Source organism: Lemur catta, chromosome 22 (genome assembly GCF_020740605.2).
Source record: "Lemur catta isolate mLemCat1 chromosome 22, mLemCat1.pri, whole genome shotgun sequence".
Lineage (NCBI taxonomy): Eukaryota > Metazoa > Chordata > Mammalia > Primates > Lemuridae > Lemur > Lemur catta.
Genome location: NC_059149.1, coordinates 26,674,026 through 27,208,168, shown reverse-complemented (window position 1 = coordinate 27,208,168; position 534,143 = coordinate 26,674,026). Strand labels below are relative to the sequence as shown.

Sequence of the window (534,143 nt, the reverse complement as noted above, 5' to 3'; positions counted from 1 at the left end):
TCGGGCCTGCCTGGCAGGAAGGAGGAGGAGCCCCCCATGGAGAAGGCAGGACGACAGAGCACACCCAGGCCGTGGTGAAGACCGGGCGGGAGGAGGGACGGGCCTGTGGGCCCCGCGGGTTTCGGGGAGCCGGGCCGGTCAGAGGCACTTCGCTTAGGTGCGTCTGTCCGATGTGCCGCCCGCGGGGGCGCAGCCCCAGCTCCCTGCGTCTCTGCTGAGGCTGGGAAGGTGAGGCCGTTCGCTGGTGGGGGCGTCCCCTTTGGCTGGCTGGGGTCCCACCTCTTGTCTGCCTTGGGTCCGGGGCTTTGTGCGCCTAGAGCTGCGCCCGCGTCCCACACTAGCACCCCGCTCCCCCGTCCCTCGGACCCTCCGCCCCTCCCGCTTGTTCGCCTGTTCCCGGCTTCGCGTCCTTCGGCTTCAGCACCGCTGCAGGTGCGGCGCGTCCCCTAGTTCGCCACTCCTGGTCGTGCGCGTGCGTGTGCGCGCAGGGGTGCGCACCTGTTCTCGTTTACCTGAAACTCAGAAAGAGCAGTTGACGCCGAATTGACCCGGAGCCCCGAAAGTTGGGACCACTTCCAGCTCAGGGAGGGCCCTCGGGACTGTAGCCAGTGGGAACAAATGAGACCAGGGGACATTTCAGACATCCCTTATTTCGGCCCCTGTTGGGCCGCGGGCACACTTCTCGCTTGCAAGCGCGTCCCCACCACGTCGCCGTCACGCCGGTACCTTTCCTAAGAACGGAAGCAAAAATAGACGTTTGTGAGCAGCCACAGGGAAAGCCAGTGTTGCTGAGAGACAGGAAAGGGAAGTTAGGAAAGAAATAGAGACCAAGGCCAGGGACAAGCAAGACAAGGACGCGCCTGGCCTTGTCCCCTGTCTCTGCAGCATCACCGGCCTCCGGCAGCCCCCACGTTTCCAGCCACAAGGAAACCCTCCCCCAGTCGCCCCAACACAGTCTCCCTGTGGCCTTCTCCTCCCCCAGGGGCCTGCCCCTTCTGCCGGGCCTCTGTGCACACTCTCAGCGTCTGTCCCCACCCCGCCCACACGACCTTGGTCCTGAAAACCCAGATCCTTAAGGCTGCCCTGTGGCAGGTCACGCTTTGTGCCCAGTGCGATGTGGTGGCCTCGTCCCACACTGGGCATCTGCATTTAGTCTGCCTTTTGCCTGAGCCCCTGGGGACAGGCCCATGCCGCCCCAGCTACTTCCCAGGAATGCCCACGATGCTTTTTTTTTTTTTTAAAGAAATCTCTGGGCCCATTTCTCTCCTAGGATCCCTGATGAAAAACAACCAACTTCCAGTATTTAGGTCTGGCAGGAGATACTCATGTTGGTACCAGGAGCTAGAGAACAAAATATACTATCCCCCTTTCTTTCCCGAATGCCCCCTGACCCTGTATTCATTCCGCTAATGACGTGGGAAATTTGTCTCTTCTTTTCCTTCTGAGAAATTGGGTAGCATCGCCAAAACACGGCCCCTCTTGTCAGCACCATTTCTCAAGCTCTGCTTCTCTCTTGCTCGGGCAGGTCTGCCTCTTCTCTGGGCCTTCACAGGAAAGGAAGCCTTGATCCCCTCAGATAATGTCACAGTGATGTTCCCTGAGCACATTGCCACAAGCCTGTGACATCTCAGACATCCTCTCTTAAGGCCACAGTGAGGGGCGCTACGGAGGCTTCAATCTGTCAGCTGAGCCCCCCTGGCCTCTCCTGCCCTGAAATTTTTCATCTCTCAAACACACTTCTCCACTCTGTCTCTGGAAGGGTCGTCTTATTCTACAGGGTCAGGCTTGTCCCAACAAGTTGGGAAGCAGGGAAGCAATGGGGGCTCATGCTCACCCCAAGCAGGTCAAGGCCAGAATGGAAGAGGCCCCATCTCTCTTGCTTGTACATGCCGCCACCATGACACGGCCTCTGCTGGGGAAGACGACGTTTCCCTGTGGCCTGGGGGATCCCCCCACCCCCACTCCCAGACACACAATCACCCAACACTCTCTGGTCCCTGTGGCTCTAACCCAGCCCCACAACAGCTGTCGCCCCTCTGAGTCCCACGGTCGCTCAGAGAGGGCAGATCTTGTCCAGCCCAAGGTCGTGCGGGTGATTCTATTGGCTTCTCATGCTATGGGCGTCAAACCCTGGCCCAATATAAGCCTGATTCTCAGAAAAATTTATAGATTTTTAAAAAGCACCATTTTTTTCATTCTTCCTCCGGTTTTACCCCTTCCCACTGCACGGTCATAGACGCAGAAGAGAAGGTCTTGGATGCAGGGCTTGTCTAGAGCAGCAAGGGACGGGCCATGGCCTCACCTCTCCCTGCACATCTGAACTCCCTGCGTGGGTCCCCCGTGCCCGAGAGAGGAAGCTCGTCTTCTCCTTCCCTGCAGTGTGCAGGCTCAGAGCCTTTGCCGTGCAGCAGAGGGTATCAGATCCTAGAAGAGCACGCGGCTGGGGTGTGTTCTCATGGTCCTGGCTCTCTTGGAGCGGCTGGGTGGGGGGCAGTCACCTAGCATTCATTTGGCATAGACGGTAGTGTCTTCTTTGCCAAGGAAAGTGGCTCCTTGCTCAAAGTGAGCCCTTTCAGGCCTCGAATGTGTGAGGACAGCAGCTCGGATGGTGGCTGAATGGTGGGAGAGGGGAAACGCCTTGTGTACACTTATCTGATTTTCTTACCGAGAAGCTAAAATCTATTATTTCTTTGCCAAACTGAAAAATATTAAAATAGCAGATTTGGGTGGTGCTGGTGGGGGTGGGATTTAAATTCGGAGAGTGCAAAGGGGAGAGAGCTCATTGCAACTGGTTTGGCCGAGAGCCATGTGACACTCCCAGGGTGGACTAGGAAACTGCCACCACCAGGGCAATCTGGAGGAATGAGACCTAGAAAGCCCTGCAGGTGTGAGATGGAAGGACCCGGCGGTAGACCAGCCTCAGAGGGAGCAGTTCCGTTCATTTTACTCTCAAACATTTATCCATCACTAGGTCCTGCTGGCAAGAGCAGCCAGTCACCCTATGGGAAACTGTCGCTGCGCTCATTAAGGTCTGGGTGGGAATGAGAGGAACACAGTGGGAGCTTCTTCAAGTCTGACCCCTTTCTCCTCATCCCACACTGGAGCAGCTTCCATTCCCACCACAGCTCCAGCTCCGGAACACGGCAGCGGCAGGGGCCAGCCAGTCGCAGCTTGCAAACCCCTAAGCTTGTGCGAGGGCCACCTCTGAGCATCCTAAATCAATGTGTGCCCGTCCCGATTTCAAAATATGTAAAAACATAAAAAGGCAACTCTCCGCTCTCAGAGACTTTATTTTTCTGCACCTCTCCCTGGGGAAAAAGATGATGCTTAATTCGAATGCCTGCAACTCTCACGCATTCTTAGCTATTATTTTAAAGATTTCATTTCTCACTTAAAATGCTGCATCTTGTGCTATTGGCCAAATATCAAAAGACAAGAGCGAGGCCTCGATCCAGCTGAGGCTTCCTCCTCTGCCCGCCTGGTCCTGTCTGCCTCTCTGCCCTCTCCCTGGCACCATCTGCTTCTTGCCCCCTGTGCCTTTCCTTGGCTGGCTGGCAGGACATGGCTGGTATGTTCTGGAGCCAAAGGTCATGAGTGCTATTAATGACAGCCCCTGAGGGCAGCAGACGGATCACCACAGGAGTCCCCCCTGCTCGGGGCCGACACCTTGTGTCAAGGGCTAAGAATAGACCACCTCGGAAATGAGCAGACAGGACCTAGGGACACCTGCCCCGGGCTGCCCCATGGCGTGCAGAACAACGTGTGGGTCCCAGGAGGAGGCGCGGCCCTTGCCAATCCCTAACACAAATCCCAAGACCCCACAGCAGAAGAAAGGGAAATCAGTCAGCTCTTCTCTGCTCCTGCCTCCGCGGAGAACTGCCCCATGAACCATTCTCAAACCTAGGAGGACGCAGACATCATTTTCCTTTGGTGTGGTGCCAATTGGTAACCCAGTGAACATCCCTTTTGAAGCAGCCTTTGGCCACCTTTCACGGTGGAAACAGGCAGCTGGTCATCTATTGGATGAGCTCGTCTGGTCCATTTGTCCGTCCTCAACATAGCTCTGGGATCCTCAGGCTAGAGTGGGCTCAGGAGGCTTGTTGCAGCTGAAGACCTCCTAGGGGCTCTTCTTTAGATGCAGCAAGATCAGGAAATGTCACAGGCTGATTCAGGGTCCCCACTGTGATCATGGATAACTCACTTCACCTCTTGGTGCCTTGGTTTCTCCATCTGTAACGTAGAGAGAAAGAAGGCCGACCTCTTCTCTCTCCTGCTCAGGGATGCTGCGAGGAGTCAGTCGGTGTTGCCTGTAGCAAAGCCGGTGGCATCCGGAAGCCCACGGGGCGAGCAGGGAGGACATCAGAACAGAAAGTCTCACGCACCTGTAGTTCATAGACACTTGACAGCACTGTGAACCCAGCACAATGGTCCCCCCGGTCACCTAGCTTGAGCCGGTCGCTTGTAATTCTAAAACCAAATCTCCTGACGTTCATTTTTCCTAAAGTACCCAAGAATGTATGGAGAGATGAATTTGGAAGCTGACGTTCGTTGAGCTTTGAGCAGACAAGAGATGGGGTGAATGGGGAGTATTTGGAGATTGTTTTCAAGGCGGTTCAAAGCTCTTCAGGAAATATCTCTTGCCTTTGTTCTTCCATATAGTCTTCAACCCTGCGGCTCACCTCATCAAACGGACTCACCTTCTCTTTCCCTCTCTGCAGAGTACAGAAAAAAATACCTTTGGTTTGTAAACAATCATCCCATCAGTCAAACCGTGGGTCCTGGTGGTGGGTCTTCATCACTCCCTGGTGTGCTTTGAGTGCAGCCTGCAGGCAGAGATTCAGAGACAGACAGAGCTGGGGATATCACTAATTTTTTTCTTTTTCTAAATCAGGGTATTTTTCTTTCTCATAATTTCAATTGGAAAAGTTAAGTTGAATTTATTTTTCTTTCCTTTTTTTTTTTTTTTTCCTTTGACTATGGTTTGACTGTTAACAATTCTACTACTAAGATACACTTTGGGCAAAAAAACACAGACCCATCCTAAGAACTTCCGTGTTTTTCTTAGGACCTAAGAGTAGGGCAGGTGGGAGCACAGGAGATGCACTCGCATGCCAGGCGTGCTGCGGTGAGTCTGATTTCCTATTGGCTCTGAGAACCTTCTTGGGAAGGAAACTTCTAGAAGCTTCCACTGTTCTGAATCAATCAACCTGGCCCTGGTCCTTTTCTTGGAGTTCAGGTGTACTCTAATATAGAAATTCTCACCAAAAAAAAAAAAAGAAAAGAAAAGAAAAGGCACTTCCTGAGCCTTGCAAAGGAATATAGAGCTCACACAGACAGGTGTCACCTGCTGTGACCAAATTCTCCTGCTCCTTGACCATGACGCCCCGACCAGAGCTCCTGTCCCACCTGCTCTGACTCTGCTCTCCAAGGTCACTATTATTGTTTTGACAGCACGAGGGACAGACCGTAGTTTGGAATTCAGTGATGACTTCTGTTCGATTTTGTATCTGATTGTTCTGTGGCCAGGCCAAGTCCTGCTGGGATTGTTTATTTCCACAAGGTATTTCTGATGGTAACCAAAAGGAAGGAAGAAATGAGACCTCATGCTCAATTCTTCGTTCTCATCAGCACCCCTTTTTGACTGGGATGGATGGTGAATGGACTGTGCGGCGTTTGTGAATGAGAACTTGGAAGACGGACACGTGGAGCCACAGGGAACGTATGACTCAGTAGCTGGGTAGCAAGAATGACCCAGAAGACAGAGGAAGGCCTCCAGAAGTACGTGGAAGGAAGACGTTAGCGACCATCTAATCATTCCTTCCTGAGCTCTCTGGGGCAAGAATAGCGAAGCATATTCTTTTCTAACAGAGGAAATTGATTTTACGGAGTGACCTATTTAAGCATTATTATTATTATTATTTGACAAAAGTGGCAGAGAAAAAGCATCTAAGGAAAGGGGAGGCACTTTCTCGAGAACAGATCCTGTTATTGGAAGTGAAAAATCCAGGATTCTATCCTGCTACACACCTGAGTCAAGTCACTCTTGGGGCCAATTTCTCTTTCTGTAAAATGGGAAGAATACTGCTTACCTACCTCACAGGGGTGTTGTGAGGATAAAGTGACTAATGTCTGGTAACGCACTTTCAAGGTCAAAGTATTATGGTGATCAAGTTTGCTTCCTATTTAAAATCCCATCTAAGCATTAATTGAACACCTACTGTGTGCAAGGCATTATGCTAGGTGTGGTGGAGGAAGGGAACATGACCGAATTCCTCCACCCTCTTTGGATCAGTGGATATTTTTAAAAGATTCCCAGAGGACAGAATAAGAGTTGTCTCAATGTGGGTCAGGAAAGGAGTTCTCTGCCTTTTCTGCCCCAGAAAGACAACTCTCCTTCCTTCTGAAATATTTGGGCAAGAAGGAAGGACTTTAAAATCCTTTGGCTTCCATCAGAGAATGCTCTTCTGAGAAGCAAAGAAATACTGGTTGCTCTACTCCCTTTGCAGGAAAGTGAAGGCAAGTGTCAGTGAGTGTGCCCTGTGACCAGCACATGAGGTTCTGTCATTTCAGTTGTTCCTCCTGGTTTCAGCTTCAGTTTGCCATTGCCTTTATCTTCTCTCTTCCAACCCAGAGAACGATCTGCTTATGCTGTCCTGGAATAGCTGGGTATTTTTGATTCGTTTGTTTCCTTGGAGAGTCTGGTACACTGTTGTTTGCTGGAAAGTCTTGGCTTCCAAAAGACAAGGGTCTTTACTAGAAAACAAATCAAGACGTGTGACTGCCTTTTTTTTTTTTTTTGGTGGGGGTAGTTTTTAATTTTTTTAGCTGCCTCCCCTAAAACAAAGCCTCTTTAAATTTCTCATTTATTTTTCCACGTGCAAAAAGTTCTTCCCTTCCCAAATACACTCAATGAACCAAGTCTGGATGCTAAAATATTCTGAAATATATATAGCACATCTCAAATTATTCATAGAGTGTGGTGCTGGAGATTCACTCAGTTGCTACGAAGCGCCAAACCGCCCACTGAGCTAAGCAGGTTGGAATTCCAGCCCCAAAAGGAAGCTCCTGGAAATGCCCTGGGAGCCTTCCAGCTTTAGGAATGCCCTTTCGGTATTACTAGGGCCGTCTCCCCAATCCTCAGAGATCTTCCTGCCACAGAAAGAACATCTTCAGAACCCAGCGGGGGCTTCCTCTTCGTGTTAGAACCAGAGAGACACCACTGGTTATTTTAAAAATCATCATATGAAGCCAGGCTTTAAGGAAAGGAGAATTACTTTTCCTTTCAGAGGGAAGAAGAGACAAAGAGAAAGGAAAGGTTATTATTTGATGCGAAAATGGGTCTTTTGTTGCGAGAAGAGACGCGGGACGCAGTGGTCCTCGATGTCCCCTGCATGGTGGGTGCAGGACAGGGGGCCACGGTGCCTTTCCTCAGGCATTCACAGTAGTGCTGAGACTTCATGTCCTTTGCGTTTTAACCCCAGGCCCGAGGAAGCAGTGGCTTCTGCTTCGGTGCTGCCCACTTGCCCCCGATCATTCCGCGCTTTCTGCCTTCTGCTCTGCCCCTCTCCAGCCCGTGTCACGGCAGCTCCCAGACCTGGTGTTGGTGCCCGCGGGCCTTCCTGCCTCGAGGCCAGTGCTTCGGGCCAGGGCTGACCGTCCAAATGCAAGCCCTCTAGCCTTTCACTTGCCTTGACACCACGATTGCCGCATGCTTCCACCAAATACAGCCCCTCCGACGACAGCAGTCATTTCACCCCTCGCTGAGACAGGCCTCCATCCTCACCAGGGGTGCAGCCTGCCCCAAGGCAAGGACAGGCTCCCTTGCTCCCTTCCTTTAAATCCATGTGCCTTTAAAAGGCGTGGCCCTGGGGCCTGGCTGAGACTTTATGGAGGGGCAGATGGTGTCACTTAAGCAGTTGGGACACTCACTGATATCCTGTGACGCCACCATGGGCCACCAGGTGCACATGCTAAGTCTTCACAGCCTCTGGGCTACCTAGGGCATTATCTCCTCAAAATAACCACGACAGTCTGTGTGGTGTGGTCGCTGTCGTCTCCCCAGCCTCGCTGTTGACCCCTAAGCTTGTGGCAGCTGCTCCTTACCGATGGCTTCATTTGTATTTGTTTGGAATTATATTGACTACGAAATGCCCGTGAGAGAAAGCTCGAGCACACGGAAAGCCACATAAGCTATGAGGTGACCCGAGATGACAACCTTGTCATGAATCGCGCAGGACTGAGAAGTGCATGGCTCTGTAACTGCATTCTAAGGGACTGATCACACGGAGATACATAAACATGCCAATCCTGGGCATCTATGTGTAGCTATGTATGCACACATCTCTCTCTGTGTGTGTATATATATATTTATATGTAGGTATCTTTTTCTTAAAGGGCTTAAACAGCTTGATGAGACAGAGTATTCCAATGTTTAGGGCTCTTGCCGAACTTGAAATAGACCTGTCCTAGATGGATTTTTCCTTTCTCCCAGGCACAGGGAAATGAGGCTCCTGGGCTGGTCTCTGCCGTCCTTCCCTCAGTCCGTGACAGAAAGCCAATGGCTCGGTGTTGCTGGGATCCGAGAGGCTCCCTAGTTGCTACCAGTGTTCTCAGCAGGTCCACAGAACAACATGGGGACCCCAGGAAGCAGCTTTCTAAGCAACTCCTTGTCTTCTGGAATTGAAATCACACCGGGTAGATCTGACCCGTTAGCACAGCAGTCCCCAGAGTGGGTAAAGGGAGGGAGGAATGGAGTTGGAAGTTACTGCTCTGAGCCTGGCCCGTGCTCCATGGTCTTTGGCCGCCCGCGTCTTTGTTCGATGACAAGCACAGCTGATCTGTCCCGCTCCCTGCACTGGCAGTGTCTGCGGGTGTGGCTGAGGCTGGCCCGGTGAAGCCACATGAGGACTCAGGGAAAGTGACTCCCCTGCCTAAATATAAAGTCCTCCTGGCCACTCCGCTAGAGGAAGTATCGCAGGATGCTTGGTTATGCCGGAGGAATCCTTCCCCAGAAGGCAAACGAGCATTCTGGGTGAGCCGCAGGGGCCAGGTGCCCAGGCCCAGGCCGTGGAGCGTGTTGAGCCCCGTGTCTTTTTTCTTGGGTGGGATCCCGTTCTCAGCCTCCTCCTCCGGCTGGGGGAGAGAGGAGCCTGCCCACAGCGGTGCGACCACACCCGCAGGATGTTTCAGATCTAGGCAGGTGCTTGCTACAGTTGCCACCCGGAAGGCCTGGTGCCAGGTGTAAGGAGATCACAGGCTCTGTCCCCAGGAGCAGCTTTTAGGTCCCCTCCTCTGATCTGTCACCTGTGCACAGTCCGTGTCTCTAGGGTGTGGCACGTGGCCAGCGGCACATGGTCCCCTCCCGCCATCTCTTCTCCCTTCCCGGTTCCGGCTGTGCCGTGGTGGTCCCAGAGCCACACGGGCAGCAAATTGACTCCCCACTTCCCCTATCACGGCCAAGTGTATGCAAACTTCAGGCCCCCTCAGCCCCAGGCCCCGTCCCCGGCATATAAGATTCCCACCCTCTTTTCCCCTACATGGAATCTTTTGTGCAAGACATGTTTTCAAGAAACCTACTTTCTTTTTTTATTGGTGTTACAGAAAACTGGCTCCTTGGGGTAGGAGGAAAGAAACACAGAGAGGACAAGGAGAGATGCAAGTGCCATCCCAGATGGTGCCACCCTGCCTCCCTAAATGTGGCGCCTTTCTTTTACTTTAAAAAAAATCTATAGATTTGTTACAGAAAAAGACAGAAAAATGAAGGGAAAGGGAGCAGAAGGGGAGGACGAGGAGGAGGAAGAGAGAGAGAAATGAATCTCCTGAAGTCCCATTGCCATCTCTTGGTGTCTGTGGGTTGTCACTGTAATTCGCTGTTCAGAGCAAATGCATTTTTCTCCCTACACCTGGGCTGAGATTTCCAGCATTTTCTAAAGGCTCCACGTCTGCCTAAGAACGGGCCACGAAGCCCATGGGGATGTCCAGGGCGTCTCTGCCCCATCACTGCTCCTCCTGTCCCTCCACCAGCTTCAGGGGCCGAGAGGCTGGAATCTGATCTCTCGCCTCATAACCATGGTTAGTCTAGGGGACATTTTCTGACATTAGTTTCGTTTTTCTTGGATACTTTTCTACCAGTCGCCCTTCCTGTTTGAACTCAGTGAGGCTGATGACCCTGCTGACTGACTCTGCCTAGAGCAAAACTGTTAGTAGTTGGACTTCTCAGGTAATTCAAAGCTTTGAGTGCATAAAATCTGTAATTTTCCCTAAAGGGCTAACAAAACACTCTCACCGCTCCTCTCCTCTCTGAGACACTGGTTTGTATGTGTATCTGCAGGTTTCAAGGGAGCAGAGTCATAAACAATGTTGATTTTGAGATTCCAAATATTTTCCCCTCTGAACAAGTTATAGAGCAAGTATGCCTCCGGGGAAGGAAAATTCTAGAACTCGGCAACCCCACGCTGACTGTGGGCACTCTAGTTTCACTAAGACAGGGGATTTGCTGCGGAAGTTTAGGTCCCCGTGGGAAACAGCATTGTATCTAGCTAGGATCCTTTTCCTCTTCCCTTTTCCTTCACGTGTCTGGTCTTCATCGGCTCGTACATCCTGGGAAGAGGCGAGTGAGTAGACTATGGCTTCCAAAGCTCACATCAAGTCTTCCTTTACTTCTGAGTTTGCTGGTGTTAAAAGTGGTTTACAGGGAACTACAGGCTAAAAATAAAGCCCACCGGTTGAGTGTCCCCACACGTAAGTTCCTGGCTGCCTGCTGTTAACCAGAATCTCAGCCTACAGGAATGGACAATGCTGTGTAATGAATGCACCCCTGTGGATGGAGAAGGCCCTTATTCTTAAAACATAATTTAATTTAACTGAGCACTTATTATATCCAAAACATCGTCACTGCCCATGGATAAAGCCAGAGGAAGGTACTGAATGAAAGATCAGAAGGGCTGAAGGCAGAGGCTCCACCTCCTGTTCCTGGCAGCTGGGACCGCACTTGGCCTTGGACTCTGGCAGCTGCAGCTGCAGGACTGGGGCAGCAAGAAGCTTAGGTCAGTGGGGAGGCAGGGGCTTGGAAGCCAGCGTTGTATTTCCTGTCCAGAAGGAAGTTCTAGGAACCCCTGGCCGGAATCAATGGGCAGAGACCATTCTCTTAAAACCACACGCAGAGACTGCTACGTACCTGTGTCTGTTGGTGTAGGAAGCAAATGGTGGCAAATAGCGTCAGAGGAGACTGGAGGGATGGGTTGGGGAGGGGAAGGTGGCTTTTCTCTACGCCCTGAAGGGGCTAGAGGACGGAGGCCCCTTGCAAATGGAGGGCACAAGCCCTTGGTTTGCCCTGTTGTCTGTGTAGCCAAATAGGCTTGAATAAATAGTTCAGATTGTTGAAAGGTGGTAGGAATCACTTGTTTTCTTCCTACTGAAATAGGAGTATCACTTTTGGTACGGACAAGCATCAGAATTCGAAAGCCAGTCTGGGCTCAAGGAAATAAGTATGCCCCCAAGGCTGCGGTGTCAGCCCCTCCTCCCCCGTGACGGCCTCCCGTCTTTGGGAGGAGGATTTGCCCGGGTTTGGGAAGCTGGGTCTCTGCGCAGGGAACCGTTTTGATCCCAGTCCCAGGTTGCCCTATCTTGTCACCACCAGCTTGGCCAGTGGAAAGCAAGCCCTGGGAGCCTGCAGGTCACTCCAGCATGGCCAGTTGCCTTCTCTTCTCCAGCCAGACCCGGAGCCAGGGGAGGACGGTGGCTGGAGAGGAGAACCCTGTCCCCTGCCCATTCCCCCCCACATTCAGAACTTCCTGCACCAAATTCCAATTCCCCATTCCCACGTGGAGTGTGGCCCCCTGCCTGGAAGGAGAAACAGGGGAAGGGACATTTCAAGGCCGGCAAGCATGCTAACAAAAGTTAGAAGGCCATTTGATACCCAACTCTGCAGTCCTCGCCCGCCTCCTTTCCTTCTCTGGTCTGTTAGTGGCACATTTAATTCCTGGTGCTCCTGATGGCCGACGGCTCCCGTGTCCGTGGCCAGACTATGAGGATGGAGTTGTGTCGATTCTAAGTCAACCCTCATGGTTCTCAGCTACGTGGACAGATGTGGACATCTGTCCGTCCTCACTAATTTAGACCCGGTGCTATCTGTGGTAAACTGTGCCTACGGATGTTATTTCCTTCGCTTTCTTTCTTTCTTTTTTTTCTGATGCACTGCAACCACGTAGTCATGCTAGAAAGACAGATTTCTGTGTAGGACTTTCCTTAGCACAAGATTTTTGTCCTTTTTCACCTTTTTTTTTTTTTTTTTTTTTTAGGAGGCCTGGGTTTCCGGTGTCTGAGACCCCCGTCTCTCTTTTTTTTTTTTTTTAACTGAACTGTTTTTCCTTTTCTATTAGCCAAAAAGAAAATTGCATTAAAAGGAACAACATCAGGCTCTTTCTTCCCTCTCTCCCGGTTAAGTTGGAATGGACAGACGTCCGTGGGCCAGGATCTTTTGAATCAATTGCTCGAAAGACTTTTCTTTTCCCCCACCATGGCGAGGTCAGGGCAGTGGCAACAATTTAACTTCTCAAAACCTTGTGGTGCCTTTTCCTGTGGTGCTTCTCTGTCGTGTAACTCCACTCAAGGCGGCCACTTGCAGCAAACAGCAATGCCAGGACTTTTCCTTGGTGTTATGTGCCAGTGCAGTAAAAGACTTTAATGTATACAGATATAAATAGATATAGATATAGATATATCACTATAGTTATGTAATTATATAATTGAGGTTCTGATGCAGCTTTGGTGGAAGTTGATCATTCCTCTGCAAAAATATATGCTACTCAACGAGAACTAATGTCTCTCTTGAGAGTACTGACGTTTGGGAAGGGCACCAACAGATGAGATGGGTTACTCTCCGGTGATAAGTTTCCTTCTTCCTTCTTGTGAAAGTTGCTGTCTCCATAACACAGAATGTTTGATAAGGGAGCAAAGCGCAGCTTCTTTTGAACTTCCTTTGGTGCTGATATCTATATATTTTTTTAATTCTTGGTTTGTTTTGCTTCCCCATTCGTGGCCAATAAGCTGCTTTTCCAAAAATCTCAACTCACCAATCAAAGGTGGCAAGGGACAGTTTGGGGATAAGGAGCTGAAAGTTGGGCATCCCTGACTTCATGTCCTACCTCAGACAGTTTCCTCTGTCACCTGCACAAGTCCCCCAGCCTCAGTTTCCCCATCTAAAATGAATACCATAATATTTCCTGACCTCATGGGGAAAGGTAATTGAAAAAAGATTAATTGGTAACACTGAATCACTAAATCATTATTAATTTGGAGACAGCAACTTGACATGTTTTTAAGATTTTGTTTATATGTTGCTAAGATTTTAATCTTGCGGTTTTGTTTTGCCCGCCTCTCGTTCCTCCATGTCCACCATGTTTTCTGTCCTGCCTTGGGCAATACCTTGAGTATCGTGTAACCGACAGAGATCCATCTAGGGCGCTGGGTAGTGCTAATTTCTCCCAAGGGAACAACATCACTAATACTGTATAAGGTGCTAGAATCAAACCTCATTTTATATCCTTTGGTTCTTAGAGAAAAAACAAAACATGCAGAATTCTTTCTGTGAAGCCTTACTCTAGATCGTTATAGCCAATTGTTTATCCAAGAAGTGAGAGAGAGAACAGAAAATAAAAATAAGATGCAGAGATTCTATATCAAATGTAACTAAAAGACCTTTGCTATTTCCTATATTAATGTAAACTATGATATATATATATATACACACACGTATATATATATATATATATATGCTTGAAGCAGATAGAAAGAATGGAAAATATACAGGATGCTCATCTTTATTTTATTTTTAGGTTAACTTTTGGTATGTGCGCAAGGGAGGTCTCTGGTGGGAATGGGGTAAGTGCTGATGCCCAGTGTGACAGTAGAGATGACTCACCTTCCTGTTCTGTTCCATATGTTATTAGAAGGACTAGGCTGAATGAGAGGAAGGGGAACTAAATCAAAATGTGGATGTGCTTTTTAAATGTTCTGAGCATCAATGCTATCCCTCCGTGCTGTTTCTTCCTTATTCTAAGATTTCTCAACGGCTCTGTAAAAATGTCGCTGCCTAGGTGTTAACAAATAACATTTACCTCAAGAAAGCTTAAAAAAAAAAAAAGAGGCATTTATTTCCCCCACCCCCCATCTCTTAAAAAATAGTGACCCCCCTTAACCAAAATGTGAGACATTTCCATAGAAGTTCAATAAGAGAACAGAAGCATTTTTGGTGCTGTCCTTCATACCCCATGTTACCCCCCATACCCCCTCCTCTAGTTCTAATGAAAGAGAGAATCCAAGAGATGAGTTTGGACAAGCAGTATGGTTAGGATGCAGTGAAAGTATATTCACTGGTGAACACAGACGTTGCCAGAACAAGCGTCGAGGGGTCCTTTCCAAGGCTGGCTGTGTAATTCAGGTGTTAGTGCTAGCATGCGTGTGTGTATGTGTGTGTACTGTACATATGTTTTATTGTATGAAATGTCTGATGGACAGAGAACAAAATACCGCAAACAGATATGAACAGAAAAAAATATATATCAAATGCTATTTTATCAGATGATGCACTTGTTCACCTTGATGAGAAGCCACTGTTTCACAACTATGCAATCTTGTAGTTTTTCTTCCTTCCCTCCTTCACCTCAGCTTTCTAAACTGTTTTCCATACCCCTCACGGATTTTTTTCCTTTGTACAAGAACCACAATATCCAATCCCTGGTTCAAGGTGAGCATGCTACAGTGATTCTTTTCCTAAATTTAAGAGCTCATGGGGAAAAAAAAAAAGTTTCCTTTTCTTTCATTTGAAATGATTCAATGTAACCCCATTTGGCTCTGTGAGTGAACTGATGAATATTTTATGTTTCGGTTACATGTTTACAAATTGTTTTCATACTCTTCTTGGTTCAAAATATTTACTTTCTTTATAGATTCTACTTTTGATAGTGTATGCTTTGGGGATGTATTGACTTAAGGCAAGAAAAAAAAATTTGGCTTAAGTGGAACAATGAGCATGTGACCTCTGGGGTTGAGGGTGGAGAAATGACGCGTCGCTGCGTCTATAGTAGCACCTGTGTCCGTTGTCCTGAACACAGACCACGGCAGGGAGCTGGCGTACTCTGGGAAGGATTTGCCCTGGACGATTTATGTTCCTTATTTGTGGTCATGTACATGGAGTAACCTATCCCCAGAGGCTGAACTAGTATTTTCTGCCTTAGCTTGAGACAATGGCATCCTTTCCAGCTACCCAGTCTGTCCACTGCACCCAGTGCTAAACCCCGCTTCCCTCCTGTTGCACCGCCGGCCCCTAATGCCCCCCTCCCCTGTCAGCCACTTGCCTGAGTGGGGTTAATGCATCTGCTTTCACTTTGAGAGTTAGGTAGGAAAGGAATCTGAGAGCCCGATGTCCAAAGTGCTCAGGAAGTCCGCCCTGGCTGCACACCATTTGGAGGCATTTGAAACATCCCCGTAGCTGCAGAGAGCAGCAGATTCTAGTGCATTTTCTAAGCCACCCAAAAGCCAATTCAGCTGAGCATACCTTTGAGGGCTTTTTAGAAAGTAGTTGAGGGGAAGAAGAGAGGTCATGGGATTACACAAAGCACAAACTTGGCAGGGGAAGCCCGGGCGCAGAAAGGCAGCCTCACAACTTCTCCGGCTGTCTGCACAAGTCTGAGTTTTGCACACAGTTTACAAATCTCGCACAAGATGGCCGAGCCATCCGTGACAGTCTTTCAGAGAGAAATCCAGACACTGCCTCACTGCTCCAGCACAACATGCTTCCACCGCGGCTGGTGGGAGCTTCGATGAAATTCCTTTGGAATGAAGAAGGAAGTCGGTCCTTGGACGAGGTGCATTTCTTCCTTCCTTGCCTGCCCCGTTCCTACACATTTTTTTAGCTACTCAGGGGATCTAAACGAAGTGCTGTTCATTTGCTTTTGTCCTGTTCTGTAGATCATACCTGCTGAGACCCATCCCACAGGAATTTCTCACTCACTCTTTGGTTTTCCTCCTAAAGGGGTGGGGGGATATTCTTACACATTGAGATCCTATTCTGGAGACCTTTAGGCCTGTCCTGGGCTCTGGCCCTGCACAACCAGCCCCCAGGGTTCTTCCCAGAAACTGACTTGTCTTTAAGGCTCAGAACATCCTGAGGGAGTCAGTTTCCGGGCACCACACCATTTCCCAATTCCTGGCCTCCTTGGGCTATGACCATCTGCCTCTCTGGGAAGGGACATGTCCACCTCTGCCCTCTGTGGGATCGTTGTGTTTGGGCCACAAATCTAGCCCCAGGGCCAATCTACCTGTCCATAAGCCCGACAATGCATCACCAGCTCAAAGGAAACCATGCAGAGGAATGTCCTCCCCGTCAGAGTGGATGGGTCCCATGGTGGGGTTTGGGCCGACCCTTTGTTATGTGGGTTCTTGCCAGCAGTGGGCACCAGACACCCTGCAGGGCCGGTAGATGTACAGTTCCGAATGCCAGGGCCAGAGAAGCCATGACTCAGAGCCCCCCCAAGGCTGGCTGCTCCTAAAGAAGGAATCTGGTCAGAGATGTGTTTCCCCGATTGGCACAGGAGGCAGTTCCTTGAGAGGAAAGAAATGTTTAGGATTACTGGAGTCTCAGGAATGTCAGGTGTCAGAGTAAGTCGAGTGTGACCTGGGAAGGTGACAGCAGCAATAGGACAAGAGAACTCAGGTCCAGGTAATCCATCAACTGAGTGCCATGATGTGTCAGGCTCTGTGCCAGATGGCTTCGTACAGATTGTCTCATGTAAATCCTTGAGAGATCTCAGGCGGTGCGAAACCCCACCCCATTTTACAGATGAGGAAACTGAGGCTCAGGGCATCTCTGAGACTTGCACAAGGTCCTGTGGTCAGTCAGGGGTTCCGCTGGGGATCGGATCTAGATCTTTTGGTTCTGGGCCATCTCCAGTGGTCCCAGTCCTCTTCAAGGTGGGCTCCGCCTTGTTCTCCTCCCAACGGCTCACAAAGACCAGATGGCTCGTAGTGCCTGGCACGGATTGTTTGGGACTAAAGCCAGGAAGCCCGGGCATTTTTGTTTCCATTCAGATGGCTGGAGAGGAATGGGGAATGTTTAGTGACAATTAATTGAATGAAGTATCACCATGGAAAAGGATGCTGGTTTTCCACTGGTCACCCCGAGCATGACCTCTTCAGCTAAGTTCTTGGAGAGATGACTTCCAGATAAATGGGTTATTTCCCTAAGGATCCATTAGAGGAGCTGAGTAGTCGGTGTTAGAACAAATTAAGAAATTTAAGCATCACAGGGTCAGTTTTGAGTGGGATTTTACAGACAGTGGCCATTGCATGGCAGCAAGAAGGAGCCATTGTAGCCAGACCCCGTGCTGGGCCTTGCCTTGTCCAGGAACTCCTGAAGGCCAGGGTGGGAATCCCAAGCTCACCTCACCTGTGTCTCCTGAAAGTACGTGCTCAGGACAGACAGCGACCCGCCTCCTGACCTCACAGCTGGGCCGTGCTGGCGGCAGCTGCCCGGCTTTGCTGTGACCTGTTTTTAGGTCCTTTCCATTGGGCCCCTTGTTTTATGTTCAAAATTCAAATGTGAGTCTTCACTTGAGAAGGATCTAGAAAGACAGAAGGAGGCCCCTGGCCATCCCCTGGAAGAGGAATGTACATCACAGGATCTTCAAAGCCCTTAGGACTCTGTGACACCTTCCCCTCTTCCCCAGACCAACCCTCTTGTTGAATTTTCCGAAAACGCAATTCAACCTGGATGACGCCCTCCATGCACCAGGTGTTGTGCTCGACATTGGAAAGACAAAGACGAAAAACTGTCTCTTAGGGCACTCTCAGTCCGGCAGGGGAGACAAAGCACACATGCACGGGGCACCGTGGTCTGGCTTCCGGGAGAACAGGGTGGTCCTGCCCAGCATTGCCAACCTCCCATCCCAGCAACCCCAGGCGAACCAGGCATTCCACTGGGACCCCCACGTCTTCCCTCTGACCTGAGGCTGACCTGGCCTGCAGCTGTCCCCAGCTACTTCTCAGTAGAGCAAATCCCACCAAAGGCAGGATCATGTTTAGAGGGAAAAATAACTATGACACAGTCCAAGGGAGCCTGGTTCAGTTCAGCTTTCACAGATGTGTCTGGACCTAGTTTCTTCCACATTTCCTCCGGCGCCTTCTCGTCACTTAGGACAAACCTGAAAGTTACTCTTTGGCTTTCTAGTTGGAGCCCTCGGGTCCCCATTTGCCATCCACACATGTCTAAGCTGACCCCTCCTTGGCTGGTGGTCTCACGGCTCTGTTCTCCTAGTTACCGCCTCACCCAGTTTCTTCTCCTCCTCACCCGTCCTCCCTCCACTCAGGACACAGACGTGAGGACCAGGCGGAAATTCTTTCGATCTCTGCAGTAGCTACCACTGCCTGACAGTGCATTTTACAGCAAAAATGCATTTATAGCTCAAATCAGGGCTGATGATGGTCTTCTCCATGGCCCGTTGAGCTCTGCATTGGAAGGGTTGTTAGTGGAGATGACAAGGAGAAAGAGACTATTCTAGTGTCCCCAACTGGTAGATGTTCCTTGCTTCAGGCACTGAAAGAGCAGAAGACCCCAGAAAGGAAGAATCCATTTGGCCAGACACTTCACAGCCAGTAGGTTTCCAGCTGGCACGTTCCAAGGGTCCCCAAAGGCCAGCAGTCCCTGTCGCAGTAGAGATGAGGGCTGCTCTAGGGACAATGAAGACACCCTGCCTCCCTTACTGTCAACGTCGAGCTGCTGAGTTGACAAGGTGCTCCAACCCCACCTGGCAAGAATACGTAGAACCACCCTGTGGGATGGGTTACTCCTAATTAGATAAGTTAAAATTACTTTTTTTCCTTGGGCACAAAAGCAAAAACGAAAAATTTCCTAATTTCACCAGGGTTTGCAATTGAACACATCTGATTCCCTGACTTTTAAAGAAAAAAAAGATTTTTTTTTTTCATTTTGAAGCAGGTATTTTTTTATGGGGCTTACTTTTGGATTTGAGATCACCGGGCTTCTTGCTCCGTGAATCAATGCTTGCTGCTGTGTCAAAAATGCATACATTGGTGACCACAGTATTAAGCCAAATTTAAACTTTTAATCTCCTCCATCTGTAAGTGTTATGTATCTACCTCATTATGATTTTTTTGGTTTCCTGTGCTTTCGTGTTGTGTACAATGTCAGAGGTGAAATGTAGATAAAAATATATATATATAAAAATATATATTTTTTGCTTTGCAATAAAGTTCAAAGCTATAACACAGAATATTCATGAAATATCATAGCCTTTTATTGTGCTCTATCTTCTTAGTTGTGAATTGTCCTCGGGAGCCCTTTTGCTAATCCACTAGAGTCAATATTGTTGTGTTCGTCATTTGATGAATTATTCTAATTATTTTAACTGTACTTTTTCGACACATTGAATAAGACACTAGGATTCTTGAACAACTCTTGGTTTCAAAGGTGCTTTATTTCTGTGGACTCAAGTGATCAAATGGAAAGAAAGCGTCTCTGCAGACTTGAATCTTCCAGATAAAACTGTTGATCTCAATGCCATTGGGCTTTGGGTGTAGACCGAAAGGTTTGTGCGTAGGGGGAAAAAGGAAACATCGGTTTGGCTTTGACTTTTTTTTTTTTTTTTTTAAGGTTTCGATATTGATTTACGTCCAATTTTCTAACTTCAGTGTCTTGGCATGGGTTATATGGTATTCGCAGACTCCTAGTGTTCCTGTCTGGCAGGCTGCTTTCGACGTCTTGACTCTGCCATTTTCTCTAGGTTGATTTTATGTGTTGCGCTATTTGGCAGCGAACTATCCTGTGCCCAGCCCCCACCTCTTCTCTAAACCTTCTGGAACTCTCTTCCCTACCATGTGTTAAGAGGGACGGTGATTTGGAAAACCATTGATAGTCCACAAGCCAGCAATGCCATAAAGACTCACGTTTTTCGGAAGAATCCTGACCAATGATGGTACAGTTCAAGGGATCTTGAATAGAAGGTGGATTGTCTGCAACTGGTTCCTTTTATCTGCGTGTTAGCTAAGCACATCTAGGTCGTGAGCCCTAAGTAATATGTGTGGTTCAACAACCCTTGTTTCTCTGTGTCTTTGGCCAAAATATGTAAGACTTTTCTCAGATTCATTCAATATGTTTTAAACAAGATAAAGAAAGGTCTATACGTTAGAATAAAAGATCCTTAAATTATGATACTTCAGCAAAACCCTATAAGTATTTTATTGTTCCCTGGCTCCAGGGAGCTAAGAGAAAGATGTCATGGAAGGGGGAAATCATTTCCACAAATGGCGACATTTCCCGTAAAATATATACAATACTATGGAAAAACGAAAAGACTTAAGATTCGATTTTATAATATGTTGGGTTTTTTAGCTTGCTTTTTTTCTTCTGATGATCATCAATAATTGCTGGTGTGTATTAATAATGGACATTTTAACTTGTATTTGGGGAGGTTTGCTTTGTTCTTTCGCAAAAGCTGAATCGGCCTTTAAAACAGCCTGGCTCGGTTATACTCCGCCTGTTCTTGGCTATTTCTCTCTTTTTATGGTATAAAGGTCCGTCTGTGAATTGAAATGCAGATAAAATGTGTGCTGAAGGTAGAACACACTGGTGTTCATTTGAAGGGAAAAAATGTAATGATAAATATGTATTTATATATATACATGTAAGTAGGTGCGTGGGAATATGTGATATATTCACACACACACACACACACACACACACACACACACACGGGCACAATGACAGTGTGCTTCCAAAGTTGGTTTTTTATTCTGAGGAATTTGCCACCTCACTGAGCTTCCCAAGATTCCAAGATTTTCTTTGAAATAATTAAATGTTTAAGAAAAATGTTTGCTTTTTTTTTTTTAGGTACTGGAAAGCACAATTCTTATTATTCCCCTTTTTTTTTGTTTTTGGTGACATATCACGGATTCAGAGGAGCCTATTTTTAGGTGGATTTTGGGGGGATCCTTTCTTGCACCACCACTTTCCACCCTCCCAATGCCAAGAGCAAGTTAACTGCGGAACCACCTGACCTGCCTGTCTCCCCATCATCTCAGCTCCCCAATTTTCCCACAGGGGAGGGTTCGTTTACCGGAGACCTTTTTGCAGTTTGAATTTCGGGCCGACTTCTCTCTCCACGCAGGTTCTGGGCCGTCTCCGCACTTGGCGCCACCCTTCCTAGATGCCCACACCCATCGCACCCCAGGGCACAGGTAATGGGAACCTCAGAGTTAGCAGAAGGAATTTCTTGCCGCATCTGTGATGGAGACATTTCAGGTGTGTGTGTTGGCAGCCTTAAGCACGGAGAGTTCAATCTATTTCTTAGAGAGAAAGAGTCCAAAATGGACCAAACTCTAAAGGTCACCAAAGGAGGGGACATCACAGGTCTTTATCTGACCTAGACCAGCCAGTTTTATTCATTAGTGACCTCCTGGCTCACGGGCAATGCTCCCTTGGTTGAGAGGCGGTGCCTGGCATGTCGTAGCCAGTGTGGGAAAGGGGGAAAGGAAGCTGAGCTTCAGCTCATTGTAAAGAAAGTATCTTCTCCTCTCCCCTTCCTTTCTGTGCAGATCGTGTCCCTGCAGAGGGGGCTGGGCCTCGGGCTTGGGCATCGTTGCTGAGTTGTTGTAGGAGGTCTCCCGCATTGCCGTGAGGGTGCTGTGAGCTTTTCTCATCATTGCTAGTCCAGACGCCTCTTTGCTCCCTAGGAAAGGAGAAGGCACTCTCCCCAGGATGTGATCATTCCGGACAGAGGTGCTTTCAGTCCTATTAATGGTTGCGAGCTGCTCTGGGACTCCCAGGGAAATCTCCAGTTTGGAATACACTTCCGAATCTCTAGCAGGTTGCTGGGTGCCCTGTACAAGAACAACTTCTCTGCTTTAGGAACTCTGAAATCACTGGATCAGAGGCAGCAGGTGTATTTCAGTGGAATGTGGCAAATGATGCAAGAATTGCTTTCACCCTAAATTCAAGATGTTGTACAGCTGTGTTAGAGGCTTTTTGACCTTGGACTTCTCAGGGCACTTGGTCTTCCCCGTGACCTTCCTTGAAAGGACAAGGTAGCAGATAACAAATCTATTTTACTCCACTGGAGTTTTCCTGCCAGAACAGTATTGCCACTTCAAATTCAGTCAATCAATTGACTATTAAGTATTTGTTGAACACTTACTATACCAAGCACAGGGCTAGAACCATAGGGGTTATAAAGATAAAACAAACCTCAAGACATTTAATGTGAGAGATAAGAAGTGTACATAAAGAACTAACAGAGCCCAGAGGGGTGTCGGGTGCTATGGACATCCAAAACAGGCAGTGATACTTCTAAGTGGAGGTACAAGGGAAGCCTTGGAAAAGAATGGCATTTCAGTTGGGTTTTGAAGGATTCATAGGGTACATGAAGATGAGTGACTAGGACTGGCCATGCCCACATTCACGGTGCATCAATCACTTACGATGTTGATTGCTTTCTGGCGAGAAAGCAAGACAATTTCTAGCAATGCATATTCAAGCCATACTGTGTCTTTCACTGTCTGTTTAACATTTACCCACCTTGTTAAAAGAATAGTCCTTTAGCTGTAGCTAGGTTAACTCTTGGTCTGGAAATGTGAGCCAGGTAGGGGCTCCTCCTTGCGGATAACCCTCTTTAGAGGCTTCATGGACACCCCCAAGAACTGGGCTTGCGGGTGCTCCTGTGGATTCACATGCACACTCTGGCTCGAAGTTTAATTCCCTGCAGCTCTGGTACGTCTAAAACCCATTGCTCTGCTCCTCTGGGGCATGGTGGAAGCTGGCTTGAAGTGCTGATTTGCATTGATTGGAAGGTGTCAATTGACCAAATTACATTTGATTTCTGAAACAGCTGAGTTTTTGAGGCTAAAGGAAAGGAACGTGGATAATGAATAGAATTCCTAAATCCCAGAGCTGCCCAAGAGACGCAGAAGAGCCCATCTGTTTCTTAATAAGGTTTCAGTTCAGCTCGACCCTGTCTGGTCAAGCTTCTGGAATATTTGAGGCCACAGCAGCCTCCCAGAACAAGCGGAGCCAGGCAGACCTTAGCCAGCCCTGGGCCCTGCCTGGTACAGCGGCCCAGAGCTGTTTCTGTGGGCACAGCACGGACTAATGGGGGACTGAGCCTTTGGGATTTGGGACAAGACCTAGTTTCTCCTATAATTCGTGTAGCGATTCCTGGCCTTTCCAGACATCACGAACAGAGTATAGAAAAGGAAGATAAGAAATATATATTTTTTCCTGACGCTTTCCTCAGCGGTCCCCATTCCTTGCATGAGAGATGCAAAGGCACAAAGAATCAGGACAAGGGTGAGAATGTCCCCGCAGATGGATCTGTTCCTGGGATTGGTCCTTACCATTCAAATCGTGGCCTGGCCTTCGGTTAGACCTCAGGTTTTCAGCACGTCTCAGTGGAAAGGCAGTGGATGTCTGTTCCGAAACTTTGAACTTCCTGACAGAGCAAACAGGCATGGAGTCCCTCAGCCTGGTTCCCAGAGTGACTCTGCTCCGGAATGTGTTACCCAAACCCTCACTCATTTTGGATTTAACTCATTTTTTACTGAGCACTCGCTCCGTGCCAATTTGCTAAGTGCTTTTCTACGTATTTTCTTGTTTAGTTGACCTAACTGATTCTTCATAGTGACCTTCTCTCTAGAGAGATACAACTTTACTGCTTTATTTAACAGATGAGGAAAATGAGACCTAAGCAGTAGAGTGATTTGCCCAACTCCCTTCGATTAATCGGAGATAAAACCACAACTGTGGGCTCAAGCATCTTGGTTGAAAATCCTCCGCCTTTTCTGTCACACCCCTCCCTTGCTTGATCAATGGGGACATTTTACTTTACTATTCTTCCCGCTGCCTAATTGAACCTTTGAGAGGTCACCCCTACATTTTATCTTGGCCTGCAACAGCCAAGTGTGGCTCAACCTGTGTATAAACAACCCACCTTGAGATAGCCTGAGAGTAGGAGCCCAGACTCGAGTCTAACATATGGAAAATAAATCCTTTCCCTTATTTCCAAAGATTTTCCCTGAAAAAACAGTGCCTAAAGTAGATCCTATGAGAACCTACTTTTTAAGCCCACTGGTCTTCTTCTGGTCTTTCTCAGGGGGCCCTTTTGGCAGGGTCTCTCCATGTTGTAGAGAAGGGATCAGGGCATTGGATGGCATCATTATTTCTGGAGCCCAAACTGCTAAAAAGAAACCAAGCAGCAAAGCTCAGCATCTAGCAAGAGTCACTGCCTCCAATTCGGCAGGTCCAAAGTCCTGGGCTCTAACTTTGCTGCGGGAAGCTTACAAAGACTTTGACTTTGCCCCAGGCCCACAGTCAAAACTGGCAGCCTTCTCCTTGAGGTTACAGGAAGAGATTTCTTCTCTTGAGAAGTGAGAGCTCAGTCCGATTCCTGAACTCATGCACAGTTGATTCTTTCTGTTCCTTCTTTAGTCTTCTGACTCGCTCATCATTCATCTAGCAGATCCCAGGCATGCAACTAGACCCTGTCTCTAAGTGATTCACAATCTGGTGGGAGAGGTAAACTCTGTCCATCCAGGGCTGAAAGCTTAGACTGAAACTAATGAGTATAGATAAACCTTCTGGGGTTCAAAGGAGAGGAATCCAGCTTGGCCCCACTGAGCTCAGAGAGAGAGGAGGTAACGTGGACACCATGAACTCTCTGCCTTTACCTGTCCCTCTGAAAGACTGCAGAGCATTCCTCCTGGTGGCACCTCCTGGGTTTAGGACACTAGGGACAGTCTATAAGGAATCAATTAATGCAATGTATCCCCTACTCTTCTGCTCCTTCCCCTAAAAGGAACCCGCAGTGGGCACCAATACATTAGCTCCCTTGACAGTCATTTGTAGAGGATGCCTTTGCAAGATCACCAAGAGTCCCTGTCAAAAGCAGTGCTTCCTTAGGAAAAATGGCCTAAGCAGAAAGATAAGACGAAGAGAGGGGAGAGTAATGAAAAGATTCCTCTATCCTTGAGATAGATTGTTCTAGAAAGAAAGTTGGTTGCTTCACCCATAGTCATGTAAACCTTGGTCGGGGGATTGGAGAATGGGACCCTTTATTGCCCCACCCCCAGGAGAAATGAAAGACCTGAAACTCAGCATCCCGATATCATTCCTAGCCGTCTTTTCCTCATGTCCACGTGCCACCCACATGCCTCTGTCCTGAGCCTTATGGACTTACAGAGCTTGGCTTAAGCAACATGCTGTGCATAGGCACTAGGGTCACAGAGAACAAGGGAGAAGGATATTCTCTTAGGAGCAGCCAAGAGAGAAATGAGACACAGCAGCATGACACAGGGGCCAACACAGGCCTTGGCTCAGTCAACGACTCCCAGAGGTTCCCCGTGAGATAAGAAGCCCTAGGCCAATCCCACAAGGCCCCTTTAGGCCAATAATGAATTCTCATCAATACCACTTAAAAGGGTCCCATTCTCCACTCCCCCGACCAAGAAGTTTACATGACTATGGGTGAAGCAACCAACTTTCTTTCTAGAACAATTCTTTGTCACTGTTCTACTCTCATGGCAAGTGCTGAGATACGTTTTGAGGCACTTTATCAAAAGAGTTTCTGAAATCAAGACATGTCACGTTCATTGTATTCATTGCTTACCAGGTACCCATTTCCAAAATATTATATATTAATATTTACCCTCAAAGAAGTCCATTTTAAAGCTACAGTTTATGTCAATGGCAGGCACTTTTTTTTTTTTTTTAAGTCCTTACCGTTTAACAGTGGTCAGAAATAGTGTTGTTTGTTTTTTAACCTTCAAGAAATAGTTCTTGTTTCTTCCTTAACCTCCTTGTTTAATTCAGCAGACTGGACCTCTAAAACTCCATCAGGAGTTTATCCAGCGATTTTTCTCTGAGCATGGCTGGGTAAGAGCAGGTCGAGAATGACTTCCGTAAGCAGAAATGCAGAGTTTAGGAAGCAATGCTCTTGCATCCCGGGACCACAGAGAGCTGTCATCCAGCCCTGTGTCCCCCCACCCCCAAGCAGGGTCACCCCATTCTATAAGCCAGGCACAGCAGCTGGAGGACTGGACTTGCCACCAACACACTCCACTCACTCAAGCACAGCTTTCTCTTTTGCAAAATGAAGACAATCCTCCCTAAGGCCCCTTGCTGTCCTAAAATTCTATTATCAATACCCACTTATCCAACAAATGGGAAAAAAATTTAGCTCCTCCCTTCCTAACCCACGCTAATGTTTATGAGCATAAGAACCCAGGGAGATCCTCCTTAAATGGAAGGTAAACATCTCTTAAATCAATTCACCATTTTTTCTCTTCCTTTAAAAATGAAGCCAACTGCTCATCCTAATAGACATACTCAAATCGTATATCTTGATGGTACAGAAAGACTTCACTTCCTCCAATCCCTTTTTACTGTTGATATCAAGCAGTTGAAATGTACTGGGAGAAGACCAGAGGATTAACTTGTCATGAGGTGAGAACCAGCTGTATTAGATGTTATTGGATGCGCAGAGATTACTGACCAAACAAAATGAAACCAAGCAAAAAGGATACAGAAAATTATCCAACTTTGTTTCAAGGGAGGGTGTGATGCTCTTAATAGAGGTGGATCATGTTGTGCACTGCATTTCCTGAACGTGGAGTGCCTCCACGTGCAATGCCTCATGGATCTTAACAGCCCTGGGAATAATAAAGTAATGCATACCCAACGTGCAAATGAGGACACTGAAGTTCAGAGAGGTTACCCTGCCTGAGGTCACACGACCACAAGGGACTAAGAGTCAGTGATGTCCAAACCCCTTCTCTTGAGACTCAGAAGAGCAGCAGGCCACCTACCTCCCACCAAGGCCCTGGACTGACAGTGCCTGTTCTTCAAAACACCATTGCTGTGAGTGGGTCTCAGCCAGAACGGCTCCGTCACTAATGGGGAGTACGACAGATAGTCCCAGGTACCAAGAGTGGGATCACAGCCTTGTCCTGGGGCATTTTCAGAACTCTTGGAGCATGTCTTTAGTTTTTAGCCGTACTACATATCATCTCACTCCCTCATTTCATTCTAGCCCTTTCCTCATGTAAATACATCTATGATCACAAACCATCCACAGTCCACACGACTTCAGTTCCCGTTTTATCCACAAACTGTCAGATCAGAACCACACCATTTGGAGAAAGGTAGGCAGAGCTCTGGGGATTTATCTCGTGAATGACATGGGTGTTTGCCAAGGCCATTCAGGCAAGGCAACTTGCACCTTTAAAACTCTTCCTTTCAAGGGAAGACCCATGGTCAGCAGTCCCTGCAGACCTCAGCTGGCTTAGAGACACCAGCCGCTTAGTGCGCTGAGAGCAGTGAGCAGAGGGTACCACCTCTGTACCCTGGGGAGCAGGCCGCGGGCTATATTTCGAGTCAGAGCTGGGCGAGGAGGACAGAGGACGTTTCTAGGACAACCACTTTGCCGTAATAGGTCATGGATGGGAACTGACCTCTGGGAAAGCTTAGTACGAGATGAGATTCAGAAGCCTCGTAGGGTAGGATCTCTTCTGGCCAAAGGGATGAGCAAGTGTGAGCACCTTATGCCAAAAGCGAGGGACAGGCACACAGGCCTGATCTTGCCACTCCCAGAACAGAGCGTGGTGGGTGCACCTGCTGGGGGCAGCCACATGCTGGGGCTGAGCACAGCTGTGCCCCTCCACCCCTGACAGCGGGAACCTAGCCCAGACTGGCTGGCTCCACACACCTCAGAACAGGGGTCTTCCCTGGCCCCTTGCATCTCCTCGTGTCCCTCAACATGAACGTGAGGACGGTCACCTGGTCACACTGCTCTGTGCCCAAAGGCGAGGCTCTTGGCGGAATGGCAGCTCTTGTTCCCAGATGGCCTTTTGGGTTCTTGACCCTACCCCTCTCCTCCCTTGCAGAACGCGAGACTCCGAGGGGCGCAATGGCCTCGCCGAGGGCGTCCATCTGCGAGATGGAGGCTCCTCCCCACCCGGCCCCCCAGCACACATTTTGTTCCATCTTCCTTTCCCGGGGGTGACCCCGTTATGTTTTCCTTTCATTCTGTGAGGTGGTGCTGCTCCCTCTCCCAACAGCCTGGGACAGAGGGGCCAAAGCACAAAACAGCATTGCCCCAAGAGGCTCATGCTAAAAAATCCTTTTTCACACAAGTACAATGGGAAGAGCTCAGTGACGTGGGAAAGTCCACTCAGATCCTCCAGCCTCAGCCCCCGGTTGCCCGTCCTTTTCGTGTTGGAATTTTAATACCATCTGTTTATTATTTTTTTACCGGAGGAAGAACCTCATGCTAATGAGTTGTGCTAACGACACCGTTCACCTGTTCCTACTCGAAGGGGTGAAGACCGCGGCGAACTGTGTTTTACGTTCCGACATCCATTTCTTGTGCTGGGTTGATTTCAGACTGGTGCATTCTCACTTATCAGGGACCTCTGATTCTAGCAGAACAAAATCAGCTATTTACTCTAGTTACTGTAAGCAGACACATAACTTCTACTGTAATCTGAAAAACCTTGCGCTGTAATGGTTTAAAAAAAAAAAAAAGAAGCAAATCTTATTGAAACCGATTTTGTATTTTTTGATTACATCCGAATTTTCACAATTTTGTAATCTAACCGTGACACGGTAGCGCTTCCATAGCTTGTGTTCAAGGTCTTGTTTTCTTTCCAGGTTGAATTCTTGAGATTGTGTTGACGCCAAATGGTTAAGGGGCAGGACTGGGGCCTGGCTAGCGGAACCTGTCATGGGGGTTGTGTCTCCGGCCAGATCACTAGCTGGCAACGGGAGTCTTGCCTAGATGGAGCGAGCTGATGTCGCATTTCATTGCGTGAATTCCCACAGACAGTTCACATCTCCAACTAATTTACGGCCAACGGTTTTGGCCAAACCTTTGCCAAGGACTCTCTCAACTGAGCTGCCCCCCCCACCCCTGCATTACCCAGCTTCCTGGGTAAGGGAGGACATTTTTGAGAACAAAACTTGTGAAATTAATTTGTGATTCTGATTTTTTTTTCTTCTTGCTGGAAACGTGCTGGGATACAGACAGCATGATGTTACCGCTTTTTCTGCTTTTCCAAACCGATACACCTGTCGTGCTCTTTTGTTCCTTAGTGAAGAAAATTCTAGACACAGACCTAAATATGAACTCTTTTTCCTCCTGTATTTCTGATTAGCAGTTTTCCCTATGTATTCCTAACTTGTTGAAGTGTTTTCCTTCTTAGCATTGCTTCTCATATTTTACTTTATTTTTTTACTGAACAACAACAACAACAAACCCACAAAGGAACAAATAATCTCTTTCTCTTTTTCTCTCTTTCTCTCTCTGATGTGTAATGTTGTGTTGTCCAGATTCTGTATAAAAATATGTATATGATGTATCTGATATTTGGCAGCCACGGGGCTGTTACTTTAACCAATATAATTAACAAAATGCATAATGTTGGTGTTTGATTTTTTTTTACAAAAACAAAACAAAAACAAAAACAACCTAGTTAAGATGTTTGTGTATTTTTGCATGGTTAAAATGTACTTAGTGCATTGAGAAACGTCGTGCAGGTGCGCACCGAAAAGGCCGGTTTACTTTTTGATCCTAATGGTGATTGGTTGTTGACCAGACTATTGCCTACGATGTCTGTCTTTTTTAATTTAGCATATTTCTATTTATAACTCGTTTCAGTACTCAAGATTGAGCATAGTGTATCTCTCTATCTCTATTGTATTTACTGTTCCTTAAAACCAGGTTGTGGAAGTTCACACGTCGTCTGGCGCAGATGTCTCCATTGCCGATTTCTGTTGAACTGTGTTCCATTCAATTCACCGGATGGTCCAGATCTGAAGCTCCTCCAGGGCCCACGGACAAGGGCTGTCATCTCTCCTCCCAGAGGTCCATTCCTTTGAGCAGTACTGTGGTTTTCCCTTGTCATGGAACATCCTTTTTTTTTTTATTATTATTATTCCAAACCTAGTTGTATAAAGGAAGAGAAAAGGACAGGAGGTTAAGCAGGAATCTAAGAATTATTTATATTTTATACGTAATAGTACATAGAATATATCATAGGTAGATAGGCAGACAGACTAAATGTGAATTAAGCAGAAAGGCAATGGAAGATATTAAAGAGCTCAGAAAGAGAGATCTTGGGTTTTCTAAAGAGCTCAGAAAGAGAGATCTTGGACTTTCCTCCCAGGAGTGTTGCCAGATCAGTGCGAGAGCTGCAGGAAAATTGTTTGTTCTTCCTCGTGCCTCAGCGTCTCTGTGTGAGCTCAGGAAGGGCAGTGTGGGGTGGGGGGCAAGGCATCAACGTTTTCTTGGGTCTTGAGCGCACTTTAAGTGAAAGTGGACCTTTAACTACCTAAGAGACTGAATTGCTGTATGTTTGGAGACAATGCTCGGAGCATCCTTTCTCCTCCTCTGAACACCTGGACCTGCTCATGTCTTGAAAGGCACAGGCTATTCTGGTTCAAGGTTACCTTGGGGTCCAAAGTCATCTCTTCAGCTAGGTGGCTCCTGCACAGCTTGGAAGGTGGAGGAACTGGCAGGCAATGTCTCTGGGGTATGGAGTTGAATCTCTGGCCCAACATCCTATCTTTTCTCTAATTGAGTCAGAATCGTGGACTTGTTTTTTCCCCTGGGCACAAAAGGAGTTTGCCATTCTATATTTTCCCAGCTCAGACTCTGATAGACACCTGCCCACCGCCCCCCCCCCCCCACCATTGCTAGGAACCCACATACACCGATGATATTGGAAATATCTAGATAGATGTTTCCAGTACCTGCGTCTTTGCAGACACTGGCCTTTCGGCAGGATAGTGCATCTCTTTCCAAATGGACTGTTCCCTCCTCCTCAAATCTGGAGACACAGCCAGTCCTCTGACGTCTTGGGCTTGTTGGTTCTGCAGGGAAGTATCAATCCCAAAGGCCAACCCAGCAGAAACCCGTGCTGTGATATCTGCCTTTCTCACTCTTCAAAGTTAAGAGCTCAGAGCTCGAGCACTTCACTCCTCTGTGACGTGCCTGACTATGAGCATTGATCACATCACGGCCCACTGCCAGTGGGTATCTTTCAAAATATTTTGAAATTTTCTTTAGGTTTGAACGCACTTCCTACTTCCCCTCAGAATCAAGTTTGACTGCAGAGGGGCGGCGAGTTCTAGTCTTTTCCTGCTTGGGTCTGCCGAGGCCAGAATTTAGAAGGAGCCTGTGAACATGCAGACAGGTCAGGAGTCCTGAGGAACCTGTTAGGAAATGCACTCACCATTCCCCAGGAACAAGATTTGCTCTCTTTGGATGCAAGGCTGATGGAGACCTTCATGATCCTAGAATTCAGCCCCTACCTCACATCCATTCCAGACTCATGTCAGTTCTCCAGGACACAGACTGAACGTCAGAGAGGAGCCCAGAGCACGTGTGGTCCAGTCTCCTCCCTTTGCAGATGAGGAAACCGAAGCCCAAAGAAATACAGCTAGACAGGAGCAGAGCCACCCTCAGCCCCTCCTTCCCAGTGTTCCTTTGTCCCTCTCCTGACTTATCACCCTTAGCGCAGAGAGTCCACCTTTTCATTTGTGCAATTCAGATCATGGTTCCCAGACTGTCATGTTTGATATAAGACCCTGGGAAAGGAACGAGAAGAGTTTATTCTCTCAGTGATCAGAGTCGATGTGGATACACATATCTACCTTCCCCTGCCCCAGCCCAGCCCGGTGGAAACCCAGTTAAGAGGGTTAGGATTTTGGATATGCAATGAGCTGGCATCTGGTTTGTCTGTATTTCTGCGGGACGAGGAGGAACAATGAGAATTAGAAACAGCAGAATCTAAGTCTATAAACTGTTCTTACTGAGTCCCCTGCTAGAAGAGATTTTCCTAAAACATCTCAGAGCTGTCTGTCCATCTGTCCACACAACACCCCCGGCTGTTGTCCAGACATTCCAGCCTTCCCAGATGCCTTCCGCTCCGGAGGCATCTCCTCTCTTCGGGAAAAGCATCCCACAGTTCCTTTTAGCGATCTGTTTTCAGGAAACCCTCAACGTTTTAATCCAATCAAGTCTTCATAATACTTACTATAAATTCCTTCTGGTTTTTCTCTCTTTTCATTTTCTCTCTTTCTTTTTTTCCCCCAGAAGCCAAAGTGTGTTTTCCCCATGCAAACAGGTGGACCCAGAACGTCTTTGGGTGTCATTCTTCTAAAAATGCCTGCAGGCCTCTTGGCCTCACCTTCCACCTTAAAGGAGCTGGGAAGCCCCTGGCTTATCTGGTCTGTTGTCCTTTGGGAGGACTCTTTGGGGCTGGTGCCCCGAAGCTTACACAGATCTAATCTAGAACGTGTTTTTATTTGCATTTTTAAAATCGAGTCTGCCCTTTGCTCAGGAGGCACTAGATTCTGTGTCATCTCTCTGAGAAGGGCCTGGGGGTCCTACCCCCTTCCCCAGCCTCCAGGTCTTAAGAGTCTGTTTCTAAATAAATGGAGAAATATTTTTTTATTCCAATTAGATTGCAGTGCTGTTTCTCGAAAGACACCAAGTCCCTGAGTTGAAGATTTTTAAGGAGCTTTATTCCTTTAAAGGGCTGCTACTCCAGCCTTTTACAATCTCACACCACCTCCCCGCCTTTCATAAGCGACTGCCCCATCCCCCCACCAGGCTCCAATCAATCAGGCTCCAGAAAAGAGAAAATGTGGCCCTGGGCCCAGGAAGTAGCTTCAGTGCCCTTTCCTGGTGGTGGCTCCCCCAAAGAAGAGGTGAGCGGCCATAGGAACTGCTTGGTCTCATCAGACAGTGGGTGGGTGGGCGTCCTCCCCGGGTGGGTGGGGGTCCTCCCCTGGAAGTGCCGGCTGGAGGAGCACCCCTGCTGGCAGTAGGGGAGGAGAGAGTGCCCAGAACTGGCCAGTGCCGGGGCATTTATCCACCCAGCCCTGGCAAGAAAAGGCCCTGCAGCCGCCACCCCCAAGTTAGGGCCTTAGGTCCCGAAGCTAATTTGCTTGGCATCAATAAAAATAGTTATAATCTATTCTCTTTAAACTAGAAGATGGGACAGAGTTTGAAAACGTGCTGTTTCATAATCCCGCTATCCTAACACAACTCTTTTCCCAGTGTGTCTCCCGAGTCCCCTGCTGCTGTGGGTATGTCCTGATAGTTCACGTGTGTGCACATTCTCTGCGTCACTGCAGTTGGCTCCAACCTGCAGGTTCCTATGTTACCGTTTGGCTTCTGAACTGCTGATCAGTAGAGCCCCTCTGCTCCCCAGCATTCTTGAACAGACCCATCACAGGCACGGCCGGCCCCGCTGCCAGCGCACCTGCTCGCTGCTCAAAGTCACACGCAAACCCGAGGCTGCTGCTGTCTCCACTGAGCCCTGCTGGCACCCAGAAGGGTGACCGCGAGCTCAGCAAAGCAATAAAGCGCACTTGCTATTATTGTCATGCTCCTAAGGCTAATCGGCGGGATTTTTAAAATCGCTGCCCGCTTTGGGTAGAGCAGAGCTGAAGAACATGACGTTGATTTAAGATTGTGAAGCCCACCGACCTTCCAGTCGACTTGAGCAATGATCGTGAACTCGTGGCCAGTCTTTTGTTGTCCATCGCCTCCCAGGCTGGTGACCACATGTTCTTTATCAATTTATTATTGTAATTCGTAGGCTCCTGGATAAAATGCCGTTCATCTTTCTTTGGACCAAAACAAGTAGCTCCCCCCAGAGAAAGGCCAAGCAGGGAACTGGTCCCAGACGCTGGCCATGATGACCCGTGTTTCTCCTTGCACACACCTCATCCCCATCCCGGGTGACCAGAGCACAGCCTTTCCGTGCCGCTGCCTGCTCAGGCCCCAGGCATGTCACGGAGTGCCCTTTCTAGACCACCTTCCAGCGCTAGAGGGTGGAGGCGATTTCTGTCCAGTTTACCAGGGTCACGTGCGGGTCATTGGCTGGCGTGGTAGTTGTTCCCTGTAGCAGCAGCCGCCCGAGAGCCGGTTCTTCGGTGCTAGGCAGTCAGTTCACCCAGCATCTTGCCAGTTGGGCCAGAGTAACAGGCAGCTCTCAAAGCTCCCGCTTCCTATAGCACTTCAGGGCAACTGCCCGTCTTCTTCACTCCAGAGCACGGGGACGGGCAAAGGCTCTGTCTGTTCTGTTCCATCTTCTGGGCGTTTCCCTGTGAGTGGATCCAAGTCAAAGCAGCTTCTTTCAGATACACCCCCAGGACCTCCCGCTCCCATGGACATTGTAGCTGCCATTCCATCTGCTCTAGGGGAACATTCCTGAACCTGAACGGCCGTCCTCCTCTCCAGCCGAGCGTGGGGCTCGCTGGGGCGTGCGAGCGGTAGGCCTGGCTTGCCAGGACACGCGGTGTTCAAGGCCACTGGGATGCGCCAGACACCAACAGCACAGGTCCTGATCCAACTTCTTCACGAACCTTGGTGCTTCCTCCTCACCCCCGCCAGCCGGGTGGCCGCAGGAAAGATCCGAGACGGTAGGAACTTCGGTCCGTTTGCCCCAAGTCAGGGATGAGCCTCCTTTCCACGGAGCCGTCCAAAGGGCAAGCCCTGTGCTACTGCGTACTGTAAATCCAGAGCTTCAGGAGCCGAGGCTTCCTGTGCTTGGGGGAGAGGTAGCTGAGGACAAAGGGACTCCTTCCCACCTTTCGTTTACCTTCGATCTGGCTGAATTTAGCTGCCCTTAACTTCTAGTTTGCTAAAGTCCTTATTGCCTTAACAACCACCTAATAAGCAGTCAGAACAGAAGAGAAGCCCCTCCCGTGGGATCCATTGTAAGCCTGTCCCAGTCCCCCAAATGCTGCTGTGCCTCAAAAGAGTCCAAGCCCCCCTGTCTCCAAAGCCCAGGGTTCACCTCTTGCTGAAAGAGCGATGTTCCCGGGCTGAGGACAAACCCAGGACTGCTCAGGCGGAGAGATGTCCGTACCCCACTGTCCCCACCGACACCCCGACTCCACCCTCGGTCCCCGCGGCTTCAGATCTGGACTCCTCACTCTCCTCCACCCTCCTCTCGTCCCAGAGACCCTGTCCCCGTCATGCTCAGTGCTGTTCCTGAAGACCATCTAGACTTTTTTGTTCTCCGGAACATTCTGCTCACCTTCAGCTGCAGCATATTTCTTCAGCCTCTCCACCAAGCTCTTTAAAATGAAAGGCAGTTGCTGTCTTCCCTTGGACAATAATGAATGTATCTATTGTAAGTGCAGACCATGCAGAGAAGTGGCTGGGTTAAGAAAAAAAAAAAAAAAAAAAAAAAAAGAAGGTTTTTGTAAAGCCTGTTTATTTTTTTAAGTCAAGTTTCGAGCATTTCTATTTTACCACCCTTCACATGGTTTTGGGGAACCCAAATTGTATCAAGATCTCATGCCAAAACAAGCCAAAAGTCGTATTCTTTACCTTTTTCCTCCATGCACCATGATTTCAATGATTGTTTCGGTGTCATTTTAAATGTTTTCTTGTGACATGTACTGACGATAAAAGTCATCTTGACAAAAAAAAAAAGATTTATACATGAATCAGAAAGTATTTATTTCAATTTTGTACCTTTCCATTTTAATACATTATAATGTATTGACTCAACTGAGATAATATAAACAGTTCATTTTAATAACACGTGTGTGTGCGTGCCTTTTCCTTTAAGTGTGGTGGGGGAGGGGCGGATAATGGTGGCGTGGAAAATTCTGGCTGCATCCATGTGAGCAGAGGGTGGTCTCTGACTGGACCAAAGGCTTCCTGCACCGCCTTGGAAGCAGCTGGCACCTGGAGAAGAGTGTTAAAGGGTAAGTGGGCGGTGATGCCCCCAGGTGTGCTGCCGCACAGCTCCCCCCAGGTAGGAGGAGCCCCGCACGGAGCCTGACTGCAGGCGGGCGACAGCCGAGGGTTGAGAGAGGGGCTGGGTAGCGGAAACCCCAAAGAAGCTAAGGTGACGAGAAGCCGCGTTGAAAGTGAGAGTCTGGGGGTGGAGGAGGCAGAAAAGTCTGGGGTTGTACTTTCTGGATATAACACTCACCCCCACCCCCAATGCCTTATGCAAGAAATTCTGCAAATGAACCTTTGGGGCAAACTGCCTTGAGACCAAGCCCAGTGACATGGAGCAAAAAGATTTCTTATGGTTCCATTAGGATTATTTCTTATTGCTGCACTAGGAGAAACACGGCATGGAATACAACCATACTCATTCCAGACTCTTCACTGGATGTGGGCGGAAGGTGGGGCGGGAGGCGGCAGGTTGAAGAGAGAGAGGGAGGGGGGAGGCGTCAGATGCTGCTGGGTCCGAGGGCTTGATTTAAACATCTTTGGAAGCATATATGGCAAGCAAGGTGGTGGTTACAGGAGTCTCACGACGTTATTCTCTTCTCTACGTGCTTGGACGTGTTCCATTTTCAAGAATTTCATTTGGAAGGAAAGGAGGGGCCCTACCTGAAAGGCATCCCTGTTGTATCAGCCCTTTCCGCCTGGCAGGAGGCTGCCCCAGGGTGGGACTCCCCTGAGGAGCGGGGGACAAAGAGAAAGAGGGGCCTTCATCGGGGGTTATCCCGGACTCTGGGAGAAGAGAGGGCACTTTCTCAACAACCGGCCCTTGCATTGACCTCCCTCAACTCCTCGTTCTCTCTGTCTCCTTCCCTCCCTGCCAACTTTTTAACTTACAGTTTTCTATACCTGCCTTCCCGGTACTTCCTCTCTAGGGCAGGCACCTGGAGGGCAGGCTTGTCTTAGAGAAGAGAGCACCCTAGAGGAAGGAAACACTCAGTGGTGAGTAAAGGGCCTCCCTGGGCCTCCTCAATCACCCCAGCCCCTCAGTCCCTCCTAGAAACGTGGGCGAGCCCTGGACAGGGGACTGACTACTAGATTGTGCCAAGCCCTACGCCAAGACTTCAGAAAGGAACCAGTTGCCAATTACACCGAATAAATGGCTCTTCAGTCCCATGAAGGGGCAAATTGGGGGACACGTCTACTAGGAAGGAAACAGAAAGCCCCCTCCTGTCCACTCATTTCTCAACCTTGTATTAAATGAACAGGTGATCGTTAGCTTGCAGAGGGTTCAGCTGTATAAAGAATTTGAGTTCTGAGGAAAAAACGTTGGGGGCTCCTACTGGTTAGTTTGGCTAAAATTCTTCCTAAATTGAGTTTCTCCATTTTAGTAAATGTGTTTATCAAACCCAGTTATAGAGAACCCCATTCTGAATTTTCGCTCTTGGGGAACATGCGTCTAGAATTTAAGGTTCTCCCCCTGCGCCAATGTGTAATTTTGCTGTGATTCCGGACCCTGTCTTAGTCCATGTGGGCTGCTATAACAAAATACCATGGACTGGGTGGCTTATCAACAACAGAAATTTATTTCTCACTGTTCTGGAGGCTGAAAGTCCAAGATCAAAGTGCTGCCGGATTCCAGGTCTGGCAAGGCCCACTTTCTGGTTCATCCACGGTGCCTCCTTGCTGTGAATGAACTCCCTGGGCCTCTTCTGTAAGGGCACCAATGCTACTCGTAAGAGCTCCACCCTCAGCACCTGCTCACCTCCCAAAGGCCCACCTTCTTATACCGTCACCTTGGGGGTTAGAGTTTCAATGCATGAACTCTGGGGGGACAAACATTCAAACCCCAATAGACTCTCTTTTCTCTGTAATGCACAGAGACATTGGTGATTCCTTGTTCCCTTGTACATGGGGTTGGGGACAGACTATTGTGGGCACACCCTATAGCTAACTGGGTGAGCTGCTGTCCAGTTTGCACTTGCTGCCCCCCCACCCACACACAGGGCCCTCCACTCCCCGGAGGTCCCAGTGCACCACCCATCAGCCCTGGCCCCTGCCGTATAACCAAGCACCACGGAAGCCCATTTGGACAAACTTTTCTAAAGCCAGGAGCAGCAGAAGTGGAGCCATACGTCTCTCTGTGCCCTCTTTGTCCTTATCTTGTTTCCTTCCAGCCCCTTCCTCTGCCTCCTGTCTCCCAGGACTGTCCTGACCTCCTCTGTCCCCAGATTCCAGCCCACTGATATGAATGATGGGCCCTTTGCAGAACTTCAATGCCACAGGCAGGGAGAGATTGCCCCTGGGGCCCAGGGTTGGTTGGCCTCACCGTCTGTGCCCCAAACTCAGGGAGCCTGTGAAAGAAATGCATGTTGGCCGGGTCCCACCTGACACTACTTTGGCTGCTAGAACTCTAAGATCAGGGCTCCAGCTGCTTTGCTGCCTTGTGGCAGTCTTTCTCTCAGAGTGGTGTTGGGGACACATTCACCCCTGTAAGCTCCTACCTGACTTCTCTCGTGCAGACAGACCCACAGAGCAGCTTCTCACTTTACATCTATCAAGTGCTTTGCTTACGTCGCTGCAGCGCCTTCGGGAAAAGACTCCCCTTCTCTCCCCTCCCACACATCTGCACAGTGATCGCTAAACTGCGAGGGAAAAGTGGGTGCGGGAGAAATGTAAGGAGGGGAAGGGGAAGCCAACATCACCTGGCTACAGGAGACACCTTGGCTTTCAGAGCTGCTTCTCAGATACCCACAACACCCCTCCCCCAGTGGGTGTGGGAAGGGAGCACTGACCTAGCTCAATGCCAAGTTTTCAGGCAAGACAGAAAATGGGAGCTGGTCTAGTGCATAAAGAAGGGAAAAGGGTTCGGAGCTCCTTCGATGTGACATGTTATGCTTAGGAAAAACGTAGAACACAAAGGAATATTTAAGAATTTTTAAATGTAAATTGAAAAAAATCCCAGCTCTATCTGAATTATACTCTGATCTTATTACGCGAACTCTCCCCATCCACCGCCTTCAAAAGGGGGAAAGTGGGCTCGGGCATCTGGGGAGGAATTTTCAAAGCTCTAGGAGGAATATGGAAAATCTGTTGGATCTTGTCCTCTCCCTGGACATGGCACATAAACATAAACCAAGAGCAGGAAAGAAAACACTTGGAAAACTTTCTGTTCATTTTTACTGGGAGTAGCTGGCCCCTTATAGACCCTGACTGAAAGCCTAGACTCATAAAATGATGTTGGATGACTTTAACGAAAAAAATATATTCCTTTGGGAAATCAGCTCTGAGTAGAGCATAGACTCCCAGTTGATTTGCCCCTCTCTCTCTCTCTCTCTCTCTCTCTCTCTCTCTCTCTCTCTCTCTCATTCTCCTGCTTGGTGAACAATATTCCTGGATTTGCTGTTAATGTTTGTGGTCCAGTCGTGGCTGTCCTTCCCCCCACCCAAAAAAGAATCACCTCAGAGTCTGCTAGGTTTAGCCTGGAAAGTGAATGCCCATGTGGGGCTAAATAGTGCCCCACACGGGTCATTGTCCCTGGCCCTCCCATGACCCCTGTGCTGGCCCACTCCTTCACTGTGCTGCTCTAGTTTAACCCCGACAGGCACAGCTGGGGTGACTTGGAGCTTCCCAAATGCCCTTTCTGAGGATCAGGGAAGAGTAACAGGGCAACAAGTAACTATCAGATAATAAAATAGAAACAGCTGAGCTTCCAGACACCCCGCCCCATGCCTTCCCCATGTGTTCTGAGCTATTTCCAACCTGGACCCAATGGGTTGCCAGACACTGAGCCTGAATCTCTCATTTCTTAGTTCCTGGCCTGGCTCCATATGGAGGGCATCTTCTTACGAGCCACCCTTCTCAATAGTTTGCTCAGTTTTTCAACAAGGCCAAGAGAGATGAATCCCACTGGGCAATTCCCTTGCCCCTTTCTGTTTCCTCTGCTCTCAGAAACATAATTCTTCTCTCTGGTGACTCCTGTAAATAACCTCACCTTCTAGGTGAGATCCCAAATCCTCAGGGCAGCCTTATCCATGTAGTGCCAAGAGTCAATTATGAAGATAGTAGTTTCATCTCTGGGATCAAATACCTGGGCATTTTTTGGTTCTTACCATCTGTATAAACATGTTAATATCTTGTGCCTTAGTTTTCTCATCTGTAATATGGGGACAATAATACCACACACCTCCCAGGGATTTTGTGAAGAGTAAATGAAATAATAACACATAAAATATTTGGAACAAGGACTCCTACATAGTATCATAACAGGCAATCTTAGCCATTATTATTAGTTAGCATTATACACTATTTTCCTCTTTGCACTGGATGCTACACACTCAAGGCCAAGTTTGTAGCTCACCTTGAAATTTCAGCTCACCTTTACGGTGTGCATCATTTTTATATGCTAACTTTATCCTTGACTAACCTTATTTTTCCTACCCATATTTTCTCTCTTTGACCTGATTTCTTCCTATTTTTTAAAAAATCTATAGTTTATGTATTTTAGTAAGTCATAAGGCACTTCAAGTGTTTTAGTTCTTTTTTTTTTTTTTTTGAGACAGTCTCGCTCTGTTGCCCAGGCTAGAGTGCTGTGGCATCAGCCTAGCTCACAGCAACCTCAAACTCCTGGGTTCAAGCAATCCTCTTGCCTCAGCCTTCCAAATAGCTGGGACTATAGGTGCATGCCATCACACCCAGCTGTTTTTTTCTATTGTTAGTAGAGATCTCACGCTTGCTCAGGCTGGTCTTGAACTCCTGAGCTCAAGCAATCCTCCCGCCTTGGCCTCAGTGGAGTGCTAGGATTACAGGCATGGGCCACCATGCCTGGCCTGCCTTGCTTTCTGTATTAATATTGAGAAGTCTGATGTGGACTTAATTCCTTTGCCTTTGTTATTTATTCAACTTTAATTACAATCACTATTTTTCCTATGGACTTTCTCTTTAATAAAGTCTAATTATTGTACTAGGATATGTCTTAAAGTTGATTGTTGTAGGACAATTTTCCCAGGGACTTGAAGAACCCTTCCAATATAGATTCAGATGTTCCTTTATTTCTAATGAGTTTTCTAGGATTAGAGTTTTAAATGTTAGTTTTATTCCATTGTTTTGTTTTTCTTCAAAGACTCCAATTTTATATATATGTTAGATCCTCTTTGCCTCTCTTCCACTTCTACCACTTCCTAGCTGACACTTTTTTAAAACTTCTGTCTTTATCTCATTTCTTTCCTTTAGGTGTTTTCTTGCCTTTGTTCAATATATTTTATTAATTTTTAATTTAAATCTATTACTTTGGGCACTTTGTAATTCAGTCTTCATTTTTGACATAGCTTTGCCTTTTTACTTCCATTTCTTTCCTGTGTTCAATCAACTCTCATTTCATTTCTTCCTGTTTTTTGTCCATTTCTATTAGCTTATGAATTTCTGATTCAAGGTTGTTAGCTCCCCCTACACCCATAGCACCAAATGATCATTTGAGAATATTTAATTCAATACGGAATGTTAGGTACAGTTTCCTTCTGTATTGTGGGAATGGATTTTCATGAGCTGAAATGTTTTGATTCTTATTTTCTGTTTTCTTCTTATAGTAGCTTCACACAGATGAAGACTGCTTGTGTTTATTCATTTCATGGACAGGCTCTTGGCTATGGGGTAGTTTTTAAGATTCTTGCTCTCAGTGTATCCAAGTGCCCTTTCAAATGGGTACCCCCTTTTGCAGTAGGGGTGGGGGAGTTACGGGAGGAAATTGTGTTGTTTGACTTCTGGTTCTCTTTTATTTTGCAGGATCCTAAATTTCTCCCTCTTACCCCGCCCCCACTTTTTTTTTTTTCCTCAAAAAGTCACTTGGTTGATTGCCACAGTGTAGAGAGATGAAGTAATTCAATATATCCACGGAATGAATACACGTCAATATCCATACTACTTGATCTCTTAGCTGTTTTCAACACTGTTGACCCCCTCTTCATTCTTTAAACTTTTTCTTCTCCAGCTTTTCCTCTTACCTCTAGGGCAGCTCCTTCTATAACTCCCTAAGAGTCTCATTCTTCTTTTCTGGTTATTACTTAATAAATCCTAGACTTTCTCAAGCCTTACTCTTTTTCTATTCTACTGTTTTTCTGAGTTGCACACATCATTGCCCATGACTTCAATTAACATCTACATTCACATGATTCCTAATTTTTATCTCTAGCCGATGTGATAGTCAAAGTTCCAGTGTGTGGGCTGCAGTGGAGGAAATAAATAAAAACTTTTGCCTTGTTGAAGGCGTCGCGTTATTTAAAGAGAGAACATTTTCTCCACAATTAGTTATCCGCCTAACGTGGGATCCCGCAGACAGACGGATAGATGGAGGGACAGCAGATCGATCTATCATCGATCTGTCTATATCAGAGCGCAGAGGGAGGCCGTGAAGGGATGCGACGTCACGGTGCAAAGTCCTCCTGTCCAGCCGCGTTTCTCGGAATCCTTGTCCGCACGGTTCATGTAACACTGACGGCCCTAAGGACGGCTGTTGACACACTTCTTCTCCGCAAGAGACTGAGGTGCTGGAAGGCAGAGCCCCGACCTCTCCTCGTACGCACCGCGCGGGCATTGAGAAGTCAATGAGGAAGACGCCACAGGTAGTCCCCGCCCAGAGCAGTCGCGGAGCCCACGCTCTAGGGGGCATCTGCGCATGTCCAATCAATCCGTACGCATCCCGCGGTAGCCAATGAGCGACGAGTACGTCCTCCGCCGCCGCCCCGCCTCCCGGCCGCCGCGTGGTGGAGGAGTCCGGCGCGCGTCACTGACGTCACCAGCATGCGCGCCGGCCGCTGCAGTCCACCTGGCGGACGAGTCTGGCGCTTGTAGCTTCTCCTGAGACAGCTGCTGCCTGGTGGTCGCAGTCGCCCGGTCCGGAGGTCCCGGTGTCACAGGCTCTGCGACATGTCGATGCTGGCTGAGCGTGAGTGTCGGACGCGGCGGCCCGACCCGGGCGGGACGGTGATCTTATGATGCCGGGGGCCGCGCGCGGCGGCGTCTCCGGAGCGCCCTGGGCGGGGGCGTCAGAGGCTGGGGGTCTGGGCCTGGCCCTGCAGCCGCCGGTCCTGTGGACCCGGACTGGGTTCTTCGCTCCCCGGGTCTCAGCTTCCTCAGGTCAAAAACGGGAGGTTGGGCCGGAAGGATCGCTTCAGGCAGTGTAATCTCGTTATCGAAGATGTGTTGGACTCAGAAAAACAAAGGGTTTCGAAGTATCGAACACAAGAAGTCAGCCTTTTTTTGGAGGGGCGGGTTGCAGGGCTAATAAGTAATTCTACACAAGACTGACGGTTTTGACTTCGTTAGTGGCATTACTCCGTCAATGAAGGGTTGGTCGCAGCCCCCCATCCTGCCTCCTTTTGCCTTTGACGTTTACCCTCCCTTTGGAGTGAAGTCCGTGAATTCCCTGTTTCTGGAGAGGCTGTTTCACTTCTGAATGGTGCCTGTAGCTAAGGCTGCTGGCCACCAGATGGCAGTCGTGCTTTGGCCACGAAGAGCCCGTCCTTAACTTTTCTTTGAAAGCTGTGTAGTGGGCAAGGAACCGAAACAGCTTATTTAACAGACCACCTGCACCTGCACGAGGGTTTGTGAAATGAATGCTGTCAGGCGTCCTAATTTCTAGGAGGATGGAGCACTAGGAGCACGGTACGAAATGGGTCGCGCACCACCTCGATTTTCTAGGGGCAGAGATTGAAGTTCAGAGGAAGTAATTTGCCCCAAGTCATTGAGCTAGAAAGTGGCGAACTTGGTTTAGTTATCTGTACATCTTTGTGTTCTTACCACTAAAACCAGAAGTCTTCTGCTGTTCTTAAATGAGGACTCAAAGAAAGGAATATGTTTTAGGCCGTGAATCTGTGGGCTCTATTTCTTGATCTGTAAAAATGAGCAGTCCAGATTAGAGCCTAGATAGTTAAGCTCTCTTCTGGTTCTCTATTCTTTAAGGTATAATTAATTCAGCATGCACTTGCGAACACTGGCCCTGGCTTTGCCATTCTTTTATGTCTGTTTCCTTGATCAGTTTTTGTGAGGCCATTAAAAAACTTCTCTTGTTACCTTCATCACTAGATTGCCTTACAAAAATCAGTGAGATGTTGAACATGAAAATAGTTGGAAAAGTTGCAGGTGCTATAGAGGTATAAAGTGCTGTTAACATTTGTAGACACCAGTAGTTCAAATTGCTTTTCAAGAGAATATTTTCAGTTTTCCTCTCCCCATGATTATTCCAAATTTTCAAATCTTTCTCATGATATATAGTATTTTGTGGTGTTCTTTTTTATGATTTGCTAAATTAATGTTTACAGCATTCTCTGTGATTAGATATTTAGGATTAGTGTTAGAAGGAAAAACCTTAGACCAGATAAATTTAACAGAGTTTGACTGAGCAAAGAATGATTTGAGACTTGGGCAACCCACAGAACCAGAACAGGTTATAAGAACTCTGGCTTGCTACGTGGCCAGGCAGCATTTATGGACAGTAAAGGGAAGTGAGGTACAGAGGTAATTTAATTGGTTACGGCTCAGCCTTTGCATTTGCTGTATTTGAGTCAGCTGGCTGCCTGCAGTTGACTGAGGCTCAGCTGTCTGCAATTGACTCAGACTCAGTTGCTTGTTAAAAGAACATACTCCCAAGTTAGGCTTTCACTTAGTGTACATACTAAGTTAGCTTGCAGTTAGTGAACATTTTCACTTCGTTAAGTATGTTGTTTCCTTTGTTTTCCCTTGTCATATGGATTGTATTTTGTTTCCTTTCATCACCACAGGCACTTTTTCTATTTTTTAAAGTCCAGTGATTTTTTTGGTGTTTTTCAAAAACATTCTTTATCCTATATTTGTCTAATTATTAAACGTTATTTTGTTAGGTCTCTCCAGTGTAAGACAAGAAATCTAGCTTACACAAACTTCTCCCTGTATAAGACAGTAATTCCATTTATCATCCTCACTTTCCAGTCTTTATATAATTTGGTGTTTTAGACTCAGATTATTTATTGAGACATTACTTTTTTCAGACTCTTTCCTTTTCTAGACCAATCTTTGACACTTGCAGTCATTACATTTTGTAATCAAATCACAATACTATAGTTAATGGATTTTTAATTCTCATTGCATTAAAATTTTATATTATATTGCTGTTTCCTCCATCTTGAATATGTCTTGAATAAGTTTTTAATAAAAATACATGGGTGGCATATTTTGAACTCTTGAATATCTGAAAGTGTCTTTGGAAAAATAAAAAGATAAACTTCTGTCCCTGGCTCTTGGGACTGAGCTCTTCCTTTAGAGTAAGCTGAGTCCTGGCATAGGTCATGTGGTGCAAGCACAGAGTGACTGAAATCCCTTGTAGCTGTTGTATGGGCGGTTTTTATTGACGGATAGTTAACCACATTGTTCCAAATAGTGATTCTGCAGATTCAGGGCATCCTACCCTGAGATTCAGTGCTATGCTGTATACACTGCCATTCCAGCTTGTGTCAGGGGTTCCCAAGGTCTTCCCAAGACTCCCTTAATTCAATTATCTTTCTTTTTACCTTTTCTTTCCTTCCTCCTTCCTTCCTTCTTTTTCATTCATTTATACATTCATTCACATATTTATTGAGTGCCTGCTATGGGCAAAGTGTTTTTATACTTCTTGCAATGAAGCATAAGAAAAAAGAAGACGTGAATATGAGCCTTAAGGAGATTATGGTCTAATAGTAAACATAAAAGATGGCTATAAATAACTGTATCACAGTAGACTGTTAAGTGCCAAAAAAGAAACTGATGATTTATTCTGGAAGTTTACAGCAGCAGTCATTTGGCGTTAGGCATCCCCGTGTGAAGGGATGGTGTCCCGTCTGTAGGTCACTTGTGTGGAGGGGGCAGTTGCCTCTCCCTAGGAGCATAGTGGCTGCTGTATGTTGTGTGTTAGGAATAGAAGCTTTGAAGTCAGTAGGACTTTGATTTGTTTAAAGGGTCTGGTTTTTACTTGGGTATGTTAGGTAGATTTTTTTCTCTAAGCGTCCGATTTTCTCATCTGCAAGTAGAGATGATAGTATCTACCCTCATTGGGTTACTATGAACATTAAATCTAATTGTGGGTAGCGTTTGGCACATAATGAAGGCATCGCAGTGGAAGCTGTAACGACTGCTGCTGCTACGACTGCTGGTGATGTCGGTGCTGGTGTTGGGAGGGGCCTTCACTGGCTGCTGATGGCTGAAGGTGGAAGGCCCAACTGTGGTATATTGAGTTGGTTTGTTTGCACATTTGGAGAGAGCACTTCAATTTTAATCTTATGAGGTCAAATTAATATGTTGAGAATATACCGTTATTAGGGAAACCGGGATACACGATCCAGTCTATTAACATTCTGTTGGATGTTGAATCTAATATCTGTATCATAATGTGTGTCATATTTTATGCAAGCATGTGTGCATGTGTCATGTATTAATATGTGTGTATCTGTGTGGTATCTTCCAGATCTGAAATATGAATTGCTGATGAGATGCTTCTTCATTTCTAGGTCGGCGGAAGCAGAAGTGGGCTGTCGATCCAAGAAACACTGCGTGGAGTAATGACGATTCCAAGTTTGGCCAGAGGATGCTAGAGAAGATGGGGTGGTCTAAAGGAAAGGTATTTTGGGGAACAGCAAAATAATCTGAGCCACGCAAAGAGATTACAGATCAGGAGAAAACATCCTTCTTATGAGACTGGGAGAAGTTTATGTTTTGGATCAATAAGTAGTTTTGATCCCAAATCAAAAATTTTCATGACCTTATGATTATGAAATTAGAATTGGACATAAATGCCAACTCTTTTTATCATTTAAATGCCGTGATGAGCATCTTTTGTAGATGGTACCTTTTAACTAGTTGCTCATGGAACCATATTTACCCCTCAGAGTTTTATATTTTATTCTCCTTTGTAACTAGACTACATATTTTTTTTCTTTTCCTCACATTCTATTTACTTTTGACTCCAGTAGGGCTTCTGCTGTTATCTCTCCACTTAAATGGTTTTTGTTAAGGTCTTTAGTGGACGCAGTGTTTGTTCTCACATCACTTAACCCGGTAGCAGCATTGGGCATAGGTGACTGCTGTCTCCTTGAAATACTTGTCTTGGCTGCCACAGTACTGCCCTCTCTCCTGTTCTTGCTTTTACCTCACCAGCCATTCCTAAATTCATTGCTGTCTTTTCCTCCTCCTCCAGACATGGGATTGTTGCACCTCCTTGGGGTTCAGCCACAGGCCCGTTGCTGTAGTTTGCTCCGGTGATTTCATTCATTCCCATGCCACATTTTAAATTATTTGAGGTCGGGGAACTGCCATTTTTCTGTATCTAGTCTAGTTCTGTCCCCTGAGCTCCAGATTTATACATTCAACAGCCTACTTGACATTTCCACTGAAGTAAGCATCTCAAAGGGATCATTTTTAGTATAAAACTCTTGATCCCTCAAATCTTTTCCTTCTCAAATTTTCCCCATTTTTCCAAATAATACCCACCTGCTCAAGCCAGAAGCCCGGGAGTCATGCTCACTCCTGCCCTGGTCCAGCCATAGTCATCCTCGCTCTGATGCCCTCCTCAGCCTCTCAGCTGCTCCTCTGCCTCCCTTCTTTGTCTCCCCTGGCCTATTTGCCATACGATAGCCAGAGTGCTCTTGTAAAATATGGAAATTAGATCAGATCATTCCCTTGCTTGAATGACCAGTGGTTTCCCGTTGTGTTTAAAATAAAATCTGAATTCCTACCATAACTTCCAAGGTCATTTGTGGTCAATCCTCTTCCTGCCATCTTACTTCTTCATTCACTTCTGAAGCTTTCCTGGGTACTGAGGTTCTCCAGTACACCAAGCTCTTTTCCACCTTAGGGTCTTTGCATTTGATCTTCCCCTTACCTGGAACATCTTACTAGTGAGTGTTAACTGAGGCAAGGGACTTGGAGTCCCCTCTCCCTTCTTCCTCATTGTTTTGTAAAAGTATTTGAGTGAGAGAGCCATGGACTCGCAACACCTAGAACACCCACGATGGGCTTCTGTCCTTGTTGTGGCAGTGCTCTGCTGCTGAGTGTCAGCAAGAGGCATGATCCACTAGTGTTCTCAGGGGCCTTTTGTTGTTCTCAGCTTGAAGAACTGTCATTGACGTGCACCCTTGGTATCACGGACATATCTTGTAGGAATCCTTTAGACTGGATCCTCTGAGGATAGTGCCTCACTCTAGGTGTTTAGTAATTAGTTGAATGCTGGAAGGAAGAAGGGTAATCTCTCTTTCTACCTGGTAAAAATGCTAACTCTCATTGTGTTTAATCTCCACAGGGTTTAGGGGCTCAGGAGCAAGGAGCCACGGATCACATTAGAGTTCAAGTTAAAAATAACCACCTGGGACTCGGAGCGACAATCAATAACGAAGTGAGTGACGCGGTGCCTGCTGGGGGTTGTCCTTGCATGGCTGCCTTCAGTTTTGTCAGTATAAAAATTTTAACCCAGTCGAGTTGATTGATCCATTTTTAACTCCTCAAGCATGTGTTATCCATGTTTTGGATAAATAGAGAGACCCTGGCTAAGCTGGTGCTTCAGGTGAAATGTGCCATCACCTTGCCTTCTTGTCCTGATGGGTCCTTTGCTTGCTTGTGCCTAAGAGATCCAAACTACTTTATTGCTAAACTTAGCAAAAACTTTTATTTTTATAGAAATATTCATTTCAGGACAGAAAGGAATTTTTAAAATCTTTACCTGTGTTCTGATATATCATGTTTAAATCATGAAAAGTTGGTGGCATTTACTTTTAGAAATACTGCAAGAAAGTGGTGTTTGTTTCCTATCCCTTTGTCTGCCTCTGACTGTTGTACACAGCAGTTGAATTTATTCACGTTTCCTCTTGAACGCTGACACTTTGAAAATGTGGCACTGTAGTTAAAAATTAGTGGCCTGCCATGTTTTTAATTTTCAATATCATTGTTCCCTTTAACAAGTGTCTAAGCTGAAAGTTTTGTTGCTAAATTTTTGCAGCTGACAGAATCTGGTAGAAAATCTGGAGGATTGCTTTAGGTAAACTGACTGACTTTGATGAGTTCAGAGCTCCGAGTAGTGGGTTGGAGCAGCTAAAATTTTCAGCCACTAAGGAAAGCGTTTCTATCAAGTTGATTTTCAGTGTAGTTGTTGAGAGATAGATAACACAGACATACTTATTTTCTTAGGAGAAGCGTTGCCCAGTAAACCTATTCAATATGCCTTTACCTTAGGTATTCTTAACAAAGCTTAAGAATGTGTGTGAGGCAAATTCGTACATTGAAACCCTGTATGCCAGTGGTTTATATTGTTAGGAGATCCAGATTCTCTTTGTCATGATGAACTTATTAGTTAACCACTTTACAAATGGGGGCTCGTTGATTCAGGGGACTTGATGTCCTTCCCCCTCCCCTTCCCCAGAGTTTTGTAAAATTGGGGTCAGTGCAAGTAATTAGAATTGGGCAAAATATTTTAAGTGCTATTTAGCAAGGCAGAGAGCTTCTAGGTCCCTAACTGCTCTTGTCCTTTGAGCTACATAATTTTCCCTAGTGAGAAAAAATAGTAATTTATTATGCTTTGTTTTAATATTTTGCACACAGGCGTGTTGATAATTTGACTGTAAGTTGATTGTTGAAATCAGAGCCTAAGCTTCCTAAGAAGCCCCTTCTTAATACTGATCTGGATAAGGAACATTTTGAGTTTCTATTTCTTGAATTCATTTAAATATATCAAACAGTATTTTGATGAAACATTTAAAATTTCATATTAACTACCAGATTTTCTTGATGGCACAATGTATCTTACTGTAGGTAAACTATAGGCTTGCTGCTCATTCACTTTTTTGGTGTTTTCAGGACAACTGGATCGCACATCAAGATGGTTTTAACCAGCTCTTGGCTGAACTGAACACTTGCCATGGGCAGGAAACAGCAGGTAGGAGAACAGAGTTGTTTTCCCTCAGGTTTATAGAAGACATAAGCTCTCAATGTATAATGTTTTTGTCAACTTTTTTGCTTTTATTATTTTTTTTAATTGGCACGTAATTAATATACATATTTACGGGGTACGGTGTGCTAGTTCAATACGTTTATACAATTTATAATGATCAAATCGGGATAATTAGCATATCTGTCACCCCAGACATTTATTATTTCTTTGTATTGGGAACATTCGAAATGTACTCTTCTAGCTATTTGAAAATATACAATAAATGGTTGTTCATTATAGTCACCCTATGGTGCTATATAGAACTGTGGTCCCCAACCCCCGGTCTGTGGCCTGTTAGGAACTGGGCTTCCCAGCATGAGGGGAGTGGCAGTGAGGGAGGGGAGCATCTGTGTTTACAGCAGCTCCCCGTCACTTGCATCACCGCAGAGGCTTTAGAGTCTCAGAGGAGCACAAACCCTGCTGTAAACTGTGCATGGAGGGGTCTAGGCTGCGGCTCCTTATGAGAATCTAGTGCCTGATGGTCTGAGGTGGTGATGCTAGCGCTGGGGAGTGGCTGCAAATACAGATTATCATTAGCAGAGAGGTTTGACTGCAACAAATGTGATGTGCTTGAATCATCCTGAAACCATCACCCGCACCCCCTAGTCCATGGAAAAATTGTCTTCCACAAAACTGGTCCCTCGTGCCAAAAACGTTGGGGACCACTGCTATAGAACACTGGAACTTATTCCTTCTCTCTAGATACACTTTTGTATCCATTAGCCAGCCTTTGGCTATCCCCCTCCATAACCCCTTCTCCACCTCTAATAACCACTGTCCTACCCTCTGCTTTTATGAGATCAACTCTTGGCTTCCACAGATTGGTGAGGGTGTACAGTATTTATCTTTTTATGCCTGGTTTATTCCACTTAACATAATGTCCTCTGAGCTCCTCCATGTCTTGAATGACAGAATTTCACTCTTTTTTTAAGGCTAAATATAATGGTATTCCACTCTGTGTATGCACCATATTTTCTATATCCATTCATTTTTTGATGGACACTTGGGTTGATTCCATATCTTGGCTACTGTGAATATAGCGCTGCGATAAACATGGGAGTGCACACATCTCTTGATGATGTACTGATTTCCTTTCCTTTCCATATATACCCAGTAATGGGATTGTTGGATCATATGGTAGTTCTATTTTTAGTTTTTTAAGGAACATCCATACTGCTTTCCATAATAGTTGTACTAATTTACATTGCCACCAACAATGTATAAGAGTTTCTCATTCTCCGCACCTTAACAGCATCTGTTATTTTTTGTCTTTTTAAATATTTTTATGAACTCTTTATTGCAAGCATCATATATCTGAAAGTCAACTGATTAAAGCTCTTTCAAATATTCATTTCTGTTTGCAGTTTAATGATGCTTTCATTGGATGAACCTATAGCCCTAAGCAAACACTTTTTTTCCATTAAGAGTTTGAGAATGGCAAGATAAATCAATTCAGTTTATACCTTGAATAGGAGAGTGATCTTTCCACGGATGCTTGAGGATGAGTGAAAGATGTTTTGTTAAGCACCACAGCATGGGAATAAATGGCCTTTTCAGTAAATGGTTTGGGGACAGTTAACTGTCCTTATAGAAAAAAAATCAAACTTGACCCCTACCCCATACCATATACAAAAGCAATTCCAGGTGGATTTATTAGCAAGAATATGATAAGCTTAGCAATAAGGCTTTTAGAAGATAATGTAGAAGAATTAAGGAATGATTTCTTAAACAAGACATATATGGTCCTGTGTATTATGGTATTTGTCACAGTAAAATAAATCTAAGAACTACATGGGTCCCTTTTGGTAGACTTAAGTTAAAATATGGCATGTATAATTTATGTCACATTAAAGCTGTAATGAAGGTTAATTAAAGAGTAGCAGATATAGCAATTTGAATATCAGGTTATCAGTTTCTACCTTAATGAATATCTCGTTCCTCCTTATTGAGGAATATTCCAGTGTAAGGTTGTGCCAGAGTTTGCTCAGCTATACATTCACACATTGAAGGACTTGTGGGTTATTTTCCTTATTTTACCATTATGAATACAACTGTGAACATTGGTGTATAGGTTTTTGTGTGAACACAAATTTTCATTTCTCTTCTTCATTAATTACTAATGAGGATTTCATTAATTTCTGAAGGGTAACCTGGCCTGATCCATAGTACACAGTTTAAAAAAGATTTCTAATCATTTGATCTGAGTTCAGTCATAAATGATAGGGCTCTGAAATTTTTAAGACCATTTGCTGTAAGACAGTGAGAATGGTTACATAGAGTTTAATGTAATGTTTTTCATCTTTTTTTTTTTTAATCTTTTTTTTAGACTCCTTAGACAACAAGGAAAAGAAATCTTTTAGCCTTGAGGAAAAGTCCAAAATCTCCAAAAACCGTGTTCATTATATGAAATTCACAAAAGGTAAGATTAAGCACTTCTTTATTTGTTGTTAAAATCTATATGTTTGTGCTGAGTTTCTTGAAGCATTTGTAGCTCCTGGCCAGCAGTGACGTCTTGTTATGTGGACAGTGTGACTGGGCTGATGAAGCCGTGCTGAAGTCTCCGCGTTGACTGTGAGTCTTGTTAAAATGCAGATTCTGGTTCAGTAGATCTGAGATGGGGCCAGGTTAGCTTTATAGGAAGTACAAGTCCGATGGTGTAGCTGAAAATAGAAGTCAGCTTACTATTTAAAGGAAGAAAGGACTTTATGTGGCTAGGCTGGGAAATTATTTTAATTTATTGGTCAACATTTTTAGCTACATTTTTCATTTCTTTGAGAGCTGAATGTTGGTGTTGAATAGTTCCTATTGTGCCAGTTGAGAGAATGACGGTCTGTATTGGGAACTCCAGTATTATAAATTGAACTCCCTAGCAGACCCTTGTATTATTCCAGTTTCTGTGTCACGGAGTGTTAACTTAGGCATTCCAGGGTCATTGTCAGCTAGTGTTAGGGTGTTTGAGAGCCGGGTGGTCCATCCCATCTTCCTCCATCACTACCCTCCACGTGGTCATTTGTGAGTGCAGTTGTCCCCTTTAGCCACTAGGTGGCGGTCTTGTACTGGTTGGAAACAATTTAATTCCAACTTACCAACTCCCCAGGTGGTTTCCCATAGAACAGTATCATGAATTAAATGCGCTTTCCAGCCACCAAAGCTTGCTTATTACACAATATACTTAAAGTGCAATAAGTATGATGATGATTATGTGGTGATATTTAGTCACCATTTGGTGGTTCTTCTCTGGGAGGTGGGATGTGTGTTCCTACCTCCATATGCCAGGAAAAGCCCATCTCTTGCTTTAGTCTTGTTGCCATGGTGGTGGAGTCCTCACCTCCTGGAACTGCCTGGACAGCAGGGGGAGCTGGAATTCCCACTGCTCTGAACTGTTGAGGTGTTTCTCATTTGGGGCCAGGACCCCAAAAGGTAAGACTGGGTTCGGTTAAAGCGAGAGTGTGTGGGAGAGCTGTGCAGCCGGGGGGCTGGTGCCAGAGAGCCGGCCGCTCCCCTTCTCCCGGCAGGTGCACCTCCCGCGTTCCTCCCTGCCTCCCTCTTCCTCGTTAGCTGCAGGGCTTCTGACAAGGGCTCCCCTTCATTTGCCCTTAGTCTGCTGCAGAAGAGAAATAGGCTTTGTTGGCCCCTCAGTCCTCTGGGGAAAGGGTAAATGGTCATTTCATACCCAGTCCCTCAGATAGCCCTTCCTTTTTCATTATACCCCGTAGAAAAAAAACAGAGCAGATGAGTGTTGTTACAGAGCAAATTAACGAAATTAAAAGTGGCCTGCAACTTTTGGATGGTGTAGCAGCCCTTTAAGCTTTTACTTTTGCAAATAGAATCTTCTGATTGTCCTTTAGTACCTGACTACATGCATGATTTCCTCTGAAGCATTTGCTGAAGCTGGGGTAAACCGCTTTAATCCACTTTAATCTCATGGATGCCGGGAGTGTCGCTTTCTATTTCCAGCTAAGCCACTCCCTTGCTGGGCGACCCTATCAGACTGCTCAGTGCGTTGTGCCTTTGTGTTCTGTAAAGTGAGGCTTGTGTGTTCATTAGCCCTGCTTGGAGGGAACGGGGAATGGGCGTGCAGGGAAGAAAGTTCAAGATACAGTGTTGGAAAGGTAGAAGGGACGATGGAGTGGGGAGCTAGAGGACATGCAGGCTGGGACTAAGTAGAAAAGAGGAGAGAAGGGAGCAAAAACCCAGGTAGTGAAGACAACGATGATTGCCTGTCCAGCCTCAGCCCACAGTGAAGGCTTGTGTACAGTCTCCCTAAGGTGGGCCATCTCAGATCACAGGAACCTGGCTTCTGGCCATTGCTCTCTCGACAAATCTCCTGACCAGTTCCCTTCTTTCAGACTTAGTTTCCTCTTTTGTAAAACAAGGGAACATTTATAAGTCACTATTAAGGTCTAATGTAGGTTCTGTGTTATGATTTTTCAGAAATGACCCATTGTATGGAACTTGTGCTTTTTCAGCATTACAGATAATTAGGATTTTAGCCAGTGAGTATGCTCATAATGAAAGTAATTCACTTAGTTGGTGAGGATGATTCAGTAACTTATATGCAGTCCCGGAAACTAAAACACAGGAAGATGGATTTTATATAGCTTGGTGAAGAGTGAAGATAAAAATTTTACTTTAGTAAGATTACAGCAGCAAATAGTATTGTAAAATTTGTTACTATCTAAGTATTGGCTATAGCATTTTAGTTCTGATATTCTGATATATATTCCTTTCTGTAGCCCCAAATTTATAATTTTAATTTGAAATAATTTATATTTTAAAAAGTCAGTTTTATCCATATTTGTTTAAAAGCCTAACTTCAACGTGGTTTCTTTTCAAAAAATGTCTGGTGAGGCTGCATCTGCAGAGGGGGAAATATCAATTTATACAAAACCATTTTTGAGGTTTTATATCTGTACAGTGAGATGTTGTCAAAAGAACATTGCTTTTTTCCCCCTCAGTTGTAATACAGTGGGTGGATGAAAGTTGCACACGATGTAGTTGTACAGCTTAATCATAGGAATTTTGCAGACTTATTCATGTAACAGTTTATAATATTTTAGATGCTGCTTAAACAACTGCATGCTGGCTCACTGTGGGGAAATACAGAGCTGCGGGGTTTGTGGCATCGTTACCTCCTCCCCACGGTTGGACTCTGGTCCTGAGGAGCATTAAGTTTCCTCTTCTGATTCTTTGGACATTTAAATATTGAGTGGCACCATTATAGGCTTAAAAAAAATTGGACTAGATTATTTTTGGTTATTAGGGTCTCACTTATGTCACGCCACTCTTGGTTCTTTCTGATTTCCTGGTTTGCCAACATTACCTTCTAGTGGCGTTGCCTTTATCATCTGCCCTGGGCTTACTGTTGGCCCCATGTGTTTGAATTAAAAAAAAAAAGCAAACTATAATATCATTTTATTTATCCTTCTTGATTGAAGAATGCAAATGGAATTTTCTAAACAATTGAAGCTACCTACATAAACCTGAAGTGTTTTGTATTTTAACACATTTCTACAAGCAACATTTCCTTGCCCTCGTTCCTTTACTCTGAGTAGATAAGCACTACTTTTCCATAGATTTTTTTTTTTTTTTTGAGCCTGTTATAATACAGTGCTACACTGCAGTTTTATCCTTGGAGCTTGTTGGGTTATTGCTTTTGCCTTTAAAATAAGTGGCTCCAAATCACTGTGATTCTTAAGTTCTTGTGTCTGTTTTTTATACTTTCATTTGCTTCCCACGTGGACTTCTTGTATCATAAATGTGCCTGACTATAGCAGTAATGTTCCTCCCTTATGGTTAGCTACCGTGATAGACTGGAAACCTGGTAGTTATGATTATTAGACAGCAGCTAGAGTGATCTTGAGTAAAGAGCTCTTCTGTAACCGGATCTGCTCACCTTGCAGGGGCTTTGCCTCACCAGTTGGATACAAGAAGCCTTTCTTCCTGGTCTTGAAATGCTATGGCCAATTGAAGACTAACAGATGAACCAAATCCAGATAGATAACATATATTTCCTGTTCTCTTCAGTGTCTTATTATCATTTTCTCTAAGATCTACGTTTATCAACAGTATATGCTATGATTGGACCATAATTCAGAAGTGAGACTAATAAGCTTTTAAAACTTAATATATATTTTATTCAAAAGTGGCTGTAGTTTTCTAATGTTTATAAACTATTCACCAGGACCATTAATTAATAACTATCTCAAAATCACTTTCATCTTCACATTTTTGTCCACTTTTAAGTTCCTTTCCATTGGTCTCTGACTCTCATTTCTCCTGTATGTTCTTGTTTTCCAGATCAAATGCAGAGCAAATCCTGTAACAGTCCTCCTGGTTTCTACATTTACTTAAGTGAACTTTGCTAAAGGATAAAAATTTCTGATACAAGAACCCATCACCAAAACTTTAGCAACATTTGCACCCTATGGGTACAGCTTACTGTCTTTACCAGCCAGGCAGCCTTCCCTTTCATTTTTAGATTTGTTTTTAATCTCTGTGTATTCATATTTTGACATCCTGTTGTAGAATTGTGATCTCACATGCAACCTCCCTTCTTTAATCCCTCCAGCATTCTTTTTGGTTGAATTGGTGTAAGAGAGATCTTAATTTGCATTTCTTTTTAGGCTGTCTCTGCTATTCCAGAGGACAGGTTAGGGACAGATGGCCAGTGCCCATTTTGAATCAAGTACAGCTCCCTTTTCTGAACTGGAACTGCCACCTGAATGTGCTCTGCAGCGGGAGATGGGTCGTGCCGAGGGCAGTGCTGCAGGTGGATCAGTGCACCTCCTGGGACTCTGTCTGTCTCTCCCCACCACCACCAATTGCTTCCCCACTTTTCTGGTTCATTTTCTGAGCTCCTGTCTGTAATGTGCTTCACTCTCTTCTTAAGTAGCTTTATACTGAGTCTTTTTGTGTAGGTTCTATTTAAGCACAAATGAGAACCAGGCAGGTTTAGTGTCTGGCTCAGGTAGAAAGAGCAGCTTGTAAAGCCACAGAGGAGCCTCTTCCTGACGGGAGCAGGTCAGGCCGCCTGGACCACTTAGTCTGGTACTGCTGCCTGTGAAACTGGTTTTGGCACCTGGTTTTGCATTAAATCAGAGATTGTTTTGTTTTTTAATTTCACAGAGTCACTGAGCAATATCATATTTAAATGCCCCAGTGATAATCAGTGAACTAGAACCTTCTGGGTCATGGTATCACTTTGCCAAGTCAATTTGCTGCAGGAAACCAAGAAGGCAAGTGTGAGTCTGTGACAATGGAACCTGGGCTTCCAACTCCAAACTCAGAGTCCTGGGTCTGACCCAGAATCTCCCTCCCCCAGAGCCTCAAGACTTCACATGGAGTAGTTACATTTTAAAGTGCATTTACCATGAAGTTGACAAATGGGAATGGATTTGGCCGATTGCTCACACAGTATTATTGGGCAGAAATGGAAATTCCAAAGAAGTGAATTTTAGATTAGTTGGTTTGTGGGTTTGAAATTAAGTTAAAGAGTTTCTTCCTTTTTAAAAAAAAAAAATAAGACTCATAGAGCCTTTGGACATTGTTTTTACCAGAGGGATTTAATTTCCTGCTCTCATTATGTAGTCGTCTTCTAGTTAAAGATGATATAGTGTAACAGTAAAGAACATTTTAAAAGGAAAAATCTGAACACTTTCACCCTTATATAATATTTTTACTTGCATTTATTCTTTTTAAATTTTCACTTATTGAATGAGTAATTATTGAGCTCCTGTGTATTAAATATGGTATGTTCTCATTTGTGTGCGTCTGTGGGATTTGAAGCTGTGTCTACCAGTATTTTTTATTCTGTATTTTATAATCCTCCAAGTAAGTAGCTCATGTCTCTTTGAAGTGAATGGGATCTAGTTTATAAATGGAGAACCCAGAGACCCAGAAATTGCACCTTGAAGGCATACCAGTAGTAGTAAGGCTGGCATTTAGTTTTCCTTGCAGTCTATGTGCTCTAGGTCGGCAGCCTCCAACCTCCTGGCCACAACCACGCAGTGGCCTGTTAGGAAACGGGGGGCCGGCCGCACATCACCACCTGAGCTCCGCACCACACCCCTCCCACCCACGACACCCCACCCACCTACCCCTGGTCTTTGGAAAATCGTCTTCCATGAAATCGGTCCCTGGTGCCAAAAAGGTTGGGGACTGCTGCTCTAGGTTGTTTATACAATTAGGAGAATGTCAGGGGTTGTCATTCTAAAACATGTATTTTGTTTTTAAATTTAATTGATTTTATTTATTAATGAAAGAGTTAAAATCTGTGAAGGAGGGCAGAAAGTCAATAGTTCCAAAATTATTTATTTCTTTTCCAAAAACCATTTTTCTTTCAGGAGTTGCGTAATTTATATTTGTGCTTCTTATTTTAGAAAGAATGGTATTACTGAAAAGCATCATGTTGTTTTTCTAGGGAAGGATCTTTCATCTCGGAGCAAAACAGATCTTGACTGCGTTTTTGGGAAAAGACAGAGTAAGAAGACTCACGAGGTATGAAGTCACACACAGTCGATGTGTTCTGTTTTAATACCATTTGGTTTTCAGCTGTGTATAGGACTATTTATATCTATAAATAGTACTTTTCAGACAAAGTTACAAAAACCAAAAATTTTTATAGGCTTCAATATAAAGGCTAAATATGATCCTCTTAATAATAATAGCTGGTGGATAAGTTTTATAAGGAATCTAGAAAAGGGTATGTGTTATCTGCTTTTTTTCCTGGTGTAAGGACTGAACTTGGGAAAAAATACCTATTGCTGCTATACTCAGGGGAAAATATCTCTCCCGTCACCAGGAGAGCGGGAGGTCGCACGCAGGGACTGTCTGCTTTGCTCAGGCTGGGTTACTCCATTTGGAATGTGGCTTGGGAGGAGGAATGTCATATGCCTGCTCCAGTACAGCTCTGGTCCGTTTTAAAAGCATCTGGAGGCAGTGCTGGATCAGATGGGATTTAGATGGGGTATTTCCTCCATTGTACAATATTGTTTGCTTCAGGACTAGAAGATAATGGGGTGACTAAACTACACCCTAAATGGCCTGAACACAGGATTCATAATCCTAATTATTAAATTGAGCTATATAATATTGCATGGAATTTTTGTGCCATTTCCAAGTGTGAGAGTCCTGAATGTGGTTTGGATGTCAAAATATTAGGATTTTTGAAATATGGATTTCTGGAGATAATGGGATAAAGTATTTAAAATTGGTATTGTCTAAGAAAATCTGGAATATGCGGTTGCTACAACTATTACTCAACTGATCTGTCACACTTATGTTCCTTTATCTCTAGCCAAGGCCCTTAGTGACTATAGAACAAGAACCCGCTTCACAGTCCCTTCCCCCTCATACTCTGTCTCCTCTACTCTGCCCCGACAGCCCCCATGGTCGTGCCCTGAATCTGTATCTGCCCCGTGTCCCAGCTGCACCCTGGCGCCCAGCCCTCCGCCCGCCCTCGGTCCCCGAGTCCTCCCCTCCTCAGATTACTCGCTCCTCCCTTCCCCCAGCCCTCCTCTTCTCCAGCACCCTCTTTGAAACTTTAGTTGAACACATCAGGGAAGGACTTATTAACGGTGGGCTTTTGGTAGAAGTTTAAGAGGATTTATGTGGTAAGGGCAGGAAGCTTTTAGTTGTAAGAGATGAGAGGTTTCTGTCCCTCTGGGGACTTCTATTTGATGACGCGCTGGTGTTAGTTGCCACGAGGTTTTCAGCACTCTTCGTGTTTCTTGATCGTGGTGCAGTCACTCCTAATCGCATTAAAGCGAGGAGCCCACCTGTCTGAGGCGCCTCGGAAGCAGTTCCTAGGACGAGCCCAGGGAAAACCTGTTTTGGTCCAGTTGGTGTAGAGATGATCAACCTTGATACGACACGGTGTTTTCTGCAAGCTTTCTTTCTGGTCACATCGTAATCTTGCTATAACATTTTCTCCTGATGATGAATTAAATCCTAACTGTTGGTGAGGCAGTTTTCTACCAGGTGCTGCTCTTGGTCTGTAGCTGTGGTTGTCAACAGTGGTTGCCTTTCTTGCTGGAGCTTGAGCTTCGGAGCACAGATGCTGTGTTACTTGTGTGCTTTCTGGTCTCTCAGATGAACTGCATGAGCTGAATATTGTTTATATGCAAAAAACATTTACTCAGGCTCCAACAAGAAAGTAAAATTTACATTTTAAGTGTTTTTTTCTTTTTGAACAAGGAAGAGATTTTTTTTGTACAGTCCTAGATTTTAAAGCTTTTGGGTCAAGGACTCCTTTGAAAATCCAATGAACTCCGATGTGCCCACACAGATTTCGCATGTAAATGTTCTTTGTGAGCATAGTATGGGTGAGCTTTGGATTGTGTAGTGGAACACACTGTGCCAAACATCTGATCCCTTAATTATTTCGACTATAACATAGAGAAATAAAAAGAAAATTACATCAAAACACAACAACCCAAGCCCAACACAAGATATCTAGGCCATGTTTATGAAATTAAGTCACCCTGTCTATCCTGTCTCTGACCGGTACACAGCTAATGAAGAAACTGATCCTCTGTGTTTTACATGTGAACTTTCGCGTTTGTCACATGCAGTGGACAGTGAACAATTTAGGACTCATGTTCTCATTTCTGAGTCCCCAGCACAGGCTTGATTCCAGTGCTGGGCACGTGGCAGGGATTCAGTAAATTGGAGTCCTACTGTACCTCTCTTTCTAAAAAATGGACTTCAGTTGTTACTCATCATGAAAATCATGGTTTGTATAGCTTCAGGGTTGATATTTGAAATATCTTTTCCTTTTGAAATGTTTAGGTCAATAAGCATCTCTTTTCTGCCAGTGGCTGTGGTCATCGGTCTGCCTCCCATACCAAGCACATCTGCTTGTGCACATGGTAGGTTCTTCAGGAGGATTACTGAATGGATGTTTGCTTATGCCATTTTATGTTTTTAAAAATCAATCCAATTTGCCAGTAATTGGCTTTCCGACCTTGCATTTTACTCTAGAATAACTTCTTCAGAGCTTTGACTGTTTTTCATTGCTATGGAAGTTAAAGCATTCACATTGCTTCAAGGACTCAACTCTGACTTCATCCGTGCTTAGTATTTCCTCAAGCCGCAGAGGCTGTTGAGGGGATGTTTCCAAGCTGAATCTGGCTGATAAAGATCACAGCAAACTGCCAATTGCCCAGAAAACTTTTAATAAACTGTTCTGTGTGAAAATGGCTGGTTGTACGTTTCTAATTTACAAGTTCTTCCTTTCCCCACCATCTCTGTGCTGTATTAATTGGAAGACAGCCACTCTGGGTTGGAGTACGCCTAAATTGGAGATGTATGCACTTTCTGTGGAGACAAAGAAATGATCGAATGTATTGAATTTAAATTACTAGGGCCCCTCGAGACCTGCAGTGGGTACTTGTGGCCGGTGCCTGCCAGGAGTTGTGTACATGCGCGTGTGTGTGTGTGTGTCTGTGTGTGTGTGTCTTTTCTCACTTGGTTGGCGAGTTGAAGTTGGAGACACTGAAAAACAAATTCCATTAGTTCCTATCTGGTTGAACTTCCTGCTACTCCTGTTTTTTTTTCCTCTCTCATTTTTTCCCTCCCCCACCTTCCCAGTTTCCTTCCTCTACCCAGCTTGTTTCCTGACTCAGCCTTATCACTAGAGAAAATACTCCCGAACTGTATCAAGGATTGAGAATGTGTTAACAACGGTCTTGCTTCGTGTCTCTAAACAACATGCTTTTGGCATAGGCTCCTGGCAAGGTAGTTGTCAGTTTCTTCACCTCTATAACCTGGTTGAATTAGAACCTTATATTTTTTATACTTGTCCAGGGGACCCAGTTAACGATCACTTTCCTTGAATCCTTCCAATGGCTTTTGCTTTTTTGAACCGAAGCATGAATCCCTGTTCTTTCCCATTTCTTGCTGAGTATCCAGGCTGAAAACTACTTCTCAGGAGGCCCTTCTGTGTTATTTGGTTGAATTCATGGGGTATTCTGGACCATTCTTTCTTCTGGTTGCATTCAATGCCTTATGTACCTCTTAGGGAAGGTCACTGGGAAAAGAAGAGTCTTTTTTTTTTTTCCAGTTAACTTTAACTTGAAATGTCTTTGAATTGAAGGCTAATTCGAACTTTTCACGCTAATCCCTGTATGTATGGGTTAGCCCGTCCAGTTTCATGAGTGGGTGGTGGAGGGTGCAGCTGCTGGTCCTGGGCCCACTCTGCCCACCTGCCCTCCAGACCCCGCACCAGCATCCAAGGTCGCTGCTTTCCCAGCCGAGTCCTTCCTTTCTAAAGTCATCTTCAGTGAAGCTCATGTGAGAGATCAATTTAAATTAAGCCCACAAATAAGCCAAGAATACCCTTGAGTTCTAACATTTACTTTTTCCAGCAGCGATGATTTGGTAATCATCATTGGTAATTATTGTCATTATTTTGATCGTTGATAACAGAATCAAGGTTCGAAAGAATCTCTTTAAGCTGGGACAGTTGATCAGTTTAAACACTTTCACCTCTTTAAGTTGAAATTTTATGAAGATACATATAGTCTCATTTAATAGTGGAAAGATTTAATTTGGTAGCAGGTGAAAATTAAGGTGGAGGGTAGGGCATGTAACCTGCCCACCAGTTAAACCGTAGGTGGTGTGGCACCTGTCCTGAGCTGCCTTGGAGGGATGGTTCCTGAAAGCAGCAGGTTCTTTGCTTGTTTTCTGTGCTGCTGACTGAGTTTGAACTGCTCTGTTCAGACCTGGCCTCCGTATTTTAAAGGAGTACATTCAGACAATGGCATTCGGGGACAAAGGTATCTGGAAGGAACGTAACACAGTAACAGATGAAAGAATTGGGCATGTTTAGCAGACAAGCAGTCAGGAAAAAGGAAGAGCTAGTACTGATGGACGAATTTTGTAGAAAGATTTCTGCTCAAAAAAAGGAGGCAGCAGGGGCTGGCAGAGGCAGCCAGCTGCAGCCCGCACCTTGTGGTTAGTTTCCTCTAGGATTTCCTGTGCTCAGCAGGACTCTGAACTGAATGCATATGCACTCTTGCAATTCGAACCTTCCTGATTCTGGAGGAAATGGTGCACATGAAATAATCCCATTTGAAATGGTGACTTGAAGTTCGACATCTTCCTAAGCTACAAAGGAAAGCACATTACTTGGATTCTTGATTCTCATATACTTGGGCAATTTTGGCTTTATCTACTTATGTTCTTTATCCAGGAGATGAATGTGAAAGGTCTTCAGTGTGTTCAAACAAGAAATGAAATAATCTTATGGTAAAATAGCAAGTCACCTGTCTTAGCAGATTTAAGACTCAAAGGAGTTATTAGAAATGTTGAGTGTCAAGATGAGGAAGTTACCTATCTTGGATGTTCCTATTTTATCTATAAATTCAATTTTCTTATCTATAAAATGAGAGTGTTGACCAGTGTGTTCTGTGGTAGTTTCTGTTTTCCAGAGATGGCCCCAGCGATATCCCTCACCCTTGTCCCTCCTCATCGGGAGGTGGAGTCCAGTTCCCCTCCCCTCCATCTGGGCGGGCCTGGGATTTGACGTAGCTGAGGGAATCTAGAATCTAGCGGTGGGGACCTCGTCTGAGTTCTGAGGCCTTGTTAGCTAGAACACTCACTCTTGGAGCTTTTGTGTAAGTAGTCCAGCTGCCCTGAGCCCCCAGGCCATGAGAGAGCCCAGCACACAAACCAGCCCATGTGGAGAGACCATGATAGGTGAGCTGCACAGGTGTCCTGGGCCTGCACAGAGAGAGAGGTGCCTGCACAGCCCCCTCCTCTGCCAGCTTCAGCACCTTTTGACAACCACCCCACGAGAGAGACTCTGAGCCACGACTGTGCAGCCAGGTCCTTCCTCGAATTGCTGACCCACAGAAATAGGGTTTGATGGTGAAATGGTTGTTTCTGTGTTAAGCCACTAAGTTTCGGGGTGTCTGTTACATAAATGACTACAATGGCTCTGCTCTCTAAGGATTCATCATCCTGTGGTTCTCTGATAGCTGTATCAGTATATATACCTGGTGCATATACCTATATATATCTATGTACCTGTATATACCAGTTATAGATACCTGGTAGAACCATCTTAACCAGTAGAATGAGTAAATCCTGTCATCTGTTGAAATGTTCTATTCCTCTGGTTTCTTTCTAGAAAGACTCGTTCAGTGGACTGTATATTATTGTGAACAGGCAATTTAGAGATTGATATGCCTGCGTTTGAGCTCTTGAGTAGTTTGAAGACCGTGTGATTTGGGACAAGTTATTTAACTTCTCTGAGCCTCAGCTTCTTCATTTGTAAATGGGGATGATAAAAGATATAGGAAGGGTTAAATGATAAGCCACGTAAGACTCGTAGCAAAGTACCTAGCACACAGGAAGTGCCCAGCGCACCTTAGCTGCTGCCACTAAGACCACTGTCATAATTATCATTAGTGCACTCAGATTTTTAAGATGGTGAGTACTTCCGCTGGAACATAACTTAGAAATGAGAAATTTTAAATCCATGTATCTATAGTCACATGCCAAGCAATATTTGATATAAACATACTGATGAAACTCGTTCATTGCCAATAAGTCTTCCCTTTCTTAAAGTCCTCTAGCGAAGTGCCTTCTGGTCACCGTTTTGCCGTCACAGCAACTGTGGAGGACTTCATAACATGTCAGTTTGTTTTAATTAATGTTTGAGTATTGACTAAGGCAATAATGTTCCTTCTAATATGATGTCCTCTATAATTTTAGGTAGAATTATAGATATTCAAAGTTTAAGAAACTCATGCTTTTAAAAAAATAAAACTGAGATAGAAACTTTTTATCATCAGCAGCATTTACTGTTTGTGGAGATGCCACTCAGTTTAATGAAATTTTCAAAATAGATTGGATGCTGTCCTTGTTCCCAAAAGATTTACAGTGTTTTAATACCTTTACAGCTTGTTTATGTAAAGATGGTAAGACCCCAGGACAGAAGGTCCCTTAGGATCACCCAGTTGATGCCCATGTATCAGGTAGGACTGTTTCCGTGATCAATTGGAAATTAGTCTGATTCCATTAACACTAGAAAGGAAAAAGAGATTTTTAATGTTTGTTTCAGAGATTCAGTTGGCTATAAAGAATGTTCTCATTTAAAGAGGGAATGGACAGTGCAAATGATCCAGAGAGGTCATAGAATATTTACCTCCTGGAGATCGTAACAGTGGAATCCAATGCCATCTAAGAATTTAGGGGCAGTCTCCTTAGGAGGCACCAGGAAACCATTATCCTTACCTTTCCTTTCACTGAAATCCATCTGAGCACGTGACGCTCTTGGAGATGAAGCTAAAGCAAAATAGTAAATCCTTTACCAAGTATACAAAATTTGAACCAGGATGATTTTTCATACCTACTATGATGTTCACGTCTGTGGATACTCTCGAAGCCAGGTATAAAAGAAATTCTCTTACAGGTTATATACGTTTGTCCTCTTTCACAAGAAGTATAATGTGTTGGTACTTATACAATAATGAAAAAGCAGAGAAAACCTCAAAGATTTTAAAATTTTAACCATTCTATAATTATTCATTGAGTACCTGGTGTGTGCCAACTATTACTCTAATTGCTGAAGATGCAAACACAATAGGACTTGGTCCCCTCAGGGAATTCGTGGTCCTCTGCTGGGGAGGTAGACGCGTAAACACCTTGAGCATAATGTCGCGAAGTCTCCATTAGAGTCCAGTAGAATCTGTTCTGTCCTGTCTTTTCCCCACAGCAGCTTGAGTGATCTTTTGAAAATGTTGTATTGAGATCATGTCACTACCTTTGCCCAAATCCCTCCCAAGTTTCTCTGTCACACTAGGAGTAGAAGCCAAGTCCTTATAATGGCCTTAAATGTCCCATGATCCGAGCACACCCCCCTGCCCCCCGAGACACACGCACACGCATGCGGGTCCTGCTCATCCTGCCCTCCTGTGCCCACCTGATCCCCACGCTGCCTCCTTGCTGGTGACGCTCTTGCCTCCAGTGTAAGTCCTTGGTGGTTCTTCCGCGTGGAGTGGCTTGCCCTTCCCTCCTTCAAGTCCGTCGGCCTGCCTTGGTTACCCTATTTATAAGTGAAAAGGCAAACAACACAACCAGAACCCCCGGCACTCTTGTGCCCTTTCCCTTATTTTGTCTTTCCTCATAGCCATGACCACATCTGATGTTCTCAGTAGTTTACTGGTTGGCTGTCTTCCCTCCGTAGATTGGAACCCCCAGGACAGCCGGCATTTTTTGTTTGCTGGCATCTAGAACCATGCCTGGCATGGAGTAGGGTCTCAGTAAAGCTTTTGTTGAATTGAATTCAGTTGTTGAAGTATGCTTTAAACGGGGTGGGAACACAGACAGGGGACGTTAATTCATACTGGGGATGTCAGGAAAAGCTACAGAGGAGAACCGGTGATTGAGCCAGGCCGGCAGGGCAGGAGTCCTCTGAGGCACAAGCTCAGGAGAGCAGAAGCAGCGTGAACGGTGGCCCGTCCCTGGCCTTGGACTCGCGTGCCGGGCGTCCAGGCATGTAGCTGAGTGTGTGAGTAGCCTGACGTCATGTCAGTAGTGGGGGAAGGAAACAGTGATGTCCTGCTGTCTGTCTGGAGGCTTCCAAGATTCACGTAGCTATAAAGGCAATGATAACCATGATGATGGTGGTGAAACGTGTCTGTGATCTCATCCAACACAGACTGCGAATTTATAACCTTGGGCTTATTTGGAGGCAAGGAAATAGTTTTTTTGTGCTTCAGGGTGGAATTGCATAGCAAAGACCAGCTGCTTAGACTGGTTTTGTTGAGGGTACATGTTGAGGACGTGCATCTTGTCTCCTGCACGTGCTAATATTCACAGCTGTCCTCCTCTGGTATTTGAATTTCTTCTTGGTGCTTCAGTGCCCGTCACAAGCACGGGGACAGATAAGAGGCTTAGAAAACTTGTAGCACAGTGGGAAGTTGATGGCAGTGATTTGGTGTGTGAACAGTACTTGAGATTGGGGTACCCCGGCCTCTTCTAATTCAGAGCGCAGGTGAGATCATCCCGTGAGTAAGAAGCATTACAGAGCTGGATTTTCTATTGAGCACAGCTTTTGATAAAAGGAAGAAGAGCTAGATATTGACTTTCTGGTGCCTATTCTATCAGTGGTCTGTTAATCAACAGAGGATAAATTATGGCTCTTCAGAAACGGGAAAGGATACTCCTTGGCTTGAAGACATTTGTACCTTTCTTTTATTTGTTTTTTTCTCTTTATTGGTAGAGGATCTTTCCTCTAGCCATTTGCTCCTTGGGGGTTTTGTTAAGGACTGAAGGGAAACTGAAGGCAGCTCTTTTGATTTATCTTCCATTCTTTCCTTTTGGTCACTCCACGGGGCTAAAATAGCCGAGCTGGCTTTAATATGTCGCCATTAGAGACCAAACATTAGCTGAAATAAACCATCATGCCTCACAATGAAAAATGTCCTCTGATTGGCTAATTAATCAGTCAAAGGGGAATGACATGGCTCTCGGCTTGAGGGACTCTGCTAGAGAGAAACAGGCTTTTGATAAATGGTTTTCCAACAAATTCATATATCAAGGAAACTTAGTCATTTTTTAACTACAGTTTGTGTGACTGCAATTTTTTTCCAACTTTTCCTTTTCTGCTGTTCTTGCTGTTTAGGCTGTGTTTTTGTGTTGTTGATAGAGAAATATAGGATTTTAGATATGAGAAAATAAATGCTTTCTGCTTATTTGTGTCTGTTAGACTGATGGGTTTTGACTGTCTAGGTTTTCAGTAGGTGAAAATGAGATAGTTTTTCTCAAAATAATTTATGAAATTATCTTTTCCTGGCATCCTTCAACGTTAAGATCTCCAGATTCTTTTCCATGTTGCCTGGGTTTAAATCCTAGTTGCTAGCATTGAGCTACTGGACAAGTTATTTCACCTCCCTGTACTTGAATTTTCACATCTTTAAAATGGGAATAATAGAGTCTCACCTAATAGGACTGTTGTGAGGATTAAGTGAGGTCACACATAAAGCAGTGGGAACAGTGGCACATAGAGTGCTGAATAAAATTCATTATTTTTACTCAAAGTAACATATGCCCATAAATGTAAAAATTAAGCTGCATCAAACAGCTTATAATGAAAGACAGCATTCTGCAGTCACGCCTTGCCACTTCTGCTCCAAGCCTCCTCCCCATAGCACTTCCAATGCTTTTTAAATTATATGATATTACTTTTGTATTGTAAAATAATATCTTACATTGTCATTTTTTTGATGTCTTATGGACTTCTATTTTGGTGGATTAGGATTTAGGTCTTTCTTCCACTCACATTACTAATGTATTATAATTATTAATTTGTTATTAATAGGTTTATATCCTTATGACTATGTAAATGTTAACATTATTCCCTGTTAAGCCAAATAGTGTACTATGATGACATTTCCTTTTACAATTTTGGGTTGTTTTCTGATGGGAAACAAAAGGTTTCTATGACTCGGTGTGATTTTTCCCATATCTTCTAATAGCCTCTTTTTTTTTTTTTTTTGAGACAGAGTCTCACTCTGTTGCCCGGGCTAGAGTGCCGTGGCGTCAGCCTAGCTCACAACAACCTCAAACTCCTGGACTCAAGTGATCCTCCTGCCTCAGCCTCCCAAGTAGCTGGGACTTACAGGCATGCGCCACCCTGCCCGGCTAAGTTTTTATATATACATATACATATTTTTTTTTAGTTGTCCAGCTAATTTCTTTCTATTTTTTTTAGTAGAGATGGGGGTCTCGCTCTTGCTCAGGCTGGTCTCGAACTCCTGAGCTCAAACGATCTGCCCGCCTCTGCCTCCCAGAGAGCTAGGATTACAGGCATGAGCCACCACGCCCGGCCCTAATGGCCTCTTAATAGCAAACTTTCCAGAGCATCAGCCAGATTAGATAATCTGCCAGCTGGGTTTGTCTCCCAGGAGACCTCCCTTGGAGAGCTGCCTCCTTCCTGCACACTCAGGATGGTTGCTGGGTCGGCCGTACCCTGTCGTCCTGGGTTTTTCCCTCCACCTTGCTCCTTTTAGCTTCTCTGTCCTGAAGCTTACTCATGACTCCTTACTCACCTTCCAGCAGTTTCTGAGAAGGGTACAGGTCTTGGCACAGGTGTTGCTTCGTGCTGGGAGTTAAGCACAGGAACCTGCTGAGAGCTCTGGGTGTCTAAGCGATGTCGTGAAAACATGCCATTCCTCACTGACCTCACAGAAACGTGGAAGGGATTACAGAATGTGCTCCGAGCCTCCAGAAGTACATCGTTACTGTTGTTACCCTGACACGGACGCCCTTGGCTGTGACTCCCGCAGCCAGCGAGCTGTCTCTGGTGTACCCAGGTATCCTGTCCCTGGCTCCCATATCCCTTCCCACAGGAAGAATGCAAGGTGTCCTGCCAGGAGAGACGGGCCTCGCCTGCTGCAGGTTCACCGTTCTTAGCAGCCATAATCGCACCATTGGGAAAGAGGATTGGAGGCTCCAGTGAGATGGAGTGGACAGAGGAGTGAGCTGGGTGCCGGCGGGGCCTCCGCTTCAGACGCAGATCTGTCGGCAACTCGCGTGTGACCTGCAACCACAGCTTAACTTCTCTGGTCCTGAGTTTTAGATGAAAGCATCGCCAGGTCAGTGCACGTGAGAATGACGGTGACTGGATTAAACCCATACCCAGGGTTGGAGGAAAAAGTGAAAGCCCTAAGCTCGTGTGTCAGGGGTTATCTTACCTCCCCAGAGTTGGGGGGCAAAGAGCTTGAGTCTGGTCCTCCATTTCTTTTCCCTTTTGACTCTGGCCCAGGCAGACATCACCAGGGCCTGTTGTTTGTGGTGTTGGCACCCCCAGCACTCGTCCCGCTTTTCCATTCCCGTGGATGAACCGTTCCTCCTCCTTAGTACCCCTGAATTGCAATCCCAGGTGGCCCCCCTAACCCCTCTTCTTCCTACTTTCAGGGCTTCCTTTTATCATCTGTTTTCTTAGAATAAGCTCTTTGCTGGTGTTACTGTCCTGGTCAGTAGTCCCCAGTGTATGACAGTGCGAGCTCCCTTAGCTGGTGCACCAGACCCGTGGCCAGCCTGCCCTAGCCTGGCTCCTGCGTCTCCTGCCCCGATCTGTAATACAGACCCACCGGGACCCTCCTCGCCACGCTGCACGCCATGCCTCCGCTTGCCGTGCCCTGGCCGCGTCCTGGCCTATTCATTTATTTGGCAGATTTTCACTAGGTGCCTCTGGGCTAGGCTCTGGGGTAGGCCCTAGTGATGCGGCAGTGAATAAAATGGGTGGGAATCACTGCCCACCCCCCAGTCCCCCGGGGCTTACACTGTAGTGACATCTTCATGAAAGGTTTCCTCATGTCAGTCCCTCCTCCCACCAAACCCTGCTTTTGTCTGGGTTTGCCGGTCACTGTACGCCACCTTAGCTAACACCAGGAGGAGCTACTGAGCATTAATTTACACATTGCCTCCAGTTCTTAGCTGCAGTTCTCAGCTGGCAGAAGATTCTCCTGGTGAACTTACTAAAAATGCATATTGTAGGCTCTGGCTGGACACTAGAAATGAGGATTTTTAACAAGCTTCTAGGTAACTGTGATGTGTAAGTCCAGAAACACTGACGAGGCCATTAGACTCAAAAGAACTCACCTTTTCTGAATTTAGAAAGGGTGACTTGCCCTTTGGAGACAGTTGCAGAAGCATCTGATGTGGAGATGGAAGGATATTAGTTTTACCACACTTGCTGCCAAGGGACTGTTCCTAAATACCCACCAGTGCAGCTTTTGAATTCCCTGTTTGACTCCGTTTATTCAGGAATCGTAGCTGCAGGATCGACTGATAAAAATTAATTATTTTTTTCTCTTCTTTAATAATTTGCATTGCTACATTTTCTTTTATATGTATCAAGTGTAAGTATGCCTTCATATTGACTTTTTATGTTTTTACTATGTACTAGTTGAAAACCAGTAAGTAACATGTCACCATAGTGCCTCATTCTGATTGGTTTCCAGTTATGTGTGAGGGACAGTGATCTGGGAGGAGGGGAAGTCACCTTTAAACAGTAACCGGGGGTTGTGCTTCTCTCAGTATTTTAACAACACACATGCACACACGTTTGCTCTCACACACGTTTGCTCTCCATGCACGTTTGCTCTCCACAGACGTGAACTTTAATGGATATATATATATTTACCCAAGTCAGATGTACTCTAGAGAAATTCAGTTGTTTTCCAAAACCCTGGGCTGAGCAGATTATTCAGAGAAAGCCTGCCCGTGCCTCCCGTCCCAGGAGCACAGGTGTTGGCAGGGCAGTTCCAGAGTGGAGTCTGTCTGCCCGTCTGCTCTTCCTCCTACTGTAGCTCTCACCTCTCAGAAATCAGCTCAGATACCTCCTTTGAGAATACTTGCTTCTATTTCTGACTACAGCTGGAGGTGGTGTCTACGTTATACCTGGATGCATTAGCAGGGTGACCGGGACTTCTCCGGCCCTGACGTGTGGGTGCGCATGGCTTCTCTCCCTCCGACGGCCGGAAGGACGGTAGTTCCTGTTGCACCATTTCCTAATTACAAACACTTAAAGAAATTATGAATTGTTATATTTCTGTGAAATTCTTCTGAGTTAATATATTTCTGTGACTGAAAATATACCATTAGGTTTCTTTTTCTTCACATTATTCAAAAATACCGAAAGGTAGCATGGAGAGCTTTTTGTCGTGATGATGAAGCGCTAGGAGTAAAAGTGAATTTCCGGTGCCCTCGTGGTCTTCGTGTTTAGGCGTCCTCTAAATCTCTGATCAGGGGTTCTTTTTTTATTTTGAATAAAATAATAGTTTACTAATGCTAATGCTCCCCAAACTGCAGTAACCTACGTGACTAAGATCCTGTTTGTCTGTAGAAAGCTTTTTTTTTTTAAAACAACTCTATTGTCTTCTGTAACCAGGTGTTCAGAACTTTCGTCGGGATCGGTAGAGCACCACTGTCCCTGGTTCCAGCTCGGCCCGGCAGGCTGGGGCCAGTGCAGAGTCCATAGTGTCAAACCACACTCTCTTAATCAGCGAGTGCTGTCCCAGTAATAGTGATGCCTTGTGTGGTGTGGAGCTTTTGGCTTAGGGAGCACAGTCCCAGCATTGTTTCCTTCTAGGTCCGTGAGCCACTCCAGCCCTGAGAGGTAGATATTAAATATGAGGAAGCTGACTCAGAGAGGTTGAAGTAACTTGGCTGAAGACCTGGACTGAAAGTGTCAAGACCCGTGCTCAAAGCCCAAGTCCCTTTCCCTCCATGTCAGCAGCGTTCTTCCCATCATCTCGCCTTTACTCTTCTGCAGGTTAACAGAGGTTTCGGGGTAGCAGGAGACGGGCCGGATCCGCCCCAGTGGATTCTTACCGTCGGCATTGCTGCGGGGCAGGCTTTCCCAAAGTGTGCTCCCTGGAACACTGGGTGTTCCGGGGTGAGAGTTGTCATGCCCCATGCTCAAACACATTGGAGAAACTCCAGATTAAACATGTCATCATTTAACCCATTTTTTTTTTTACCATATCCATCTGAGAGCCTTTTATATGGCAATGAACATGGTATATCTCTAAAATTTGTTTGTTTTGTTTTTTTTTTTTTGACTGGAACCCCTTTTTTACAGCTCTTAGAATAAGTTGAGGAAAGCTACCGTAAGGGAAGAAATCACTGATTAAAAAAAATGTAGGCAGAGTAATGGATTTTTATAACCTGTCTGGAGTGAACAAGTCTGCTTTCTAAGACTTCCCATATCCAACCATTATAAAAAATTGTAAGGAAAATGTGTTTCCAGAATAGAACTAAACAGAACAGCAACCTGGAAGACACGCCTAGCTAGCTGGGTCATCATTATAAGAGAGAATTCTTGTCATTCTTCTTCCCAGTCTGCTCTCCCCAAGGTGGACTGATGGCCAAGTGAGTTTTGTGACAAAGGCTGGAGCACAGGTAGGACATAGAGAACTTATCAGATTGTTGCACATTGTCTCCACTCTGGTTGAAATTAACCAAATCGAAACTCCTTGGTGCGCCATTTGGCCCAGGGGGAGCCTGTGCCTTTTACATGCCTGAGGTCTTTGACTTCAGATGAAGTTCTTCTCCCAAGCTGCCCTGCTACCTGGGTTCTGCTCACAGTTCCTTAGAAGCCTCTCTTATCTGAGCAAACAAACTACTTCCATGCATCCAGCCATTATTGTACGTGCTGTTCTGAGTCATCTGCTTCTTTAGAAAGCTTCCATCTCATTTTCCTTTGAACTTACTGGTTCTCCAAATCTCTAAGCTCTTTCACCACTTTCATCCGAAGTCATGAACCAGTTCCCTTTATGAAGCACCTGCACCTCTCTTCTGACTATAATGATTTTTCTCAAACTACCTTTAGGCAGTTAAAGCAATTGCTCCACTTTATTAATCCATACAAATTCTCTGTTCAGTTGAATGGGACAGAAGTGTAGGTATCGTGAAAAAACTCAAATGGTATTTGTGAATAAGGGCCTTTTTGTTGTTTTTGGTGATTATTATAATATTTGGGATTCCCTGGTATAGAGTAGATTTTAATTTAAAAAGTAAAATCACTTTGATTTTAACTTTACCTATTTAGGTAATACAGTATGCTTTGAGAATCTTGTTTTTTTCCTTATAAGCAGTGAGTATAAAGTCATGAAGTTACAAGTTAAAGACTTATATTTTACTTAAGGTGACATTGATTGTTGAACATTTTGCTGGCATCTTTAGAAAGAATCTTTTCTGCTTCATTGATTATAGCATCTAAGATAGTCTGGGAGTGGGCCAAGTTCTGTATGCAGCCAGGTCAAAGAAATTTCTGTAAACTTATTTGGCTGAGGTAGAAGTTTGATAAGCTTTAGCCATGTATATTTGGTGAGTTTTCCTTGCCCAAGTGATTTTTTGAGTGAATTAATGTTAGAATTTTGCATTTATAAAGTCAAGAAGCTGTTGAATTTTATTTTCTGATTATGTGAATGAATACCCATATCCTCTTTAAGTATTTGGAAATATGTGGCATGTTCATTTCTAGCTTCAACTCCCTTTATTACCACCTCTCTTCCTCAGTGCTGTTCAATTTCCCAGTCTGACATGTGCGGGAAGCTTGCCCTGAATAAATAGAATAGATAAATGGCCTTCCTGTTCTTGGGAAGAATTCAGAGCACTTTTTGTATTTGATGTCACTAAAAACAAAATGCCATCTTAAAACGTTTATTTACTCAAATTTTAGTTTTAAATCCTAAATTTAATTTGAGGGCATCTTCCCACTCATTTAAAAGTAATACAGGCAAAGCATTTGTTCCTTTTTACTTTATAATACTGTTTCAATATATGATGAAGCTACTTTTTGTGAATAAAAAAACTTTTCTATAAGGTTAAAGGAAGTATTTGTGTAAATATTTATAGGATATAAATATTTAGAAATATATTTGTGATTTAAAATTTTAACTGTGATAAATTACCAATGATTAAGCATTGATACTTTGGTCTGTATGAACCCATTCCTAAAAATATTCCTTCATTGCCATTCCATAACACTCTCATTATTGAAGAGAAAAGTCAATGAAGAGAGTTATGCTAATGACAAACAACTGCTAAGCAATTAATACATCCATTTTTTTTTAACAGTTTACGTTTGTTCAAATTTAAAACTATTCAAATCTTTGAATGCAGCTATCAACTTATATAAAAGGTACGCTGGGCATCGTAGTTTTCACACACCCCAGTTGAATTATTTTGCCTCTTGTTTGAATCTGTTAATAGATACTCATTGCAATAATATTTGCTTTAAGTTTATCTTAAGTTAAATCTGTACAGGTAATAAGGAATAAGCTAAAATGCTCGTAAGTGACTCATGTTATCATGATTTGTTATAACAACATTAACTGGATTCACGTTACTGCTCTGACAGGGATCCCTGAGGCAAAATCACTTGTAAGCTCACGATACTTTTATTTTTAAAATATAGGGTTGTCTTTCTTTGGCTATTGAAATTAATGGTTTTTCATAACTAAAATTTGAACAAATGCCTACACTCCAATGGACATGTGTGTCCTTTCTTTAGCATAGCCCCTCTGAAGCTTTTTGGTAGGAAGATAATAGTCTAGGTGCGAACATTTGAGCAAACCAAGCTCAGGAACACAACTCTTGTCTCAGGAAAACTTGCCATAAATAATAATTTGGTTTGAAATTTTTTTGTAGACAAGCTAATGGGGGATTATATAGATGATATGTAGACAAGCTAATGGGGGATAAGACAGATGATATGTAGACAAGCTAGTGGGGGATTATATAGATGATATGTGGACAAGCTAGTGGGGGATTATATAGATGATATGCTCATTGAAATAGTTTAGGGAATGCAGACACTAGGAGACACAGACTTGGGAACAGCAACTCCTCAAGCTTATGCTTCTAGAAGCTCCTCAGAGCAAGGACCATGCTTTTGTCATCATCACTTGTATCTCCACCCCGAGCAAAGTGCTGACACATAGTAGGAACTCGACAGATTTTAATGGGGGTGGGAGTAGTGCTCGGAGAAGCCTATGGGGGAGTGGGATTTGGCAGATCTGGAGTGGAGCGAGGCAGTCCCCGGGGGCGTGGCCTGCAGTCAGCTTCTGCCTGGGAGGGAAGGATGCTTGGTAGGGAAGAGGCTGAGCAGCCAACTGGAACAGGCTATGAGACGGGCTTCTCAGACAACAAAATGATGTGTCTTGTGTAATCACACATATTTATTAGAATTATATGTAACACATTGAGATGTAAGTAATTCACACAGGCTCAGCTACATTGTGAGTGATACAACTCAGCCCCTCTGTCAGCTGTGGAGACGATGGGGTCGCTCGTTCCCTGTCCATGCTCCGACGACCTGCCTGGTCATCAGGGGTGAGAAGAAGGCGCGGGCTGGAAGAGGGAGGCTGGCGGGAAGCTGGCCTAGGCTCGTCCCTTCCACGCCCCCATGCCTGGCTCTGCCTTTCCATCCCCATCCCCACCCGCATCCTGCTTTTCCCCAGCTCCTCCGTTCCCTGGGATTACATAATATTCCTGTTGGATCAGTTCCTGTTTTGCCAGAGAGAGGAATTGTGACTCTTTCAGGGAAAAACCCTGTTCTAACATTAGTAGTGGCTGCTAGTGGCCAATCTATGATCTCATAAGGGAAACCCACCGCTTCACTGTCCTCTTTGTTCCTGTCTGAGTCAGCGCATAGAGGGAGTAACCTTCTGCCTCGGTTGGCTTCCCCTTGGGCTTGTTTGTTCTGTGGGTCCATGATTATTTCACTTGGTATAATGGAACTGCCAGTGGTTGGTCAGTGACCACTTTCACTTAGACACAGAGGCCTTGGGTGGTTTACTGCACTCCAGGAAACTCGCCTAATATTATACCAGCAGATGTGCATTCACCCTTTACAACTCTGTAGCATGGAGAACTTTAAATGTATGTACAAGTAGGGAGAAGGATGATGACGACCTCATTCCAACTGCACTCCCACCCACTGTCTCTCCCATTATAGAAGCAACTCTTAGAGGTATCATTTTATCGATAAGTATTTATTATAATCTCTAAAAGATAAGGACTCTTAAACACACATAATCACGGTGCCATTACCATGCTTAAATAAATCAAGCACCATTCTTCAATATCATCAAATCCAGTCAGTGTTTAAATTTCCCCAGTTGTAAGTTTTTAGTTTGTGTACGTGTTTGAATCAGGATCCCAACAAAGTCTGTATATTGCAATTAATCAATAGTGTCTTTTAGACTCTTTTTACCTGTAGGTTTCCATTTCTTCTCTCTTTTCTCTTTGCAATTTATTGTTGAAGACACTCGAGCTCCTTGTCTTACAGAATTTTCCATTTTCTGGATTTTATTGATTTCATCTTCCCAGTGTCCTTCAGTACACTCACTTTTTAAAGAAGCCCTACACTGACTCACCGTATAACGTGAATTATCATCCCTGCTGGATCCACTTTTATCCTTAATTTCCCTCACCTGGCTCTTTGCCAGGTACATGGATCCTGCTGTCATGTAACTTACAAAGTAGTCTGAAAGATAACAGTTAACTTAAGTTCCTCTAAAGTATTAATGTCAAACAGATACAAGTATAATGTGTCACATATAGATATTTCTGCTGTAACACAATTTATGTGTTCATAAAAAATAATAAGTTCCACATTAAAAGTAACAGCTTATGGGGAAAACTTGGGTAAGAGTCAAACTGTTAAAATCTATACTTTTTGTAACCAGAGCACACCTGTTGCCTTCCCCCCTGCCACACACACACACACACACACACACACACACACACACACACACCCAATAATTGTTGCCTCGGGAGAGAATTTGCTCAGACCAGGGAGATGACTAAGACAGTAAAGTGGACACGCTGGCTTGTGGGTGCTGCCATGCTAGGGATAGAAGTGGGGCACGATCGCCACCAGCTGAGCACTTGGGGAGGGGGTGCTGGGGGCAAGGGTTGTTGCAGGTTGGTTCCCTGGGACTTGGCACGCAGGAAGCTTTCAGGACTGCTGGCTGGGGTGGAGGCAGAGGAAGCAGGGTTGGGCAGGGAGAGGAGCTGGCCGGCCGGGAGTCCTGGGTCCTCCGCTGACTCCACAGGGAGCTCTGCAGAACTGCCCCAGGTCTTTGGGGGGGGGGGGCTGGGCCTTTGTGCCCCTGCATCGACCAGTCACAGGGTCCAGCCCTCGTCTGTCCCCAGCAGTGACCTCAGGATCAGTGACAATATGGATATGGGATGGGATTTATGAACCAAAGGCACCAGTGGTGCCACATACAACCTGGACACCTTCACTGATGAAAGGGACCATGTGGTTCTGTTCCTCACCCTGGCCTAGTTCTGCCATGTTTCCCATACAAAATCCCTTGATGTGGTAGTGATATACCCAGCCCCGAATCTTTTCAGGTAGCTAATCCTGCCAGCTTTAATTTTATCTTCGTGGTAACAAACCTAAACACTTGTCTAGCTAAAGAAGAAAGAATTATTCTCAGAACATCTTGTTCCTTTAGAATATGTATTACTCCTTCCTTACGTGGGGAGAGGGTATTGTACACACATTTATGTAGCTGTACATATACAAGCAACATATATTCACATATTGGGTACTTAAACATTGATCTTTCAACACTAATTAGTTCAGAGTTGGGAAAATTATTTGTATTCAAGATTTTTTTTAATCTGGGTTTGGGGTTTAAGAACCTTTGTTCTAAAGGAAAAAACAGCTTCAACCCCAGCTTATTGTTCAAACTGTCCCAATGGGATTGTTATTATAAGAACTAATTGTAATTAGTACAACAAATGTTTGTGTATAAGTGAGTGTTGCCCTATTACTTGAAGCTACCTGAAAGCATTTTTATAGTAATTTAAAGAAACATTTGCCTCTGCCTTAGAAGTTCTTTGTAATTCAGACTATTTGTAATTAAGTCATTTGCATAATTTATTACCAAAACACTATTGAATGGAGTCTTAAGAGTCTTGTCAGTAAAGTATTAAACTAAGATTCTGACTTGTTAATTTGGTAGGCCAGTCCTTCCAAGAATAATGCAAGAAGCAGCTTAAACTTAGCCCTAAATTAGTAGGAGTTCACTAATAGCTCTAAGTGTAGTTTAGACTATCTCTTGATGCTTATCTGACATTAAGTTGTAATCTTATATAATTCCACTGGAACTAATTTATAACAACCGAAAATTTCTGTTTGAAACTCAAATCTTCAACTAGCCTAAAACTTTATGGGAGTTTTCCAAATAATTTTTTTCTCTGTAAGATTTAAATTATAATTTCTTTATGTTGATTAGGAATCAGAGTGCTAGTAGGTTTTTCTGTTTGTTGAGATTTTGTTAATTCATATCTGAAGCTAACTGAGCCTCTAAGAAGTTCACTCAGGGTTTGTATTTCTTCGAACAGCAGCCAGTCTCTGCCAAAGAGCACAATCTGTTGTTCTTTGACAAGTTTATCTTTTCTGCATCAAAAAAAGTTGTTTTAAGCAAAGTAGTAGCAGTCGTGACATCCAGCCTCCTGCCACTGACTTTAGTCCAGAACGCCTTTTGTAATTCTCATTCTGACTCCTACAATCACACGGAGGTTCTAAGTTTTGCCTGACTGGTTTTGAAGCATTTTGAAAGCCTGTACTCCAAACAGCTTTTTAAGAAGTCTCTAAACTTATTTTATGTCTTGATTTCAGTAAACCAGATTTTGAGGAGTTTCTTTTTCTACAAACAGAAAAGCTGACCTGGGGAAGCTACTTTACTCCTAAGTCAATCTGAACATTTAATGTTAGTGCCCTTTCTAGGATGAAGCTGTCTTCTACAGGAAGTTGTGGAGTAGACTCTGGCACCCAGTAAAGTTAGTTTTCTCTTATTTCTGTGTAGCACTGAAACTTATTTTAGACTCCTTATTAGAGATCCTTATAAGGATCTAGAACTCTTAGGCTGATACCTTGGGGGCACTTTCTTAAAATTAATCAATGAAATCAGCTATGAGTTGAAGTTATAAGAGAGCCATAAACAGAGCCTACTTTCTAGTCATTTGTGTTTTAAAACTACAGGATCAGGCTTAGACCAACTTAGTATCTTTACACAAAGCTATGGTCTTAGTAATGCCTCCCTTCAGGTAAACTCTCACTATTTTGTAGTTGTTTTGAGTAATATGACTTTAATTGTTTTCTTTCCACCCAGTTCCCTCTCCCTTTCCAATTCCTTTTCTACTTAGATGTTTTTCCTTATCATCCAATAGCATCGTTGCATGACAAATGATTAAATGAATAAGACATAATCCATGTTCCCAATCTAGTCGGGAAGTCCAAGACATACAGTCACCTGGAGCAAAGGCCTCCAGTGCTGTGCCAAAGGATTGGGCGCATATGTCAGTATTTTATAGTTTTCAGTGTATAGGTTTCATACCTCCTTTGTTAAATTTATTCCTTTTTTTTTTTGGTATTGTAAATGGGATTGTTTTCTTGATTTCTTTTTTGGCTAGACCCTTAAATGTGTGGAATTGACCCCTGGTTTAGTGTACTCACATCAATCAGTGTGATGTATCACATTAACAGACTGAAAGATAAAGACACATAATCATCTCAGCTGACACGGAAAAAGCATTTGACAAGGTTCAACATTCTTTTCTTGATACAAACTCTCAACAGTTTAGGTACAAGAGGAAAGTTGCTCAAAATAAAGGCCATTTATGAAAACCCACAGCTAACATCACAATCAATGGGGGAGACTGGAAGTGTTTCCTCTAAGATCTGGTACAAGCAAGGGTGTCCTCTCTACTCTTCTGTTCAGCATCAGACTGGAAGTCCTAGCACGAGCAGTCAGACAGGAAAAAGAAAAGGTCACCAAATGGGAAAGGAAGACATGTTACATAAAGTTATCTCTGTTTGCAAATGGCATGTAGAAAACCACAAAGACTGTACCCCAAAATTTTAGAGCTAATAGATGAATTCAGTTGAGTTGCAAGATATAAAATCAGCATACAGAAGTCTGTGGGATACACAGATAATGACCTGAGTACTTTTGACATGACCCTGCGTGGTATTTGATATTTAACTGAGTCCATTCCGGTTTTTCATAAAGCAACACACTGCATGGGAAAAGTGCTGTGTTAGAAAGTAAGGTCACCTCTCGACTGAACCTCTCAGCGAAACGTGCTAACCTGTACCGCAGGGACGCGTCCGGCAAGGTTCAGATTATGAGAGGACTCTACGGGACAAATGGTTTGGTTTCATCAAGGACTGTTACAAAAAACAAAAGAGAGATGGGATGGGAACCAGTAGCTTAAAAGAGATGAGAGGCGAATTAACTAATCATATAAACATATGGATCTGTATCTGAAACTGACTCAAGTAAATTGTAATAAATTGTAAGTAAAGGCAATGTGAACACAGACTAGAGATTTAGTGATGTTAAGGGATTTTTTTCATCTTTTTATGTGATAATATTATAATTATGGATTTTTCTTAGAGCTGTCATCTTTTAGAGATACATACTGAAATACTTATAGGGGAAAGTATATAATGTCTGTGATTTGATTTGTATTAAGAGGGGGATAATGGTTATATGTTGATAATTGTTGAAGCTGAGTAATGGGTGCATTGGGTTCGTAGTGGTATTTTCCCTACTTGTCTATATGTTTGAAAGTTTCCATAATAAAAACACTTTTAAAAGAGGACTGCCAAATTTATATCACAGGTTGATTATTCCTAATCAGAAAGTATGAAATCCGAAACACTTCTGGTCCCAAGCTTTTCAGATAAGGGATACTCAACTGTACTTTCACCTGAGTTTGTTAGAAATAACTGCATCTGTAATGAATTTTAAGTTTCCTTGCTTAGTCTGGATTCTTTTCCACCATTTATATTTCTCCCCTCCCAATCTCTCCCCCAAAATGCCAAGATTCATAGGTGTGAGTTGTTGCAAAACAAAGCAACTCATCAATGACATGCTTCTGTGTATTTGGAGAAGTGTCCCGTAGCCTCACTTGTGTTTTTGTACTGTGGGGGTGCTATTGTCCTGGCCCCCAGAAAATGCTGCTGGTTGAGGGAGGATCAGGTGCCTGTGGAAGGCAAGAAGCCATGCCTTCTGCAGCCTGTGCTCTCATCTGCCTTGTGCTACGTGCCCAGAAGCTGGTAGCCCTAGGCAGTTAGGGGCAGGGCTCCAAGCAAGGAAAGTGGTGCTTCATTCCAACCAGAGAGGAAGTTCTTATAAAAACCTCACTCCCGGTTGCTGCAGTTTAACAAAGATGCAAAATCTGTGTGTTTCAAAAAAAAAAAAAAAGGCAATTGGTGTTGGGGGCGGGGCGGGGCTGGCAGCAAACGATTTTAAGATATATGAAGAACCACTTCTCTACACCCCTGCCCACCTCGCTCCCTCCAACCCCAAGCCACTCACACACCCAGCCCCCCTTAAGCTAGTTTAGTTCATTGCCAGCCATGTCTGCTCTGGAAAGTAGCAGGAAAAGCTGATAAGGTGCTGAGGACAGAATCTCTGGTCTTATCTCGCCCTAGCACATGGTGCCGAGAGTGCATCCTTTTCCTGTTCTAGGACAGGAGACATAAACTGGCCATCTCCTGGCAGCAGGGACTTCAAACAGGGTTTGGAGCCTGCCTCTACTTTCTAGAGGAGCCAGAAAGGAGAAAGTGGATCATGGCTTTTTTGAAAGTTGTTTTAGTACCAGTAAAAATTTATGTTGTCTTGTAGGTCAGCAAACATAACATCATTATAAGACGCTCATAAAAAAAAAAAGAAGAAGAAGAAGAAAAGAAAAAGCGGTGAGGAGAAGGCCTGCCAGACACCCAGGGCTGCAAGTCACTGGGCCATTTTGTTTAAGTAGAGTTTCACCAGGACTTAGGTTTGTCCTGAAAGGATTAAATTTGGCTTTTTATTTGTTGACAGATGAAGCAAATGGTTTTAAGAGCCTTTGTGATAATAAGACATTGACCACACAGATGGCCTAGTGTGAGAGAAGAGTGAAATGCTGGCTCATTTTTCCTTCTGTCCTTCTCTGCTGCCAGGAAGGCAGAAATGACATTCTTTCCCAGGTTTCCATCGTGACGTCATGAGGGCAGGATGAAGAGGAACCTACCTTTGGGTGGGAGCATGGGGAAGGGCTGGCAGAGACGGTGAAACTTTGCTTCTCAAGCTGTAGTCTGAGGAGAGCATGGTGGGGACCCTCTTGACTCGAGTCCCCCCATAGTCTCTTCCTGGCCCCACCAGGAAGGGCCAGAAGAGTGGGCCAGCCTTGAGTTCATCATCTGCCATCGTGAGCCTCAAAACAATTCGAGGCTTTCCAGGATTGGGGAGCCCAGGCTTGATCCTTTGTTACCATTTTTGGAAGAAACCAGTGGGCTGGACAATTCTGTGACAGCCAATTCTTAGAATTCCAAAAGTAAACCACAACTTTAAGAATTGTGCATATTATATCATATTAAAGATCCGATTGTATTCTCAAAAGTTCGTTAATCTCCTGTTGCTGAGTGCTCTAAAATTATCTAGGCTATAATGAACATTAGAACTGTAATGGACCTTAAAAAATACATCGATTATTTTCCAAACTGGGTTCCATGGAGCTCTGGGAACCCCAGGGGCCTTTACCAGAGAGCTGGGGGGAGGCTAGGACATGAGCTGTGGCTTGCCCCAACCCCCCTCAGCCAGAGCTCCCCTGATGTGTTGTACACATTGGCCATATGTCTAAGACTTTGTTTGAAGAAAAGCAATGTGGTACTAAAACTATTTGAAAAAAGTTACTGAGTAGCCCTACTTCCTTGTCTTGCAAATGACTTCACTTGAGGCCCAGAAAAGCCAGTGACTTACCCAGGATCACACATTGTCAGCTGCAAATCAGATCTTTGACACTCAGGTCAGTGCCACCTCTACTCTGAATTCAGCGTCTGTTTTCTTGCCTTTGGCAGCTAATATTTTATAGTGATGCCATTCAAAGTATGGTCCATAGACCAGCCCCGTGACAAGATAAGGACAGAAATTAAGAGTAAATTTTTAGAAACTTTTATAGTAGTTTGATAGTAATTTTTATAAATTAGGACTTGTTTCATATGACTTTTTAATATTTCATTTTTGTCTTATTTTACAAAAATCTTGCCTCCTAATGGATTAAAGATTTGAAAAGGCAAAAAACAAAACAAACCAAAAAAACTAATTCTTTACTCCTGATAGTTTGAGAAGCACTGTGATACAGGACATTGAATTTCCAGACGTTGGGTCAGTGGGGATTACAAACATGCTTTTTCACAAACGAGGCAGCTCTTGCTTTAAGGAACCTTTTTGAATTCTGAGCAGGTAGCGAGACAGTATTTCGTGTTCATTTTCATTTCACTTGAACTTTTAATATCTTTTTTTTGGCTTATAAAATAAAATTATTGTAGCTTATGTAAAACCAAGAGAAGAGGTCATTATAGGATTAAATATTTAATAGCAGTAATGATATTTATTTTTTATGAGCTCCTTGGAAATATAACTTTAGTTTAATTGGTTAGAGTTTTTCTTGGATAGAATTGTTTTGTAATAATTATGTTTAGTTTCTCTCTGTCCTAAAAATAAATTATCCCAGTGTATTATCTTTTTTTAATTATATTGTAAACACTTAACATGAGATTTATCCAGTACATTATTTTCTATCATTTACTTTTTTTACATGACTCACTGAGTTCAGAATTTAATTTGGTTTACTAACTTTATTATCATTTAAACATAGAATGATTTTGCCCTACCAAATTTGCTCCTAAAAATAATTTTAAAATGTTCTTATCTGCTATATTGATTTCCAGTATATTAAAAAGAGTCTGTGAAAATATTAGCCTTATGTAGTATGTAAGAATTAGGAGACATGTTTTTGTTAATCAACTGTATTATTAACCTAAACTAATTTACCTTTCTCTTAAAAATGCTATCAACTGGATTATTCCAGATAAGTATTCATATTTTATTCTTAGTTTCAAAATAAAGGTTTTTTTCTTTTTTGCTAAAAGGATTTTAAGTTCTCTAAAAGCTTCAAAAACTGCTATGCTTTCTATAATAAGAAGCCTAACTTTGAGTTGTCATGATTCTAAAGCAATTTTCAGATCTTCTGTGGAATAAAGATGGAAGAGACGGAACACTCTGGAAGCCTCTGCTTCTGTGAGATTCAAGTTCTAGCTCCAACTGTTTATAAAAGCTGTTTGTCCTGGAGAGCAGGGGAGGGAACCAGTTGACCTGGAATACTGAAATGCAGTCAATTTGGATTATTTTTAGACTTCACTCAAAGAAGCTGGTCCCTGTGTCACATTGATCTTCTCTGACTTTGGAGGAGCCTCGTTTATCTCCGGTGGTCACCGTGTTGTGAAATGTTGTCACATGAGTCACTGCAGCTTCCCAAGCCTGAGGACCTTGCAGGGAGGCAGGAAGCCCGCTCCTTTCTCTTGCCCCTTTGCCCAGAGGCAGGACGACTCTTGTCTGCGATTCCATGTCAGGTACTTGAGACGTTGTTGTCACAAAGAGCCATCCTTTTAAAATATGTTTATGTTGGCTTTTCCTAATTGAGTGGTAATTTGAGTAGCTGACTAAGCATATGGGGGAAAAAAAGGAAAAGAAACAAAATGAGCAGCTTTGTTAGCACTGGCCTTCATAGGAGGAATTTGGCATTACTGTTATTTCTCTGCTGAAATCCGGTGAGGAGTGAGGTATCTCATCCCTCCAGGTTCCTGTGTTTTCTCTGAGATGTCCAGTTCCTTTGAGTTTGTAAATTCCAGGCAAAGTTCTGGTGCCTCATTATTAGAAAGGTATCTCTGCGTCCTTACAGGGTTGTTAGAGCTCTCTTTGATGTCAGATCACTTCATAACCAAACCTTTTCCTTGTCTACCATCCTTTGCTGCTTGAAAACAGCAGCAGTTAGCAGCCAACTCCTGCATAACGCAGGAAGGCAGACATCTGTCACTGGCGGGAGACTGAGCTCGAGGACTCCACCAAAGCCAAGCCCCCCCCATTCCACCTGTGTACACGTATGTGTGCGTGTGTATAAAGGTGTGAGTGTGTGTATATACACTTGAAAAGTATCTGTCATTTCCAAAAGTCAGCAGTACAGTAGTCACAAAAGCAGATCACATTTTATAATAAATTTCTTCATTCAGCAAATACTTAGCACCTGTTATGTGTACTTGTATAATGAAAGAAAACAAATTTCCATAATTTTTTTACTTACAAAATTCAGAACTTACTTTATGGACAGTGGTATTTGAAATTCATATAATTTTCATATCATAAAATATTCTTTTGTTTTTATTTTTCCCCTCTCAACCATTTAGAAATGTAAAAAACATTCTTAGCTTGCAGGGTGTATGACTATAGGGCCATGGCCATAGTTTGCCAATCCTGGTTCTAGAGAGAACCCTCTGGAAGCCCTGCCGAGGGGGCTTGTAATACATGCAGTGGGTTCCTCTACCTGTTTGCAACTTTGCTCACACCGTGCAATTTCTGTATGTGTTTTCCAGTTGCATTGCTGCACAGTTCTCATTCTGTTATTTTACCTTTGCTTTTTAATGCCACTTCAAATCAAAATGTCTCTTCAGTCTGTGGGGTTTTATAGTTTTGACTCCTGTGATATTCGCTAATGCTGAAAGTGATTATGTCTCCCAGGCATATTCCCTAAGGAATTGATACCTTGTGGGTCTCTCTCTTTCCAAGGGCATCTATCCTTTGCATCCGTTCTTTATGTTTGCTTCAGTGATAATTCAGAATTGTCAGAGATGGGCTTAGGCATTAAGATCCTCCAGCTGCAGTCATGGCACAGGGCAGGTACTCAGGAACCATTGGAACCTACCTGTGCTGATGAGGAGGAGTCACAGCGCTAACGGTGGAATGCAGAGCCACGCAGAGCCGCTGCCTCTCCGCAGTGGAGGGGCACCTGTGGGAGTTGTCTAGTACCTCCCAGCAGGGATTCGCACCTGGGTGGAAGGTTGGACTTGGGTTTTATTTCCTGCTTTAAAACAGGCACACTTTGTCAAGTGAATTTACATGCTAATTTGACAGGTTATAAAACTCTTAAGGCTGGCTTCAGGCTATTTTTTATTTTATATGAATTGTGAACTAGATAATGTGGTTTTTTTCCTCTTTAAAAAGTCTTATCTATTTCTGTTGACATTTTTTTCTGTATCAGTCAACTTACTTAGTCCCTGGATTGTATGATCAGCTGATACATATTTTAGCTTTGGGATGGCTTAAAGGGAGAGCAAGGGTGACAAGGGAGTCTGTGTAGCGCCGGCGAGAGAGAGTGCTGCGAAACTGTCAATGAGACTTCTGTTGCGTGAGTGGGCCACGTCACGGCGCTGTGTGGCCGTTGGCTGTGGGTGTGCGCCCGTGCATGGAGGGGATCGTCCTTGTTCATCCAGCTGGGATGGGCTGGTACCAGGAGAGCCTTGAGAAGATTTTTCACTGTGCTGTGTAAGATGTCAGCTCTTTTCCAGTATTTGACGAACAAAACGACAAAGCGGCCTGATTTTTGTCTCCTGGGGCAACTGTTGTTTATTTTTCTGAAAATTACCTCATGGGATTCCAACAAAAATTGAACGCTAATAGATAAAATTTAAACTTCTTCCCCAAACTTAGTTTCCACATATTCTACATTGTATATTTTGAAATTCTAAAGTTCAAAATCGCATTATTTTGTTTTTTCAGACCAGAAGCTGAAAAAATAAGGCTAGTATTGATTTGATAAGTAGTGATGTTGGTAAAGGTACCCTTTGGGTTTTGAGGGCTACTGTGTTAAGCTAATACAGGGTCCATTTACATGTGTTGGTTTGTAATTAAGCTAGCTGCACAAGCAGAGCCTTGCCGGCCAAGTTCAGGATAGTTTTTAGAATCCTGATTTGGAAATTGCTTTATTCAGAAACCCTTTTCCCACTCTGCCACCATGAAAGGGTAGAACAACCAGCCTCTTCCAGTAAGAATAAATGAATTATGGAAACCTAAATTTAGCATTATTGTTTAATGACTTGATTATTTTAAAAGTCTCTTTGGGGCAAAGTTATTCTAGACATTGACCTTATTTAAGGCATATTTCTTATATTCTTCAACTTGAAGGTGCTTCCTTTTTTACACATTTTTATCGCCTCTCTGTCAGCCAGTCACACCCATGTGGTGTCACCAGCATTTCATTATTTATCCCAACCTCTTAGGGATTTTCTCTTGCTCTTCAAGCTTTACAGTGGAATGTATTTATTTAAATTAAAATGTAAACCTCACTTAATCCCAACTATTATGTATGAGTAATTCCTCAAATTTATTAATAACAACAGGACTAACACAGTCATTTAAAAAAAAAAAAAGACCAACACAGTTACGAGTATGTGGTTTGTGTCGGAGTAGAGACGGGGGCATCTCCCTCGTCCCCTTCCCCAGCTGAGGGAAGGAGGCGGAAACTCATGCAGTTTCGGCTCTGGCTCATTCTCTTTGGGAGCAGCTGCGAGGGGGGCCATGCTCTGTGTGGGGGGAGAAAGAAGGTGTCTCTGACAGGCCAGGTTCCAGGGTGGGACTCAGCTCCTGTCCTCTTGGGAAGGCTTAACCTATATATGTGGCATCTGAGTGTCTAGGTCGACATACACAGACCTGTGTAGTACATAGTGGAGCTGAAGTCAGTGTCTAACAAAATCACAAAGCTCCAGAACTTCAGTGTCCCTGCTTTTTATGGGAGACTCTGGGAACTTACTCACCATAACATTGTTTCTAGGGAGATGTTTATTTAGAATTTCATCTAGGCAACCTTTTTTTTTTTCCTTTTTCTTGAGACAGTCTCTCTCTGTTGCCCCAGCCGGAGTGTAGTGGCGTGATCATAGCTCACTGCAACCCCCAACTCCTGGGCCCGAGCAATCCTCCTGCCTCGGCTTCCCAAGTAGCTGGGACTACAGGCACTCAACACCATGCCCAGCTAGTTTTTTTCTATTTTTGATAGAGACAGGGTCTCACTTTTGCTCAGGCTAATCTCAAGTTCCTGAACTCAAGCGATCCTCCCACCTCTGCCTCCCAGAGTGCTAGGATTACAGGCATGAGCCACTGCACCCGGCCCTAACTTCTTAAGTTATCCTCTGTCTGTTCAGCCTGCCACCCCCCCCTCCACAGTACTTAGCTGGGGTGCTCAGGCTTCCCAGAAGGGGGAAGGAGAGAAAGAGAACCCAGCTCCCAGCTTTGTCTCCTGTCTGCTGTGGGTGGCCCCAAGTGGAGTCGTCCTGGGTGCTGTGAGGGCTGAGCTGTTGATGCTTAACTGCCTTTCAACTCTTTTGCCCACCTTAGGAAGATTCCAGCCCCTCCACTCCGGATGAGAACGAAACCTCCATGACGAGCACCAGTGCCTTCACCATCCAGGAGTATTTTGCCAGGCGCATGGCAGAGCTGAAGAGCAAGCCGCAGGGCACAGCTCCCCAGCCCGACATTTCAGATACCCAAGTGGAATTGAAAAGGAGAAAGAAAAGAAACCAAGAGAAAACAGGTAAAAGTGGGGAGAGTTACCCCCAACCCAGGGCCAAGCAGCCTGAGGAGGAAAAGTGTGAGGAAGAAGGGAGCCACGAGCATCCGGCCAAGAAGAAGAGAGCCCCTGCAGAGCAGCAGCCCGGACGCCCCCGTTGGGATGAGAGTTCTGACACTGCTGCCGCCGAGGATCACGCGCAGCCCCCTGGTGACCAGGATGTGATCTCAACGCCCAAAACAAGGAGAGAAAAGAAAAAGCTGCAAAAGCCTGTAGAGGTGGCCGTGGACACTGTGCCAGCTGAAACACCAGTGAAGAAGAAGAAGAAAAAGAAGAAAGGTTCCCAATGAGCTCTCTCCAGGCAGGGCGCTGCAGGCAGACGCCTTTGGCCCGAGGTCAGGGTTAACCCCGGAGAGTTGGGCATCTTTTGACATGCCGTGGATTGCCGAGTCTCGCCCTCGCGCCGCACTTCCCCGAGTTATATTCCCAGGAGAACTTTTTAATCTTCTAAATCATGGCTCTCATAAACAAATAAAATTTTTATAAACTCGGAGCCCTTCACCACGAGTGTTTATTCATGTCTTACGAATCCATCCAGTCGTGTAAGTGTGCACGCATGTGAGTCAGTGTCTCCGTCCGTGTTTGCTTTAGATTCCCTTCGGTAACGACGAATGGGGCTTCCTTCTGAAGGACTTCGTCCAATTAAAGGATTAAGAGGCAAGAGCTTGGTTTCAGATAGTTCCTTTTGTTCTATAGCCAACCATACATTTTTGCCAAGTAGGAATTATATGATTACATTTCCAAATCAGAGAGTTTTTTGGTCATGCTGTGTTGTGTTTGGGTTTTGATGGGCAGACTGTTCTAATGCCCTCTTGTCCACTGTGCCACGGCAGCCGGGGGTTCTCAGGTCTTCTCCCCACGACGGCAGAGCTTCAGACGCAGACGGACTCTGGGGACAGTGTCATCTCTCAGCTCTCGTGGGAGACCTCTCATGGTTCCTGTGCTGGATGTAGGTGGTCGATGCGTTTCCTTCGGGGGGTCCTGGAAGACAGTCCCTAGTGAGCTCTGACTTACTGCTCATGATCAGCAGGTTCAGAAAACTGAGAGGCTGAGATCACAAAACTAACATCAGTCTCAGATCGGGGCTGTCTTATGAAAGGTCTTAAAAGCATAGATACTGTATAAATAGTAAAAGACACCTTTCAGGCCTGCCCAAACCAAATGGTGTCGCCTCCTGGTGTTTGTGCCACCTTCTCCTGCCACCCCCTGGCCTGTCTCCCTGTGTGTCGGCTACACGCCCCCTCTGGGGTTCACGCAGGTACCTGCAGACGCCTCCCACTCTCCCTGGAACACAGAAGGAAAAGAAAGCACACGCTGAGGGTTAGAGGTCCAGCCCTGTGGTTTTCTCAGCCTGTGTCCTCTCTCTGGGGTCTTTCTTCTCTTCATGTCTTCCTTCTTTTCTTCTTCATCCTTGTCTGCTTTTATTTCCCCCTTCCCACTCTCCTCTTCCTTCTAGTTCCCAGTTTTCCCGTACCCCCTTGCCAGCCCCTGTGCCCCGTCCTGCCAGTCTCGAGGCTGCTTGGCCCTGCTCCTGGCAGCCCCGTCAGAGCAGCCGTGGGGTGGGGCGCGGCAGGGAGGCACAGGCGGCGTGTTGTTCTCCACTTGATTTATAGATTGCTACTGGTAACAGGAACTAAAACTCGCCCACACTCCAGTGACCTTTTGCCCTTGATTTTAACTCTTGAGGTCAGACATTAGGAAGCACAGTCCCCAGATTCTTGGAGTGGAGAAAGTACACGGAGAATGTTTGCTTTTAGTCTCTAAGGATACTGAACAGTGCTCATTGTTTAAAAAGACACACATGCACACACAGCCCACAGAGAAGATTCTTACAAATTCAGAGCCTGAGGACTCATCTGAGTTTTATCATGTGCCCCAAAGTTTAGGATCCCAGGATAATAAAGCCCCAAAGATTTTTAGAGTCACTTTTCCCCACAAAGGGCACATGCCCAAGTTATCTCTGCTTGTCCTGTCTTGTATGTGAAACACATCCAGCCTAGGGATGTATGCAAACCTAAAGGGAGCTAACTTGTAAAAAAGTATATATAAATGGGTTTTTTCCTATTATTTTATTAACTTTAACTGCCTTTACCAATAAAAAATGAGAGCCCAGAGAACATGCTGGATTGCATATAGGTGTATTTAGGAGGCAGGTGAGTTGCATTTAGGTCATACGTGGGGGTGAGCGGCCGGGTAGGAAGAGCAGAGGAGGGAGTGGCAGCAGGGAGCTGCAGTCCTTGAAGTTAGGAATCACCAGGCAGCTATGCCATGAGTTTGTTTACATGCAGCTTTTACAGAGAAGGTAGAATGTGGTGATGATGATTTTCATGGGCTGGAGAAAGGACTCCTGAATGGTTTCAAAATCGAGCTGACAGCCTGAGAACCAGGCATGTGCTCAGCAAAAGTGAGCAGGGTGACCATTTGCCAGGAAGGAGACGGAGCCTTGTATTTTCTCTAGAAATCCTCAGCTTTCATTTCTCCTAGGTGTTCCTATCAGGCCACTTAATTTTCTAGATCTCAGTGAAAGAAAAATGAAACAAATACTCTGAAAATTGCATTTTGTAGTCTTGATACTTTAAAAATTATTGGCATATGAACCCTGTTTGCCTTGAGTTATTTCGCCAGGTAAAAACACATTAATTCTGTAGTCTTCAGTGCTTTCCTTGGTACAGTTCAATTTTAAGAGGAAAAGTTGCTTCCCAGGAAAGTAAGTCCACTGAAGAGGTTTCCCCATGCTGTCCTAAGCAACCTTCTTTCCTTTTCTGGTAGTTCTAATGAATAATTATGATGTGAGGTCTTAGGTGCCTGGTTTTATTCCAAGCACTTTAAATAAATCAACTCACTGAATTCTCAGACAATTCGGTGAGGTAACCATTATCATCGTCCCCTCTTAGAAGAGTCTCCTTCCATTTTCATAACTAGATTTATGAGTCCCTGAGAGACTTGGCAATGCTCGAGTCCCCTCTCTACCCCAGGCACAAACTGGCATTCCTTGTCTTCCGTCCTAGCTTCTGCCAAGTCCCACTTCACCTGGTAGGCAAGCTTCCCTGCTGCTGACATTCTTCACATGTCATCGTTACTTTTCAGTGGGAATGCAGGTGAAAGCAGCTGGCAGAGAGTGTCACAATACCAAAACCAGGAAAGGACACAACCAAAAAAGAAAACTACAGACCAATATCCTTTATGAATATAGATGTAAAAATTCTCAACAAAATCCTAGCAAACCGAATGCAGGTGCTTATCAAAAAAATAATCCATCACAAACAAGTGGGCTTCATCCCAGAGATGCAGGGATGGTTCAACTGTACGCAAATCTATAAATGTAATTCACATAAATAGAAGCAAAAACCAAAGACCATATGATCCTCTCAATAGACACAGAAAAAGCATTCAACAAAATTCAACACCCTTTTATGATAGGAACGCTTAACAAAGTGGGCATAGGCGGGACTTACCTAAAAATGATACAAGCCATATATGACAAACCCACAGCCAGCATCATAGTGAATGGGGAAACATTGAAAACATTCCCACTTAGAACTGGAACCAGACAAGGTTGTCCTCTATCACTGCTTCTATTCAACATAGTGCTGGAAGTCCTAGCCAGAGCAATCAGACAAGAGAAGAAAATCAAGGGCATCCAAATGGGAGCAGAAGAGGTCAAACTATTGCTCTTTGCTGAGGATATAATCTTATATCTAGAAAACCCCAAAGATTCTGCCATGAGACTACTGGAATTGATAAACAAAATTCAGCTAAGTCTCAGGTTACATAATCAATGTACAGAAATCAGTAGCATTCCTATATGCCAACAACAGTCAAACTGAGAACCAAATCAAAGACTCAATACCCTTCACAATAGCAACAAAGACAGTAAAATACCTAGGAATACTTTTAACTAAGGAGGTAAAAGACCTCTACAGGGAGAAGTACGAAACACTGAGGAAGGAAATAGCAGAGGATGTAAAGAGGTGGAAAACCATACCATGCTCATGGATCGGCAGAATCAACATTGTTAAAATGTCTATACTACCCAAAGTGATCTACAGATTCAATGCAATCCCTATTAAAATATCAAGATCATTTTTCACAGATCTAGAAAAAATAATTCTATGCTTCATATGGAACCAGAGAAGACCCTGTATAACAAAAGCAATCTTAAGCAAAAAGAACAAATTGGGGGACATCAATTTACCAGACTTCAAGCTATACTACAAGGCTATAGTAACGAAAACAGCATGGTACTGGCACAAGAACAGAGACATAGACCAATGGAACAGAACTGAAAACCCAGATATAAAACCATCCTCATATGGCCAGCTAATCTTTGAATTTGAGGTAGCATTATTTGTATGAGCTGCAGAAAATATTTCCAGGTACACTGCACATTAGAAATTCTCAATGGATTTTCTTTTCCAGCTTGGTCAAGAGATTGGTGGGAAATTGAGTAAGCCAGCTCCCTAAAACCTGTTTGCAAGTCTGTGAGAAAAGACAGAATTTCTTCAATTTGCAGAAAATATTGATGCTGTGGAAAGATTAAACCCAAATGAGTATTTGTTTCCTAGCACAGGCCATCGCTCCACCTCTCTCCTCCTCCACCTGCTCACTGACTGGCAGGAGCATGCCAAAACCTGTTTTTTAAATAAGAAACAGCATCAGAGAAATGTTTCAGTACAATCTCTCCAAGTGATCTCAGCCCTTGGATCGGCAAGCGGCGGCTGTCTTTGGATTTGAGTAAGAACCTCACCGCCACCCTATTTATCTCTCGCGTTCTTGCAGCCACTGCAATTTGGAGCCTGTTGTGCTGGCAGGCGGGGTGGGGGAGGTCAGATTGGGTACTCCGGTGTGATTTTATAGTGCTCGATAATTAATGAGCAAATTAGTACCATGTCCTAATAAAGAGGATGACTAAACTCCTTGCATAAAAGTATACAATCTGTTTAGGAAATAGTAAGTTTACTCAAATGACATGCACATTCATGGAACCAGGAAGAGCGTGGAAAAGCCAGAAAAAGACGACAGGCAAGGAAGGGCAAGTGTGAACAGCATTGCACCTGGGTTCCAGAGTGGTATAGATCAGCGGTCCCCAACCTTCTTGACGCCAGGGACCGTTTTCATGGAAGACAATTTTTCCACAGATGGTGGGGGAGGGAATGGTTTCAAGATGATTCAAGCATATTACATTTATTGTGCACTGTTCTATTATTATTACATTGTAATATATAATGAAATAATTATACAACTCACCGTAGGTTGGGGACCCCTGGAGTAGATGGTTGGGTAGGTGGCTATGCAGCCTGCACGAGGAGCCGTTTCCTCCCAGCTGAGCTGAAGTTCTGTGCAAGCATTAGCAATGAGCTTTTAAGGAAAGCTGCAGTGAATTCTTTAGCTGAGGGAAGACTTTTGTAATTAGTTGTATGTGGAATGTTCTGTGTGTATAATCTATTCCATATTGGGTTTCCTTAGAGAAAAGTGTGTGGATGCTGAAAGCAGTTATTCTAAAAGCATTTACTGAACACCAATTTTGGGCTAAAGACCAATTCAGGATGGAGTAACTGACTCATTACGAGTCTCTCCACATCCTGGTTCTACCGATTTGTGTCACTGAGAATGGGTCACCATATGCTAGAATCGCCTCCTCCTGGCTGGCCCGTTTCTTCCCCTTAGCGTTCATGTGAACGTTAATGAAGTCAGGCGGTGAGGTGTGAGAAATTCTTCGTTCACTCATTATCTGACTTGAACCTGAGGAGCAACTTTCCACTAGAATCTCCTGTTAACATTTCTAACTCTGATAAATAAGCAAAATGATATTACGCACACTCCTCCACAGCAAGTGCATTAGAACGTGTTTTGCCCAAGCTGGGAGGCTCTAAATGGAAAAGATCAGTCTGAAGACGGAGCCCAGCTCCCCTCCCGCCCCTCCTGTCACTGGCGGACCTGCTGGGGGATGTGGCCTCCAGGGAGCCTGACTCCACCCACCCACAAGGGACCCCGTTGAACCTGGACAGGACCAAACAGAGGTACCAACAAACCGTTAAAGAAATGGAAAACTTAACTCTAGCCTTCAGACCTTGGAGAGATGAGGTTGTGAGCAGGCCAGGGTGACCTAAGCACCTTGACAGATGGATGCATCCTTGTCTTCCGCATTTGACAGGTATGTGGCTCCCCAGGTGTGTGACTTCATTCCAGACCATTGGTCCTCCTGCTCCAGCTGTCCTGGCTCCGTTCCACATACCACCCCTGCGTCTCCTCCTCTCCTCCATACCCCTGGTCCTCCTCCTCCTGCCGACAACTGGTGTGAGGAGGAAACAGGGAGCCCTTGAATGTTTTTGAGCCGTGGGCTCTGTCCTCACCGTCATTGTCTCTGTACGTTCTCTGCCTGAGTACTCGTGGCTGACACTACTGCTTTCTGGACCACTCCCAGGTCGGCATCTCCCTCCTCCGCTAAGCTCAAGCTTTCCTGCTGCATCTCCAGCTGGCCATCGCGAAGGTCCCCCAGATGCAGTGGGTCTGAAAGGCAGTCTTGTTCATCCTTTCCAGGCTGCCTCCTGCACCCCGTTACTGTTAGGGGTTCCCTGTGCTCTCAGTCACTCTGGCTCCGACATCGAGAGTCATCAATAATTCAGCCCGGCCAAGTGTCTGCTACAGGCGTCCCCTGAGTAGGGCCTTGCCCTCGGGAGCTCACTGCTGCCCTCTGAGCCCTGCCTGCTCAGTGCCGCCCCACGCCCCAAGGCCCGGCCCTGCTTTCCATTCCCCCTGCCTCCTGCCTGTCACCCCCGATACTGCTTCCTGGGACCCCTGTCCCCGGCTTGCCCTCTCCCCCTAGCCCATCACCGTGGCTCCTGCTGGCTTCAAGCCCTGCCCCAGATGCCAACAACAACTTCTCCAGCCTGTCCTGCCCCGGCCCCTAGAAGCAATCGCTCCCTTTTCTGAGTTTTCGTTGTGGTCTCTGCATTCATGAAAGTCCACTTGTATTAGTGTTGGGATATATCACTTTCCCCATTCAACTCTAGGGCCCCAGAAAGCGACATTAATCTTTGTGTCCCTGTAGCACCCGGGACGATGCCTTGCGCACAGTAGGTACAGGACTCAAAGGAATAAAAATGAGCAGATCAAACCTGTGCTAGAGCCATGCTCTGAAGGCCTGAGGTGTGTCCCAGGACAAGGGTGTCTTCCCAGGGATGCACTGCCATGGCCACAGCCCCTCTGAGGTTCCCCTGAATCCCAACACTGTATCCAGAATACGTGAGGCCTCTCACCCAGCTCGTGTAAGAGCTTGACTACGAATTCCTCTGCACTTCTCCTCTAGGGCCTTCCTTGTCACTGTCCCCTGGCCACTGGGATTTCGGATGACCCCTTTCCGGGGCCTTATTTCGAGTCTCCCTTGTTCAAGGGGTGGCTGTCACGTTAAGTGAACAAGGGACCTAGCAGAATACCTGACAGCCGCACTCAATGCATTTTCCTGTCTCCCGCCACCCAGGAGAGGAGACAATGAAGCGGAAGTGCTCCAGAGGGTCTCTAAGGCAGTGGAACTACTCTTTGTGATGCGACAATGGCGGACACATTTCACTCATCTAAACCCCAAGTGTGCCACTCAAGAGGGACCCAACCCTAATGCAGCTGTGGACTTGGTGATGACATGTCAATGCAGGCTCATCGATTGTGACAAAGCACCACTCTGGGGAGATGTTGGTAGTTGGGGAGGCTATGCGTCTGTGGAGGTAGGGGGTAGATGGGAGTTCTTTGTACCTTTTCATTTTACTGCGGACCTAAAACGGCTTCAAGAAAATAAAGTCTTTTCAGTCTTTGTCAACAATGTAAGCACACCTTACTGAAGTTGAGGAGCCCAGACAGTCAGGAGGGCGGCTGCTGTCCTCTCTCAGATGTGGCAGCAGGTACCAGCAGTCCCGGTCTCTGCAGAGTCTTCACCAGGGCTCCTGAGCCACCTGCTCCTGCCACTGTCACTCAGGACTGACCGGCTCCCGGGTGAGACACAGGAGGGTGCGGTCGGGTCATCCTGGAGGCAGCAGAGTCCCAGGAAGGCGCAGGGCTCACAGCTGGAGGTGGTGACCCGTGCGCAGGCCCTGGGGCAGGGGGTGGGGCGGGGTTGCGTTGACTCAGACTTCTCAGGTGACAGGCTTCAGGATCCTGCCCTTGCCCAGACTCCTAGGCAGCCCCACATGCGGCAAGTTGTTGCAATTCAGCCTGGAGGGATTACAAAATCCTGCCGTGATGGGGCAAGGCGCTGCCATTGAGATAAACAAATGGGTTAACTGAGCTGGAAGAGGGAGAAGGAGTGACTCGGATTCATAAGCCAGTGAGCCTTCCAAATCAGAGGGTCCCTAAGACAAGACATCCTGCTCACCCCAGCCCTGTGAGAGCCATGTTCTCAGGTTCCTCATTTTGCTAAGCACCTTGACCACGGCGGCCAGTTCACAAAGTGGCAGGGGGAATGTCTACCACACCAGGCCACCTCCCCAAGCTCTAACCCCTTTTTGATCCTGCTGAGGTTCAAGTTATGAAACTACATTTGCTTTTTGTTTTTAATAACTGAATTTGTTCTACATGTGATTTAGTCCATTTTGAGATGTAGGTGCCTTCATACCAACTACAATTTAATTCCCAAGTAAGGAGGAGAGTTACACAAAATGCTGTGGGAAAAGTACCATCGGATGTGTTAATTTAATCTTTCATTCCACAAACCTGAACTGGTTAAGGCTCTGCTAGGGCTGGGAATACAGATATGGCAATTGCCCCAGCCCTCAAGAGCTCACCATTTGGTTAACTGTGTCACAAGGAAGATGTAAAGTTATCTCTGTTCACAAGTGACATGATCTTATATGTAGAAAACCCTAAAGACTGGACACAATAAGAAAACTTCTCCAACTAGTAAACAAATTCAGCAAAGTTGCAGGATACAAAATCAGCATGCAAAAATCAGTTGCATTTCTATTTACGAACAATGAACAATCCAAAGAGGAAATTAAGAAAACAATTCCATTAACATCCAGACGTGTGTATGAGGCTGTATTAGACACCCCACACGCATGCCCCCAGAGCTGAACGGCCAGACAGATGACCTCTGCAGCATGAGTGACTCCAGGCACAACCAGCAGGAAAACCACCAGCTGAGCCCAGCCCAACTACTAACCCACAGCAATCCCGGGGGCGTGGAATCCATTTACAATAACATCAGAAGAGTAAGACACTTAGGAATGAATTTAACCAAGGAGATGAAAGACCTGTACAATTAAAACTATAAAATGTTGAAAAAAATTATAGACACAAATAAATGGAAAGACATCCCATATTCGTGGCTTGGAAGGCAATATTATTAAGATGTCAATACTACCCAAAGCTATCTACAGATTTGATGCATTTCCTATCAAAATCCCAATGTCAGTTTTTTGCAGAAATAGAAAAATCCATCCTAGAATTTGTATGGTATCTCGATTATCCTTGAGTAGCCAAAACAACCTTGAAAAAGAGAAACAAAATTGGAGGTCTCACACTTCCTCTTTTCAAAATATGCTACAAAGCTATGGTAATCAAAATGTGCAGTACTAGCTTAAAGAGAGACATATATAGTCCAATGAAGTAGAATAGAGTCCATAAACAAATCCTTACGTATATAGCCAAATGATTTTCAACAAGGGTGCCAAGACTGTTCCATGGGGAAAGAACAGTCTTTTCAACAAATGGTCTTGGGAAAACTGGTGCTGTTGTTTGAATGTGTCCCCCAAAAGTTTATGTGTTAGGAACCTAATGGCCAATGTAACAGTATTAAGAGGTGGGGCCTTTAAGAGGTGATTGGGTTCTGAGGGTGGAGTCCTCATGAATAGATTAATGCTATTGCAGGAGTGAATTGGTTCTCATGAGAGCAGCTTATTCCAAAAGCAAGCTCAGCTTGCCCTTGTGACCTCTGTCTCATGTACTTGCTTTTGCCTTCTGCCTTTCTGCCATGGAATGACCCTCACCAGGTCCCAGTGCCATGCTCTTGGACTTCTCAGCCTCCAGAACTGTAAGAAATAAATTTCTTCAAAATTACCCGGTTTATGGTATTCTGTTATAGCAATGGAAAATGACCTGAGACGACTGGATATCTACATGCAAAAAACTAAAATTGTACCCTTGCCTTACATGATATACAAAAATTAACTCAACATGAATGAAGTAAAACCACAAAACTCTTAGAAGAAAACATAGGGGAGAATTTATGACATTTGATTTGGCAATGATTTCTTGGACAAGAAAACAACACAGGCAACAAAAGAGAAAGTACATAAGTTGGACTTGTCAAAATTAAGGACTTTTTGTATCAAAGGGCATTATCAACAGTGAAAAGACAACTCGTGGAATGGAGACAAATATTCGTGAATCATTTATCCAATAAGGGATTGATATCTATAATGTATATATAAAGAACTTCTACAACTCAACAACAAAAAATGATTTAAAAAATAGGCAAAGCACTTGACTAGACATTTCTCTAAAGAAGATATACACATGGCCAATAAGCATATGAAAAGATGCTTAACATCACTAGTCATTAGAGAAATGCAAATCAATACCATGAGATGCTATTTCACACCTATTAGAATGGCTATTGTTAAAAAAGAAATAAAAGTGTTGCTGAGGATGTGGGGACAAATTGAGTCCTTGTCTCCAAATAAACTTTAGAATCAGCCTGTCAATATCCACAAGATAACTTTCTGGGAATTTGATTTAAATTGCAGTGAATCTAAAGAACAAGTTGGGAAAAACTGACGTCTTACAATATTATTCCAGAAAGTGGGAGTAGCTGTTCATTTGTTCAGTTCTTCTTTAATTTCTTTCATTAGAGTTTTGTAATTTTCCTCATATAGATCTTATATATGTTTTTGATTTATACTTAAGTATTTTAGTGGGGGGGGTTGGTGCAAATGTAAATGATATTGTGTTGTTTTTTTTTTTTAATTTCAAATACCAATTTTTCATTGCTGTATATAGGAAAGCAATGGACTTTTACATATTTCCCTTGTATCCTGCAACCTTGCTATAGTTGCATATAAGTTCTGGAAGATTTCCCTGTCTATTCTTTGGGATTTTTTACACAGATAATTATGTCATCTATTAACAAATACAGTTTTATCTCTTGCTGCCCTATTTGTATACTTTTTATTTGCTTTTCTTGTCTTATTGCATTAGCTAAGACTTCCAGTATAATGTTGGGAAACAGTGGTGAGGATTATCCTTGCTGAATTCCTGATACTAACAGGAAAGCATCTATGTTCTCACCATTAAGTATAATGTTAGCTGTGGAATTTTTTAAATTTTTTTAATCAAATTGTGGATGTTCTATTTTTAGTTTTTTGGATTTTGTCAAATGATTTTTCTGCCTTTATTGGTTCACTTCATCTAGGTTATCAAATTTGTGGGCATAGAGTTGTTTGTAATATTCCTTCAGTATACTTTTAATATCCATAGGATCAGTAGTGATGTCCCCTTTTTCATTTCTGGTATTAGTAATTTGTGTCTTCTGTCTCTCTTTTTCTTAGTTAGCCTGGCTAGAGGTTTATCAATTTTATTTGTCTTTTCAAAGAACCAGCTTTTGGTTTCAGTAGTTTTTTTCTATTCATGTCCTGTTTTCAATTTTATTGGTTTCTGCTCCAATTTTTATTATTTATTTCTTCAGCTTACTTTGGGTTTAGTTTGCTCCTTTTTAGTTTCCAAAGTGTAAGTTTAGATTATTGACTTTAGATCATTCTTCTTTTCTAATGTATGCATTCAATGTTGTAAATTTCCATCTATACGCTGTTTTCTCTGCATTCCACAAACCTTGATGAATTGTATTTTCATTTTCCTTTAGTACAAAATATTTGTAAATTTTTCTTGAGATATATTTTTTCAGTCATGTGTTGTTCAGAAGTGTAGTGTTTAATACCAAGTATTTTGGGATTTTCCAGCTATATTTCTGTTATTGGTTTCTAGTTTAATTCCATTATAGTGTCAGAGCATATATATCATGGCTTCTATACGTTTAAATTTTAAATTGTGTTTTATGGCCCAGAATGTTGTCTGTCTTGTTGAATATTCCACATAAGCTTGAGAAAAATATTTATTTTGCAGATTTGGGGTGAAGTAGTTGGTAGATGTCAATTATATATTTAGTTGCTTAGTGGTGGTCTTGAGTTCAGCTATATCCATACTGATTTTCTGCCTGCTGGAGCTGCCCATTACTGAGAAAGAGGTGTTGAAGTCTCCAACTATAATTAATAATGGGTTCGTCTTTTTCTCCTTGCAGTTCTATCAGTTTACTGAATGTATTTTGACGCTCTGTTGTTAGGTGCCTACACATTAAGGATCGTCTTTGTTCTGCCTGCTTCAGTCAGCTGAGCGGAGCCTACAGGTACATCTTAAATCCCTGCTTGTTTTTAATGGCAGAAAGTTACTCTAAAGCCACCTTGGTGGATTTCTCCTAAATGAGTATGGAGAGGTTTCTGTGGGTTAAAAAGGAGGAGCTGGAGTGCAGCGCCTTGTAGGGACATGCGGGCAGGGACACGAGGGCGGCTGGCTGCCCGACTGCGGACTGGACTGCGGCAAGGTGGGCGCTGGCTGGCCTGGCCCGGTCTCCTGGCTCCCCAGGGTGCAGGTCACTCGTGGCCAACAGGGTTTGCCCACTTGCTTTTCACATACCTTCTCCAGGACGGGCCTTGAACTCCAGGCGCGCTCTGGATGAGGAAAGGTCCGGGGAGCCGCAGCGGCCGGCTAGAGCCCTTCCCGCGGGCCTGGGGCCGGTGCGGGCGAGCTGCGAGCCTGGGCGCGCAGGAACCGCGCGGCGAAGGCACGAGGGCAAGAGCTACGTGCTGGGGCCTCTGCTCTGCCACTTGCAGCCGCAGCTCCGCGTGCCTCGTCTGGGAAATGGGCCGCCGCCTCCGCAGGGGATTGCGTGGAGGCGGGAGGAGCCAGTGAGGGGAACCTGCTTCGCCAAGACCGTCAATCAAGTACGGACAAATCCGTGCGAGCGGAGACGGTGATGATACTAACTTCGACCGCCAGCCTGGTGTGTGGGGGGAAAAGCAACTACAAAACACTTGCACCAAAAAGCTTTGCAGCGCTGCCGCGGGCCTCGAAGACAAAGGCCAAGGACCTGCCCTAGGGCAGCCCCGGCCCGGCCCGCGCTGCCGCTCATTCCCCGCTCAGAGCCGGGTCTCCCTCTCCCGCTCCCCTTTCCCCCCAGAGTTGCCGGAATTCCTCGCTTTGGAAAAAATGAGAAAAGCTCCTGCAGGGGAAAATTTTGGAGCCCCGACCCTTTTAACTCTATTTTTAAAATTTTCACCCATTCATTATTTTATATCTCACAGTTCATTACAATTACGAGGAACTTTTGCAGACACTGTCAGTAACCCTGTTTTGTCCCCATTTTACAGGTGAAGAAGCTGAGCCTGAGATCGGGTAAGCGAATTATCATACCGCAAGTTAGTTGGGGGTTTCTGACTTCAAGTCCTGAAAACCAGTGTTTGCAGAGCTGCGAAGCTGAAAGGAAGGGGAGAGGGTGGGCGGAGGGAGGGAGAGCGGGGAGGGGCAGGAGAGCAGGGAGGGAGGGAGGGAAAAAGAAAAACAAGAAATAAAAAGGCATTTAAGAGATGAGGAGAGAGCCCGAGTGACGTAATACACACCTACACCGGAAGAATACAACTCCGGTCTGTGCACCGACATGTCCGCTGTGAGATGCACACGCTGTGTCCACTGTGCCCCGCGTGGTCACACGGGGACCCGCCTCTCCAACTCTGCCCTGCGGCGCCTGCGGGAGCCCCGGTCCCGTCCCGCCGCAGGGCCGAGGCGTCCCCCGCTGCCGCCCTGCGTCCTGACCCTTCTCGGCTCGGTCGCCCAGCGGCCGCACTTCAAGACTCTCCGCCCCAGCCTGGGCGACGAGCCGCTGGACCAACGTGTGGCCGCGGCCCCCCGCCCCGCGCAGGCAAGAGCGGCCGTCGGGATGCCCGGGAGGGCGAGCCCTGGCCGTCCAGCTCGACCCTCCCAGACCCAGGCTCTGGGGCTGCTCGGGGCGTGCGCGCAGCTGTGGAAGGACTGAAGCTTGCAGTGACCAGAGAGGCGGCGGGTCACGGTGGCCTCGCGTCTCTTGGCACCGCCAGCACCAGGGCGCGCTCGCACACAGCTGCCCAGGTGAACAAATGCCTCGACGCAAGGGAATGAAGGAATGCAGGAAAGGAGCGAGCGAGCCAGCCGCGGGTTCAGGCGTGCGTACAATCGCCAAGCTCCGGACCGGACCGGCCCGCGCCCGCGCCCCGGCGCTTAACGCTCAGCCCCTGGACAGCCTGGGCTGGCGAGCTGTCTCCAGACGAAAAGCAAGACAGTAAACGTTTCGAGACAACCACAACACGTATTCTCTCTGCCCCGGCCCCATTGTTTTCTCACATTTGCCATCGGCCTCTGGGTTCCGACACGGACTCGACCGCTCCGCGTTCCCTGGCCCTCGCGCCTTCTTCACCTGGTGCGGGACGCGGCCCCGCGGGTGCGCGCTCCGCTCAGGGGCCAGGCACGGAGGGTTCCAGGGGCCGGAGGCGGAAGGGGAACGGCCCCGCCGGGAAGGGGGTGCCATCCCCCCAGGCCCCTGAGCCTGCTGAGCACCGTCCCCGCCCTAGAGCGACGGCAGGGTCAGAAAGGGTCGGAGCCGAGTTCCTGCCCGGGGTCCTCCACGGTAGCTCAAGTCGCGCAGTGGGACCCCCCCTTCCGCCCTCCCTAAAAGCTACCTGCCCCTGGCGGGGCGTGGCCCTCGATCCCAGCAAGGAGCAGTCTGGCCTGGGGCTTCTTCTGGAGGGATTTCTGGAAGAGGGCCCGCCGCTGAAATGGCCTAGGCTTGATGGCGGACGCGCTCTGCAGACCGTCCCCGCTTGGTCCCCTGCGCCAGGCAGCCCCGCTGCTCCAACCCGGGTTCCAGGCTCTCCCAGCGCCGGCGCCCCTGCCCTGCCCGCGCTCACCCTGCCCGCGCCCTGCTGGTCGCCGGGGCCGCGGGAGCAGCGGGTGGGGCGCAGGGCCTGGGGTGTTGCTGCTGCTGGATCCTGGCTGGAGGGGAGGGGAAAGCCCAGCAATCTATTTTATGCGGAAAGCGCGGTCTGGGATAAACATTATCCCGGCCTCTAGAGGTTAAAATTAGGACGTAAAAAATGGAAAGGCTGCTGCAGTTCTGCGTCCACTTGCCCTAACTGCGGTGGGCCTATTGCATGTCGCATGCAACGTAATGGTCACCGCGCGCTGGGACATTGAAGTCTGGACTTAAGGGCTTCGTGGTCTGGAGCTGTATTAACGTCAGCCGTCGTGGAGAGTGGGAGCTTTCACTACTCCATCTCGCCCGAGCTTCACAACAGCCGATGAGGTCAGGCTTATCCCCGCCCCGTTGCAGGGTTAGGAAAGCAGCCTCCAGAGATACTGGCATTCCCAGAGGCACAAATTAACCCACACGCTAAGACAGGTTCTGACTCCAGACCCCACGGTCCTCCCACCCCAATGCCACCTCCTTCCAGGGTCACCTCTGCGGAGCCCCGCGCAGGGGTGGCGCTAGGTAAATATTTGTGAATTGAATTCCAGGATCCAGTCAAGCCTGCTGTGTGTTATACAGTAGGGTGTGTCTAGGCCATATTTGCTCACTCACGTATTCATTCACTTATTCGGTAGTTCTTGAGCGCCTACTGTGTGCCGGCGCCGGTGGAACAGCCCGACTCACAGCGGGCAGGGTGACGCAGGAGCAGCAGCCCGCGGGACTGCCCTGAGCTCCCGGCCCGCAGACCCCTGAGTTGCGCGCAGCTGGGTCTAAGGGAGTCGGGACAAGGGAAACTGAGGGAGCTCCCAGGTGAACCCGAAGCCAGAGGGGACGCGGGAAGGCAGGAGCGGCTGTACTCGGAGCAGTGGGACTGCCAATCAGAGGAGAAAAGAGAAAATTCCCCGAGAGAAGAGCTAGAGGCGAGGGAGCTGGAGACCCGACCCTGGAGACTGGGGTGGCGGTGGGAGGGGGCGGCGTGGGGTGAAAGAGAGAAATCAGACGGCGGAACCCAGACGACAGCCACGCCTTCCTGAGAGCCAGGGGGCGTCGGGGGTCCCGAGCGGGCGCTGCACTGACCCCGAGGCGGGATGCAGGGATGCAGCCCCGGCCCCAGCGGCGGCCGACCCTGGCCGGTGTCGGAAAGCAGTAGGTGTATTCCCTTAAGAACGGCTCACTGGCTGCTCTCGGGTCCACGGTCAAGGTCTCTCGCGCCCAGGCGTTCCCAGCGAAACCTGTCTGGGCTGGGCTCTCCGCGGTTCCACGCGCGGGAGGAGTTGGTGGCGGCCCGGGGCAGGGAGCTGCGGTCGGGCTGCGCGCGGGCTCTGCTGCACCTGCGGGCCCGGAGCCGGCGGGGCGGGGCGGGGCGGGAGGCGGCCCAGGGCGGCGGGGCGCGGGTCCCGGGCGGGCTCCCGGAGGCGGAGGGGCGGGCCGGGGGCGGGCGCGGGAGGAGGCCCTCCCCGTCCCTCCCCCTCCCGGCAGGTCGGAGCTGGGACCCGCGGCCTCCCGGGACGCAGGGAGGGGGCCGCGCCGAGACCAAGGGAGGGGCCGCGCCTTGGTGCAGAGCCATTGGAGGACGCGGCCGCCCGGAGCTGATAAATAGGGGACCGGGTCGCGGCGGCCGGCCAAGTTGGACGCCCCGACCCGTGCGAGGGCCAGGTCAGCGCTGGCCCCGCGAGGCGAAGCGAGGCGACCCGCGTGCGGCCATGGCCTCGCTGCTGGGAGCCTACCCGTGGCCCGAGGGGCTCGAGTGCCCGGCCCTGGAGGCCGAGCTGTCGGACGGTCTGTCGCCGCCGGCCGTCCCCCGCCCGCCGGGGGACAAGAGCTCGGAGAGCCGTATCCGGCGGCCCATGAACGCCTTTATGGTGTGGGCGAAGGACGAGAGGAAACGGCTGGCGGTGCAGAACCCGGACCTGCACAACGCCGAGCTCAGCAAGATGCTGGGTGAGCGAGCGGGCTGCCCGGCGGGGGGCGCGGGCGGCGGCCGGAGGCGGCGCGGGGCGGCCGGGCGCTCGTGTGCCCGCGTGGCTGCGCATCCGTGCGAGCGTGGGTTCGTGCGGCGTCCGGGATTCAGAGCGGGGACACCTTGGCGAGGCCTGAAGGGAAACTGCACCGCCGGCCGGGGCTGCCAGGAAGGCCCCTGCCCTGGGACAGGAGCCCGGGTCGGGGCCCCGGGAGGCAGGCGGGACCTGGCGGCTGGACGCCTGGCGACGGGGACCCGCGCGCTTGGACACGGCCGGGACGGAAACGTCGAGGCTGGGTGGAACCGGCGCTGGCTAGGAATATCGAAGCAGGAAAACTCGTCATTCCCTAAACTTCAGAACTGGGACAACCACAGAGGAGGGGTTGTCACCGACGAAACTATACTTAACGAGTATTTGTGAAAAGAGGCCTTGCGAGAACGAATCCCTGCTTTAACTTAATTAGTAAAATAACAGCAAAACTGTTTACTCCAATAGACTCGGTTCGTTAATCCATTTGTCAATCGCAGGAGTACAGATAGTTTGATTCGGGTGCTTGGGGCGGCCACTTCCCTCGCTGACCCGGCCGGGGCTGGGGACAGGGACCCTCCAGGCCGAAGGAGCCCAGAGTGAGGATGTTAGGAAGAAAAGCCGGAGTTCTTGTCGAGTTTCTTGCCTCTCGGATGTCCAGAGCTGAGCGCTTTTCGGCCTGGACTTACCCCGACCTCTTTGTCCTTCCAGTCGGTTTTTTATTCATTTTAACCGGTGAAAACCTTTCCAAGCACTTGGTGCACGCAGCGGGCGCCGGGCCCTGTGAGAAGGGACTTGCGTGGTCTCCCGAGGCAGGCCCTGCCCTCCGCAACCCCACCCGGCCCGGAACGGAGCCCTTCCTTTTCCGTCGGAGCTCAGGGCTCCTTCCCGGGCGGAACCGAGCGCGGGCTGCCGTCCCTCTGCTGGCTGAAGCCGCAGAGACCAGACCCGGCTTAGACGCACGGCAGAGCGGGCAGTGGAGGGCTGGCTGCAAAGGGCCCCTCGCCCGGGGCCCAGCCTCGTGGCCAGCTGTCCTAAGGACGCATTAGTGGGACCGTGACTTCCTGGGCCCCTTCCCCTATTAAAAAAATAATAAAATTTATATTTTATACTGTGTTGGCATAAAGACAAATATATTAATATATACAATACTAAAACATTTTCCTCAGCCTCAAGGTTCATATTTGTCTTCAGATTTTAAAAGAAAGGAAAACATGTTTTTTGCAGATCCCTGAAAGGTTTTTTTCGCTGGGCACGGTGCCTGCTGACCAGGCCAGCCGGGGACGGGAAACTGGCGGTGACCAGGGTAGAGCAGGCTTTCTGGGGCAGGCTCAGGCCAGAGGTGGCAGAGGAGGGAAGTCAGGGAGCCTTGCCCTGCAGGACTGAGACTGCCGGCTCCCGGGAACAGGGCGGGCAAAGGGACTTAGCAGGGCAGACAATGCCTCCGTGAGCTGAGCCTGCTGCAGACTACGCCTAGGTAGGCACCAAGGTTACGTTCATTTTGCAGGAAAGTCACTGATTCCTTCTCGCTCAGCCTTATAGCTCCTGGCTTGGGCAAGGAAACCGAAACACTGGTGCTTTTTAAACTGTGGACTTTGTACACCTGTTGGCAAGGGGGCAGCAGGGTGGTCACTTCCATCCCAGAGCTTGTTTTCTCAGCCCTTCCGCTTCCGACCCGTGAGAGGAAAGGGCTGGGAGTGACAGTCCCAACCTTTCCTCTGTAAGCTTCCCAAACTTCATTAAAAATTTCACCTAGTCCCACTAGTATTTGTAGTGTATTATGAATGAGAAAGTTCATAAGGACAATTAGGCGTTTGGCAGCATTTAAAATGAACCTGTATTTGATCAATACTCCAGCATCCAGGAACATTTAGACACTGGGGTCACATTTTATATTCGGACCACAGACAAGTTGTGAGTTGCGTCTAGATCTTGGGCCTCTTCCAACAGCTTTGTGGCCTGAGCCACAGGCTGGGAACCCATGACCAGCCCTGAATCCGGAGTTCCTAACACTTCTCAAGTCACCCTTTTAAATGACAGCTAATAACGTTAATTAACAACCCCATAGAATAGTTATGAACATTCACCCAAGTGGTAGAACACCCTTAATAATCGCCCTCCCCAAGCCCTCAGCCCCTTTGAGGGCCTGACCTGAGGAGCCAGCCGGTGTGGGACAGAGGACCGCTGGGCATGGTTCTGCACCTGGCCCTGCGCTGGGTGTGCCGAGTGGAAAACAGGGGCGTCTTTTCTTGGACCTGAACCTCTGGGCTAGTGGGTCTCAGATTTTAGGATACAGTAGAGTCATGGGGGAGCATGTTAAAGTTGTAGAATCCTGAGCCCACCCTAGGAGGTAAGAATCCAAGGCGGCCAAAGTGACCCTCAGAAAACACTGTAGCCAGAGGGATGCACAGTGTACACTGAGAGGTGACAGGGAGAGCTAAGGTGACTTGTGGAACAGACAAGCCAGCAATGATGAAGTTCAAGTGCAGCCAGCATTTAGCACCAGCGGGTTACATGCATGGGATGCTTTTAGAGAGTTTGGAGCTGAGGAGTGTCGCTGCAGCTTTATTTTACGGTGAGGACAGCAGAGACCGAGGGAAGTGGAGGGGTTTACTTCTGTCTGGAGATCAGAAAGCAGGTGACCCTCACAATCAAAGGGTCCTAAGCAGACGGCTGGAAGCAGAAGCTTGTGTGTGTGTGTATGTGTGCTGGTGCGGGTATATGTGTGTCACAGGCAGATGCTAGCCTTCTGGCCACAGCCATCCAGCAGGGTCCTACTTGACCTTCAGAGGTGAGGAACAGGCACTGGTTAACCTGACACCCTCAAACCGACTTACATCTGTGAGACTATTGACTGAGCCTGGGTTCGTGCACAGAAAGGGTTGTGAGATTTAGGCCATAAGTAAATATGATAGTATCATTTCCTAAGAGGCAGCAATAAGCAATGAAGGTAGGGAATTTTAATTAAAATGTACATGTGATAGGAACAGACCCTCGAAGGGTAACAAGAGCCCCAATCAATGTCATGGTCACTAGATATTTGTTTCCTGTTGCTGACATTGGGTCAGGTGGTCCCTTCGCTGAGGACCCCACATTGCTTGCAGCGTTGGCTTATCTGGTGGCTTTCACAGGAGAGGTGATGCGTGAAGTGGCTTTGTGGGGTTCAGCCTCACTGTGTCTGCAGAACCTGGGCTGGGAAGAGGGTGCGAGACGTGCCCTTGTCCACTGTGGCCGTGAGCGGGGAACAGTGGGTAGAGTGGGGACCAGGCGGAAGGCACGTGTGCCGTGTGTGGCCGTGTTTGTGCGTGCATGTGTGTGCACGGTGCTTGGAGGCACGCGTCTGTGGCAGGTGCACACAGGCGCTGAGTGTGGCCTTCTCTGCCTTGTGTGAGCAGGAAAGTCGTGGAAGGCGCTGACGCTGTCCCAGAAGAGGCCCTACGTGGACGAGGCGGAGCGGCTGCGCCTGCAGCACATGCAGGACTACCCCAACTACAAGTACCGGCCCCGCAGGAAGAAGCAGGCCAAGCGCCTCTGCAAGCGCGTGGACCCCGGCTTCCTCCTGAGCTCCCTCTCCCGGGACCAGAATGCCCTGCCAGAGAAGAGGAGCGGCGGCCGCGGGGGGCCGGGGGAGAAGGAGGACAGGGGTGAGTACTCCCCGGGCACCGCCCTGCCCAGCCTCCGGGGCTGCTACCACGAGGGACTGGCTGGTGGCGGCGGCACCCCGGGCAGTGTGGACACGTACCCATACGGGCTGCCCACGCCCCCGGAGATGTCTCCACTGGACGTGCTGGAGCCGGAGCAGACCTTCTTCTCCCCCTGCCAGGAGGAGCAGGCCCACCCCCGCCGCATCCCCCACCTGCCAGGGCCTCCGTACTCGCCGGAGTATTCCCCCAGCCCCCTGCACTGTAGCCACCCCCGGGGCGCCCTGGCCCTGGGCCAGTCCCTCAGTGTCTCCATGATGTCCACCGTCCCCAGCTGCCCCCCGTCCCCTGCCTATTACTCCCCGGCCACCTACCACCCCCTCCACTCCAACCTCCATGCCCACCTGGGCCAGCTCTCCCCGCCTCCCGAACACCCTGGCTTCGACACCCTGGATCAGCTGAGCCAGGTGGAACTCCTGGGGGACATGGATCGAAATGAATTTGATCAGTATTTGAACACTCCTGGCCACCCAGACTCTGCCGCGGGCACCGTGGCCCTCAGTGGGCATGCCCCAGTCTCCCAGGTGACACCGACGGGCCCCACAGAGACCAGCCTCATCTCCGTCCTGGCTGATGCCACGGCCACGTACTACAACAGCTACAGTGTGTCATAGAGCCAGAGCCACCGCATCCAGCCCAGCCCTCGAGCCCTTTCCCTCCCGTGTCCGGCTTTTTCCCCCTTAGCCGGGGAGGTCCGGACTGCCGGCCCAGAGCCTTCGGACTGAAGCCGGACAGGGCTGTGCTGATCCGAGGGCCCCTCCGTCCCCTTCCCCACGGCCCACTCCCCCTGCTTGCATTTTGAGTATATTCCTTCAAATGAGCTTTCATCGGCTACGCGCTGGGAGTAAGGCCATCAAGTTGCTGAGAGATGCTGTCTCCAGTAGAGTGTTCACTGACCTCTTTTCCTTGTCCCCATCGTGGGGCCACATGGTGACAAGCCCAGCAGCATTCGAACCTCTCCTGTTTTGACATGGTTGCACCTGGTCTTTGGGTCCTGCAGGTGAGAAAGCCCCGGGCCAGGATTCAGCCCCAGTTCTGCTGTGGACGCTGGCGAGACACCAACATGCCCCCGCACCCCGTCCAGCCCACTCCCCCATCCGTAAAGCGGGGGACAGACTTGCTAGCCACGGTCCCCTCTGCTCCACGGTTTTCTGGCTTAGGATTCTCTCAAGGCTAACTAAAGGAAAATGGGGGAATCGGACTCATTAATGAGCTCCTTAACGTGCAACCTGGTGATAATTGTGTGTTCACGGCCCAAGGACACAAGGCTCGCTGCACTCCCTCCAAAATGACCAACGAATTCCAAAAGGACTCTTCCAATTGGAGAGAAAGCGCTCATCCTGATTTGGGAAACTGGGGAAAATAACCAGAATGGTTAACTACTTCACTGAAGATGAGATTGGATTCAAGCTGCTTTCTTATATTTTTTACATAAATTCTTTCTTACCGTACACACGCTTCAGGGGAACACACGCAGTCTGAATTCGTGCCGTGAGCGTGGGAGAGACGCTCCCACTCCACGCACACCCTCACACACGCATCCACGCAGCCTAAATCAGGGATACTCTTATTGACGACGGCAACTTCTGGCCAACCTCTGTTCCCAGTGGCCACACAGCCAGGGTACCGGAAAGGACTTTGCCACAAGGCAGCGTCGCTGTCTTCAAGTCTAGGTGTGCCAGTTTCTCGAGCAAAATTGCAGCACTTTCCCCCTCTGTAGATGCAGAGGGAGTCCCCCACCCCCTCCCCGTGTGTTCTCCAGTACTGGCTCTCTCCCTTTCCTGGGATTTCTTTTTCTCTTCTTCCTCACTCTTCCTCCACCCCGGAATTGCTCCCTAACTCACAGAGCCTCTGACTTAAAATCCCAGGCACAGTCCCTCTGGTGTGATGGGAATCGGTCACCCTCACCAGCCAGCTGGCTTGTCAGGCAAAGTCCTCAGCTGATGCTTAACACCAAGTTCCCCAGATCAGAAACTCACTGTGATTCTGACAGTGTCTCTGAGCCCTGGCCGCCCCCACAACCATCTCCATTCTTCCCCCAAACCTCCTTTGAAGGAACATACCTGACAGTGACCTACAAGGCAGTCGTTTGTCTTTTGATTTCAGCACATTATTGCCTGTAAGAAATATGTGTTTTATATATCCTCCTATTATTTTCACCTTGTATTTTGTAGTGTTGACAGATCCTTGTTTTTCCTTCCAAGAAGTCATATTGTACAATCACTTATAAGATATGATTAATCTTTATGCTATTACTGTGTATGCCACTTGGTAATAAATAGTAAATCGTTGACGATATGATTGACTGGTGCACAGTCCAGAATGTGTAAATCTTGTAAAACAGTATCACAGACAGTAAGCTAAACTGTTCCATTTTTTTTTTTTGTAAGAACTATACAGGCTTTGGAACGGTTGTAGATATCAATTTGTTGGAAATATTTAATTTAAATAAACATTTTTGTACCGTGACACTTCTATCCTTTGAAATAGAGTTTTGCAACAAGAAAAGTTTTCAAGGAAGGCATGAATATATCCAGTGCTACTTGTAGTATTGGTCCAAGTGCTTTCTACATCGGCTTTTTATTTTAGAAAGTTGTTACCTTGTAGGGGTGGTTCATTTACTTTTATGAATTACAGTAAAGGGGCAAATCCGCATTGTACACGCTGGAAACTGTTGTGATCGTTGACATTGAACAGAAATACCAACTCGTAGCCTCTGTGAAGAACAATTTTCTCCTCGAGCTGACTTTACACTTGCAGAGTGGAATGAAGTGGTTCAGGCTGTCTGAGGATTGAAAGTAAGTTTTGTCCAATTACTTGCTTGCTTAAGGCTACTACACTTTTTTCTTCTTTTTAAGGCAGTCTTGAAACATACCTAGCTTGCCCTTTTTTCTGTGTGTTTATGGATGTGGTGTCTCAGTGCATCACGGGCACTCGAAACTCGACGGAAGGTCGTGGAGAAGGGAGGAGTAACTAAAGGATGCAATGTCTCTTGAGGTTTAAAATTCTAGCCAAAAAGCATCTGGGAAAAACTGATTACTCAGTCCCTGTCCAGGTCACTTCTGTCTGGCTTCTGTCCACGGTGAAGCCGTCGTAACTTGTTCCCGTCAAGGGCAGCCTGTGTTTTCCCAGGCCCTCTGGGCCAAGGAGTGGGCCTCGGGAGGGCCTAAATGGGCACATGTTCATCCTTCAATTTTGATCCTAATCCGCAGTCATTACGCTAATAGCACTTTATAGGTGTACGGAGCTTTACAGAAAGTTTTATGGGCTCTTTCTCATCCACAGCCTCAGGTGGGGCCCGTCATCTACCACTGCACAGCCAGGGACCCTGGGACCCAGGTGGGAGGTGGCAGAGCACAGCTCACCTGCCTGGCTGGGGGAAGCGGGTCTCAGAGCATCGGCAGGTACGACTGTTGGCAGCGTCAGCCAGTCCGTCCCCAGCTGGAGGCCAAGTGCCTTTGCATTCAGGGCTTCACCTGGCGAGTTATGCGTGGTCCGGTTCATGCCTATCACAGCGAGGGGAAAGAAAGAACAAAAAGGAAATCGCAGGACCAGAGTTAGATGCGATTAAAGACCTCGATGTTCAGGCCCTGTCACTGCGACCGGCCAGCGGTGGCTGTCTGCAGTGTCCTCAGTTGCCCGGAGCGGCTGTCTGGCAGTGTCTGTCCAGGACGTGGTCCCTTGCCAATGTCCAGTGGGCGTGTCGCATTCCAGCTTTCACTGGGGCGGGGGCCCGGTGCCTGCCCCTGGGGGGCAGGAAGGCCCAGGGCTGCCCCTGCCCTGTGCTCAGCTGCAAGTGGATCCGTCCTGCCTGGGAGCCAGGGGTCCTCAGGTCTATCTGGGTACATCACTGCCGCTGGCACCCAGGTGGCTCCGAGGAGGGTTCCAGCTCCTGCTCTGGGCCCCTCACTTGTCCCTGCACTTGTCCCTGAGTCTCTGTTGAGGCACAAAATGACTCCATTCAATGCACAGAATAAGCTAACTCTTAACAGGAAGCATTCAAACCGCCGATGACTACTCACAACTGCCTTGAGTCTGCCCTCGTCGGCTCCCTGCCTCGCCCACTGGCAAATCAAGAGCATCCCTTTCCCCACGTGCCGCAGCGGATGGCACCCTCCTCCTTGCCTTCTGGCCTGGCGTGGCTGCTCTCAGCCTGCGATGTGGGAAAGTAGTTTCCGACTTGAGCTTTACCACCAGCTTCCCATGTGGGGCGAGGGCTGTCCTGCCGGTTGCCAGGGCGACCCGATCCGTTCTCCGGAGTCCCCGGGTGCACATGTGGGAGGGTGTCTGGAGAGAGCTGGGACCTGGCAACAGGGTCTGGCTTTAACCATCACTGGATTTTTATTAGGACTTGGGTGGTGAACCCCTGAGCCCTAAGGAGGTAAGGTGGTGAATTTGTAGGGATTTTGGAAACTGCAAAGCTTTGTAGACGTGCACCGGAGAGCTACTGCCTGTTTGGATTTCTTCAGACAATTTAGGTTGGCTTTAGGCCTGGGAGCTGGCACTAGCGTGAGAAACCCGGAGCCAGTGTTCAGCGACTGTCGTACTGGTGCTGATCGTGTGGGGAAAGGAGAGGAAGGACCCACCATGAAGCTGAGGGTCACAGAAGGACTCAGTTTCCTTCTCTGGGCACTGAGCTGGGATATAGTCCCTTCTTCCTCCACTGAGGGTGGCCTCTTCGCCATCCTTGGCACCTGGGCTTCTGTTTGATCCGAGAGTCCTCTACAGAGGGAGGGGTTTGCTCTCTGCAGGCCGGTCTAACAAGCCCCCACCCCCGGGTTCTTCCTCCTCCCTCCCCAAACCCTCCTGCCCCATCTGACCCATGTCAGTGTGACGCCGCCTGTGGACACGCAGAGCAAGTTGTCCCCCTCTGGGCCGGGTAAGCCTCACCCAGGTCCAGTCGCCTTTTTTCCTTTTATGGGACCGTGTTTGAGGCTCAGGTGGGGGTGCGGTTTCCTGCAGACACTCTCAGGTCTGCGTTCCTCTTGGTCAGAGAACAAGTGTCGTGTGGACGTGGGGCCTGGAGGGAGAGACGACACGTTATATATACCAAGAGTGGGGGAGGAAAGTGGGGTCTCCCCAGGACTCACCCCCCTGGCCAGAGGGTACCATGTAGGCGTACAGTGTCGTCGTTTCTCAGGGGCTTACTCTGCAGCACCCGATGGTGGGTCCCCCAGCCCTGCTCACCGTCCTTTCATCTGGTCACTCCTCTCCTGTCTGTCTGGGGGGCCGTGGGGGGGCTCAGGTCTGGGACAACAGGGAGGGACCGCAAAACGTGAGAAATATTCTACCTGGAAAGTCACTGTTTCCAATGAATGAAAGGTCTTTGCAGCCTCCAGGGGCCTCGGGGAGGCTGGTCGTGGTGTCTCGGGGGCTCTGGTGGGGAAACCCACTCGGCAAAGCCAGGACTTCTGGGCCACATGAAGAGGGCAGGGGTGGGCAGGACCGAGGCCTTCTCCCCCATCAGAGGCCCCGAGGAGGGTGTCGTAGCTCCTCCGTCCCATCCCAAGGAGTCACAGAACTTTCTTTTTCTTTATTTCTTTCCCTGAGAAACAGCAGCACCAGCTCCCACATCAGGGCGCTTTGAAAGTCAGGGAAACTGTGTCCCATCTCCCGACCTGCAGGAGAGCGGAACACGGGGGACCCGCTGGATTACCCGCTCGGGCCGTTCGGGGCGTCCCGATGCAGACGGAGCAGCTGCATTTTACGGGAAAGAACGTGGGGCTTGGAATTAGATTTTCGTCCCAGCTCTGTAACCTTGAGAAAAAGCCCACTGACTGTTTGAGCTGGCGGGAGTCACTGTCACTGCCGACCCCAGATTCCATGGGAAGGAAACGGAGGCCCAGAGAGGCAACGGCACCCGCCGAGCAGGCGGCTGAGGGCAGAAGCCGAGAAGGGGGCGGGGGGAGCTGGGGGGCCAGAGCCAAGGCAGGAGGGCCGGGCTGCTCCTCCCAAGGGCTCAGCTGCACCAGGTCTCAGCAGGGCCGGGGCTGGTAAGGGAAGAGGGTGCAGCGGGAGGGGCGGGAGGCCCTGGGGGTCCGTGTCTTCAAGGGACGTCCCAGGATGTTCCTTCTTGTGCTTCTCGAAGCCCAGCTGGTGGTGGGAGCTGGCCCAGGAGGGCGAGATTGGGACGGAGCCTCCTGGAGTGGGGCGTCCCCCGTGTGCCTGCAGGCCCACCCGAGGGGCAGGCCCTTCAGGACCAGGCAGTGGCTTCCTCCCGCCAGGGCTGGCACGGGGGGCAGAGGAGCCCTCCCTGGCATCCAGGCAGTCAGTGCCCCTTTGTCGTGTTTGTGCCGACCTTGCATGCCCCGCCCTGCTGGGGCAGCCCTGGGCCGGGCGGCCGCGGTCTGGCAGGCAGCAGGCCCTGGGGACACCGGGGCGCCCAGCAGGGCGGGCAGAGCTCTGGGTGCCGGCCCTCAGCACACGCACTCTCGTCCGCGAGGAGGAGGCCGCAGCAGGGGCGGGAGAGGGTTGTGTTTTCCTGCCCATGGGAGCTGCTGTGACCAGGAGCAGGAGGATGTGGCCGGAGCCCAGTGTTTCCTGCCTGATAAGCCAGCCCCTCCCTGCAGAGCGCTGGCCGGGGCTGCCTCGCCTGCCGAGAGCCCTGCCCAGGGAAGGGCCGGCCGAGGAGGAAAATCACTTCTCCAGATTAGCTCGCTCCGGCCCGGCCTTCCTGCCCGCCCTGTCCCGCAGCAGCCGCAGGAAGCTGGCCTGGGCCCAGCACCCGGCTCCAGGCCCAGGGACCTGGCTGGTCTCAGGGCCCCACCGCCCAGGTTCCCCGGGAGCGGATGCCTTCTTGCTCCAAAGTCAGCCACTTTCAGGCGTGACCCCTGCGCGTCTTTGTCAGACCCCGCGCCTGGCGATGGGCTTAGAAAATAGGTCACTTCATTCACGGTCAGTCCACGGGCAGCCTCCTCCCACCTGGGCAGGTGCTCTCTCTGAGGCCACCCCGAGACACATTCTCTGAGCTGAGGGCCGTGGGTTTGAATGCAGGCTGGCACCGGGACCCCAGCCCTACAGCCCTGCCCTGGTGAGCTGTGTGGCCGGGATGCGGGACGTGGCTCCAGGCTGGGGCGGGGTGTGCGGAGGACGGGCGGGAAGGCAGGTCAGCTGGGCTCTGCAGCTGGGACGGAGGCTTCTCAGACTGCTGTGCTGATGCTCTCACTGTGAGACAGGGACCGAGGCCCAGACGGCAGGGGGACCATGCAGTGACGCCGACATGACCCCACCAGGGTCCTCCCACGGGCCCTGGCATCCACCCCCGACCCACGCGTGGGTCCCACCTCCTTCCCGCACCCCAGACCTGCCTCTCCATGCTGATTTATAAAGTCACCTGTGCCCCTCCTGAGGGAGCTGGCCCTTGGTGATAACAGGTTCACCAAGGGGTGTTCACTGTGCGGAACAGGTGAGCTCACACCTGCCTGGGAGACGGAGTTTGCACACGTGTCCACAGGGAGCTGCATACGCACCCTGTGTGCATGCCAGGTGCGTGGTCACACTCCACGTGTCACGTGACCATTGCTGCACTCCTGGCGCAGGTGTCGCTATGTCCTTCCGCAGGTGCTCGAGCTGGTGCTGAGGCCGGGTAAAGGGCCGACGGAGGTCACATTGCTGCATGGACGGGGACACCAGCTGTGGAGCAGGGCACAAACTTGTGCTGCTCCCCAGGGTCTTCACGCTGGACGGGGGGAGACCAGACCCTCGCTCTCCTCACTCCCCTCCCGGCTCCTGCCCGGCTGTCTCAGCTGCGCCCAGGCTGAGCCTCCACCAGCTGCAGCTGAGCCTCGGCCCTGAAACAGCTGATGGGCGGGAGAAGAAGGTGGGGACTCCCCGGGCAGCCAGGCAGCCTGCAGCCACCCAGGGCCACGCGCTGCCGGAGCACGGAGAGGCGGCGGAAGTCTGGGGTCTAGTCCTTTTCATCTAATGCTCTGCAGGGCTGGCCCCCCGCGTGACCCTGGGCAAGTCTCTTCCCTCTCTGGGCCTCAGCAACTTAGAAGGAGGGACTGCAGTTTCCCAGGCCGGCGTACCCTGGTTCTCTGAGCTGGTGGAAAGAGAGCAAGGAAAAGAGGAGCAGAGACCCCCTCGTCTCTGCCCCTGGCCTCCGCTTGGCGGTGGTCTCTAGGGAGGGGCTGGGGGCTGTCCCTGGGCGGGGCCCCACTGTGCAGAGCCACAGGAGGTGAGCCGCGGTTGCTGCATCTAGCCCCCCAGCACCTCCCGGCGCATCATCCCTCCTGCCCCGGCTGCCCTAGGCTGCCGCCCAGCCTTCTGTCACCAGCCCGTGGCATGAGGCCCCAACACACCTGGCCTGGCATGACCGGCCCTGGCCCTACCTCCTGGGCATGCTGCCCGCCTTGGCCACATCACCTGATGCCTCCGCCTCCCCACGTGGGGTGTCGGGCTGACGGGATGGGGCAAGAGGCTATGTCGTCTGAGCCCAGCCTTGCAGATCCTCACGTAACCCTGGCACCCGGGCGTGCTCTCCCTGCCAGGCAGGGCCCGGTGCGAAGCCTGCAGCTGCTTCCCGTGGGAGGCAGGGCCACCACGCCCCAGGGACTGTCCACCCCAGGCCCGCCCCAGTCACTCACTGCCTGTCACCCTGAGACTCTCCCCTTCCCACCCAGCTGGAGAGGAGATGGCTCCATAAGATTGGACAAAGTCACCTTTTTGTTTGACAACTTTTGCCTTCCCTGGTACTGCCAACGCAGTGAGGCTCAGACGTCCCAGAGGGACATTCAGGGCCCTTGACGACCAGTCCCAACTTACCTGGCCATCCTCTCATCACCTGTCTGTCCTCACGGCACACCCTGTTCTGGGCACAGCAAATTTCCAAATAGGATACATTTCCTCATACCCCAGTGCCTTTGCACAGGCTGTTCCCTCTGGCTGGAACACCCCCGCATCTTCAGCAGGTGGATTCCTCCTCGTGTCTCAGGACTGGGTGCAATGTTCCTCTCAGAGAGCCTTTTCCACACACCCTGCAGCCACGCAAGCCTGCCTCTCCCCGGTCCTCTGTGCCCCATTGTCTGCCTAGTCCCACAATCCTCCGGCACAGATGATGCAAGCTCTCGTGTCTCCCCTCCCTCTAGTCTGGGAATGTACGTACCTGGGAAAGGCGTCTCATTTACCTTCGAATCCGCGGGGCCTGCCCCACACCAGGCACACAGTAGGTGTCCAATCAGTGCTTGTGGGATGGTTGAACTAGGGGCTCTGGTGGGCCCTCTGCTCTGGGTTGGATCTCAGACCCGTCGCTTCGTTTCTCTGAGCCGTGGTTTTACTGTCTGTGCGTTGGTCCCGCTCTGTGGCGAGACATTCCAGATGGCGGGAAGAGACAGAGGCGGCGGGAATGGCCCGGGAGAGGCGCTATGGTGGGATGTAAATTCCCAACACCGTCGCTCTTCCTGGTCCCTGGAAAGCGTTAATTTCACACCGGCTCTCCTGGGTCTCTGTCCTTCCCGGGCTGTGTCCCTACCCCACCCCTGGCCACCTGTCAGGAATGAAAGTATCTGTGATACTGTCCTCACCAGAGCATGATGAGGAACAAAATTTGTGCCACATGTGGACACACACAGATACACATGTCGCAAAGCTGAGTTCTTTTGTTGGCCCCCCGGGACAGATCCTGGGGGGCTGACGCTGATGGTACCGTTGGGGTCGAGCCCAGTGAAGTGCGAGGGTGCTGGTGCCGTAGTCATGAGGGTGCTAAGTCCCCCTGGAAGTAAGTGCAGCCGTCTGGCGACTTACTGTTCCAGGTCCAAGAACAAAACCTCCCACGGTTTACTTTGCTATTAATAAACATGCTGATAGTTACATGTAGGAAACTTGGAATTACAGAGACACGACGACGACGAAGAGAAAGAGGGGGGGTCCCCTATGACCTCACCGGGCAAGGATGCCTTCTGTGAATAGCTTGTTGTATTCCTTCTAGAATTGTTCTTTCTAGACCCATGGGTGTGCTCACAGGAACATCTTAAATATCTTTGAGAATGTTGGGATTGCTTTGTTTTGGAAACTGCCCTTTAAAATAGCGAATGTGCAGCCTGGCCGCCCTTCTGTGTCAACGTGTGCCCCGCGGGGGGCCCTTCTGCGGGTGGCTCTCCTGCTCCCGTGTGTCCAGAGCCCCACACGCCCTCCAGTTTGCGGAAGAAGCCTGAGTTGCAGGGAACGAGGACGCCCACCCTGTACCAGACAGCGCTTCACCTGCAGGCCCTACCTGAGGGGCTGGGGATGCACCCCTGACCCTTTTGGGGTTTCCCTCAAGCCTCAAGCGGGGTCCCCTCTCCTGCACCCACCCGGGACCCCTTCCTGTGCATCTTTCCAGCAACCAAGAGCTGTGGAGCTTTCTTGTCTGTGGCGTGGGTTATGGGAATAAGTGGGCCTTGTTCTCACTGTCTAGACTGAATTCTGTTATTCCCGTGAAGATCAGTTTTCAAAGGACGTGTTTCCTGCTCCCCCGTAATCATCCGACTCCCTCCCCGCCCTGCCCGTCCGCCCTGCTTGGAAAGGCCTCTCTGGTTGTCCAGGCCTGAATCCCGACGGCCGGGGACACAGGGACACCCACTTTCATTCCGCGCTGGGTGCCCGGGGGGGAAGTGAGTTGTCGAGGGTTACAGGGTGAGTCAGCAGCTTGGCCCCGGCTGCCCCCGGTGCTGGGAATCGGCGCTGGGCCCAGGGCTGCCAGGCCCGGCTCTGACGTGCGCGGTCTTGCTCAGGGCGGAAACCTCTCTTCCGGGGAAGGAGGGGCAAAGGCCCTGGGGCGCCCAGGCCTGGAGATGCCTCCATTTGCTAGAAACTGCACGGGGAGCTTTTTGGGGCTATTTTCCCTGTGTGTGTCCTGTGCCCGGCTGGACTGTGACTACGCAGGACGTGGTCTTCCTGTCTCCTGTGCTCCGAGGTGCAGCCCCTTCCAGCTCGCCACCGGGGAGGACAGGAAGCTCGGCAGGGAGGCAGCGGCGTGGGCCTGGCCTTCGGCTCCTCCACCTTTCCGCTGAGACCCAGCATGAGCCGCTTCGTTCCCTGAGCCTCAGTTTCCTCAGCTGGAAGGACGGGAACTCTGAGAGAGCCGAGACCCCCTCACCGGGCGGAGAGGCGAGTTGGATCCCACCCAATGACTCAAAGCACAGAGGGGGCTTCCCTCCCGCCTCGCCCCGTCTCTGCCCGTCCTGGAGACAGGGCTCAGAGGCTCAGCCTTGTGTCCAGGGCCTTCAGCCATGTCCCCCTCCTCACCCTGTCGGCCCAGACAGGCTGGGTAGAGGGCACACGGCACCTCGGCAAAGATGCCACTGGAACCCAGCTAACTGCGTGCTTCCTAAGCAAGTGCAGATGCAAGACAGGCCCCAAGATCCAATTTTTGAACTTGGAGCCCAGGAGCCCCAGAAACGTCCTTCGCAGAAGTTCTGGAGCTGCTGGAGCCCCCAGGCAGCCTTGTCTCTAACCACTGCCCCACTGCGCCACCCGCTGCCAGCCTTAGCTCAGCTCTCGGCCCCGCCCGGCCTCTCCCCAAGGCCGCCTGTTCCCAAAACCACCCTCCTGGACCCTCCCTTGGTCCTGGGGTCCCTCCTGTGCCCAAGTCCTGCCTCTTCTGTGATGGGTCCTGCCCCTGCGATTCTGGGACTGTCTCCTTACGGGTTGCGTGTGGGGTGTTCGGCCTCTCGTCCAGATCGGATCACCCAGAGGGGGAGGACGCCGCGTCCGTGTGGCGGCTGATTTAGGGATAGGGGTGCACAGTGAGGTCAGGCGGGCCTGGGTCTGAATCCCAGCAGGTTACTTGTCGGCTAGGGAACAACAGGGAAATACCCGAGCCCCTCTGAACCCCAGTTTCCTCATGCATGAACCGAGGATGCTGCAATAGAGCCTGGGCCATGACAGGCACTCGGTGTGAAGTCAGAGGTCACCGTATTGCATTATTTTGATCCCCTCTGTGCCTTGCACATCCCGGTTTCCAGTAACTGCTTATATCCGTTGGAAGTGTGGGTTTCTGGGGGTACAGCCTCACAGGGGACCCTGCAGGTGGGGTTTCCTGTGGGAAAGGCCACCAACCTCACAGCCCTCCACCAGCCTCAGCTGTGCTGCAGGGACCTGGGCTGGACATCTGGGCCATAGGTTAGGGTCTGCCCTGCTGATGACCTTGACAGTGACTTTGGAAAAATCCCTTCCTTTCCCTGTTCCTTCGCCTCAGCGGTACTATAGGGCGGCTGAAGTGGGTTACTCTACGGTCCCTTCAGCTCTAATGTTTTATGATTCTGAGGCCAAAAGACCTTCCAGTCTCACATAAATTATCAAGCTAATATTTTATTCTAAATATTCAGGCAGAGTGGTAGAGGCCGTGTGGTGGGGAAGGTTACTGCTGAGTAATGGCTGTAGCATTAACTAATCGATTTGATCACTTAGCTGTTTATTCGGCTCTGCATTTATCTAGCGTTCTGAGCTAGTGCGGCAGGTTGCAGATGGCGGCAAGTGCTTTGTCCCTCCCCGCACCAAGACGTATGTCTGTTTCCCACACCCTTGACTCCGGGCCGGGCCCGACGCTGCCTTAATCAATAGGACACCTTGGAAGTGATGCTCTGCCTGTTCCCACCCTTTTAAGAGAGCTGTCAGCTTCCGTGTTTTCCTTCTGGGAACCCTGTCCCCATGCTGTAGGAAGCCCCAGCTGCCACGCGGAGAGGCCCCCGTGGAGGAGAATCAATGTGAACGGTCTCAGGAACAAGCAGCAGCGGCTTGCCAGGTACGAGGCCAGCCGTCTGGGAGGCGGATCCTTCCGCCCCATCCGAGCTGTTCCTGCTGTTGCCATGTGGGGCAGAGATGAACTGTCCACATGGACCCTGCCCAGATTCCAGAATCAGGACAGGAAGCAGTGGACATTTGGCATGTATTCGGTATGAAGTGGCATCCGTGTGAAGTTGGACGGAAACCACGTGGAACAGCTTTCTGTAGCCTTGGCTGGAATCAGGGGTGAGGCCAAGAGACTAGGGGGTGTCCCACAAGAGGTGTCCGGGGTGACATGAACCTTTGAGGAGCTCCCAGTCTCAGGCCCCTTCTCAGCACACGGGCAGTGGCTATTCCGTGGAGCCGTCGGCTCTAACTGGCTGTGTCCGAAGACGGAGCTTCCTTCTGGGCCTGAGCAACCCCCACGGGCAACCTCCTCATTCAGAGTTTGAGAGTGAGTCTCTCCAAGACACCTAAAATGTCCAACTGGTACCGTCCTTGAGACAGTAGCCGCTGGCCTGAGTTAGTGCTTCTAGCAAAAGTCTTGGGCGGCGCTGCTTAACTTTTACCCACAGCTCTATTCTTTTCCTAGAAAAGTTCCAAAATCTCTGTCTTCCTGTCTGGGCTGAACCCCTGCACAGAAACACTGGAGGCACTTAGAGGCCAAAACGCTAAAGCTGGTTCGCCTGGGAGGCTCTGGGAAATTTCAACCCGTGCCACTTCCTCTGCTTTGAGGGTCAGTGTAGGTGGCATTTCCAGATTCTACCGGAAATCTGAAACCCACAGGAAGGCTGACCTCTTGAGAAACACGTCTGGAATGATAGGGCCTGGATGACACGGTCTCATTGTATCAGAAGCCTGGATCAGGTTTAGAAAACCTATGTCCCCGTTCCCACTCTGGCCCTGGTGCCTTGGAACTGCAGCCGGGAGCCGCGTTCTTAGAATGTTGGAGCAGGAAGGGGCCTTAGAAAGGACACACGGCTACCTTGCTCCTCAGTTCAAAAACGCAGGCCCTGGGAATGGCCTCTGTTCCTGCAGCCTTTCAAGTAGGCATAAAAGAACTTTACAGAAAGTGCCAGAAAGCCCTTTGGGTTCTTTGGGGGACATTCCACAAGTAACACTGCGAGGCGCTCTAGTGGTGAAAAGTTGCTGGTGGATGTAAGTCTGGACTCTGCGTCTCACTGCCTACTCAGTGAGAAGGAGGTGACGCTGCGGCTGGGGTAGACATTTTCTGAAGAGAGTGCTGTGACAATGGGTAGATTGTTTTGTTCTGCTCAATTCACTTCTCCGGCTTTGCGTGTGCAAGTTCTCAGGGGAGAGGTCCTGCCCCTGGGCCTGACATTGGCCACCTAAGAGTAGACGCCGTGGTCTCTCTCAGAGTCCAGAACAAGAGGGTGGCTTATCCCCAGGGGCGACCACACCTGTGGGCAGGGAGCCACCTTGGCTACAGGGGACACGTCCTTTGAGGCCAGGGCGGGACCGGAGCTCCCCTCTGGGAGGCAGGTTTGCTGCTTCTGTCAGGGCTTCACCTCCTCTCAGCCAAGTGACCTTGAGCAATCACTCATTCCACCTGGCTGAGCCTCAGTTTCCCCATCTGGCGTGGCTGAAGCGTCCCCGGCCCTGCCTGTCTCGCTGACCTCGCGCAGGCAGCCCCGGACCGCGGGCGGAGCTGCCCCAGGGCGGCTGCATCAGGAGGCAGTCAACCTCCCAGTCTCTCCGCTGGCTGTCCCCTGCCCCTCTCAGCCTGGCGTCCCAGCTGCAGGCTGCCCCGGCCTCCTGGAACCCGCAGCCCCACGAGCCAGAGGGAGCGAACGCTGCGAGCCTCGGGCAGAGAAATCCCGGAATCATCCCCGTGGCTGCAGGTGGGGTGGGTGGTGAGGATGCCGTGCTTTGATTGGTCCCGTTTGGGTCATGTGGCCGTGCCTGGTCCAGTCACCGTGGCCCGGGGCAATGGAGCACTCCGATTGGTCCACTTGGGGAGTGCGCTCACCTGGGAGGCGGCACCGCAGGGGGACGGTCCCACCGGGACCCCCAGCCTGTGCCCTCCTGTAGGGCACCGCTTGTGTCTTTTTTGTGACTTTCCCTATGAGACCTACTCCGGTGCCTGGCACAGGACGGGCACGGACACGTGCGTGTTGAATAGCTTTGGCAGTGACGTTTCCGGCACCCCCGGGTCACCGAGTCGTGCACTTGCTGTGGGCTTCAGGCCGCCTCGCCCCTGCCCCGGGCCTGTTGTTATTCCCGTTTGCCGGTGCCCAGCGTGAGCGTGCGCTGCCCGCGGGTCGGCCTGCCCACCGCTGAGTCCTCGAGGCCTAACAGGGCCTGGGACCAATAATGGGTCAGTTAATACTTGTGAGGGGAACGAATGTCGCCTGTCCCTGCAGCACAGTGTCTTCACGGATGGAGTCCGACCCTGTTATTTCAAGTTCCTCATCACCTCCTGCATCCCTCTGCCGTCCTCATTTCTACCTTCCGCTCCTCTGGGGGCAGTTGTGACTTAGTACGTCCAGCAACCAATTCCAAGTGCATTTCTGCTTCGTAGGTTTGTCTGGTTGCTTTGACCAAGGTGGTAAGATCTGCTCTCTCCCCACTTCATAAATGCAACTCAGCTCCATGTATAATAAAATATACATCTAAAGAGTATTATAACCAGCCTCCCGGCTCGGGTACGAGGACCCACGTGCGCTCTCCACCCCCCTCTGCCCCGCCCCAGGCCCTGGGGGGCCGACTGGAAAGGGCTGCATCCACCAGCTGCCATGTAGTAACCTCCTAACCGCCCTGATTCCTGGGGTCACAGCCGCTGGTCAAAGCAGCAGCTGCAGGATCTGTGTGGCTGTCTGCAGGAGAGGCACAATGCCCCCCACCGCCCTGAAAGAGCACAGAAATGAGAGTCTGGGGGCCTGGGTCCCGGTGCTGGCTCTTTTGCCCCTTCCTGTGTGACTTTGAATAGGGACCGGACCTCCTTGAACCTTGAAACCCTTGACACGGGAGAATAGCCTCGTCTCTCTCCTAGGATGTTATGGTGCCAGAGGGACCTCAGACACCACCCCACGGCCCCCGCCTGACAGGAGAGAGAACTGGTGCCCAGGGGCAGACGGGACGTGGGCAAAGTCGCACATCAGATCAGCGGCAGAGCTGGGCTCAAAGCCGGGTCTCCCGCCTCCGGAACAGCGCTTGTTCCCTGCCCCAGTCTTGGCAGTGTAGACCCTCGTGGAAGGGGAGATTTCTGGAGGGCACACGGCGGCTCTGCGTCCTCCAGCAGGGAGACCGGCGGGATGCACGCAGCCGAGCCTGTGTCAAGACGTCAGGAGGAATCCCAGGACGCATTCCCCTAACAGAACCACCGTGTCACCTGCACGGCCTCGCAGGTGTCTGGGGAGCCCTCACCCCCACCTGTTTCCACCTGCCAGTGTCCTGTCTTCAGCGGGGCTCAGGCTCGTTGGCAAGTGAAGTCCCACCCCCCTGAGAGCTCTGTGCTCACAGAGGGGCACGGCGGTCACCCATCACTCAGGGGAAATCCATCCGGATGGGATTTTCAGGTGGCAGAAGGTGGTTTCCAAGACAGAGACAGGAGATGGGTACTGGTTTCTTTATTCCAATCGCTAGAAGTTTCTACCTACTGAGTGCTGGGCTCAGCTCACCACACTGCTCATGATCGCTGGGGCTCGTCCCCCGCTGGTCTTCAGGTGACGCTGTGGGGACGTCTACTTCTTTGCCTTTGCTTTCTTTCCTTTGTTTGCTTTGTGGGGCTTGAGAGCCTCCTCCTGGCCGGGCGGGCCCGCAGGCGAGGGCGGGAAGGGGCTGGGCGCGTTAAGATGTAGCGTCTTCCTCTGCAGCTTCAGGTCCAGGATGTCGAAGGTGATCTGGATCTCGCACTGCAGCAGCTCCTTCAGGCACTCGATCTGGATGTGGATGGCCTCGCGGATGAGGTGCTCCAGGTCCTGCGGGGATGGGACAGGGCTGGCGACCAGGGCTCGGGGACGTCTGCAGGCAGAGCCGGCCCAGGTCTCACCTGGGCCCTGGCTCGGCGTGCGAGTACCCAGGTGCACTCTCCACCCACCTCCACCCCACCCCAGGCCCTGGGAGGCCGACTGGAAAGGGCCTCATCCACCGCTGCTTTGACCTCTGGCTTCTGGTTGAGTTCAGCCAACGGGGGTCTCAGCAGGGGACCTGGGGGAGAGGAGCCCCCCACCTTCCTCCTGCCCTGCTGTTGGGCTGGCCACAGCTGTGGTCCTCAGCCTGTGGCCACATTTCCTGTCCCCAGCCCTCTCCTGCAGCTGCAGCTCTCTTTTTGGGATCCGATGGTCATTTCTCCTCCTTTCCTCTCAGGTCTAGGGTGACAGTCTCCCTGTTTGGGTGTGTCATTTGTTCCTAACCTTGTTCTGGGCCCCTAGGCTGGGCCCATATTCCCTCCGAACTCTACTTTCTGGTCAGTGCAAACCCCATCTGGATACCACCATGCACGTCCACCCTCACATCTCGAAGTTCTGGCGGCCAGCTTCATGGGCAGGGACAGGGGAACCTGCTTCAGGGAGTGGGCATGTCCCCAGCCAGCCGGTTGTGGGAAGAACACAAACTCAGCCACTGTCCACCACGGCAAACAGGAAACCCTCTCGCTAGCTCCACCAGAATCATGGCACATGGAGCCCCAAGACACGGAGCATGCGTGACACTGGGTTGCTGTGATTTCCCTGCGCGAGCAGCCGGACAGCGGAGGGGAGTCTCTGTGGGGGGGGCACATACACAGAGTATCCAGCTGCCCGTAACACACTTCTTTGAGATCATGTATTTTAACTTAAAATCCATGCAACATTGTACGTTTGCCCCAGAATATCCCCTTCATTGTTTTTATATAAACATAATGTTCTTCCCTTAAATCTTTGGGAAGATCGTGCTCCAAGAGGATGCACACTATTGGGGCACACAGTGTGGGGGGCTTGTGCCCATGAGCTCTGCCAGGGGGACGCACGGGGCAGCAGGGCCCTGCTGGGGGTGGGGAGGGGGCCCGGGAGGAGCAGGCAGGGGCAGCTGCAGGACACGTGGGGCAGCAGGGTGACGTGAGGCAGCCCCTCCTACTGTGGCCAGGCCCCCAGGAGCTGGATCAAGGTCCCCTGAGGGGGCCGGAGACAGACTGTTGCTTGGGGTTTTGTTGGGTCCCCAGTGGATGTCTTAAGGCACGAAGATTACACGACCTCCCACGTGCAATTCATCCGGAGACTTGACTTCCCATGGGCATCATCCATTGTGGTGTGTGTGTGTGTGTGTGTGTGTGTGCATGTGCGTGTGCACATGTGTGCGTGTGCATGCGTGTACACAGACATAGCTTTAAAGCAGTACTCACTTCCGAAGATCATTTGCTGTTTGGCTGATGATTCAGAAACCAAAACCCTTTTGGAACACACGGGCCCTGCGACTCCCCACCCCCACGTGCACACGGACACTCGCACATACATGCACAGACATGTCTCTGTGTTCAAAGACGATGCAACAAGGATGACTTCAGTGCCTGAGTACAGCTAAGAGAGTAATTTAGACTCGGTCGGGCACTCAAGCAGTCTGCTGCCCTGGCGCCGGGCCCGTCGCCATTACTGAAGGGCTGGCTGTGGTAGATGCTGGCAGCTGGGGCCCCCGGGGGCCCCGGGGGTCTTTAAGACCCTCCAGAGGGCAGCCCAATTTCTTAGAGCCACACCCCAGACTCTTCTAGGTTCCTCCCTGGGCCACCAGCTCCACTGCTCGCGTCCCCTGGCCATGCCACCCTCCTTGACCTGTCCTCGTGTCCCTGCCTCCACCACCCCTTCCCCCCGGGCCTGGATGGGTGCTGGCTCTGTGGGCAGAGGAAGGGCATCGGGAGACTGCAGCAGCCCAGAGCCTGGCGTCTTTTCCTGCCTCCTTTGGTGAACGCTCACCCGTCAGTGACGGAATAGAAAGTGCTTGGACTTCAGGGCCAGCCTGGCCTCAGTCCAACGTTAGCTCTACCATGTGCCAGCTTGGTGACCTTGGCCAGACTGCGTGAGTTCTCTGAGCCTCAGTTGTCCCATACCTAAAATGGGGACATGGATTTCTACCCTGCAGGGATGTCGTGTGACAATGTGCACGCAAAACCTGCCCTTCCGCCCCCTCCCCCGTGTGCAGACGACGAGGTCCCGTCTGCCGTGACCGTGGCCTGGGCCGCTGTCTCTGGAGGCCCAAATGCTCCCCGAGGGCAGGTGAGCGGGGCCTCACCTCTCTCTCCAGGGCCTGGCGGGGCGTGGCGGGCGTGTCCCGGAAGGCCTCCTGCAGCAGGTGCTCCCGCTCCAGGCGCAGCGTCTCCTGCCGCAGCAGCACGTTGCTGCGCTTCTCCGCCTCGACCCTCCGCAGCTCGGCCACCTGCTGCTCGTGCCTCCAGAGGTCCCTGTCCATGCCCTCGGCCAGCGGGAGGGGCTGGGGTGGGGCACACACCTCCACGTGGGTGACCGTAAGGGTGACATCCCGGTCCTGGCCCAGGACATACTGGTAGAGTTTGTAGTGGCGGATGAAGGTGTTGTGGCAGTAGTCGCAAAGGGCCAGCAGGTGAGTGCTGTTGAACCGCCTCTGGTAATCCCTGAGCTTGTTCCCCAGGATCGTCACGGCCTCCATAATGGAGCAGCCTGCGGGCACCAGGGGTGCAGAGTAAATGGGACAAAGCTGCACAGGTGACAATCAATAAGGGCTCTGAACCAGACATTCTGACCCCAGACTATGATTCTGCATGACCATTCATTAGCTCTTGACAGCTGTGGAGTGTATCATGTTTCCCTTTTTACCTTGGCTTCCAGGAAGCTCAGACAGAGCTAATTTTATGCCATTTTTTTTTTACTTACCTTTATCCCATTTTTTTCTGAGTATGAGTATTTTCGTATATAAGCATCCCACTCCTTACCTGTGTTTTGTCTTTAAACTCCTGTTTTAAAGTCTTCCTTTAGCTGTGCTTTATATTGTCCCCACCCTTTAGGGAGGAGATGAGGATTAAAAAAGGGATTCTGATATGAGGGGAGCAGGAGGTGATTGGAGGGATGTCTAGGCTTGTGGCGTGTGTCACAGAATAGGGCAAATTTTGTCTATCCCATGCAAAGGGCTGCTGATGCTCCGAGGGCAGCAGCTGGGCAAGGCTCAGAGGGGTCCACCTTCTCCCGCCTTCCGCCTGCTCCTCTGTCCTCCCCGCTCCCTCCTGCTCACAGCCTTCGGTGCTCGGTGTAGCAGTCGGGGGCAGGGCTCTCCCGGTGTGTGACCAGGACTTGACATACGACAGGGAGGTGGTTCGTGGAGGGTCAAGGCTGCGTTATGTGCCTGGAGGGCTCAGGGCAAACATGGCAGGTGTGACTCTGCACAGGGCTGCGTGGGGCTGGGGGTGCACGCTGGGAAGAAGTGCCAGGGGGTCCCAGAGGGGTTCCCTGGGGAGACACTAGAGGAGCCGAGACGACCTGTGTCAGAGGAGTGCGCTGGGCAAAGAGCTGGAGCAGAGCGGGGCAGGTGGGGGTGGCTTGTGCAAAGGGCCTGTGGTGGGAGGAAATGTGCCGTGTGAGGGACTGGCAGGCGGGTGGGGGCAGGTGGCGAGCAGGCGGCAGGTCTGCGGGGGAGCCCTCCCTGGCTGGAGGTGCCCAGGATGCCTCACCTTGCAGTGGTGGCACCCGAGGGTCTCTGTCTCTCAGAAGCCCTCCCTGCCCCCCACCCCCCACTCCAGAGCACATATGACATCTCACATCTTCCGTACTTCACATCTGTGCTCTGCTCCTCGTCATCGTCCTCCTGCTAGACCACAAGCTTCGCGGGAGTGAGGGGCTTCGCCTTTTCCCTTCGCTACCAGGGCACAGGTGGGAACGCCTGGCTGGCAGGGGGCTTGTCGAACGAACACGAGCAAACGGGCAGCCACTGCGTGTTTTAAGGGGGCGGGAGGCGTGGGGGGCTTCATTCTAGGAGCAGCTGTTTAAGGAACACCCCCAGGTACCAGGCGTGGGGGACGCGGCCTGTCACCAAGGCCCTCTCCATGGAGACTGCTGGGCGCCCCGGACGTGGCAGGCGGGGGCGGAGCCAGGCCAGGGAGCCGGTCCCGGCAGAGGGGAAGAGGCCGGGTGGGAGGAAGGGCCGGGGCCGGGCAGGATCAGCCGAGAGCAGGGCCTGGCCCGTCCCCACCGACTGAAGCTCTTGGCCGCTGCTGCCCTCGGGATGGCAAAGACCACCTGGCTCCACGTGCCCTGGGGGCCTGTCCTGTCCTGGGCCACACTCGGAGATGGGTGCCAGTGTGGAGGGAGGTGTCCACCGCGAGGCCTGCCGACGGTCCCTCAGCGAGAGCCTCCTCGCAGGGAGCACGGGGAGAGGGAGGGGACCGAGAAGCGCAGGATCCACAGGCCCCGGCCCAGCCCGTGGGGGGCACTAGCCTGGGGCCACCCCAGGCAGAGGGACAGAGGGATGGAGGCCGGAGGTGAGCAGAGTGCAGCGTGGCTGTGTGCCCGGGGCACACCCAGCTCCCAGTGTCTGGAAGCAAAGCTGGGTTCTGGGGATGGGGCTTGTTGTCTCCATCTGGACAGGGACACTCACGAAGGCCCCGTGTGCCACGTGGAAGGGCCAACTTCATCCGGGAGCCCCAGGACTTGCCAGGACGGGCTTCAGGCCTGGCCGGTTCCCTGGGAATTGCTTCCAGAATTTTGCATGCCCTTGTTTCCCGGGGTCGAGTGTGCACAGAGAGAACCCTCAAATTCCTGCAGCTTAGGAGCCGTGGCGGAGAGGTGCTGAGGCGGGACATGGGGGCGGGGGCTGCCCCAGAGGGGAGGCGGTGGCCCTGAGGACAGCAGGGGTGGCCAGCAGAGGGTGGGTGGGCGTGAGATCTCCGGTTCTGATCGTCGAAGCTGGACTCCAGGCTGGTGCGGAGGCGACTGTGTGAACCTCCCGAGGTGACTCGTCGCACCTTCTCTGGGCTCCTCGGAGCTGAACTTGCCGGAAGGTACCCTGCCCCCCAGGCCCGGTTGTGCATGAGGCAGAGTCACCTGAGTCCTGCAGACGTGGTGGCCATGTCTGCTCCGTTGCCGGGGCCGACCCTCCACCCTCGGGCTTCTCTGTCCAGCCCCCGGTGGCTGTGCACCAAGCCCAGGTCTGCAGGGACACGCCTGGGAGCCCCACAGTGCCACGCTCTCAGCGGACGTGTACAACGTTCCAGGTGGCTTGTCACCTGGCGGATGCCCTACTGTGTGCGTGAGCTGTGGCCCGAGCCTAAGAGGTGATAGAGCCCGAGTGCGGACCTTGTCCTGGGTCAACAAGGAGGAGCCCCTGGCTGCATTCTAACTTCCAGCCCCGAGACGCGGCCTTGGCCAGTCCTGGGTGTCAGCGAAGCTCGTCCAGAGCTGGACCACGAGACGCGCTTTCTTGGCGTGACACCACGCTTCGTGGGCCCCAGGTGGCGAAGTTCCCGGTGACTCAGAGAGCAGGGGGATTAGTCTCCGGGAGAAGGCTCTGGCTGCCAGCGGGCAGATCCGCGCCTGCCAGTTGCTCTTCAATAACAGGGAGTGGCCTTCATTTGCATTGGCTGCTGGGAACTTCCTGAAGATGGTCCCCAAGCCCCCGGAGGCCAGCACCTGCGAGGGGACGGGCCACCGGAGTGGAGGAGGAGAGGAATGAGGAGGGGAAGAGCGGGGGAGGCCGGCAGGTGACAGTGCCAGGCGCCCCAGAATCAGGGCAAAGAGGCGCTGGGCTGGCACGGGGAGCCCTGGGGGCCTTCCGCGTCCCCCACACCCAGGGCCGGGCTGGGCGAGAGGCAGGGGCGCGACACTGTCCCTAAGGGGCTGGACATGGTGGAGAAGGGATGCTCCTTCCGGGTGGGCCTGAGCGGGAGGACCAGGTGCCCCCGACAAACCAGTCTGGTTGTCCCCATCTTGGCTCCCAGGGGAGGAAGCAGGTCGGGCTGCAGCCTGGCCCAGCAAACCTTTCCCGACACCTGGGCGCCCACCGGGCCAGCCTGGGACAGTGGGAAGCAGGCAAAGCACTGGGCCCGCCACCTCCACCTGGCCCCGTCCCGTGCCCCCAGTGCTGCCCCACCCCCTTCTGCTCTTGGGAAGGCCACTAAACCGTGTCACCCAGGGCACCAGAGACTGTGACGCTCAGGAGTGCTGCTCTGGGTCAGGGTGCTCCGACTGCACTGTGCCACACACGCCCGGGGTCACGTGGCCTCCCAGCCCCTCCTGGCTCAGTGAGGCTGGTATACCCCATCCCCTCTTTACCCGAGAGGGAAACCGAGGCTCGGGCTGAGGGATTTGCTCAGGGGCGTACAGCTGCTAAGTGGCAGAACCAGAATTCAAGCCCCTCTCCACCATTCAGTTCCAAGAGGCTTCAAGGCTCCTTTTGTCGACCTTTGGAGGTGGGTGGTGGACGGGTGTCCAGCCCTGTTGGTCACTGTTTTCCAAGGACGTTCTGCGATAGGTATGTCAGCTGACCTTGAAGAACACGGGTCAGAGCTGTGTGGGTCCATGTATGCATGGGTTTTCTTCCTCCTCTGCCACCCCTGCGACAGCAAGACCCGCTCCTCCTCTTCCTCCTCCTCCTCCTCCTCCTCCTCCTCCTCTTCCTCCTCCTCCTCCTCTTTCTCCTCCTCCTCCTCCTCCTCTTCCTCCTCCTCCTCTTCTTCCTCTTCCTCCTCCTCCTCCTCTTCCTCCTCCTCCTCCTCTTCCTCCTCCTCCTCTTCCTCCTCCTCCTCCTCTTCCTCCTCCTCCTCCTCTTCATCCTCCTCCTCCTCTCCTCCTCCTCCTGCTCTTCCTCCTGCTCTTCCTCCTCCACTTGCTCGACGTGAAGACCAGGATGAAGAGCTTCATGAAGATCCACTTACACATAATGAATAGTAAATATATTTTTCTCTTCCTTGGGATTTTCTGAATAACGTTTTCTTCTCTCCAGCTGACTGTGTCGCAGGAGTACAGTATACGGTACATATAACACACCGAGTGTGTGCGCTTCAACCATCTGTGTTACCGGCAAGGCTTCTGGTCCACAGGAGCTGTCGGTAGTTAGGTGTTTGCAGAGTCGAAAGTTATGTGTGGATTTCTGACCGCACAGGATGTCAGCGCCTCTTATCTACCTCACAGGGTTACACAAGAGCAGGTGTATACAGTGCTTCCCACAGGGCTGGTACACAGTAAGCACTCAATAATGTCACTGTCATTGCTGTCATGTGGTGTTCTGGAATCGACCCGGCTTTGTGCATGGTGAAGCGTGGCCCTGGGTCGGTGAATCCTGCAGCCTTGATTTCCTCTGTCCAGTCCCCCAGTGGTGGTGACCTGGTGGCTCTGCCTGCCGTGGTGGGCGGGGCTTGGGATGCTGAGGGCGGGGCCAGGATGGCTGTGAGCCCGCTGGTCCCCAGTTACGGGTGAGAGAGGAAGGGACAAGTCCATTGTGCTGTACCCGCTGGTCTCCCCACGATCGAGTGTGCTGGGTGGACCAGATTTCCCACACCCAATTCTAGATTCTTTTTTTAACATTATTTTTTTAATTAACTTTATAAGCCTACAGCACCTGGTGTTCCCAGAGGGTCTCCCGTCCAAGCACCAACCAGCCCCAACCCTGATCTGAGATCAGATGAGATCAGGTGTGTCCAGGGTGGTAGACCCAAATCTAGATTCTTGCACTGACAAGCGTGTGTGTGTTTTTACTCGGACAACGGGGCAGATGATGAAAACTTAGGATCGTCCCAGAAAGCTCTGGCCAAGTGGCTGCTGCCCGGGGCTAAACTCTCAGGAAATAATAATGCCACCCACCTACACTGGTGTGATACTTCACAGTTTTAAAGCATTTAACGTATCTGTCAACTTGTTTAATTATCCCAACCAATCTATGAAATAGGTATTCGCCACCACGTAACAGGTGAAGGAACTGAGGTTAGAGAGTCTCTATGGCTCGCCTGTTGTTAGTTAGCAGCAAAATCAGGTCTCAAACCAGATCCTCCGACTCCAGAGTGAGCATAGGACAGCTACGAAAGTACTTGTTAGGAGTGAGTGGAAGATACATGAAATACTCGGTGCTACAGTATGTCCACTGGTATTTTTTAAATTTAAATTTGATCTTTCAATTATAAATAGATATAGCATAAAATTTACCATCTTAACCATTTTTAAGCGTACAGCCCGGTGGCATTAAGTACATTCACACTGTTGTGTGACATCCCTGGCGCCCAGCCGTGACACCTCACCCTAGTTTCAGCAGTTCTCCCAGTAACCTTCTCCGTAGCAAAAAGACCCACACGGGCCACACGCCACGTTTAGTGGCCACGTCTCCTTAGCCTCCTTAAGTCTGGAAATGTTTCCGAGCGTTTCCTTGCTCTCGTGGCCGTACGGCGTTGAAGCTTACGGGAGAGTGACTTTGGGCCAAGCTCCTGATCGGGTGTTTTCTCCTGGGTAGAGGCTGGTCCCAAGTCTGTGCTGGAGCCATCCCAGAAGGACGCCGGCTTCTTCTTGTGGCCTTCTACCCGGTGGCACGTGATTCTCGGTGTGGCCTCTTACTGACGAAGTCCACGTGGACCAGAGGATTAAGGAGGTGTCTGTTGGCTTCTTCGCTGTTATTCTTTTCCCTGTTGTCACCCATAAGGGTGTCGTGGGGAAGGTTCTTAGAAAGCCCGTAAATGTTCCCCTTCTCCTCGGGCGGCCTCGCTAGTTTCAGCACCAGTGATGCTTCTCGGCTGAGCTAACATCCCCGTGGTATCAGCCACGGAGGGGCTGCCCCGTACATTTGCCTAATGAATGAATCTGCGTTTCACAGCCCACGGGGTGGACAGAGGGACCACATCCCCTGGTGCCGCGGGGTCACTTTCCCGTGGGAGACACGCTGTCTCCACACACTCACCTGACTGCACCCCCATTCCTGCTCCAGCAAACTCATGCCTGCAAAGGGCACCCCCCAGGAGGTGCGGCAGGGCCACACCTGACACAAATTGGGAGCCATTTGCAGTCTCCCAGGGGTCCATGAGGGGTTTCAAGCAGGGAAGTGACACCTTTAGTTTATGGTAAGCAAAAATGAAACAAAAGCAAACACCAGCTGCTGGGAAGAGCTTGGGGCGCTGCAGGTTGCAGCCGGCAGACCATGAAGACCAGCGAGGAGGATGCCGGGAGCCTGGGGGGTCCTCACCTTCCGGCGTGTGGGGAGGGGAGGTGCCACGCTGGGGAAGGCAGGAGGGCCCTGGGGCTGGACCGCAGGGTGGCCTGTGAGCCCCTTTCCGCCCGCTCCTTCCCGGACGCCCCATACCTTTGGTTTCCCTCAGCAGCTCTTCCGTGAACTTGACCACCTGGGCCACCTCCACCCATGGGAAGCCTTTGCCCACGGCGAAGACGATGCTGTCGTAGAGCGTGTCCAGGAGGATGCTCCTGCGGGAGTCCCGCAGCTCGTCGAACTCCTCCCATTTCAGGAGTCTCCGCAGGTGCTCCCGACCCTGTGACTTCTGCAGGGGGGGGTGTGTGCGGGACGGGGTCTCAGGGTCAAATGCCATCCTTACTGGCCAAAACACCACTGGGGGCCCCAGGCCGGTGCTCCAGAGCCCTGGAGAGTAAGTGAGAATGCGGGCGTACCCGGGAGGAATCACGCTTTGATTCCCAGGCAGCTTTCCCTCCCCTTCCTGGGGACTTTCTCTCCTTGCTAGCACTACCCTTCCCCTATGAGTTCTCACACCAGCCACAAACAGGCCTCGAGTTCTCAAATACGGTTCCTCCTCCCTCTTCCCTAAAACACAATTTGACTTTCCTTCGAGTCTACTCTCAGCTAGCTGCCTCAGACATATTGATCTGATAATGAAATTTATACTAAAGTGTACATGACTGATGGAGAAGAGGCTTGGTGTGACGCTTTAGCAGCAGGTATGAGTCTTGTCTGGTGAAAGTTCAGGCCCACTGGCAGGCCAGGAGGGAAATACTGTTCAGGGCACCTGTTTTCTCTGCCTAGAGGTAAGAACCCATTTACTTGAGAGTTTGGCTGGCCCTTCTAGAAAGGTTCTTACAGGTCACCCACAGATGTAGGAGAAGTAAGTGTCACTCAAAAGAAGGGATAAGAAAAGGTGTGGGGTGACATGGAGACCCACTGCACGTAAGAGTGTTTGCTCCCCCAGAGCAAGGGGAGGCTCTGGCTGGGGGGACCTTGGAGGACTTGGTGACAGAGGGGGCCCCGGGGACTCCCCTTCCATGCTGCCACCCTGCTGCCTGACCCAGGCAGGCCTTCCCTGCAGCGCCCGTCTCAAAGCCCCCGACTCCCACACTGCTGTGCCCTTCCACAGGGCCCCCCGGGGAGGCGGGCTCAGCCCCTCTGTCCCTCCACGCAGGCTCCGCTGCACCGCGGTCCCCACTGTGGGCCTGAGAAATGGCCTGGAACTCAGACCCACGCTCCTGTCACACCTCGGAGGCTGTGTGCTGGGACATGGCGGCCACCATAGGGTCACCTGAACAGGCACCACCTCGAGCCCCCTCCAGCTCACCCCTCCCCACCCCCAGACAACTTCCTTTTAAAAGCCACGTTTCTCTTTCTTCACCTGAAACTGGAAGACTTCTTTCACTCCCTGGGGTGTTAAGAGTGCCATGGCCCCCATCCAGTTGCCAGGACACCCGGCCAGGACTGACTCAGAGTTTCCGGAACCCTGGGGGTGGCCGGGCCGGCTTTGTTAGGTCACCAAGCCTGCTTCTCGAGGACATTCCCGGGCTTCTTTCCTCCCCGCCCCTCCTCCCCGTGGGGCTCTGGGCCTCACTGCCTGCCCCTGCCCAGGGACCACCACCCCCTTCCTCTCCCTGAAAACCTGTCCTCCTTCAGGAAGGGAGTGGTCCCGGGCTTCCCCAGACACAGGAGCACACGCATGCATGCACACGCATGCACACACACACCTGCACACATGCCCACTGCGTCCTCATCCTACATGTCCTGCCCCCGCCTCACCCTGTTAGGATCTGGCCTGCACCCCCCTTCTTCATTGGCCAGTGGCATCCATGCCTCCATGTTTCTGGAGTGGGATGTCCCCAGGTTTAGTGCCCCAGCCCCTCTATGCCACGATTAGGAGGGGTCCGGCTCCCTCTCCAGGCTGGTTTTGCCCTTCTCTGTCCTGGAAGCCCCTGGCACTCCCGTCACCTGGTGAGAGTCCTGCTCTGCCCTGCTCCCTGCTGGAGCCCTGGGGAGGAAGGCTGGGCGCGCTGGCTCCCCGGGTCACAGAGCTTCCCCCAGGGCTGGGTTGGGAGAGGCCCCGGCTGTGCCACCTCAGCCACCCTGAGCCACAGTCCTCCCCCAGCCACACGACCCCACCAAGGCTCACTGCCCAGCCCACCTTCCTCTTCCGTCTGGTGACGATCGCTCAGGCCCTCACTGCCCTTCCTGGCCACACATTCTTGAGTGACTTCATCCAGTCCTGAGGTCCATCCATTGCAAGTGACTCCCATGTTGGTGCAGTGGAGGTTGTCACTGTGCCCAGCCGGTGTGTGCTGGGTGCTGCAGCCTCTCCCCAAAAAGCAGGGGCTGTTGATAGTGCAAATCCTCAGACACGCAGGGGCCTCTGGGGCCGGGTGAGATTTAGCGTTTACTGGCTTTTCTCTCGTAGCTATGAGATGTCAGCCTCTCTGGGATTTCCTTGCGTCTTTAATACTGGCTAAGGCGGCAGCTGGAACATGGTAGGTGTTTTAGAAACATTGGGTCATGCATCTCGCGCTGATTGATACAAAGGCCTCCACGGCTCGGGTTGAAAAGTTCCGGTCACGTTTTTAGAGCTTTGAATAGTTGAAGTAGGTTCTGTGTAGGACAAAGGCTATTTGACCAGGAAACCCGTGGGATCCCAGACACTCACACATGGCTGTTCTTAGAGGGAGGGCGGCCCTGCGCCCCGACTGCCTGGGGCGGCCCCGATGTAATAGATAGTGCCCTGTTTCCCTGCCCAGAGTGACTGGGTTTAGCTGATAAAATACGTGGCCACCCCACAGAGAGGCCACTGAATCCACTCCCCTTATTTCGTAAATGTGGACCCTGAGCCCATTATATTTCCCTTTGCTTGCAATGCTTCCCTGCGTTCCCCTGGGGAAAAAAGAGGGAGTGAAAGTTTGTAGCGCCCCTGTGTGCGTATGCGTGTATCCAGACGGACCAGCACGCATTGCACACCCGTGAATGCCGTGCACCTATGAAGTGCACACAATAGATGTGAGCCAAATACACGCATCTGAAACGTCTTTGTGCTGCCCGTATCCTGGGCTCTGCGTTAGGAATCTGGACTTCAGCTGATGACTACTGGGCTTGACGATGTTTGTTCCGACTTATTAAAATGACGCGGGCAAGCCCAGCCTTCACCCACAGCGTGGCTCCCCCCACGGTCCCCGCCCCCGCACACGGGGCCATTCGGACCGACCTGCTGCGTGAAGCCGCAAGTGCCTTGGTCTGTGCAGTGATCGGTTTGACACTGGACACACACAGGCTGAGCCTCTGCCTCTTGGTGGCCACACACCCTCGATCCCAATAATTTCCACGGGGCCCTTTCACCTGATTAATTATTTCCAGTGAGGAAACTGCCAGGCGAGAGGTCGGAGTTCATCCCCTCCTCCTGGCTGCCTTGGGCTGAAACACGGATATTCTAAAAAAAGTAAAAATGTTCAGGCTTCAGAGAGTAGGTTTGATAATTCCAGGTTCCTATAGTTCCCAACAGGTGTTGCCGATGTAAAACCAAAAAGATCAGTGTAGTCTGAAATGGGTAAGAAGAGCCCTCCCGGGGAGACTGGTTATTCAGCCCCGGCAGAGAGAGCAGCTGACGGACGGAGTGACTGGGGCGTCCAATTCGTGTCTGACGCAGTGTCATCGTGTTTTCTTTGCTGCTTTCTTCCGGGAGATGGACAGCAGGCAGCCCCACTTCCCTGCTGTCTGCCACTCAGGACGTGGGGCTCCTACCTGGTGCCCAGAGTGGGCGGGGCACTCCCCGGCCAGTGCAGGCTGGTTAGGGCCCCCCAGAAGGCTGGAGTAGGGTGGGAGTCCCTGGGAGGGCTCCCTGCAGCCCCCGGCTGTGTTAACGTCGTGGTGAGCGTACCCTTGGGCAGAGGGCCAGGAACTATGCGTGTAACCCCACTAAGCCAATTATCCTCCCTGCAGATGGCGTCCCCCACTAATCCTCCTGGGTCGGGCCTAATCCAGCTCTCTTTTGGGGAGAGCCACCAGGGTGGCGGGTCTCAGTGAAGACGGGCCATCTGCTTGAGCCCAGGAGGCTCGGCTCCTGCCCACCGGACTGGGGCTCTGGGCTCCCAAACCAAGGAGAGCAGCCCCGAGGACAGGCCGGAGGAGGTGGGCCAGCCCTGCAGCCCAGCGGGAGCCGGACCCGCTGCAGGGAGAGAGGTGGCATCCATACCAGCCTGACGTCCCCCCACTGGACGTCCCCCTGCGGCCAGGGGCTCAGGGGAGCCGCGCCATGCCCTTGTGCTCCCTGGAGGACGGTGAGTCAGCAGCCGCCTGTGTCCCTCGGGGTGAGTCACCGGAGGGGCAGAGCGTCTTGGCTCTGGGAAGTCACAGCAGAGCGGGAGGCATTTCAGCCTGAGAGTCTGGGAGGGACGACTGGAACAGGATGCTCGCGGTGATGCAAGGCCGGGCCGCTGGGGAGTAGGTCGTGTTCAGACACGGAGCTGCTGAGTTCAGGTTCCTGCTCGCTGATTTATAGGATGTTGCTCTGACGGCCTGTCTGGTTCCCCCGCCTGGACCCGGAGGGTGGACAGGCAGCCTCTGCAGCCAGGGAGGACACAGCCCTCCTGAGGACCCTCCTCGGGCTCTGGGACTGGAGGGAGGGGTGACTCCCACAGGGCGGGGACAGCTGGGGAGGGGGCTTCTGGAGATGACCCAAACTTCTCTGAAGAGCCAAGGGGTATTGGGGTCCCTGTAAATGACCTCGCCGAATTTTCTCTACCTGGCCTCAAGGCCAGCATCCCATGCCTGTGTCTACAGAAGAAGAAACTGAGGCACAAGGAGATTAAGTTATGGGGGGGGCCACAAAATCAAACTGGCCATGGGAGTTTTTTATGGCCGTGACCTTCCCCAGGTGGGCTGGGCAAGTGCCCATCTCCTGTCCCGGGTTTACTGAGGAAGAAACTGAGGCTTGGGGGGAGTTGCGTGGGAGCATAGATCCATGGCAGAGTCTAGTTCCTTCGACCAGGTCCGGCGGGGCTGCGGTGAACTGTCCCTGCACCTTGGCTCTGTACTTTCCCACGGGGCCACACGTTGCCACCAACGCGCCCCTGGCTCCCTCCACGGAGGAGGAAGCCCCCCATCCCCAGCTGCTGCTCAGTGACCAGGAAGGGGCAGAGCCGCTGCCTCCCAGCATGGCTGCGGGGAGGCCTGGGTGGCAGCAGCACCCTCCCCTGCAGAAGGAGCACAGCCCAGAAATGCGTCTCCCAGCCAGAACACCCCCAGAGCGGTGCAGCCCACGTCGCTCTTCATTTACCCTCTTAGTTCCGTAAACATCTTCTAGAAATCCTCTTACAAGTCATGGTGAACAGAAGAGTTGGCCGCCATTTTCTGCAGCTTAGCGCTTAAACGGGGGTGCAAGGATGCGTGCATGGGTTGCATGTGTGTGTGTGTGTGCGCGCGCGTGTGGGGGGGGGAGGGGGAGACCCAGTGCTGTGGACAGACCCCAGGAACTGCGGGGACAGACACAGGCCTGCTCTGGCCGGCTGAGAGGCGCCCTGCTCCTGGGCCTTGGTTTCCCAGGTGGAGTTGGAGGCAGTTGGACTAAACAAGCCTCCAGTTCTTTCCAGCCCGAGAGCCTGTGCATGCAGCTTCTCTGCTCCAAGTTAAATAACCCCAGTCCCTATAACCCTCCCCCGCCCCCCGTAAAACACATTTTCCAATCCTTTAATCATCCTGGTTGCTTTCCTCTGAACTCCCTCCAAGAGACCTGTGTCATTGGATAAGTATGTCGTATAAATTAGTCAATAAATCAGTCTGTCAACAGTATCTCTTGAGCAACCGCTCTGCGGCTTGCTGGAGGTGCTGGGCTGATACAATCCAACCACACAGGAACACAAAGGGTTTTCACGCTGCCTCAGACCAAGGGTTCATTTGTCCAGCAGTGGCCTGAGGCACTAGGGACATGCTGGGAGGACACCGGTTCCTTTTAATGACACTAATTTCAAAAGACCGGGGCATCCCCAACACGAATGTCTGCAGACGCTTTAAGTAGACATTAGCAGGGCACCTGCTCTGTTCAGAGCTCCACCGGGCACAGAGAGAGTTAGAAAAATGAGCGTGATGCTGTTCCTGACTCCAGGGAAGGAGCAGGGAATTGAGGAGGATTTGTAGGGGGGTGGTGTGGGCATCGGGGTCAGGGGACAAGGGGGTCCTGAGTGGGGAGCAGGCCACCCTCACGGCGGCAGGTGGGACCTTGGTGTTAAGATTTGGGCTGCTTTGAAAGGTTTTTCCCCCCAATACATCAGGATCAATCATAAAGTGAAGTAGCTAAAAGAATTCCGAATTTGGGGAAAACCAGACCTCTGTTTGAAGAGCGATTTCACCACTCATTAACTGCGCGAACCTCGAGCAAGGCATTTAATCTTTCTGAGCCCCGATTCTCTAGGATAACGCGAGGATGGTTGTACCCAGCAGGAAGGATTATTTAAACTTAGATGACATCACATGCATAAAACGCCTGGTGCAGAGCGGGGAATAATCCACGTGTGTAATCTCCCGTGCCACCACGTGTCACGGATCCGTTTCCGAAGAGGCCCTCGGCTCTTCTGTATGGATGTGCATGTTGTCAGCCGCACCATCAGCTGGGGTTCTGAGTGCTGTGTGACGTGGACAATATTGCCGTCCGTGCTTATTGACCCTAAAATAATGTCCTTCAACCTCGGAGGACAGTCTTCTATTCATAGTAGAGTCCAGCATTGCTTAATGACAGGGACACGTTCTGAGAAATGCATCGCTGTGAACAACATGGAGTGCACTCTCACAGACCCGGACGGTGCAGTCTGCAGCACACCTGGGCTGGACGGGACAGCCTGGTGCTCCCAGGCTACACACCTGTACAGCATGTCGCTGAATACCGCGGGCAATCGCAACACAGTGGCAGGGATTTGTGTCTGTAAACATAGAAAAGGTACAGTAAAAGTACGACATAAAAGATAAGAAATGGTACATCTGTGTAGGCAGCTCCTCCGTTATCCTCTTACGGACCCGCCGTCGTGTACGTGGAGCGCCATGGACAGAAAGATCTCTGCACGGGGCGGGACGGCGTGTCATACGCCTTGTGATTTACAGTCTTAGACCAACAGCTGTGAGCTTAGCATTTATCCTTATGGTTGGGGTTCAGTGTTATTTTTTAGTTTAGCATCCATTTGCTTCTTCCTGGTGGGCGGTGCCCAGGCCGGGACGGTCCAGCCTGGAGGGGCTCCCGGATCACCTGGGTGGTCACTGAGGGCCGCTCTGCTCGTGGGGCCGTGTTTGGAAAATCTGTGCTGTTCACCAAACCCCCGTGATTAGCATCTAGGAGCAGCTGCAGACTGAAGTTTGGCAGCCTCTGCTTTAGAGGACTCATAGACATTGTTTTGAATTTTTATTTTTTCCCTATTGATATCCTCATTTTCCAAAGAATTTGAAGCATTATAGAAATCTGGGGGGTCAGTGAGTGGGGTCACCCCAGTTGTATGGGGTCATGTTGAAAAAATCTGGCAGACTGGCTGTTAGTGCTGCAGAAGCCAGGTGGCTACTTGGCTGCGTTGCTCACCTTCCCTCCAACCGCAGGCCCTGCAGCTGTGCAGGGCAGTAAGGTGGTGTCATTGCAGCCCCCGGGGGCACTGGGACGATGTTAGAGGGGAGTTACGTGGGACCCTCTCAGGGTGGCCCGGGTGGGTGCCACGTGGGGCCGGCATGATGACTGCCGCTGCCGATTCAGGACTCCTCCTGGGCGCCGGGTTCGTGGCATCCCCGGGGAAAACCTGAAAGAGGTGGGGGTTTGTTTTTGTTTCATTGATGGAAAAGGATAAAAAAGCTGAGGTCCAGGGGGTGGGGGTGACCCGATGAGCCAAGAGCTACAGGGGGGGGCGCCCAGTTTTACTGTCTCATCCTCAGTCTCCTGTGACATTCGGTTCCTCCCACTGTGTGGGTTTCCATGGCTCTGTCAACGTGCTTCTGGGACTGGAGGCCGTGCCACACCTGCACCTGCCGAGGTGAGAGGCAGCCGTGTGCCCCCGGCAAGGAGGGAGCGTTTGTCCCGTGCCCGCGTGAGCCTGTGGCCACGCCAGGATCTTCTCTTTCCCGGTGCAGGGACCGGCTTCCATCTCCAGGCAGGAAAGATCACATTGCAGCTCTTCCCAGACTCTTTGTACCTGGCAAAAGAGACAGATGGGAAGACAGCCTTCTTGCTTTCTGTTTTCCCCCAGGACATTGCTGTAACTGCGTTTCCCTCCTTTCCGGGAAGATGAGCATGTACCTCTCCTCCCCGACCCCCCAGTCTGCAGGCAGCTCATGGCAGATCAGCCGTGCCAGGAAGACGCTGGGTTAGGAGTGACCACAAGAGGGGAGGACCCAGTGCTGAGAACCCACCGTGTACCTGGCATTGTCCAGTACACGTCCTCACGATAGAACTTGGGATGTTATTATTTTCTTTTTTAGATGAAGAAACTGAGGCTTGGGTTCCTAGTTAATTTATCTAAAATTACATAACTAATAAGTGGGAAAAAACCAAAATTTGTCCTAAGCCTGGGTGACTCTAAGCTTCATTGTGCCTTGTTTGAAGCTCTGCATTCAAACAAGGAAGAAAAAAACGGGCGTGGTGGTGTGCACCTGTAGTCACAGCTACTCGGGAGGCTGAGGCAGGAGGATGGCTTGAGCCCAGAGTTCGAGGCTGCAGTGAGCTTCGATCACGCCACTGCACTCTAGCCTGAGCAGCAGAGTGAGACCCTGTCTCTTAAAATATACATAAATAAATAAATAGAAAACCTCTCTGACCTGGCCCTTAAGATTCTATTTATTTTTTGTACTTTAAAAAAAAAAGTTTATCACAGTTTCGTCAGAGCGAGGCTTATGTCTATGGAAGCCCCCTTTCTTCTTCTCTCCCACTGAAGTAACTGAGCAACTAGTCCCGAGGCCCCTGGGTGCAAAAACAATCCGTGTGTCACCCAAATAAAGCTGGGCTGCCTGGTGGCACAGCTCAGCTTGCTGTTAGGATCAAAGAGACACCATCATTATATTTTAAAAAAAGTTTTTTTAAACCCAGCTAGAATCGAAGGGAAGGGAAGGAGTTGGGACAGTTAACATGCTTAGGGTAGGTCACATGACCCACACTGCGGGGTTATACACACCTCTGTGTCGTCTCCCTCTTTCTGATGCACGAGCCTTTCCCACTCACTGTGGGGTTGGGAGGACCAGGACTGAGGCCAGCAAAGGTCCCCAGCGGAGGTGACGTGTGCTTTCCCGCCCCACTATGCAGCTGCGGCCGCTCCGCTAATCCGAGAGCAGCTAATAGGCTCCGCCTGTGCCCTTCTGTCTGGCCCTGGTTTGTCCTCGCTCTGTCCTGGCGATTCTAACCCTCGGTCAACATGAGGGGAAATTTTTATTTAATTTTGTGAGGGGAAAAAAAAATCAAGGGAATGAATTATTGCAATTCTTCCTTTAATCTTTCTCCCCCGACGTGAAACTCTCGAATTCCTGCTTGGGTCCCCGGCATCCACGGGCATCTGCTATTTCGTGCTTCTGTTTGTACTTTTGTCATCAGCGGCTGACCGAACTGTTTTACTATTTGGCTACAATCGCTGGGAATCACAGGGCATGCAGAAGCGGGTTTGAAGGTGTTTTATTTGCACGGGCAAACGGAGCCGACGTTGCTGTGTTCACACGTGTGGTCCACACAGGCCGTGCCTGAGACTAACCAACTACTGAGATAAGTCTGAGAAGGTGTAGACAAAGCAGGTGTTTTCTGGCCTGGGCATAGGACACGCTTCCCCAGACCGTGGCTGTCCCTCCCCAGCGGCCCTGGCCCCGCAGGCCCCCAGCCCCTGGGGCCGGTGCCCTCGCCCACCCGCTGTCCTTGCAGAGGGGACGCAGGCCCGGGGCTGCGGGCGGGAGGGTGGGGCCGTCCCCAGAACTAGCTCCTGATCAGGAGGATACAGAGCCCTGAGAATCCCCCCACCCCCGGGGTTTGTGTTTCCTTTCGGATCTCTGAGCATCTTTTGATCTTGAAACTAATCCATTTTCCTCTCTCTCTTCCTACTTCCCCCCTCTCTTTCCCCTCCTGACTCAACCAACCTAGGGAGGTAAACTCCTATGTGGGCCATAAGTTACCACCACCACCAGCTCCGTTAACTCTTTCTTTGCAGGAAAGCTCAGCTGAGCTACAGTTAACTAGAGCATCCAGTGTGTGTCACGTAGATTAACTGTAAATGGGGAGTTCTTCTAACTATATATTTTTAAATTTTTATTCATTTTTTAATTTATGTATTAGAGATGGGGTCTTGCTATGTTGTCCTCCTGGACTGGAGCAATCCTCCCACCCCAGCCTCCCAAGTAGCTGGGGCCTACAGGTTTGCACCACCACGCCTGGCTTTTAACTATAATTTTTATTGCTACGTTTATTCCTTCATTTAATGCCAGAAAAGGCTTAGAGGATTCTTCTGGCCTCTGTATAATGTCACACACAGTGGGTGCTCATTACATTTTTTGCCTAATTGGCTTAATTTGGGTGTGTGAGGTCGATGCTGAGGAGGTCACGTGCTCTACTCTGGAGCAAGGGGGTGCCCAGTGTGACCAGGAGGGCTCAGCTCTCCTCACCCACTCTGCGGGCCTCCTGCCCTTTCCTCTGCATGCTCTACCTGTCTCTGTCCCTCACCAGGGTGCTGCCACCAGGGCAGCGGGTGGGGGTGCTCTGTGCACTGCAGAGAGCGTCGGCCTCAGCTCGGTGAAGGCCGGACCTGGGAGCTGTCACAGGCGTGGAGAGGCTGACCCTTGTCCTGGTCACTGCAGCTCCCCTGGGGGACGGGCAGCTCCCCAGGGGCGTCAGAGCCCAGGCGTCCCCGGTGCTGGCCAGGCGGGCGGCGCTTCCGACCTGCCGCGGGCAAGAGGCCGGGCCGGGCACGACCCAATCCCGGCTGAGAGCCTGTCTGATTGCCTGACCGCCGACCTGCAGCTGGATTATCAGATGTGGCTTTGGGGAATAGCTTGTTTATAATGCCCGAGACAAAAGGAGGAAGCTGACCGCGGTTCCAACAGTCCTTCCTGCCGCCCGCGCCTTTCATCCGAGGGGGCTGCGGGGAGGCAGCGCCTCTGGGCCGGCCCGAGACGCCGTTCAGGGCAGGAAGGAGCCGTCGCTGCGCAGGACGTGGGCAGGTGCGAGGTCTCCATCCTGCGGAGGACGGTGACCAGGCTCAGAGAGCCTCAGGCTCAGAGAGATTCATTTCTCCGAGGTCGCACAGCTGCCACAGGCAGGCAGAGGGGGCCTGGCTGCTTCCAAACCTGCTTCCCGTGCCAGGCTGACACATTCCTGCTGGGCAGGGCAAGGCTCACCTGCCCGGGTGCCCCCAGAACCCTTCTTCAAGACCGAGACAGGGGGCGCCCGGGAGCGCTTGTTCTAGACTCAGGAAGCGTGAGCAACGCAGGACCCATGAGCGTGGTTGAGTCTAAATTACTTGCTTTACAGATGTGGAAACTGAGGCCCAGAGAGATGAAGCAACCCATCCACACCAAAATAACACCGAGGTGCCTTGCAGAAGGCAAGCTGTCACAGAGTTGTTGAATAAGGGAGGGACTCAGTGGCAGAAGTCCCAGTGCCATCTCCCAGCGCCCTCAGAGCACCCGGTGCTCTCTGGCCCATGCCAGCCTCTTCCGTGGGGGTGGCTCTGGCCGCAGCTCAATGCTGGGCCCGACCTTGGGGGTCTTCCAGCACCTGCTGACTCGTGGTATCCCTTGAGGAGAAGAGACCCCAGGTGGGGCTGGGTGGAAGAGCTGGAATGCCTGGGGATGGGTTTCCTCTGCCCACGGGTGGGCTGGGGTCCCCGGCCCCGTGGGTTCTGCGTGGTGGCTCTAGCAATGCTAGTGTAGCAGCAACGGCAGAGCTGTCCCTGCGCCTGTAGACTCAGTTCCAGCGGGTGGTCCCCAGCCCTTTGGATGGCCTTCTAACCCAGCAGGAGCCTGAAGGACCGGCTCTCTCCTGCCAGCTGCCCTGCCAAGCCCAGAGCCTCCTGCAGCCCCAGCAAGCGGCACCCAGCAGGGCCAGTAACGCTGGGGGCAGCCCGGACGGCCTCGGCAGCTAAGTTCTTCCCGGGCAGCGATACCAGACCCAGCCCCCACCTTCCACGCTTTGGCCGTTTTGCCGTCTTTGTGTTGATCTCCCCAACTTTGCACGTCACAGAAGGGCAGCCCATAGGCTTCAGAAAGCCTTGCCCGCGGCCCTGGTGGCTGCTCCTGCTTGGACCCTGGGAGAGCAGGAGTATCGGCCAGTTTGCAGAAGAGAGTGGTAGATGTGTGGTTGAGCCCATGTGAGTGAGTAAGGGTGTCAGAGAGGAGCCAGGGGACTCTTATTCCACCAGCCATGTGGTGTGAGAACTCCACTGGCCTCGTGGCCCATCACTTCTCTGCCTGCTCAGACAGCTGTGGTGTGGTCCAGCCTGACCCTCTGCACCCTGCCCAGCAGCTAAGGAGCAGGTGAATTTGGGCACCTGGTCAGGCCCTCAGCCACCCTTCTCTGCAGGCAGAGAGAGAGGGGACAGGGTCTCTAGAACCATGAAGCCTGGATTTCCCTCGCAGTAGTTGACGGGTTTTCTCATCTGAAGAAACTCGAGGGGGATGGAGAGAGATGTCGTCCCTGCATCCCTCACAGGACTATGTGGGGATTAGACACAACAACATGACGATGCCTTGTAAGCAGCCACCCGTCCCGACTCAGTGGCTGCTGAAGTTCATATGATCTTACAATAGGTCTGGAGAACTCTCCAGGGTAACCCGGGTCACACGCTGGAGGTTTGGAGCGTCTCCTGGTGCTCTGGGGTGAAGCCAGACTCAAGTAGACGTGCACCGGGCACCTGTCGTTTTGCCTATCCTAGGATGGTGCATCCTCTGGGCAGGCTTGTGGCCCCCTGGGCCCCCTGGTGCCTGGCACCTGACAGGGGCAGGGAGGGGTTCATGCAGCTGAAGCGCACGCCAGGTCCGGAGGGGGGTCACTTGTGCCCGCCGAGGGCTTTCTCTGGCGGGGCTGATGTGATCTGGGGGGTGTGGCTTGTTCAGCCTCCACCTGCCCCTCCAGGTCTGTTCTCTGCCCTTTGACCTAGGAGTTTGACCTCTGTATAGCCTCACCTGCACCCCTGCCCTCTGGTTTCTGGTTGGGTTTGGCCAAAGGAACCACCAGGGGGACATCCGAGGGGAGGAGGAGAGTGGGGTCAGCGTCTTTGCTTCCCTGTCCCCGGCCAGGCCACAGCTGTGGTGGTGCCAGCCCTCCTCTGCTCAAGGTCATCGGGTGGCTGCTCCGTAGCCCCGGCCCCCACTGGGCAGTGTTGCTGCCCCTCCCCCCTGGCACAGACATGGTGACAGCTCCACACCGTTGCCATCTCCTGGGCGCATCACTGTCCCTTGGTGGATGCTTGTTGGGCACGCAGTACTTGTCAGGCACTTCCAGCCTCTGGGGCCCCCAGCCCAGCACGGCAGAGAAGCACGTCCAGCCTCAGCCCGGGGAGGGGTGAGAAGAAATTGACGACCCTGACTGGTGGGCTGAGTGGTCTCAACAGGGTAGGTCATTCTTGTCTTCAAATAATGTCAGAGCTGTCAAGGGGTCCCCAAACGCTTTAAACTCCTCGCACTGCCCTCATCGACCCTCTGTCCGGTCAACCTCAGAGTGAGAACCAGATGACCATTGTGGCCCATGAATGTTCATCCATTCGCTCATTCAGTCGCTCAACAAACATTTCCTGAGCACCTGCAAGGTGCCCTGTGCCATGCACGGGGAGCCCCAGCTCTGTGGCTAGTGCTCACCCCCGTAGGAGAAGTAAGCTGTGTGCACACACGACAGCGGTGCGGGCTGTGAGTCAGGGTGAGGATGAGGGGAGCAGAGGTGCAGAGCTGCAGGTGCTTGGGGGGAAGAGACAATCAGGATGAGATGGGGCAGCCCCCCGAAACTTAGGGGGAGAAAGCTGCACAAATCAACACATTGCACTGTCCGGGCAGCAGCTGACTGTTCGCCCACGTTAAACTGGAAGAGAGAGCCGGTCTTTGTTGACGTCCTACTGTGTGAATGTTGCTGCTTCTCCATCATCTCAGACCAACCGCTTCCACCCACTTCCGGGAGGAGAAAAGGGTGAAGCAGGACGTCCTCCAACACTCTTTCTCCATCCCAGTGAAGGGCCACAGAGTCGAGGAGTACCCGGTCGTGACTAAATCTGAGCCGGGAAAATAGGGCTCTCCCACGGTTCCTGCACCCCGGGGTCCCTCCAGGTTGCCTTAGGACCAGAGACAGGACTGTGAGAAGGTGACATCCCTGCCTCCACCCCTCTCTGTGCTCTTTCCTTCCTCCGCGGACCGACCTGTCCTCCGGTGGCCCCGCGCAGGCTCCCTCCCCCGCCACCACCCGCCGTGTGACCAAATGGCAAAAACATTCTCAAGGAAATGCACGGCTCTGCTGGGGGCTCTGCTCCCAGGGCCACTGTAAGTGTCAGAGAAAGCGGTCGGGAGTTATTCACTCTGCTCCCCTGGATCGGTCCCAGATCTGCGCTGGGCTGGCTTCCCCCTTCCTGTTTTTGAGTCCGGCACTCGCCCCGGCCGCTTCTCCCGCACGGGCAGAACCTCGAAGGGCCCACTGTCCCCGGCTTTCCTCCCATTGGGAAAGGGCTGCTTCTCTCCTGCCTTCAACCGGCCCTCCTGGAGGCATCGAGGCCGCGCTGGGGGAGAGAACCGCGGTCAGTCTGCAAACCAGCTCCAGCCTCGCCTCTGCCATCTCGGAAGCGGAGGGTGGGTGGCAGGGACAGACCCTGGAGCAGTGCCAAGCTGGGATTGCTCCTTTGTTCCGTGGGGTTTCCCGGCCCCCCGTCCTCTAGGCAATTGTGCGGCCAGTTGAGATAATATTTACGTATGTACATAATCGCTTTGTAAATGGGAAGGAGCTTTGCACATGTCATTGTGTATTGTAAAGAGGTACCCCTCCCCCGTGTGTGTGTGCGCGATGGGGGGGCATAAGTGCAGTTGCCATGACAACATCCCCACGTGGGTGTCCCTCCCCACAGGCCTCGGAAACACCCTGTGGGTTGATCTTGGGTGATCACTTCCACGACACCATGCCCTGCTCTCAAGTCGACCCAGGTTCCCGACGGCAGCAGCTGCTCTGTGGAGCCCGGGGACCCCTCGGCTCCTGAGGGCCAGGCATTCGCTGTGCGCCTGCAAGTTCTGCAGCTGCCGTGACCAGTCTCCTTTATGAACCTCCGTGTGCGGGGGCTCCATGTCACATGGGCCAGCACGCCGTCGCCATCCAACTGTGTCCTGTTCTCGCTCAGTGGGTTTCCACGCTGGCTGAGAATTACTCGGGGAGCTTTAAATGAAAAGGAATATGAAAAATACTTGATATACTAAAAAATTGCTTGAAAAAATATTTTTTTCTGAGAAGTGAACTTTGAAGTCATTTTACTAACAGAAACCCAAGGCCCAGAAAGGGTGAGTGCTTTGCCCGAGGTCACACAGCGAGGGGAGCCTGTGGTGGAGCTGCCTGCCCAGTGCTGCAAAGCTCCCTTCCCTGACCCCAGCTGCCCTGCGACCCGGCTTCCTCCACTGGGAATCAGAACACGAAAGCAAAGCCCTCCAGGCCCGGAATTGGTCTTGATGTTTTCCCTCAATCTGTCCTTTGTAGCTCTCAAACTTACACCGGTTTCTCTTTTCTTCATTTGAATGCCAACCACGGCCAAGAGGGGCACCCCTGCCGTCCCTCCCATGTCTTGGCATCCTGTGCAGGTAGGGACAGTCCTGGAACCAGGGTCTGCAGTGGGGCAGAGGCAGGAGTTGTTAGACGGAGGGGTCAGGTCAGCTGCAGAGGGGGCCGACTCAGCCAGCCTTTGCCCTCCCTTCCTCCCGCCTGGAATGTGGACGGAGAGAAGAAAGGCCAGAGCTGGAGGAGGCAGCTCCACTCCACTCCCAGCTGGGGGCCAGGTGGGGAGCACCGGGGACATTTAGGCAGGTGAGACACTCTCCAAGGGCAGGGGCTTTTGCCTAGCCAGGCCCCACGACGGAGCTCTAAAGAGGCCCCCACCGTCACCAGCCAGCCTCCCCCTCAGGTGGGGCCTCGTCAAGGTATGTTAAGACAGAATGGGTTGGAGGAGGCACTGACATTTCCTGAGCCACCTCAACGCCCATGCGGTGTGGACAGGACCACACAGGAGGGGAGGGTAGCTGCTCTTGGTGAGCACAGAGACTGGGGATAGACCACTAATGCCAGGCGGAATGGGACATGGGTCAAACTGCAGGACCCACGGCAGCCGTCTTGTGACTGTGAGGAGTCTGGGGAGGGAACGAGAGAGAAAGACACAGGGCGGAGAGACAGGGGGAGCCGGAGGAATGGAGCCTCCACACTGGTGTGGGAGCATCTATCTCTAGACTTCTAAGTGGGAGGAAAGTAACTCTCTGGCTGGGTTAAGTCATTTGGCTGGGAGGGTATCTGTTGCTGGCAACCGGATTCGATTTGTGATGCAACAGCCCAAGACAGTGTGGGACCACTCCAGTTGTTTAAAGTTGAGCCGAGATCTGCCTCAGTGTCCTGGGAAGGTCCTGGCCATTCCTAACTCCCCGCTCTGCCTCCAGGGCCGCCCCAGAGAAATCTGGTCCCTCCCTCCTCTCCGGCTTCTCCCCGTTCCTGCCCGTTTGCTTTTGCATCTGACATCCTTGGCTCCACCCACCTGCAATTGTTTGTTGGACCCCAGGCCCCCTTAGTAGCTTTCTCAGCTGCTCAGGGCCACAGGCAGCCCAGGGTGTGCCCTGTCTGAGCACGTCCCAGTCCCTTGTTGGCCGTTTATCTGCTTCCTCCGTGCACTTGGCCTAGGGTCAGGCAAGAGTGTGTTCTGCCCTTGCCCTGTTTTATTATAATACCATCCTACTCCTTGCTGACTTGACTTCTGACCCCATTCTTACCATCGCATGGTTCCCCAATTGTCAACGGTTATTGTGCAAACCTGTGTCAAGCACTGACCATGTGCCAAGCAGAAGGGACAGAGACCAACCAGACCCACTTCCTGCCTTCAGGGCGCTCGGACCAGGCGGCACATCCCGCTTTGCACCGTAAGCCTGTGAATCCAGGCTGTCTCATTAACCTACTTCCCTTGCTGATAAGCTGTCTAGAGAACATTAGCACACACGCGTGTGCGTGTGTGTGTGTGTGTGTGTGTGTGCGTGTGCGTGCTGGGGGCGGGGGGCGGGGGGCAGGAAGGTACTCTAGCACTGGCTTGTGTTTTGTTTTTTGACAGTTTCCAAGGATTCTACTTCCCATGTCAGTATCAGGTTCCTTGCAGTCCGGAGTCTGTTTTTCTGACTTGTCACAGATGTGTCCTTCCTTCATTACCAGACGGAACAGGAACCGTCACTGGGAGAACTGTTGCCCGTGACTACAGGACGAACCAGAGAGTCTGTGTTCACAAACATGATTTCTTTTCTTCTCTCAGTCGCACCCTCAGGGCCCCACGGCCGGCCCAGAGCGCCATTGGCACCCCCCATATTATCCGTCCTCCCCCCGGCGTCCTCATCTCCAAGGAGCAGATCAAAGGTTCTTAACCTGGGCTCCGTGGATCGCCGGGGGTGGGGGGGGCCTCTATGGCTGAGCTGCAGAGGCTCGTGTCCCCAGAAATCACGTGCAGTATTTGGTGCATATGGGAATGTGCTCATTTTTCACCAGGGGCGTTGGTGTTGTTCGTGGTTTTCGCCGTAGTTTTGAAAGGGGAAGGAGTATTGGACAATTTCAAGAATGAATGCCTTTGATAAACTGAGGGCTCCCCGCCTCAAGGGCTGTCATTGATAGCACAGCCTCACGTGCTATGTTTTCCTACAAACCCCGAGTGTACCCTCAGCAGTCCTGTGGTTCACCACCTTTGTTTTATGGTTAAGGTAGCAGCAGCACAGAGAAGTCAAATAACTTGCCCAAAGCCACCAGCTAGTTACTGGCAGAGCCAGAAGCAGCCGGGGCACTCATGTGCCGAGGGGTGAGGACTCGGCTCGGAAGTCCTGTCTTCTTTCTGGATTATGGATTCCGTGAGGCGTGAGCCAGAGAGGCATGAGCCGGAGCCGCCAGGCGTGCTTCGTTCTCTGCGACCAGCTGAACATCTAGCTGGCACGGAGCAGGTGACCGCTATTCGCTGCTGGGTGGCTTTATGCCTGTTAATGGAAAGTGCCACTCTCATCAAACCCTCTCTCCCCACGCGTTCTGCCATTCTCTGCCCAACCCAGCACTCGGCACCAGCGCGCACCTGTCCTGTGTGTGGAGCAGTGTCACGTGTTCCTAAACCCTCGCCCGTGTAGCAGCTGGCTTAGGGAAGACGTCTCCCCCAAGCTGCCTTTCTGAAAAGGCAATTCACCCCACCCGCTTCTTTTAAATTTTTTGTATTATTTTATTTTATATTTTTGTTTTTGGTAAAATACACATAACATGCAATTTACCATCCTAACCATCTTTGAGTGCACAGTTCCGTGGCACGAAGTGCAGCCACGTTGTTACGTGACCATCCATCCCTAGAGCCTTGTCGTCTCCCCGAGGTGAAACTCTGCACCCATTAGACACTGCGTCCCCATCCCTGCAATGCTGCTGTCTCTGAACTTGACCACTGGAGACGCCTCATAGAAGGGGACTCATGCAGCGTTTGACTTTTTGTGACTGGCTTATTTCACTGAGCACGATGTTCTCAAGGTTCACTTGTGTTGTAGCGAGTGTCAAAATGTCCCCCCTTTCCAACAGAATAATCCTCCGTCGTTTGTATTGATCACATTTTGTTTGTCCTCTCGTCGCGGGTGGACACCTGGCTTGTTTCCACCCTTTGGCTGCCGTGGACGTGGGTGTGCAGACGTCGCTTTGAGCCCTGCGTTCAGTTCTCTTGGAGAGACACCGGAAGCGGGGTTGCTGGGTCACGTGGCAGTTCTGTGGTTCGCTTTCTGGGGACCCCCCGTGCTGTTTTCCACAGCGGCTACGTCATGCTCCATTCCCAGCCGCCATGTTCCAATCCCTCCTCATCCACGCCAACACTTGTTTTCTGCTTTTGGTTTTCGTAGGAGCCGTTCTAATGGGTGCGAAGTGGCATCTCGTCACGGCCCCTCCTTCCCCCCACCCCACCCCGAGTCACATTCCCGGACCCCACCGTCGGGCTGGAGCGGCCTGGCTTCCCGACATTGTCAGCGCCCGAAATCAATGGCAGTCACGCTTGATGAAGTGCCGTGGCCCTATCGTGACTATGCGTGCCACGTGTGCTTGGCTTTTTGTCATCTTGTGTGCGCTGTCATACGTGAGGGTTTGGGGCTTTTTCTAATGTTTTAATATCTTTGAACTCGAGCTGCATCTTGCCATTAATGGCCTGTCTTTGTCTCAGTCTGTCACTGTTCTTTTCTTTCTTATCAGTTCATAAAATATTGGTGCTCTTACAACCCGTGGCAAATTCGAGTCTCTGGGAGGTGGTGTTGAAAACGGCTGCCTGACCCCACCCGGCGTGTGTAGACCCTGTGCCGGTGGGGACATCGGGACATTGACCAGCCCTGCTCCCCAGCTGCCCGTCCTCGGCAGGGCTGGCTTTGGTGTCACTGCCTCTGGCTGTCTTCCCTCCTGCGAGCCCCGCCTGCCCCCCAGTCCTGCTTCCTGAATCCCCGCCCTCCCTGGCCTGCCACTTCCCGGTCTGTGACCAAACTGCTTCCGCCCCTCAGGCCCACCCTGCCGATTCCTCCTCCATCGGGCTGTCACCTTTTCTGAGCATTTCCTGTGACTTCTATTTTTTCTCCCTTTGCCCCCTAATCTGTTTTCCCTGCTCCCCGCCCCCACCGGGAAGGCCGCCTCCGCTTTCTTTCCCGGCTTCCTCCCGAAATCCCCGGCATCCTCCCCTCCCCGCTGCCGACTCAGCCTCCCTGGCTCTGACCGGTGGGGCTTGCTGGGCCTGCTGGGACCCATTCAGCGCCAGTGGTGGGGCCCCAGTCTCTGTGTTCACCAAGACACCCACCACCGCTTCCCAGCCGGACCCCAGGGGCACCCAGGAGGCTCAGGAAGCTAAACGCCCATGCCGGGGCCTCCCCTGCCCCTTGTGCAGGAGAAGGGGGGAGCCGGGTTGGGGGCTACTTTGGAGCTCAGGATGGGGCTTGGCCGGGCAAAGGCCCTCTGCCCTTGGAGCTCTCGCTCCTTGTCTAGATGTCCCTCCGTCCCCCTGTGCCCCGCTGGGGACCAGACCCCGGCCAGCGCCCTGCAGCTCTGCTCCCTTCTCTTCCCTCTCTCTCCAGCAATCCCTGGCACCCAGTGCTCAGCCTCCTCCACTGCCTGACACCCTCCCTGCTGGCCTCGTGCCCCAGGCGAGCAGTGAGCAGGACCTGTCTTCTCCCTACAGGGTGGGGGCTTCTGCGATCACGTGGCCGTCCTGGCCCATGACGTGGTCGGGGAGCTCCGGGGTTCCTGGGCACCCTCTCTCTGGGCCAGGCCGGCTGTCCACCTTGCTTGTCTGGTTAAAAGGGTCCAGTCTTCTCCTGCTGCTGCTTGGAGAGAGAGAAACCTCATGACTTTTAAAGGAGGAAAACAGAAGGGATAAAACTATGTATGCAACTTGATGTGTCCACTGAGTGTTGATCCTTCGTTTGGCTTCTGAAGGCCCGTCTGGGATGCAGGGATGGGGCAGGTGTCCCCTGCTGTCCACTGGACAAGCTGGGGAGACCCAGCAGCCAGGGAAAAGGGGCCGCCAGCCAGCAGAGTGTGTGTCGTGATGTTCTGCTCTGGCCTGAGCCTGGGGGCACAGATGGCTTTGCCTTCACACCAGGTGGCTCCTGCCTGCCCCGCAACGTCCTCGAAGCTGCTGTCCTGGGCATCCAAGAGGTGCCCCCTGCACAGGAGGAGATGCAGGGGCAGAAGCCCTGGGAGGCAGTGGGTTTGCTGGGGGACATGGTGACACTGGGGACATGGTGATGCTGGGGACACAGTGACACCTGGGACAAGGTGGTGCTTCCTTCCTTCTCAGACCCTCAGCGAGGGCCACACGGTTGCTCACAGCTGCAAGTGAAATTGAAAACTGAGGTGGAGGAAGGGCCAGCCCCCAGGGCACTCGGGGGACGAACTGCTTCTGGCCCTGCAGGGACGTCAGCTGAGGTCTAGGAAGAGCAGCTTCAGGGGATTAGTTGGGAGGGAGGAGGTTGAACAGCTAATTATAAAACTGGTGCCAGAGATGAGAGAGGATTACAAGGTCTTTTTGTGCAGCACAATTTTGAAAATGAGACAATCGTTCATTCCCTTTGGACAAATGGGGACAAACGGAGAAGAAGGAGGGAAAGGAGACCAGAACCCACACCTGGGCACGAGGGAAGACGCCGTTACCTGTGGGTGCGTGTTAACAAGGGTCCCTTATGGTTCTGAACCCCCTGTGAGCTGGGGCGACACCTCAACTGATGTCATTGCTCAGCCCCCAGCCTTTGCCAGGCCTGGCCCTGGTAGAAGCCCCTGTGACATAGCAGCATTGCTGGTCAGAGTGTATTTCCGGAGCCCCGCACTGTGCCAGGCCGGTGCCCTGGGGAGGGTGGTAGGTCCTGCCTCCCGGGCCTGGGTGGGGCAGGCCAGGAGGAAGGACCTGCTGGGGAAGCTTCACTGAAGTGGGGGCTGCCCGGGCTCGGACAGCCAGGGGAGGCCCCACAGAGGAGGAAAGCCAGGGCAGGGTGCCGTGGGACAGGGCCAGCTTGATGGCAGCACCTCGGAGCCAGGCCGCCCAAGTGGATGGGGGCATTTTCATGCAGGGAAGAAGCAGGAGGGGAGGCTGGAGGGGGCGGCTGGGACAAGTGGGAGAAGTGGTTGAACTGCAGGATAAAGCGCCTGGGCTTTTCTGCAGACGCTGGGGAACCTCTTGAAGGTTTTGGAGCACAGGAGACGTCCGGGTGCAAGCCGGGTTTCAGGACAGCTGGGCCGCAGGTGCACAGGACAGGGCGTGGCCACCTGGGCCAGGAAGAGCACGGGGAGGCCTGTGCAGAGTCCTGGGTGAGGCCACGGGCTCCAGGCATGGGCAGTGGGAGCAGGAGAAGGCGGGGGCGGCAGGTCTGTGCCTCCATCTCCCAAGGTGGCGGCCGCGGCCGGGATAGTCAACTCTCGTTATGCACCTTGCAAAGCCTTCGGGGCAATGTGAGAGGCGGCATCATTTTATATTAAAGCAAACATCAACATGTAGTGATGAAAACACACAGCGTCAGTGGTGGCAGGTCAGAGACACCGTGCTCCAAGTGTCCTTGTCCGCACCCTGTCCCTGAGGGGTTGGGGACCCACGCCTTCTGCTCCAGCCCTCTCACCTGACAGCTGGAAGGTGTGAGTCCAGAGAGGCGGGAGTCCCCCAGGGTCACACAGGAAGACCCCGGGAGAGGGGGCTGCTGCCAGGCCGCCTGGGCCCCTGCCCGGCGCTCTTGCCTCTGGGTTTCAAGGTCCTCTCTTTACCCACCTCCTTAGGAGGGAAACTGTGACACTAAAGTGCTGTTCAAGGGGGTTCAGGGCTGGCAGGCCAGGGTAAGAGGGGCAGCAGGAGGAAGGAAGGGAGTGGAGATTGGTCGATACTTGCTCTGTGCCAGGTGCTTTCTATGCGAAACCCCTTCCTTGTTACAGCCACCACGCACAGCAACTGCAGCTGCGTTTTACAGACGGGGCCCCCGAGACCCAGCTACACCATTCGCCTGCGGGGCCACACAGGGAGTCCGTGGTGAGGCTGGGGTTTGAACTCAGATGTGGCTGATGCCAGACCTTCCTCCTCTCCATCCGAATGGGTCTGCCTGCCTCTGCCCAGGGGGGTGAGCAGGAGGCCCCTCTGCAAAGAAGGGGAGAGGCAGGAAGTGCAAACCCCGTAAGCTGCACTGACCGCCTTCTCCCCTTGACCTGTTCCAGCCCCCCGGGCCGCCACACCATGAACAGCACCCCGAGGGAAGCCCAGGCCCCGAGCCACCGCGAGTGCCTCCTGCCCTCTGTGGCTTGCACCCCGTCTGTCACCCAGGTCACGCCAGCCAAGAAGATAACCTTCCTCAAGCGAGGGGACCCCCGCTTTGCCGGGGTGCGCCTGGCGGTTCACCAGCGCGCCTTCAAGACCTTCAGCGCCCTGATGGACGAGCTCTCCCAGCGCGTGCCTCTGTCCTTCGGGGTGCGCTCCGTCACCACGCCCCGGGGCCTGCATGGCCTCAGCGCTCTGGAGCAGCTGGAGGATGGCGGCTACTACCTCTGCTCCGATAAGAAGCCCCCCAAGACCCCCGGTGGGCCGGGCCGGCCACAGGGGAGAAGCCCGTCTGCTCAGCAGTCGCGGGAGTTTGAAGGCCAGCCGGAGGCACCAGGAACATCCTCCTCCTCGAAGGGTCCCAAAGCCCCAAGGAGGATCCTGCTGGTTAAGAACGGGGACCCTAGATCCCAGCAGCTGCTGGTTCTCAGTCCCAGAGACACTCGGAACCTGGCGGCCTTTCTCAGCAAAGCCTCAGGTGTTCTGCACTTCCCCGTGAAGCAGGTGTACACGCTCAGCGGGAGAAAGGTAGGCTGCTAGGCCCGGGCAGTTCCTTGGAAAACTCCTCTGCACTTTGGGTCAAAACATAATCCTTAGATGGAATGGGGAGGTTATTCCTTATAAAGAGGCACTTGATCTTCCTGCTACTAAGTAAAGGGGAATAGGGTAGAGACATTCAGTCAAGTCAGATTAATCTACAAGCAATTGTTATGCACATTTTTAGCTCCCATTTAGAGAGCACTTAGCACGTGCCAGGCACGGTGCCTGGAGCATTCTCATCGCCGTCTTACTCAGTCCTCTCAACAACCTATTTCTGCGAGAGTTCAGTGCCGGAAACCAAAACTATGTCAAGCAGAAAGGTATTCACTACAGGGCATTGAGGGGCTTCCCAGTCCCTGGGAAGCTGAGAGTGAGCTGGGCCCCTCGAGGTTTGACACGAAGCACAAGCACAGGGTCAGGCCCTGAGCAGAGGTGGTGGCCACGTTGGCGTGAAAGACGTGGGGTTTCTGTTGCTAGTTCATGTTCCTCTGCTGCTTTGCTTGTGAGCTGTCTGCATGCCCCGGGGAGGCCGGAGCAATAGGATGGCCGTCACCCAGGGAGCCAGGCCAGTTGTGCACCTGATTGTCACCTTGGTGCACATTCACACGGGACACAAATGCTCTCACCCGCTGGGCCAATTCTGAGAGACCCATTCCCAGAGCCTCCAGACGTCCCTGGCACCCACCGCCACCCCTGTCCTGTCCCGCCGAGTCCCTGGCTGCCAGGTTGAACTGCTCTCTGCTGCCCACAAATTGCTACAGAACCTCTCACCACTGCTCAATCTGTGAAAAATATGCAGCCAAATTACACTGTCCCCTGGACCTTCCTTCCCCACTGCCCCAAGTGGCCCCTCAGGTGAGGCAGAGGCGATGGGCCCAGATCCTACTGGAAAACAAGGAGCAGACGCCAGAGAGGACCCTCCGTTTGGGAAAAGGGTGGGACGAGAATCGGGTCCCCACGTGGGAGCTGGAGGGCTTTCTGCTCCGGTTGCTTTAGGGAACACATTTTGTGCGGGCAGAGAAACAGCCCAAAGGCTCTGAAGCCTTTCCCACCTGAGGTGTCCTGGTGCGGGGGGTGCGGGGAGAGAGGGAGATGGCGGTGGCAGGACCTCAGCCCCCGGCTAGGGGGAGTGGTGGGATCCTGGGAGGGCTGGAGAGTGGGCTGGAGAGACTGGCTCCTCCTCCCCCGGCCTTCGGGCAGAGGGCTTTCTGCAGCCGGGGCTGACTCGGGGCCCTCCTCCTGCAGGTGGACTCCCTGCAGACCCTGCCGCCCGTGCTGGTGTGTGCTGGCCACGAGGCCTTCAGACCTCTGGCCATGGAAGATGCCAGAAGAAACGGGATTGAAACTTTAGCTGGGCTGGCTTCAAGGAACAAAAATGGTGAGTTGGTTTTTGGGTTTCCCCAATCTGACTTGCACCGGCTGGATGGTGGTTCGGCAAGGGCTGAGCAGGTATCCCTTCCAGAATATTCCAGAATATTCAGGAAATCTGTATTGGGCCCCAAATCTCAGGTATCCCAGTCATTCTGGGGTCTCTCTTGCCCTTTCCTCCTTCCCATCACCATCAGCCCTAACTGGATCGGACATTTGACAGGGACTTGAGACAGCAGAGTCTGGTATTTAAAGGGAGCAGGGAGCAGGAGATCTTGAACTTGAAGTCTCTAGGATCTGAAATAACTAGTACTAAGAACCACAGTGGGCACGACAGCATAGAGTGGATGGCCATGCCCGTGTGGCATTTGCCTCTTTTGAGGGTCACAACTGTCTTAAGCTACAGTGGTGCCCTGCAGAGGGGTCAGAAGGATAAGAACTAACCGTGACCATTGATCATCCACCCTCCACTCATGTGTCCAGCCCAAAAGCCTGCACCGTGCCAGTCTAGGCTACGCTAGCTTAAAAACAACAGCATTATTTTAAGAAGCACAATTAACGAACGCAGAATAAAAGTTTAAGCTAAATTATTGGAAGGACAGCTGGCGAATCTGGGGAGTAAACAAAGTACTGTCCCTTGTGAAAAGCTAAGAGAACGTCAACATTGGTCTGCTGAAGGCTGGATTGCCGGGTGCCGATGTGCGGAGACACGTCAGCCAGAGCCCCTCCGCCGGGGAGCCCCCGGTCTCACTGGGTGCTCATGGAGGGGCAGGACGTGGCAAAGCCACCTTCCACCCAGAGGTGCTCCTGGGCTCCGTGGGCTCAGCCTGTGCTGGCCCTGCCTCTTCCCACGTTAGCTCAGGAGCTGAGACACGAAAGCACCTACAGCCCCTTCTTTCTGCCCCCAGCGGCCTTTTCTTCTCCTCTTCATGGCTGGGGGGAGGTGGCACTGGCAGGACCTGGCACTGAGCTCCAGGTCCTTCCTTGCAATCGTTTATCAGCCCAAGAGCATGGTGAGCGTCGGGGGGATAAATCCCCACTGCTAATTGCCACGTGTGTCACAGTTTACAGTCAGGTTCGCAGGCGGCAGCCTACTGGTCTCGCCTCCCGTGCTGGGGTGGGCACGAGAAGGGCCGGAGTGAGCTCTGGGCACTGCCGCTCTCCCCCGCCGGCTCTGCCGGCTCTCGAGAACCTACTCTGTGCCCACAACTACACAGGGAGTCACAGGCATGGACGCGCGTCAGTACCAGCCTACCAAATCGGTGGGACTACGCTTACTTTGCAGTTTAGAAAACGGGCCCTGCCGAAAGCCACCTGGCTGGTAAGTGGCAGGGCAAGGTGGGATTCAGGCTCAAGGTCACCCTGCTCTGCAGGTGCACAGATGGGCGTTCCGGAACGGCTCTGCCCTGCCGCGCAGTCCGGAGGTGGCGGTGCTGTCCCCGGGTATGGAGGGCTCACTGCCCCTTGGCTCTCCTGCCCTCACTGTCTGTCCTCTTTTCTCTCCCCCTTCACCGGGGCCAGGGAGCTGGGGGCCGAAGGCCAAGCGGAGCGTGATCCACGCGAGGTCCAGGCCGGGCAGCAGGCCGCGGCGGTCCTCCTTGCTGTCGGAGAGGTCTGGGCTCAGTGACCCCCCGGCGCCCCTGCATCGAGCCTGGGTGGGCCGTGCCCCCGACGGGCACCCTGAGGACACACCTGCCCAGCCTGGCCCCTTGGTGGCCAGCGACGGCGTGAAGAAGAGGGTGCGCGTGAACGAGGACGGCAGCCTGGACGTGCAGATGAAAGTCCGCTTCCACCTGCTCGGCGAGGACACGCTCCTGTGGTCCCGGAGGATGGGGAGGGCCTGCGGGGAGGGCCCCGCCCTGGGGGAGGTGGGCCCCCTCTGCTGCGCCTGGGAGGGCCACCCTGGGGGCTGCTCGGCCACCTGGGGGCCGCGGCCCTGTGGGGCAGAGTGCGAGGAAGCCTGCGGCCGAGGCGGGCAGTCGGGACCCAGATACGAGATCTGGACGAACCCCCTGCACGCAGCCCAGGGGCCCAGGCTGGCTTCTCGGAGGAGGTCGGGGCTGGCCCAGCACCCCCACTGCGGGGGCCCCCGCGGCCAAGGGGCCACCCTCCGGGGCAGACGCTGGGACAGCGTCAGCTCAGCCTCCAGCTCCAGCCACGCCGAGGGCTCGGAGCCAGACTCCTCCTGCTGCCCCAGGACCCCAGAGGGCAGTGTGGGCAGCGGTGGCCTCTCTGCCCAGAGCAGGGCCACGCGGGAAGCTGGCCCGTGCCCAGAGGCAGCGGGGCTGGGCAAAGGAGCTGCTTCTGACTCGTCGGCCGGCGAGCGGGGCGGGCAGCACCAGGGTTGCTTGGGCGAGGCAAGCGCTGGGACTTCCCAGCGGGAGGTCACCCAGGGAGGTGGCCCCAGTTCTCCCGCCCTGAGTCCCTCAGCTTTAAGGAACGAGGACCTGCAGACAGAGACATGTGGGCAGGGCACCGGGTGCCGCCAGGCCAGATGGGGGTCTGTGACGAGGCTGCCCCTGACCCTGGGCCTCTCCGGCTCCTGGGACACAGACGGAGGTTCTCCCCCACCTGCCGCCCGTGCCTCAGCCCAGCGGGGGACAAGAAAGCAGAGGACCCGCCTTAGTGCCGTGGCCCCACCCAGCTCTCCTGGCCTTGGCCAAGTGGCTCGGAGAGGCCATGCCAGGCAGTGTCACCACTGCAGCGACACCCGCTGCCTGCCGGACTCACCCGCAGCCCGGCCAGTGCCCAGCGCTCCCGACCCAGGAGGGGCCTGCCCGGAGGGCCCAGCGCCACGACTTTCCGAAAGCTCCTGGAGCACCCAGACCCAGGCCTCCAGGGACCGGAGAGCCCCCTCCTCGGGCTCTCTGCGTTCCCAGGACCTGCCCGCGGCCAGCGGGGCCACCACCTCTCCTGCAAGCCACTCGGACTGCGCTTCTGGTTCCTGCCACCACGATGCTCCCTCTGCCGTGTGGGCAGGGGACGCGGGGTCCAGGGTGGACTCCCCGACTCCTGTGCCTCCCCACACACCCCACTCCTGCTCTCGGGCTAGGGCTGGCAGCACCCCCGAGCCTTCCTCGCCCTTGGCCCTGCAGGTGGGACGGCCCGACGGAGGGGAGGCAGGAGCCCACCGAGGCAGCTGCTGCTCACAGACTGGGGAACCCCCGGTGCGAGGGGGCCCTGGTGGCAACACACAGGCGCTGTGGGCACCGTCCTCCGAGGCCACCTGGGTGTGCAGCAGGTACTGCCCCACCCCGCCCAGGGGGCGGCCCGGTGCCGAGCGACGCCCTTCCAGCTGCGGTAGCAGCAGCGGCTGCCACGGTGCTGCCCAGGGGCCAGGCGGCAGCCGGCAGGCGGAGGAATCGCCTGCGGTGGGGTGCGTGCTGCCCCCGGACCCCAGGGGGGGATCCCAGGGGAAGATCGCTGGGGGTGGGCGAGGCCGCGAGGAGCAGGAGGAGGGTGGTGGCACGTCCCCGGGTGCTCTGCCCCACGCCTCGCCAGACGCTGTGGTCCGAGAGTGGCTGGGCAACATCCCAGAGGAGCCCGTACTCTTGAAATACGAGATGGTGGACGAGGCCACAGATGTGGCCGGGGATGGCCCAGAAAGCCCCAAGGAGGACCCTGGGGATGGCCGTTCCCCAGAAGGCCCAGGGGGGCTAGCTCAGGCCAGGCCACAGCCCCCTGAAGGGGACGCCGGCGAGAACCCAGAGCCAGACGGGGCCCTCCCAGGGCCTGGCAGTGCCCGTCCCTCTTCAGGAGAGGGTCCTTCCCAAGGGGCAGCTCTGGGCGCAGATCCCAAGGCCTTTGAGGAGGCCAGGGTGGGCGGAGGGGCGGCCGTGGGCCATGCGGTGCCCCTGCGGGTGCTTCCCGCCAGGGTGTCGGCCTCCACGCACATCATGAAGGCGCTGATGGGCTCCAAGCAGGGCCGGCCCAGCAGCCTGCCCGAAGTGTCCGGCCCGGCGGCCAGGAGGCTCAGCCGCTCGGCCGGGGCGCTCATCACCTGCCTGGCCCAGCTGCACTTCTTCGATGGAGATCTGGGGTCTCCTGCTGGCAAAGTGAGGTTCGCAGACTCCCCGCGGTACCAGGAGCTGCTCAGCCTCTCCCAGGCCCTGTGGCCCGGCTGTGACCTTGGCCACGGCCAGCCAGACTCCAGCCTCCAGGAGCTCCCGTGGAGCCAGGCTCTGCCGGGCCTCGGGTCCCACGCCGTGACCGAGGACCTCACACCGACGTCCTCCTCTGGCGTGGACCTCAGCAGTGGCTCGGGGGGCTCGGGGGGCTCGGGGGAGGGCAGCGTGCCCTGTGCCGCGGACTGTGCCCTGGGCCTGGAGAGGATGGAGCCGCCCCAGAAAACCTCCTGCCGGAGGCCTGACTCCAGAGGCTCAGAGGACGCGGAGGGTCTGGGAAACCCACCGCCGAGCTGCTGCCCGGCCTCCCCCCACTCTCAAGCCCCCAGCGAGGGCCGGGCAGGGGGAGACGGCGGAGAGCCGGGGCTGGGCAGCCCCCCGGGGCAGGCGGTTGGACATGCAACGCAGGAGGAAGGGGCGCGGCTGGAGGAGCCCCGAGGAGGAGTGGAAGAAGAACTGCGAGAGGCAGTGAGAGAGGAAGGGCTTCCGGAAGAGGGCAGGGTGGGCCGTCCGGGTGGGGATGACGAGGGGCAGGAGGAGGAGGAGGCGGGAAGAGCCTCTCCCCCGGCAGCGAGGACAGAGGAGCCCACAGAGCCCCCCGGTCAGCTCAGCGCGAGGGACCCACATGCCCGTGAGGATCAAAGCGGCCTCCAATTTGAGCCTGGTTTGGAAGATCCACCTGGAGCAGCCGGGGTGGGCCACGGGCAAACCCCAGCCTCGCCCCCGCGGGGGGCTGGCGAGAAGAGGGCGCCCGTGGCCGGCAGAGCGTCTCTGGATCCGGACCCCATCTGGGCGTCCGCCATGCTGAAGAAGATGGCGAAGGCCTTCATGGCCCACCTGGCCGGGGCCGTGGCCGAGCTCCGGGCCCGCTGGAGCCTGCAGGACCACCCCCTGCTGGACCAGATGGCGGCCGAGCTGCAGCAGGACGTGGGCCGAAGGCTCCAAGACGGCACCCAGAGAGAGCTCCGGGAGATGCAGAGCCGGGCGGGGCGCAGGGCCCCGGGGCCCAGGGAGGCCCTCAGCGGGGAGCTGTCCTTGCAGACAGAGCGGCGCAGGCGCTGCCTCAGGGGCCTGCGCCACCTCTCTGCCTTCTCGGAGTGCACCCCAGGCCTGGGGTCACTCTCCCTGGAGGACGGCCCAGCCCTGGGGACCCGGCTGGGTGGGGTGGCTGAGCCGGAGGAGTTCTGTCCCTGTGAGGCCTGCATAAGGAAGAAAGTGAGCCCTGTGTCCCCGACGGACGCCGTGGGGACAACCAGGGCACCCATCAGAGAGGCCTTTGACCTGCAGCAAATCCTGCAGAAGAGGAGGGGAGGCTGTCCCAGTGGGGACGCAGCCGAGGTGGCCCCTGAGAAGACAGGGACAGAGCAGCTTCAGGAGGACCCCTCGAGCACCGGGCCCTCCCGGGGAGCTGACGATGGGCTGGAGCTGGGGCCTGGGGTGCAGGGGGAGGAGGGGCAGGGAAGCCAGAGATGCAGCAGAGATGACAGCCCCCAGCCAGAAGGGACAGAGGGGGCTGGCTGCTGGGAAGGCGGGGAAGATGCGGGGGCTCCAAGGAGGAAAGGGAACAGCCCGGCCAATGTCGGCAGCAACCCGGGGGCAGCAGAGAGGGAGGAAGCCAGGGACCAGGGCTCCGGGGGTGAGGACAGTTTGGAGGGTGAAGCCTCCTCAAGAGGTGACCAAGATCCAGGAGAACAGAGTGAAGGTGCCACAGGTATAGGGGCCCAGGAAGCTGACGGGGAGGGACGGCCTGGGTCAGGAGCGGGGACTCAAGGTGAGAGAGGAGGGAGCCCTCTGGTCGGCCCCGAACAGGGCCAGTCAGAGGACACTTCTGAAAACGGCAGCCTGGACCAAGAGGGCAGGCCCGCGTCACCCCCCGCCCCAGGTGGGGACAGCCCCCGCCAAAGCCCAGACCCCCAAACAGGCCCTTCCCCCTCCAGCCCACCCTGCCTGGGCAGCTGCTCCCAGAAAGACTCAGAAGACGATGCCAGTGGAAAAGTGAGAATCACTGAAGCTGAGCCCGAGGGGGACCCTCGTGCAGAGAGAAAAGTCACCAGGATGTATCCAGAAAGTTCTACGTCTGAGCAAGAAGGGGCCCCTTCCCGCCCACAGACTCCAGAGCCGGGGGCAGGCAAAGGTTCTGACCTACAAGATGAGGAGTATGCTACAAGCCACCCCTCCACCGGGGTGGCGGGCAGGGCGGATGGCTTCAGCCAAGACGACTTAGATTTCTAGACAAGACCAGGCTGCAAGACGGCCTAGGTGCTCTGTGTTTACTAACATTTGTCTACGAACCTGAGCGAGACTCAATCCTCTGCAGACGTGCAAAACACGTGGAAAAAGACCAAGGACTTGCCAAGGACACGGCCCAACCATGCTGTCCCTGGGTCCTAAATCCAGAAGCTTCCGAGAGCCCCAGGGCCTGTCCCACATGAGCAGGGTGAGGAAGGTGATCTATAGATACAACCTGCTATCAGCTCAGCAGCTCCCCTGGGTTGGTCTGCGGAGCTCAAGACATGGAACTGATTGGACTGGTTCCAGGAGGGGTTTTGTGTGTGTGTTTGCTTTCTGCTAGCAAGCGTTCCTCTCTTCTCTTCCCTATTGATCTCCTGCTGTTTTTCTCCTTGGCCTCTCTTAGTTCTCACCTCGTTTGACTTTGAGGTGCTTTTGTTCAAGTCCTGAACATATCTGGTGACTCTGCAGATGGGAATCCTTGGGCAAAGCAGATAACTTCAGGGTCATTTGATAAAGTTTGTTCTCAGCCCCAAAGTCCAAATGGTTTTCCTTCGTGCATATATATATTTTTTTTTTTGGTAAGGGAAAAATTGGAAAATGCAAAAAGGCAGCAAGAAGGAAAAGTCGTCATCCACAATCCCATCACTCAGAGGTAACTTCTGTTAGCAGAGTGATGTATTTCCATCCCTTCCCTTTCTAACCATTTTATAGTCGAGATTACTCTTTACATATTTTTTAAAGTTAACAATGTAAGAATTTCCCCCACTTATCTCAAAATCATCATAAACCTATCTTTTAATATCTGAATACTGTTCCATTATGAGACTATAAGATATTTTACCATTTTCCTACTGTGGACCAGTTAGATGGTTTCCATTACTTTGTTCTTAAAACTTTTTTCCCTGAACTTCTAATTATTTCCTTAGGGTAGATTCCCAGGCATGGAATTACTGGGTTCAAGGATATTGACATTTTTAAGGCTTTTGATATCTGAACTGTTTTTCTAAAGGTCTGTACTGATTTACATTACTGGCCTACAATGTTATTGTCATTAAAAATGAGAAATCATTTGCTAGTTGTATGGGCAAAAAACAATACTGCATTTTAATGTGGTGCTATTTCAGGTCTATTTGATTACTAAAGAGATTCAAGTTTTGTCTAGGGTTTTAAAAAACTGTTTGCACGTGAATTATGTGTGTATGCCTTTTACCCATTTTTCTACTGAGGTTTCAGCTTTTTTGTTTAATGAATTGATTTGCATGCACCCTTTGTAATTAAAAAATTTCTATGTACCATTTATGAGATTTTTAAAATGCCCTCTCTCTACATTGTTCTAAAGCAGTGCTTGGACTGGGCTCTGTCCAGGTAGGAGCTCCTGGATGGGGCAGGGTTTCCTGGACTGGTTCTCACAGATTTCCTGCTGGTTCAGGGGCATTTATGGTATCCAGGTTTATTGAAATGCAATCTATGCTACAAGAACAGGTGTTGTTCACTGTTTGCACAAAGCAAAGGTTGGGTGTACGCTGTGTCTGGTATCTATAGATGGAGGAGATGTTCTTAATAAAATCTGACATGTTTTTAAAATGTCTGCAGAGGTGATTCTTTCAAGTTTTTACCATAAAAGCATAAATATACATATATATAAACTTTTACATATTAATATTTGGGGGGTCGAGTGCTGCTGGTACTGGCAGAAGGGCTGGTGGAGGCTGTACACTCATAGCCCCCCATTAGCAGAGTGAAGACCTCGTGGCTTAGCCGGAAGCCCCCAGTGACACAGACCCTACTGTGGGCTTGTCTGGACATGGTGCCGTGCAGGCTTGAACAGCCCTTGTCCCCACTGGTTGGTGCGAAGCATCCTCTAGGCACCTCTTCTGGGATTTGAGGTCCCCAGTCACCCCTCAGAGATGCTGCAACCCCTTCATTTCACTCCCGGCTGCCTCCCCACATGCCAGCGCCAGCCCTCCCTGCCAGCTGCTGGGCTGGCACCCTGTTATTATCAAATGGCATCGTTGTCTCTAGCCCAGAGCTTGCAACAGAAGGAGCATGGGGCCTGGAGTTGGGGGGCCTGGGCCCAAGTCCCAGTGATAGCACCTCGGTTTCAACATCTGCTAAATGGGCCGAGTAATGTTTTCCTGGTTGTGTTGCTGAGAAATAGAGAACATTTGAAACTTCATTACGCATTTGCTGGGGCTATCTCGATATTTTAATCACAACTGCTATGCGTTCAGTGCCTGCAATGAATCAGGTACCGCGCTAGACTCTTTACGTAAATCAGCCTGCTTCACGTTCCCCGCACGTCTGTGAAGTAAGCAAGCAGGTGTCGTGATTTCCACAAAGGAGGCTTAGAAAAGAGACACAAACCTGCCCAGATGCACAACAGCCAGGGAGACAAAGCCAGGATTCAAACGCGGATCTTGCAGACTCTAAAGTCTGCATCCAGATTTTTTTTTTTTCATTTTAATTCAGGCCCTGCAAATAAATAACTTAGCTAAAGGTGGGCAACACCTTGTGGAATGAATTTACTACCAAATAGTCAAGACTTAGGAAAGTGACTTAGATGGGATTTTTTGCCCAGCTGATTCCATTCTGCCCTAGCAATGTTCCACTTCTGTGCAGACATCGGGAGCCAGAGATCAGCTGGGTTTGCAAAGCCAAGGGCTCAGCTGAAAGTTATCTGTCCATGGGATTCTCCTCGTAGTTACAAACTCACCTGCTTTAAGCCCCCAAATTGTTCTGCTCCTTACGTTGAAAAAACTTTGCTGTTAATGGACAACTCTGTGTTTTCTTCTGACTTGGAGATGAAGCCTTTCAGGGCCAGCCGCTAAGGTGGGATTTTCTGCCTCCTCCCCGCTCCTTTCTCTACGACAATCCACAACTGTGCAGCTTCTCGAACACGGGCCCTGCCGGCGCCTCCGCCTGCCTCCGAATCCAGACTGAGCCGCTCAGAAGGCAGCCGAAGTGCCCGCGGTGTCAGCAGCAATGCCAGAGCTCCGCAGCCGGCGGGGTTTCTCCTTGAATGGTGGGGAAAGGAACCAAGCCCTTCTCTCCTCTGCCTGTTGTCCAGCTGGAGGGGATCAGAGATTCCGGCTCAGAAGGACCACCTGTTCGTGGTTGAGAACCAAAGTCCCGTGTCCAGAGACTCTGACCTCATTGGTCTGGGCTCCCACATGGCACTCCTGGTGTGTGTCACGTTCAGTCGAGGTGGCGGATCACTGATTTACTCTGACAGCCTCCTGAAAAAGTGACCCGCCTAAATCACACAGGCTTTTCCATACCCCACTCAATACCCCGCCCCAGGGCCAGGAGAGCCCTGCAGACAAATGCTGCCTGCTGCGAATCTGCGCCCGTCACCCCTGCCAGGTCTCCTGCATGCCCCTTCCCTGTCACCCAGCTCCCCGCATCTGAGTCTCGTCCCCGAGGCCCAGGTTCTGTCTCCAGAAGGCCCCGTCTAATGTGGGGCCCCTCTCCTGACCTCTGACTTCCCACCGTGCCCCAGAAAGAACAGGGTCGCTTCCCGACATGCCAGGCTGGCTTGGGAACACCCCGCCTCGAGGCGAAGGGATGAGCTGGGTGACTTCTCCCAGCCCTGCCAATCCTGGCAGTTCTGAGAAAGGGCAGACCCGGGGACGGACGCCCGCGGGTATAACCCGTGCAAAGGTGGGAAGGGTGAGAGTGGGAAAGTGACTAATTTTCTTGGAAAAGGCTGAGCCCCACATTCCATCTCGTTCTGCCCAGCACGGGAGTGCGGCCTTTCTCTGCGAGAGGCAGGCCACGGCAGGACAGGCAGCTCCGAGAGATTTGGGGGACCCACCCAGGGTAAAGAGAGTGCTTTGTGACTCTTTTGTTCTGCCATCAAGTAGCAATTAGCCGTCTCCCCTTTCCCACCCCCAAGCACACCTGAGCTCCCCAAATGCACGTCAGAGTCAAACCCACGAGAAGTTCCGCATTTAAGGGGTGAGGGTGAGGAGAGAAAACTGGGATAAACTGAGTCTGTTCCCTGCTGGGTCAAGGACTCTCCCCCCACCGTGAAGCTACGTGTGTCCAGTTCATCCTGGTCTGAGCAGCTGCTCTGTGCCTGGCCACATGCCACAGCTGAGGCTGCAGAGAAAACCACTGTCCCCGAGGTCCCCCTGTACATGTGCCGTGTGTGGCCCTCACTCCCCCGGGCCTCAGTGGTCAGAGGTGCCACCCTCCGACAGAGAGGTAGAGTAAAACAAGAACAGTGGTCCCTCTCTGGGCACCGTGTCTGCAACGGTGACAGCAGAAAACCCAGGTGATAGCCAAGAAAACAGAGAGGTGCAGTGGAGTGGCCCCCACAGCAACAGCGACCACGCAAGGGATGGGGCTTGTGGGTCTCTGGGCTGCAGCAGTGGTGAGGTGTGGCATCTCCAGGAGCCAAGGGCTGGAGCCAGGATGGGTCATGAGCAGAGGCTGGGGTAGGTGGGGTGACCCCAGTTAGGGGAAACTGCAGACAGGTCATACGGCATGCACGTGTGTGCACATGTGTGTGTGTGTGCGTGTGTGTCTGCATGTGTGCATGGGGGACAGGTGGCTCTGCGGGGAGCCGAGAGTCCCAGAAATGCTGCCTAGTTGAGGAGGGGCCTTTGACGCCCCCCAGGCCGGAGATCCGACAGACACTGTCTTTGGAAGGCAAGAGCTTTGGCTGATGAGGGGACAGGCCTATGAGAGTCCTGCCTGTGTCCTTGGGGAGGACAGGGCTCTAGCCGGCCCAGCAGCAGCTCAAGGCTTGTCCCTAGCTCGAAGACCAGGGTCCCCAAAACACAGACCCAGAAAGAGGTGGCTGAGGACCTCAGAGAGGTGGGGGTGCCGCTGGACTGGGCTTGTTTCTTGCAGGGAAGCGGCCGTGAGGGGCAGGGAGCCAGGACTGTCGGGATCACTGGGTTCTCGGGGAGGGAGTCTAGTCCACCACGAGGGCTGTGGGCTTCTTTCTTCCAGAGGTTTCCGCCTAAAGCCTTGCAGCTGCCAGCTAAGATGCCTTCCTCACTATACCTGGCTTCTCATCCATCAGAGTGACCCGGGGAGCCCACGTCCTCTAGGACTCAGCCTCCCCTTCCCAGCTCTGGGGCGGGGACTCGAGAGACCCACCCTGTGCTTGGCAGCCACAACAGAGGAACCAGGTGAGAAAGGAGGACATCCCCCCTCACCCCAAAACACTCAGCTTCTAGGGCTGCTAACAGTGAGCCCCTGGGGCCCTGCTGCCGTCTCCTGACTCTCCGTGCACAGGAGCACGGGCCTGTGGCACCAGGAGGGCCACACACCTGCTACATCTTAGCTCCACCCTGTTTTATCTGTGTCATTGGAGCTTATGTAGTTCACCTTTATTTGAGAGATAAGAGGGCAGAAGCCCAGAGAGGTTGTGCCCCTGCCCAAGGTCACACAGCAGTCCATGCAGAACCAGGCCCAGGGGCTGGGTTCCCTGATGCACAGGCTCCATGGGTGGCAGCACACAAGCCTCCGATCCCGGCTGTGTCCCCGCGCAGGGGCGGGCACGGAGCCCGGGCAGGGAGGGCAGCGTCCCAGCCTAATTAGACGCTGTCGAGGCGCAGGGACACGGTGAGGGGGGCCGTGCTCGGAGATTAGTGCCCCTCCATAGATCATAGGCACGCCAAGGACATAATAAATAATCTGCCCAGAGGTTTTAAAGGTAAAAATCAGCAAACCATTAATAACGTTCCCGGCACCATACATCACGCTGAAATCTTCCCATTATGCTGCTGCCCGAGCCGCTCGCATTTTCTCAGCTGCTCTTTCCTCTCCCCCTTTCTAGCATGTTCTGCTGCAGCTCCGAAGCCCCCCCCCCCGCAGGTGCCGAGCTGGGAAGAATGGGGTTTCCCGGCAGGTCTGTGCAGGTGTGGCTGCAGCCGAGGGATGGGGAGGGAGGAGCCCACTGCCTTTCCTGGGACTCCAGGTGCTGCTTCTGCTTTTCCTTCCCACGGGTGGGATGGAGCTGACAGCCACGTCCCCTCACCCTCTCTCTCTGTGACCAAGGAGGTTTAATTAATTAACGCATCAGGGTCATATTAAATGAGACAAGTGCTGCTTGCTGCATTTTCCAATCCCCGCCTGGCCTGCCCTCAGTCCGGGGACAGCAGGCAGCCAGCAGGAGCCCGGGGCCTGGGTCCCCAGATCCAGGGGTATCGGATGTGCTTTAGCAGTGAGGGGACCTGCGGTGTCAGGCCAATGAAGGGCTGGAGGAAGAGGAGGGAGAATCAGGGAGACGGCTGTTGGAGCATGGGCTGGGCTGGCCTGTGACGGGTGCAGTGTGAGGACAGTGACAAGGCAAGAGGAGAACCAGTGGGTTGCACAGGAGTCTCTTCTCTGGCACAGGTCATGAGACTTTGGGTCACACCCACTGCTGTAACTTCCTCAGCTGCGGAGCAGACGCAGCCCTTTGTGGGTCCCATGCCCGGTGTCACGAACTCACTCTTCAAAGGACCATGCCATGCGTTACGAACTAACTCTTCAAAGGACCATGCCATGCGTCACGAACTAACTCTTTAAAGGACATGCGCATTGAACAGCTTCTAACATTGCTGCAGTGAGAGGTTTCTTGGGTGAGGGATCCAGACGAAGGCAGAATAAGAATTCTGTGCTCGCCAATCCTTGCCTTCTGGGGAGACCCCTTAGGGGACCACTCAGGGAGACTCTCCCGGCCGAGTGGGGACGGGGATTCTCGTGTCACCTCTTTTGCAATAAGCTGGATGGCCTGGAACCAGCTCCTTCGCTCTTGGGCCTGTTTCCTCACCTACGACATTCCCAAAGTCCCTTCCGGCTCCAAAATGCTGGGCTGAGTCACCCCTGAAGTTCCCACTGTACGGAGAAGAGCCAGAGCCGTGTGCTGGGGGTCTGGGACCTCCCCGCCCCGGGCAGTCCGGGCTTGGAGCCTGGAATCCCCCCGCCCCAGCCTTTCCCAGCCTTGGCTAAGACATGTCCCTCTGCACGGCTCAGGGCTCTGTTCCCCTCCCCGTCCCCAGCTCCGCAAAGACAGGGTACGGCGTCCACCAGACTGCACCTCACGTGTGAGCTGCCGCACGTTTCGCAAAGCCCAGCCTGGGTTCCCGCGGCCCTGAGTGACCAGGGAAGAGGCAAGACAGGCCTGCTGTGCCCACGTGATGGGCGAGGAGGCTGGTATGGAAGGAGGGAAGGAGGAGTGGGGAATCCTCCGGGGAAAGGGCCCCTTGCAGAGATGCCGGAGGACCGAGTCATGAGAGCCAACAGCAGAGGCAGGATGGGTGGTTCTAAGGGCGCCTCTCTCCCCAGCAGGTGCCCCTGAAGGCCCAGCATCCTCCTGAGGCTGGTGGCACTTCCAGGACCGGGTCATCCAGCCGCCCCACTTCCCGTAGGGAGCCTCGATCCAGCCGAGGGTCCCCAGCAGCACGTCAGGGGTCTTGAAGGCCCAGCTGGTGGCCCTGCTGCCCTGCCTTCTTCTGCACCTACCGTGTGCCGTCTGCCACACTCTGCTGCCCAGCGGTGTGGTCTGGGGCAAGATGCCAATGTCTCTGCGACTCAGTTTACCCATTGGCCTCCCACCGACCTAAGTGGCTGTGGGAATTCGATGGTGTAATGGGTACATGGCATCGTAAATATGCAATAAGTTAGTTCTTGGGACAGGTTGAAAACTGTTTGGCTTCAGAGGTACAGGTTGCTGCTGGAGTTCAGCTGGGGGGGTGGGAATTCGCGCTCCGTCTGGGCACAGTGTTCGGGGAAAGGTGCCGTGAAAGAGCTGGCGTGTGCTCCACACCTTGGAGAACCGGGAGGGCTTTGGCAGGAGGTGGGAGCTGGGGTGGGGGGATTCCAGGGTAGGGGCAGCCTCTCCGTAGCACAGAGGCCTGGGAGACAGGAAGGTTCCCAGCACCAGGCATAGGGGGCCGGGCTGGCACTGTGGCCTGTGCCCGGCTCCCCCACGCTGGGCCACAGCCCTTCCGGGGCATCAATTCTGATGATATAAAACACTTGGCCAGCTGTCCTGAGAGACTCCGCCTTCCCTCAATTCCCTGTCACCGTGATGGACCCTCGACCCCCTCTCAGGCCTTGATGGATGGCTCCCAAGCTGGACTTCATACATCTCCGTCTTCCCCAGAAGCTGTGACACGAGTAATTGGTGTCACCTCTGTTGATTGCATGCCAAGTGCTGACAAAACAGCCCATAATAGGGAGCTCTGGTGCACTGCCCTTGATTGTGTAGGGCAGGGGCTGCCGGGAACTGACCCGGCTCGTCCCCGAGGTCACAGGGGGGTGGTGGGGGGAGACCAAGGGAGTGGCCCCGGCAGAAAATGCAAAGGTACCCTGGTCCCAAACTGGAGAATGTGCTAGGCAGAGTCCCTCTAAACTGACACGGCTCAGGCTTTGTCCCCATGGCTTTACCTGGGGTGTGACACACAGACCTGCCCCAACCAGTCAAGGGCCGCTTGGCATCTGGGGACATGGCGTTGAAGACCCTCAAGAGTCGTCTTCCCCTGGCTTCTGCCAGCAAAGCACCTGTCACTTTCCTTCAGGTTGATGCATTTAAGGTCAGATGAGTGTCACGAGTACAGACTGAGGTGTCAGGGGACGCGATCCCTGGGTACAGCCAGGTGACCTGCCTCAGGACTAGGTACACCTGACGTTAGGCCAGCCCTGGCCTCCCCGTCCTCCAGGGTGGAGAAACAGCTGCTGTTTCACAAGAGCGTGGCAGCCCCACCCAGACCAGGGACACGCACGAGGGCCCTCCTGGCTGCGGCCAGAGGAACGTCTGCAGCTCCATGCTGCCTGACACCTGGCAGAGTCCCACTGACAGCGCGGGGTGGGCTGGGGACTGCCAGCAGCTGTGCAAAACCTCCGGCCATCCACACACATTGACTCTGCCCCTGCAGACGGCAGAGAGCCCGACACACGCCATGCACAGTGGCTCCTTCCCCCGCTGTCCCCGCCCCGCCCCCGCCCGCCTTGGAGAGAGGGCGCAGCAGGCGTGGCCACCGTGAGCCCCCCGGGGGCTGTCCACGGCCTTATACCTCGTGCTCTCTCTGAGGACTCTGGGCGAGAATTTCTCTTTGGTGTTAGTGTCAGAAATGACACTTTGGTTTGTCTCTGTGTGTCTTTTTCTTCTCTCAAACGATCGCCGTGACAGACCGTGTGGTCCTTTCGTGATGACCCCGCACCTGCAGCTCCCCGGCTGCGCACTGGACGTGCCTGCTGCAGCTGGCACCCTGCTCCCGGCTCCACGTGCCCTCCCCTCCCTGCCTTCCTTGCCCCTCACCCGTTCCTGGCTATGACTCATTTTACCCTGGTATGCCGTGTGCATCTCACAGGTTGCTCTAAGTCCTTGCTGGCATAAGGTGGCAGGTGGGGGGAGCCGGGAAGTGAATGGACAGACGTAGTCTCAGCACCAGGGATCCACATGTCCCATGGGAAGAAGGCGGATCTTCCCTCCAAGCCCGTTGTCCCACGCCGGGGCTGCCCTCTGTGGTCTGTGACCCGCACACGTCTGTTCCATCCCTGCTGCTGCCGTGAGCCAGAGAGGAAAGGGCCCGGCACTCCTGCCAGCTGAGCCACCGGCCCGGTTAGGGCAGAGGCAGCGCCTCTTGGGGGCCACTTCAGTGTCACCTGCAGGGCACTCAGTCCTCGGGTCAACTTGGTCTAGTGTTGGGCCACGCCCTGAGGTATTTTGTCCCCCTGCTCCCCGTGATGGCCAGCCTACCTGAGCAACTGGCAAGCCCACCTGGGTGTCCGGTGGGGACACAGCCGTCCTCACAGGTGGGGGGCCAGGGGCCCTCCTGCTGGGCGCTGGCGGGACAGGAGGGCAGTGGAGGTAGAGGTCCCTGGGCCCCCTGGGCTCAGAGCTGTGGCCATCCCAGAGCGGCCGGCTCCTTGCTCTGACGTGTGGCCCTCGCCCTCCCGTGCACGGGGGGGCTGGAAGGGCCCTTCTTGGGTGCACAACTCCCCGTCCGCACCTGCCCCACCCGCAGGGAGGGGGCTGCTGAGGAGGGGCAGGGCATGGAGCACGGGCCCCCAAACGCCCGCCGCAGCGCAGTCTCCAGCCTGGCCCTTGGGACCTGCAAACCCTTCCTCGCCCCCGCCGGCCTGGGAGAGTCCCCGCCACCGGCTCATTGTCCCGCTCCTGCCACTTTTCCTCTGTGGCATTGTTCCCGTTATCAGCATCCTACACGCTGCAGCGGCTGCACAGGAAAGCCAGGCTGCCGCCGAGGCTGTCGCCCGGGCTGTGCCGACAGGCCCAGGTGTACCGCCGCCGGCGGGGGCTGCCCTGCAGGCCTGTCCCGGCCGTCCCCTGTGCTGGGGTGGTGGAGTGCCCGGCACACGGCCATGCTCTCTGAGGGTGCCCTGGTCTCAGTGCTTGGGTGGGGGCAGGAAACTCTGGGCCCAGGCCCCCCACTTTCCAGCTGTGACATCGGGAGGTGCCCACGGTGCCTCTGGGTCTGTCCATCGGCGGGAGGCCCTGCACAAGGTGGAACCGCCATGTCTGTTCCCTTCTCTGCTAAGCACAGGCTGCCTGCGTTACCGAAAGGATCACAGACGGCTGAGGAACTAAAGGGTCTTGTGGACTGTCCTTCCAGATGAGAGGGGCGCGTGAGGGCTGCTGGGTGGCAGAGGCCCAGAGCAGCTGTGATTTCTCGCGCTTCCTGAAGGGAGGGGTGCAGCTTGGAGCAGGCCCCCCACGGCCGCCACTGCCCACGGCTGGGGAGAGGGGGCTGGGGGAAGGGAGAAGGAGCCCCACTTTTGGTCTGCACTGGGCTCAAACATTCTAGAACTGGGTGGTACACGCTTAGTAATAAAAAAAATACAAGATACCCAGTTAAATTTTAATTTTCAAATAAAAATGCTTTTTAAAAATATAAGCGTGCAATATTTGGGGCAGACATGCTTAAAAAAGAAAGTTCTCAATCTCAAATCCAAATGCAGTTGGGCATCCTGTGATTCCTCCGGGAACTGTACTGCAAGACCCCGGTGGAGGGTGAGGAATGCTGCAGGGAGGCCTTGGGGGTGCTGGGACAGGGTGGGAGGAAGCTGGGGGTGTCCTCCTGGGTCTGTGTCTTTCCCTAGAGTTTCTCTGGAGCATATTTTCTGGAGTCTTCCAGGAGACACCTGCAGGCTGGGTGGGCTCTTCAGGGCACAGGGGACACTCCACGTCCGAGCCCCCCAGAGCAGCCTGGTCAGACGTTTGGGCCCAGGGCTCTTTCCTTCCTCCTCAGGTAGGGACGAGTCTTCAGAGGTTGCGGGTACATTGGGAGAGTCAGTGGAGCTGGGACTGTCACCGGCTGGTCCAAGGAAGGAACCCTGGAGGCGGCACCAGCCCTGTCCCTCCCGGTGGCCATGTTTCGCCCTCTGCTGGCCAACGCAGATATGACAGGGTTTGTCCCCGGGAAATTCACCTGTCGGATAAGCCACGTTAATTAGAGTCTCTGTTCGACTCTTTATCGGTTCGAGGCCAGTCTGAATTGTGGCTTTTCTGCGCAGAAAAATGAAACCTCATGAATCTTCATTGTCAAGAAAACCCGTTTCTTTCACTCTAGCCAAGTAGGCTCTCAGAGAAAACAAAATACAGAGTTCAGGAATTTTGTGTTCCAGAATGAGTGAACTCAGAAATTTCTAGAAACAGAAAAAGTACACAGTGGTCGGTGAAGTAATGTCCCTGAATCCTTAATAGGGAGGAAGCCCCAGGCCGGGGTGGCCACGCTGAGGGACCTCTCAGCTCCTCCCAACCCAGCTCGACGGGGCAGGACGTCATTATCCGGTTTACTGTACCGTGAACACGATTCCAAAGTCACTGGCGTGTGCCTCTCACTGTCTGCTGTCCCCTCCCATCGCCACGGATGATTAGATGCTTCCTGTGATCCTCGATTTTTAAGAGCCGAAACACTCCACAAATATCACAAAACCAGAAAAATAATCCTTATAAGCTTTGGCTCTGTATTTTGGAATCTTGTTTCTCTCCCACTAGGTACGTGCTGGTGGCCTGAGACACGTTCGCGCTGAGGCCCCGCGTCCGCCTTAAACCTTTGTCTCTCGGTGCTGCTGGGCCATCAGGGGTGGCTGGAAGCCATTTCTGCACCAGGACAGATAGCGGCATCTGCCATGTCACAGAAGTGACTGAGACAGGCAGATGACAGACGGGCAGATGGATCCCCTTAAACCCGACTAAATAATCCTTCAGTTCAACACCCTTTAGCCAGATCCCAACAATGTCCTAGGCCACTCCAGTGCCACCCAACAATGGGTACCAGGGAGGGGAAATCGGGGTGGGGGGAACAACAGTCTTAACCTATTTGTGAATTAACTATCTTACTTTTGCAAACTTCACGGAGACATGGCCGTGTAAACACGTCGGTAGGGCTTTATCGAGTAAGGGACCCCAGGACTAATCCTCGTCACTTCACTGTAAACCTCCCACACTACACATACACCAAGGCCAAACCACAACACAAGAATGTTAACATTATCCACAAAACATTGGCTGCTATTTAAAGAACCATCAGTATGCCAAGTGTTTGGGGGACATTTTTTCCCAGAAGCATAGCCCGGCAAGAGTGATTCTGATGTGTGCATGTGTTTTACGGAGACCAGGCTTCTTACTTGTAAGCCCAGTAAATACCCAAATGCTCTTTATTTACTGTTTATAAGATCTGGTTTACCCTGAACTCTCAATGTTGCATGGAATCTACCAAGGTTCAAACTCAGCCCAATTCTTTCTGTCCCAACCCTGCTCCGTCCTCCACCCCAGGGACATGAACACATGGCAGCGAATGCCCAGTAAAACAAGAATAATAAAGGGACGGCATCGTGGGGAAGTCATTTGAGCTGCTGCAATGTGAGCTCAAGGTTCAAAGTCAGTGGAACAGAACGGGAGGAAATGCAACACAATGGGTGCAGGCTGGTTTCAGGGTTTCTCAGCAGAGAGGACAGCCACACCAGGCCTGCGTTCCTGAGCAGGGCAGGGAACTCTGTGTGGATGTAGCCGGCTCATCTGTCCGGCTGGGTCGGCCTTGGTTTGCAGGAGACAGGAGAGCCAGTTAGATGACAGCTCTCAGGGCATCAGAACTTTCTCTTGGCCCAGGTTGGAGCGTGGATTGTAGGTAAACAACGCCCTCTACTGCCAGGCAGCCGCATGACAGCTCAGGGGCAGCCCGGCTTTCCCACCGGGGCTGTCCACAGGGAACAGGTGGAAATGATGGTTTGATGCCTAAGATACCGCACACCTGCGACCAAAACAGGAGTTGTCTGTCTCGGCAACGTGTTTAGAGTCAAGCAATGGTTTGGGCTTCAACAACAAGGCATCAAGATACAAGAATACTCAGATCTGGTTGGATAATTGAAAATAAAACAAAACCCTTTTTGTACCCGCTTAGATCTAGTGGATTGGCTCGGGCATATATCTCACCACGTCAGGGCTTTGCCAGCAGAACGGATGCACCTGTCGATCAATCAGAGCTCATTCTGAGAATAAGAGTTAAGCACACCTGTCCCCCTGGGACCTCCAATTTTACCTACTTTAAGAGAGGTGACGATCATTGACGCCCATGCTTTATGTAAATTGAAGTATCCTCTCAGGAAAACTAAATTTTCTTCTAAAGCTATTTGGCAGCTACAAGGCACTTGGTAATTTAGCATAACCGGGGCTCCGTTGTTGAAGACACACACTCCGTGTCCACGTTCTCTTGGCTCCTGGGCTCGCTGGGCCACTCACACATCCCCCCCGTCTCTCCTCTGCCCCTCGCTGCAGGGCCAGCCCCCTGTCACCTGGAGCACTCCTCGCTCCTCTCCTCTCCCGTAAAGTGACAGAATGGATTGAACTGGATGATGTCCACGGTATCTTCCAGCTGCCTGCAAGATCCAACAATCCCACAATCTCCTCCGTGTTTCCACCGGACTCCTTTGAGGTGGACCAGTCACCTTACATTACAGGGGAGAAAGTGTCCCAGCAGTGGACGTCTATACCAGGTCACCTCTGCACCCAGGGCACCTACTGCTCTGTCTGCAGTCTGTGTGTTAACATCTGAATAAACATCTACCCCTTCCTGATGTTAAGGAAAACCCTCCGCGAGCTGTGGAAGGGAGCCGCCTTCCACACACTCACTGAGCATTATGGATGGTTTGACAAGCTGTGTCACTGGCTTAATTGGTTACATCAGGCAAAAATGCCCGAACTCAACTGTGTTTATGATGTTTGCAAGGCGTAAAAGCAGCAGGGAGACCAAACCCCAAGGGATTCAGGCGTGGTTTTCCATCTAAACTTGCATCCCTGGGGACTGGTCCCTCGTAAGCGTCCTCACGCATTCAGGTTGGCAGGCAGGTCGGACGCCACCCCATGCCAGGTACCGGGCTGGGAGGCTGCGTCAGCCCCAGCCAGCTCCAACCACCCGACTCTCCGCCTCGCCAGCTCTCTGTTCTGACGGCAGCAGCTCTCCAACCAGACTCTTCCAACTGGGCTCCATTCATTCCCTCCCCTGAGCTCCTTGGCAGCTGCGGGTGGGAGGGGAGAGCCTGATAAAATCGAACAGGAATCCGTGATACTTAACCAGGTGCCCAGGGAGCTTCTGTGTGACTCCCACGGGCAGGGGACCCACCCAGAAGATAACACATAACTGTGACCGACAGAAACTGGAGTTGAATGTGTCCCCTTTGATCTTCCCTCTCCTCCACAGGGTCTTGGCACCTGGGCTCAGCGTTGACTGGAGAGGTTTGTCCTACCGTCCGACCGAGCCTCTGTAGGAAAACAAAAACTCCAGCTTCCTCTGACTGCAAAGCAACCCTGGAACCAAGGAGACACTCTGCAGGGACAGAGTCCTGCTCGTCCCCCACCCCAACCCCAGCAGGTGTACGTCTGTGGACTCTCGGCACCCTAATCTATGCTGGGGTTCAGGTGGAGAAGTTGGAAAGTGACAAGCCAGCCTTAGTGTCCTGTTAAACCCACACGTGCATGTGCACACCACACACACACACACACACACACACACACACCCCTCTGACTGTAAATACAGGATTCAGCCCATAAAAGAAACAATAAGAGCTGGATTCAATGAGGTTCCCCGAGCAAACGGAGTGTTTGGGGTTTTGTTGGGATTCTATTGTGTAGGCTGGAGTTCCTTCATACAGTGAGACAGCAAGCGGCTTCCTGTTATGGAAACAGTCAAAGCCTGACATTCAGAAAGTCAATCTATGCAGCAACTGGATAAACAACCGAGATAACCATCGGCCATAATCGGCACAATAGCCAAAGTGGCATTGCTCGGGGAAAGGGGCTGGCAGGGACCCAAGCAATTCAGATGAACACAAGGCATCTCCTGGCGAACAATCCCCATTCATTCTGCCCTGGCTTGCGCGGGCTGCGCCGTGCACCGCGGCGGGGAGTGTGCATGCTCGGAGCCCGGCGCTATTTATAGCCCGCTGGCCGGGAGCCGGGTGCCCGGCTCTCTGTGTGGGGCACTGTCCCCGGGACAGGTGTCCCGTCCTTGCCGGCACTGAGATCGGAGACAGCACTGCAGGCCCTGTCACTCACTGGGGTGAGCTCAGCCAAGCCAGGCCTTGAATCCAGCTCTTAGTTCCTCCATCGGCAAGAGGGGCATCGTGACAACGAATCCAACTCTCCGCTCTCTGTTTCCTCTGAGGCTGCACAAATGCAGAGCTTTGATTCTAGAAGTAAGGGACAGCAGAAACAGCTTTAGTTTTATAAAGTGTCATGGGGACTCCTGGAATTATCCAGCGGGACAGAGGGGAGACCAGAAACGGATCCATAATTTGTGCTTACCTGTAGCGTTACATTCTGAAATCTGAGAGCAAAGGGTTGTGATACGTTTCCAGTTCTTAAGGGGTAGGACTTTGCTTTCAGAGCCCGCATGGATCTTAGAGATTGTTCCGGGCTAAACACTGAGGCTCAGAGGGAGGGTGCGACTTGCCCAGGGTCACAGCACAAGTGGATGGCGGGGCTGGGGTGGGAGCCCTGGCTTTCTGGGGCTGTGACCTTCTCCCCCCCACACCTCAGTTCCCACCCGCAGGGCCTGAGATCCCAGCAGGTGCGCTGTGAGCTCCTGGGCTTTTCAACCCCGAGAGAGGCCTGACCAACGGCCTTGCTGGGGGAGCCTCTGCATTCCGCGTTCTCCTGATCTCTGGCTCCACCTGCCTCCCAGGAGGAGCATCCTCCAGTGCTCACAACACTAGGCCAGAGTCCTCGGTCCCCCGTGGCAGCCTCAGTGGGCAGGACGGGGCCAGGCTCAGGGGATGCTCCCGTCAATCCCTGCCCACGAACGACCTCGGCTGGGCCAGGAGAAGCCGTGACATGCCACCGCACTTCATTCCTGGCAACGGCGCCTTTCCTGCCACCCAGGGAGAGCAGGGGGACAACAGTGAAGGCCACCCGAGGATGACTTTGAGCAAGAGATTCTCAGACCATGAACATCAGTCCTAGAGCTCAAAGATCATGATACTTCCTGTTTGTACAGTATGTAACGCAATTTCGAGTTCCTACACACACTTTGCAGTATGTTAAGCATTTTTGGATTCACGCAACCTCGACAGCTTCCGTATGTTGAGAATATCCCTTCATCCCATTCTACAAACAAGAGCACTGCTGTCCACGGGGCTCAGTCACTTACCTGGAACCACGTAGCCAGCGGGTCCCGCGGGCAGGATTCCAGGCCAGCCCAGAGCTGGCTGCACTGGATCTCCGGAACCTCAGCTCCACAAACCCTGCTCAGCCGCCACGAGGAAGCCAGTGGGGAGGGAGGAGCATTCACCTTGCGCACGACTGGCAAGTGTCACACTCGGACTGAACAGTGCGGGTTCACACTGACATCTGTGGTCCTATTAATCTAAAAGTTCTTGAAAGGAAAAAAAATCTCTGCCATCCTGGTTCTCCTTCAAGGTAGGGCCGGCTGTGGTCCAGCCTCTCCCCGACGGAGAGATCAGCTGCTGCCGGTCACGTTCTCGGAATCATAAAGACGCAGCGTAAACCGACAACCCAGAGGCAAAGGAGACCCTGTCCACGCAGCTCGCGCCGGAAACAGTATTTTCTGGACTCCGGCTTCTTTTTGACCACAGTCTCTGCAGCTGGGACGACGGAGCGTCGAGCTTCCGCCCTGGGACTGCGTGTCATGGTCCTGGTTGTTGTTGTTGTTTTTTTTTTTTTTTTACATTAAATATGTTCAGTTTTTATTAGATATCAACTATACTTCAATGAAGCTGTACAAAACCTCTATAAGTGGAAAGATATACTTACGGTACTTCAGTGAAACATCATGTGCTGTCAGTACTCTATAAACAAATGTATAAATTCATCGTCATCCCAGTCAAAATTCCAGAGAGTTTTCTGGAAAAAACAAAAACAAACAGCAGTGCCCAGGCCCTATCGCAGAAAAATTAAACCAGAACTTGGGGCATAGGGTTTTGTATGTTTTGTATTTTTTTATTTGTTTTTATTGATGGATAATAATTGTACCTACTCATGGGGTACGTGGCAATGTTTCAATACAGACGATGGAGAGTGATCGGAGCAGGGTAATCAGCAGATCCATTGTCTCAAGCTTACTTCTTCCTGGGAACATTCGATAACCTCCTTCCAGCTCCTTAAAACGATGTAATATATTATTAACTACAGTCACCCCACAGTGCCGTGAACGCTAGGATTTATTCCTCCCACCCAGCTGTCACTCTGTGTCCTTTAACAAATCTCTCCCTCCAGTGGCCTCTGTACTGCTTTTTCTTCTACGAGATCAACTATTTTAGCTTCCACGGATGGGTGAGAGTGTGCGGTGTTTAATTTCTGTTCGTGGTGGTCTTCTCTTCTCCTCCCTTACGGGACTCCCGGCCCGGCCTCGCTGGACCCCACGCCATCCTCCTTGCTCTCGCCGATCGCAGACCTTGGACTCTGGCATCCTGTGTGGCCCTGTGTGGCCCTGTGGTGCTCAAATCTAGCCCACGTGGATCCAGGGCCCCCGGTGGGCAGCAGCTGGGCCTGTCCACACTGTCTCCCCGGCATCTCCCGACGGCCTGAGGCAGTGAGGTCAGGATGCAGGGCAGTAAGGAGAGCTCGAGAAGCCGGAACCACTGGTGCCCAGCAGCCGGGGAGAAGTTGGACTCTGGGTTGTCGACTCTGGGTCTGGTGCACACGATGTCACCTGATCCCGGATGCCCCCGATGCTCCGGTCTTAGGCCTTTCCTGGTCCCGACCCAGAGAAGTTCCAGCCAGACCCCTGTGCGGCCCTCTCCTGCCTGCTCCAAATGGCCAGACCCCAGGTTTCTATCCCTCATCCCCGCTCTGTGCACATGCTCAGGAGCAGGACTTGTCAGTGACGTTGCCCACCTGTCCCTGCTTCCCTTGGCACGGACAGCGTGATGGGAACAACGAGAGCAAATCCCAGTCGGCCAGGTTGACACCCAAGCCACACACACCTGTGGAGGGGCGTGAAAGGACTCGCCACGCTCCCGCCTCCTCGCGCTGCCGTCGTGGGTGCCTGGCGGGACCCGGGCTCCCCAGACTCTGCAGCATGACCCGCAACACCACGAGGTCACCTCTGACTCAGGACAGAGCCCAGGGCAGGCGGGCTCCTGGGCACCTTCCACGGCCCCTCTCGCCTGCAGAGAAGGGGCGTCACGCCACGGGTGCCAGGGCCTCTCCCCTGCCCCACCCCTGCCTGCTCCCCCCACCGTGGCCTCTCCCCTGCACTCTGTTCCTCCAAATCTTCCTTCCAAGCCCAACTCCCATGGTGGCTCCTTTGGGACATTCTCTCTCTTATGTTATTTTGTAAAGGAGGCAACTGGAGATTGGTGGGATCCGACCACTTGCCTGAGGTTATGCAGCCAGCGAGTGGGGAAATGCGGATTCCTTTGATCGGTAAGGGCGGGGATCTTTCCGCTACACCCCACCTCCCAGGAGGAGCGGGATGGCGTATTCAGCGCACTGCCAAGCACCAGGTGCCAGAGCTATCCGAGCTCTCCTCTCCCCACCTGCTTGGAGGAGGGGCCTCTGCACCACCTGGGCACATTTCGGGTGTCTGGGCAGTCCCCTCGATAAGGACCTCGATGACAGTAGCTGCCACATACCGAGAACCGGCTATGTACAGAGCACTCCGCCATCTTTACGTGCATCCTCCCGGCTAATCCTCACCCTCCGCCCGTGTTAAGTCTTATTTCCGTTTTCAGAGGAAGACCCTGTGCTCAGAAAGCCCACGTGAGCTCAGCATCCCCCACATTGTTGCTCGTGCTCATAGCAACCGCGTGAAGTGCGGATGGCTGTGCCCACGGGACGTTAGCAAAGTGGGGCCCAAAGAATTTCAGCCAATGGCCCTTGTCCGTGGTGGAGCTGGGATGAGAGCCCAGACCAGTTCCTTGGGGCCACTCTGCCACCACTGATGGGGTCTGAGATGGGGACCCTCCCCTCCCCAAGAGGGGCAATGAGGCAAGTCACACAGGATGCATAAGACGATTTATCCATTGCAGGGCCGACACCTGGGACAGGGTCCTGCCTCTCTTACTCGCTGTGTGTCGTGGGCAGGTAACTTAACCTCTCTGAGCCTCCTTTTCCTTCAACTCCATCCCAGGGATAGTGAGAACAAGGGTTTGTTTCTTCGTTTAGCAACTCATTTATTGAGCGCCAACTGGTGCCCTCTGGGCTGTGTACTCGCAGCAGTGGACAAGAGAAGCCAGAGCCGGCTCTCCTGGCGCTTTCTTGCTGGTGAGAGGAAGCAGAGAGTGAAACCGAGGATGAGTAACACACGCGATGCTTTCAGGTAGTGATAACCTGAGACCTGCCGTGGAGAATATGAACAGGTCTGGCAGAAAGAGGGAGAGAAAGAGAGAGAAAGAGGAGAGGGAGAGAGACAGAGGGAGGGGTCAGTGGTGTGAGCCTGACTCTACAGACTCTGTCCCCCACCCCACCCCCACTACCCCCGCGGGAGCCAGGACAGAACTCCCTCAGCTGTACCTGCATAGTGAGATATTTGCCTCTTCCTCTACCCTGGGCATGAGATCGCCACCCTGTGTCTCTGGCCATGTCCCCCTTCCCTGCCCCAGAGACACCAATGCAGTGGTCTTGGTGGTGGTCATATTCTCATCCTCCTTCCAAGGGGATCCCGCTACTGCAGGGTAGAGATTCAGCTCTGGCAAGGGTTGCCTGGAGCCCAGTCCACCCACCTGGCAGCCCTGGCAGCAGCCACAGGCCGATCAGAACCGCAGGTGCAAAACCACAACATCTGCACCGACCCTTGGTGACACCAGTCACCTCCCATCTCGCAGCCTTCCAAGAAGCGTCAGGATCGGAAAGCAATCCGTGGCCAGCACAGCCAGCCCCAGCGTGGGGTACATTCCAGGGACAGAGGGTGGGGCCGTCCTGGTTTGCACCTGTGGAGCTTTCTGGAAAGTGAGAGTCTGAGCTCAGTTTGGAGATTGCAAAAGTGGGAGTGATGTGGTTTGGCAGTGGGGAGGGTGGGAGGTGCTGCCCTGGGGGTGGGGAGCGGGAGCCAGCAGGGGTGCGGGGGCAGGGGAAGGCCGGGCCGGGCTGCTGGGCTCGGAGGGTGGCTGGATCTGCAGGGGGAACAGGCGACGAAAACCGTCTCCCAGAGGCAGCACCTGCTTCTCGCTCTGTTTCCTCTTCTTCCAGGTGAGGGGATGGCGTATAGCTGCCTCCCTCGGGTGGGCTTCTGGAAGGTACGCACGGCCCCCAAAGGGCCCTGGGGCCATGTTAGAACAGCTCAGTATAAAACTGGATGGGACATGAAAGAGTGTCTTGGCTAATTTAATTCCCCCACTTTACAGATGAGGAAACTGAGGGCCAGACGGGAAAGTTCTCCCTCAGCTAAGACCACACAGCTGGTAGGTGGCTGCCTCGAGATTTGACCCAGATTTCTGGCATCCAGCAGGTGTTTTCTCTACCACCCTCTCATCTGCTCTGTGCTGCGGCCCTGAGCCCAACACTGGCGCAGACTGAAGGATGGAGGCCACACGGCACCTTGCTGTCCTGTCCTGCAAAGTCTCACGGAGACCCCAGCTCCCCCTGGCTCCCCAGAGAGTTGCAGGAGGACCGGGTTTCCCATGTTTGTTGTACGAGAAACTAAAGTCACGCACGAAACCCGGGAGCTGTTTCACACCCGACACATTTCCACAACGTGGACGATGACACTCACCCTGCCCGGCATCTTCAGTGCTCCGCAGGCCTGACTTTCGGGGCTGAGAAGACAAAGGATCGTCTTCCACTTATTAGTTGTGAGACTTCGGACAAGCCATGTGCTTGAGTGTGTCCTTATCTCTACAATAATCTATGCCCTTCTTACGTCACGTAGTTGCTAGGACAAACATAAAATAAATAATAGGAACATGACATAGCTCTGTATTCACTCTGAAAGCTGTTTATCATCATCATCATCATTGTCACCGTCGTGGCCTGGGGGAACCGAAGATGTAGATTACCTCGGATCTCAGAATGCCCGATGCTGATTAGTAATTACCGAGGGCCTTAGGCGGCTGATGAAGATGCAGCTCAGACACCTGGGCTGTCGTGGTTGGAACTTGCACTGGGAATGACGTCGGTGGGAGGACGGCACCAGGAGGCGGGTGCTGGGCACAGCGACGGCTCAGCAACCTCTCCTGCAGGCAGGACCGGGACAGGCTGAGTGTGGGTGCGGTGGGACTTAGAGCTCACGGCTGGGGGTTCTTCCACCTGACCTGCCGGCGCTGCCACGGTAGACAGGTCCAGGTACTGTGCTCCTGGGGACCGCGGGGTCGGCTTTCTGCATACACGGCTCAGGGTCCCCCAGGCGGGGCCGACGAGACAGGCTCTCTGTGGGGCGGGGCGGGGGGGAGGTCAGGGCGACAGCTGATCCAAGGTCTCTCGTCCATTCAGCGAGTGTGTGCGGTCAACTGTCTACTGTGGGAAGAGCCAAGTCACCCACGCCGTATTTCCTACCTCTAGAGAACCCGCCTCTGAGAATGACATGGCGGCATGTCTGTGCCTCTGCTCCCCTGCAACGAGGACACGCAGCATTGACTTCCCGAGGCAGCGGCTTCCGGGGCGTCCGACAGCGGGACGGCTGCTAAGGCTACGCGCAGGTGTGCGTCCTGTGGCCTGTGCCATGCTGTGATGCACCGACCGTGAACCCCGCACGCAGGGCGGTGGACCCCAGCCCCGCGGTCCCCCTGCCGTCCCGCTGCGGCCTTGCACCAGGCCGACTCTGCGCATCTGCGTGCCCCGCCCGGCTCGCGTGGGCAAAGCCTCCCTTGCCGTTTTGGCCAGAGTCATTCTGCGTCACAGCCTGGTTTGGGACAGTGAAGGTGGGTCTGGATGGAGCAGGCCATCCAAACCCCCTTGCTTGGGAACTAAGGGACATCTCCGTTGTGGCAAGTGACAAGCTCAAGGTCAGGGGGTGAGCTGGAGGCAGCCTCCTGGCTCCGGACGCTGGCTGTTGGGACACAGGCCTGGTGTTGGCGTGTCTCGGGCCTCACCGCCAGATGGCTGTCCTCCGCTGAGGACCTCCTAGCTCCGGTGCCCCTGCCACCCACAGCTTGTGACCACCTGTGTCCGTGTGCACTGGGGTCCTCTCTCCTGAGCTCCCCTGTGGACAGTGGGGGGCAGCAGACCTTCCTGGGGAGGGCAACCTCCTTCTGTCCCCCACCCCTTGCCATCCCTTCACTCTAGCATGACTCCCACGGGGTGGGCCGTGGGACCAGAGTGTGCCCGTCACAGGGCCCCGGAGCCCAGGCCCGAGGGAGCAGGGCCGGGGTCGGGTGGGGGAGCCCGGGCAGCAGCGGCCATCCCCGGCCTGAATGAATGGAAGTCCCGGCGGAAACACCTGGTGGTGACGGAAATCCAGGACAACTTTATTATCCCTGTTCACAGCTCCATTCAGACTATATTGGGGGCTTCCTATTTCCTCTGCTGGCACCTCACACTCATTCACAACAAGAAAGGCCATTGTGCTCCTGAGTTATGGACCTCGCAGCCCCACGGGGCAGGCATTAAACGCATCGGACCCGAGACTTATTTTTAAAATCGTATTCCCTGCTGAGTTGCAGGTTCTTATTTTTTCCTCCTCCCACAAAGAAAACTTAAGGAGGGTAGTTTTGTCCCTACCGCGAGGGTGAAAAATAATGGCGAGTCCCTTTCTGACGCCCTTTATGGACGATCCTGGGGGCTCCCGAGAATTGGGAAGGGGGCGCCCAGCCCCAGTCCCGGGTTCTGGTCCCGGCTGTGCCCACACATTCGCTGGCTGGCGGCAGGTGAGGATTTAACCCGACGGTTCGGTTCCCACGTGTCAGATGAGGGAGTGGCCAGGCCCCAGCATCTGCAGTTCCCAAAGCTGTGAATACAGGTGGTGCACACTGAAGAGGACAATCGATGTTCCTCAGGGCTGTGGCCCGTGGAGAGGAGCCTCCATTAGGAGAGGGCAGGACCCCCTCTGCATGCGTGGCTGTTCCCCTCGGCCCCCGCCCCTCAGATCACAGGCCCCAGAGGAGACACTTCCCTTGGCCAGCACCCCAGGGTCACAGGAGACTGTCGGGGGCTGAGGGTGGCCGTGAGAACAGGCTCCACTTCTGGGAAGACCCTCAATACAGAGGCATCAGGGGTGCCAGCCCCCAGCCGGCAAGGACCCCACTCTTGGGGTCAGTCCCAGGGCTGCTGAGACCCTCCCCTGATGGGGCTCCCGGGGGACTGGTGGGGAAGGAGGGGTTTGATCGGCTATCAAGGGGGATTAGATAACCAGGCTGGGAGGATTCTTAATAAAACTGGACCCTGCAAGGACAGACACGGAGGCCCTAAGAGGAGCCTTGGCACAGAGAGGGCTCCAAGGAGCCTGTCTGAATTTTGGCCAAGGAGAGGGCTTTGCCATACCCCTGCCCTACACGTGGGAGGGGGTTTGCCCGAGGAAATCGTGACTTTCTCCTCTAGTTCTCGGCGACCCTGCAGTGGGCCAGGTTTTCCCGGCAGGCAGAGGGCCCTCGGCTGGGTGGGGGTTGGGTCTGGACCCTGACTCAGGTGCCGTCGGGGTCTGAGACCAGGACTGGGAATGATGGGGAGCCCCAGGCCCTCCCCTAACCCTGGCAGCGACGTGTGTGGGCGGCTGGCGGCAAGCTGGCATCTTTTCCTTCTTCCTTCTTCCTTCTCAGTTGCTTATAGCTGAGAGGAGGAGCCACGTGGACTGACTGCTGTGGGGGGACAGGGCTGGAGTGGGGCCTGCTCTCGGCTATCCTGCAGGGGCTCCGTGAATAGCAAATGCCTGAGCGAGGGACGGAGGGCCAAACGCAGAGGGAGGGGGAGGGGACAAGCAGGTGGGGCCATCCACGCCCCACCTACTGTGTGGCAGACCCTTGGGGAGGAGAGGCCCTGCAGGCTGTGGGACCCTCGGCCTGCCATGGGTTCAGAGAAGGGCCCCATTGCCCTCCTCTGCCTTCTTAGTTCTGTCTGGAGTTTTGCTAGTTTGGGGGTCACAGGAAGTGAAAAATAGAAAGGAACTTCTGCTGGTAACCCTAACTTGCTCTTGGTCCCAGACCTCGGTGGGTCGGATGAGAGCCAGCCTTGGGGTGAGACGGCTGAGCAGAGAGCTCCGGGGACAGGCGGAGGGAGGGGAGGACAACATGCTCCCAGCACATGGCCGGGCTCTGCTCCCTGTGGCCCCCTCCGCAGGGGCTGACACACCTGCTGTGAGCCACACTTCAGGGTCACCTCCTCCTTCCCTAGGCGTCAACATCCCTGTGTCACGACTTTGGGGGTGCAGAGAGGTCAACTTTCCCTCAGTCACACAGCTGCAAAATGGCTGGTCTGGGATCCCAAGCCCTGGTCTGCCAGCCAAGCCACAGAACAGGGACAACACTGCCCACCCTGCCTCAGCGCCGTTGTGACACTACGTGGGGTGTGTCTGCGTTGTGTGTCAGGGCTTCCTGGGATGAGCCACGTCATTTCTGGTCAGAAGACACCCCCTGTCGCTATGAACCAGGGGGCTTCCTGCAGAAAGGCAAACAGACCCACAATGAGCCAGTAGGAGACATTCCCAGAAGGACTGGGCTGCCGGGGAGAAGTGGATGCACACACATGCGTGCACACACACACACACCTACACACATACACATGCACACATGCACAGTTGCATACACATGCACACCCATGTGCACACACACATATGCACATGTACACACACACCCATGTGCTCATGTGCACAACACATGTACATGCACACATATACATATACATGTGCACATACACGTGCACACACGAATACATATGCACACATATGCACACATGCACACACGTGCACACACACCCACACATACATGCATACACATGCAGTCACACACACGCACACCCACGTGCACACACACATATGCACAACACATACACATACACTCATGTGCTCATATGTATGTACACATGCACACACATGCACACACGTGTACATGCACACACCTACGCATATACACGTGCACATACACATGCACACACATGAATACACACACACACACAGCAAGGGAGTTTGGGGTGAGTGCTGGCTCCGTCCCCAGAGCCCTGCGTTGCTAAGAAGACTCTTGCCTGTCCTTTGTGTGGCCTCTGTGGTTGGGATTCCCAGCCTTTCTGGGCTGTCACTGAGCCCTACGCATCCCACGCCCACCCTCCCCTCCCCACCCTCCCCTCAGAGCCCAGCTAGGCCCCTCCTCCCCTGCACCACCCTCTCCCAGGAGGGGACCCTCCCTCCACTCAGCTGGTTTCCGTCACTGTCACACATCTCACCGCCCTTGGACCCAGGCCTGCCTGAGACCTCGACCAAAAGCCATGGATGGCCGTGAACTTCAGGCCCCCCAAAATGCCAACGGGTTGTGCACTGAAGAGACCACCAAGGTGAGGTCCTGCTCCCCCAGGGAAAGTTCTGGGCCTCTCCAGACCCTGCACTCTTCAGTTGCAGACCCCACTGCCCATCCCTTCTCGGCATCACTCTGTTTCTTTGGCCACGTGACTACTGGCAGAATCAGAGAGCCCTGCAGATGGTCTCAGAGAAAGAGCACCTGAAGCCCTGGGAGGGAGCTGAGTTGTGTCCCCTGAAATTCACACGTGGGCGCCCTAGACCCCCGTACCCCCTCCACTCCCGCACGCCACGGCTCTGCTTCCAGCGCGGAGCTCACTGCTTTCCTGGGGCTGCACATCCGCCACCGTGCCAGGGAGCAGTCTTCACTGACGTGAACCAGTTCTGCCCTCGAGTCACCCGGCGTAAACCCACCCCAGTGACAGCCCGGTAGATGAGGAACCACGTCACAGTGGCTGGTCTTCTCCAGGTCTCCCAAGTCCACTCAACTGCTGGGCTTTCAACGCAATGTCCTGACTGTTCCTCGCCAGCAGCCCCGCTCTGCCCTCCACCTGGTTGGCCAATGTCCTCTCGAAGGCGTGCGTGCATCCCCTGAGAGTTGGCCCTGTCTCAGGACAGCCCTGTCCTCAACGCTCCCTCCTCTCGCCCCTGCAACCTCTCCCACGTGCCGGCAATCTCGCCTTTCCCACCTAAATCTCCTGAATCGGTGATCCCAAACCGCTTCTTGCCCGCGCCCTTCCCGGAGCCCCGTGAGGATGTCCTGGGAGGACGGGGCAGGGGTCTCGGGCCTGCTTTGCCACTGGCTGCCATGTTCTTGGAGGGGACCCCCCACTTCTGCTGCTCTTCAAAGGGTTAACGGAGTCCGGAGCCCGCAAGGCCGGGTAGGAAGCTGGCTCCAGGGAAAGGGAAGGAGCTCCTGCCTTTTTATCCGGCTACAATGCTGAAAGGGAGCCAGTGGGGGGGGGCTGGAAGCCAAAAAACAGCCCCCCCAAATGGAACCATGAATGGGCCGCTCCACACAATGCGTGGGGCGTGGGGGGCGTCCAGCCTGTTGACAAGCAGCGAGGTCAGGGCCCCGGCGCAGTAAACAAGGGATCACAATGCCCCCCTTTCCTCCGGAGAGGCAGCTCCTCTCCAGGGCCTGTCCCCTGGGCCCGGCTCCGTCCCTCATCCTTGCTGTAGTCTGTCACTGAAAGCCACTGCTTCCTCAGGGAAAAGCCGCCTTTTGTGAGCGCTCACTTCCTCCTCCTGTGGGAACCCGGGGCGTCTTTCTCAGGGGCCCAAGGTGGGAAAAGGGGGGGCTCTGGCTGCAGGGCAGGGGGCTGCAACCTGTGGGCTGGGATTGTCATCACCAGGCTCGGGGAGAACAATGGGGTGCCCCCAGCCCCCCAGCTTAGCTTCCCTCTTCCCACAAGCCTGCTCTTTTGTGTGTGCTTTGGGGGAGGTCAGGGGAATTCTTTTGTTTGCTTTTGTTTCCCTTTTTTTGTTTTGTTTTTGTTTGGCCTTTGGCTACCCCCGGGCTGGGGGGGTGGTGGCCCAGGTAGGGGGCCAGTGACAGGATTGGGGGGAAGTCCCAGGACTCCTCTGGGAGGAAATGCTTGGGGGGCTTTGTGAGGTGAGGAGAGCAAGGGGCCGGGATGGCACCAGATGCTTCACTGCTGGGTGGACGCAGCCTCGTCTGCTCTCAGCTGGGGGTGGCATAGATTCCTGTGCACGGACTGGTGCCATTCTCCGCCAGGGTAGGAAGTGAAGCCCCTCTGCGGGGTCCCCCTACCTGGAACAGGATGGTCCAGGCAAACACACAGTCACAGGGAAGCTTGTTCTCCATCTGCCGGGTCGTGGCCTCAGTTCCTGCCTCCCACCGTGCAGCACCTCTCAGCCCGGACGCTGCTGGCGATTCCATCACTCTGCCGTCCCCGCCAGAGGTCGAGCCCCCCCAGACAGCAGCCGGCTGCTGTCTTGGTGTTTCCCTGCACAGAAAGACACTTAACCCCCATTGTGACCTAATAACTGAATGAGTGAATGAGGGCATTTTAAAGCCAAGGGTGTCTCTACCTCACAAGGTCATCGCCTTAGGAGAGAAGGCAAAAGAGGAGATCAGTAAGGAGTCCGGTGTGCGATTGCTTCCTGTGCCTTTGACCTTCGCTGTGAAGCGTGACCTCTGCTGCTTGTTGAGCACAGACGGCTGTTAAAGGATATCCTTCCACCGCCCTCCCAGGAGGAAGGGGGATTGGACGGCGCTCAAAGCCCACCACTCGCGGGACCTTGTGAGCATGCTCTGAGTAACGTGGCAGCGGCGGGGGATTTCAAAGTGGCCCTGGGGGACGGCTGGGTCCCTTTCGGCTGGCTGCTGGGGCAGAAAAAAGTCTCAGTGGGAGTAATTGATTTACTGAGCATCACCTGAATGTGAAAGAAGACAGGACAACTGAGCGAACACTCCTCCCTCAAGCTCTCTCCCCACCCCATACAAATGTGTTCATGCACACACGTACACGTGTACACATGCACACACATGTACACAAGTGAACATGCACACACATGCATGCACACACACGCATACACACATGCACACACCATGTCCTCTGGAAGTAGGTCATGTGGTCAGCACAGCTATCAGACGGAAAACTGCTTCAGGAGAAGTTAACACAGTTAAAAACCCAGGTAACGTACCCCAGGCTAACAGCAATTTGGATGCAACACAGCTGTCGTCAAATATTCTCAGGGGGGCTGCAGGGAGGAGGGGGCAAGGCTGGGTGTGGAAACTGCAGGCAGTCCTGACTCAGAAGGGGGGCAGAGGTTTCGCCCCTGCACGATGAATGAGGGAGGGCCCCCAGGATGCTGGGACACAGGCTGGACACAGGCGCAGCTCTGACCCCCGCAACACTCAAATGCCATCACCCACCCTCCGAAATCCCACCAGCATTGCCCCTTCTCCACCCGCGCAGGCTGGCCCCGGCAGCGGCAGCCTCCTTTCTCCCTCCCGGAGACGATGACCCTCACCTGGGTCCTGGCTGTGCTGTGGCCCATCCTCTCCCTCCCCGCCCACCTGCCCACCCCCTCACAGTAGTTCCTGGGATGGTCGGGTTGCTCCTGCCCAAGCCCCTTCAGTGGCTCCCCTGGCTGCTGCAGGCGCCTTGCAGGGCTCAAAGGACAGGCCCAGCTCCATCCTAGCACTTAGTATGGTGACACGACCATCTGTTTGCTTCCTTCCCTGTCTGCCCCTGGAGGCCAGGGGCCAGCAAACGTTTTTCTGGAAAGGGCCAGGTAGAAAAGACTTCAGGCCTCGTGGGCCATGGAGTCTTCGCTGCAATGACTTAGCTCTGCCTTTACAGCACAAAAAGCGTCCGAAGACAACACGCAGTGAATGGGCATGGCCATGTTTCCGTACAGCTTGGCGTACAGAGGCAGGCCTGCCACCCCCTGGGGGCCCCAGCTCTGCAGGCCTGTCCCAGCAACGCCTCACTGCAGGAGCAAAGACCTGCTGCCCGGAGCCACTCTGCCACCCGGAGGCCACCTCAGGAATTGCAGCCCACCAGGCCAGTCCCACCTGAGCGCCTGCAGGCTGGTCCCACCTCCGCCCCTCTGAAGCCCTCCTGGGAGGCTCTGAGAAGCTCTGTTTTGTGAGAGCATCTGATGCCACCTGGGACGCCCTTTTCCCACAAGTGTCCATGTCCTCCCCCTTTGCTGCCTCTGGGTCTCAGCCAGGTCTTCCCTGACACCTGCCCTAAAGGGGTCCGTCCTGCTCCCTGGACAGCCTTCCTCCTTTCCCCACCCACTGTCTCCACCTGTCACAGCAGCAGCTCTGTGTGTTTACTGTGCTGTCCCAGCCACTGCCCTGCTCGGGTCTCAAGGGTGACTTGGGACAGGGGAGCCCCGCCATGCCCAGCTCCCCCCGGGCGAGAGTGACACTGAGGCTCCAGGAGGGGGCTGCCCCTCCTCTTCCAGGCTGTGCCCGCAGCTGCTCCGGCAGCATCTGAGCCCCGGGTGAGCTGGGGACATCACTCTGGCAGGAAGCGCTGCAGGGAGGGGCCGCCTGGTCACACACGCAAGCAAGGAGCAATAAGCCCGGAACTGAAGATAGAAGATGCCTCTTACTGGGCCGGTTCTGATGCAAAAATGCAGAATTCGGAACTGAACAGGCACTTGGCATGGCAGAGCCACAGTGCCCCATGAAGCTATCCCAGGCCAGGGCGCTAAGAGGCTTTGTGAGTTTTTATTGCTCAAGACAATGAATAATGCATGAGTGTGTGCAGTCTCGATTGGAATGACTCAGGGATCACACCACGGGCTTCATTCCAGTCCAATCCATATTCTAATGTGACCCTCCTATACTTGGAGGCTTGGGCTTGGTGACCAGGTGGCCCCTATTTCTTGGTGGTTAAAGTTTGGGTCTTCTAGGGAAATGCTTCTCCAAGTGTGGAATGGGGACCACTGGGGTCTGCAAACGGCTCGTTCCCGGCCCGCGAAGAGATAAATACAGAAATGGAGAAGAAACGCTTAGAAAGTTTTATAGCCATTTAACAAACCGATTTTATGTGAGTTGACTCTAAGGATAAAAGTTTGGGCTTGCATTTTATATGTTCATTTTTTATTTCATTTTTCAAGTAATTCCATTTTATGTTTTACGGAAGTATTGGTTTGCTGTAAGTTAGCCCAGGCACTGTGCCGGGCTCAGCTGTGGGACCCCCGAGCTCATCACCACGGGTCACTCCTGAGCCACAGTGCCCCCCAGGAGTTTGCAGACCAGTCACCAAATCAGGAGACCCACGTTCAAGCCCTGAGCTTGCCACCAAGTAGCTGGGTGGCTTTGGACAAGTCGCTGCCCTCTTTGGGTTTCCGGTTTCTCGTTTGTGAAATGAAAGGGTTGGACCAGACCATTCCCAAGGCCCTTCCAGTTCTTTCGTTCTGTGACTCCAGCCCCGGATCTGGCAACCACAGAGATGCCCTTTATGAAACAACAGAATCAAAGCCCGAGTTCTAGACAAGTTCTCATAGAGCGCTGGAGACAATTTCTTAATCCAGAGCAAAAAAAAGAGTCACTGATGTCCGATATTCATAATGTCTTACAACTATATTAAGGTTTAATTTAATACAACAAACTGAGCGTATCTGAGGCGTGTAACGTGGTAAGTTTTGACATACACGTTCACCCGTGGAGCCATCATGTCAACCAAAACACCCAACCTTTCTAGTGGCCCCCAAAGTTCCCACACACCCCTTCCCAATCTGTCCCTCCTTCTACCGTCCCTACCTACTATCCGGAGAACCCGCAGGCACGTGCTCGTGGAGTCAGAGAGGAGGGGGAAGTGGAGATATTCCTGGGCGAAGGCAGGACACTAAGGGAACCCTCTAATCAAGCCCTTCGAGGACATATAAAGGAACAAGATAGCGGTGGCTAAGACAGGGGGATGGAGACCCCCAGCCAGGGAGAGGAAGAGGAGGAGACCTGGAGAACCAAAAAGGAGACTGAACTCTTGCATTTGGCTTTTGTGATGCCGGCCAGGGAAATGGGTACAAAAGCAGACCAGGAGAAAGCGACCCTTGGACAACACAGGGGTGGGGACGCCGACCCCCCTGAGCAGCTGAAAATCCGTGTATGACTTTTGACCCCCCAACACTTAACTACCAGTAGCCTACTGTTGACCAGAAGCCTTGCTGATAACATAAACAGTTGATGAACACGTATGTTGTATGTGACAGGGAGGGTATACTGTATTCTTAGTCAGCTAGGGAAAGGGAAATGTTATTAAGAGAATCATAAGGAAGGGACAATGTATTTGTTATTCCTCAAGTGCAAAAGCATCATCCTAAAGGTCTTGTCCTCACCCTCGTGTTGAGCAGGCTGGAGAGGAGGGCTTGGTCTTGCTGTCGCTGGGCTGGCTGAGACAGTGGAGCCTCACAGCCCAAACCCATCGCTGAAGGGTGGACTGTGACGTACCGTGGTGTGCACAGGAAGGGGTGTGCCGGTACTTGGGGCGGGGAGGGGTGGGGAAGGGAGGGGGCCAGCAGAGGAGAGGGGTGCAGAGGAGGACCAGGCAGGCCGGGATTTTGAAGAAAAGAAGTCAATTTGAGCAGCCGCTGTGAAATGTGCTTTCAGGAAGAATAAATAAACAAAACGTGGCATCTCATACAATGATAATTTAGCAATAAAGAGGAACGAAGCTCTGATATATCTATAACATCAATAAACCTTGAAAACACTATGCTAATTTAACATTCACGTACTCATTCATGTACTCACGTATTGAGTTAGGTAACTGTCACCCGGAATGAAACGACTTCTGACTAATCCATGACCCCAAAGCCCAGTCCCCAAACCAGGGTCCCAGCCTGGCTTTCTGGTCCTTCTGTTCCGAGCCTCCGTTCCCAGCCCGGCTCTGCTCCCCGGGCAGCGCCCCTGTGGGAGGCACATTCTCATACCCGCTCCTAGGGTTAAAAAATAGCATCTGTTTTATTTTTGGTACAAAATATTTCCGAATAACACGTAGGACGGGAGGCAGAGGCAGAGCCAGAATGGGAGGCTGCCTGGCTCCGGGGGTCCCAAGGCTCGGGGGCTGGTTGCTTTCTGCTTCGGGCTTCTCATTTCCTGGGGCTCCAAGGGCCTTCCCTCAGTCTGGGTCACCTTGTTGATCCAGAGGCTGTAGGTGGCCACAGCGGTGTATATCCCCGAGGTCCCCTTCTGGCCACAGCTCCGGCCCCAGCTGATAATGCCAACCTGGTACCACTTCCCACCGGGCTCCGGGGTGCAGACCAGGGGCCCCCCACTGTCGCCCTGTGGGCGGAGAGCACAGTCAGCCGCGAGCCCACGCGAGGCAGGGCACAGCGCGTGCGTGGAGGAGGATCCCCCGGCCTGTCCTGCTCCAGGCGGCCGAAGGATATCTCGCCAAAGCCCACCAATGCCCACCCCGTCCCCAGGGCCGTGCTGCTGTCCGGGTGGCTCTGGGAGTCACGGGGTGTTGAGCAGAACGGGGGTTGAGCAGGGGACGGGACCTAATGTGGAGGAGGAAGAGGGAGGCTTGGTGGGAAACTGTCACTCCACCCGCAGCACAGGGGGACAGGAGTGCGGGACAGAGTGACTGTCACACAGGCTGAGGGAAGAGTGCAGACGAGTGTCGTGGGTCTTGTCAAATCAGAAGCTCTGGAAAGGGCTGGAAGGGGCAGGAGAGAAAATGGGATGCCAGAGTGCTGTGAGGGTTATGTCCCTATCCACGTCCCTAAAAAGGTGGCTGGAATGAGTGGAATATTCCACTAACAGGGGAGGAGGAGGATTAGTGTGTCCTGCCCACGAGGCTCAAAGCACGGCGTTAACTCCTTGCTTTTTTATCGACCCCGCCAGCTCGGAGATCTGTGAGCTGGGTATTTTGATTCCCGTTTTGTAATCGGCACACTGAGGTCCAGAAGAGGTTCGATCGCTGTCATTTAACAAATCCTCACGGGGGCAACGCTCGTCGGCAGACGTTTGGGAGATGGGGCTGCGTGGTCTCGGAGAGGAGTTAAACGTGTGAACAGACAGGACCCTGCTTGCTGGGACGGGAGACGTGTGACCGGGACGGGGACAGCAGTGCTGCGGAGGGAGGGGTCCTGCTGAGGGAAAGTCCTGTCGGGACAGCCTGTGGCCTGAGGATGCGTGGAAATGTGGCAGGTAGTGGGTGTGCGGGGAAGGGAGGCAGGGGGGGCAGAGGAGGTGAAAATGGGGGTCTGACCCAGGGGGAGAGGGGGACGGCTTGAAACCGCCGTGTGGAGGAGAGCTGTGACATTAGCACGCTGCTGAAGGTCCACTCTGATAACTAAGGGAACGATCAATGATTAAAATAGCCATGTTATCTCATCCGTAAAACACAGTTTCGATTAAATGTTTCTGTGCATTCCTTTTTAGCTCGAGAGGTCTGTGATCCTCAAAGTCCAAGACTCTGTGGAGTGAAATGAGACTCCCACACGCCTGTGGCGGGCACTGCGTTCAAGACAGCACCAGGGGAGCAGCCCGGGTCTAACCCTGGGTCAGCTCACCGGCCGCCTAACCAAACCGCCCCCTAACCAAGCCGCCCCCTAACCAAGCCACCCCTAACTAAGCCGCCCCCTAACCAAGCCGCCCCCTAACCAAGCCGCCCCCTAACCAAGCCACCCCTAACTAAGCCGCCCCCTAACCAAACCGCCCCCTAACCAAGCCACCCCCTAACCAAGCCGCCCCCTAACCAAGCCACCCCTTAACCAAGCTGCCCCCTAACCAAACCGCCCTCCCGCCCTGTGGCTGCTCCCGACCCCGTCTCCACCTGCAGGCGCTCAGGGGCGTCCGGGATCTCTTTCAGGTGCCCTCCCTCAGTGGCTGCTTTACCAACACCTGGCTTCCTCGGTTCATTTATTTGACAAACGTTCGCTGAGCACTAATCACGTGCTGAGCCCTGCACTGGGGTGCTGGGAGCTCACTCGTGAGTAAGACCCGTTTCTGCCGGAGCTCGGAGGACGGGTAAGAAAACAGGCGGCCGCAGTTCGCGGGGATGACGGTTGCCGCAGAAGGACCTTCGCAAAAGCCTCGCACTGCTAGCTGGGGATGCATTTGATTTTAAATTTTGCTTGATTGTGGTACCTAAAAATTTTTTTAAATGATTCTTTGAATGTTGAGATAATTGTAGATTCGTATGCAATTGTAAGAACTCATGCCGAGAGATCCCGTACACCCTCAACGTCCACCAGTAGCATCGTGCAAAACTGTGGTACAGTATCATGACCAGGACAGTGACATTGATCTGGTCAAGACATGGAACATGCCCGTCATCACAGGGACCCCTCCTGTTGCCTTTTAAGGGCCACACTCAATCCCTCCGGAACCCCAGCGTGGCTGTGGCTGTTAGTTTATTTCTGTGCCCACTGGCATTCCTGGGTCACAGTCTCCCCCGGCGTCTGGTCTGAGATATTTTGGAGACTTACAGGGAACGCACGGGATCCACAGCTGTGTCATTCCCAAGTATCGGGATCTCCGACCAGCGCACCTTCTACTCTGCACCTGTCAGCCTTTTTGTTTCATTTTACCATGTAACGTCTGGCGCTTTTAGCTGTACTTAGGAGAAGGGACTGGGAGAAATGTTATCTGTTCCATCTTATCCAGAATCACAGGTTTCAATTCTCTATTTTTTCTTTGTAGTGTTTTAAATTGTCCAGTATGTGGAGAAAACACAAGGTTCACGTGACATGAGGATGCATCGCAAGGGACCACTGGACCTGAGGCCACTGCAGTCGCTGCTTCCTGCCCCTGAGCACCTTCTCCCTTCTCCTCTCCCTCCCGCCTCTAATCCTATCGCAGCAAGCCCCTCCCGAGGGGAAAATTACCAGTTTCCTTGCATTAAACCAACATAAATGAGACATTTTTGAGATCACGCATTTTCCAGACTCCTAATTGTCTATCCCCGGCAGAGAGAGGATACCCGTGCATTGGCACGGTGAGCTGAGGGAGTTACCTGGCAGGCGTCGTAGCTCTCATTCTTGTATCCGGCGCACAGCATGTTTTTGGTAAGTTTGGGAAAATCCTTTGAACACTCCTCCCAGTCTGTGATGATCATTGGCACTTTCATCAGATCTGTTTTCATGGAGTTTTTGTTGGCTGGGCCGGAGAGAAAGCACATTAGAAAAACCACCAGGCAGTCAACGGACTGTGCCCACCTTTGCCCAGCCCGGCCCGTGTCCCCAGCCCCCGTGCCCCGCCTCCACGCTCCTCCTTCAGGTAACCCCACACCTGCAGATCACCGAGACCCCCACCCCGAGATTTCGCAAACAACTCCCCACCTCCTGGAATGAGTCCTCGCATCCAAAACCACATTTCTACTCCCAAGACGCCCAGCTTGACGCCAACCAGCCCGACGAACTCGACTGCTCGGAACTGGCTAAGGGCCACTCCCCAGCATCAACCCCCGCTGCCTCCACGCATCTGCCTGTGGCTACTCGTCACTACGTGAGCACCGCACGCCCCTCGCACAGGGCCGGGGGAAGCGGGTTTGCAGCACAGCGAGAACTTTCGTCCCCCAGCAAAGGTGGGCTGGCCGAGAGCCTTCAGAGGGGACTGGGGGAATCTGCGGAGGCGGAGACCTTGTTAACTAGCCACACAGACATTCCACATTTCTTCCCCTTACTGAGGATTTCCAACTGCCTCCTCCACTCCTGCCTTCCCAGCAGTGCCCGGAGCCCCAGCCAGCGTCCCCCCCACGTCCCCTGGTCGCTGAGATCCCGAAACGCCTACGCCTTCAGGCCCCGGCTCGCCGCAAAGCAACGCTATGGATCGTCCATCCTGTGCAGGCCCGAGCGGGGCTGCTCCCGTCTGCTCCCTGGGCTGTTTGCTTTATGTTTTGTTGGGTTTTCTTTGGGGACAGTCCAGTGGGGCTTTCGAGATACCTTTCTGCCCCGGTGCACATTCTCCTGTCGGGGTCAAGTAACTGCATAACAAGTGACAACAGATTCGTGTCTCAGAACGGTCAGCCGACACGCCAGGACCGTCACAGCCTCGCCCAGGGCGGGCAGCTCAGACGCCCGTAGGAACCAGGCGGGAAACATCCACATGTGAATCAATGGAGATGTTTGGAATAAAGAGCGGAGGGGCCCCTGGCTAACCGGAGAGTTTGCATGCGACTAAACGCGCACGCAAGACGGCTCCGCGCTGGCTGGGGGGGGGGCCACACCCGAGGACTGGCTCAGACCTGGCATCTCAGCTGGGGCCTCGGCACTCGGAAGGGGCTGAGACGGGGCCCGTGTGGCCTCCGCTGTGGGGGGATTTGCTCCCACTCGAGTCCTGTTCTCCTCCCCCCTGCTCAGCTCTCCCCGTCGCCCTCCTCCCCCCTCCTTCAGATCTACGGCTCTCATACCAGCGTCCGTCTGGCCCCATCCTGCCACCCAGCACTCGTGCCACGTGGAGGGGCTGGGTTCCGCGGGCAGGCAGATGGGCACCTTCAGGTCACTGAGTGTGATCGGTGTGGCCAGCAGGAGCAGGGCGATGTCGTTGTCCATGTTGACTTTTTTAAAGTCCTTGTGGCGAACGATGGTGGTCACCAGCTTAGTTTCCACGTGTGAGCTGGTTAAGTCGTTGGTCCCCACCACGACATTCAGGTCTGCAGCTCTGGTGGCAGGAGCCCGAGCGGGGTGAGAGGAGGGGAAAGGAGGTCACCAAAGTGTGCGGAAGTTTCTGTGCCCGAGAAACCAAAACCCCACGCAGTTCTAGGACCTTCAGGCCACCCTGGGGCCACTGCTCAGAGGGTGCGAGAATTTCAGAACATGGCTACGCTTCTGCTCCATTGCGGGTCCCAGAGAAGTGAACGCTGGGGCTGGGCGCGGAGGCTCACGCCTGTCATCCCGGCACTTTGGGAGGCTGAGGCGGGAGAATCACTTGAGGCCGTAAGTTTGAGACCAGAGAAGTGAATGGTGCTCCTAACACCTCGTCGGGGGCACTCGGAAGAGCCCACGAGAGACCACCTGGCACAGATCAAACTCGACTCCACACAGGTCAGGGGTGAGGACTCCTATTTTACATCCATCGTAATTGCCAACAATTTAGAGGCCCAGGGACCGAAGCTCACCCAGACCTGCCGGTGACTGGGCAGAAAAGATCTGCAGTGATCGGTCGACATTCAGGAAACCCCCTCCAGGCAGAATGGCCAGGAACTTTCCAAAGCCCATCGCCCAGTGTCCCATGGCGACAGGTGCCACAAGGCTCCTTGGTGAGGCCGTGATGGGACTCTGCCCCGGTCTGGGTGAACCCTTCTGTGCGTCTTTAGACCTTCCTGAGGCAGCACAGAGGGCACGGGTGGAGGAGCCAGAATTGAGATCCTGCCTCTGGCTGCAGGCCGTGCACCTGGGGTGTTGCCTGACTCTGTTGGACTTCAGCTTCCTTCCCCATAAACTGGGCTTAATCATTCTACCTGCCTCAGACGGGCATCGTACAATTAAATGAGTTAATACGGGTCAAGTTTCTTAGCCGGGTCGCTGGCACATGGTTAGTCAGTAGACGCTAGACGTCCACCCACAGAGGAAACCCTGCCAGGCGCAGGAGAGAGGGGGTCGGATAACCAGCAAGCAGCCTTCCGGAACTGGAAGGATGTCCTCCTAGAAGGGCTTCAATCTAGCACAGGCACATGGACCAAGCCCTTTGGCTTCATCAAGCCACAGGTGTTCCTGGAGAGGTCAGAGTGTGGCCTCGGGGGAGCCGCGTCATTGGCCCTGGGTGGGAAGGGGAGGGCGCAGCCCCAGGCTGGCCGGGGCGTCGTGGGAATCACCCGTGTCCAGCTGGAGCCCGAGCAGCCCTCGGAATCCTCCCAGCGACCGGGTCTGGCTGACGGGGCGGGTGCCCGGGGTGTGGGGACCGTGGGGGCAGCAGGGCTGGGCTCTTGGTACTCACGAGATGGCCACAGAGTTCAAGCAGTGAGCCGCCGTGAGGATCCACCACTTGTCCAGGATGGAGCCGCCGCAGAAATGCTCGTTTCCCACCTGAATACTCACCTGCCACGGGAACTCGCCCACCTCGGCCTCCAGCCCCCCTATGATTCGGGAATGCCGAGTTCTGCCCGCGTAAGTGGGTCTCTCCCCGCATCCTGGGGGCACAGAAGAGCATGGAAGAGACACCACACTTAGCACCCACGGCGGGCCGGGCGCGGGGCTGGCAGGAGGCTCGTTAGCGGATACCCTCGTCCCCACGCTAGAGAGGGGCGCACCTGCCCCTCGGGGGCACACCTGGTGGCAGGAGTGAGACGGCGGACGCTTTATCGCGTTTGCGCAGAGCTCAGGGCGATTGTGATCCCGGGAAAGCCACCTCCCCAGCCTGTCTCTGCTCTTGTGTGAGAGAAATCGGAAGGAAATGCCGCCCAAAGCCAGCCCCCGTGCGCCAGGCAGAACAACGGCCCCCCAGCGGAGTCCCAGTTCTAAGGGGCCACACCCCCAGAACCGGAGACAATTCTACCTAGAAAGGAAAGAGGGACTTTGGAGGTGGAATAAGGTTGCTAATCAGCTGGGCTCGAAATGGGGACATTATCCGCATATCCGGGGTGGGCCCCGGGGAGCCACGAGGGTCCTCAAAGTGGTAGCGGGAGGTAGAGCGCCAGCCCGGGGAAGGCGGGACTGTGACACCGCTGGCTTTGTGGATGGAGGCAGGGCCCAGAGAGGGGACCCCTGGCCTGACTAAGGGGACCAGGTGGACCTGCTGTGCTCTGGGCAGGAGGTGTGTGCAGAGGGAGGGCCACCCGGCACTGCAGCCAGCCTGGTGCCAGTCTGGCAGACAGACCGCCATCTCCCTGCAGGGCGACTCCGGCAAATCCTCCACCTCTCAGAGGTTCTGAGCTGCTCACCCACACCCGGGCTAAGAGCAGAGACCCCACCGTGTGGTGTGCTGTTAAACATGCCGAAGCACTTGGCCGTAACAGCTGCTAAGTAACCCGGCTTCCTTCCAGCCCCGGCCACACCCTTGGCGAGAGATATGACCCTCCTGGGAGTTGTGGGGAGCTGACTGCAGGAACAGAAGCAACCTTGAACCTGACCATGCTAAGCTACACCTCCACTGTGCCTGCGGTTCCCACAGCCTCCCGCTGCAAGCTCTTCACCCTCTCAGTCAGGGGACTGATGCTCAGCTCGTGCTGGGGACTCTCTGATTCCTTTGGGGATAAAGTCTCAGGTTGCAAAACCCAAACTCAAGGCCAGACAGGTCCAACTCTGGGCCAGGAAAGAGAGGAGAAGAATGAGAAGGCTTTTGAGGAAGGGACACGGGGAAACATGGAGCGATGGCCTGTGTCCTGAGAGCTGGCCTGCTGGTGGCCAGACAGCTAGTGACCGAGCCTGCTGTCCAGCCCGCCCTTGGTCCCTGCGCTCACCACTGGCTGGATGGGGCTGGGCGTGCAGGGCGGTGGTCCTGCCCGACCCCTCTGGGAGAGCCGCTCTGGCCCCTGGGGGAGGGGCCCACGTACCGAGGAGTGCTCTCGTGGCTCGGGACAAGAGCAGCAGCACTGACAGCAGGAGCATGTCCCTGGGCTGTGCCGTGGGCCGGGGAGGGGACAGAGGCCAGGGCTGAGGGCAGTGAGGCCGGCACAGCCCCCCTGCTCAGCGCCAGACCCCGGCTAGCGATGTCACAATGGGCTGCGGGTCTGAGAACCCAGACTGAGGTCACGCAGACTTCTTTTCCCGCTGACATTTTGTGTCTAAGATGGCTGCCCAAAGGGACCCTGTCCTTGAAGCCTCTCTTATCCTCACTTCCCCTCCCCCGGCCCTGGGCACCACCCGCCTCCCCCAGACCCTCATGGGCACCTCACTTTTAGTCCGGATCACACCCAAACCTTTCTGAGGCTCACATGCCTCCCCTTCCACGGGGCCTGTGGGGTCAGAGCTTCTCTGTGACCCTGGACGCAAGTCAGAGCAGACGCTCAAGTGGGTGTCGGGAGGGGAGTGTGCAGACAAACCTCAGCCTGGCACGGCCCTGCGAGGGCATCCCGTCAGCCACCACTGCAGGGCCAGGGCCTGACTGCCCTGTGTCCCGTGCCCCTGCCCTGCTCTCTGTGATGTCACCCTGGCCACTCTGCCATGCATTTGTGATGCTCCCCTGACTCCAAAGCAGCCGCACCTGGCATTTCATCAGATTTGGCCGGAGGCAAAGATTGGGCAATTCGGGGCTGGAATGACAAGAAGATGCTCCAGCTTGTAATCCCACTGCTTGTGGCACTCAAGGGACATGCCCAGGAAGATCCAGGTCTGTGCCAGGCTTGCCCGGGGCAGAGACTGGGGAAAGGGCTGCCACCACTTCCCTGGCACCCGTAGAGTTGGCGGAGAGGCCCCAGGGATGCTGAGTTCCAGCAAATGGCTCAGGAAGCCAAGAGATTATCCCTGATGACTCACAGTAGGTGTATCGGGCTCAGTGAAGATGCCATCTAAAATGATGTCCCCAGGGTCCGGACCAGAGCTCTGCAAGTACAGGGCACCTGGCACAACAATTTAGCGATTGACTTTGCTTCTGTCACTACTCCCCTCTTGGTAAAAACATTAAGGATCCTTGAGGGCCCAACACCCTGGGAGAGGCGGCAGAGTCGTGGTGGAATAAGGCTTTATTTAATTTAGAATACCAGAATTAGTTGACGTAATCTCATAAAACAGGGAATATTATGTGGCTGTCGTGAGGAGTAAATGAGTTAAAGCGAAGTTTGTTCTGTAGAGCCTCAGTTCTATGAAAAGCTCCGGGGCGGGGGGGAGAGGGGAAAGTTCTAGAGTGAGACAAGATTGGAAACGTCCCCTTCGATATTTTTTCTGTAGGATCACAGTGGATATCCACATATCCAAGGAGCTGATATACCTTAAAGTAAAGAAAGTGGTTTAATTTTACTTAATCTGGCATTTCTGAGGTGCTTCTGACCATAAGACCACCCTTGCCCCCACTCCAAGCCTTAGTGGTACCATTTTATGTTTATTCTTTTAAGAATGACCTGTTCCTGCTGTTTCTCCATTTTTCTTATCCAGGTGAGTTTTTAAAGTGGATTTGCAGAACCTTTTTGAATTTTAATGACAATAGCCCTTTGTCTCTCGTATGCGCTCGGCAAAATCTTTTCTCCTAAGTCTTTAGTTCTCTTGCAACTTTATTTTGGACCAAACAGGAATTTGAAATTTATATGTGGTGTACCATTCTTTGGGTTTTTTACACCTGCATGGGATCATGTGACCACCAGCACAGACAAGACACTGAATAACTTAACTTCAGCAACCCAGAGAATATGCTCCACCCACCCCTTCACACGCACCCTCTCCTCCCAGCTCCTGGCAGCCACTGCTCTGCTCTCTGTGCCGATACGCAGACGGCCTTCTCCACCCTGTCGTGCAAACAGAGTCGTACACGGTGTGTGACATTTTGAGCCTGGGTTCTCTCACTTAGAATAAGCATTTGAGTTTCGTCTGTTACTGCATATATCAATAATTTGCTCATTTTTATTGCTGAGAATCAGGATCTCATTGTGTGGACGTACTGCAGTTTGTTTATCCGTCCATCCACTGAAGGACACATGGGTTTCCAGTTTGGAGGATTGTGGACAGCCCCGTTGTGGACATCGATATACATATCTTAAAATGGCTAAAATAAAAAATGTTGACAAAACCAAGTGTTGGCAAGGATGTGAAGTGAGATGAACTCTCATCCTTTGCTGGCGGGAATGCCAAATAGTACGGCCACGTGGGCAGCAACTGGACCGTGTTGTAAGGAGTTGGACCTGCACTAACCACTGACATAGCTGTCTCCGTCCAGGTGTTTATCCCAGAGAAACGAAAAATTACAGTCACGCAAAATTTTTTTTTAATGCTTTATTTTTGTTTTATTTCCATTGCTTTTCTAATTTACACCCTCCTTGTCCCTTGGATGTTGTCCAAGGTGCTCTTTCTGCCATTTTATTCTTCTGTTTCTAGCTTGACAGCCGCCAGCTCACGCTCCATCTCCTCCTGCCGTCTCGCTTTTGCTTCCTGTTGTCTTATAACCTTGTCCTGCAGCTTCTGACTTACAATCTTCCTGCACATAGGTGATTGCTTTGTAAGGTTTTATTTTTTTTTATAGTCTATGGCAAAATGTTTGCTCAGACTTTTTATTTGTTCTGGATAACATTTTCCTAGAGTTTCATCTGGTAAATTTTGCTACTGTTTCCCACCTCTTCCCCTCAAAAAAAAAAAAAAAAAAAAAAAAAGAATATATAATTATTATTTTTGTGCCTAACCCCTATTTATTGCTCCTCATTTTCCTGGCCTGGCTGTTTGCAGGATTCCTTCTGGCCATGGGTATTTGCCGGAGAGTGGTGGCCACTGGGACCTTGCCCTTTACTCTGCACGTCTTCTGTGCCCCCTCGATGCCCCCCAGCCCTTTACATGCCTTCTTTGGATCCCTGTAAATTGCATCTCTCAATTTGCTGACTCTCAGCTCCAAGTCCACCCTTTGTTACCTGCAATAATGGAGCTGGACTCTGCAAGCGAGTTTTCTTTGCAGCAAGCACAGCATTCCACTTCCTCAGTGGAAGGTGCCAGAGGGATGCCGCGCAAGGAAGGGCTTTCTTGCTGTTTCTGTCCGGCATGCTTCTGTTGGCTGCCACTTGCTCCTACGGCGTGGTGGACAGCTGGGGAGGGTGGGGGGGGGGGAACTCCAGTGGCGCAGGGCCCCAGCCACGCATCTCTCAGTGAGCTACGCCCTGACCCCTGTCCAGTGACCTGTTAAATGAATAAGCCAAGACGGCTGCTGTCTGTTGGCCCTTAGATTGTTTATTTCTTCACAACAGGCGGATACTCGTTAGTGCGAAAGCCTGCTGGTGCCAAGCTCAAATTTTTACACATCCAATTATTTTAAATGCAGTTCAAATAAGCAGATTTTAGCCATCTAGAGCCTGCATGCTCTGCATGCATACCTCATGAAACTGCACCCATCTGCTAGCTGTGGGTAAGATACGTCTGCAGCTATCGAGACCCCAAGTTACTGCCACCCTCAGGAGCTCTCGGACCCAGAGACTCCCACCTTGGCAGTGAGCAACATCCCCTAGACAAGTAAAGCCCCTCTCAGGTCTCTCTTCCCCCCCGCCCCAGAGTCCCCTGGTCCTCCTCCCCCTCTGGGTGGTGGCCCCTGCATCTTAGCCCTGGCTGGTCTCGTGCTGTAAACGGCTTCCCCTGCCCGAAAACCTGCCACAGCCTCACCCAGACAAAGCCTGCGTGTGCTGCTGCCACCTTGTCATGTCTTCTCCTCTGATCAGCCTCGAAACCCCCCGGACCCACTCCGCCTCACGGCAACTGCCGCAGTGCAGACCACACCCCAGGTCTTGCACCCCCGGCCGGCGGGCAGGCCCCGGACCTTAAGCTCCCTCCATGCACCTGTGTGCCAGCATCGGCCCCCCCCCCCCCTGCACCCGGGAGTCCTGGCCACGGTTCCCAGCTCCCCTGCCCTCCAGACCGGGGTTTCCCGCTGGGCTAGCAAAGGGGACTAGCTCTGGCCCGGGGCGACCCGGCGGACTTCTCTGCCTTCCATTGGCTGTAAACGCACCTGTGCCAGTCGTGGGCAGGGGCTCCCCTGCCAAGTTCATTTCCTCCTTAGGTGCTGTCCCCCAGCCCTGCCGTGTTCTTAGAGTTCTCTTGACACTTTGCAGTTCCTCCCGGTTATAGCTCGTGATTCTTCACGTTAAACTTTCCCTGTTCAAATTGCTGCACGGCTTCTGTCTCCTGCATGGACCCCGCGGGTGCCTCTTCATCGCCACCTTGACCCTGAACGCCTTCCAGGGAGCTCTGCCCTGACTGCCCCAGGCCCCAGCTCCTCCTGGGTGCGGGGAGCACACAGCAAGGGAGGTGCAGCTGGCTGGGGTTTGCTGAGATCTGCTCCCCCCGGGTCTGCCCACGCTGCTCCCCTCGGCTTCGGCACTGGCCTTGGCTGCGAGGATGCGGGGCGTTGGGATCCCATCTCTCCGCGCTTCCCATGTGCACATGGCTCTTTCTTTTCTCTTTCAGAAAACGTCCAGTGCGGCTACAGGCCTGCCTTTCCGAACTCTTCGTGGCTCCCGTTTCGAGAACTGCTTGAGGTGCGGCTCGGCGAGTTCCCGTGGCAAGTGAGTATCCAGACGGCCCAGAGGCACCTCTGCGGAGGCTCCATCGTACACCGGTGGTGGGTCCTGACGGCCGCACACTGCTTCCCGCGAACCCTGTAAGTCGCCGAGGCCGCGTCTTCGCTTACACCCGGGCTGGGCAGCTCGGCGGGCGGGTGGTCCCGGCTGACGAAGCCGTGGGCTCTGTGCCCGGTACGTTCGGCTGGACCGAAAGGTCTCTGCTCTGCACCCGCTCTCTCCTCTTTATTTAGTCAACCGTATCCCAAACTGGGCTGCTAGCCGCAGCTTCGCACCCAGTATTGAAAAATCAGCACAAGGAGTTTCCTGCCTGCCATCTGTATACGCAGACAATACACGGGACTCATTGATTGCACACACGTGCATTGAGCACCTACTGTGTGCTGTCTGTCCTAAGTGCTGGGGACACGCAGATGACCAGCCAGCCAGGCTCCCTGTGGCCAAGGAGCTCACCCCCTCACCCCTCAGACGGAGTTCCTGGGACTGGCCCCTCACGGGCTCAGAGACTCGCTGTGTTTCGGCCCCGATTCCTACCTGTCGGATCCTCCCCACGCTCCGGGCCGCTGCAGCACACCCACCCCTCGGACTTGTCCTTGTTCAGTTGTCAACTCCGCTGTTTGCAAGTGTGGCTGTGACAGTGCGAGGCACGTAACTATTGTTAGCACTGGCGTTTTCACATTCATTTAGGTTAGAAATGGCAGCAGTAAACGTCACCGTGCTCATGGGAGCGAAAACGTTCAGCGACCTCCACCTGGAGAGGAGGCAGGTGCGGAGGATCATTATCCACAAAGATTACAAACCGCCCCACCCGGACAGCGACCTCTCCCTGCTGCTGCTCGCCACGCCGGTCGAGTTCTCCGACTTCGTAAGGCCCGTCTGCCTGCAGGAGGAGGAGCGGGTCTGGGACCGGTGCTGGATGGCAGAGTGGGTGAAGGGTAGCGGGCACGGTACGTTGCCCTCCCCTCGGCCCCCACGCAGCGCCCGCCGTGAGGGTGCCCTCGGCTAGACAGGGTGATGCTTTGGGTGCAGGAAGGTGAGGTCTGAATTTTGGCTTCACCGCTCACTTCTCACCTTCGCCTTGTCTCACCTGTGGAAAGCCGGCAATGTCTCCCGCAGATAAGTTATGTGGATTGAATTCAGTGAGATTGTACATGCAAGTTCCCCGGTAAAAGCCTGGGACATAGAACAATCTCAGGCTGGGAGAGCAATGATGATCATTTTTATGGAGCCAAAAGCCTGGTGAGCGGTTTGGATCCTGCCCTCGGGGGCTGCTTTACGATGGCCGATGGCTGTCTCCCCGCTCTGTGGGGCACCGAGCTGGGACGACTGAGCCTACTTGCTGGTGACTGCACCCCTGCGCCTGCAGGGCCCCAGGCCGGCCAGGAAGGGCCTCCGGGAGGGCGGGGGTGGGGTGGGGAGAAGGCCAAGGGCTCCTCTAGCATCACGGTTGGTTCTTTCCTGCAAAAAGGCGCTTCCAGGTGTGTCCCCTTCCTGGTTTCTCTGTTTGGCTTGGTGACGACGCTGGACACCGCAGACTCTGCACAGGGACAAGGCATGGCTGTGGGGGGGGCCACGGAGGAGGCTCATTCGGGTTCCCCTGGCAGGGCGTGAGCTTTCCACAGGGAGACACATTTAGCAGAGGAACCACTTGGGGCTGCTGGAGAGGAGACTGAGCTCGGGCCTCCCCACCCCGCACATTCATGGCCTTCCAGGCCTCCCTGCTGGTCGTCCATGGGCTGGTCACTGCTGGGGGCCGGTGCAACCCTCGCTCTCACACCGGCTTCCTGGCTTTGTCAGGGCAACGCGGTGGCCTAAACATGCACCTGGAGAAGCTGAGAGTGGTGCTGATTAACCGGAAGAGATGCATCAAGAGGGTAAACGAGCTCTCCAGGAACATGCTCTGTGCCTGGCAGGAACCAGGCACGAATGGCAACTGCAAGGTACCCACCCTCCCCAGCCCTTCCTCCACACACCCCACCACCTCCGAGGTTCCCAGGGGAGAGCCCAGGCGGGAGGCCCCCAGCCCACCCCACTAGGACCCCGCACCCCACTGCCACCACATCCTCTTGCCGGAGGTGGTCGATGGCTTGCACACTGGTCCTTCTTCCCTTTCCCATTCCCAGGGGGACAGTGGGGCACCCATGGTCTGTGCTACCTACGGAAGCCAGAGACTCTTCCAAGTGGGCGTCTTCAGCTGGGGCATAGGATCTGGCTCCAGGGGGAGGCCCGGTATGTTCGTGTCTGTGGCCCAATTTAGGTCATGGATCCAGGAGGAGACGGAAAAGGAGGGGAAGGCCTACGCCATCTTGGGAGCCCCGAGAAGCTCCGGGGTCTGTGGCCCACGGGACCCCTTATCGCTGGTCTTGGGGTTGCAGATGCTGCTTGTTGCCATGTCTACAGGCGACAGATCAAATCGCTAAGCTTTGGATCCACCCCTTTTCCTCCCTTTCTTCCCTCCCGTCCTTCCACGAGCATCTATGGATCTTCTACTATGGGGTAGCCTCCACCTCGCACCCCAGAAGTTACTTGTGGACTCAGTGCTCCCAAATCTCGTGGTCTAACAAAGGGATATCAAATACAACGCTAAAAACAGGCTCAAACGGTGTGTGGGGAATCCCAGAGGAAGAGGCAACAACACCATGAAAAGGGCAGACTTCAGGAAAGTGCTGGAAAATCAACGCTGGGAAATCACTTCACGTTTCTGGGCCTCGGTTTCCCTGTCTATGAAAAAGGAGATTCCATCAGATGAACTTAAGGTCTTTCCTCATGCCAACATTCTGTAATGCTTAATATCGCATTTCTTACAGCCCAGTCAGTGCTCAGCTTTTAATTCTTATTTTCTTATTATTTCAAAATATGAAGGGGGTACAAATGGTTTTGTTACTGCCCAGCTTTAATTCTGAGACCAAACACAGGGAGCTCCGCATGGGAGGGGCAGACGCTTTGGTCTCCTGGGCTGCTCATGACAGAGTCTACGGGAGGGTCAGGGTCGGGGGGCTGTTGTCCAGGTTGGATGTGGAGACATTATGACCTGGTGCTTGGAGACCACACCTTCCTCAGGACAGTGGGGTGACTTGGGTCCACATCCACTGCCAAGGGGACAAAGCCACCACCCGTCCAGGGAGAGAGGGTGAGAATTCAAGGGCGAGAAGGCAAGCGGGGCCTTTCACGGCGAGGCAGCAGGACAGCGTGTGCGGCCGGACTGGAATGCAAAGGGTAAAAATTCATTTTTAGAAAACTGTGAGATCACGTAGAAAGATGAGCGCCATAAAGTGCTGTCAGGGCCTAGCGAGAGCGTCTTTTCTGGGTCTTTCTTGGTTAAGTCTGCCTGTTACAGCTGCAAAGGAGACACTCATACACGGCCCCATGGGAGGAACACATTCGTTCGTTCGTTCGTTCGTTCGTTCATTCATTCAGATACTTTGCAGATGCTGACATTTGTCTATCAGGCACCGGAAGGACACAGGAACGTAGACGATACAGGTGACTTCATGACTTCAGCATGGAAATCAAGAGAGTAATTCCCTCACACGTTGCTGTGCGGGTTAAGTGCGGTGACACTTGCCAAGTCCCGAGCACGGTTTATGGTACACGATGAGGCTCGGTAATGGGTCACTGGGTATCTTCGTCAGCCCTAAAATCAGAATGGCTCATAGCCGTCAACGCTATCCTCTGTGAGGAAATGCTAGATGACACTGAGTCCCTATTTTCCATTTGCCCCCAATTCCCCACTACGGGTCCATTTGCTGTACTTCCCTGGGTCTGGGTGGGCTGGCTCGTAGGGACTGAGTGCCCTGGGACCCCAAATACCCCTGAGCTTGCTTTCAGCAAGTACCAACAGAAGGTACCATGGCTGGAAGGGGGAGGTTGGGGAGTTTCCTCGCGGTCCCTGTCCTGTCCAGGCCATCGCACTGCCGGTGGCTGGGCCCCTTCTTGGCTCAGCCCCACTGACGGCCGCTCGTCCACACCCGCGGCTCCCGCTGGTCCCAGCAGCAACCTCTTCTCTCTACGTCCCTGCGGCTCACTGCCTTGCTGGTCTCCGGACCCCTTGCCCTCCGCTGTTGGGCCCCTTTACAATGCCCACACTTCTCATGACAGTGCCTTCATCTGAACTTTCAGAGTGGGATCCGATGTCCTGGAACACTTCCTAATCCATACGCTGGGGCTCATCTTCCTTATCACCCGCGCCTGCTGGTTTCGGAGCCACCCACCTCCTCCCTTCGGCCTCAGAGGGCTGGGGGGGAAGCTCAGAAAATCAGGGCAGGGCTCGGGAGCAGGAAGGCAGTGGGCGGGGAAGGGAGTCACCCCGAACACCGAGACTCGGGGACTCCAGGAGGCGGCAGACGGTCAGCACACGGGCCACCCCCCAGGAATGCGAGTCCAGCGACCGCCCCCTGCACACCTGACCAAGTGGAATCACTAACCCTGGAGTCGGGTCCCCGCTGCCTCGCGGGCGATGATCCCACCGGCCTTGCACAGGAAAGAATCAGGGCAGAGCCGAGATCCGGGAGGAGGAGAAGCAGCTGAAGTCCGTGGGGAGCCACGTCTATTTCCTGATCCGTCTCCTGCCCCAAATAGCTCTGCTCTCCTCCCCGATTCCTGTTGACACGTGCCTTGCCCTGGCGGTAGATGCCACCAGGCTGTAAACTAGGACACAGAGGCTGGTGACGGGCTGACACAGGCCCTTAGGCCATGTCCTCCCTGGCCCTGACTCCCCAGGTGCCCTGGCCTGGAGTTCAGAGTGCAGACCCCAAGTGACACCCTGCTGTCCAGGACATCCTGCAGGGTCCCTGTTCCTACAGCCACAGTGCATGGGGGGACCCTGTGTTTACCCAAGGGCGCTGGGGCCTATGGGCAGAGGGGGTAGCACTGGGCAGTCCTGCAGCCCTCCCCACCCCTCCCTGCCCTGTCCCGCTCATTCCCTCCACTGCAGCCCTGCTGAGTCCTCCTCGGGGACACCAGGGAGCCGCACTCACCTGCTCTTTCCCCTGGGAGAGCTTTGGGGCTGGTTTCAAACATACCCATGGGGTCCAAACCAGGACACACCACTGAGGCAGCCCTGGGGGGGGTGGGTGGAGCATAAATTGCAGGGGTGAAGCAGCTGGTCTAAGCCTGATGTCAGTTCCCAGTCAGCTGAGGCACAGCCAGGTAAGTGCCCGCCCAGATTCACCCCCTGGGAACAGGCTTGTGACAGTGACAGTCACTCCTCCCTAAAGCCAACAAATAACTTTCTTTCCACATCGCCTAACTGTGGGCTTGTTGGGAACTCCAGGAACCAGCCTTGAGTGGTGAACTGTGGACCAGGATTGTGTTGTGGGACGCCCCTCCAGGAGAACGCTGAGCAGTCGCCTTCTATCCTGCTGTGGTCCAGCCGGTGCCAGCTGGACGCCAGCCGGCCCCTACCTGGGAGAACGTCAGAAGGGGATGCGCTGACAGGCACATGGTCTCTCCAAACTCCTTCCCCTCTGAAACCCGCCGGTCGGCCTGCGGAACCTGAGCTGGCCTTCGAGACATGCTTGTGGCGGAACAACTCCCTTCTCTACATGGGGTTCTCCTTGTGCGAATGTGTCCAAATCTCCCCTTTATACACGGACACCAGGTATACTGGATTAGGGGCCCACCCTAGTCTAACACGACCTCATCTTAACCAATTACATCTGCAATGATCCCACTTCCAAATAAGAGCATATTCTGAGGTCTGGGCATTAGGACTTCAACACAGGAATTTAGCAAGGACATCACTCAAGCCAACAAATGCCTTCCTGCGCTTTCCTAAGGCCATGTCCCTTTGGAGATTGACTCAGCCCAGATGGACCCAATTTCCTCCAGCCAACTTCCTCCGACGCCTCTTCCCCCGCCACCACCACACACTCGTGCCCCTCCCAGGGCTGCCGAAGGTACCCTTACCCCGTTGAATTAAGGTGGTCTCTGTCCACGTGCCTCTCCCAGACAGAGAGGGAGACAGAAAGAAACCATATGTCTGTTGTTCATCTTGGCATCCTGCTCCAAGCCTGGCATGACAAAAGTGCTCCAGAAAGTTCTGGAAGACCTTGTGAACAAAGAAATGGGTGAAATGCCTCATGGAAAGCCACCCTCCATGCATGGATTCGCTCGTGTCTTGTTCGTAGAAACTGCTGGGGTCAAGCTGCTTTCCTTTGTCGGAGACATTAGTAGAGAAGAAATCGGAGAGTTAAAATCATGGGCTTGGCGTCTGCAGGCTCTTGTGCTAGGACACATGGACTAGCTCGTTAAACCTCTCATCCGTAGAACGATGTACTATGATAATCCCCATTTTACAGATGTGTCATCAGAGGCTCAGAGGTAAGTGACTCTGCGGAGGTGTCACAGGTGACTCGGGCTCTCTTCTATAGGACCCCGAGTCGGTGCTGTGCTGCTGTGTCACCTGACATGTTTGGACCATCAGCCTCAGATCCCTCCTCGTTAAGTCTATTCCTGGAGACCACCGTCAGCTATTTTGTCCTGCCATGACCCTGTGACGTGGACACTCCCGCGTCTCTCCCTGCCGGCTCCACCCTGACCTCCCACAGCCCAGGGGGAGGTCAGCTGCTTGTCCTGAGGCAGCTCCACCCAGTGTCCATTGTGACCTCAGTGGCCAGGCTGGCTGTGAGCTCGCAGGTGTGGAGAGCGTGGCCGCCCCGTATCCCTCAGCCTCCCCAGAAGCCCCTCTGGGGCCATGTGAAGACCAGGGCTGATGCGAGGGTGGCCGGGCAGAGGGGCAGTGCTCCTGCTGCAGGTTGCCCTGCTGCTGTCCCGGGCACGCGGCTCCCCGACATGTAGGTCTCTGTGGGTCCTTGCGGATGTGTCTGGCCGGGACTCTCCATGCGGGGGGGCTTGTCCCAAAGGCCAACTCCCTGGGGGAGTGGGGGAGATTGGGAGCCGAGTTCCTCAGCAGCGTTCAGGGGAGCTCGGTGGAGAGTTTCAGAGGCATAAACGTGAGAATCATCTGTGTAAAGGTGACACTTGAAGCCAAAGAGTATAGAGGGAGAAGCAGCCTGAGGATTGACCCTTGGCTTTTGGAAGAGAACAAGAACTCAGTGAAAGAGTCTAAGAGGAACTGGAAAGAACCTTAAAGATTGTTTTTATCAAATGCTCTCATTCTATGGGTGAGAACACCAACGACCCTAGAGGCAACCTGTTCCACTTTGGGGAAGTTCCACGACGTTAATTTTGATATTAAGGCATATACGAATTCCTTTGGCTCCCGGGACTCCCCTAAATTTGACACCCACAGAGCTCAGATTGTGCAAATCAGCCTTAATTCTGTGTAATTTCCCACAAAGTGGAATACGGCAACAGGCAGAATTGTCATACTTCCCTCCACCAGATTATTCACACTCACCTGCAGCTTCGCCTGCCAACGCGGACCTGGCAAAGCCCGACCCCCCTGTTGAGGGACACCCTGCAGGTGTCGGGAGGCCCATCTGAGCCTTCTTCCCTTGCATGTTCCTTTGACGACTCAGCTTCCCATGTGCTGGTCGCTGACGTCTCAATGCACGCTAAGACACCGTTCTAAGCCCTGCTTTTCAGGGCACAGTGGAGTATAATTTCAAACATGTGACTGTTCCGGCCCTGGCTTCCTTCTGTGGGTGCAACAGCAAGATCTGGCCCCTGAGCTTGGGTTGTGAGTCTGGCTCCTCAAAGGCCCTCATGGGGACAGCCCTTCCAAGAAGCTAAGCCGTGGCGAAGGCAGCGGCCTCTACTCCCCGTCACCACTCTCACACATGGTGCCCGTGGCAGGCGAAAAGTTCGGGGATCGCATTTGTTCGCTGCATCTCCCACCCGGTTTCACCCTGGCCCAGCCCCTGCTGTCTGTGTGCTTGGGAGTGAGGAGAACCAGTGCCGACGCTTCCTCCAAGCCAAGCGAGCCGGACTATGGGGCCCTGGCTCTTTCCTCCATCCTCCTCCTCTCTTCCTTTAGTGTCGTGTGGCCGAAGAATCAATGTGACACCTATGAAGATAGACAGTTCTGGAATCCTGGGCGGGGAGCCTGCAGACATCACAGAATTTCCATGGCAGGTAAGAATTCTGCACGATGCCAGCCATCTCTGCGGAGGATCTGTGCTCAGTGAGTGGTGGATTCTCACCGTGGCCCACTGCGTCATTGGAAGAGATGAGTAAGTATCGCCAACAGAACTTGTTCCAACCAATGTGGTGGAATATTTGCCGCTGGGTGCTTATGGTTTTCCTGGGGTTTGTCAGCCAAAGAAAAAAATGCCAGGTGGCTACACACCGGCATGTGTGCCTGAAATCTACACTTTGCAGGGGGGTGTGAGCTGCTCCCCTGCGATGATGTTTCCCATATGGCGGAGTGGGCCCTAAATTGCACAGCAAACATCCCCTGGACTTCTTTGCATCTTGCTAAGTGCATGTGGTCCCGGTCCAAGCCTCTGGAAAGTGCTGTCCTAAGCCTTTGCTCTCACTCAGAGAGACAGTGGGCTAACAGCAGGCGTAGGGTCAGAGAGTTCGCGAAGGAATTAGGACCCGAGGGCAGAGCTCCAGGCCTCACTGCGTATCAGAAGCTCCCGATTTGTGTCCACAAACCAGTACTTTTAGGGAAGCTTCCCAGGTCCTTATCCAGTCCAGCCTTTCTTGCAGATAAGTTTTGTTTGTTGATGACGTGTGCCAGTGAGTCTGCTCAAGCAACAAACTACCCGGCCAAGGGCCAGTCGCAGGGGGCAGGACTGGACTCAGGGTCTGTCTCGTGCCGTCCAGCCAGGGCTTCTCCTCCCAGCTCTGTGCCCACGCATGGCGGGAGACGCCTCACAGCCTCAGAACGGTGGAATTATTTTCTCTTCAGACTCATCTTTTCTCCTCGCACCACTGACATTTTTCTCCTTCTTTTGTTTCGAAAGTCACAACCTGGTCATCACACACAGCGTAAGCAACTTCAGTATCACGAATGGCACCAAAGTGAAAGTGGACAAGCTCATCACTCACCCTTATTTTGACAGCTGGTTGATGGAGAATGACATAGCTTTGCTCTTGCTCAAATCCCCGTTACCTCTGGGTGCCAGGAACGCACCCATCTGCGTTTCAGAGGTTACCGACATACAGAAGTGGACTAACTGCTGGGCGACCGGATGGGGCGTTACCAGTGAGTTATACGGGCCGAGCAGCCCGGGGCGGGTGGGCCCCTGGCGGACGCTGGACCCAGAAGCAAACTCTGGAGGCTCCGCTGCCCCGGAAGTCGGCCTGGTGGATCCGGGACATCACGTACTCCCTGCGGGCCTCATCACGGGCCATGTCCCCACTGCGCATGGGCACCATCCTTCCCAGGCCTTCCCGGGCTCCTCGTGTGCCCGTATCGCGGAACACAACCCCCAAACAGGGCTCAGGGATAACCCAGGTGGAAATTTCCAGAGCCCGAGGGGTATCTTGAAGGAATTTTGAGGGTCATTTCGGTGAGCAAACGGGTACTCAGTGCTTTCTCTCCACCTGCTTCTCCTCAGAGCGAGGTCGTAAGCCAAGTTTGTCTCCAAGCCTTCAGAAAGTCAACCTCGAGCTGATCAAATGGGAGACATGCTTCCAAACCCTGCCCCTCTTCACCAAGAACATGCTGTGTGCCGGGAGCGCTCAAGGTGGAAAGGACACCTGCCAGGTAATGGGGCTGATCCTGCTTGCAGAGGGGAGGCCAACGTCCCCAGGGTCACCAGCCCCCTTCCTCCTCCTCTGGATAAGATGCTGGATGAGTGTCCTGTGGCTGCCATAACAAATGACCACACACTGGGTGGCTCACAACAGCGGAAACGATTCTCGCACAGTTCTGGAGGCTGGACCTCTGACTTCAGGGTGTCAGCAGGGCCCTACTTCCTCTGAAGGCTCTGGGGGGCCCTTCCTCACCTCTCCCAGCTCCTGGTGCCCGCCAGCAATCCTTGGTGTTCCTTGGCTTATAGGCACATCGCTCCAATCTCTGCCTGCATCTTCCCAAGGCCTCCTCTGTTTTCTCTTCTATAAGGACACCAGTCAGTCAGTGGACGGGCGGTTCCCTGCCATCCAGTATAGCCTCACCCTAATTGAACTCATTGCATCTACAAAGACCCTATTTCCAAATCAGGTCAGATTCTGAGGTTCCGAGTGGATGTGCATTTGGGGAGGGCGCTGTTGAACCCAGTGCAGATGTCCTGTAAGATCTTATGCGAACAGACACTCTGTAGCCAAAGGGATGCAGTGAGGGGTAGTGGTTAGGGGTGCAGCCTCTGAACTCAGACGATGGGCTCCCCTCCCGGCTGCTCTGCTTACTGTCTACTCACTCATCTGGGCAGGAGACGTCTCCAATGCCTGGCCTTTTCAGATCTCCTCCTCTTTAAACTGGGAACACTGAGAGTTCCCACCTCTTTGGGCTGTCGTGAGAATTGAGTAAGGTAACAGGAAATGTGAAATATATTGTTTTTTCCATCACTATCTTTCACGGCTATCCAATCCTCAATAGGGCACACACTGCTTCCACAAATACATAAAAGTACTGCGAATTAGCTCCATGAGACAGGCCTGTTTCAGATGGGGAAACCGAGGCTCAGAGCAGCTGAAAGTCTTGCTGAGGACACACCAGCAAGATGAATCGCAGACCCAGAATTCTAGTGGAGGCATGCTGACGTCTGGGGTCAGCGCCACCTTTTGGGCTCCAGGAAAAACCTAGCTTAGTGATGCCCGGATCTGCCCGGTCCGACAACCACAAATGCAGTGGGAGCAACCGTGGGGTAGGTGCTTGCCAGGTGTCAGGACCTGGACTTAGCTGCTTGCATCCCCGCAGCCACGCTGTAAGTGGGATAATTGTTCTCATCAGCATAAAAACTGAGCCTTAAACTGCTTATGAAACTGTTCAAATTCACTCAGCTAAATATTCACACTGGGGTTTGAACCAAGGTCTGTTTGGCTCCAAGAAATGTAAGATCCTAACTGTACTCTCACTGTACTGCTGTTCTACCTGACATCTTTCATGGTGACAATCTGGGTTTTTTTTAAGGAAAAAAAAAAGATCGAATAATCCCATATCCTGGTTTTTGTTTGTTTGTTTGTTTTCTATTTGTTTTTTTTTTCTTTAGAGACGTAGTCTCTCTCGATCCATCACCCAGGCTGAAGTGCAGTGGTGTGATCACAGCTCACTGCAACTTCGAATTTCTGGGCTCAAGCGATCCTCCTGCCTCAGTCTCCCAAGTAGCTAGGATTACAGGCACGTGCCACCATGCCTGGCTAATTTTTTTTATTTTTTGTAGAGATGGGGGTTCTCACTATGTTGCCTGGGTTTGTCTCGAACTCCTGGCCTCAAGCCGTCCTCCTGCCTCAGCTTCCCAAAGTGTCAGGATTATAGGCATGAGCCACTGCGCATGTCCCTGTATTTGGATTTTTAACACATCATTGCGTGGTGTTTTCAAGCTTTTTGTGTGTCACGTAACCTTTTCAAGAATAAAGCTTTGTCATTCAGATCCTATTTCTGTAAAATCACAATGATGTACGTACATTCACATACAAGGATGCAGAAAGTTACATCTGAAGATGTCAGTGGGAGTCGCCGTTGCATGGGTGAATTGGAAGCGTGGTTGATTTCATTTAGTTATTTGAATATATGGTAAAGAAAGAGCAAGTAGCATAGATGGGTGTACAATGCAGAGGACATCCACCTCTTACATTTGTTCCCAGTGGACTTGCCAAAGAGAAACCACTGCTACACGGATGTGTATTCTTCCCAAAATATTCTTTTCATATGCAATCCTGTGTGTTTATATATAGATTTACTCACCTGCGTAGTTATATATATAAAATATATATAATCTTTATATATAGATTTATATATTTGTGTGGAATATTCTTCATGTTCATTTTCCATATCCGAATTTTCCAATTTTTTCATGATTATACTTCACTCTTTAATAGAATTTTTTATAAAGATCCAAAAGGTTTTGGGGCATGAAAGTTACCATATTCTCCAATGTTCACATCGGTTATGCCTGCTCTGTTTACCTGGGCTAATTTGGCAATCTTTTTCATGATGTTTTAAAATCTGTAAGTTGTTTAACATTTAACATCTTAAATTGCAACATAACACTTGGACATGATATTTGTATCTTTTGCATTTTTCACGTGTCAATCTGTATGCCTACTGTATTTGCCCAATGACCTATTAGGAGGAATAATAGATTTTTTTTGGTTTGTTTTTTACTTTTTGCTACTATGAACAATATGGAAAGAGAAAAATGGGCTGGCTGAAAATGGATTTGGGGTGAAAAGGCAGGGGGAAATTTTGAAGAATTCTGAAAAACAACAAAAGTGCTCAGAGACAAAATGGATGAGAAGACCACTCCTTGGTGCATTAACACTAATGCACGCGAGACACATTGCAGACCCAGAATTGTGAGGGAGGCGCGCTGCCTTCTGGGGTTAGCACCACCCTTTGGGTTCCAGTAAAGACCTAGCTTAGCCACGCCCAGATTTGCCCGGTCCAACAACCACAAAAGCAGTGGGAGGGACCACTGAGCAAATGCTTGCTGTGCATTGCACGAGAGTAGGTGACAATGATGCAAATTTCCTTTGGGAACCAAACTGTCATTCATCACATTGCATTTGGCCAAATCATTTGCTTCCTTTCCCGACAGTCACAGAGTCACAGAACTAAAGTCTGCTTGTCCAAAGACACCGTAAGTGCTTGCTGCCTTGTGCCAGCTGCCCACACCTCAGTGGGCTACATGAGTAACTTGCTACTGTCCCTTCCACTCCCAAACCACTCTTCTCTCCTAGGGTGACAGTGGGGGGCCTCTGGTTTGCCAGAAAAAGATGAAGAAAAACCTATGGTACCAGCTGGGCATCATCAGCTGGGGAGTGGGCTGTGGCCAGAAGGACATGCCTGGAGCGTACACAAAAGTGGCAAATTACCTGCGTTGGATTAAGAGGGAGACGAGGAGGGCGGGGAAGCCGTACAGGTACGAGAGAGACTCCGGGTCCAGCATGCGTCTCTCACCCTGGGCCACCTTGTTACTGTGTGTCTACTTTCTTTAAGATTAAAGACCGTATTGTCTTAAGAGTCAAGCATTCCTCTGCATTTGTGCAGTAAGGCAGAGGGTGGGTCCAGGTTGCGTGGAGTGACTGTCGGGTAATTGATCGTGCCTGGGCTAATCGGAGACCTATAGGAGCCCTTACAAGATGCCCAAGACCCACCTCACTGCCTACGGGTCACCTAAACCTTGGAGGCAGGTTCCCAAGTACAGCTGAGTCCTCTCACAGGGTCTGGAGGGAGCGCGTTTCCACGGGGGGGGGGGGGGGGCCCGCCAGTGACCCCAGATGGGCTTGGGGCCTCCCGAGGTTCCAGTCTTCCTGCAGTCCCACACAGCTCCTGAAATGCTGGCCTCTCTCTGCCCCTGTGAATGACCTCGTTAGGGACCGAGTCTAATTCTCAGCCTGGAGACAGAATTGGGGACACAGGACAACGTAGCCGGAGGGACTGCATCAATTCGTCACCACCCTCTCTGACCTAGTTTAGGGACTGCCAGTCTGGTGGCATCTGCTCCAAGAGGAAAAAAACCTAACACATCAACACAACCTGGGGGCGGGGAGCCGAGCTATTTGGGACAGGAGACGGGTTAGGAAGGAGGAAGTTTTCCCTCTGGGTTTTAGCCTGTTTCTTTTTCCACTTCTGTCCGTGAGCTCTGCCCTGATTCTGTCTTGTTACAAGCCGGCTGGAATATTTGCACACAAGACGACAAGGAACGCCAGTGTCATTAATTCCACGTGGGACGGACGGTTAGAAGGGCAGGTGCTGGGCTTGTGCCTCCGACTGATCCTGCCCAGAGCAGAACCGGAGCCTCCCAGGAACGTTATTACCGACCTGGTCTCAACAAGCAGCTTGTTCCCTTAATTCACTTGTTTTTTCCCTGAGCACCTCCATGAAACTGTGACTCTCTGTCCCCCTCTGAGCTGGAATAAAGGACAGTGATGGTCCTGGAACCGGATAATAAGGACAAGCGTCCTGATCGAGGCCCTATCAAGCGGAGCCAGACCCACCCAGTGCCTCGTAGGGGTCAGAGGAGAGGCCGGGGAGTCAGACGTCCCAACTGCGTTCTGAGAAAACAGCGTGTTCCGAGGGTGGACCGTACTCGGCCCACAGCCTTAAGGACAGTGCCGTCGTTAACAACTGGATGCGGGGATTCTCACTGTCATTCACACTGAATACCAGGTGCCAGATACTGGTTTTGCCACTCGGCATCCCCCCCGCCCCCCGGCCCTCACCACCCTTCCCGGGATTACAGCGGCCAAAATCTTGGAGACGCCATTTCCTGCACGCGTCACGGCAACGTGGGTGGCGGGTGAGTCCTCGTCCAGGGTCTCACTTCACAGTGTGTCCGACGTCTTTGGCACCCCTGGAAGTGCTGGATTAAGTGGCCCCCAAGGGCCCCGCCCAGTCCTGTCACTCTGTGACTCTGATTCAGCCCCCTCTGCAATCCCGGTTTCCGTTGCCTGGAGCCTGCTCATTTCTCTGACGACGACGAGCGTTTGCAGAGAGTGTCGTCCTCACACGGAACTTTCACGCTTGTCTCCTTGGGGTCTCGCGGCCCGTGCAGGGCAGTCAGCTCCTCCGCAGAGACGGGAAACCTGGGCTGAGAACACAAGTGCACCTGCCCCGGCTGCGCCCACCGAATGCCCTGATGTACACGTCACCCACATGGCCTCGCGGACTGTCCTTCTCAGGCCACCCTGTTGTTGTTGTTCTTCCTCTTGCCAATCCATTGTGGGTCAAACCCAGGGCTCGGGCTTTGCTCTGGGCTTGTTTCCCAGGAGACCAGCTCCCCTTGGGAGCTCACCCAACACCCCGTTTCCACACCGCCTGGTGAGAGGGGATCCTCACCCTCGGCCCAGGGGCTGTCCCCGACCCACTGCGGGGCTGACCTATGATTCTGTGGGCTCCACACACTTCGCCTTCCTGCTTCCCTTCCTCCACGGAGCCATGCGGTTTACAACTGCATTGCTATAAAGATGAATATATTAGCATACATTAAAACATTTTCTTTGACTTTTTTTCTTTCCAATCATAAAAGAAATTAAAGTATTTTTGACCAGTCCGTACAAGTGCTGTAGGCCCCAGGCACCGTGCCTGTTCCATCTAAAGGATAAGGAGGCCTGGCCTACACGACCTTCCGTAGCCTGGGTCGGGGAAGTAGCCACACAAAAGTGTTACGGGGAACACATTTGAGAGCTCACGTAGGGCTGGGAAAAGTTCCTGTTTCCACCACCCAGAGTGGAAATCCTCACCATGCACAGGGAATGGGGCAGAGTGCTCCTAAGTGGCTTAAGTATTAGTCCCAGATTAAATGCTGCTCGGGTCCTATTTCAGAAAGCTTAAAAGCAAGTTCTGAAAGGATCAAAAGGTTTTCCAGTAACTTAACTGTGTCACAGAATAAAGCTCAGGAGAACTTACAGAAATACAAAAACATCCAGCACCCCAAAAGGTAAAATTCACAACGTCTCTGGCATCCAATCAAAATGTGCCAGGCATACAAAGAAGTGATAAAATAAGACACATAATGAGAATATTCAATCAATCAACGAGACCCAGAAATGACACAGATGAGAGAATTAATAGAGGAGGACATTTTAACAGTTATTATGAATGTATTGAATATGTTTGAGAAGCTGGAGGAAAGACTGAGCATGTTAGCAGAGATGCAGAAGATGCATTAAAGCCTCTAGTCGAACATCGAGAAATGAAAACCACCATGTCTGAGATGGAAAATACACTGGGTGGGATGAATGGCAGATTAAACATTGAAAAAGAAAAGATCGGTGAACTTGAAAACATAGCAACAGGACAACTGGAGCTATCCAAAACGAAAGCTGGAGATTAAAAAAAGCTGGAAAAAAAAAAATGATCAGAGCATCAGTGGGCCATGGCCTTGGGTTCCCCCAAAGGAGCAGGGGAGAGGGAGACTGGAGAAATATTTGAAGATTTAATGGCAGAAAGTATCCAAGCTTGATGAAAATGATAAACCTGCAGACTCAAGAAGCTCAATAAAATCTAAGCTCGAGAAACACGAATGCTACAGTGGCCAACTGATTTTCAACAAATGTACAAAATCAATTCAGTTGAGAAATAATGGTTGTCTTAGTCCGTTCGGGTTGCTGCAATGAAATACCATAAACTGGGTGGTTTAAAAAAAACCAGAAATTTATTTCTCATAGTTCTGGAGGCCGGGGAGTTGCAGGTCAAGGCCCTGGCAGAGTCCGTGCCTGCTTTCTGGCTCATAGATGGCACCTTCTCATGGGTCCTCACATTGTGGAAGACGCCAAAGAGCTCCCTTGGGCCTAACTTATAAGGACACTAATCTCATCCATGGGGGCTCCACCCTCAGGATGTAATCGCCTCCCCAAAGGCCTGAGCTCCTCATACCATCACCTTGGGGGTTAGGATGTCAGCATATCCTTCCTTCACGTGTCTGCCTCAAGTGGCACTTTGCAAATTCCTCTGCGAGTGTTTTACTGGGCCTCTGGGTGTTGGATGCCCCTGAGTTCTCTCTCCCTTCCCTTCCTCCCTCAATGATCTCTACTGGGTCCAGGGCCTCAAATGCCATCCACATGCTGGTGATTCTTAAGTGCCTTTCTCGGATTCCTTCCGCACTCCAGCCCCAGGCAGCAAAGGGTCTCCCTCCACATCTCCTGGGATGTCCCAGAAGCATTTCAAATGTGTTGTGGCCTGAACTGTACGATCCGTTCACCCGATCATCCCCCGCATCCAGTTACTCAGGTTAAAAAATAAATGAGGGCGAGTGTTCAAAATGCCCCAATGGCTGCCCAATTAAATAAACTAAAAATCCCATTACGACGTCCCTAAAAGTTTCCCTGGGATGTGGTTCTGCCCACCTCGCTGGGACCTCTACCCCGCTGCCTTCCCCAAGCGCACCATGCCAGCCCCATGGCCTTTCTGTCTCTCTGCAAATCCCTCCCTGGCTTTCATACTTCCTGGTCCTTCTGTCTGGAATGCTTTTCCTTCAAGCAGCCAAAGCCCGCCAAGTGGGAACGCCAGCAGCTGTCATACCTGCGTCTCTTGTGTGTTCCCAGCATGCCGCCTTCTGTAGATCCTGGGGTTGTTTAGATTGTCTGGTTCTCAAGTTCCACCAATTCAGCGACCTCAGCCTCTCCGACCAGCCCAGCTAAGCAGCCCTGCAGGCAACTCCACGGCCCCAAGACACAGCTCGTCATCTCGGCTGTGCACCATCTTCAGACCAGGCACCAGGACCCGAAATCAGCTTATCATTTGTTCACATGTTTATTGCTACGTCCCCAAGGCCTTGTCTTGACTGCAGAGGTTCTTAGGGGCAGGGACTGAAGGCGTCTGCTCTAACTAGAGTAGTCCCTGACAAGAGCAATATGACAAGCTCCTAAAAAACAACTTTTATTACTGAAGTTGCAAGGAGTTAGAGGTGTGCATCTTCGTCAGAAATTTCCATCATAACATTTCCCATCTGGGGGAGAATGACTATGAGGCTTTTTCCTTCCCAAGCTCTTTTGGAAGCCTTAAGTCTACCCGACAGCACTTCGGAACATCCTCCCTAAATGAGGAGAAGACAGACGAGAGGCCAGGCGGTTTGTATCAACGGGCTGCAGGTTTTTATTAGAACAAGCATTTCCCATAGCTGTAAGTGAAGCATTAGAATTCATCGAGCTGACTCAACTCTTTCCTCTGCACAGAGGGGGCTGAAAGGGGACAGACAGCCCCGTACACATGTCCAGGGCTCACAGAGCAAAGCGTCACAGTGAATGAGCCACTGAGGCTATAAAGGTTTGCAAATCCTAAGGCACTGGGGGCAGGAGGGCACAGAGGGTCTCCAAGCACCCCTCATCCTGCCCAGCAATCTCCTGGCTCAGCCAGGGTGGGCACCCAGACCAGGAGGGGAGAACACAGCGTGTCTGCTGTCTTCATTCAGACCCCGAATCATCCAGAAAACTTCCCAACTCCAACGCCACCGTAACTTATCACAAGATCAATTACATTTTATCAACTTGCCATTGCACCTCCTGTAAATTATACCTCAATAAACCAGATTCTTGCAAATGCCTTTTGCTATTTGTGCATTTCTAAAAAGCCACTGATATAAATCACAAAACCATCGCCAGTTTGTTGAAAGCATTTTTGCAGGAACCTCCAGGGCCCAGCACGTGGGGAGACATCATTTTTTAGTACCCAGAGGACAGGACACCCCGGTGCCGCCGAGGCCGCAGTAGCCGTCGGGGTTCTTGCTCAGGTACTGCTGGTGGTAGTCCTCCGCATAGAAGAAAGTCTGTCCCTCCCGGATGTCGGTGGTGATGGGGCCGAAGCTGTGCTCCGAGAGGACCTGGGGGGAGACAGAGGCACCGTCAGGCCCCGGGCTGGACAGAGGGCACCGGCGGGCAGGGGCTGGGAGGTGGCGCTGAGGGCAGCGGGCTGCGGCTTGGGAGGCGCGGTGGGTCCTTCCGGTGGCTCTGCCCGTTCCCAGGGGGTGAATCTGGGCGGGCACTTACCTGGCTATGCCTCAGATGACTGGGAACTGACACCAGGCTCAGACCAGCTATTTCACTCCGCAATTTATGCTCCACCCACCACCCCAGGGCTGCCTCAGTGGTGTGCCCTGGTTTGGACCCTATGGGTGTGTTTGAAACTGGCCCCAAAGCTCTCTCAGGGGAAAGAACAGGTGAGTGTGGCTCCCTGGTGTCCCCGAGGAGGACTGGCAGGGCTGCAGAGATGCGGTGAAGGGGAGGGGCAGGCAGGGCTGCAGCACCGCCCAGCACTGCCCCTCTGCCCATAGGCCCCGGCGCCCTTGGGTAAACAGAGGGTCCCCCCATGCACTGTGGCTCTAGGAGCAGGGACCCTGCAGGATGTCCCGGCCAGCAGGGGGTCACTTGGGGTCTGCACTCTGAACTCCAGGCCAGGGCTGGGGAGGATGTGGCCTGAGGGCCTGTGTCAGCCCGTCACCAGCCTCTGCGTCCTAGTTTACAGCCTGGTGGCATCTACCGCCAGGGCAAGGCACGTGTCAACAGGAATCGGGGAGGGGAGCAGAGCTATCTGGGGCAGGAGACGGATCAGGAAATAGACGTGGCTCCCCACGGACTTCAGCTGCTTCTCCTCCTCCCGGATCTCGGCTCTGCCCTGATTCCCTCTCGCTGCAGGCTGCCCGGAGCATGGAGCACGAGGCCACAGGGACTCAACCCTGGTTTCGCCGGCTCCACATGGGACAGAGCTGCAAAGCAGGGTGGGGACTGGCCGGACTCTGACCATCCACCAGTCCATTTGAGGTGAAGTCCCCAAACATGCCGAGCAGAGGGAGTCCCAGGTTAGCATTCAGCACGGTTCCCGGCTTCAGGTTTTTCCTGAGAAATGTCGCCTATTTCCTGAATCTCTGCTCAGCCCTCTGAGCCCCCACGAGGCCGACTGAGGGTCCCAAAGCCCAGCTGATCCAGAATGAGAAGGACGGCGCCCCCGCCAAGGGGGGCGGATGGGACCCCACAGCTCAGCAGCAGCCGGCTTCCTCGCAGGGGTTAGACACGCGGACGAGAGGCCATTCTGACATCAGTTGGACAATTTGTCGTAACCTAGCAGTCATAAGGCTCTGCCATAGGCCGCACTCTGTGCCGAGACGTCACACCCGTTACTTTTAGCCTCACCACAGCCTCAGGGAGGAAGTGCTGTCATTGCCACCGCACGTGAGTGTGTCAGATGCTGTGCCCGGTCCCTGGCACTGCGCAGGGGGAAGCGCGGAGACTACATTCCCTAAGTCCGATCGCCACAAGGCCCCACGGTAGATTCCACCAAAGACAGAAACCCACGTGCAGTTTGCCGGGCCACATAAACGGAGGAGCTATTTTCTGCAGGGCGCAGCTGTGAGGACGGGCGTGGGTCCCTGCTGGGGGCCATCCCGGCCGTGCTCCTGAGAGCCAGTCACTCCTGTGCTGCAGGCCGGGAAAGTCCTCGGCAATGATTTCTGGCAATTTCTATCACTTCTGGATATCCTGAAATCTCGTGGTGCTTTTCCCTGCCCTTCACCCCAGCAGCCCTGATAACACATCTGTAAACACCAAACTCCCTTCGTCAAACCCGCCCTGCTGCAGGTACCGCGAACGCTTTCCATGTCTGCGGTGAAGCCCAGCTGGCACAGGACTTGGCTCCAGGCTGGTTTTCAGGAAACCACCTCAGTGCGAACCAGAGTGTGGGGCTGATGGACTGGCGGGTTAGATGCACAGCCGGGAGCCACCTCCCTGGCCCCGCAGGACGGGCCAGTGCCCACGGACAGCAGGGCCATGCGGTTACTCAGGCGACTGCTGGCATGTGCCCATGAAGACGCGCCCCCCGAAGGCAGGCTTTGGATACCAGGCGGCTGTGAGGATGGAATATTCCAGTGAAGATGGTGAGTCTGTGTGGTGTGCTCGCTGCTCAGGCGGCACTCGAGAGCTTGTAGAAAAGAAAAAGCTAAGTCAGGACTTGACAAAATTCTACGACTGATTTAAAATGATCTCTCGTCACTTGCAGCTGTATCCGGATACCAGATAAAAAGTTGGCTCCCAGGCGTCCAGATTTAGAATGCAGGTCACACCCTCGCTTAGTCTAAAGCCCAGAATAAGACACACCTTTGAGCCCTCCCTCCCACTGTCCACACCACCTACTGAGACACGTCACCTCCAGGTCCCTACGCTGTCACCTGCTGACACCTGCCTTCTGCCCGGGAGTTCACAGCTGCTGTCTCCAGGAGCGTCTCTAAGCCAGGCGTGGTGGGAAGAAGGTCCTCCCCTCACAGCCTCCCACCTGGCGCCAGGACCACCCCAGGGGCAGCACCTGGGGAGCCTGGACGGCAGGTGGGACGCGGGGCCCAGGCAGTACCGGCCTCTGCCACAAGATGGCAGACTCTCCACTAAGAAAAGCCTGGAAGGTGCCGCGACGCACCCAGCAGAGACAGTGCCACAAGCTGTCCTCCCGCACCGCCAGGGACGCCTCGGGACAGGTCCGGCTGGGGGGCCGACAACGGCCACGGCCCCCGGGGCTGCCGCTGTCCTCTGCACCCACCCCAAAAGGCGGGGACAGGAGGACAAAAACGTATGAAGGAAACTGGGTGTGAATGGAGACAGGAATAGGAAAGGTCGCATCGAGCCTCCGGCCGTCCCTCTGCTTCCTCCTGCAAGTCCCTCCCCTCAGGCACCTCCCTCGGCCACCTTTCCTTACCAAAAGCTACGGTTGGCGTGACCTCCCCCCTAGGGCCCGCAGGCGGAGTGAGGTTCTACCTGACCATCCCCCATGATAACGATCCTTTATTCTCTGAGCCACTTCCCCTCCCTGGGCTGTCCTGTTGCCTCCTCTCAGCCTTGTGCAGTGTGTGTGGAATGAATGAATGAATGAATGAATGAACAAAAGGAACCGTGGATTCTTGGGGATCTCTTGGAGATTCCCTCAAACTTTGGGGTTCCCTCTGGATCCCTCTTGCTGCCTCGAGCCAAAGCACATCCCCTGGGACCTGGGAGGGACAGGTGAGGGGGAGCCAAGGGGCTCAGGCGGCCACTTGCCTTGTCCCGGGCCCTGGCCAGTTCCGTGGGTGGGCTGACTCCAGACCGGGGCAGCATGGCGGCCGTGTCCAAGCAGGGAGCACAGACGTCCTCCAGGAGGGGCTTCCGCACTGCCCACAGCTGCTGAAAGAGCTGTCGGCTCTTCCGGGGGTGGGGGGGGGGGACGCAGGGGGGGGGGGACGTGGGAGAGAAGTCTGCTACCTCTGCTTCCAGATGGCCCCCCGGGCCCCGTGGCCAGGCCGTGCGGGTGTGGTGGGAGCCCCGTCTCTGAGCCCTCTTGCCGCAGCATTGCCACACGCCAGGTGTCCCCGACAGTGATGGGGGAGGGGGCCGTAACGAGCTAGTTACTGATAACGGTGTGCGAGTAATCCACTTTTCCTTAATGAATTAGAGCAGGTGGAAGGCTTAAGATCCCGATCTCACGGGAGTAGGGGGACAGGGGTGTCAGGAGGGCGAGAGAGTCAGGGGCTGCCACATACAACGTGCAGCCTGGGTGGTGTCTCCTGCAGTCCACAGAGGGGCCACTGGTGACACAGAAATGACCACGCACAGCCCCTGCAGAGCCCGTGGTGTCCCGCAGCCCGGAGGTTGTACCCATGAGAGCAGGTGAGCACCGCCTCCCACGGGAGGACTCTGGTGGACACAAAGTAGGAAGCAGCGGAGGCCACACTCTGGCCTTGAGACCAAGATGTCCTTGCGGGCCAGGTCCCCAGGGCACCCCCAGGCTCGTGGGCTCAGCCCCCCGCACCCAGGAGCCTTCGGGCCCATCTAGCCCCACAGCCCCGCCGTGGGTGCAGGGACAGGGCAGGCCAGGAAGGGCTCGCCCGGTTACAGGAGCTGCCCGGTGGGCTCAGACCCCTCCCTGACGCTGCCAGGGACGCAGCTGTCCTGCTGGCCAGGCCCCAGGTGCCCGCCCTGCCCAGGGCAGCTCCTGCCCGGCTGCCCCTGCAGGCCCACACCTGTCCCTCCTCCGCTGTGGGCACCCCCAGGACCAGCTCCCTCCCCAGCCCTCGCTGTTCTCTCTCGTTCTGACTCCAAAGCAAGTACCTCAAGCTTCTGTTTGTAGCAATGATTTTTGTCTTGCCGATTTTTTAGAAGGAAGTTAGCGGGGTCTAATAAAACAACCCACGTCAGCGTGACATGTGGTTCAGGAAATTTCCGGAAGGTCGCCTAAAGGAATTGATCAGTTGTGCTTTTCTTACAGATTCTTCCCACACCCTTTTCTTCGACGGCCCCCGGGGGCCACCTATGCCTTTCTTTTCTTGTCATTTTCTTCTTGGAAGCGGCTTTTCTATCTGTAAAATGGGCACAAACCTCTCTCATTGTGCTGTAATGAGGATCCCAGACGAGGCAGGGCGAGCACACGGCGCCCTGGCTGGCGTATCTTAACTGCTCCCGAGTGTGGCTCTCGTTCCCCAAAATGCCCACCCCGGGGGAAGCCACCCCGCCCATCCTGCCCCCCCTTTCCACACGCCCCCAGTGCGCCCATGTCCTGCTGCTGCTGGGGCGGGAGGGGGAGGGTAGCTTCCCCAAGGCGGGTGCAGCCCCCGCCCCCAGGCCTGGCCACCTCAGGCCCCCAGCAAGTGTCTTCAGCCCCAGCCACTCCCGGGAACACCACAGACACGCGAGAAGCGGCAGGGTCACTCGTCACAGAGGCTCTTCCGGCAGGGGCACAGTGTGCCCCGTCCATCCCTCAAGGGCTGCGGGCAACGAGCCTTTCCTTCAATGAATTAACGAGCACACCATCGTCGCGCTTACCACCCCTGCCAGCAAGTTTATCAGAATCCCCGAGACCCTCCCGCTGCCCGAGTCTACACGGCATGTCGTGTGGCAGCGACACACTCTTGCCCCTCCCTGGGACACATGGCTCAGAGGTGCCCAGCGGCCTGGGTGCGGGTGACGGCGGGGCAAGGGCAGAAAAGCAGGGAGACCAGAGCCCGGCGTCCAGCCCGAGCTCCGCATTTTCCCGAGAGGCAGCGTCGCCAAAGGGCTTCCACGCTATTTCCCGGGAGCCCTCCACGAACTGCAACGTGGGGCGGCATCATTCTCACTTCTCAGCTGGGGACAGTGACGCCAGGGAACACGGAGGCGTGGCCGGTGCCACTCACTCCTGAGCAGCAGCGCTCAGACCACAGCCCTGTCTCCTCTCTCCCCGGCCCTGGAGTCAGCACCTTTACACGGGGTCACCAAGTCCAAGGTCACCACGGCCACTGCCCATCTCCCGTGGCCATCACCCGCGGGGCTCTGGGACCGCGTGGGCATCTCCAGTCAGCAGCGAACATGTTTGGGACAGAGGACCCTCACTCTGATCGCAGTCTGAGAAGTGGCTGCGCTTGGTGAAGGGAAAGTCGCAGGAAGGAAAGACGGCACCTGCAGCTCGAACCTCACCGCCGATTTCCGAAAGCGGATTAAGTCTGATCCGAGCAAACCCCATCTCCTCCACCCACCAAGAGAATTCAGCCTTATCTTCATGTTGGGCTTCTGTGTAATTATTTGTAAAGTATACTCTATAATGTGCATTTCTTTTTATTTAATAACTTTGTAAAATATTTCAGTGGCATGAAATTAGTTTCCCGGAACAGAAACCCAATTTATGCGTCTGAACCTGTAAGAAACTGGGGTTTGACCTCTAAGAGGCCAACCTGAAGCTGCTGCCTGGGAGCCAACGGGGCCGTTTTAGGGGAAGAGTCCCCTGGGCTGGACGCGGGTTGGGGACTCTGTTCCTCATAGTGCCCTCTAGTGGCAGCAGGGGGCTGGTACAGGCACATCACTCACCGGTTCCCACCTGCCCCTTTGGAACCGAGGGGCCAGGCCAGTTCCTCCCAGCCCCAGTTCCATGGAATCCGCCCTCCGTCCGACACACAGACACACACACACACACAGACACACACACACACACACACACACACACACACACACACACACACACACACACACACACACACACACCCCCAATACCCCAGTCAGCAGTTTCCGTCCACAGGCAGCTTCTGGCTGACCAGATCCCCATCAATCAAAACTTCTGGGAAAGCATATAAAATGACTGGCATGGATATTAAATAAAACCACTAGGAAAAAAAAAACCACCATCTATTCCGAGCTGGGCAGAGGCTCACTCGCTTCTGGTTCAGGACAGCACAGAGCCCCCCAAGTGCCGACCCCTGCCCACAGGAGGGGGCCGAGTGCTTGCCTTCAACCCCAGCGAGGACCCCGGGCCAGCAGGGGCTCCAGGCTCGGGAACAGTGGCACTGCCCCCGGAGTCTGTCACCGCTGGTGCACGCAAGTGGGGCAAATGAGAGCAGCACAAGCTCCCTCCAACGGCAGCACTCGAGGACACAGAGAAAGGGCAGAGGCCTGTACCGGGCCCAGTCGGAGAGCGCTGACCCATCCCAGCTTTGCAAACTCCCCGGGCGGGAAAGGAGGAAGGTGGTGACACAGTTAGATCTCACGTGGTCCATTTGAAAGACCTGCTTATGAAAACGGTGGCCTCTGGATAAGCTGTGGCGTTCTTGTGCAGTCCTTCCCAGACTGCCGTTCTGCCAAAGTTAGTAGCTTTCACGATCTAGTCCCCCGTGCACGCTGGAGGCACGTCGCGGAATCTTCTGACTGTCAGGGATAGTCCTCCTGGCCCGCAGGGCCACACCACAGAGCTGCAGAGGAGGGGAGGGAGGAAAGAGTTCGCTCTGTTCACTCGACCGCTGCGGCCTGAGGCGCTACCCTGGCTCTCAGAGCTTGTCAGCGACGCAAAGCCTGCGCCCCGCCCTGCCCCTGCTGAATCCCACCTGCGTGTTTCCAAGGTGGGACACGCTGCTGTACCAGTGAGTGGTCTCCAAATGCCTCGCCCTGCCTGAAGGCAACCTGCCCACCTGACTTGCCTGGACCACATGACTTGCCTCGACCACATGACTTGCCTGGACCACATGACTTGCCTCGACCACATGACTTGCCTGGACCAATAAACGGCGAGTGAAACTGACACATGTCGTGCCCGGCAGAAGCTGTAAGGCACCAGCAGGAGCTTCCCTGCTTTTCTCCTTTGCCACAGTGACCGGCAGTAGCTGGTGACGGCTCCATCACTCTAGGTCTTACTGTGAGGACCATGACAACGTGGGGGCACAGCCCCTACATGCAATACTTTATTTCCTCCATTGTACCCCCCAGGCTTGGGTGTGATGTGGAAAGGTTGGGAGCACAGGCACGGTTAGGCGGATGTCCGCAGCAGCAAGACTTCTCTGCAAGGAAGTTCTTGAATTCTCCAACTTCACTTAATTAACGGTCTCAGCAGTCACTGTGGTGCATCGGCTACGTGCCAAGGCCGTGCCGGGCATGTGGGACGTAGGGATGGACAAGATCACCCCTGACCTCAGGAGGGCCCACAAGCGGTTACAACACACGCGCATTAAGTGCCTAGCAGGCCCCGTGTTGGGTGCTGGGGATGCGGCCCGAGGAAGGAAAAGTCCCCTGCGTCCAAGGAGTTCATGGTTTAGGAAGAAGGTCATACGATGAAAATGTCATGTCCCAAGAGTGTGAAGTTGTAGCTAAAATGTGACAAAATGGGAGCGACTGAGGTCTCGGGAGTTTGGCAGAACTCCAGGGCGACTCGTCCTGCACCTGAGGGCCACACCCCATGACAACATGCCGGGGAGTGACGAGGACCTCTGTCCACCAGGATGTCGGAATTCTGCGGAAGCAGACAGGACATGTGTGATCATGAACATCCGCCGTGTGGGGCAGAGGGGACGTGGAGGCACTGCAGGTGCAAACAGCCCTTTGCAGGCACAGAGGAAGGAAGGTTAGCACGTCTGGGAAGACGCATCCTGGAGGGGTGCACACTGAACTGGGAATTTTACAATGGGTGGGCGGCGTGAAGACAGGAAGGTCCTGCTCCTGCAACTCTGTGACCAAACGCCTGGAGAGGTGGTGACATGGAGGATAAACCTTCCAGGTGGGCTGGGGCTGGGACCCTGGGGCCAACCCGCAGGAAAAGATGGAAGCAGACGTGGAGAGAGAGGCCTATTTCTGTGTGCTCGTTTAAGGCCACCCGTCTACCCACTGTCCCTCCACCACCTGCCGTCACAGTGGAACCACAGAGGGAGCACTTCAAGAGATGGAAGGAGCCATGTGCACCCAGAAAAGCTGGCGGCTGTCTCTGAGGCTCACCTGCTGGCCGGGAGTGAGGGTTGTAAGGCTGACTGGGCTCGGGCGGGGACCCCAGGGAAGCGGGGCTATTGTTTGCTCTCCCGTTGCTTCCTTGTTACCCTTTACTTCCCACTCCTCCCAAATTCCAAGCGCCATTTCCCGGGTGCAAGAAGAACGGGTCCTTCCTTCTTCTCTACTGTGCACCTTGAAAGGTAGCACCCCACCAGGGGCAGGGGGCACCTGCAACCCCGGCCTGAGGAGGGGGCTGAGATGCTGACACCTCAGGCTGAGGACGAACCCCAGGGTCGAGTGGCTGAAATGCGCCACTGCCCATTGGCTCTGACCACGCAGAGCACTCTCCACCCAAAAGATGGTTTCCGTCAATCACGCATTCAAGGACTGCCGGTTCCTCTTGATTTGATCTTTCGTTTGAGATCTGTTGGTTTTGAAAAAGAATTCAAACGGCGTTTCCTATACTCGTTTTCCTTTCATGGCTTCCAGATTCAGGAGACATAGATCTCTCTCTTCTCTGTGTAGCTCTCTGAGGGTTTATAATCTGCTTTTTCATATCTGCAATCAATTAACTACAACCTCTGTTTTTGTTAGATGCCTAGCATTTAGTACACAAAAGAAACCACTTTTCACTTTTCAGAGAAAGCCAAGGATGCCGGGTTTCACCTTGGGGAATGAAATGCAGATTTCATTAAAAGGAAAGATCCCTTCGTGTTCCAAAAAGGTTGAATAGAAAAGAACTGAAAGCAAAATGTCAGCTGCTTAAGTTTAGAACAGTGAATTCAGGGAGGCAGAGGAACTTTCCTGAACACCATCGTTTCTCATTTATAGATGAGCTGCAGCCACTCAGAGCTGCTGGAAAGATTGGTCTCAATTTGGACTGTAGATGGAGTGGCCAACCATCCTGGTTTGTCAGAGCCGGGGGATTTCTCAGGACGCAGAACTTTCAGGGCTAGAGCTAGGGCAAACGTCGATGGTTGGTCACCCTAATTGCAGAACAGTTAAAGAAATATCTACCTATCTGTAGGGCTGTTAGCAGAATCTTCCTGAACACAGAGAAAATTAACTTTCAATTAGTAACTTAAAGGCAATTGCAATTTCTTAAAATCCTCTTATGCTGAGTTTTAAAAATGAGACTTAGCAACTTTATTGCTTTTTTATTCACTGATTAAGACAATAAAAGTTGTGCTCATTTCAATATTAAGAAATTAAAACCCCCCTTGAGACTTTCTCTGCCCTGGGGTAGGTTACATCTGTCAACCGCAAACAGGCTGGGCAGCTTGCGAGCAGAAATTCTCCCTTGGGCTGCAATATGTACAACCTCACACTATATTGGCTGGGGCTGAGAATTAAACGATTGAGTCTTTTTTATTATTATCAAAGGAAATTAAAAATAGGACTATAAAATAAAGTATGAGCTGTACGAGAAAATGCACTTTAGATGTGGTTTGCTGTGATGATTTAGCGTCCAGCCTCACATGGCTGGGCCTATAGGGAGACGCGAAAGAAAGAGAGAAAAGCAGCTTTTGTCAGTTTCCTCTAAAGCTTAAAAACGACGCGGTGTGAACGCTCAACGGACGGCCCACAAAAGGCTGTTTCCCTGCGACGCTGTCAGTGTGACGTCTAGGCGCGGCCAGTGACAAGCGTGCGTGGCATTCTAGCCATCTCACCTTCTAAGCAGGCATCGCCGGAACATTCTGGCCTCTTTGGATCTTCTAATTTCCAATATAATAACAGAGAGAAAACATAAAACCCGAGTGGAGACAAGACGGAGGGATCTTATTCGGGCTGTTTAATCTTCTTAGCAGCGAAGTGCAGCCGGGATGTTTTTGAAAGGTGGAAGGAGAGGAGGGAGTGAGGGAAGGAAGGTGGGGGGGTGGGTGGGGAGGAGAACCCCAAATAGGCCATAGGATTAAGTTCTTTGCCAGAACATAATGTTCATTTTCTCCAAGGCTCAGAACCGGTGGAAGAACTGCAACTCCCTCAAGAGAAGCTAGCAGGAACACAAGCTAATTATACAATTTAAATTTGCATATAACTGGCATACGTTCCAGTTAAGATGATAAGAACCCATGTTAACTGGAGTTAGGACAATAGCACTGTGTACTGAAAGTAGCATTTTGTATGTCTCTACGTATCAAAGATTCCTTCTGACATCTCCGGGGGTTCCCAAACTGATCCTGTTTGTCCAGAGGTTGGTGACCACAGGGGTCTGAGCTCTACCTCTGGTTCCACCAAATCACGTGACCTTGAACATCTGACCTTGAGCTTGGCTTTCTCTTCCGTAAAATGAGGATAAGACATCTACCTCTCAGCACCATTTTGAAGGACAGATAAAGTCACGTATTTGAAATAATACGTTGCGTGAATTCAGTTTCAGTGGCACTGCCCAAACCACGTTGGTCATTCTGCAATGCCACGGAATATCACGCTGTGGGGGGGAGGAGGCGGCAGGGATTGTGCCCCAAGAAGGTGGGACCGTCTAGAGCCTGCCTAACTGTAGCCCTATTCCACCCGCTCCCTGCTCCGCCGGCACACCCAAACGAGCGACTTGGTTTTCACGTGGCATCTGGATTTTTGGTGCCATGAAGCCACGGCCTGACTTTCCACACTAGAGTGTCGGTGGCACCTGGCCACGCACCCCCACAGCACGTGGGTCCTGGATGTCACAAAACCCACAGCAAAGCATGGGATCGGTGCTGCCACAGGGAAGAACCCGGCCCCAGGCCTCGGAGGATAATCTTTTTCTTCCGACCTATTCTATGAAGAACTGTCTCGATCGACATATATTTAATAGGACCACGTGAAAATCCTGTGTGTCCGGGAGACGAGGAGTAGTGTGTGTATGGTGACGCTCAGCCTTTCCCCTGTGCCCGGTTCCGCCGTGTGTGCCGTGCACCCGGCGTCCCCCGTGGTCCCTGTCACAGCCCCTCTAAGGAAAGCAGTTTCTCAGCCCCTTTGGCAAGAAGAACACTCAGCAGGACTGGAACCCGGGTTTCCGACCAGTCACCACAGCTGCCTCCTTCCCTGAAAAGTACTCCATGTCCACTGTGTGACAACGTGCCTTACTCGCATTTCTTATGATGGAAGCGGTTAACTTCATTTGCAAATTTGGATGCTTCTGGTGCACCTTCCTCTTTAAGTGTCACCATAAAGATGTAAAATAAGAGTGGTGCGAGTCACTGATGCTGAGAACCTTGATTTCTGTACATCGCCCAGAGACACGGTCCTTTCTCTCGGGTGTGTGTTCCCTGCCAGCACCCTGGTTCTCTGTTTGTGACGACACAGTTTTTCTGCTGTAATCCTGACCTCACGATTTACCCTTGAAACAAAACTAGAATTTGGTGTAGAAGTTCGTCAGCTAGTCGATTGCTTAAAATTGAAAGTCTAGGAGGTTTACATCTATTGTTTCTTCTTTGCAATCCTGTTAATCCACTCAAGGAGCCGTGCGTTGCCAGCGTGGCTTGAAGACTGAAGTGATCCTAGACAAAATTCTCAGCATTGAAACCCGATCAGACTTCAGAACTCAGTGAGCATGGGAGGCAGAAACAGAGTTAAAATAAAAACATAATGAGCAAGTGAGAATTTTAATAAAAAACATAAACTATCCCATACTCCAGGCACTGTGCTTTTTAGATCGGTGATAATTCCTGCTCCGTGTTTCTGTCCCCCGCCATTTCCTGGGGTCTAGACTCTTCTCTTCACTTGCCTACTGACTCCCGCCTGCCCCTCACCAACCCTCCCCCAGAACTTCCAGCACAACACATTCAAACCGGGAGCCATTCTCCTTCCTTCCCCAGAGCTGGTGGTCTTCCCCCGTTCCGCCTCCTGGCCCACCAGTCCCCCAAGCAACACATGTCACTGACATCATCAACTCCCCGGTCTCGTGTCCCACAGCAAATCACAGTCGTCAAGCAAATCTCGACAGTTCATCTAGAACGGTCCTCGAATCCACCCCCACCCTCAGGGACACGTCCAGGTTCAAAGCCAGCTCCGGCCTTTGCCTGGGCTGTGGCCATAACCCTCCAGCTGATCTGGTCAACTCCTGTGATGACCCGGAAGTGTACCCCTCCCCCTGGCCAGGACCTGTGCGAGCGCCGACATTTCATGTCCTCCCCTCTGCTGGGAGACGCAGAGCTCTCGCTTACCACATTTGCAAGGAAGCCAATGTCACATCTGACGAGGCAGGACTCAAGGCCATCGATTTCTTTCAGGGGTCCAGGGGTTCTCCTCATCTCTTGGAAATCAAAGGAACAAGCACAGAGCGGGGAAGACATGGCTCCTATGTGACAAAACACCACCGGTGTGTGTGTGAGGGTAGGCTGTCGGGCCACCTGAGGCCGAGAGGGAAAAGTAAGCGGCGCCCTCCAAGGAGACAACGCCAGTCTGCCCAGGGCCCTGCCGCCCACACTGCCAGCGTCTGGCCCGCCGGGTAGAACTCCAGGCCGGCCCGCTCTGGGGCGTCTCCCACACCCCCTCTCCCTTCCCGTGCCTCAACTGCCTGCCAGGATGCCACTTGCCTGCATGGTCCCGGCCAAGTCACTTAACCTTTCTCTACGTGAATTTTCTCATCTCTGAAATGAGAATGACAATATCATCTTGGGGAGGTGTTGGTTGAAAAGTTATTAAACACTTCAACAGAGTAACACAGGGTCAGAGAGGTGGAGGACCTGCCCAAGGTCACACTGCTAACGGAGTGGCCGTGACCACTGGAGGCCACGCTCAGCCCGCCAAGTAGGGCCCCTCTCAGCGATGCTGGCCGAGAACACACCTCTCCCCGACCCGGCACAAGAGCATGAGCCTCGTTCCTGACTCCAGCCTGGCTCACAGGCACCGAGCGGAGTGTGTCACTCCCCAAAGACCCAGCTACAAGGAGAGTCATCAACAGCTCTCGCCCCCCTTGGGGAAGAGCAGGAAACAGGTACGTAGTTCCTGTTCTCTCACTGGGTCCTGTTCAATTCCCTGGAGGAGCACTCTGCAGAGAGCCTCGCCCTGGAGGATGCCCAGGGAATAGCTCCTCTGTCACTCTCGTGCGTGTGTGCATGAGCTTGTGTGTGAGCACATGTGTGACCTTGTGAGTGCATGTGAGCATGTGTGTGCGTGCACTTCTGTGTGAGCACGTGTGTGAGCACATGTGACCTTGTGAGTGTGAGCATGTGTGTGAGCTTGTGTGTGAGCCTGTGCGTGAGCTTGTGTGTGAGCCTGTGTGTGAGCATGCATGTGCGTGAGCTTGTGTGTGAACATGTGTGTGCGTGAGCTTGTGTGTGAGCTTGTGTGTGAGCATGCATGTGCATGAGCTTGTGTGTGAGCATGCGTGTGCGTGAGCTTGTGTGTGAGCCTGTGTGTGAGCATGTGTGTGAGCTTGTGTGTGAGCATGCGTGTGCATGAGCTTGTGTGTGCGCACGTGTGCATTTTCCTTCAGAGCTCACCTCCGCACCTCATCACCCTGCTCCCATTCACATGATTTGCTCCAGCGCTTTGATCAACACCAAGTGGCAAAAGTCTGCCCTGAATAGCTATGGAAACAGGGTCCTTGGCGCCCAAGTTCCAGGGAAAGGAGAGTGACAGCCGAGGTGTCGGGGTAAGAAGAAGAAAACACGCAGGGCGTGGGGCACTCATTTTTATTCTCTCTCTCTCTCTTCAAGAATCTGGCACAGAGAGCCCATTTCCTTCCTGCCAGTGATGGAACAGGGGTGACTTGGCGACCGTCTCATGCCAGATGTCCCCCTCATCTGGCGGCCTTGGCTGGCTAGCTGTTTGGAAGGAGCAGCCCAAACACGGTGCAGGGGGGTCCTGCGGGGCTGCGGGCGGCAGAGCTGGGTGGCCCCTGGCAATGCCCTGATGCCCTGGGGGGCCTGCTTAGGTGCAGAGTCACGCAAGGTGACGGGGCCACTGGGAAGGGCAGAGCCACCTATTCCCTCCTGGCTCTCCTAGCAGTGAGGCGGGATGCCGTGTCCCCTCTGGCACTGTGGCATAGACCTGTCCCGCTGTTTTACAGAGACCAGGCTCCTGACGCATTTCGGATCTTATCAACAGCGGAGCAGTACCCAGAGTCTCGTCTGTCACACCCAGGACCACGCTCCGGGAAACAGATGGGAGGGAACAAAGGGCAGCCCAGCCCCTGCGACCGGAACCCCTGACTGTGGCCGACTGTGGCCTGGCCTTCGTGGGCTCTGGCTGGGCCAAGCCCAGAGCCATCGGTGGGGAGCCGTGGGTACACAGCCGTGCTGTGTGCCTAACGCACCAGGGAGGAGACAGAGGGAGAAAGCTGTGCCTGGGAACAAGGACATGCCGGGTTCACAGTCTGGTGGCCAAACACCGAAGGGTGCCAGACCGAGGTGGGCGGCCCAGGGGAACATGCCTGCCCTTCTGCAACGAGCGCTCTGGCCACACCTGTCACCCCGGGCAGGTGCCAGGAGAGCAGAGCCCAGGGCCCGGCGGCGGGTCGCACGTGGGTGTGTGTGGGGAGGGGGTGCAGCGCGCAGCCTGCCAGCAAGCCCATTTTGGTCACCATCTGCCACGGAGAGCCCAGCACCTGTCAGGAACAGCTGCTGACGGCGATGCGCAGGTGAGGGAGGGAGCGGCCGCACCCGACCGGCCCCGCAGGACGCCAACTGCTCCACTGACTCCACCCCCTCACAGGGGCCAGGGGACGTCCCTGTCCTCGCCTCCCTGGCAGCAGGCCTGACTGTCATCTGTCACAGGGCTGACACAGAATCCATCCAGGACCCCTGTCGGGAAGAGAAAGGTTCCGCGATCTTATCCAGAGGTGCGAGCCCACGGCCTCCCCCAGGGACAGCCCCGCCACGCTGTGTAGGGGGGAAGAAGAGTGACATCTCAGTTTCCTGGCACCGTCAGGAACGAGGCATCCTCTCTGCACGGACCAGGGGCTGAGGTGACAGACTGGAACATGCTGAGAGGACTGGCGGTGCAGGGCTGGGTCCTCTGAAGCATTTTCTGAGTTAAATTCATTGACAGAAAATAAAAACCCTTAATATTATGATGACACTCCATGAGAAATCTTTCTGAAGTGAGTTATGTACTTCCCCGCCCACCGTGTGTTTAGGTATGGATTTATTATTTATGACGTGCCCACAAGTTGCAGGTATTTTACTGCTTTGTCTTCATTAATGCCCAGACCATCCTCTGTGGCAGGTGCCCGGCCTGTCTGCCTTGGTCCAAGCCTGGCCCCCCAGCACGGCTGCTGCTAATCCCACCTGTGTCCCCCACAGTTTCCACTTTGTGAGGCCTGAACAAAGGCCCCGATTGTGCACAGCGCCCACGTGCCAGGACTCTGTGGGCCACAGACGCAGGTGCTGGAGGCTCTTCCGGAATGTCTTGCTCTTGAGTATCGGACCCCCAGCTGGAAGCCCACTGCCCAGAGCACTCCCGGAGCCCCCTGGAAGTCCTCCCTGCCCAGGCTCTCGTGTCCCATGGGGCTGAGTCACCGTGGCACCCACTGGCCTGTGAACTCCACGGGAGCAGGGACGCCACCGTCCCAGCTTCCAGCGGCCGCGCCAGGAGCTGCTGAGCTGCGCCAGGCACCACACTTGCCTCCCACTCAGCAGGACGGGACTGCTCCTAGTCGGCTGGGTCGACCTCATTTTTCTCCTGAAACGTCACAAAGTGAGGCACCTTGCTTCTGGAATCTTCTCACCTGCCTTCCTCTCTACTGGCCTGTGTCTCTTTAGTCTCAGGTGCCAAGTTCCGGGAGCTTCTCTGGTGTCTTCAGAGGGCCTCCCCAAGCCAGCCCCGGACGTTTCAATCCATGGCTTCTCGTTTACAGGGGCCGGTAGACAAGGATCTCAAACTTTCTGCGTGCCAGTGCCTAAAACCGGTCGCACGGAGGGGTGGGGGGACTCGATGTTCTCAGCTCCAGCCCTCATTCACTCATCCCCACCCCCACACACAGCCTGGACAGGTCATAGGTCGTGAAGTCCTCCTGACCTTCTCTCTGATTTATTTCTTAATCTGCCTCCTCCCTCTCCCCGCCCTACCGAAGGCCAGGCTCTCTCGTCATTTCTCACCCCAGCCTACCTCCCGCCTCCATGCCCAGCCCCATGCATTGCAGCCCAGCCCCCACAGCTCCTGCAGAGTGACCAGGTGACATGCAAACTCACACTGTCTCTGCTGCTTAGGGCTCTTCAGAGATTCCCCATTTCCAGGAATGTGGCTTATCACCTGCCCCCTACTCTAACACGCACACACCCTGTCCCCCTTCCCCAACACACACACGCAGCTCTAGAGACGCTGAAATGCCTGCAGGTGTTTCCCAAGGTTATTCCAATCCTTGTCAGGAAAGGCCTCACTCCCAAACTCTGCCTTATTCTTCTAAAGCAGCTCAAATGTCCCCTCCTCTGTGACAAGTTCTGGATTATCCCCAAGACCATCCATCTGAAGCAGAGACGGTTGCTCCTTCACGTATGTCGTGTGTCCTTTCAGGCTATTAGGAACAACAGCAGCAATAATCAATACCACCATCACCATCACGACCGTGTCCCCCACCACGTGTTGCCCCCTCTTACACTCTGACACCGTGGGGGCTTCTAGAATCCTGTCATAGCACACCACACTCACTTCTCTCTTGTCCACTTCTCCCCGTATTCAGTGAGAGACTCGAGGACAGGGACCGTCCCCTATTCCCCTTCGCAGCCCCGGCACAGTGCCTGGCCCACAGCAAGTGCTGATAAATATTTGCTAAATAAAGGAATGAATGACTTCCAGCTCTGACTTGAAAGTTTTGCAGCCCTTGGAAAATTCCACAGTGTAGGCAGCTGCTCCTGTCCTCTGTGCAAATAGGCAGTTTATCAACCCGAAGGTTGGCAGCAGATTTGCTGAGCCGAACTCGGTGCTCGGGCTTCTTCCCAGAGCCATCCCTCCCCTCGAGTGGAAGCCGCATCTGCCTCTCTCGATGTCGGCTTCTGCCAGGGAATTAGCGGGCAGAGGCGCGGCACAGCCCCACCACTTCCAATGCTATTTCAAAAGCAAATTCAGAAGCAATGGTGGTATTTTTTGCCCTTAAGAACAAGACGACTTCTTTGGCATAATAAGGTTAAAAAAGAAACAAAAAAACTTGGTACTGTTTTTCCTTTCAGCTGAATGGGGGGAAAAAAATCCCCAGTCTCCCAGTTCCAGCTGGCAGACCTCTGGATTCTCAGCTTCCGAAGAGAAGGGGAGCGGAAAGATCAGGCCTCAGCAGCTGAGAACTTATTTTTGGCTGAGCAGCTGTTGGAGGAATTGCTGGCAGCAGGCGGCATCTCCCCAGCACAGAGCGGGGGGCACCTGCCACCGTCTGGGCGCAGCACCCCTGTCCAGGTCTGGGCCCCGCCGTGGCACCGGCGTGGACGAGCCTGGCCGTCTCGGGGCAAAGGGCATCCCGGTGGGGAGGGGTGCTCAGACCACCACAGTGGAGGCGGCAGAAGAAGTTCATTGCTGGAGTCAAAGAAAGTCTCTCTTGACAAAGGCTCGAAGAGCTGCTGCATCTTGCACTAGAGCCGAGACTAGGACCGGCGAGGGGAATTGCACAGAACACAGCCCCTGCACTACGAAGAACTTTCTCCACATTACAGGTCTCTGACATCGGGTGGCTTGCCCCAGAACTGTTCAAAGGGGAATTTTATTAGAGGGGTCCCCGACGGCATGGAAAGACCTTAGCTCCTCAGAGCTGGACAGGCCCCTGCACACCAGCCAGGAGTCCACGAATGTTGGCACTACGACAGTCACCTGGATAGCGGGGACCAAAATTTTAACAGACTCCAAAGTGCATTTATGCACCAAATTATAAATTTGTCAGTTTGCTCTGATTAAAGCCTCAGAGTAATTACCAATCTTCTCTACCTGTGCTGAGTCTACACTGCCTTTTATGATGTTGATGTTACGGCCCAAGCTCAAGGCTCTTCACATTAAGGAGAGGGAGTAGGGCCTCCAGCCCTTGTGCCCCGCAACAAGCTGTTATGAGGGGTTTGCTTCCCTACTTTTTTTTTTCTGGTAATTTAGAAGGGCAGGAATAAAAAGTCCTAAAGACTATGAGTAAGCAGAATGTTCTTCAAAGAAACCCTTAATCCAGATAGTCAATACTCCAAAAGCATCTTCACGTTCAATGTGGAATATTTTTAAATGGAAACTGAAAGCAAGAGAACAGGAATTAGGTAGAAAACAAGATAATTTCCACTGGCAGAGAGCCTTCCCATTCAAACCCATTCAAACCCAGAGATCACCCGCCATGGGCCAGCCCTCCGTTAGCTACCAGCACGGACAGACACGTGTGACCCCTGCCTGCGGGGGCCTCTGAGAAGCACCCTGAAGACGGGACCGGCGAACGCTCCCGGGAAACAGCACCGGCTCTGAGGGGCGGGTACCCTCGAGCTCTGCCCATGCTGGGCTGCACGGACCTCTTCCCCCGCCAGGGCCCCTCCCCGGCCCCATGGACTCTCTGCAGGTCAACAGGCTTGTCCTCTTGCTGCTTTGATTTCAAACAAGCTCAATGAAAGCAACATTTCCTGAGCTCCTACAAAGTACCGGAGTTGCTATTAGGGTCTTAGAGGAGTAGGATTCAAAGGGGAGGAGCTTTGCCCCTCGGTTTGTGTATACCTCCGCTTTATTCCACAAGCATCAGCGATGGCTTACAGAAATGCAACAGGACCAGGGGAAACATACATTTTAGGAGAAATATACATTTGGGAGACAAAGTTGGAACAAACACCGGCAGGTCACTCACGGAGTCCTACATAGTCATTAAAACAGAAGCACAAATTCGACCACACGGATGAGGAGGACACAGGCTCCAGGCTGCCGGGGGATGGAGAACCGTCCTTATCCAGGACTGTGCGAGAACACAGAGCCTGGTCCCCAGCGATGCTCTACGTCATCACTGTCTGGACGGTGACTGACAGCGCTGGCACCCGGGAGGCCAGGCCTCAGAGCACAGAGGTCAAACTAATCACTTTGGCTGCAAGGCTCAGGGAAGGCTCAAGAGGTCTCGTTTAAGTTGGGCACACTGCCAAGAGTCACCAAGCCACTAATCACTGCCGCCATCTCTGTGTAGGGGCCACGCCCCAGACACTCAGCTCCACTCAGCTTGGGCAATTTCATTCATTTAACAAGTTTGAGGTTCCAAATGAGGGCCTGGTTTTGTAAGAGGAAAAACAAAAACAGAAGAGAAGGTAGTGGATACACTTCTAACGGCAGCTCCCTTGGGTAAAGGGACAAGGACATACAATGGCTGAAAATGTGTCATCCTTCTAGAAAGTTCTAATTCAGAAACTGTCTTCAACCCACACCAGAAGTTCCCTTACACTTTAAGGAAAGCTAAAACTATCTGCAATCATCCCTGAGAGGTTGAACGCCAGGACGCACTTTCAGGGCATCGCAGTGCGAGTTCTCAGTGCATAATCTTCAAAAACCCATTTTCAATCTCATTTTCGCTTCGGCATTTCTCTGGTGTTCTTCCCAATAGTATTTCCATCTAACACACAGCCTCTTCTCGCTCTGAAGTTCCAAATATAGGAAAGAAGTTATTGAAATGTTATGTCTTCCTTCAAGGCTCTTGCTGCTCAACGTGTAAATAAAAAGGGAACAGGGAGGGGAGTGGAGAAGGGTCACAGGCGCTGAGTGCAGGGGTGGCTTCCTCTGGGGCATGTACCCAGGACAGGGGCCGAGCAGGGAAAATGGCCCCAGTAAGCAAAACAAAGCAGGTGGGGACACAAAACGCTGCCACTAAGGGGGTGGGGAGTGAGCCGCATTGGAGCTGGGGCTTCCGACAGAAATGTCTGCACCACGTGAGGGCAAGAGTCGCCCACCTGAGCTCGATCCCACTTGGAGGGCCATGCAAAGACTGTCACAAGCCAGAATCTTTGTGAAATGCCATTTCTGAGTGCAGCTTCTGTACAGAAAGAGCTGTGTGCTTAGAGCACCATTCTATATTTTAACCAAAGACATGTGCCTCTGAAACCCAGGATGGGACATCCATCTACAGTCTCAAGGACTTCAGTATTTTTCAGGGTCACAAGACGCAAAGCAGCTGAAAAACACCCTCGGAAGTCAGCAGATGCATCGTCCCTGGACTTCAGGGAGACTTTCCCACTGTCTAGTACTCAAAGGTACCTTCTGTAGCTGGGATGTCCCAGGGTCGGTGAAATGCAGACGTTCTCGACATTTCAGTATGACGGAGCAGTGGCAACAAAACCCTTCTCACTCCAAGCTGTGATGACTCATTCCTGACGCGGCCTGGACATCTGCAAGAGCCTCCAAATTGGCCTCAAACCCCGGTGCCTGCTTCCTTGGCTCCGTTTGCCTGGCCTCCGTCAGAATGACTTTTCTGAGATACATCTGTGGCCGTGTCATTCCTCTGCTCAAGAATATACTAAATGTGTCTTCCAGACTTTGGCCTCAGCCAGACTTTCCAGCCTCAACCCCTCCATCCCCCAGCCCTTTCTCGCACACCCTGTGATTCGGCCCCAGTGAACGTGGTGCAGCCCAGAATCCCACATTTAGGTTTTCTCTTCTCCCCGGAATGCACTGCCTGTCCCTTACCCACTGCCACCCTGTGCAAACACGTGTGTGCCCACACACACGCTTCCACGGCTTGGTAAAAACCCTACTCGTCTTTCAAGGCACACGCTTAAATAGGACCATCCTCCTGACAGCCTTCCCTGCCCCCCACCCCCAAACTCCTTTCTGCATGTTCCTAAGCCATCCTGAACTCATCCTCATGGCTGCACTCACCACGTGGTTCCAGGTACCCGTGTGCCATGTGTGTGCTGGCTTCTGCCACCTGACTAAGCGATCTGAGAGTTCTGTCCACCCGACAGAGCTGTTCAGGGAATCAAATGAGATGATATATAGAAAAGGGCTTTACCAACTAAAAATGTGCTTGTCACAAGAGAAAACTTATGCAACCGTTTTGTAAACCCTACCGTGATAAGCAGACTTCCGCTGTTAATAGAATGTTAATCCCCTTTGCTGGGCTGTGTGGAGGCAAGGAGGGAAGGAAGGCTGGGAGCTCTATTCCCGGCTTGACACCTCGGTGCTGGTAGAGGATCAGGCCTTTGGGGACAGCTCCTTTGAAAACACACACTATTATCTTTGGGGACCACAGGGCTCTGGCTGCCAGAAGTACAGATGCACAGTGTTAACTTTGGTTTCTCTACAATGAAAACACGGAATGGCCCCTTTTGGTTTTGGAACGCTCAATGAGAAAGACTCGTCATAACAAGAAAGATGAAGAGACTGATAAAATATTTAAATGTTATTATAAATATACAAGACCCAGATGCCATCGAGCTCACAGCTCCTGTCAGCTCCCTGGAAACCCAGTGCTAACACTGGTCATGTTGTCTTAGGGTCACTCCCATCTGCCGCCTGCTTTGCCACAGATCGCAGGGGGCTCACAGCACCCACGGCGGGGGGCGCTGGGCGTGGGGCCACCCACATGTCCCGCTGCCTGCCGACCACGTGACCATACCCACGGCACCCTCATGCCAGCCTGTCCGTGTGCGTGCATGAGACCTGCACAGTGACCATGCAGGTGTGCACACGCAGGGCACAGACACTAGTCACAAAACCGTCTCAGTCCAATCCAATGCCTGCTCGCCTATTAGCCTACACGATACCCACGTGCTGACCATACGACGCCGGGAACAAGCTGCTGTGCAGGTCGTAAACTCTATGGGACATCCATGCCAGCCAGTGTCAGGCTGTAAGCAAATCCACACGGTATTTCCAGGCCAGCCGTAGAACTACTTAGTCTATGTTTGTACGACAGCCAAGGAGCTGTCCAGCTCCCGGACCCGGGCCCCGGTCACCATGCCGTGTCCAGGCAGCGCCCAGCCTCTCACCATGTCTGTGCCGACCCTGCGTCAGGCACACGGTTATTGTGCCAATGCCCTTCAAGATGGCATCATTTTGCCTAGAACATGAGCCCATTTTTACGAAAAGCCAAGAAATCCCTCTCAGCTCTACAGCGGGATTTTCTGTAATAACTTTGGATTCAAGTCTGAAAACTCCATCATGGAAAATTCGATGGCAGAATAATGCGGTGAAATGTGCCCGACCAGTGACAAGGACACAAACGCCGGGTGCTGCACTCACGCTGCACGCAGAGGAAGGGCCTTGCCTCCCCTTCTCACGCTGCACGGGGACGCCGGGGGGTCTGCTCGCCATTCTCCCCACGTCCTCCCCGAGCTCACGGCGTAGCCGGGGGCGGCCGAGGTGGCTCTGCTCTCCCTGCGTAGTCAGGGCCCCGCCCGGCAGAGGACCATTTCTGTATGGGAGCGGTCCTTTGAGGTCAGCTAATTTGACCCTCCTGATATCACAGATGAAAAAAGGGAGATCCAAGGGGCAAAGCAGCGGCTGCAGGCCACGCTGCTGATTATAGGATGAAGTGTATGCACAATGACACCTCAGCTGCCAGATTAATTTTTAATTACAGAGTATGCTTGGCTACGGAGTGCGTTTCCTGACAACAAAAAGCATCGGGGGCCAGATCCCGAGAGAGGGAGGAGGAGACGAGGACAGAAGTGCAGCTCAGGACCGAGAGCAGCCGGGCGTGGGGACCAGCGTTGACACTGACCAGCCACCGTCCTGCTCTGCCTGCCCGCTTCCTGGGCTGCACCCGGAGGGAACAGCCTCTACGGTCCCTTCTCTCCTCGCGGCCAGGCTGACTCCGGGGCTCGAGCGTCGCCCCGGCATTTAGGCTGCCGAAATGTAAGAGAGGAGGAGACAGATGTCTGTCCCTCGGCTCTGGCCAGCCCCGAGGGGCACCTTCATGCCCCTCCCCTGGTCTCGCGGGTCTGGGGTCATCGCTTAGCGCCACGCAGACAGCTCGAGCCCTCCCCTAAGAAGCCAGCGGGGGGGCTGTGCCCCACCAAACCTCCCTGCCTTGTTTCCGGAGTTCTTCCCAACCTGAGAGTCTGAAAACTAAGCCTAAAATATCAACTTTTGGAAATGTAGAGACCTGTTCCAGACACTTCCATGGGTCAGGAAATGTCCCCTGCTTGAAGAGCACTGTGGCGAAATGTCCCTAGGAAGTGGCATGCGGTGTTTTAAAGGCAGTGCCGTCTGCACACTCACAAGCCCATCTCCTCCTTTCATGTGGGCAAATCAGCCCTCAACACGTAAGGGCACGAGTTACCCTTCCGGGGCTCGAAGGCTGGGCAGGCTGGGAACGTGGGCGGCGCGGCTGCCAGGCGTGGTCGTGGGGAAGCGCTCACTTCTAACCTGGGTTCTGCCTCGGGTCAGACGGCCACCGTGTGACCCTGGGAACTCACCCAGTGTCCTCACCAGTGTCGACTCATGGATGGCTTTGTGCGATCTCTGGCAAATCCTCTTGGACTCACTAATTTATTAGGAAGATGCCCACAGTTATTAATACGAGATGAACAGTATTTGCATACAGTTTTAATTGAAGATATGATTTGGGTTCAATCACCGAGAATGCCACAGATACCTACAATAGTCCGCTAGGTCCCAGGCGGGACACGAGGTATTTCAGACACATGGTGGCACCTTCGCCCTGCAGGGCCAGTCTGAAGAGTTCTGCCCACGTGCAGGTGAAGGGCTCAGACTTAAGCTGCCAGAGCAGCAGGTGGGCCCCGTGCTGTCCAGACCTTGGGTCCAGGCCGTCTGCAGCTGCAACAAAGACAAAGAAACCCCTTTTCTAACCGGGTTCAGTGGGGCATGTTTCAGAAGATGTAAAGGTTTAAGGGGGAAATACAAAAGTCAGTGCAAAATGAAATTAATATTTTTATTAAAAATCATAAAATTATACTTCCTAGGGAGTCAGATTATTGACACGTAAACTTGAGAAACACGCCCCTCTCTTTTTGCTGTTTAAAGCACCAGAACATGAGCTACATTGGAGAACGAGCAGAATTCACCTTCAAAAACTCAGAGCACAATACCTTGTGCTGTTTGTAAGACACAATCTCACATCCTTAATGTCTTTATCTTTAAAAATGGAGGTAGCGCAAGTCCCCACCTCTCAGCAGGGTTGAATGAGGTGACATATACAAAAGCAGGGTGACAACCAGGGCTCGCTAGCACACGCGCAGTCTCACTTTATCGTAGTAATTATTACTGCGCCTTGGTAAGTCTCCAAAATGCTCCCCGAGTGACCATGTGACGGTGGCGGCTGTATGAGGATGTGCTTTAACTGGACGTTCTCCCTTTGCCTCCTGTCATGCATGAGTGCTCACAGGAGGCCCCGCTCGCTGTGGGGGGCGGGAAGAGGGACGGAGCCGGGTGCGAGACCCAGGGGCGGGTGTCAGCAGCCCTCGAAGAGGAGCCTGATCAGGGCTGACAGGGGACCGTACGAGTCCAGTGTGGTCATCTGTGCTCGGCACGCCTGTTAACCGGATAATTGCTGGGCCACCCACTCTGTACTTGGAAACACATGACCACACGAGGATTCCTCCTCTCGGGGCTGCCCACTCCCCACGGAGGCCCCGTCCCCTCACAGCAGACCCTGTGCTGGCCTGAACACGTGGGCACAGAGCAGTCCCCGAGGCAGACAGACTGGCACAGCCTGGAGCAACAGGGATGCAGGAGAGGGAGAGATGGGCTCTAACCGGGGGATGTGGTGGAGGTGGCAGCTGCGCTGGGCCCGCAGAAGGTGGGACAGCATGACCGAAGCAGGGACAGGCACGGTGAGTTCCAACCAGAACATCCACCCGCCTGGCCTGAGCTCACTCTGTGCACAGCGTGTGGGCCGCTCTGCGAATGACCTTGCATTTCAGGCAGCAGGGTTTGGTTGTGTGCAGTGGGACCAATAAAGTCTTCTCAAAAAAGACTCCTGGCTCTAGTCCCTCAAACAACCTACAGAACGGGAGAAAATATTCACAAGCTATACATCCGATAAATGACTAATAATGAGAATCTACAAAGAACTGGAGCAAATCAGCAAGAAAAAAACTCAAACGATTCCATTAAAAAGTAGGCAAAAGATACAAACAGAAGCTTCTCAAAAGAAGACAAATAGCCAATAAATATATGAAAAAATGTTCCATGTTGTTAATCATCAGGAAAATGCAAATCCAAACTAGTCAGAATGGATTTTATTAAAAAGACAAAAAACAATAGATACTGTCGTGGATGCAGATAGAAAGGAATGCTTATAGGGTGTTGGTGAGACTGCAAACTAGTACCACCTCTATGGAAAACAGTGTGGAGATTTCTCAAAGAACTGAAAGTTGACCTCCCATTTGATCCAGCAATCCCACCACTGGGTATTTACCTACAGGAAAAGGAGCCATTTTATCAAAAAGTTGCCTACACTCGAATGTTTATAGCAGCACAATTCACAATTGCAAAGATGTGGAATCAACCCATATGCCCATCAGTTCATGAGTAGATTAACAAAATGTGGTGTATGTACACCATGGAGTACTACTCAGCCATGAAGAAGGGTGTCTTAATGCCTTCTGCAACAATCTAGATGGAAATGGAGACCATTATCCCAAGTTATTTCATTATCCCAAGTGAAGTATCTAAAGAATGGAAAAATAAACACCACGTGTGCTCACTATTAAATGGGACCTAACTGATGAGCACTTGTGTGCACAGAGGGAAGTAAAACTCAACGAAAAGCAAGCAGGGGGCAGGGGGAAGGAGGGGATGGGCGAAAACCTACCTAACGGGTACGATGAACACTATCTGGGTGACAGCACGCTTATCACCCTGACTCAAGCATTATAAAAGCAATCCATGTAACCAAAAGATTTGCACCCCCAAAACACTTTGAAATAAAAAAAAGAATAAAACAAATCATGCTGCTAAACTTAAGAGCATCTTCCCAAACCACATTACTATTATATTTCCAATATAATTGAGAAGTAGTTCTAATCTTTGCAAAACGTTGAATTAAAATTTAAACAAACAAACAAAGACTTTTGGGAAAAATGAAAAAAGAGTGCAGGGCTAGGATATAGAGGAAGACGAACCTGGCAGCTGAGCCGGGACTGGGGACGGGGTGGCAGGGTCCCCCTGTGGCCACCCAGGGCAAAGGCAGGAAGCAGGGCCGGGCCCCCAACGATGGCCGCAGGGCACAGCAGGGAGAGAAAAGACACGTCAGGAAGGAAGGAAATTTGGAAATTCTGTCAGCAGTTCTTATAACCACCTCCCACCCCATGTTTTAAAAAGAATAATTTCATTACTGAAGTGGTAACAGGAAAGTTGCAGTTGGATGGGAGAACACAAACCAGGACGGATTAATCTCACAGGGTGTTTAGAGCCTAACAGGTGTTTTAAAAAAAATACTGGGAAGGGAGCTGGCGCTTGTGTTTAACCCTCACGCTGTAATTGTACCGTCTTATCACCTCTCACTGTGCCTCAGGAATAATCCACAATATTCCTGGCAGAAGTGCCTCACTGCTCAGTTCAGGAGACTACTACAGCGGTTCTCAAGCCTGGGCTACACGTTTCAAAACAGGGAGAAACTTAAAAAAACACCAACGCCAGGGACCTTTTCCTCCGGGAAGCACTGATGGGACTGTCTGGACTGGAGCTGGGTGTGGATTGTTCTAGGCACCACAGACGGCTCTACACGCTGCCAGCACCAAAACCAGCACCTACCTCGGTGGTTCCCAACCGGAGACAAGCTCCCCCCTCAGGGGCCATTTGGCCACATCTGGGGGACATTTTTGGTTGTCACAGCTGGGGTGGTAGGGAAGGTACAAGCTGCTGGCATCTAGTGGGCCAGGCCAGGGATGCTGGTAAACACCCTACGATGCACAGAACGCCCCCCAACAAACACTTATCTGGCCCCAAATGTCAAGTGCTCTTGAGAAACTCTGTTCTCATTAAACATGATATTAGCTCCACTTGGAAAAAGGGGGTTGTACTGTGTGTGTTATCTGGAGTTTGATGTCACGGAATTTGAATCCTGAGCATATTCCTCAGCCTTTGGAAGGCTCGGATTTCTCATCAGAAAAGTGGGAGATACAATGGCGTCTCCTACCATGCAGGACTTTTTGAAGCTCACGTAGGAGACTGCAATGCGCCACTCTGAAATCCGCCTCTTTGGCGTAAGGATTATTTTGAGCGGATTATTTTGAGGAACTGCAGACACAGGAGAAGCTCTGAAAACAGAGAAGTGACCCTTGTCAACCTAAATAACTAACACAGAGAGGCTCCCGAAAAGAAAATGATGTTTATTTGGGAACAGAACATCGCAACGGGAACACACGCACCACAGTAAACTATGTGCGTATTCAGGGAGGTAAAGGAAGAAAAGGTGTTTGAAGGAGAAAATGAAGAGGGTTACATAATGGTTTCGAAATAATTATCCTTGGCTATGCACAAGGGGAAAAAGAAAAAAAACGTTTTATCCAAGGAATGTGAGCCCTTTTAAATTACCAGGCCCAGAGAGGCATTTAAAATGTAGCAGCAGTGGAGTTTCACTCCCCCTGGAGCTAAATAATTACCTCTGGGAACCACTTGCTGTGCGGGCTCTAGACTAACTGAGGCCAAGCAGCCTTTAGATGTCACACAGCCTATAGTTCCACAACGTATAGCCAACCCCAGCCAATGGTATTTCTGTAAACCAATGAGAATTCCAGACCAACAGCTTTTGTAATCATCCCTCCTGATTCGTCTTTTATTTTATTTTTTTTAAACAACTTGAGCCTCTCCTTTGTTCTCTGCGAAGGCAACCTGCAAGTGCGTCCCGGGCTGCAGTCCTCAAACTTGGCCCAGATAAACTCTCTGTATTAATTCTGCCGCAGCTTCTTCCTTTTGGGTCGACAGCTACTAAGATCAATAACAAGGGTGACGCCCAATCTGAGTTGGACAGGAAGTTGCTAGACAGATGATTTTTGGTTTTTGGGTTTCTTTGAGAGTCTTGCTCTGTTGCCCAGGCTTGAGTGCAGTGGCATCATGATAGCTCACACAACTTCATTCCAGGACTCAAGTGATCCTCCTGCCTCAGCCTTCCAAATAGCTGGGACTACAGGCGTACACCACCATGCCTGGCTGATTTTTCTATTTTTTTGTAGGGACAAGGTCTTGCTGTGTAGCTCAGGCTGGTCTCGAACTCCTGGCTTTAAGCAATTCTCCCACCTCAGTCTCCCAAAGCACTAGGGTTACAGGCATGAACCAGCACCCTGGGCTTGGGCAGATGTTCTTGCAGAAGTAGAGTGAGGTTGCAATGGGCTTTGTGCAAGGTTGTGGTTTTTGTAGAGTCTTATTTGCTATCAGGCATACAAGCATGAGAACCTTCTCTTCATGCCCTTCCCCAGGTCTGTTTGTCTCTTTCCTCTTCTGTGTCTGCAGTGCAGCATTGTCTTCCTCTGTCACTATGTACTCTTAGTCACATCTGCAAGTTCCTCTCTTCTGCTTTTATAGGACGTGTCCCAGGTGAGTGAGGCTACTCACAATCTGCTCATGACTATGTCCCTCCGCAGACCAGTTACATGTCAGAAAAGAGGTGGGGGAGTTTATAAACCTCCACTGGTGACCTTGGTTAGCAGCCAGGGTGGAGAACCTGTGACCTGGGTGTTCTTCCCCTTTTCCACCTGGAGAGAGAAAGCCATCCCGGCATCCTAACACCCTGCATCCTGCCGTCCCACCGTCCCACTCCCCCACCATCCCGCCATCCCGCGGGGCTGCCTGGAGAGGCTGGTGTGGCCCAGACCACCACTAGGGCTCCGCTCGCATTGTTCTGTCGGTATCTGTCCCCAGGGCAGGAGTTCTGCCTCTACATCCCCTGCATGGCCGGGTGCCCGGCAATGTCTCTGAACTGATTTGAAGGCGTCAGAGCAAGCAGGCTGGGGTCGAGGGAGATGCTCCTATTTCTAGACAGGCAGCGGCTCCTGCTCCCCATCTCTAAGGGCACAGAAGGAATCGTCACGTACCTGTCCAGGTGGCACAGCCCTATACGTCAGGCCCTTCTAATTTAAGGTATAAGCTCTGGGCACATAGCTGGCCTGAAACTGCCAGGCAAATGTCACAGCATTTTCGTATGTGCTTTCATGGAGTGAAGGTGCTCAAAAGGTCATAGATTTGGGGATGAATCTCAACTCTGCAGCCATCGCACTGTGAACGCGGTCACAGCCCCCACCCTCCGAGCCCCTGGAAAGGAGTGAGGGTGAGCGTGTGAAGAGGGTCCCGAAAGTTCTTCCCACCCCTAACACCCTACGATGCTCTGACAAACAAATAGGCTCTGCCCTTAGCTGTGCTCAAATGAAGCAGAAGTCCCCGAAACGAAGGTGGCCGTGAGCAAGAACGAAACTCACAGCGGCGGCCATACTCAGAGGCCTCCTACAACTCTGCAGCCCGGGCTGCGTCGACACAGATCGCGGAAAGAAGAGAGACCCGGTTCGGGGTGGCCAGAAGAGTGATTTCAATTGCACCTCCCAGAATAACGTACTTTAAATTCATTTTTGTTTCCAGCTATCTGATATGGTTTCCAAAACATTTTTACAAATGTCAAACTCACTGTCAACCCGAAACCACCTGGAAAAAAATAACTGACAGGCAGCTAAATTAAGGAGCCATAATTTCGCTGAAGTGTTCCAGCGACCTTTTCAGCCACGAGAACCAAACTGAAACGACTTCACCAGAGCCCAGAAGCTGCTTGAGTTGGAACAGGCCGGAAAACCCTTTCTCCTGCACGCATTTACACACGTGTGCACACACGCACACACACACACACGCACACACTTTGCAACTGAACCTGTGCGAGGTGAATTGGAACCTGTTCTCTTCACAGAACTCAAACCCCTCATTTTGCTTCCTGAGCTCCGCTGGACACGCGTCCTACCCAGGTGCTCCTACCGAAGCCTGCACCCCTCCTCCTCTCCTGCACCTTACTGTGCCTCCCGACGGCAGCAGCGTTGGCTAGCATCCTCCATGGGACAGTCCTGCCTGTGCCATCAGCTGGCTCTGAGACCCTGAGCAATCTCCAAGCCTAAGATATTTCCCCTAAAGGTCAGGTGGATGAACAAGCTGCTCTCTCATGGAAGTTTCCAGAGCTCTAGGAAAGCCCCTCCTTCTTGCCCTTTTCAAAGGTGAGTGTCCAGGGGTTCTGTTTTCTCCTCCAGCACTCCGGGAGAAGATGGAAGTTCTCAAGGGGAGAACACATTTGGGAAGCAGAAGACCTCAAAGGGGGTTGGCTGGGGAGGGTGGAGGGAAGGACCAAGCGGCCAGGACGCGTGAATCCGCAGGGCAGGGACTGGGGGATGTGAGTCTGCACTAACAGCCAGTTACTGGCAGGGCGGGGCCTCTCCCAAGCACAGCCTGTCCTTCCGTTACTGGGAAGAAGAGTCCAGAAATGCCATTCATGCCCTTGAATGACCGTTAGTCCATTCAAGTCCTTTGTCACCTGCTGAATCTGAAAGCAGAGACGACATGTTTGCTGCATGAAACGGTAGCTAGTGGACCCCAAAGGCCCGTTGACCAGATTTTCACGAGATGCTTTGGCAAAAGCCTTTATGACTCTGCATCAGGTCTCCAAACGAGAGGCAGCTGTAGAATGACAGCCTCTGGTCACTCTGCAAATGGGGCACTCAGAGTGTGCCTCCCTCGCAGGTCAGGATGAGCCTCTACGCCAGCTGCCAGCGACGGAGCTTAACACTAAACGCAGTTTGAGGGACTTTCTGGGCACAGGCGTCTTCTCAAAACCAGCGTGGGTTGAGAAAAAGACCAAGGAGATCGTGGCCTGGGACTCTCCTCCTGAAGACCCCACAGGACCACAGTGCCAGGGTAGGGCCACCTCCAAGTCCAGAGGCTCGTGAGCTCCTGGCACTGCTGGAGGCCTTGGAGAAGCAGCAGGATGGGGAGGGGAGCAGCCCCACCTGCTGCAGCTGAAATAAAGACCTGCGGGTCATCCACAGCCAAATGGTGCGCAACGGCCTCGCCCCAGTCCAAAGGTCACTGGGGGCAGCACAACCTCTGCGAAGCCACTTAACCTCACGGGCCTCGGCTTCCTCACCCATAGTGGGCAGGAGGACCCCACCCCACCTGGGATGAAGTAGCTTAGTTAACATTGCCACTCTCCGACCACACACCACTTCTTCCGACAGTCACCTGCTCGTGATCTGCCTCCTGGAGGGCTGCTCTTGACACGCCCTAATCCCCTGGGGTCCCAAGAGTGGCAGGTGCCCAGATGGGGCAGGTTGCAGACAAACCTGGGGTAATTTTTCCAGCCACTCCAGATGGCCAGGACTTCAAGGGTCCCTGCCACAGTTTCTAGATCTCTAAGGAAAGGAACAGTCTGCCTTGCCTCTGCTTTGACACTGTCGCTGGGGCAGAATCTATTGCCCTAACATTATGGGATGTGGGGGGAAGTGTCCCACCCTGTGGTTCGTCTAGCAACTGAAGAAAGAGTGCCAGAACCTAGAACCCCACCCACAAGCACTGGGGGCATGTGTGTGTCCACCCCCACCAGCCCGGCCTCCAGGACAGCAGGTAGACTTGACTCCAACGTGAAGGGTGATGGAAACCATGGGGAGGGAGCAGCAAGGCACACCCAGCTCCAGGATCTGGGCCTTGTGGCTTCCTTCCTCCCAGCTCTTCTCCTGAAATGTTCTGGGGGTGCTGCTCCTCAGGCCACTCCCTTCCGGGGAGCAAGCCCTAAACAAAAAACCTCCTGGCTACTTAGTCATGGTGAAACAAGAGAGAGGAGGTAGAGAATGAACTGATGTATTTTAGGAACAGGGTGGATCAGAGAGAAAAGGAAGGAGAGAGAAAAATGATGGCCTCAGGGTAAAGCCAAAAAGAGTGGCATGGGAGTGTGGAAAGTGGGAAGGAAGGAGCACAACGGAGAACTGGTTGCACTGGGTAGAGGATCACAGACAGAGGGGAGAGGCTTGGGGGAGACCACTGGGGAAGACGCTGCCCAAGCATCCCTCCATACATCCATCTGTGCATCCATCCATCATCCATCCATACATCCATCCCTCCATCCATCCATTCATTTCTCCAGCTATCTTTTCATCCATCTGGCCATCCATCCAAATCATATATTAAATACCTATTGTGTGCCAAGAATATTACTGGTCTCTGGAGACATAAAGATGGAGAAAACATAACCCTTAGTAAAAGAAATTACTAAATGTAACTGCATGTTCCTCTCTTGGACTGTCCCTAGAAGGGCCCAGAGTCTGCTGTGGGCTAACCAGGCTAACTAACTGCCAGGACAGGAGGCTACACCATCAGCATCTTTCATAGGTCCCTTGGGATATCCGTAGTGAAAAAAATTTCAAAACTGAATTTTAATGATGCAACTGAGACAAACAGGAAGTGAGGCTTGGCCCCGTGGCCCATCCCTCCGAGCCCAGCACAGGCAATGTCCCCTCCAGTGGTCTACCCAAAGGCCAGGCCTCCTCCTAACTCAGGAGGCATTGTCTTGGAAAAGCTTCTAGCAGCAGGTGATCTCCTAGCTGAATCTTAAACCATGAGTAAGAATCATCCTGATAGATTAAGGGAAAGAAATATTCTAGGCAGAGGAAACAACATATAAAAAGGCAAATAAAACAACAAAAACCAGGCAAGAAAGAGCATGGCCCACTCAGGCACAGCTGCGACACACGTTGGCGGGGGGGTGGGAGAGGAAACTGAACTTGAAGAGATAAACCCAGGTCAGGGTGGAAACCGGCACTCTCCATCCTCCTCCTTCACCCTAGTAAACAACTTGTTGTCGTTGCTGTTGAATGTGGCTGCTTTCAAGCTGGTATTCCCTCCGGTTCATTACAGACCCACCTCTCCTGTCGCACAGCCCAGTCCGTACTTTTGTTCCTAGCCTGCCCCTTCCGGGCGTCGGAGCCGAGCCTGAGATCCATGAGCCAAATAAGCAGGAACCTAGTTTGCCATGTCATGAAGTTTGGATTTTGTCCCCGAAGCAATGAGGACCCACTGAAAGGACACACATACAGACCCATGGGCAGCAGATGCCCTAAGGATTACCCTAGACCTAGTAACCCCACACCTGGGGCTGCCTCCCAACACAACGATTCGAGAAGATGCAGGGTTACCTGTCTGGCCTACGACCGAGCATCGGTCTTGTCCACACAGAGGGCTACTGCTGGGGGTGGGCTGGGCAGGCCGAGAGGGGAAAGGACCGGGGTGCAGAGTGGGAGGGGAGGGTGGAGGGAGGGCGGGAGGTGGAGGAAGGGCCGCCTTCCCGCTGGGAGAGCAGGAGGCTCAGGAAATGGCCAGACGGCAGACCTGGCACGGGGAGGCCGCAGGCCTGCAGCCCCACCCCCAGCCCGGCCCCCCTCTGCTGGCACCACCTGCGAGGGGAATGAGCCGAGACTCAGGTGAAGAGAATTCGGGGGAGCCGGCACTGTTCGGTCATGATGCGTCACTGTAGATACAGCATCTCTTCCGGGTTGGTTTGGTTTCTTTTTCCTTCGTTAAATAATCTTTTTCAGACAACCTCATGTTGAGGATTTACAGGGAAGGTCAGACCCTGGGCCGAGGAAAGCCCCAGAAGCCGGACTCACCCTGGACAGGCAGGTGACTCTTCCAATAGTGAAAAGTGGCAAGTCGCCAAGTGCCCAGGGACAGGGCAGCCATGCACGTAAATAAAGCAGGTCACACCGGGCAAAGGTTTTGCAGTCAATGAAAAAGACAAGTATGAAGGTTATGAAGAAAAAAACAAACAAAAAAAACCACTAATAATGTTAAGTGAAAAAAGTACAACACAAAAATGTCTCTGTGTGAAATGACGCTGTCTATGTAAAACACTATGCACGCAAATGGACAAGGACTGGAAGAGCCCAGAAGGATGAACGCGGGCACTGCGGGTGGCAATGGGCATCGTAGTTTCTAAGGCGTCTTTAATTGCTAAGTGTTGTCTTAGTGACAAGCTGCGGTTTTAAGTGAGAGGGACACACAGATGGGGCGAATGGGGTTGGTCTGTGCGGTGGTTCTCAGACGGGCCTCGGATCGCTTGCGTGGGTTGCTGGGCCCCGTCCCTGGGGTCTCTGAGTCAGGAATTCTGGGTGGGTCCTGAGAATCTGCACCTTTAACCAGATCCCAGGTGCTGCCGGTGCCATTGGGACCACACACTGAAAACCGCCGGGCCGGGCGCGGTCTCTGAGAGGGATGGACTCGGAGCTGTTGGGAACGGCAGGTGTCCACGTGGACAGGCTCTCTGCTGGCCAGGAGAGGAGGCCAGCTCAGGCTCCTATGGCCACAGTGAGCCCTGTCTCATCCAGCCTGTTCACGGTCAAGGTCGCCAACTCAGCGAGGTCACAGGAGACACTGCCCCGCGAGGAAGCTCCTCTGTGGCTTGCAGAGATCAGGAAATCATGACGGGCAGGCTCACCGCCAGCCCTCCTGGTTTCTGGGGTGCCGAGGTGCCCACCTGCAGGGCTCCCCATCGGACGCTGCTTTGGGGCAGCTGCCCACTCCAGGATCCCCTTGCTGGGCAATTGCTCTTCCCCGTGGTCCCTCAGAATCCAGAAGGAACACAGGCTGTTGGCGCCACAGGGACCCATGGGTGAGCTAACCAAACCGCCAGCTTCCTTATGTCAAGGCCCAGAGGGGAGGAGCTGGCCCCTGGCAGGGCTCCGCCCAGAACCCAGGGCTCCTGACCCCCGTTCGCAGCCCCTTCTCTCGCCTCTGCCCCGTGCTCTCAAGGGTAGGCAGAGCTCCTCTGCCAACGCTCAACCACTGACAGGACATCTCCCGGCCCGGCCACCTGGAGCCTTTCGCCCTGAGCAGGTGTTGCTGGGTAGAAGCTTCTGTGCTGGGGCCTGGTTCTCCCAGTGTGGGGGTCACAGGCAGGCTGCCACCACCAAGCTCCAACTGAGACCCTCCTGGACTACAGGTGCTGGCTCTGCCGGGAAACCTCCTCCTGGTGGGCCAGGACCTGTGCAAAGTGGCTCCCATCTGGCCACCCGGGAGACGCACCCACTGCCACACCCAGAGCTTTGCTATTCATGGCCCTCCTTTGACAGAGCCCTTTGCCAGTGGGAGTCTGCACATTAAAGCAGCCCAGAGAGACCCAGGAGAGGTTCCCATCTGACTTTAGAGCCTGACATCAGGCAGCTCTGGTGTTATGAAAGACACATACTGCTCAATCCTCCGGCTCCAGTCCACAGGCCTCTGGCACTCTCCACCAGCCGTTTGGAACTACGTCTCGCTAGGCAGAGGCAAAACTCAAAGTGGGAATTGTGGCGTATATTTCTGGGTAAAAATATCTACGCCCCTTACCTCGACCACACCCAGAGGCCCCTCTCACCCACCCACCGTCCCACCCCGCAAAAGATACAAGAGAAGCTACGGCTTCTAACAGGGCCAGTCACGGCTACTGTGATACACGATTGCCAGTCTGCTAATGGAAAAGGATTGTTACTAGGAACATCGGAGGATTTGATTCTTAATAGCACAAACTGTGCTTCAAGTCAGAGGTCCCACACAGATGCTGGCAGAAACCTCCTCAGAGGGGATTCGGGCCACCTTCGGGTTTGAGATTTTGCCAGCCAAGAATGTCAGATGTAATTAACGTCAAATCATGCAGGCAAACTGGCCTGGTTTTCACCCTCTGGCCGGGTCCACCTGTACAGCAGGCAAATCATTCCAAAAACACCTCGTGATCGTTACATGCAGCAAGACAGAACGAACACCGCGGTCCTGCACCCAGCGGCATGCCGCGAACTGCCATTAGAAGTTAGTGCGTAACTTTGTGGCCCCATTTTACAGATGAGGAACCTGAGTCACTTCTAAGAAGCTTGAGTGGCTTACCCAAGGTCACACCATAAAAGGATCTGGGCTAAGTTTCAGTCCTCTTGATCCCCTCCCCACCTTACCCACTTTAAAAAAAAATTTTCAGGCAAGATGTTATTTGCCTGACTTAAGTGCAATGACACAGGAAAGACAGCCCCTACATAGTTGTTGAGGTGACAGTGAGCTATGACTGCACCACTGCACTCCGGCATGGGTAACAGAGCAGGAGCCTGTCTCTTAAAAAAAAAAAAGGTTAAAAACCAGGAAAACAGGATTCTCTTGGGGTTTGAGGTACTTAACAGAGGCTAATATTTATTGAGCACTTACCATGTGTCAGGCACTAGTCTATGAGCTTTACACCGAATAACTTAATTTCCATTATGAAAGAGAGGAAGAGAAAACCACAGAAAGAGGAGGGGCAGATATGCGTCTGTACAAGTCAATTCCAAAAACCTCTCGTCTATTCCAGCGCACAAGAGATGGCAAAGGCAAAGTGGAGGGAGAAATGCAAACTGAGTGGTCAGACTCTGAACAGCGTAGAGCAGAGAACCTGAAGCTACCTCCTGCTAATACGTAGCGGGAAGGACACAGAAAGACCGACCTGGTAATTTTACTTGTCCTTACTAGCTGTAAGACCTTGGGCAAGTTATTTAATATTTCTGAGACTTAATTCGTTGATCTGCAAAACCAGACTCATAACACCTTCCTCGTAGAGCTCTTGCAGGACTCGTCTGCAAGCAGCCAGGCTGGGACCCGGCACGCGGGTCATGCTAAATTAATGGCTATTCACACCCCATCCCCAGCACAGACGGAGGCCCATGGAGGGATGGGCCTTCCCAGCCCACTGGGGCAGCCAACCCATCTGATAACATAAGGCCTTGGATTTGGGAGAGTCACTATTTTCCCCTGTAACATCTCTACCCGTAATCTCCAAATTCTATTCTGTGAGTTCACTTGTGCACTTTCTTCTGATAAACTCCACAGGCAAAGCGTTCTGGGACCAAAAGGATCCTAGGAATTTGGCCTGGAGAACAAAAGCCCATCAGCTCGCGGCGCTGAACATAAGGCGGCTTGACTCCTCGATCAATCAGCCTAACGGCAGGGGACGATGTCGCCACTGGTGCTTCCTGTGTTTGCAGGAAGCCAGTGCAGTGTGTGGGGGAGGGTAACGTGGCCACGAGTCATGTGCCCGCAGACCCGGCCATAGTCATTGGTGGGTTCTGAAAGCCCCTGGCCCAGCACCGACCCCACGGCCCAAACCTGACTTCAGAGGTCTTTACAGACACCTCCCTTCTCACCTGCACCTGCTCGGAACCCTCCAAAGGCTCCGCGCCCAGCCCACAGGTCCGCGCCTGCCCCACAGGCCCACGCTCCTCCACTGGGCTCTGTCTGGCCCCTTCTCACTTCTCTCACTTAACCCCCAGAGCACATGACATGTGCCCTCTCCCCGGCATCCACTGTGCCCTGCCCCTATGCCTTTAGCCCACTGGCCTCCTCCCTGGAGCACACACGGGCCACACCCAGCCCCGTTCAGGGGCCAGTGCCCGCCCTGCTTCCTCTGCGAAGCCATGGGCAGCAGCACAATGCCGTGTCAAGAGCAGCCGTCAGACAGGCCTGGGTTCCTCCCACCTCTCCCAGATAACTGGGTCCCTGGGGACAATTTCTAATCTTTCAGTCCTTGGTTGGCTATCTGGAAAATGACAGTAATGATAGTACCTACTGCACAGACTGGATAGAGGAATGATGAGATTGTCCTTGGAAACACGCACTCGGCACACTGCCTGGCACTGAAACCTACACGGGAAATCCTATGTTTAGCGTTATTGGGGTTTCTAAACTGGTTTTAGTTGCCTACCTCAACTCTTTAACCTTCAAAAATGGCAGCTATTATTTTAATCATCATCTCCTGACCGTTCCCACCGTCCCTTGCAAACCCCTGCAGCACCTCTAGTCTAGTCTGTTTCACATCATCCCGTGTTATTCATTACGGTTTTCACATCTTAGTTTTATCTAATTGTCAGCTTACTCCCTTTGTTCACATCCAGAGAGAGAGAGAGAGAGAGAGAGAGAGAGAGAGAGAGAGAGAGAGAGGGAGGGAGAGAGAGAGAGAGAGAGAGAGAGAGAGAGGGAGGTGGGAGTAGATTCATTTCCACCGGATCGTTGTTTTTGTCGCTAGGAATGCAGTGGTTGTGTAAGTCAGATTCTCTGAGCTTCAATTTATTTATCTAGAAGTAGGGAAAAAAGGACCTGCCCTATATATGTGTAACATTATTGCAGGGAAATAAAATAAAGTGTCCCACACACAAGCATGTTGTAACTGCAGACACTCCGCGTGCATGAGGAACCCGTTCATCTTATTTGTAAGCACAGTGAAAACACTCTCCACGGAGTTCACTTGGAAAATTACTCTGCACACTTGCAGCTCAATGAGGCCTGTGATTGTAATAGTCTATTTCTTAATTCCCAATTGGACCCCTCTGGCTCGTGTGGCAGCAGCTGCCCAGCGGGGCCAACGACATCCAGTGGGAAAGCCCCCAGCAGCGTTTCGGGCGGAAGGCGGGAAGACCCGCCGCCTGGCGTGAAGCGCTGATGCGGCCCTTCCCAGGGCAATGGTGCTGCCAACACTGCGCCATCATCCCAGACTTGATTTGTCACGAGGTGGCAATGACAATCGCTTCGAATGCTTGTGATGGTATGGCATCGACAAGCCAATTCTGCCTGGACCCCTGGGTGTATCATTCAGCCTCCGTGCAGGAGGAAAGTTCCAGAAGAATTGGAAAGCCGGGGAAACCTTACGGAATCACAGAACCACAGAGGTGATGAACTAGACCTGAGCAGACCTTCAGCAAGACTCACCACCCTTCCTCTTGGGCGCGGAGGGGAAGGCAGACGCGGGTACACACGCGTGATAGGAACCGCAGCCCCACGGACTGCAGAGCAGGAAGGCACAGAGGGTGAGGGCAAAGAAGCTTATAGGAGCGCCGGTGGGGTAGGCGGAGGGAAGGCAGCCTGGCAAGTTGTGTACAGCCTTGCACGCCGTGCTAAGGAATCCAGACACCATCCTGGCCAGACGACCCATCTCCTCTTCTCCCTTCCCGACCGGCAACAGTATTGCTCTTTGCTGCTGTTTACTTTTTTGCCTGGGCAAAAAGCTGAGAACAGGAGACAAACAACTGCGTCACTCTCCAAGGGTAGGGACCATCTGGGGAAGGCTTGTGTCAACCTTGCGTTTGTCACACATGGGATCGGGGAAGTCCGGGAACGAAATGCTGCCAGCAGGGGTTTAGGGACGAGGGCGCTTTCCCCACGTCCAACATAAAGGAGAGCCCACGGAAGCAGAGGATGAGGTTTCTCCCACAACACGAGCCTCCTGTGTCTTAGAGCTGCACCATCTCTAGAGGCCGAGATGACAAATTTACTTCCTTTCTGACCTTCAAATGCTTTCTGGTATTTATTTCCTTCCTGATCTTGTCCCAAAATAATATACCCTAAAAATAACTGAGGAATTAAGTTTTCATCCATCACCTATCATGACATAGAGAGCTCTGTGTCTTCGTAGGGGTTGCAGAGGGGTGAGGTGGAGAAGCAGGGTTTGAGAATGTCCCCAGGGGATGACAATGTGTCCCGGGTGAGCACCTTCAGCTCAGGGTGGAGTGGGATTGTGTCCTGTAGACACATCTTCTCATGACTAGCCCACAAGCACGTGTCACAGCACGTCCCAGAACAAAATGCCAGCACCTTTTTTCTCCATGGCAACACTGGCACATATTTGCTCGGATAAATGTTCCCATGCTGGCTGACTCATCTGGCAGGAGAGCAAACCCACATGCCGATCCGAAGCTGACCAACCGCACTTCTCAGGGAAAACCATGAGCATTTGTAACAAGCCACGCTCTCCCTGCTGCTCACCAGGGCACCTCCGACGTGCCAGGTAGGTAACGTGGACTGGAGGTGGCAAAGAAAGGAGACAAGGGGTCAGGAAGAGGGAGAGGCATCTTACAATTTGTCAAAACGAGGGCTCCTAAAGGTCGTGGATCAGGTCTTTGTTCTCTGTGCTGACGGTTCAGGGGGTGGGGTGGCTGCTCTCACAGTAACTATTGTTGGACGGATAAATGAATGAATGACAACTGACATTTCGTTAAAGGACAAGGGTATTTCGCAGCGTAAGTGTGAAATCTCTTTCCTCGGGAACCTCAGGCATTGGGCTATTCTCTGCCTGACTTGCTATTTCCTGACTGGCCATATGTGTGCTATGCCGCGGTAAGTAACCAAGATTTCCACGTGGAGGAATAATTCTCCTCCTGGGAAGCAGTGCCCATGGAGTGGAGGAGGCACGGAATTGAGGCCAGAAAATCTAGACTCACATCCTGCCTTCGCCACTTACTGGTTATGTGATCTTGAGCAAGTCATTTTCTTTCTTTGAATGTAATGGTTTCCACACCTGGAAAATCAAGGACCTAATGATCCAGTGGTTGGGAGAATCAAAACAACAAGTGAAAGCATTTCACAGCTTTAAAACATGATACAAGTGTTGCTTATTAAACCAGAACGCAAAAACTGATGACAGAACAAAAGTTTATGAAGATGACCCTGTTAGTGAGGACTCAGCATCAAGTTTCTTCCACGTGAACAGAACACACATGTCAAGTATCCACCTAAGATTGGATGCCACAACCCTGCCTGTGTGGACAATTCCGTTATGAGCTTTTAGTCTTATAACCACATAGGAGAATGAATGAATGATGTTCCCTCTTTTATCTGCTGTAAGTTACATAAGCGTGCTTTGAAACCTAGAAAACTGATGGATAATTCTCATATCTGTATTTTTGTCCCTATGACTGTGTTTAAAACCATTTTTGTGATTAATAAGCCCTAATTAAGTTAAATAAATTATTGAGCTATCAATAATGCACAAATAGGATGAGTATTGATGAGCAGTACCTATCCCATATTAGTATTTTACTATATGTCCTATTTTTTAACTACAGTTTTCATTCTGAAATCAAATTTTGATATATTATAAATTTCTGTAATTCTTTTACATTGCCTTTTTCTTATTCTTTGATGGACTTTTAATGTAGGCAGCACCATAAGTCAAAAGCACACAAAGATCAAAAGATGACAATTTCATAATTAGGTATGATAGTAACTTACAAAGATCAGTCATTGTAGGTGGCATTTTGTTTGCTGTAATTATATTTAGTTGTGAAATTTCAGTGAGTGATCGTTTCTTTGGGTACTTTGTCTGCAATTAAGGCACTCTACCATGAGGTGGCAGTAGTGTCACAATCACCCTGTGTCCAAATACGCTTCTGTCTAATATAGATTATTGCTTAGCTGAGAGGGAGATAGAAACCTGTTTTTCTTCCTTTTATTTTTTAAAAAGAACTCTTTATGAAAAGAGCCATAATGCAGCAGCATTTAAAAGGCCACTTTAGCTTTTAATACTTAACATAAAGTAATATTAAATAGTTATGAAACTTATCTTAATAATTCATCTTTAAGTACTCAGTCAGTATTTAATATAATTGCTTTTCCATAAACACTGAATGCAGAGTTCATCTCAAAGTCACTGTGAATCCTGAGCTTGGATTTCGACACGTGCCTTTTAGCTTTTGGATTTCATGTCCGTTGTTCCAACACACCTGTGGGTGCTGTTCCCGATGCCGTCACTGGCACAGCTATGCCCTAGAACCACAGCAATTCTGTTTCCTTGCTAAGCACTCAGTGACCACTAGAGGGTTTTTAAAACATTTTTCTTTGATTTTCTGGCTGTTAGATTAGCAAAAGGCCCTCAGAGTTTACTGTCCCATCTCCCAGGCAGAAGGGAAAAGTGGTGACAGATAGACAAGCACGAATGGGCAGCAAATACCAGGAAGCTTACACGGAGGAAGGGACATTCCGCTCTTCCTCGAGGGAGAAACATCCCTCCTGCCCAGGGGAAATCTTGAGACGTAGACACACACACACACACACACACACACACACACACACTTCTCATGGTTCCCTCGGTAACGCCTCTCACTGGGGGTCAGATGCTGTCTCACAACTGCTTTATAAAAGAGCTTTTATCTTTTATCACAGAACAGTGTGTCTTGCAAATAGCGTCTGGGCCAATAGCTATGCAGGGTTTTAAATGCCATCGCTGGAAGCGATCAGGAGTGGGACCACACCACGCTGGCGGTCGCACTGAGTGTGACACGTTTTGGCCCCTCTGCTGCAGTGGCCTGCAGCCTCAGCCCCAGGACTTCCGCACGTCAACACCGACAGCCCCAGAAGGAGTCGCACTTTCATCTGTGGTTCTGCAAAGGGAGATACCTTTCAGCAAATCAAATGATGGTGTTGCATTCTGTCTTGTTTGTAAATTTTAATTTTTTGGTTTTGTTTTAATTTGGATTTAATTTGGATTCTTCTGATCAGATTTTCAAGGCTGGGCAAAGGGAGGGCTTAAAATGACTCACTCTATAAAAATATAGAGTTAAGAGTATTTTAAGCTCTAAAAATGCATCATCGCAATATGGAAGCAACCGAATTTGGAGTCAGAGTGGATGTGTGAAGGCGCACTTGTCCCACGATCCGTGGGGGGGAGGCAGCCTTCCATCCCACGGCTTCACAACAAATGGTCATTCTGCTGCTGCCTCGTTCTATGGGAAAGGGCAGGGAACTCTGCTGCCCGGCAGCTGCATGCACTGGGAGGTCCTTCCTGACGGGCCAGCACTGGCCTCACTGCCACTTTCGCTCACCAGGCGTGTGCTGCGCCCTGGAGACAGTGAGGGCACCTGCTCTCCGGCAGGACAGCCATAAGCACCTGCAACGCAGCCTCCGCCCCTCCCTCGGGGTTCCCCCGGGCCAGGTAGACCAGCTTCCTCACGAGGCCTTGCCCATCTCAGCTGCCCTCTTCCCTCTTCCTGGTGTGCTGTAGGTGTCAGGGCACTTTGGACCGTCCCCAGTGTGAACGCCACCTTCCAGCGAGGCCCAGCCAGCTAGCGGCAGTGGAACCGGATTTATCGAGATGAGCTCTTTTGCATCACAGTCTGCCTCTGCTGCTCACACCTGGTGTGACCTGGGGAGCATCCACACCGCTGTGCTTGCTGGGCTCATCACTTCCAGAGTTACTAGTCATAAAAGGAATTAAGCTGTATCAGATAAGAAGACGTACAACGTACTCATACAATGACTGGTAGCTAATACAGTGGTCCTTATAAGTGATGGAGACGTTCCAAGACCCCAGTGGATGCCTGAAACCTTGGACAGTACCAAGCCCTTTCTATACAATGTTTGTTCCTCTACATACATACTTATGGTAGGCACAGTAAGAGATTAACAACAACAATAATAAAATAGAACAATTATAATGATATACTCTAATAAAAGTTACATGACTGTCATCTCTCTCCTTCTCTCTTTCTCTCTCTCAGAACGTCTTGTACTGGACTCACCTTTCTTCTTGTGATCTGTCAATCTGTTAACCAAGAAGGCTCCTAAGGGACTAGTAGGCAGGTAGTGTAGACAGAGGGATGATTCACATCCTGGAAGGGACAGAGCGGGACAGCGTGCAATTTCATCACGCTACTCCAAACGGCCCACAGTTTAAAACTTATGAGTTGTTAATGTCTGGAATTTTCCATTCAATATCTTTGGACCATAGTTGCCTGCAGGTAACTAAAACCACAGAAAGCAAAACCACAGATAAGGGGGGGACCGATGTGATCATAATGCCAACTGGAACACAGTGAAATCAGAAGGCTTCAGGGAAGCCGTGGGCCCTGGGTCTAGCGGTCAACGCAACCAGTTAAGTCCTGTATTATCTCAGCAATTGACTCACTCGCTAAATGAGCATTAGTTGAGCACATACTAATGGTGCTCAGTGAGATGGTGCTGACCACAGGGAGTGGGCAGGAAGGACAGACGCCCACAGCAACCAAGCCCCGCTAGGATGGCAGGTCCTGTTAGAGCTGCAGGCGGGGGCCGCGGGGGCATGGAAGATGGGCCCCGATTCACAATTGGGGTGAGAAAGGGCTTCCAAGAGGAGACACCACTGTCTGGCCAAAAACCAACCCAAACCAAGAAACAACCACAGTTCCCATTGCTGATGTCCACATCAAGTCCCGGCCCAGCAGGCATCTTGCCTGGACTCCAGAATGTCTGAGTACACCCGGGGCAAAGCCTGCCACTATCCCTGCCGCCAGCTCCCGGAGAATTCCAGAGAGGCTGCACGGGGCCCGGCGTGGGGCCACCCCGAGCCCTGCCCAGCCCAGGGTCCTCGCCTCTTCCCAGCTCAGACTGCGTCTGTGGTGCAGACTTCAAACTGCAGGCAGGTGTCTCGGTGTAAATATAGAGCCCTTAGCTTCCTCTGCCCACTCGTAACGTCACACTTTCCCCCAAGCTGCCTTTGCCTGGAACAGCTTCCCTAAGAGAAACATGAAGCCTTTCTCTTTTTCAAAAAAAATAAGTCTCCTTCGAGCCCATCTGCTCTGGAAAGCCATCCAGATACAATGGTCGCTCTTCCCCTTAGGCTACCACGCCAGCATCGCAGGCTCCCAGGTGTCCCCCAGATCCTGCAGATGGACTTCCTTCCCACCTGTCTGCCCTGAAAAAGCAAGGGAAGGAGGCACAAAAGGTCGCTGTGGGTCGGTGTTGAGGACTAAAGAGGGAAGAAGGGCCTCCCGCAGCCGTAATGACGAGTCAAGGCTGGGGAGGGAGGCAGGGGGACGAGGGGGCAGAGGGATGTGCCCGAAGCCCTGGGTTCAAAACATCGCTCTTCCATTAACCAGCATGTGACCTTGGTCAAGGCTTTCCACCTTCACACGTCTTAGCTTTCTCCCGTGAGCAGCCAGGAGGCTGGCTGAGCAGAGGCTAAGATGAGCCTCCCTTCCCTGCAGCCTGGGACTAGGAAGACGCCCCCTCCCTGAGACAGGGACGACTGCTCTGGCCCCGTGCTCCTGTGTCTTCTTCCATCCAGAGCCAGGCAAGCAAAAAGTTAACGTTCTCAGTCTATAAGTAGTTCCTGCTGTTGCAGATAAAATTAAATGGCATGGCTATTTTGGTGGAAAATCAGGTAAAAAAACGCTGAAAAATAAACTCTCCCGTCAAATGCCAGTGCCCCTCCTCCCCCACCCCCCATGGTCTTTTTTTTTGTGCCCATTTGGTATTTGTTTTTAATTCTGGCTGATTGTCAATTTTAAAACCTGATGCATAGAGTGGCTTGCTATTCCGGAGGCGTTATTTTAAGACGAAACAATGTAAATTCTGACTTTGGATGGCAGATGGCTGGCAGTTCACTGTTTGGCAAACCAACTGGTATGGTATGTTGGAAATTCAGAGCAGCAGGAATGCGGCTCAATTGGAAACCACCACAGATGCGCCGAGGGAGCGGGGGAGGGGCGCAAGCTGGTCAGGAAATTAAGAACAGTACTCTGAGCTCAGAGGGGAAAAAAGATGATAATTAGCCGAAAGTTTGCTTCTTCCAGTCTGGACTTTTTTTTTGTGGGGGCGGGGAGGCGGTGCGGGGGTCACTTCTTAGAAAACCAGGAAGACCCTTAGAAGTCAGCACAGGGAAGAGCTTCTAATTTTGCAACCTAGGTGCCTGTTTGGCACATGGGCTCTGCCCCCGTGAGAAATTCCAACGGAGAGGCGCAAACGGCAACGCTGACCCAGGGGCCCCGCTCCCGGCCGATTTTCAAGACAGGATCAATGCATTGTGTTTCAGGGAGCAAGGAGGTTTCACGGTATAGGAAGGACCCACGCACGAGAAAGTGACAACCCCAGTGTTCCTACATCGGGGGAATTTCCCCAGACAGACTTGGAGGGTGTTGGTATTTCCCGTGAATTTGGACTATAAGCCCCAACAGTGTCGGTGGTGTTCGGCACATCTGTCTGCGGTGGGACTGAACCCTGCTCAAATTCACCCATCAGTTAAGGTCTGTTCAAAGTCAATGAAGACACAGAGCACTTTTGAAGAAGGTCACTCACACTGCAAACCTCAAACTGTCAGATTCCTGTCAAGTAAAATGTCAAAACAACTCATTAGAACAGGAACTCTTGAGATATATATATATGTATATATATTGTGTGTGTGTGTGTGTGTGTGTGTGTGTATGAAAATTGAGCAATTTTTCATTTCCTCCGAATTCTGACTATGGCTGGAAGGCAGTGGGGACATGTTTGCTAATGGCCCCACGATGCTCTTCCTAGAGCACCGAAAGCGAACAGGAAGCTCAGATGGCAAAGGAAGTGTGACGGAGACCTGCCAGGGACAATTTTGAGACGGCATCTCCCAAACCACCCTTGCATTAAGGGTCCTCTGACATACCTGAGGCCTGAGGAGCTTGTTTGACGATTCCGAAAAGCAGCAAAAACCCCACTCGGGGTGTCCATGAATTACAACCTAACTCAGGTTAAAGCACTGCAGCCCTCATGACTGAGCAACTCACACGGGCAGGGATGATCCGGTCACCACCTTGCAATCAGGTATTCTGGCCAGAACAACAAGCTAATTAAAATTCCAATTCATAGCATAATTGCTCATCTGGACCTTGAGTAATGAGCGAAGGGTCTCTGGGCTTTAAAACAATCACACGAGTGCGTGTGTGCCGCTTCTCTAGCTGAGCACGGTGAGGACGAACTCTGGAGAAAGTGACCACTTCTCTCCCTCCTCGAGAACAAAGTGTCTCCAGACCTTCCCTTTATCTTGTGGCCCAGAGGAGCCAGGCGTGGCCACGGTCCCTGGCAGGTTTCCCAAGAACCTGGTTCAAAGGCCTGAGAAGGAGCCGGATGAAGCAGGCTCTGAAAATGGGTTAGGGACTGCTGAGCTTCGAATACAGAAGGACCTGGGAGACAAAGACTCTCAGGAAGAAAGATAAAAGGGAGGCGAGAAGGGACATCTCTGGGGGGGAAATGTCTTGCTTGTTTTATCACCAGCCACCGCCATGTGAGCCGCACCCGTGCAGGGGCCTGGCGAGGGTCCCTGAATACATTTCTTGTGAGTGCTCTTAACACCAAATGGATCAAACAAAAAAATTTTTTCCCCAAGATGCTGCAAAAACAGCACGTCCTTCTGCTGTTTCGCAAATGACATTTAAACAGCCGAGTGTCTCCAGGGAGGGGACAGGGCAGGAATAGGAGCACAAGAGCTGGGGTTGGGGAGTAAGTCAGGGGTAGTGCAGGGGAGGGCAGGGGGCTGTGTTTAAAAATTGACAAGGAGGAAAACGGCAGGGACTTACGGCCCAGGGAGAAACCAGGCTTGGCTGGCATGAGCTTGATTTTTCAGGCTTTGCAGCAGCATTTTACAGAAGGACCCCCATCTGAGACCACCCTCCCCCTGGGGGAAAAGGGTGAGGGATGTCTGTCTGTGGATCCCGGACTCTGAGACTGCCTGGCCAGGAGTCATGTCCACAGACACAGCCAGGCACATATATGAAGGGAACACGGCGGAGGCACGCAACCCTCAGACACGGGAAGGGAGCAGAGTGTCTCCGTGACCCTCCGTCCCACCGCCCGCACTGTTAAAGACCCAGGCCCACATTTTTGGTTTGTGTTTCTTTGATCATGACTTTGAGTAGGATATTTCTGGTTTGTTTTACTGGCCATAGATAAATTTATATGGAGAAACCGTCCCCAGCAAGGCAGGAGGGGAAAAGGATGACACTCCAGTCATGGAGTTTGGGGGGACAGGTATCCAGAGGTATTTCTCTTCGGCAGGACGTCACATTTTCACTGGCAGGAGCACCCCAGTTAAGGACAACTATTTTTGAGCACTACATTGTGCCAGGTACGAAGCACTTTGGATATATTATTCTATTAATCCTGTTGCAATGATGTGATGCGGGAGTTTTTATATCCATTTTACAGGTAAGAAAACGGAGGCTCAGAGAGGCTAAATAACTTGTCAAAGTCTCGCAGCAGGTTGCGACAAGGCTGGAATAGAACATGGGTCTCCCTCATTCCTAAGTCCAAGAGTTTTCCATTGCTTCCTGGGGGCAAGAGATACACCCAGAATGAACCAACAGTAAGAGCAATGAGGGAAAGGAACCACATAGCTCATGCGAAGGAAACCATTTCCCTTTCCAGGAAACGCAGGGGAAGACGGTGGGAAGGAAAAAATATACCTTTGCCTTGAAGGATGACAGTGTCATGTGAAAAAATTGAAATTTTAAAACAAACGAATTAGGAAGAGATTTTTCACATTACAAGAGTCATATTTACTTAACAAAATGATTTGCCTAAGAGTTACTTTAAGTAGATGGCTCCCCAAGTACATCTAAGAGCCAAATAAAAGTCTTTGGCTCGTAAGTTATATTTTGTTGTGTTTTGTTTGTTTGTTTTTTAGTTTTGAGGAAGACAGAGGGGTTCCTGAGAAGACAGGGCAGAAGAGTCCTCAAATGTCTCAAATGTGTCTCCCAGGAGCGGTTTTTACTTGTATCCAGAGTTTCCAGCCTTAAGAAATGCTAATAAAATGCAAGGACAGACTTCTGTACCCCCGACACCCAGGGTACGCCATTCTTACAGTAACGGGAGGGTCAAAGGGAAGTCACCTATTCCACAAAGTCATCCAGAGCCACAACAACATAAAAGTGAGTTACAGCCTAAAACACTGAAAGAGACTTAGAACCCTAAGTCTCAAGTTCAAGTCTCCCAAACAAACGTTTACTAAACTTTAGAGCCAGACCCCAGAGCGCTCGGGCCGAGGCAGACACGAGGCATTATTATCAGGACTCCTGACGGCTGAGGCAGGAAGATCCTGGCGAAATCTTCCCCAGCACATTGCATTTCACAAGGCCTGCGATCTCAGCAGAGGCTGCATTGAGCGTCTCTTGTGATTGTGTGTCCAGGACACACACTCCTCTCCTCGTTACGTGTTTCCGTGGGCGGCCCTGCTGACGGTGGCCACAGCTTAACCCCGGAGCTGCGGAGCCCGAGAGCACAGAGGAGGCCAAGGAGTCGTCCAACTGTATTAGCCAGGGTGAGGCCGTTTACTGGGTTGAAGACTGCTGTAATTAGGGACCTATGCAAAGAGGCAGACACGTCACTGCTGCACAAATTACCTTAAGAGACAAAGGTACTGCGTGTCACAGCCCAGCGACGCCCTGTCCTGGTGGCGGATCACCGCGGCAGGCCGCGACCACTCAAGCCAAGTTCACACTTGCCCCCCCCACCCCCCTGCCCCCCATCGTCTCCATGCATAGGCAGCAGAGAGCCACTCTCCCCCACCAGAGGGTGGGCTCCTCCCAGATCCCACCCGGCAGTGTGTCCCTGCCCTCCAGATGAATATTTTCCAAATAAATTACAAATAGGAGGGATTGCCAAAACCATGGATTTGTGCCTGTTTGGAGCTGGGGTTCTGATACAGAGGTAGACGGTTTTGTCGTTCCACAAACAGGTATCGAATCCGCGTCATGCACAGGACAATGTGTAAAGCACTGCTTGACGTTCCGCAATGGCCCTGCCTCCCACCAGCTTAGCCTCTCATGATGTAAGACCTAAAATAACATTAAAAAATAATTCGGAAATGAAAACTAAGCTAGAAGGAACACAAAAACTAACACATAAAACAAATGATGCCTTAAAGGAAATGAGAGGTAAAAAGGATGTAAGTTTTCAAAAATCAAAAAGAAATGAAGAAAAAGATAGAAAGCAACTCAGAGAAAGGGACAAATATGGAAGATATTCAAAGAAGATCCAATCCAGAGAGAACAGGAGTCAGTCTCTGAAAAAGAAAACCAAGGCAAGGGAGCAGAAAAATATTCCAATGTATGACTCAAGACAATTTTCCTGGACTCAAGACAATTTTCCTGAAATCAGAAAAAAAAAAAAATGAAAGTAAAACCACACATTGAAAAAGCATATTACATACTACAGACTATCAATCAACGTAATCCAGTAGAATCAGTGGACTTTAAAAGAAAGAAAAATATCCTTTGGGCATCTAGGTAAAAAGAGTACATGGCTTATAAGGAAAAGAAAATTGGATTATCACATGTTTTTTGACAGCGATGTTTTATGCTAGGAGAAACTGGATTATTTTCTAATATTTTTGAGGCTCAAGATACTCATATTTATGATCCTCAAGAAAAAAGTGTGAGTTAAGGGTTTTATATCCAGCACAACTGACTTCAAGTGTGAAGGGAACAAAACAGTTATCGACATGCAAGGATTCAGAAAATACTGTTTCTGTGAGAGATGAACACTTACTAGGGAATCTACTAGAATTCGCTTCAGACAACCAAAATGACTAAGCTTGCATCAGCATAAGGACAGTGAGTATTAAATATACAGCTACCTGCACAACTAGGCAAAACACGGACTGAAGCAACAGGTAACAGTAGGTATAGACTATATGATCTGATAGTGCAAGTATAACACAACCATAAAAATTGGGAGTGGGGAAGGGGAGAGGGAGCTAAAAAAATGTTTAATTGTTTTCAGTAATTAGCATTGATGGTGGTAGCACTGTTATTATTCTGAGACTATTGTAATATTTAGGGGATATTCTAATTCTGTCTTTAAGAGCCAGGATTCTTGGTTGGAAGAAAGGAGATACAAATGCAATATGAAAGTAGTTAAGTAAAAACAATACAGTTCCGAATCGGAGTCTGAAAGATCAGTTTGAACTCACAAAGTGTTTGACATGACGTGCGTACACACACACACACACACACACACACACACACACTACACATGTATACACTCTGTCCACTGAAAATATTAGGAACAAAGACAAACCCAGTAGCAATATGCATCGTAGTGCCCAGATTATAGTTTTGAAATACCTTTTCCAATGAGAAGAAACCAGATTTCTTGGAGAAATGGCTGATTCTAGGTCTACAGTAAGAACCAGACAACATGAGCCTGGAGTATCCTCCTATACCAGATAGTAAGCAAGATACAAAAACTCCTGAAGTCACGGCAAAAGGACCCTGGAGAAAATTTGAAGAAGTTCCCATTGGCCAAAGATGGAAAAATATTAGTTTCAATAACCACAATAATTGCACTGGATTGAAACCCATCAAATATGTGTAAATCCATGAGTGTATAATATCATTTCAAAAGGCCTAGTTGGTTACATCTTAAGGATGACAGGAAACCAATTCATTACCCAGAAAAGTAGCTATATAAAAAGGGAGGCATTAAACATTTATTCTGCCTTTCCTGTAAGAACCGTATTACTGAGTAATCAGATAGAAAACGGATGGAAGCTTCTTCTGAAAAATCATCGCCACTAATAAAGGAAAGCAAAATTACAGAGTTAGGAGGATGGCGTTTTGCAGCCGAGTGAAGCGCACCTCGGTGAAGTGATGGTCCAGGCGTCGAGCAGCCCTGGCTGCTAACGTGCAGAAGGACCAAAACCCTCACGCTACGTGCTTCCTGACTAAAAGCACCACGACCTCGCCAAAGAGATTGAACTTGAGTCTGGCCGTGCCTCTGGGTGCAGCTGCCAATGCGCAGGAAACAGAAAAGACAGAGTAACTGCGCCACAGCACACAGGCTTGCAGGAAACTGCAGGTGAAAAACGCCGGAGTCCTCCCCCAGAAAAAGCTGTAGGGACAAGCAAGGGATGGCAGGGAAGCTGCAGGTCTTGAGGGAGGCTTCAAGGACACACCATCTTTTTAAAACTGGGCGGGACTCAAAAATAGCAGTGAGGAGCGCACACTGCCTCAGTCCGTTCCGGCTGCTGTAACAAAATAGCATGTAGGCTGGGCGTCTCACACACAACAGGAATCTATTTCTCGCAGTTCTGGAGACTGGGAAGTCTAGAGTCAAGGTGGATTCGGTGTCTGGGGAGGGCCTGCTTCCTGGTTCACAGACGGTGCCATCTCGCTGTGTTCTCGCATGGCGGGAGGGATGAGGGGTCTTGCTCGGGCCTCTTTTATAAGGGCGCTAATCCTCTTCGTGAGAGCTGATGACCTCATGACCTAATCTCCTACCAAAGGCCCACCATGGGGTGAGGATTTCAACATATAAATTTGAGGGGGACACAAACATTTGGTCCCCAGCACACACTTAGGTGACAAATCCATAAAAAATGCACGTAAGTAGCTGCCGTGACAGCTGGGAAGGACGAGGGTGGGGCACAGGGAGGGGCTCTTGAGGTGACTGGCAAAGTTCGGTGGCAACAAGGGAGTTTGCCTTACCCCAAGTCACTGAGCTGCACATTTGCTTACTGCTGCTTTTACAAAGATGAAAACAAACTTAAAAATTCCCCCAGGGATCAGTTTTACAACTGAGTACTCCAAGCTCTAGACAAAAGCCAAGGGACAAGGCTGCCAACTAAAGAGTTAGTAGCAGTGAATGTCCAGACTGCCTGACTCTGTGGCCAGCAACCTTCATGGTGGGGCCGACCTGATCCCAGCTCCCCAGATGAACGAAGGGGCTTCAGGTCAACAGCTTGGCTGCCTGGGCTGCTGGTCCCATCCTGGCCGGGGACCTGCATAGCGTCTGGGCTCCTGTAGCTTCCTTGGGAACAAGCCCCTTTCTCAAATCCTAGTTCTAACACTGGATACCAGTTTTCCTCTTGCCGAGACTCTAGGACCCTTGTCCCTGTGAAACAAGGTCATGCCCTGTCATGTCCACGTCTCCAAGGACTCACCAAGGTTCCACTCCGAATCCTGGTCCCTTGGCTGCTGGGCCTCCCAGGCGCAGGCCATCTGCCCGGCCAGCCCTCTGACCGCTGCCTGCTCTGGAGCCCCCCTCCCGGACCACCCCCAGTCACCTGCATCATGCGGGCGCCCATCTGGTGTCTGGGGCTGGAGTCCAGCCAGCCAGGACGTTCGGATGCTGCCTCTGTCCAAGAGCCACCCTGACTGCCTCTCTCCCACAGAGTGACCGTCCTGCCGCAGTCTAGGCCCTTCCCCCGTCATTTACGCACTGAAGAAATTCGTGCCCTGGGTGAGCCCATTTCTTTGACACAGCTCACCACCCAAGCCAGCCGGCTTTTTCTGTTCCTTCCACATGACTCAGAAGCCTCCAGATCTAGAAGTGCCCTCAGACAGATCACCCTTTTTAATGAGCGCATGTGTTTGTTAGGAAATCGACACGCAGAGAAGCGACGGCACATCCCACATCCATCAGTGATAAGGCTCGTACCCGAGCCCAGGAGTCTCCAACAGCGACTCTCCATACTTCTCGCCGTCCATCCCTGGCTGCTGTCTCTTTGCAAACATGCATCAGTGCTCAGCACTTGCACGCAAGCTGCCATTAGCTCTGTGCCAGGAACGGGGCTGGGCAGGGACAGGTGGCACTGGAGGGGCTGGGGGTATCTCTGTGTTGTCGGTTTTGATGAGGAGGCACACACAACCCTGTGCTGACACGGTAAAGATTTAAGAGGAGGACAATACATAAACAGTGACCACACAGCATGTTAAATGCCACAGCGAGGAGAGGACATCATGCTACTGACACACACGTGTCAAAAGTCATAAAAGTCTGCGTGCCCATGTATGCAGCCATTCCTCTTCTGGGAACTTATTCTAGGGAACTAATCGTCAATGCATGAAAAGATTCAGCTACAAGTATGCTCAGCGCAGCAGCGTTTATGGCGGGGGAAATACTGGAAGCAACCGAAATAACCAAACAACACTGGGTTGGTTAAATAAATTATGGTATATCCATTCAATGGAAACTATGTAGTGATGAAAATAATATAGTAAAATTTCATCTAGTGGTATAAAAAGATATTCATGAAACATTGATCAGAAAATGCCTATTATGAAACAGAATGTAGCTATACTATGATTCTGTTGTTTAAGGTGTTTATGCTCATAGAGAAAAGAAGCATATATACCAAAATGTTTAAAAATATGATTAGCAAACACACTTTTTTATTCTCTTCTTTTTGCTTCTCTGTGTTTTCTACAATAAACATACATCAATTGTATAGTCAAAAATTAAAACAAAATTCTATCCTGCCAGAAAGCTCCTTAAAAACTCCTCCTATTCTTGTCACTGTGTGCTTAGGTTGTGCTCTCGCTACAGCTGGGTCTTGCAAATAATGTGGATTCCACCAACTTAAAGCCAAAAGCAAATGCTGTATAATTCAACTAATGGCGTAACAAGACCTTCCATGGGCTCATTTCTCTGCATTCTGTAAGATGAGCTTTCCTACGTACAGAAAATCTTCCTTCAGGGTTTAAAAACAAAAAAAAACCCAACAATAAATTTAAACTCTAGTGCTAATCAAAGATACGTAAAACAAAATAAAGTGCTGTGTCACACTTACCATATTAGCAAACTTTAAAAACAGTGCTAGCAGCTGGGGCAGTAGGCTGTAATGAGGCGCATTGCGACACAGTGCACTGAATAGCACGCACGCTCAGAAGTTAGCCCATTGGGAAAAGAGAAAGAATTCATCCTAGCTCTCTTCACAGCACTGCTCTTCCCTTTCATAATAAGGTCGTTTACACCTTTAAAGTTCTTTGCTTCCTCTTTTTTCTTTATATTTTCTGAAATACAAAGTTTCCTACAACATGTTAGAAGAAATGGGAAAACAGGTGTTTATTTATGTTTATGTTTATTATTGTCCTGTGCGAGATTCAAAAGAACTTTCCAAGTGGAACCCTGTCCTCTGCCTGGCACCTTAGCGGGGGGCGCAGGGGGCGAGTGCAGGGCCAGAGAGAGACAGCCCTTCCCTCCGTCCGCAGCCCAGCCTGCGTTCCCTTCTTCCACTGAGCATCGCGAAGGCCTCCGGAGAGCTGCAGGGCTAACTCGACGGTCCACAGCCTGCCCAGAAAACCGCATCTCACCACAGACAGGTCGGCTACCCCGCTCCGCAGTGGACGGGCTGCTAACACACAAACACAAGCCCGGGGTATCAAATCCAGACTCAGAGGTGGGAGGAACCTCAAAGAAGCCCCCCAGGCCTCCCAGGGCCCTTCTCCCTGCACTCCACGGGGTGAGGGGGGGTCTGATGGCAGTCCATAGCAGATCAGCGCAGCAATTTATTTTATAACATTTACGTACATTTTGGTGAGTGCGCTAAACAGAAAGCTAGGTGCTGCTGAGTGGCTTTTCGTTAGCAGGACTGCAGGAAGCACTCTCTCCTCGAGAAACTGGCTATCTGGAGCAGGCAGTTCTCCTGAGAATGTTCCGGAGCGTTGTCAACTACCTGAGCACTGCTTCGCCCCAGAGTCTTTGTCTCGCGGTGAGAGCGTGTGTGGGTGCACATGCAGGTCTGCGGCTCTGGGCTACAGCTACAGGGGGACGCAGGGAAAGGGACCGGGATGCTCTCTCCTCCTCCTGCCCAGCCACCCGGAGCCGCAGAAGCACACCCCAAAGACGGTCCGGAAGGGCAACGCCGAGAGAGAGCAATGTGGCACATCAGCTGAGCGGCGCGGGATGCTCTGATATACTGCAAGGCGGGGCCGATTATTAAAAAAGAAAAGAAAAAAGATAGCTGAGGCCTTTTTCTCCCCCTGGTTGCTGTTGACGCTCCAAAACACTGGCTCTGGCGCGCTTTCTGATCCCTGGAGTTTGATGCACGTTTGATTCACAGACGGCAGCGTGTCTCACCAGATGGCCTCGAGTTAATGAACACAAACTCATCACTTTTGCTCACCAGGGAAATGTGCAGCTCGATCTGATTTGTACTCTACAACTAAAAATATTTGAGTATTTTTAGGGAGCATTTTACTGAGACAAAATGGCACTTCAGGAAAGCGTTAAAAGAACAGAGACTAACCAGCAACTGCAGCTGCAATCTTCTACACATTGATAAGCCAGCGCCACAGCTAGTTCTGTCACCGACATTAAAGTTCCACGCTGTCAGCCGCACAGCAGCGACGGCCCGTTCCGCTCTTCCTCCTCCCTCCTCCCACCCGCCACCCGCGCTGCCCCAAGCGGAACTTGCAGACCCAAAGCACGATGGAGAGCTCACTCCAAACCCTACATTTTCTCTTTTACATACCAGCAAAAGCGTGTTTCACGGGGTACACAGTCATTCGGATATTATTTTCATGTCCTCTTATCTGTATGCTTTTATATACAACAATTTTAGGATTTAGGAAAAAATTCACTGCACAGGAGCTCCGTCTTGTCCAACTATGAAAGCACTTTGCTCAGCTGAGTGTTTTCTGGATCATCGGCACCAGCAAACAAAACCAACTGACTCCCGGCGATGGGTCAGGAAGCAGGAAGTGGTTGCACACAGCTCACTTTTTTCTTGTGCAAACTTCCACATTTTCTGCTGTTTTATGTAGAAATCTTAGCGGTTCGGCTCATGGCCATGAAAGCCAGAGCTTTATACGTCAGCTCGGTCCTCAGCTCTCTCCCAACACAGCCAACAGCCACACACTCGGGTTCTTTTCTCGTTAAGCGTGACTGCTGGGTAGCCCGGGTGCGGAGAAGTCCCCACAGCCTGGAAACCCGGGCCTCTCCTGGGAGCTTATTAGGAACAGCAACCCGGGCCCCATCCCAGACCGACTGAACCCGAATCTGCATTTGGACAAGATCCCCAGGTGACTCACGTGTCCATGAAACTTGGAGAAGTGCTGCTGTGTAGTCATCTTCCCGTGTGTGACAATCTTTGACTCCGGACCACAAGTATTCGTACAAGCAGTCTACACGGGGAAGAAGTTTAATCACCTAGCAGCCTTCCCTAGAAGGATGTCTTATAAGTATCAGATTTTCACAGAAACCTTTTGCTTTTTACAGAGATCATCTGTGCAAACACAAGTCACTTGTAGAAGAAGGACACACCACCGTTCATTACGTGATGTCCTTTGGCAAAGACAAGTGCGCACAAGGGAAAGTGAACTGTTTTCCCCCAGAACGGAGGCACCTGGAGACAGGATCCACTACTGAGGACCAGGCTTCCAGCGAAGCATCTCGAGTTGCCTTTGGTTGGGTGTCTCCTGACTCCAGCCTTCTTCTACTTGGGCAGCTAAAGGTTCTCTTTCCAGCCAATTCTAAAGCAGCTACAGAGAATGTACAGGAAAGAATGATCTTGGGTGGTGGTTTAAAAGCACACTCTTTGTCACCTGAAGGGATGCCACAGGCAGGACAGGGCAGCGAGAAGACCTCTGGCTGCTCCAGACCCACCACTTACCCCTTCCCTGCCAGGCTGAGCACGGCAAATGGCTACGACAGTCTGGAATGATCCTCAGAACTGGAAGAGGCAGGAAGCCTTAGAGGGTGAGTCTGCCGGGGGGCTTGGTCTGCTTGGGGCTGCCGTCGAGTATGGCTGCCGTGGCAACGAGCCACTGTGCCCAGGCCAGAGACAAAGGGTGAACGAGCTACACACCCACTCGGCCCGAAGGCCAGCAGATCTGACTCTGCACGTTTGAGAGCCACCGTCTGGTTCCGATTACGGCTACCGGTAAGTGAGTTCTAATTCGATGAAACGACTATGATGATTCTGGACTCACTTAACTCAGAAATTCACCTTAACAAGATTCACTGGATGTCAGGGTACGAAGGCCTTTATACAACCTTCTCATACACAGGTTTCAGATCCAAACACCCTCAGAAGCCAGCACGGACAGTAAACGAGCTCTGGGAGAAGGATCCGACCTGCACTGTCCAACATGGTCAACGCTGGCTGCGTGTGGCCGTGGGAAACTGGAAACACGGCCAGTCCACACTGAGAAGTGCTGTGAGCGTAAAACACAGGGTTTTTCGAGGAGGTAGTAACTGTCTGTGGGGAAGGGTGGGGTCTATAGCTCACTAGATGCCTTTTTGAGAGGCGTTAAAATTCAAACTCTAAATAAAGAAAAGATGACTGCAGACCCAATTCCACTCCTAGGTCACTGGTTTGTGGCTCAGGATTTTACACAGAAAGAGGACAGGCCCGGAATGGCCCCGCTAGAGATTGGAAAGTCTGAAATACGAACCAGGGGCTGACCCTGGGGAGTGCACCCTTGCTTCTTACGGGGGCTGGCTGAGCAGAGCCAAAGCTTCAGCAGCAGCTGGAAAGGAACCTATGACCTTCCTGAGGCACCTTCACCTCTCTGGAATGTGTGTCTGGAACATGGGGAGGTCCCTAGGTCCCCCGGGGCTCTAACTTGCTAGCCGCCATGAGCCTCACACAGAGAACTTGGGGTGAGCTGTCACACACACTAAAGACAGCGGGGCCCGGGGGGCTAAACAAGCCGCCACAGGGAGACACAGTTCTCTTAGAACTAAACTGTTAGCGTCCCATTCCATTAAATAAATATTTCCTGCTTTCCGATCAGGGTCAGGCCGTAGGCATTGGGTGGAGGAAGTTCACAAACACAACTCGGGCAGGTCCTCCCCATCTTGCAGGTTGGCAGGGGCGGCCCACAGAGGGGGAGAGGACCCATGCTCAAGTGTGTTACGAGGTCACGGATGCCCGTGAGGAAAGGTGCAGGACCCCTCAAGGTAGCACAGGAGAAAGTGATGCCAAAGAGAGCTAGGGTGGCCTCCTGGAAGAGTCGGGGCTTTAATTAAATCCCAAAGAATGAATAAAAAGGGAAAAGACATTCTAGGCAAAGGGAACAGTAGGTACAAAGGCCTAGGATGATGAAACCAGAGGACGGGGAGGAGCGTAGCTGAGCAGAAAACCAGTTCACCGCGTGAGAAGCACATATTGTTATTAAAACCATCTGAAATAGCTGCTTTGCAACTGCTGACAGCAAAGGTGAATCGCTGGCAGTATAAATGTTGATGCTCCCAAAGGCAATTTCTAAATATAAACTTCAACAATTTAAACAATAAATGTATTCTGTTTTATTAGTAATTGTTTTAATTTATGATTATCATGTATAATTTGCATTATCTAATCACGGTGTAGAACGAGTAGATGTATTGCAGATGATTATTCTGATTTTGTAGGCACTCTTTGGATTCCATTTTCTTAGGCTGGTGCTCTGCACGGTGCTGGCAATCTCTGAATTATTTTATCCTCATCGGACACGGAAATCCAAGAACCAAACTAGCAAGCTGGGAGGCTTTTTCAGATGGTGTGAGCGGAGGGTGGGCATTTCCTTGTTTTCCACCATGCTGGTCTCTGCAACCGTTCCGCACACCCATGCACCTTGTCCTCAGCTCGCCTTCTTTCCCACAATACCTCGCGAATCCCAGCTACATTTTGGTCCCCAATTCTGCCAACCTATTCCTCTTTCCAGTATGACGTGTGACTGCAGAGTTTTAACGAGTAAGAAAATAAATATTTTAGATGCCCTGGTAGTGTGAACTGAACTTCTACTAAAGAGAAGCCAATTATCCCCGGATATAAGTTGGGAAGTAGGCATTTGGCAGTGCTACCGATAAAGGCCTCAAAAAAAAAAAAAAAAAAAAAAGTCCTGGGAAGAGGACCCTAGCACATATTCAGACATAAAGCAATTTACTAGAACTACAAAAGGAAGGGCTAAATAAACACGGATGGTTCAGACACATAATTATTCTGCTACTCTGTCTATATAGCTCCTGATTTATAAGCAAACTCTCACTTGCAGGTTTGAATTCATCAATCCCAAATCCATCTAAGGACAGACTCACCTTCTATGTGGTTAGTCTAGATGCACAGACCAGTTGCATCCTTCATTCATTCAGGATATTCAGCCAGGATACGCCTGGCTCTGGGTGCAGGAGGGTGAGGGAGCCAACCACCATTCTGTAGCCTGGCATTAGAGGTGGGTGGGGGCTGAGAGATCACTGCACCAGGGGGGAGGAAGACCAGAGAGGTGAAGGCACCTGCTTCCATCACACAGCTGTGCAAGGGACAGTATGAGAACCCAGTCACCCCAAAGCCATTATCTTTCAGGTGATACATGCTACCTCCTGGGCATGAAGACGAAGCTTCAATCCTGCAGCTTAGAGATGATGATCACATGTCAGTTCTAGGCAAGATGCTGCTATTTGGGACGATAGAGTGTTCTATCTTCAAAGTGATCTTTGGGTAAACAAAGCCACAAGCAGTATCTCCCAGAGAGACGCTCAGCAAGACTGAGGATGAATCCATTCATTCATTCATTATTGATACCCACGTATGTCTAAATAGGATCTGAGACAGCAAAGCCCATAGATATAAAAAAAAACTATAGTTATTTATAGGACATTATTTAAAAATCTCTGTCTTTTGTTGTTATTTGTTTCTTTGCTTGCTTGTGAAGTCTTCAAATTCATGTATACTGTTTTAACAATGTTAAAAATTTTGCAGCGGAAATCTACTGACTCGAGTGTGAATGCCACTAGGGACCCCCGAGATGAACACAGTGTTACATGTGTCAAATAAAGAGAACTGGGTCACCTATCATCACTAAGCTCTCCCTTGAACTGATCAGTAGATGATTCAAGAGTGGTTTGGGAATGCGATTTGCAAATGGATGGCGCTACCAATGCATACATTCCACTTTGGGGGGGAAAAAAAGAAAAAGACAAACATATGCTAGAAACAAATTTTAATCATCATAAATCATGCTGCAGTTTATTCAACTGTAATAATACTATTCGTTGGCTCATTATGAGGCTTCATACCACCTTGAAAACACTGATCACTCCTGCATGACATACAGCATGGATTGTTGGGTCTGACATGTAAGCTAATTATATCCGATCTCAGCTCTGCCTTCAGCCTGCTGGGGAGGCAGACAGAGACGGTGTTCTCACCGCCAGGCCTGGAATCCCCCTGCTCTGCAGTGTTGCTGAGCCAGCCCTAGGGTTGTTGGAGAAGGAACAACTGAGACCACGAGATGGGGAAAAGCTGGTATGAATAGTAATTCCTGGGAGCAGTTACTGATACAATATTACAAATGTACTCCTCTAAGAGTTCATTGTGAAGTTAAAAGAGGAGTGTGAGTGTGTGTGTGAGTGTGTGTGTGTGTGTGTGTGTGTGTGTGTGTGTGTGTGGTGCTTATGCAAGATGCCACTCCCTTTCCATACATTATCTCATTGAATTTCCCAGCAAGCCTATGAACCAGATATTTTTTTTATTATCCACATTTTATATATAATAAAGTTGAGGTCCCAAGGTCCCAAGGTCACAGAGCAGCAGAGCTGGGATTGGAACCAAGCCGTCTTTCACTTGAGCCTGAGTCCTAAGCCACTGAATTGAGATGTAGGGGCAAGCCCAGTGGGCAGAACCTCTAGGTTACGAACTTGGTTTGGCACCTGGGCTGTGTGAGCTTGGTAACATTGCTTCACTTCTCTGGGGCTCAGGTTCCTTGTGTGCAAACCAGAGAACTTGGCTGGGCTCTGAGACCTTCCCTAGGAACCTTCCCCAGCTCTGTCGGCCGGTGATTCAGTGACCTCAGCTTTGACTTCTGTGCTTCCTTGTGGGGCAGATCAACATGGTGGAATCACCTGTGTCCTCAAGGCCAACAGTTCCGTGTGGCTCAGGGGCCCCTGTGGGCCCCCAAGATCTTTTCCAGGGTTCACAACTATTCTCATAATCATACTAAGATATATTTCCTCTTTCACTCTTATTATCTCATAAGTGCAAGGGGACTCTTCTGGAAGCTACATGAAGTGTGCTAACATCATCACTCTAATGGCTGAGGGAATGAATATGTGCTTGGTCTAATTTCTGATATAATAAATAACGCACAAAAGTTTGTGAGGGTCCTTGATAGTTTTTTTAGTTTAAAGAGGTCTTGAGGCCAAAAAACCTGAGAATTGCTGCTCACGGTCATGCCTGCATGACCAAGGGGAACAAGAGAGCCTAAAATCTCTAATGCTGGAGAACAGAACTTAAGAACAAAAAGATCGGTGCTTTCGCTTTGCTTTTGTACAGCTGATTACTAATCAGACGTCTTGCCATCCCTTGGTGAGTGCCTGTGAGGTATGGCTTCACTCTATCGCTGCGGGGCTGGGAAAGGCAGGGGACAGAGAGGAGATCAACTGAATCTTCGTCCATTAGCCACCCTCAACTTCGTCTCTGCAATCAAGTCATCTCAGTTCGTGAGAACAAGGTAATAACCCCAGTGAATTCAAAAATAGAAAAGAATAAAATGTCGGCTCTTGCGTCAGTTAGAAAATGCCGTTTGGCAAGGACAGGAATCCTGCCTGTCGCTTGCTCCCCACAACCCCAATTCAGCAAAAGCCTTACCTGTGCAGAGCACTTTCTAGAGGACAATCGTAATCGCCCTTGATCCTCACAACAGCCTGCAACATGCCCAAGCAGGGCAGGGGTTGCCAGCTCCACTTAGCAGATTAGGATATTATAAAGAAAAAGTGTTGTATGAGTCACCAAAGCACCACAAAGTCCCTTACAGAGAGTTAGAAACTTTCAGTATGTAGGCAGCACTTCTTGGAGTGACTTCTTCCCGGTGCCTTTTCAATCCTAAAATACTCAATTTTTCTTTTCACCCAAACACAGTTCTTCTTTTACACACTTCTTTCATTATTAATATTATTTTTGATTGACAAATCACAATTGTATACATTCACGGGGTCCAATGCGATGTTGTGATGTATGTATACAATGTGGAATGGTTAAATTGAGCTAATTAACATATCCATCATCTCCATTACCCATCATTTCCTATGATGAGACATTTTAAATGCACTCTCAGTTGTTCTGAAATATACATTGTTGACTACAGTCCCCTGCTGTGCAAGAGATCTCCAAGCCTATTCCTCCTGCCTGTCTGGAACTCTGCACCCTTGATCAACTACTCGCCTTGCCCCTCTGCCCCAGCCTCTGGTAGCCGTCTTTCTCCTCTCTGCTTCTGTGACTTTAACTTCTTTAGATGCCACATGTGAGTGAGACCACGCGGTATTTGCCTTTCTGTGCCTGGCTTATTTCACTTAGCATAAAGAACACAATTATTCTCGACCACCTTTCACCTCCTGCTCTATTTCTTTCTCCAGGCCTGCCTGTCTAGGCTCCTCTTGCATACACAGTGTGCACACAATGGCTCACGTTTTCTCTCTTAGCCCTAATCCCTCACGCGTGCTATTTGCCTTTTCTCCTACCTAAGGATATATTTTTTTTTTCTGCTGCTGCTCTTTGATCGTCCCTTAGGTTCATTTCTCTTATCTTTTATCAACTCCCCTAACCCCTGCATTCCTGGGCCACCTAATTTACCTCTCTACTTCCGAGTCTCATTAGTCTTGCATCAGAAACACGGAGCCCTGCTGTCATAACAAAGAACGTGTGCGTTTGTGAGGACCACTTTACAAAATGATTTAGCAGAAAGAGGGGTACCTTGCTGCATACTAATAACGCTCTAATAATGTTTTCCTGCAGATGGCTGCGCCCGGGCGAGTTGAGTGGAGGCTGCAGTGAGCCCAGCACGGCTGAGGGAGACCTGGGGAGGCACTGGCTCCTGGGAGAAGGGGAGTAGAAGGCTCAAGAAGGAAAATCATGAACCAGTCGATGCTATCAAGGAAAACTCAATGGTATTCAATATCATAGCCAGAAAAACTGACCAACTTCCAGAAGCAAAAAGCAATCGACTTGAACATGAATCAACATATATGGGACTTAACCTGTTCTCTGTGGACTAATAGCAGACAATCATTTTGGACATGTCCTCAATGTGACATAGGGTCACGGGGCTACTGTTGTACCAAGGACAGTGATCCCATGTTGACTGACATACCTCACAAAGGGTTTGTAAATTTACCTTTGAATATGGGTGATTTGAATTGTGAAACCTGTACCGTAACACAGTGTGGACTGGCTGGTCTTGTTTTTGGTGGTCTGTACCCTGTTTCCTTGGCTGTACCTGTGAAAGGTGGCCTAGAGGCCCAGCGGCCAGGTATATGACTCAGCTCTGCCACCAGAGAAAGGAGACAGTTCACTGGATTAGAATTTCTAAGCCTGTCTTTAAAAAGATGTTAATTTCCATTTTGCTCCCAAATGTATTTGCAGCAAATGTTGAGTCTAGAGGATAAACTACTTAAAAAGGCCCTTCAGTTACCTGAACCTGGCCCAGAAATTCTCTGATTTTAAGCAAATATGTACACACATACGTATACATACAAAATGGTAAAAAATAACCTATGTCTGATGCATGAATAAACATAAACTCGTTATTTATCATGTAAGGTATAATTCAGGGACCTACAACAAAAGTCCGAACTCCAGCAAGAGCACAGCTTCACTAGTCCACCCAGCACTGCCTCCTCTGCCGCACTTGTCCCATTTACGCTGGGCGTTGAGTTTGGTCTGGAACCCAAGGGGGAAACATCACACAGCAATTTCCACTGATGACTTTGCAAAGAAGCCAAACAGAAATGAAAATGAAAAAAGTGTATGAAAAAAAAAACATTTCCCTATCACAAGTGCTTGGGCGTTACACTCTGCGGATTCCTGAAACCACACAGCATCCTTTGTGTGAATATGTGTAAAAATAATACATTAGCGTTTAATTTAACCAAGTGTCTTTGGCATAATGATATCCCTCAACCAGATCCTTTTGTTTCCCACACTTCCTTTCTTACTAAATCGTGCTATTTTGCAAAAAGTTTTTGTATTTGCCAATGTGTTTCTGCCACCAGCAGGAACCACAAAAATTCCTCCACCATTGGCCCCCGATCCTGACAAATCGAACACTAATGACACATTCTTATAAAATGGGACGCTGGCAGGATAAAAGATGGGGAGAAACGGGAGGATTGACCTTCACCATCAGGCTCCTTCCCCACTTGTACATCGGTGAGGGTGTGACACACCCAGGAGGAACCCACCGGGCCACGTGCCGGAGTGGAATGAGCACATGCAAAGCTCGGAAGCAGAGAACCGGCGTGTGCACCCTGGGTTCCCCATTTACAAACCCTGTGACCTCAGGGGCATCAGCCTGTCTCCCTAGGACAGGGATTAGAACAACAGCCTCCCAGGCTCCCTGTGCAAAGCAGATGAGGGAGCGTCTGTGAAAGTGCTTTCTGCACCCCCAACTCCGCTGACCAGTGCTCAGCGTTGGCCCAACGGGGCCAGGTCACCAGCCACAGCCAAATCCCGACTGGAGCCCCAGCTCTGGGGACCGGAGGCTGTGGGTGTGGCTGGTACAGAGATGCCCCTCTCACTGAACAGCAGGACCCCAAATCCCCAGCGCAAGGGAGCCTAAGGGAGGCAGCTGTAGTTCTGCTGCGAGGCTTTCTCCACACCTGTCTGGCCACGTGCGAGATCAGGGTCCCAGATTGCCGGGAGCGCGGGGTCAGGACGGGAGTCACCTGCAGCTGAGGCCACACAGTGACTCTGATCGCCTGGCAAATTCATAGGTGACCCCCACGAGGGGAAGAGGATTTTCAGAACAATCGGGGTCGGGTGCAGACTTCGCCTAGGTACGTCGTCCTCCTTGTGCTCCGGCGTGGCAGGGTACGGCCAGGCGGGGCCGCTCACCTGCGGTGGCCGTGAGCGGCGAAAGGGTCACCGGGCGAGTTTCAAACGCAGACACGCCAGGAAAACCGAGCTCGGAGGGGTCGGAGGCGAAGGGCGCGCGGGCCCCGTCCCCCGCCCGCTCGGCCCGCACGCGCTTGCCACTCGAGAGCCCGCGACAGCGCCCCGACCCCGCGCGCCGCCGGGCCTTCCGCGCCCGCAGCCAATGGCGGGCTCGCTCGCCGGCTGCTATGGCAACGGAGACGGCCCGGCCGGCCCGGAACGCGCGTCACGTGAGCGGGCGGCGCGCGCGGCGGAGGCGCAGGGGGTGGGGGTGGGCGCGGGGGAGGGTGGCCCCGCGGGGGGGGGGGGGGCGAGGCGCGGGGGAGGGGCGCGGGGGAGGGCGGCCCCGCGGGGGGGGGGCGAGGCGCGGGGGAGGGCGGCCCCGCGGGGGGGGGCGAGGCGCGGGGGAGGGGCGCGGGGGAGGGGTGGCCCCGCCGGGGGAGGCGCCCGGGTTTGAAGTCGGGGCGAAGCGCTAACGTCTGTTTCTTCTCCGCGTCCCTTAGGCTCCAGACGCACACGCGCAAACACAAACGTCCTTTCATCTGCGCTCCCGGGGTGCGCCGAGCTCCCGGCTTTCGTGGCCGACATGAAAGCTCTGATCTCGGGAAGCCCGAAATGAGCGTCGCCGGCGGTGGCGGAGGCGGTGGCGGTGGCGCGGCCGGTGGGAGCGGCCGGGAGGCTCCACCGCGGGGGTCGCGGGACGCGGAGCCACGCGGGGCCCGGACAGAATCGACGCGATTGAAAGGGGACGCGCGGCCTCCGCGGGAGGCGCCGGGCCCGCTCCCCTCGCTGCCCCCAAAATGAAAGGGCCCGGGTCCCCTCCCCCAGTAGTCCTCTGATCCGTCATCCCGAAGGCCGGTCTATGCGGCCAAACCAGGGCAGGGCTTATAAATCTACCTGCTTGAACAACAAAGGCCCTTTTGTTGTCTCTAAAATAGACCCTATCCTAGCTGAAGTGCTGGGTTAAAAATGTCTCCACTGCCTTCCCTTTCTTGTCCGCGGAAATTAACGAATGTATTATAGACAGAGACAGAGAGAGAATGAATCTACGTGTTGGTAAGACAAGAGATGATATGCACCCAGGCTCTTTGCCTTTTTCTTTTCCTCCCTGCTTGCAGCCAGTGGGCGGGAACCTAATGGTGTTCCTGCCATCAGACCACAGGAATCAAGAAGAGGAGGAAAAAGGTATAGGTCCTGTCCCCAAGTGATAGATGAAAGGCCCTGAATGTGTCCGAGGATGTTGCTTACAGCTATTTTGCACTTGGGTTTAATGCACCCGACAAACATTCCCAGGGTGCCTGCTTCGTGCAAAGTGCCAAAGATGCAAAGCAAGGGACGGTCCCACTAGTCATCCAGGCGGAGAAGAAATGTGCAAACTCTTGCAATGGGTCAGAGGAAGTGAGTGTTGCAAGCCCAGTGTGACGAGAACACAGGGGGACGCAGGCCCTGACAAGGGTCCTGGGGTGTGGGGAATGAAAAGGAAGACCCTGGCACCTGTTCCGGGACAGACACTTTACATATGCACTATATTGTATAACCCTTATGGCTCCCTAAGAAAGCCACTATTACCCTGTTCAACAAATCAGGAAACCTAGGCTCAAAGAGGTTAACAATCCAAGGTCCTACGACCAGCAATGACAGAGCGGTGGCTGCGCAAGTCATCCACGTGCCACCATGGCGTTTTTGCTCCATCTACCGACTAGCAGAGGATGGATCCCTGCAAAGAACACAGCTGTGTGTGTAGCTACCATTTCCTGCTCTTCACCTAAGCCGTGAAGTTTGTGAAATCCTGGGCTTCAAACACCCACTGTAGTTTTCCTGATACATATTAAAATAAACACATCACAATTAAGATTTAAAAGAGTCATCTGGATACACCCTAAAATCATCTTGCATACTACAAGGGTTGCAAGAGTGTGGCCCATGGAGAAATTTGAATTCATTCATTCAGACGGCACCCTATGTCAGCCAGGGTTATTTTGTAGATACCTCTACTAAAATGAAAATGTCTCCCTGGTCCTTGCAAGAATGCTTTCTTCTGTCATCAGTCTGGCCAGTGTGTGGAATCCTAGGTGCTTTGGATGCACTTCAATGGAAAACAGTGAACATGAATAAAAGACCGATGTGGGGTCTGCACTGCCCCTGACCGACCGCTGCCACCACCCGGGGACACACCTCCCTGCCACTGCAGCAAAGGCCTTGGGCCACCAGAGGGCAGTAACACAAACCAGATTTTTCATTTGGGCTGGAATGTGGGCGCACACAGTTTAATATGTAAAGGCCATTATTACAAGCTTTTCCTTTCCCCACCCCCTATAAATGAACAAATGCCCAAGGGTAATACAGAGATTTCTAAATACAGTGCAAGAAAGGGCAATCTGTACTCATACGCAGGAAGGCTAACACACAGTAATAAGTGGAAATGAAAATAATCACTGAGATGCAACTAAACCATTACGGCGAAAGATCTAGCTGTCTGTATGGCTGCATACATAGAAACATAGATGCCTGCCTCCCTGAAATGGGCGCTTCTAAAATATTTATTCCCCAAGTTCTTATTTAGAGTTCATAATAATACCCATAATTATAACCTCAAAGCTACAGGCAGGGTCTAAGAGGAATTTTATCTCTATTGCTGGGCACACAAAGGGGGATTTTTCTCTTTGACCAAGGTAAGTGAATGAATTATTCAGGGTGTTTTCCATGGGCATTTTAAATCATAACTTCATGCTTTAAACAATAGCGCAAATAATTTTTCTTTTTTAAAGATGAAGAGCTGTCTAATCCCCAAATCAGAAAATATCAACTGACATTTACCCATGTTTAGTCAGGGTCTTCCAATGCAAATAAATGATTTTTCAGTGCTGGTGGAAATGGGAGTCTTTTGCTGCTTCGACCGGTTTTGAGCATTGCAGCATAGAGCACACAATAGGCTAAGAAGATATACTTCCAGCATGCAACCTACCCATTTCCCTGGGAACAAAGAAACAGAAATAATCCTGACATGCTCTCAGTTCACAACAGAAAAGAAGATTGGCTGATCCTATATTTTAACAATGGTCGGGAATTTGGGGACCTGTGGAAAACAGCGTGAAGTCCTTGTAGGCAGCCTTATCTCTGGAGTCACCCCCTTAAGCCCTGACACAGGCGACCCTCTGTGTCCTTGGTTCTGCATCTGCAGATTCAGCCAAGCTCAGATCAAAAATATTATAGATACATAAAAAAATACAGCAATAAAAATAACACAAGTTTTTAAAAAATACAGTATGACTGTTTACATAGCATTTATATTGTATTAGGTATTATAAGTAATCTAGAGATGATTTAAAGTACAGGGAGGTTGTGCGCAGGTTGTATGTAAATGCCATTTTATATCAGGGACTGGAGCACCGGTGGGCTTTGGTATCTGCAGGGGGTCCTGGAGGCAGTCCCCTCGGATACCCAGGGATGAGCATATTTGTAAACTGCTTGACAGACAACCAAGTCCTTCCACACAGTGTGGGTGAAAAGCTTATGGAATTCAGAGTCGAATGACTCGAACTCGCTAAATTTACTAGGGGGTCATCCTGGGAACGTGAATGAACACCTGTGAGCTTCAGTTTCCTCACAAGCAGGTAGGAGAACAGATCCTGCCCTTCCCTCCTTGAAGGTCACTCTGCATATGGGAGAAAGCGCTGAAAACTGTCAAGATGTATGAAAAGGTCACTGCTCTTATTTTCCCCATTTTACAAAAGAGCTACAGAGACTTGTCCAAGGTCATGGTCAGTGAAGGCAAAGCCAGGGCCCTGGCCAGCTGTTCTCCTCCAGGGCCCCTCTGTGGAGCTGAGCGCACAAAACAAGGCTGTCTGGTCAGCTCGGGCTGCCATAACAAAATGCCACTGACTAGGTGGCTTCAGTAATAGACATCTATTTCTTACAGTTGTGGAGGCCGGGAAGTCCTCGAACAAGGTGTGGACAAGGTAGGTTTCATTCTGGGGCCTCTTCTCTTGGCTCGTAGGCTAGGTGTGTGCTCACGTGGCTTCTCTGAGCAGCAAGACAGAGAGCAAGAGGGAGCATGAGAGCCTACTCTCTGGCATCTCTTCTTAGAAGAACATTCATCCCCTCTCAGGGGCTCCGGCCTCCCGACCTCATCTAACCCTAATTACCCCCCAAAGACCCATCTGCAAACACCACCGCACTGGGCATGAAGGCCACGACATATGAATTTAGGGGGTGGGGACACAAATAGTCTGTAACAAGGGGCAACGAGATTGGCTTCTTTCTGTGCTACAGCTCCTCAGTTCGGGTCAGCAAATATTTGCTGACGATCTGCTAAGTGCCAAGCACAGTGCCAGGCACTGGGGACACCAAGGTGAATGGGAGTCCCCCAAAAGCTTACTTAATGCAGAAAACATCAGAATCGTTCCTAGGAAATTCTGTACAGGAAAGAACATTTGTCACATGGGAGCTTTTGTGACTATATTTGGGACAGTTTATTACAACAGACCTCAACAAGATCTTTCCTGAGATAGCTTTGTTGAAAACAACTGTTACGTGAGTCTGGCAAAGAATCGGGACATAATTAATATTTGATATTTGATATTTGATAAGGTAATTAATTTATTAATTTACTGAGGAAATTGGGGGAGAGTAAGGAGAAAAGGACATTTTCAGCTGATAGACACTTAAAACACAAAGGATCTTGTTTGTACCTCCCAGTGGGGGATTCTCAGGGCCAGTTATATTATGATGGTTATAGCATGGCTGGATGTTCGTGGAATATATTTAATTTCCCTCAGTTGGGCTGGCATAATTAAAGCTATTTTCTGGATCATAAAACTGAAGGGGCTCAGCTTCAATTAATGCATGCCAGCGTGTGGATGTATATTTATATGTATTCCTGTGTATGTCCGGGTATTTCTTTTAATTCTTATAACAAATCTATTGGGAAATTTCATTGTCCACACTAAGATAATTTAAAAATGAGGATCAGAGAGATTACGTCGGGGCTCAAAGATAGTGACTAAGAGAGTCCTAGAACGCTCTTGTCAACCGTCCAAAAGATATTTTGCTTATACACACACACATATACACAGTTGTTTCCTTTCCCCGTCTCCCAAACGTCCTTCTAGCTCTTAGGACTTCTCTTCTGTTGTCATTTTCGGTATGCCATTTTGTTTCTGAAGTAATCGGGGGATAAAGTTGGGGCTTTTTTGAAGGCAGTGATATTTGAAAGGCAATAAACTTTTGCAAATTTTCACCTCTCTTCAAAACTAGATAAAGACCCCAAGAGAGAGGAAATCAAATTCCAAGTTCTGTGGGAAATGAGAGAGTGGTCTGTGTGTGGCCCTGGGGACCCTGGGGTTCAGGGCCCACCAGATGGCCCTGTCCCAATCCCCAAAATCTGTGAATGTTCCTTTACATGGCAAAGAATTTGCAGACGTGATTAAATTAAAAATCTTGAGATGGGGAGATTATTCTGGATCACTTGGGGGAGGGCCCGAAATGCAATCGCAACTGTCCTTCTAAGAGAGAGGCAGAAAGAGACCAGATGCACAGAAGAGGTGGCAGCCGTGTGGCCACAGAGGCAGGGGCTGGAGTGCTGTGGCCACAGGCCTTGGAGGGTGGTACCCGCTAGAAGCCACAAGAGGCAAGGAAAAGATTCTCCCTAGAGCTCCTGGGGGGCACAGCCCAGGTGGCACCTTGATTTTGACCCAGTGAAACTGATTCTGGACCTCTGGCCTCCAGGACCATGAAAGAATAGATTCCTCTTGTTTTAAGTCACCAGGTTCGTGGTGATTGGTTATAGCAGCCACAGGATATTAATGCGGGGATGAAAAGTCAGAGATTTGGCAAATTACAGAAAGGAAGACAGTTTCATGTACCAACCACTGACTTAATCTTACTAAATATTGTTGAATGATTGTACTATTAGCAATTTCTGTGTCAAGAGAGTGTGCAAGAGAGGCTTTGGGGTCAAGAGCACTGTGGCTAATGGGGGAGTTCATGCCTCCTAGTACCCTAGTTCATGCCAGTACCCTAGACCAGGCAGCAGCTCCACAGCCTCTGGGCTCAGTCTCTGTGGCAAGAGTGAGGATTCTGCATAGGAATCAAGTGTGAAATACACAGAACTAGAAGACCATTCCTTTTAATGTTCATGGCAGTACAATATTGAATGCCTGTGGTTCAAAGAGAAGCTCTAGAAGTTCTTGAGCTTTATTAAAAGGTTATGAGCTTTGGGCAAGAATTAGACATTATGACCAGAAGTTACAGGTGTCTCGTGGGAAGATGGCGAAATGACCCTGCGGGACCTGGTAGACCACGCTAAGGAGTTCAAGTTTCATTCCAAATAGAGGAGGGAATCACAGAAGACTTTGACATGGGAAGGGGAATGATCAGAGTCATACATATGAAGCTCCCCCAGATGCCCTGTGTGGGTGGTCGGAGGCGTGGAGAGGCAGAAAGTCCGGTGGTCTGGGAGCAGATAGCGGTGGCTTAAACTACGACGGTGACTGTGAAAATGAGAGAAGAAGGTGCATCAGAGCTATGTTCTGGAGGGAGAATCTGCTAATCTGATTGACTGGAGGTGGGAGGCGAGGGGGAGGGATGAACCAGGGGTGACTTCTGAGGGTCTTGCTTGAGCAAGTCCAACGATGGTGACTGGAAAAGCCATCAACGGGCGGGGCTTGTGCATGGGACTGCGGATCAAGCCTTCGGGTTAGGAAACGCCGTGTTGATGAGTAGGTAGAGATGACAAGTAGGTAGTCCCATATGGAGATCTGCAGCCCAGAGGGTAGACCTGGACCATAAATTTGAGTGTCACTGACATAGAGGTGGCATTTAAACTTTGATGATAGAGAAAAGAAGCAGAAAATTAATTGATAGCACAGCTAAGTAGGATATTTGGTAATGACAACTGCTCTCTCTCCCTCTCTCTCTCTCTCACACACACACAGAGGTCAAACCACAACTTTCCAGGGCTTCACTGGAGAGCATGACATGGGGAGTCACTGAATATCTGCAATCGAAGTGTGAAGAAAATTAAATAATCAAAGATGAACCTTTCTTCTAAAAATTGCTAGCTATAACCTAATCATCACATACTGTTGTTTGCCTTTCACTTTGGGCACTTTTCCTTAAAATGACACTGTATTGAGTATAGACAAACACATAGGTGATGGATAATACACCAGATTGTTGAAATTTAAGATAAAATTATGGCAAATATTTAAAGATTATAGCTACACATTGAAGATATGGATGGATGAATAAAAACTGAGAGACTGACAGAGACAGGTTTGCAACATAGTGAGTCATTTAGCATTGGTCCTAGAAAGGTTTAATTCTTATTAGAACTTAACATATTGTAAAATGTATACAAAAGAAAACACTGCTTTTCTTCTCTCTTGTTAATGGAAGAAATACCCAGAGATGTTGTGCATGCTATTCAAAAAGTTTGAGGAGTTGGGAGAAGGAGCTAGGTCATGTGGCTGCCTTTCAAATTTCAAGAAACATAATTTGTCATGATCAAAAGATTCAATTCCAATCACATGTGAACCATGCCCAACCCCTACCAGAGACCATGTTCAGTTTGTGATATTAGAAAATGTTTGTCAGGGCAGGTTCACTTGGGAGGTAAATTGTCCGCGTGTGATAATACAAAAACAATTAATAATACATTAGATTATCTCTTCCCATTAATGCTATAAGCAAATAATTCCACCATGAAACTCTTTGGGGATTTTTTTTTTTTTTAAATGAGAGGGTAAGAAAAGATTAGGAAGTCTTTTCCTTGAAAGGTGAGAATACCACCCCCCGCCACATCTGATGTGACGTCCTCGGCTCACCAAAGACACGAAGCAGCTGTCAAACATCTGTGAGCAGAATCCAGCACTTTCAAGGTCAGCAAGCTCAGTGTGAAGTTCAAGTTTCACTCTGTGAGCCTGGATCCTTCTCAGGGCCTTGCTGCCCCTCTGTACTGATGAGAAGTTCGCAAACTTCTTTAGCCAGTCGTCCCTCCCTGCAGTCCTGGTTGAGCCTGCTATCCACCGCCCAGCCAACTTTGCAGAAAACCACAGTTTCCATGGAAAATCACTTTTGGTTTCTGGCTCCTCAGCAGTACTGCACATCTAATTAGCTCAACAATTGGTCCCTGTGATAAAATCAGCTAATTTTATGTTCAAATGGCTGCTCTGTGGTAAGCAATCCTGTCACTCTGAACTTCACACATAAAGAAGTTGCTGAAGAAGCCGGTTACTAGGGGGTCACTGGGGGCGAACTAGTGAAGACTATTAAATTAGTAACCTAGTCAATGTTATAGTTAGTTCCTGGGGTCCCACCAGGGCTCAAACAAGACAAATTCCCAGAATGGAGGGACAGGGCTAGACCTTTAAAGCGGAAAGCAGTATAAATAAAACGGAATGAGCCATCTGCAGAATTTCTCTGCTTTTAGAAATAAAACTGAATGTTTTTGATGAGATTACAGAGTTCTAGACCCTAATCCGGTAGTGTTAAAAATGACTCTCCCTAGATTAAACACCTCTGTTGTTTCAGGAGTTTGTTCAAGGTCACCCTAGATATAAAACACTGGAGAACAGTTTCCAGGGTCACCTCCTCAGCTCCCCACTCTCCTTCCATCAGTGGTTAAAGGAATTGGTGAGATCTGAATCTCCCCTTATTTTGTAGACTCTAGTAGAAACCATATTACCTTTTTTTTTTTTTTTTTCCATTAAAGGTAGGGTCTTGCTCTATCACGCAGGCTGGAATACAGTGACATCATCATAGCTCACTGCTGCCTCCAACTCCTGGGCTGAAGGGATACTCCTGCCTCAGTCTCCCAAGTAGTTGGGACTACAGGTGCGTGTCATCATGCCCAGCTAATTGTTTAAAATTTTTTTTTTTAGAGACGGGGTCTTGCTGTGTTGCCCAGGCTGGTCTCAAACTCCTGGCCTCAAGTGATTCTCCTGCCTCAGCCTCCCAAAGTGCTGTGATTACAGATGTGAGCCACCGCACCCAGCCCCACATTACTTTTTAAGGTTAATGTAAAAGCACAGATCAACTTCTTTATGGTATAAAATCTGATAATATCACCTCTTGAGGGCATAGCAAATTATTGATTTCTTATGTGTGCATGTGTGTGTATTATCAATAATACCAATTGAATGAACGGTTAGAAATTCATACCTGTTTTAAAACTAAAACAAAGGCCTCAGAAATACATGAATGCATACAATTTTATATAAAGACACAGAGAGATACACACCTATATCTAAACATACCTATTATAGCTATGTATGGATATAAACATAGTCAAAGATTTACTAATTTTATCAGTAAAATGCTTAAAACAGTAATTAGCATGTAATAAGTACTCGGTACTGTTATTGTTGTTCCATTATTATTACCATTATTATATATATACACACCATATATACAAACATGTTATATAAACTACATATTATATCACTATATGATTGTAGCAGGATGCCCTGCCGGAAATCAAACTTGTGTTTTTCTTTCTCTGCTCTAAAAGGTGCCAGAGAGTCACCTGATTGTGGCAAATCATCCTTGAGCCACTGCTGTCAGCTGCCTTCCCTGGACTGGGGCTGGGAAGGACGCCTTGGGGACAGTGGTGGCAGCAGCGTTCACACAGCCGCACCGCAGCCAGCACCCACACGCCACCTCCAATCCTCGTGGCCTCACCTGCCGCGGACGCCAGCCCCAGCGCAGGGCCCAGGGCCGTGCGGGCTCTCACGCCCACCTCCAGCGCCTCGGCCCACACTCACACCACGTGCGTCCCTTGTCCTGCCCGGCACACGGTCCCCGGAGCCTGCACGTGTGCAACCCAGAGCCCAGACGACATCCAAGGGCAAAATGCCTCCTTGTCCCTGGGGTGACAGGTCGTGTCATAAGGCTCCAACAACTTGTTACTGGTAGCAGAGGCCACCTCGTACTGGGTCCTCCTCCTTTTCTCCCACTCCCCCTGCCCCTTCCTTACTCCTGCTCCCTGGCACCACGCGCCCCCGTGCGTCCCCACACACAAGCTTTCGGCTCGGGCTCTGCTGTCTGTGGGGCCCAGGCTAAGATAAAAACCACGGGTCACCTGCTGTGCACAGGGCCGGGTGAGCCCTCCTGCTCACCAGGATGGGGTACACAATGAGACGCTTTGGTTCTTGAGAAGGAAATGACTTGTCCAGAAAGGGAAAAGAGGGAGCAGTTCCTGCTGCAGCACCTCCGATGGGCACGGGGACCGTGCTCCATGGCCGTCCCCTGCCCTTGCGATAAGCCACGGCGAGGGTGGAGGCCCAGGAAGCCAGGATGATGTGCCCCAGCCCCCACGGTGCGGCGCACACACCCACAATCGCCCCCAAGGAACCGCTGTGCTATCTGATAGGGAAGCCACTAGCCACATGTGGCTATTCAAATGTCAATTTAAATTAATTAAAATAAAATATTCTCTTCCTCCATCATACAGGCTCATATTTCGAGTGCTCAGTAGCCACATGTGGCCAGAGGAGACCACTGCTACCCTGGCGGAGGGCGAGCGGTGCGGGAAGTGCCGGCCTAGAGTCTTGGCTCTCTGGGTTTCAGTCAATTAGCTGGGACAGAAACACCCGACTTCAACTCATCTCCCGGTGGAATCGAGGGCCGGTTTTATTTATGTGATACCATAAAAGAGATGGGACAGTATTTGTTCTCTGAGCTGGTGATAAAGTAGCTGTATGTGGTTATGTGAACAGCAATGTATATCTGGATGTTGGAGGCATAGGAATCCCCAATCTTTATGAAAAAAAAATAAATATCCTACTTTTAAAAGCCAATAAAAAAATAGATGTATGTATATACGTATTTAATTCTCATATGCTTAGGTATAGAATACCCAAAAAGCATTTTGTTAGAACTATCTAGAATGTAAGATTAACATTTCAAAAATCTAAAATAATGGAGAAATGATTAAAGCAGCTAATTAATTAATTATCTAGTACCTAAGTTTTATCTCCTATGGATATCGGTTATCTAAAACCAACATGGGTTCTGTTCCAAGCCAAAGGCAGAAACGGTACTGGGATGGAAACTGGAAGACGAGGGCTAAGCAGGCCTCTCAGTCGTCACGGGGAAGGCCATGCCCTTTTGAACTTGAAGCCTCCCCTGTGAACACCAGGATAGCATCTGGTTTCAAGATATTGTAGAGGGAGGTTAACATGCTTCCAGAGCTGCTCAGCATTACTGTTGGTGCCCTGGGGGATTACGAGTCATTGCATTAGGCGCTTTATAGATAGCATCGATCAGACGGGACTTCTAGCATGAATTACAAACATTGCCTTTATAATTAAACATACTGGGATGAAACCAAATCGAACTCCTTTTTAAGTTCTTGGTTGGGGTGGGTCCTTTACGGGGCCCCGTGTGGCGTCTTGCCTGGTGTGGGTTCCTCTACCCATCTCTCAACCGTAAGTGATCCTCAGGTACCAAGCCTTCTCCTCTCATCTCGCCACTTCTCCCAAGTGATCTTCTCAGTAACTGGGGTTGCACTGACTCAGTATAAGTTGGCCACTCCCAATGAGAGTAAGGGCTCCTGTTTATCGGGCACTTACTATATGCTAGGCCCTGTGCTTCCTGAATATTAACCCAGTGAACAGTCCCAACGAGGCAGGAACAGCCTGTGTCTCCTCCCAACAGCCACGTGGATGCCCATATCATCCTCAAACTCCATTTCCAAAACTTACCTTCCCCACACATCTGCCTGTGCTCCTCTACACCTTGGTAAAGAAAGTCACCAGCCAGAAACCTGTAGGTCACCCCGGACCCATCCCTCTCATTGATGGTCCACCTCCCATGAGGTTCCAAGTTCCATCCGTTACGCTTCCTATGCATCCCTTCATCCCAGGCACACTTGTACCATCCCAGGCAAAGCTCCCATCGTTTCTGGCCTAGAGTCCCGTGGCAGCTGCCCACTCATCTCTCTGTGTCCAGTCTGTCTTCTCTTTAATGCCAGCTATTCTACGGCTGTTGCCCTATGTCTCTGAGCATTGGAAAAATGGGGATAATGGGGCCCCCCTCATCCTCATAGATTTACTTGAGTTCAATAAGACAGGTGGCTTTCTAAGCGTCAGGCACCTGAAGATAAGTTACACAGATGACATGAGAATCGAGACAATTTGATGCCAGAGGCTACATGTGTAACCACCACCACCAGTGCCCAGATAAGCCCACCACTGTCAAAAAGCCAGGATGAAAGGGGTAAGAGAAAGGATAATTTAAAGGTAAAAGCTTTCAAGAACGGAAATAAGAGTATATTCAAATTACTCCAAAATTTAGCAGCTTAAAAGAACACACATTTATTATCTCGTGGTATCTGTGGCACAGCTTAGCTGGGTGCCTCTGGCTCAAGGTCTTCCATGAGGCTTTGATCAAACTGTCAGCCAGGGCTGTGGTCCCATCTGAAGGCTGGACTGGGGTTGGGGGGCTTCCATGCCCGCCCACGTGGTTCTTGGCAGGCCTTCGCCCCTTGCCACATGAGCCTTTACACGGGGCTGTCTCATGACGTGGCAGCTGGCTTCCCCTAGGACAAGTGATCCCAGAAAGAGAGAGAGAGAGAGAGAGAGAGAGAGAGAGAGAGAGAAAGATACCCACGTGGGAGCCACAATCTTTTATTAGCCTAATCTAGAGTGACATCCCATCACTCTGTCATTCATCAGAAGTGAGTCACTAAATCCAGCCCATACTCAAGGACAGGAGACTACACACCAGCCAAGCAGACATCACACCAACAGGCTCCATCAGCACCTCCCTCGACCCTCTCAGCCCTTCAGAGTTGAAGTGACCATGAGCCGAGTCCTGCTACTTGCTCACTGGTGGACACACCTCTGCCCCAGATGCCACCTCTCTGCCCCCACATGGAACGAGTGGAGAAGCCACACATTCCTGGGGCTGCGGCGTGCTAGACTTTTTGCATCATTCTAGACCAGATCAGCATTCTAGTAGCTGCTAGCTCTACAGTCAGGAGTGAATCCACATCAGAAAATATAATGATGATTAAAATGTACGCATTACCACAATCCAAAAACGAAAGCAACATCAAGTTCTTTTTAAAAGAACTAAATCTCTGTTAAGGGAGGTTTTAAAATTTCAATAAAAGTTAATAGTGAAAATAATTATTTTGTGATATGATGTATACATCTCTGAGACGTATTTTTATTATAATTCAATTTACTGCTACTGGCAAGAGGGCGAGGATTGTGGTTGAATTTTGACCCCCACAAAAAGATATGTCGGGTCCTAACTCTTTGGAAGGTGACCTGACTTGGAGATGGGGCTTCACAGATTGGATTAGAGTTAGCCCTGATCGAATAATGTGACTGGAGAGATTGGGACACAGAAACAGACACACAGAAAGGGAAGATGATGTGAACAGGCACAGGGAGCAGACGGCCACGGACAGCCGCGGAGAGAGGCCTGGGGCAGACCCTTCCCACACAGCCTACGACGGAGCCAGCCCTGCCCACACCTTGATCTTGGACTTCAGCCTCCAGACCTGAGAGACAGTAAACTGCCCAGCCTGGGGTGTTTTGTCTTGGTGGCCCGAGCAAACTAATCCAGAGAGAAGAAGAAAAGAGAGAGATTCAGAGAGAGAGAGACAGGGACAGAGACTGTATTTTCACAAGTGACATATTCAAATGGATAAGCTGATTTTAAAGAGAAACGCACAGGGGCCTGCTCTTAAAATCGCACGTAGCACGTCGATCAGGCACAGTGGGTCTTCTGTCTACTCCAAGAGGCCAAGAGAAATTTCTAACAGTTGAGCAAACAGAACACAACGCGAGGTAAAAGGAACCAGGCTCCCCGGTGAAGTCGGGACGAGGCCCGAGTCACGGCGGCCCCTACCTTCTGGTAGTCGTCCCGGGACCGCAGGGCCACCTCCATCTGCTGGGCCGAGGTCGCGTAGATGGCTGAGCGGTACTGCGTGCCGTGGTCGTTGCCCTGGCGCATGCCTGGGAGAGCGGGAAACAGAGAGATTACCGGGGTCCCCGGGCGACAGTGCCAGGCCCACCTGGGCAAGATGCCGAGGTGGGTTCTGACGCTTTTCTTGTCTGGTCTTTAGGACTGACGTGCAGCTAAGGGCTTGTTTTAATTTTATCTCGACATGGCCTTCTTTAAACAAGCGTGGAATGTATCTGTTTTGATTTGCCTGTTTTAATTATAACAAACATCTTTGAACTTAGGTCAGTTTATCATTGGATAAATCAATGGATCATACTAGATGCTCTATAAATATGTATCTTTATATGCAAATATTTAAGAACCCACTCCAGCTATCACATGGGACATACTGCAATGCGTATCATTTCCTTGGATCCTAATGCAACACCCTGTGTGGACGATGGCGAAATGGGATAATGTGTATAAGCGCCTGGCACAGTGCCTGGCATGCGGGAGTCCTACACCTGCGACTGGGGTCGTCCACCTGGTCAAAGGGAAACCTGGGGCGTACGGCAGCACAGCGCACTGTCCACCTGTCCCAGCGGCTCAAGTGTGGGTGGCGTTCCATTTCTGAGCGAGCGAGCGAGTCTGCACAGTGAAACGGCCGCAGCCTTACCGTGGAGCCCCTGTAGGTCCCCGTGTCGTGGTCAAATGGACCATGTCCAGGGATTTAGAAACAAGACACAGAGACACAGGATCATTTTTCAACCCGTCACCCTCCAAGTACAGTAAGGGGAAACAGAGACCAGTAAGATAACCAGGTATTAGGTCAAAGAGGGGAGTGGGTAAGTTCAGGTGACCAGTGGGGGAAGGGGCCCAGTTCTGGAAGGCTCTATCGAGGCTGCAGCTCTTGTCCTGGAGGAGCAGCAGGTGGGCACTGAGGGGAGAGATGCCCGTCAGGAGGCAGAACACAGGTAGGACCAGGGAACAGCGCGATGCCTGCTGGGACGGGGGAGGCGCTGGAACTGCTTGCAAGAGCAGCTGCAACGGGGGCGGCAGCTGTGTCAGAGCCCGGCGGCCCCGCTTCTCAGGAACACGAGCACTTCAGCAGCGAGCCTGAAGCCCGGATGAGAAAGACGGTTCACCGGGAAAAACGCCTGGGTGCTCCACAGGGTAAAACCCGGACAGAAAACCAGCATCGAGGAGCTGCTGCAAAAACAAGACGCGGCCCTGTTTGTCTCCTCCCTGAATCAAGAAACAAACGGAATACTCGACTGCCATAAATTGACTTAAATGGGCTTTATGAGGCTGTTCTGCAAAGGGCAAAATTAGCCAAAATTATATTTTGAGAAAGGACAGAAAAATGTCATCGAGAGACAGAATAACCCCAAGATGTCTTTCCTTCTTCTGCAAACAAATATATTCTCTCCAGTAAGAAGAACTCATCCAGTGCCAACTGTGTACTCAACACTGTGGAGGCCACAGAAGAATTAGGTCACAATCCTTGATCTCCAGAAATAACCCGGACGAGGGAGGGCGGGAGCTCGACACTGCACTCGGCTGTGCTAGGTCCTGGGCGTCACTCCTTATTTAGTCCTCACGTGAGTCCTGCAACGGAGACAGTCATAGCCCTCTTGGACCAAAAGGAAATTATGGATCAGAGACATTAAGTGACCTGCCACCTGACATTAAGTGAGGTCACACAGAGGGTAAATGGCCGTCCTATGATTTAAACCTCAATCCACCTGACACCAGCGCGCTTTCTCCTTTCCAAATTGGTGCACAAATAGTTACAGCAAAACAATGGAAGACAATGGGACCAAGGGCTCCTGGATGTGGCGTGTGAGGTGCGGGGAAATAGGAACGAGCTTGGCATGTTCTGAGGACTGCGGAGAGGCAGGACCGGGTCCCGCAAGGGGTCTGGTGGGACACGAAGCTGGTCACTTGAGCGTGAGGCCACACTTGACAAGTCACACCTGGGCCCAGAGATGCATGGAAAGATCAGACTCGCGGGAGCTGCAGAATTCTGCAGAACGTTGGCCGAGTCAATCTTCAACGACCCAGAACTCTCTTCTACACAGTCTCAACAGATACTGCAAAGTTCACTGTGCCCTCCATTCGGCTTTGGAAAAACTAAGAGGATAAATTATGGACACTGTTTGGCTGTTTGCACGTCCCAGGAAAGCAAGCAGTGGGCTTGCTGTGGGGGGTGAACGGAGAATTGCTGGCTCAGAAACAACATCTTGTGCTTAAAATTCTCCCATAATACTCTATAAACTGATTAATGAGGACTGGGCCTTGGGGCATTCTTCATGAGGACTGACCTCCTGGCATCTACCAACTGTTTGAGATTTCTCCATCCACCTTCTCCAAAGAAGATTTTAAAGGGACAAACCACCCTGAGAGTGCTCTAGGATTTCTGTCCGTCTCAGCAGAGCTGGAGAAACCACTAGAAAACAGAGAAATGCTTAATCCATACTGAAGCACAGGGGACGAGTTTATCCATCCTGATTGGAGACACGAACACGGGGATTTTAAAGGAAAGTTCACGCTGTGGGGTGGTGCTAGGTGATCACTTTGTGGGGTCCCAGGAGTGACCAGCTGACAGTGAACACCAGGGCAAGTAGGGACATATTCCTAAGGGTCTGAAATTACTACCCCTACTTTAGGGAACTTCAAAGGAGCAGACTCATTAGCAGGACTATCCACGCTGGTTGCAAATATAGAGTGGCTCCCAACAGCATGAACTCCACCTTCTACAGACTGTTGCTAAGAAAAAAAATGATCCCAAACCACAGTCTGCTGCAGCAAAAGGCCACCTGCACCTGGCAGTGGTCCAGGATGATGGCCTCAGCGGGGAGGCCTCCTGCCTTCTGCTGGAAAATAGGGTCCCCGAGGGAAAGGACGCTGCGGTGCCCTGCGACCTCCCACAGCAGACGAGCCTGCATCCCTGACAGTGACGGGTGGCACTTGTTACCGCCCACGTGAGCCTTCCTGGCGCACCTGGCCCTTCCCTCAGGTGTTTGAGACAAGCCTTATTAATATGGAATGACCTTACTTTACCTCACTGAAAAGTCAACTCTGTCAGTTTCAACTGATGGCCCATTTTAAATTTAAAACATTGAATAAATGAATGGACAGCCCTTGTTTCATCAAAAGGACGGAAGGGAGGGAGGGAGAGAAGTTATCAAAACAGCCAAAGATCCTAGAGCCCACACCGTGTGCCAGGCACTGGGCTTTACTTATGTTATCCCAATTCTGCAAGTACCTGGAGTGTGACTATCAAACCCAGTTCCCAGAAAGCGAGACTAACACTCAGAAAGAGGTTAGGAGCCTGGACAAGGCCAGTGTCGCATCTGGAACCAGAACTCCAAAGTCCATGATCTTACCCAATATTATTCCAATTTGTAAATAATATGTAATTTAAGTAAAAAAAAGTGAAATGTAGTGGACTATGAAAGATATTACGTGGCTCTCTTCTAAAAGGAAAGACCCTGTCGTCACTATCATTCTCACAGTGTTCTCTGTAGTTTTTTCATGTGATGCATCTCAAGAGAGATAAAAGAATATTGCTATCTAATAGAGGTGCCAAATATTCACTCGGTGTCTAAAAACAAAAAGAAAGGTTTTGATTTTCAGTAATGAGCAGGCATTACTTCTATACTCATAAATAAATTATTTTGAAAAGAGGTGGTGATTTCTTCCTAAAAGGTAAAAAGTTATCTTAGTGTGGATTTTGCTTGTATAAAAGGGAAATTCTATTGATGACTGGCCAAAGGGGAAATACTTTAATTATTATATGTCTCCTAGAATATCTTCTGGGACTCTATATCTGTTTATGCTCCAAACTCCCAAGTTTGGCCAAATAATGAAAGTATAAGGAAACTTTCAAAATATTCAAATTGTTATGTCACCATTTTCAATCTGATTCTTAAAGTTTTACGGCAATGAGTCAGCCACAGTTCCTCACTACAAAACATCAGGCATGCAAATGAGATTTACAAAATGTGTACATTTGAATCAGTACGAAGGGTACGTGTGCGTGCACATGCATGGAGCTAGTCCTTCATCACGGATATTGGTCACATTATGAGCAAAAGTAGCAATCAACGTATTATGCCTTTGTAGGTTCCAGATTTGCTTACAGAAAAATACATAAAACATAAATGTACAAAAGTACATATAACATAAATGCATAGTTATTAAAGTGTCCACTTTAGTATTACTTTGTTATAGGTAACATATTATATAATGTGATTATAATTATTTAATATAAAGTGAACACTCATATGACCATCAGCAATGCTGAGAAGCAGAGCGCTGCCAGCCCCCCTTCTGTGTGGCCTCACAGAGGACAATGCCCTCCCTCTCTCCAGTTGGTTTTTCTGACAATTTCCTCAGCACACAGACACATCCTGAAAAAACATAGTTTAGTTTGGTCTGCTTTTGAAATTTATGTAAGTGAAATCATACTGTGGTTTGAATCTTTCACTTACTACCATGCTCATGAGCTCCTTCCACTGTCTTCATTTTCACGGCTTTATAATATCTCACTGCATGAATAAACCATGAAGTATTTACACGTTCTCCTGTTGGTGAACATCACCACCTTACGCATAACAAAACACATGTATGCATAACAGAATACATGCATGCATATGTGTAACAGAGTACATGTCAAGAATGTTCTGCAAGAAACATTCAATGCATGCAAAGAACATTCTTGACATATTTTCTGTTACACATATGCATGAGTTTCTCTTGAGCACATACTCAGAAATAGAACTGTTGGCTTATAGGGTTTGCATATCTTCAACTTAACGACACGCTGACCCATTTTTCCAGAGTAGTTGTACCAATTTACTAACCCGCATCACTGCACAAGAGTTTCTGGAGCTCTAAATGTTTGCCAATTCGTTAAAGTCTGCTACGGTCAGACTTTTTACTTTTTGTCAGTCTGCTTGGTATGTAATAGAATCTCATTTGATCTAAATTTGCATTTGCCCTGATTAATAATGACATTATCATTTCATGTTTCTTCACTGTTATTCAAGTACTTTCCTCATTTTTCTATTAGCAGCTTGTCTTTTTTTCCTAAAAGAAATCTACCGTATATATTTTTAATATTTTTTTAATATTCTGAATACTAATCCTTTATCAAATACAATCTTCTTGTTCTTGGCAGTTTCTTTATGATGTTTTTTGATTAACCAAAGTTGTGAGTTTAATATAGTTGAATTTATCAAATATTTTTCCTCTATGGATTAGTGTTTTTTGTGTCTTGTTTAGGAAATTCTTCCCAAACCTAAAGTCATAATGATATTATCTACTTAAAGTTTTGCACATTTGCCTTTCACATTCAGGTCTTTAATCTACTTGGAATTGATTTTTGTGTACGGTGTGAGGGAGAAATCCAATTAAATTTTTTACTATAAGAATATCATCTTATCACTATTGGTGAAAAAGTCACTCTTTTCCCCCTACTATGAAATGCCAACTGTATCACCTGTCATATCCAGACACGAGTATGCTTCTGGGTTCTCTGTTCTATTGCACTGGTCCATGCATCTGTCCCTACATCAAATTCACATTGTCTTAATAGCTGTAGTTTTAAAATGACTCTTGATATCTGCAAGAATAATTCCTCTCATCTTCTTGTTCTTATGCAGCAGCATCTTTCCTGTTCTCGGACTTCTGCATTTCCTTATGAATGTCAAAATTAGTTGTTAAGAACACAAAAAGAGCAGAAACAACAACAACAAATAACTGTTGTGATTTCATCCGGGTTTGCACTGAATTTATAAAACAATTTGGGGAAAATTGATGTGTTCACAAACCATAACCAAGACATAATATTGGACCCTCCAGCTGCCCAACCACTTAAGTCAATGCCACGTTTTTTTTAGTTTTGTTGGTAGCACTCGACTTCAAGGTACCAATTCCTGGTAAATAAATAAACCCTGAGATTCCAGTGACTGAACTTAACATAAGTTTCTTTCTTAATCATGCAGAGTCCAATTAGCGAAAAGGAGTTGGTAACAGTTCTGCTTCGTGAACTCTTCAGGCTGACAATGGCTTAACCATCTCCAACATGTTGCTTCCAAGGTTTCCCTTGGCTTTGACATTTAGCAGCAGATTGAATGTAAAGAGAAAAGTTCACAGATCATGCAGGAGGTTTTTATGGGCCAGGTTTGGGAAGCAGCATATGTCATTTCTGCCTCGTTCCATTGGCTGGAACTCTGTCATGTGGCCACTGCAAGGGAGGATGGGAAATGTCTGGCTGGGGAGGGGTGAATAGGCATCTGCCGTGTTTTTCAGTCATTACACACTTGCTTCTTTCCTTGACTTCCTGCATGAGCTGGGACCCCTCGATACAATGCTGATTAGTGACATTGTTGTATCAATGTTTCACTATTAAGTATGACGCCTGCTGTAGGCTTTTGTACATACTCTTTACTCTGTCACCCAAGCTGGAATGCAGTGGCCTCATCATAGCTCACTGCAATGTCAAACTCCTGGGCTCAAGCGATCCTCCTGCCTCAGCCTCCCGAGTAGCTGGGACTATAGGCATTCACCATTGCACCCGGCTAATTTTTCTATTTTTTGTAGAGACAGGGTCTCGCTCTTGCTCAGACTGGTCTTGAACTCCTGGTCTCAAGCAATCCTCCCGCCTTGGCCTCCCAAAGAGCTAGGATTACAGGCGTGAGCCACCATGCCCGGCCAGATACTCTTTATCAAATTAACAAAGTCATCTTTTAAATGTGTTTTTTATTATCATTTATGAATACTGAATTACATTCAATATATTTTCTGCATCTATTTCAATAATCATATATGTTTTTCTAAAATCTGCTAAAGTGGTTAATTACATGAGTTAATACTGAACTGCTAAACCAAGCTTGTATTCCTTGGAGGAACCTACATTGGTCATGATGTATTATCTTCTTCTGTACTATTAAATTCAGTTTGCTAATTCTGATTTCTGCATATGCGGTTATGAGTAAGATTGTCCTATAATTCTCTTTGCTTACATCGTCGAGTTTTGGTATCAACATTACGCAAGGATCATAAGATGAACTGCATCTCTCTCTAATCTCTGGAATACAACATGGAAGGTTGCAATTATTTCTTCCTTAAATGTTGGTAGAACTCACTGATGAAGCCATCTGAACATAGTGGTTTCTTTATGACAAGCTTTTTAAATGGTGATTCAATTTCTTTAATGATCACAGTCTATTTAGTTTTCCTAAGCTATATTTTTAAAGAATTTCTTTATCTAACTTTTCAAATTTATTGACATAAAGTTACTTATAATGCCCTCCTAGTATCTGTAAAGTCTCCTGCATCTGTAGTGACATCCCATTTTGTATTCCTGAAATTGGACATTTGTACCTTCTCACCTTTTCCTTGATCAATTTCCCAAAGTTTTATCAATTTTATGGCCATATTGAAAGATCAACTCTTGGCTTTTTTTGATCCTTTCTACTGCATGTTTGCTTCCCATTTCTTTTATATCTTCTCTTTATTATTTCCTTATTCTACACTGCTTGGGTTTATTTTGTTGCTGACTTTCTACGTTCCTGAGACGGATGCTTGGCCTGGCCTTTCTTCTCATCTCACATATGAATGGAAGGCTCTGTGCTTCCCTCTAAGAACTGAGTTAGCTATATATGCCTTACGAGTTTGGATGTGCAGTATTTTAATTATCATTTGATTCCAAATATTTCCTAATTCCCATCATGATTTATCTTTGATAAATAGGATACTTAGAAATTTTTAAATTTTCTAACATAAGGGGATTTTCTAGATATCTTTTTGCTACTGATTTCTAGCATAATTGCATTGTGATGAGAGAAACATGATCTACATGATTTTAATCCCTTTGAAACATACTGAGCCTTTCACGGCCTAGTGTATGTTCCGTGTGCAACTGAGAAGGACGTGCCCTCCCAGGTGTAGGGGACAGTGTTCTCTACGTCCATCAGGTCAAGTGCTCTAATTGTGTCAGTCACGCTCTCTATAGCCTTCATCAGCCTCTCAAAACTCATATTTTCTGGGATTTGCAAATTTGCTCATAACAAAGGTATCACTAATCCTCTGCGTACCTGTCTGGTTTACTGTGCTCCCTTCCATCTCAACCTGGTAATTCCCAACAATTTTGTCAGCTCTTTGACATGATGATTTCAATACTTTTTTTTATATTTTATGCAACATTTTGAGTTGCTCCCGGTGAGAAAGTTGGTCTGAATAACCTAGCCTGCCATTCCTGGAACCTGGAAATTCTAGCTCCTGCCAATGTATCAGCTCTGATTTTTCTCTTATCTAATTTAGTACTCTTTTATGTGAAGTAGAGTAATTCTTCTGACTTCACGTCTTTTTATTGACTTTTATATCATTTCAAAGAAATTTATTCAAATTCTAAATGACCTAACCATTACTATCTAACATATGTGAAATTCCTCCTGGCTGAAAGTTTTCAAAAGCCTGATTCCTCATCTTGCAAATCCCTAACAGGATTATAAAAGGATAATGAACACCACAAGGGGTTCAAGATCACTGGATAATGTGCTGCTGTTTCCAGCTGCGGTGGGTCATGTTTTCTGCACGCTAATAGCGTTGTATAATAACGTGGGGTCGTGTGCCACGCAATGGAAGAACACAGGCTTAGAACTGAGCCCTTAGGTCCAAATTCCAGCTCTGTGACATAATGTACTAACTGGCTTGTGCCAAGTCACTTCACATCTCTGGGCCTGTTTGTTTATCTGTAAAAAGGGTCTAAGGTTCACAGGTTACTTTAAAGATCAAATGGGATTATGTACACGTAAGCAGCTAAGTACCATGCTCAGCCCAGAAAAGACCCCCGGTAAGTCTTTCATTCAGTTTGGAGCCACAAAACCCTAATGACATGAGAAAGGCAAAGGAAAGATGTTAACTATAAGCTCTGCAGCCTTATATGAGAGGGGTTTGAAAGTGCAAATAACACTTCTGCAAACAGCAAAGATGCAATATACATGTATGATAATGTTATGCAAGGAAAAGTAGGACTGAAAGAACAATTAATAAAGAAAAATATCAGTTAAATTCTTTGTTTCATTTTTCTCGGCTTCTGAAATTCCTAAAAGAATGCAACCCCTTTCAGAATTCATAATGCTGGGTTTGGGTCGTTTTTGCATTTTATATTTGTGCAGCTGTTCCCCACTATCAGTATGCACATCTGCTCATTAGCAATACAATATAATTCCCACTGTCTAATTATTTGCAGATGATAGATTCCTTGTACATGGTCTAAAAAAAGGATAGTCCTTCAAAACTGGTGACTTATTTTTTTTTAAAAAAACCTAACTTAAAAGGGTCAGCACAACCAAGTTCAGATATTAATTTGGCAAGTTCAAATTTATGAACACCAGTACTTAATTGCCAAGTTGATGGGAAACAGAAGGAGACTAGGATTTTTCTCCCGCCAATTAATGTTTCCCAGAAGACAGCATGGGGGTTCTCTCTGCTCCAGAGTGCCCTGGGAAGAGACGGGCAAACCTGCTGGGGATGGAAGGGACCCACCCCTCCCCTGTCTCTGGGGACCTTCTGGAAACAATGCGGCCAGAGCAGTGCTTCACGGTGAGTATGTGTGTCTGGTTGGGGGGCATGTGGGGCCCAAGGGCATGGGACAGGGAGGAGTCCTTGGAGGTTCTCTAGTTCCAAGCATGGGCTGAGGAGCCCCACATGGTCAGTCCCTACTCATGGCTCTGGGCGCTAAGACAGCCAGCCGGGGTGTGCCGGCCGGGGCCCCAGGAAACAGCACAGGCAGTGCGGCCCCCGGGCAAGCCAGGCCAAGCCTCCTGAGGACAAAAAGGAGTGTGGTGTTGGAGGGGCAGGGTGGGTGCGGGAGGGAGAGGGCTGATGAGGAGTTGATTGAGGATAAAGGGTTTGAACCAACAGGAAACCATCAGGGGTAATCAGAGCATGAGCCGGGGAGAAATGACAGAGAGATGCTGGGACTCACGAAGGAACAAGACAAACAAACGGCAGCTGGTGGACGTGGCTCCTCCACAGGCGGCGTGAGTACAAGAGCCGCCAGACACCGAGGCCGACTCTACACCAGGCACCACGGGCGACATTCCCTTGCCCATCCCGACACACGCCTGGCGGGTAGGGACTGTCTCCCAGATGCAGAAACAAGGCTCGTTCGCTTGTTCAACAAGAAAACGCTTAATCCGACACTTACCGCCTCGAGGGGTCAGAGAATAAACAAGAAACAGGTAAACTGACAAATAATTCTACCTTGAGATGCGTGTCAGGAAGGAAAGAGCATGCGGTGGTGGGGAAACAGGCGGGGCGGGGAGAGCTCTCCGAGGATGGGACGTCTTCAGCTGAGACTAAAGGACAGAGGGCGCCGTCCCCCAAGAGCCGTGGGCAGATGGAGCAGCAGGCACAGGCCCCGGGGCAAAAAGGGCCTGCGTCTTCCAGGAGAGGCACGCAGTGGCGCAGGCTGGCCGGGGACTGTGGCAGGAGCCGGGGCTGGAGAAGTGGGCGCCAATCGGCTAAGCCCGGGCCGCGCTGGCCACCGTACGGAGTCTGCACGTCACCCCAGAGAAACCGGGCAACCAGCACAGTGCTTTAAGCAGGAGAGAGACACACCTTGTTCCGTGTTTTCAACAGGTCATTGTGGAGGGGGGAAGGGCAGGCGGGCCAGGTAAGAGGCTGTCACAGGACCCGGGTGGCCGAGAAGATACGGAAAGCAACGAGACTCGGCCACACAGCTCGTGCACGGCACTAAGCCACGGCTTCTCTAACCCCAGAGTCCACACTTTCAACGACAGTGTTGATTAAAGACATTTTAATTAAAGGAATATTTTAATTAAGTTTTCAGAGGGGTGACTGGGAGTTCCTCACCAGCTTATAGTTGAAGTGTTAGTTAGGATATAGGTTCAGCTGTTGTAGAAAAGGAGAAAAAAAAAGAACTAAAATGAACCAAAATATTTATAGTGATTTAAACAAGGCAGTTCTTGCCTACAGAGTCCAGCCCGGCACGGTGACGGTGGATCCTTCCACTTTACACCTCCGTTGGCACAAGGTGTGGCCCCGACCGCATGGGCCATGACGGCTCACACTTCACCCCCACACCGGCGTGTCAGGAGGGAGGAAGTGGAAGAGAACACCCCTTCCTCCACGTCCACACAACCCCGAAGTGACACACCTTCGCTTCTACTTAGGCTCGGCAGCTAGAATTCTGATGTACGGCCACACTTGGCTCTCAGGAGTCCGGGGAATTTAGTCTTGACTGGTGGCTGCACACCGGCTAAAATCCAGACACTACGCAAGCGGGGAAACCGCTCGATCTTGGGGGGCTCAACCTGCCATCTCAGCCAGAGGCCTCTGCAGAAAGGCTGCTGCTCCCGAAGGAGGACATGGGGACAGTTCCCAGGCCACACAGTCCCCTGGGAAGGCTCGGAGCTACCACGGGAGGCCCGCACATCCAGCGTGCAGCAGGCGTGACCTAGAGGTTGCAGAACGCACAGTGTGTGCGAGCATTTCAGTTTTCCAGAGATACTTGATGTGGTGGGTAATAAAATGGGCGCTCAGTTTAAAGTGTAATTAAATGCATAGTAGCACTTTAGTATCTTTGCTTCTGAACATAAAGGCACATCTATTAACATGTGGGGGATCCATAAGAAAGTCCGTCCTTAGAACAGGTCTTCCCAGGCAAGAAGCCTGGACCTCTGCAGTGCAGGGGAAGGAAAACAGACTTGAGCTGTGGACACAGCTGGGTGCAAACACTGCCGTCCACACCACACGCGATTGGGAGGCTGTCTTCTCTGCCATTCGGTGAAGACAATGATCCCTACTCCATAGGGTCACAGTCAAGATTAAATGAAATTAGAATTATAAAACATCTGTCACTAAGACTGGCCCAGAAGAGGTGCTTAATAATTGTCACCATCCCTTGCCCCTGGACCGAGGAGAATGAAATGGGTTGCAATTGAGGAGTCCGATTTATGGGGTGAGGTCAGACAAAACTGGTCTCTGCCTTGTGTACTTATGGCCTGGCCCAAGGCACACGGTCTGTGCCCTGCAGCCTGTGCAGGAATGGGAGGATTGAACCGTGCTATTCGTGCACAGAGCATGCTACTTAGGGCACAGGCTGGGCATGAGAGGCAGGGACCGGGTCTGCTTCTCTCGATTGCTGTGTCAGCAGCGAACTTGACCAAGGATCCGCCAGCGCCCCCAGCAGCATCCCAGAATGCAAAATGAAACAGTGCTGGGCTCTCTCTCCAACAAGCACGAGAGACAAAAGAATCTCCATGGGTAGAAAACCCACACGTTAGTAGATGAAGGGTAAATATTTTCCTACAGAAGGAAATCAAGGGCAATGTAAATATAAAAATAAACATAAAAATCCAGTGAAATTATATTCTTGTATTGAGAAAGACATAACAATGATACCTAGCATTTACGTGGGACCTTACCCTTTTTATGCCATGTTCACATTATTTTATTTAATTCTTAGGACAGCCCAGTAGAGATAGTGTTACACCTGTTTCATGGCTGAGAGAAATGGAGGTCCAGATTGGGTAAACTTCTTGGCCAAGGTTGCCAAGCTGGGATGGGAACCCAAATCTCCTAAATCTCAGGCTCTGCGGTGCCACCTGGAGACTGTGGGAGTCTAGGGACCACCTGGTCAGGAAGGGGCACTTGCCGGTCTGTCCTCAGAAGCCTGGAGGAACTGTATCTGTCCCATGAGCAAGACAGACAACCACAATAGGACGTATGAGCTTAAATGGCAGTATCTGAATGTTTCGACAAAAGTAGAGGACTTGTGGTAACTGGTAAATTCAGAGTAAATTCCATTTACTGGCCAAATGTATAAGGATGCTGGTGGGTCTGCTACTCCGCCTGCAGCTACTCCACTGAGTGGCGCCTCTCTGGACAACCCGAGTAGCGGCTGTGGAGTGACAGGTCTCTGGCCCCACCTATATCTTAAAGAGCCTGCACTTTCCAATCATTCTCTTACCAGCTTTGCTTCCTTCCAAACGGCAGACGGTGTGTGGGAACTTCACCTGCCCGTCCCGGCCGATGCCGCGGGAGCTGCTTCAGCCCCTCAGAGCAGCGAAGAACACGCAGAATTTTCTCTGCTTAGCCCACGCCACGAAGATTTGATTTAACTGAGAGGGGACTTTACGTTTCAATTCTTGCAGCAAATTGTAACTAAAAAATGTAAGTAGCCCCTTCAAATCCTTAATGATTCTACAAATGAGGGACTAAAATCTTTCGACGTGCTCATCAAAACACGTTTCTCTTGAGTCAGATTTCTGCGGAGAATCCCCTGTTTCCGGGGCGCATCCTCACATGGAAGGTCAACGTCTTCTCAACTTTCACTCGAGTTTTGTCTTGTTGTTGATAAGCGATTCTGGCACAGACGAGAGCAGTCCTCGAGTGGGTTTAGTAATTACTTACTCTTGTTTCTTAAAGGCACCCAGAGTGGACTATCGCTTCCCAGATCAGAGCCGCCACCAAATCCAACACGCTGCTCTCTTCCGAAACGTCTGCTTTCTGAGAAGGCACAGGCGTCCGACAACGTCTTCACTCTCCTCCTCTGTTCTGTTGGTTGGTGGCTTTCTTGCCAGGGCCACTTTTCACTGGGAAATGTGACGAGAGTTGCTACCTAATCTCAAGTAGGGAATTTAGAGGGTGTGGTCAGATGAGAGTGGCGATGGCCACGTTCTCCTGCAGCCCGGCTGTCCCCTGCTACATGCCCACCCTTCAGGCAGCGGGGGCTTCACAATCTGGCCTCAGAAGAATGACACACAGCTGCACGTTTAGGACCTGCAGGGTTCCCTGGGAATACTAAATCCACTGATACCAGAGTTCTTCTGAACTATTTTGCTTTTAATGTTCCAGTGCTAACACATGCTTGTTTTAATAATTTCATGTTATAATATTTTGGTCTTTGGTCTTATGTGCATCTAACTGTATGTTCATTTGATCTCTGTACATTGGAATTTAACTGTTTTTTTCCTACAGGGATATATTTTTCATGTGCATTAACCAAGAGGCTGGACATTTCTGCGTGTTCCAGACCACTCGGTGGTGTAGTACCACCTAACAGAGCGCCCGGCAAACAGAGAAGACACAAGATAAACATCCTAAATGAGTAACTGCCTTTCTCAGTAGCTTAAAGATATTGAGAGGGGGTGTGGTATGTTTCTGGGCCATATATCCAAAATCCTAAACCACAATTCTTTATTCTGAACTACCAAGGAAACCACCAACAGGTCTTAAAGAAACAATTTTTAGCAGCTTCCACCCAACATCTGAATCAATGGTAAAACGGTTAACCAAATGGTTTTAGACCTCAGATTTATAAAGCCAAAGGAACACGGTTAACTAACAGTCACTGACCATATTGAACACAGTGATTGTTTAGGTTGAATGTGCAGATTAGTTAGGAGTTTTGTTGTTTTTGCTGTTTCACGTAATAGAAACTCAACAAACTGGCTTAATAAAAACAAAGGGGGAAGTACACAGTAGTCTCATGGCTCGGAAAGCTACGAGGGGAGCTCCCAGAAGAAAGAGCTACAGGAATGAGAGCCCCCAGGGCCCCCTCCCTGGCTCCCTCTCTCATCCTCCTGCCTGGCTTCTCTTACAGACGGGCTCTTTCTACATTCAAAGCGCCACCACCCTGGCAGCCCCGCAAAGGAAGACCTTTTGCTCTCATATAACAGTCCCAGGGAAGGACCCTAATTGGTCCTGCTTGGTTCACACATCCAATCCTTGGGTTAAACACTGTTGACAACGGGACAAGACTTTCTGGTTGGCCAGGCCTGCCTTATGCACCCGCCCCCTCAGCCAGTAGAGCAGGGCGTATTTCCACAAGGATCATAGGAAACCTTGCAAGGCTTGAAAACAGATTGCTACCACGGCACCTTACACTGAGCTGTCTGAAAAATAATAATGTGGGAAGACCATATATCTTGTGATTTAATATTTATGACAGTATCAGGACTATTCAAAACAGGAATGGATATATGAAAGGGGAAAAAAATTGTCCTCCTACATGTGTAATTTGTCCAAAATACCAGTGGAAAAATGTATCACTCAACAATCAAACTCCATTGTCTGCAAACTCCACCATTAGCAATTTTGTCTTTTTGCTTAACATTAAGCCCAAAGACACTAGTGTGTGACATCTAACTAGGTGACCTCAAAAATCTCTTCCAGCCTGCGAGTCTATGAGCCCTATTAGACTCAAAATACCTGTGGAAGAAGAGTAGACAGAGCTATTACGTTACTGGACAGTCTCTTGGGCTCAATTGTAACCCCTCCAAATTCACATATTGATGTCCTAACCCCTAGCACCACAGAAGGTGACTGTATTTGTATTTTGCTAGGGTTTGTAAAGAAGTAATTAAGGTACAATGAGTTCCCATGGGTGGGCCTTAATCCAAGATGACTGATATCCTTACAAGAAGAGGAAACTTGGACACACACAGGTACAGAGGGACGATCACATGGAGACCCCAGGAGAAGAGGCCACCTGCCAGCCACAGAAAGAGGCCTCAGAAGAAACCAACACTTCAGGTGCCTTGATCTTGAACTCCCAGCCCCCAGAACTGAGAGGCAATGCATTTCTTTGTCATGCAGTACTTTGTCACGGCAGCCCTGGCAAATTGATACACACAGTGAGCCAAGACCTCCAGAGAGGTGGCCGGGTGAGGACAGAGGCATGGTGGAAACAAACTTGATGTGTGGGGTCGGGGAGAGGAACAGGTTCCTTTAAGGTTTTTTTTAAGGTCCTATCCCCCTGAGACCCAGGGGCCAGTTCTAGCAAACTAGTTAACTGGTGTGTGCTGATGAAGATGTGATAGATGGGTAAGAATTTTTAAGGGAGGGAAGCAGAGAAAAGTCAATGACAGATTTCACCCCCTTTGACATTCTGAGAGTCTATCAGGACATGGCATTAGGATTGGCCAGACCCCAGGCCACAGCCGCGACCTGTCTCGTGTGCGACTGACTTCAGGCTTGCCTGGGCTCCCGACGTGAGTCTCCACTGATCATTTTAGATCACTGACCTCTGCCCTCTGGCAAAGCACCCTGGCCCGGGATGGTTCTTAGAACCAGCACTCAGGACCCACCAACCTTGGGGAATATTACGATTCCACCACGAAGCACACTACACATTTGGGAAAACACATCCACTCATCAGGAAATCGCCAACAACGCATACCTGCTACACAAAAACCTGACACCAGAGGGAAAACATTTCTGTTAAACAGACTGATTGCTAAATGAACAGGGTTTGTGAAAAATCACATCTATTATATAGGACTTTTCAGTGCATACGCTTCACAATATCAGATGATCACGTTGGCAGAGCGGGGCTGTTAGATGATATCTGAAAATTGCTTTATTATCCAATATTACAATAATATTTGCCAACACAGAATTTTTCGCTTGTGTGTGCACCCAAATAAAATTTCTGACTGCCACTGTTTACAGCCCAAATATATTAATAATCTCAAATTGCAAAGAAGACAAATGAAATAGTTAAGGAACGCGAGCATTGTGGACCTACTGAATACCGCATTTTACCTTTATGTGCTTTTTTTTTTTATCACCCACAGACATTTAAGAAAAAATTAAACCTGATAACGTCAAAAGATGAGAAAAGCTGAACTCAGAGACATAAAGGAACCATAAATCAGGAAAACTTTGGAGCTACAGGAGAGACACTTTAATTTTGTAGACAAAAGGCTGCATTAAGGAGGAATAATGCAATAATCAAAGGTGAACGGATCTCTATTGTCTGGCATCTTCCTCCGTGGGAATTGTCCCACCCCTGACAGCTGTAAGGGGGGCAGAGGCGCCGAACGTGGCTGCGCCTTTATTCTCGCACCCCCTTCCTCCCCGGCCCCTCCTCTCCTCCGTCAATAAACGTCTGCAATCATATTCTTGAGCTCCTGTGTGATTTCAAGGTTCATCTCTTCCATGCAGCTCAAACACTAATTATCCCAGCTGTAATTAGTAAGATAATTAAATACTGGCTCACTCATCACTCTACCTTGGGTCGGGTCGTGATTCTCCCAGAAGACCTTGAGCAGTTCCTCAAAGCTGATGCGTTCTGGCTGGTACACGACGCGCACGACTTCTGCATGGCCAGTTTTCCCTTGAAGGAAACAGAACGTACAACCCAAATTTACGGACAACAGAAATTTATTGCAAGGTATTTGTTCTCAAAAAAAAAAAAAACCCAACAGAACAAAAGCTGGAACTCTTGCCTCTGAAGGAAGGGGGCAAGCGTGGTTGGACTTTAGCTAACAGGCTCATCCTAAGTCTCTGCCGCCGGCTCTTGTTCCAGAAAAGCACACACTTCTCCTCTAGCAAGCTTCCCGATGGGGACTGCTACATGGTGCTCTAATATAGTTTTTTGAGTTCGTGAAAAAACAAACATGGGTTTTCATTTTCCGTCTCACTCCTATGAAATCGTATAGATCCGACCTGACATAGTGCTCGAGATTTGAAACCCTGCAAAGGGGAAGGAGTCAATTTATTTTTATCATCTCCCCATGCTGCATGCAGTGAGCTCAACTGTGCTGCAGTGAGATGGTGCCAGATAGAGAAACCTGGAAAAAATTTAAAAAACAGGCTGATAACTCGTTCACATTAGATAAATTAGTTAATGGAGGGACGTACTCGCTGTGCTGTTAGCACCGAGGCAAGGGTCGGAGGCAGATACCCAGAGGGGCAGTGAGCGTTTTCCCAGCCTCATTCGTCTCTGCGGTAAACAACCACTGCAGCACAGGTCCCTGTGCAGGACCTGCTATAATCAGGCCGCTTCTCATAGGTGGCCCCGAAGGTTTGTGGATCAGGGAGGTGGCTGTTTGCAGTACCATTTGTACCTATGGAATGCATGCCTTATTTTACAGTCTTACAACATGGTATTAATAAATAATGGACCCCTTCACGATAACATCATCTCTGTATTAAAACTTGTTTTCCACCTCTTTTCAGTGACTTATGTGCAGTAAAGAATTTGGCCTTGCCCCAAGAGAGCTCTGGCCTTTGCCCTCAGCTCCTGGGAGATAATCTATGTCGTATCCAATAGAAATGTCTTGTTTAGGGCAGGAGCTGGCCACACTGGATCCTAGGAGGGGGCCAGCTATACCCAACAGCCTTAGGTACAAAGTCTCAGGGGACTGGCTGTGCCAAGAAGGGCAATCGTGTGAATTAGGGTGGGGGCTTTAGATCACATGGTATCAGTCGACCTGGAGTCTGAGTTTAACCATGTGGGCAATCAATCGATCAGTCATGCCTGCACAATGTGGACACTGGAGCTCAGGCAAGCCCCTCTAGTTGGCAGTACTCTCTGCATATTATCACACATCAGTGCTGGGACGTTTATACTTCCAAATCTGTGACAGAACAGAAGCACTTGGAACCTCCCCAGACTCTTCCCTATGCATCTCTTTCTGTAGCTGAGTCTGAGCAGTATCCTTTCCCTGTATAAGTATCCTTCTAGCAAATTATCAAATATGAGGGCAGTTTTGGGAATCCCCTGAACTTGCACCTTAGTTTGCAAAAGTCTTTTCCCATATATTCATTATCTCACTTTAATTACCACAAACGTCCAGTATAGGCAGAGAAGGCAGAAATCCTCATTTTACAAACCAGAAAACTGAGATACAAATATGTTAGATTTGCCCAAAGTCACATAGCTAGTTAATTTGGGGGCCATAACCTGAAAAAAAAATACCTTCTGACAGCTTGTCCAGGGTTCTATTCAATACATAAAAGGAAAGAGAGCAAGGGGAACATTTGGAACATGGGTCCCAAAAAGAAAGGAAATCTCTTTATTATCTTTAATTTGTTAATGTTTAAAATTGTTTTGATTGTATAGACAATATTTGCAAATAAAATTTGAAGCTTAGAAAATTGAGGAACTATTAAAAAGAAAATAAAAATCACCTGTACTCCTGCCACAAAAGCACTATCAATATTTTTATGCATCTCTTTCTGAGTGCATTCCAGTTGCCTGCACACACACACACAAACACACACACGCACACTCACACATTCCATTATAATCATTATGGCAGGCTTTTCCTACATACCAGTATACTGTTAGTGTTTCCCTATGTCACTGAAATTTTTAGAAAACACCATTTATAATGACTACATAACACTCCATTAGATGGTTGTCCAGCTACTTACTGAATCATTCTCTGTCTTTGGGCAATTAGACTGAAATGTATTTTTTTCCATGAATGTAAATATTTTTCCATGCTTCTGCGGCTGCCTCAAGCCATAGTTATATAAGTGAGATTTCTAAATCAATGTTTATAAACACTTTGAGATCTCTTAATGCATAGTTCCAAACTGCCTTTCAGCAAAGTTGGCCCAATTTTCTCTCCCCGTTGGCAGCATATTTGAGGGCCAGCCTCAGTCACTATTATAATGTTTTTAATCCTTAGCAATTAATAGCTGAAAGACAGTATCCTATTGTTTTATTTAGAATGAATTATTAGTGAGGTAAAAATACATTTCATGGTTGTTTGCAATTTTAATTTCTTCTTTGCTCTAATTTTTGTCATGTCCTATTTATATTGGGTTATTAACTGTTTCTACTAATCATTTATTATTGATTAATCCATACAGTTTTCATTCAAATACTACAGTAATTCAAGTTAGCATCTAAACAGATTTTATGTTAACAGATATGAAAATAATAAAAGTGAAGAGTTTGGGAAGAACATACAGTATAATAATCATGTTATTGAAAACCACTTTCGGTCTACTTTAACATCTTATTTTGTAATTTGAAATGTTTAAATGATTCAACTACAAGAGCATTAAAACTCTCTGAATCATAAAAATGGCAAGATATTTTATAAATATGATGATATATTTGGCATGAAAGGCACTGAAACCACACTAGAAATATAAGCAAAACATGTAAACAGGCTATGGACACAGGAAGAAATAAACGTAAGACAAGACATGCAAAATGCCAACAAATAAAAGTAAATGCATATTAAAACATTAACGTACCATCTTTTGTTACATTTTGTAAACTGCATAAAAGCATTCTAGCACTGTCGAGGATACAGTGAAACGGTGCCCTTACCTGGGCAGTGACGGGGTAAACTTACTAAGTCAGGTTTGAAACACCATTGAGTATGAGTATCGAGAGCCACAAAGGGTTCTCATTCACCTGGATTAAGTGATCCAGGGAATCTATCTCAAAAGTATAACCTCAAATAATGGAAAAGATATATACACCCACAAAAAATTCATTCATGCCATCATTATCACAGTGGTGGTGGTGGACTGTAAGAAATACACAAGTCAAACAAAAAATAAACAAATTATGGCACAACTACATGATGAAGTATCACGGAACCATTAAAAGACCATATCCGAACCATAGTGAAAGCTGTTACTACTTAGTGAACAATAACAACATCCACCTGCTTCACCTACTTGATGCCACTTAATTGCTCACAACAGTTGTTTTCTATTGTGATAAAATGCACATAACACAAAATTTACTATCTCAACCATTTTAAGTGTGTAGGTCAGGAGTTTTGAGTACATCCACAATGTTGTGCAACCTTTGCCACCATCCATCTCCCAAACTCGGTCATCATCTGAAACTCTGTATCCATCAAACACTAAGCTCCCACTCCCCTCTCTCCCCGACCCCTGAAAGCCACACTCTACTTTCTGTCTCTGAGAATTTGACTGCTCTAGGGATCTCATATAAGTGGAATTATACGGTATTTGTCTTTTTGTGACTTGGCATAATGTACTCAAGGTCTGTCCATGTTGTGGCATGTGTCCAAATTTCCCTCCTTTTTAAGGCTGAATTATATACATTCCAGCGTGTGTGTGTGTGTATCCCACATTCTGTTTATCCATTCATCCCTCAATGGACACTTGGGTTGCCTCTACCTTTTAGCTAGTGTGAATAACGCTGCTATGGAAACGGGTACACAAACGCGACTCACAACAATTTTGCGAGAGAGAGATATGGTCCCCATCTTACAGATGAGAAAACCAAGGTCTCTCCACAAGTGTTTCACAAACAACATTCCACAGCCGTAAGTGGCAGGATCTGGTCATAAGTCAACCTGGTTTTAACCAGAGGTGAAGCTCGAGCTCAGAGTGTGACCCTGAGCCAGGCTGAACGGAGAAGCCTGAAGCCACCAAGGGACAGCAAATGTCACACAGGCTGTGGCCCAGATGAGACATCACAGCATTGCCCTAAGTGGCTCTCAGGCTGTTGAGAAAATTGTACAGGGTTAGGCTATTGTTTCATGACAGGAAAGATTTCCACTCACCAGCAAACACCTCCAGACATAACCTGGCACTGATATAATATTATTTGTGGAGCGGCTTAGAGAAGCCCGGTTGTTTAAGACAAACTCCCACCATTCAAATGCAAGATGCATTTGCATCGACAAACAGCGCAGAGATGCCCTTGCCCAGCTCACCTTTAAGTCTCTTTACTTTATTTCTCTGAAGTAAAAGAAGCTGTGTAAAAATACGCAGTGCAAATGATCAAAAGGATTAAAGGACTCAGAACCTCTTACAGAAATGCCCGCGCGTTCCAAGACCTGGCCAGTGTGCCGGGCTAATTTCATTCCAGCACCCACCTGCAAATACTTTCTTGTGTTTCCAGAGATAAAAGGCCACATCTTAAAAATACTTTGAGCTGTGTCTTCACATCACATCGTGCAAATAGCACCATAGGTGTGACGTGCAAACGTGCTTGTTAACGATTCACAGCTGCATTGTAGGTGCTTTAACATTGTTGCTTAGAAATATCTTGAAAGGGAAAATGGAGAGGGTGACTGTCTCTCTGAGCATTTCCCTCCGGTGCCTGACCCCCTAGGCCCAGAGCGGCTCCTTTACCTACATGAACACAGACGGGTGGATTATGGACAGCCGTTCCTTCCAAGAAGGACATATGGGCGTGTTTTGAGAGCAGAAAAATCAGGCATTCTGGGGTCACCTGGCCATGTGGAACCCAAGTCATTCATGGAACCAGGTGCTTTAAAGAGAACCCCAAGAGAAGTTGGTCAGTTTTTACGGTCCTACAGCACAGCTTCCCGTCTCATGGGGAAAATGTTACCTTTCATTCTTCCACATTGGTGTGATTAGTTTTTGCGAGCGTCGGGCTGGTGGGGAGAGGAGAGAGAGCAGGGAGCTGGCTACCCAGTGCATGGGACAGGAGAGACAGCCGGAGAGCTCCAGCGAGACGCTGAGCAGGTGGTGCAGAGGGGCAGCCCCTCCGGAGCCAGACAGCCACAGCTGGCCTCCTGGTTCTGCCACTTGTCAGCTGAGTGCCCTTGGTGGGGCCAGGGAGAGAGGGCCACGCTGGCTCAAACCACAGCTCCCTGGCAAATGAGCTGTGCCTTGCCCTGGGGCCACACCCATGCTTGGAGGCCCTTTATCAACCTCAGGGAGAGGGGCACAAACCCCCTGAGTTTGGACACAGCACTTTATGTTCTGCAACGTACTGCTGGATCCACGGACTCATGTTGGTACCGCAGCCACCGGGAAAGTTGTCGACGTGAATGTTATGAGTCCATTTTGCTGACAGGTAAGCCAAAGCTCAGAGCTCGTGAGACTGAAGGGAGCCCAAACTTCCCACAGTCCAATGCACCCCGTCCCTGCTGCCTGTTCCGCACCTGTCGTCTGTGTCCTCTGCCCGGGGGCCCACAGGAGCCCTTGCCCAGCCACCAGGGCATCACCGGTGCGACCCCAGCCTCATTTCCCGCACTCTCCCCTGGTGGTCTCCTCCCTTCCCCCTGCAGCTCCCGCCACCTCCCGCCACCGCCGGTCCAAGCCCTCCTCTGCCCTAAGGTCCCCTCGGGTCCTGCCTTGTCCAGCAGCTTCTCTGAGTTCGGGACCTTGAGAAGGTGTGGCACAGGGGACAGGCTCGGCCAGGGCATCCCACGGGAGCAGCTGTGCTCAGAGCTGGGCTCCTCCACTGAGGCACGGCCCCCGCGTCCCTCACGGGGTGGGTGTGCGGAGCAGAAGTGACGTGTGCAGCAGGGAGGGTCCAGTAGCTGGGACACAGAGGGGACCTAAACAATGATGTTTGCCTCCCCCGGTCCAGCCTCCCATGGGTTCTTTCTCCACACAGGGTCAGTCCCCGCGGTGCAACACCTGAGTGCTTGCTGTTTACAAGTGCTTGCTTAGTCTTCCCACACACACACAGCTCACTACGTGACAAAAAGCAAGCATGACCGTGGCTCTTCTCTGCCGTCCCCGGGACTGGGCACATGATATGACCTTAATAAATACACAGGGGCTGGAGGATTTCTCATCCTGGGTCTTCCCAGCACTTAGCCTCCATCCGGACAGGTGTTTGTGTGGATGCCAGCACCAAGCACTCACCTGCCTCCCGGCCAGTGCCCAGGTGGGCTCACTGTGCTCGACCCTCCGCCCCGACCACTGCGTTCTCTGCAAACCTCACCCCCTGTCCTAAGAGGGACGCGGCCACTACCCAGGAAAGATCTTAGACGTAGCTAACACACCTGTAACACCTTCCTGTATGGGCCAACACGGTGTTTTATTTATTTATTAGTAAATATTTACTGAATGTTCCACACGTTGTGCTCAGTGTTGAGTGCTCCATGGTGACAAAAGTTAATTAATACAAGCAAGTCTTACACCATGGGCATTGCCTGTAGTCTGAGTCCAGGTAAGGAACTGCACTTTAAACTCAAAAGACCCAGTCTATTTTATTTATCCTACAGGCAAGAGGGAGGGGATAAGCGAGCTACAATGATTTTTTTTTTTCATTAAATAATAACCATTCTTCAACTTCCCTCATCCTTTCCCTGCCGAACCGTTAAACCAAATCAAAGAGCACACAAAAAGATCCAGGTGTTTGAAGGAAAAAGGGGAGAGGGTGGGTGAAAAATACCTCCCCTTTTCCCATACAAGATTCAAAACACTACCTTCCTCTTGCTAATTAACTACAAAGAGGTAAGATGTCAGCTCAGTTTCATCTCCAGCTCCTACAGATAGAAAATGTGATTTCCAACAATGTACTCATTATAAAAAAAAAATCCTAATACATCAAAATTGGATGCCCTGTGGAGTTCATTATAGGATTTGAGGAGTGTCTATACTGTCATTTTATCTTGGATTTTTTTTTTCTTTTGTCTCATCAGTCACTTAAAGTGTCCAACAAGAAACATAAGCTTTAAAAAGCATCCTATTGATTGAAAAGTAGAAAAAAAATACTATTGGAGCACTCGCGATGTTTTGGGGGGCCCACCATGGGGAGACGTGCTGGGGAATTTATAATTCTCCGGTGTATACTTTCTACAGACGCTTCCTTCAGAGATGATGCTCTTGGAGGCGTGCTATGCACGGTTGAATACTTGATCAAGAAAAGTCTTCAAGAAAGCAGTCAACTATACCCATTAATTCTTTGAGCCACTGGAGGGTTTCACTGCTACAAAGGTAACTAGCAGGTAAAAGTACGTAACTAGGGTAGCGGTGAACCACTCACTAGTTTCTGTATCCAACCTGCTGATTACAGAGGCTGGCCTGACCCCCAGTGTGAACACTTTTGAGCTGGTTTTTCCACTATATGAAGCTTAGGAAAGGGCCGATGTGTTTGGGCTGATTAGAGCCCATGTTCTAGACTGGCACTACCTCCTGCCCTGCCATGATCTAGCATTATGAGGTGTTAGCAAAACCAAGCAGGGATCATGGTACCCTTGCGGCCAGGACAACATACACAGTCGTATTCAATGGCCTGATTCACAGTAACAAGGGTATTGCACACTGAGAAACCATGACTCCTTGGTGCTACTAAATTATACACCAAGTTGAAAATGAAGTTTGCATGCATCTTGAGGTCAAATTATTTGCTTAATTCAGGTGATTCAGCAGGTGGCAGGGCCCAGTAGGTTTGATTCCATAATCTCATGCCCTCTCCCTACACACATGGGGGCTGAGCAACTAAATTATTGCTACCAGTGACTGTCCACAGATCCAAATTCAGCTGTCATTTGATCGATACTGGGAATCTTTTAGCCTTGATTAGCAGGTCTTTGGTGACAGCCAGTAATTAATGTAGGAGCCCAAAGATATGCCCTGAGGAACACATCGAACGTTTCAACAATGAAGTGCTGAGAAACTGTGCCAAGGGCGTTGGCAATACGATGAGAATATTTGACTTGGATGAATCACTTAATTTCTCTGAGTCTCAGCTTCCTTGTCCACACGGCAGTTATAATAAAAATGCCAAAAAGGCACACTGTAAGGATTACACCATGTATGAGCACATGTGCACACACGCACACACACATGTGCACACACACAGAGGCTTTGTTAACTATAAAGTCCTCTCATGCCTAGTGTCACTGCTCATTCTCTCTGTCCCAGCCTGACGAGGCAGGAATCCAATCAGTGTGAGCCTTGGGTCTGGGCTCCATGCACAGCACTAAACCAATAGCATGAGAAACCCAGAGACATGCGACCCCTGAGCCTGCTCTGGGGAAACTCACTTGAACACTAACAAAGTGAGACAGAAAGCGTTTGGTGCCACGGGAAAGCAGGGAGGCGCTTTGCAGTCTGCGGGGGAAGAGAGCAGAGAAGATTTCGTAGACGGGTCTATCTAACTGGACGTTGAACAATGGGTGCAACTTAGACACACAGAGCTGGGGGTGAGGGTGTTTCAGATGTTGCAAACAAGCACCAGGACACAGTGGACACAGAGGAGGACGTCACAGAATGGACAGGATGGCTCAGAGGAACCGATCCACGCCATTCCCCTGGCGAACATGGTGGCTGTCGTCACAGCAGCAGAAGGCCGGCAGCTCTCTCTGGCACGCCTGCACCCTTCTGCACCACCGCTCAGGGGTACGCTTACCACGTTAGTTGTGTTTGTTCCCAGACTTGTTTAGACCAATGGTACTTTATCTTACAATTAGAAAATGTAATTAGATATCACATACAGAATAAAAGTGGAAAGAGAAATAGAGCTTTGTTTCTATTAAAAATTAATTTTTAATTTTGTTTTTAAAAAGAACAAAATGCTGTCAACAACAACATGGATGAGCTTAGAGGACGTTATGTTACGTGAAACAAGCCGGGCGTGGAAAGAGAAATAGTGCATGTTCTCACTCGTTCGTGGAAGCCAAAAGAGTTGATGTCGTAGAAGGGGAGAGTAGAATAGTGGTTACCAGAGGCTGGGAAGGGTAGTAGGACGTGGGGCAGAGGGAGAACTTTCAAGCCGCAGATACATCAATAATGATTTCTGTGCCGTGTTCCCTGTCTCGGCCCTTCTGCAAACTGCGGACAACCGTACTTGCCAGGCACTTACCGCAGAGGCTGGTGAGAGGATAATGTTTGCAAAGCTTGTTAGTTTTTGTGGCTGAAAGGTTTTTGATTAGTACAAATTATAAATTATGACTATTCATTAGAAAGGACAAATGAATTATTTCAGCTGCTAATGCGTCGCTGACATCCACGCGCTCTTGCACGCAGAGGGCAAGCCAGAAAGAACAGACCCTGTTCACAGCACCGCTGCTGTGCGAAACCACAGCCCTGCACCTGAGAAAGAACACTTCAGAGCAGCCTGAAAAACCCTGAAAAGTCAGTCCCACATTTCTTTGTCCCTTTATCTAAAAAGCAGGGGGAAAAATATAATTAGAAACGTGGCTAGGAAGCCGTCACCATTGTGCTTGGTGATAAGCTTCAGATGTTTGGATCCCAGCTCAATAATAGCCGCCGTCTTGATCGGCGCCCTTTACAAAGCAGGCTGCTACTTCACAGGCAGGTGGGGTCAAGGTTTCCGGCTCGGAGAATACAGTAAAATTCCCCACAGAGGAGCCACTCCACACAACCGGTCATTGTGTGGGTTCGATACCATTTTCCTCTGCAGCACATGCCAGAAATCATCTCTTAAGGACCATTACTGAACTCTCGCGTTTTTCGGAGGTGTGTTTTGTATGGGGTACAGGCTCCTGCGTTCACCGCACGCGCATTGTTTCAGGAGTCTGCGTTCACAAGGCCACCCCGTCAAAGCCACGTGCGCTCGCTAGTGCAAGTACTGCCACACTGTCAAGGCGGTGTCATCCCGTCTGTGTGTAGGTGGTTACCTGCGAGGACAGGAGCTGGAGAACTACGTTCATGCCGGTCTTCTCCGTCCATTTTCATGACATCAGTCATTTTGGATAAGCACGTTAAACTTTGTGATTCAACATTTCCAGCGGTGGGGAGGGGGCCCAGAGAGAGAATAGGACTTGGCACGTACAGATCTAAAGTAAGTAGTTTAGAGCTATTGCAACTTATTAGTGGTTTCAGTAGAAACCGTTTTTTCTTTGGTAACAAACAGTGTCATGGAGATAAAATTCACATCCTATACAACTCACCCATTTCCAGTGTACAATTCGATAGTTCTTTAGTATATTCAGAATTGGGCAACCACCACTACCACCATGAATTTTAAAACACTCTCATCCCTCCAAAAAGAAACTCCACACACTTTCGCTAACCCTTCACCCCCTGGCCCATGGTAGTGACTAATCTAATTTCTGTCTCTATAGATTTCCCTATTCTGCACATTTCGAATAAACAGAATCATATGCTACGGGGTCCTTCGTGACTGGATTCTTGCACGTGCTCTTCAATGTCAACCACGTTGCTGCACTTGTTAGTTCATTCCACTGTATGCATATACCATATTTTATCCATTCATAAGGTGATGGACATTTGGGTTGTTTCCACTTTTTGGCTATTAGGAATAGCCACATATTGCTGCATGAACATTTGTGTGCAAGCTTTTGTGTGGACACAGGTTGTCATTTCTCTTGAGTACATACCTAGGAGTGGAACTGCGAGGTCATACAGTGTACTAACTCTACATTCAACCTTTTGAGGAACTGCCAGACTGTTTCCAAGGTAACTACGCTACACTATTTTCCCTTTACACCAGCAGCATATGAAGGTTACATTTTTTTAAGTTGTCTAGGTTAAGACTGTTAGATGTCAGAATCAAAAAGGTAACTTTAAAAAAGTTAAATAACTCAAAGGTGAAAAAACAACACAATGAAAATACTTAAAACTGAATTATTAATATCACGAAAATACTATTGGGATACAGCAACAGAAATTTATAAATTCAGTTATATTATGAGAAAGAAGCAAAAAGTAAAAAATAACAACAAAGTAACAAGTTAGAAAGAGAACAGAAGAACACAAAGATATTTGAAGGATGGGACTAAAAGGGGAAAGGGAAAATTAGTGAAGCATGAAACAAACATTCTATAGAAAGGATCATGAAGTCAAAAACTGATCAAGAACAAAAAGAGAAAGCACAAATAGAATTATATTACACATAAAAGACAGCCATAAGCACAGATGCTGTAAAGGTTAAAAAGATGAGAAAACACTGTAACAACTTCATGCCAAAAATTTCTTAGAAAACTTTAACTTTCCACAACTGGCTCACAAAGAAGAAAAAAAAGGCTGAATTATCATTATTAGTATTTTTTTTTAACAGGGTCTTTTTCTGTTGCCCCAGCTAGAATGCAGTGGCATCATCTTAGCTCACAGCAACCTCAAACGCCTGGGCTCAAGCAATCCTCCTGCCTAAGCCTCCTCAGTAGCTGGGACTACAGGCATGCACCACCATGCCTGGCTAATTTTTCTATTTTTTTTGTAGAGACAGGGTCTTGCTCTTGTTCAGGCTGGTCTTGAACTCCTGGCCTCAAGTGATCCTCCTGCCTCAGCCTCCCAGAATGCTAGGATTGCAGGCATGAGCCACTGAGCCCACCTTGAATTATCTTTAATAACTACTTAAAAAATTGGATCATTAGTAAACAAACAAACAAACAAAAAACACTTTCCAAAAGGAAAATATCAGGTGTAGTTGGCTTTAAAGGTGAATTCTGTAGGACATTCAGGAAACAAATTAGCCACATCTTGTAGGAACTCCTCAAAATGATACAAAAAAGAGGTAACACTCCCACCACATTCCGCAAGACTGGTACAACTTAATACTAAAATCAGACAAGGACAGTGCAAGAAAAGGAAAATTACAAGCTAATCTCATTGATGAGCAAACTGCGAACTCCAAACCAAAAGGAACAGCAAACTGAACCCAGTAATGTATCTCAAAGCTAAAACTTCATGCAACTTGGGTGTATCTCCCCAAATGTAAACAAGATCATGACAAGGAATTTTTCATGAAAGTTGAAAAGCTGACTCTAAAATGTGTATGGGAAAGCAAAGGACTGAGCATGGCAAGACTCTCCTACAAACTAGTGGAAAAGACTTGCCTTGCCAAGCATGTAATTAATGAGTCAGACAGTGCACGGATGCAGTGATTGAGAAATCAAGCTAAGAAACAAAGCAATGAGCCCAGGAAGAGGCCCATGCAAGTGTGCGAATGTAGTTTATGACTGAGGTTACATGGTAGGTCCCTAGAAAAACTGATTATTCTTAAAGACAAAAACAAAATTTGATCCCCACATAATAAACAAAAACCAATTCTATGTACATTAAAATTTTTAATGTAAAAGGCAAAACTTCTGTCTTTTAGAAACCAACAGAAGGGAATATATTTATGGTCCTGGGTTAGGGAAATACTTCTAGGCAATATACAATATGTACAAACTATAGAGAAAGATTAATAAATTCAACCACATTAAAATCAAGAACTTCTCAACAAAAGGCACAATAAAGAATTTTAAAAAGGAAATTCACCCAAGAGGAGAAAAATATTTGTTACACATGTAACAGTCAAAGGATTAGCAGCCAGAATATATAAAGAACTCCTTAAAATCAAGAAGGAAAAGACAAAAATCTCAATAAAATAATTAGTAAAAGATCTACCTGGATTTTCACAGAAGAGAAATACAAATAGCCAACAAATATATAAAAATTATTTATATCTCATTAGTAATCAAGAAAATGCAAATTAAAACCACGAGATACCATTTCATACCATAAAATTGGCAAAAAAAAAAAAAATTTACTACCTGAAATAGGAACATCCTACCTTGGAAATCAACGGCTGAGATACCCTACAACCCAAAAACCCAGGAGCCCCGAGACACACTCACACACAGGTGCCAGGAGACAGGTGCAAGGCTGTGCAAGCAGCATTGTTTATAATAGAAAAAAATGGAAACAACTCAATGTCCATCTATAGAAAAACAAAAATAATAAATTGTAGGACAGCCATACAATAACAGCCATCAGCAGGAAAAAAAAAAAAAAAAGGAATGAACTACTGTTACATGAGTCCACAGAGCGGACTCCCAGGAACAAAATGTTGAGTGAGAAAAATAATTTATGTAAGAATACATACAGGATGGTACCACTTACAAAATGGTCCAAACAGGCAAAATTAAATAATGCATTGCTTTGGGATGCACAGACACATGGCAACACTACAAAGAAAAGCAAAGGGACAATAAATAGCACATTCAGAGAGTGGAAACCACCCCACCATTATAAGCGAAGTTCTAGTTCTTACAGTGAGTGATGGGTTCATCTTTATTAGGCTTTGCACCTTATTTATTTATTTTTCTCAGAACTGAGGTATAGAAGGAAGGCTGTGCAATTTAAATTCACTTTATAGAATCCCTTTCACGAATCAAATACCTAATTTTCTTTAAAATTAAACACCTGTAATTTCCCTAGACTATCAGTCTTATATCTGCTCCTACCAAAAGAAACTATGACCTTTACTGTTCATTTTAAGAGCAAGTTATTCTTAACATCTCACCTGTGCATTTAACTTTATTATATATACAAATACACAAGTTAATTACTAGTCTACTAAGTTGAAGTTACGCCATACCAGTCTACAACTGAAAATAATCATTTTCATTACAGAGGCCATGATTCAAACCTTTTTTCCCCTCTTCTGTTAAAATTTACCCTTCAGAAGCCTTGTAAATCATAGAGCCTAAAACGTGACTTAGAGGTCGTTCAATGATTCTGGGAGGGCCTCTGCCAGGAAGTTAAATATGATTGCTTTCCGCAGTAAACTCCAAAATGAAGTAGGAAAATAAACCACAGGCAATGCCCTCGTGGGATGACTGAATTAATTAAAAAATCAGACCTTGAGATGGGAGTTGTGCTGCTGGTGGCTGGTGAGGTCCAAAGAGCTCCCGATGAAGGCCTTCCGAGGGTAACCCCATCCTCTTCCTCCAACGGGCCTGCTTCGGGCCAGGACGCGCTGAGCGGGAGGGAGGGCGTGGCTGGCCTCCCCACACTCTGCTTTACTCACTTTCTCTCTCACTCTGACCTCCCCAGGGCTGGGCCCAGAGAGAAAGGAGGTGCAGGAGAGAGAGCGCAGCTGTACGTGGTGGGTGTGCCAGTGGCCTGGGCCGAATAATCGTGTTCCCCAAATACCCGTAGGTGTTCCCACTTCCCATTAACAAGGTGGAAGGACTAGCCCAGGCTTGGCTGATGGGAGAACGCTGGGGCCCAATCTCCCAAGGGCGGGAGCTGAGCTGCATTCTGTTTTTAAACACCAAGCACCTGAAGTCTGTGCCTTGCAGGCAGCAGAGGACAAGTGCACGCTCCTGAGACCGAATTCTAAATACACGGACCTTTGAGAGCCTGACCGAGCTAGGGGTTCACAGAGAAACTCAGGGAAATGGAAGGCAAATGATGAACTTTTATTATCTTTTTGAATGATTTTAAAGCACATTTTAGTATCTGTGGGGAACGATGCAATGCCCCAACATCACATCTGCGCTGTGTGTGCCCGTCTGCCCTCCCCACCTGCCTCTCCTGCTACTTCTCCCCAAGGGCATCCTCTCCTGACACTGCTCCTCACGCGTGTCCGCATGTCCGATGCTTTGATCCGGACGCACCTCCGCCCCGCCACCCTCCATCTGCACTCTCCTGATTCCAGCCAGAAATCGCCTGTCACTCCTCTAGGTTCTCAGAGCTCTCCCCCTGGGCCTGTCTTGTGGCCCTCAGCACTTCCTACCTTAAGTCAGCATTACCTTCTCTGCTCCACTAGATGATAGGCTACTTGAATTACAACAAAGTTATGTCTGACAGACCTCTGTCCCCTTCATGGCATCCACACTGACAGGTAGGTAGAACGCCATTCAGCAGATGTTGAAAGAATTTTTGTGAACACGTGTATTTTAACAATGCACGTAATTTATTCTTCCGAGATGGCAGAGACTGACAAAGAGGGTTTACTCACACATCTGATTTATAGGTTTGATTTTACAGTTATTTTGCAGTAAAACAAAGTCATGATTTTTATGGGTTTTTTTTTTCAGAAAGTAAAAATATGCATAGAAATGCTTAGAAGCATATTTTTAATCTGTGAGTCCTCATTAGCAAATTATAACTTTATATCAAGTCTATCATAATGAGGAAGACAAATTAGATCATCTTATAGCAACGCTTCTCTTGTGGCCCAGCCATTATTATGAAAAGGTTTGTGTTTTGTTACATTTTTATTTTGTTTTAACTTTTGCATGGTAATTGGATGGAATGTTTAAACATCTATACAGCTACTTGCTTATCCCTCTTGCAAAGTCTCAGAAGCATACTTTTCATCTACATTGATGTCTCTAAGTACCAAAACTCCTGTTTCATTTAAAATTTTTTTTGTTTTTATGGAGATTGTTTTTAGACATATACCTTCAAATGAAACAGGATTAAGAAACAAGAACTATAGTTTATGTGTATATGAAATAAAAACCACAGGAAAGGAACACATCTGGGGTTTTAGATACACACCAATAACAATCCATTTAAACAGGATTGTCCTAAACTTGCACGTGCATCACTGTACTTTGTGGTCAGCCAAGTGCTGCCACACGGTCTGGCAGATGCCGCTGGCTGTCCACCCAACAGCTGTCTACCCCCCATGTTGTCCTTGCTTCTAGAAAAGGAGCTTGGGTCAGGAGTCAGGCAGTTGGTAGCTCAGGGCAGGCTGGGTCCCTCTGATGTACCACGGGATGTCCTGACTGTTCTAACTATTCATGGCCCTCTCCTTCCCTATCTCAGTGATTGGTTTAGGTGTGGGCACATGAAATAATTCTGGCCAATGAGATACCCAGGGTTGCCTGCTGGGGGTAGTCCCAGAAAACTCTTCTCCTTCTTACAAAAATGACACAACAATGGAGCATGAACCCTCCTTTCTTGACAATGGATATGGATGTTGCAGACACAATGCCTGGAACCGTGGCAGCCGTCCAGGGCCAAGAGGAGACGTGCCAAAGCGGGGAAGGCTCTGGGTAGAAAGAGAGGAAGAATCTGAATTCTTGATGATTTTTTTTTTTTTTTTTTTTGAGCTACTGAATTAACTACCCTGGAACTTCTTCACTTTTAATTATGTAAAAAAGTACATGTTCCTATTCTTAAGCCAATTTTGGTTGAGATTTCTGTTACTTGCAGCCAAAAGTATTCTAAATAATCTACATGTTGGATCTCATTAAATCCTCACAACAGTGGTATGAAGCAGGCTTTTTTTTTTTTTGTAAAATGAAGCAAATGAAATAGCGAAAAGTTAAATGGCTGTGCCAAGGTCACATGCCTGTAAATGGCATAGCTGGATCTGAAACCAGGTCTGATTCCAAATCTGATGTTTTTTCCAGTGAAACCTGATCTCTCTCTCTCTGTCACACACGCACACACACACACACACACACACACAGACACACACACACTAGAGCAAGAGAACATACTGTCAAATCCTACTGACATCCTTAACAAGTCCATGGCAACTAGCATCATAGAAAGACTAGCCGCTGAGTACGAGTGCTAGTTCTGTCAAAGAGTCTGTGATTATGGTGGAACCACTTAACATTTCTCAATTATGAGACTCAGAGTCTTCGTCTATAAACCAGAGCAAGAGAATTTGAGACGCGCATCTGAAAATATTAATCACCTGCCACTTGTCCACAATGATCTGGCATTGTGGGGGACACGACAGACCAGACACTAGCTTGTCCCTAAGAATCTGTTTGTCTGAGACTCTGAATCACAGATACTTGAAACAGCTGCAGAAGCACACGCAGGACGACATCACGCATTCGCATACATGATGTCAGTGATGGCGTAATAGGTGCCAAACACATCTATTCAAGAGTAGTAAGGACCCCACAATCGGGTGTCAAATGTCGCTCAATAGCCACTGTCAAATGTCACACAATAGCCACTGAAATATCTCATGTCTCTGGGTATTAAGTTCAATCATATGAAACTGTTACTATTCAACTATTTTTTACTATGAAAATGGCAATTTTGTGCATTTCATCCTTGCTAGGCCTGGGGATGCATCAGGAAAAAAAAGCAGCATTGGATCAAATGGGGGAGTCAGAGATGCAAACCAGCCATGCAATATAAAGGAGGGGTGCTGGGTGGGATAAGAGCACAAGGGTGAGGGAACACTGCACCCAAGCTTGTGGGGACAGGAAAGGTCACTCAAAAGTAGAAATGCCTCAGTTGAGATGTCCAAGGGAATTAGCTTTGATATTGTACATTTCTTAAACCTCTGAGAACTATGTTTCTAAAATGGATGTTTACAGTTCCCTATGTTCACCCATTACATGTGTCTGCAGAGCCGGCTATTTTATATTAATTAATTCCCTTAACAGAGTTATGTTCAGTAGCTACATGGAAATCATGCAATGCATGCTTTAATCATCACCCCATCCATTAAGGCAAGAATTATTATCCCTACTTTTACTAATGAAGAGACAGGCTCAGATACCCAAGATCATGTAGCCGTTTAGCAGCGGAGCCTGGTAAAAATTATGGTAGGAAACAACAGCATAGTGTGACCCCCATACAACCCACGACCTCAATTCCCTTTCCTCACTTTCCACCCCTCACAAAAATCAACTCCAACAAAGGATTCTTAAAATAATGGTGAAAAGTGCTACCGTTCTTAAAATGATGGTGAAACGATGGTGGAATAATACTTAAAATAATGGCTATTTCATGCAAATCAAAACCACAATGAGACATCACTTAACTCCAGTGAGAATGGCCTTTATCAAAAAGTCCCAAAACAATACATGCTGGCATGGATGCGGAGAGACAGGAACACTCATACACTGCTGGTGGGACTGCAAACTAGTGCAACCCCTGTGGAAAGCAATATGGAGATACCTTAAACAGACACAACTAGACCTACCATATGATGTTTTAAAATAAATATTAGCATATGCATTACCTCACATACTTACTATACAGAGCTTTTAATGCAAAAAAATTATTCCAATAAGTAGCCAAAGAACTATAAATTAGAGGGCCATTTATTTTTGAGAAAAATGAGCAATTAAAACTATATGCAATGATACTGAGCTATTTGAGGCTCTTTGACTTCCAGAAATGACCAGATTTGACCCAAATATCAGTAAATCTGGTCACTTATACTGTCCCCTTTGTGCAGGGAAAAAGCAAGGAGACTGCTTTGGAGCCAGACCCAGTGAATCATACTTTTCAAATGGGGTAAGAAACCTTAGAAGTTGGAACTATAGAATAACAGAATGAGAAGGGATTTTAGAAAGTTTCCTCTGCAATTTCCTAATTTTAGAGATAAGGACACAGGCACAAAGAGGTGGAGTGACTTTCCAAGGAAATATAGCTCTTTGGGGAGAAAAAGTAGAATAACTCCAGGTTTGCTGGCTCCCAGACCCATGTTCCTTGGCTCTGATGACATAGAAGGAAGATCAAACTGAACTTCAGAAAAATACCTGGACATACACCTTCATTAGCTGAATTATAGAAAGGAGGAAAAGTGATTCGAATTATTACCATCTTAAATTTGCCGGGAAAATTTTATAAGAATAATTTCATTGAGCTTAAAAAATTATTGAGGACATGTTTAAAACATTGCCCTAATTTCTTCCGCTGTAATCCACTGCCGTTATTACAAAAATCTAGGTCTCAAGTAATGAGGTATATACTTTCTTATTTAGAAGAGCTAACAGATTATTTATAATCATCATAATGATTATACACATCCAATTACACAGAGGGAAAAAAAAACTCAAATCCCTTTTAATTCTACCTTTCTTAGCCCTGAAGGATATTTCTTCCAGATTTCACCAGCTGATACAATTCAGATGAAAAAAAGATCCTTTCTTTATTACTTAAAGGGAGCTGTAAATCAAACGTAGACCTCAGGGGGGTGGGGACAAAGAAAGAGAAGGAGGGAGGGCTCATTTGCTTATTAAGTTTCCATAAAAAATTAAGAATAACAAGCAGATCCCAGTCTGCCCACGACGGAAGCCTCGTATCAGTTGCTCCACTGAAGGCTTCTCTTGCAGACGAGCTGCAATCAGCCTGGCTTTCTGCTGTCTCGCGGAGACGGGTGCTGCTCCAACTACGAGATGTTATTAATAAAGGACGAGATGGCTACAAATTAAAGCAAGCCCTGCTTAATCACATTAATCCAGAGCAAGTCAAAGGCTTCAATTTTCGAAATAATTTTGGGCTTAATGCCTTGGAGATGGGCAGACTGTTCCATTGAGGCAGCAGCTGGTCCAATTTAAGCTGCATTGTGAGGCCGGGATTGTCAGGTCCTTACGGAAACAAGGAAGCCTGACAGTTTTCAGGATGCAACCAAAACTGCTGAGACAAAGGAAATTGCAAGAAATTGAAAGGGCCCTGTAACAATTACAAGGCAGCCCACTGTCGGGGGGATTATATATGATTAACCGACTGGCGCTGTCGGGACGGGGCGGCATGCGCTTTCTTCCACTGTGCGCAGGGCCACTGAGCCCCAGGCAGCTGCTGCAGGAACCACGGTCGGGAAGCCACTATGCCGGGTTACCCATTAGAAAAAAGCCTGTCTGTAAAGACACAGGGTAACCGCCACCATGGGGGTCACCTTACCTATGTTGCCTGTCTCCCCGACAGGGGCGGTGGCCACACTGACCACCAGGCAGCACTGTGCCCAGACGGGGCCGAGGAGCCTGCCCAGCACCAGCGAGCACGCGCTGGCCAGCACTGGGGCGACAGAAGGGAACTAAACCCCGAGCACCAGAGGATAGGTTTGCAGCAGTGGGATTTTGATTTAGATGAGGAATTATCTTAATGATTTTCTATGCAACGAAAATAAAAAGGAGGTTAAAAAACAAACAAGTTCCAGGCTGTGAAAGAAGAGAACTAATTTCCTGCTCCAGATGTGCAGCCTTGCCTGTGTGATGCTGGACAATGCATGGTATCCTCTGGGCCCCGCTTTCTTCGTGAATTGAAGGTTTCCAGCTTCGTGTCACACAGCCTGTGACAGCGATGACCAACTGCACAGTCCCCACGGCATCCTTCGTACTCACATACGTTTCCTAACTTGCTGGGAGACGCCGTGGCATAGAGGTGAAGGGCACAGGCTTCGCCTTCCTAGTCCCACCTCTTACTAGTCACTACGCTCAGTGTCACTGTCATTGCTTATTTCACCACTGAACAACGAAGAGGCCCTACAGAGACAATGCTTTTCACGGTTTCATTTCTGTTGTAGAACTCCAATTCTGAATAATTCCCATGTGTCAGAAAAGAAAACACACCCAGTAAAACAGTAAAACCAGCCCATTAATCCTCAGACAAGGCTTGCACTAAGGAAACAGAACACGGAGTCATGAAAGACCCAATCCTCGTCTCAGCTCTCCTGCTTGGGCAACTGCACGTTGCATTTCCGAAACTTCAGACTTTACTAGGTCTGGAATTACCTTGGAGTCATTTAGTTTATTGCATAATATGTTGTGTTTTCTCATTTTAATGCCTTGGTCGTAGGTGATTTTATTTGGTCTCTTTGCTGATATTACTCCTAACTTGTTTGGCATAAGAAAACTTGAAATATAAAAGGCAGCAAATAAAAATTATTCTAATATTTAAACTGACTAAAAACAAATGCATTTTATGCCATGGCTTTGATTAATTCCAATATTAATGTCATAGTCCTTGGAAGCCAAACAATAAACACTGGCCAGAATGATATGAGTTTTAATGGAGTGAAATGATTTCGCTGAGTTTTAAAGCAACTCAGAAGAGGATAGATGGATGGACGGATGGGTGGAAGGGTAGACAGATGGACAGGCGTATGGATAATTTATGGATAGGTAAATAAATGGGTGGTCTGACCTGTAGACATACATGCACACCTCGCTCTAGGTAACAGAGGTGTGCCTGAAAAGTCCAGAGCTTCTCCAGACTGGAGTGGACCTTGGGATCCCCCAGTTCAGCTCCTGTCCCAGCTGAACCCCACAACTTGACAGAGGATCACCCGAGCCTCTGCTCCATCATTCTTAGTGCCAGGGGAACAGCAACATTGGAGATATACATCCAAATTCCTCTTGGTATGCCAACGCCTGCCTCCATATAACTGTCCCTCGTCTTGTTCCCTTTGAGCAACACCTAAGAATGATTTCCTCCCTCCAGTAGCTGCTCTTCAAATATTTGAAAACAACTAACACACTCCCCTCACCTACCACACATATCCAAGCCTTTGACTTCGCATTTGGAATTCAGCTATCATAGCAGGTTAGGCGGCTTTTGAATTTAACAGCAGTGCCAGCTGTTAATTCCTTGGCTCTCAGCTCCCGACCTACCCTTCTTTCCCTGCTCTGGGATAATGGAGGTGGGCCTTGTAAACAGTCTCCCTCGCCAGATGCCAACGCCAACACTTGGCAGCAGAGGGCGCTGCAAGGACACAAGAGGAGGAAGGAGATTCTGCCCCTCTTGGTTCCCAGGGGCTTCCTTCACCAGACCCCTGCAGGGTACAGCTGCCTCCCACTAGGCTCAGGTGGGCCTGTTAGTGTAGCCGCTGCCAAAGCCAACCGTGGTCGCCAGGATCGTACTGCAAGCCTCCAGCTCGCATTTCTCAGGATCTGCTTAAATGGATTTGAATACCTTGTGTTATCTACAAAATAACCCAAACAGATACAGTATATACGTCTACTTCCATTGAGAACACATTTATGTAGTCACGATAATAATATAAATATTGTTTGTTGATTTATTGAAAAATTTTGATATAGTTATACAGGAAGAGAGGAGAGAAGATGGTGGGAGGTGGCATAAGAAAGCTAATTTCTAGCTATTGTTGGTGATTATAATATCAACTATTACCATTATTATTATAAAACTTGCATGGCTTTTACTGCCTACCAAGTACTTTACACATAGAAGTAACTCATTTAATTCTTACAAGAATATTGTGGCAGAGAATAATATTATTTTCCCCATTGCATAAAAGATGAATTGAAGCAGAACAAAAGCAAATAACTTATCCAAAGTTGTACAACTACTAGGGGGTGGGAGTAATTAATGTCTGAAATGGGTAAACTGAGGAATAGAGGTAGAAATGTATTGTTTCAAGATGTGGATGTTACTAGTAGATGCAGCAGCTAAAACAAAGTAGACTTCCAAGGAGCAGCTTTTAAGGTAATGTAGAATAAGGAAAAGAAATATTGTTTTATTTTAAATGCGAGTTGATTTTTAACCATGTGTATATAAAGTTTGATAAAATAATTAATTCACCACAACTTAGCCTAATAATTCAAACAGATTCTATTGAGTGCTAACTTGATCATACCTATAATCTCAGATCTGTATGTGAATTGTTTTTAAGAATGAATTTGACAACTATTTTGCTTTTATGGGGTCTACTTTTTAATAGACCATCATCCTTCATGGTTACTTAGATCGACCCTGAAACCCATCCTCTTCCTACGGTCATAGTTAAATTTGGAACATTAATACATGATATTTTCTAGCTTTTGGAGTTTCTCCTAAATTTATCGCAGATGCGATCATTCATCCATTCATTCATTCACTCGACATTTATTTGATACCTGTTCAATGCCAGGCCCTAGTCTAGTCCCTAGTGATTGAAAGATGAATGAGGCAAAAACCTTTGCATCAAGGAATTTTCAACCTAGAATAAAATATAGAAATGTAAATCTATGCAGTGTAGACATTTGGCGGCTTTACTGTAGAATTTCTACTTGAAGTTGGTCTTAAAGCATGAATAAGAGTAATGGTTAACATTGTGTGTCAACTTGATGGGGCCAACGTGGTACAGAGACGTTTGGTCAAGCGTCAAAATTGTGTGTGTGTGTGTTGGTGAGGGTGTTTCTGGATGAGATTAGCATTTGAACCTTCTTGTGTGGGTGGGCACTACCCAGTAAGTCGAAGGTCTGAATAGAACACTAAAGTTGAGTAAGACGGACTCCTGACTGATGCACTGAGCTGCGTCGTTGATTTTCCTCCTGCCTTTGAACTCTAACGAAAACATCAGCTCCTCCTGGATCGAGAGGCTGCTGGCATTTGGGCGGGAACTACACCACCAGCTCTCCTGTGCTCCAGCTTAGATCTTGGGACTTGCCAGCCTCCATAGTCATGTGAGCCAATGCCTTATAATAACTCTCTCTCTCTGGATGGATGGATATACATGTCATCCTATTGGCTCTGTTTCTCTGGAGAATACTGACTAATATAATAAGTTTTTGTGAAGTACAAAGTGAAGGAAATAATTCCAGTTAGAGGAAACACACTCTTAGCAGGTTTTGGAGGCATGAAAGCATCCTTAGCTAAGGGCAGAAGAGACTAAGGAAAGAAAAAAGCTAAACTGGAGGATTGAGAAAAAGAGTACTCATGGAAATTAAATAAATCATTTAATGAAATTCTATGGTAAACTATTTTATAAAAGAAACAGTCTCCTTTGTAATGCAAATAGACTGTCTGATAAATCTGAATTTTTCATAGAGATAAAACCATTTTTAATTGAATTTATGGGCAGGTGTTTCTTGCATGTAAAATGCACAGTAATCTAGGCCTAAAATTATGTGGCTATTTACTTATATTTTATAGTCTGCATAATTCCTGGAAAGATGGTTATAAAGAATTTTTACTATGAAAGTTTTCAAACATACACAAAGGCAAAAATAATAGAAAAATAAACACCATTACCCACCCATCCGCCAGTGGCAACAAGTACCAACATTTCAACATCTGTACCTCATCAGTCCCTTTCTCCTCTTTCTTCCTTTTTCCTTTATTTGTAGTATTTTAAAGCAAATCTCTCACATCATTTTACCCCTCAATATTTTCACATATAATTGCTAAAAAAAAGGATATTTTCTTACATAACTGCAAAACCATTATCTCACCCAACAAAAGTGACAGTTACTCTTTCACCATCCGATTCCTGGGACATATTCAAATTTTCCTGACTAGTGTAAAAAAAAAAAGTCTTTTAGAATTATTTTTTCCCAATCAATTCCATCCACTGGTCCACACATGGTATTTGGTTGTTATGTCCCTTAAATGTTACATAAGAGAATGCTGCCCCCTGTTTTATTAACATCTCACGTACTTAAGAAACCAGGTCAGTTGTCCTTAGCGTACCCCACATTCTAGATTCACCTGCCTGGGTACACGGTATGTGTCACGTAAGGTGTTTCTCTCTTCCTTTTATTTCCTGTAAACTGGATGTTATAAGCCAACCGTATATCTTCAGTGACATGTGTATTCAAATCTTTTGCCTGCTTTTTAAAAGTTGTTTATGTCCTTATCATCAAGTTTTGAGAGTTCTCCATCTAAAAACTTTTGTTCTTCTATGGAATATTAAAAAAAAGAGAGAAAGAGAATGCATAAATGAGCTTAAAGTTATTTACTGCCAGAATAAAAATGTGCACCAGGCAGCTGAGGGTTTAAAATAAAATAAAGCTCTCTTCCAGGGATGAAACGCGCTCCCTGCCAACTCAGCGCTTCTGCGGTGGCAAAGCCAAGCGGTGCGAGGGGCTCCTGGCTTCCCCCCGCGTCTGGAGGCCCCTCTCCTGCCGCACAGATCCCATCGCGGAGCCTCCAGCCTGGCATGATGACTCTCTGCTTTTGAAGAAAAACCCACAGATCACAGAATCGAAGCTTTCCTAAATTCTTTATAGGATCATATATGAATGAGCTAATGATGTCACTTGTGCTGATACTCCATGCAAATGCTCATGGGATCAGAGGATGTCAGGTGCACCCACCTGTAGGATGCTCAGCTCCCCTGTCTGGCATCCCTCACCAACGTGCGGAACTGCAGCTGCTCTGACATGGCTTCAGGGACCTTGTGCTGGGTCCTGGTGACCACACTGTCCTCCTCCAGCAGCCCACACGAGGATCTTGTGCATGACCAGCATTAAGCTGTCAGTCTCCAATCTGCAGAATTCTCTTATTTCTTCTTATAATTAAGCTTGGATTAAAATTTGTATTACATGAATAAGGCAACTAATAGATTACAGATTTTTTTCTACGTGTTTTTTCAAAAGAAGACACACTTATAATTTCTACAGAAAATGAACAGAAATGTGGCCCTCAGCCCAAAGACATCATGTTTTGCCTTTCTTTTACTTGGAGTTTTGCAGCTCTGTGCACTAACCTGAAACAAAAAAAAAAGCTACTGATAGGCAGAACTTTTCTTATTACTTGTAATAAGATCTGGTATATAAGTAAACTTTCAAAGATAGATATGTAACGACACAAATTTTTCTGATACTATTGCATTAAGGAAAGGCCAAACCTCCCATATGAAACTTGAGTAAGTTTTTCTGTTCACACAAGAATATATTTATTCTATAGCAATTAAAAAACATTTTTCCCTCACTGTTCAAACAATACTATACACATGCATCCTCTTCTTTGACACTCGTAACAAGCCCAGAGCTAGCTGAGATCAGTTTTTCACAGTCCCATGGAGAACAAGTGGTGGCAGCAAGGCTGAGACCCAAGTTTTCTGTCTCTGAATCCCATGTTTTTGTCACTGTGCCCTGCTGACTCCCTGTAGGTGACACTTCACTGTTGTCCACACACAAATCTACGCCTGATGTATCCAGAAAACTCAAAGAATTTATAGTGTTGTCTCAACCCTACAAAAACGATCCAGTAATCAAGGGTAAAGTGGTTTTTTTTTTCCCCACAAATAGGACTATATCACGACATATTTCTGATTCTGCTATAAGTTCTGTTTCTTTAAGAAAAGAAATTCCGTTAAGCCTTTATTTTCCCACTGAAGCATAGTCGACAAAGGGATATCTTACAATGAAACCATTTAAATGATTCAGAAAACCGAGAATGGCTCACTCTGTGCTATCATTTCTTTGAACACAATGGTTGGAGCACAATTGTTTGGATGGATTCTACTTCTGCCCATTATCTGAACACGACGCGCGGCAGCAAATTGCATTTTGCGGCCACAATGCATCTACACTGGCTAGAACTCTATTTTCAACTGCCAATAAAGGCGTTGGAGCAGCATTCAGACCTGGAGACAAACGACTGAGCGAGGAAACGCAGAGAGCACCTGCAGATGGGTGTGTGGGCTGCGCCTTATCTGTTTGTGCTCATTGTGCTCGAATCTGCATCTTCTCCAGAAAACTAAAAATAAGGGTCCCAAGAGGTGGGAAAAGGTTACTACTATAAAGCTGACTTTGAATGGCAAGAAGTTAAATCGTACCTAAATTCCAGGAGGATAACATGAAATACTTCTCTTCAATAGGTTGGCTCCGCCAGGTACGTAGAGACCCATTTAATGGCTTCATGTGGCCTATTGAGAAAACCAGCCCGTTGTCTTGCTCAAAAGGAATATCTGACATGGCCACTGAGCCATATTAAAATCCCATGATGGTGCAAGAAGAACTCATGGCATTAAAATATTCGAAGCCAGGGTTATTTTTTTTAATTCTTTATGATACGAGCTGGTTTTATCAAAAGCTTAATCATTCAGCAGCAATTTATGGAGGTCTTACTACATGGCGGGCAGTGTTCTAGACAATGAGAGTGTCAGAAAAGAGGACAGTGCGTGAAAATGCACAAGGGACCAGCTAGCCCGGCGAGTGGAGGGTGCAGCGCCGCGGACAGCGAATGCTTGTGGTGAGTGACGGCTAAAGTAAAGGAGTAAAGTCTGTCCCCATCGCTTCTGCTCTTTTTAGAAATCATTTTTCAGCACCATACTTTCCACCCAAATGTCTGGAGTGCCAATAAAAGCGATTTTATTAGATGACAATGAATCGTTCCCATTTGGTTGAAAGACGAATAGATGCATTGCTTGTTACAGCCAGAGCGGTGGGGGCCACGGTTACTCACCCACGTCCATCTCCGCCCTTTGCCTGCAAATTCCGTTAACACAAGGACTGTCCTGCTCTTCTTCATGTGTATTCATTTACTTGCTCATTCGTCAAACATTTATTAAATGGCACTAGGGTTGTGAAGATAAATTCGAGGTCTTGGCCCCTAGGCAGGGAGGGGAACCATCACCGTGAGCAGGAGGTGTGGGGAGGGCACCGCGCGGGGGAAGCGGACCAGCCCCGGGGCCGGGGAGGGGTGAGGGAAGGTCCCTGGAGGGAGTGAAGCCGGTTCTCACGGTGCCTCCCAAAAGAACACGTGCAAGTTATTTCTCCTACATGAAACGATGCGAGAGTGGACGGCCTCCAGCCCCCTTCAGCCCATCATGAGAAACACCGCACCCACAGGGCACGTTCTCTCGGCGTACCCACGTGTACACTAGAAAGAAACTCTCCTCCTTGTTTGACAGATAAGGGAATTAGTGTTGGGAGAGGCTGAATGACTCATTCCTGGTCCCCCAGCAGGTGTAAGGGACTGTCAGAATGCAAACATGTCCATCTGCTGACTCCAATTCCAGTGCTCCTTTCTGGAAGGCAAGCACACCTCTGGGGCCAGAGCACAGTGGAAGGCTGAATACTAGGTCCCACATGGCGTTCCCGGGGTGAACGGACTAGTCCCAATCCCGGATAAGTGGCACAGAATCGCAGCTGTCTACCCAGGCCAGTGGGACGGTGCTAAGAATTCCTCCTCCTCCGACGATTACAAGGACAAGTACAGGAAAAAACAAAACAAAAACCAGATATCCCTACACTGCCCTATTTTATCTTCCCCAAATCCTCCCCTGTCCACGGGCTGCTCTCTGTGACTGCCCCTCCCCTCCCACTGGGTCTTCACAAAAACAACCCAAACAAACTTCTCTTTCGGCTGTTGTCGTGAATGGCAGCGTGAGCGCGCCACATTGTTTGGGACAGCCATCCAGAGACGTAATTACATGATTAAGCTCTGCTGTCCTCTCCGGGAAGTCTAAAGCACCATAATTACCACAACCAGGAGGAGGTGGGGGTAAACAATACGCAATCACTGCTGTTGACAAGGTTTGAGACTGGAGTCCAGGGCTGCGCCGGTTCCCATTAAAGGCGGAAGAGACACACTTCTTACTCCATCTATGTGCGTAGCAAGAAACGCCACAAACTATAATCAAGAATGTAACAAAACACTGATTGCCCTTAATGACCTTATTATCCTTTCATTAAATGTATTATGAAAACTGGGCAATGTATTTCAGTGGTTTTTTTGAGTGAGGTACGTATATAATGTATGGTTGACCTTTGCATTTCAATACCATAGCGCTGGTGGAAGACTCCTGTCTCTGTCTGAATAAAGAGACCACAATGCCTCTTGCTATAGTGCGCATGTCAAACGACTTGCACCACATACAAAAATTATTTCAAAATAGTTCTAAAAAACTATAAAACCTCTGGGGAAAAATGGGAGAGGAACTTTATGAATGTGGGTTAGGCAAAGGTTTCTTAGATTTGACACAAACATGTGATCCATGAAAGAATAAATTGATAGAGGATGTCATACAGGGAGATGCAGAGTTGTCATAAAAATGCATATGGCACCAACAGAACGCCTGAACAGGCATAAATACCGTCATGGGATGACGTAGGCTTTTCTCCTATCAAGGTGGAACCCAGGCCCTCGATAGAGTCAGTGGTGAGCACAGAAGCACTCGGGTCTGAGAACAAGGCCGCCGATCGTCTACATGTGATAAAGGCAAACGATAAATCCAAGACAACCCTGCCACCGGCAGTTTGAGTTACTGTGAGAATGGTGAGGCCATTAAGAAAATAAATAAGAAAGTGAGAAAGGGAAGGTAATCTAGGGGTGAGGGTGAGCAGGAGTTTGAGTTTGGCCATGTAAAGTAATTAACACCCAACTAACTTAGAACTGGTTTTATAATTAATCACTGAAAACACAGCCTTTTCAGACACTAGGCCTCAGGGTGGGAGGTTGAGATAAGCTTGTAGTCGATACAGCCAGAGCCAGTAAGCAGACAAGACAAGCTGCACCAGCCCGGGTGGACGGACAACCACAGCCGGGTGGCAGGATGCTCACGAAGTCAGGGGACCCCAGCCAGTCAGCTACGAAGGCCATCACCAGCACCAAAGATCCGAATGGACACCACCCCAAAGAAGATATGCAAATAGGAAATAAGCAGAAGAAAAGATGCTCTACATCACATGTCACTAAGGAATTGGAAATGAACACAAGATTGAGATACCACTACGCACCTATTAGAATGGCCAAAATCCAAAACACTGACAACACCAAATGCTGGCAAGGACGCAGAGCCACAGGAACTCTCATTCGTCGCTGGTGGCAAAATGGTACGGCCACTTTGGAAGACAGTTTGGCAGTTTCTTAGAAAGTTAAACGTGGTCTTACCATATGATCCAGCAATCACGTTCCTAAATACTTATCCAAGTGAGTTGAAAACGTATGTGCACACAAAAACCTGTACACGAATGTTTACAGAGGATTTGTTTATGGAAAACTGAAAGCAACTGCAATGTATTTCAACGGGTCAATGGATGAACAATCTTCAGTACACCTATACAATGGATTACTATTCAGTGATAAAAACAGAGGAGCGGCCTTAACTGCATATGACCAAGTGGAAAAAGCCCATCTAAAAGGGCTACATACCGTATGATTCTAACTCCATTTGCAATCGTGCAGCTAGTAACACATGACGTTCTGGAAAAGGCAAAATTAAAGGGATGAATAGTCAGCACACAGAGGATGTTTAGGACAGTGAAACCATTCTGAGTAATGCTGTAATGGGGAATACATATATTATATATTTGTCAAAACCCACGGAATGTACCACACCAAGAGTGGCCCTAATGTAAACTACGGACTTCAGTTAATATAACATATCAATGTTGGCTCATCAATTATAACAAATGTATCATGCTAAAGCGAGATGTTAATAACAGTGGAAATGTATGTGTGAGGGGGTAGTGGGTAATGTGAATTCTGCGTACTTCCTTCCTAATTTTTCTAGAAACCTAAAATTGTTCTAAAAATTAAAGTCTACTTTTTTAAAATATGGATATACGCCTTCACGAAGACAGAAGCAAGTCCACCTGCTACACACTGTATGGGACCCCTCTCTCAGTGACTTTCAAATAGTAGGTGACTAATTTTTAAAAGTTTTCAAAAAAGAACTCCTAACACGAATGTGTACATGTACTAAATGTATATGAAAATGCTGAGTGGGTAGCAACTTAAAGATATGCCAGTTCCTCCATTTTACCGTCAAATAAAAAGGGTATTAATACGACCAGAGCAGACTATATTTTTCATGGTACACTATTATAGTGACCTACAATAGCCAGAGAACATGATTTTTGTTTTAGTTTAATACTATTTGGTTTTTACATGACAATTCCATCTTGTATTTTACACTTTATTTTGAAAACCGAACCACATTCTGTAATTACCTATTTCCAATAAAGTTATTATTTTACATTTTGTGCTTAGAGTAAAAATTCAACATTAAGAAAATTTATTTCAGATACATTTTGGATACCTATCAAATATCCAGATGTTATACTATTTCCTCTCTCAGCACCATATGATTATAACATTCAGAAATAACATCATTAAAGTCAGGTCCTAGAAAGACGAATTAAAGAGGATGAGTCCTCTTACAACAGACATCTTTTAAAAAATACACAGAGTGAAATTTCCTTTATTCCCTTATCGGATTTCATTTGCATTTTTCCCCACCCGTGCAAATTGCTGTTCGCTCTCCTTTCCGATCACGGGCACCTGTTTCTACCTCTGCGCAGGTAGAAACGTCCTTGGATTTCCCAGCAGGCATTTGTGGTCCCTGGGTAGCCAATTTATGCAATGAATTGTCCATCTGTTGCCCTAACTCCGGGCTACGTGACCAGCCCATCTGTGCTTGTTGACATTGCATGCGGCCTCGCTGCTGTGCCGCTAGAGGTGTGGGATGTTCTCCTGTCCCCCTAGCCCCTCCACCTGCGTCTCCTCTATGGGAACTTTGCTCTTCCTCTTGCTATTCATCCGGGGCAACTGCAGCTTGTTCACTTCACTTTCATCACTAACCAGAATTCTGTGCCCTGTACCGCTGGCCCGGGCATGGTAGCACTAAATACTCTTGCTTATTTGTCACATGTGATCCCTCATCTAGAAGTGGATCTTTTATTCTGCTGCAACTGGTCCAAATTACAGCGTGAGCCTCCTTCCTAAATGCCTCACCTCCACACAGCCGCTCGTTTCTTTGCCATCTATTCTGACAGCTCAAGTAGTTACTGTGAATCCATTTAGTCTTGATGGTGTTTATTTCCAGTCCAAATTGGGAGACAGACCTAAATAACATGCTTGCATTTTCCTTTCTGGAACTGCGGTATCTGATGCATTCTCAGAGAGACAGGTCCGGGCTCCTTCTCTGGAGCTTCGTGTCGAGGTTAGCAGAGGGCACGCACCAAACCGGGACCAGGAGCAACAGAACCACCCAACGGCAAGGGCCCACAGGCCGGGAGAGGCGGGCAGAGCCAGAGTCAGGAGCGCCCGTGAGCCGAGGGACGCCACAAATCCGCAGGGGAAAGCCCAGGGGAGCAGCAGGCACAATTTGCAAAGGCGTTGTCAGGAGTATGGAAGACAAGACCCAGGAAAGGGACCAGAACACAGCTGAATCTCTCCCCCGCACACACACCACTCGCCTTTAGTCCTGCATCCCTAAGACAGCGTGCATTCCTGGAGTGGAACATGCAACATATTATTCTCTGAACTTGCCCCAATTCCCAGAAGAACACTTTTCACCTAGTACGTCCTCAACAGATACAGGAGGGGAATAAGGGAAATGAGTCCCTAACTACCTGGTTTGGCCATGACGTGCACGTTTACCACCTGACTCTGCTCATGCGTAACGTTCCTTCCACCGACCTGTGAATTAACTCTTCTGCACGTAATTGGATTCTGTTTTATAAGCTCAGTGTTGACAGCATGCTCCAGAAACTATAAAACTGTGTGATAAATCATGTCTCACCTTGCTACAGCCCAGCAGATGCTGAAGTTTTAAAGTTCGCTCATTTTTACCAGTAAGTGGTCATAGATCCAAACCCATTTCTTTTCAGGGCATTGAGAACTTCGCTAGATGTGACAGGGTCAAAGGCAATGGAGGAACGTGTATATCTGAATTTTAAGAATTTCTTAGGTAATTGGCCAAGCCCTTGGCAATGAAAGGCAAAGCCTGGTTTCATCCAGACCTCCGCTCTAAACCATCGAGGACAAGTTGCCGCCTGTGAGAAGGGTCGGAACTTACAAGGGTCTTTGGACTTTTCTCATGGTATCTTCTGATTCTTCATTTAACACATTAACTGCCTTGTGAATTGTATTTAACTCATGCTAGTTTTAAGCCTGGGGCCTCGTGAAGCAAAACCCTGCAGTTGGTTCTTGAAAATCTTGCTGATGTCCTTATTGTTATAGTCAATATTGACAAATTAGTTCTCAAAATGTATGGCAGGCAATGTGTTCATGAAGAAGCATCACTCAAGGCTCAGCACCAGAGACCCAGGGCCTGTCCCAGACTATCCCGTTGGATCCTCGGACTTGGCCTCATTTAATACATGATGGTGCCCAACAACTGTATTCAGTCAGCATTGACTGGGCACGTGTTGGGTACTGCTCTCGGTGTTAGGAGAGTAGAGAGATGAAAAGACATAGTCCCTGCCCTCAAGGAAAATATAATCTAGTAGGCAGGGAACCTTTACATAAAAACAAGTCCTTCCCAATAGTTGAATGTGTGTTTCTCTTATTTTGGGAGGGTGTTGTACATCTTACTAAAAATTGTGTTCTTTTCATTGTACCTACTTGTACTTTCTCATTCTCTTTTAGAGAGACACAACAGAGTAGTTAAAAGCAAGGACGCTAGGCATAGACTGTCGATGTGTGCATTCTAGCTCTGCTGCTGACTAATCACAGAGGTTTAGACAAGTAAGAGAATCTCCCTGTGCCTCGGTTTGTCCATCTGTGAAGTGGGCACACTAGCATACTCACCTCCCCATTCAGCTGTTACGAAAATTGAAGAAGTTGTCATGTGTAAAGGATTTGGAATGATGCCTAGCACATGGGAAGCACTCAAAAATACCAGCTATTATTTTCTTTCTCCAAACTCCAAAGCCATCAAAATGCGTACGGCACAATCTCATCATCTCATCTCCTACTCCTAACTAAGACATGCCGCGCTCACCTCTCTGCTGCATCGGTCTGGCTGGAGAGATGCTACCAAACATGTCCCATCAGAAAAATAAAATTATGTCCTAGGTAAGACAGTGAATTTTGTGACCAAGGCAAGTCCCTTTCTAAATGGGACTCTATTTCTCATCAAAGCCTTGAGAAACTTATCCCAAGACTGAGATACGATCGCCCTTATTTAACACCTATACTCAAACGCTAAGTCATAGGGGTGCAGTGATTTTCAATAAATCAGAACGGTTTATAGACACAAGCAGGGAGAGCACACTGGCTGTCAAAGTGTCTAAGCTCCCAAATGCATCAGGACCCAAGGTCTCTGAGGCCAAATTTTCCCGGGGCAAGGGCATTCCGTATTTAATTGCGCTGTTTAACCTGGAGCTGGGGAAGGTCTGTCATCCTCCTCTTCCCTCCAGGCTGCCTAAGGACCCTTCCAAGTCACTTGAACGCTTCCATCTGTTCGCGCCCATTCCTGACCATCCTGAGGGAAATGGTGTCACCACCTCCTAAAGAAACCGTTATTTGTCTACGAGCACTAACCGCACCTCGGAATGCGCTGGCCGAGAATATGGCACAACACCACCTTAGCCAATCTTCCTGTCTGATAGAACCAAAACGCTGGGTAAATATATTTTTTAAAAAAATTCTTCACTGAGCTAGCATGAAAGAAAGAAATGTACAGAAGCCAAAAACAAGGTGAAAATAAGAAACCTAGAAAGTATGCAGACTCCAAAGCTCGGAGTTTTCCCTGAACCTGCTTTGATAGGCTTCGGGGTGGCAAGGAGGGCAGGGGACAGCTCTAGTGGCCCCTGAAGTGAGGACTCTCTTAAGAGACTCCCCACAAAGCCGAAACTCCAGCCTCAGCTAAGGGTGAACAGAGAAAGACATCTGCCCACAGAAAGGCGTGGAACCATGTCCGTCTGAACGCTGGGACCCTACAGAGACAGAAAAGATACCTTCCCCCGAGATTTGCACCACCAGCCTCCCGCCCGCGGCCATGCTCTCCAAACTTTTGTCACTTATGTGGTCCACACACACACACGTTTTAGTTTTAACTGCTTTGCTGGACAAAGTCCCCAGGTGCCTGGCATCTGCGAGCAGAAACCCCCTGCGGCACCACTCCTCTTCAGCCCAGGCCCCAGGACGCCCCCGCCCAGAGTTCTCCCATCGATCTCTGCCGTGCGGTTAAAACCAGCTTCCTACATTTACAGCAGCTACATAACTGTCAAAACGCGGAAGCAACTGCATGTCCCTCAGCAGGTGGATGGATGAGCAAACTGTGGTTCATCCAGACCATGGAATGTTGTTAAGGGCTGAAAAGAAACGAGCTATCAAGCCGTGGAAAGACGTGGCAGCAACTTAAGTGCACGTGACCGAAAGAAGCCAGTCTGAAAAGGCCACAGAAGGTGCGATTCCAACTCTGTGACATTCCGGAAAAGGCAAGCGTATGGAGACAGCGAACAGAGCGGCAGTTGTCAGGGCTGGGGTGGGGAAGGAGGGATGACGAGGTGGAGCACAGAGGGTTTTTAGGACAGTGATGCTCCTCTGTAAAACACCCCCGTGGTGAACACACCTCCTGACACAGGTGTCAAAACATCAAGAATGAACTTAATGTCACCTACGGCTCAGGACAGGGAGGATGAGTCGGTGTGGGCTCCTCGGCTGGAACCAATGCACCACCCTGGGGTCGGGTGGCAGAGGGGGAGGCTGTGCACAGGTGGGGGTGGGCTGCATGGGGACTCTGTACATTCTGCTCAATTTTGCTGTGAACCTCAAACTGCTCTTTGAAAAGTTTTATTAGCTTAAAAAAATTAACGATTAAAAAAAAAAGAAAAAAGCACAGCATCTCCCCCAGTCCACTGTCCCCCAGCCCCGGCTCCAGCCCCCAGGATGTGGTTTCACCATGTCACCACTCCACTCTTACGAGTGGACAGACAATTTTCCCTGGAGCATTTTCAAACTATCAAATACAACCGAGCAAGACTTAAACAAAGTGACAGATTGGGTTTTTTTCTTGTGCACAAAGATACACCAGTTCAGGCACCTGTGACTTTTTGTCAACCCGCCCTTCCAGGGCAAAGCAGGTCTGCTGACAGGAGCACTGATGTCACAGTCGCCAACAGCTCCTTACCTCCCAGGGACCAGCGGGGGACGGAGACCTTTACAATGAATGTGCTCAAGGAGCTGGACCTGCGATTGAAAATGGGAGGACAGGATGCTCCGGCCACTCGCTGCGAGACCTGGAACAGGACGGTCTCTGCCTGGGGCTCCTGGCGTGCCTGGGCACACCTGGGAAGGCACGGAGGGAGAGGCCCTTCTCTCCGCACGGCCTCCGTGACAATCCTGTGGCCTTCTGTCAGCATCCAACGCACAGCCCTGCAGCGGGCACTGGTGCTGCGGCAAGTGCGGGAGGCCTCGTTCACAGCGTGTTTCAGCCCAGAGTGGAGCTGTCCCTGGTCCCCAACAGCTTTGCAGACTGAGCTCCTTGCGGGTCCTAACGAGGCACCTCCAGGGCCAGAATAAAGAGGACAGGGTCGGGGGAAGCTTCCCATCGGAGCATCTTGGACGCTGTTTTAATATTAGGCTTCTGGACACAATTTTTATCTAAAGAAAAGGTTCTAATGCTTAATAAAAGTTGCAGACATCGCTGGAATAGATGACCTCTAAGGTCCGCCCATCTAAAGAAAAAGCAATCCCATGTTTCTGTAGATCACATTCATCCAAATGGTTCTAGACCACTAGACATTTTTTATAAGCCATTTTCAAAATTCTAGACAAACTTAGCAGCTTATTTAATATTTTAAATTATCCTAAAATGCTCAAAGAAAGGCATGTGAAAATACATTTATTGGAAATGAATGAAGAAAAGACTTAGGAGGAGAAAGTCTAAAATATAAACTCTGTTTTATTTCCAAGGCCAGCAGCAGAGACTGTCAACACCCTAATTAGCCAGGGGACACACGAAGTGACTTTCTAAGTGATCCGAGCCCCCGGCACGTTTGTAAGCAGGAGTGTTGCTGCTGCTCCGTCTCACAGGCCTGGGACAAGGATTAGTATGTGGAAATTGTTGTAGATTATAGACCAACGATTAATATAAACTATTGTAGTATCTGTTGAGGGCATCATATTATAAACTATTCTCTCTTTTTTTTTTTTTTTTTTTTTTTTGAGACAGAGTCTCACTTTGTTGCCTCGGCTAGAGTGAGTGCCATGGCGTCAGCCTAGCTCACAGCAACCTCAAACTCCTGGGCTCAAGCGATCCTACTGCTTCAGCCTCCCGAGTAGCTGGGACTACAGGCATGCACCACCATGCCCAGCTAATTTTTCTATATATATTTTTAGATGTCCATATAATTTCTTTCTATTTTTAGTAGAGATGGGGTCTCGCTCTTGCTCAGGCTGGTCTCGAACTCTTGAGCTCAAATGATCCTCCCGCCTCGGCCTCCCAGAGTGCTAGGATTACAGGGTGAGCTACCACGCCCAGCTAAACTATTCTCTTAAACCTAAGATGTCTACCATATACCAAGTCACCAGTTTCGGCGATTTTTTTTTTTTGGCATTATATTATAATAGTAATAAACCAGAGTGGAAAACACAGCTTATCCTTAACTAGCAGAAAGAAAGGAGAAAAAGAGGGAAGGGGAGGAGAAGGGGGAAGGAGGAATGTCAACAAAGAAAGGGGAAGGCACCAAGTATTAATACAAATAATAATGTTCAGGACATGTTGTGGGTAAGTGGTCTCTGTGTCGGAATGCTCCCGCCAGGGTGCGGAAATCAGCCCTGTCCCCTGGCATTGCCTGAGAGACTCCGGCATGCCACGCAGCAGAGGCCGGGATTTATTAGGCAAAGCCCATCCCGTGGCTGTGGGGCCCTGGTGGCTCCTAAATGACTCCCAGGCTGCCGAGGCCCACGCGAGTTGGAGGCACTGTCCCAGCAAACGGCAGCGACCCCTCCCCAGGCCGCTCCACTCACGCCCGGGGGCTCCCCTCCCGCGACGGGAGACCGTGTTTTTGTATGAGTCCCTCTTGTCGCAATTTTGAACTTGCCAGATGGGGCAGTAATTGACCCAGATATTTATTTTTAATGTTACTTAGGAAAAAAAAAAAAGAAAAGAAACCCTTACTCTAGGGCTCTAAAAATCGTCAGTCATTATGAAGTAATTAAGACCCAGCGTATCACATAAAATTCCTAGAGAAGCTCAACCCCCCATAAGGTTATTTTCTCATATTACATTATGGCTCCATTATATGTGATTTGAAAATATCAGTGCAGGCATATTCATCAGTTGCTTTTGCAATTATGTTTTAAGAAGTGCTTGCTATAGCAAATTCCTCTTAATCTCCCTTCTAAATCTTCAAGAATATAATCCTTAAACAATGAAAGAATAACCTATTTTTAGTCTGGGATGGGGATAAAGCCATGTTTTTATTATTGTTCCTTTCCATTTAATTTATTTTTCATTTGCAGGGCCCAAGCGAATTTCACCACCAGATATGCTGAAATATTGACACATTTAACTACTTCAGGTCTGCCAGTCTGTTGACCTGTGATCATGGCACCTGTTCCCCAGCAGTGATTTAAGCTGCTCAAGGACAGAGGTGGATTCAACAGCCAAACAAGCTAGAGAATATTAAAATATCAAGGTCATATGAAGAACATATAGCCCTTGCAATAGTCTTCAGAAAATCTATACATGTTAAAATTCACTCACCCCTTGCCCTTAAATGACCAAGAACAGACCCTGACATAATTGGAGTCTTTGGCCAACGAATCCTATGAGGAGGGAAAGGCAGTGACAGCTTCCTCCTACCATCTCAGGACGGCAGTCCCATGGTGCCACGTGTTTTGGCACTTGCCAGCCTTCAGTTCTTTGAAGCTACAGAAAAATCCTCATCCTCTCTGATGTCTAATGCTGGATTTCGACATTCGGGCACACTCAAAAGATCTCTAGCAAAATGTGCTCATGTCTATTTGCTTTCAACTTTGAGAACCTTGACCTCCCCGTTGGCATACAGGTCCCACACCCATGTGAGTGGGAGATACCATGTGATTTTGTCCAAACACTGCAGAAAAGCCCCCATAGAGTCGCTCCGATTCTGGAATCTGTGGGTAAAGGACCTATGTGGGACAAAGAGCTGCTCTGGATTCAGTGACACCAAGTGAAAGCATATTCTCCTCATCACAATGCCATCTCCCTTGGACTTTGGAAACTGCAGTAGATATTTATTATGTATAAAGTCTACAGGCCACACTTGGCGGACAAGTCAATTTGCAGAGTGTTTGGCTAACTCTGCAGGCTCTGGGGGTGCAGAGCCCAGGCTGGGAAGCCAATGGGCATGAGCTTTGAAGGACAGGGAGGGGAGACAGCAAAGAACCCTCCACTCTCCTGCTCGAGGGTTCCCTTTCTCAGTCCTCCCTCTGCCCCGGCTCCTGCAGGGTCCCTGCGTTGTCACGCCCCCAGCTCTGCTCTGGGCAGGATCGGACAGAGCTTAGAGCACCTGGAGACACAAGACCTTTCTGTTAGGAACCCCCCGTACCCAATTATGGGGGAAAGAATCCAGCCCAACCGAAATGATAAGCAGGAACTACATGACAAAATATTGATCACTTGGATCTTAACATTCCAACTCAGAGCCAGCCCCACCCTGAATCCTTCATCACCAACCTCACCTAGGGCAGAACGGACACATGCCCTGAATTTCCTTTTAGGATTCTAGCCATGCCGTGGTCTGGGAAGACAAGTAAATTTCCAACCCTTCTACTCAAATCTCTCTGTGAAATCACTTTCTCCCTCTCTCTGCCTCAGTTTCCTTTTCAAGAAAGTAGTCTTGGTGGTTTTCAAATATTTCAAAAAATTTTAAAGATGAAACACTCATGAGGACCCCAATACATAATACAGCTAGAAGCCGTGGATGGGTTCTCCAAGCTATTTGGTTCAAACCCTGTGTTACCTGTGCAACCCCCGAAGCACCCCTCTGGAGCTCGAGGGTGCCGTGGTCACCCAGTTTGAAAGCCACTGGCGTCAGCCCTGCAGAGGGAGGGGTGCGGCCTGTCAAGCCACCAAGCTCATTGTTTCTGGCGACTGAGGTTTGGAAGAACCAGCAGTCTTCCCACTACCTGTATTTTCTCCATCAGGCAATGGGTCCATTCACTGAACTAATGTCTCGAATAGCTATGTGGATGGGGCAGTGGGGAGGTGGCATTGTCAGGGGGAGTTGTCTGTGGTCCCAGGCGTTATAACCATAAGTCAAAGGTCCCTGCCCTCGAAGCTTGCTTTGTGCCTGTGGGTTTGAAAGAGATAAGCACTTTTAACCTGCCTGCTACAAGTTCAAGGTCCAATTTTATGCCTAATGTAAGAGGAACAAAAAGCGATCAAATTGCTTGTAGCAAGAACTGAACACCAGAATTCTTCCATTTTCAGGGATATGTCAATAACTTAGTAATTTACCTTGACTGACATTGAAATGAGTACAATGAGACTGACTATGCACTAAAAAGAGATTTAATGTAGTCTGTAAGGAATTTAGAATGAGTTTTACATTGCTTGATAAAATCTGCTAATAACAGAACTCAGCCCTCCTTTGAAGAAGAATGGATCATTAATCTCATGTAAGATATGTAGACGTGTACTTCCACCCAAACACTTCAGACATTCAGTCAAACGAAAAAAAAAGAAGTATACTGAGTTGCTTCATATTAGTGGGGAAATTATTATTCAACGCTTAGTTCGAGCTGTTAAGCATCAAGGAAACAACACGCATTTGGGGACGGGGTGGATATGACCTGCTAAGAACACAGACGAGGAGGAGGAGAAAGTGAGTCCCTTGTGCCACGCCAGGCACACACACCCTGGGCTCACCCCGGCCCCTGCCAAGCAATGCTTCATGACCCATCACTTTGACCTTTAACACGCCTGACAGCGACAGTGACAGAAAGCGTATGTCCTAGATTTTCTAGAATACTTCCAATTTGAAAACAATTTTATTTTCAAGTATGAACCCAACCCTAACTCAATTGGCTTCATAAAGCAGCACTGCTCCCATTTTACAAGAGAGGAAACTGAGACTCAGGGAGTGAAATGCCCTGGACGTCGACACCCCTAGGAGGTCCCCTGAGGACTCCCACACTCTGCTCCTCCCAGACCAGGACTCCGGCTCGGGACCTCGGTTGGACAGTCTGCCTGACAACCCACCAGAGTCTTCCGTTGATAAAGAAAGTGTCTGGGCCTCAGATTTCCTCTGGTGATTGTGTAAATGTCACTCATGGGAGAAAGTTGTGCAGTCCCTTTCATGCCTCTGGTTTCGGTGCCACTTGGCTGTGCAGATTTCGACAAGCTTTTGAATAGACTAATAAACACGGAATTGTTCTGAACATCTGTAAGCAAAATATGAAAAGATATTACCCAGTGAATGAACATCCTGGGTTTTCTTGCCAGCAATGGGGTATTTGTATATTAGGCTAATGCACTGAAATTAACCCAGAATGCTTATCCATTGCAGAATGTCTTTTCATATTTTCATCTGTACAGTCGTTATTATAAAATGTAAGAATAATTCTCTATCAGAGTATTCAGGAATCTGAATAGCTCAATTACTTCTAAAATCAATGTAGTAAAGCAACAGCAGGCCAGTTAATCAGCTGGTTTGCATAACAACTGTTTGAGGGAGTGTGTGCGTGTGTGCGTACGTGTGTGTGTGTGTATGTGCGCGCGCGCATGCGCACGCCTGTGTAACAAGAAAACCAGTGTCAGCCCAACTCTTTAAAACACATGTGAGAGATCAAGCTTTCATGTGACTATAGAGAAGAGATTTCTGGAAGACAAGGACTTAGGATTATTCAACTTCACCCCATAAACCACCTTCCCCTAGTACCTGGGGTACAATGTCTTGCATGTGGTACACTCCCAATAAATGGCGTATTTAATGTATTCAAGAAGGCCTGCATGAAACTTAGGCTCCTCACGGCTGTTCATTCCAGACTGTGGGTTCTCTAGTGCCAGGCAGACACTGAGCTTGTAAGGAACGCAAATGAATGGAGGAAGCCTTGGACATCCTCTTAGGAACAGAATGGTGGTCACTAAGACTTGCGTCATTTCTCCACATGTCCCAGAGACAGAGCAGAAGCCCCACAGAGGTCTGCGGCCGCCAGGGCTGCTGCCCCACAGCCGAGCAGAGACGGGGTGCCTGGTGCAGAAGCGGGGGGTAGGCGGCTCTCAGAGGGGTGCGGATTCAGGCCCAAAACATGTGGGAGAGGAAAGGTTCTCAGCCTGTGCGCTGTAGGTGCAGTGTTAACTGATGAATGTGAGGAAGGGAAAATTGCAGGAGGATGTTTACTCTGAAAACAGGTTTAAATGAAATCGTGGGCACGTGTGAGGGATGGAGAATCCCAGGGGAAGGCGAGGAGGCAGCTGCAGCCTTTGGAAAATCATGGAGGTCTTGCTTCTAGCTCTCAGCTGTGAAGGCCAAAATTCCATTTTCATCATTTAATTCAACCTGAGGTTAGTTCAGTTTGGAGAGAATGACCTGTGCAGACTAAACTCACAATAGACTGAGAGAGACATCTCAGAGTGGCATTTTATTGACTTGGAAGTGAGAATTAGAACTGTCTGCCTGACCAACCTGGTCTCGTTGCATTTTCTTTCTGTAAATAACCTCCTCAGGAGGACAAAAGATTAGAAGGTTGGATCAGAAGAGTACGGATCAGAAGAAGAGGTCAGTGATACAACTTAAAAGTGCCATGGTGCCAGGCTCTGTGGGTCTGCCGGGAGTGCCCCAGAGGTGCCACCAGGACACCCCTCTTCTGTCCTGGCTTCCCAATCTCCTGCTGAGGCCCCAATTCTCCTTCTACATAGTCAGGGCATTCCATCGGTTTCCTCTGAAGTCCCACAGACCCGGAAACCAATCTGTCCTCTGAGTCATTGCCTATGTCCCCTTCGATTCAGTACAGGCTTATTTTATACTTCCATTCCCAACGGGCAACTATATTCCTAATTCTTAAGGAGCTGCTGTCCCCTTGCATCCTCTCCATATGTCAGTCTTGAGGGGCACCACGAGCTGGAGATCGCGCATCGCAAACAGACCCATCAGTGAGCCTGTTCTTGAATGTTCTGCTCAGATCTCCATCCGCAGGTCTCTGCCGAGGTCATCTCCTCTCTCAGCTGTTCCCAGAGGCTGTATCTTCTCTACGTGCCTAACTGCAACTTCAGCTCAGCTTTCAGAGTTACGGGCCCGTCAGTCTCCACATGGAAATACCGTGGAGACACGGACCGGCAACGTGTGTTGCTTCCACACTCACATACATGCTCGCTCGCATGTCCCCATCGAGGCTGTGTGCACCCACGGGTGGGGTGGGGGTGGCAAACTTGAGTCCGTGGCTCCTGGGCTGTGATCCTCGACCTGTGTGCCCACACTCTGCTCATGGAAGCTCGGGCACCTGTCAGCACACCACAGGCCGCAGGGGCGGGGTGGGGTAGAGCTAGCCCTGTGCACTGTGGTCAGCCCCTCCCTGTAGTTCTGGCACCTGTCCCATGATACCAAATGGTACAGTTAGATTCAAGAACACTTATATGTGAGAGAAGGAATTTGCACACAATCCAGGTCCTTCTGCTTCTTCTCTTGAAAAAATATAAAAATAAATTAAAAACCTTTACAAAATATTCCTGGGTTGTGATCAAACTGAATTGCCAACCCCAGAGTAAGCAATTTGGACATTAATGTGAATACTAGAGTATAGACTAGTATTTCTGCCACAGTGAATGAACCTGGGCAATTATGACGTTTCTTACCAGAGCCTTGGTTTTGCTGTGGTTTTGTGTGTGTGTTTTGTTTTTTATCTTTCAACGCAGACCCCTCCAGGGCCGACTTGTTCAGCAAGGCTTTGAGCACCAGGGGCTTCAGAGGGGAGGCCCGCCAGTATAACCTGCTTTCTGTTTCCCCCACCCCTCTCCTCGGTCAGAAATCTTTAATTAGCTGGTTACATAATTACTCTAGCTGGAGACCTTATTTGTTCTCCTTCCTGCTATTCCCAGGGATCCGAAGGCTCTACCATTTCTGTGCCAGAGGGACCTTTCTATCATAGCTTCTCTCTGCCTTTTTGTTTTTCCCTTTTATGATCAGAACAAAAAAAAAAAAAAAAAGGCCTAGGGAAAGAAATCATCTCTCCTTCTGCGTCTGGGTAAGACCCTATAACTCCCTCTCTCCAATCAGGAACAAGTTTCCATGACAACCATGCTTCCCAATGCCACCGCTAACTTAGCAGGTAGCCCCCGTATCAAACAGAGAGTTCTTTACCAGCCTCCGTGGGTTCTGTGCCTTACCACTGCCACGGGCCCCTCACACACCAGCTGTTTGCACGAACCGGATCTTAAAAGGGTTTTGCCCTTTTTCCTTCTAAACATAAGAAAGACAAGAACAAAATTCCTTGGCATTTTCCTGACAGCAATCATTAAAAAGCACACCCACATACTCGGAAGTATAGTAGGGGGATAGGCAGGGAAGAGGATTTGTGGGTTGGTGGAGGAAGCGCACAGATGGGTGGAGAATCGCTGGGCTGCAGCGGCAGCCGGGTGACTTACACCCCGGTCAGTGACATAAACTCTGGGCTGAGAGCTACAGAGAGAGGGATTCCCGCCGTGCATGACCTTGGGTAAGTTACTTATCCCCTCTGAGCCTCGACACTCCCTCCTACAAGACAGAAACTAAGACACTTCGTGGAACTGTTTGGAAAAAAGCAAAGACAGAAAAAGTGCTTATTAGGGTGTCTGGCTCATAGTAGGGATCCGACACGTGGCAGTTACCACGCTGTTACCGTTTGGGTAAAGAGTTGAACTAGAAACAGTCTGAGCAAACAAGCCATTGCAATGTTCTAATTGATTATTAGCATCTTTCTGGTTGAGGATAATAGGTGCAACAGTAGATATTTGGGGGTTTTCTTAGCAACCTTTTTCTCTTAGGCCATTAAGTCATGTCTGGAATTACAGGAATGAATCTATTCATTTCCATGCCTAAGACTTGAGAGGATACACCTGGGCGATCTCCACGGTTCGTCGGAATCTCTATTTATAGCTCTGCCTGAGCGTTTGTTTAATTTTGAAACAGAAGTAAAAAAAAAAAAAAAAAAGAATAGATTAACCATTAAAGTATTTGTTCGAAATTCCACATTCTCAATACCAATCAGAATGTTTCAATTCTTCTCTAAAGGTAAGAAAAACAAGAATATGCATATTTGTATAATATTTTCATTGTTGTGTAGCTCAAATTTCATTTCAGAATCAGAATTCATATTGTAGCAAACAAGTCAACACGCTTCCCACCCCACAGGCTCCCACCCCGGCCCCTCCCCGCCACACTGCCGGCACCTCAGGGGGCAGAGAGCATCCTCCACAAATAACACAATTCAAGACTTGACTTTAAAAAGATAAGACTGTTTACCTATTTTTTAAATCCCATTTCTGTCAATATGGTGGACTGCAGATCTAGATAAACTCTCCCTGTTGATACCTCTTAAGATGGTGAATAAAACACTCCTTTAGAAAATTGTTTTAAATGCTACCTGCGCTGGCAGGAAAGTAAAGGAAATCCTTGAGGGCCCGAAACAAATCCCGACAGGTAGTCTGGTAATCCAGCTAGAATTTGCCACAGGGGCGTCTGCCTATCCTGTTAGCCTAGAGCACAGGTCGGTAAATGTTTTCCTGCAAAGGGCCAGACAGAAAATATTTCAGGTTTTGCAGACCATAGCGTCTGTTGCAACCACTCAAGTCTGCCACTGTGGCATGAATGCACTCATAGATGTAATCTAATATGTAAACAAAAAAGTAATAATAATGGGCATGGCTATGTTGCGATGCAAATGTATTTATACGGACAGGCAGCAAGCAAGATTTGGCCTCTGGGCCACACGGTGCTGATCTGTGCATTACAGCATGGCTTTTAATGCTCTTCCCTCCAGAAAACATGTCTGGTCCATGTTGCGTCTGTCCCACGTGTAGACGGTTGCAGTAATGGTCCTGATTTCTCCACACCTCCCTACCTCCCTGTCTCCCTGCCTTTGGGGAGCCCATTCCACATGGACTCTGGGCTAGACCATGTCACTTGCATTGGCAATGGGATAATAGCAAACATGACATGCAGAACGAGCTCGTCCTCTCTTGCTGCTCCTGGGTTCTCTGCATCCACCACCGTGTGAATTAGCCCAGTCCAGTGTGCTGAAGACACATGGTCCATCGTCCCCATCATCTCAGCCAACGGTAAGCACCAGTTGCCAGATATATGAGTGAAACCAGCCTAGGCCAACTAGTCCCCACACAACCCACCAATTGACCAAAGCCACGGGAGTGAGTCCAGGGGAGACTAGCAGAAGAAACACCAAGCTGAGCACAGCCTAATTTTTGGATCATCAGAATCATAAGCTGATAAAATGATTGTTTTAAGCCACTAAGTTTTAGGGTGGTTGTTCCACAGCAAAAGCTAAATGATACATTTCATAGGAAGTTTATCATCTTCTAAAAATACAAAGTGAGAGGCCGATAAGTATATTTCCAGAAATGGTAAAAGACTGAGGAAACATATAAAAATTGTATTTCCATTTTAAAGAAATTGTCACCCAACAGCAAGGACAAAACCTCCCTTGTTTCTCCTACTAATGTGACAATGCAAATTCTTCCTACCTGAGCAGACTTCTTTATAAGTAGGATTAGAAGTATAGCCTCCTGCAAAACCAACTTGAGTTGAATACACTCCTTTCAAGATCCAGAATTTCCTTTCAGCTCCCCAGAAACAGCCCATTCCTTAAAAACAAACAAACAAACAAAAAAAACGACTAATCATTTATCCAAAACAAGATGGTCATTACACATTACCTGTTTAACTAGAAAAGAGAAGCTTCTCCTGTCATTTGGTAATCAAAAATGACTAAGATTTCCTTTTAAAGAAGGAGAGTTTATAACACTGGTAAATAATTTTACTTAAGGTTATTTGTATAGAAGTATCTCTTTGCTTTAGCTATGCAAAAACTTAGAAAGCCTCAAATTTAATGGAGTTAGTATATCTATACCTTTCCAAATAACATAATAAAAGAATAATTGTATTTTATGAATCAATTCAACACTCAACTCATAACTTGCATTCATAGAAATTTACTTAATGATCAACTTTCTTGTCATGCTTTTTTAAAAAAAATATTTTAATGAAGAATTATACTACTAAATTATTTATTTCAGCAGGAAAACTTTCAAAATCAACATAGATTGATACAATATTTGCAATTAACAATCTCACATATGTGTCCAGTTTTTAAAAATTTCTATAAACTTGCATGTAATAAATCACTGCTCACCCAAAAGTATATTTTTCTGAGTTCTATTTCCAAATATAACGAATGAGGGTGGGTGTGTGTGGAGGGGAGGCAGGGAAGGAGAGAATAACATCAAACTCAAAAAATGAGCATTCCACTCAACTAGCAAACATTGTTTTCATACCAGTAGTTACTGAATCTCTTTGAACATATGATAAAAATCAAGGCCCATCTTCCAAGAATGCACATCCTCACACATAGCGAGAATGCCGTGTTCCATTTCCTTGGGCGTCCAATAAAGAACCCCCATTTCCTACTGTAAGTTTCTAAATTGACCAGCACAACTGCTGTTCTATGGCCCATCTGTGGATGTTAGCAAGATTACCGCCTCGCTCACATTTTATATGGCTTTATGAAGTCACAGAGGGCTGTGATCTTGGGTGGAACAACAGTTGGTAAATTAAGATATGCCTTTGACTCCTGCAATCACTTGATCTGCTAGATTCAATGACAGAGATAAAAAGAAAAATTACAAGTTTACTGAAATTCTTGACACTTGTTAATATTCTACATCAAAAATTCAAAGCAACAACAAAACCCAAAAAGCAATAATGTACAAAAATATTCCGTTTGCTAAAATGTGAGGGGAAATCTACTAACCAAAAATAGGTTAACAGTTAAAAAATATTGTAGAGCCAAATAATAAAATTCATTGCAGTAAAAAAATTACTGTTGTGTTAATGCTGCAACATAGAAGTATGTATATGATTCTATCATAATTATCCCAAAGCTAAATTAAAAAGGAAAAAACACAATTATATGCATGTTTTTATTATAACTATAAAAAAATTTCACACCAAAATAGACTGGAAGGAAATATACTAAAGTTATTACTATGATTATATTACAGTGGTGGCGTTTTAGGAATATTTTTTCATTGTTCAAATTTTCCCGTAATAAATTACTATTGCTTTAAAAATGAAAAATACATACATTTTTAAAGAAAAGCAAAAAATTCCAGGAAATAACATAAGCACAGGCATCATTGGAGTTACACCCTGCTGTATCATTTTTCCTGTTCATAAGTGAATTGTTTGCTCCCAGTGAATATAAATAAATATTTACTTAGCGTCTATAAAAATTAAGTATCTCCAGGTCTCTCGTGAATTGATTCACTATTAATTTCACTTCGTCGGGTTCCCTGGGATGAGCAATGAGGACAGGAACTCTCTGGAGAAGCCCAGGCAAAAGGCGAGCTGCATAGCTCTGCTGAACGTATGTGGCCACAAGGCTCCCAGGAGCTTCCTTGCGCTCTGGTTTGACAGGATGTTCCGGGCTCATCTTGTACATTTCCTACTCTTGACTCAGAATCAACCATTTCTCTAAGAAGCCGCCTTCTTTTAAATGGGAAAAGGCATTTCAAGACCATGACCTGGGTACTAGTGAAGCTTACCGCAAAGTGCTCAACCATGGAACTTCCCATCAAAAGCTAAGTCCCATTAGACTCTCCAAAGCACAAGGTCACGTGTGTATGCCCCCGACCCATGCTAAAGTAGGAGTTGTACATCCGGGATCACACCCAGGCAGGACCGGGGACATGAGCAAACCACACGGATGGGCAGCCGGACCCGCAGCTTCTCCAGTGCACAGCTCTAGCGGGGAAAGACAGGTAAGAAGCACTGAAGCTAACAGGGAGATGAGGTAGTAAGTTAGAAGGTAAAAAGAGCTTTAAAGCAAAGAAAAGAAAGCAAATCAGAGCAAGTTAAGGAGATCAGGAGGGCTGGAGGGCACAATTTTCAATAAGCTGTCCAGGGTGGGACTCAAAGAGAAAGTAACTGCAAACACAGACCTGAAGGCAGGGAGGCAGCCCCCCACTCAGACACCTGGGTACAGGGCAGAGGCCACAGCCCTGCACAGGCACCGAGAAGGGGCCTGCTATGTTTAGGGGGCAGGAGGGAAGCCAGCGTAGCTTGCGTGGAGTGATCAAGCAGGAAGTAGTGGGACACAAATCGGCTAAGCCAGATCACGCAGAGCCTTTGGGATCATTAATGACTTTGAATTTTACTCCAAGAGAAATGGACAGCCAGTGCTGAGTTTTGAACAGCAGTGGAGATGACAAAACTTATGTTTTACGCAAGACCACTCTGGCTGAGGACAGACTAGAGTGAACCCATCGCAGAAGCAGGGAACTTGTCAGGAAACCGCGGTTCTACTCCAGGTGAGTGACAAGGGCAGTGTAGACCAGGTGGCAGAAGAGAAGTCATGAGTCACCATCAGATTCTGGGTATATTTTGAAGACAGAGCCAAAAGAATTTCTTGACAGATTGGGCGCAGGGTTTGAGAGGGAGAGAGGGTTATGGTTAAGTCTAAGACCATTGGCTTGAGTGCGGAACACAGTGGATGGAGTAGATTTATAGGGAAGGTCAGGGCTTGTCATCACTCTAGTTTTCATGAGTAAATATTCCATGTGCACTTCAAAAGTATAAAATTTCTCTCTATATATTTCTTGCATACACAGTTTTACAGACACTTATATACAAGCTTGTCAAGTCATTACTTGAATCATTTTTATTTAATTTTCTCACAGATTGGGTGATGCGGATTCATGGAGATTTAATTAAAATTTCCTTCAATGATTGGGAACTTTTCAATTTCTCTTTTAATTCTGTCAGGTTTTGTTTCATATAGTTTTATGCTATGCTATTAATATATACAAGTCTATTATTATTTTACCTTGTCAGTATTATTCCTTTTATTACAGTTTAGTAGCTCTTTCTAAAGCTAAGACTTTTGTTCTTAAATCTATTTTTTTCTAATATTATGATCCTCACATTAACTTCCTTTGTATATATATCTGGAATATCTTCTCCCATTCTTCATTTTTAACCTTTCCATGTATCTTTGTTTTAGATGTATTTCTTGTAAACAGCATATTACAGGATTTTGGTTTGTACCCAGTTTGATAATCTCTGAGTCTTATTAGTGATTTTAATATATTTACTGATTATTTATATACTTAAACTTATTTCCATAACCTTATTTTGTGTTTTCTACGTATCCTCTTCTTGCACTTTGATTTTATTCCCCTCACTTTCTATCTTCTGTTAGTCTTTTCTTTCCTGACTTACACCATGCCCCCCAACTACTGATTTCATCAATACTTTTTTTTAATCTATTTTTTTTGCTATAACATAATTTAGCAAGACATCATCAGTACTTCAGAGATGATACTCCATTGTCTTCTCATGTTCATTGGCACTGATAAGTCTGCTGTCAGTTTAACATTCATTCCTTTGTAGGCAATCTGTCTTTTCCTGGAATTTTTAAAATTCTTTTCATCCATCTTAGTATTCTGGGGTTTAATTATGATTATGACATATCTAAGTGTCAATAAATTTTATTTATCTTGCTTAGGGCTTAAAATGTACTTTTGATATGATGATTCATGTCTTTCTTTAGTTCTAGAAAATCCTCAGTTATTAATATTATATTCTCAAATATTGCTTCCCTACCATTTCTCCCATTCTACTTCTCTGGAACTCCTTTTACATGTCAGTTGAGATGTCTCAATTTATCCTTTGTGTCACTTATCTGTCAACTGATTGATTGATTCCCCTTTTCCCTGCTCTACCTGCATCAGAACTATTCACTAGAATCATGAACTAAGTCCTTCGTCAACTGGGTTCAATCTAAAAATTCCATCTGTAGAATTATTTCAATAGCTATTTTTTAAATTCCAGGTTTTATAATTAGCACTTTTGATTTATTTTGCCTATTTTCTGTCATACTTTCTTGTTGTTTCTTCATTTATCTCTTCGAATATCCTAAACATATATATTTTAAAATGTTTTTCAATTTGTTCCCTGAAATTAATTTCATGAGTGAATTTATATGTCATTTATTAATATTGTTGGCTTCTTCCTTTGCATTGGATTATTCACACGCTTTGGAGTTTTGGTTTTCAGGCTCATTTTTAGCCATTGCAGACACACATGTGTGCAACCTTGGGCAGAAGGCAGGAAACAAAAGCATTTTCAAGTTGCACCTACATGAAGGTAATCAGAACTCCCAGGGTTGCCTGCCATAGCAGGAGCTGTAACAAGAGATTGATGATCCCTAGAGAGCCTCAATTAGAGCATAAGAGGTTATCTTTTACAGGAAATATCTAAATTGCTCCTTAAGGAATATTTTCTCCCAAGGTGGTACTGATGACAGTGGTTTGAGAACTGTCCCTTGGAAGTCACAGATGCAATAAATTCATTTGTCACTGCCACCACCACCCACCTCCAGGAACTTCTAAAAAGCCATCTACATTCTGTAGGAATAAAGTTTTGAATTGAAGGGAAAAAAATGTCCAAACATACGTCATGATTTAAGCACTCAGAGACTTAAAGAATACATCAAAATTACAACTGTGTCACTGTATCATATTTACATTTTTGGCACAATCATCACTTGATAAGAACTTATCAAAAGTCCCACTGGATTTTTTTTATTTAGAACTACCTTTAGATTCCTGCATTTCTAGTCAAAGTTTTTATCCATCATTTCTCATGAATATCTGTGCCTGTGGGATTTTTTATATTTGTGGGAATTATTTTATTTTTCCCTTAAGATTTGTGATACTCACATGAAATCCTCAGAATTTTAAAGAAAGTTCAAATGTTCACAAAGCCCTTTTCCAAAACATACTGATACTCAAATTTTTTACCTGACCAGTAAAGATCTGTGATTGTTAAAATGTTATTTTCTAAAAATAAGTGTGCAGCTGACCACTACAGCTCTCGAAAGGCGGTCTTCCAGACCTGCCATGTCCTTAGGGATTCATGACACAAATTGGGTAGGGCAAGTTCTGCTAACTAGTATACCCAATTTGCTAACTAGCACACCCTATTCCCTGTTAACTAGCATACCCCATTCTCTAACTCTTCCTGCTAAGGGTACCAGTGAATAACAAACCCTCAGACAACAGATGGGGTAGGAAGAGCAGTCTGTCTTGTCACAGTGGAAACCAACAGGGAAGCCGGCCTCCCATTAGAACATGTGCAGTCACCACATGTTCCTTCGGCGTCTTATCCAAATGCTCCCTCTCTTCCAGCTCTCTCCCCTACTTTTAGACTTCACGCAGAACACAGCCACGTTCACAATAATTCCCAGGGCTGCCTCCACCACTGGGATCCTAGAAAGTGAGACCCAATAGCCGGAGGGGCCTGGCCATCCCGCTCCAAGGCTGTGCACTCCGTCCCAGCTCCTTCACAGGTGCGGGCAGTGCGAGGGGTAACAAAATCACTTTGCCTGTTTTAGCTTGCTGTACGACATACACTTTACACTCTCCTTTTTATACTTTTAAAGCAGCCTTTTTCTATATAGTTCAAACCACATATCATCCATCTGAAAATGACTCTTAAATCGAGAGGCCTGACCCCTGACCACTCACCTAAGAAAACTTCAGAAAGGCAGACATTGCCAACTCCCTGCTGGGGGCCGGGGGGTCTCCACCCAGACGGCTCCCTGACACCTGAAACTCATTATAGCTAACACCAAACTGATGCCCAAGCCAGCGTCTTCTGATGTCTCTATTTGTTGTCACTGCATTGCCATTTTCCTAGGCCTTTAATAAGAAAGCTCGGAGTCACCTGTGTCCTCCCTTTTACTTGTCTCATCCTAAACAGTGACCTCATCTCACAAATTCTCTCTTTTCCCTTCCCAGCTGGATGACAGCAGCCTCCCCTTCCTCCAGGCTGGCTCCGTCACTGTCACGGTCTTTCTCCTCCCTTCCACGTTGGCCCCCACCACACGCACTCTCAGACGTGTCATCTTCCTTCTCTGAAACCACGAACCAACATTATGCAAGAATCTTAAAAGTGATAATGTCTTCTGATCCTATGACTCCACTTTGAAGAAACAGTGCTTAGGAAATATTTTTAATAGGCAAGCACTGATTTTCAGAAATGTTTCTAACAGCCTTATTTATAATAATAAAAAATGTGAGACAACCTACATATTCACTATTAGAGAAAGTATTTAATAAATGCTGATCCACCCATAATTTAGAATACAGTATTGTGCAGCCATTTTTCTAAGGTTATTTAATGGCATGGAAAAGTGTTCAAAATATAACGTTAAGAAGAAAAAGGCAGGATATAAAAGTGTCTGAAGAAATTTTTCATATTTGATTTAATGTAAATACACTGAAAAACAGATTCAAGGGAAATGAACCCAAATGTTAATAGTGGTTATTATTTCTGACTAGGGTCACGGGTGATTTTTATTTTCTTCATACTCCTTAGTATTATTCAAATTTCTATAAGTATGAATTCCAACTGTCATAATCAAAGGAAGTTTTTAAAAAATGTTTATATAGATTGATAAATAGTTTGGAAAACACCAACGAAATGTTGGAATAATGGTTGCCTCTGGTTGTTCTCTTTTGTGTTTTTATATATTTACCAAATTTTCTCTAATGAGCATGTCACTTTTATAACCAACAAAATTAAGGCAGTTAAAACTCTAACACCCACACCCTTCCCTCAGCCAAACCGAACCTCTGCCCCATGACCATCCCCTGTCCTGGCCCACACCTGGTCTCTTCCTGTGGAAACCCCACCCATCCACCCAGAATCATTTCAGATACCACCTTCTCCCTAAGTCTTTCCAGAATGCCCACCAGATACAAATCTCTCCTTTGGGACCCAAAGCACTGCCAAGTCCTCTTAACTCAGGCGTGTGCACAGTCTACCCTGTGGAATGAGTTCTGCCGCAGGGACGGACCCTTGGCAGAATCACCACTGCACGTGCAAGGCCAGGCTCACCAGGCGCAGCACAGTTCTCCAGGCTGTGGAAGGCAGGAGGTTGCCAGCTGGACTAGACAATGACAAAGGATTAAACAGCCAGCAGCACCTCAATTCAAGAGAACCAGACTCCTCCTGAGGACATCAGGAGGCTGGGAGTGAGCTGTGGGACTTCAACGGCCCCACAAGTATGTCCAACAGCTGGCCTGGGGCAAAGAAAAGAAAGCCTTAGGGAAAAAAAAATTAGCATTCAGTCTGCCAAAGAGGCATCCTTTAGTTATGTTCTGTTTCCCAGATGTGTCTGTCCACGGGTGCTCCCCTTCTCTAAGGTACTTGGAGCTTGACTTTCCCTTCTGAAGTGGGAGAGAGATCCACGGAATTTCAACGAACAAATGACCGTGACATTTGCAGCGGGTGTTGATTAACGCAGTAGACTGATTTCAGTTGCAGCTTGATCCTAGGAGAAAATGTAGGACATATGGATGTGGGAAAGAGGCCCCAGAAGGAGAAATCTTCCTGAAAGGTCCCCAAGGCAATCTGCAGCCACAATGTGACCCTCTTCTTGGCTTTCTTGAGAATCAGGAGAGCTTCCACCAAGTACTGAATCTGCACGTGGTATCAGAGGCGACAGGGACGTGGGCCCCACTGGAAACATTCCATCCTCACCTCATGAGTGGCAGAATTACAGAAATCAAAAGACCGAAAAGGGTCATCACATAAAAAGAGAGTTGAGACTCAAAGGATTGATTAGGGGTTTTTAGGGGAGACCAGAGATGTGAACATAAAAAAATAAAATTTCTTTTCCCACAAAAGAAACGGTGCTGATCCCTCAGTAAGCTTGGTCCTGGGGCCACATCTGAGGATGTTTTCGCTCATCGTATGTGAAGCATAGTTCTGAAATACCTTTTTGGGTTTGTTCACGATAGGGTCTACCATGACCTATCACTGATTCTTTCCATATTATCAAGAACCTGGGCATCATGGCTGAGACCTGGGAGGATGGATGCTGGGACCACCCCAGAAAGACACCCACCAGCAAGCACCACGGTTGCTCCCAGTGTCAGCAGGCTCAACATGGAAACCTGGCCTTGGCTTCCACAACCCTTTGTCTATGTCTGGGGACACCAATGACACTAGTAGATGAAAAGCATTTTACATAATAACACCTAGTAATTATGGACACATAATGATGCAGATTATGGATTTTTGCTGGTCCTCTGCACACAAGAGTTTAGGGAATGTTCACAGGTTCTTTCATCACTATTCACACTGTTTGGGCCTAAGCTATGCCAAGCTAGATGTGGCTCAAACATGACGCTTCCACTGAATGTGACTTCCTAGGGTTTCCGTGGTAACATTCCTCCTTATTCCTGGGAAAATAGAACTGGCACTGTTTGATTTTGATGGCCTTAAAATAAAATTTACACTGCACTGGACCTATGAAATTTCATTCATGGGAATTATTTTACCTTTATTTACTTTATTTTTACACAGCGTCATTCCAAAAGATTTTGAGACACTTACAAAAAAAAAAAAAAAACATGCATGAGGTAGGTAGGAGATTAAAAAATAAGTGGGCCAGTAAATATCTCCCCTGCTTCAGCCCCAAAGTATTTGGCAGTGATAACCACGGGCAGTTTCACCCACTCCGTGGAAATCGGAAGGATGGAAAATGCACTCTGATAAATGTCTCCTGCTGCTCTCAAGCTCATTCCCGACGTTAAGCTGAGGCATGTGAAAGCACTCCAGGTCAAACAGCCCAGCTGGTAATCTTCGCTATGGGCAGCATTCCGGAGCAGGTTTTGTAATTTCTTGACTGCTTATCCATTTTCACCATTTCAATATTTTGAAAGCACTGCATATTGGGAACCAGAAACTTCTCCAGTCCTCAGGGCCTTTGTAGAGCTGGTTTTTTTAATCCTGGGCTGCCGAGACTCAAACCCGCACGGCAACGTGTCCCCCGGTTACAAGATCGGGGGCAAGAACAAGAGAGAGCGCTGCTCCTTAGACACAGCTTTGCCCGAGAAACTACCTTCTGCCACCTGACTTTGTGCCTGCTTCTTGCTCTTCCCCAGTCTGCGGAGGCAATCTGTCTGCTGCGGCAATCTGTCTGCTGCGATTTATAGCTCCAAGTATTCAACCAAACGGTTACACATGTCAATAATTTGGTTAAATGCCCAAGTGAAGATGGTCATTCAGTCAAACTAAAGAAGTTTCCATCACTTGTTAAATCGCTTTTGACTTAACCAACTATCCATATCTATGCTTCTGACGCACAAGTATACACGTAGCCCATGCGCAGATATATGGAGCAAAATGATAGGAGAAAAACCGAGCATTTATCTTGCTTGCCTAATCAATCTGGATCTCACGGTAACCAGCTGATAAAGGCAAGTTTCTTTTTATAGAAATATTCCAGCTCATGCATATAGGAAAATGCTAGAATAAGAATATCTTGCAGCCACTAATAAGATAATGGATTGAGGCAATGACCAGCAAAGGGCTGCTAATGCCACCAAAAGAGAAAAAAAGCAGTCATTAAATGATTTATACACCACACTTAGAGACTCCGATCAAGATTCTAACTCCCAATTTGTGGAAAATAGAGAGCAAGCGTGATCATTCAATCCAGACTGAGGGAAACAGTATAGGATAAATTATCCAATTTCTTGAACAAATAAATTGCAAGAAAAAAAGAGAGAGATGAGCTTCTAGATCGAAAGAGACTAAATATATCAACTAATTGCAATGTATGGACTCTGGCTCATGATTCCAACAAATGGTTTTAAAAAGCATTTATGAGACAATAAGGGAAATATGGACTCACTGATATTTGATGATTTTAACAAAGTATTTTTTTAGGTAGAATAAACAAAAAATCATTCTTATCTTTTACAGACAGACACTAAAATATTCCAGGATGAACTGATGAGGTAGCTGAAACGTGCTGCAAACCACCCGGGGCGGGGGGGGGGGGGGGTACAGGCATCTCGGGTGAGGTGCACCTGGCCACCACAGGGACCTGCGGGCCTTGTGGCTGCGGCTTCGTTACACTGGTCTATGTTTTCCACGTTTGAATTTTTCACAATGAAGAAGTAAAAAACACATACTGTTTAAAACTCAGCTAAGAGAAATATTGACAGAAAATTCCCTAAAGGATACCTAGTCCTGCGATTGTGTTAGATACCACACAACTAACCTGTGGGCTAAGCCAGAGCCACCAGCCGGGCACACTAGCACCTACACGGGTGCGTGGGCCGAGTCGTCCTGGGGGCGGGGTGTTGTCATGAGCCCAAAGAGCAGAGCAGTGTGACACATGGCCCATGGGACCCCTGTGTTGCCCACCCATCACCACATCAGTTAGGATGGTTATAATTTTTTAAAAATAAATAGCAAGTGCTGGCAAGGATGTGGAGAAGCTGGAACCCTTGTGCTTTGCTGTGGGAATGTAAAAGGACAGACATTGTGGGAAATGGGACGGCAGTTCCTCGAAAAATTAAACATAGAATTACCACGTGCTCCACCGGCTCCACCTCTGGGTATATCCACCAAAAGAACTGAAAGCAAGGGCCTGAAGAGACATCTGTACGCTCGTATTCACGGCAGCACTATTCACAAGAGCCAAAAGGTGGAAGCAATGCAAGTGCCCATGGACAGATGAGTGGACAAACAAATGTGGAATACAACATACGATGGAATGTTACCCAGCCTTTACAGAGAAGGAAATTCTAACACAGGCTACATGGATGCACCTTGAAGACATTACGCTAAGTAAAATAAGCCAGTCACAAAAGGGTAACTATTGAATGATTCCACCTATATGAGGCACCTAGAGTCAAATCCATAGAGACAGAAAGTAGAATGGGGTTATTCAGGGGCTGGGGAGAGGGAGTATAGAGTTAGTGTCTAATGGGGACAGAGTTTCAGTTTGGGAAGATAAAAAAAATTCTGGAGATAAATGGTGGTGATGGTTGTACAACAATGTGAATGTATTTACGCCACTGAACCGTATGCTTAAAAATGGTTAAAATGGTGAATTTTACATTCTGCTTATTTTATGACAATTTTTAAAAAATGAAACCAATCATATAACCAACTGATCTTTCTTCATGTTGCTGCTAGGAATCATAGAGCCACTTTGTGGCTGATTTTTATAATTTACATAAGATTATGATATACATTCTTTTTATATTTCATTCACTTTCTTTTCCTTTGGCCTAATGTTTACCTAATTTTAATGTATGTTTTCTTGCTGTGCCTTGTATATATTTTAATTTGCCTTTAACCTATTTTATAACAAGATAAATAATTGGGGAGAGTGAGAGCAAGAGAAAAAATATTATACTTTATATTATCTACATTCAATCCACGATTACTCAGTACTTTTCTTAAGAATGCTAGTTAGGTTAAAGTGAATAATGAGTAACTTTTTTAGTTTTTGTTGTTCTCCATATCTGTGTCTCTCTTCTAAAAAAGTTAATTTTAACAGAGGAGCAATTGAAATATAATTGTTTCTCCTGCCCTATTGAGTGTCTTATCTTTATAGAAATTTAAGAAATTTCTTTCATATTTGTAAAATACATTAAATAAATCTCTTTCCGATGTTCAACTGCGCTTGGGATCTCAGAGCCTCCTTCCCGTCACACCTGCGCTAAGTGCCCTGATGTGTCGTCTCAGGACACTCGGACCACAGCCCGGTGAAGCAAACAGTCTGCCCCTCATTTTACACAGGGGCATGGTGGGCAGAGCGGGAAAGACACTTGCCAGGAGTCAACAATGCTTATGCGACTCCAGTAACCTCTGGGAATTGTGAATTCTTTACAGACGTCTCCACAGCTTTTTTGTGGGGAAGGACTTCCTTCCCGGGTCTGACCTGCGTCCCCGTGGCTGAGGTTGATGGATTAGTGATCTCTCAATAAGTGAAATGTTTATTTGCTAAACGTTATTTCATTTACTCCTTTCTATAGTGGGTTCAGCTGCACCCTCCGGGCACAGAACACCCCCACCAACGCTCTGCCTTCCGTACACTAAATATACGCACCCCCGTCACCCCCCTTCTCTCTGACTCTGTACTGTCCCTTTCTGGACCAGGACAACGCAGCGGTACCACCCCAGGCGAGGCCTTACAAACCCAAAGGGATGTTCAACACGGGCTTTCAAAGGTCTCCTTCTCCTTCCATATGTTATCTGACCTCTCCACCCTCAAGAAGCAAATGAAAGTTGAGATCATCGTGTACATGAAAAAGACACCTAAAATGTTTCTTAAAATATGTCTCCAATGACCACTTATCACCCAGTAAAGGTGCTTCGAGCTAACTGGGGAGGGAGGCCCGTTTCTGTTCCCCCAAGTGCGTCCCCATTTGAGAAGTTTGCACCAGTTAGCAGCCTGCTGTTCTGACAGTCTCACGAATTTGGATTGTTCGGTTAATTATAAACACATTTCAAAGTCACTCTTCCTGGCCTTTTTCCTGGAATGAGTGACTGCCACATCGCAGCCCGCAGAATGGGCCTCCGTAGTTTCCAGTCAAGGTTCAGGGAGAAAGATGCCACACCGGGATTCGGTTATTTACCAACATCACGTTGGACGCAAGCCGATGAGACGCCAGTATATTTGCCTTTGAAGGCTGACATATTGCCTGCTGCTTCCAGTGCTGTTTTCTTGGCCGGCAGACAAATAACTGGGGATGTTTCAAAAATCACCTCCCATTCGAGTCAAGGGAAAAAAGATTTCTCGTGATTGGTTCATCTTACAGACATTGGTCTCGCTCTCCTTTGGGGTATGGAGGCAAGTGCCCCAGCGCGGGGCCCATCTCCCGGCCTCTGGCAGCCGCCTGCCCTGGGGTCAGTCCCTCCACACAGCGATTCAAGAAAAGGTCCGGAGAATGCTCGGAACCTTGGCTGTCAAAAGAGATGTGTAACATCGACACATTTTCCTGATGTCTTGGATTGGCTTTTGCTTCCCCTTGCTTGAAGAGCCCTAAGAGAATCTGACGTGGAAAACATGCTTTTCGAGTGGTTTGAGGTCACAGAGACACTGCTGCCAGGCTATTGGGATCCTGAAAACCCACAACCACCCAAGTGTTCACTGATGTTCTTCTGCTCGGTATCAATTTCTGAACATTAAGTTTCCTTCCTGCAGAACCTTACCTCTCACCAAACAGCTTAGATGTGCATTTCTAAATGACAGGATCCAAGAATTTTGAGTTAGGAGTAATTTTTTAAACAGCATTTTGACATTCTGAAACAAAGTAAATTCTCATTAGTTGAGAAGAAAGGATCTTAAAGGCTATGCAGCCCCACTTCCCCGTTGGTAAGGGAGGATCACTCTATCTTTTGAATACCTTGAGCGAGGGAGAGCTTGTCACCCTACATCACAGAGCGGTATTAGTACGATATTAAAATTACAAATGTATAATCAGATCAATCCCTGCGCTTATTGAACCAGGTTTTACAAATACAAATTACCTTTTAATCTGAAGAAACTCAGAAAGAATAAAACAATCTTTATTGAGTAAAATCTTTAAAGTTAGCATAGCGACTAGTGTTGATGCTGTAGTACATATAATCTAAGTCTACAGCATTGTAATTTTTTCATTCATTCACTTCATTTCATATATCTAAGCTCATTATTTTTCCATTTCTACTCAACTCATTGTGTATTTATCATTCTTGGTGCAATATTTTAGAACATACAATCTCATTATAGGGTGACATTATATCCCAGCTGCCTGAAGCCCTCCGTGTGTATAACTCATTATTCCAATATAATGTTTAATAGCACCCTCTTCACTCTCAAAAGCGTCCTAGTTTGGGTGACAAATTTATGTTCAAAGATTGCAAAGTTTTAAACATTTTTAATTGCACTAAAAATCTCCACGGATTAAGATTGGAATCCCCTGCCCTCCGCCTTCCACCCTTCTCAATTAACAAGCTTGTATTTTGAAGTGACCAATCTTCTGGACTGTGGAGTATTTTTAATACGGTGAGTCGCCCCTCCATCTGCAGAACCACCTCCTCGGAGGGGCTGGAGCCCGGCCCTCTGCGTGGACAGAATGGCCCACAGCCAACGGGATGTCACTTTCATTAAGATACCGAAAACTGGAGAAAACCTTTCTAAGACAGGCACAGCATGCTGGCAACAAAAGATGTTCTCCTGCTGGAGAAAGCATTCCCTCTGCTTGGCCACATTCCTTTCATCTCTGGGTGCCTCAGTTTGCCTGCCTACGAAAGAGCGCGGTGCTGCCCACTTCACAGGGCCGTGGACAGGATTAAAGGGGCGAGAGCCGCAGGGCGCTCTCAGCCGCCAGGAACAAAGACGGTAAGTAATTGAGAAACGCGCGGCTCCGCTTTTCCAGCTTGTGAGAAAAGGGCTCCCACCGACTTGAAAGGCAGCATCACGCCCGGGCAGAAGCTGCCCCCGGGAGCACAGGGCCTATTACCTCCCCCGCAAAGGAGACGGGCGCACAGAGGGGCCTGAGAGCTGCGGGGGCAGAAAAACAAGACCAGGGGGGAAAAAAAACTGACTGATGGACGACAAAAGAAAAATCTGAAAAACATGGACGTCTTGATTTAAAAATAACCTGCGAAGACTGTGTATGCCAGGAACAGGTTTGAAAGGAACCATCTATATATTCTCTGATCCCTTGATGGAACACATTCATAATTTTTCACACTGGAACGCCTTTATCCCACGCTCTTTCCATCCTTCTAATCTAAAAGGCTAGCGGGCAGTTCAGTGGTCCCTTGCGGAGTGGACTGAATTCCAAAGTTCCTATTTGTACAGCTTTCTGCACTCAAATGATTAACCGCTAGACAATGAAACTATACTTGGTGACACTATTTTGGCATAAAATATTAACACCCCCCCCCCCAAGGCTGAAGGATGGGTTGGGACAAGTACAAAGTGCCATAGTTTGGGGTAACTCACGGTCAAGGAGATGTAAGACATCCTCCTGTTCATTAACACAGGCTACTAAAATCGAATGGGGGAAAATGAGAACAGTAGGAGATGTTGCCCCAAGCAGTGTTTTCCCGGCAAAGGCTGCATCTCGAGAACTCTTCAGAGCACTCTGGGAATGCATAGAAGTTTACAAATCAATTTGCTAAATTGGCTTGGCTGGAAATCATGCTTTTGTGCGTGGGTCCCGCTGAAAGGCATCTCTGAATCTACCAGGCCCTCCTAGGGCACTGTCAACCGATGCAGAGAGAGTCCAGGGACATCGTGAAAAGAACATGGATTCATGGTCAGTTAGACTTGGGCTCAAACTCTAGCTCCACCTACCTGGCCAGGTGACTCTGGATAAGTCAGGAGATCTCGCTGAGAAGAGGACTACATGAGCCCACCAGCCTTGCAAGGTGCTGGCAAGATGAAATGCCCGATATATCCTAGAGTCAAGCACTGTGCTAAGTTTGACTCTTGTCAGTGCAGAGATAACCCAGAATGGCAGAAGCTCACCCCCCCCAACCCCCAAAATCTCTCATTGCACTGTAGGCCAGGTGGACAAGTGACAGAAAGAGAGGACAGTTTTTGAGAACATTAATATGAAATGCTTGCATATACTTAACCAAAATAGGGCCTTAATTTAAGTATCTGGAAGAGCCAAACTGAAGTTCTAAAGTAAGAATTCTTAGATGTCAAACATATTCCATTTTGTGATCTGTATAATTTTGCCTTTTGTATATCGTTAACTTGTAAAAATTATGCACATGATTCAACTCTCTCAAAAACACGTGTTGGCCTTTCACAGTGGCCTTCCCAGGGGCTGTCTACGGCCAGAAGGGCCTTTGGTCCTGAACACGGACGTAAGAGGTAGACGCTAAAGGACAGAGCTGCAAAAGTCCCAAAGCTTATCCCACCAGCCCTCTCACTGCAACACTACGGCTTGAAGAGGGGAAGTGGTTTGCCCAAAGTCAAACAATGAAGGCCATGGGTTAGGATTTTTAGTAAGCCACTATAAACTGAACCTGTGACAAAAAAAAAGAAAGAAAGAAAGAAAGAAATCTTGCCACAGAGCCTTATTCCCTGGCATTTCCAATTCTATAGTCAAAGTCATCAGCCGTTCAGAAAAGAAGTTTTCCTCCAATATCACAACAGAGAGAAACCTGCTAAGAAAGGTCAGTGTCATTTTACATTTCCCAATATGACACAGGACCTAGGCTCTAATATGTCTAGGGGTTGCCAAATCTGAGAGACTGAGAAAAAAAAATCATCAAAAGGACCCTTTGAACATTATATATATGACATTTTCTGTCCCATGGTAACAGACACCAAGCTAGGATGGGAAAGTTAACAAATCAAACATTTTAGCACACGTTTTAGAGTGTCCATGATACGCCGCCTTCTACGAAATCAAATTCTCCATGTAAATTTCTGAGCATAATGATTTCTAATCACTGATGGGTGTGTTTTAAAAGGTGATAGCCCACACAGAGCAAGATTTACCAACAGTCAGGTAGCATTAGGTCCCTGTTTCGTAATTCTCCAACTGCTAATCCTCGCTGATTACCAATTCTGGTTCTGTCTCTGGGATTAAGGGAATGTTCTATTTTGAATGTGCTAATTTACAGACCAGGCTGTTCTGAGGCTAATTTCCAGTTCAAACACACTTCAATGCTTCAAAGCAATTTTGTACCCTCATAGGGGACTACCATCAAGACCAGAATCGTACAGAAGCTGCAGGAGGCATGTAGTCAGGGGACCTCATGCATTTTAGGAAGGGAGACATCACAAAGCCTGTCTAAAGGCTCAGGGGAAGGAACCAGGGGAGACAGTTGAAAAGGCAGCTGAAATTCCAAAGGACAGAGGTGGTGCTCCCCAGAAGTTGACTCAGGGATGGGCCCCAGGGCATCACCGGAGGGAAGGGAGGTAGGAAGGAGGTCCAAAGGCAGGCAGGTAAGGAAGAGAAGGGAGGGAGAAAGAGAGAGAAAAGAAGGCAGACAAAGAAAGTGCCAGATGCAGAGACATTGTGAAGGGAGTTTAGGTGACATTACATACGCAGGTGAGAAAACATGGATTAAAAAGGACCTCTTCACCAAATCATTTGTAATTTTACAGAGAATTTTACATATAATTATGCTCAACCACATAATTGTATATTGTAGGTGTGCACTCTGGGATTGGACTTTATTCTGCCGAAAACATTTTTAATTAATGTTTTAAGGAATGTGCTCAATTTGTGATGGATAAGTAAGAGATCATTCAATTAGATTGATTTTTGTGGAATAACAAGTCAAAACTACTTGATTCCCAGCCTTTAACAAAGTTATATATCCATGTGGGGAAAAAAAAACGATCCCTCCTAGAACCCTAAATTATCAGGGTTAATTCACAGTGTGGACATAAGAAATAGCAAATACTCAGTTTGATATTTGGGTTGTCAAAGTGAGAAAAGAAAGCAGACTAAATTCTATAGAATAAGCTTTTCTGATCCCAGAAATTACTAAGAACTTGATAGTTTTCTTGGCTGTAATGACTTGTAAATATCTAGAAGAGCCCAGATTTCGAAGCCCTGCGGATACTTGCTAAAACTAAGAAATTTGGCACTAGTCTTTGCACACAATTTGGGTTTTCTTTCAGAGTTGATATCTTACCAAATACAGCCATCTGTGTTCCCTCTGGGAAAGGTTCGACTGTTCTGTTGCCATTGACATGGTGTTTGGCTAGAAAAAAAAAAGAAAGAAAGAAAGAAATGCAAGTTTAAGTGCAAAGTTCGACACACATACTAACACATGTCATTAAATGTGTCAATGAGCCTATTTCTCATTTTGAGTTACAAATGTACCAAAGCTCACCCTCGAGTTTCATTTTGTTTTTAATCTCAGTTACAGAAGGGCCTGGAGACCATCACATTCAGGTATGCTGATTTACAAAGGAGTGTACCAAGGGGCCTGAGCTTGTACCTGAGCTGGACAGTTGGTGACAACAGGGCCAGCTCAGCCTGAACACTCCCGACTCCTGGGCGGAGGCCCTGTGCCAGGCCGTCCCCTGGGAAAAAGCGAAGCTCTGGGTTCCAGGCTGAACTGGGGGTGGCTTCCCCCCCGAAGACTCTTAACAATGATGCAATCGGTATTTAAAATGAGAAGTAAAAAGAGCAGAGAACCATTGGGATCAATGTTGCAAGGAACAGAAAAGCAGAACATACCATTTCACTGCAGTCCAAGCACTGTTCCCAGGGGCTAACAACACCAGCTTTCCTAAGGGCCAGATGGATATTCCAGAACTTCTCACTGCCCTTTACCTCCCAGGTCCTCCCAACAATCATCTGCCCACCCTCGTGCACTTCAAGGACTTGGAAATAATAAGTGACCAGGTCATGGTTTTCCAACATTCATTTGTTCTCACAGCCCCAAACTGTCACCGACAGAGAATGTCTGAGTATGCCCCATCTCTGAGCATTTTAACAATATCCTCAGCAAGCTTTGAATATGAGCATTTATGTAGACAATATACACAAAAAAAGATAGCTAATGTGCTTCACACTGCATCATCCAGCACATTTTGATTTAATTAGTCACACTGGATTGATCTAACGTGACCTCAGCACTAAAGCCAGGCCCTAAGGGGTCTAGGGAAGGATGACAGGTTCCTGCCCTCGAAGAGAGCACAGTTATCTTCCAGAAGTAAAAATGTATGAAACAAATGTTACAGAAAGCCCGTGATTATGTGCTAGTCCCGGAATGTGGACTGAGGGGACTGCGGGAGCTTGTGGCAGAGGGAGAGCAAGTCAGGAAGTCAGAGCATAACACGAGGGAACTGCCACGCACTCGGGCAGTGATAAAGGAGAGGCGGGGTTTGCAAAGGCAAGGGTGGGCAACAGCTCGAGTGAGGGCCCGAGAGCAATACAGCCTGGGTGCAGTGGAGGTGCTATGTTACAAGCAACGGCAATGAAGGACAGATTAAGACTGGGGCCAGGTCGTGGGCGGTCTCAAGCAACCATCCAAACCCAAGGGGACCCTGGGCAGCTTCTGCAGCACTACTGCAAGTCCTTTAGACCCGGAAGGCTCAGGGGGCTCAGTTCAGACAATCCTTAGGGACCCCATCAGCTCTGTGCAGGGGCTCCCACTCGCTCTACAGTAATTATGGCATCATCCCCAGGACAGAAAACCTGGGAGAAGGCAAGGAGCTAGCCTGGGGTTCCCAGTGCAAGGTGGTGGGTCAGACCGGCACAATTAGCAGACACATGATGGAAGCTCCCTGGTGACCTTGGCAAGCACTTACTAGTATGGGCAGGATGACTAGTTAGTGAATTCAAACAAACATGATGAGCCTCCAGGTGGAGGTCAAAGCTCTGTTCTATGCTCAGGACCCCACGGCCCCCGCCAGAGGTTTTGAAAACGTTCGCCTTTACCCACATCAAGAGTCGGAAACCCATTCAAACTCTTTACCCCACTAGTCCCACTTGTAAGAATTTAACCTAAGGAAAAAAAATGCAAGAGGAAAAACAGGTGATGCACATAATACTTATTAAAGTATTACTTGTAATAATGAAATCTTAAAATCAACTAAATAGCCAAACGTGGGGAAATTGCTTAGAAAATTATCATTTATGATTTGTCAAATGAGTGGAATATTATGCAACAGATTTCAAATATATCATTGACAGCTATATCAAAATGTGGAGAAATATGTGGCCTGATGACAAGGGAAAACAGTCCTGTTGCATCTTCTATGTAGATTATAATGACAACTAATTAAAATATGAATACTTACGGGAAAGGACTAGCAGAGAAACACACAGAAATGAAAATAGGGAGATTATGCAAGATATTTATTTTTATCAGTTTCCTTTGTCACTTTTAGATTCTTTTCTTATTGTCTAGGATGAAAATATGTTCGAATTTAAAAAAAATCAACAAAATTATAGATTTCTAGATGTTTTCCACAGTAGCGGGTTCCAGGACTGTCCATCGAGGCTGTCTCTAGCCCAGCTGAAACACTGCACATCCCAGCACGAAGGGCACCCTATTTCCCATCTGCTCTGGGGCACCCAGGGCACCTCTGGGCCTTGCATCCCAGTCTCGATTCTCTTCCGGCATCCCCTGCCTGGGAAACAGGCCCGCCACCCTCCTACTTTCGGTCATCCTCACCCCTTGTCTCGCCTTCACTCGCCACATCTACTCTGACCCCGAATCTAGTGGATTCCACCTCCCACACGTCTCCACCCGCCCTCCTCTTCTTCCCTTCACCATTCAAACCGCCCCAGAGCCAACCATGGTGACCGCTCTGTCTGACTCCTACAACTGCCTTTCAGCTCTTCTAAGGCCCTTCTCCAGCTCGTTCTGCCCAATGCAGCACAGTTATCTTTCAACAGGAAAAAATGTAATCATGTGACGGAACCTTCCCAACCCCCTCCCACATCTTCCACATGGCTGCCCATTACTCTTAGGCCAAAGTCAACACTCGTTAGCACGGCCTTCAGGGACCCACATGGTGCGGTCACCCGGGTCCCTCATCTCTCTACCACAGCCTCCCTGATCACGTGGGACCACTCCCCAGAGCTGCACTTTACACTTATGTCACCACTTGGACAAGGACCCTATCTAGCTCAGGGACAGGAGGGGTTGTATCTGTTTGGGCCCACCGTTTCCACCATCCTAGAGCAGCATATTGACACAGAGCAGGTGTTCAATAAGTATTTGTTAAGTTAATGAAGTAAATAGTACTAAGAAGTCTCTCTTTAGCCATTATAAAAGATACATTAAAAATATATATACACACTGTTATGTGTCACTTGACGGGGACACATTCTGTTCCAACATAGCCCCCTACAGAGTGAGTCCCTTACTGCCTAGAGGTGGCCTGTGTGATTAACTCATTTTGCCATTCCTGGTCTAAGTGAATAAAATAGAAAGATGGCCCAAAGGAAGAAGCCATTTTGTTCTTCATTTCTACATAATACATTGCAATAAAACCCCTCTGAAAACCTCCCAAACTCTATAAATAGATTTAAAAGAATATGGGGTGGGGGCTCTGAGAGCTACTTTCCATTCCAGAGTGAGAGAATGGTATGCTCTTTAAAATCAAGCAATGGCAGTTCTATTCCTGGAAACCAAGGCTGAGTGTCTAAAGGCATTTTCCCATTGAAACTCTGCTAAGTATTTGGGGGCCAAAGAACCAGAGAGCTTTTAAACTCTATATTTAGTTTAAATAAAATGTAGGGGGAGAGTAGACTAACCTGGGAACTTAAACAGCACTTATAAATTTTTGTTTCAAAATTAGCAGCACGTTTCACCACAGAAATAAACAGAAAAGCCATTCGGCGATTGGGTCCCAACGCCTGATCACCAGCAGAGTGTGCCGTGGAGACAGGACGGTCCCTGACAGGGACATGTGTCGCCCAGCCACAGCAGGGCGAATGCCTCCAATCTGGCTGGCTGGGCACGTGTCCCTGCTCCTCCCTCTGCTCCGCGGGGGCACGTTCCAAAGCCACATGCTCCAGGAGGACAACCTCTGCTGATGGCGATGACTCGTCCTCTGCCAAGGGTACATGAGGACGAAGAATAGATTTTCATTTATCTTGAAAGCCTGGTGCTTGAGGAGCACAAAGGTTAATTAGACTGGGTCAAAGTCAACTTTTGTAGAGATTTTGAAGGGGATTTGGAGGACATGCTCGAAAGCTTTAGAAGATGATCCTGATATTGCTTTTTATTTTGTTTTGAGAATGTCTAATGCACTTCAAATTTTATGACTGCTTTCTTCCTTGAAAAGGGGACAGTAGAACTAACTGCTCACTCACAGGGAATCTGCAATGATGCGAATTTGGGATGAACCAGCCAGGGAGGGGCTCCCTGTTCTGTGCTCAAACGGGGACAGCTAAAAGTCGTATCTTCTGGGCGAGACGGGTAGGGAGCAGTAAATAGCAGGTAAGCGGGGGACAGGAAGGTGGGTCCCTAGACCCTCAGCTTTCAGGAGTGTAGGTCCAGCTTCCTCCTGACCGGGGGGCCAAGGAAACGCCACCTACTTGGAGATTCCAGAAGCAGCGGCCACTGTCCTGAGGCTCCTGGTCAGCCACGGACCATCCAGCCAGCATCATCCCAGGACTGGAAGAGGCTTGGATCAGAATAAACCCTCAGAGCTGCTGGGCAGCGAGAAATGTGTGCCCCTCCCGGCTGTGTCATTAATCCCATGACGACCCAACCCCCGCGTCACACCACTGAGCCATCCGGACTGACTTACCGTATGTTACCCCTGGTCACTCGAGCTGTTACTAAGCTCATCAGCAGACAGCAGGGCCACAGCGGGGCCAGAGCAAAGCACATCGATCTCCCTAATACGGTCGTAAAAGTCTGTCAATCCCAAAACAAAATATGGTCTCACTGTCGCTCCCATTATCTGTTTCTTTGAGGTTCTTTCTCAAGGTCACAAAGTCACAGTGTCCCACAGTACAAGTCGGACTGGAGCCAAGTAGCGTTCCTATGTGGCCCACGAGCCCTGCCTTGGACCAGCCTCTCCGTGCCCAGAGGCAGGACCGTCAAGGACACTGACCCTGGGCCCCGATCCTGCCCAAGGCACCCTCCACAGCATGCCAGGGATGATCTGATTGTCACTCGCTCAGATCTGGGACAGGGGCACTGAGGGGGAGAGGAAATGACACCTGCAGTCGCCCACGCCCAGAGGCACTGTGGTTCCACATCGTTTTCATCCCTCACAGTCCCTGCAATTTGGGCCCACGGTGTTTTAAAGTGAAAGTTAACCAAGAGTGGGTTTTGTCTCAATAGCATGTTCCGTGTGTCAGGAAGGGACAGATGGGGATGGACGTGGTGGTGGGTGAGTTTCCGGGTGGGACTGCTTAGCCCTGGGGCTGCCCCTCACCCATGCTGTGTCCCAGGAAGTCCCAGTGCTCCTTATAGACCCGTGAGGCAGGTGACAACAAGCATCTGGAACCTGTGACAAGGGGAGACCAGACAGGGAACCTTCCACAAAAGCCATGGTGGGAGTGGGACAAATGTTCCCAACTGCTGTGGACATAGAAAGTGAGCTTCACTCTCAAAGCTCTGGAAGGGAAAGCAGCCCTCCCTGCCCTCCATGCATGGCGACCAGCGACTGCATGCAAGTAGGGGCTGCCCCCCAAAACAAAAGGTACGTTAAGGATAAACAGAGGACAATCAGATGAGAACGGCGTAAGATCACAGCACTGGAAGCAACTCATGCATCATTCCGGACTTTCCCCTTGTGCTCTGACCGCTGGCCTTCCTCCGGTTAACCCCGCCCACCAACACCAGACTCCTTCCTCCCTCTGCTCCAGGAGCAACAGACCCGTTGGCCAGGGAAGGAGCCGACACCTGGCTCAGGCAGCAGGGTACCAAAAAAGTATCCTACTCAATTAAGTAAAGAACAAAGTCACAGAAAAATGACAAGAAGGAAACATGGTACCAATGTAATAACGGCTGCCTCTGTATGCTGATTTATGGGTGATTTTTCTTCCTTCTTTACACTTTTAGGTGCTTCCAAATTTTCCTTAAGCAAGTATTTCTTTGATAATCAGTAAATTATAAGAAGTAGAAGAAAAAAAGAAACTATTATAAAAAGCAACACTTGGAAAGAAAGCAAGCCAGCCCCTATGAGGCATATAAGCGAGCTGTAAAAATGTAAATGTGTTCCTCCCAGCCCCACTCCTCGGTTTCCTTTGAGTAGAAAGAAAATGAGAAAGCAGCCCACCTCTCTTAAATGAAAATAACCAACGAGCAGCTTGTTTCCTGGCTCAACACTTAAAGGCTCAGCCGAGGGCCTGTTCTTTCCAGGGCTCTGAGTACCTTGAACCCTCTCGCCTTTTGCTAAGAAGCTGCCGGAGTGGTGAGTGCTGGAGCTGGGCAGGGACTTGCAGAGGGACTCAAACCAGCTGTCTGCTGGTCTGCTAAGTCCTTCATCCCTGCCTGGGGCAGGGCTCCCGAGTGAGCTTATCAACTGGCAGGCGGGCCTGTGAGGGAAGGGCCAGCAAGGGTGACAGCGGGACGAGAGTGCGTCTCTGCCCCAGGGAGTCAAGGCCCAGAGATCCACATTCAGGCCGTATCCCATCGCACTTAGCGAACGGTTCCTGAACACGGTTCTGTGCCAGGCGCTACGCTGACTGTCGTTGACACAAAGGGGAAGACACAAAACCTGCCCTCTCTTACCCTTCGCCAACCTGCAGCGCCCGCCCCACTCCGCAGGGCTGCTGATCAGACACGTGGGCACGGGCTTCCGGGCCAGCAGAGCTGCCCGCGGCTCTCAGAGCATCCGCCGCTCCCACCATCGTCAGACTTCCCCGAGTTCCCCATTCACGCGACACTATCCCAACAAAAGCGCTCCTTCATCGTGAATGTCATTTTTAGAAGAATTCCATGTTCACTTCTGGAACGCTTTTATTAATCACCACTTTAAGAACTATGTCTACCTGAGGTATCTGTGATAAGCATATGATATTAATTGATGGATAATTTCCACCTGACTTTTATGAAATCCCCCCTTCACAGAAGCCATTCCTAATGACTACCAAAATTAGACAATCTTGAGAATAGAAATGACAATTAAAATGCGGTTATTTTAAGGATTAAAAATCTACATTTCAGCCTGATACGTGTGACATCCCCGTGAATAACCATGTTGAGATATAGGCTCACGGAAATAGATGGTTGTAAACCCAAACGCGTTTCTTTTATAGCAAGGCACGTGCTTCCTATTGATTCTGAAACAAACCTTAGGTTTTTAAGATAAATGTTACACATACCTATAAAGAATCACATGGAAATCATACTCTTTATTCTTGTTTTCAAAAATGTTGCCCTTCAAAGATGTGTAGGGGCCCGGCTTCCCCACCCACAGGGGAAGCAAAGTCACGTGCCCCCCCCGCCCCCCAGCACTTGTTCACGTGGGCTCTGCCACCCTGGCCCGCAGTGCAATTAAGGCACGAGGCCCACCAAGGCACCTGCTCGTCCCGTCATCACCCGGAGCCTAACCGTGCGCCTCTGAGCATCACTAAATCTGCTTCGACAGGCAGGTCCGTAGGACACCGTGGAGGAGAGGCGGCACTCCGTGGCAGACAGCACCTCTTTCTTTTGCCCCTTGTGAACACGTCGGCAGCCCAACGCAGGTAGCACATCGTCCCTTGATGGGACATCGTCTGCCTGGAGGTTGCATGAAGAGCTGTCAGCTGTCAGTCAGCAGCTGAGCAGGGGCGGTCCAGGGGCTCCCCCTCCCTGCAGGTACCCCTCCCACAGATGGTGATAAATGACCCAGCCTAATGCTCGGCTGGGCCCAGCCCTCCCCTTGCAGTCTGTCCCAGACCAACACCGACCTCTGCCCCCGAACGTCCCATCGGCGCTGTGGGGTAAGGTCAGACTCATTGGCTTTCTTGCTGCTGCTTTTTCATGAAAAGGAATTCCGACTTTATTTCTTGATGGGAGCTTCTAATCAAAAATGGAGCATTTCTTATTAGAAACCTTAAGGCAAACTTGTCTTGGTTCTCTTTTGGCATTAGAATTGAAGAGAAAACTAAATTAGGTGACTTTAGGACGACAGAAAGAGGAATCATTGCAGGAGTCGAATTTGCTCAGGCCGGCTGTTCTCCATTAAAAACAACAGGCCTCCAATTTATTAAACTGTTGTCTGCTGTTGGGGCTCAGAAGAAGATGACAAAAGATTCTAAGGGAAATAAAATATTGCTAAAGAGATAGAACATTAACCTGGAACATTAACAACGTTCATCACAGATTACCGTCCACAATACAGGTTGTGCTCAGGTACAAAGATTGTCATTACAGGATTGTTTGTAAAAAGACTGGCACCAACGTTTTGCATTAAATAATCTATGCTTCAGAATAGTATGCACCCTTACAAAGAAAGTGGTAACTCTATAGTTACAGATATGGAACTTTCTAGAAGATACACTGTTAATTGGGAGAGAAAAAAATGAAAGTGCAAGAGCATGCACACATCACATTCTACAATTTGTTTTAAAAAAAAATAACTCTTGTTACTTTTTGACCTTTGTTCCTGTGATGTATTACTTTCTCTAAAATAGAAATTAAAAAAATATTTTAAGTGTCCCCAGTCTTTGTTACCCAGATGAACACTCAGAAGCCAGGGAGCCTCTTCCCAGGGCTCAGGAGGGCTGGCAGCCTGGGCAAGCAGCCACCAAGCTGTGATCAGCCTGGTGCTCAAGTGGCATCTGGTCCCAGGGCAAATGTCAAAGATGGTCCCATTTGTATCACAGGGTAGCTAAACTGCAACCTCGCTTTAAAATTCCAAGTAATTCAGAGTACCCTACAAGGCCTCCAGATAGAGACATCACTCCATTTCGTCTCTAAAATTGTTCTGCTGTCCCCAGAGCAATGTGTTAATTGTTCGCTTTTTAAGGGGGAAAGGATTTTAAGAGGATCCACCATTCCAAATCTTAGATAGAATGAAAAGATTATTTACTCAAAAATAAGAGATGTTTCTGGGTTTACCCTTTTTTTATTTTAGAGGAGGGAAACAGATGGAGACTGAGACCAGAACATCAGCAAGTATTTGCCTTTCTGGAATTTGGTTCTATTTGAATTATTTCTATTCCTCCTGCCTCTCACCCTTTCCATTTCTCTCTCCCTTGCAATTTTCCTCCATAACAGAAGCTAAGGATATTTTAAAATCTATTTTAGATGTTCACCACTTCTAATTCTAAAAGGAGTTGAAACATTTTATATTTCCCTAAAAAAAAAAAAATCAAGTTTTTTCTATGTACTCTTCAATTGATTTTCAATAAGTCAGTGCAATTTTTTTTTTAAGTTCAGCTCTTACTAGAGACACAGCACATGTAAATCGGCTGCCCTAAAAATGTCTTCTAAGGACCTGTCACTCTGAGATAGCAGGCTTGGCCCCACAGCTAATTAAGGGAAGTTAAGATAACCCAGTGCATATTCATACTGAGAAACATAATGAACAAAATCTTCAACTCTGCTTCTACAAATGACACAGAAAGGCACTTTATCATGTTTTTTATACTTGTCTTTCTATGAAACGGGGATGCAAAACAAAACATCATCACTCGGGGAAGTTAGCAGACATGGGGGTGGCTCTTCAAACACGCTTCTGGGTGCCCAACTTCACGAAGGGACGAAGACGAGAGACGGCGGTGCCAGGCATGCCTGGTTATAATGTCTTCCTTGAATATGGGCTCAGGCAAACACTTGGGTATTCAAACGACGGGGCGCTTCCTGGATGGATTCTCTAACGCCTGACTGGAGCACTGCTGAATAGGATGAGAGTCACGTCTGAAAATGTCACTTGCAGGACAGCCGAGGCAGGCAGCCTTGCACTGAACCCGCCCCGGGCCGGAATGGCGTCTGTCCCAGCAGGAAGGCAGTCAAGCCTCCACAGCATATGGGCTGAAGGGGGCCTAAGACAGGCCAAAAAGGTTTCTCATGTACTAAATCTGAACAAGTGCTTCTGGAAGCTCCTGATTAAGACCACAGACTTCCAGAAATGAAGGCAATGACTGTGACCCAACATACCTCAACTATCAAGGGACTTCGGTACAGGCCTAGCTGAAAAGCTGATTTTGCGTACAATTATGTCTTGATAGGTCTGCCAGGCTCTCAGTGCTGAGAGTAAATTAATCTTTATTTTCTGTCATTTTCTCTTCTCAAAAGGCTGATAGCTCAAAATGTAAACTATCATTGACAAGGTTTCTGGGGAGGACCTAATGTAACATAAGCAAGTCTCCAACTTAAAAATGAGTCACATTTTTAAAGCATGTTTATGAGATGGATGCCTGAGATACAGAATTGCATAGAATTTGCTTTCCCACGAGCATGCTGCTATAAGTGGTGGTGAGCTGGCCCACAGGGGCCTACTCAACCCACGATGAGCCTCAAATACAGCTCCTTCCCAGGATCCTGGCCACTATTTAGGGACTACTGTTTCAATTGAGAAAATATATTCTGATTTCTACCCTATAACATCAAGAACATACTCTTTCATACTGGTCAAGCTGGCTGCAAGCTGGAGGGATAGGGGGAGAACATTTGACTACTTTCCCAAGTGGCCCAGCTACTAACCTGCCTGTACACTGAAATCTCCATATTTTACTATTCATCACCATGAAAAGAGTTTTCCTTCCAAGAATAAGAGGAAATCCCTCACTGCACAATAGCCACTGTTCAATTGCAAGGTAAATTCTAAGTTCAGTGGTCTAATTTCATATTAGAAAATGGAGCTGGGTGGTTCTGGCTCAGGGTCTCCCAAAAAGCTGCAACCAAGGTGTTAGGCGGGCTGTGGTCTCACCTGAAGGCTCAGGGGGGGTGGGTCTGCTCTCAACATCATTGTTGGCAGGACTCAGGGAGCCTGAGCGCAGATCCTCCTCCGGTTCTAAGTAGATAGCCACAAATTCCCTGCCACTGTTCTGTCAAGAGGAAGAGCTTACTGCCTTTCCCCTTGAGTGGGGGCTGGACTTAGTAATTCACTTCCATTGAACACAATACCACAGTGACAGGAGGTCAATCCTGAGAGTAGATTAGAGGCTGTGACTTCCATCTTGGGCGTCCCCTGTTCTCTCCTGGATGGCTCGCTGCGGAGGAGCTGGCTGCCCTGTGAAGCAGCCCATGGAGCAAGACGTGGAGGCCTGCCAACAGCCAAACGGTGAGCCTCGGAAGATGCAGCGCAGCTGACACGTAGGCTGCAGCCCCCTGAGGGACCCCGATCCAGGGGCACCCGGCTAAGCCATGCCCAGATTCCTGACCCAAGAAAACTATAGGATAACAAATGATTGTTGTCTTAACCTGAATTTTGGAATAATTGATTACAAAGCAATAGGAAATCGATACACCAATGTGTTCTAGTAAAAGGAAAATAATGTAATTTTTTTGCAAAGGAAAACGAATAACATAAGCCAGAAAAATCAAATCATCTTTTAGAGAGCTGATTTCCACGGGAAAAATATATTTCCAGCCTAACTGGTCTGCAAGTCAACCCCTGGAACATGACCCATTTCTAAGTTGGAGACTCTCTCTCTATAATTTATTTTCTCCACAAACTTTGTTCCCTAGTGTGCTGGCATTGCTAAAACAGGCATTTCTGAACCACTAAAGTCTAGGGATAGTGTATAAAATATCAAAGTGGGGCTGTTAGCACTTTTGCAATAATTCTGGCAATTTTTATTCATTTGCATTATCTAGGGGATTGTTACTTGCTTTTCCTGCCGTTTTGTTTGGGGAAGTTATCTCTCTGCCTCATAGGGCTTACAAAAACAATGAAGAAAAATCTTTTTCCAAAATTCCCAGGGAGGCTAAATTCAAATTCATGCCAAAGGCCTAAGTGCAATGGGAAGAATATTCTGTATTTCGGCAGGGTTTTGTTTGGTTGCTGGGTTAGTTAGTTGAGTTTGGGGGCTTTTTTCTTTGACTAAGTGGGTGTAAAAAGATTGTTGGGTTATTTCTATTCATAGTGATACCTGTAAAGAAATACAGTTTTTCTCCCTTTTCTATGGGAATAAAAATCAAGCCTAAAAATTAAAATTGCTACTCATATTAAGCTAGTTTATTTATAAGATGGATACTTCCTCCGTAAGCAGCTTAAGGTCACAGTACCTTTATTCTCAGTGGCAAAAGAGTGGGATCCTATCCTGTGCTCACAGTACCCTAAGAAATTCTAAGCAGAGCTAAACGCCGTGAAACACTGGAAGACTAAAGCTGGAGCTGATCATTTCAGTGATGCTGGAATCCGTTTTCCCGGTTTATTGATTGCTGAACTTTATTTCTTGCAGAAATACCACTCACCACACTCTGGTTTTCTTCTCCCTCATTTTAGGTGTGTCCCAGGTGAAAAACACATAAGGGGAGGGGAATGAAGGAAGGAGAAAAAATACTAGTTGAATACACAGCCATGTCTCCTTCCCTTCTTGAAAATGAGGACAAAACCCACAGGTCACAAAAGTCTCAGCTTAAATAGTGCTTACAAGGAATAATTGTGTAGCACTCTGCTTCCCACCAGGAGATGGAAACCGCAGAGTAGGTTAACAGGGGAACGAACTAGGATGAAAGGGCGGAGGGGGAGTACGCAAGGACGGTAGGCCTGGGAGGATTCAGGCTGTGGGAGAAAGTGTGGTGGAGCCACCGGAAGGCAGAGAAGTTCACTGGTTTGGCCCGGCTGGAGCTGCTGGGTGAGTTTTGGCCGTCCTCTAGAGTGCAGGAAGTCAGGAACCAGCAGCTGTGGGGTTCCAGGCACTGACAGGGACAGGAGGCCTTCAGAGCATCTGCAGAGGTGCTGGGCACAGCCACGGGCAGGGGCAGCCCAGGGGCTCTGGTTCCCTGGAGAGGGTTGCAGAAAAGTCCCCACCAGGCTATAAAGTCGTGACTACATTCTGGGCTCATGGCTGGGGCAGGCTACACCCAAGGTCCTCAGGTCCAGACCAGGAATGGCAGGGGAGACTTCCTCTAGCAATGTCCCCCCAGCGTCCTCTACTGAGAATGCTTACTGTCATGCTCATCTTAAATGAGAAATGCCAAAGAAATTCCTGTTTTATCACAGAGCTTATACAGGAAGGTATATTTGGAGCTGAGAGGCAACAAATTAATAAGTGATGCACCTCAAAAGACACAGATTACCAAAACTGGCACAAGAAATAGAAAACTTCAGGCTCATGTATTTTTACTGGGAAATTCTAAATACATTCAAGGAAGAGATAATACCAATCCTACATAAACTCCTTTAAAAAACAGAGGAGGCGGGAACTTTTCCCAGCTCATTTTATAAGATCCACATTACCCTGATGTCAGAACCAAAGACACAATAAAACTATAGACAAATCTCCTTTATGAACATATATACAAAAATCCTTTAATAAGATTGAATTCAGAAATTTATGAAAAGTATAATAATCGTGGGATTCTTCCAAGGAATTCAAAGTTGTTTTAACATTGAAAAAACTCAATAAATGCAATTTACCATATTAACAGACAAAAAAAGAAAAAGATAATCTCAACAGATGCTAACAAAAGCATTTGACATAATTCAGCACCTATTCACGATTTTTTTAAAAAAATTCTTAGTAAACTAGGAAGAAAACTTCATAAGGTATATCTATAAAAAACCTACACCTAGCATCATTTAATGATAACAGACTGAATGTTTTCAGCCTTAAATTGGAAAGAAAGCAAGTGTGTACACTCTACTTCTATTTGATATTGTATGGAGGTCCTAGTCAGTTCAAAAAGGCAAGAAAAAGAAAAGTCAAAAAAAGAAAGAACAAAAACTTTATATGCAGACAGCATGATTATTTAAGGATAAAAGCTATTTGTACTAATAAGTAAGTTTATCAAGATCACAGAATACTAGGGCAATATATAAAAACAAAGTATATTTCTACATAGTAGCAACCAACGAATGAAACTTGAATTTCTTTTTAAAAACAGTACTATTTATAATAGTGTAATATAAAATGAAATACTTAGGGAGGTTTTTAACAAAATATGTGTAAGAACCGTACCCTAAAAACTATAAAACATTGTTGGGAGAAATTAAAGAAGATCTAAATAAATGGAAAGATAGACCATGTTCATGGATTGGAAGACTCCATATCTGTAAGATATCAATTCTCCCGAATAAATCTGTATTTCAACACAATGTTGATGAAAACCACAGAAAGTTTTTTTATAGATATCGATGAGTTGGTTCTAAATTTTATATGAAAAATTGGAGGCCTAAAATAGCAAAAACAATTTTGAAATGTAAATTGGAGGTCTTATACTACCTGACTGCAAGACTTACTATAAATTCACAGTAATGAAGACAGTGTGGTGTTGGCATAAGGAAAGTCCCATCAGTAAATGAGTGGAACATAATAGGGAACACAGAATTTAACTCTGACACAGGTGCTGAGATAATTCAATCTGGGAAGGATAGTCTTTTCAACAAATGGTGCTGAAACAACTTGATTTCCAAATGGGACAAAACAAACCTCGACCCTTACCCCACACCTAACACCAACAATTAACTTGAAATGAATTGTAGATGGAAATGCGAAAGTGCCCACCACCTGAATGTGGTTCTCCACTCTTTTTATCTCATTCACTGGAAATGTACAACTATGGAAATCAATTAAAAACTAAACGCTTTCTCAAAAGCTACTTCTGCTTTTATCACTATTATTACATCCTAACCAGGCTGATCACAACCCTTACAGAGGAACCTGACTGTTAAAGGGTGACATGAGGGAGTTTCTTCGGAGTGACGAACAGTTCTGGAGATTTGTGGTTATGCAATGTGATATAATTTCACAGAACTATATACCAAAAATAAAAAGTGCATGCAATAACTGGTGAAATCAAAATAAGGTCTGTATTTGAGTTAAGAGTATTATACCAATGTGAATGTCCTGGCTTTGACAGAGTACTGTGATTATCTAAGACGTTATTATTGAGGGAAGCTAATGGAAAGGCACATTGGAACTCTGCACTATTTTTGAAACCTCTTGTGGGTCTTCGACTATTTGAAAAGAAGATTTTTTTTAATCTTGGAGGAATCCTAAACATATAAATAGTCCCTAAGTTTATGAAATGTGAACTTACAAATACTCAAAGCTTGTAAAGCAAATGGAAAACGTTTTCCTTCCCAGAATGTAAACACTAAAGTTCTGGAGTACTAACCTGTTCATTTAAATTAAATTCCATGAGTTTGTGGTCTACATGTGTAATCATTTCAAAGGATTTGGGTAATTAATAGTACTATTTCTTTAGTACAACAGAACTACCAGAGAACCACCTCGGCATGGAGAAATAGCCAGAGTGTAAGTCCATGCAGGCAGGTAACAAGATGTTTATTTAATACAGCTGAAGGACCTTCTAAACTTAACTTACAAACAATAACCCCAAGCAACTACTGCTTGCTAGTAACACTTAGTATGATCAAAACATGTGGGGAAGAAACACAGACGAAGAAGTTGTACCTTGTTATAACAATGGATAATCTATCTAACTTTTTATTTCTCAGATTGCCAGGCCCTAGTTTGTAGAGAAATATATTAAATAAATGTTCCTTCGGGCTGTGGAATGGTGTTTTTGGAAGGGTGACTGTGTAAGTCAAGCAGCTACACCCTAGCCACTGCATTCCTAGTGAGGTTCCTGACATGTAACATGTAACACGTGACAGGGGGCAGGGGTTTGAGGGTGGAAGATAGTTGGGTACTAGTGAAAATCAAGTTCCTTATTAAGTCTCCATATCCTTTCCTATGCTCCTTCCCAAATTCCACAGCTAGGCATAATATTTTATGAAAGCTTTTACGTTAGAATGCACCCAAGGGTCGGTAAAGAGCAAACTGGTCAAGACACTCCACGGATCACCTGCCAAGTTTGAGGCAACGCCTGGTCACTGTGAATCACCTGGGGAACAAATGTGGAAGGGGTCCCCAACCATGCAGTCGTCACAGCCAATAGCCAGTGGCTGGTCATACCCTTTGCTGAAGCCCTCACACTGGGGACAGATTCTAAAGCTGTCCTCTGTAGTCGAATGGCAGGTAGCTCTGTCTTTAAAATCTAGTTGAGATGAAAAGTATAGCTAAAGTTGAAACTCAATGTAAGGCCCAATTGAAGACACACTTCATGAAATTGTTCCGAAACAAAAGCAATCCCTCCGCCAACACTAAAAAGTATGAATTTACAAGATCAACAATCAGAATGGCCGATGACAGCTCACACAAAAAGATCTAAGCCTTGTATTTTTTTTAAAAAAACCAAAGCAAGACCTTTGTCTCCATACAGGGCTCAAAGACAAATGACACGTAGGATTTAAATCTAACATTTTCCCTGAAGAGACAATAATAGCACGGCAGGACCGACCTCATGTCAGGCAGAGGCAGCTGCACGCCTGGTGTGACCCCTCCTGACCCACCCATCACAGCCACCGCTGCCCGAAATCCCTTTAGGAGGTGACAGAGCTTTTCACCTCAGTTAAAGGCTTAAATTGTATGTCCTTCCAGGAGAACTAACACAGTGACAATTTTATCCAAAGGTAAATTATATAATATTACAATCCAATTAGTCCTAGAACAGGGCTTGGCAAAACCATGGCCTGCTAGCCAAATCCTGTTTTTGTAGGGCGCATGAGTTAGGGATGGTTTTACATGTTTTTTTAATGGTTGAAAAACAATTAGGGGAAAAATATTTCATGACACATGCAAATTCTATGAGATTCAAATTTGAGTGTCATTAAATAAAGTTTTATTGGAACACAGCCACACTCATTCATTTATATATTGTCTATGGCTGCCTTCACTCTACAATGGCAGAGTTGAGTAGTCGTGACAGGGACCATATGGCTTGCAAAGCCTAAAATATTTACCATCTGGCCCTTTATAGAAAAATGTTTGCAGCCCATGTCCTGGAACAGGGATAAGAAGAGGATGAGAATGTGAGGTTACGGAGAAAGCCTCTCTTTCAGGGAAGAGGTAACCACATGACAGGATAAGGACTACGTGAAGAAAGGCCAAGAGCTGGAGGTCAGACCTGGCTGGCCCTGCCACTGTGCCCAGTTCTGATGCAGCAATGCGCCACCGGTGAGGGGCAAACGTGGTATAAGGCAGAAGGAACCACGATCGGGGACGAAAGAACTAAGTGTGCAAAACTGGTGGGTTCCGCTTGCACCAGAACTTGGCCTTTGAGCAACTCACATACCCCTTGGAGCTTCGATTTCCACCTCTGAATAAAATGATAAGAAATAATATCCACCTTATAGAGCTACCGTGAGAACAGCAAGGTGATGACTCCACGAAAGTGCTCGGTCCTCGTGTTAGGGCTGAGCCTTGAGAGATGACAGGTTTCCATAGGAACACGGGGCTCAAAGGTCCAGAGGATAAAGGGAATGGTCCGTTCAGGCCATCCTCTAGGATTCAGTAAAAGGTGTCACAGTAGCTGAAGCCAAAAAGGCCATGCAGGGCCAGACTGTGACGGTCACAAAGGACCACACACACCTTTCTTCTCCTTTTGCTATTGCTTCCCCCTCTCTGTTCCCGACCCTCTTCCCAGTGTCTCACAGACTGGTGAAATCATGTGTTCCTAGAGCCCCCCAGAGGCACCAAGGGTCAAACTGTGTCCACAGCCCTAATTGGTCCCCCCAGTGTCATCTCCGGAGCATCGATTCTGAGGTAGAAACAGGCTTCTCTGCCTTACCCCACCCACTCATCATCAGATCGTTTGACCCATCTGCCCCCCATGCTTAGGCAAAGTCTTTGGGGAAAACCTCAGCTCCACAGCTGGTAGCATCTTCCAGCTGCTGAGTGGGAACTAAATGAGATTCCTGGGACTCCAAGTAATTTATAACGAATTCTAATGACTGCAAGGCCCCAGCCATGGTGCATACTGATGAACTGCCCCTTGCAGCCAGCTGTCCCTCAATCACCAGTCATCCACGGGGGGATTCACAAGCGCTAAGGGCACAGCCACCTTCGGAGATGGGATCAGCACGGGCCCTGCGGCAGGGAAGGGCAGCCCTCCAGCCTGGAGATGGAGGGTCTCGTGGTAGATGTTGAGAACGCTTCCCCAAGCACCAGGCATGGGGAAAGAACAGTTAGGAACCGGGTCTCAGCCCTGCAGTAAAGATCATAAGGCTACGCATGCAAACTATTCGTTCTCATGTTTTATTCAACATCACTTACTTTCCTTCCCTTTGTTCACCTTTATTTCCCTTCTTTCCTTCCCAGGCTAGGTGATAAAAGCGGGCTGTTTTCTGTTCAGTCTGAGCACTGGATTTGGAGTGGGAAGACCCAGGTGTGAATCCTGGGTACACACAGTTATCAGGTAGATGACCTATGGCTGTGTGTCCTTTGACACAGCCACTCACTTGTCTGAATCTAGGTCCCCACGTCCATCAAATCTGGGTCATGCCTGCTCCACCTGCCTGCCAAGGTTCTCACGTGGATCAGGTGAAAACAAACAAGACGATGGACACCCTGAGTTTACAGGGTAAGACAGATCTAAGGGGTCCTCAGGGTTGCTTTAAATATGTCTTCATCTTTCAAAATGCCTCACCAGTTTCTGAAGGAATTGGTCAGGGAAGTATTTAAGATAATAATAATAATAATAACCCTGGAAGCCAATGTAAACCAAGTCATTTAATCCTAGTCTGGAAGGAGAAAGATTTTCTGCTATTTTCACTGAATTTAACATAGCAGGCAACCTTCCCCATCTCCAGGGAAAGCAGTTATCAAGGTTTACTGCTCCCAGGGACAGAAAACTGATTCCTTCTGCTTCTTTGAAAGAGGGTTAGAGTCTATAAATATCTAATGGGGGACTTAGAGGGGAAGATGGGAATTGTTTCAGAGGTTAGCTATGTAAGGAAGCAGTGAGGGAACTGAAACACCAGCACCAACACCACCACCACCAACAACACAAACACCACCAACACCACCACCACTGACAACACTACCACCACCCCCACCATCAATATCGTCAATGCCACCAACAGCGCCAGATTAGCCTGCCTCTCTGATGCCACACTGTCCTCTCCAGCTAGCAGAAAGGACGTGCACCTCTATATCTAGGCCTGGGCTTCCAGAGAAGAGTAAGGAAAAAAAATCTGGGGACAAATAGCCTAGCCATGGATCAGCCTGCTATTCTACTCGATCTGAACTTCTATATTTTAAACCATTTTCACCTTGACCACCACTGCTCCAAGCACCCAGACCCTTGGTCTGCCCTTGACTGTGGCTACGATGGCCTCCCAAGTACTGCGTGACTTCTTCACTGTAGGATCATGCCCTGGCTCTGACAGTAGGTCCCAGGTGGCATCCCAGCCACTTTGTAAACCTTCCCCTTCCTGACTCATCATCACACTGGTCCCCTGCCAAACAGAGGCTATAAGTATAGGTGACACATGACAGGTCTGTCTGCTAGTTCTCACAGTGCCCGTCCTGGGCATCTGTTTCTCTCACCTCCTGCATTCCAGTGTGCAAGAGCCCAAACTGACATACTGTGTCCAGGACTGGACGGGCCAAGGGAGCGCCAAGTGACAGTCAAAAGCAGACAAAAAGTTAAGATCCAGGATAAGCTGAACTCTAAAATGAGGGTCCCCAACAGGGTGGTCTGTAGCCTCAGGGGCGGCTATGAAGGAAAACGTTGGAGACAGGTGAGATGGCTTAGCTGGCTCATGGAGTGTGTTGTTTCCAAGACTTGCTCTAAATGATATTATCTGCTTCAAAGCATGTTGACGAAAAGGTGGTTAAACATAGACAACATAGGATTTCAGCTGGACAGGCTTAGGCAGAGCCTCAATATCTTGGGTCTCAAACAAAGCCCAAGATGGAACATTGATACCTCATTTAGATCCAGGCCTGAGATTCCCACACAGCGGTGGTGCACTTAAAGTGTGCAGATGAAAAGAGCTCCTTGAGGCTGAAACCGCAAACTTAGAAACCACATTCTGCCGGCTTGCGGCAGGCTACATATAGCCCACACACAGTCCGCTGCACTGAAAGTCAGAAGTCCCAGCTCTGGCTTTGGGTAAGTCTCACCACCTCTTTAGGTTTCAGGTTCCTTATCTGTGAAAAATAAGGAGGGCCCGGGGTGATCATTAAGGTCATTTTTGCCTTAGTATTCTATGAACAAATCCATGACATACAGCTGTGGCTGACAGCTTCTAGAGCAGCCCCCAACAGCCTCACCTCCTGGTAGTCACAGCCATGTATACTCACTTCTCCTGAGTAACTTGCTTCTAACTAATATAACATGGTGACATTGAGGAGATGCCAGTTTTGTGATTAAGTCACAAAACATGACTTAGCTGCCGCAGCCTGGAGGATAAACCGGGCAGGTCACCAAAGCTCCTCCCTCAAAGACTTAGGGAGTCTGAGCTAAGAAAACAGCTGTAGATGTGGGTCACACACCAAGAGAATGGCATCTCCTGTCCCTACCCAACCTTGCATTTCACCCAGATCTCTATGTTTTGAGAAAAGAAAATATTTTCTTCCATTTATCACCCCACTTGGCCCTCACCCAAAATGCACACCCATCAGAGTCAGGCCAAGACACCGGGGTGTGGAGGCAGGAGCACGACCCACAGGGCAGAAGTGAGGCCTCCGGGGCACTCACGCTTTTGGGAGACCACCCCTGCCCGACACCACGCAGTCCCACCAGCTCCACCTTCCTCCTCGGTCCAGATCCCGGCCACCCCTCATCACCTCCATTGCCACCCAGCTCGTTCATCCCGTCCTCACTGGTGAAGCCCATCCGGACCCCACTCTCTCCCTCGCTCTGGGCTCCCCTCTGCCCCAGCTGTGCTCCACTGAGCGACCTCAGTCATTGTCTTAAATCAGCTTCCAGGTTCCCTGTGTGGAGGTCATGGGATTGCATTTGGTGGGGTGGGACGATCAAAATCATCCACTGTAGTTAAACAACAATAGCCTAAAACTGAAAACCCTCCCTTTAAAAGCTCTGTATTTCTGCTTATGATTAGGAATTGGTACTTTAAGATGGGAGTCTGCCATTTTCCTCATTTGTGGGCAAATTAATAAATCTCTTTCCTTCTCCAATCACTTGTCCTCATTCTTCTGATGTGGCCTCGGGGATGAAGGCCCCAGCGTCTGTCCCTGACCAGGCTCCTCCTGTCGCTCACGCCTCCCTGGCCACGCTGCATGCTGCCTTGTGAACATGTCAAGATTGTCACATCTCCCAAGGTCTTTGCACTTGTGTCCAGCTGCCTGGAACGTTCTTCTGCTTTTATTCAGGTTTCTGCTCAAACTCTAGTGCTACAGAGAGGCCTTCTGACCAGCCTTTGTACAATAGCATCCCCTTCTGCTCCCTGCTCACACTGCCTCATGTTTTTAGTTTACTTTGTAATATTTGGCACTGTTTGAAATTACTAATAATATATATGTGTTCGCTGGTAGTGTTCTGTTCCCTCCTCCTACCTGCATGCAAGTTCAGTGGGGTGTAGACACATCCACCTTGTCCTCACCCAGGCCCAGTACCTAGCAACAGTGCCTGGTGTTCAATAAGCATTTGCTAAATTAACTGTGGATTTGACAGGGAAGCCCAGAGAGGAAGACGGGAATTGAAAGCTATCAAAGTTGAGGTCATAGACAAGACGTTAAGTCCAACAAGTCAGGTGAGAGAAGGGATGTGGTCGGTTTCAAAAATTTGGCAATATTTGAAAGTAGTGAAGAAACAAGTAGAGCATTTTAACACAGCTCTTAGTCCACTGTCTCTAGAAAACACCTGGTTTCCTGCCCATCTCTTCAATGCATTCAACTGAAGGAAACTAAAACACAATTCCAATAGCATCTGATTCTAAACAAACAAATATGTTTAATATATATGACGACTGTGACATAAAAAGAAATACATATTTGGTCTCTGTCCCTGGTTCCTCGCATGGAGCTCTTGGAATTTCTGAGTGACAGGGCTGAGAGATGCATCTTTTGTTATTCATAACAAGCCCCTTCCAATCCCAACAGAGTTTATGCCAATGAGGTGACTCTTGGAGGTGGGGGCTGGCTGCCAGGGCAACCGACCAAGTGATTAGAGGATTGCAACTTTCAGCCCCAGCCCCAGATCCTGGGGAGGCAAGAGGCTAATGATTTAATTAATCATGCCTACCTAATGAAGCCTCTGTAAAAACCCAAAAAGAGGGGTTTGGGAGCTCCTGGATTGGTGAACACATCAAGGTGCCGGGACGGTGGTGCCCAGAGAGGGCATGGAAGCCCCGCGCCCCTTCTCCACACCTTGCCCTGTGCATCTCCTGCCACTGGCTGTTCCCGAGTTGTGTCCTTCACAATAAACTGGTAACACAAGCAAATCATCTTCCTGAGTTCCGTGAGCTGTTCTAACAAATCATCAGACCTGAGGGGGGTTGTGGGAGCCCTGATGGATAGCCAACTCAGACAGGAGTACCAGTGACAACCTGGGACTTCCAACTGGCATCTGAAGTTGGAGGGGGCAGTCTGTGGGATGGAGCCCCTTAACCTGTGAGTTCTGATGCTAACTCCAGGTAGTTAGTGCCAGGATTGAATGGAATCATTGGCCATCCTGTTGGTGCTGCAGAGAACACGAGACATGCATTTGGTGCCAGAAGTGTTTTGTGAGTATAGAGGAAACAGTTTTTCCCTTAGAACAATTTCTAAGGGAAGGGAACTTTTAACTTTTCTGCATGTGAAAACCTTTACTTGTAAAGGGAGGGGTGTAGGGAACCGACCAGGGTGGACAGGCACCAGGCCCTGTGCTAAAAGCTTCAATGTCTCCTTAAATATCGCATCTCAGCCCACCAAGTCAGTCGCGTCTCCGTTTCACACAGAGGAAGCGAGCTCAACTGGGATTTGGAACCGGGACTTGAACCCAGGTCTATTTAACTCCTCAGTCCTGTTCCCATTGGATATGCCCTATCAGTTGGGTGGTATATGCAGGCCTGGAGCGGAAACCAGGAACGTCAACACAGAAGAAAGCAAGACAACACCTTGCCAGACATCAGACAGAAAGCAGCCATTCAACACAAACGTACGTGCCATTCCAAGACAAAACCTTGCCAAGACAAAAACCTTTCTTTTCAGAACGACCGAAATACACAGATGCAACATGCATAATAATTATAAATGATAGACTCTGAGAGCTGAAAGTAACCATGGAGACGGTTCAGTCCCATCCCTTTACGGCAAACATGACAAGACCAACTCTCAGAGCCCAGAGTCCCATGATTAGAGAGAAAAGATGGACCCACTATCCTTGGTACCTATGTGGTGTGCACATCCAAAGATTTGCAGCTCCTACAAGAAACTTGAGAATTTTGCTACATTTTTAAAAATAGACTATGATCCTGTCTTATCACACTACTACAGGGGCAAAAATAATTCAATCATTAAAAGATCATGCTGACCTACGGGGCAGCTATGACATGAGACAGGGCACTGACTCACCATAGTTAGCAAAGTGAACTGAACACTTCCAAAGGAGAGACTGTGCTAAAAAGGAGTTTTAATTCTTTCTAATGCCCCTGAATCAACAGGGCACCCAGACACTTGCAAGCAGGTGTGAGTCCTGAGTCATGTTCCTCTAGTAAAGATAGAAAAACCAACAAAATTACCAAGAAACTAACCAACAAAAGCCTTAAGGAAGGAAGCTTTGCACTGGGCAGCAAGTCTGCAAAATAGGTTCAGATACCAGGGCCATCCTGTAGTTCTCAAATCACAGACAAGTTCTTCTTTCTCCTGTCTCTTTATCCACTAAAACACTGCAGCATAATTACTTAGTTCCAACCCTCGATAAAATCGAGAGCTTCCAATCTTTTGACATCATGGCCTACTCATCAACCTGGGTCACTTGGAATTTCAACTGAAGAAAGAAAACCTGAGTTACTGAAATGACTGATATTGGCACTGATGTCTATGCAAAGTAAATGTCTGCTTTCCAGCACTAAGGTGAATATTCATTTTTTCTTAGACAAAACATGTCTATCATATTTTCATCGCTACACTTGTAACTTTGTGGTAGTTTCTGGGATACAAAATTAGCGATATTGCAGTTAACAGGTTTTTTTAAATTACTTTCATGCTTGGAATGCTATTGTTGTTGAACAGCTAAGACTCATTTGATTTTTTTTACTCTCAGAGTATGTTGAACTAAGCAAAATCTCTCAGGAAGTATACACACCCCTGGGTCTTCTGATTTTCACACTCGTAGCTCAAGGACAATGCAGACATTTAAAATGTCATGGGTAATTAGGCAGCTTCTTTACAAATAAGACTTCTTGCTCTGATAGAATCACAAAGTTTGCCAGTCTCAGGAATAGATGTAAAATATTTGTTCATGTTTCTGGAATAAAAGAAATGGGTGAAGTGGTGGGAAGGACACAAGCCTAAAAGTGAAGTGACCAGGTTCTTGACCTAGTTTTAAGTGCTTTTAGAGAAGTCACTTTACCTCTTTGTTTCTGTTTTCTCAACTAGGGAGCAAGAAGATTCCCTCCAATTCTTTAAATCCGCATCTACCTCAATAGACTTAGGCTTATCCTCAAAGGAAACAGACACTTTGCAGGTAACGTGAACTTTCAACTCGGCATCCACAGTTTTGCTTCTTGCCAAGACTGGTTTTTAAGACATTTCAGGGCTGTCCATAGATCTACTGCTACAAAAAGTTCACCAATAAATAAAACATCAACAAATACCAGATATCAGCTGAGAACTGTGTTATCAAAAAAATCTTAAATTTCACTAATGGTACACATTGTGTCACCAAAACATGCAGCAAATGCCTATATGCAACTTGTAAGGTGATGCTGATATGGCAAATAAAACAGTTATTCCTACAGCCATTAGGGTAATAAAACATGACTATTTCCTCCCAAAGAAGGGGTTGATCATAATACTCTGGTGAAGCACTTTGCAGCCAGCAAGCTCACTGAACTCAAAGAAAACATACCAACAAAGAGTATCAAAGCTCGGGGATTTTTTAAAAAGCAACAGACGAGCAAATATAGTGTAAGCATCTTGATTCAGAGGAGCATATGTTTTTTATCGCCCGCCATATCCATCAGAGTGCCTTGCCATTACTATTGGGTTCATCGAGTTGGTAAAGTGCATAATAATGTAGAGTTGTGGGACACAAACCAATCCCTCACCAATGAATCAGCATCAACCTGTCCTGAATTCTGTGAAGAGTTTTCGAAGCCACAAGAGGTACAAGCGTGGTTCATTTCCCCAGCACTGAGTTCTTCAACACCATAATGATGCCCCTCAAGACACCTGCCATTTGCAAAGACACAGGAAACTTATTGAGCCAACGAGAAGAGCAGCACATAAGAAACTGAACAACGTGCAGAACCATTTCTCGCCCTCAGCGAGGTCTCCATTGAGGAACAAGAGCTCCATCATGACCCTGTTTCACTGAGGAATTAGGATGCCGTTATAGCCCCACTAGTAAGTCTCCAGGTAAGACTTTATACTAGGAGGCAGCTAAATTATTGAGGGCCATTTTCCAGACAAGAAGGAGGATACAGGTTAGTAAAAAATAACTTGAAAACACGGCCATCAAGCTGATCGGAAGTCCCCATTGGAACACACACTTCTGAAAGTGGTGGCCGGGGCCCTGGGTAGGGACGAGATTCTGCCTCCGGCCCCGTTGCGGCATTAATTGACATGTGACCTTGTGCGAGCCGTTTAACGTCACAGGTCCAGGCTGCAGGGCTGGAATATGAAGAGTATGTCCTTTTCACAAAAGACTTTGGAGTCAGATTTCCTCTGTCTTTATTCTCCCCATGAAAAGGGGAAAAAAGAAATCAGTATTTGTGGAAAAGCGGAAGGCTTCCCCAGCTGAAACTCGAGGTGAGCTAATGACACGCGAATCTGAGCCTTCATTGCTGAAGGACACAGGCAAAGGAGCCCCTGAATTGGATACATTCACTAAATCCCAGACCTCAGCCTCTGGGAGCCTCCCGGCACCAGCCCGGGGCCACCACACTTGCTCCCTCCTCTGGGTCCCTTCCGTCCTGGGTCCTCGGGAACAGGGACCCTATTCTTCCTGGCACCGCCCTGCCCACGCGGTACTCCTCACGGGGCCGGCTCCTCTGAGACGGCTTGATGTGAGATGAACAAATGCTTCTGATTTTAAAAAGGACAGATTTGAAAACTTTTCCACAGGCAGGCTCTCCTGAAACTTCAGTTCTCATCCTGAATTTTAAAACCATAATGTGACATTTTAACATATGGCAAAGAGAGATGAATTTGAGATCGTTTCAAACCGCTTAAAAGATCTGCATTAAACACAGATTTCCATTATTACAGATCTAATAAGTCCTCGTCTCATCTAGGCTATCAGCAACAGAGTAAGTAATTACCATTCAACTTGGGCAGTTCCAGTCCATTAGCCCAATACTGATGACTCAGGAAAAGCCGCACATGAGCACTAAATGCTGATAAAAGATAAAATGGAAGAAAATGATGCTGCCTTATCCCATTCTGCTACATCTATTATAAGGAATGAATCAAAAATAAACAAATGTGATGGAGTAATAAGTCCAAAAATAAATATTTAAAATATGAAATAGAGTTGTGGCTACCTAGACAAAAGCAGAAAGCAAAATGCCTCTTTGGCACCACAGGTTAGAAGAACCTTCAGTCGTCTCTTACAATGCTTACCTGTGTACAAGGACCGGATCTAAATGGTACCAACCATCTTCAAAGTGAAAAGCTTAAATAAGCTAGGTATTCATTCAACAAACTAGCCAGTGGGTCAGGCTCCACGCTAGGTGCTGGCAATATAAACGTTAATGAGACACTGTTCCCTCAATGAAAGACTCGAGATGGTCATTTCAACCATACCCAAACTGAGGGTACCTTCCACCCAGCATAATTAGTTTTAAGTTCATTAAACTAAAATTTGTCTTTAATCCAGAATCCCAGTTATCAATCAGCCAACATTTGTTGATCCTATGGTACAATCTTGACATCTGGGAAAATGCAAGAATAACGACCACTGTGATCTGTTTACAGTGTACATTCAAGTTGGGGAGATAAGACTAATAGACGTGAAACAGGGAACAGGGAGCATACAGAGTCACATGTGAGACTGTGTTGTAGAAACCCTCAGTTCTGGAAGGAGTCAAAGACAACAACAGGGTGACCACAGCAGGCTGGGAAGGTTCCAGGACGGAGGTGGGGTGTGACCCTCAGGGCCTCTCCTGGGTGCAGGTGCTCCTAGATGCCGCAGGGACTGGCATGGCCCAAGCAGAGGAGGGTGAGTGGAGGAAAGTCTTAGGGAAAAGGGCTAAACAGGAAGAGTAGAACCAGACACGTGGACAGCAGACAGCGTTGAAGGGTGATGTGCAAGGTGGATCGCAGAAGATGGAGGAGTCAGAGGGCAGAGGCTGTAGGACTTAGTAATAAGTTAAGAAGTGGCAAAGGCCATGAGGAAGAGAGGCAAGCGCAACAAGACAGCAAAAGGACAGTGGATGATGGTGTGGAAAGATGAGCTGCATGGACAGGAACTAGAAAACAGAAGATGCCATTCGAAGAGGATGAGTTTGGTTTTTGACATACACCGTAGAAATTCAGCGCAGGAAGAGATCTCAGAGGTGAGCTCATTGGACAGTTCCAGGTGGCTGTTTGGTGACAGTGCACAGCCAGTGGCTATGTCCAGTTGAGGGTGAGAGACGGGAGGACTGAAGGAGAGGGCGAGACTGCAGGTGCAGACGGGGGAGGCTGTTGCCACAGAGGTGACGAGGGAGGCTGGGAGCATGGGTGGGCCCAGGGGAGGGAGCTGACAGAGAGAGGATGCAGGGTGGCGGGCTGGGGACTGAGCTCTCGGAGGGAACGAGAGGAGGAGTGAACGGGGAAGGTATCAGGAGAAGAGGCAGCCGGTGTAAGCAGGAGGAGAACCAGGACAGAGCCACAGATCCAAGAAGGAAGAGTTGTGGGACAGCTGCTTGCATGACACAGAACACACTGACTTGCCCCTGGGCAACCTCCCAGGTTTCCTCCGTCCTGAGTCCACTCCCAGCCACCCCTTCGCTTACCTACATGCCCATGCACTTGGCCCACTTTCTCTTTTCTAGCTGCCACCATAAGCTCTTCCATCTGTGTCCCTCATATCCACTCTGCTTCACACAAAGTCGGGTACAGGCTCCCGACTCCTACCCCTCCCCACCGTCACCAATACATCCAGTAACACGCACCCAGCTCCCTTTTTGGAATGTGCAGAAAGCTAAGGCTGCTCCTGACTCCCTTCCCCAAACCTTTCTTAGATAACCACATGGATGGGAGTCCTCCCATCTTGTCTTGTCCTAGAAATCTGCCCAGGCCAATCCCCTTGGTTTGGACGCTGAGCCCAGCCACCGAGCCCACAGCACCCCGGGACTACCAGTGCCTCAGATCTATGTGCAGTCCAGGTGTGTCTCTTTCTGCAGAAGACAAAAGCCGCCTAGTGTGAGTTAAATGTAAATGTAGTCATTTGCAAATGCAAATGCCTGGGATGGGACAGACTAGGAACACAGATGACTGCAGGAAAAACCAAAAGAGTGACAAGAAAACAGTGACAAAGAAGGGGCTGCAGATTGAGTTAATCAAGGCAGGATTTGGAAGACAACATCTTGAAAAGTTGAGCCTGGCTGCCAGCCCGGGAAAGAGACAAGCAGAAAGATTCCTGGGCACGGGGCCCACGGCGCGTTCGGCACACGCCGGAGGTGTCAGGGAGATGCCTGGAGAGCAGTTGTAGCCGCCATTTGTGGGCCATGCCTGGAACACGCCAGAGGGGGCGACACTCTCAAGGCCCTGGAGCTGGAGAGAGAAGACCTGGCCGACTGCTGGGACAGGACTGAGGGAAACCACGACACTGGCCAGGTCAACCTGCCTGGTCTACACCCTCAGACGCTTCACCACAGTGACGTCTTGACTTCACAACCACCGGGCGTGACATGGCTGGTACCATTTTTAATCTCTCACGCGGCGGAGAACAAAGCCTGCAGGCAAACACAGACAGCCCGGAGGGACCCTGGCATTTAACTGAAAAGCTAAAAAACACATATTTGACCCAAAGGCACCAAGATTTTAAATAAAACAGTTTGTACTGGGGAAAACTTTGAACAGAAAAAGGGCTTCTAGGAGACAGATATTGCTGTGAGAAGAAAGTAGCCTTCCAGACGTGTGCTATTTTAAATGGCCTTTACACAAGCTCTCTTCCACCTAGCACGAGCCTCCTCACTCCTCTTCACCTTCCGAACCCTTCAGAGACCCAGCTCAAATGCCAGTCACCTGCCTGCTGTGTCTGCTGTGGCCATCCTACTTGGCGTTACATTTAGAATGGCCGGTTCCTTCTGTCCCCTTCTCACACAGAGCCTCTTCAAGACTCTTACATCCGTCTTGGCAACGCAGCACCCGTGCCTGGCACATGCTGGGCTCCCACGTGCGTGGCCCCACAGATGAATGGAAGATCCCACTGAAGGCCAAGGGGAGCTATAGGTGACCAGAGCCCCTATCGTTTGAGGACTTGACCTCCTTCCCCTCCCTTGTGAGTCAGCTGTTCCCGTCACGTGGGACACAGCACCCTGCCTTCTCTCTTGGAAATTCACTCCAACTTCCATCCCCAGTACCAAACTGAGCTATTTCTTTTGCCCCCTTAGCCTGAGTTATAAGTCCATCTTCCGTGTCAGGCCAAAGACAATATTCCCTCCACAACTGGTCCCTAACCAGCACACTCCCCAGGCTCTGCCCCTCAGTTAATACCTTGCCGTCAACCAGTTCCAGGCTGGAAGCCTGTCCATCTTTGCTTCTGCCACCAGCCCCACTGCCTCAACTGACACAGCTGGGCTCTTTTGCTCGGGCTGGGGAGACAGCCCCAGAATGAGACCAGCAACACATGCCTGCAACCAGGCCCATGTCTTCTCGCTCTGCCACCCTCCAGGCTCGGTTGGCACTTCCTGGGGCCTCCTACATGGCATTCCTTTGCTGTTCTGGAATCGGTGAGTTCCTTTAGCAGCCTGGCACCAGCTCCCACACAGGGTGACACATGCTGGACACGCCCTTGCCCAGACCCACTGCCTTGTCCCCGTCACCTCCCTTCCAGACACTGGCATGGAGGAAATGTGTGCCCACAACCCTACACACTTCCATTTGTCTGACCCCAGCCACAGTGGAGGGCCCTCCTGGTCCTCGTGAAAATCTTGGAATGCCTTAGTTTTTACATAGTATTATTATTATTACTATACTGATGGAACATTACCTGTATACCCTCATCCCGTAACCTAAATTCCTCTGGTTCCATTGCCTACTTCAGATGCTTCGGACTTCAGATATCACTTTCTCTCTTCTAATAAACAGCTATGACATGATACAAGAAATGCCTTGGCAAATCTAAACAATAGATACAATACTTTCTGATTTCAAGTAGTTGTTCACAGAATTAGAATGCTATTATAATGATTGATACTTTGCACAAATTCCACTACCAGCTAAACAAATTGCAGAGACATTTTTAAGATGATTTTCAAAGTGTTTTCACATGGTTGAGTTGATGATTTAGCTTTTTCCAGTAATATAATTTTTATGTAATTAACTGGGTGATTCCATATCAGTAGTTTTCTGTGGCTGCCTGTGCTATCAAATATGCAGCAATTTGGTCACTGGGGGAAGAGCAACACTGACAAATTAAAAAGTATATTTCTTCTTCCAGTTTTGCTCATTAATAACAGTTACTTGATGTCTTATCAACAAAGATATAAGGTCCTTGTTTTCTCTCGCAGAAACTAAAGCGTAAAAATTTGATAAGAACGCCTGTGACAAATTCAGGAAAATGTGGAGAGCTATTCATTTTCTTACAGTTCTATTTTCGAAAAGTAAGGTTTAAATTGGGACAATGTTCTTAAAAGGCTAGCTCTGACACTTGTTCCAGGGCTGGGGTAATGCAGGGAGAGAAGAACAAGGACAAACTGGGAGGATGCCCATAGGAAAGAAAGATCAAATGTGTCTAAAACAAATTAAAACTGACCCCCAACTAGCAGCTTTTTCTAACCAGACTACATCTGGCCCAGCCTCTCTTTCTCTACCCTTCAGCAGAATGTTAAAGATGTGGGGGGACCATCAGTTGTGGGGTCCCATCCACATGCCAAAAGTAAAACTGAATGGCAGTTCTCTCAGAAAACCTACAGCTGGGCTGAGCGAGGTGGCTCACACCTGTAATCCTAGCACTCTGGGAGGCCAAGGCGGGAGGATCGCTTGAGCTCAGGAGTTCAAGACCAGCCTGAGCAAGAGTGAGACCCCATCTCTACTAAAAAAAAGAAAAATTAGCTGGGCATCGTGGTGGTGCATACCTGTAGTTCTAGCTACTCGGGAGGCTGAGGCAGGAGGATCGCTTGAACCTAGAAGTTTGAGGTTGCTGTGAGCGAGGCTGATGCCATGGCACTCTACTCAGGGCAAGAGAGTGAGACTCTGTCTCAAAAAAAAAAAGAAAACCTACAGCTAGCATCATCCTTAATGGTGAAAGACTGAATGCTTTTCCCCTAAGATCAAGAACAAGGGAGGACACACACTCTCACCATTCCTATGCGGCATCATGCGGGAAGTCCCAGCTAGCACAATAAGGTAAGAAAAAAATAAAATTCACTTATATTGCAGAGGAAGAAATAAAACTATCATTATTCACAGAAGACATGATTCTGTATGTCTTAGTCCACTGGGGCTTATAGAATAGAATAGCATAGACTGGGTAGATCACAAACAGCAGTACAGTTGTCTGTCAGTGTCTGCGGGGGATTGGCTCCAGGTTACGATAACTTATTTCTTACAGTTCTGGAGGCTGGGAAGTCCAAGATCAAGGCACAAGCAGATCTGGCGCCTGGTGAGGCCCCACTTCCTGATTCAGAGACCACTGTCTTCTATTGTGTTCTCACGTCACAAAGGGACAAGGGAGCTCTCTGGGGTCTTTTTTATAAGGGCACTAATATCGTTCATGTGGGCCCCACCCTCACAACCGAATCACCTCCCAAAGCCCCATATCATTATACCATGACATGGGGGTTAGGTTTTTACATATAGAATTTGAGGGGAGACAAACATTCAGTCTAAACCAGTGCACACTCTAGAATTCTCTTAAAAATGATTCGTGTGCCAAGCTGCAACATTCCTGCGTGGGAGTAGGACAAACAATGCCTACGCCTAAGACCCACCCAGTGACATCTGAGCTGGCCGGGATGATGTCCCCTTTGTGACGTGGAAGACCAGAATAAAACAGAAATCTATACATATTGATATTATTTGCCATACTAGGAATTCCACACATAAAATAACACAAATCTACAGGACCAAGATGATGAATAAAAGTAGTAATTGTTAACATGCGTGTGCCTGATGCTGTTTTAAGCATTTTACACGTATCACCGCACTTGATACGCTCATGACAAGCCTGGGAGGTTGGTACTTTTGTTATCCCCATTTCACAAATGGGAAAACTAAGGGGCAAGGAGCAGAGGGACTTGCCCAAGGTCACAAGGCTAGGAAGTAACAAAGGTGAGATTCCAACCCAGACGTCGGGGTCCAGGATCCCTCCTGCCTCATCAAGATCAGGATCGGTCACAAAGTGCCACGTCCGAGTCCTCACAGTGCTTTTCCCGTCCTGGCCACCCAGGGGTGTGTCCCACATGCCCAGTTTTCTCAAATAACATGAGGGTACAGAGCAGGCCCTTCTAAGGCACCAGAGATGTTCTTTTCCTCGGGGGCAGGGGTAGTCACATGGTATCCGGAATTATTCACTGAGTCGCATGCACTCTAATGTCTGTATCTCTCACAAGAGAAAGCCGATCAGTGTTCACGCCCGGCCCTGACTGCCCAGACTCTGAGCTCGTGTGGTTCCGGGTTCAGCTGTGCCTGACACACACCTGGGACATGGCATAAAGGTGAGGGTGCGGGGACCCCACGCCCCTGCCTCCTCGCAGCCCTGTGCATTTGCATGCCGGAATTACTGCAGCAAAAGCCCTGCTAATCTCCAGGCTGGGGGACTGCTATTATCATGCGGTGCACACATGCATATTCATCCAGATTTAAAGGGAAGAAATAAGCCTCCCTCATGGTGCTGCTGATAAACAACCCCCCAAAACCGTCCTCCCTGTACCCGAACCAGACACATTTTCAAGCCCTGTCATACTTAAAAGTGATTTGCCCATAAGTCGTTTACATGTTAATGATATTGTGCGTTGAATGTGTCATTCCCGAGATCATTATGTGATTGGTTTCCACGTGATTTTCGGCACAATAGAAATGGACACGGCGACACTGGGAGCCTCTGGACACCAATCTCCGCGTTAAAGCTCACGTCACCGACACTGGAGCACGACAAGTCGGCTGCGGCGGAACCCGGCCGTGTGTGTCAAGTCCACTTGTTTCCAGACAAAACATTTTAATTCCTGGCGTGGGGCGGGTGGGGGGCAGGCAGTGTTGAAGGAGGATGGAGGGGAGGGAAGGGGAGGGGAGAATGGAAAAGGCATGATTAACCCAGAGCTAAGGTATTCGGCTCTAATGCGCTTCTCCAGCTATTGCAAGACCGCCTCCACCTCGCTCTTCTCCTAGGTGGGGTGGATACACCAGCTGTCCCTCAACCCTGGGAACACACTGGGCCCACCCTGGCTCCCGAGCAGAGGGCCTGATTTAATTAGGGGAGCCGGGGCTGGCGGGGGGCTGCAGGGTAGGGGCAGGCAGAGTGGGAGCAACCTGGACATGAGTTCCAGGTGATGCTAGTGTGCGTTCAGGGCTGCGATTTGGGGTAAGTCCATAGGCTCCACCGACACAGAAGAGCCAGGAAGGCCACACAGCTGGCAGGCAGGGCTGGTCACCCACACCTAGAAACCAGCAAAGGCCCAGCTGAGATGGCGAAAATGCCACCGAGCCCTGAAAGTACAATCAAGTGAGTAACCAGGCTGGGGCAATTCAAGATGCCAGAGGATAAAACAGATCCCCAGCCCAGAGAATGCAAAGCTTAAGCACGAGACAGGGTCACTTGTCATGTATCTCTGCAACACACAAACACACATGTGCAAACACAAACACATACACACACTCATACAAATGCACATACGCACTCATATACCTGCATATACACTTGAACACACACATTGTACAAATGCACACACACATACACACCATTGTGCCAAAATGCACCTCCTGTACATTTCTGCCTTTTACAGATAGTTTCATTGATTAAAACCATCCTGAGTTCATTCTCCCCTGCAACCTGAGTAACCAAACTTCTAAAAAAGCCTGTCACCACTGCCACCCTGGCTTAAGCACACCCAACTGTGTGACTGTCTTGGCTCCTTCAAGTGGAGGTAGGATCACCTCTACTCACACACCTCTCTCCGACTGTAACAGTCCCGGGTTCATTCATGGCCTGAGGGGCCACCCTGCACCCGCATCGTCTCAGGCACCTGCACGTGCCCCAGGCACAGAGGTTTGTGCCTAGACACTGGAGTCGCTGCCCCGGTTCAAATCCCAGCTATTCCGTGGACCAACCTCAATTTCAGGCTAGCTGTTTGGCTTCTCTGTGCTTTGGTTTCTGCCTCTATAAAAGGGAGGTGACCGTGGTACCTACCCACAGAGTTACTCAATACGTTTTTTAAAACACAGAATGGTGTTTGGCACGTAGCAAGCATTTACTTGTCAGCAGTCATGTCACCCACCCTGCAACCCTACAAGGGACCCCTCAACACCTGCAATTTACAGATGGGGAAAGTGATGTTCAGATTCCAGCTACAATGTCCTCATGTATGCCCTCTCACTTATAAACCGTGTCCTGATGTGGGGACTAGGACACAGACTACGAACACGTACACAGCTTTGTGAAGTATCTTTAGGAAATCAAAGCCATCCGGGCCAAAACTGCCACTCATTTCCTGGCAGATGGTCCGGGTGGGAACTCGCTGCTGTCCTCTGCCCCACCCACCCTGCTCTTGCCCCTTGCCCGCCTTCAGCCTGGGTTTATCAAGAAACCATCAGAAATCCATGGTCTGAAATTTTGTTTGAACACAGTACAAACATTCTGTTCTGATATGAGCTGGGGTTTTTAATTGGAAACTCGGTTTGAAAAAAAAATGTGCTTAAGCCACAGAAAGTGGATACATTGCAGGAGAGAGGGGTGTTAGTTCTCATTAAGTTTAATGCAAAACAAATACATTATATTGTAACGCTATTAACTCTAATTAGAAGGCAGCAGCTTGAAGAGTATAAAGGCCATTTGATCTTCTCAACCTAGGCTGCACATTAGGACTACCTGGGGAACCTTTTAAAAATATTAACACCTATACCTCACCCTCTCAGATGCTGATTAAACTGGTGTAAGACAGGGCCCAGGCATCACTATTTTATTTTTTAAAGTTCCTTGGTCAATTTTTATGGGCAACCAGGTTGAGGATGACTATGGTAAAGGGAAGGGAAACTAAAATTTGTTCAAGTCCTTCTACATCCCAGGCGTGCACTCTGCTTTCAAATACGGTGTATTATTAACTTTAGAAATAAAAATTCTATTAGGATTTAGGTACAAATATGCAATCCCATAAGTTTTCCCATTCTTGGTGACATTGGGTTCCTTATTAAATATTTAATGTTTTTCTTTGGCCTGTTGGGGAGTCCTCGAGAGGAAGGGAGGGTCAAACCAGCACAGCACAGAACTTCTAGAAAGCTCTATGACGGTCACCTCTTTGACTACACTGATCTGGAGAACACCAGCCGCAGCTCAAGGAGGGGGTCTTGTGCCAGCCCCAGGTTGTACACAGCCCACGGAGGGATTTTCACCCAGAAAGGATTTATGGGAAATTTAACAGGAACATTTTAATCAAGAGACGAGGTTGGGTAGGATAAGACGAGGGTTACATTGAACTGTGAACGGCAACAGTTCAGGACTCATGAGAAACATACCTGCTTACAGCTCAGGCTCACTTTTCTCCATATGTCCAGGTAAAAGTACCATTCTGTGATAGAAGGTTAGCTGTGGGAAGCATGTGGTTTTAAGAAGAAAAGAATTTCTTAAGAGAAGAGAACAAAAAACCAAAAGCAATTTAAGCTCCGCCTCCAAATACCATCACCTGGGGGGTTAGGATTTCAACCTATGAATGTTGGGGGACACACACACTCAGTGGGTCGCAGGCACCATGATGTTATGCAAACTGCCATGACACGCCACTCTGTCGAGGCGGAGAGGGTGAGGGCTCTGGTCGGTTCCCCTATATGTCCTCTGTGACCTTAGGCAAGTTACTTCACCTCTGTAAGCCTCAGTTTCCCCACCTCCAAATGAGAATGATATGAGTGTCTACCACCCCATAGAGAGTTGTGAGAATTAAATGAGATGGTGTATTTAAAATATTTAGCTACAGATTTCTCCTTTGCCACAATCTGACACAGCCCCCTGCACCCCCATGGTAGTCCCCAGAGACAGTCCCTCCATCTACACCACGTCCAGCCCAGCAGGGTCCCCCACAGAGCCATCAGAGCGGGCACCGCAGAATCAGATACTTTGAAGGAAAGGAGAAGCCCTGGTGGTGCTCAGTGCAGGTTAAATGCCCACAATGGTGGCAGGATGTGCTCAAGCCACTCGCCAAGATCCCCAAAGCCCCAATTCTGTGAATACCCTGCTTGAAATAAAACTAAAAAAGAGCCTTGCCCAGAGCTACAGGAATAACGTGGGCATATTCTCTTGCACACCACATCTCTGTTTCAGGCTAAACTCCGTCACTCAGTGGGGCTCCGTGCTGGAGCTTTCAGTGCGTTTTCCTCCTTAAAGCTCTCCTGCATCGCACCCTATAACAAGTGGGAAGAACAAGTGGTGTGTTCCCATTTTAAAGATGGGGTGCCTGAGGCTGAGAGAGATCGGTGGCTTGCTGGCTATAGGGGGCAGGGGCAGGATTTGCACACAGTTCTGTTCCCTCCAAAGCTGAAAGGACCTGGGGGAGCCACATGCAGTTCCCTTGCTGCCCAGACACGGACACGGAGACCCGGGAAGTCGTGCCAGCCTGCAGCTGCGCCCCTGGGTGCAGACCCGGGTCCCCTGCACTGTGTCCAGCACACCCTGTTCCTTCTTCACTCACCTTTCCTTTATCAAAGAGGCGTTTCAATGTCACCACTTTGTTGACATTGTGTAAAAGGAGGCTCTCCTAGGAGACCAAAATGTTTCCCAAAATTGTTTCCTAAAAAAATAACTTTCTTTTTTTTTTTCTCTCTCTCTCTCCTTCAAACCAACCAGTTTAAAGCTGCATAAAACCTGCCCTACTTAGCGCTTCTGTGGAAGGTTCGGCTTTTGCACATGGTAAATCAAATTCAGCGTTACTCGGGGACCCATCACCCCAGCACCTAATGAAGATAATCTATCAGAGCGGCGGCAACTTTATTGGGCAATTCCTGCCCAAGGAAACAGCAAAAACAGCCAGGGGGGGAAAAGCCACCAGGAATTAAATGGGGAAACAGATGATATTTAATTATATAAATATTCTCAGCAATGCTCTGAGGAATGGAATTATTGGCTTGCTGGGCAGCCCCTCATTGAACCGGGCGGCAAAGCAGATTTACACCGCAGACTTCGTGTTTTCATTAGAATTTGTACAGCCTGTATTTAGAGAGTGGGTGTCTGGAAGCTTGATGATACTGCGTGTTCACAATCTGACGCCGTGATATGGTGGCTTTAAGAGGAGAAGGGGAGGCTCTTCTCCTATTCGATATTTACATTTTATTAGTGTTATTATTTGGCATAATTACGTACAAAGAATTAGCGATGTTAATTAATGCTGCACTCATAATTACTGGGCGGTCATAATTACTTCCATTTATTCTAGAACGTAAATGAATTTATAAATTTATTTATTTGGAATTCAATTGACTTCTTGGATTCACATTTTTTTTAAAAAATCAAGTCTATTTGCCAATCCTTTCTAACTAACCCTGCAGAGGAAAAAAGGTTGTCTAGAGTTTTAGCTAAACAAGACCCTCCTGCTAAATTTCATGAAATGGAAAAACAAAAATCATTTTAAGGCTGAGCCACGGATTTATCCTAACTATATTTCTATTCGCTCGTTGGGCTTATACGGTATTATTTTTAACCCACTTCCACTGTAATGGAGCTGAATTAAGTGGTCCAGGGAAAATTTCAAATGGACTTCTTTGCACATTTTCAATTGACATGGTGCAAAGAATGAAAAGAAGAAAAGCACTTGATTTCAACACCCTGCTACGAATTATACCGACAGCTCTTCTAAAGGGTTTTAAAGACTTCAAGTCATAAAAGTATTTTCCTAGGGAAAAAAAACAAGGGAAACAATATAAGCATTTTCTTCGAAATTTAACACTCAAAAGTCCAGTAAGAATTAACATTCCCAAATTACGAATGTATCTCATTAAAAAAAAATAATAAAACCCCGTAGGAACCACAAGATTTTTGCTGGAAATGAACATTTTAAGAGAGAAACCCAATCAAATTCTGCCTTACAAGAAGCAACCCTCTCCCCTCTACCTATATATATAAAAACTTTACTAGAAAGCTCTGTGAAGTGCTTTGACAGAGAAGTTATCCTGGAACATATTTCAATAAATGGAAATAAATGTGGTTTTTTAAACTATATTCTATATTTGCAAAGAATAGCACTTCTATGCATTTTACAAAAAGGGGGAAACATCACAAACTGCCAGAAATAAGAATCAAGCTCCCTCCATCCACCCCACCCCCAGGGCAGGGGATTTTGAGCCCCGGCCTGATTCTTGCATGTGAGACCTGGAGAGACTCAGAGGTCACCTAGTCTAGCCTGACCCCACGCCAGGCTGACACTGCCCCTGGGTTGGCACAGCAGCGATGCCAGTGACCTCCAAGTGCAGGTTTTTCCAGGTTCTTGGTGATTGTGTCAGGAGAAAAGAATTTCAGGACACATCACATAAGCCAAAGCAACTGTTTTTACTGAAAGATTGAAAGTGAAAGTACACTCCGTCAAAGCAAGAGAGCGGGCAGGCTCAAAAAGAGCAGCTGCACTGGCAGCAAGTGGCTTTTGGTCTTTTGAAGTGTTCCTAATCGAGGGGAGGAATATACAAGGCTAAGGGGTTGGCTTTGACTAAGAATTTGGGTAGGTCCTAAAATTGGGTTCCCTCCCATTTTCATACTTTATATGGTTGTCTTGGAACTGTCATGGTGATCCAAGGGTGGAGAAATTTTAAAACCACAATGTAAATAATATTATAATTAGCCAAAGTTCACATAAGGTGACCCAGATAGCTAACAAGCCAGTTGAAGCTGGTTCTTGCCTGTGGTTGTCAGTCCCCCTAGTTAGCTTCTGCCTGAGAGTTGTTTACGAACACCTGCACTCACTCTGCAAGACCCTGCATCCATCTCAGCCCTGTCTCCTGGTGTCTCCCCTCTAACAGCAGCAGGAAGGGAGTGGAGAGCTGGCCTTGTCTTTCCCATACCTCTGCTCCTGTGGGAAGGGGACTGACACATTGCCCTGCCTGCAGGGATGGGACTCAACCCCATCCACGCCCAGCTGAATGCTCAGCACCCTTAGAGATCTCTGACAGATGTCTCCAGCTGACTTCTGCTCCACCCACACCTACTCCTCACTCCCCTGACTCCTGGCTCCGGCCTATTCCACTCTTGGATCTCATACCATATGACCAATCTGTCAGGAAATCCCACCAGAATAAACCCAAAATCCAATCACTCCCTTCCACAGTGGCTCAAGCCACCCTTACCTCTCACCAGAATTACTGTACTGGCCTCTGAGCTGGTCTTCCTAATGCCATCCCAGCATATTCTCAATGCAATAGCCAGAGGGATACTTTTAACCACAAAATCATATAGCTTTTTAATGGGGTTGTTTTGTTGTTGTTGTTGAGTTGTTTGAATTCCTTGTAAATTCTGGGTATCAGTCACCTATCGGTTGAGTAGTTTACAAATATTTTCTCCCATTCTTCAAGTGTCTGTTCACTCTGTTGATTATTTCTTTGGCTGTGCAGAAGATTTTTAGTAAAAGTTCCAATTGTCTATTTTTGTTTTTGTTGCTTATGCTTTTGAGGTCTCAGTCATGACATCATTGCCTACACCAATATCCAGAAGAGTTTTCCCTATGTCTTCTTCTAGTATTTTTATAGCTTCAGGTCTTATATTTAATTAAGTCTTTAGGCCATCTTGAGCTGATTTTTGTATATGGTGAGAAGTAGGGGTTCAGTTTCATTCTTCTGCTTGTGGCTATCCAGTTTTCCCAGCACCATTCATTGAATAGTACGTCCTTTCCCCAGTGTATATTTTTGTCAACTTTGTCAAAGATCAGTTGGCTGTAGATATGTGGCTTCATTTCTGGGTTCTCTATTCTGTTCCATTGATCTATGTGCCTATTTTTATACCAGTGCCATGATGTTTTGGTTACTACAGCCTTGTACTATAATTTGAAGTCAGGTAATGTGATAGCTCCAGCTTTGTTCTTTTTGCTTAGGATTGCTTTGGCTATTCAGGTCCTTTATTGCTTTCATATGAATTTTAGAACTGTTTTTTCTAATTCTGTGAAAAATGATGTTGGTATTTTGATAGGGACTGCATTGAATCTGTAGGTTGCTTTGGGCAGTATGGTCATTTTAACAATATTGATTCTTCCAATACATGAGCATGGGGTGGTTTTCTACTTGCTTGTGTCACTTATAATTTCTGTCATTAGTGTTTTGCAGTTTTCCTTGTGGAAATCTTTCACCTCCTTGGTTAAATATATTCCTAGGTATTTGATTTTGTGTGTGTGTGTTATTGTAAAGGTTATTGCCTTCTTGATTTGGTTCTCAGCTTGATGGTTATTGGTGCATAGAAACACTACTGATTTGTGCACATTGACTTTGAATTCTGAAACCTTACTGAATTCATTTACCAAATCTAAGAGTTTCTTGGTGAAGTCTTTATGGTTTTCTAGATATAAGATAATATCATCAGCAAACAGAGATAATTTGACTTCCTCTTTTCCAATTTGTAAGTCTTTTATTTCTTTCTTTTGCTTGACTGCTCTGGCTAGGACTTCCAGTACTATGTTGAATAGGAGTTGTGAAAGTGTCTTGTTGCAGTTCTAGAGGGAATACTTTAAACTTATCCACATTCAGTATGATATTGGCTGTTGTATATAGTCTTTATTATTTTGAGGTATGTTCCTTCTATGCCTAGTTTGTTGAGGGTTTTTATCATGAAGGGCTGCTGAATTTTATCGAATGCTTTTTCTGCATCTATTGAGATGATCATAAAGTTTTTGCGCTTAATTCTGTTTATGTGACATATCACATTCATTCATTTATATATGTTGAACCATCCTTGCATCCTTGCATCTGGAATCAAATCTACTTTATCATGGTGTATTATCTTTTTGATGTGCCATTGGATTCAGTTTGCTAGTGCTTTGTTAAGGATTTTTGTGTCTACCTTCATTAGGGATATTGGTCTATAGTTTTCCTTTTTTGTTGTATCCTTGTCTGGTTTTGGTGCCAGGGTAATGTTGGCTTCATAGAATGAGTTAGGGAGAATTCCCTCCTCCTCAATTTTTTTAGAACAGTTTCAGGAGGATTGCTACTAGTTCTTTGTACAGAATTTGCTTTTGCCTACGATCTTTTTAAAAATTCTTTGAAAGTGTCACGCTATTTTAATTCCTCCAATTAACTGAGATATCGATTAGATCAACCAAGATTATACTTGAGAAGAGTAAGGCCCCCAAATCGTACCATCAGACAGTGAGACTGGAACTAGAACCCCAGACTCCTGCGTCTCAGTTCAATTCCATTGCCACTGTCTTCTTTTCACGCTTAAATGCCAACCCTTCAGGAGCAATAACTAGATCTTTATTATCATGAACGGCCTCAAAAAATGTAATCATGAAGGAGACTATTTAAAATGGTTTCTTTTCAGATATAGGCAGCATGACGATGTAGAATGAATATGTATTTAATAAAACAAACTAGAGTCAGATAGGATTGGGTTTAAGTCTCAAATCTGTAACTTATTCACCATGTGACCTTGTAAAAGTCACTCAACATACTGAGCCTGTCTCCTCCTGGTAATGTGGAGATAAGGAAGGATGAACACAATTTAAATAAAAAGCATAGCACATAGTAGGAATCAACACATGGTAGGTATTGTTATTAATTCCTTTGTTACTTTACTTACCATGTAAAATCCATTTGATCTATTATGTAAACAATCTAATTGGTAAGGAATGAAGCTTATTGATCGAGAACTAGAAGAAAATAAGTACAACAGCCCTTCTGGAAAACTCTACTCCATCACCACTGATCAATAGAAATAAATCAACATTCACATTTCTATGGCAGGGGGTAGTGGAGAAAGAATAAGCTTGTCTTGTGGAAACTATTTCCCAGGGACTGCCCGAGCGCCATACCTCTATGTTTCTATAGGAAAAGAAGTGATTGATTTTTTTATTTCACCTATTTTCAATTTACTTGTTTTTTTATTTTGAAAAATTTCAAACCTACAGAAATGTTGAAACAATAGAGCACTGAACACTGATATACTCCTCACCTAGATTCATCAATGGTTAACATCTTGCCAAACCTTCTCTCTCTCCCTCTCTCCCTCTCTCTTTCTCTCTCTCACACATATACACACATGCTTTCCTTTTACCAAAATATCCAAAAATGGGCTTAAGACATCATGAAATCTCACCCTAAGTACTTCAACATGCATATCTCTCTCAAGAAAAAAAGAGATTCTCATATATATGTGTATATATATATATATATGAGTATATATGTATATATATATATAAAGAAAGAAAATAATTTAATTGTGTACCGAGCAAGAGGCCTACCGAATCCAAAAAATTGAAGAGAGATGTTTGTTTTGCCAATTCCCCAACCCTCCTAGACAACCCCTTGCTGATTTAGCCAATGTTTCTAAACATCCAGCCTGAAATAAGTCTGCCTCAGGATTCTTTACAGCCCTGTGATTCAGATCCAGTGACTCACCTTCCTGTCAAAGAGATGAGGAATTGGGCAAAAAGAAATCGACACACATTAGTTTCTAGGTCTTAAAAATACCTCTTTATTATACCTCCCTTCTGAATCATAAAAACAAACTTCTTCAATAGTGGGTTTTACATTGGACATATTTATACTTTTGTGACTCAAACCAATTTTACTTTATTTTATTTATATACATACATATACATATATGTATGTATATAAATGTGTTTATGTATGTATATACATATAATGTCTTAGATACACACATATACATATATTTATACACACAGCTCTATTCTCTCTATTTTTCAAGCTGAAATCCAATTTGCTGAATTTTCAAGGGGATTTTCCACTTCGAGACACAAAAAAATATGCTCACAACTTAACCATGCTTGATAAAGTTGCCAGTGCAGTAAAGTAAGCCATGTTTCAGAGCGGAGTTGTGTACAAACTAAAATAAAGTATTCCTTTATTTAGAAGAAGCACCCCCGTTTTCTTTTGAATACAATATAGTCTCACGACAAATTGGCCATCGTAAATCAAGGAAATAAGGGTCAGGTGATGGGACACTGATGTTGTGAAACTATGCTAAATATTTCAAGTCAGACAAAACGGTCAGGTAATTTTTCAATGACCTCATCCTTTACTTAAGGGTCAAGACACGACCGTCTCATCGAGTGGCACAGGTAGAATAAGAAATGAAATTGATAGATTCATCTCCCTAGTCTAATTTCACCACTGTTTTTCTCCAACAATTCTAAATTTTAGCCAAACTACTGCCCTGATCCAACCCAAGCATTCTAATCCCTTCTTTCTGCTGGAATGTTCTCCACTCCCAATCTCTTCCTGTCTCAATCCTTTCCTCCGCGTAAGCCTCCTCCAGAAAGCCCCTCTGGACAGTCCCATAAACAGGCATGATTCCTCCCCTAACCTCCTCATTCATGGCTCCCAGCTGAAGCAAAGAGAATGTTACGAATCATTATCATGCCTCACCCTGCCTCAGCCACCTCTGCTGTCCCCTCCAAACACACTCATGCACACACTAGCGCAGGCTCCACAAAACCACCACCACCAGCTGTGTTCAGGCAGCCACGTGGATCTGCCCATGCCACGCCTTACCCATCTGTGACATGAGAGATCACTGTTCTGTTCCCACCCCCCACAGGTTCAAGGGGCAGCAGAAACGATGCCGCAAAGGGACACACCTGTCCAGGCAGCGCAGGGAAGAGACAGCAGGAGCTGAAAAGAAGAGGGTTGTGTTTTTAAGCCCTGGGCACTTTTTATGCAGTCACTTCAGAACAGGAGGAGAGAACAGGCCAGCTTTTTTTGATATAAGTCAAATTACCAAGTCAGGCAAAAAAACAAACTCACAGATATCTGTCAATCAAACTAGGCCATAATTGCTATGTGAGGCTGCTTTTTTTGTTGTTTGTTTCTAGAGATTCGAGGTCATATATTAACACATTAATTGGCATTTTGGTCATAATTATCATGTATTAAGCTGTTGATTACATGTTTGCATTTTGAAATTTTTAATTGGTTTGTTTGGATTGATAAAAGGTAATTTGTTTGGGGACGATGTTTAAAGTTATGTATTTAATTATCATTGAATAGATAATTAATATAAAGTAGCAATAGTAAACAATGACTATGGTAATTATCGTTGAAGTGCACATATTTGTACAAATATGACAGACTGATTTTCTCTCTCAAGTTGCATTGGTCTCTGCTCTGAGTGGGTGCACTGTGTCACTTTTTTCACAGATGTAATTAGCAACTTCTCTGTCTCATCCACTTCCTTGAAAGCCATAGGACAAAGGACATCCTAAAAGCCACATGGTACACCGTTCTTCCCTCTTTGCAGATTACTCTCTTAGTCGGCTCTCAGCATCCCGGGCTTTCAACCAAACCTTTTTATTAAAGTGTTCCTGTGTCATTAGTGTGCTTTTTCTCCCCAGCCCAACAGAGCAATCACAATCCAAGTGTGGGAAAGCCTCCCATTGTGGTTTAGCTAAACCTAGTAGAAAGACAGCACTTACCGTCAACTATTTGTAAATTGACAGATAAAGGTGGCAAAAACCTCTGTTTTTTAACCTGCTCTCCTAACCAAAACAAACAAAAAATAATCCCCTACTCATGTGAAAACAAAATGAACATATGGACTCTGTTTTAAAAGTTCTGCCTGTTTGTTCAGCAACAAAATTGCCGTGTTACAGACCCAGGCTTCCTCCTCGTCCTGGGCCCCTGCCACCGCCTCCCACCTGGCCCCAGAAATATTCATGGTACATCCCAGCCAGGAGCAGGGCAGGGCGAACGCCATGGCCCCAAGCTCCACCACTCTCGGGTGGTGAAGACGTCACTCCTGGATCTCCCTGAGGGTGCCCAGGTGCTCCGGGGAAGCTGCCTCTGCCTTCCCTTCTTGACCATCTCTCTACCTCCACCTCCCCCATCTGGGCACAGAGTGGCAGTTCCATAAACCGCTGCTGCCCAGGCTTCCTCCCTCTGCCTCCCCAGAGTGAGGAAGGGGTGGCCTGCTTCCAGACCACAGCACACGACACAGCATCACAGGCAGCCACATACAGGTTGGCTGTATGTGGATGGTTTTATATTTGGATTCTCCATTCTGTTCCATTGGTCTATGGTCTCTGTTTTTGTACCAATACCATGCTGATTTGGTTACTATAGCCTTGTAGTATAGTTTGAAGTCTGGTAATATGATGCCTCCAGATTTTTTCTTTTTGCTTAGGATTGCTTTGGCTACTCGGGCTCTTTTCTGGTTCCAAAGGAAGCATAGAATTAATTTTTCTAGATCTGTGAAATATGACGTTGGTATTTTGATGGGGATTGCCCTGAATCTGTAAATCACTTTGGGTACTATGGACATTTTAAAAATGTTGGTTCTACTGAAATGTACATGCATTTATTTTCCAAAGAGAACTCCATGCCACCACTATAAATGAAAAAGCCAGTACACCATCCACAGACAGAAGGTCACTGTAAGGCTGGTGGTAGGCACCCCTCCCTTCCCTAATGAAAAAAGAAGAAGCCCCTCCTATTCCTCAATACCCGCCCCAAAACTTAAACAAAGAAATTCCTTACTCCTCGCACCGACATCTCCTGGCTGAGGAAGCTCCCATCCCCCAGCCCTAAAAACATATATAAACCCACTCAAACTTCTGTGCCATGCAGCTTCTCTGGTCCCACTCCGTGAGACTGTGAAGCTCGCCTGGGTCCCTCTCTTGGGACTCGTTAACCTCACCCGGCAGCACCCTAATAAAGCCTCTTTACTTATCCCTTTCAACTCTGCTCGTCTTTCTTTCTCTTGTGCCGGCCACTCCAAAAAACCTTACAGTCACCATATAACAAATACAGTGAAAACCACACAACTGTTATTCAAACTCTCAACGGAGAAGAACCCAAACTCTGTAAAATAGTTTAAAGAGATTTCTTCCGAGCCGAATATGTGCGACCGTGGCATGGAGAGCCACACCCAAGAAGCCTTGAGCAAGTGGTCTCGGAGCAGTTGGGTTATGGTTTGGTTTCATACATTTTAGGCAGACAAAAATTATATGTAAAGTCATTGTATGTTAATACATGGAAGACATATACTGGTCTGGCCTAAAAAGGCAGGACATCTCGAAGCAGGGGATTGATTGCAGGTAATAGGTGGGCTTAAAGATTCTTTGATTTACAATTGGTTAAAGAAATGAAGCTTTGTCTAAAGGCTCGGAACGTTTTAAGATAAGGAAGTCTGTTAATCAGAAACAAGCCCCTGTTCCTATATTAGACATATACCCAGACTCAAGTGATCTGTTAAGTAAATTGGTGACCTGCAGGTGTGGTTTAACCTCTGTCTTACATGGCCTTAGGCTTGTTAATGACTTTGTATCTTATTGTTACCAAAACTAACTCCAAAACCAACAGGGCATAGCTAGGCACGTCTGAACTCCCTCTCCTCATGGCCCACAACTCAGCTTTAAGGGTTTTTTGGAGGGAGGGGTTGCCTTGGCCAAGAGGGGTCCATTCCGTCAGCTGGGGGGGTGGTGCTCAAGATTTTATTTTAGTTCACAAATGTTAGCCTACCCAAGGTTTCCCTTCCCTCTCTGTAAAACAGGGAAAAGAGCAAGGACAGAGCAGTGTTGATGTCACTGTGACAAGCACAGGGACTGACGGAGACCTGGGGCCGGGAGGGCAGGCAGGAGGGAAGCTGGGTGGACAATAATTTGCCACCAGCAAACACAGTGCCCTGGATCTACCCTCCTCGCTGGCTCCGAGTCTCCACTTCCACTCGTCTTTAATGACTGCTCCTCAACGGGGTGAGTGAGAGTCAAATTAAGTGTCCAGAACTCATTACTTTTTAAATACAACTAAACTCCTATTATTAATTTTATTTTTTTCTTTTGCAACAACCCATTCCAAATGAACCTATTCTTAATTTTAAAAGCAACATTTTCCATTTCTCAATAAAAAAAGAACTCTTCAGCCCTAACCCAAACATTAAAATAGGGTGTGTCTTATTAGGGGAGTAAAATTTTAACACATTTTTTCATTGTTCACACCATTTAAGAAGATTCATCCCATCCCTGTGTTTCCAGAAATAGAATATTATCTGCAACCTTATCCCAAAAAGACTTCCCTGTTCCAGCTACAGAGCCGAGAGGAGTCATCTCTGCTCAGTGCCTGCTCAACGGGGCTTGGGGCTGCCCTCAGCCTGGGGACCCGCAGGGGGGTCACACTGGCATGTGGCAGAACGCGTAGGAGCTGGCACAGCACCTCAGACGATGGGACACTTCCTTCCTTCTCCAGCCCCTCCTAAGTCATTTTGCCTCCCTTTGGAGCTTTGCGTCATGGACTGGCACTGGGGACAGCCGTTGGGGTCTAGAGTTTCTGTCCTGTTCAGAGTCGGGGGACAGCAGACTCCCAGGGTGACAGTCCAGAGGGACAGTGCCCTGCCCATTTCATCTCCCCAGCCTGTGGCACGTGGGTGGTGCCCGAAAGGCGAGTGAATGCACGAACCCTCCAGGCAGCACAGGCCGCCCTGCAGGTGAGCTGGCGCCGGCCTGGCGGCCGAGGAGCTTCTCTTCCCAGACTTCTCAGTGTCCCACTCACAGTGCGGTGCCAGGAATCGGGGGTGGTGGCCTGTCTCCAAGATGGCCCCGTGGTCCCCACCTTCTGGTTCTCGTGTCCGTTAGGCCCCTCCCACTCTGCATCACAGTTGGTCTGTGTGACCAGCAGTGTCCAGCAGAGGTGGCAGTGTACCACCTCCCCGGCTAGTTATGAAAGACACTGACTGTCACTTACTCTTGGGTCCCTCACCCCGGGGGAAGGCAGCTGCCCGCCGTCAGCCCATTGTAAGGACCCTGGTGCAGGCCTACACGGTGAGAGGTTATATGCTGAAGGTCTGGGACCTCCTGCCTGCAGCCAGGTGACAGCCACTGTGGAAGCTGATCCTCCAAATCCCATGTTTGCACACACTCCCCAGCCTCGGTGACCGGCTCCTTTTCTGGGGTCAGGGCCACATTTCCATTGCTTCGCCGGACACTTGTCTGCAGATGAGCTGCCGGCCACTCCAACCTGGCACACGCAAAACTGAGCACGTCACCTCCCTGCCACTGAGAACCCGCACACCCTCTGCCCCACTTGCCCCACATCCAGTGCCAGGCCCTGCTGGGATCCTGCCTTCTCCGTGTCTCTCCCATCTGTCCCCTGATTTCCACTCTCACTGCAGCCACCCCTCATCTGCACCAGGGGAGGGTCACTTTGCCTCTCTGCTGGTGACCTAGAATGGCCTCAGCTGGCGTCCCAGCTCCCAGAAACCATCCTCCATATGTCCGTGAGTAGCTTTTTAAAGAACAATCTAAACATGCCGTGCCCTGCTTTAAAACTGTCCATGGCTCCCTTTTGCCAGAAGCACAAACCTTTTAGCAAGACCTTACGAGCTAAGACACAGCCCCACCTGTCCCTGCAGCCGGAATACCCACGTTCAGCCCCTGCTCCAACCCCGGGGCTCTTGCCAAGGCTCAGTCCAGTCACCCGAGGACCTTCTGCCCACGACCAGCTCCATGCCCAGACAGTCTGATCTCATGCGTCTGCAGCATTTTTCATAACAGCTTCGTTGATATCTAATTCATATACCACACGACTGACCTATTTAAAGTATACCATCCAATGGCTTTTAGTCTGTTAAGAGTTGTGCAACCATCGCCACATTCCATTTCAGAATATTTTCACCACCCCCCCGGAACCCCCATGCCCATGGGCAGCCACTCCCCATTCTCTCCCAGCCCCCATTCCTAGGCAGCCGCTAAGCCTACGTTCTGTCCCTGTGGATGTCAGGCAGGAGTCACTTTATTATATAATGGTTCCCCAGTGAGGCAAGAGCAACCCGGGTGAGAACCTCCGGCCAGACCAGGCCCCTCTCTGCTTTTGCTTGCAGGCTTCACTCTGCTGGGGATGTTTTTCTTCCGTTTCTGTGTTTAAAATTCTCCCCACACTTCAAAGCACAGATACAACCTCCCCCATTACTGTCACTACCTCTCTTTTCCTCAGTGTACCCCTGCATTGCCCGAATAGCCAGGGGGAAGGCCCAGGGCAAATAATGTGCTCTTCCTCCACAATCCCACTGCTCTTCGCTGCACTGGGGCCGTGTGGTCACTTGAGTTCTATTCTGGTCCGAACTGCACATTCCTAAACCGCAGGCACCACTTCTAACTCGACTCTGAATCCCCATAGTGACTACGGCACAGTGTCTTCACACAGTAGGTGCTGAAAATGTATATTCCAAATACATAAAAATAGCTTACAAACTTCCCCACTGGTATAGATTTCAAACCAGAGGATATCTTAAAATCTATAACACTCAAACTAAATCCCTTTTTTTTCTTAGTAATAGTAATAATGAAAGTATTACAATGCCAAAATCTTTACATACACACACATGCACATCCACCTACACATAGACACGGGTGTACGTATATTTGTGGGTGTATGTATGCTTGTATGTGTACGTATATAATTTTTAAATTTCCGCCACAGTGAGCAAGGACAGTTATAATAAGACACATGCAATTATTTAATCTACCATCATATGGGAGGCACCGTTCCTTAAAACATTTCAGGGAAACCATATGTAAGGAATATTTTTTTTAACAAAGGATTTTGAAAGCGGACAGGCCACATGTTCGCATCATCGGAATGTATAAACAGCAGAAGCACAAGAAGGCCACCCGCCCCGTGGATGGAGTGATCACAAGCATGCCTCTTCAGGGGACGCGCTCGTGGGCAGTGTAAAATGAATTATGCAGGCAGCAAGCAAAATAAAAGATCCAGACGGTACAGTCTTCAGCTGAAACACAGGATTCATCAATAATCTAGATGCCTCCTTAAAATGGATTAAATACACTTGAAAAAAATCATGCACAGTAATGTCATGAAGAGCCTTATCTAACCTAAATGTCTTTTTTCCATCCTTTCTCAGTTGGTGTTTCTTTCCCGATGCGAAGCTCCTCTTCGCCTGAATTATTTTATTTCTATTGTTTGTTCCAAATAAGGAAAAGCCGATCCCACCAGAACAGGTGCTCGGAGCGGACGGTTCTCTGGGCTCACTGTGCACCCTGCCTCCGTCACTTGAGTTTGACTCAGCTCCGTCAGTGAAAAATTAGACTTCATTTCAGTATGCTAATAGCAATCTCTCCAAAACAATGTAATCAAGGCCTCGTGTGCACCTATAATTTCATCCTTGACACAAGCCTGACAGCTATTTATTGTCTGAAAGGAAAAGAGGGGAGAGGGAGGGGGAGGGGAGAGGGGACTCCTACAAGCCCCCTCCCCCAGAACAAGCCCAGCAGCTTTCTGTTTGAAGGCAGAGTCTTTGCAAAGTCCAAAAAAATGGCAATAATCATGGGGTTTACATATGTCTTGTCTTAAGCAATCAAGGCAGAGAGTTAACAGAGAAGCACATTCAGATGTGCCAATTCCCAAACGGCTCACCTCTGATGAGCCAGCTGTGAGCCGCGATTGTCACATTATAATTTAGGCAAAGGGAGGAAAAAAAAGGCATCAGAATACACACTGGATCAACATAATTATTCACAGCAGGATGCTGCAGAATTAATTTAGCCAATCAGAATTATACTTGGGGGCTGGGCGCATTGCAGAGATCAAGGAGAGAAAGCAGGAGAGAGGGAGGGGGCGGGGGGAGGGGAGCGCTGTTTTCAACACCTTCGTGGCATTTGGATAATCCAATCTCGGATATATTTTGAATGCCTGTACGTGCAATGTTGTTTCTTTTTCACTTATTTACAAACACCTATGCAACACTCACGATGTGCTAGTCACCAGTCTAAGCACTTCCCAAATATTAACTTATGTCATCCCCATGACTCTGAGGTAGGTACTATTATTACCCTTGTTTTACATAACTGAAGCTCAGAGAGGTTCAAACACTGGCCAAGGTCACACAGCTAAAAAGTGGCAGAGCCAAAAATCGAACCCAGGCAGGCTGGCTCCGGAGGCAACTGAGCAGCACAGTTTAAAGGCTCTTGCTCCTAAACAAAGCAATTAGCAATAAGAAGGCACACCATGGCTGGTGATGCGCATTTAACCTGTGGCATTATGTAGCAAAAGGGTCACTCTTCCTATGTTCCTTTAAGCTGATTTTCCTGGGGATGGTGGCAATCGGGTACTGCTAAATCCGGCTGCTATACTTTAGGGCTGTTAACCAACCTGTCCAGGAATCTTCATGCTGGGAAGAGCACACAGCTGACCCCCAGGCATCACAGGGGCTGACCCCCAAGTCTCCCAGGGCTCTCTGCGACTCACAATGGAACAGGGTGGCAGCTCGGCTGACACAGTCTCCCGATAGAACAGCAGGAGATGGGAATCCAGGAAACCGATGATGGGAAGGAAAGGAAAAGAAAGGAAAAGTGGGCTGCTCAAGGAACAAGAGTTCAGTTAAACGCCTGGCACTGAACACAGATAAAAGATTGAAGGAGAAATCGGAGGCCACAGCTGAAACAACTTTTTGCCTGGATTTGTGTCTGCAGAGTCAGGTTTGCAATTGCAGGAGAGGACGATCGCCTTTGCCGTGGGGACAGAGTGGCTTTAAACCAAAGCGGCCCTCTCGCTCCCCTGCTTGGAATTCTGTCGTGAGGATAGTGTCACAGGAGCCAGGAGGAGCCCTGATTTCCTTGTGGGAGTTGGGCTTCGGCACGCATTTGCTGCTCCTGGTAATGGGGGGAAATGACAGGGAGCGACCCGGGGTTTTATGTCTGGCAATAATGTTTGATCTATGCCATTGTCAATGAGAACTGTGATTTAATCCATAAGGATATAGAGCCTCGTGATGAAAGGGGAATAACGACAAATCCTGATTAACAATCGCGGCTATACTAAAGCAGGTTACCATAGTAACAGGGCTGAAATTATACAACAAACTGGATGCCATACCAGGCAAATTGCTCCATGAAGGGGCCCTTTTCTGAAAGCATTTGGCTTCTGTGTTCTCTAAAAATTAAGATTCGAGCTCCTTACTTTCAACTGGTATTAGCTTTTCCTCTCTTTTTTCTCTAAACACTCCCTCTTCAGTTGGTCTCAGATAATATGAGGGATAAATATGTACGTGCAGGAAATGTAGCAAACAATTAAGCACATTTCAGCTCCTCTTTCCCCTGAAATAAGAGGACAAAACAAAATTATGGTAAAGGGAACCTTCCTTTCATATCATTCGTTTGATAAAATCATGCTTAATTCCTTGACTGAGGGAACTGAGGAAGTCAGAGTGTGCCCCAGTGAAATACTCTACTTCTCACTCCTTACAACACAGTTCTCTGGATTTGTGGGGAGAAAAGGAGCAAAATAAAAGATCAGAGTGGGGACTGGGAAAGGGAAAGTATTTCCTTTGTTCCCAAGGATGTTTAATTTTTAATTAGGATTCTAAAAAGTAAGAACACGGTTTTGAAATAATGTTGTTTTCCAACGTTTACTCAAAGTCATTTCAAAAACTAGGCAGTAAGTGAATCTGCGTTGGTAAACATCACTTTAAAACTATTACGGCTATTATCGCAACTGACTTTGGCGGTGAACCTTTACAAAGTAGATCTTATCAAGTAGTCTAGGAAAACTCTACTGCATTTAAAGATCACACTCAACGTCCTCTTTCAGTCGCAGAGGAATATAAAGTGAGACATTAAAAACAAACAGAAAAAATCATCACCCTAAATATCCTTTAAAGGGGGCTAAAGATCAGAACGGGGGTTAAATAAACTTAAATGCTGCAGATATTTCATATTCCCCCTTCCAAGATAGGGGAAAAAAAAAATCAGAGCCTCACATTTGTCAGGATTGTCACAGCTCCGGAGAGCACCTTTCCCTCAAGATTGAGGCACGGCTGTCAGTGTTCATCACTGAAGGGCAGTGCAGCCCGGTGGAAAGAACCTCAGACACCTTCCCCATCACCTGCCAGCCACAGAACCTCGTCAAGACATTCAGCCCTCTGGGTCTTGGTTTCCTAATCCGGGAAATGGGCATCCTAACACCTACCTCACTTGCCTACACAAGTTTCTGAGACAATTAGTAAAATACTGCATGTAAAAACATGCTGGCCAGCCTGAGCAAGAGCAAGACCCCGTCTCTACTAAAAATTGAAAGAAATTATCTGGCTAACTAAAAATATATATAGAAAAAAAATTAGCCGGGCATGGTGGCACATGCCTGTAGTCCCAGCTACTCGGGAGGCTGAGGCAGGAGGACGGCTTGAGCCCAGGAGTTTGAGGTTGCTGTGAGCTAGGCTGACACCACGGCACTCACTCTAGCCCGGGCAACAGAGTGAGACTCTGTCTCAAAAAAAAAAAAAAATGCTGAAAATTGTGAGGGTATGTATTGTTAAATAACTGCTACATGTTGTGATTCCATTATTCAACACTGAGTGCCTACTAGCATTATGCTAGGCACAGCACCACCACGACAATCCTGGGACACCATTTTCATCTCGTAAAAAAACTGCTACCAAGTTTTTATTGTCTCTAGCAAATTCTTATTGGCACTTTACACCAGGCCAACACAAATTTTTTTGGAAAGCAGATATTTGTCACGAGGCGGATTCCTTCACTCTGGCCCCGTTTGTCTGTATGTCTTTAAGAGGCACACAACAGTGCTCACTGCTTTAAAGTCCTGATGCAAATTAGGTGCACAAGAAAAGTCAGACGGTTGGGTTATGACTCCAGGCAAGCTCAGCTCTCAGGCTTCTGTGAGTCCTCTGAGTACATTTTCTTTGTCTCTGCTATCACTGTCCCTGCACTCTCATGTGGCCGGGTGAAGGGGCAAGGGGAGATGGCTAGGCCTATGTGGGTGACATTGTATATCTCATGAACTGGCGTGGATTTTCCTTTTCCGTGCCAGACTCCCTGGGTTCAAATCTCAGCTCAGCCCAGACCAGTTGTGTGACATTGTGCAAGTCACGGAACCTTTAGCATCTCAGTTTCCGAGGACGGCAGTCACACAGGCCTCCTGAGGCTGCTGGAAGAATCGTAGGTCATTCAGTGTAAGGCACGTAGAACCAAGCCTGGCACACAGTAGGTGCTCAGTAGATGTTAGCTCTTCTTTCTGTGGGTGTTCAGCACCTGGGGGTCCCGCCTGGTGGCCAGGGCATGGTAGATGGATCTCCTTTGACCCGAGCTTCATTGCGTTTGATTTAAGTGCCTTCAGACAGAACGGACCCTCTGAAATCTACCGCGTTTGCCCAGCACCTCCTCTAACGTCCCCTCATTACCTGCCTGGCCTCCAAAAAGGATTTCCGTTCGCCAGCCTTGCACATGTTCCTGCATATTCATCTTTGGGTACCTGGTTCATTTTGTCTCTGTCTCTCACTCTGGGTCTTTGATTTTTTTTTTTTTTTTGCCTTTATTCCTGTTAAGTCTCTGTGTGTGTGTGTGTGTGTGTGTGTGTGTGTGTGTGTGTGTGTGTGTGTCTGTGTGTGTGTGTGTGTGTCTGTGTGTGTGTGTCTGTGTGTGTGTGTCTGGATCTTTCTCTTTCCTCCTCTTTATTTTCATCCTCAACTGCTTTTAATTTCTATTTTTAGCTTTATTAAATAGAGTTTTATGTTCCCTGTTCTAATTTTTTAAAGCGAAGAAGTAGAATACATTTTTCTCTGAAAGAAACTGTGTCTTTTCATTTAGCAGACCTTGATTCATTTTTCCTGTGCATTGATGACATCTGAGAGAAAAAGTGTTCTCCACCCCTGCAGCAGAAAAATCCAAATTAGAAAATAGAAAAACTGGGAAATTATGCATATTACAAAACAGTTCGTGTAGGAGTTGTTTGTTCATTTGTTTTGTTTGTGATATCAGGGCTTGGGTACAACTGAAACGTGAATTTATTATAGACCAGAAAATACTGAAGCTGATAGATTAAGGTAAAGCTAAACATTTAGGGAAAATGCCTGAAATCTGAAAATGAATCAAACACAAAAACAGGAAATCTTTGAAAAACTAGGCAAGTGATAGAGTTCAGGACATGCCACCCCCAAATGTGGCACCATGGCATTTAAAAAAATGAGCAGAAGCAGGAAGGTCACTCTCTGACCATTTCCCGGCCCTTTTCCCCTACTGCAGGTCGTGAGACTGTCATTTGAGAGGTCTCCTCCCTGTACCCGGAGGGAAGGAACACTCCCATCTCCGAGCACGCGGGGACACAGAGAAGAATCTGAACAACGGGCCTTGCTAAGTTCTCCCCAGTTCATCACCCATACTCCCTTTGTCCGGTCATAGTTCCCCACACTGTCCCCTCCTCATCCAACCGAACGATAAACACACGTGTCTTTGGGTCTTTCTGAAGGCTCTCATGTCGTGGGAAACTCACACTAAATAAATGTGGATACTCTTCTCCTGTTAACCTGCCTGTTGTCCCAGGTGCCTCAGCTATGAACGTAGCAATGGGTGGGAACAGAAGTCTTCTCTCCCTACACAAATAGATGGAAAATACAGGCACTTTATACACAACTTTCAGAAACACAACCCCTCTCTACTTTTCATACCAGGGATACGTTTATCAAGACCTGTGTCATGCCAAGACTCAAAAATGCTGTTTTTAAAATAAGAAGTATTTTAAAATAAGAATATTGTTTTGCCATACAATATTCAAATAAGCTCTTTTATTCCCAGATTACATGTTCTTAGAATATATTAGCAAACCTGGCCCAATTAACATCATAACGTTCTCAGATTTCTTTCTGATGAAATATCAACAGTGAGGAATTCATAAAACATAAGAAATTCAAACCTAAGTATTCATTGGCATTTTCTACTCAAATACAAGAAATTCAAATTGCTCCTTCTAATGCGCTAGTAATGAAAACCTGTAAAATAACAGAATCTTGGATCTCAAAAGAATAGAGGGGTCTAAGGTATCACCCAACATAGAAGCCTCTTTCTCAGGGCCCAGGACTAGGAGCCAGCCTCTACCTGCACATTTCTGGGGAAAGGAGCCCAGGGAACCTCTAGGCCACCTGCTCCTGGTGACCAGCTGTGGTGTTCCGGTGACTCTTGCTGCTGCTGATGTTGTTATTGTGAGAGGGAATCCAAACCTCTCTGGCCAAATTTTCCACCCTTCGGGCTTAGTTCTGTGCTGGTATAGCTGTATTAATGTAGGTGTGGGGTTTTTGCAAGTAGCTTTCACCCAGATAAAATTATGAAATAAATCAATATAGTGAGAAACCTCTGTTTCCAAAGATGATTGAGAAAGGAAAAAATATGTTTAAAGCCTTTTATTTCATTCAAAATGCAAATAGCTTACTTTAGTCCCACAGGAAAATCCAGAAAAGCAAACACCACATGTTCTCAAGTACAGGCGGGACCCGGGGCTGTGGGTTGCAGGGGCAGAGCAGGGTGATGCACACTGGAGACTCAGCACGCGGAGGGTGGAAGGGGGGTGAGCGCTGAAGAGTTCCCTGCTGGGGGCAATGCACAGTATCTGGGTGACAGATACACCTGAAGCCCCGACTTCACCACTAAGCAATCCATCCACCATCTGTATCCCCTAAATTCACTGAAATAAAAAAAAAGAAGAAAAGAAAAACAGTCTTTTCGGGCCCCTGGGAATGGTGACTAGGGGTGTTGCTGACGGACTCTGCCTTCCGTGGTGGAAACGCAAGGGGGAAGGAGGGAGGGAAGAAGAGACAATTTCTACTTTTGAGAAAGACACATAGAGAATGGGGAAGGAGGGACAAAGACATGGGTAAAATCCCCAAAGGCAGTGTGGTGTGCCCCCCGGAGAGGGGGTCCAGTGTGAAACCCCAGAGGCAGCCGTGATGCCGCGGCCGCCCGAGCCCCCCGCAGGCTGCGTGCCTGTATGTGTGTGGCCCCCTCAGCGTGCTCAGCGCCGGGCTCCACCGCGTAAAATGAAATGTGCTCCTGCAGTGTACAAGTGTACTCTCATCCCCATTTTAAAATTTATAGCACTTTTAAAACTCACAAGCCACAGCCCCTGTCAAGATGTCTAAGTTCCACGTGGCTACCTACTGTCTGCATGCTTTAATTTCGTGGGCTAACGAGGTGGAACTCCATCCCTGTGTGCGAGACAGAGGAACAGCAGCTACTAGGAGCTGGAAGGTCGCTGATATTTGACTCTTTGCTCACAAAACGGCAACTTCATACGGTTCAGCCCAAACATACTTAGCACAGGGGCACACAAACACATAGAATGTTGCTGTCATCTTATGTTCAGCTGCCGTGCATTTTATACGCTTGGGATCATGAACCTTTGCCTTACCCCAGTATAAATTTAAGTGTGATCATGTACACTGAATGCCATCAGTCAAATCCCAATATTACAAACTGAAGTTGTTAATATGGCCTTTGTTGATATTACTTCCACTGTTTTCGGCACAATGAAATTACTTCTTCCTATCTAATATATGATTGCCAAAAGAAGCACTTTGGGTAGAATGGAACTGGCAGGCCTCTATCACACCAGGCAAACCATGGCGTCTCTTTTGTCCCCTTAGAGGTTCAGGTTTCAATGGTTGAAACCCAGAATGATTTCTTCCTCCGCATCACTCTGCCTCTCTCTGCAGTAAGCAGCCCAGCGATGGAAACTGCCTTCCCCGAGGGCAGGCAGGCGTGCCTACCTAGGACTACGGAAAAAGAGATTTGTGTGTAAGGAGAGCGAAGTATAAACACTGATAGTAAAGTGTCAAGTCCTAAAATGATGGTGCATATTTCGTTAATCTTTGACTTGTATAATTCTTACTCCATTTTCCTCTTCACCTTAAAGCAAAGCTGAGGTCAGATGTTACACGAAATTTAAATGTAATTGTGAAATTATACATTTAAGTTCCTCAGTCGGTTCCCTTGGCAACAGCTCTAACTCTCACAGCCTACCTAGAATACAGAATACTCCAGAGCGAGAGTTCTTTGGGACGGATGCCTCAGAAAGCCCACGCTGCAGTCAGAGCACAGCTTGTAAAACGGTATTTAAACACACACACACACACACACACACACACACACACACACAAAAAAAGTAATGGCATTTTTAAGACAAAGAATGAAAGTGGGTTTATCATAGACGTATTTCAACCAAACATTTGGTCCAGTTGCTCTGTTCTGACATAGGAGAAGATCGCCCTCCTGAACATGGCACTGACGTGAAGTCACACCTGGTCTGCTGCCCACAGGATGACAACAGGCCACGGGCAAACCTAGACCAGAACCTGTGCAAGAGGACGAACCTCTTCACCAAAGGGTCCCCCGAGCAAGAGCCAGTGCGGACAGTGCCTTGATGTGCGTGTGAGGCAGGCATGGTGTGTCATATCGTCACTGCGTTTGAGAGCAACACACACAGATATAAATTAAAACTCTCACTCTGTCCCAACTCGTGGGGCAACAAAAGAATTTACCTGCAGTCTGTCAGCTGACTCCTGTGCACTCAGCACCGAGAATGTAAAGTGTCGGATTGTGTTTCCAACTGGTACACACCAGGAGTGGAAAGCTATCCTTTTTCTTATTACGTGGTAATAGCAACTGGCCGCTACATGGAATTCTGCAAATTCACATCTGCTGTAACAACACAAAGGTAGGGAGAGCGTAAGAGAACTCGGGAGGCCAGGTGGCATGGGAAAGGCATTTTGTAATTTCTCACAACAGAAGTTATTTAAAGACAGGACCTGAGAGGTGGCCTGAAGAGTCAGGAGAGGCATCCTGCTAAGGTTCTGTGGCAAACAATCACAGTCATGACAGTTGGAACCATTTCTTGAGCATTGGCCGTGTACCAGGCCACGTGCATAGTACTTTGCATCCATCTTCTCATGTCACCTAACAAGGAAGCTGAAACTCTGCCTTACATAGGTTCAGGCCCAAAGGGCCTCACAGTTGTCGGGCAGTGAAGCCCAGATTTGAACCTAGTATGCACTGCTTCTAAAACATCTCTCCTGGAACATCTGGAGGGGAGAGGCCTAAGATCTATTTGTGCCCATGGGCAGGGCCTCATCACTGAAGCACTCAGGCAAGAGCCAAGCAGAGCCTTCCTGGCTAGGGAGCCTGGGAGCCCGGGTGCCCCGTGGACCATGGACCGTCCTCTTTCTAACCTGAATACGAGTCTCACAGAGTGGCCGTGAGGATTCAGTGAGCTGGAATGCGCAGCACTCAGCACCGTGGAGCTACTGCTCCACCAACATCAATCCCCTCCCCTCCACCAGTCCCCCCCCAACCACCCTCAGCACCTCCCCCACAGTCCATGGAAAAACACGGATCAGAAGGTACATCCTGCTGCCAATGGATCCAGGGACCACGGGCATCTTCCCAGAGCATCCACACCCAGTGTGGCCTTCCTTCCCTGAGATTTGGACAGTTCTAGGGCTTTAAAAGGCACTTGGAGGACTCAGCTCCAAGGCAGGACCCCATACGGTGTCTGTTAACATATAGTACGATTTCCATGAGTCCAGACCTACTGTAGAGCCTTCCGGCCTCCTAGCCCAAGTGGCAATATGCAAATGGCCCAGGCCTTATTCCCCTACAGTGTGGGACCCATCCAGACTGAAAGGCAAAGACATATCTTTGTGTACTCACCCTGCAACTATCTACTTTATGACTTTGGGGAAATTCTTTAACCCTCTGACCCTGGCATAGTATCTGGCATACAGTAGGCATTTGGTCAATAGTATTGAGTATCTTCTTACTAATACACATCTCAAAGGACAGTTGTTGGGCTTTTAAATGTACTGGGAAGTACATCCACATTTCTAAGTCAAGATATTGGAAAGTAGACCTTAATGTTTCAGGAATAACTTTGGGGCTCATTGGTTGGCAGCATGCTCTTCATACTTGGGTGGATTATACAACATGTCACTTTCTATGGACTAAATGTTTGTATCCCCCAAATTCATATGCTGAAGCCTAAATCCCTAAGGTGATAGTACTAAGAGGTGGAGCCTAGGATCAGATTGTGAAGGTGGAGCCCCCATAAATGGAATTTGTGTCCTTTTAAGAAGGCTGCTTGCTCGCTCTTCCTCTGCTCAGTGAGAAGGTGGCCATCTCTCAACCGGGAAGTGAGCCCTCACCAGACACCGAATCCGCCCATGCCTTGATCTTGGACTTTCCAGCCCCCAGAATTGTGAGAAAATAAATTTCTGTTGTTTAAGCCACCCAGTCTATGGTATTCTGCTACAGCAGCCGAACTGACTAAGACACCACTGTGGCCAGACCCCAGGCTTGGGGATGGGAGGCTCAAATAGGGCCAAAGATGCTACTGAGAATCCAATGACAAAAACGTCCAAGGGTGGCCTGGCAGGGCTGCAGCAGAGCACGGATTTGACATCATTAATGGCAGATAAGCCATCTGAAAGTCTGAATGTGTTCTGTGAAGGAGGAGACTTCACTTCCTTGGGTGAAATTCCCTGTTTGCAGAACTCAGGACCACTGTGGCCCCATCATCGTTTTTAATTTATGCGTGGCTCGCGTAAATTGAAAACAGCAGTCAAGCTGGAGAAGTTTACTGGCAAGGTGGGAGCAATTTCACTCTATCTGAACCATGGTAGAAGATAACGCATGTCAGTCTTCCTGTCTTTCCCTTTATTAATCAATTAGGAGACCAAAAAATTCAATAAAAAATCACATAAAAGGCTTATAAACATCACTCAGATCTTCTTCACCAGTCATTTGCTTTTGTTTAGTATAACTGGTTTTTCCATTAAAAGAAAATTAAATAAAATATGAGATGTTATTGTCATGGCTTAAGAGGAGATTTGGGGATTATACTTCTTAGGAAAGTGATCTCCGTCTCCTTCCTGTTTGTTCCTGGCATCCCGGCACTGCGTCCCAGCTCGGGAACACGCAGTGACCGTCCCCAGTGGCTGGCTGCTGGGCGGACGCTGGCCACAGGCAGTGAGGGACAGCAGGGTCTCCGGGATCTTCTAAACCCCGGGGTACGGAGGGGTTCCCTGGCATTGCAGTTTCTCACAAGCTCCACAGGAAGTTCTGTGGCCCATCAAGGCATGAGGACTAGAATTCCGAGCCATTAATGGATGACCAATGACTCCAGGTTCACTGTCTGAACGGTCAGGAGTGCACGCCAGGAACTAGCTACCCTTAGCTGTCCCACCTCATGCCACCCGTGTCATAACCTTTGCGGATGCTGTTCCCCGCATGGCGTGCCCTCCCCTACAATACGTCTTCTGTCTCCCTGCAAAGCTAATTGCTACCTGCCCAAATCCTACATAGTCTTGAAAACAGTTAAATACCATTTCCACTCTTTCCTCTGTGTAGCTTTTCTTTGATCCTATCAGCCAGAAGTAATTTCTTCTGCTGCTAAATTTCCATGTAATTTGTGCCTGATTTGCATCATCGTCGCCTTCTACCTTGCATCGCGGACAGGAACGCACAGGTTCCTCTCGCACTGGAGGGCAAGCTTCCGGAAGGAAGAATCCACGTCGGACTCACCTTTGTGGGCGCAGGACCCGGCACTCGATAGGTGCCCTGTTATTCCTTGGAGAAGGAAACAGATAGGAAACAATGGAACAAAGGAAGGAGCGAGAATGTGTGTCCTTTCTGATAACTTTTATAGTCCTGTGGTTTGCAAAAACAAGCTGAGCTTGCTCCACAGACCATTAACATTTCCATATACACACTCAGCCTGCTAATAAACGCACACGGAGGATTCTTAAAGGCCCTATAAGAAAGGGTTTATATCCCGGCTTTAGCATCTGTGGCATCTAAAACCTGAGAAGGCTATTCCTCGGAGGTGTCATTAGCTTTCTGTGTGCCTTCAAAGGCTCAAAGACAATTTGCTGGACTCCTAAGAATGCCAGTTTCTTTCCAGCCCCTGCAAAATACATCTTAGCTACTGCTAGAATCGTCATTTGCTTTCTGTGCCTTCAAAAGCACTGTGAGAGACACAGCCCTGTGCTATTATTGCCACTGTTGGTTTCCCTGTGTAATATCAAAAGAGCCCTCCAAAGTGTCTCTGTGTGTGCAGTCTCAGTGTGTGTGCGCAGTGACGCTAAGATTATTTTTTCTGGCAAAATGTCTTGCCCACAAAGCCAATCCAATTTTTATCTAATAGCTTCCCCCACGAAAGAATGGGAAGAAACATCCACATAGCAACAGCCCTTATTTCACCCACACAAACAGAAAGAGAACAATAACGGCAATGCTCTAAAATCTGAAGAAATGTTAACATGCATGTTCGAACTTAACATACCCAGAATCTCACGGTGGGATCAAGACACAGTCTACGTTTTCACCAAGTGACACCATTAGTCAGGGCACAGGCTCTCTTAACTTCCTCTGAAACATTATTATCCTTTTATGAAAGAATCATAAACAGTCTTTAAATCACAAAGTTGCTGGGGAATATTCCACACTGTAAAGGTACCGTGTTTCCCTACAGAGATGCTACTAGCATTTGGGGCGGGACAATTCTCCACTGGTGGGGGAAGGGGACTGTCCTACACTCTGCTGACTCTTTGGCACCCCTGACAATGCCAGTAGCACTCCCCAGTCCTTGTGGTCACCAGAAGTGCCCCCTCCAACACCCCCACCCACATTTCCAGTTAACCAGTTCCTCCCAAGGGAGGTCAGTACTGCTGGCATATGGACAGTGGCACATGCACACCATTTAAATCCAAATTGCTACCACATATCATATGTTACAGTATATACATATACACACACACACACACTGCATATATATATATATATATAACTTGAGAGAGAGAGACAAGGGACACGAGAGGAATGGAACTGATGTTTGCTCAACATCAACTCTGCGCAAGCCAGACACCCAGAGCTCTCACACTATAATAAGCAGGTTTGGACACAGATTCAACTCAGAACATTTACAAACACAGAATGTCTTTATTTTTCATAACAACTGGTACCTTTGCTTTTTTGAGCCTCCTGTGGCTCAAGGACAGAGAAATGAAGAGAGAAAACGTGACACTGCAGATGCACAGCATTTCCACCCCTCCTGATCCGCACGGTCCGACCCCGTGCATTGTGTGCTCTCATTCTGCACGGGAATCCAGCCTCCTACTCTCAGCCCGGCTCTCCCTCCTCTTCTTCAAGGTCCTGCATGGTGCTCTTGGTTCCCCAAGGCTGTGGGGTGGGGGGACAGGCATCTGCTCAAGGGTAAACTGAGGAAAATCACTGTTTCAAGTGACTGCTTCCCCTCATCATTTTATACATATTTTATTTTATTTTAAATTCTCAATAGGCCCAAAAGATGCGTACTTTAATTCTCATTGTCAAGTACGTCTTGCAAGTAGGGGAACCAAATCCTTTTCGCTCCAAAGCCTGTGCTCACTTCTCTTTCCACCTTTGCCTCTGCAATTCCAGCCACAACCCTCACCACTGAGAATAGTGATGAGAATTATAATAATGCCAAGGGGTGTCCCTGATAGGAAAGGACCGACAGCACATTCATGTCTGATTGCCTGTTAAAAGGTACAGCCTCAGTCAGCCAGCAGCTAGAGGGATAGGGTGGTCTGTTTGATGGAATCAATTAGCCACCAGCAGCCTCTATTTGTGTAAAATAGAACCGGGAAGTGTTAAGATGCCATCTTCTCCTCTCAAGGGGCTTGCAAACTAGTGAGAAAATTAAGACTTTGAGAGATTGCACGTTACACAGCGTTAAGGCTTAAACAGGGCTGACAGTCAAGGCATTTGGAAGGTTACCAAGGAGACTGAATGTCTTCCTAAACTCCTGTCCTACAAAAAAAAAATTCTAAAACATAATCATACAGCAAGCTTTTGATGATTCATTGTAACATGTCCATTGCATACCAAATGTTTGTGGATGAAGGAGTAAGTGAGGCAATGAAGAGTACCCTTGATGGAGAGGAAGAGTTAAATAGAAAAGAACAACAGGTCTTTAGCGCTAGATAAGATACAGTAGCCTCTGCGCATTCTAGAGACTCACCTGTATGCACGGGGAGAATTTCCCTCATAAAATGCACAGACCACAGAGCCAAGCGGAGAGGCACGTGCCAAGTAGCACATTCTCCAGGCTCAGCCACTAACTAAGTGAACCACACCAGCCCCAGCCATCACGCCTCTGGAGAATTGCAAAATACTGTGAGTTATGGAAGTTTGAACATCTGAGAGATAGTCAAAATGAAAACCAGCAAATCCAGTGATGCTGCATGATCTCGAATATGTTTTTGTTCATGTTTTACCACCATTGGAATTTAAACAGAAATTTTTCAAAGGTCTCCTGAAGGATGCGTGGAGAAAGAGAACATGCAGGATCCGCTGTCCCCCTCTCCTGAAACACACCCCGGTACACAGGGGGGTCCACCACCTGCTCCAGCTTGGGGGACGCTGCCCTGGATGAGAAGACTGAGCCGACAGCCTGCCCACATGCACAGAGAAACCATTCCACATGCGGACAATAAAAAAATCCATTCTTCCTGAATGTCTGAAAAAAACATACCTGACATTCAGTAACATTTAAATTTCCACAGCACTAAAAGGATAAAAATACTAGGTTTTCAAATCTGAATTTCTTTACTTGTACTTATATTCAAACTCTGGCTCTTTAAAATCACCAAAATTTCTTCTACTTAACCACAACCTTTCAAATTTTCATCAAATTAGCCAAGGTAACTCAATTCTCTTTTATCAATAAATATAACAAGTGTCTTAATCCCAGTATCAAATACTCATCAATTGTTAATAGTAAGCTGCAGGAAGGATCTCTGGAAAACATTATTTAATATGTCACCTTCTTTTCATCTTATCTGGGTGACTCTAGTCCCATGATATCTACTCTTGAGAAACCAATCTAACCAGTAAAATTACTACTACACACAAGCACGATCTCTAAACCAAGTTCAAAAAGTGGGTTACCCATACAAGGGTGGGTACAAATAGTTCAGGTCAGTTTCTCGTTCATCCTATTGAACTCCATATATATTTTATTTGTTTATAAAACAAGCCACACACTGTAAAGAGAAGAAACAAGACTGAACATCGTCCTTAACTTTAAAAACTTGAGTTAAAAAAAAAAAAATCTAGACAATCACAACAGATACCCTATAAAAAGGACAGAGTACTCTGGAATTTACAAACCAAGAGTGACTAAGAATACAAAGCTATGCATTCTAGGGAGATGTCTGGCCGTGGCATCACCAAAATATCCCATCTGTAGTTAACTCGCAGGGGTGGGGAACCTTTTCACACTGGAAAGCTGTATGAATCTAGCTCTAATCAAATAAGGCCACATTCAAGAAACTTCAATTAGATATACTTAAAAATGTACATTATTTTGTAAAAGTCTACTATATACTTAATAATTTCAAAAATTGAAAACTATTTGTTAATTTTAAAGCTAACTAACCTTTTAATGACTTTGTTGTGTCTGCCTTTTGTTGGAAAGCCTTTGAATACTGGGTTTCAGCATGGAAGTCCACAGTTTCAGTTGATCCTCTAGATGGGTACCAGTCATTTGTGACCTTAAGGGAATCTTGATTGGGGGTAGGTAGGAGAATGCAGATTCGCAGTAATAAGCAGTTGAAAAGCAAGAAAGCATTTTTCAGGCATGCTGCCGAAAGGCGTGGGTATTCTAACTGCATTTTTCCATATTTCAGTTGGATCTTTCTTAGCTTAAAAAAATGACTTTAAAATGTCATCTACTGAGAGCTCAATCAATTAATCTGTAGTTCTTTAGGTGCCTTGGTGATATCAACTAGGTGAGGCTGAAAGGCTAATTTGAGTATGATGTCATGATTTTCAAAGTCAGTGAACCTTCCACTGCATTCTCCAATTGATAGGTCTATAACAGCTGCATATTCTTCAAATCATTCACATATATCATCCTGCTCATCAATGACCTTTGCTAACTGGGGAAAATGTTCATCCAAAATTTCCTTTTGAAGAAGAAGTGTTTTGAAAAAAAGATAGCTTTTTTCAAAGTGTTTGGATTTTATGCCATATATCATATATATAGACTTAGTTTTACCTTGCAAAGAAATATTCAGGTCATTTTGATTTGACATGACATCACACAGAGATGCTGCATTACTACAGAAATCTTCGTTCAATAATTCACATTGCTGATGCTGCTCTTCATAAAACTTAACTACCTGTTCTCACAGAGATAAAATTTTGGCTAACACCTGTCCCTGCCATAGCCAATGCCCTTTAGAACGATACAAAATATCCACACTGAATAACTCATCCTTCAACTTTAGCATGTTAGGAAGCTGACGATACTTTGTTGCATTTGCACAAATATAGTTAACAATACTTACAACTTGTTGCAAAGTGTCACTTAAAATAGTGGCCTTAGCACAGAGATTTTGCTGATGCAAGATACACTGAAAAGAATTGAGAGCATCTGGGTCTGTCCATACTTCTTTTTTCTATCTGTGCAATAAACCCTTCATGTTTTCCTGTTGTGGAAGGTGCACCATCTGTACATACACTCACTAAATTTACCAAATTCAGTCCAACTTCATGACATTCATCTTGAAAGTTGTTGAAGATGTCTATTCCCTGTGTTCCATCCGTAAGACTGCCCACAGAGAGTAACTCTTTGTTGCAAAGAAAATCTTGTTATGACTGGAATGAAGTATAAAACCTGTGCTGAGTCAGTAGTATCAGTTGATTCACCCAAAGTGATTGAATAATATATATTTTCCTTTTGAAGTATTGCATGAAGTTGTTCTGCTAAGTTGAAGGTTAATTCATGCTGCTGATCAGTTACAGTTCTCCTTGAAAGAAGCGGCTCTTTTTACTTTGAAACGTCGGGGTCTAAGCATCCCAGAACTTCTACAATGCATTCTTTCACAATTTCTACATCACTGAATGGCTTCCCTTTTTTCCTGAGTATATAAGCTACTTCACAAGTCGCTTCAGTGGCATTATTTCCAGGCCTTATTGCTGCTTGAAAGAATTTTGTCTTTGCTTTTGTTTTTAATCTTTTAATTTCTGCAATACAACCATGTGTGCTTCTTCATCTAATTGAAAATATTTGTGGTCCTTATGAGTGTTATAATGCTGATGAGCACCAAATTTCTTTAATGCTGATATTGCAATATCACAAAGCAAGAAAATCATCTTATCTTCAGCAGAAACAAGACCTTATTAAAAAACCTGCTTTCTTCCTTCAGCATTCTCTTGGTCTTCCTTGACATGATGGGCTTTTAAGCAGACAGAATTAAAAAATACTGTCAAGCTGTGTAACTATTCACAAATTTCACTTCAAATAGAAACACAGTGCACCGATAACAGACTGGCGTACTTGACCCCAAAAACTCTTGCCAATCAGCCTTGTGTGGTTGTGGCACCAGTCAGGCAGGGGATGTTAGAACTAAATCACGAGCATAGCATCCATCAATTTAGCCCTTATGGCTACTAATGTTCTAATAGTGCCAGTCAATCTGCGAGGATTATTTCACTGAAACTTATTTTAATCTTTGGTATTTTAAATATGTTCATTTTAAAAATAAAATAAAAATATAAAAGATGAACAAAAATGTATTAATAAAATTAAAAGGATTTGTTCTGTAAAATTTAGATTCAGTCAAAAGGCTGCACTTACAGACCTAGAAAGCCAAGTGTAGCCTTAAGGCCACAGGTTCCCCACCCCTGCTCTAGAGGATGGGATTTTAGGGGTGATTTTTATTTCCTTTGCATCTGGGGTATTATTTGGCTTCATTCATAGTAGGACTGTATCTTTTAGCAAAAACAATACAGTATTTAAAAAATAAAAAGTGACTAAAACAGTCCATTTTGCCTGTTGTCTTCCTCCATTTACTAACTATAATTTATTAATTATAAGAACCTTGAATTCTTACCCAGGGGAGAGTTGTCCCAAGAACAGAATGAAAGTAGCATGACTTCCAGGGTTTTCCTTTCTTTCCTTCTAAAGATAAATGCAGAGCCTTGCTGCAAAATTTGGCTCAGTTCTGTAGGAAACTTTGACCCTTGGTGCCTTTCATTAATCTCAAATCATAAAAGCCGTGGCCAAGGCCTTCTGAAGGAGGTGATTGTTTTGTCTTTTTTTTTTTTTTGAGACAGAGTCTCCCTTTGTTGCCTGGGCTAGAGTGAGTGCCGTGGCATCAGCCTGGCTCACAGCAACCTCAAACTCCTGGGCTTAAGCGATCCTACTGCCTCAGCCTCCCAAGTAGCTGGGACTACAGGCATGTGCCACCATGCCCGGCTAATTTTTTCTATATATATTTTAGTTGGCCAGATAATTTCTTTCTGTTTTTTTTTTTTTTTTTTTAAGTAGAGACGGGGTCTCGCTCTTGCTCAGGCTGGTCTCGAACTCCTGACCTTGAGCGATCCACCCGCCTCGGCCTCCCAGAGTGCTAGGATTACAGGCGTGAGCCACCGCGCCCAGCCAGTTTTGTCTTAATATAAAATGACCAGAGGTGCTAGTAACCTAATAGAGGATGATGCATGTTGTAAATATTAATAATAACACTAGTATCCATTTCTGGGAATGAACTTCTGTTCATCATTAAATGACAACAGAGGTTAAGATACTGTATCATCTATTATGCAATACTTTTGTGGACCAAGTGATATTTTGAACAACCAAAAATGTTTAAGAGGAAGAACTTTCATTAAAGACTTTGGGACAACTGTGATAGAAACACATAATGTCTCTGACATTCAGCACTGCTCAATGGCTCCCCCTGTGCCTTCAAGACCAAGTTTGAGCACCATAGCCTGGTCCATGAGCCTGGCCCTGTTCTCAGCCTCATCCCCGGCCCACTGCATATGCACCTTCCCTCCACAGCCCACGGGTCCAAACTGATCCTTCTCACCTTAGTACCAGCTCGTAGGGTCTTCCCACTCCTGCATGCTCTCACTTCTCTCCCCTCCCCTCTCTGTAGCTAAGTCCTATTCCAGGCTCATGTCAAGCCTTTGACTGCCTGGGTTCACTTTTCTATGAAAACTTTGATCTGTCCATGCCACCCTGCAAGAAACTCTCCAAGCCTTATTCATCCAGATGTCCCAGCATCCTGGGCTACAGACATAACAAGCAGACAGTACATGTTTGTGGAAAGAATGACCTAACCAGAAAGTTGCTCTCTGCTCCTCAAAAGAGCACCTGGCCCCCCTCACACTCCCTAGGATGTTCTGGCACAATTACTGGACTCATCGAGATCTGGAAGGCCATCACCATATACCTTCTGGAATCACCAGTGACCAACACATAGCAGCTAGTGCTTCATCAAATAGATGGAAGTGGTGAATTGCATCAAAGCCTCTTAGTTTGCATTTTACACTTTCTTTCAATCTTACAATTTAATACCACTATTTAATCACAAAGTGAATTATCTTCCAAAATAATGAATGTTGACTACCTTTCTAAATAATAAAATATACTTCCCCAGCATATAAACCAATAGCTTTATTTTTATGCTAGAACTGATGTGAAATTACATATCATGAATTATTCATGTCATCTAATTTAATTCAATTATTTTTACTGAATTCATATCTAATCCATAAAAATGTTTAACTCAACCAAAAAAAAAAAAAAAGCTATCTCTGCATCCTTGAATAATAGATTTCTCGCAAAATTTCAGGAGCGATAAGTGGATATTAGGTTTGAAATGGCAAGGCATGTTATAATTGCAATGATGAAAATGATTTTAACTATTTAACCATACATTCTGTTCTATTTACTGACTAATGTCTCATAAAGGAAAACTTATTTAATATCAAAGTACAATCACAGGAGCAGGAAGTGAGTCCTAGCTCCAATTATAGCACCAAAGTCACTTTTAGATTATCCATAAGATTCATAAATATAGCAAGTAGTGCCCCCTCAAACGAGAGCAGATACCTTCCCAACTAAAAGCATAAATGTTGTCCTTATACAAAAACAGTTGTGATTTTCCCCAAAGAAATAATAAAAGGGAAAACCACCATTCCCCTCTCCTCAGTGGAAACAAAACAACAAAAATAAATATTAAAAACTAAATTAAAAAGCTTCTGTACAGTGAAAGAAATAACCAACAGAGTGAACAGACAGCCTACAGAATGGGAGAAAATATTTGCAAATTACACATCCAACAAGGACTAATATTCAGAATCTACAAAGAACTAAAACATATCAGCAAGGAAAAAACAAACAAGACAAAACAAAAAGTGGGCAAAATACATGAACAGAAGTTTTTCAAAAGAAGATAGACAAATGTCAAAAAAAATATGAAAAAATACTCAATATCACTAATCATAAGGGAAATGCAAATTAAAACCATAATGAAATATCACCTTACCCCTGTCAGAATGGCCATTATTAAAAAGTCATAAAACAATAGATACTGCCATGATGCAATGAAAAAGGAACGTTTATACATCATTGGTAGGACTGCAAATTAGTACAACCTTCATGGAAAACAGTATGGAGATTCCCCAAAGAAATAAAAGTAGACCTACCATTCAATCTAGCAATCCCTCTACTAGGTATCTACCCAAAGGAAAAGAAGTCATTTTATCAAAAAGACACTTGCACTCAAATGTTTATCACAGCACAGTTCACAATTGCAAAGATACAGAATCAACATAAGTGCCCATTAATTGATGAGTGGATAAAGAAAATGCGGTATATATACCATGGAGTACTACTCAGCCATAAAAAGGAATGAAATAATGTCATCTGCAGCATCTTGGTTGGAATTGGAGACCATTCTCCTAACTGAAATATCTCAGGAATGGAAAAGGCCACACATTCTCACTAATAAGTAGGAGCTAAATGATGGGTACACACAGGTACAAAGAGATGTAAAGGACATTGGAAGCCAAGAAATGGGAGCGTAGACACAAGTGAGGGACAAAACCTTACCTATGGGTACAATGAACACTATTCTGGTGACAGGCACACCAAAAACCCTGACTTACACATTATACAAGGTATCCATGTAACAAAAACATTTGTATCCCCTTAATATTTTGAAATTAAAAAATGAAACACATGGATATTAACAGTATGTGTTCTGTGCTTGTTTATGTCATGAGGGGCCTTTAGACATAGTTGGAACCATGATTTACATATTGTTATTTCCCTTTACCATTCCCATAGTTCGCTGTACATAGCTAACACTCACTCAATGTTTCCTGAATAAATGAATAAAAGAATCATCATTATAAAGTCTTTCCTAGAATCGAGGATGTACAACAGTGCTGATTATACCTGCCAAGACAATGAAGTAAAAACCTTCCTCCAACGTAGGAATTAGGAGTCAGAAAAGCCACAGCTTATGTCCTGATCTGCCAACCAACATTAGCCCAGTGGGATAGTTAAATCCCAGTGGACATAAAATAGCCAGAATCTTACACTAAACGCCTATAAACACCTTTGATTTTGTGTCTATCTCTTTCCTGACTGATGAAAATTAAACATCTCCTCAGAGTGATGAAGGGCTTCTTCTGTTTTTGTTTACGTTCAACCTCTGGTATCTCCTGATCAAAATGGAACGTTATATTTTCGTTAATTCAGGCAAGGCGGTAGAAACGCAGGATTTTTCTTCATCACAGCAATCAGAGATTCATTCATGACCGAAAATGAGGGTAAATTTAGTTTTTCTCTGACAACATTTCCTAACTTGTTCATCAGAGCAGAGTCCAAGTTATTGAAAATTAAAATATCTTAATACTCGCATGTAACATTCACAGCAATCACAAAAAAAGAGCCTGGAAAAGTATCTGCTTGATGTTGTGTAAATGGCCAAGCCCATGTACTTGTTGTCACTCACATAAGTACCATCAAATTACTGACTATCCACGTGTGTATTATAAAACACTTTATTTGATTAGTAGAAATGATCCCAGCAATTAAGATTCATTCAAATACCCAAAAGATAGAAACTTACATTGATATAAAGCCAGTATCTTCCCCCACTCCCAAAAGACAAGCCACGAGTTCACACTTATGCGGGGACATAACCAGCCCAGACCCCCCTTGCTATGCACCTGCAGCTGCCCAGCACGAGAGGACGGACCACCTGCCACGCCCAGCCCGGGGGAAAGCTGTGGATTTTTCAGACTGTCTTTGGGGCCCCTTCTCAGAACTCTCCCCACCCCCTCTTGGCAATTCTTCTCCATAAATGCCCCAGAGCACTCCCTCTGCTCCAACTTCTCTCTAAACTCACCTGTCCTGTGTCCCATCCTCTGTCATGTTCTCTTGCCTTGGAAACCAACCTGGGAGTCAATCTCCAACAAAGTAGGAATGCCCACTTAGCACAGCCCAAGCAGTCCTGCAGAGGAATCTGTTTTAGGACAGGACTCCCGGGAAGCACAAGGCAAAGAAGTAGGAGGGGGTACTGCAGGCACGTTCCAGCACAGCCGTTCTGAACAGGGTGCATTTCGGCACGCCTCATGTCATCCCACGTGGTAGACCAACCGTTTCACCTGTGACCAAGCCTCTACCTCCATACAGCCCACACAGAACTTAAACTTTTTTTAAACTCTACCGTGTCTAGTTCATCTTAGCGGACCCTGCTCTATGCTCATATGGCATCCTAGGCTTATAGCAACGGCACGTTACCACACAACACCAAAATTGTTTATCTACTTGTCTGACCTCCTACCTACAACACCTGTAGACACCTCCAGGAGAGGAACCACCTCTTTGTCCTCTGTACCCAAGAGGCTAGCACAGCACTCAGCACAGAGTAGGTACTCAGTGACTGTTTATCACATGAATTGCTTTTTACTCAATATGTGAAATAATGAACTATTAATGAAATTAATGAACTATAGTATTAACGCTGTAACTTAACCTGAGTTTTAGCAAGTTAGTTACAAGGTTGGTTCTCCCCTGCTTTGACACGCAGCTTGAAGCCGTGCACCCTGAGGGCAGAGTGCCAGGCTACTGTGTCAGCAGCCTCAACTCAGGGCAGCGGCTCCAGCCATGAACTTGTGCCTCGAGCCGCCACAGGTAAGCAAGGCAGGAGGTGAAGGGGACAGCAACTATTCTGGCCCTGTTGTGCCCATCAGAGCCTGGTTTCATTCAAAAATTCATGTCTCGTTGTTTTAAAAATTGACACAGTTTACATTTTTGTGTATTTTCTATTTATTAATTCATTCATTAAAGAGTTACTGAGAGTCAACTGTGTTCGGTTCTAACTGTTCTATATGCTGGGGATACAGGAGTGACTAAGACAAAGTCCTTGCCCCCATGGGGCCAGCCCAGCATCCTCAAATTCATCTCCCAGATCTGTGGGACCTCCTGAATCATGAATTAAATCTCTTGTCTACTCAAGAACTGAACAAACACAGCTTACGGTATCAATCTTTTAGAAAACTCAGGAATGGTTCTGATTGCTCACTCTATCAAGTCCCGCAGCTGATCAGTCACTGTGTTTGTCTCCTAGGGCTGCAGTAACTAATTACCACAAATTTGGTGGCTTGGACACAGAAATTGATTCTCTCTCAGTTCTGGGGGCCACAATTCCAAAATCAAGGTATCAGCAGGGGGTAATTAGTGGTACCTAGGGGAGAATCCTTCCTTGCCCCTTCCTGGCTTTTATTTTATTTTATTTTATTTTATTTTATTTTATTTTATTTTATTTTATGGTTTTTGGAGAGGGTTTCACTCTGTCACCCAGGGTAGAGCACATAGCTCACTACATCCTCAAACTCCTGGGCTCAAGCAATCCTCCTGTCTCAGCCTCCTGAGTAGCTGGGACTACAGGCGTGCACCATGATGCCCAGCTAATTTTTCTATTTTTTGTAGAGACAGGGTCTCATTCTTGCTCAGGACAATCTCAAACTCCTGGCCTGAAGCGATCCTCCCGCCTCATCCTCCCAAAGTCCTGGGATTACAGGCATGAGCCACTGTGCTTGGCCCCCTTCCTAGCTTTTAGAGTGGCTCTCAGCAATCCTTGGCACTCCTGGCTTTTGGCGGCATCACTCCAATCTCTGCCTCTGTTTTCAGTGGCCTCTTCCCTGCGTGTCTGATATCCCGACCATTCCACAAAATCGAACCCCCACATGACTGCCAGAGTCTCTCTTTAATGTTCTATGAATGTGTGTCCTCATAAATATTTAATTCATCTCAAATTTATTTTGCCATCGGATGTGAGATGGGGACATTTTTAGTACAGTCAGCCAGGGGCCCCAACAGGATTAAAATCATCCTTTCACCTCTGATGACGCAACGTCATCTATGCCTTGTAATAAATTTTCATACTAACTTGGGTCTCCTGTTCCATCAATCCACTGGCTCATTCTATTGCTAAAACTACACTATTTAATTACTAACTTTACAGTATGTTCCAATATCTGGTAAATGAGGCCCTATCATTGTTGTTATATTTTCCCCCCAAATCTAGGTCCTTGGGAGTGAGAGATGACACTCCCTACCAAGGGCAAACATGGCAATCACATCTGTATGTCTTATATGTGTGGAAGCCAACAACTGTGGCAACCAGTCTTTCACTGACTTGTGATGTTAAAACCCAGAGCCAGGTCAGGCCACATTCAAGACTGGCTCTGGACTGGGCCCCTTGGACCGCTCTCCTGGACAGTTCGACAGTCCATGAAAAAAGATGTCAAGTGAACTTCATGAAATTAATGACTTCACCTCCTCATTAAAATTCTTCCTCGTATACACTGAACCACTATCAGAGACGAAGTTGCTTCCAAAACAGTAATGATATAGTTTCCAAATGCCTAAGTTCAGATGCTAAAAATAAATCAGAAGGAAAAAGAAAGCACTTGTGCCCGTTAGCATTTCAGCACTCCTAATATCGATTTAAATCACATTAAAATTAAGCCTGAGGGAGAAAAGGGTTAACACTGATTTAGTGTATGATGTCAAATACAGTTCCTTTGCCAAAGTGCTTATTTCAAAGGCAGGCGCTATATGCGTTTTATCTCCTGGACTTAATTTGTGTTTTGCTATGCTCAACAATTTCAATGCCAAGAGGAAGAAACTAAGCGAGGAAGGGAATGCACTGGTCTGAACCTGGAGAGTTGATCTAATTGAACTGAAAAAAATTAAAACCCTTCTCCATCTGTTCAGCACACCTGCTGATGGAGCACTACCACAGGTAGGGAGGAAATCCATCAGAGACCAGTTATAAATAGATTTTTATTTCATCTGCTAAGAGCTTGGCAGCCGAGCTGGGAGGGCTGCCTACGCCGGCAGCCAGGCAGAAGCTCTGGGCTGCTTTTATGTTGGGGTGAAAGGAGCGCAGAGACAGAGAACGAGGGGGGAAAAAAATAAAGCAAATCTCCCAACAACTCATTTGACAACCAACCAACAGTCATTAAGTTTGTTTAAAACGTGCCAGGCATTTCTGATAAGTGCTGCAGAGACACAAAGATCAATCACACCCCCTCCCGAGGAACGCTCAGGCTCTAATGGGAAACAGGTCGACCAATTGTTCACCGGGCAGAGTTTCTATGTGCAAAGTTCCCTTGTGGCATTTATAAAATGCGTCAAGAACAAGGAGTGCACTGATAACGTGATAGGGCCATAAGTTTCAGAGGATGAGGTCGATGGAAATTCTAAATGTACCAACATGTAAATTAGCAACAACAACAAAAAAAAAACAATGCACGTTTTTGTGGAGAAGAGAAAGCAGTTCCAATCTATGGACTGTCAGAAGGATAATAACTGGCAAGGGACATCTGGGCTCCTCGTCCTCGGGGTAAGTCCGAGGCAGCCACCCCTCCCCGCACCCCTGCAGCTGCGGGAGCGGCACCCCAGGCCTAGGGAGAGCTCGAGAACAGCACTGAAATGGAATGAACCGACAACAAGGGAAATGATGAAAGGATCTTGCTCTTTGAGTGAAAACGGAACCAACAGATAACTCAAGACAGGCCTGGTGTGAATATTTGTATCAGAGACTAGAGAGCACAGTGGCAGGGATGACATTTCCAGAAAGGACCGCTGAGAACGGGGCTGTGAGGGAGCCAGGGATGATGTTTATCTCACTCAAGGGCTAAGGGAAGCCTTCCCGACACCCCTCGAGAACGCTGAGGCTAGTGTCGAGAAGATAGGGACCCCCATTCTGCCACCACCAAGGACAACAAGAGAGATGGGATTGGACTGCGGCAAGAAGACTGGGTTAAACATGAGGAAGAATTTCCTGACAGCAAAGGTTATTAAACACTGAGAAGGCAAACTAAAGGAGATTAGGGATGGCCTCTGGGGGTCTTTAAAAACGTAGAATAGCCTGGCCACTGTCCGGGGGTGATTTAGGTACCGCTCTGCCGGCCCCTCTGGCCTTTACCGGACGCTAATTCACCCCCCAGCCCAGACAAGGCACGCTCGCCACGGTGAACTACTGTCACGCTCTGCTCCATAACGAGCTCTCAGAAGGAGAATAAGCATTAGGAAAACGGTAAAAGCTCTCTTGAAAGTAAAACTCATTTTTCTTTATTTAAACACCACTTTGTTTTTTTGTGATTTTTCTTTTCTTTTTCCTTTTTTTTTTTTTTTTTTTTTGGTTAACACTTATATCCAGAAATAGCCAAATAAAACTCATCTCCACTGATCTGTTAAAGGAATCCAGGTGGAAGAGCAAGCGTGCAGTGTGTTCTGAGTCAGAGAGCACAGAACACCTGGGCCTCTTCGCTGGGCACCGCGAGTCGCAGGAAACCGCCGCCCAGAGATTCGGGGACCTGCTGCTCGGGAGGCTGAGAAAGGAGATTCTCACTGGTTTGGCTACAAGGAGGCAAACTAAATGACCTCTAAGATTCTAAAATTCTAGAGTCTTTATTTTCTATAGCCTTGTACTCGGTATTATATTTAAAAAATAGGAAAGTCTCATTCTCAGAGGTCCATGTTCTCTAAAATACATAGATTTGTTTATTCTCCCTCTGAGTTGAAGAGAAAAAGGGGGCTGAGGGACAGCAGGCTTTTCAACCAGGACCGACTTCTCCTGTCATAACAGTAACGACACTTGCTCATAGTCACTGGTGTGTGGGCCCTCTTTGCCACCATGATATCCACTCCACGAAGGCAGGGGCCGTGCGTTCTGTCCCTGACGCAGCCTCGTCACTTAGCCCTAATGGACTCAGATAGTAAGTGCATGATGGGCTGATTGGATGGATGAAGGACAGAGGACTGACCTAAGGACACTGTCCCAAGGGTGTATGGAGGGGCTGCTATAAAAGCAGCAACTTGCTATCCTCCAGGTGATCCCATCGCAGAGTGAACCCACGGGGAAAAGATGGAAAGAACAAGGGATTTGAGGCCCACACTCTGGGCCTTAATTTTCTCTCCTGAAATGTGTTTGAGTATATATATGTGTGTGTGTCTGTCTGTCTGTCTCATGGAGTTGCAGTAACCTAGATAACATAGAGAAAACGGAGTTTGTAATTAAATGGCCAATAGTCCTTATTTTAACACATTCTTTATTAAAGTTGTCCATAAAACTTGAAACACTGGAGGAACAGTACAGAGATGGTGCCTGGTGCCAAACACCGATTTCAGGCAAGAATTCAGTAAGTGGAGGGAGGAATAAATACCAAAGCTAGACAATGAGAGGCCCCTTCCCTAGTTCCTAGGCCAACAGGCCCTGAGCAAACCACATGGCCACTGCCCTTAAGAAAGGCAAGTCTGCAAGATCCAGACCCCAAAGCTTGCCTTATAGGTTTGGGGTTGCGAGCCCACTCTTCCAGCAGCTGTTAATTTCCACCTAGAATTCACCCACGGCTGTGGCAAACCATCGTCAAATGGTGCCAAACCGCCTGAGCAACCAGGAAGAGTCCCTGTCAGGAAAGTGAAAAGAGTATGCATACTTCCCACTCAAATTTTAAAACATATAAAATTACCAAAGTAGTTTCACATAAATAGTGGCTAGCTCGGAAAGGAGAGGGAGTGCCGCGTACAACATCCAACATCTGCCCTGTCCTCCTGGTTTCTGTATCTTCTGTGTGTTGTTTTGTTTTGCAAAGTGATTTGGGAGATTAGGTGGGTTTTGTTTAGGCGGGACAGCCTGAGCAGAGTTGCTGAATAAGTGCTACTTGATTGCACAACAAAAGATACACAAGGAGCCTCAGCCACAACTTGCCCCAACAGTGTGAATTTCTCAATTAAGTTATTTTGTTAGCAAGACTACTGGTTAGGGGAAGGAGAAAGTGCTTATTGCACCGAGATTATTCACTGTATAGAAATCACTATAATCAGATCAACAGAACATTCTTTCTAACGGCCTGAGAACTCCTATTTGGTAACGTTGCAGATGCAATGGAAATGTGTCCATATTACTGGTGTGCTGTAGGAGTCCCTGCAAATCACAAAACAAAACTTCATAGTCATCCTTAGTTCAACTGATGGGAGCCTGGGAACTAGGAATCTGCCCAAGATTTCGAGTTGACCAAAAGTCTATATGGAAAATAAGCAATTTTATCCTCTAAATATTAATTAAGGGGGTAAAATTCTGGTGCATTCTAAGAAATTAGTCCCATTAGCCCTCTCTGCCATATCCAAAAGCATGGACTATAAGTACGTATTATCACTAAAATCATTTTTGAAAATGAAAAACAAAGGCATTCCAATTTCTCAAACATATACCATATTTTATTTCAAAAGTTACCATAAGAAAAATGAAAAAAGCAAACCAAAGATTGAGAAAATAGTTTCAATCCATATAATAAAGGATTAGGATACAAAATGTACCACAAATTAATGGGAATAAAACACCTCAAGAGAAAATTGTGCAAAGAGTATGAATAGAGAATGCACAGAAAAGGAAATCTAAATTGCCAATATAAAAAGATGCTCAATCTCTATAAGTAATAAGGTTTGCAAATAAAAATAACAGCAAAATATTTCCTTCCCATTAGATTGACAAAAATTATAAAGTCTAGTATAAACAAATGTTGGTGAAGATGTAGTGATTTGATACCCTAGTACAGGAATGTCTATTGCTACAAATGCTTGCAACAATAATTTGGCATTATTGAGTAAAGCTGAAATATTCAACAACTCGGCTCCATTTCTGGACCCTTCCCTAGAGATCACACAGATGTGTGGGGTGGCCATGACCGCAAGCGTAGCACAAGGCAAAAAATCTACATGCCTATCCACAGAAGACAGGCTAGGATGAAATACTCCACAGCAAGAGACCTGCAACACAAGTAAATCTCAAAAGTATCTAATCTCATTTGCAAAAGGATATAACAGTCCAAAACCATTTTATATAAGTTTTAAGACATGTAAAATAATAGTTATATTTTTATGGCTACATCTATATTTAGTAACACCATGTGCATGGAAATGTTCTTTATCAATTTCAGGAATGAGAGAATAGGCCTTAGTTATATCCACAACTAAATGTTTTATTTTCTTTAAAAAAAAAAAAAAAGAAAGAAAGAAAGATCTGAGGCAAATAAAGATAGCATTTGTTAGCTCTGGGTAATGGGTACACGAGTATTCATTCTGTTTAATTTAGTATTTTGCTATGCATTGAAAAGTTTTTCATAATTAAACATTTCAAAACGGTTTTTAAATATACACATATCCATAGTCTACAGGCAGGCACAGCAGAAAAGCATACGGAATTAGGTACATCGTCTTTCTCCACCACCACCACGTGCCTGGGGTAGCTAAACTAGGTAATTACCTCTGGTGTGTGATATCTATCAGCTAAATTGCTTTCAGGCACATTATCTCATTTAATATTCTTGACAACTCTTTGACATAAGTGTTATGACAGCCCTTTTACTGATAGGAAAAGTCGACATTTAGAGTTCTGGAGATCTTCCCAAGATTACCCAGCTAGTAAGTGATCCGGTTACTGGGATCCCACGCGTCATTGCTACAGCACAGACAACCAGTAAGAACCCTGAAAATAAATTATTCCAAAGACATCTGCGCCATCTTTAAGGTCTGTGTTATCAACCTGAAACCACAGGTGTGAGTTAGCAAATGAAATGGAATACTTTACCACCGAAATTCTTAAAGCCTCCAATCAAAACCCATTTCTTCTATTTCTAATGCATTGGCCTCTCCTAAACATAAGTTTAAAAAGTCTGCTAAAACCTAGCATGTTAATAACAAAGAAAATGGAAATCTACCTGAGTAGGCTTTTCTCTCCTTTTAAAAATAAATTTTCAAAGTTAATAAAGTGGAAATTATAATTTCATTTCTTAAAATCTTTTATTCAATGTGTTAATGGTAAACACATACTAATTTCAAGGAAGCTAGTGATTAAAGAGGGCTCAGTTCCTAATTTGAGAATTTAACTATCATTAAACAAGTTATCGTACACAAATAGTGCCAAAAACCTAAGCTAAATTTAAGGCATACACAGCTCAGACACTGTCCAGGTTATTACACCAAGTACAAAACTAACAATAAAAATAACAATATTATCTAAGGGGAACCTGAACTTCACCCCCACCCAGCGTTAATAAGGCACCCTCCTCTCCCACCCCAGGGTTGTAAATAAAGGCCCCCTGAGAAGCCTGGACTTCCACCCTCACCTCACAGGAATGAGAGCGTGCCCCCTTCACCTGCTGGCACAGTGTCAGAGAAGGTTAAAACAGAAGGCTTAAATAAGATCTAGAGTCTCATAACATAATACCCAAAATGTCTGGATATAATAAAAAAAAACACTTGTCATACCAAGAACCAGGAAAATCTCAACCTGAATGAAAAAAGACAATCTGGCAGGGACTATAAAGCAGCCATCATAAAAATGTTTTAACAAACAATTACAAACACACAGGAAACAAATATAAAAAACCAGAAAGTCTCAGTAAAGAAACAGCAGATAAAATATAATAACTGAAATTAAAACTCACTAGGTGGGCTCAACCACAGAATGAAGATGAGAGAGGAAAGAATCAGTGAATCCAAAGATAAGAACAATATAAATTGCCCAATCTGAATAATAAAGAACAAACAGACTTTAACAAAATGATCAGTGTCAAGCACTGGTAGGACTATAACAGAAGCTTTAACATTTGTGTCCTCCAAGTCCTGGAAGGAAAGGAGAAAGAGGGCAGGCCTAGAAAAGTACACAAAGAAATAATGACCAAAAACATCCCAAATTTACCAAAAGACATAAACCTATATTTTCAAGAAAGGAAAGGAACCCTAAAGAGAATAAACCTAAAGAAATCCATGACAAGACACATCATAATCACACTCCTTGAAAACTAAAGACAAAGAGAAAGATTTTGAAAGTAGTGAGAGAAAACTGACATCCTACCTATAAGAGCAAAACAATTCAAATGACAGCAGATTTCTCATCAGAAATCACAAAGGTAGAAGAAGGAAGAAAGAAACCACCAACCCAGAATTCTATACCCAACAAAAATATCCTTTCAGGAATGAAAGGGAAATCAAGACATTCTAAGATGAAGGACAACTAAGAAATTTGTTGCCAGCAGACCCACCCTAAAGAATGGCTAAAGGAAGTTCTCTAAACAGAAATGGTAAAAAAGCTTAAGAAACACTTTGTATTAGAAATGAAATATGGCTATTATATCCTAGAATAGTGTATAAATACTATTTTATGTGAATAGAATATTACCCTTATTAACACCCAAGCAAAACTCTACATTATAAAATAATTTATTGATGACTGAATGTGGTAGTTGAGTTATTTCCACAAAAAGCTAGACATCATGAGCTCTCTCAGTCAAGCCTCCCATTAGACCACTATCTATGCAGGAAAGTCAAATTCAACCGACATCATTTCAGATTACAAGTTTTTAAAAAATGTAACCTGCTATGAATCCTAAAACTGTCTACTGATCCAGCAATTCCACTTCTGGGGATATACCCAAAAGAACTGAAAACCAGGTCTCAAAGAGATAGTTATACACCCATGTTTATAGCAGCATTGTTCACAATAGACAAAAGGTGGAAGCAACCCCAGTGTCCATCAGCAAATGAACAGATAAAGAAAATGTGGTATAGATACACCATGGAATATTATTCAGCTTTAAAAAGTAAAGAAATTCTGACACATGCTACAACACAGATGAATCTTGAGGACATTATGCTCAGTAAAACAAGTCAGTCACAAAAGGGTGAAGACTGTACGATTCCACTTATATGAGGTCCCTGGAGAAGTCAATTCACAGAGATAGAAAGTAGAATGAGGGTTGCCAGGGGTTGGCCCCTCTTCTGGAGGAATGGGCAGTTATTTTCATGGGTACACGGAGTTTCTGTACCATATGTACTATATACAATACATTATGCTAAGAGCTTTGCATATATTTTCTTATTTCTTCTCCCAAAAATCTTTGAGGAAGATCATGATCCCAGTCTTACAGATGAAGAAACTGGGTTTATGTAAGTTGGCCAAAGCCGCACAACTGAAAAATAGAGTCAAAAATTCCCACTCACATTGATGGGGCTCCGAGGGCACTCTCTCGAACCTGTGACAGTAAAGGACTACTGGTTTCTAAGGCAGCTGTCCCCTGAGTACACCCAGTGGAAAGCACTCATGGGTCTCTGAGAACAATTTGATCCTGTCAGGTACAGGACAATATTCAGAAGGGCTAATGGGAAATGAGATATAAATGGCATTGACAGGTGGAGAAGGCCTCGCTCCGGAGGGACTGACTCTTCAACCTGTTCCACAGAACCTCAAGATCCATACATTAGGGGTTTTCTCATCATACAGGACCAAGAGATTCTCCACTGTAAGAGGAGAAATGTTCATCTCCTCTGTCTTAAAACATGGAATCCAGAACACACAGGGTGGCTTTTCCCTTTTCTGCTTTCCTTTCCACTTGCTCTTAGAGAAATAAAATAACCTGAGCACAACCCGCAGCCAAACTTTTCAGCTGAACCTTGCAGAGCTGCTGCTGTTACTCACAGCCTGAACCCCTAACTCCAGGACTCTCTCAACCTCTTCCTTCACTTGACCTAAGTTTCTGCTCACTCATCTTTCCCTACTTCCCCACGTTCTCTAGAACTCTTCCGACCACATCTCCCACCCCACCTAGACCCAGACTCCATGGTCAGTTACTGGAAATCACCACCCTCCCCTGCCCCAAAGCCTGACCTTCTTCCTTTCCTGCCATTCCACGTCCAGGCCCCTGGATTCGCCCCCAGAGCCCCACCAGCACCACCAGGACTTGGTACCTTCCTACGGCAGATCAAGGCACAGGGCTTTGGCAGGAAAGCGAGGACTGAGTCTCAGCCCCACACCCCTTGGGCACACAACTGTGCACGATGGTCCTGACTCTGCCCCTCCCTCTCCCGGGCCTCCAAATACCCCTAGAGAAAGATCTAGAAAGATGCTGCTCAACATGAACTGGCTTCAGCAACCCTTTCACATGCCCTCTCTCCCCCAATCCCCCCGCAATGATGCCTTATCCAAGCTTGACACCAGCTGTTGCCGACACTCCAGTCCAACCCAAGACCCTATGTCCCCAAGTGCACCCCTGGGGCCTCCGCAGCTCCTCACAGGACTAGAGCTGGGGTGAGCAGAGCCCTCAGCTCTCCGTGACTTTCCCTCACCACCTTCGCTCCCTCAATCCCCTCAGCCTCCGTCCCGCACTTGTAAGAAATACTTTAAACTCACTAGGCAATCCATTTGGCCCATGCTATGCTTAGGCCACACCGCCATGTGCTACGGTACAGTATGGGATCCTTTGGGAGAACGAGGACAGGGAGAATGCAAGACAATGGAGAACTGGCCAGAGAGGGAATGGGCGCACGGGGCCACCCATACCAGTCACGTCCCTATTTTACACGGTCTCCAACAGCCACCTTGAGGGAGTCTAACGTGGTCACAAAGAATGTGGCCCTATGCTCCACCCCTTCAAACCCACAACCAGCAACACACAGTCAAGATAAAACTGAGCACAGCGCTTTTTGTTTTTCAACATGAGGGGGGAAAAAATCCCTTAACCAAATAAGACTCAAGAAGAAAATAATCTGGCTCAACACTGGGTCTGCTCCACCAATGAATCTGCAACTGTCCCTGTGCCTGGCATAGCTGCTGGGATCAGATGGAGTAAGAGGTGACAATATCTGGTAAACTGCGAAGAGATCTGCATTCATCAGTTATTCTTGTCCTCTCCCAACTAGACCAGGAATTCCTTGTGGGCAGAAATTCCTCCCTTTGCCTGGCACAGAGCAGGCCCTCTGGGAGTAGCAGCTGGATGGCTTCAGCGCTGCACACCTGCGGCCGAGACACTGCTCACCATTCCACCGTCCACCAGCCCTGACATGGGCCTGGGCTGTCACAGCAGCCTCCGAGCCCAGCTCCCTGACTCACGTGACTTTTATCTCATTTTTAGAAGATGAACCTATACCCTCTTTTTGTATTAGCGATCAACCGCACGGAACAAAGTTAGGCGCTCGAGCACACACGCACGCGTGCACACACACAAAATCACAAGAGAATACAGAAAGCGAACTGATGGGTCCATTTAAAATGCACTGCCCCCTAGCAAACTTTCTTTCAAAGGGCCACGCTGGCTTAAACACGTGGGACTGGCCTCCTCTTCCTCCTCTGTCTAGTGACACAAAACAAAGGAAAGAAAAAGTTTCCTCACAAACAGGCCACTGTGGTTTCCCCATGTTGCGGCCACACCTTCCAAGGTTTGGTGACACATACTCTGACGTACACACGACCCAGCAGGTGGTTCAATCCTCCCTACTTAGCTTCTTCCTCCCAGTGTCTGAATGGCTCACCTGATACATCTGTCGGGAGACTTGAACAACTCAACCATTTTGGACAGTAAGATGCAGCAACCAAAATAGTAGTAAAACAAAATTCCGATAGCTACATAGACCACAACTAATCTCCCAATTTTTTTATGATAACACTCTGGAATCCATATACTGTACACTAAAAGCGAACACACTTTAATCTACTGACATGAATCTCATTGTAGTACTGCCCTTTTCTACCTAGACTTTTGGACTTTATTTTAAATCTATTCCCTCTTCCATCCACATGTGTGGCTTCCTTCCCTGTTACCCAAAATAACTCTGTCGACAAAATATTAGCATGCTGAAGTGGGTGCTCAATAAACATTTGTTGAATAAATGAATAAGTGAGTGAATAATTATAAACTTCTGAACTAAGGCTCCCTGAAAGGTCCACATGAGTTTATAGAATAATGTGCTTGCATGTTCAGGTATATACATCAAAATGGAACTTAATAATAGGCATCAAGTAGCAGTTAATATTCATTCATTTCTGTCTTAATAATTCTACTTCAAAACATTATACAATCCAAACTATGATAAATATGTGCTACGATCGAGTTCATTTACAAAGTGTATTTATACACTTTAAAATAAGATTTAAAATATTAATACTAATATGGAAACAGTTAAGAACCTAAATGTTGGTGTGTCTGTAGTATCAAAGGTCTAAAAGTACAGAAACACGCATTATGTTACAACTACATGTCTGTTTCTGAACTATGTAATCAATACAATTTCTTAATCATACTTTTGAAAAAAAGGCTGCACAAAGAAGTATCTATTACACCCAGTTAACAAGGAGCATCTTCCTGGGGAACTTTTTTCGTTTGAAGATATGTAACAAGTAGGCCAGCAAGAATGTATTAGAAAATTTATTGAGTGTAACAGCTGATATGTAGCAAATCTTAATTCCAATACACAATATAAAATGTAGCTTTACCAGTATCGAAAAATTTAATATTTCTTTAGGTATATTCTGGCATATTTGTTTAATTCACCTTTTGATCATACTGTTAGAAAATAACTGGACATACAATAGTCTGAATATTAAGATAAGTTTGTTCTTACTTGAGTTCGCTGCAACGAAGTTAAGAAATAAGCTAGCAAATAATTCTAACTTTAAGAAAAAAAAATTGGTCTTAAATAAACTAAATAAGTGACATATTTAGCGAGCCTAAATGACAAGAGGTTATGTTAAATGTTTAAGAAGTAAGTGCAAGTAAATATAAATCGGTAATAAGATGGTCGGTATCAAAACGTAGCTCTGATTTAAACTTATTTACCGAACTTTCTTTTTGTTTCATATATTGTTGTTTTTAGAAAAGCCATGAATGATCCTGTAATCAGTTCGAAAAGCAAGACTGCAGCCACGCAAACGTTTCCTACCCAGTGCCCATCAGCACGTCTTTCATGTCTTGGCGTCCATTTTAGGAGTATCAGCGAGGTAGTGGATAAAGGAGCTTTTAAAACAAAGGTTGTCATGTTGGCAACCCACACAGACATTAAGTGACTTCATTTTATTGAAGATCAAAATGTTGATTAGCAAAAAAAGTTGAAGAAAACACTGAAGCTTAAGTATTCAAACACCTGAGTTAGATTTTTTTTTATATATTTTAAAATCGTATTTGGATATTAGATGCCATTTTCAGGATTGCTGATGTGTCCCCACAATTTTATAAAAACCATCTTAAACAATTGATCCTTTAAAGTGTGCAATAGAAAGCTATAGACAGTTTTTGTTTTGGGGTTTTTTTGTTTGTTTGTTTGTTTGGTCAAAGGATTAACAAAATCAATGATTACATACTTAAAACAAAAGCATAGATTCTGGAGCAGTCTTTTATACTGCCCAAAATGATTGCTGCTTATGCGAATATATACAATTTTCCTGTATTCTTTCAGGATATACAATAAAAAAGAAAAATACATGATTACAGGAAGTTATAGCCTAATCCTACAACTCAAACTCTCTTCTTTAGAAACAGAATACTCACTGACAATGAGGGTACTCCACAGAAACACATGCCTTACAAATAACCTCTCCTACAATAATGCTGATTTTTCAAGAGCAGAACTGTCACAATCCAACCATAACCAGGGCTAACAGGAAGCATTTATTGTTAAGAAATTAGATGGGAAGTATATATCTAAGTAAAACACCAGGTAGTATTAAAAAGAAAATCGATGAACTTTCCAGATTACCCTTTTACTGAAAACATTTTGAGAGAGCCAGGCTATAGTCATCGTTTAATTACAAAAATCTAATCAAAACTAAAAATAATGGAATTTTTCTCCAGGTATTTCAAACACAGTTCCCCACTTCTTATCCACAAGATTTAAATTTCTGTTCTCTACCATTACCAGCCATTTCTGCCAACATCATAAAAATTACCTTTCATCATTTCCTTCTCACAATGAGAATTCACTAATCGCGTACATCTCTTAGACATAGACACCTCCCCACCCACCTCCCAAAAATGGTTCAGAGCAAAGACACACAAAAAAAATAATGACCAAGCTCACATTTCTTGTTTGCCCTTCAAGCGAAGTCTGGTGTCTTCAGCTTGCCTTTCTGGTCTTCACTGTTGTCACTAATTGCTGGGGGATGTAGTTTAGGACAGCATGAAGCAGCAGAAATAAAAGCTGTGGCTTTAAGAAAACGTTTTCTTAAACACATGGATAAAACAACTTTGACTCTGACTTCCTGGCTGGGTTGCACAAAATCTTAGAAAGGCTCCTTGAAAAAAGTTAAATGTCTACAGATGGGAAAAGAAAAATAAAATAAAATCTAAAAAACTTACGTTCTGAACACATTCCGAAGGAGGTCTGATTTGATTTGAAAGCAGGTTTGTATTGATGCACAAACTTTATTTTGCAGAAAATTAATATTCTCTCTAATGAGAAATCTGCCTTGCCATCTTCTATAGGAATCCTGTCTCTCATGGTATAATCATACATGCAAAAAATAAAAAAATCAAGTACAGTATTTCCCAAATGCATGGACACTGTGGAAGCTTCGTTTTGAAAAAGGCTTTTATTTCCCTTAATACTGGTGACTAAACGTCATTGTATGTACCAACACTTTCAAATAGCCCAAGAGACTTAAAAAGCCTTCTAAGTTTGAAAACCAAAAAGTTCTGAGTTTTTCTGTACCCCAGGACGGTTTTCTTTCCTGAAGCTCAAGCCGAGACAGCAGACAAAAGAAGCTGATTTGACTGAGCTGTGCCAAGTCTTGCCTTTTTTTCTTTCCTCAGCTCTCCCTCTGCCTCTCTCTCTCTCCCTCTTTCTCTCTCTCACTCTTTTGCTCCCAGTATGGCAACCTTCCGAGCAGTCTTGGCGGAGGTCCAGGCTGTGCCAGGCTGTCTGAATTCTTGTCTCCAAAAGATGTCCTTTGCGGATCAATTAATACATTTGAAAACAGGAAACTGTGGTACGGTACCCAAATCCTGGCACCAACGGCATCGACTTCTGCCAAATCACCTTACGGATTTCATGGTATCCTACCTTCGTAATCATTACTAACATGTTCCTAGAGCAATAATGGAGTACTACAAGCCATTCACTGCTCGGCGATAGGGAATCTGTTCCCTAGAAATGTCCACATGCGACATATGCACAACCTGCAGTAAATCAAAATTCTCCTGTGAGAAGAGATGTATGTAACTTTAATAAGCACCACATACTGTATTTCTTTTTATAAGACTTGCTTTCTCCTTGTCCTGCTGCAAAGAATCATGGGAGAATAGAAAAGGAGGCATGCAGATTAAAATTAAAACTGTATGCCCGAAAAAGTCAGGCTTTGTCCTATGGGGAATGAACATAGTGCTGATTGATCAGTAACTGTTATTTTTAAGGAGACTCTAATATAAACTTTACCTATTTAAAATTTTACTGGAGGGTTTCTTTGTAAAACAGAAATATCAATAAATAGGGAAAGAAAAAACCTAGAGTGGATTTAATAAAATTAAGTATCTTTTCATATTTTGACACCTCAAGTTCCAACATAGTCACTTGTTTACTAAATTCACAGCAGTATGATCTAATAAGCATAAATGAACACTGTTTGTTTTTATTTGTAGCATGCACACCTTCTGAAGCAAAATAGCCAGTCCATACTTCACACATTTACCTCGTTTAAGAAATCAGTTTTCCAGTGATGCCTGAAAATAGAAAACAGGCACACTCTACAATCACCATGGTTTCCCAGAAAGAACCCAGAATAGTGAGTTCAAGTCCTTGGTTCTATCACACTCTCAAATTGCTTAACCTATTAATACTCAGTAATAAATTAATACTCAGTTTGCTCATCTACCAAATACAAAAATCAATGACTTCCTACACCGTGCTCCCAAAATATTCTGTTTATACACATAGTATACCTTCATCCTAATTGCACAGTAGTTAATTGAGTATGTGTGCTCAACCAACCAAATGTGTCACCCTCACAGGCATGGCCATGTGTCACTTTTCTAAGAAAATGGAAAGTCTTGCACTGACCATTCCATATGTAGGCATTCAACAAATCTATTAGGTGAATGAGTAATAAGAATGGATCACATAAATACTACTCTGAAGTTCTACAAACCAAGAAATATGACAGTGAAAAACAAAACCACATATTACTAAATCCTAAAGTTGATAGTTAAGGGAAATGTTAGAGAGATAACACAATGGTTGAATTAAAGCACTAACAAAAGTATCCCATGCCATCCTTTCAAATAGGGATGATGAAACGTGGGCAGAACAGCAGTGGATTTGTAATTCATAATCAGCCTCTTGGTAGCCAAAGACAAAGAGGGAATCTTGAAAACAGCAAAAGAGAAGTGACTTGTCAGTAAGATCAACAGCTGATTTCTCATTAAAAACCATGGAGGCCAGAAAGCAGTGGGATAATATAGTCAAAGTGCTGGGGGGGGGCGGGGGATGGGAATTGTCAACCAAAAAGTCTTAATCAGCAAAACTATACTTTGAAAATGAAGGAGACATTAAGACATTGCAGATAAACAAAAATACAGGGTTCATCTCTAGCAGACCTGCTCTATAAGAAATAATAAAGGAACTTTTCCTCCAGGCCAAAATGAGAAAACACTAGACAGTAAGTCAAATCCATATGAAGAAATGTGAAGTATAAGTAAAGGTACCTGCAGAAGGGAATATTAGAAATGGTATAACTGCACTCTTTCTCACCAACAGCATAAAGCTGCTGTTATAAATCTATGTTGATAAGCACACAATGTCTAAAGACATAATATGTGAGATCTAATAAGAGGGTAAAGGAGGAAAAGAACAGAGCTATAAAGGAGCAAAGTTTTTGTATACTATTGAAATTAAGTTGGTGGGTTTTTTTTTCCCTTTTTTCTGTCCTCTGTAGGCCAGGAGAAATTAAGTTGGTATTAATCTGAATTAGATTGTTATAAATTAAGTTGTTAACTATAATCCCCAAGGCCACCACTAACAAAATACCTCAAAAATACATAGACAAGGAATTAAAATGTTGCTCTAGGAAATATTTAACACAAAAGGAAGCAGAAATAGAAGAACAGAGAACAAAAATTACAAAGATATATAGAACATATTAAAATACCAAAAGTAACTCCTACCTCATCAGTAATTACATTAAATTTAAATGAATTAAACACGCCAATAAAAGATATAGATTGGCAGAATGGATTAAAATTGTGAAACACGATCCAACTATATGCTATCTGTAAGAGTCACACTTCAGATTCAAAGACACAAATAGGTTGAAAGTAAAACAATGGAAAAAAAATATGTCACGCAAACAGTAACCAAAAGAGAGCTGGAGTGGTTATACTAATAGACAAAATAGACTTTAAGACAAACCTTGTTACTAGAAATAAAGGACATATTATAATGAGAAAAGGGTCAATTTAACAAGATACAACCATTATAAACATACATAACAACAGAGCCCCAAAATACATGAAGCAAAAACTGAAATAATTGAAGGTAGAGATAGATAACTCAATAATAATGGTTGGTACCAATACCCTTCATTCAATAATAGCTAGACCAACTACACAAAAGAACAGCAAGGAAATAGAAGACTTAACCAATGCTACAAATAAATTAGTCCCAGTAGACATCTACAGAACACTCCACCCGACAACAGCAGAATGCACATTCTTCTCAAGTGCACATAGAACATTCTCCAGCAGACAACATCTTAGGCCATAAAACAAGCCTCAGTAAATTTTAAATGCTTAGAGCTTACAAAGTGTATTCTCCAGCCACAATGGAATAAAAATAAAAATCAATACAGAAAAAAAAATTGGAAAAATCACAAATATATGAAAAATAAATAACACTCCTAAATAACCAAAGAATAAATAATAAAGACTAGAGTAGAAATAGATGGAATAGAGAATAGGAAAACAGAAATAGAAAATCAGACAAAGACATTGCAAGACTACAGGCCCTCACCCCACACCTGCTAAAATAGCTATTACCAAAAAGATGAAAAATAACAAGTGTTGGTGAGGATGTGGAGAAAAGAGAACCCTTCTACACTGTTGGTGGGAATGTAGATTAGTACAACCATTATAGAAAACAGTATGGAGCCTCCTCAAATTCAGACAAACCTACCTCGATTCATGGATGACATAATCTTAATCTAGAAATCCTAAGGAATCCATCAAAAAAAACTTAATATAACTAGTAAATGAGTTAAAATACAAAAATGAACACATAAAAACCAGTTGCATTTCTACACATTAGCAGTGAACAATCTGAAACTGAAATTAAGAAAACAATTATATTTGCAATAGCATCAAAAAGAATAAAGTACCTAAAAATAAACTTAACAAAGTACAAGGCATGTGCATGAAAAGTACATTGTTGAAAGAAATCACAGACAACCTGAGTAAATGGAGAGGCACCTGGTGTTCATGAACTGGGGGAATTAATATTGTTAAGATGGCAAGATTCTCCAAACTGACACAGAAATTCAACAAAATTAGCCTCTTACACAGAGTAAATACTCTAAATTAACTAGACCCTTGTCCACTTGAATCTGCTTCAGGAATCTATCCAGCAAACTCTAGTGCCTCACTTGGATTTGACTTCTTCGTTCCCAGCCAACTGTGGCATTTCCGGTCCTACCCAAGCACGGCTCCCTGCCGCCAGCTCTCTGGGTGCAGACTCCTCAGATGGCTCCTGCTCCCCTGGGTCCCCAGCCCCCCTCAAAGCACCCAGTTACTTCTGTCTTCCCTCTCATGCGGCCAGGCCCTAGTGAGCTCATAATTCTGAAAGCCAGCCCCCTCCACATGTCACCAAATCTTCTGTCCCCATGACTTGCCCGGCTCTCCGTGTGCACTGGGCATCCCAGCCGGCAGGCAAGGTCCCTCTCAGTACTAACCCAAGATGTGACTCATCCCTTCAGCACTGCCATGGTGTGGGTATGGTTGGCGTGTCCCCCCCAATCTCACATCGAAATCTGATCCCTGGTGTGGCAGTGCTGGAGGTGTTGGGTTCACTCCTCTCTCCGCCTCCTATTAAATGGTAGCAGCAAACATCGAATTGCTCAACCTGAAAATTCAGGAGTCATCTCAATTCATCCCTCATTACCCACTAGAAAGGCTATAATGATAAAGACAGACAATAACAAGTGTTGACAAGGATGCAAAGAAACTGGAACCCTCATACGTTGCTGGTGGGAATATAAAATGGTAAACAGCTTGACAGTTTCTTAAAAAGTTAAACTTACACTTATCATAGGAACCAGCAATCTCCACTCCTAAATCTAGGAATGATTATGACAAATATAACAACAACTAATACTTATTTAGCACTTACTACGTGCCACATGCTGTTCTAAACTTTTATTTAATTTACTCTTCATGATAATAATGTCTACCTCTTAAGGGTATTATCAACCCCATTTTCAGGCTAGGAAATTGATCATCACAGAGAGTATAACCAGCTTGACCATGGTCACAGGGTTAAGAAGTGGCAGGTCTGGGACTGAGCCCCAGCAGTCTGTCTCCAGTCTGTGCCCCTAACCACCACAGCTGAGCTGACTCTCATGGGAAACGATATTTAGGAAGATTTATCTAGCTAAGATTTGTTCGAGGAACTAAAAGAAGGGGAGACCAGAAGGCTCCTGCAACGCTCCAGGCGTCAGATCCCATGAGCCAGCGGGGCATGGAGGGGTCACTGCCACTTCCCGTGGGCAGCAGGGGGCTGCAGGGCAGGAGTGGGGTCCCTGCCCTGGGGGAACTGAAGGAGCAAGGCTAAGGCCCGGGTCAGAGATGCAAAACCCACCCCGAGGAAGAGAAGACTTGGGAACACCACCATCCTTAGGAGGCCAGAAGAAGTCAGAACCTGGAAGTCAGGTCAAGCTCCCTAAAGACGTCAGAGGGTGCTCAAAAAACAGCATCCCAGAGTAGCAAGGCCACTGAAGCACCAGGCCCTGCCCCCTCCATTCCCGGGTGGCCACCCAAGGTGACAATGCCCAAGTTCTTGCACTTCTCACTTCCAAAACGTAATACTGATATAAAGACCTCTAATTTATTTATAAATGGATTTCAGGCCTTTCAAGAGTGCAAAATTTGGCTGTACCTAAACCCTGTTTTAAATTCAAAATACTCACTTAGGACTGGTATCTAATTCTCAGCGAAAGTATTTTAAAATTAAAATTAAGCAACACATTTAAATGCTATTTCTAAGCTTCTGACAGGTCTGAAACATCTTGAATACCGACACCATTAATCCACAGACATCAAAATTGTGTTATTACCTTAAATCTTCCAAAATCATTGTTTGGAGGGAAAAAAAAACCACAGGATAGCAGATTAAATTGTCAGAATAGGAAAAAAAAAGAAAATCTCCTTGAAGAAAATTTCTTTCCCATGGTTTAAAAGAAAGACTCAAAAAATTAAAAACAAAAATAGCTGATCTGGAACTGCCCAATTTCATACTTAACTCAGGCTTTGTTAAATAAGCAGAAAAATTAGACATTGTAGGTTTGTATTCACTCTTGGAAAAATGTGATTTCTTATTTCCCAGGAGAAAAGCTTTAAGAGCATCAATAGATTGCTCTGGATATCAAATATTTCTCCATTATTGTGAGTAAATTATATTTGGATCAAAATCAGATGGATTAAATTTCCCTTAAAATACCCAAGAGATTTTAAAAATACAAGGAAATGTGTCACATATCCAAAAACAGTATTTTACTCTAATACCCCCATGGAAATGTCTTTCCATTAGAATATTAGCCAGAAACAAAACTAACATTTTAGATTTTACTGAATTCAAACTAACCTGTTAAAACTAGATCATCATTTGCCAATGCTAAAATGAAACTCATAATCTTTTGTGCCCTCTAAAAATCCCTGAAAATATGGCTTTACATTTTTGTTTTTAATATGGAAAAAAATGCATCCAAGTGAGTGATAACTTGGATAGGAGTCACGATTTTATTTAAATGCTACATATACAACAAAGAATGGAAATATGGTTAAGCGCTTCCAAATTCTTGATAAATGCACCCCCCCTCCTCCATCAGTGCCACAAGATTCAAGGCTTAATTATTCTCATCTGTTATTTTTGTCTTCCTGACTAGACTCTAAACTCCTTAAGAGCAGAGATTATTAACTTTTTTAATCATCCATTAGCACCGTGCTGAGCACATCTCTGCGTTCGGTAAATATTGACTGAATTTCTACTCTGTTCAAGGCACCTTGGTAGGTGCTCCGGGGCTGACATGAGGAAGCCGACACAGTCCTTGCCTTCACGTGTGACCACAGAGAGGGACCCCCAAGCCCTGTCACTGCTCATCATCCCCTCCCTGACCTCTCTCCCACTGGGTTTGGCACCCAGTGCAAGCCCCAAGGTCAATGTCTACAAAGTCCACAGTCTTTGTTTGAGAAGGTAACTCCATAGGATTCTGAAGTCAAAGTGAGCCCCTCAGAGCACAGACGTTCGCTGGAACCCATGCCAAACAGAGCTGCTCCGTCTGTTTTGTGGGAGAAGAGAAGATTTACATTTTCTCAGAAGGAGGGATGGGGAGGAGGGCAGGGCGGCTTTGCTCTGCAAGTTGGGAAGGGCCAGGGAGAAGCTGCAGCCACTGCACGGCAGGTCGGCCCAGGGAAGGTCCCCTCTTTCTGTGTCGCATGCAGTGTGGCCCCGCTTCCATCACTCTGCCAGGATCTGCAGGAAAGGCTGGACATCCTCACGTGTGTAACGGTGGGGTTTTGGTAGAAAACGCTAAAGGGATCAATTCTGTGTGAAAGCGACATTAAGTGGGGATGCAGGAACCCAGAGGCGGAAGTAGCCGTGAGAACACAAGCACCTGCCCGCGTGCACACACACACTCGGAATTTAGAGAGACCTTAAAGATTGCTTCAGACCAGGTTACATCCGTCAGCTATAGGATGCCAGGCTCAGTCCCCCAAAGGGGGTCATGAAAGGAGCCAGCAGCATCGAAGGAGGCCCCTCCATGTGGAATGGTCCAGAGTGGCCTGTTTTGCCCTAATTCTCATACGATACGCCCTGATCAAACCCTTCCTGATGCTGCTGTGGGACTGCCCTCTGCCTGGATCTGCCCGGCCCTACCCTGCCCTGCACCACCTCTGCTTCAATCTGCGTTGTGACATCCAACCTCAGAGTGACTCTGTTTTCCACTGGCTGCTTCTCTATCGAGACCCACAGCTCATCAGGACTATGCCTCACTGCTCAGCCTTCTGCAGCCCGGGAGACCCGGCACAGGGTACTTGGGGGAGACTAGCCTTTGGAGGGGAAAGCTGTAAGCACAGTGCAGACTCAGGACACACAGCTGCAGGCTGGCAAGGAACCAACTGCCGCATGCAGCCCACGCAGAAGGGACCCGCGCTCCCCGAGGACCCCATAGCATGCTCCTGCTCCTGTGCGGTTTGCTTCAAATGCTCAGATAGAGAAAATAGGCTTGGTCTCTTTAAGAAATTTCAGGAAGAAAATCAGATTTTTAAAAAATCTGTAAGAAGCTGTCCCATCAAAATGAAATAATAATAAGGAAGGATAAAGTTAGTTCAGAGGCAGGGATATGGGTTCACCGTTGCCAGAGTAACTTCCTCCAGATTAAGAGACTGTCAGGAGAAGTCGGGACTGTATTAGCTGCCGGGCCACATGCCTCCACTTTCTCTCTATCTCTCTCTCTCTCTCTCTCTCTCTCTCTCTCTCTCTCTCTCTCTCTGCCTTTGCCTCGAGGGGAAAAGAGAACAGAGAGAAAGACAAAGGGGAAGAAAGCTAGTGAGACCATGCAGGAAAGATGCGGGGCTTAGAGATACAATTCATAAGCTTCAGAGGGAAGGAGATTAATTCTGAAGGGAATAGAGGAAGTGCCAAGCACAATACAAAGTCAGCACTTAAAATCACTGCAGGTCAGAATGGGAAAGGAACCTTCAGGACTTTTGCTTGCGAGCATTTTTTATAGGTAATTGAATGTGTGACCAGAGAAGGTAAGTAAATTGCTCAAAGCTGCACAGCAAATTAGTAGCAGAGCCAAAACCCAGAACTCCTGAGTCTACCCTCAGTGGTCATTCCACAGGGCCACAGTGGCTTCTCACCTTGGCTTTGATGGGCAGAACAAGCCTGGCCATGACAAAAAAGCTTTAAGTGGCTTATGGACATTGTTGGCTAGACCAAGAGTCCTGTGGTCCTTAGCTCTGAAGCACCAAATATGAAAGACTAGTAAAGGTTTTCCTTAAGGCAGGGGTGGAGGATTAGGGGGACCCAAACTTTCACAATGCAACACTTGGTAACTGTTAAGGTTAACAATAAAGCAGCTAGTTTATACAGGAGTTTGTGTCTTGACACACACAATCCTGCAATAACAACTGAAAGGTAATTAGGAAGGGTTAACGCGTGGCTGAGGATGGATGAACAGGACCAATGACACCAACAGTCCCGAAAGGACAAGAAGCAGCCTCCACACCCAGATTCCATGTGCTTCTGATGGCACCTGGGACAGGAGTGTGGGAAACCCAGTAGCAGATGAGGGGTCAGAAACCTCAGGGGCAGACAGAGGAAGAAAGGAGACCAAGAAAATATCCATGAATCCCCAAACAAAAGGGGACAGGTGGCCAAAAAGTGAGACAAGAATCCACATGAAAAATGGCAAAAAGCAGTGCAAGTTTATTTACATGGATTTACTTTCTTCAGCATCCTGTCGTATCTTCCACCTCAGAATACACACGTTTTCAAGTCTCTCCCATCTTTAAAAACCACGTCCCTTTTGAACTGAAATAACCGTGGCCCTATTTCCTTTCCTTTCCAGCCAAGCTGCTGGAAGAGAAGAGGGGTCCGCCTGCTCTCCACGGCCCCCCACCGGCCACGGTCACGGGCTCTGCCCTCCGCTTCCATCACTGTCACCAAAGCCTCCTGGTTGCCAAACCCAACGGTTGTGGCTATGCCTTTCCTCTCAATATTCTCTCCTCTCTTGGTTTCCAGAACACTCCTTTTGCTTTTCTAAAGGCTTTGCCCAAATGTCCTGAGAGGCTCCTCACCCTCTGCTCTTAAACGCTGGGAACCACAACAGCCCACCCCTGGGTGCTCTCCGCGCTCTAGCGGAGCCGTGTGCAGACACTCCGGGAAAGGCGCGGGCCCTAGGGGAATGGGCCCCGAGCGGGGAGCACTCAGAGGCCGACCACTGCAGCCACTGCCATGCGGGGGGGCCCTCCCAGCCTGGCCTGAACTCTCCTGCGACAGGGAGCTCACTGGCCCACAGAGAAGTCGGCCCGGGAGGGGGGGAAGGCGCCGTCTCTGGGAGGCGTGGAGAATGGGGGCTGTGCACCTGCACACATCTTGGCCACCAAAAGTCATCTGAGAGACTCTCTTTTCCCCCAAGGGGAAAGGAACATGGGCTTAAGTAATAATCTACTTCCCTGTCTCATGGGTGGATCCAGGGGCCAGTCCGTCCAAACAGGAGGCTGGAACTCAAGTTGAGCTCAAGGTCTTTGCGCACCTGAGGCTGGGCTGCCTCCCAGCCCCACACTGCAGCCCTTTCTGTGGGCCAGGGGATGTGACGCAGCCACCAGCCACTCTTACAAAACGGGGCGACAGCATGGCAGTTAGCTGTGCCCGAAATGTCCCCATCAGATGCACTGCATGGCGAAATAAACATTCTGTGCATCTGGCAGGAGCCGGGTACCATTCTAGGCTATTTCCCCCTTGTGTCACCTATTCCCAGAAACATCCATGTGAGGCAGGGGCCACTGTCTCTGTTTTACAAATGAGAAAACTGAGGCAAATTCGTCCAAGGTCACGTAGCTCATGAGCATATAAAGTGTGGTTCAGATTCACTGTCCAAACGTGAAGTATCCACCCAACAACTGGCCCTTCGTTACAGAACATGCCTCTGAATGCCACCGATTCATACAGAGGCGGCAAACGTCTACCTGTGGCCATGAAAGGTCCTGCAGAGAGAGGTAATAAACAAGCATCCGTTTCCCAGCATCACACACCACAGCACAAATGAGTTTCCATATCTTAGTATTAAGAAAGAGGAGGAAAGTGGTACCCTTGGGAGAAAAATATGAAGGATGCTAAAGGAACACAGCAACCTCAATAAATCCAGAGACGAACATTGCTATGTGATCTCTGCAGTAGTTATGCTGGGACTGATAACCTAAAGAAAGTTCTTCATGGAACTTGTTGTATCATAAAATCATCTCTTGATTCTAGAACATAAAACAATGTCTTTTTTTTATGTAAACACAACCTTGGGAAAACTGCAGATAACTGTGGATCTTTTTAAGATATTTTCTTCTGTCACACTGGGAGCCATTTCCTTCACTCACCAATAGTCTTACACATTTGTAGGAAGAACTTCTCTTCCATAAATATTAAATACAAATTGTAATGTAGAAGCTAAGAACTCAGCTCTCCTCTAATCTATTTGGAAAGTCAGCCGCTGGGCACACACGAGCACTTGTAATCAAATTTCTAAAGATGGATAGTTTCTGCTGGAAGGTAAGTTAAAAACACAGCATCCATTTATTGAGATCCATTAATATTAATATCTATTAACCTGCACTATACTAAAAGGATTTTATTGAACAGACAACTTCCAAACATAATATTACACAGAGTATAAGCTCAATCATTCATTCATTCATTTAACCAATAGTTATTGTGTAACATAAACATGCCTAGGTGCAGGGGACCCAAATAAGTCAGGCCCTGCTAAGTTTGCAACACCGTTACAGAGAAAATATATACATACATTAAAGTTAAATCACTATTATAGACTTAATAAAAAGACAACATATGAAGTCTTCAAACAATATGGCTTTATTCCAAATAAGTGGCAATGAAAATAAGTGCTAAGAATTCATAGGAGAGGACGGTCAAAATGGGTCGGGCAATAAGAGAAGACCTCACCGAGGGAGGAGGGAGTGATGGGTAAGAGGAAGTCTGCAAAGAGAAGAAAAAGAGGTATTATCAATACAAGCCATGTTCTGCCGAGAGTAGACTGGAATAAAATGTGCATACAGAGATGCAGCATGTAATGTCTCTACCAGCTAATAATTAGTAAGTACAAAACCCCAATGGTTTACCTTTCAATGATCAAAGAATAATGTGGAATTGTAGATGCACATATTAGGTGATCCACATATCCAATCAATAAGTGAATGGATAAACAAACTGTGGTATATCCATACAATGGAATATTACTTGGTGATAAAAGGGAATCACCTATCAAGCCAGGAAAAAACATAAAGAATCCTTAAATCATACTGCTAAGTGAAAAAAGCCACCAATCTGAAAAGGCTATATACTGTGTAAGTCCAAATATATAATATGCTGGAAAAAGCATAACGATGGAGACAGCAAAAAAGTTCAGTGTTTGCCAGGGATTCTTGGGAGGGAAGGATGGACAAACATGAAGCACAGAGGATTTTTATGGCACTGAAGCTATTCTGTATGATACTGCAATGGTAGATACATGTCACTATACATCTGTCAAAACCCATAGACAGTACAATAGCAATAACGTAAACTATGGGCTTTAAGTTAATAATTATGTATCCATACTGGCTCATCAGTTATAACAAATACTGAAGCAACATGTTAATAGTAGGGAAAACCTGGAGTGGAGGGAATGTATGGGAACTCTGCACTTTCCACTCAATTTTTCTATAAACCTGAAACTCCTCAAAAATACAAAGTCTATTAATTTAAAACTAAAAGAACATATTAAAGATATAGATATACCAGCTGACTTGGAGCTATCTTCATGCTGTACCTATTAAGTAAAAAAAGCAAGGTGCAGAAAATAGAATCTGATCCATTTTTATCTTAATAAAATACCAGCAATGAATGTCTGTCTGTCTGTGTGGTTTTATGAACAAGGAGAAAGGTTTTGAAGAACGCTCTCTTGGGTCTGGACACTGGTTAGTTGGGAAGTTGGAAGAAGAGGATAAAAAACAATTCAAAACTTACAGATCACACTTTGAGCAAAAATATAAATAAGGTTGAAGATTCTGTATTAAGGCCCCAAGGCACGGAGGCACCACCTCAGCACAGGCTGGGTGGGGCCAGGCACCGTGGGGCAGGAGAAGGGGCTATTCCCAGAGCCACTGGGTGGAGAAACTACACACTGACAGCAGAGACCACTGGGTGCCTTCCTCATCAGTTTAATATAACCATATAAACAATGGCGAATCCTCATTGCCAAAATTATATCAATTTTGTTTATCAACCATCCTATACGTCCTGCAGCAAATGTATACATAAAATGAAGCGTAGGCTTCAGCTCTTTCATAAATCTCCTTATTCTGAAAAAAAAATAATAACTGTCTGGTTTTTAATGAACTAAAATAGTTAAGGCTTGAGTTCGATCATTATATTAACAGAAATCCTTTGGCTCATATCTTATGCCTGGAAATTTATACTTACATAGCTTATTCCTTAAATCAGATGTGTGTTTGCCCAAAACTACTGCAGCAAACAGCTACGTAATCCTACCCATCCAGTGCCTAACCTTCACCAGAAAATAACTATTCCCTTTTATTACACGTATTGAAATAAATCCACACAGCTTCTTAATATGAGCATAATCCTAAAGAAGAAGAAAAAAAAAATCTTTTCTTTATTTTTTTAAAAAGTTCCCTGCAATGGGCTCCTCTCCACCTCTGCTACATTCAGGGGACTGGTGGCTGGGGGAAGGTCGCTGCTGTGGTGTTCTGCGGTTTCCCAGCAACCGCGTGGGGCTGTCAGGGACAGAGGGCCTGAGCTCCTCTGCTATGGGGCCACTGCAGTCCCCAGGCAGGGCTTCTTTGTGCCAGTGCACACATCTCGGCATGCAAGGAACGCCGAGTGGTCAGCGAAACACTCCAGGGACCAGCAGCAGTGCCTGCAAAGAGCTCACCGCAAGATGACGTAGCTCTTCACACATTGGTTCTTAGGAAGAGATAAGGCAGTGTGGGTTTTCAGCAGTTCCATGTTTTCTCAGGGCTCAGTTTGACAGTTGGCTACTCCGTTCTGCAAACTCTAATGTGGTTTTCTTTTCATCTGCTAATGACAATACATTCACAATTTTTTACTTCAGGTTTCATTTTCTCCAGCTGGGAAAGCTTTGAATTCTCTCAAAGTATTTCATTTTCATGACTCTTCCCTTTTGGGGACAATCTGTTAAAATATCAGATTTTTCTTCAGCAGGCCAAAGAATAATTTGTGGCCTCATCTGAACAATGCTTTTTAATTTTTCACATTGTATGTGACCTAAGCAAACTATAAATTTCCTAACAGTAAACTACAAATTTTTTGTAAAAAAAAAAAAAAAAAAAAAGCAAAGGTAAAATATGAAAAATTCACCAAGGAAAATTCAACACTAATATTACTTTACCATGGTAACATTTTTAAAAGAACTCATTTTATACACATGCTCTGGGAAGACATTCAATGCTCTTAAATTTTATTCTTCATTTTTTTAAATGTAATGAAAATATATTCACTGAAACATATTGCCACTGCATTTCTTCCAGTTTCACTATTACCAGGCTTTGCTGTATTATAATGCAAATGTAATACACTTATTCAACAAGCTAGTGGATCAGAAATATACCCTGCTGAGAAACACCATAGATGCACTCACATGAAATGGTACAAAAGTCCTACAGAAATATAAGGAACCATGTCTTTCTTTATGTTGAGCAATAACCCTATGTCATCTTTCTTGAGAGGCCCAGCTTAGAGAAAAGGTTCCAGATGGCCCAGAGGATAGGCAGGTCTCTGGTCAAGGAAAAATCAAGCATTTGGCATCACGAGTCAAAGTAGTTAAGTATCTCAACAAACGGGAAGAGCATTTTGATAGGACATCCAGGAGGAAGTTAGCAGCTAGAACCTGAGAATTCTGGTCATGCCAACAGGGTACTGTAACTAAGGTAGGAGTTCAGAAAACATAAGAGAAGAAAAATGGCTATCACTGAGCACCAAATATAGGAAAGGGATTCTGATTCTACCTTTATCTCCCCAACAAGAGACACCAGAAGGAAAGCACAAAACAGAGCTCCAGGACCTAGCTCCACCTCCAATTCCAAGAACAATCTAAGCTGAAACAGTCCCCAAAGGCAGTTTAGAAGTGGAAGAAGCTCAGTTCAGCCTTGAAACAGACCTAGGCAGCCAGCGAGGAAGAAAGAAAACATCCTTTCTCAGTCCCTCGGGTTGCTATAACAAAGCACCATAACCTGGGTGGCTTATAAACAACAGAAATTTCTTTCTCACAGTTCCAGAGACCGGAAGTTCGAAATCAAAGTGCTAGCAGATTCGGTGTCTGGAGGGCCCAATTTGTGGTTCACAGACAGAGCCTTCTCACTGTGTCCTCACATGGTGGAAGGGACTAGCTAGCTCTCTGGGATCTCTTTTATAAGGGCACTAATGCCATCCATGAGGGCTCCACCCTCATGACTCCTAACCTCTCAAAGGCCCCATCTCCTAACAGTACCACCTTGGGGGTTAGGATTCCAACATATGAATTTGGTGGGGGAACATAAGCATTCAGCCCACGGCAACCTGGGAGGAAGGAGCTAAGAGCAGGAGTCAGCCTCGGGGGTGGAAGCAGAGATCTGGAATGCTGAGGTCAGCTGTAAGTTACAGGAAGTGTCTAACACAGGGATGAAGAGCATCATCAGACAGACCCCAGGCAAGGAACCACCAAGACTCACATGAGGAGGACATCTTAAACACAGAGACAAGGATCAAAGATGACTGGGCTGAGGTTTGGGGGCTTTGAGAAGATAGAAGTGCCACTGACAAAAAATGGGGAATTAACACATGTAGCCAATCTTTTGAAAGAGAACTGAGTTACAACAGGACCTCTACATCCCGTAAGTATTTGGAAATGGAAAAGTGGAACTTTTGCAAGATGAGATGTAGATTTCATGTGCCAAACCACAGAGGAGGGTGGATGGCAGCACAAAAGGAGCTAGCCATCCACGAGAAAAAGGTGGAAAGAGGAGAGGCACAGAGTGAGCCAGGGAGGGCGTGGTGCCAGCAGATGCCAAAGACAATGCCAAAGCTGGACACTCCCGACCACTTACCCTCTTTTAGCTTAAAATATAAGGAGACAGATACAAGCTGAAATGATGGGATTGCTATCTGATGGCGACCCTGTGGCTCATTGGAAGTCGGAGGAAGCTAAAGCTCTGGGCAGTGTGGCCAAACCTCGGCCCTGTGCAGCCCAGCCTGGGCTGCTCTCTGACTCCAGGAAAGAGAAGGGAAGTGGCAGGAAAAGAGACGGCCATCCTGTCACAGGACGGAGTGATGTGGTCTGCTCTGATCACATTTCCATTTGGCTGCAGAAATTCTGCCTAGCTAATAAAGTTTTCTGATGCAATAGGAAAAACCGATTACGTGGAAACCAGAATACAATCACAAGCCCAAGCCCCAAAACCTTACCCCTCCCATATTCTTCAATGCACCGTGCTCCTCTCTGTTACTCATTCCAACGCGTACAGGCTATCCTGTGCCATAACGCACAATATGTGTATGTCCATTATTCATGATACTGCTCACAGGGGCCCTACCTCTCAGAGAACTCACAAGGTAATATGCTACAGTCATTCAACAAGCAGTCACTGTCAGCCTATTGTGTTCCAGGCACAAAGAATAAGACAATTCCAGCCCTCAAGTAGTTCACAGCCTAGTGCTACACATTCACAAAACATTAAGTATTGTGATGCTCTCAGACAAACTTGGAATGCACGATGTCAGAAAGATGAAAGAGTAGCACATAGAAGATCCACAGTTTTCATTCATTACCATTGATACCCTGAAACCATCTCTTCCAGAATTCAGTCTTTCATATATCACCAGAGGTTCAGTCGTTTGGCTGGCACGGGATGGCAGGACCAGCCAGCTGCTGCTGCATGGGAAGGGACCTGCCATCTGCCAAGGCAGAAGGGGTGGTGGCTGGAAGGCTGCTGGGACCTTTGCGGGGACCAGACTGAGCTCAGCAACGAGGCCTCCACTCTGTTCCTCGCGGAGGGCCCGGTGGCTGCTGGCTCCCTCGGGCCCATGCCCCAGGCTGATGTCTCCTACCCCAACCAGCCTATCATTCCCTGCCTTGGCTGCCCAAGGCAGGGGCTCACAGCGACTCCTGAGCCCGAGGGTCACAGGCCAAGACCCCACATGGATTGCGCTGAGCCTAGCGCCTTTTCCCCACCACTGCTGAAGCCTAGCAAGTCTCTGCTCAGAGATTTAAAGACAAGGGGCTCCCCACCCTTCATCCTGGACAGAAAAAGAGTTTACCATTGCTCACAAGAGTAACTGGAGGCAAAGTGTGAGGAGATCAGCACAAATCCATCACCACTACTAGAAAAATGGTCTAGAGAGCATGCCCCGAGTGTACATAAGTTCAGTTGTGTTAACTTCCCTTGTCACACTGGGCACATGATGGGCACACAAAAGGACCACTTTTTGGTCCTTGTTTTCTGGCATTAACCATACTTTGCCCAATATCCATAAGCCATTATTGACTGCCTGGTGTGGGCGGCACCATTGGTAAAGTGCTGTAGACCAGAGGGTAAAGTGAGTATCAAACATCACCCCTTCCCTCCAGGAAGCCCACCATCATGTGGGGAGAGAAGACAGACTGTGCAAGATCCGTGCAACAGAACATCTCATTAGCAACGCAAGACCCAACAGAAAGGATTCATAAATGAGTACACAGTTATCTGTCCAGTAGAGAAGAAAGGGATCACTGAGGTTGGCAAGAGAAGAGACGAATTTATGGGAGAAATGGAATTAGAGCAGGGCAAATTTTGAGGAAGGAGTAAGATAAGTATATATGGACAGCACAGTACTTTCCCCACGCAGGCATTTGGTAGACATTTAATGAATGAATAAATAAAAAGATCAGAGTGTGCTATCCACATGGGTATAATCACATGAGCAACTGCAGAGGCAGAACAATGAAACATGGAAGGCAGAAGATCGGTTTCTATAGAGGCACGTGGCAGAAAAGGCCAGAAGGGAGGTAAGGATCAGATTGTGGGAGGTATAGAATACCCTTATTCCAGGGACTTCAGGGAAACACCGAAAATTCTGGAACAGGTAAAATAATCAAAAAGCTTTGGGCAGGACACAAAAAGGAGAAATAACAATCTTGAGTTCTACAATTTAGAAATTAATCATATACTGGGGAAAATTTTTCTAAAAGGAATACTGTTTTCTATTATTTTCTTTTAAAAATCTATGTACATCACTCACAATAAAAGAAACACACATAATGCCTTCTACATAATAGGAGAAGGAATTTTTCCCCAAAGATCTGTTCTTTGTATAAATGATGCCACCACAATTGATGCTTCAATAAAAATGAATATTTATGAAATGTAAAATGACTTGGATTAGCTTATTCCAATCTCACCCTCTAAATTTAGATTTTTAAATCACGCCAAAATGTAGATTTTGATTACAAAAGCAAGTTGGAAAAAAAAATGTACTTGACAAGAAAAAGAAAGCAAAATTTAAAAAAAACCAACTTGAAATAAGTATGACAAAAGATGATAGAAAGGTGGTCAATTAGACTAAAAACAGCAGAGAGAGATCATCTTCAAAGTGGAGTTATTTAATTCAATAATGCAGTCACATTACAAGAATGAAAATTTATTTTTAAAAAAAAAGCATGAAGTAAAAAAGTCTATGTGTCCCCTTTATCCTCATCTCATTGCATAGCCTTCTCCCCAGCTATTAGTTTCTTAGCTATCCTTTCAAAGTTTCTTTATACATACATGTTATTATTTTCCTCCCTATAAGTTAGCATACTATATGCATTGTTCTGACCTTGCTTTTTTCACCTAACATTATATCTTGGCAATCCTGCTATACCTATTCATACAGATGTTCCAACTGTATATTCCTTTTTTTTTTTTACAGCTGCATATTCCATTGTGACGATGAACCATAATTTATTTAACTGGCCCTTACTGGTGGGCATTTGGGTTGTTTCCAATCTTGTGCTATTGCAAACAAAGCTGCAATGAATAACCTGGTACAGTCATCATTTGGCATGCATGCAAGTATATCCTTACGATAAATTCTCAGAAATTGCATTCCTGGGTCAAAAGGTATACACATTTGAATTTTTGATAGATATGGCCAAATTGCCTTCCATAAGAGTTGAGCCAATTTATATTCTCGCCAGCAATGTACAAGAGTGCCTTTTTCTTTGAGAATGTACCAACACGGTGTATCATCAAAGTTCTGGATTTTTGCCAATCTGAAAAATGAAAAATGGTATTTGTATTCTCCTCATTATAAGTGAAGTCCTTTTCTGTAAACTGTTCATAACCTTTACCTATTTTTCCAATGGATATTGGTATTTTTATTAATTCCTAGAATTTCTATTAATATAACTTCTTATACATTAAGGAGATGAGTCCTTCACCTATGATACGAGTTGCAAATATTCATCCTAGTTTGTCTTTCGACTTTGACTTTGCTTATGGTGATTTTTGTCATGTAGAAGACTTTTACTTTGATGTAATCTATCAATCTTTTACAAGTCTTCTGATTTTCAAGTTATGGTTAGAAACCATAACTATTCCCCACACCCAGATTATAAAGAAATTATTTTCTTATACTTAGATTGTTTCATTTTTTTTTTTTTTACATTTAACTAAATGGAAAAAGAGCATAGAATTTAAGACCAGAAACTCTAGAGCCAAATTGCCTGGGTTCATAACCTGGCTCCACTACTTATTAATTAAGTGACCTTGGATAAATCAACTAACCTCTCTGGGCCTCAGTTTCCACATCCATAAATGGGGATAATAATAGTTACCACCTCATCAGGTTATTGTGAGGATTAATATGTTAGTAAATTACCACAGTACCTGGCATGTAGTACATTCAGTAAGTATAAGCTATTACTATCATATATCTGGAATTTATTCCATCAAATATTGGAATTTATCCTGGTTTAAGGTGTGAAGTACAGATCCAACTTTTTTCTCCCATATGGCTACCCATTTGTCTCAACACCATTTATTGAATATTTCATCTTTTTCCCACAGATTTGAGATGTCACCTTTATCATATGCTATATTCCCATATGTATTTAAGAACTTCTGATCTTTTTTCCTGTTTTATACATCTCTAATTGCCCTATCTTATCTGACCACATTGGCTAGGACCTACAACACAATGTAAAATAATATAAAATAATAACCAGTCACTCAAAGTAGGCCTATTCATGTTTTGATCCAATTTAGGTAGCCTGGGAGAAATTAAACATTAAAAAGTTTAAAGGCTTGAGTCTTACCTTCTTACAAAGTATAAATCAACTACTAGGTCGCCCTTAATTAAAAAGGTGGATGTTACCTTAAGAATCCAAAAACGGTAGGATTTCTTTTTCAAGGCAGGATAAAAACTAAGGTGATAACACCAGCAGTATCTGGTAACAGTGCACACCTGGTACTAGGTACTAGGCTGCACCCACATCCTTGTCTTGATCTGAACATGAATGGAAATCTCTAATGTTGCTTCATTAAGCCTAAAGTTGGTGTTTGGACTAAAATAGATGTTATTTTATCATGTTAAGGAAGTAGCCATCCATTCCTACTCTGTCAAGTGTTATCATCAAGAATGGTTGTTAAATTTGGTCAAATAACTTTTCAGCATCTAGGACACAGCTGTATCACTTTTCTCCTCAGATCAATTAAATGATGAATTACATAATAGATTTCCTAATATTGACCCCTCCTTCTGTCCCATTTTGGGACTAAATCCCTTTGCTGGATTCTGTTTACTCATGTTTATTTAGCAGTTTGCATCCATATTCATAATATGAGACTGGTCTGTAGTTTTCTTTTTTGTGGAATGTTTCTCAGGTTTGGTTTCAATGTTATAGCTGCTACTTAAAAAGAATCTGGATGTTTGTTCCAGTTTAAATAGCCTTGGAATTATCTGCTCTTTAAATATTTGGTAGATGTTCTCTGTGAAACCAGCTGAACACAATGCTTGAGGAGGAGGTAACTCTTTGATAACTTTACTTCTTCTGTGAAAATCGAGCTGTTTAAAATTTCTACCTCTTCTGAGGTCAATTTGGATCAATTATATTTTCCTAAAAATTATCATTTTCACCCAAATTTTTTAATTTATTTTCAGAGGTGAGTAAATAGTCTCCTATGATTCTTTAAATTTTGTTTCTATGATTCCCCTTCTCAGTTCTTATTTTGTGTATCTGTACTTTCTTCCTTTTTGCTTGATTAAACTAGCTAATCATCTATGAATTTTATTGCTGCAGTTGTTTTTTTATAAAGAGCCACCTTTAGGATTAATATAGTGTTCTACTGTTTTTCCATTTATATTTAAAATTCTTAAAAGAGGATACCTTCAGATGGTGTTCTACATCTGTTTCCACCCAAAAAAAAGCATCGCAACAAAAAAATACAGTAAACATTATCTAAGAATGTAAAGGCAAGAAAGCAGCAATTGAATTGGACTTGCCAAAGTTGTTTTAAATATCTCCAAATCCCAAACTACCTGATCCCAGGTATACTTTGTGAAAAGATTCAGTCCCAAACACAGATTAGTAATTTTTCCAATAAGCAACAAAATAATTAAATAAATAAAGGTTCCATACAAAATAAAAGGTTCCATTGGGCTTTTACAATTATTAATTCATTGGAAATAAGATTTCAGTTCTGACTATAATGAACTCACATTTTTAACAACACAGGAAGCACTCTGAGGTTTTAATTATGAGCCTTCCACCTCCAGCCTATCTCTAACAATTGCCCACCAGTGCAATTCAACAAGTATGAATTCCCCTTTTCCCTCAGTCCCAAGTTCTCAGAGTACTGCCTTGTGGTCAGGCACTGGTGCAGAATGAGACCACCCCCACACAGAAGGCCAGCTACATGGCTGTGTGCCCTACCAGCCAGCTAGGGCTGTCCAGAAGCCACCCCTGACCTCAACAGAGCACGGTGCGAATGAGGCAGTCCAGCGTAGTGTCAGATTTCACCAATCACCAAAGTAGGCCTATTCATGTTTTGATCCATTTTAGGTAGCCTGGGGGAAATTAAGCATTTTAAAAGTTTGAAACTTTGACTCCTGCCTTCTTGCAAAGTGGAGATCTATTACTAGGCCACAGTTTATAAAAGTGTGGGATTGTCCTTAAGAATACGAAAACAGTAGGATTAAAGCTAAAATGATAACCCTTAACACCAAAAATATTTGGCAATAGCGCACACTTGATACTAGCCCAAGCAAAAGGCACCGAACAGACAGGCCTTGTCTTCTAAAGTCAAAAGGTGATGCTTTTGCCACAGAACTTTTGAGAGTCAGTGTGCAAATAACAACAGACATAGAGGTAATATAGAGATGTGAAGAGCTGTTTAACGGGAGGGAAGTTGCAGTGAAGATGGATTCAACTTTCAAAACAGTAATATCAAGTCCTTAAGTTTCAAGTTTACAGCCACCAAAACCCACTGAAGAGCTAACACTGCCCATTTCTGGGGCCAATCGGAACTTTCAGCAACCTGTCAAGGCAGGAATACACCCAGGAGGGGAGATTGGAACAGCCACAATCTAAAATTTAAATACTTTTGGGGGAAAAAGTTACACCAGACAAACAATAAGGACATATGCATTGCAGGCTTGGCCCTACACCAAAAAAGAGAAAAAAGTAGTTTACTGGCCCAGATACAGAGATGTGTCAGTGTACGAAAAACAGTCACAGCTATATGAAAAGACAGAAGAACCTGGAAAGGAACCAGGTCCTGAGGTTTTGCAGTTAAACTAATCATGTGCAGATGAAATTTTTGGCTCATTTCTGAAATGTTTGTTAATCTTTTACCAAAAATGTCATCTATATGCTAGGAAACTGATTAGGAAGACTTTGGTTAAGACAAAGCCAAACTAAATTTTGGTTAATCTTGATCTTGAACCAGTTTGGAAATATGATCAAGAGTTTTGGGATTCTTCATTTTTTTGGTGTATGTGAGGGCACAGAGAAGACATTGTAGTGTGTGAAGAGGAATTATAGTACAAGCTAAGGAAGTTCGGCATTTAGAAAGCATTGCTTCTAAATGTCCATTTATGAGTACTGGATTGTGAAAGAATTTTTAAGATAAATTTATAGCTTTAGACAATCTGGTTATACATTACATACTTTTAAAGATAATCTGGACTTTTTTCAAAACTCAATTTCTGAATTTGAGCCAAAAATAAAATAAACTTTTAAGGCTGGGGACGAGTTGGAGGTGAAACAACGGGGGACACAGGGAATAGAAACTGCTAACCAGGTGAATAAGAAACAGGTCACACGGTTTCCAGACTGCCTCTAATCCAAAACACCTTCTCTAATCTCATACCGAATATTCTATGATACGACAAACCCTCAATATGATCTCCTCCTATACCCAACAATTCTTTAAGGAAAAGAAAAATAGAATTCTTAGGAAATTTTTTAATGCTGGATTTCTTTGGCATCGAGCCATATGTAAAAGATTAACCAACACTTAATCTTCCAACAACTCTAAGGCAATAGTTTAAAAACTATAGCCCACGGTGCATTAAAATCACCTGGAGGGCTTGCTTTAAAGACAGATTGTTGGGCTCCCCCCACGAAGAGTCTCTGATTCTGTAGTCAGGGGTGGGGACGTTCCCAGGTGACGGGGGAAAAACTCTTAGAGAAGCCCTAAGGCAACACTACTCAAACTATGATCCTCCTACTGGTGGACCCGTGCTGTCTGCGACAAAAATTGAGAGTAAGCTTTTGAACACTTTACAGCAGTCTAACATTAAGAGGCATCCAAGCACGTGATCATTATTCTAGTATCCTACTGTTATTGTACTTTCCCAAAACATCGGTCTGAGAAAGACTAAAAAGTTTCGGAAGTTTGAGAAACGCTGCTCTAAACGGACCGCTCCGCACGACTGATCACGCACGGAGCCCGGGGAGCGCGGGGTCGGGGGGACAGTCCTGGCGAGGGGGGGACAGCCAGGCAGTCCGCAGGACACTGGGAGACTGCGGACAATTATTGCAGCCGGAACACCGGCCTGAGATGCAATTTCACAACTGAAGTTTTCAACGTTCTGTCTCCTTCCGGAGCTTCCGGGCGTAACACCCAGGGCAGCACCGCTGCAGGCGGCGGGACCCCAGCGCCCGGTGCCAGGGGGACCGGCGGGCGGCGCACGGCCGAGGAAGGGCGGACGCCCCCACGGCGCCTTCCCCGCCCACAGCGCCAGGCCGCCGGGGTAGCTGCCTCCAGGTGAGCTAGACCCACGCACGCGATCCCTTCAACGGGTTCAGTTTTGTTTTGGGCGGTGAGAAGCTAAACAAAGAGCGAGAGGAGCCGGGGACCCACCGCAGCGCCGCGGACGCCCCCGCGCCCCAGCCGGCGCCCCCTCGCGCCTGCGCAGACTCCGACCCACCCGCCCGCCGCTTCCTTCCGGGCAGGCGGGGGACGCGCGGCCACCGGGCTGGCGCGCATGCGCAGTGGCCGCGCCCGCGCCCTCGGCGTGCCCCGGACTTACCGGCTACGAGGGTGGGCTCCTTCCGCCCTGGCAGGGCCTCTTGGGGGCTGACGATCTTGGAGGCCGACTCGCCCATCCTGGCGACGAGAAGGAGGCTGTGGGGGAGCTGGCGGGCCCTCCTGTTGGCCGAGAGCATGTGCGGGCGCCGGGGGCCGGGCCGCGTGGGCGGGCGCTCGAGCGGGCGGCGACCGCCCGGGACCGGGGTTGCGCGAGGCCGCGGCCCGACGGGCGGTCCCCGAGGGCGTGTCCTTGCCCCGAGGGGCGCGCGGTCCGGTGCGGCGCCCGGGGAGCCGGAGTGCCCCCGCGGGGAGCGAGCGCGCTCAACGCGCGAAATACGTGAAGCGGCTGGGGCCAAAAAATCGTGCCGAGCCTCGCGGTGCCGCGTTTGAGGTCAGAGTTCGACGCGGTCGCCACCTCCTCGGCCGTGGCTCAGTGTGCCCAGTAAGGCGTGAGAGGACCTGCCTTGAGGACAACTGGGAAAATGCGTGTCACTTTCCATTGCAGCCGTTAGATAGAATGACAGGTCATCAGAAGGCTTCCTTCCCGTGGATCCAAAGTGAAAACTAAGCACCAGTCTCAAAAAGCACGGAACAGGGAAGATGTGCCCGGTATTACATGTATACACATATATGCACGCATATAAATATATTTTAAACCCATTTTACAGGGGGGAAACAAGGGAGCGAGGCACTAATATCACTGTTAATGCAGTTCAGGTGAACTTAATGCATGCTGTTGGACCATTCTTGTTTCTCAAACCATACGAGATAACGTGTTCCTGTGACAAATTTTCAAACTAAATGTAAGGTGGTTAGAGCCAGGCGGGAGTTATATAGGTGAGACTTTGGTTTTACACGAATGTTCTGTCCAAGTAGGTGGATAGTCTCAGGTGACGGAAGGAACTTCAGATTAGCTTCCACAGAAAGGAGAAGGCTTTGACCCAACCCTCCCGTGGGTTCAGTTACCGCTTTGTTTTCATGTGGTAGGAGCTGTAGGTATAATAAGGACAGGAGGATTAGCCCTATTATGTTGTAAAATACAGTGTATTGCCAGACATACAACATTTAAAAGATTAAAGCGTTTATTTTGTAATTTAGATTTCCCCTGGGCAAAATCGTGCCTAAACTTACTTTTGTTCTGTTTTTGCTATGAGATTATGCCAAGTAGGTTCTACAGGCCTTTCTTGAAAACACCCAAGGTGTCCCTTCTAGACTTGTGAGGGCCTGGTCACTGTGAAGCATTTGAAAAGAGAAAGTCATTATGTCAAAGGAAATATTTTGTATTTTTTTATTACTGCCTTTTGATACATACTGATTTGCCTTTTCTGTGTTTTGTAGTTGATTGTATGAAGTTTAACATGTCAGAAATACTCTACAACTAAGAGCTGAAGAACGTTTTATGTTGAGATGTACTTAGAGTGAAAAATACACGTATGTGTATACATAGTATTTATATGTGTATAAATGCAAGTACTCCCACTTACACAGGCACTTGAAAACTAAAAGAAATAAAAACAATGTTGCAGTTTTGTTGTTGGGGGTAGTGGGATTCTATTTCATTTTGTTTAAACTTTTGTAAATGTTCTACATTGTTACAGTGTTCTCAAGTGTTCCAATGGAACTGTTACTGTTATAATTACAAAAATAAACATTTTTAAAGAAAAATATACCTTAATTTATTTCAAAGCTTCTTTTCATAAAATGGGGGTTTCTTATGACATTGACGTTTTTTGTTTCTTGAGGAGAGAATTAAATATGCTTCAGTGATGGTGTTTTCATCACTAGGACTTCTTTTCTTCAGATGACCCACCTAACCCTCTCTTTCTCTGCACTGAGGTTTTTCTTTTTTTTTTGTCCATATTCCTCAACCAGTACACACTGCTTTCTTTGATTTGTTATTTTTGCAATTATGCTTTGGTTGAATACTCAATCCTGTTACATGCCAGTTCTCTCCAAATTGATCTACAGATTCAACACAATCTCAATGAAAATTCCAGCAGGATTTTTTGTTGAAAAAGGCAAACTTATTCTAAAACTCAAGTGCAAATGGATTCTGCTGAAACTTGCATTTGTTTAGTAAATAATTATAAAGTTCATGCCCTGTGCAAGGTGCCAACTTGATCATACACATGGAAGAGCAAGGCCTTGTCCGAGGACTCCCAGTGCAAGGGAGATGCATCCCACAGCCAGCCAACCACAACACTACACGAGGCAGACCCTAGTGTAGTCCTGGACACAGGCCTGCAGAGTTTTTACAGAAGGAAAGCTCGATTCTCAACCTCTAGTGTTGCAGGTCATACACATAGAGGGCCATGCATCAAAACTAAAAAAGAGCTGTCAACACATGGAGCATGAACTCAAAGACAAACTGTGCAAAAAGATAGATTTCTTTCCCCTCCAAGAAGCATTCCAGCTCTTATCTCTATTCTTTATTAAACCATAAAAACTGCAGGAATGCCTTGGCATACTCAAACTGAGATAAGGCTTTTTTTGACTTTTTCATAAAAAGCCATTAAATTAGGTAATGAGACACCCTTATAAATGAATAAATAGAAAGCTTAATATGACACTTCCATTTGCATACTTAAAACCAAGTGGCCTTATTTATGGTCTAACTGCAGAAGATACAAAGCTGCCTTACACATTTTAATTCATGTCATGGATTATTTTGCTAAATTTTAAGGGAAACATAGAAATAAGAACAGCCATTGTTACTTATTGCTGAGCACCTATTACTCTCCAGCAGCATGTTAGGAGATTCACATGCATTATTTCTAACCTTCACTCTGACTCAATTTTGACAATTTTGTAGATGAGCACATTCAGGCTCAGAGAGGTAACCAAGCTAGCAGAGCTACCTAATAAGGAGAAAAGCCTGAATTCAAATCCAAGTTTTTCCAACTCCCAAGTTCAAGATCATTTTCCTTTATTAAAAAATGAGTTAACTGGATCTTCATTTAAAAATTCCTCTGCTCTTAAACACTTACTTAGAAATTTGGATCTGAATGGAAAACAGAATGGAATGATTTGAGTGAAAGATAAAATTCCCTTCAGAGAACTCCCCAAGACATTACCAGTTGATTCCCAATATCCATTCACCCCCTTTTATAGTTAGTAACAGAACCCCCTAACCACCAGGTTGTAATTGGGTCCATGCTACCCAATAAAGATGACTAGAGGTGACCATGTGACTAGGTGTGACCGTGTGACTAGGTTATGGTCAATGGGATGGAAGCAGACATAATATGTGCAATTCCCAGACCATGACCTTGGAAGGACAAGGTACACTCTCCTGACCCTTCTCCTCTCCCGCTGGCTGAAATGTGGGGAAGACAATTCAAACTCAGGAACCACTGCAGACCCTGAGATGGGAGCTGCATTTTGAGGGTAGCAGAGTGACTAGATAGAGTGAACTAGGGTCATTGACATCATGGAGCTGCCATGTCACCCCTAGGCTGCTGATGCATGGACTAATACATTAGTGCTATAGACCGAATGTGTACCCCCAAAATTCATATGTTGAAACCTAACCCCAATGTGATGGTATTTGGAGGTGGGGGGGTCTTTGGGGGTGATTAGATCATGAGGGTGGAGCCCCCGCAAATGAGATTAGGGCCTTTATAAAAGAGAGGCCAGAGAGCTCCCTTGCCCCTTCCACCAGGTGAGGACACAGCGAGAAGCTGCCATCTCTGAACCAGGAAGCAAGTCCTCACCAGGCACAGAATCTGTCAATACCTTGATTGTGGACTTCCCAGCCTCCAGAACTGTGGGAAAGAAATTTCTGTTGTTTATAAAGCACCCAATCTATGATACTCTGTTATAGCAGCCTGACAGACTAAGACAAGTAGTAAGAAATGAACTTCTATTTTGTTTAGGTCACTCTGGTTTTGAGTAGCTCCGTGGTTCTCAAACTTCAGCATACATCAGAATTACATGGAAGGCTTATTAAAACACAGATTGCTGGGCCCCAACCCAGCACATCTGCTTCAGTCATTTGGGTGAAGCCCAAGACTTAGCATTTCTAACAAATTCCCAGGTGATGCTGGCACTGCTGGCCCAGGCAGCAAACTTTGAGACTCACTGTTCTAGCTGAGCCCCCACCAGCTAGCCTAGCTCTCGATAAACAGCCTTCAGAGCCCCCAGAGTCTAACGACTGTTCTCAACTGCCTTCACTCATCCCAGGTTGCACACTGAATCCAAAACTAAAACTTTGCTCAGTGTTAATTTATCTAAAGCTATCGTTGCTGAATATGAAGAGATTGGAACATCCCATGTACAGAGCTAGGAAATGCAGTATATCCAATAGCACCTGATAGAATCTGTCGAACCCTCAAAACCTGGATTCCAAAACCTATATAATTGAAAACCTCTTTGCAGTCATCTATGAGTTTCCAGGATTACAACTAAAACTTTAAATAACTTTTTTTTAAATCTACATGTCAAATTAAATTAAGCTCTGATTTTTAATAGTTCATCTTCCTGAGCTAGACCAAGCCCATTATTGAATCAGATCAGAAGCTGCAGAGAGGGTCAGGCACAGGAAGCAACAGCCCAAATGGCTAAGATGAAAAATGAAAACCCCCCGGCAGGAATCTTAAAATTGTGAGTGGCAGCGGTGCTCGGCAGATGACACAGACAGTGACAGGTTGAATATTTGGAAACCTGAAAAACGTCAAAGACGATGTAAGAGAATGTGCAGGGAAACTTTCAAGTGTGTAACTCACACCGTTCCATGCCCAGGGCCTTTGGAAGTGTCCAAGAAGAGACAGCTCTGAGCTTTCTCCCCAGCAGGGTCCCAGGTGACTTGTGAGTCTGCCTCAGCTGTCACCAGTGTCCTCTCACTGCCACCATCAAAGTACCTGACACCACTGGCTCCATGCTTCTGTCACTCCCTGGGGCCCAGGTTCCTCCTCCTTTAATCAGACTTCCCCATAGTAGCTTCGTGCACTTTATCTCTGAACTCCTCTCTGAGGAGCCCAGGAGGAGAACCCCCAAGCTGGGTCAGAGAACAGTTCTGGGACAGGGTTCAGTCCTGTGCAGATTTTGACACATAGGAGGCAGTAAGTACTTAATAAACGTTCATCTTTCACGGCCTGCCTACTAGTAACAACTCACCCATACCCAACCGCTTGGTGAATACCCTGCCGACAAATGACCTCATATCATCATGAACCTTTGCTTCAGAGCTCCCATCAGAAAGATAATAGTAACACCAACCTCACAGGGCTTTTTCCTTTTTGTTTTCATTTTTTTCCTGGTGAAGATTAAATAAATTAATACAGGGAAAGTGCCTAGAATAGCGCCTGACACACATAGGAAGCCCTTGGCACAGGTTCGCTGTGATTATTATATACAATAATTGGTGTGGTTGAAATCCATCTCCTCTGCTGGACAGTCAGCTTCACTCAGGCAGGGACTGTGCCCATATTTTGCTTATTGTCATATCCCAAGTGCCTACTACTCTGTGCTGGGCACATAGTAAGCACTGAGTCAATACTGGCTGAGTGAACAAACGAATCACTTGTGGCATCTCCCAAGCCAACTGTAAAAGTCCCTACATCTTTCTCATTAATTCTTCAGGATGTCTAGTGGGCTTGACGCACTCCTTGTCTCTTATTTTGTTATCTGAGTGTTCTGAGGTTAGTACACAAATTAAACTCCTTCACACACACACACACACACACACACACACACTCAGACTCACGTCACAGAGACACCCCCCCCACCAAAGGATGCATGTAGGATTTATTTTTATAAACACTATAATTTGTCAACAGTATCTTTTTCTTCTCTAACTACCTACTAAAAATGTATATCCATGAAACAAGATAATCTGAGTGAATACACTTAATATACTGCCTAATGCCTAACAGCTGTGGGTTATTATTATTGTCTTCATTATAAAGACATTACAAGCCCAGAGCACTGGACTGCCATTGTAGAAGACTTAATATGCATTTGTTGAGTAAACGAACAAATGGCAAGGTGAATGAGTATACAAGCAGGGGCCTGGATTGTAATCTAGTTTCAAATTAACTAGTTCTGTGACCTTTGACAAGTTATTTTCTACCTCTCGTTTTTCTCATCTGTGAAGTCCAGAGGGCAGAAGGGAGAAATCACAGTTCTCTAAATTCACTGAATCATCAATTTTTTAAGCTGAGAGGGCAGTTGGGAGACCTGTCACTTAGTAGGTAGTTCATCAGGTTCACCTAGAGTCCAAAGGCGTATCAGAAAGTCATCCAGGTTTAATAACTTAGACTGTCAGATTCTTAATGCACGAAACAATACCGGTAGGCACATGGTACACTCTCAGTAAGTTGTGTGTTGAATGAATGGAACAGTGAATGGTACGATATCATCTCATTTAAAGATGCTTTAGCTTGATTCTTTTAAAGCTTAATTATCAGATAACATTTATTTGACTAATAGTTATCAATGATAATTCAATTAACTACCTGTACCAAGACAACTCAGTCTGTTAATCCTACCTTTCTAGGGGACGTTTTTGCAGCCAGAATACATTTATATCTTTTTTTTTCTTCAACATGTTACTTTAACAAAATGCAGTTATTTTAGGGTTTTATTATTTTAACTGTTCATGTGTCATGTATAGATGTGTACAAGAGAAAGATAATAGAAAAAAAAGTCTGAAGGGATATATCCAGGATATTAACAGTAGTTATCCTGGATGGTAGAAGTACAGGTAATTCTCACTTCATCTTCATTCCTCTTTAATAATAAGCATGTATTATTTAACTCATAAAAAAATAATAGAGCTGTTTTTCATAGTTCATTTATTAAATAGCCTGAACTCAGGGCATGTAAGCACAGTGAACTGCCTTTTTTCTTATCATAAAAATTGTATCATTCTTTGAGCAAGTTGCAAGTATAAAGGAGAAAACATAAACTACCTCCTATTGTAGGTCAAATCACCCCACCCCTTACAAATGTCTAGGGGGTGTCCCTCAGCTTTCTGCTCATTTCCAGTTATTAAAAATGAAGTCCAGTTTGGCACATGCTTAGAGACTTCACTCGTGTCTAATATTTACTCCCTTCCCAACTCCCAGCCCAGCACAGACCCTGCTCCCCTCCCAAAAGACATGAAGAGGAAAGGGATTGCCTTTTCCTTCCTTCTTCTCCATTTTCTGGGATCTGGGCCAGAGAAGAAGGATAGAAGAAAGGGAACAAGGCTTTCTTCAACTGGACAGCCACTGTGAGTCTCTGTAGGTTGCTCTGCCGGCTTCTCAAGTTCACAGCCAATGGCACAGGAGCCTCTGTGTGGCAGGTGTCCCTTGCAGACTCTCTGGCTGAATGCTCAAGTGAGCCTCCCATGCGTGCTACCTCCTCGTGGGAGCTCCACCACCGGAAACCTTTTATCAAAAAGACACTTGCACTGAATGTTTATCGCCGCACAATTCACAATAGCAAAGATACGGAATCAACGTAAGTGCCCATCAGTTGATGAGTGGGTAAAGAAAATGCGGTATATATACCATGGAGTACTTCTCAGCCATAGAAAGGAATGAAATCATGTCATCTGCAGCAGCTTGGATGAAACTGGAGACCATTATCCTAAGTGAAGTATCTCAGGGATGGGAAAACAAACACCCCATGTTCTCACTAGTAAGTGGCACACACGGGCACGAAGAGATGGAAAGGACAATGGAAACCAAAAGGGGGGGAGTATGGGAGGGAGGGAAAGGGAAAAAACTGACCTATCAGGTGCAATCAACACTATTCTGATGACAGGCATACTAAAAGTCCTGACTTCAGCATGATACAATTCACCCATGTAACAAAAACACCTCTATGCCCTTAATATTTTGAAAAAAAAGTTAATTGTCCAATTTTAGTTTATGTTTGATAAAGGGCTAGTTCCCTATTTATTGGGTTTCTTTTATTCAATTTTCATTATTGAATAAATATTTTTAAATCGCTAACCAATAATTATGCACTAACACAATAATAAAAATATGTTATGCCTTCAGCATTATGGACGAATCTTTTCTGAATTCCTTTACACTTACTTCAACTTTTTTTCAGAAGTTTAAAAATGATCTGATATTGAATATTTCTTTTTGTAGAGACAGGGGTGTGGCTATTGCCCAGGCTGGTCTTGAACTCCTGGCCTCAAGCAATCCTCTCACCTCAGCCTCCCGAAGTGCTAGGATTACAGGCATGAGCCAGCATGCCCACTGATATTGAACATTTCTAAAGTCCTCTTTAATATATATTTTAAAAAGCAGATTAATCTGATTTTTAATGGTCTAAAAAGGTTAACAAATTTGCCATCTCGATGTTAATAGAATTAGAAATTAGATCTCTGATTCATGGCTCTATCTTGAGCTAGGGGTACCCACTCCTAGCATATTTGTCAAATAAATGAGTGGAATTATCTTTAACTAGGTTAACATTTCATTCTTTGCATTCCAAAATAATAAATAAACATGGGCTTGTTCCAAAACCTTCACACGGTTCACAGTATCTAGAGTAAAAAATAAAAAAGCCACTTGAACATATTCTACCAATGGTGTATATCCTTTCAGATCTTTTTCTACATGGATTTATTTTTAAATTACCTCATTAAAACTTTTTAAGCTAATCTAATGGTTCCAACTCTGATTTTAATATCCAAATGCCATATAAAATACATTTGATTCAGAACTATCATAGTTCTTTAGGATGTTGCTTTGCTTTGTTTTGTTTTTTTGCTTATTTGCTTGCTTTTCACCCATTCTGCCTGCAGCTAACATGCAGGAATTTTCTAGGTCACAATTATTTTTTCACCAGCATTTCTCCTTGAAACAGTAACCAGCACTAGCACACAAAGAGGGAAGGCAATCTTTACTTCGAGTGTATCATACATTTTTCCGTGCTTAGTAAGCTGTACCTCACGTGGCGTAAGTCTCTCAGAAGGTTTAATTTAACTCCATAAATATTTGTGGAATTCAATTGAATTTCAGTAGCGATTCTGTAACTCTCAAAGCATGTAGATACCGGAAGGTAGAAGAATAATACACCGTTTAATGTTTTCCTTTGAAGGTTGCAAAACCTCTACACACCCGTTGCTGAAGTCAGGTGACACTGGTAAGTGCGTTTTGTTGGTTACTTAGGATTCACTAAGGAGAGCCTTCTCATTCCTCTCCCAGCACTGCGTTTTTCATCCCAGATTGCTAAGCTAAAAGTCTCGATTGGAAATAAATCCATTTCCTTAAGCCATCTGGTGGCTTTCACGTGTAACTACAACATCGACTAGCGGCCAGTCACGGAATTATCACACGTGCCCAAGACACGCGCGTTTGTCGTTTTCTCACTGTGTCTCTTAGAAGACCAGTTATGATGAAGTGATACCCAAGTAATGTGTAGGTAGAAATTCAGGAGAAATCTTACGGTTCTAACCTCAGGGCCGCTTGAATATTAAGAGCAACATAGTAAAGGCTATGGATGTTGGCATAAGAGAGAAACCATGTTAGTTTATTATAATTATATAATAAGACAAGCCTTATTGAGCATCCTGTAATGTACGGAGCAGTGTGCCTACATTTGGGGGCTATAAAGACTAGTATGAGAGGGTCCACGTTCTCAAGGAATACAGGCAAAATGATAATCCAACAGTGCAAGGATTATGACAGATGTGTCAAGGTAGAGATGGGGAAACCCCTGACCACGCGTCTTTTACCCCAGACTGAAGGCCAGGGAATGGCCACTGTTTCCTCGAAAAATACACAACATACCCAAAAATAAAATCAAATTCATTTTTGGAATCAGCTCACGTGGTGGTGGAGCTGTTAGTGCATTGTGCAAGTTGGTATCCTATCTTCTGCAAAAGCCAAGGATATTCACATCTTTGTGTAATGCACAACCCTCAAGGTCATCTTCCCCCAAGCTGAATAACAGTGGGGGAACTAGGGACCCCAGGGTCAGCAGACAGGCTCCCAGGAGCCCATCTAACTTAGCCAAACACCACCTGCATCCCAGGTCTTGAGGAGGTGGGACAGCACAGAGGACACAGCCTGCCTGCCAGGCTGCAGCACACCCACTCTGGCTCTGCCGACACCTGACAACAGGACGTTACCGGACAAAGAGAGGGAAGAGCTCATTCTGCCTTGGAAGGGCAGAGAAGGCTCCTGAGAGGCTGTGATGTTTCAGCTGAATGCGGAAGAGCGGATAGGAATTCACCAGACAGATACGGTGGCAAGGCCACTCCATTTACAGTGCCAAGGCCACTCCAAAGTGTAAAAAAGCAAAGCTGATTTGGAGGCCTGGAGGTAATGCAGTATGTCCAGAAAGGGCGTTGTGAATGCAGAGTGGTGAAACCATCGTCCGGGAAGGTAGGCGAGAGGCTGCTCAGGGAGGGACGTGCATGGCACACTCAGGGGACGGGCCCTTTGCCCTGCCAACATCGGGCTGCTGGAGGATTCAAGTAGGGCAATGATGCAATCATTTGCATTTTAGGGGGACCGTCCTGGAAACAAGATTGATCGTAGGTTGAAAGGACAAATGAAAAGAAGAAGGTCAGTTAGGTGGCAGTTAGTATATTCCAGGCAAGGCATCACAAGTGTTTCCCAGGTGACACGCTGGTGGTGATAAAGATGAAAAAGCTGGATGGGACTGAGAACAACTGTGCAGGTGTAATAATCAGGTCTTTGTGACGTGGATATAAGAGGTTAGGTATAAAGGGGATTTTAGGTTGACTTGCAGATCTCTGGCTTGGAAACCTGGGGAAGAGGAGTTTCACTGAGATAGACACAGAGGAGGTTGGGAGGCAGCAAGCGAGCAAGTTTGGTTTTAGAAGCATTTGGGTTCCTATAGGTGGGGATTGATGTCCTACAGGCAGTGGGATCTTCAGGTCTGAAACACGGTGGGAGGTGCTAGTTCACCATTGTTTTTTGTGGGTGAGTAGTACTCCATGGTACACCCCATATACCACATTTTATCAATCCACTCATGTATTGACAGGCACTTGGGTTGTTTCCATATCTTTGCAATTGTGAATTGTGCTGCTATAAACATTCAAGTGCAGATGTCTTTTTTATAGAATGTCTTTTTTTCCTCTGGGTAGATGCTATATTCACACCTAATGGGTGTGGTGTGCATTTTCTGGGGGATGGACACACTCATAGCTCTGACTGGGGTGGAGCAAAGGCAATATATGTAACCTAAATGTTCTGAAATTAAAAATTAAGAAAAAAAGAAACACGGTGAGAGATCAGAGTAGAAGATGTGAATTTGGAACTGATCAAGCATCAATGCTGTGGGAAGATGTTACGATAGCCACACTCAGAAGAGATGTGTTAAATAAATGTCAAACAAATAAATATGCATTCTTATATACACCTAAGTCTATACCGCAGGCGGGAGGACAGGAAGAAGCCAGCCTAGCATTTTCTGCAGAGCCTGGAAATGAGGTTGGGGGGGCAGAGAGGGTGAAGATCTGGTGTCACAAAGATGTTATGGATCGTTCTAAAAATAAGTATTTCCACCAAGTGTGTGTCTAGCTGCATTAATATCTTATACCTGAAGTCACAGTGCTGCATCATCCCTGTCCAGGGCTAGTTAGAGCTTCTTATCTTCAGCTCTGATGGGAGCTCAGAGGCCTGGACCCAACCGGCACGATGGGATGGAGAGCCAGGAGGGACCAGGGAGCCTGCAGGTGCGGAGCTATGAAAAACGTGATCTCGGGCTGGGTGGAAATTCCAATCAAAGTCACCCTGGGGAAATACCAACATTATTCATCTGCTGGAACTTTAAATTAAAAGGCTACCTAATTCTTCCAAGGGGGTGGGTGGGGAGGCGGTTAGGAATTGTTTCCCCTTACATCAATAAGTCCATTTTTCCTCTCTCATCTTCCATCCTATTATATTTTAGAAGAAATTCATTCCAGTTAATATGAAAATGAGTAGCCAGAAATTATGAAGGATGCTTATGGAAGCAGCTCTAGTGATTCACTGAGTCTGTCTGTTGCTCTAGGTATCAATAATACACTTATTTTTCTGTCATTTAAATGCTCTCAGTATCCATCTGCTCTGGGAACCAATCTGAACATGCTAGCATTATAAAGAAGGCACTAATGGAAAGATACTGAGCCCCTTTATTAATATTAAAAGCTCCATGTCACTTCCAGGGACTCAGTAGGGACCATCCTAAAGGACAGTAAGACGTGCACAGAGGAATGGTGTTGGGATAAACCTGACCCTTGTGAAGAAAAAAAATCTTAGCCCAGCCAGAAGCCAGCTATGCTTCACTTTTCCTTATTCAAACGTCCAAAAGCAAAAGCTATATGCCTATTTCACCACACCACTGCTCAAATATTTATTATCATCTTTGCCTAACCCTGGGTAGTAGGATAACAAGAATTAGAGATTTCCCAAATGAGACCAAGTACGTTCTATAAAACATTTTAACATACGATGACATATAACATTCCTTTGTTATTGATAACATTCTTTTTCAAATTATTTTGATTCTTCTTCCCTGATCATTCTTGTTGATCTATTTTGAATGAGTTTTTCAATTTTGCCCCCCAAAATCCTTTGGGGTTTTAATTGGAATCATTTTATACCTATGTCATAAGCTGGAAAAAAAAACAGACATCTTTGGTCTTCCTATCCATGGATGTGATATGCCTGTCTACTTCCTGTAGTCTTTTTGTGTTGTCTCGTGAATTTTAGCATTTTCTTTATGTAGGTCTACCTATTTCTTAAGTTTACCTTTTGTTATTTTACAACAGCTTTGCTGCACTTACACTGTGTTCAAAAGTGAAAGCAGAAATGTCACATTTATCTGGACACCTAAGGAATGGAAACAGTTCTATTATGGTATTTTAAGAAATCACATAAAATGGAAGAAAATGTAGTAGTCATCTTTTGTTATTAAAAAATGGCTCATCTGATAAATTACATTTTGGCTGCTTTATGGAAATACCTGCAAAATCACAGTGTGCCCATAGCAAATGTGGTTTTTGGAAGGGGACAGAGACAATGTATATTTCTACATTATTCATTATAGCCAAACACTGGAAACCATTCACATATTCATCCACCAATAAATAGATAAATGTGTTGCATTATATCCATAAAATGGATATTCCTTTTTATCCCTTATGGATAAAAAGGAATAAAATATTAAATCATACCACATGGATGAATCTAAACCATACAAATAAGTGGGACACAATGACTTGGGGCTGCCCTTGAGGACGTAAAGTCCCAGGCAGGCCTCTCTGCAAATACAGGCCATTCGAAGCAAAGTCACACAGAGCTGGACAAGAGGCACGGGGGTTGGGGGATATCTGGAGAAGGCCCCCATTTGTACACCTGCCTTCTCTCCCTGTCGCGGTTTGAACTGTGTTCCCCACGAGGATATATGGAAATCCTAATCCCTGGCACTTCAGGATGTGGCCTTGTGTGGCAACAGGGTTGTTGCAGACATCATTAGACAAGAGGAATTCCTGCTGGAGTCATGGGTGGGCCTTTTAACCAGTGTGGCTGGTGGGCGGCCTCACAGGCAGGCGATGTGCAGTCACAGGGAGAGGCCACGTGAGGCCCGAGGTGGAGGCTGGAGGTCCACAGCTGCAAGCCACGGAGCACTAAGGATTGCTGGCCGCCACCTGAGGCAGGAGAGAGGCAAGAAGGATTCTACCAAAGTCTCAGAGGGAGCCTGGCCCCACCCACACCTTCATTTTGGACTTCTGGCCTCCTGAACTATGAGAGAATCCATTTCTGTTGTTTTAAGCCAGCCAGCTTGTGCTCGTTGGTGATGGCGGCCCTGGGGAACTAAGACACTGCGTTAGACTGGAAGCTTCTGGAAGACAGAGGTGGTGCCTGGCTCATGTTTCCCCTTCAGGGTCTGTCTCATAGCAGGCTAGGGCCGGGGGAAGTGCAGCACTGGGTCTGGGCATAAGGTCCCCAGGGTGGTCCCCCAGCCCTGTGCTGTCTGGGCAGCTCCTTGGACATGCACGTGCGAGGCTGGGACTAGGCTAACACTGGAGGATGGAGGAGCCTTTCGCCCTCATTCTGTCTGCATGATGACCTGGAAGCCCACTTGGGAGCCTCACTGGGGCTGGTGCTGCTGTTGATAACCTCGATGTTCCTCAGCCCCACTCTCCCGTGTGGAAATCAGCTAAACAGCTGTCCCCTGGGCAGCCCACTGCCCTGCGCTGCCACCGACCAGTGAGGGTGCCCCTGTGCTTCCACAGTCTCCGGGACTGAGAGCCGAGGTGGGACACGGCGGGCGGATCTCATTTATTTCTGTGTCTTATTTACTTCCAACCCCACCCCCAATACCCAGTGCCTGGCACACAATCAGATTCATGTGCGAGTGCTAAACTGAATAAGCCTATTTTAAAGTTTAGCTACAGGTGCAAGGAAATTTCCGAATAATCCTTGGCATTCCATTTCTCAGCCAGAGCCGCACAGGGGCTCAAAGATGTGGTGTGTACATTATGGATTTTATGGGCGCCCGGCTCTAATAGAGAGGCTGGAAAGCTTGCCCTCCTCATTTCTTCACAGTTTATTATGCGGAAAAACATAAGCCTTCTGTTTTCCTGGGTTGTTAACTTGGCACCTCATTTCACGTAGAGAACTTGCATTAGGAGACACTACCTCTGCGAGTTAATCAGCCATTTAAAGAGCAAAACTGCTCGACGGTCTGAGCAACTCTCCGAGCTCATCCTCTGCGAAGAATGACTTTATAGGCCAGGTGAGGGGAGAGATTTACGGGCTGGGTGTCCGGTCATTTAATCCTCAAAACAATCTAATAAAGTTTGTCTAAAACCCACTTCCAAGGTGATGAATTGAGACTCAGAAAGGTTAAGTAACGAATTCAAGGTCACACCACGAGACAGAGACAGAGCCCAATATCTCTGACTCAAAGCAGGGGGTTTTTATTTTCTTATTTTTTTAATTTATTTTGACAAATAAAAATGGTATACATTTATCGTGCACAACATGATGTTTTGAAATATGTGTACCTTTGTGGAATGGCTAAGTCAAGCGAATTAAGTATGTATTACCTCGCATACTTATCATTTGTGGTGAGAGCAATTTCAAAAGCCAGGGATTTTTTTTTTATTTTCTTATTTTTGTTATTTTTTTTATTTCAGCCTATTACAGGGGTACAAATGTTTAGGTTACGTATATTGCCTTTGCCCCGCCAGAGTCAGAGCTTTAAGCGTGTCTGTCCCCAGACGGTGCACACCACCCCCATTAGATGTGAGGGTAAGCCAGGGATTTTTAAAGAATTCCATTCAGACTCTCCCAGTGATAGAATCTTAAAGAAATTAACTCTTGTTTTTTTTTACAAAAAGACTTGGAATTATTTGTCCACATGGGTGATGTTCTGCACAGTCATCCCTTGGAAGGTTAGACAGCAATTCTGATGTTTCTGTAGTTTGTTTTGTTTGGGGAAAGCTTCTAAGAAGCTTCCAGTCTTCAGAAACTGAGGGACATTCTTTTTTCAGCATTACTTCCGGTGGCATTCTTCAACTCTGAAGTCTTTCTGAGTAAAATGTGGAGAATAAGGCAGGTGTTTTAACTGGCACTCATGTTTTAGTTCAAAAACACGGTTGGCTGTCAAGATACAGGCTAGATTTTCGGTGTGGGTCTGGGGGTGGACGAGGCGCGGACAAGTTTCTGTGCTGGGTGAGGAGCCAGGCAGGAGGGTCTGAAACCTGTCTTGTCACTTGCCAGCTGACCTCGAGCAAGTAGCTCCACCTCTCTGTGCCTGTCTCCTCTGTAAAACCGGACCATCGCCTACCCCACAGGGTGGTAAAGAGGATTGAGACGAGATCTCTAGAGCCGCCCCATGGAGTCAGTGCTTCACAACCGATAGCCATCCTTGGGAATCAAAAAAGACCTCTCAAAATTTTTGAAGAATAATAATATCATTGATCCTACAGCTTGCAGAACACTCATCCAGATGTTACACACATCCAGGAGCGGGGCAGACGGTGCAAAATGAGTGCTTTGATGTCTTTTGCATTTTCACGGATTGAAAGCATTCCTATGGTTTGCAGGGAGATGAGCACTTTACAACAGTTGCAAGAATAAAATCATGCCAGATTTAAGGTCTGATTGTCAGACCTCGATCTGTTTATCACTGCTCTGTAGCACAAGTGTCCAGGGAAAAGAAAAAGACTTGTATTAAAATACAAGAAACCCCCCCCCCCTTAAGCAGGACTGGTAAGTAACTGAGCATGGCCTCCTTCCCTGAAGCAGAGCTCACTCCGCTCCTGAAACGATTGGTTGGATATTTATTCCAGAGCTGTACGCAGTCAGCTGCCTGGCAGGGATTCATATCCTAACAGAGTTTTTTTTTCTTACAATATATATTTTTTCACTGCACTAGAAATATACGTTCCTTATAGAAAAACTAAAAATCGCTGACAAGCAGAAGAAATAAGACTTAAATCATACATAATTCCACCATCTAGAGATAAATACTGTTAATATCTGGGGTGAACATTCATTCGAATGTCACTGCATATTTATCTATTTTTTACACAAATAGGATCACATTATATATGCAATATTGTAACATGGTTTATTAACTAAGCAATACCATGAACATCTCTCTACGTCAATAAACGTGCAGTGCAGTTTTCACCAAATGATGCGTAGTATTCCATTAAAAAAATAACTCATATTTAACCAATCCTGTACTGTTGGATCCTTGAGTTGTTTCAAAATTATGTTTTTGCTACTAGGAATGATACTATAACGAGGTCACCTGGGAAGAATGTGCTTAGTGAGAAGAGGAGAAGTAGGGACACGATGGCCCCGAGGACAAGGACAGTCCCCTTGGGATGAAATGGAGCCTTGAAAAGGACAAGAAAGAGCAACAGAAAATAGAAAGTAGAATGCTGGTTTCCAGGGGCTAGGAAAGGGGACATGGAGAACTGCTGCTCAATGGGCCCAGAGTGTCAGTCACGCAAGTTCTAGACACCTGCTGTACGAGATTGTGCTTAGAGTCACCTATACCATACTGTAAACTTAAAAATTTGTTACGAGGGCAGATCTTACATTATGTGTTTTTTAACCACAGTGAAATTACATAATCATAAAAAAGAGCAGCCAGAAAAGGAGAATACAACCAGGCAGGAGGGGAGTTAACAGAAGTCAGGGGAGGAGAGTTTCATAGAGGAAGAGGAGGCTGAGCCCTGCAGTATTTGCCACCAGGCTAATAAATGGTCATCCATGGAGTCAACTGGATGTTCTACAAAATCCATAAATGCCACTTCACAATATCATCTCCCAAAGCCTCTGGATTCCCCCCCTCCTTAAATGCAGCCACCACTCAAGGGAGTTGGCATTCTGGAGATCAACTCTAGAGCCCGAGGCTGCTTTCTGGAAACTCAAGCCATTACTGCCTCCTTGGCCCATGTCTGCACACGTTGACGGGCACAAGTGTCACATCTCTCGAGCAATGGCTTCTTTTCTTGGTGCTAAAGATGGGCTTGGCCCCCAAGTGACAGAGACCTATGCCCTGCCCAGAGCACACTATGCAGCTACTGCGTCACCCACACCCAAAGTGGCCAAAACCTTCACTGCCCTTGTGGCTGTCTCTTTACTACTGGTCTCATTTCTTTCTTTAGGGAAGTTTTTGCTTCTCCTCTGATATATTTACTGTTATTCATTAAAAATTATTGACTACTTCAGTCACATCACCTATAAATATTAGAAGATACAATTTTTTTAAAAAAACCCAAATTGCATACATGCACAAATACCTGGTCAGGCCTCTTAAAATTAACTTACATCTTTAATACCGTCACCAGTTCTATGGAAGAGTTAATGCGTCCTGCAAGGGGTAGATCCCATTCCTTAAAGGGCGAGAATTTCTGGACTTCTCATTTGGGGCCCAGGGTGGTGACTGCAAATGTCATTTGGCTAGGGTGACCAACTCATCCCTCAGTTTGCCCACAGTTGCCTGGTTTTAACATAAAAGTCCCTCTTCCTGGGAAACTGGTCAGTCCTGGGAAAACCAGGATGTTTGGCCAATCACCATTCATTGGCTCCAGTTCAGGTAGCTCTCTCTACCAAACCCGATCTGGAGGCCTGCTTTTTATTCTGGAGTTCATAATTCACTGACTGTGGATGAATCCCTAACTCAGAAGGAATTATATACAGTTTGTAAACAGTCAATATTTACAACAAATCATAAATAAATAAATATATATATAAATTATAAAGAATGGCATAACTCCTTGGGGTTCTGGCATTAACCACCATCCCCCTCAGGGACTAGTGTAGCTCTTAGTAGGATGCCTAAGTGATGTCCCTCATCAGCCCAGTCCAGACCTTCCTCCCATAGCACACAGGGTTGGTATCATAGGTGACCTGTCTCCATTCATCCATTCAATATGTACATTGAACACCTACTATGTGCTGGTCATGTGCTGGGCACCAGGAATACAACAGAAAACAAGGGACACATCCTGCCCTTGTGGAATCTACATGGTGGTGGAGTACAAGGATAATAATCAAGAATCTCACAAGCAGATATGTAATGGCTAACTGCAACGGGTGCAATGTGGAAGTCCAGAGTACAATGACAGAGTTCAGCAGGAGAAGGTCGTTATGTAGAGTCAGAAATAGCTTCACCAAGGAGGAAACACATGAGCTAGCCGTAAAGGTTGAGTCAAAATACAAATTAAAACTACAGTATAATATTACTACCACTTAACCCCCGTGCATTCAAAAGTCAAAAACTCAGACGCAGCAAGTGCTAGCAAAGATGTGTTGCTTGCTGCTGGTGGGGTGTGGGTCTGTTGTTACCTAATGTCCCCGAGTGGTGCCACCTCCTCTCTCCACACTCCGTACTGCCAGGGTCTGGACTCTGCAGACTGCATTTCCCAGGACCCCTTGCCTGCTGGCTCCCTGGGAGGTTCTGCCAGTGGAAGGCACAGGTGGGGATTCGAAGGCGGGAGGAAGAGGGAAGCGTTCTGCTCCCGGCTCTCACCCTGGCTGGCCGTTGCTGATGAAGCTGGCCATGGCGGGGAGGGGAGCTGGCAGCCAGCAGCCTGGGCAGCAGCAGCACCTCCTTTACCAGTGCCTGTACTGCTTGAGGCGGTGCCTCCTCGGTGGCCCCAGAGCCCGCTGCGGTCATGTCCCACAGCAGCAAGCACAGGCTTGTGGGCTGAGCTCACGGGCACTGACAGCTGCTGATTTCTGGGGATCACTGCAGCTTCCTTTGGAGTCCTCCAGTCCCACCTTCTTCCTTCTGCCCTTCCACCCTTCCCAATGCCTTCGAAACCAATTCCTTGTATTAAATTCCCTCTGTTTGAAATACCTGGAGTGGTCGAACTTGACCCTAACTGGTTCGACCATTTTTTCTTTTCTTTTCACAATTTTTTTATCTTGAAAACAAAAATTTACACACACATATGTACTTCACCAACATTTTGTCACATTTGCAAATCTCTCTCTCTCTCTCTCTCTCTCTCTCTCTCTGTCTCTCCATATAGCCACAGTTTTGCTGAGCCATTTGAAAATGAACTGCAGCTATCTTGGCACTTCACTCCTAACTACTCTTAAGAAAGAATAAGGAAAGGACATTTTCATACATAACTTCAATACCATTCACATTTCCTTAATTAACGGTAACTCCACGATGTTACCCAATATTCATTCTGTATTCAAACACCCCTAATTGTCCCAAATACGTCTTTTACAGTTTTTTTTAATCCGAGATTCATACATTGCATCAGATTATGTTAGCTCAATCACTTTTGAAAGCAATTTGGCATTATCTTATGAAATGCTTGCTCATATACACCAGAAGGCGTGTAGAAATTGTCCATAGCAACGTAGTTCCTAAGAGAAAAACATGGAGACAACCTATTTGGAGGGGAGGGGAGGACATGGAAGGCATCAAGGTGGCTTCTCCCGGTCTGGCTCGGCAGCCTGGTGGACAGAGGTGCTTTCCCCACGTGCCCCACAGTGGTCCATTTGCTTCTGGTTTCAAAGTGCTCACAATTGCTGCTTGCAACTTCTCAAAATTCTTTCTACCGGCTTTGTGCCTCAAAAACATTAAGAGCATTTTTATTGCTCTAGTGATTTCTGTCTCTGTTTGCCTTTCACAAAACCAAGAAATGTAAGAAATGCTCTGTGGGTAGTTCCCCTCCCATGCCAAAGGACTCTATTATTGGCCCTCACTCTGCACAACCTCTGAGCATCCTCAGATGGTGTAATGGCCTTTAATTCTGAGTGCAGCCTAAAAATCTCCCCCATCGCAGAGAGCTCATTTTTTCTATGGTTATGCCCTGTCTCCCACTATGAAACTCCCCTCTCTCTCCACCCCGACCCCCTTCCCTTGCTGCAGTGAGAGTTAAAAGCAGCCACCTGCTGCCCCACTGGGATTAACTACTTTGCCCTTTCATGCCTTCTTACATGTGTGGTTTCACATGCAGTGCTGGGACAGCTGCTCAGTACTTAGCTCTGTCTGCTTGTCGACGGTCTCACGAATCTGAATGGCTTCATCCATCTACTGTCGAATACCCTGACTTATAATGTGTCACCTCTGCAGATTGTTTTGCTCTCCAGGTTGGTGAAGCCTGAAGGATTAGCAGGGAGGAATAACAAATTGATGAATGCCTTATGAGAAACTGCTTATGGAAATTGTACCATACGCAAGCTTTCAACACAACTTCCCGACCACTGTCTTATCTGACATGATCACACTGTCATTCCTGAAACCAGTTCCCCACTATCTTGCTTACATACGTACAGCTTACCTGTTAACAGTTCTAACAAAGTCAGAGGCTAGAAACTATGCCGAGTGCCCTGAAATTGACTCTTAATGACCACAAAACTAAATGAAACTGTAGAACATGGGAACACGGTAGACTGTTTGGCATAATCCTTGGTGAACACTAATCCTTCATAAGAAGTAACACCAAAATCTTGGTCAAGTGTCCCCAAGTATTTTGCACTGTTAACCTCAAAGTCTTTCAAGATTATCACAGACCCCTTGTAATGACTCAAAGAGCTGCTAGCCTCATCTTAAACCTTTGAAGAAAGCAATAAAGCCTTCTCTGTTCATGGAAGAAGTACAAGTGGAATAGCCTAGAATTTCTATACCCAGCACGTGTGATAGCATGGAGACGGTCTCCAAAACGTGACAGCCCCTCCCTGATTAAAGTCTCCAATTAGTAAGGGGAGAGCAGAGCCAAGGATCACTGATATTCATCCTGTGTGATTTTGTTCTTTGCAGTTTCCTGAGTCACACATATGATGATGGTGACACCTGTTTCCTCAAGCTAAGTCAGACCGGGCTTGATCAGTGATCATGTTCACAGTAAGATTATTTTTGCCACTTTCCCTCACCCTCTATGATAAAACCTCCAATACCTCTCAAAACTTCCTCAGTTATGTCTAGGAATTTCTAGAAGATGCCTCATATATGCTAATGAATGAATTCCCCTGCTATGTAAGTTTGTGTCCCCACAAAATTCATATGTTGAAATCCTACCCCACAAGGTGATGGAATTAGGAGGTGGGGCCTTTGGGGGGGTGATTAGGTCATGCGGGCAGAGTCCTCATGAGTGGGATTAGTGCCCTGATAAGATGAGGCCCCAGAGAGATCCTCACTCCTTCTGCCCTGTGAGATTTCACTGAGAACACTTTCACCTACAAGGACGCAGCCCTCGCCAGACACCAGATCTGCCAGGGCCTCGATCTTGGACTTCCCAGCCTCCAGAACCACCAGAAATACATTTCTGTTATCTCTAAGTGTTTATAAGCCACCCAGTCTGTGGTGTTTTGTTATCGCAGCCTGAAGGGACTAAGCCATTCCAAAAACCAATGGGATATCGTCCATGTTCGTGCTTTTCTGATCCCCCAGGGATCTCTGCTACCCAACCCCCTGCTCACAGCCCACATAATGCCAATGTCACCCTCCTGCCTCTCCTCTCCAAGGTCCTCTAAGAAAGCGTGAATGTCGATGGTCCTGCAGTGTTATGGCACTTAGCATGCCACAGAGCTCGCAGCGGAGACACTCCTTTTGTTCCCTTCTCTCCGCACGACTCAGCGTTGAAGAGAGGTCCCACTCTGTGCTCTGCGTCAGGGCATCCCAGCACTCCGAACACCGAGGCACTGCTCTAAGGCCAAGCCAGTTCCCGAGAGAACATCGGGTCCCTTAAAAAATTGGCCTCTGCTGACTCAAGCTACAGCACGGATGAACCTCGAGGCCACCATGCTGAGTGAAAAAAGCCAGTCACAAAAGGACAGATGCTGTGTGATCCCCTTTACCTGAGGTCCCCAGGGGAGTCAAATCCATAGACAGAAAGTAGGACGAGGGTTGCCAGGGGCTGGGGAGAGGGAGGTGACTGGGCAATTATTAGTTAGTGGGGACAGAGTTTGAGTTTTCCAGTATGAAAAGAGTTCTGGAGTTGGATGGTGGTGATGGTTGCACAACAATGTGAATGTACTTCATGTCACAGAGCTGTGCACTTAAAAATGGTTAAAGCGGTGAATTTTATATTACGCACATTTAACCATAAAAATTAAAGAAAATAATACAATATGCATAACAAGATTAGACCCCCCCAAAAAAACCACAACCCTAGCCTGTAGCAGGCCCACCCTACCAGGCGTCTGGATGTGTCTGCTTCCCGGGAGGACACTAAGTTCAGGCTCCAGTGAATCTCCAACAGCACCTAGATTCAAGGTGGGACAACGAGCTGTCCCTTCAGCAACAGAAAACTATGTTATTGAAGGCCCATGGTCTCCTACCAGTGTTTCCATACAGCATTGCCTTCCCAGCGTCTCTGGGTAAATTTATATTTCTCTGAATTCCAAGAAGGGGGTGGCCAAAGTGTCACTGGGAGGGGGGGTGGCTGCAGGGCCATCAGTCTTGCTTTCAGCTACACTATCATAAGTAAGTGTTCATGGGGCCAGTCTGCTGCTAACCAGAAATCTTGGTTGCAAATAAAATAAGTACTACTAAGTTTGCACTCATTATACAAATCCTACGAGTGGTGTTCCAAGAAATAACAAGTTTCGGAAGCAAAGTTAAGTCCTTAAGTTGATTCTGCCTAGAACCTATTCGTAAGCAAATCCAGATGTCACAGGATGTGAACACCACCCAGTAACGTTTACTGGTGTTTTCCATCGTCTGAATACTCTCCATAGTCTATAGTTTCTTATAAATATTTTACCAGAAAAAAACTGCAGAGAGAATATGATATAAATGTTGCCATGGAATGCTTCCATATGAAATTATTATAGAAATTGATCTGAAATCTGTCAGCAAAAATAATATTGATTTCAATAGCAAAAGCAAAGTCGGGAAAAGCAAACAAAATATTTTTATCATTAAAAAAAGGAAATGAACCTTAAATGGAGCAGCACGAACCCTACTATCCAATTTGAGGATGATTTTGGATGCACTTTAACAATGCTACCCACATCAATGCAGAACAAAAGACATTTTTCTCCATGTGATATGTTTGTCACGAAACAGAGAACAAACTATCGAACAGGGCAATGAATGTTTAGTATCCTCTAAAATTTTCATTTGAGAATGGCAACTTTTAAATGGTAAATATTTGTGACATCTTTCAATTTTTTAAATGATTTTTATCTGGTGCTAATGGTCCCTTCCTTCAGTGTTTTCTGCTATCAAATGTTTATATCAAGGAAGCATCATTTTTACATGTTATTGAAATATATCATCTTTTCATGACATATCAGTTAATATGAACCAGGAATATATTACGTGACAGTTTTTTCTATACAGAAACCTTTTTAGATAACCCCATCACAGAGAGATTCATGATTTATTATTGTGGTCACTCATCATTATTTTTAAATTAATAAAGTATTATAAAAAATTACAGAATAAGTTATGATGTGGGGAGTTCCTGGGGATTGCCAGAGACTTTGATTTCTCATTTTTGAATCCTGAGTAGTAATATCTGTCAGGAATTTGGAAATACTATTTCCTGCCCATTTATTAATGCCATTCAATACAGAAGAGAGTTTGCACAGAGTCTAATTCATTAGTTCTCATGAACTTCATTTGCATATGGGTAGACTCTGGTCTTACTACACACTGCATAGCTGAGGGATTCACTGAAATTGAGAAATTACTTACTGGAAACTAGAATTTGCAGAAAATTCTTTCAAGTGGTCAAATATTAGGGCTACTTAGTAACTTTACAAAATAGTCAGACATTATATTTCAATGTTTGAGATTTTGAAAAAGGTAAAATTTTCTGATGAGTTTTTTCTTAATAGTTCAAGAAGTTTTATTCATGGACTGCCTCCACTATGAGATGGTCCAATAGATAACAACATGGAATCTTCTAGAAAAAGAAAGCACATTCTTTGTGACCAATGAAGTTTATAGTTTAAGAAATAATCTTGTTTGGCTTTTAAAATCACATTTGCTTATGAAAACTAAAATAAAAAGTTATTTAGCAGTGTAGCTGAGTTTACTTGAACCTATTAAATATATCAGTCTACGGGTGCTACTGAGTCATTATTTGTCAATGTTCACTGCAGTTTGTCATGGCTTTATTGCCTCTCGCTTGCTAGGAATAACTTAAGAAAAGTGATTAAATACTCTGTGATAAACATTGAAGAATAATGCCTGTCTATATGCTGTTATTCAAATTTATTGCCACATCTTTAATTAATTAGGGCAAAACTTCTATAATGGGTAAAATATTGTCATAGCCTGGAGTCCCTAGAAAGCAGAGCCTGAGGCAAGGATTGAGTCCTGGTACTTCACTTGGCAGGTGCATTTCCAGATCAGTGAGAGTGAGAAAAAGGGGAAGCGAGGCCAGGAGGGGTGGGACACAAGGCAAGACACTGCGTTTTGCAGCACTGGCCACACTTTACAACAAGCTGCAAAGTCACGGAGCTGACTCTTTGGTAGATGCCCCCGTGGAGCCACACATCCCTAGACAGGCTGCACAGAGAAACTGTAGCTTGAGCCTAGCCATGGGAGGATGCAAGGAACAGGAATTTGTATATCTGGCTCCTTCCCTTCTCCTATTTCCATTGGTCACAGTTTGCCCTGATGGAGACTTAACTCCTCTGTATTTCTGGGTTACAACACCTGGCTTCTTTGGCTGCTGCTCTGGAAATGAGGTCCCATGTTCCACCTCATGGCATCTCAAGTCCTAAAGGACGTCCTAAAGGAAGCGGAGACACCAGAAACTCAGGGCTGGAGACTGGTTTGTCCGGCTGTGCAGCAGACCCAGAGACTGGTCACCACCTGGCAGTTGAGCCACAGAGTCCCCAGGAGAAGAGGAGATTAGGACACAGACACACACAGAGGGACAACCATGTGAGGACACAGGGAGAAGGCAGCCATCCACAAGGCAAGAAGAGTTGTGTAAACCAACCAAGCTGTGGTACTTTGTTACGGCAGCCCTAGCTAACTAATACACAGGCATAGATCGGAAATCAGCCAAATCAAATCCTACCCTGCCTTCCTTTCAAGTGTTTTGCTCATTCACATTCCCTCAAGGTCAATTTCTAGAGCAGCCAAACTGTTAACTCTCTGCATCCACCAGAATGAATGGGACTTCTTAATTTTCTTAATCAAAATGAGAGTCTACAATAAAGCATGAGATGCTTTGGCTAGTAGAATACAGCAATAGATTCAACTAGGCATATGTTTTAATGAATAATTGATATATTGCATTGGTATTAGCTCTACAATTATCTTACTACCACTTATTGGGACAGAGCAACAATTATTAATATATTAATGCACTGATTATTGAGATTGTGGAGCAACTTCAAGTCAATAAAAGAAATGAAAAAATAATAGAAGTTATACTGTGCTCTGCAAAAGAACTAGAATATGTAGACTCTACAGTGAAGCCTAATTAAAAAAAAAAAGAAAGAAAGAAAAGAAAACTAGAAAAGCAAAATTGGCTGAAATACCAAACATTTACATGGCTGTGATGAATGTCAACTATATACAATTATTGGTTTGTTCAGTTCGATTGCTGCTTTGGGGATCAAAAAAATCATGCAAATTAAAGAAAATATATTTGAAACAATCAAAGATGAGAGACCAAGGTACGTTACTATGCAGTGAACAAGAAAACAGCAAACCAAAGCACTCTCTTATTTATACATTTTATCAGAGGAGGATTTAGTAGTGCCCTGCAAACCCTATTTAATTAGACTCATTTACATGATAGCAAGAGAAATAAGTTTCGTTCTATGCCGTTTCACGTTATTTCTTCCACCTTTCTCTGTCCATTAGCTGTCTCTTCTTCATCTAGAAATTCCTGTATCGTTTTTCTCAAGTTTCGTGTTTTACATCTTCTTAATTGCATTTTATTGTTTCTTCATTTGGATGCCCCATTTTGAATCACATCCACACTCATTTGAGGGCCTTTGTAGGAGGTGTGGAGTTAGCCGGGAGGGGGAAGAGAAACAAAGCCAGCCCTGTCCTCAAGGTATTTCCTATCTAGAATGAGCAAGCACTTAGAGCTTAGGGCCAAATCTATTTAACTCGCTCACAATCCCCTCTCATAGAGGAACAGTACCGGGTATGAAACGTCAAGTCATCTGACCCTCCACCCAGCGCCATCTCCCTACACCCCCACATGTAAAGCCACCCTTCGACAGGAAGATGGATACACAAATTGTGGTATATTCATACAGTGGGAAATTATAAAGAAATAACAATGAACACCCTACAACTACACTCAACTATACAGATGAATCTCACACAATGTTGAACGAAAGAAGCAGACTTTAAGGGGTACACACGGAGTGAGTCACACGTAACAGGTACAACGCACAAAACCAGGCGGGACTGAGCTACGTCGGTAGAAGGCAGGATAGTGGTTACTCTGGGGATCTGGGGAGTATGTGGTGGGGGTTCTGGGGGGGCTGGTGACATTCTCTTTCTCCATCTGAGCACTGGTTTTAAACAGGTACGTATGTTCCGTTTACGAGAATTCATTGAGCCGCACGCTTATATGTGCACTTTTCTCTGTGTATATTATATGTCAACAGGGAGGTTTTTTTAAATGTTATCAAAGTGTGTCCACCAATACAAAGTTTTTCTAAGATCGATAATAATTGGGCTCCCAGTTTTCCTGATTTTCATAGAAACAGATCAAGAACAACACTTCTCCATGACGAATCTTGAAAGGAGACATTACTTTGTTCAAAATGCTCACCTGCGTAGCCGTAGCTAAGCCCCCTTCTCATCTGGGCTGAAAGAGGAATCTGCAACCTAATTGATCTGGTTTTGTACCCTGCGTCCATTCGTAATGATAGGCTAATAGGCACAGGAAATTGGGCTAAAATAACGAAAACAGTTAAGTCCATTTTTAAAGGCAGAAAAGAGTGTGTGGCTAATAAGAGGTCCAAGTGGGGTGCTCGCTGAACGAAGCAAATGTGTTTTTAAATTATTTCCATTTGATGGTGAAGAAAAATGCTCTTTAAAAAACACTCACATCTTCTATTCTAGCAAACATAAAGCAAGAGAGATCTAATGGATGCACCACTAAGTGGGAAATGAACAACTTGTGAATACAAAAAAGACAACGAAGCACCTTGTTTCACGCATCTACACGAAAGAAATATACACGGAGTCAATTGCGCCAAATGAGCTTTTTAAAAAAAAATCCTCTTAAGAAGCAACACAACCAAAAGGGAAACCGATTGAATTTTACAAAATAGAAGATTGTGTTCTATAGTTTAAGATCTATATTTAATTGGGAGTATTGAAGCGTTTGCACTTTCCTCCCCTGTATATCTAGAGCATATTGTCGTTTATAACAATTCCGCAGGTTCAAATTGCAAAAACGCAATAAAAATAATGCCGCATTACCAACCAAAAGTAAGCGTCGTAAGAACCGATTAGATACGTACTAAATCATGGCATGACAGATATAAAATGAATCCATAGTCTATCCTTGATTTCAAACCAGGACTTAGGAAAATGATTTAGAATATGAAATTATGGAAAACATTACAGTACATCAAAGCAAAGCAAGTTTAATTAGGCTTAGTTTGATAATTGCCGAAAACAAAGAACCTGCCTCACAGTGTGGCTGGTGTAAAAACCCAGCAGTCAGCCCAGCTGATCCAAATTAAAACCACCCTATCTACCATCCCCATGAATCCTTTTATCTGAAGGCTACAGAGAACAAGGAATTACAATGCAGCTCAGAATTACAAAGGGTCGGTCGTTTTTTTTTCATCAGGGTTTGCTTTGGCTAAAACCTAACTATGTACATTTCATTTCTCTATTTTAAAAATATGGCGTATAAGGACTTTAAGGTAAACACCAAGAGGCTAACCAATGCCAGCCAAAGCTGGTAGCAGATCAGCGAATTTCTTCAGCATGTTTACACGCACAGAATCCAGTTCCAATTTTCCCCATGTAGGAGTCACGGGAGAACAAAATTCATCATCTTGCAGCCAGATTCTCCTCGAAATTATTGATTCTCCAGATTGGAAATGTAGAAATGGACCTCTCTGGAGAATGATAAAATCTCCCCCAAACTTAAATAGATTAGGAACCTCATGAGATTAACTGGGGCAGTTATTGCTATGCTAATTTTCCAAAGTGAAAAACTATAATAGGGAATCAGGAAGCCAGGAAGAAAGAGGTGGAGAGGGAATATTCTCAGATCTAGCTTTTCCCCTGTGCCCAGTCCAGACATTCACCATCCACCACCAGGACTGCCACCAAGGTCCCCTCTCTGGCGTTTCTGACTTCAGTCTTCTCCAGCCACCCACTTCTGACACTCTCACCTGAAGTACAGTTCTGCAAAATAACTATGATCGTGTCATCTGCCCACTTGTAAAATGCCACTGAAATTTTTTGAATTCCATACTCATATGAAAAACATTCAACCTCACTAGTAATAAGAATGCTAATTAAAACAGCAATTAAATATCATTTTTGTTTATCGAATGGACACAAATGTCAAACAAAAACATGATTAGTGCCGGCAAGAGAGTTATGGAAGAGGCACTCTTAGAAAAACCTCTAGTGAAAGCACCAATTACGGTAGCATTTTTGAAAATCAATTTGACCATATCAAATTAGGAGCATTAAGAAAAAACATCATACACTTTGACCCCACTGCTAAGAATTTGTACTAAAAAGTATTCAAAGATATGAACAAAGATTTATGTAGAAGAACAATCATGGCAGGTTAAAATTGCCACCATTAATTTCTGCGAAAGATGAATTTTAACCTGCCATGATTCATTAAGAACATGTGGCCACGAGGCCACCCAGGAGAGACGGGGCACCCTGGGGCAGAACTCGGAGCATAAGAAATTCTACAGCTAGTGTTAGCTGTGCACACATTCACTGACTTGTCTCCAGAGTAAGAAAAAAGATGATGCTGAGGATTAAGGCCATGCTACAGGGGTAGATGAGAAGGAACAAATTGTCCTGATTTGCAGTGCCCTGCAAAGCTGCTGACACTGCATTCAAAAAATATATTGACTTTTTAATAATACATATACATAATAAAGAATTGAAGTAATATACAAAATAAAGTTAAAATTTAGCTCAAATAGCACCACATGAAATAAATCATTATTAATATTAAATTCATTTCATTCCAGACAGCACCCTACGCATACATAGCCTTGATGGAGAAATAAATACTTCTATAAAAATAGGATTATAATATAACTTCTATTTTTATTAAAAAGTGTTACTTTTAATTTTACTTTAATTTGATAGAAGGACTAGAAAACAAAGTGAAACTAAAGGAATTGCTGAAGTCTAGATAAATATTTTTTCACCACTAGAGATAGTATTTCATAAAACATCCCTCCAAGGTTAAGCAAAAAAAGACATTGGAGTCATTTAGTTTAAGATCTGTACATGTTTTAATTTTAGACAATATCAATGCTGTGAGTCATGAAAGATAAGGAAAGTAGCACTTATATTTCCTTTCACCTTCTTGTTTTTATAAGCTATATTATTTTTCTTTTAATTGGAAGTATATATAATAATATTTACATTCTGCTCTGCCATAATTCTCACAGTTGTTTGGTCTTAGTTCTATATTTAAGTTTGTTGTTAAGAAGCATACATATGTGCTAAAACCTTTCCAAGAAGCAAAGGAATGCTCAGCACAACAGTCAAGAGAGTTATGTCTTTTGTTTGAGGATATAAGGTGACGAGAACAAGGAGGGACAGATAGATCACTCCAATTGTTAGGTGGTATATTCATGACTGTTCATGTGTGTATTTCCAGTTTGTTTTCATACACACATTTAAAAAACTGGAATCATGTCATATTTGAAGTTTGATAGCTATTGATACCTTCAAAATGCTGACAGAAAAATAACTGTCAACTTAGAACTATATACCCAGCAAAACCATCTTTTAAGAATGAGAGTACAATAAAGACATGTTCAAATAAACAATAATGAGATACCTTATAACAGCAGTCCTCTACTAAAGAGACTTCAAAATACATTTCTTAGAAAGAAGAAAAATGACCCCAGAAGGAAGGTCTGAGTAAGAAGAAAAGGGAAACAAAGACATTAATACACACAGAGATAAATCTAAACTAATACCTTCTGTTGAAAACAAGAGAGAACACTTCCCCAACTTTCCTGAGGGCTAGTATAACCTTGATACCTATGTCAAATAAAGGCAATATTAAAAAAGAAAATTACATTCTTATTAAAATCCCAATGACGTTTTTTGCATAAATAGAAAAATCCATCCTAAAAGCCACATGAAATCTTGATTGACCCTGAATAGCCAAAACAGTCTTGAAAAAGAGCAAAGTTGAAGGCCTCATACTTTGTGATTTCAGATATATTACAAAGCTACAGTAATCAAAACAATATGGTACTAGCATAAAGACAGGCACATAGAACAATGGAACAAAATAGAAAGTCCTGAAATTAACCCTCCTGTATGCGATAAAGTGTTCTTTGACAAGAGTGCCAAGACCACTGAGTGAGAAAAGGGCATTTTCTTCAACAAATGGTGTTAGGAACACTGAATATTCACATTCAAAAGAATGAAGTTGGACCCTTACTGTATACAAAGTACAAAAATTACTTCAAAATAAATTAAAGACCTAAAAGTAAGATCTGAAACTATAAAATTCCTAGAAGAAAACATGGGGCAGGGGGAAGGAATGAAAGTGCAGAGGGAAAGCTTCATGACACTGGATTTGGCAATGATTTCTTAAATAAGGCAATGAAGTGATAATAGACAAATGGGACTAGATCAAACTTACAAACCTCTGCACATCAAAGGAAAAAATCAACAGAATGAAAAAGCAACCTACATACAGAATGGAAGAAAACATTTGCAAATGATATACCTGATAAGGGATTAATACCCTGAATATATAAAGAACTCCTACAACTAAACAACAATAAATAATCAACCCTATTTAAAAATGGGCAAAGGACTTGAATAGCTATTTCTCCAAATAAGATATACAAGTGGCCAATGAGGATGTGAAAAGATGTTCAACATCACTAATCATTAGAGAAATGCAAATCAAAACTATAATGGGATATCACTTCACATTCATTAGAATGGCCACTGTTAAAAAAAATAAATAAATAAATAACAAGTGTTTGTGAGGATGTAGAGAAATTGGAACACTTGTGCACCGTTGATGGAAATGTCAAATGGTGCAGCCACTTTGAAAAACAATACAGAAGTTCCTCAAAAAATTAAAAATATAGTTACCACAAGATCTAGCAATATTACTCCTGGGTATCTAACCAAAAGAATTGAAAGTAGAATCTTAAAGAGATAGTTACACACCTGTGTTCATTGCAGCATTATGCACAATGGTCAACAGGTAAGAACAACTCAAATATCAATTGACAGATAAATGAATAATGAAAATGTAATGTATACATACAACGGGATGTTATTCAGTCTTAAAAAAGAAAGAAATTCTGGCACATGCTATAATGTTGATGAACCTTGAGGACACTATGCTAAGTGAAATAAGCCCATTACAAAAAGACAAATATTGTGTGATTCTACTTATATGAAATATCTGAAGCAGTTAAATTCATATAAACAGAAAATAGAATGGTGGTTGCCAGTGGCTAAGAGGAGGAGGAAATAGGAGTTGCTATTCAGTGGATATAGAGTTTCAATTTTACAAGACGAAACAGTTCTGTAGATCATTGCACAACAATGTGAATATACTTCACACTACTGAACTGCACACTTAAAAATGGTTAAGATGAAAGGGTACAAACATAAAATAAGATAGAAGAAATAAATTCAATGTTTGATAGCAGAGCAGGATGACTATACTTATAAAAATGTATCGTATTTGGTTGATAGATAACCTAAACACCTGACTTGATCACTGTGCGTTATATACGTGTAAAAAAATTTCTTATGTTTCCCCATAAATTTTCACAAATAAAAAAATCATTAAAATGGTAAATTTTCTGTGTTTTTATCATGATTAAATTTTTTTTAAAAAAAGATTAGATCCTTTTGTAGTTCATAAGCATGATGATTGGGTTCTCCCGCTCCTGTGTGAGATGTGCCTCCCTCTAACCCTATTACAATGTCAGCACATTATCTGTCTGATGTGGAAAAAAAAAGAAAATTATAGGCCAATCTCTCTCAGGAATATAGAAATAAACACTCTAAAGAAAATATTACCAAGCCAAATTCAGCTTATAAAAAAAATCACATACTATGACCAACTTTGGCTTATCCCAGGAACGTAGTAAAGATATTTAGCATAGGCAAATCTAAACACACAATCCTCTACATTGAGAAATTAAAGGGGGAAACATCACATAATCATCTCATAGATGCAAAAATAGAATTTGATAAAATGTAGCACTCACTCTCATCCATCTGCTTATTTCCTCTCTCATT

The 534,143-nt window shown here is 48.1% G+C and overlaps 6 protein-coding genes, 1 long non-coding RNA gene and 1 other non-coding gene across 9 annotated transcripts; 4 read left to right on the top strand and 4 right to left on the bottom strand.

Annotated features, from left to right (window-relative positions):
• The first annotated feature begins 42,544 nt into the window (after window positions 1-42,544).
• On the top strand, window positions 42,545-89,224 carry PINX1 (PIN2 (TERF1) interacting telomerase inhibitor 1). Its single transcript, XM_045535593.1, has 7 exons — window positions 42,545-42,705; window positions 46,277-46,386; window positions 48,064-48,156; window positions 49,611-49,689; window positions 52,070-52,162; window positions 58,166-58,242; window positions 88,500-89,224. Exons 1-7 carry the CDS (start codon window positions 42,687-42,689, stop codon window positions 89,019-89,021), a joined length of 993 nt encoding a protein of 330 aa, XP_045391549.1. The 5' UTR covers window positions 42,545-42,686; the 3' UTR covers window positions 89,022-89,224.
• Window positions 89,225-105,340: 16,116 nt separating this feature from the next.
• Window positions 105,341-111,926, top strand: SOX7 (SRY-box transcription factor 7). The gene is made up of 2 exons (XM_045535592.1): window positions 105,341-105,709; window positions 109,152-111,926. The coding sequence occupies exons 1-2, from the start codon at window positions 105,472-105,474 to the stop codon at window positions 110,069-110,071; spliced, it is 1,158 nt and encodes a 385-aa protein (XP_045391548.1). The 5' UTR covers window positions 105,341-105,471; the 3' UTR covers window positions 110,072-111,926.
• Window positions 111,927-125,863: 13,937 nt separating this feature from the next.
• C22H8orf74 (chromosome 22 C8orf74 homolog) lies at window positions 125,864-136,729 on the bottom strand. The gene is made up of 4 exons (XM_045535589.1): window positions 136,663-136,729; window positions 135,393-135,585; window positions 128,382-128,785; window positions 125,864-126,100 (listed from the first exon to the last, which is right to left on the bottom strand). Exons 1-4 carry the CDS (start codon window positions 136,717-136,719, stop codon window positions 125,864-125,866), a joined length of 891 nt encoding a protein of 296 aa, XP_045391545.1. The 5' UTR covers window positions 136,720-136,729.
• A 21,434-nt stretch (window positions 136,730-158,163) lies between these two features.
• Window positions 158,164-166,524, top strand: RP1L1 (RP1 like 1). Its single transcript, XM_045535381.1, has 3 exons — window positions 158,164-158,788; window positions 160,046-160,178; window positions 161,690-166,524. Exons 1-3 carry the CDS (start codon window positions 158,180-158,182, stop codon window positions 166,522-166,524), a joined length of 5,577 nt encoding a protein of 1,858 aa, XP_045391337.1. The 5' UTR covers window positions 158,164-158,179.
• A 32,244-nt stretch (window positions 166,525-198,768) lies between these two features.
• PRSS55 (serine protease 55) lies at window positions 198,769-210,361 on the bottom strand. Its single transcript, XM_045535380.1, has 9 exons — window positions 210,322-210,361; window positions 209,240-209,410; window positions 207,168-207,250; window positions 206,153-206,224; window positions 205,862-205,936; window positions 204,691-205,022; window positions 203,165-203,415; window positions 201,770-201,912; window positions 198,769-199,089 (listed from the first exon to the last, which is right to left on the bottom strand). Exons 1-9 carry the CDS (start codon window positions 210,359-210,361, stop codon window positions 198,769-198,771), a joined length of 1,488 nt encoding a protein of 495 aa, XP_045391336.1.
• An 18,118-nt stretch (window positions 210,362-228,479) lies between these two features.
• Window positions 228,480-501,497, bottom strand: MSRA (methionine sulfoxide reductase A). Of its 2 annotated transcripts, XM_045535587.1 has the most exons (6): window positions 501,301-501,497; window positions 389,441-389,509; window positions 371,434-371,553; window positions 325,468-325,572; window positions 308,376-308,482; window positions 228,480-229,227 (listed from the first exon to the last, which is right to left on the bottom strand). In XM_045535587.1, the coding sequence occupies exons 1-6, from the start codon at window positions 501,434-501,436 to the stop codon at window positions 229,063-229,065; spliced, it is 702 nt and encodes a 233-aa protein (XP_045391543.1). In that variant the 5' UTR covers window positions 501,437-501,497; the 3' UTR covers window positions 228,480-229,062. The 2 variants fall into 2 exon arrangements, with proteins under 2 accessions (XP_045391543.1, XP_045391544.1); XM_045535588.1 differs by lacking the exon at window positions 371,434-371,553.
• Window positions 488,609-492,490, bottom strand: LOC123626534. Its single transcript, XR_006730897.1, has 3 exons — window positions 492,480-492,490; window positions 490,685-490,830; window positions 488,609-488,727 (listed from the first exon to the last, which is right to left on the bottom strand). It is a non-coding gene; the product is annotated as an uncharacterized LOC123626534 (long non-coding RNA).
• Window positions 501,498-533,744: 32,247 nt separating the features above from the next.
• Window positions 533,745-533,848, top strand: LOC123626761. The gene has a single exon (XR_006730998.1). It is a non-coding gene; the product is annotated as a small nucleolar RNA U13 (small nucleolar RNA).
• Window positions 533,849-534,143: the final 295 nt, after the last annotated feature.

What these genes read in the sequence shown, in the direction of transcription:
- PINX1 (XM_045535593.1), top strand. An exon ending in CCATGGGCAGGAAACAGCAG is followed by an intron (nt 49,690 to 52,069) that starts GTAGGAGAACAG and finishes TCTTTTTTTTAG; the next exon opens with ACTCCTTAGACAACAAGGAA. An exon ending in TTATATGAAATTCACAAAAG is followed by an intron (nt 52,163 to 58,165) that starts GTAAGATTAAGC and finishes TTGTTTTTCTAG; the next exon opens with GGAAGGATCTTTCATCTCGG.
- SOX7 (XM_045535592.1), top strand. Translation starts at nt 105,472, where the DNA reads ATGGCCTCGCTGCTGGGAGCCTACCCGTGGCCCGAGGGGCTCGAGTGC. An exon ending in CGAGCTCAGCAAGATGCTGG is followed by an intron (nt 105,710 to 109,151) that starts GTGAGCGAGCGG and finishes TTGTGTGAGCAG; the next exon opens with GAAAGTCGTGGAAGGCGCTG.
- C22H8orf74 (XM_045535589.1), bottom strand. Translation starts at nt 136,719, where the DNA reads ATGGGGGCCATGGCACTCTTAACACCCCAGGGAGTGAAAGAAGTCTTC. An exon ending in AAGAAGTCTTCCAGTTTCAG is followed by an intron (nt 135,586 to 136,662) that starts GTGAAGAAAGAG and finishes CCCCCCCTGCAG; the next exon opens with AAGTCACAGGGTCGGGAGCA. An exon ending in GCTGCTGAGGGAAACCAAAG is followed by an intron (nt 128,786 to 135,392) that starts GTATGGGGCGTC and finishes TGGTGCCCGCAG; the next exon opens with GCTGCTCCATTATGGAGGCC.
- RP1L1 (XM_045535381.1), top strand. Translation starts at nt 158,180, where the DNA reads ATGAACAGCACCCCGAGGGAAGCCCAGGCCCCGAGCCACCGCGAGTGC. An exon ending in ACACGCTCAGCGGGAGAAAG is followed by an intron (nt 158,789 to 160,045) that starts GTAGGCTGCTAG and finishes CTCCTCCTGCAG; the next exon opens with GTGGACTCCCTGCAGACCCT. An exon ending in GGCTTCAAGGAACAAAAATG is followed by an intron (nt 160,179 to 161,689) that starts GTGAGTTGGTTT and finishes CACCGGGGCCAG; the next exon opens with GGAGCTGGGGGCCGAAGGCC.
- PRSS55 (XM_045535380.1), bottom strand. Translation starts at nt 210,361, where the DNA reads ATGAACTTGGCAGGGGAGCCCCTGCCCACGACTGGCACAG. An exon ending in CCTGCCCACGACTGGCACAG is followed by an intron (nt 209,411 to 210,321) that starts GTGCGTTTACAG and finishes CACCCTCCCCAG; the next exon opens with CTGTCCACCACGCCGTAGGA. An exon ending in AGAGCTACGACGCCTGCCAG is followed by an intron (nt 199,090 to 201,769) that starts GTAACTCCCTCA and finishes CTCCGCCCACAG; the next exon opens with GGCGACAGTGGGGGGCCCCT.
- MSRA (XM_045535587.1), bottom strand. Translation starts at nt 501,436, where the DNA reads ATGCTCTCGGCCAACAGGAGGGCCCGCCAGCTCCCCCACAGCCTCCTT. An exon ending in GGAGCCCACCCTCGTAGCCG is followed by an intron (nt 389,510 to 501,300) that starts GTAAGTCCGGGG and finishes TTTTTTTTCTAG; the next exon opens with CCAAACACCATGTCAATGGC. An exon ending in CCCGGGACGACTACCAGAAG is followed by an intron (nt 229,228 to 308,375) that starts GTAGGGGCCGCC and finishes GTCTCCCCCCAG; the next exon opens with GTCCTCTCGGAGCACAGCTT.